Genomic DNA, 410,800 nt, shown 5'->3' on the forward strand with positions numbered 1-410,800 from the left:
AGGAGTGACTGCTCCAGAAAGGAGGGAAATAGGAGAGCAGGGCAGGCCAGACAGGTGCTGGTAGTGGGGGACTCAATTATTAGGGGAACAGATAGGGCAATCTGTCACAAAGACAGGGATCGTCGAACGGTGTGCTGCCTACCTGGCGCTCGAGTCCGACACATCTCTGATCGGGTGGACAGATTACTGGGAGGGGCTGGTGAGGACCCAGCGGTCATGGTGCACATTGGCACAAATGACAACGTTAGAGGTAGGTGGAAGGTCCTTAAAGATGATTTCAGGGAATTAGGCTGCAAGCTGAAAGCAAGGACCTCCAACGTGGTATTTTCCAAAATACTGCCTGTACCACGTGCCACGCCAGAGAGGCAACGGGAGATTAGGGAGGTTAATAAGTGGCTCAAGAATTGGTGTAGGAGGAGGGGTTTGGGTTCCTGCAGAACTGGGCCGACTTCTCAGTTGGCTACAGGCTCTAAGCTAGGGACGGGCTGCACCTCAATGGGGAAGGTGCAGCTGTGATGGGGGAGAAAATGGCTAGAAGGTTGGAGAAGTGTTTAAACTAGGGATTGAGGGGAGGGTATTCAGTTTATAGGAGGGGAAGATAGTGCAGGTAGAGACCTGGGCACAAATAAGGAAGTTGGGGGTGGCGGTGACATGGAGGGTGGGGTTAGATCAGTTAATAATTTTAGAAAGAATAGAGGTACAGAGAGGAACATCAAGTGCATGTATACTAATGCCAGAAGCCTCGCCAACAAAATGGACGAATTAGAATTAATGTTGTTGGAGAATAATTATAACATGGTGGGGATATCTGAGACGTGGCTGGATGAGAGCCGTCGGGCCTACGCAGCGTTACGGCCCCATACCGACGCTAGTGTGAAAGTAGCCTAAGCGAGGGGGTGGCGTGTGTCTGTATGTAAAATCGTCCTTAAAACCCATCCTTCGTGATAATATAAGTGAATCTAATGAAAATGTAGACTCCCTGTGGGTGGAGATAAGGGGAGGGGGAAAAAATAATAAATTACTGATAGGGGTTTGTTATAAATCTCCAAAAATAATGGAAGCAATGGAGAATATCCTCATAAAGCAAATAGATGAAGCTGCGACTCAAGGAGAAGTCATTATTATGGGGGACTTCAACTACCCTGAAATAGATTGGGGAACAGAAACCTGCAGTTCCAGCAAAGGTAATCGGTGTCTGACAACTATGAGAGACAATTACCTCTGACAACTGGTTCAGGACCCAAGCACTGCTAGACCTAATATTAATCAACAGGCCAGACCGCATAGCAAATATAAGGGTTGGGGGTCACTTGGGGAATAGTGATCACAAAATAATATGTTTTCATGTCTCCTTTAATAAGATCTGTAGTAGGGGGGTTACAAGGACACTAAACTTCAGGAGGGCAAATTTCCAACTGATGAGAGAGGATCTTGGTGCAATTAACCCCTTTCTGACTGTCACGGGTTCCTTCTCCGGTATCACACAATCAACAGAGCAAGAGAATAGTGAACAATTCCAAGACCTTTATTTAGGCAAAACACGAAAGGTCCATATATACGATCCATCACACAAAGGATAAAATATTCCAGAACACGAATGCATTTCAGTAACAGGATAAAAGTCCAACAATCCAGCACAGAGGATAACAGTCCATATTCCCTTCTTTCTCTCTGATCCTCTTCACATCATGGTTCCACATCAGACTCATCTCTGTGTCTCACCTCCCTGATATTTACAAGTCTCCCCCCTCATTCACAGGTTAGGGGGGGTGGGTCACAGGGGCTCATTGTTTCAACAATCTAGGTCAACATGTCATTAGCATATTAGCAAACAACATTATTCACTGACCCTGTGGAGACATAACAATACAGAACTGTGGGGAGAATATCAGATGGCAAATAACAACTCATCCTACAAGATACAGTAACACCATGATAATCAGTAAAATATAAATATACACAAAAATGATACCCACATAGCATATCACCCCATCACACTGACCTCGGATGGGATAGTACGTCCGAGGTCAGAACCCCCGCTTTGATGCAGGGCTCCGGCGGTGAGCCCGCATCAAAGCCGGAACATTTCAGCTGTTTTGAACAGCTGACATGTGCCCGCAATAGCGGCGGGTGAAATCGCGATTCACCCGCCGCTATTAACTAGTTAAATGCCGCTGTCAAACTCAGACAGCGGCATTTAACCAGCGTTTCCGGCCGGGCGGCCGGAAATGAGCGCATCGCCGACCCCTGTCACATGATCGGGGGTCAGCGATGCAACTGAATAGTAACCATAGAGGTGTCAAGGACCGATCCCAGATAGCTGTGAGCGCCACCCTGTGGTCGGCGCTCATAGAACACCTGCATTTCTGCTGCATAGCAGCGATCTGATGATCGCTGCTATGTAGCAGAGCCGATCGCGTTGTGCCAGCTTCTAGCCTTCTATGGAGGCTATTGAAGCATGGCAAAAGTAAAAAAAAAATGTGAAAAAAAAAATACATAAAAGTTTAAATCACCCCCCTTTCGCCCCAATCAAAATAAATCAATAAAAAAAAATCAAACCTACACATATTTGGTATCGCCGTGTTCAGAATCGCCCCATCTATCAATAAAAAAAGCATTAACCTGATCGCTAAATGGCGTAGCGAGAAAAAAATTCGAAACGCCAGAATTACGTTTTTTTTGTCGCCGCGACATTGCATTAAAATGCAATAACGGGCGATCAAAACAGCGTATCTGCACCGAAATGGTATCATTAAAAATGCCAGCACGGCACGCAAAAAATAAGCCCTCAACAGACACCAGATCATGAAAAATGGAGACGCTACGGGTATCGGAAAATGGTGTTTTGTTTTTTTTTAAGCAAAGTTTGGAAATTTTTTTTCAACACTTAGATGAAAAATAACCTAGTCATGTTAGGTGTCTATGAACTCGTACTGACCTGGAGAATCATAATGGCAGGTCAGTTTTAGCATTTAGTGAACCTAGCAAAAAAGCCAAACAAAAAACCAGTGTGGGAATGCACTTTTTTTGCAATTTCACCGCACTTGGAATTTTTTTCCCATTTTCTAGTACACGACATGCTAAAACCAATGATGTTCAAAAGTATAACTCGTCCCGCAAAAAATAAGCCCTCACATGGCCAAATTGACGGAAAAATCAAAAAGTTATGGCTCTGGGAAGGAAGGGAGCAAAAAACGAACACGGAAAAATGGAAAATCCCAAGGTCATGAAGGGGTTAACTGGGACGATATCCTGAGACATAAAAATACACAAAGAAAATGGGAGACGTTTATTAGCATCCTGGATAGGACCTGTGCACAGTATATACCGTATGGGAATAAACATACTAGAAATAGGAGGAAACCAATATGGCTAAATAGAGCTGTAAGGGGCGCAATAAGGGACAAAAAGAAAGCATTTAGAGAATTAAAGGAAGTAGGTAGTGATGAGGCATTAAATAAATACAAAAAATTAAATAAATTCTGTAAAAAGCAAATCAAGGCAGCAAAGATTGAGACAGAGAGACTCATTGCTAGAGAGAGCAAAAATAACCCCAAATTATTCTTACACTATGTAAATAGTAAGAAACTAAAAAAATTATAGTGTTGGCCCCCTTAAAAATAGTCTGGGTGAAATGGAGGATGAGGAAAAAGCCAATATGCTAAATGACTTTTTTCATCAGTATTTACACAAGAAAATCCCATGGCAGACAATATGATCAGTGATAACAAAGTTCCTCATTCACCTGCTTAAACCAGCAGGAAGTACGGCGGTGTCTAAAAATCACTAAAATTGACAAATCTCCGGGCCCGGATGGGATACACCCCCGAGTACTGCAGGAATTAAGTACAGTCATTGATAGACCATTATTTTTAATCTTTAAAGAGTCCATAATAGCAGGGTCTGTACCACAGGACTGGCGTATAGCAAATGTGGTGCCAATATTCAAAAAGGGGACAAAAACTGAACTCGGAAATTATAGGCCAGTAAGCTTAACCTCTACTGTGGGTAAAATCCTGGAGGGCATTCTAAGGGATGCTATGCTGGAGTATCTGAAGAGGAATAACCTCATGACCCAGTATCAGCACGGGTTTACTAGGGACCGTTCATGTCAGACAAATCTGATCAATTTTTATGAAGAGGTAAGTTCCGGACTGGACCAAGGGAACGCAGTGGATGTAGTGTATATGGACTTTTTAAAAGCTTTTGATACGGTGCCACACAAAAGGTTCATACATAAAATAATAATGGGGATAGGGGAAAATATGTGTAAGTGGGTTGAGAGCTGGCTCAGGGATAGGAAACAAAGGGTGGTTATTAATGGAGCACACTCGGACTGGGTCGCGATTAGCAGTGGGGTACCAGAGGGGTCAGTATTGGGCCCTCTTCTTTTTAACATATTTATTAATGACCTTGTAGAGGGCATACAGAGCAGAATTTCAATATTTGCAGATGACACTAAACTCTGCAGGGTAATCAATACAGAGGAGGACAATTTTATATTACAGGATAATTTATGTAAACTAGAAGCTTGGGCTGATAAATGGCAAATGAGCTATAATGGGGATAAATGTAAGGTCATGCACTTGGGTAGGAGTAATAAGATGTATAACTATGCTTAATTCTAAAACGCTGGGCAAAACTGTCAATGAAAAAGACCTGGGTGTATGGGTGGATGACAAACTCACATTCAGTGGCCAGTGTCAGGCAGCTGCTACAAAGGCAAATAAAGTAATGGGATGCATTAAAAGAGGCATAGATGCTCATGAGGAGAACATAATTTTACCTCTATACAAGTCACTAGTTCGACCACACTTAGAATACTGTGTACAGTTCTGGTCTCCGATGTATAAGAAAGACATAGCTGAACTACAGCAGGTGCAGAGAAGAGCGACCAAGGTTATTAGAGGACTGGGGGGTCTGCAATACCAAGATAGGTTATTACACTTGGGGCTATTTAGTTTGGAAAAACGAAGGCTAAGGGGTGATCTTATGTTAATGTATAAATATATGAGGGGACAGTACAAAGACCTTTCTGATGATCTTTTTACTCGTAGACCTGAGACAGGGACAAGGGGGCATCCTCTACGTCTGGAGGAAAGAAGGTTTAAGCATAATAACAGACGCGGATTCTTTACTGTAAGAGCAGTGAGACTATGGAACTCTCTGCAGTATGATGTTGTAATGAGTGATTCATTACTAAAATTTAAGAGGGGACTGGATACCTTTCTTGAAAAGTATAATGTTACAGGTTATATATACTAGATTCCTTAATAGGGTGTTGATCCAGGGAATTAGTCTGATTGCCGTATGTGGAGTCGGGAAGGAATTTTTTTCCCCAATGTGTAACTAAGGCTTCTTTCACACTTCCGTTTTTACAATTTGCACAGGATCCATCAAAATGTTGAAAGGACGGATCCTGTGCAGATTGTAAAAAACGGATGCACTGGGCCCGTTTTTCTGACGGACCCGTCGAGGCTATGTGCACCTTTTGTGTATGCGTCTTCGCAGCGGTTTTCCGCTGCGAAAACACATGCACAACAGAACCCAGGTTAAAAATAATAATACAAAAATCGCAATATTCTCACCTTCCGGCGTCCCGCGCAGCGTTACTGATGCTCGCTATGCTCCCGGCAGCTGGCGTTCCCAGTAATGCATTGTGTGCAATGACCTCTGATGACGTAGCTGTCTCGCGAGACCATGACGTTATCGGGTCATTTCACAATGCATCCATGGGAATATAGTTCTATCGAGGGACATCCTGAATATATAATTCTTATATAGGGGCACCGATGCAGGCTAGAGATATATCACTTTAATAGAAACTTTCCACACCAGTTTCAACCAGTACCAGGTGGGAAGGGGAATAAGTAGTTTAGGGAGACTGGTCTGCCTGCAGCATAGAACCATATAAATTCTTGTGGGAGGGGTGAAATGAAGGGTTTTGGATTCACACACACGCAGGCAGAGTGAGAAGAGGGGGGGTCGGAATGGCCTGTTAGGGCTGGCGGAATGCACCAAATAATTATAAGGATGGTATAAGGTGCGGTCACAGCCCGGGGTCCACCGTGCATGGATGGAACCTGCTGCTGTGTAATGACGACTATATGGCGGTAAAATGTGGATACACAGACGGGTAGCTTCACCCGGTATGAAGGAAGTTGCATCACAGGGCCGTGGTACCTCACAAAGAGCGCAAGTAAAGAGTCACAGAACTCTGTCCCAAGACTCGGGAAGAGTTCCTCTAGACCTCTTGTGGTCGACACCGCCACTGGGTGTCAGAGATAATTTAAGCTAAGAATTTATTGCACAAGAGTGCGTGCAGCGTCACTTTGACGGACGTCACTAACCACCCAAACTTGGGACAGGAAAGCGCACTATTAGCGCACCATGCCACACTGGCGGTCACTTCTAAAAGATGCAGTATCGTGTGCTAAATGTGTGGGATAGCACTGTCAGGCACTAAGTAGCTTCCACCATTCGCGAACAGTCAACAACACGGGATGGGAATGATTTGCAGCTTTCATCCTTTGACAGGCATACATACACACACACACACACACACGTTTGCAAGTTTACACTAGCGCATGGCCGAGCGGCCATGCGAACCTTTTATAGTAGTAACGCTCTGGGTCCTTCCTGATGGTCCAATAGAAGCTGCAACAGGACCTGAGCATGTGACCCCCGACCTCCAATGGGAAGTCGACCCGTGGGCATGCTCAGTGTGATAAAAGCAGGACTTAGTCCCTGAAAGGCCTGCTCGCTGCTGATCAGTGCTGCTACAAAGGCAGAGCCTGGAAAGGCAGCAGTAACTCCATGCACATTATCAGCTTGAGCCAGATGCTGAGACCAACGTCTCCGTTGAGCAGGTTCCACTGCGGCTGGAGGAGAATGGGATACCGCAGTGGATGACCAGCTGTCTTTCCTTCAACCACTCCTTTTGTGATTTTCCGGGTACTGTCTCCCGGTACAATCTCCCTCGTTCCCAGAACACCCTCTCCTTATCAGTCACGGAGGTGGGCGTCTCGGTGAGGTGTCTCAAATTCTCTAGGCTCTCATCTGAGTGCAGAGCGGCCTGAACTCCTGGCTAGGGGCAGCTAGAAGCGACGGGGTCCCTTCCCCACGGGAGTGCTCTTGGTCCATCTCAGGTTCAGTCAGACCTGTGACTGAGGCGGGTCCAGAAGGCAGAACGTTATCTGCATTCCGGGCACTCTGACTGCGGGTGACAGCAGCTACGTAGGCTGTCTCCCTGGGGATTTCCACAGACCCATCAGCCGGCAATGCTATGGGTACTACCTCCCCATCCACCCCCAACATTTCAGGAGCAGTGCTACCTATGGGGCAGTTACCTTCCTCTGTGACACTGGTCAGTTGCAAGGCATCACCTTCCTCATGGTTCCCATGCATCTCCCCATTCCCATAGCATCATCGCTTGCTCCTGTTAGGGGTTATTCAGCCATCCCAGCCCGCAGAGTGACATGGCTGAGCACTCCTGCACCTGTCTCCGCTGAGCAGGCTCTACTGCGGCTGGAGTAGAATGGGAGACCGCAGAGGACATGGTTCGAGATTCCCCCTGTGCAGTGGCAGGAACTCGACACCTAACATTACCCCCCTCCTAGGGCACACCTCCTTGGGCCTCGCTATGTTCAAAGGCTGCAATGAGCAGTGGAGCCCAAATGTCCTCCACAGGTTCCCAGGTTCTGTCCTCCTGGCCGTGCCCTTTCCAGTCTGCCAGATAGTACTTTTTGCCACTTACCACCTTGCACCCCAAGATAGAATTCACCTCGTCCGAGGACGAACCCGATGTCCTGGCAAATGACTCGGAAGACCGGGACATATAAACTGGCTTTAAGAGGGACACATGAAAGGTGTCGGTGATACCCAGGCATGGAGGAAGAGCCAGACGGTAGACCACAGGGTTAATCTGTTCCAGGACCTTGAAGGGACCCAAGTAGTGAGGTGCAAACTTAGTGGACTCAACTCGCAGCCTGATATTATGGGCGGAGAGACACACCAAGTCGCCAGGAGCAAAGGTCGGAGTGGGGCGCCGATGTGCATCGGCGGAGGACCTCATTCTCTCCTTGGAGGCCCGGATGGCATCCTGTGTGTGGTCCCAAATGTCACGTGCCTCCACAACCCAGTCTGCCACCCTGGAGTCAGCGGAGGACATGGGCATTGGCACAGGAACCCACGGATGCTGGCCATAATTAAGGAGGAATGGGGTCTGCCCAGTGGAGTCGGCTATGGCGTTGTTCAGCGCAAACTCCGCCCATGGTAGCAAGGATGCCCAGTCATCCTTCCTGGCTGAAACAAAATATGGCAGGTATGTGACCAGGGTCTGGTTTGCCCTCTCTACCAACCCATTCGTCTCGGGATGGTATGCTGAAGAGAAATTCAGCTCGATGCTGAGTAAACGACAAAGCTCTCTCCAGAACCGAGACGCAAACTGGGGACCCCGGTCACTGACAATTTTGTCAGGCATACTGTGTAGGCGGAAAACGTGCTTAATAAACAACGCCGCCAAGGCCCGTGCAGAAGGTAGCCGTGGAAGCGGCACCAAGTGCACCATTTTGGAAAAATGGTCGGTGACTACCCAAATAATTGTGCAGCTACGAGACTTGGGTAAGCCCACCACGAAGTCCATCCCGACCATCTCCCAGGGCCTGTCCGCCACCGGCAGAGGATAAAGTAACCCAGCAGGCCGTTGTCGAGGAAACTTATTCTTGGCACAGGAGACATGCCCGAATATAGTCTCCGACGTCACAGGCCATATGTGGCCACTAGTACATCCTCGCTAGAAGCTCAGATGTCCTCTTGGTCCCAAAATGTCCACCCACCCTGGACAAGTGAGCCCAAGAGAGAACCTCCGGTCGCAAATTAGATGGCACAAAAGTCTTGCCCGGGGGCACAGACTAGCGAAACCGGAGCCACAGTTCTCAGGCTCTCTGAAGGGACAATAAGCCGAGGCTCCTCTTCCTCTAATGACACTATGGAGTGGGAGAGAGCGTCGGCACAAATGTTCTTCTCCTCAGAGAGAAAATGGAGGGTGAAATGGAACCAGGCGAAGAACAGGGACCATCTAGCCTGGCGAGAATTTAGCCGCTGGGCAGTCTGTAGATACACCAAATTTTTGTGGTCGGCGTAAACTTGGAAGGGAAAGCGAGCCCCCTCTGAGAGGTGTCTCCATTGTGAGAAGGCCAACTTCATGGCTAGCAATTCCCTGTCCCCGATGGAATAATTCCTCTCCGCCGGTGTGAAGGTCTTGGAGAAGCAGAAGGATGCTTCCTTCTGGAAGAGGACTGCTCCAGCACCGACGGAAGAGGCATCCACTTCCATGATAAATGGTTTATCAACATCGGGGCGATGTAGAATGGGAGTGCTAGCAAAGTGTGTCTTAATAGAGAGAAAGGCCTTGGAGACCTCCGACCACAAAATGGGATTTGCTCCCTTCTTGGTGAGGGCAACCAAGGGAGCTACCAAAGTTGAGAAGTGGGGAATTAACTGGAGAGAGTAATTAATGAACCCCATAAAGCGCTGCACCGCTTAAAGAGAATGGGGTTCTTGCCAGTTCATCTCAGCCTCTAGTTTGGCAGGATCCATGGCCAATCCCCGGGCGGAGATGATATAGCCCAGGAAAGGCAAGGACTCCTGCTCAAACACACACTTCTCCAACTTGGTATAGAGGGTGTTTGCCCGTAGGAGGTCGAAGACTTTGCAAACATCTCTCCGGTGGGAGTCTATATCTGGAGAGAAAATGAGAATATCGTCCAGATAGACTACAACCGAGGTGGTGAGCCTGTCCCGGAAGATATAATTCACAAAGTCTTGGAAAACAGCAGGAGCATTACAGAGCCCGAAGGGCATCACCTGGTATTCATAGTGCCCGTCCCTGGTGTTAAATGCTGTCTTTCATTCGTCCCCCTCACAGATGCGAATCGGGTTGTAAGCACCCCGCAGATCAAGCTTAGTAAATACTCTCGCTACCCGCAACCTATCGAATAGCTCATATATCAGAGGCAGAGGTTATTTGTTCTTAACGGTGATGGCGTTAAGACCCCTGTAATCTATGCATGGACGTTGTTCTCTGTTCTTCTGCACGAAGAAGAACCCTGCCCCTGCAGGTGACACTGACTTCCTAATGAATCCCCTTGCCAGATTTTCTTGGATGTATTGGGTCATCGCCTCCGTCTCCAGGAGAGATAGGGGATAGACAACCCCGGGGAGGTTCTGCACCAGGCAAGAGGTCAATAGGACAGTCATAGGGACGGTGAGGCGGAAGGGTCTCCGCAGCCCTCTTGGAGAACAAGTCCGCATAGGACCAATTGTGCTTGGGGAGAGAGGAAAGATCTGCGGGTACCTCAGTAGTAGCAACCTGAACGCACTCCCTCAGACATCTACCCTCACAAGATTCACTCCATCCCAGAATTCTCCCTGAGGACCATTCTATATGAGGAGAGTGGTAGCGTAGCCATGGTATCCCTAAGAGGACCTCATGAATTCCCTCGGGAATAACTAGCAGAGAGATAATCTGATGGGATGGAGACATGGATAAAGTGAATGGGATGGTCTGGTGTGTTATCAGTGAGGGCAGTGTCGACCCATTTACCACTTGTACGGTCACAGGTTTGGCGAGCATCACTAGGGGTATTGCGTGCCGTTGGGCGAAGGCAGATGACATAAAATTGCCTTCCGCTCCGGAATCCACGCAAAGCTCTACCGTAAGAGTGGATTGGCCAATGGAAATTGTCCCCTTGAAGGACAGTTTGAAGGAAAATGTCACCGTGTCTAGTGTACCTCCTCCTACAACCACTAGACACTGACCTTTTCCCGACCGCTGGGGACATCTGGAGGCAGGATGTCCTGACCGCCGGCAGACATTGAGTGCACAAGTGGTCCGGGACTTAGATCCTGCTAGTGACACCTCCATGGCCTCATGTGGCTCAGATGCCTGGACCGGAGATTCCAGAGGTATGGCGAAGGTGGGAGCCAGACGAAACCTCTGCCTACACTGGGCTCGCTCCAACCTTCGTTCGTTAAAACGAAGGTTGATGCAAGTTGATACAGCTGTTAGCTCCTCCAGTGAGGCGGGAATCTCCCTAGTGGCCAAAGCGTCCTTCACATGGTCAGCCAGCCCCCTCCAAAATACAGGGATGAGGGCTTTATCTGGCCACTCCAGCTCATATGCTAAAGTCCGGAAGTGGACGAAAGAATGGCTGACCAAGGATGAACCCTGTGTCAGTGCCAGCAGTTGGAGCGCCGTATCATGAGTGACTTGAGGTCCCAAAAAGACCTGTTTCAGAGTGCTCAGGAACCGCGGAGAACAGCACCACATGATCGTCACGCTCCCACAGCGGCATAGCTCACTCCAACACCCTGTCCGACAACAGAGATATAATAAATCCCTCTTTAGCCCGCTCTGAGAGGAAAAACGTGCAGCCAGGAGCTCAAGGTGTATTGCACACTGGTTCACAAATCCCCTGCATGACTTGCTATAGCCAGAGTACCTATCTGGCAACGGGAGGCGGGATAAGGTCGGAACAGGGGTGGCAGTGGGCAAACTAGCTGCAGCCACGCTAGCAGCCTGAACAGCTACTGCGGTAACATCCACATCCGAGGTTGTGCGCTCGAGAGCTGGCCAACCTGCCCTCCAGCTGCTGGATGTACCGCTGCAGTCGCGGTCCGTCCGCCATTACTAGCCACACCCTGGAGCTAGTGTAATGTTAGGACTGGCGGAACGCACCAAATAATTTTAAGGATGGTATAAGGTGCGGTCGCAGCACGGGGTCCACCGTGCAGGAATGGAACCTGCTGCTGAGTAATGACGGACTATATGGCAGTATAATGTGGATACACACGGGTTCGCTTCACTCGGTATGAAGGAAGCAAACCCTGTTGCATCACAGGGCCGTGGTACCGCACAAAGAGCACAAGTAAAGAGTCACAGAACTCTGTCCCAAGACTCAGGGGAAGAGTTCCTCTAGACCTCTTGCGCTCAACACCGCTACTGGGGTGTCAGAGATAATTTAAACTAAGAATTTGTTGCACAAGAGTGCGTGCAGCGTCGCTCTGGCGGACGCCACTAACCACCCAAACTTGGGCCAAGAAAGCGCACGGTGACGCACTGGCGGTCACTGCTAAGAGATGCAGTATCGTGTGCTAAATGTATGGGATAGCACTGTCAGGCGCTAGGTAGCTTCCACCATTCGTGAACAGTCAACAACAGTAGGGATGGGAATGATTCGGAGCTTTCATCCATCGACAGGCATACATCCACACACACACATTTGCAAGTTTACATTAGCACATGGCCGAGCAGCCATGCGAACCTTTTATAGTAGTAATGCTCTGGGATCTTCCTGATGGTCCAATAGGAGCCGCAACAGGACCTGAGCATGTGACCCCCGACTTCCAATGGGAAGTCGTCCCGTGGGCATGCTCAGTATGAGAAAAGCAGGACTTAGTCGTTGAAAGGCCTACTCGCTACAAAGGCAGAGCCTGGAAAGGCAGCAGTAACCACACACACAGTATCAACTTGAGCCAGATGCTGGGACCAACGTCTCCGCTGAGCAGGTTCCACTGCGGCTGGAGGAGAATGGGAGACCGCAGTGCATGACCAGCTGTCTTTTCCTCAACCACTCCTTTTGCGATTTTCCGGGTACTGTCTCCCGGTACAATCTCCCTCATTCCCAGAGCACCATCTCCTTATCAGTCACGGAGGTGGGCGTCTCGGTGAGGTGTCTCAAATTCTCCAGGCTCGCATCTGAGTGCAGAGTGGCCTGAACTCCTGGCTAGGGGCAGCCAGAAGTGACGTCGGTCCCTTCCCCACGGGAGTGCTCTGGGTCCATCTCTGGTTCAGTCTCACCTGTGACTGAGGCGGGTCCAGAAGGCAGAACGTTATCTGCATTCCAGGCACTCTGACTGCGGGTGACAGCAGCTACGTAAGCTGTCTCCCCGGGGATTTCCACAGACCCATCAGCCGGCGCTGCTATGGGTACTACCTCCCCATCGACCCCCAACATTTCAGGAGCAGTGCTACCTATGGGGCAGTTACCTTCCTCTGTGGCACTGGTCAGTTGCACGGCATCACCTTCCTCACGGTTCCCATGCATCTCCCCATTCCCATAGCACCATCGCTTGCTCCTGTTAGGGGTTCCTCAGCCATCCCACCCCGCAGAGTGACATGGCTGAGCACTCCTGCACCTGTGAACACATCATCCCTAGGACACAAATGGTTAGAAGGTAACACATGTACATTTTTATCATCAGTATTACCCTCAGCATTTTCAAATGATTACCAGGTACATCATTAAACAGTAAAGCATTGTCGGGTAACACATGCAATTTCCCATTGCTATCATCAGCATTCGGTCGGGGAGGGGAGTCAGGGACATAGTATGCAACCATCCTCCCCAAATCAGTCCCCAATAAAACATCAGTGGGCAAGTTATCGGATAGCCCCACTTTCTTCACCTCGCTTCCGGCACCCCAATCTATACGCACCTGGGCCATTGGCAGGGGACAGCGGATGCCCCCAATCCCAGTGACAGTCAGGGTTTTCCCCAGAATAATCTCTTCAGGGGCCGCCAGTTCGGGTCTGATGAGGGTTCGTTCAGCCCCGGTGTCCTTGAGGCCTGTAGCGACATGTCCCCCCACGGTGATGTGCTGCATGTTGTCACACACCCCACCCACCAAAAGATCTGCTGCATTAGGCCCTGGGGCCTTGGCTGGGGGGTTCTTCTGCTTCACTGGACAGTGGGCGGTGATATGACCAGTCTGTTTGCAGAAAAAAACACTGGCGAGGGTCGGTGGTAGGTATGGTGCTGTTGGCAATGGGGACAGGGCCTCTGGTGAGCTGGCTGGCAGGAGTACTGGCGTTGGTTGCAGGCTTACCCCCTCTGCAGCTGGCGGTGACGGTTGGCCTCAAAGGCGTCTGCAATCTGTGCTGCTTTAGTCATGTTTTTGGGCTCTCTGTCCATCACGAACTGTCGTACCTCAGCTGGGCAAAGATGTAAGAACTGGTCTTTGATCATCAGGTCTCACAGCTGTGCAAATGTGGTCACTGACAGTCCTTGGGTCTACTGGTCAAAGTGGGTCCGGAATCCATACGCCACATCGCCGTAGCTGTTGTGTGGGCCACGTTGGAGGTTCCTGAATTTTCTACGGTAAACCTCAGGCGTAAGCTGGTACTTTGTTATCAGGGCCTGCTTGCTGGCCTCATAGTCACTATCTTAATCTTGAGGGAGAGCAGCAAACGCCTCCAGAGCTTTGCCTCTTAGCCCTGTGGTCAGGTATCGGGCCCATTCATCATTTGGCAGCCAATACTGTCTGCAGGCTTTCTCAAAGGCCCTCAAAAAAGTGTTCAAGTCCCCGTCCTTTTCCATCACAGGAAAGTGCTCTGGCCGGGGCTTTATGGGACGGAGCATTGCTGAACTCACTGCCCCGCGTTGTGGATGGTACTGCCCCAAGTTGGGCCATCTGCCGTTCATGGGCCCTCCGAGCTTGGGCCTCCGGATCAGCACTCTCAGCCTCTTGAAATTGCAGGATAAGCTGCAGACATCTCTCTGTGTCATGTGCGGAGCATTGTGGCAGAGCCAGCTGCAGGCGGGGGTCCAATCTGCCCTGGTTGCTGGTAGGGCTGGAATTCAGTGGTTGGACCTCTGTCTCAGCACCTTTTTCGCTTGGGCCGGCTTCTGCATCTTCTGGGCTCTGAGTGATTTCCCGTTGCAAGAGAGCCACGACCAGCTGGCTTTTGTTTTTGCCCATGGTATCAATCTGCATCAACCCGCAAAGGGCAATGAGAGAGTGTCCTTGTTATGCTGCTTATACCAGCCTTCTCCTTTTGCAGCCATCATTGCCAATTAAAAGATAAGATGCAAAAACAAAAAGAAAGGGAGGGGTAATTGCTATACACACAATTGTCTCAGGACTAGTAAACACTGAGGTTGTTCTCCAAAACTTTTTTGCGCCAAGTCCTCACAAGAACTATGCAAGTTTTTAGTGAAAGGAATTATTGCTCAAACCTGATCACTAATGCTCTATTTTCCCACCACTCTGCCACCAATATGTCACGAATACAACTGTGTCAGGGACCCCACCAATATGTCACGGTTCACGGGGAAGATACCTTTATCATCCCCACCACTCACACCAATTTGTCATGATCCGTGGTTGTTTGGTTACCCCTGGTTCCTTCTGAAGGGGATTTATCTATATCCCACTTCCCAACTCCGGTTTGGAACTTGCAGCTTTCTGGTGCCCACTTACCCTCAGGTCAGTCAGGGTCCTGCACCCAGGGTAATTAGTCACCAGAAACGCTGCCTGCTATGTACTGGCTATTGGGCACACTGCAGTGAGGGCGATATAACTACTCCCACTCAGGCGGGAACAATAATTATCAACGCCACCGATCGCTACAAAGCATCCCAATTGCACAGGACAAATTCTGCTGCCACCAGCTCCGATTTCATAATTAACGGGTCCGGAGCCAACCCAAATCAGTAGCGTAAATACACTTCAAAGTACGCAACAGTTCGTTATAGAGCAGGGATAGACAAGCTAGTAGTTTTATATTTTGTTTGTTTTAAACATCTTTTTATTAAGGTTAATACAATTAACAATTCAAAAGCGTTAATAAAGAGATAACAAAAATAGAATTGGGAGTCATCTGTTAATTAATACAACATCATAAAATTGTGGGGCCACTTTATAATGGAAACAGAAAGAACAGTATTCGTTTGTAGTGCAGTCGGTGGCCAGCAGGGTATAACAAAACAGAGATAGTAGTTTTATATTTTACTCCAAAAAAGGTAGGCAGTGTTTACAAAGTATAAAAAGATATTATAAAGATATTAAAATTGAAAAAAACACTTACAGGTCGTTATGTCATTGCATCATCATGGCTGGCCATGTTCTGAGGAGGATGCACACATCTAAATGCATCGCATGTCTGTATAGCAGCTAGACCCCAGACAAAATACCCTGGAGACTCCTGCTTCACACAGTTATTTTCTAGCCTAAAACCAAAACCCTCCCCCTGTGGTGACCTCACTGAGAGGCTGAAACCTCCCCTTTACTTAGAATTATGAAAACTATTTTTATGCCTAGCTCGCTGTATGAATCTCGTATACCAAAGACACGATGATCAGAATGTTCCCCACATCATGGGGATTCTTTTAAGTGTAAGCACGGAGTAATTACCTGAACCGCTTACAGAGAAATCCACGCTTTGCACTAGTTGCTTTTAGCCACTAACGGTTTCAGTGAGTTATAGATCTATCGAGGGACATCTGGAATATATAATTCTTATATCTCTAGCCCAGATGGGTGCCCCTATATATCACTTTAATAGAACAATAGAAGCTCATGGTTTCCACACCAGTTTCAACCAGTACCAGGTGGGAGGGGGAATTATTATTATTATTATTTATTGTTATAGCACCATTTATTCCATGGCGCTTTACATGTAAGGAGGGGTATAAATATTGAAAACAAGTACAATAATCTTAAACAATACAAGTCATAACTGGTACAGGAGGAGAGAGGCCCCTGTGTTGTGGTTCTCAATGGCAAGAGAACATAGCCCAGCAAACATAAGAACTAGCTCTTGGAAGGATGGAAACTAAACTGACCATGAACTAAACCTGTCGCACAACTAACAGTAGCCGGGTAGCGTAGCCTGCGTTTTATCCCTAGACGCCCAGCGCCGGCCGGAGGACTAACTAATCCTGGCAGAGGAAAATATAGTCCTGGCTCACCTCTAGAGAAATTTCCCCGAAAGGCAGACAGAGGCCCCCACAAATATTGGCGGTGATTTTAGATGAAATGACAAACGTAGTATGAAAATAGGTTTAGCAAAATTGAGGTCCGCTTACTAGATAGCAGGAAGACAGAAAGGGCACTTTCATGGTCAGCTGAAAACCCTATCAAAACACCATCCTGAAATTACTTTAAGACTCTAGTATTAACTCATAACATCAGAGTGGCAATTTCAGATCACAAGAGCTTTCCAGACACAGAAACGAAACTACAGCTGTGAACTGGAACTAAATGCAAAAACAAACAAGGACTAAAGTCCAACTTAGCTGGGAGTTGTCTAGCAGCAGGAACATGCACAGAAAGGCTTCTGATTACAATGCTGACCGGCATGGAAGTGACAGAGGAGCAAGGCTAAATAGCGACTCCCACATCCTGATGGAAACAGGTGAACAGAGAGGATGAAGCACACCAGTTCAATTCCACCAGTGGCCACCGGGGGAGCCCCAAATCCAATTTCACAACACCCCTGCCCGCAAAGGCTCACAATCTACAAGGGATGGATGAGAATACAGTAGGCGAGGATAGAGCTGGTCATGCAGCGGTTTAGTCGATCGGTGGTTACTGCAGGTTGTAGGCTTGTCAGAAGAGGTGGGTCTTCAGGCTCTTTTTGAAGGTTTCAATGGTAGGCGAGAGTTTGATGTGTTGTGGTAGAGGGTTCCAGAGTAGGGGTGATACGCGAGAGAAATCTTGTATACGATTATGGGAAGAGGAGATAAGAGGGGAGTAGAGAAGATCTTGTGAGGATCGGAGGTTGCGTGTAGGAAAGTACTGGGAGACGAGGTCACAGATGTAAGGAGGAGACAGGTTGTGGATGGCTTTGTACATCATGGTTAGGGTTTTGTACTGGAGTCTCTGGGCAATGGGGAGCCAGTGAAGGGATTGACAGGGGAGAGGCCGGGGAATAGCGGGGGGACAGGTGGATTAGTCGGGCAGCAGAGTTTAGAATAAATTGGAGGGGTGCGAGAGTGTTAGAGGGGAGGCCACAGAGCAGGAGGTTGCAGTAGTCAAGGCGAGAGATGATGAGGGCATGGACTAGGGTTTTTGCAGTTTCTTGGTTGAGGAATGTACGGATTCATGAAATATTTTTGAGTTGAAGTCAGCAGGAAGTGGAAAGGGCTTGGATATGTGGTTTGAAGGAGAGATCAGCGTCAAGGATTACCCCGAGGCAGCGAGCTCGTGGGACTGGGGAGAGTGGGCAGCCATTTACTGTAATGGATAGGTTCGTTGGGGGGGGTCGCGTGAGATGGGGGAAAGATGATGAATTCTGTTTTGTCCATGTTAAGTTTCAGAAATCTAGCAGAGAAGAAGGATGAAATAGCGGATAGACATTGAGGGATTCTGGTTAGTAGGGAGGTGATATCTGGTAGATCTGTGTGTCATCAGCATAGAGGTGATACTGAAAGCCATGAGATTCTATGAGCTGTCCCAGGCCAAAGGTGTAAATGGAGAAGAGCAGGGGCCCTAGGACTGAACCTTGTGGGACTCAGACAGATAGGGGGCGAGGTGAGGAGGTGGTGTGTGAGTGTGAGACGCCGAATGTCTGGTCTGTTAGGTATGATGAGATCCAGGATAGGGCCAAGTCTGTGATGCCAAGGGATGAGAGGGTCTCTAATAATAGGGAATGGTCCACTGTGTCAAAGGCAGCCGACAGGTCGAGGAGGAGGAGGACAGAGTAATGTCGCTTGCTCTTGGCGGTTAAGAGGTCATTGGTGACCTTAGTTAGGGCAGTTTCTGTGGAGTGGTGTGACCGGAAGCCAGATTGTAAGCGGTCAAAGAGGGAGCAAGAAGAGAGATGGGAGGACAGTTCAAGGTAGACGTGTTGTTCCAGTAGTTTGGAGGCATAGGGGAGAAGTGATATAGGGCGATAGCTAGATACAGAGGATGGGTCAAGAGAAGGCATTTTGAGGATAGGTGTGATGGAGGCATGTTTAAAGGGACACTGTCACCCCCTCCAGCCGTTATAAACTAAAAGAGCCACCTTGTGCAGCAGTAAAGCTGCATTCTACCAAGGTGGCTCTTTTAGTTTTTGTTGCTTCAAAGAGGGGGGTTCATACCTGCCTCCAGGTCTAAAGAAAGGTATTTGGGCAGAATTATAAATACCTTTATTTGGGGAATAACAGCAACAAAAACTAAAAGAGCCACCTTGGTAGAATGCAGCTTTACTGCTTACTTACTCTGGGGGTTGTTGACCAAAACTGTCTCTGATGTTATCAATCTTCTGCTTGAAAAATGAGGCAAAGTCTTCAGCTGAGATAAGTGGGGAGGGAGGAGGTGCTGGGGGACGGATGAGAGAATTGAAGGTGTTGAATAACTGTTTAGGGTTGTGAGACAGGGAGGATATGAGAGATGAGAAGTAGGTTTGTTTAGCTGTGGCAAGTGTGGTCTTGAAAGTAGTGAGGGACTGTTTGAATGCGATGAAGTGCTCGTTGGAGTGGGATTTTTTCCATCTGCGCTCAGCAGCCCTGGAAGCTCGCCTCAGTTCTTTGGTCAGGCTGGTGTGCCATGGCTGTCTGTTGATTTTGCAAGCTTTGGTATGTGTAAGTGGGGCAGCAGATTCCAAAGCTACAGCTATTGTGGTGTTATATAGAGCGGCAGCGTCATCCGCATTGTGTAAGGAACTTATATCTGTGAGAGGGAGGAGGGATTCAGAGAATGAATGTAGGTCAAGATGTTTAAGATTTCTGCAAGGGTGTGAAAGTTTGTGGGGTGGGGATTGTAGACATGGAGTGGAGAGGTAAGAGAATGTAAGAAGGTTGTGGTCAGAGAGAGGAAGAGGTGAGTTAGAGAGGTTAGATAGGGAGCAGAGGCGGGTGAAGATGAGGTCCAGTGTGTGACCATCTTTGTGGGTGGCTGTAGAAGACCATTGAGTGAGGCCGAAGTAGGTAGTGAGAGATAGAAGTTTAGTGGCAGCTGAGATGGAAGTGTCAATGGGGATGTTGAAGTCGCCCATGATGATAGTGGGGATGTCCACGGAAAGGAAATGAAGTAGCCAGGTGGTGAAGTGGTCAAAGAAGGTGGTGGCTGGCCCTGGGAGGCGGTAAATGACAACCAGTTGGAGGTTGGAGGGGGAGTAGATGCGCACAGAGTGCACCTCAAAGAAAGGGAGGGTGACAGAGGGTGGCAGTGGGATTGGGGTGAAGGAGCAGTTATCTGACAGGAGAAAACCAACTTCTCCGCCATGTTTGCTGCTGGGGCGGGGTGTGTGAGAAAGGTGGAAGCCACCGTAAGAGAGTGCATCAGTGGAGGCTGTGTCAGAAGGGGTGAGCCAGGTTTCGGTGATGGCGAGGAAGGAAAGTTTGGTAGTAACAAAAAGATCATGGATGTAGGAAAGCTTGTTGCAGACAGAGCGAGCGTTCCACAGAGCTCCTGTTAGTGGGACTGGGGAAGCGGGGGCTGGGTGAATGGGTATAAGGTTAGAGAGGTTACGGAAGTTTGTGATAGAGCGTGGATGGGAGGTAGAAATGACTGAGGGAATGTGGTGAGGAGGACCAAGATTTGGACAGATATCACCAGCAGTGAGGAGCAGAGAAAATGTTAGCAGGTGGGAGCAGGAGAGGGCATGAGGTGGCTGTCTGTGCTTGGAGACAGAGGATTGTATGTTAAGGAAAAGTTCTGAGGAGGAGGTGAGATGGATGGGGAGGATTGAAGCAGAGATAAACAGTTCCTTACTTGGTGTAGGGATTAGGGGAGGTAGCATAAAGTTAAGGATTATAGGGGTGAGAGTGAAAATAAACAGAAACATTGTTTACAGTGACTGGCCAGTTACCTTCAGTTCCCTTCAGGTTCAATTCAGGTTTTAATTCTACTGTAATCTTCACACTTCTAGGACACACTTATAGGAATCACACTGCAGACTGAAGTCTTTGCAGACTTGAGCTATGCAATATAAGTACAACTAATTGCAGTCAGGTGTGAAGCAGAGAGGAGTGGTCTCTGCTCATCATAGAGAATTAAGAGTGGACCAGATGCATACAATCAAGCAAGAGTAAACAATGTCATAAATAACATGGGTGGGGTAAAGCTGGGGTTAGCTGAAAGGCATACCATGTGGATGCTAGGAGCAGAGGAAAGTCTGTGTGCAAAGCTGGGTGATGTACTATGTGCACTTCATAGACAGACAGCAGGAGAGCTGGGTGGATGAACATACCTGTCGGAAGTATAGAGATGCTTGTTAGAGTGCGTTGGTGGCAGGTAGCAGGGCACAGTCTGTATACATCATTCAGATTTTAATTCTACTGTATTCTTCACACTTCTAGGACACACTTATAGGAATCACACTGCAGACTGGAATCACACTGCAGACTGAGTAGTGTAGGGAGACTGGTCTGCCCGCAGCATAGAACCATATAAATTCTTGTCAGAGGGGTGAAATGAGGGGTTGTGGATTCACACACACGCACAGGCAGCAGGCAGAGTGAGAAGAGGGGGGGGGCTCGGAATGGCCCACAGAGTGTGTCTGCCATGGAACCTTCTGGAACTAAACTCACAATATGATATTTTTACATTATCGTGACAACTATGAAGACCAAGAAGATCTCCAAACAACACCATGAAGACCAAGGAGATCTCCAAACAAGTCAGGGACATAGTTTTTGAGAAGTACAAATCGGGGTTGGGTTATAAAAAAATCTCTCAATCTCTGATGATCCCCCGGAGCACCATCAAATCCATTATCATCAAATGGAGAGAACATAGTACCACTACAAACCTGCTAAGAAAGGGCGCCCACCAAAACTCTCAGCCCAGGCAAGGAGGGCACGAGGCAGAACAGAGACCATAGGTAACCCTGAAGCAGCTGCAGAGTTCCCAAGCGGAGACTGGTGTATCTCTCCATACGACCACAATTAGCTGTACACTCCATAGAGGTGGCCTTTATGGAAGAGTGGGCAGAATAAAAGCCTTTAATTACACCCAAATTGTAAGGCTTGCGTTGAGTTTTCCAAAAGATGTTGGAGACTCCTGCAATGTTTGGATGAAGGTGCTGTGGTCAGATGAGACCAAAACTTTTTCGCCACCAAGGTAAACGCTATGTCTGGAGCCGAACCAACACAGCTCATCATCTAAAGAACACCATCCCCACAGTGACACATGGTGGTAACATCATGCTGTGGGATGTTTTTTGGCAGCAGGGACAGGGAGAATGGTCAGAGTGAAGGGGAGAAATACAGGGATATTCTTGAGCAAGACCTGTTTCAGTCTGTCAATGATTTGAAACTTGGACGGAGGTTCATCATCCAGCAAGACAATGACCCAAAGCATACTGCTAAAGCAACACCTGAGTGGCATAAAGGGAAATGTGTAAATGTTTTGGAGTGGCCTAGTCACAGCCCAGATCTTATTCTAATTGAGAATCTGTGGTCAGACTTGAAGATTTCTGTTCACCATAGGAAACCATATAACTTGAAGGAGCTGGAGCAGTTTTTCCTTGAGGAATGGGAAAAAATCCCAGTGGCCAGATGTGGAAAGCTCATAGAGACTTATCCAAAGTGACTTGTAGCTGTAATTGCTACAAAAGGAGTCTCTAGAAAGTACTGAGTTTAGGGGGATGAATAGTTATGCACACTGAAGCTTTCAGTTATTTTGTCCTACTTGTTATTTGCTTTAAAAAAAAAAAAGTTCACAGTTGTTGGCATGTTCTTCACATGAACTGATGCGAGCCCTCAAAAAAAACAAACCTGAGAAATTCCAGGTTATGAGGTACCAAAACACAAACAATGCCATGCCACTGTATGAGGCTGTGGCGTGTGGGTTAGGATGTATTCCAAAAAAGCGTGCACTTTTTTCTTGACTTGACAAAGGCCCTGTGTGGCTGAAACGTTGCTAATTTTCCTGTGTGTACACTGGTGTCAATAAAAATAATTTTGTGGAAGGAATATACCCGGTGCCTTGGATTTTTGGAGTACGAGCAATGCTTACAACCTCAAAGGGAAAATGGAGACTATGCAGATAAGTCTTCCTCGTCAACACTTGTTTCAGTGTAACGATTCATTCTGGAACGCTTCCCAGAAGTGTTCGTTGTAGCCAAGGAGCATTGTCACCAGACTTTTGATTGCTACATTTGATTTCACAAACTTTTGGCACTGGTGCCGTATGATGCTATACTGTTACCCGCCTGGTGACCGCTGTGAATATATTGCTGCTATTATTTATCCTGTTTTCCATTAAAAAAAATTGTATGTTCTCAGCAATAGAAAAATCATGTAGTCCTGCAAAAAAAAAAGTCCTCATGCAAATTTTAAAAGCATAGTAAAGCATAACTATATAGAATTTAGTATTACCGTAATTATAATGACCTGAAGAATAGTTGATGGTCTGTCCGGTGGTGACAAGTCTGCAGTCTGTGTGACCGCACACGTCTGAATTCCCCAGCATCATGTAACACAAGCTCTGGGGGCAGAGTTATCATCCAGGCAGTGTCCGCCCAGAACATAGAGGCCATTTATATAAAGTGATAAAAGATGATTTCCCAACAACACACACCTGATGTGAGACACACAGGGAGGACTCTTCTCATCAGTCTATAACCTGTATGCCCATATTAATAGTCTACATAGGTCATAACCGGTATGCCCATATTAATAGTCTAGATGGGTCATAACCTGTATGCCCATATTAAGTCTAGATAGGTCATAACCTGTATGTCCATATTAATAGTCTAGACAGGCCATAACCTGTAAGCCATATTAATTGTCTGCATAGGTCATACTGTAAGCCATATTAATAGTCTACATAGGTCATAACCTGTAAGCCATATTAATAGTCTACATAGGTCATAATCTGTATGCCCATATTAATTGTCTAGATGGGTCATAACCTGTATGCCCATATTAATAGTCTAGACGGGCCATAACCTGTATGCCCATATTAATAGTCTAGATGGGTCATTACCTGTATGCCCATATTAATAGTCTAGATAGGTGATAACCTGTATGACCATATTAATAGTCTAGACGGGTCATGACCTGTATGCCCATATTAATTGTCTAGACGGGTCATGACCTGTATGCCCATATTAAGTCTAGATGGGTCATGACCTGTATGCCCATATTAGTCTACATAGGTCATAACCTGTAAGCTATATTAATAGTCTAGATGGGTCATAACCTGTATGCCCATATTAATAGTCTACATAGGTCATGACCTGTATTCCCATATTAATAGTCTAGACGGGTCATGACCTGTATGCCCATATTAATGGTCTACATAGGTCATAACCGGTATGCCATAATAGTCTAGACGGGTCATAACCTGTATGCCCATATTAATAGTCTAGACGGGTCATGACCTGTAAGCCATATTAATAGTCTAGATGGGTCATAACCTGTATGCCCATATTAATAGTCTACATAGGTCATGACCTGTATTCCCATATTAATAGTCTAGACGGGTCATGACCTGTATGCCCATATTAATGGTCTACATAGGTCATAACCTGTATGCCATATTAATAGTCTAGATGGGTCATAACCTGTATGCCCATATTAATAGTCTAGATGGGTCATAACCTGTATGCCCATATTAATAGTCTAGATGGGTCATAACCTGTATGCCCATATTAATAGTCTAGATGGGTCATAACCTGTAAGCCATATTAATAGTCTACATAGGTCATAACCTGTATGCCCATATTAATAGTCTAGACGGGTCATGACCTGTGTCACACTCATGCCCTGACAGGTGGGTGTGAGCCAGGGGGCTGGTGGCCCCACTGTGCCACGAACCAGACTACCCTGGAAGGGGCGTGACTATGACAGCTGCTTTGGTCTTCTCTGGAGTCTCTGATGGTGAGGTCAGACTTGTGCGGCAGGCAGCTGCTAGGTACTACTCCAGGGTGGTGTCTGGCTGTGGCTGCTGATCCCACTTGGAGAACAGGAACACTAGGACAGGTGTGGGTATCAGGCAGGACTAGCAGATGAGCACGGATGAAACTCAGATGAGTAGGCTGGCACGGCTGAGACACAGGGCTGGCAGAGACACAGGGCTGGCAGGAACGGCAGAGACACAGGGCTGGCAGGAACGGCAGAGACACAGGGCTGGCAGGAACGGCAGAGCCATGGCTGGCAGGAACGGCAGAGCCATGGCTGGCAGGAACGGCAGAGACACAGGGCTGGCAGGAACGGCAGAGACACAGGGCTGGCAGGCACGGCTGAGACACAGGGCAGGCAGGCATGGCTGAGACACAGGGCTGGCATGCACAGCTGAGACACAGGACAGGTTGATGTGTATGAAGGAACAAGTAGGGACCTGTTCACACAGGAGGTGCAGGTACGGATATGAAGTATGAAGGAACAGGTTGGGACCTGTTCACACAGGAGCTGCAGGTAAGGAAACAAGCAGGACGGAATGAAGTATGAAGGAACAGGTTGGGACCTGTTCACACAGGAGATGCAGGTACAGAAACAAGCCAGAAGCAAAGGAGTATGAAGGAACAGGAAGAGAACTGCAAGGCTGCAGATAGGAGCGATAGAGCAGCAAGAGATAGAGCAGCAACAGAAGCTAAGCAGAGCGGAACCGCAAGGAATGCGGAGGAGCTGCAGCAAGAGACTTCTACAGCAGCAGAAGCCAAACAAAGCGGAACCGCAAGGAATGCGGAGAGGAGCTGCAACAAGACATTCCTGCAGCAACAGGAGCGGAGCAGAGTAGAACGGAGCAGAACCGCAGGAGTGCCGAGCAGAGGTAAAGCTGCAAGAGAGCAGAGCACAGGCAAAGTCACAAGAGCCGCAAGAGTGCGGAGCATAAGAAAACAGAGGACACAAGGAAAGACACAGCGGGGAAAGAAGCCACAGACAAGGAGACAGAAGTAGGACAAAGTTCAGACAAGGTAATGGAACAACATACACCAAGAGCACACCCAAATGATAAAAGGTGAAGAAAGAGAGGCATGAACAGCTAATTTAAGACATGATATTTTTATTGAACAAAAACAAACTATAAAAACACAAGACAAGGAAATTCAAAGAGAATACTGATGGAACATATATCCAAAGAAAAAGGAAACAACTATATGGCACTATATACCCTTGTAAGAGATTCAATTATATTTATGGGAACCAGCCCTATCAAATATAAAAATATAGGTATAAAGTGGCACGTGCACACTAGGAGTTGTATGACTGAAAAACCGTATCTCTATAATGTCAATAGCACCCTGCAGCTTAACATATATCAAGTTACAAGCTGTACAATGTCTTAGTGCTACAGTAATACCGTATTCAAAAAAAGGTTTTATTAATTTAGTTTTATGCGGTTATAACAGTAATCCAAACTATCATAACGTAAAATGCTGATATACCTGCACCATATGAGTTACACTGAAAGTGCCCAGTGCAAGGATAATACACAAATATAATCATAAATAGCAGCAGTTTAGAAAAAATACTTAGTGCTGTATAAATGCAATAGTTTAAATAAAGTTAATACCATAATGGTCTTAAACTTTTAAAAGATAAAGTGCCAGTGTGCCTGTACCACATCAGATCAACTAAAGGTGTTTAGTGCACGAGGTAGTTAACAAGTGAGGTAAATTATAACAGCAAAGAACCTGTATACTCACATATATATGTGCCTTTTTCTTTATATGTCCATCAGTGACCCCGACAGCGCCGTTTCGCTATAATAGCTTCTTCAAATGGGGGCATGTGTGCGCATTAAATCTCCCCATATATTTATACCCCTGCTCGCAGCTGCAATTGATGTCGGCGTCCCCGGTTTGTTATTGCGCATGCGTCAACAAAGAGAACTCCCCCATAGAACGTAAGTCTTTCTGAATACCGCGCTCGGGACGCAAGCGTAACACGCTCTATGTCACCATTTGTGAGCGGAACAGAAAGGCATTAGGGAGCTCCTGTCAGCGCATGCGCCCTCCGGGAGCCGAAAAAGAGCAGCGGTTTAACAAATACTTAGAAGAACAGCGGTATGGCATAGAAGAATAACAAAGCATTCAATATCAGATTATAAATTTTGAATAGACCATATCTTATATACACAGATGGCAATACGCCTATATTAAAAAAATAATAAATAAACATTTATAGTACAAGTTTATAACGTGCTGAATCAGTGAACATACAAAGCCAAAAATTAATAACAAAACTGACCATAAATAGTGATATTATAATAATAATATACATATATAAATTGGTATCAGACTTAGTATAATGTTATAAATAGTGGATTAAACTACATATAGTATAGTAAATAACATGCATATAAATGAATAAAGTGAATATAGTGCCTACATTAAACTATTAATACAGAAAATTATTAATATCATTATTCTGGATCATTCTGATTAAAATGATCCAGAATGCTAGAGCCAAAACACCACTGAACTACCAATACTGGAGCACAAAAATAAATAAATGATGAACTAACTAAATGAGGATACGGAAAAGGGAATACAGAACGGAAACAACAGTTTTGACGGGAGTGGACCCATATTCTGTATACTGCAAGAGACGATGTATCCAAGATTATTTTTCGTAGTCTTCAAAGTTCATATTTGTCTCCTCTTCATATGCAGACAAAAAAAGGGGGGGCACAACCCATTACCGATCCGTAATATACTAAAATAAACAATAAAAATACCATAATTAAAAACAACAAAGGCAACACACATTAAAAACAGGATTAACTATATGTTCCGGTTAGTATATAGCAGACAGGGTTCCCATAAGTTAGATTACCTGTGAATGTAAGTCCCAGCTTTGTGCGCCCAGGTCTGAGTGCTGTGGAGGCCTCCCGCGCCCGACTAGCGCCGTTTCGCAATAAAGCTTCTTCCAAATGGGGCGTGGATGACTAACTTATGGGAACCCTGTCTGCTATATACTAACCGGAACATATAGTGCCTCTGTCACTTTCCAGGGCTCTATGGCAAATTATTGCCACCTCCCTGGGTAGGTCCGGTTTGGGACTTCAGTACACACAGGACATTTTTACCTCTTCCCTATAAATACATACATTATAACTTTGTAAGTTATTTGGTGCGCTGCACACTATTGTGCCTAAATTATATGTGGCATGGTGCTGGGATAAGCCTCCCTTGGTATTTGGAGGTTTCCGTTCCCCTTTTTGTCTAAAACACTGTTTATTGTGTTATATATATATATATTTTAGAACAAGTTTCATTAATAAATGTATTGTTTTTATTAGTACTTTCTTCTCACTTCCTTTTTTTCGTATGGTAATTACCATGTTGAAAATGTGTTTGGTGCCCATATTAATGGTCTAGATGGGTCATAACCTGTATGCCCATATTAATAGTCTAGATGGGTCATAACCTGTATGCCCATATTAATGGTCTAGATGGGTCATAACCTGTATGCCCATATTAATAGTCTAGATGGGTCATAACCTGTATGCCCATATTAATGGTCTAGATGGGTCATAACCTGTATGCCCATATTAGTAGTCTAGATGGGTCATAACCTGTATGCCCATATTAATGGTCTAGACGGGTCATAACCTGTCTGCCATATTAATAGTCTACATAGGTCATAACTGGTATGCCCATATTAAGTCTAGATGGGTCATAACCTGTATGCCCATATTAAGTCTAGATGGCTCATAACCTGTATGCCCATATTAATAGTCTACATACAGTTACGTCCATATATATTTGGACAGAGACAACATTTTTCTAATTTTGGTTATAGACATTACCACAATGAATTTTAAACAAAACAATTCAGATGCAGTTGAAGTTCAGACTTTAGACTTTCATTTGAGGGTATCCACATTAAAATTGGATAAAGGGTTTAGGAACTTCAGCTCCTTAACATGTGCCACCCTGTTTTTAAAGGGACCAAAAGTAATTGGACAATTGACTCCAAGGCTATTTCATGGACAGGTGTGGGCAATCCCTTCATTATGTCATTCTCAATTAAGCAGATAAAAGGCCTGGAGTTGATTTGAGGTGTGGTGCTTGCATTTGGAAGGTTTTGCTGTGAAGTAAACATGCGAGCTCTCCATGCACGTGAAAGAAGTCATCCTTAAGCTGGGAAAACAGAAAAACCCATCCGAGAAATTGCTACAATATTAGGAGTGGCAAAATCTACAGTTTGGTACATCCTGAGAAAGAAAGAAAGAAAGAAAGAAAGCACTGGTGAACTCATCAATGCAAAAAGACCTGGGCGCCCACGGAAGACAACAGTGGTGGATGATCGCAGAATAATCTCCATGGTGAAGAGAAACACCTTCACAACAGCCAACCAAGTGACCAACACTCTCCAGGAGGTCGGCGTATCAATATCCAAATCTACCATAAAGAGAAGACTGCATGAAAGTAATACAGAGGGTTCACTGCACAGTGCAAGCCACTCATAAGCATCAAGAATAAAAAGGCTAGACTGGACTTTGCTAAAAGACATCTAAAAAAGCCAGCACAGTTCTGGAAGAACATTCTTTGGACAGATGAAACCAAGATCAACCTCTACCAGAATGATGGAAAGAGAAAAGTATGGCGAAGGCGTGGTACAGCTCATGATCCAAAGCATACCACATCATCTGTAAAACACGGCGGAGGCGTTGTGATGGCTTGGGCATGCATGGCTGCCAGTGGAACTGGGTGACTAGTGTTTATTGATGATGTGACACAGGACAGAAGCAGCCGAATGAATTCTGAGGTATTCAGAGCCATACTGTGTGCTCAGATCCAGCCAAATGCAGCCAAACTGATTGGTCGTCATTTCATACTACAGATGGACAATGATCCAAAACAAAAAGCCAAAGCAACCCAGGAGATTATTAAAGCAAAGAAGTGGAATATTCTTGAATGGCCAAGTCAGTCACCTGATCTCAACCCAATTGAGCATGCATTTCACTTGTGAAATACTAAACTTCAGACAGAAAGGCATCAATAAGGAGGAAACACAGCGTCTGGTGATGTCCATGAGTTCAAGACTTCAGGCAGTCATTGCCAACAAAGGGTTTTCAACCAAGTACTAAAAGTGAACATTTTATTTAAAATTATTGAATCTGTCCAATTACTTTTGGTCCCTTTAAAAACAGGGTGGCACATGTTAAGGAGCTGAAACTCTAAACCCTTCATCCAATTTTAATGTGGATACCCTCAAATGAAAGCTGAAAGTCTGAACTTTAACTGCATCTGAATTGTTTTGTTTAAAATTCATTGTGGTAATGTCTATAACCAAAATTAGAAAAATGTTGTCTCTGTCCAAATATATATGGACTTAACTGTAGGTCAAATGTGGTGACAGATTCCCTTCAGGTGGTGAAAAAAAAATCCAAAGAAAAAAAGTTGTCATTTTCCAATAACTGTAGCATCTCCATTTTTCTGCAAGTGGGTAAGTGGAGCGCCCCCTACCACAGGGCCACCGAGTCCTAAGTACCGGGTCTCCCTTCTGGCTCTGGCGATGTCACGGTGGCTAGACCCCGGCCTGTGACCCTGTTAAGGGGGATCCAATAAAGGAATAACAGTTCGATGTGTGGGTGGTGGTGATGATGTGGTGCAGTGCCGGTCGCAGTAATTAACGAGGACACCAGGTTGCAGTCTCTTTACCTCTTTACTGAAGGCTCAGGATCCCCAGTCTGGAATACGGTTAACCGGGCGGTGAGAGTCCGGCTGGTCCGATGGCACCTCCAGAGCTCCCTTTGCAGGTGGAAATCTGTGCCTACCTTCTAGCGCTTGTGTGTTGTGGTCCTCCCCTGCAGTGCTTACGGGATAGTCCCCACAACTGTTGTGTCTGTTTCTGAAGTTCCCTCACAACTCAATCAAGATGTTCTGCTTCGTCCCCCAGATTGTATGGCTAGGACGCACCCGTATGACAGGTAGGCTCGGAGTTCTTCCGGGACCCTAGAGTCGCCCCTCTCCAAATGTTGCCCCCTATGTCTTCTTAGGTGATTAGGGTGAGACAGCCCGCCTATAACTGACTGTCCTGCCGTAGGTTTGAAGTTAGGCCTGGAGCTCTATACTTCCTCGGCGTTTCCGGCCACCAGCTGCGCGCCTCAGTAGGATGTTGCCTCGGTCTTACAGCACGACTCCTACTGGCGTTTCTCCTTGTTGCGTTGATCTCGTTTCTCACCCTCCTCAATACACCTCACTTCTTATCCTTTCTCCGGGCACCGCCGCAAGGAAGTGCAGGCGCGGTCCCTTTACGTTCTCTCTAGTTCGCTAGGTCTCTGCCAGGATCCCACTCCTGACAAGGACCCCCCCGAGTCTCTCCCCGCAACACCCTCTGCCACAGGATGTTGCCTGTTCGATTCCCAGTCAGCTTCTTTCTAACTTCCTATCTAACCCCCAGTTTTACCAGACTGTGAGGAGTGGCCTAATACATAGCGCCCTTAGCTCCCCCCGGAGGCCAGACTGTGAAGTGCATTGGTGTTTGTGATACCTGGTCAGGTGAACTCCTTCAGTGCCATCAGACGTACCATCACTCCCCTTAGTGGCGGAGCATCAGTACTGCAACGACCAGGACTCTGGGGCGCTGCATAAGGGCTTATTTTTTGTGCCCTGAGCTGTTTTTATTGATACTATTTTGCTATAGATATGTTTTGATTGCCCATTATCGCAATGTTGCGGCAACGAAAAAACGTAATTCTGGTGTTTTGACTTTTTTTTTCTTGTTATGCCGTTTACCGATTGGATTGTTTTTATATTGATAGATCGTACATTTCTGAACGCGGTGATACCAAATATGTGTATTTTTTATTATGATTTTGAATGGGGCAAAAGGGGGGGTGATCTGAACTTTCAGTTATTTTTAAAAACCTTTTTACCTGCTTCCATAGCCTCCTTAGGGGACTTGAATCTGCATCGCCTGTGCTACACAGAGCAGAGCTTCAGCCCCAGCATCCATAGATCTGCAATGACAAACACAGGGGTCTTCTGCAGACCCCCGGCTGTCATGCCATCTCATCGGCGTCCCGCTATCACGTGCCGAGGGCGCCTATCGTGTTAACAGTCGTAAGTGCATTGCGCTTCCACCTGCGGCTGTTAGAGGCAGATGATCATATCAGTTGTCCTGTGCGGTGAAAGATGCGGGCTCATCGCCGGAGCAGCATCAAAGGGGGCGTAAAGGATGACCTTGGCCATACCTATACTTCCAAGGGCGTGAAGAGGTTCATTCTATAGTGTACACCTTGTAGCTCAGGTCTTAAGGTACCTTCACACTAAGCGACGCTGCAGCGATACAGACAACGATGCCGATCGCTGCAGCGTCGCTGTGTGGTCGCTGGAGAGCTGTCACATAGACAGCTCTCCAGCGACCAACGATGCCGAGGTCCCCGGGTAACCAGGGTAAACATCGGGTTGCTAAGCGCAGGGCCGCGCTTAGTAACCCGATGTTTACCCTGGTTACCAGTGTAAAATGTAAAAAAACAAACAGTACATACTCACCTTCGCGTCCCCTGGCGTCCGCTTCCTGCACTGACTGAGCGCCGGCCGTAAAGTGAAAGCACAGCGGTGACGTCACCGCTCTGCTGTTAGGGCCGGCGCTCACAGTCAGTGCAGGAAGCGGACGCCGGGGGACGCGAAGGTGAGTATGTACTGTTTGTTTTTTTACATTTCACACTGGTAACCAGGGTAAACATCGGGTTACTAAGCGCGGCCCTGCGCTTAGCAACCCGATGTTTACCCTGGTTACCCGGGGACCTCGGCATCGTTGGTCGCTGGAGAGCTGTCTGTGTGACAGCTCTCCAGCGACCACGATATTTACCCTGGTTACCATTGTAAAACATCGCTGGTATCGTTGCTTTTGCTGTCAAACACAACGATACACGGCGATCTGACGACCAAATAAAGTTCTGAACTTTAACCAACGACCAGCGATATCACAGCAGGATCCTGATCGCTGCTGCTTGCCAAACACAACGATATCGCTAGCCAGGACGCTGCAACGTCACGGATCGCTAGCGATATCGTTTAGTGTGACGGTACCTTTACAAGTGCTGCCGAGATGTGAAAATAGATACAGAGACAGATGGGAATGTCGCCTTATGGAGAGATCACCGCCTGCTCTGTGTTTTGAGGTCACCTCTGGCTTTGGCATACAAACACTGATAAAATACTGACTTCTGATATGATTCACCTTTTCCAGGCCAATTTTGTCACAAAACGCACTAAACCCTCTAGCTGAACATATGCATAGCACCGTAAAAACTTGTTTTCTCACTTCTTTTAACCGTTTCAGCTTTCAAAAGCTAGTAAAAAAAAAAAAGTAGCATGTTCATGATCTGGGCGTCACTCACTATTGAAACTTTAAAACTACAAAAAAAAAACCACGAGCAGCAAAAATTACGGTAAAGACACCAACGAAAAGGCTTCAGGAAAAACACTGCGAGCGGTCTCTGTAATCCCCTCTGCCATCCATCGTCGGCACACCTTATATTCCTAGGAGCTGTGGAGATCGTCAGTTCTATTATACAGTTAGGTCCATATATATTTGGACAGAGACAACATTATTCTAATTTTGGTTCTAGACATTACCACAATAAATTTTAAACAAAACGATTCAGATGCAGTTGAAGTTCAGACTTTCAGCTTTCATTTGAGGGTATCCACATTAAAATTGGATGAAGGGTTTAGGAGTTTCAGCTCCTTAATATGTGCCACCCTGTTTTTAAAGGGACCAAAAGTAATTGGACAGATTAAATAATTGTAAATAAAATGTTCATTTCTAGTACTTGGTTGAAAATCCTTTGTTGGCAATGACTGCCTGAAGTCTTGAACTCATGGACATCACCAGACACTGTGTTTCCTCCTTTTTGATGCTCTGCCAGGCCTTCACTGCGGTGGTTTTCAGTTGCTGTTTGTTTGTGGGCCTTTATCTCTGAAGTTTAGTCTATAACAAGTGAAATGCATGCTCAATTGGGTTCAGATCAGGTGACGGACTTGGCCATTCAAGAATATTCCACTTCTTTGCTTTAATAAACTCCTGAGTTGCTTTGGCTTTACGTTTTGGGTCATTGTCCATCTGTAGTATGACACGACGACCAATCAGGTTGGCTGCATTTGGCTGGATCTGAGCACACAGTATGGCTCTGAATACCTCAGAATTCATTTGGCTGCTTCTGTCCTGTGTCACATCATCAATAAACACTAGTGACCCAGTGCCACTGGCAGCCATGCATGCCCAAGCCATCACACTGCCTCCGCCGTGTTTTACAGATGATGTGGTATGCTTTGGCTCATGAGCTGTACCACGCCTTCGCCATACTTTTCTCTTTCCATCATTCTGGTAGAGGTTGATCTTGGTTTCATCTGTCCAAAGAATGTTCTTCCAGAACTGTGCTGGCTTTTTTAGATGTTTTTTAGCAAAGTCCAGTCTAGCCTTTTTATTCTTGATGCTTATGAGTGGCTTGCACCGTGCAGTGAACCCTCTGTATTACTTTCATGCAGTCTTCTCTTTATGGTAGATTTGGATATTGATACGCCGACCTCCTGGAGAGTGTTGGTCACTTGGTTGGCTGTTGTGAAGAGGTTTCTCTTCACCATGGAGATTATTCTGCGATCATCCACCGCTGTTGTCTTCCGTGGGCACCCAGGTCTTTTTGCATTGATGAGTTCACCAGTGCTTTCTTTCTTTCTCAGGATGTACCAAACTGTAGATTTTGCCACTCCTAATATTGTAGCAATTTCTCGGCTTGTTTTTTTCTGTTTTCGCAGCTTAAGGATGGCTTGTTTCACCTGCATGGAGAGCTCCTTTGACCGCATGTTTACTTCACAGCAAAACCTTCCAAATGCAAGCACCACACCTCAAATCAACTCCAGGCCCTTTATCTGCTTAATTCAGAATGACATAATGAAGGGATTGCCCACAACTGTCCATGAAATAGCCTTGGAGTCAATTGTCCAATTACTTTTGGTCCCTTTAAAAACAGGGTGGCACATGTTAAGGAGCGGAAGCTCCTAAACCCTTCATCCAATTTTAATGTGGATACCCTCAAATGAAAGCTGAAAGTCTGAACTTCAACTGCATCTGAATTGTTTTGTTTAAAATTCATTGTGGTAATGTCTATAACCAAAATTAGAAAAAGGTTGTCTCTGTCCAAATATATATGGACCTAACTGTATATATCACTATGAATGCGGGTCACCTACAGGGACTAAGGACTGAGACTTAACGGTGCACAAAACATAAATGTACACCACCAGCCTGAAAATTGTACATTCACACTGAAGGCATCAAAACTATGAATGAACACATGTGGAATTATATACTTAACAAAAAAGTGTGAAACAACTGAAATTATGTCTTATATTCTAGGTTCTTCTAAGTAGCCACCTTTTGCTTTGATGACTGCTTTGCACACTCTTGGCATTCTCTTGATGAGCTTCAAGAGGTAGTCACCGGGAATGGTTTTCACTTCACAGGTGTGCCCTGTCAGATTTAATAAGTGGGATTTCTTGCCTTATAAATGGTGTTGGGACCATCAGTTGTGTTGTGCAGAAGTCTGGTGGATACACAGCTGATAGTCCTACTGAATAGGCTGTTAGAATTTGTATTATGGCAAGAAAAAAGCAGCTAAGTAATTAAAAACGAGTGGCCATCATTACTTTAAGAAATGAAGGTCAGTCAGTCCGAAAAATTGGGAAAACTATGAAAGTGTCCCCAAGTGCAGTGGCAAAAACCATCAAGCGCTACAAAGAAACTGGCTCACATGAGGACCGCCCCAGGAAAGGAAGACCAAGAGTCACCTCTGCTCCTGAGGATAAATTTATCAGAGTCACCAGCCTCAGAAATCGCAAGTTAACAGCAGCTCAGATTATAGACCAGGTCAATGCCACACAGAGTTCTAGCAGCAGACACATCTCTACAACAACTGCTAAGAGGAGACTTTGTGCAGCAGGCCTTCATGGTAAAATAGCTGCTAGGAAACCACTGCTAAGGACAGGCAACAAGCAGAAGAGACTTGTTTGGGCTAAAGAACACAAGGAATGGACATTAGACCAGTGGAAATCTGTGCTTTGGTCTGACGAGTCTAAATTTGAGATATTTGGTTCCAACCACCGTGTCTTTGTGCGATGCAGAAAAGGTGAACGGATGGACTCTACATGCCTGGTTCCCACCGTGAAGCATGGAGGAGGAGGTGTGATGGTGTGGGGGTGCTTTGCTGGTGACACTGTTGGGGATTTATTCAAAATTGAAGGCATACTGAACCAGCATGGCTACCACAGCATCTTGCAGCGGCATGCTATTCCATCGGGTTTGCGTTTAGTTGGACCATCATTTATTTTTCAACAGGACAATGACCCCAAACACACCTCCAGGCTGTGTAAGGGCTATTTGACCAAGGAGAGTGATGGGGTGCTACGCCAGTTGACCTGGCCTCCACAGTCACCAGACCTGAACCCAAGAGATGGTTTGGGGTGAGCTGGACCGCAGAGTGAAGGCAAAATGGCCAACAAGTGCTAAGCATCTCTGGGAACGCCTTCAAGATTGTTGGAAGACCATTCCCGGTGACTACCTCTTGAAGCTCATCAAGAGAATGCCAAGAGTGTGCAAAGCAGTCATCAAAGCAAAAGGTGGCTACTTTGAAGAACCTAGAATATAAGACATAATTTCAGTTGTTTCACACTTTTTTGTTAAGTATATAATTCCACATGTGTTAATTCATAGTTTTGATGCCTTCAGTGTGAATGTACAATTTTCATAGTCATGAAAATACAGAAAAATCTTTAAATGAGAAGGCGTGTCCAAACTTTTGGTCTGTACTGTATATATAAAAACTAAGCAAAAAACAAACGTCAAAGTTTGGTACTGACTGGAGTATCATGGTGCCATTTTTACTGCACAATGAATGAGTTTTGATTCCCAATTTGAAACATTGGCTGAGACAGTGAAGGGTTAAAGTAAAGGGGTATTCCCGTCTCCAAGATCCTATCCCAATACGTAGTAGGTGTAATAGTAATATTAGCAAAAATACCTCCAATTATAAATGTAGTACAGTTCTTCTGATTTGCTACTTCACTTACCCCATGTGCGGCATTGCAGGGGCTTAGATATTCATGGTTATGACCACTAACAACTGTCACTATGTGAGTGATCGTAACCATGGATATGCACCCTACTGCAATGCCCTGAACATGAAGTAAGCAACATAGCTAATCAGAAAAACTACTACATTTCTAATTGGAGGTATTTTCTAATATTATTACATATTGGGATAAGGTCTTGGAGATGGGAATACTTCTTGAACATCACTGAATATTAATAAAGTTTTATGTTTTGTGGTCTTTGGACTCGTTTAGTGTTGAGGATAGGATTAGACAATTGTGTTTAGATTTAGACGCCTCTTGATTAATCCAATAAATTATGTGCTGCACATTTCCAGACTTCTGTTCATAAAGCAGCACTACTGCAGGTTTGGTTTTTCTTGGCTGGTATCATTAATGTTCCTTGCCCCTAGTCTTATACTCACCAACCTCCATCATCTTGTTCTCTGCGCCGCTCCGATCTTCTGCAGGTTGTGATCTGCCAGATCGCTCCAGTGTTTGCTGGGCACCGAAGGTCACAGCTCAATGTAGAGGCGGAACAAGACCCTCATACACTTACAATGAGAGCGTGTGACTAGCCTCTGACTTCCGGCCGGCCAGGAGCTGAGGTCACAAGACAGCAAAGTGGAGCCACAAAGACCAGGGGTCCGGCGAGTATATTACTGGGGGGCAGGGAACATCATAAACGAGTGCAGTGAAAACAAAGCAGGCCGCAGTGGAGCCGCACTGCAGAGACAAGGTATATAAAGGTTCATCCCGGGAGTAATGGTGGATGCTCCATCCCTACATCGGTCAGTCCATCTCCGGCATACAGTTTTTACATAATTAATTTTTTTACCACATTCGTGCAATAGCGTGACGTAACACCTAACAAAATACAAGTCTTATGCCAAAAATATTAGACACGAGCTTACTGCGATTCCCCCGCTCCCTCCCACCACACAGATCGGTGGGATCACAGATTGGATCCTGTGCGGGGTCTTCTACACAGAGAGCGCTCATACGAGGAGTGATGGGCGATGCTCAGTTATCACTGTGTAGTAATGGGAACAATATGACAATAGGCATTTCTTCTTTTATTTGATGAGCAGCCATTCATACATATTTACTATAGCGATGCCTTCAAGGTTAAGGGGGTCGTCTATCACCCCAACACCTTCTCAATTACTACACCTCCCCATGTAAAATAAAAGCAGCCAGTACACCCCCGCCCGGTGCCGCCCCAGCGACGCTGCTACACCATCTGAGCCCTGCAGCCAATCAGCGGGCGCTCCACACTCACTTCCATTGGATGAAACTCGTATCCAGAAGTCAGAGCTGCTCCCCGACGTCTCCCGAATGTCAGTTACATCAGAAGTGAGTGAAGTGGCCACTGATTGGATGCAGAGAGGCAAGTGGCCGCTGATTGGATGCAGCGAGAGTCATGTGGCCACTGATTGGATGCAGCGAGAGTCAGGTGGCTGCTGATTGGATGCAGCGAGTCATCTGGCAGCTCATTGGATGCAGAGAGAGAGAGGCAAGTGGCCGCTGATTGGATGCAGCGAGTCATGTGGCCACTGATTGGATGCAGCGAGAGTCATGTGGCCACTGACTGGATGCAGAGAGAGAGGCAAGTGGCCGCTGATTGGATGCGAGAGTCAAGTGGCTACTGATTGGATGCAGCGAGTCATGTGGCCGCTGATTGGATGTAGCGAGTCATGTGGCCGCTGATTGGATGCAGCGAGAGTCAAGTGGCCGCTGATTGGATGCTGTGAGAGTCAAGTGGCCGCTGATTGGATGCTGTGAGAGTCAAGTGGCTGCTGATTGGATGCAGTGAGAGTGAATTGGCCGCTGATTGGATGCAGTGAGAGTGCAGTGGCCGCTGATTGGATGCTGTGAGAGTGAAGTGGCGGCTGATTGGATGCTGTGACAGTGAATTGGCCGCTGGTTGGATGCTGTGAGAGTGAAGTGGCCGCTGATTGGATGCAGTGAGAGTGAAGTGGCTGCTGATTGGATGCAGTGAGTGCAGTGGCCGCTGATTGGATGCTGTGAGAGTGAAGTGGCGGCTGATTGGATGCTGTGACAATGAATTGGCCGCTGGTTGGATGCTGTGAGAGTGAAGTGGCCGCTGATTGGATGCTGTGACAGTGAATTGGCCGCTGGTTGGATGCTGTGAGAGTGAAGTGGCCGCTGATTGGATGCAGTGAGAGTGAAGTGGCCGCTGATTGGATGACAATGTCACATGAGCCTGTTGCCACCACTGGCGTGGAGTATAGACAGTTTTTATTTTACATGGGAGAATATAACAATTGAGAAGGATTTGTCAGAGCAGTGGACAATCCCTCTAAAAGAAAATACAATCGAGAACAATCGCAATTCAGAAGAGAAGTGAGGATAACGCTCTCCGTAGTGACCTCCTCCTCCGCCGCCGCGCTCTGGACCTCTGATGATCTTTGGCACATCTCCCGCCTCGGTGTTTCAGCTGACGGGTCAGATTATTTTTTGAAGGCAACCTAAGTAGTTCACACACAGTAGCAGCTCGGCCATGTGTGAACACCGAGGACGCTCCTGAACGGCAGCCATGTTCTACAAGAAGTGCATTCCTCAGTCTGTAAGGCTTTCGGAGAAGGCTCCCCGAGATTTCTGAGTCTGTTCTAATCGGTTTAGGATAAATTGGCTTGTGTCTATAAATCTCTCCACACAGTTCACAAAACAGCCCTCACAGCGGGCATCCAGCTTTGGTCCTGGCTTCTCCATACATTTGTCCTGGAAGATGGAAAACACAGTCATTACCCATGAGTTACACTGCTGGCTCACTGCACGGTGTGGTATCTGACACGGAGAGGGTCCTACAGAGCCATATTATAGGGTGGGACCCAGCCATGTCAGGGTACACGTCCTGATATTCTCTCGCAGGGTTAATGACAGCATTATTATGGCCTCGCATCTGCACTACATACACAGGTGAAGTAGAGCAATGCCCGGCAGATTCTGCAGTCCTGTGTTAAGGGACAAGGCGTCCCCAGCATTCACCAGGAGGAGGCTCCTTCTGTACCCCCGCTCTCCTGGTGCCATTATCAGGAGGTATCGGAGGGAGCCATCTGCAGCAATAGGCCTGACAATGGCTGCTGGGTCTGAGGGGGTTGTCCAGGATTGTTCAGTCACGTCATATGACTATGTGCGGTCAGGATTCTCCTGCGCCAGGCGCATGACCACATGTGATTTGCATACATGCGATGACGTGCTGACTACATGGGCGCAGCCTCGCTAACTGCAGACGTATCTAGTCGGCATATGACAATAGCAAACTTACAGTCACATGACCAACAGCTCCCGACCCCGAAGAATCCTGACAGTGCGCACTGCGAGGATTCACAAATGTGCAGTCACAGAGTGACCCCAAGCCTGGAGAACCCCGTAGGCTATACCGTAGCAAGGGCCAGCAGTCGGCCTAGGTCCAATACCGACACAGAATACATTCAACAGACTATAATAAAAGTGATTAAAGGGGTGGTCCAGTGAAAGCCAAGGTAGGTGATAACTTGCTGATGGGTGGGTGTGCGACCAATGGGACGCCGCACTCATACAGATAGGGGAACTTTAACCCACTTTGGAGCAGCACGATAGATGCCGACAACAGCTCCATTCATTCTCCATGGGGCTGCCAGAAATAGGCGAGTGCAGCGCTCGGCAGCCACATGAATGAGTGGAGCTGCGGGATTACAGAGATCAGTGCGAGTCCCAGCAGATGGATCCCCACCGATCAATAAGTAATCACTGGAGAGCCCATGTAATGGAATCCTGCCACCAGAAAAAACACAACCTGCAGATACGGGGTTAATCTGACACTGGGTCTGCACTGGGGACGGCTGTCAGTCAGGGCCCGGTCACAGCCTCTGTATGTGGAGAGTGGTGACAGAGCCTGCGCCGATGCCGCCCCGTGACCGACACATGAACGCTACCGGGGACAATAAGGTTCATCCCCAGCAGTGTTTGGCTACATGCAGATTAGTGACGCAAAACTGCAGATTAACCCCTTATCTGCAGGTTAGTGGTGTTTTCTGTGGTTACAGGTTCCCATTACAGAGGCCCCGTCACCAGGTGACTGCAGGCGTCTGTGCTCTTATTTTCTTCTGGCTTCTCTTTGCCTAATGTGTAACATACAGGAAACACACGGGCGGACACTGGACTGTGACACCCCGGAGCCCCAATGATGCGCTGTGGACACTGGACTGTGACACCCCGGAGCCCCAATGACGGGCTGTGGACACTGGACTGTGACACCCCGAAGCCCCAATGATGCGCTGTGGACACTGGACTGTGACACCCCGAAGCCCCAATGATGCGCTGTGGACACCGGACTGTGACACCCGAAGCCTCAATGATGCGCTGTGGACAATGGACTGTGACACCCCGGAGCCCCGAGGACGTACCATGCACACTGGACTGTGACACCCCGAAGCCCCAATGATGCGCTGTGGACACCGGACTGTGACACCCCGGAGCCCCGAGGACGTACCATGCACACTGGACTGTGACACCCCGAAGCCCCAATGATGCGCTGTGGACACCGGACTGTGACACCCCGGAGCCCCGAGGACGTACCATGCACACTGGACTGTGACACCCCGAAGCCCCAATGATGCGCTGTGGACACCGGACTGTGACACCCCGGAGCCCCGAGGACGTACCATGCACACTGGACTGTGACACCCCCGAAGCCTCAATGATGCGCTGTGGACAATGGACAGTGACACCCGGAGCCCCAATGATGCGCTGTGGACAATGGACAGTGACACCCGGAGCCCCAATGATGCGCTGTGGACACTGGACTGTGACACCCTGGAGCCCCAATGATGCGCTGTGGACACTGGACTGTGACACCCTGGAGCCCCAATGATGCGCTGTGGACACTGGACTGTGACACCCTGGAGCCCCAATGATGCGCTGTGGACACTGGACTGTGACACCCTGGAGCCCCAATGATGCGCTGTGGACACTGGACTGTGACACCCCGGAGCTCTGAGGACGCGCTGTGGACACTGGACTGTGACACCCCGGAGCCCCGAGGACGTACCATGCACACTGGACTGTGACACCCCCGAAGCCTCAATGATGCGCTGTGGACAATGGACAGTGACACCCGGAGCCCCAATGATGCGCTGTGGACAATGGACAGTGACACCCGGAGCCCCAATGATGCGCTGTGGACACTGGACTGTGACACCCTGGAGCCCCAATGATGCGCTGTGGACACTGGACTGTGACACCCTGGAGCCCCAATGATGCGCTGTGGACACTGGACTGTGACACCCTGGAGCCCCAATGATGCGCTGTGGACACTGGACTGTGACACCCTGGAGCCCCAATGATGCGCTGTGGACACTGGACTGTGACACCCTGGAGCCCCAATGATGCGCTGTGGACACTGGACTGTGACACCCTGGAGCCCCAATGATGCGCTGTGGACACTGGACTGTGACACCCCGGAGCTCTGAGGACGCGCTGTGGACACTGGACTGTGACACCCCGGAGCTCTGAGGACGCGCTGTGGACACTGGACTGTGACACCCGGAGCCCCAATGATGTGCTGTGGACACTGGACTGTGACACCCCGGAGCGCCAATGATGCGCTGTGGACACTGGACTGTGACACCCTGGAGCCCCAATGATGCGCTGTGGACACTGGACTGTGACACCCTGGAGCCCCAATGATGCGCTGTGGACACTGGACTGTGACACCCTGGAGCCCCAATGATGCGCTGTGGACACTGGACTGTGACACCCTGGAGCCCCAATGATGCGCTGTGGACACTGGACTGTGACACCCTGGAGCCCCAATGATGCGCTGTGGACACTGGACTGTGACACCCTGGAGCCCCAATGATGCGCTGTGGACACTGGACTGTGACACCCCGGAGCTCTGAGGACGCGCTGTGGACACTGGACTGTGACACCCCGGAGCTCTGAGGACGCGCTGTGGACACTGGACTGTGACACCCCGGAGCTCTGAGGACGCGCTGTGGACACTGGACTGTGACACCCCGGAGCGCCAATGATGTGCTGTGGACACTGGACTGTGACACCCTGGAGCTCTGAGGACGATGGCTCCTGACTTGTGTTTTGTCTTCACCTGTCTGATCACTTGAGCTACACTGCGGTACTTCGCTATGGCGGTACGTGGCGACATTATCCCCACCTAAGACGCGTAGGAGCACACAGATGGCGGTGACGGGGCCCTCCTGGCTGCCATGGTAACCCATCACATCCTACAATGGCGGTGACCGATGGTTTCCCCGAGAGACGCCCCATGGGGATCAGCCATAATAGTGCTGCTGTCAGAGATTACACCGCAGCCGTCACTGCAGGACAGTGTGAACAGGAGCGACCTGCCGCAGCTGATGACAAGGAGGTATAAGGAGGCGGCATGGGTCATATGCCGCACAGCACGGACCCATCCGCCACCGGTGACCTCCAGGGCGGGAGCTGCAGTCACCGCACGGGGCAGCGCTCCTCACACAGCCCGCGGCACTAACATACCCAGCACAGCTCGGTCAGCTGATGCACCAGGCCCTGGAACCGCTGCTTCTGAGTCTCTGCCTCGATAAAACTCTGCAGCTCCGGGTCCGCAGCCGCAGCCGCCATGTTACCGAGCACACCGTGACCTTCAGTACGCCGGGCGCCCCGGAACCAGAAGTCAGCACCATACAGCGCCCAATGCCATGCTCATGTCGTGGCCATCTTGGTGCTCCCTGCTGCGCTACTGCCACCTTGTGGTAGAACGTTCCTTATTCCTTTATAGAACACACTAGAATGGTGGTCCGAGTAACGCATCGGGTATTCTAGACTATGTATGTATGTATAGCTATATAGCAGCAGCCACATAGTATATAGCACAGGCCACGTAGTATATAGGAGGCATGTCGTCAGGGCCGGACTGGCCATAGGGCACTTCTGGCAAATGCCAGAAGGGCCGGTGCCAGTGGTGGGCCGCTCAATCCGCCGCCCCCGCCGTCGCATTCAACTACACCGGCGTATAGACGCCGGTACAGTTGAATGCAATGATGGAGGAGAGCGTCTACAGACGCTCCTCTCCCATCATTCCCCGCTCTGCCTCTGACACTGCGGGTGCGCGATGATGTCATATCATCGCGCACCTGCTGTGTCCCGGGCAGACTGCAGCTGCTGAGACAGGAGCAGGAACCAGGAAGCAACGCTGGGCACGAGGAGAGGTGAGGAGAGTTGTTTTTTTTTCTGGACTGTGGGGCCATTCTCGGAGGAGGTGAGGGGAGGAAGAGAAGAGATGTGGGCTGTATATAGTTCTCTGTGGGCTGTGCTCTGTGCTGTATACTGCTGTGGGCTGTATATAGTTCTCTGTGGGCTGTGCTCTGTGCTGTATACTGCTGTGGGCTGTATATAGTTCTCTGGGCTGTGCTCTGTGCTGTATACTGCTGTGGGCTGTATATAGTTCTCTGGGCTGTGCTCTGTGCTGTATACCACTGTGGGCTGTATATAGTTCTCTCTGGGCTGTGCTCTGTGCTGTATACTGCTGTGGGCTGTATATAGTTCTCTGGGCTGTGCTCTGTGCTGTATACTGCTGTGGGCTGTATATAGTTCTCTGTGGGCTGTGCTCTGTGCTGTATACTGCTGTGGGCTGTATATAGTTCTCTGTGGGCTGTGCTCTGTGCTGTATACTGCTGTGGGCTGTATATAGTGCTCTGTGGGCTGTGCTCTGTGCTGTATACTGCTGTGGGCTGTATATAGTACTCTGTGGGCTGTGCTCTGTGCTGTATACTGCTGTGGGCTGTATATAGTTCTCTCTGGGCTGTGCTCTGTGCTGTATACTGCTGTGGGCTGTATATAGTTCTCTGGGCTGTGCTCTGTGCTGTATACTGCTGTGGGCTGTATATAGTTCTCTGTGGGCTGTGCTCTGTGCTGTATACTGCTGTGGGCTGTATATAGTTCTCTGTGCTGTATACTGCTGTGGGCTGTATATAGTTATCTGTGGGCTGTGCTCTGTGCTGTATACTGCTGTGGGCTGTATATAGTTCTCTGTGGGCTGTGCTCTGTGCTGTATATAGTTATCTGTGGGCTGTGCTCTGTGCTGTATACCACTGTGGGCTGTATATAGTACTCTGTGGGCTGTGCTCTGTGCTGTATACTACCGTGTGCTCTGTGCTATATATAGCTCTCTGTGGGCTGTGCTCTGTGCTGTATACTGCTGTGGGCTGTATATAGCTCTCTGTGGGCTGTGCTGTATACTACTGTGGGCTGTATATAGTTCTCTGTGGGCTGTGCTCTGTGCTGTATACTACTGTGTGCTCTGTGCTATATATAGTACTCTGTGGGCTGTACTCTGTGCTGTATACTACTGTGTGCTATATACAGTTCTCTGGGCTGTGCTCTGTGCTATATATAGTACTCTGTGGGCTGTGCTCTGTGCTGTATACTGCTGTGGGCTGTATATAGTTCTCTGTGGGCTGTGCTCTGTGCTGTATACTACTGTGGGCTGTATATAGTTCTCTGTGGGCTGTGCTCTGTGCTGTATACCACTGTGGGCTGTATATAGTACTCTGTGGGCTGTGCTCTGTGCTGTATACTACTGTGTGCTCTGTGCTATATATAGCTCTCTGTGGGCTGTGCTCTGTGCTGTATACTGCTGTGGGCTGTATATAGTTATCTGTGGGCTGTGCTCTGTGCTGTATACTGCTGTGGGCTGTATATAGTTCTCTGTGGGCTGTGCTCTGTGCTGTATATAGTTATCTGTGGGCTGTGCTCTGTGCTGTATACCACTGTGGGCTGTATATAGTACTCTGTGGGCTGTGCTCTGTGCTGTATACTACTGTGTGCTCTGTGCTATATATAGCTCTCTGTGGGCTGTGCTCTGTGCTGTATACTGCTGTGGGCTGTATATAGCTCTCTGTGGGCTGTGCTGTATACTACTGTGGGCTGTATATAGTTCTCTGTGGGCTGTGCTCTGTGCTGTATACTACTGTGTGCTCTGTGCTATATATAGTACTCTGTGGGCTGTACTCTGTGCTGTATACTACTGTGTGCTATATACAGTTCTCTGGGCTGTGCTCTGTGCTATATATAGTACTCTGTGGGCTGTGCTCTGTGCTGTATACTGCTGTGGGCTGTATATAGTTCTGTGGGCTGTGCTCTGTGCTGTATACTACTGTGGGCTGTATATAGTTCTCTGTGGGCTGTGCTCTGTGCTGTATACTATTGTGGGCTGTATATAGTTCTCTGTGGGCTGTGCTCTGTGCTGTATACTACTGTGGGCTGTATATAGTTCTCTGTGGGCTGTGCTGTATACTACTGTGGGCTGTATATAGTTCTCTGTGGGCTGTGCTCTGTGCTGTATACTACTGTGTGCTGTATATAGTTCTCTGTGGGCTGTGCTGTATATAGTACTCTGTGGGCTGTGCTGTATATAGTACTCTGGGCTGTGCTTTATATAGTTCTCTGTGGGCTGTGCTGTATATAGTTCTCTGTGGGCTGTGCTGTATATAGTTCTCTGTGGGCTGTGCTGTATATATTACTTTGTGGGCTGTGCTGTATATATTACTTTGTGGGCTGTGCTGTATATATTACTCTGTGGGCTGTGCTGTATACTACTGTGTGGACTGTGCTGTATACTTCTACGTGGGCTGTGCTGTATACTACTGTGTGGTCTGTGCTGTATACTACTGTGTGGTCTGTGCTGAATACTGCTGTGTTATCTACTACGCGAGCTGTGCTATAGTATGCAGGCTGTGCTGTATACTATGCGGTTTGTGCTATATAATATGCGGGCTTTGCTATATACTATGGGGAGTATATTATATTCTATGGGGGAGGCCATGTTATGTACTATGTGGCTGTGTTATATACTATTGTGGGGGTATATTATATTCTATGGGGGAGGCTGCGTTATATACTATGGGGGGCTGCATTATATTCTATGGGGGGCTACATTATATATTATGGGGAGGTGGGCTGTATTATATTCTATGGGGGTTACATACTCTGGGGTGGCTGCATTATACTCTGTGGGGTGGCTGCATTATACTCTGGGGTGGCTGCATTATACTCTGGGGTGGCTGCATTATACTCTGGGGTGGCTGCATTATACTCTGGGGTGGCTGCATTATACTATATGTGGGCTGCATTATACTGTATCGAGGACTATGGGGAATACGTTATACTATATGAAGAACTATGGGGTGCATTATACTATGGGAAGTGAATTGTACTACATGGATGACTGTGGCGGTGCATTATACTATATGGAGCACTATGAGGATTGTATTATGCTATATGGAGGACTATGAGGATTGTATTATGCTATATGGAGGACTATGAGGAGTGTATTATACTATGTGGAGGACTGAGCAGTGTATTTTAATATATGGAGGACTATAGGGAGTGTATTATACTATATGGAGGACTATGGAGCACATTATAATATATGGAGGACTATGGGGTGTATTTTACTAAACAAGTAAAATGCTGCATATTCGGATTGTTTTTGCTGGAACTAAAAGCCTTGTTGTCAGCAGCACATTGCCAGTGTAAACTGTAGATGTGCTGCTGAAAACATGATACTGTATGGTGATCTGTTAGTGATCTATTAGTGATCGTTCTGTCTCATCATTATTCCTCAGCTGGTGGAAAGAGGCCGGGAAACAAGCGTTGAACAACTTCAGTATTGTCGATCAAACTTGTTTAGCGGCCTGAACTCAGCGCACGTAAATACAACAGAAAGGCTTCTGTGTGATGTGCAATATGTTAGCATTTGGGGACCCATTTTAAACTTTGCCTAGGGCCCCACTTTGCCTAAAACCGGCCCTGCCTACAAGTGTACAAAGGTATTATACAGTCACCATGTGACAAGTGGGCCTGTGTAACTTCAAATGCCAGGGCTGAATTTTAGTCCCAGACCGGCCCTGCATGTCGTGTATAGCAGACAAATACTACATGGTCTGTGCTATATACTATGTGGCTGCTCTATACATACATACATATTCTAGAATACCCGATGCGTTAATACAGGCCACGCAGTACATAACACAGCCCACCTACTATGTAACACAGCCCACGCAGTATGTAGCAGCCACGCAGTATATAACACAGGCGACATAGAATATAACACAGGCCACGTAGTATATCACACAGCCCACGTGGTATATAACACTGCCCATGTAGTATATAGCACAGCCCCCGCAGTATATCACACAGCCCACGCAGTATATAACACAGCCATGTAGTATATAGCACAGCCCATGCAGTATATCACAGCCCACGTAGTATACAGCACTGCCCATGTAGTATATAGCACAGCCCCCACAGTATATCACACAACCCACGCAGTATATAACACAGCCATGTAGTATATAGCACAGGACCCGCAGTATATCATACAGCCCACGCAGTATATAACACTGCCCATGTAGTATATAGCACAGCCCACGCAGTATATCACACTGCACATGTATATAGCACAGCCCACGCAGTTTATCACACAGCCCACGCAGTATATAACACTGCCCATGTAGTATATAGCACAGCCCCTGCAGTATATCACACAGCCCACGTAGTATATAACACTGCCCATGTAGTATATAGCACAGCCCCCGCAGTATATCACACAGCCCAAGCAGTATATAACACTGCCCATGTAGTATATACCCAAAACAAACACGGGGAGTAAGCACAAAATCTCACGAATCATTATAAAATATTTCATGTATTTCGTAAATATGACAAACAAGTATATCAACAAACATAATAAAATGAGTACAGGAACAATCCAAGGAACAAACTAGTGGTATAGCAGAGAGTAGGTGGGAACAAGGGTAAAATTGCTCATAGAAAAAGCCTAGGTTACGTGCCACTGCACAAAGTGAACGAGACACAGCCTGTCAATAAGTCTATTGCGCAATTGCATGAGTAAAGGTACCGCCAGTCTCAAGATACAGTGAGATGATCAAAAAGGCTTACCCATGATCTGGAGTAAATCCCACGAACTCCCTGACGCGCGTTACGCGGTCCAGCTTTCTCAAAGGGGAGGTACACATTAGCTAGGCTCTCAGCTTTAAATAGAAGGAAACCGGAAGTGCCTGATGATATCGGCGCACCCGTCCCGGACTACAATACCCATCACCCCCATGGTCGTCACAGAGGAAGTGCGCAGAGGAAGAACTCCAGCCTCTGACGTCATTCAAACATGCGCATTCCGCCAGAATTGATAGCCACCAAGGTAAGAGGAATCAAGGAGTCAGGGCGCGCGTGCGCACCATCAGCCACCATTTTATTGGAGACCAAGTGCACGGCCATTACACTGAGGTTGAAAAGGATTCCATAGTGTCTCTCTCATAAATAGTGAGTGCGGTGTAATGTAACAGCTTGTTATGTGACAAAGTTTGTGGCATAATAATTAATGCTATGCGCTGGTGCCCTAACTATGAGAATCATGATGAAAGTGCTACAGTGCGGGGTATTGTTCAACCCCAATGAATAAACATATTTTGTAAATAAAGTGCGCACGTGCATGTAGTATATAGCACAGCCCACGCAGTATATCACACAGCCCACGCAGTATATCACACTGCCCATGTAGTATATAGCACAGCCCCCGCAGTATATCACACAGCCCATGCAGTATATCACACTGCCCATGTAGTATATAGCACAGCCCCCGTAGTATATCACACAGCCCACGCAGTATATCACACTGCCCATGTAGTATATAGCACATCCCCCGCAGTATATCACACTGCCCATGTAGTATATAGCACAGCCCCCGCAGTATATCACACAGCCCACGCAGTATATCACACTGCCCATGTAGTATATAGCACAGCCCCCGCAGTATATCACACAGCCCACGCAGTATATCACACTGCCCATGTAGTATATAGCACAGCCCACGCAGTATATCACACAGCCCACGCAGTATTTAGCAGTGTGGGCACCATATCCCTGTTAAAAAAAATAATTAAAATAAAAAATAGAGATATACTCACCCACCGGGATCCACCGAAGCTCTGGCGATGGCGTGCGGCTGCTGCCATCTTCCGTTCCCAGGATGCATTGCGAAAATACCCAGAAGACTTAGCGGTCTTGCGAGACCGCTAAGTCTTCTGGGTAATTTCGCAATGCATCTCTGGGAACAGAAGATGGCGGCAGCCGCATGCGGCTCGGCAGACTACGGAGGGTGAGAATAGCAGGTTTTTTGTTTTTTTTATTATTTTTAACATTACATTTTTTTACTATTGATGCTGCATAGGCAGCATCAATAGTAAAAAGTTGGGGACACACAGGGTTAATAGCAGCCTTAACGGAGTGCGTTACCCGTGGAATAACGCGGTCTGTTACTGCTGCCATTAACCCTGTGTGAGCGCTGACTGCGGGGAGTATGGAGCTGGTGCCGGGCACTGACTGCGGGGAGTAAGGAGCGGCCATTTTGCCGCCGGACTGTGCCCGTCGCTGATTGGTTGTGGCCGTTTTGCCGCGACCAATCAGCAACTTGGACTTCCATGACAGACAGAGGCCGCGACCAATGAATATCCGTGACAGACAGACAGACAGAAAGACAGACAGACAGACAGACGGAAGTGACCCTTAGACAATTATATTGTAGATGTGAGGATGAAGCCTCTATATATAAATCCTAAATACAAATGGGTTATTCCAGAATGTTCGAGGTGTCCCCTATTCACAGGAAAGGGGATAACATGCTGATTGCTGGGGGTCTGACTGCTGAGACACATAATGATCACCCAAGGCCAGGGCCCTGCCACGCAACAATCCCAAGATCAGTGCTCTGCCAACCAATGATCCTACAATCAGGGCTCATAACCCAATGAGCCCAACATCAGTGCTCTGCCACTCCATGATCCCAAGTTCAGGGCTCTCCACCCAATGAGCCCAACATCAGGGCTCTACCACCCCACAATCCCAAGATTAGGGCTCTGCCACCCAACGATCCCAAGATTAGGGCTTGGTCTTTGTATTCACACAGCCTTTTTGATCAGATAAGCCGGACACCTTAAGGTACCTTCACACGAAGCGACGCTGCAGCAATAGCGACAACGATGCCGATCGCTGCAGCGTCGCTGTTTGATCGCTGGGGAGCTGTCACACAGACCGCTCTCCAGCGACCAACGATGCCGAGGTCCCCGGGTAACCAGGGTAAACATCGGGTTGCTAAGCGCAGGGCCGCGCTTAGTAACCCGATGTTTACCCTGGTTACCAGCGTAAAAGTAAAAAAAACAAACAGTACATGCTCACCTGCGTGTCCCCCAGCGTCTGCTTCCTGACACTGACTGAGCGCCGGCCCTAAAGTGAAAGTGAAAGCACAGCGGTGACGTCACCGCTCTGCTGTTAGGGCCGGAGCTCAGTCAGTGTCAGAAAGCAGACGCTGGGGGACACGCAGGTGAGCATGTACTGTTTGTTTTTTTTACTTTTACGCTGGTAACCAGGGTAAACATCGGGTTACTAAGCGCGGCCCTGCGCTTGGTAACCCGATGTTTACCCTGGTTACCAGTGTAAAACATCGCTGGTATCGTTGCTTTTGCTTTCAAACACAACGATACACGGCGATCGGACGACCAAATAAAGTTCTGGACTTTATTCAGCGACCAGCGACATCACAGCAGGATCCTGATCGCTGCTGCGTGTCAAACACAACGATATCGCTAGCGAGGACGCTGCAACGTCACGGATCGCTAGCGATATCGTTACAAAGTCGTTTCGTGTGAAGGTACCTTTAGAGTCGCAGGGTATTTTCACCCTAGAAGGTTAGGTAAGAGCCTTTCCTTTGCTGAGGAGTTAGAACGGTTGGAAGGCATTTTGCCTGTGCATTTCCATTATTTGGAACATCTCTTCTGCCCTTCCCTTCCCTGCAAGTACTTATAGGCAGGAAGATAGGATGTAATGGTTCTAACGTACCCGCCAATTATACTGGCACACAGGGTCATTGGATATGTAACCTCTGTGGATCGACTGGCATATGTGATCTGTTCATGCTTATTTGCATTATATTAAGTATTTGGCTGTTTCGTGACTTACATCTGTTGTTGGTACTTACCTATTATTGATGTGGACCCAGTACCCAAAAACTATGTTATGGGTTTTTAAATGTTTTTAGTACTTTTTTGTGTGTACTGTTTCGAAATAAAGATTGTTTATATTTTTTCAGTAGTGTTGTGGTGATCCCAATCTTTGTGCATACACTTTTTCTTGTTTGGAAGATTAGGGCTCTGCCACCCCACAATCCCAACATCAGGGCTCTGCCACTCCATGATCCCAAGTTCAGGGTTCTGGCACCCAATGAGCCCAACATCAGGGCTCTGCCACCCCACAATCCCACGATTATGGCTCTGCCACCCAACTATCCCAAGATTAGGGCTCTGCCATCCAATAATTCTAAGATTAGGGCTCTGCAACCCCACAATCCCAAGCTCAGTGCTCTGTCACCCAACAATGCTAATATCAGGGCTCATCAACCCAAAGATCAGGGCTCTGTCACCCAACGATCCCAAGCTCAGGGCTCTGCCACCCAACAATCCCAAGCTCAGGGCTCTGCCAACCAATGATCCTAAGACCAGGGCTCATCAACCCAAAGATCAGGGCTCTGCCACCCAATGATCCCAAGCTCAGGGCTCTGCCACTCTACGATCCCAAGCTCCTGGCTCTGCCAACCAATGATCCTACGATCAGGGCTCATCAACCGAAAGATCAGGGCTCTGCCATCCAACGATCCCAAGATTAGGGCTCTGCCACCCAATGATCCCTAGATTAAGGCTCTGCCTTCCAACAATCCCAAGATTAGGGTTCTGCCACCCCACAAGCCCAAGCTCAGGGCTCTGTCACCCAACAATTCTAAGATCAGGGCTCATCAACCCAAAGTACAGGGCTCTGCTACCTAATGATCCCAAGCTCAGGGCTCTGCCACCCAACAATCTCAAGCTCAAGGCTGTGCCACCCAACGATCCCCAACTCAGGACTCTGCCAACTAACGATCCTACGATCAGGGCTCATCAACCCAAAGATCAGGGCACTGCCACCCAACGATCCCAAGATCAGCCCTCTGCCACCCAACGATCCCAAGATCAAGGCTCATCAGCCCAAAGATCCAAAGATCAGGGCTTTGGTACCCAAGGATCCCAAGCTCAGGGCTCTGCTATCCAATGATCCCAAGATCAGGGCTCTGACACCCAACGATCCTAAGATCAATAATATACTCAAACTCACAGAAAGAATATGGGTCCCATATGACAAGTAATGTCCCAGTGACTTTATATATTTACCCATAGAGTATCTAGATAGTAGATGTATACTCCCAATACACATTTAAAAAAACAAACAAATCGGAGTTCCATACACATAAATTAGGTAAAAAAATATGTAAATTTTATTATAAATACCATTACATGATATATCACAAATTAACGTAATCAAAAAACAACCTACAAAGAGACCCTAGTAACAAACAAGTGACACCCGGGCATGAAGAACAATTATGTGTATCACCATGGTGCTAGTAATGTATCACTATTAGTCATGCGGACCATAGATGCATCCAGCATCAAATGTAAGCATAGTTTATGTAACCAGAGTGTTACTCCTAAAGCTAGATGTCCTAAATATAAAGAAAAACCCCTCAGGCTATTCCATAAGCCAGTGCTATCACTGAGGAGAGAAAAAATAACAATGCATCTAATAGCAGCAAAGCTTACCCATGGTGAATGTAACACAATGCCCAGGGACCGGATCCACCCCTGACGCACGTTTTGCGTAGGCTTTATTTTTGACACTCCCTTTTGATAAAGCCTACGTGAAACGTGTGTCAGGGGTGGATCCGGTCCCTGGGCATTGTGTCACATTCACCATGGGTAAGCTTTGCTGCTATTAGATGCAGTTATTTTTTCTCTCCTCAGTGATAGCACTGGCTTATGGAATAGCCTGAGGGGGCTTTCTTTATACTTAGGACATCTAGCTTTAGGAGTAACACTCTGGTTACGTAAACTATGCTTACATTTGATGCTGGATGCATCTATGGTCCGCATGAATAATAGTGATACATTACTAGCACCATGGTGATACACATAATTGTTCTTCATGCCCGGGTGTCACTTGTTTGGTACTAGGGTCTCTTTGTTGGTTGTTTTTTGATTATGTTAATTTGTGATATATCATGTAATGGTATTTATAATAAAATGTACATTTTTTTTTACCTAATTTATGTGTATGGAACTCCGATTTGTTTGTTTTTTTAGATCATAAGATCAAGGCTCATCAACCCAAAGATCCAAAGATCAGGGCTCCGCCACCCAGTGATCCCAAGCTCAGGGCTCTGCCAAACAATGATCCTAAGATCAGGGCTCTTCAACCAAAAGAACAGGTCTCTGCCACCCAACGATCCCAAGATCATGCTTCTGCCACCCAATGATCCCAAGATCAGGGCTCTGCAGCCCCATCCTGAATGGAGTGGAGATGTGCATGCGAGGGTTAAGCTAAAAGACTGCTGGGTACAGCGCTACGCTATTTCCAGGAGTCCCATAGATATTAATGGAGCAGAAGCCACGCAATGGGATGCAGAGCCTTGATCTTAGGGTCGCTGGAAGTCTCTGTGGTCGGACCACAAGCGATCAACCAGTGATAGCAGATATCGTAACATTTTTTGAAATAACCCTTTAACCCCTTCACCCGAAGCCTGTTTTCACCTTCCTGACCAAGCCAATTTTTATCATTCTGACCACTGTCACTTTATGAGGTCAAAACTATGGAACGCTTTAATGGATCCAACTGATTCTGAGAATGTTTTCTAGTGACATATTGTACTTTATGGTAGAGGTAAAATTTCTTTAATAAGACGCGTTTATTTGTGAAAAAAAAGGAAATTTGGCGATAATTTTAAAAATTTCACAATTTTCAAGCTTTTAATTTTTATGCCCTTAAAGGGCACCTGTCACCCCGTTTTTTCCGTATGAGATAAAAATACTGTTAAATAGGGCCTGAGCTGTGCATTACAACAGTGTATTTTGTGGACCCCGATTCCCCACCTATGCTGCCAAAATACGTTACCAAAGTAGCCGTTTTCGCCTGTCAATCAGGCTGGTCTGGTCAAAAGGGCGTGGTGTCTTCCCCCAGATCTTGCTTAGTTTTCCGTTGGTGGCGTAGTGGTTTGCGCATGCCCAAGGTCCCGAATCCACTGCACAGGGGAGTGAAAACAGCGCGATGTGCGTTATTTCCCTGTTGATCGGTGGGGGCGGCCATCTTCCTTTGGCCGCGCGTGCGCAGATGGAGCGCTCTGCTGCCCGCGGCTTCAGGAAAATGGCCACGGGATGCCGCGCGTGCGCAGATGGAGATCGCGGCGGCCATTTTCCTGAAGCAGAATTCGCATCTCGGCTTCAGGAAAATGGCCGCCGCGATCTCCATCTGCGCACGCGCGGCATCCCGCGGCCATTTTCCTGAAGCCGCGGGCAGCAGAGCGCTCCATCTGCGCACGCGCGGCCAAAGGAAGATGGCCGCCCCCACCGATCAACAGGGAAATAACGCACATCGCGCTGTTTTCACTCCCCTGTGCAGTGGATGGACCTTGGGCATGCGCAAACCACTACGCCACCAACGGAAAACTAAGCAAGATCTGGGGGAAGACACCACGCCCTTTTGACCAGACCAGCCTGATTGACAGGCGAAAACGGCTACTTTGGTAACGTATTTTGGCAGCATAGGTGGGGAATCGGGGTCCACAAAATACACTGTTGTAATGCACAGCTCAGGCCCTATTTAACAGTATTTTTATCTCATACGGAAAAAACGGGGTGACAGGTGCCCTTTAAATCAGAGTCATATCGCACAAAATGGTTAATAAATATCATTTCCCACAAGTCTACTTTACAGCAGAACAATTTTGGAACCATAATTTTTTTTTGTTAGGAAGTTATAAGGGTTAAAAGTCAACCAGCGATTTCTCATTTTTACAACAAAACTTACAAAACCGTTTTTTAGGGACCACCTCACATTTGAAGTGACTTTGAGGGGCCTATATGACAGAAAATATGCAAAAAATGACACCATTCTAAAAACGGCACCCCTCAAGGTGCTCAAAACCACATTCAAGAAGTTTATTAACCCTTCAGGTGCGTCTCAGGAATTTTTGGAATGTGGAAGGAATGGTAACAGGAAAAAATGGAACCCCAAATTTGTTGTGCAATTTCTCCTGAGCATGCTGATACTCCATATGTGGGGGAAAACTACTGCTTGGGCACACGGCACAGCTTAGAAGGGAAGGAGCACCATTTGACTTTTTGAATGTAAAATTTCCTGGAATAATTAGCGGACACCATGTGCCTAAACAGTGGAAACCGCCCACAACTGAAACCACTTTGGAAACTAGACCCCCTCAGGGAACTTATCTAGATGTGTGATGAGCACCTTGAACCCCCATGCTACACATACGGTTATAACATTGAGCTGTGAAAATAAAAATAAAAAATTCCACAAAAATGTTCTGTTAGCCCAAAATTTTATATTTTCACAACGGTAACAAGAGAAATTGTACCATACAATTTGTTGTGCAACTTCTCCTGAATGCACCGATCCTCCATATGTGCGGAAAACAACTGTTTGGGCGCACGGCAGGGCTTGGAAGGGAAGGAGCGCCATTTGACTTTTTGAATGCAAAATTTGCTGGAATAATTAGCGGATGCCATGTCGCGTTTGGAGAGCCCTTGATGTGCCTAAACAGTGGAATCCCCCCAAAAGTGACACCATTTTGGAAACTAGACCCCATAGGGAATGTATCTAGATATGTGGTATGCACTTTGAATTCCCAGATGCTTCAGAAAATGTTATAATGTAGAGTCATGAAAATAAAAAAATCTAATTTTCCCAGCAAAAATATTATTTAAGCCTCCATTTTTATTTTCACAAGGTTAATAGGAGAAAATGGGACCCAATTTTTTTTTAAAATTTCTCCTGAGTTCTCAGATACCCCATACGTGGGGAAAAACTACCATTTGGAAGCACTGCAGGTCTAAAAACTGAAGAAGTGAAGTTTTTTATCACAGACTTTGATCGAATGGTTTGCGGGTGTCATGTCACGTTTGTAGAGACACTAATGTGCCTAAACAGTGGAAACCTCCCACAAATGACTCAACTTTGGAAACTCAACCCCTTAAGGAATGTATCTTGATGTGGGATGAGCATCTTGAACCCCCAGATGCTATGCAAAAGAGCTGTGAAATTTTTTTAAAAATCAAATTTTTCCAACAAAAATTTAGTTTTAGCCCCAAACTTTTTATTTTCACAGGGGTACCAGGACAAAATTAACCCCAATTGTTGTGTGATTTCTCCTGAGTACTCCGATACCCCTTAGGCTACTTTCACATTAGCGTCGTTCGACACACGTCGCAATACGTCGTTATGTAGAAAAAAACGCATCCTGCAAAGTTGCCCGCAGGATGCGTTTTTTCTCCATAGACTTTCATTAGCGACACATTGCGATGGAGTGCCACACGTCGCAACCATCGTTCGACAGTTGCGTCGTGTTTTGGCGGACCGTCAGCAAAAAAAAAGTTACATGTAACTTTTTTTGCGCGTCGTGTCCGCCATTTTCAACCGCGCATGCCTGGCTGAAACTCCGCCCCCTCCTCCCCGGACATTACAATGGGGCAGCGGAAGCGTCGTAAGACTGCTTCCGCTGCCCACGTCGGGCATTACTTTCACAACGCATAGCGACGGCCCCGTGCCGACACTAGTGTGAAAGAAGCCTTATATGTTCAAAAATTACTTTTGAGGCACAGTGCAGAGGTCAGAAGAGAATAAGCGCATTATTAGGGTAAGATCACACAGGACTTTTTTGCTGCGTATTTTTGCTGCGTTTTTTTATGCTAATTTAGGTGCGTTTTTTTGGTGCATATTTGGTGCGTTTTTTGGGTAAGTTCACACAGGACTTTTTTGCTGCGTATTTTTGCTGCGTATTTTTGCTGCGCTTTTTATGCCAATTTTCAGCTGCTTATAGATGCGTTTTTTGTGCGGTTTTGGTGCGTTTTTTTGTCTATATGTGCATGATAATAAAGTTGAGTGACCCCAGTGGAGCTTAGCATCGCCTTCATCCCAGCGGGGGAACAATTTACGGCGAATTACATGCCATGCATCGGCCTTTTTTTGACGATCACTGTAGTTTGGGCAAGCTACATCCCAAATTACAGGCATTGCTTCCACCTTGGAAAAATAAATGAAAAAGTAATTACTAGTGTTGAGCGATACACTCCGATACTTGAAAGTATCGGTATCGGAAAGTATCGGCCGATACCGGCAAAGTATCGGATCTAATCCGATACCGATACCCGATACCAATACAAGTCAATGGGACTCAAGTATCGGACGGTATCCCTGATGGTTCCCAGGGTCTGAAGGAGAGGAAACTCTCCTTCAGGCCCTGGGAACCATATTAATGTGTAAAATAAAGAATTAAAATAAAAAATATTGCTATACTCACCTCTCCGACGCAGCCTGCACCTTCCCGAGGGAACCGGCAGCGTTGTTTGCTTAAAATTCGCGCTTTAACTTCCTTACGCGAAGTCCCGGCTTGTGATTGGTCGCGCGCCGCCCATGTGGCCGGGACGCAACCAATCACAGCAAGCCGTGACGTAATTTCAGGTCCTTCAGGATTTTAAAATTACGTTCCGGCGTTGTGATTGGTTGCGTCGCGGTCACATGGGCGACGCAACCAATCACAAGCCGTGACGTCACGGGAGGCTGGACACGCACGCATTTTAAAATGCGCGCGTCTCCTGCCTCCCGTGACGTCACGGCTTGTGATTGGTTGCGTCGCCCATGTGACCGCGACGCAACCAATCACAACGCCGGAACGTAATTTTAAAATTCTGAAGGACCTGAAATTACGTCACGGCTTGCTGTGATTGGTTGCGTCCCGGCCACATGGGCGGCGCGCGACCAATCACAAGCTGGGACTTCGCGTAAGGAAGTTAAAGCGCGAATTTTAAGCAAACAACGCTGCCGGTTCCCTCGGGAAGGTGCAGGCTGCGTCGGAGAGGTGAGTATAGCAATATTTTTTATTTTAATTCTTTATTTTACACATTAATGTTGTTTCGATACCGATACCCGATACCACAAAAGTATCGGATCTCGGTATCGGAATTCCGATACAGCAAATATCGGCCGATACCCGATACTTGCGGTATCGGAATGCTCAACACTAGTAATTACCAAATGCAAGATGAAATGAAGCCAACATTCATGACAAGGAAGATACAAACATACACATGCAGAACACATGAACATGTACATAACAGCACATGAGCATCACAAAGTGTACCATTGCAAACAATCGGATAGATAGATATATCACAAATTAAAAAAAATATTACCTCCATGATTAGTTGGGAAACATTAATGCTCATCCTCCTATACCAAGACATGGCTAACACCTCACTACCAGGAACTCCCTCACAATAGATCACAATCAGGACACCTCACAATGGCTCTTCACACCTCACAATGGCTCACAATGGCTCTTCACACCTCACTAACCACACCCCTAAGCTCTTGGCTGTGAGATCACTTCCTGCTGGCCATGATTTTCTGCACAAAAAAACGCAGCAAATAATGCTACATGCGTTTTTGCAGCGTTTTTTCCATCACCCATTCAAGTCAATGGGTGAAAAAACGCTGCAAAAACGCAGCAAAAACGCTGAAAGAAGTGACATGCCCTATGTCCAAAAAACGCAGCAAAGCAGAAAATACTGATCAAACAAAAACCCAATGTGTGTGCATGAGATTTCTGAAATCGTATAGGCTTTGCTGGTACTGTAAAAAGCAGCTGAAAAGTAGCATAAAAAAACGCAGCAAAAATACGCAGCAAAAAAGTCCTGTGTGAACGTACCCTTAGAGTTAAGATTTTGCTGAACTGGTTTGAGGGTGGCATGTCACATTGGCAGAGCCCCTGAGGTGCCAGAACAGCAGAAACCTCCTATATGTGACCCAATTTTACAAACTACACTTCTCAATCAATTCATCTAGAGGTGCAGTGATGATATTGACACCACAGGTGTGTCACAGAATTTTATACCATTGAGCACTGAAGAAAAAATAACAAGATTTTTACCATCAAAATTTAGCTTTAGACTCAGATTTTACATTTTCACAAGGCGAAATGAGCAAAAATGGCACAAAAATTTGTCCCACAATTTCTTCTGAACATACACTGCTCAAAAAAATAAAGGGAACACTAAAATCCCACATCCTAGATATCACTGAATGAAATATTCCAGCTGTAAATCTTTATTCATTACATAGTGGAATGTGTTGAGAACAATAAAACCTAAAAATGATCAACGTAAATCACAACTAATATCCCGCGGAGGTCTGGAGTTGAAATGATGGTCAAAATCAAAGTGGAAAATGAAGTTACAGGCTAATTCAACTTCAGTGGAAATGCCTCAAGACAAGGAAATGATGCTTAGTAGTGTGTGTGGCCTCCACGTGCCTCTATGACCTCCCTACAATGCCTGGGCATGCTTCTGATGAGGCGGCGGATGGTCTCCTGAGGGATCTCCTCCCAGACGAAGACAAAAGCATCCCCCAACTCCTGGACAGTCTGTGGTGCAATGTGTCGTTGGTGGATGGTGCGAGACATGATGTCCCAGATGTGTTCAATCGGATTCAGGTCTGGGGAATGGGTGGGCCAGTCCATAGCTTCAATGCCTTCATCTTGCAGGAGCTGCTGAAACACTCCAGCCACATGAGGTCTGGCATTGTCCTGCATTAGGAGGAACCCAGGGCCAACCGCACTAGCATATCGTCTCACAAGGGGCCTGAGGATCTCATCTCTGTATCTAATGGCAGTCAGGCTACCTCTGGCGAGCACATGGAGGGCTGTGTAGCCCTCCAAAGAAATGCCACCCCACACCATTACTGAACCACTGCCAAACCGGTCATGCTGGATGATGTTGCAGGCAGCAGATCGCTCTCCACGGCGTCTCCAGATTCCGTCACGTCTGTCACATGTGCTCAGTGTGAACCTGCTTTCATCTGTGAAAAGCATAGGGCGCCAGTGGCGAATTTGCCAATCCTGGTGTTCTGTGGCAAATGCCAATCGTCCTGCACGGTGTTGGGCTGTGAGCACAACCCCCATCTGTGGACATCGGACACTCAGACCATCCTCAAGGAGTCAGTTTCTAACTGTTTGTGCAGACACATGCACATTTGTGGTCTGCTGGAGGTAATTTTGCAGGGCTCTGGCAGTGCTCCTCCTTGCACAAAGGCTAAGGTAGCGGTCCTGCTGCTGGGTTGTTGCTCTCCTACGGCCCCCTCCACATCTCCTGGTGTGCTGGCCTGTCTCCTGGTAGTGCCTTCAGCCTCTGGACACTACGCTGACAGACACAGCAAACCTTCTTGCCACAGCTCGCATTGATGTGCCATCAGGGGCGGACACAGACTGCAGAGGGCCCCTGTGCAAGAAATTTTCCTGGGCCCCCCCCCCATACTGCAACAAAGTTATGTAAACATATAGGTTGTAATATTTATTATCTGTTTAGAACACAACTATCAAATCTAAATAATAAATTCACGTTCAATATTACACAACTGAATATAACACAAAGCAGTCATCTATAAAGCTGTGCCGCCACATATAATGCTCCATACAATTCATTATGGCCCCATAGATGCTCCATATAACGCTGTGCCGCCACATATAATGCTCCATAGTCCATACAATTCATTATGGCCCAGATGCTCCATATAATGCTGTGCCGCCACATATAATGCTCCATACAATTCATTATGGCCCCATAGATGCTCCATATAACGCTGTGCCTGTGCCGCCACATATAATGCTCCATACAATTCATTATGGCCCCATAGATGCTCCATATAACGCTGTGCCACCACATATAATGCTCCATACAATTCATTATGGCCCCATAGATGCTCCATATAACGCTGTGCCTGTGCCGCCACATATAATGCTCCATACAATTCATTATGGCCCCATAGATGCTCCATATAACGCTGTGCCTGTGCCGCCACATATAATGCTCCATACAATTCATTATGGCCCCATAGATGCTCCATATAACGCTGTGCCTGTGCCGCCACATATAATGCTCCATACAATTCATTATGGCCCCATAGATGCTCCACATAACGCTGTGCCGCCACATATAATGCTCCATAGTCCATACAATTCATTATGGCCCAGATGCTCCATATAATGCTGTGCCGCCACATATAATGCTCCATACAATTCATTATTACCACATAGATGCTCCATCCATAATATGGAGCATCTATGGGGCCATAATGAGTAATGGAGCATTATATGTGGCGGCACAGCTTTATATGGACTCCCTCCCTATAAAGCTGTGCCGCCAGATATAATAAATGCTCCAATTCATTATGGCCCACATAGATAGATGCTGAGTGTCTGATGCTCCGTCCATATATAACGCCTGTGCCGCTCCAATTCATTATGGCCCCGGGCCCGGCCCCCAGGGCCCCATAGATAGATGCTGAGTGATGCTGCTCCGTCCATATATAACGCCTGTGCCGCCACATATAAATGCATACTCACCTCGGCTCGACTCTCGTCTCTGCCCGCCCGCTGGTCCTCACCGTCCCGTCTCTCCGCACTGACTGATCAGGCAGAGGGTGGCGCGCACACTATACGTCATCCGCGTCACCGCGTGCCCTCTGACCTGAACAGTCAGAGCGCAGAGACGGGGCGGGAAGATGGGGCGGCGCGTGGATCATGGACAGGTAAATATACTCACCTCCTGCTCCTGGCTCCTTCTCCCAGACCCGGACTGTGGACAGATCATGGTCTCCGCAGACTCCGGGCAGTGGCGGGCGCCGGGCACGGCAGCTTCTGAGGCTGCTCCAGCGGTCATGTCACTCGCCGGCCCGGCGCTCATTACAGCAGGAAATTCAGGAATGATGATCCACGCGTCGCAGCGGCAGGCAGGCTGCAGTGCAGCAGCACAGTCACGACTCACGAGTCACAACAATTGTCGATTGCCGACGTGCCGTGCATGTCCGTCGGGTCGGGCCCCCTCCCCGCTCTGGGCCCCGGTGCGGCTGCACCGGTTGAACCGGCGGTATGTCCGCCCCTGTGTGCCATCCTAGATAAGCTGCACTACCTGAGCCACTTGTGGCCTTTATTGAGGGTGTCTTGATAATTGCCAATAATTTCTATCTGTTGTCTATTCCATATGCACAACAGCATGTGAAATTGAAATTTGATTGTTAAACAGTGTTGCTTCCAAAGGGGACAGTTTGATTTCACAGAAGTTTGATTTACTTGGGAGTTATATTCTGTTGTTTAAGTGTTCCCTTTATTTTTTTGAGCAGTGTATAAATATCCTATATATGGCTGTATGTACAGTACTGCTTAGCTACACAGCGAGACTTGGGATGGACATAGCACTATTTTCCTCCTGGACACAGATTTTCCTAGAATAGTTTGCGGACTCCATATACAGAGTCCCTAGGTGATAGAAAAACAGAATCCCCCTCAAGTGACCCCATTTTAGAGTTTATACCCCTTTGGGAATTTATCTACAGATGTAGTGATGATTTTGACTCCATGGGTGTTTTCCAGAAACAAGCAGTAGTGGATGTTGCTGAATGAAAATTGCAAACTGCCGTTGTAGTGACTAGTACATTGTAGTCACCAGTATGTTGTAGTGACCAGCTCATGCTTCTGGAGACATGCACCCGTAAATTGGATAAGCTGTCATTGCTACAGAAATGAGAAACATATGGACGAGAAATGTGGTTTAGGTACACTGTGGGGATCAGAAGGGAAGGGGGCATTTGGATTTGGGAGCACAGAATTTGCTGAATTTCCTTTGGGGGCGAGGAGCAATTTTGCTATTCCAGAACCTTTGTACTACCAGTAACGTGGAAGCCCCTATATTTCTTTTAATAGATGACAGACCTGAGTGGGGACTTGCTTTTTTTGTGAATTGATTTGAATCTTTTTTAGGGAACATTTTACATAACATTTAGGATCACATTTATCCGGCGCTCTACGCTGAGCACATATTTTGGGGTTTCCATCGAAATCTCAGAGTGACGTGATTCAGAAGAAGCCCCGAGGGATCCATTCACTATATTGAGGCAGCAGAGTTACTCTGGACTCTGTCTGGTCTCTGTTCAGTGGTGTCCTTCTTTTCAGAAGTGCACAAAACTGTGGCAGACCACGCTTTTAACCACGCCTAAAAGACAGACACCGCCAGATGATAAACCAGACCCCATCCACAGTGCCTCCATCTGCCTCATTATAGGGAATCTTCTGCTGAGGGTTCCATCTGAATGACGTATTCAGAAATTTACATGGAAACCTCGATGTAAGCGCTCAGCGCAGAGCAAAGGATAAATGTGCACCGAGCCTTACTGTATTCTTTGGGAGGCAGAATGAAGAAAATCAACAGCAGGTGAAGAATTGATTTTATTTATTTTTTACGTCGTTCCTCGTGCAGTATAAGTGATTAGGCAACTTTTTTCTTCAGGTCGGTGCGATTACAGCGATACCAGATTTATATCAGGTTTTTCTGTTTGGCTGTTGTCACACACTAAAAAACGCTTTTTATTACACATCGTCATATTTTGAGAGCTATAAGTTTTCCTTGTTTTGGCTGACAGTCCAGTCATGTTTTGGCTTGTTTGTTGCAGGATGAGTTGACATTTTATTGATACCATTTTTGGGCACATGACATTTTTTGATTGTTTTGTATTCCGATTTTTGGGAGGCAGAATTAACAAAAATCCTCAATTCAAGAATTTGTTTTTTGTTTTTCTTTAATGCCATTCCGCGTTTTGTAAAAATGATAAGGAAGCTTTATTCTTCTGGTCAGTATGATTACAGCAATATCACATTTATAGTTTTTTTTTGTGTTTTAATGCTTTTACTCAATAAAAGATATTTTATTAAAAATATATATTTTCTTGCTTCGATTTATTCTGAGAGCTAGGACTTTTTTATTTTTCAGCTGACAGAGCTGTATGGCGCCTTGTTTATTGCGGGACAAGACGTTTTCAGAGATACCATTTTTTTACATTCATCCTTTTGATTGCATTTTATTCCCATTTTTGTTCAGCGGTATGATATGACATATAGATACGTCCAAAGTCATAAAGAGGTTAAACACAGCAGACATTCTGAGCAAAAAAGCAGCAGGAAAAAAAACACAGCATTTTTGCTACATGTGAGCACAGTCTAAATATCTAAGCAAGGTGGATGTGATTTCATAAAACCTCCGCCCTCTGTGCATCTAAGGCTGGAGTCACACACAACGTATAAAAAATCGGTCCGTTTTTCACGGACGAGAATCGCACAAATGTTTCATGAACAGTGATCCATGTGCAGTGCAAAGATGCGTTTTTTCTCTGTATGACATCCGTATGGCGAGATTTTCTAGCCGGCTTGCAAAATGGACATATAATGGATCCATGGCTTCAAATATTCGTGAAAACATATACAGTACAGACCAAAAGTTTAGACACACCTAATTTAAAGATTTTTCTGTATTTTCATGACTGAAAATTGTACATTCACACTGAAGGCATCAAAACTATTAATTAACACATGTGGAATTATATACTTAACAAAAAAGTGTGAAACAACTGAAATTATGTCTTATATTCTAGGTTCTTCAAAGTAGCCACCTTTTTCTTTGATGATGACTGCTTTGCACACTCTTAGCATTCTCTTGATGAGCTTCAAGGTAATTTCACATGTGTTAATTCATAGTCTTGATGTCTTCAGTGTGAATGTACAATTTTCCTAGTCATGAAAATACAGAAAAATCTTTAAATGAGAAGGTGTGTCGCATTAGCAGGCTCCTGGTTGTAAATGTATTTAACCCCTTCAGATGGATTTACAGAGTGGGACTTGACTGTACGGCAGACAGGTATGGGATATTGTTGCTTTTTTATTTTGCTTTATTTTTTAGAAGAACAAGGGTCTTCAGTTGGATTGAGCGTACAATAAAGATAATAAAACCCTGGGTGTTTATTTCTTTCATTACAAATACTTTATTCTTAATGTGTGTGTATTTTTAACCCTTTCCTACTATTGGATTAATAATGGATATTGACAACTCTCCATTATTAACCAGGCTTAATGTCACCTTACAATAGCAAGGTGACATTAACCCCCAATTACCCATATGCCAATGCCACAGGGCAGTGGGAAGAGAGAGGCTAAGTGCCAGAATAGGCGCATCTTACAGATGTGCCTTTTCTGGGGTGGCTGGGGGCAGATGTTTTTAGCTGGGGGGGGCAATAACCATTGGACCCTCTCTAGGCTATTAATATCTGCCCTCAGTCACTGGCTTTCCCACTCTGGCGGAGAAAATTGCACTGGAGCCCACGCCATTTTTTTCCGTGAATCAACCCTTTATTTTATCACCTAGAGCTCCAAATTTTACACACAAACACTTCTAACATTATTAATGAGGGATATATAAAAATATAACGGATGTGAAATGGTTTACTGTATGTAAACTATGTCTCATATATGGTCGGGTTTGGTAAGGATTTAGCAAAAGCCTGCAATTGAATTATCGGCTATTCTGCTATCTAACTCTGTATTAAATAAATAAATAAATAAATATATATATATATATATGTATATATATATATATATATATATATATATATATATATATGTATGTGTGTGTGTGTGTCAATGACACATATACAACGCCTGGCAAAAATGATGGAATCACCAGCCTTGGAGGATGTTCATTCAGTTGTTTAATTTTGTAGAAAAAAAGCAGATCACAGATATGGCTCAAAACTAAATTCATTTCAAATGGCAACTTTCTGGCTTTAAGAAACACTAAAAGAAATCAAGAACAAAAAATGTGGTAGTCAGTAATGGTTACTTTTTTTTAACCAAGCATAGGGGAAAAATTATGGAATCACTCAATTCTGAGGAAAAATTTTTGGAATCACCCTGTAAATTTTCATACCCAAAAATAACACCTGCATCAAATTAGATTTGCTCGTTAGTCTGCATCTAAAAAGGAGTGATCACACCTTGGAGAGCTGTTGCACCAAGTGGACTGACATGAATCATGGCTCCAACACGAGAGATGTCAATTGAAACAAAGGAGAGGATTATCAAACTCTTAAAAGAGGGTAAATCATCAGGCAATGTTGCAAAAGATGTTCACAGTCAGCTGTGTCTACAATCTGGACCAAATACAAACAACATGGGAAGGTTGGTAAAGGCAAACATACTGGTAGATCAAGGAAGACATCAAAGCGTCAAGACCGGAAACTTAAAGCAATATGTCTCCAAAACAGAAAATGCACAACAAAACAAATGAGGAACGAAAGGATGGAAATTGGAGTCAACGTCTGTGACCGAACTGTAAGAAACCGCCTAAAGGAAATGGGATTTACATACAGAAAAGCTAAACGAAAGCCATCATTAACACCTAAACAGAAAAAAACAAGGTTACAATGGGCTAAGGAAAAGCAATCGTGGACTGTGGATGACTGGATGAAAGTCATATTCAGTGATGAATCGCGAATCTGCATTGGGCAAGGTGATGATACTGGAACTTTTGTTTGGTGCTGTTCCAATGAGATTTGTAAAGATGACTGCCTGAAGAGAACATGCAAATTTCCACAGTCATTGATGATATGGGGCTGCATGTCAGGTAAAAGCACTGGGGAGATGGCTGTCATTACATCTTCAATAAATGCACAAGTTTATGTTGCAAATTGCCTCTTCTGAGAAAAAGAGGACTTAACTCTATAGCGCCACCTGTTGGAAGTAGCGATCCTACAAGTCACAATCAACCCTCTAACGAGTCGTGCAATATGACTTAGGATAAAAGCCAAATCAGTATCTCAATTCGCAGACACGGTGTTTCGGGCTGTTGGCCCTCGTCAGTGCGAAGCATGAGAACTGATTTGGCTAGGTGAGAGGCTCTGGACTGGGGTCGACAAGCCAGAGATGGTATGTCACTCTCCATAAGGAGAAACGATACCCCTTAGACCCAAGTTTATGTTGATATTTTGGACACTTTTCTTAGCCCATCAATTGAAAGGATGTTTGGGGGTGATGAAATCATTTTTCAAGATGATAATGCATCCTGCCATAGAGCAAAAACTGTGCAAACATTCCTTGAAAAAAGACACATAAGGTCAATGTCATGGCCTGCAAATAGTCCGGATCTCAATCCAATTGGAAATCTTTGGTGGAAGTTGAAGAAAATGGTCCATGACAAGGCTCCAACCTGCAAAGCTGATCTGGCAACAGCAATCAGAGAAAGTTGGAGCCAGATTGATTGAGAACTGTTTGGCACTCATTAAGTCCATGCCTCAGAGACTGCAAGCTGTTATAAAAGCCAGAGGTGGTGCAACAAAATACTAGTGATGTGTTGGAGGGATTTTTTGTTTTGTTTGTTTTTCATGATTCCATAATTTTTTCCTCAGAATTGAGTGATTCCTTAATTTTTTCCCTATGCTTGGTTAAAAAAAAGTAACCATTACTGACTACCACATTTTTTGTTCTTGATTTCTTTTAGTGTTTCTTAACCCCTTTCTGACATTGGATGTACTATCCCGTCGAGGTGGGGTGGGCCCGTATGACCACTGACGGGATAGTTCGTCATATGCGATCGGCCGCTCTCCCTGAGACCCCCGTACCCTCCAGAATCAAAATGGCCGTGGTATCCAGGTCCTGCAGGGAGGTGGCTTCACAGCGCCTGCTCAGAGCAGGCGCCGGGAAGCCTGGAGCTGTGCACGTCAGATCGCCGATCTGACACAGTGCACAGCAAAGTGTCAGATCAGCGATCTTACACTCTAACATGATGCTCCCCCCCCCCCCGGGGCAATGTTATAGTGTAAAAAAAAATATATTCACATGTGTAAAAATAAAACTAAAAAATATATATATATATATATATATATATATATATATATTGTTCCTATAAATACATTTCCTTATCTAAATAAAAAAAACAATAAAGGTACACATATTGAGTATCGCCACATCCGTAACGACCCCACCTATAAAACTGTCCCACTAGTTAACCCCTTCAGTGAACACCGTAAAAAGAAAAAAAAAAACGAGGCAAAAAACATAAAAAAATGATATAAATGAGGTATCGCTGTAATCGTACTGACCCGAAGAATAAAACTGCTTTATCCATTTTACCAAATGCGGAACGGTATAAACGCCTCCCCCAAAAGAAATTCATGAATAGCTGGTTTTTGGTCATTCTGCCTCACAAAAATCGGATTAAAAAGTGATCAAAAAATGTCACGTGTCCGAAAATGTTATCAATAAAAACGTCAACTTGTCCCGCAAAAAACAAGACCTCACATGACCCTGTGGACCAAAATATGGAAAAATTATAGCTCTCAAAAGGTGGTAACGCAAAAAATATTTTTTGCAATAAAAAGCGTCTTTTAATGTGTGACGGCTGCCAATCATCAAAATCCACTAAAAAAACTGCTATAAAAGTAAATCAAACCCCCCTTCATCACCCCCTTAGTTAGCGAAAAATAAAAAAATAAAAAAAATGTATTTATTTCCATTTTCCCATTAGGGTTAGGGCTAGGGTTAGGGCTAGGGTTAGGGTTAGGGCTAGGGTTAGGGCTAGGGTTAGGGCTAGGGTTGGGGCTAGGGTTAAGGCTACAGTTAGGGTTGGGGCTAAAGTTAGGGTTTGGATTACATTTACGGTTGGGAATAGGGTTGGGATTAGGGGTGTGTCAGGGTTAGGGGTGTGGTTAGGGTTACCGTTGGGGTTAGGGTTAGGGATGTGTTTGGATTAGGGTTTCAGTTATAATTGGGGTTTTTTCACTGTTTAGGCACATCAGGGGCTCTCCAAACGCGACATGGCGTCCGATCTCAATTCCAGCCAATTCTGCGTTGAAAAAGTAAAACAGTACTCCTTCCCTTCCGAGCTCTCCCGTGCGCCCAAACAGGGGTTTACCCCAACATATGGGGTATCAGCGTACTCAGGACACATTGGACAACAACTTATGGGGTCCAATTTCTCCTGTTACCCTTGGGAAAATGCAAAACTGGGGCTAAAAAATAATTTTTGTGGAAAAAAAAAAGGATTTTTTATTTTCACGGCTCTGCGCTATAAACTGTAGTGAAACACTTGGGGGTTCAAAGTTCTCACAACACATCTAGATAAGTTCCTTGGGGGGTCTAGTTTCCAATATGGGGTCACTTGTGGGGGGTTTCTACTGTTTAGGTACATTAGGGGCTCTGCAAACGCAACGCAACGTGACGCCTGCAGACAAATCCATCTAAGTCTGCATTCCAAATGACGCTCCTTCCCTTCCGAGCTCTGCCATGCGCTCAAACGGTGGTTCCCCCCACATATGGGGTATCAGCGTACTCAGGACAAATTGGACAACTTCTTTTGGGGTCCAATTTCAACGGTTACCCTTGGAAAAATACAAACCTGGGGGCTAAAAAATAATTTTTGTGGGAAAAGAAATAATTTTTATTTTCACGGCTCTGCGTTATAAAACTGTAGTGAAACACTTGGGGGTTCAAAGCTCTCACAACACATCTAGATGAGTTCCTTAGGGGGTCTACTTTCCAAAATGGTGTCACTTGTGGGGGGTTTAAATGTTTAGGCACATCAGTGGCTCTCCAAACGCAACATGGCGTCCCATCTCAATTCCTGTCAATTTTGCATTGAAAAGTCAAACGGCGCTCCTTCCCTTCCGAGCTCTCCCATGCGCCCAAACAGTGGTTTACCCCCACATATGGGGTATCGGCGTACTCAGGACAAATTGTACAACAACTTTTGGGGTCCATTTTCTCCTGTTACCCTTGGTAAAATAAAACAAATTGGAGCTGAAGTAAATTTTTTGTGAAAAAAAGTTAAATGTTCATTTTTATTTAAACATTCCAAAAATTCCTGTGAAACACCTGAGGGGTTAATAAACTTCTTGAATGTGGTTTTGAGCACCTTGAGGGGTGCAGTTTTTAGAATGGTGTCACACTTGGGTATTTTCTATCATATAGACCCCTCAAAATGACTTCAAATGTGATGTGGTCCCTAAAAAAAAATGGTGTTGTAAAAATGAGAAATTGCTGGTCAACTTTTAACCCTTATAACTCCCTAACGAAAAAAAAATTTGGTTCCAAAATTATGCTGATGTAAAGTAGACATGTGGGAAATGTTACTTATTAAGTATTTGGTGTGACATATCTCTGTGATTTAATTGCATAAAAGTTCAAATTTGGATTTTTATTATCCATTTACCGTTTTCGTAAGTAAACTAATCACTCTTTTGTGCTGGTCGTTACTATTGCAGGTGAACAAAATATGTCCATGTTATTTGCTGATTTGTGATGTTTATTATTTTTTTAAAAAAGCTAATTAAAACTGAAATTATTAGAATTGTTTTTCGTTATTTATTAGTGATTTTAGTAGAATAAAAAAATTGCTTTTACTCTCCCTCTAGAAGACAGACATAAAAATGCACTGCTATGTACAATGTATCAGTACAATCTGCCTGTGGTGTCAGAGCCTGCAACACAAATCAAGTATGCAAAATTGTCCCAGTGACATCATTGCTTCATATTGCTTCATAGCTCAGCACTGTCTCACTCATTAGCTCCTCGGGTTCTGGAAACGTTTTCTTTCATAGCTGTTTAAGCATGAAAAAAATAATGAAGACAAAATGGAGCTTGAGACAAGATGATGGAATCTTTAATTTCCTTTACACTGCACAACACCACACAAAATGACAAGATGGCTGCATATACTATATACATATTACTGGACTGTATTGCAGGGGCAGGTAGATCGTGGAGTTCGTGGATTCATAGCTCAGTGTTTCACCTTACAGAGGTCGTTTGCTGCTAGAATATTATAATATTTTACATGCTGTTCCCACGTTCAGATTTTGATGCCGTCGGCCGCCGAGTAATGTGAAAAGGAACATTTCAAACTTCTTTAAAGTGATTGTCCAGGATCAGAAATAACATTACTGCATTCTTACAAAAACAGCACCACCCCAGTCGACAGGTTGTGAGTGGTATTGCAGCTCGGCAACATTCAATTCAATAGAGCTCAGTGGCGTTACCAAACATAATCCATAGACTGGGATGGTGATGTTTTGTAGAGAAGACAGCTGTGTTTTACTAATCCCTGACAAGCCTTTTAAAGGGAATCTGTGAGTATACTTTTGTTATGGGGGACAGAGACCCTGATTCCAGCAATGTGTCACTTAGTTTACTGGGTGCAGCAGTTGTGATACAGTCACTTTATTATCTGCTGCAGATCTAGTAGAGCTCAAAATCATGAGCCCTGTATAACCCCGCCCCCCACCACTGATTGGCAGCTTTCTGTGTACTCTGTGCACAGGCAGAAAGCAGCCAATCAGTGGCGGGGGCGTCTTTGGACCAGGAGGCACAAGGCACCTAGTCCTGTAGTGATAATCTCCTGCTAAAACACTGGTTTTATTGAAAAACCGCAAAACACATCCTAGTCGGAATCAGGATCTTCGGCCCTACACCATGCTGCTCTCAGATTACATAGCAAAAACCTGCTGACAGACTCCCTTTAAATGCTTTAGATATGGGTATTTTAATTACTGCACATGATGACTGCCAAACACTATTCACTTTTGTAACTCTGCATTTGAGCATATTTAAAGAATAAATGCCAATTTCATTATTTATCCACACAACTACAGTATAAGTAAAACATAGATTGCCTCCTTCTCGATTGATTATTTACACTGAATACACCGGTGACATTTACAATACAGATTTAGAGCTCACTGAGGGATCAGATGACTGTTGCTTCTCATAAAAGTCTATGGAAAGGGGAAGAGGAAGGAAGAGCTGGAGGCAGGCACCGACATCCGGCCCCAAGGATGCTTGATCCAACGGTTACTCTTTAATATTCTATGTTTACGTGTGTATACATATTATAGATTCTTTAAAAAATGACTGGAACAATGTGGTTTCCATTTTCTATAAATATTAACAAATGAGAAATAGAACAATGTATTTTCTATTCCGAATATTAAAAGCAAAAAAGCCTCACAGCTCCCATATCAAGTCCAGTGAGTTCGTTTAATTCCGGTCATTAATTTGCATTGAACCCTCGAGTTTCAGCAAAATCTAAAGTTCTATGCTTCTTTACAAATCCTCCATGAGTGCCAAAATTGCAGCCTGTAGGTTTCGAAAGGCCGGTCTCTCATCAGCTTTCTGTGCAAAACAAAGAAGAAATGAACAGTTTGTGTCCTTCGCCTTATGAATATATCAACATGAGCAAGGACATTTGCTGTACAACCCAAGGCCAGAGTCAAGGTGCTGTCCGCAGGAATAAGTGGCCACACACAGACCAATTTTCTGCAATGGGATGTATAAAATTGCAACCTGCACTAGTTTCATACATTTTTGGATGATATCCGACTATAGAATTTAAAGGGGTTGTCTGGTCTTAAGCTAAAAGTCCACAGTCACTGTGGATCCTCACATCGCACGCACTGTTTGCTGTGAAGATTCTCCGATGCCGGTGCTGGGAACAGGAAGTCATGTAACTGCAAGTATGTGATTTGCATAAATGCTGTCACGTGCCCACTAGACGTTTGCGGCTTCACTCAATGTACGTGTATTGAGCAAGGCTGGAAACAGTCTAGTGACTCTAGTCGGAATGTGGCCGGAATTATGCATATCGCCCCCGAGAATCTTCATCGGGCGCAGTGCACGAGATGTGAGGATTCACAAGTCTGCAGTCACATAGCGTCACATAGAGTGACTGCAGACTTATAGCTTAAGAGTGGACAAACCCTTTAATGGGTGCATAAAAAAGGGATGCCGTACTGACACATTGCAATACATCTGTTAAAAACAGATGACATTTAAAAGATTAAAATGGTAAGTTACTGTTGAAGAGAATCTATCATGTTCAGAAACCCTGTTTACCGGCTCATCTAGGGTTTCTCTGCAGAGAAATAGTGTTAAAATAAGATTAGGCTGCCATACTGGAGCAGCGGCCACAGGTAGAAAATTAGTTTAATTAGATTCCAATCATATGGCAATGCAGGGTCACAGATCATTAAAAAACAGGGTAACGCAGGGTCACAGATCACTAAAAAACAGGGTAACGCATGGTCACAGATGACCAGAATAGCCAGTAATCACGTCTCAGAACTTTGATTGACAGACCAGTAGGAAAAAGTAAATAGCAAAAAGATGCAAAAGCAACATCAAAACCGATGGCTTTTTACTGGGACAGCTTTGTGAAAGAAAACCGACCCCATGTGCACAAAACCAATGAGAGGAAACTGTCCGAATCTCAAAACTTTGAATTTCTGCTCACTTGCCATGTGCGCACAAAGTCTTTTTTCTGAGTTTCTGAAGAAGAAACTGAGCTGGACCTTCAAGTTTTTGAGGAGTGTTGAGATTTGGAGAGTTTCCACTCAGTTTCTGCTCAAAAAACTCCTTGAAAAACTCTAGTTTTTGCACTGAAACCTCAGCAAAAAGACTCCGTGTGCGCATAGAATAAGGCTCGGGTTATGTGCACACAACTTTTCTGCTTGGAATCCACCTGAAAAAGACCCACAAAAGTTCCCCATAAAATGAACATCATATACAGCAATGTCAAAATGACATATGGCTGTGCATAAGTTTTGTCCTATGTCACATTTTTTAACCACTTCAAGTTTCGGAAAATCTGGAGAGGTTAAAAGAAATTATTTGCTCATTTTTTCTGATGGCTTCCACTTAGCAGCCGCCCGCCCTCCGTACTTAACAGCATAGAGTGAAAGCCGCCGGTGAAGCAGCCTCAGAAAAATGACCATCGGTGGTTTTCTGACGCAGTTGCACTGAAAAAACTCAGCAGTTGTTCCAGCATCTGAATGACGTCGTGTGCACATGGACTTTCTTTAGGGAGTTTTGAAAGTTTTCAATTTCCTTTCCTAAAGTGGCCTTGATGAGATTTTTGAAGAGCTTTGAAATAGTTATTTTCTCTGAAGTGTTATTTTTTTGCAGTTTTTTGATTGCACACTGCCTTGTTCTGAACAGATTCAAACAGGAACTGCTCCAAAGAAGTGAACTGCACTTTCCCCCCATCATTTTATCAGTTTCATGACAATGGGCAGAACAGACAGCAAAAATATAGAGGAGGAAAATGGAGTTTGTGTGATTTATATGAAGCTGTACGATCACATACAGTATTACGTCGCAGCTCCCATTCCAACAAAATCCCATGGAGTATCCCGAATGGCAACACATGCCACAGGTTTATCGCTCCTGACATACAGCACCTTGAAAAAAGTATTCATACCCAGTGAACTTGTTCACATTTTTTCACATTACACTCAGAATCTTAAATGTTTTTTTAGGATTTTATGTGATACCAACACAAAGTAACAAATATATGAGAAGTATAAAAGGAAATGATGCAACGTTTTCTAAATATTTAAAAAATATAAATCTAAAAATTGTGAGGTGCAGCTGTATTCCACCCCCTGTAATCTGATGCCCTTAAATATAATCCTGAGTGATCAATCACCTCCAGAAGTCACATAATTAGTAAATTGAGTCCACCTGTGAAGGCCTTGGAGGTTTGTGAGACAACATTAGGGAACAAACAGCATCATGAAAACCAAGGACCTCACCATACAGGTCAGGGATAAATTTGTGGAGAAGAGTAGTGATGGGCGAGTAGCATTGTTGCTCGGGTGATCTCAGAGTATTTTGGCGTGCTAGGAGATTTAGTTTTCTTCGCCTCAGCTGCATGATTTGCGGCTGCTGGACAGCCCGAATACATGTGGGAATTCCCTAACAAACAGGCAACCCCCACATGTATTCAGCCTATCTAGCAGCTGTAAATCATTCAGCTGAGGCGATGAAAACTAAATCTCCCAGCACGCCAAAATACTGAGAGATCACCCGAGCATGCTCGGGGAGACCCGAGCAATGAGTATACTCGCTCATCACTAGAGAAGAGTAAAGCCCTACTTCTGAACATTTCACAGAGTGCTGTTCAATTCATCACCCAAAAATGAAGGCGTATGGCACAACTACAAACCTACCAAGACATGGCCGTCCACCTAAACTGACATCCCAAAAAAGGAGAGCACGAATTAGAGAACAGCTGAGGCACATGGTCACTGGAGGAGCTGCAGAGATCCACAGCTCAGGGGAGAGAATCTGTCCACAGGACAACTATTAGTCTTATACGCCACAAATCAGGCCTTTATGGAAGAGCGGCAAGAAGAAAGACATGTTTTAAAGCAAGCCATAAGAAGTCCTGTTTGTAATTTGCAAAAAGCCATGTAGGGGATACAGCGATCATATGGAAGAAGGGGCTCTGGTCACATGAGATCAAAGTAGAACTTTTTGGGCTAAATGCAAAATGATATGTGTGGTGGAAAGGTGGAAAACTAACATTATGCATCACTCTGAAAACACCATCCCCACCGTCACACATGGTGGTAGCAGCATCATGCTGTGGGGAGGATTTTCCTCATCAGGGGTAGGAATGCTGGTCAGAGTTGATGGGAAGATGGATGGCATTAAATATAGAGCAATCCCAGAGGAAAACCTGTTAGAGGCTGCAAAAGACTTGAGACTGGGGCGTAGGTTCACCTTCCAGCATGATAACAGCACTAAACATCCTGCCAGAGCTACAATGGAGGGTTTAGATCAGAGCATATTCATGTGTGTGAACGGCCCAGGCACCGCCCAGACCCAAATTCCATTGAGAATCGGACAAGACGTGAAAATTGCTGATCACAGACGTCTCCATCCAATGTCACTGAGAAGACGGGGCAAAATGTCACCTCTAGATGTGCAAAGCTGGTAGAGAAAGACCCCAAAAGACTGCAGTAGTAACTGCAGCAAAAGGTGGTCCTATAAAGTATTGATTCAGGGGGGGCTGAATACAAATGCACCGCACAATTTTCAGATATCTAAAATACTAAGAAAACCACGTACTATCACATAAAATCCAAATAAAATACATTCAAGTTTGTTGGTGCGACATGAAGAAATGTGGAAAAATTAACGGGGTATAACGACTTTTTCAAGGTACTGTAGATAAAAAAAAAATATTCATGGACATATTTTTATATTATAATTGTAAAAGGCGTGTAGCTATTGTTCATATTATATAAAACTTAAGTAAATACAATGAACAGTTACCTCTTCCCAGCAGCTAATCATCACACTGTACACTTTATCTGTTGCCAGCTGAGGTCTGTACAGACGAACTCCTTTTATTATTTGATCCACAATTTCATTGTTACTGAACATTTCATATGGCATCTTTCCAAATGTGAAAACTTCCCACATCAGGACACCTAAAAAATGAAAACGAGTATATATTACTCGAAGTTTAAAATGTTTAAAGGCTCTCCAGATTTATGATGTTCCGTCACTAGGTCACCCGGGACCACCACTGCTCAGTTGTTCTTAAGTTCTTGCCAACGGCCACTTCACAGTGAAGGAAGCTGAGCAGTCCCAGCTCCATCCACCATTCACATCTGATCGGTGGTGCATGTCATAAATCCACCTATCCGATGTTGATGACCTTTCCTAAGTCACATCAGCATCATTTTTGAAATGTCCTTTTATTTTGTTAAGATGTTAGCATTTTTTTTTCCATTAAATTTTTTATGGACCACTTTGGGCAACGTGATGACCCAACATCAACATGGGTTTATGAGGGATCAGTCCAGTCAAACTAATCTGATCAGATTCTATGAGGAGGTAATATGCAGACTGAGCCAGGGTAATGACGTGAATATTGTCTATATGGACTTTTCAAAGGCCACAGAAAAGGTTGGTACATAACATAAGAGCAAAGGGATTCGGAGAAAAAAATGTGTTTTTGGGTTCCTAACTGGCTAACAGTTAACAGTGATAGGAAACGGGGTGGTTATTCATAGAACACATTTGGTGTCTTTCACGGTTAACAGTGGAGTACCACAGGGGTCAGTATTGGGCCCTTTTCTTTAACAGGTTTATTTATGACCATGTAGGGTTCTTACAGACTAGAATTGCAATATTTCCAGATGATACCAAACTCTGCAAGGTAATATACATAGAGGAGGATAATTTAATACTACATTTATGGAAGCTGGAGGCTTGGGCTGAGAAATAGCAATCGTTGAAGTTTAATGTAGATAGGGAACTAGTCTTATTGTCATAGGTGGAGTCGGAAAGACATTTTTCCACTAATATGGAGCTATTAATGTCTGCATCTTAGGTTTTTTGCCTTCCTGTAGATCAAAATGTTGGGTTATAGGTTGAACTCGATGTACTTAGGTCTACCTTCAACCTTAAATACTAACAAACATCACTTTTAAAGACCTATATGTCAGAAAAAAATCCAAATACCCCACTTTAAAACAGCACCCACAAAAGTATTCAAATAGATATTCAGGAAGTTTATTAAACCTTCAGGTGCTTCCAGGGAATTACTGCAAAGTGGAAAAAAATGATAAATTACATTTTTTTCCTCTAAAGTGATTGATTTTGCCTAAAATTTTTATTTATAACAACGTTAATTGAAAATGGATCTTACAAATTTGCATGCAATTTATTCAGAGCGTGGCAATGCCCCATAAGCTGCAGTTTGGGCACATTCGCACTTTATTGCCCACACATTAGTTTTTTCCCAAGTCTATCACTGGCATACATCTGGACACTAACTGTGGTTTTGGTTCACAAGCGAGTGATTGGAAGCATGGATTTTGTTGGATCGGATTTTGGAATCCATGTCACGTTTCCAGATCATTTCTTCTCCCACTAATGTGAAATCCCCCTATTTTTCTGTTGGACCTGACTGTGGGTTTGATATTTTTGCAGGATGAGCTCAATTTTTTGGGGTACCATTTTACGTACATAACATTTTTTCATTCTTTTAAGGTAAGGTTTACATTCAATACTTGTGTTGAGAAGTCCATTGCTTTACAATTTGGGCCACTCTCATTGGCACAGTTATTTTGCTTGGCATAATTATGTTGGTGAACCATGTTGGTATTGGGGGCACCCTAGCTGGCACTACAATTAGCACTCTTATTTTGGTGGACACCATTTGGGCAGACAGTAATATTGCTATTATGATCTTCTAGGCACAGTTATTATAGGGGCAGCCAGCTGCTTGGCACCATTGTCGGCATTGTATGTGGCACTTGTAGGGAACCAAGATGCGAGTTTGTATTGAGAAGATGAGGAGGGTGGTGAAAAAGTGAGAAACTAAAGGAATCTGTGTGGCAAGTTCTCCCGAGATGTGTTGGAAAGAAACCCCATGGGGTAAATCAGGAGTTATGCCAACAGTGTATACTTTGCTTTACTGTTTTTGCAAACAGTAACAGTTTTTCTATGGCAGTCTTGTATTATTCTGTACATTTAAGATTTTTTTAAATTTACAATTATGTTACAGATTTTTGCCCAAATCTTGTGAAATCCCTTCATCACTTACCAAAGGACCATACATCTGATTTACTGCTGAACTTGCTGTATAAAAGCACTTCGGGAGGAGACCAACGGACAGGAAATTTTGAGCCCAGTGAGCTCGTATATTCATCATCTAATACATATCTGTTCAAGACAGGAACATTGTACATAAGTATTATGTTCAATGACATCCGTGCAAAACTCAGATTATATGCTAACATTATTATTCATATATGGAAACATAATTTTTAAGCTAAATAAGTCCAAGATATGTGCAAATTAATTTCCTTATTGACTACCCAGCCTCGCGGATTGTCCGAGAGTAGTGACTACTGTCACATTTGTAAAGATAAATGACACAATTCGGGCGGCCTGCAGCCACCAATATGGGGAATACTACCCCCACATATACATTAGACTAATGTCAGACAAATACAACGATATCCACAGATTTTCTGTGTATGGGGGCGCTGGCCAACTGATTGTTGGGTGAGATGTCAATCAGTCATGTCCAATTTCAGACTTATAAATTGCTTTGTTCTAAATGGAGATAAGCCACTGGCAACTTTCTCATTGAGAACACAGGAGCTCTTGGATGAATGAGTTCTTAAGGGAAAATAGCTGTCGGCCAAACTATTTGCTGAATAATCCTTGGCTGACAACCTTCTGATGTGCAACAGGTTCTTTAGGCAGGGCCGGCTCTAGGTTTTCGTGGGCCCCGGGCAAAAGACTTTCAGTGCGCCTCTTTAACACATACCATCATTCATGATGCACAGATACAACAGAGAAATATATAGTACAGAGCAAAAGTTTGGACACACCTTCTCATTTAAAGATTTTTCTTTATTTTCATGACTATGAAAATTGTACATTCACACTGAAGGCATCAAAACTATGAATTAACACGTGTGGAATTATATACTTAACAAAAAAGTGTGAAACAACTGAAATTATGTCTTATATTCTAGGTTCTTCAGAGTAGCCACCTTTTGCTTTGATGACTGCTTTGCACACTCTTGGCATTCTCTTGATGAGCTTCAAGAGGTAGTCACTGGGAATGGTTTTCACTTCACAGGTGTGCCCTGTCAGGTTTAATATGTGGGATTTCTTGCCTTATAAATGGGGTTGGGAACATCAGTTGTGTTGTGCAGAAGTCTGGTGGATACACAGCTGATAGTCCTACTGACTGTTAGAATTTGTATTATGACAAGAAAAAAGCAGCTAAGTAAAGAAAAACGAGTGGCCATCATTACTTTAAGAAATGAATGTCAGTCAGTCCGAAAAATTGGGAAAACTTTGAAAGTGTCCCCAAGTGCAGTTGCAAAACCATCAAGCGCTACAAAGAAACTGGCTCACATGAGGACCGCCCCAGGAAAGGAAGACCAAGAGTCACCTCTGCTTCTGAGGATAAGTTTATCCGAGTCACCAGCCTCAGAAATTGCAGGTTAACAGCAGCTGAGATTAGAGACCAGGTTAATGCCACACAGAGTTCTAGCAGCAGACACATCTCTTCAACAACTGTTAAGAGGAGACTTTGTGCAGCAGGCCTTCATGGTAAAATAGCTGCTAGGAAACCACTGCTAAGGACAGGCAACAAGCAGAAGAGACTTGTTTGGGCTAAAGAACACAGGGAATTGACATTAGACCAGTGGAAATCTGTGCTTTGTTCTGATGAGTCCAAATTTGAGATCTTTGGTTCCAACCACTGTGTCTATGTGCAACGCAGAAAAGGTAAAACGGTTGGACTCTACATGCCTGGTTCCCACTGTGAAGCATGGAGGAGGAGGTGTGATGGTGTGGGGGTGCTTTGCTGGTGACACTATTGGGGATTTATTCAAAATTGAAGGCATACTGAACCAGCATGGCTACCACAGCATCTTGCAGCGGCATGCTATTCCATCCGGTTTGCGTTTATTTGGACCATCATTTATTTTTCAACAGGACAATGACCCCAAACACACCTCCAGGCTGTGTAAGGGCTATTTGACCAAGAAGGAGAGTGATGGGGTGCCAGGCCAGATGACCAGGCCTCCACACTCACCAGACCTGAACCCAGTCGAGATGGTTTGGGGTGAGCTGGACCGCAGAGTGAAGGCAAAAGGGCCAACAAGTGCTAAGCATCTCTGGGAACTCCTTCAAGATTGTTGGAAGACCATTCCTGGTGACTACCTCTTGAAGCTCATCAAGAGAATGCCAAGAGTGTGCAAAGCAGTCATCAAAGCAAAAGGTGGCTACTTTGAAGAACCTAGAATATAAGACATATTTTCAGTTGTTTCACACTTTTTTGTTAAGTATATAATTCCACATGTGTTAATTCATAGTTTTGATGCCTTCAGTGTGAAATTACAATTTTTATAGTCGTGAAAATACAGAAAAATCTTGAAGGTGTGTCCAAACTTTTGCTCTGTACTGTAGGTATAGTACATGGTCAGAGATTTCACTTACTTATTATATCACGTGAGTGATATCTATTGTAAATTCTACAATAGGTCAGAAACCGGACAGTATATTCCTCCATACAGTATTATGGGCATCACACAGTGCTCCATACAGTATTATAGGCACCACATAGTGATCCATACAGTATAATGAGCCCCATATATTGCTCCATATATAGTAATGAGCCCCATATATTGCTCCATACAGTATTATGGGCCCCATATATTGCTCCATAAAGAATAATAAGCCCCATATATGTTGGCAGATATGCAACATATACAGACTTATTTGTGTACAGGAGTGGTTTACACTTTTCTGACAGTAGTTGGCGATGTTGTTACTGTTATATGCTTAGTTGAATATAATGCATATACTTGTTGTACTTTGGTTTCACTTTCTCTCTGGTAAAAGGTCCTTTAGACTTCCTGTTATGCTTTAATAAGAAGCTGATGCATGTGCCTCATGTTCTGTGTAGATAAAAGTTGAATTACCCCATATAATCTACTGTCACAAGTTTTCTGCGACCAAACTATGCAACAGGTTATGGGCCCAGCATAGAAGACATAAAGGACTTGTTGGATGCAAAAGAATACTTCAGAGCAATTCTCTCCAAACAAGTAAGACAAATAAGTTAAAGATGAGCAGCAGTTCAGTGCGGAGACTCACAGTAGGTAAGCCCAACAATGAGAACTATCAGTTATGGAAGTTCAAAGTGGAGATGTTATTGTCTAAATATGATTTATGGGAGGTAATCACTACAGACAGACCCAATGATAATAATCAGACATGGGATAAGAAAAACAGACAAGCAAGAGCTACTGTCAGCTTATTGGGGGAGGATGATCAGTTAATCCACATAAGGAATGAGAATACAGCAAAGGGAATGTGGGAAGCATTGAGAAAGCTACATGAAAGATCCAGCTTAAAATCACAAACTATTCCCGCTAAGAAAACTTTACAAGATGAGATAAAGGGCAAGGAAAGACATGCAGGAGCATATAAACTCCATGATGGAGGGTAACAGCTGAGATCAGTCAGTGAAGACATTAAGGATAGCCATACAGCAGCAATATTATTGTGCAGTTTACCAGATTCATAAACTGCTTGGATAAATGCACTAGAGACAAGACCTGAAGCAGACATTACACTAGAGTTTGTAAAGACCAGACTTATAGATGAATATCAAAGAAGGAAAGAGCAAACAAACAATTCCACTGAAAGGAATAGTGAAAATGCTCTTAAAGCAACAGACAAGAAGCCCCATAATACAGAGACAAGAGAATGTTCAGATGCAAGAAAAAGGGACATTTAAAGAAAGACTGTACTATATGGAAAGCAGAATAACAAATTACACCAAAAGGAGAATAAACAGAAAGTAAAAAGCATAATTTCTAACCCACATGCAGATCACTGGAATGGCACATTTAAAGTAACTGATAAAGAGTCATCATCAGGCTGGTTTATTAACTCAGGAACAACAAGTGACATGACTAGTGATAAAAGCTTCTTTACTGAACTTGATGATAATAAGAAGGAAGCAATTTATCTTGCAGATGGGAGTAAAATAACTGCAGGAGGTATTGGACAAGGAATGCTAATCTGTCCTGATAGATTTGGGCATAATTCAAAATTGCTAGTAAAGGATGTGTTATATGTTGCAGGACTAGAAGGAGGATTGACATCCAAAGGACTTAGGGTACCGTTACACTAAACGATTTACCAACGATCACGACCAGCGATACGACCTGGCCGTGATCGTTGGTAAGTCGTTTTGTGGTCGCTGGAGAGCTGTCACACAGACAGCTCTCCAGCGACCAACGATGCCGAAGTCCCCGGGTAACCAGGGTAAACATCGGGTTACTAAGCGCAGGGCCGCGCTTAGTAACCCGATGTTTACCCTGGTTACCATTGTAAATGTAAAAAAAAACAACCCACTACATACTTACATTCCGATGTCCGTCAGGTCCCTCGCCGTCTGCTTCCCGCACTGACTGTGAGCGCCGGCCGTAAAGTAAAAGCAGAGCACAGCGGTGACGTCACCGCTGTGCTGTGCTTTACGGCCGGCACTGACACAGTCAGTGCGGGAAGCAGACGGCGAGGGACCTGACAGACATCGGAATGTAAGTATGTAGTGTTTTTTTTTTTTTACATTTACAATGGTAACCAGGGTAAACATCGGGTTACTAAGCGTGGCCCTGCGCTTAGTAACCCGATGTTTACCCTGGTTACAAGCGAACACATCGCTGGATCGGTGTCACACACACCGATCCAGCGATGACAGCGGGTGATCCAGCGACGAAAGAAAGTTTCAAACGATCTGCTACGACGTACGATTCTCAGCGGGGTCCCTGATCGTAGTAGCGTGTCAGACACAGCGAGATCGTATGTATATCGCTGGAACGTCACGGATCGTGCCGTCGTAGCGACAAAAGTGCCACTGTGAGACGGTACCCTTACTGTAAAATTCAAGGATGATAATTGTACAATCCTAGCGGGAGATAAGGTAATAAATAATGTCAAAGCAGGTGAACAATTACTGTATATTATCTAGACACATTAAAGGAACAGATGAAGTTATGTACACATGATCACAAGAATTGTATTCAAATGTGGCATAGGCGTCTAGGACACAGACATCCTGAGAGTATAATGGCGTTACAAAAGAAGAATTTGACAAAAGACCTATTGATATCTGATGTCAATGTTGTCTAAAGCTACAAGAGTATGTATACCTAAAGAGAGTGAAACAAAAAGCACAAAGTGACCACATCAGGAGGTTATAGATATATGGTGACCTTCATAGATGACTACTCAAGATACACAGTCACGTACTGTGATACAGAACAAAATTGAAGTTTTTGAAAAATTATAAGACTATGTGACAATGTCAAATAGCAAGATTCAGAGGAAGCCAATCATCCTCAGAAGTGATAATTGAGGTGAATTTAAACTACTTAAGACAGAATGGAATAGATCATCAAAAGACTGTTCCATACACACCTGAACAGAGTGAGTGTTCTGCCCTTCCTAATGAAGGACAGGGGTTTGTCCAAGCATTAAAGTTTCACTGCTATAGTTTGGTTTTGCTGTGTTATAGCACCACCCAGTGGTGGATAAATTTACTACCTGTGTTTTTCTTAGTGATCATTAGAGTGTTGCATTCTGGGTTGCACCAAAGCATCATGGGATAGGGGAATTCCCCATTTCTCTCTCTGTGTATTTTCCTGTACACTCGTGTTAATCTGCTGTGTTGGAACTACTTCACTTACTTGCCACCCTGGTTAGTTTATCCGGTAAGATTGCTATCCCTGTTCCTGCAATATAGTGTTCTATAGAATGTGATTACTGTATAGCAACTAGTACCTGGGAAATCTATTATCTGTCAGTTACTGTATGTAGTTGCATGTAGAAGTTGCATCATCCTGTATGCTTTCCCTGCTAGTTATAAGTATCAGTTGTGCTGTTATTTGCCCAATACTTACCCAAATCATTTGTATTCTTATAGTTTTACCGCCTTTCAATACCTGTTACCAATAAACAAGTTAGACTACAGAGAACAGTCTGCTTAATTTGGAAGACAGAAGTGGTTTATGCTGTATGTTGGATCACACACCGTATCAACGTGTATGAAGACAGAACAGTAAAACGGAAGCTAGACGCCGGGATGACAGTAAAGGGAGGCTAGACGCCAGCGATAGCAAATACCACTTACGCAGCCGCTTGTACCACACCGCACTGCCTGCAGATACCGCAGCGGCCGCCATACAGTCACAAGTACCAAGAGTGCAGCCCACCAAGCACCACACGTCTCAGTCCACACTGAAGTCACCCCTACCCGCTCTGAGACGTCCTACAGCCTGCAAACGGACATAAAATGTCTGCAAGTCAAACATCTTCACTCAGGACGAGGTCCCAAACAAGCCGCTCTAGCAAGTCTTCCTCGAAAAGGTCTGTCACCCTCGCCCGAGTAGAAGCTGAGGCGGCGAAAGTAAGATCCTCCTTCGCTGCACAAGAGATGCAGTTAAAGTTAAGACAAGCAGACCAAGAAGTAGAAAGCGCTCGCCTGCAAGCAGAAAGAGCCCGCCAAGAAGCAGAAAGAGCCCGCCTGCAAGCAGAGCAAGAAGCAGAAAGAGCCCGCCTGCAAGCGACCTTAGAAAGGCTTTCCGCTGAAAAAGAAGCAGCAGCCACAATATCCAAAGCTGAGTTTTTAGAAGCCGTGGAGTTTCCTGAACCCGAGCGAGGCAGCGACATACGCGGACCAGACCTTGATCATCAGGACCCTGCTCAACGCGTCTCAGAATATGTCCGCCAACATCCCAAAATAGAAGAAAACTCTGATCCGTTACACCAACCAGCCTATACAGATTCCCAGAGATCCTTCCTCCAAACACCGTACTGGAAGCAGGAAGGTATATTGCGAAATGACATTGATCACCACTACCGTCTTACGGAACAGAAGGTACGGCCTCCGCCCAGACTGACAGGTACACCCTTCGCCACTGAACGGGTTTATACAGACTTTCCTAAGCCAGAAGCTCCTACCAGGTATGAGGATGCACCACATACACCGCATGACAACAGCACACCAGCTCACGTTGGCACTGACTCAGCCACTATGAACTTTGCAAGGTTCTTTACCTGCCGGGAGCTGGTGACCAAGGGACTTGTAAAGTTCACTGATCGAGCTGAAAGCTACAGAGCATGGCGAGCCTCTTTCCAGAATGTCACCAGAGACTTGCATCTTTCCAGTAGTGAAGAGTTAGATCTACTGGTTAAGTGGCTTGGGAGCGAGTCAGCTGAACATGCCAAAAGAATCAGGAACATTAACATAAAGTACCCACACACAGGACTTCGTATGGTGTGGGAGAGACTCGAAGAATGTTATGGGTCAATAGAAGCTATAGAAAATGCTTTGTATAAAAGAATTGATGATTTCCCCAAGATAGCAAATAAGGGTTATCAAAAGCTCAGGGAACTGAGCGACTTGTTAATGGAGGTACATGCTGCTCAGGCAGAAGGTGATCTACCAGGGTTGGCATTCCTGGACACTGCCAGAGGTGTCAACCCGATTGTGCAAAAGCTCCCTTACAACTTACAAGAAAAGTGGGTCAGTCACGGGTCCCGTTACAAACAGGCTCATAAGGTACCATTTCCTCCCTTCAGGGTGTTTGTAGACTTTGTTGCTCAGCAGGCTAAAGTTAGAAATGACCCTAGTTTCGATTTCACTATGTCATGTACCACTGCCTCTGGTGTAAAACCCAGTAAAACACCAGTGGCAGTCCACAAAACTAATGTTACCTCCACAGGTTTTCCTTACAGGGCAAGTAAGTCTTCTCCAGAAGAGGACAAACCGCAAGATCTCAGCAAACACTGCCCCCTACACAAGAAACCTCATCCTCTGCTAAAATGTAGAGCCTTCAGGGAGAAGTCTCTAGAAGACCGTAAGAGTTTCCTAAAGGAAAACAAGATATGCTTCAGATGCTGCGCGACAACCTCACACTTCGCCAAGAACTGTGAAACCAGTGTGAAATGCACAGAATGTAGTAGTGTGGAGCACAACACGGCCTTGCATCCTGGACCACCTTCAGGGGTATCATCGCGAGTAGAAGAGTCTGCCGAAAAACAGATGGACACTGACATGGACACCCCAGTGGTCACCTCTCAGTGCACAGAGATCTGCAAGGAACTCGTAGCAGGAAGATCCTGCTCAAAGATCTGTCTTGTCAGAGTATTCCCAGCGAGCCAACGGGATAAGGCAATCAAGGTATATGCAATCTTGGACGATCAGAGCAACCGGTCTCTAGCTAAGTCCTTTCTCTTCGACACCTTCAACATTGCTGGTCCCGGCTCTCCGTACTCCTTGAAGACATGTGCAGGTACTGTCGAGACGGCGGGGAGGAGAGCAACTGGATTCAAAGTAGAGTCTATGGACGGTCAAACCTGCTTATCCTTGCCATCAATACTGGAGTGCAACCAGATTCCCGACAACAGGTCTGAGATACCTACACCAGAGGTAGCAGCTTATCACACCCACTTGAGATGTATAGCTCACCTGATACCAGAGCTTGACCAAGGAGCTCCTATCGTCTTACTTCTCGGAAGAGACATACTACGGGTCCACAAGGCTAGAGGACAGATCAACGGCCCACAAAACGCCCCATACGCTCAGAGACTTGACCTAGGATGGGTCATTGTGGGAGATGTCTGTTTGGGTGGAGCACACAGGCCGACATCAGTCAACAGCATGCTCACCAATACCCTCGAGAATGGACGCCCGTCTCTCTTCCAGCCATGCGAGAGCAGTTTCTTGATTAAAGAATTGCCACACCACACCCCTCCACCTTGTCCGTTAGCTGATCCTTCCTGTGAAGATCATGCATGCGACGGTGAGCAAGATCATATAGGGTGCACAGTTTTCCACAGGACAAGAGAAGACAACCAGGTAGCAACGTCCATAGAGGACAGACTGTTCTTGGACATCATGGAGCGAGAGATAGTAAGAGACTTATCAAAGAGTTGGGTCGCACCTTTACCATTCAAACCACAGAGGCAACGCTTACCCAACAACAGAGAACTTGTCTACAGTCGATTTGTCTCCCTTACGCGCAAACTGCAGAAGGCACCAGAAACAAAACAACACTTCTTTACCTTCATGGAGAGAATATTCCAGAGTGGCCACGCGGAAATTGCACCTGTACTTCAAGATTCCGAGGAATGTTGGTACTTACCTATTTTCGGCGTGTATCATCCGAAGAAACCAGGTCAGATAAGAGTGGTATTTGACTCAAGTGCCAGATACGAAGGTGTTTCTTTAAACGACGTCTTCCTGTCTTGTCCAGACCTCAACAACAGACTTCTGGGAGTACTTCTTCGTTTCCGCAAAGATGCAGTAGCATTCTGGCCGACATACAACAGATGTTTCACTGCTTCCTTGTTAAAGAAGAACACAGAAACTACTTGAGGTTCTTCTGGTACCGCAATAATGACCCCTACAAGGACATCGTGGAATATCGTATGAAGGTTCACATCTTCGGGAACAGCCCTTCCCCTGCTGTCGCTATCTATGGCCTTAGACATTCAGCCAGAGAGGGTGAAGCGAAGTATGGATCGGATGTAAGATCTTTTGTGGAAAAGGATTTCTACGTAGATGACTGCCTGAAATCCACACCCACAGAGGAGTCGGCAGTCAGTCTCCTGAAAAGGGCACAAGAAATGCTCGCTTCATCCAATTTGAGGTTGCACAAAATTGCTTCCAAAAGCCAGAAACTAATGGCAGCCTTTCCCTCTCAAGATTACTCAACCGATTTAAAAGACTTGGATTTAAGCACGGACTCCCTTCCCATGCAGCGGAGCCTGGGTTTACTCTGGGATTTGAAAAAGGATGCATTCACCTTCCAGATCAGCGAAGAAGAGAAACCCTTCACGCGTAGAGGCGTCCTGTCCATTGTGAACAGCTTGTACGATCCTCTGGGATTTGTAACCCCTGTGACTATCCAAGGTAAAATGATGTTGAGAGACTTCACCCGAGAGACGTCCGATTGGGATGATCCGCTTCCAAGCGAAAAAAGAGACTTGTGAGTAAGATGGAAGAACTCTTTAGAAGCCTTGTCAAGTCTCTACGTGGCATTACCATATGCTTCTGTGCCATCAACAGAAATCAAGATGCAAAGGCTTTGTATCTTCTGCGATGCCTCAACCAAAGCAATTGCGGCAGTGGCATATTTGAAAACAACTGACATCAATGAACAATGCCACGTAAGGCTTGTTATGAGCCGGACAAAACTGGCCCCACTCCGTGAACACACAGTACCCAGACTGGAACTCTGTGCAGCTGTGCTAGCAGTAGAGTTAGCTGAGCTTATCTCGACAGAAATGGACCTGGAAATCAAAGAAGTCGAGTTCTACACTGACAGCAAGGTAGTGCTGGGGTATATTTGCAATGAAACTTGTCGCTTCTATGTCTATGTCAGCAATCGGGTGCTAAGGATCAGGAGACCCACCGAACCTAAACAGTGGCACTATGTGTCCACAAACCACAATCCTGCGGACCGCGCAACCAGATCCGTTGAAGCAAGTCACCTTAAGGACACGACCTGGTTTACTGGCCCTACATTCTTATACCGTTCGACGCCATACATGGACGAGTCAAACATCTTTGAACTGGTAGATCCAGAGGCAGATGAGGAAATCCGCCCTCAGGTATCCGTTCTACGTACGGTGACTAAAGACAATCACCTCAAATCCCACCATTTCAATAAGTTCTCAACTTGGAACTCGCTTGTTCATGCCCTCGTTTGTTTGATTCATGTGGCTCGGTCCTATAAGTCAACGTCACCCGCCACTCAGAAACCTTGCAAGGGTTGGCATCACTGCAAGCTTGCCTTTACCGTTCCAAACATGGAAAATGCCAAGAACGTTATAATTCGCACCATACAACGTGAGTGTTATGCCAAAGAATTAGATAACATCAATAAAGGCCAACCTGTTTCTAGAGATAGTGTCTTGAAGAAGCTTGATCCAATCATTGACCAGGATGGGCTGTTAAGAATTGGAGGTCGTCTTCAAGAAGCTGAAGTGGAATTTGGGGAGAAACACCCTATAATAATTCCTGGACATCATCATGTCACGACCCTGCTTGTGCAACACCACCACGTCTTGGTGAAACATCAGGGCCGACTGTTTACCGAAGGAAATCTACGAACTGCTGGACTATGGATAGTCGGAGCAAAGCGATGCGTGAGTAAACTCATTTACAATTGCGTGATTTGTCGCAAACTCCGTGGCGGGACTCAAAAGCCGAAGATGGCCAATCTCTCACCAGACAGACTTAGTACAGAACCTCCTTTTACCAACGTCGGACTGGACGTATTCGGGCCATGGTCTGTGGTTGCACGGAACACTAGAAGAGTCCAGGCCAATGCCAAACGCTGGGCGGTTATGTTCACCTGAATGTCCATCAGAGCAGTCCACATCGAAGTATTTGAGTCCATGGACACTTCAGGGTTTATAAATGCACTCCGACGCTTCATCGCCATCAGAGGTCCCGTGAAGCACATTCGCTCCGATAGAGGTACCAACTTTGTAGGAGCAGTGAAAGAACTTCAAATTCCTTCCAACCTAGACACCACCAGTGTGGAAAGATACCTGAGTGAGCAGGGGTGTACCTGGACTTTCAATCTGCCACACTCTTCTCACATGGGAGGTGCTTGGGAGAGGATGATAGGAATGGCACGCAGAATCCTTGATTCCATTCTCTTGCAAGCAGGTAACGCAAGACTCACACATGAAAGTTTGACCACATTCCTGGCAGAAGTTTCGGCCATCATTAATGCCAGACCATTGACTTCGCTTTCTAGTGACTCTGAGGATCCGACCATTCTCACTCCTGCGATGTTACTTACTCAGAAAGCCAGCGTTCTCAGCGCTCCACCTGGAGAATTTAGCAACAAGGACCTTTACAGACGGCAATGGAGACAAGTCCAAAGTCTCTCCAATACCTTTTGGGACAGATGGAGGAAGCAGTACCTCTCCACCTTACAACCAAGGAAGAAGTGGCAGACCGACAGACCAAACATCAAAACCGGTGATGTCGTTCTCATGAAAGACAGCCAATCTCACCGTAATGAGTGGCCACTAGGCCTCATCACTAAGGTATTCCCAAGCAAAGATGGGAAGGTCCGTAAGGTCGAGGTCAAAGTAGGCAAGTCCGGGGAAAGTAAACTATTCCTCAGACCGGTGGCGGAACTTGTCTTGCTGTTTTCGCCAAAGGAACCTGTAGGTGGCATCGGTTGATGCCAAGCGGGGAGTGTTCTGCCCTTCCTAATGAAGGACAGGGGTTCGTCCAAGCATTAAAGTTTCACTGCTATAGTTTGTTTTTGCTGTGTTATAGCACCACCCAGTGGTGGATAAATTTACTACCTGTGTTTTTCTTAGTGATCATTAGAGTGTTGCATTTGTTGCATTCTGGGTTGCACCAAAGCATCATGGGATAGGGGAATTCCCCATTTCTCTCTCTGTGTATTTTCCTGTACACTCGTGTTAATCTGCTGTGTTGGAACTACTTCACTTACTTGCCACCCTGGTTAGTTTATCCGGTAAGATTGCTATCCCTGTTCCTGCAATATAGTGTTCTATAGAATGTGATTACTGTATAGCAACTAGTACCTGGGAAATCTATTATCTGTCAGTTACTGTATGTAGTTGCATGTAGAAGTTGCATCATCCTGTATGCTTTCCCTGCTAGTTATAAGTATCAGTTGTGCTGTTATTTGCCCAATACTTACCCGAATCATTTGTATTCTTATAGTTTTACCGCATTTCAATACCTGTTACCAATAAACAAGTTAGACTACAGAGAACAGTCTGCTTAATTTGGAAGACAGAAGTGGTTTATGCTGTATGTTGGATCACACACCGTATCAACGTGTATGAAGACAGAACAGTGAGTAGCAGAAAGGAAAAATAGAACTCTGACTGAAATGATAAGAAGTATGTGGAACGCCCTCCAGGGCCATGGGGTACTACTCGGTACAGGGTCCGGTACTTAAAGGGGATGTGTCACTTCGGCGGCGATGCAGTCCGTGGTCCTGGGTGCCCAAGTAAAGGGGAATGTCTTCAAGGGATTTTGTGAATAGAGTTTGTCCGTGATGCCACCTGTGATTCTCGGTCAGTGATGACCGACGCTGCTTAAAGGGGTCCTCTGGGGTGATGTTATGGCAGCAATGATTGTATGACTTCCCACAGGTGAAGCTGGGTCCCCAGGGCTCCCGGTGTAGTGGGGACAGGTGGTAGGTGATGTAGAAAGAAACGAAGGACACAGGGTTGCAGTCTCTTTACCTTTTTACTCAAGGTTCAGGCAGCCACAGTCCAGGGTACCAGATCACGGGTGCAGGTGTGGTCCGGCCGGCTTGGAAGCAAATCTGGAATCAACCTGACCAGGTGGGGTTCGAAGGCTTCCAACTAGCGCTGTGGTGGTGTAGTCCCTTGCTGCCTTAGGTCTCACACAAGGTCCTCACTTTTTCTCTCTGTCCCCCTTTAGGTAGGACAATACCTGTACAACAGGTAACTCAAGCCTTTTTACAGGATGTCTATCATGACCCGGGCTCTATGCATTACTGTGTCTTCAGGTGTATGGTGGACAGGTAACTTGCAATCTGCTGTTCTGCTGGTTTCTGCTGTGAGATGTAGAATACTGCACAACCTTGGTCTTCCCGCTACCGTTTTCATGAGCTCAGTAGGGCTGCAGCTCAGTCGCAGCTAACCCCCCTAGGTCTTCACTTCGCCTGTGCTTCATTTCTACTTCACACTCTCTACAACCTGTTCTTCTTTCCTTTCTCTCTTTCTTTCCAGGAGCTGCATCACTTCTCGAGGCCCCACAGCCCCTCTGCTTCCTTCTCCTCTGTCTCTCTGACAGGAACTGACTAACTTTCCCTCCAGACCAGAATATTATTATTATTATTATTATTATTATTTATTGTTATAGCGCCATTTATTCCATGGCGCTTTACAAGTGAGGAGGGGTATACGTAACAACAAGTACAATAATCTTGAACAATACAAGTCATAACTGGTACAGTAGGAGAGAGGACCCTGCCCGCGAAGGCTCACAATCTACAAGGGATGGGTGAGAATACAGTAGGTGAGGGTAGAGCTGGTCATGCAGCGGTTTGGTCGATCGGTGGTTACTGCAGGTTGTAGGCTTGTCGGAAGAGGTGGGTCTTCAGATTCTTTTTGAAGGTTTCGATGGTGGGCGAGAGTCTGATGTGTTGTGGTAGAGGGTTCCAGAGTAGGGGTGATACGCGAGAGAAATCTTGTATGCGATTGTGGGAAGAGGAGATAAGAGGGGAGTAGAGAAGGAGATCTAGTGACGATCGGAGGTTGCGTGTAGGAAAGTACCGGGAGATGAGGTCGCAGATGTAAGGAGGAGACAGGTTGTGGATGGCTTTGTACGTCATGGTTAGGGTTTTGTACTGGAGTCTCTGGGCAATGGGGAGCCAGTGAAGGGATTGACAGAGGGGAGAGGCCGGAGAATAGCGGGGGGACAGGTGGATTAGTCGGGCAGAATATACATAGGGGAGCCACCCACAAGCTGGATCAGAGCTCCCCCTTCTGGCCTGGAGTGTGAACAGTGTCGGACTGAGGTGCCAAGGGCCTACCAGTAACATTGACTTTGGGGAGTCCACTTTTCACCTGCCTACAAATATTACACTACCCTCATCACAAATTTACTTCTATCTCTAATTAATAATAAACTGGGTAGTTGGGTTAATGAATGAGATGCTGCTTTTTTCTGTACAGCGTGAATCAAGTGAATTATGCCAAGCACTGCCCATATAGTGAGGTTGGAGGCCCAGATCTGCACAGGGGCCCACTGGAGATTCCCCTGTTACCCTGTGTGCCAGTCCGAGCCTGAACATGGAGGACATACTATGCCCAATTCTATGACATTAAGGTCCAGTTCGCTAACATGAACCCCCAGTCCCTATCAGACTGTAGAGAAACATATGTGAGGGAGACTGCTTTGCCAGTATTGAACGCATAATCTATAGAATCTATAGAGACTGATATTAGCGCTGCAGAAGTTGGTTCTGTAATTACTCAGTCTCCGAATGGTAAAAGTCCTGGACCTGAAGGGTTCACTCCAGCTTTTTATAAAACATTCTGGGAGTTGCTTATCCCCTTCCTTTCTGGGGTTTTCAATTCTTTAGCTGATAATGCTGCTTTTGTACTTCAATCATTAGAAGCCCACCTGAGTGTATTACCTAAATCAGGGAAAGATGCCCCTTTACCTTCTAGCTACAGACCTATCTCGCTGGTCAATATAGACATTAAATTGTATTCCAATACCCTAGAAAATCGATTGGCTCCTCTCCTCCTGGGTCTGATATATGCTTACCAGGTTGATTAGTTCAGGGGCACTAGGATAATACTATTAAAACTTTGCTACTAGTGTTGAGCATTCCGATACCGCAAGTATCGGGTATCGGCCGATACTTGCGGGTATCGGAATTCCAATACCGAGATCCGATACTTTTGTGGTATCGGGTATCGGTATCGAAACAACATTAATGTGTAAAAGAAAGAATTAAAATAAAAAATATTGCTATACTCACCTCTCCGACGCAGCCTGGACCTCACCGAGGGAACCGGCAGCGTTCTTTGCTTAAAATGCGTGCTTTTACTTCCTTCCGTGACAACACGGCTTGTGATTGGTCGCGTGCCGCCCATGTGGCCGCGACGCGACCAATCACAGCAAGCCGTGACGTAATTTTCAGGTCCTCAATGCCTAATTCTAGGCATTCAGGAATTTAAAATTACGTTCCAGCTTGTGATTGGTCGCGTCGCGGTCACATGGGCGACGCGACCAATCACAAGCCGTGACGTCACGGGAGGCAGGAGACGCGCGCATTTTTAAAATTACGTCACGGCTTGTGATTGGTTGCGTGCCGCCCATGTGACCGCGACGCGACCAATCACAGCAAGCCGTGACGTAATTTCAGGTCCTGATGCCTATTTCTGCATTGAGGACCTGAAATTACGTCACGGCTTGCTGTGATTGGTCGCGTCGCGGTCACATGGGCGGCACGCAACCAATCACAAGCCGTGACGTAATTTTAAAAATGCACGCGTCTCCTGCCTCCCGTGACGTCACGGCTTGTGATTGGTCGCGTCGCCCATGTGACCGCGACGCGACCAATCACAAGCCGGAACGTAATTTTAAATTCCTGAATGCCTAGAATTAGGCATTGAGGACCTGAAAATTACGTCACGGCTTGCTGTGATTGGTCGCGTCGCGGCCACATGGGCGGCACGTGACCAATCACAAGCCGTGATGTCACGGAAGGAAGTAAAAGCGCGCTTTTTAAGCAAAGAACGCTGCCGGTTCCCTCGGTAAGGTCCAGGCTGCGTCGGAGAGGTGAGTATAGCAATATTTTTTATTTTAATTCTTTATTTTACACATTAATATGGTTCCCAGGGCCTGAAGGAGAGTTTCCTCTCCTTCAGACCCTGGGAACCATCAAGGATACCGTCCGATACTTGAGTCCCATTGACTTGTATTGGTATCGGGTATCGGTATCGGATTAGATCCGATACTTTGCCGGTATCGGCCGATACTTTCCGATACCGATACTTTCAAGTATCAGACGGTATCGCTCAACACTATTTGCTACTGACAACCAAGACCAAGTCTTTGTCTGTTCCCATGTGTCTTCTATCAATCGACACAGGGAAGGCCTTTGGCTGGGTTGACTGGGGGTTCATGTCGGCTGTCCTTAGACAAATAGTATTAGACCCTTGTTTTCTCTCTCAGATCCTGTCCCTATATATCTTGCTTACTGCAAAAGTATGAGTCAATGGGTACCTATCCAGTCCCATACCTATACGTAATGGAACACTACAGGGGTGCCCTATTTCCCCTCTCCTATACCTTCTCATTATGGAGCATTTGGCAGTAGCCATCATAAAGAACCCTGATATCAAAGGCCTTTCAGTATGGCGGACAACTTATAAAACGGCCCACTACACTGACGATCTCCTGCTTTATATATCCCAATCATATATCTCCTTTCCCTCAATCATATAACAATTTGATTGTTGCAGCCAATTGACAAATTTCGAAGTCAATTATAATAAATCGGAGGCGCTAAATATCTCCTTGCCACAAGCACTTAAAGGGAACCTGTCACCCCCAAAATCGAAGGTGAGCTAAGCCCACCGGCATCAGGGGCTTATCTACAGCATTCTGTAATGCTGTAGATAAGCCCCCGATGTATCCTGAAAGATGAGAAAAAGAAGTTAGATTATACTCACCCAGGGGCGGTCCCGCTGCTGTCCGGTCCGATGGGCGTCACGGTTCGGTCTGGGGCCTCCCATCTTCTTACGATGACGTCCTCTTCCTGTATTCACGTTGCGGCTCCGGCGCAGGTGTACTTTGTCTGCCCTGTTTAGGGCGGAGCAAAGTACTGCCGTACGCAGGCACCAGGAAAGGTCAGAGAGGCCCACACTGCAGTACTTTGCTCTGCCCTCAACAGGAATACAAAAAGAAGACGTCATTGTAAGAAGATGGGAGGCCCCAGACCGGACCGCGATGCCCATCGTACCGGGACCGCCCCTGGGTGAGTATAATCTCTTTTTCTCATCTTTCAGGATACATCGTGGGCTTATCTACAGCATTCCAGAATGCTGTAGATAAGCCCCTGATGCTGGTGGGCTTAGCTCATCTTAGATTTTGGGTGTGACAGGTTCCCTTTAAAGTCCAGATTTCTCAGATCGTTCCTTGAATGGCAATCTAGTTCCATGTTGTATTTGGGAGACCAAATCCCTATGAATAGTCAGATCCTATATCAATTAAACTATTCTTCTTCTTTGGACCGCACCCTTAAAGGTTTAACTAAATATGACAAATCACAACTGTCTTGGTTTGGGAGAATTAATGCCTTAAAAATGGATGTTTTGCCAAGATATCTTTATACAGTATATTCAAAACCATTCTTATTCACCCTTCAATAATTTTCTTTAGTAAGCTCCATTCAGCAATAATTAAATTTATATGCAGACCTACAAAAGCTAGGACAGCATGGAAATCTCCGATTCCTCCTAAACATGTATGGCGAGCTGGACTTTCTGACTTTAAGTCCTACCATTCTGTTTCACTTCTTTTTACAGCTCTAGACTGGCATTTCCATAGACAAACCAAACAATGGGTTTCTATTGAACAACTATTGTTTAATTTGAGTATTTGTGGCGCCCCTAAGGGTCCAGTCAGCACAGAGATACTGCACCTCAGCCAGTGGTATTCCGCTCTCAGTTAAAGAGGCACAGAATCCTACACCAGCATCCAACACTAGACACTTCAGTCAGGGCACCTGGGCGTACCCTTAGGGAGGATGGCCTCATCCCAAGCTGGAGGGGGGTGAAAAGGTAGAGGTTGTGGGTGGAGACAGAGAGTCTTCAGGGGGGAGGAGAGGAGAGCAGACGTGAGAGAGTGAGGAAGCAGTAGGATCAAGACAGACAGAAAGGAGTTCCCAAAGAGAGGGAAATGAAGGAATATGAAACTACAGAAGGAAGAGAAGGAAGGGGTCCTAGAGGCACGGGTAGTGAGGAGTCCACCCGTGGGGCTCGCATTCATGCTGACCATTGTCAGGTGGAGGGACCAGGTCGCAGTCAGGGGACCGGCCCCATTCTAGTGGAGAAACTAAGGACTCAGCTAGATAACCGGAAGCTGTGGCTGTTGCAAGAAGCACAGCCACATTTGCACACATTCGCTGAAAAGACAGCCGTATAGGATCCAGGGGGACTTAGAGCTCGCTGCCCGACAAGATCCATGGCTGCTGGCTTGGGACACTGTGTGGCAGGCGCAGGGCAGGAGAGGCGAGTGCCAGCACAGAGAGACGGCCAGGAAAGGAAAATAGAAAGGGGGTTCTGGAAAGTGCACTCAATTTGCTTGAGAGCTGGCTGGGCCACCTACTCGGAGGACACAACACCCTGGCTGGGGCAACTAAGAACTGTGAGTAAAGTATTGGAAACTGCACCCCACTGTGTCCTCACACTTATTTACTGTGCCATCCACCCTGCACTACATCCATCATCAGCATCTCCATCTTTTACAACCTAAAGTGCCCTGAGACTAAAGCTCTACCTGTGGAGAGCTGTACCAACTCTGCTGCATCACCATCAGCCCTAGTGGTCTCTTTAAGCAGCATCGGCTAACATCTCCTATTTGCCGAGTACCATAGGTAGAGTCACGAACATTTATCCCATAAACTTTATTCCCCTTTATTTCACTTTTATTGGACGCCCAGGACCACAGACGGGGTCACTGCTGCCATGACACATTCCCCTTAAGAACTGTCCGACCTGGTCCGAGTACCCCACGGCCCTGGCGGGCGCTTCATACTGGTACCCCCTTAAAACTTCTCCCCTGGATCATCCCAAATCATAGACAATACAAAAGAAATGATTCTGAACTTCCTAGTTCATTCTCCAAGATGAGGGATGCATTTATTAAGAGGTCAATACCATCTAGACCCTGTAGTTCCCTTACTCCGTTATTTGGTAACCCAGATTTGCCAATTGGTTCTCTGAGAAATAAATTCCTGATATGGAAGGCTTCAGAGGATACGCAGTTCTTTCATGTGTTATCAAGTGCTCCTCTTTCCTCTTTCAGGGACCTAAAGGCTTGTTCTCCATTAGTTAAACTGTCATGGCTCGAATATACTCAATTGAAGTCACTCCTTAAAGGGGCTGTCCCATGAACAAAATTACATTTTAATCAATAGATCTTTGAATAATAATAACTTTTATAATTGGATGTGTTTAAATAAAATGTTCCTGTGCTGAGATAATCTTATAAACGTGCCCCTGCTGTGTACTGCGTAATGGTCATGTCTGACCGTACAGGAACATGGTACCACAGCTCCTGGGCGGGGAAAGCAAAAGAGATTATACAGACAGGACAGCATGAGATTTCAGCTTGTTACTTTTGGAGTCCTCCCCCTCAGGCAATCTTTCTGATTCACAATATCCTAAACAAGGAGGGTAATAGTGGTGTATTAAGCTACGTCATGGAATGGGAGATGGAACATGGAAATCTCATCAAAGGCTTTCCTGTTCTCTCATAAGATGTTTTTTGCGTGCAGAGCGCAGGAGAAAATGTTCAAGACACTTTCTAGGTGGTATCTATGGTCATCAAAATTACACAAGATCTTTCCTAACGTATCTGAGATTTGCTGGCACTCTGGAAGCGACATAGGGACTATGTCCCACATCTGGTGGAGTTGCCCCAATATTCATCCTTTGAGGGGTAAAATTTTCCAGATCAGTACCTCTCTAAGTGGTCAGACAGTGGCTAAAAGTCCCAAAGTTGCTCTTTTTTCCGTTCCTCCTGCCTTACAGCTGACAGTTATTCCACGCCATTGGTGGACCTCCACCACTACTTCAGTGTTGGAATGGAAGCAGGAAATGTTATTTCTTTATGCGATGGAAAACCTTTCAGCTAAAAAGCCAGATGATTTCAGGAAATTCTGGCAGATATGGCACCAATGGGAAGAATTTAGGGTTTCGGACAGCTTCCATACCATATTTTTCTTAGTGGTTTCTCCCCTTCTCTCCACCCCTTTCTTTTCATCTCTTTTTTTTTTTCAACCAGCCACTCTCCCTCCCCACTTTTTTTTTGGCTTTCGCTCACGTGACCTTTAATATCACATTTGGATGATCCATGTATTGAGAAGTAATGTACGATGTTACTCTATCGCATATTCATAATTTGATGGTCCTGCGTGTTTAATGTTATTTGCTTATTATTTAAAACGTCATAAAAACTGATTCAACATAAAAAACTATAAGGATTAGTGATGAGCGAGCGTGCTCGTTACTTGAGTTTTCCGAGCATGCTCGGGTGGTCTCCGAGTATCTTCGGCGTGCTCGTAGATTATGTTTTAGTCACCGCCGCTGTATGATTTGTAGCTGCTAGAAAGCCTGAACACATGCAGGGATTGCGTGTTTGTTAGGGAATCCCCACATGTATTCAGGCTGTCTAGCAGCCGCAAATCATGCAGCTGCTGGGGGAAACAAACATAATCTATGACCACACCCAAGATACTCAGAGAACACCCGAGCATGCTTGGAAATCTCGAGTAACGAGCACACTCACTCATCACTAATAAGGATCCAAAAAGGATAGATTCTAGTGATGAGCGAGTGTGCTTGTTACTCGAGTTTTCTGAGCAGGCTCGGGTGTTCTCCGAGTATCTTGGGCGTGCTCGTAGATTATGTTTGTGTCCACGCAGCTGCATGATTTGCAGCTGTTAGACAACCTGAACACATGCACGGATTGCCTGTTTGTTAGGGAATACCCACATGTATTCAGGCTGTCTAGCAGCCGCAAATCATGCAGCTGCGGGGGGAAACAAACATAATCTACGACCACACCCAAGATACTAGGAGAACACCCTAGCATGCTCGAAAACCCCGAGTAACAAGCACACTCGCTGATCACTAATAGATTCCCTTTAGGGTATGTGCACATTAAATCTTTTTCAGGCAGATTCTGCCTGCAACCAGCCTGAAACAGCCCTAAAAAAGATGCCAAAAAGAATGAACGCATTCACAGCAATTTTAAAATGACTTGCTGTACATATGTTCTGTTCACATACGCCAAATGTTAAAACACTAAAAAACCTGCAATATGTGATTTGCTGTACCTTGAGAGGCCAAAATCTGAAACTTTTACTGTGCCGTTTTCAGCAACTAAACAGTTCCTGGCAGCCTGTAACAAAATCAGAAATGAGGTCATTGGCGGTTTTATAATTTTCTTTTGTGTAATGTCATAATTTTTTTAATTAAAAGTGTATTCCAATTTCAACCATTCATGGCTAAGATGGGAATAACCTGTCTTTATGCATCACTGTGCTGGTTCACCAGATACAAAAATAGCCTTAGGTTACATGCACACAAATTCTTTTTTTCAGGTAGATTTAGTTGAGAGCCCACCTGTAAACGTGCCGCAAAAATGGACATAATGCACAACAATGTAAAAACGACATTGCTGTGCACATGTTCCAACTTTCGTTACTCCTTTTAACCGAGTTACGTTTTGGGAAACTATGAAGCGGTTAAACGTAGCATGTTCATTTTTTAGGCGACCTCTGCTTCGAAGCTGCTTGTGTAAGGGGCTGGATCAGGGCCGTAGTCATGGCTGTACATTCTGGTACATCAGTGCCCTGGTCTTCCAATACATGAAAACATTGTCCCTTACTTTGTGTACCTGTGGCCCCATTCTCTGCACCGTCAGGTTCACCTCTGCTAGGCTGTGGGTTCCCATCAGTCGGTGTTATAAAGATTGTGAAACAACACCGTGAGCACAGCTACGAAGTGGTGCTATAGTTAGGCTCCCACGCCATATACTTAATCAACATAAAACTTAGCTCTCAACTAAGTTAGGATGCTGGAACAGAAGAATTTATTTTGCAGTATACTCAAAACGTTTCGGTTCAACATGAACCTTCTTCAGTTACTACAAAATGTAAAAAGTGCAAATAAATACAAAAAAACAAAATAACCAAAGTATGTACAAAAAGGAGAAACAATCGGTCAAATACCGTATACGGAATACATGTGATGAATGGGGCCGGAAGTCAGTGGGCCACACAAATTCTATGCTGGGGCTGTGGAAAGTAACGGGGTAACCAGAGGGTTAAACAAAGGACTACTGAGGGAGTCACATGGACACGTATCTAACGTTTGTCCTGCACTTCCCCTCTTCCTTACACCTATATTTGATTGTGCTCGGATTTTGGCTTATATTCTCTGCCAGATTCACTTCCGCTGAGTATCATGTATAATTACATTGTATTTGATTGTTTCTCCTTTTTGTACATACTTTGGTTATTTTGTTTTTTTGTATTTATTTGCACTTTTTAAATTTTGTAGTAACTGAAGAAGGTTCATGTTGAACCGAAACGTTTTGAGTATACTGCAAAATAAATTCTTCTGTTCCAGCATCCTAAGTTGAGTGCTAAGTTTTATGTTGATTAGGTGTTATAAAGATTGAGACACAGTCCTGTTCAACTTTCAAATAAACAACTTTACTATTTCCTTTATGCAGCACATCCAGATTGTTCACAGCAGTTACAACAGGATCAGCATTACACATTTCCTCTTGTTTCCCTGTACCTTCCTTCCTGTCACATAACACATACCAGGGTCGGACCGTGCTGCACGGTTCCTCAGTGTCCTCCCAATTCATCTCTGCTATGGTTAGGCCTTCCTTAATCTGTTTCGCCCCAGACAAGAGAGTTTCCACCTCTGAAGCTAGTTGCCACCTGGCGAGCGACCTGCCTTTCAGTATTGTGCTTTGTGATGTCCCAGCGCTGTCCTGCTCCAAGCTCACTGCTTCTGGAATCTGACCCAGCCACTGTTTCGCCCCGGTACTGGGGACATATGCTCAAGCTATAAGCTGCCACATTCTAGGGCTACCTGTGCCCGCGTACTATCTTCTTTCCTCCTTTCCCACTGCTGTACTGACCTGATGCTGTGAATGGCTGGGCTCTCTCCTCTTAATCAAACAACGTTGCATGGTAGCTGCTAATGTCCTGGGCACTTAAGCCCATGTGGACTATCTGGGCACCCAGGCCCTTCTGAATCTGAACTGAATCAGGAAATGTTCCTTCTCTAGCTGCAGCTTACCCCTCATACAATAACTAGCAATATGTACACTCTCCTAAGGTACTTCCATCTAGTGGACAAACTTCAGTACTACGTTGTCCCTATATAACAGGCACACCAAATAGCAATATATACATTTAGCAGATTAAAGGAAAAGAAAGACAATTTAACATTATATCTATATACAGTAATACACATATTCATGTAGCAGTACCATTATTTAAGAGGTGGTAATACACTAAACCATGTTGCAATACCATCATATGTTAACCTATACACAAACAATGAAAACATATGGCACTGGGACGAGAGAGAAAAGCAAAGGCATAAACATATTTTACCATACCCCTTACACTTGCAAATTATAGTAAAATTACAGAAAAATGAAACCACCACAAAATGATGGCAAAACTACCGATGAAGCAGCTTCATGAAAAAGACAGCCAGCTTTTCCTGCAGTGGCGATGCCTAGGAAAACCTTGGTGGGGCTCCAGCATCTTAAAAATGTTGTGTGCACATGTCCTTAGGTTATGGAGTCTTTTTGCTGAGTTTTTGGAACAGAAACTGAGCAGAGCCTCTAAGTTTTTGAGAAGTTTTGAGTTTTAGAGAAGGATCTGGAGACTTTCTTCTCAGTTTCTATCCCAAAATTTTGTCAAAAAACTCTGTGTTCACAAACTTTTTCCCGAACTCACAATTCACTTTTATAGGAGACGTGCATAGTGTAGTTCAGCCCGTTGGTTGTTTCTGCAACTGCATAGAGATAGATCTTCCCATCTCAGCCATTTATTCGGCCATACATACTCCTTTTAAGATTTAATGTGATTTTTTGTTTTACCAGATCACGGTGGAGAAACTGTTTGGACTCTAAATAATTCATTGCTGCGCATACGTCACTGCACATGGACAGGAGGTCTCCTGCTCCTACACGTAATCGAGTCTCTTTCAGGTACGACAGCAGGCAGCCATGAGAAAGATACTCCGTAATTATAAAAATTGGACGTTGTTTCGTGCAGACTCCATATAACTGAACCAAGTTTTCATGTGATAGTTTCCTATAAGGCAAACACACAACCTTTGGATAATATTACATCTAGTAATCACGTTCATACTTTACATGACCATGTAAGAGTCATAACCAAATGTTCCAGCTCTAGAAAACATGGCGGTTCCACCCCAATATTGAGACACAGAGTCTCGTTATCAGTGAGATACTGATCACAGGTTATGGCAGTATCCATCGTTAGAGGCCGCATTTGCTTTCACCGTCTCATGCCACGGCTCCACTCAGCCATCCATGAGTAAGGACCATGATGTATGGACCAGTCACCGGTCTCACGACCCAAACTCAACAGCCTGAAATATGTTGTTGAAGTTGTCAAGTTTGGATCAGGAGAGCACCGTGGTCTGTACATCGACCATGTTTCACGGACGTATGAGTGAAGCTTTATAGGTACCGCAGATGCTCACTGACATTGATTTAGGCCAAAGATCCACTCTGTAGAGTCTGATGTCTCGGGCCCTGATATATAGGCAGTCTTAGAATGGCATGGTCAATCAAAGCAGGTCAATATAGTTGTCCAAAAGTCAATAAATTAGCTTTGGGTGTCTCTTCACTCCTGAGTTGCCAGCAATGAGCACCAGAGATCAGTCCGTATGTGACTTAGTATAAAATGACTCATATATAAAAAGCTCTACTTTCTATTACAAAGTGCTGTAATCAGTGATATGAAGGGGTGATCATCATAGATCTGGCTCCTCTTTCCCTTACTGATCAGCTGGGATTTCTGGAGAAGACATTACCTACTGGAGATGAGATAATCCATTCACAGAACCTTGGTCCAGCTGTCAAGTCAGTAGATTGTGGCCACTGGATGGGAGATCAGTGACGGTGTCGGTTTGCAGGACTCGAATTGGGTCTATTGACTTGGTTGCTTGATCAGTATACTGTGAATCAATTTGCTCACCAAACCAGAAGCTGCTCATTCGTATGGATCCCATTAGGCCGGCGTCACACTAGCGAGTTTTACGGACGTATGAGCGCAGAAAATACGTCTGTAAAATACGCATTACACACGGCCCAATGAATCTCTATGGGGCTGCTCCTATCAGCCGTATATTACGAATCCGTAATATACGGTATTGTACGGCCGTAGAAAATCGCAGCATGCTGTGTTTGTCACCGTATTGCGCAAAAAAAAAAAAATCGCCAATGAAAGTCTATGGGGGCGAGAAAAATACGGATTACACACGGACCAGCAGTGTGACTTGCGAGAAATATGCAGCGGTGTTCTATATAAAAGCCGGTAATTCAATTGCTGGCTTTTCCTCTCTCCTTCACAAACCCGACATGATATGAGACATGGTTTACATACAGTTAACCATCTCATCCCTTTTTTTTTGCATATTCCACACTACTAATGTTAGTAGTGTGTATGTGCAAAATTTGGGCGCTCTAGCTTGTAAAATAAAGGGTTAAATGGTGGAAAAAATTGGCGTGGGCTCCCGCGCAATTTTCTCCACCAGAGTGGTAGAGCCAGTGACTGAGGGCAGATATTAATAGCCTAGAGAGGGTCCATGGTTATTGTCCCCCCTGGCTACAAACATCTGCCCCCAGCCACCCCAGTAAAGGCACATCTGGAAGATGCGCCTATTCTGGCACTTGGCCACTCTCTTCCCACTCCCGTGTAGCGGTGGGATATGGGGTAATGAAGGATTAATGTCACCTTGCTATTGTAAGGTGACATTAAGCCAGGTTAATAATGGAGAGGCGTCAATTATGACACCTATCCATTATTAATCCAATAGTAGGAAATGATTAATAAAACACACCCACATTATTAAAAAGTATTTTAATGAAATAAAGACACAGGGTGTTTTAATATTTTATTATACTCTTAATCCACCTGAAGACCCTCGTTCTGTAAAAAAGGAAAAATAAAAAAACAACAATATCCTATACCTTCCGTCGTTCAGTCACGTCCCACGATGTTGCCTCGTTCTGTAAAAAAGGAAAAATAAAAAAACAACAATATCCCATACCTTCCGTCGTTCAGTCACATCCCAAGATGTAAATCCATCTGAAGGGGTTAAATCATTTTACACCCAGGAGCTCTGCTAATGCAGCTGTGCTCCTGTCTGTAAAATCTGGGGAATGAATGGAGATTTTACAGACAGGAGCACAGCTGCATTAGCAGAGCTCCTGGGTGTAAAATGATTTAACCCCTTCAGATGGATTTACATCTTGGGATGTGACTGAACGACGGAAGGTATGGGATATTGTTGTTTTTTTATTTTTCCTTTTTTACAGAACGAGGCGCGGGAGCCCACGCCAATTTTTTCCACGATTTAACCCTTTATTTTACAAGCTAGAGCGCCCAAATTTTGCACATACACACTACTAACATTAGTAGTGTGGAATATGCAAAAATAAAAAGGGATATGAGATGGTTAACTGTATGTAAACCATGTCTCATATCATGTCGGGTTTGTGAAGGAGAGAGGAAAAGCCAGCAATTGAATTACCGGCTTCTCTGATATCTCACGCTGAAATATATATATATATATATATATATATATATATATATATATATATATATATCTCACTGATAGACATATATAAATAGACTGTATATATGTTTTAACGAACATTTGAGCCCATAGATCCATTAGATGTCGGTTTTGCAAGCTTGCGAGAAAATCTCGCAGTACGGATGCCATACGGATTACATACGGAGGATGACATGCGCAAAATACGCTGCCACACCCTGCCTACGGATGACATACGGATCACTATTTTGGGAACATTTCTGCGTATTACGGTCATAAAAAGCGGACCGTATTTTCATACGCTGAGTGTGACGCCGGCCTTAGAGCTCATACACAGGAGTCCCCAGCAAAGGACCCCCTGATCGGTGCATTTGCCCTAATACGGCTTGTAGACAAGGGTTCTTTTTTTATTTTTAAAGCTCAAGTTTAGTACACTAATTGGTATAGTTCAGATTAAAGTTTTCCAATTTTTTGAGTGCACGGTGGCTCAGTGGTTAATACTTCTCATAGTGACACAGTGGCTAGCACTGTTGCTTTGCAGCCCTGGGGTCCTGGGTTCAAATCCCACCAAGCACAACATCTGCAAGGCATTTGTATGTTCTCCCCATGATCTGCGTGGGTTTCATCCGGGTTCTTCGGTTTCCTCCCACAATCAAAAGACATACTGATAGGGCATCTAGATAGTTAGCCCCAATGGGGACAGCGATGATAATGTCTGTAAAGTGTAGCGGTATATGATGGCGCTATATAAGCAACGCATAACAATGCTACACTCTTAATTATATCGCCCCTCTTAAAACTGACAACAATTCTTCACAAAAGAACCAAGTTGTAAAGTAAAACACATCACTTACATCATGCACTTTGCTTCGTCAATGAACTCATCCTCTGACATGGAGCCCTCTTTTACCATTTTGATGGCAACTTCAAATTGTCCCCTCCATTTGCCGTACTTTACAACCCCAAACTGTCCGTTCCCCAATTCTTTTAAGAAAGTCAGATCTTTGAGATCAATCTCCCAAGAGCCTTGGGATGAAATAAAAAGAACACTGTAAAGCATCATAGATATATTTTATTATGTCTGACTATTTAGTATACTGGTGTAAAGCTTTGTTACTGGTTGGGCATCATTATCAGTTCACCTTTTTGGATGCTTTTTAACCAAGAGATGTGAAATATCAATAATCGCTTGTAATCTGTAGGAACTAGTGATTAGCCAGTGTGCTCGTTACTTGAGGGTGGTCTCTGAATATCTTGGGCGTGCTCGTAGATTATGTTTGAGTCCCTGCAGCTGCATGATTTGTGGCTGTAAGACAACCTGAATACATGTGGGGATTCCCTAACAAACAGGCAACCCCTGCATGTGTTCAGGTTGTCTAACAGCCGCAAATCATGCAGCTGCGGGCACACAGACATAATCTACGAGCACGCCCCAGATACTCGGGGAACACCCGAGCCTGCTCAGAAAACTCGAGTAATGAGCACACTCGCTTTTGAAGTTGCAGATTTTCGGCACCATTTCTTCAACTATTAAGTAAATTATTTTATATGATTTTTTTCATTCCATTTTTTTAGTGCATTTTTTTCTCTTGTTGGTTGTTATGTTTTAAACAAAGCTCCTTTGTTTTTTATACTTCTTAATATTTGGCTTTGACAAATCTTGATTGATATAGTCGTGTGCGAATTACTTGTGTTTTTGAAGCATTTCCACTATGAAAACGCACTAGAAAAACGTGTGTTTTTTTACCTGCTGATTTTCCACATCTAATGCAAGTTTATGGGAAAAATCTGCACATTATACTTGAAGAGAAATTGACTTTGCAGATTTGAAACACGCACCACAGGTCAGTTTACTCTGCGTAAAAAAATATATCAATGGGCAGAAGATTTCTATAAATCCCATCCACTTTACTGGAACTGTTAGAAGCAGAGAAAATACGCGGTGTCAAAAAATGTACCAAAAACTCATCATGAAAGTGTAGCCTTACAATTCCAGCAGAGTGGGATTTATAGAAATCTCCTGCCCACTGGGCTATTTTTTAGGTAGCATAAACTGACCCCCAGTCCATGTTTCAAATCCAGAACATGTCAGTTTCTCTTTCGGGTACTGTCAGTAATATATACAGATTTTCCCCATAGACTTGCATTTGATGTGGAAAATCCGCATGTAAAAAACGCACATGTAATCTGCACATGACTATCAATAAGGTTTTCTAACCCAAAACTGCATGTAAAAAAGCACACTGAATAATGCAATGAAAAAATGCAAATCACCTAATTTACATAATCTGTGCAGAAATAGAGTATCAGATAACCTTGAGATGCTTTGATATTTAATCATTTTGTGTTCATTTTAGATTTTCACTGCATTTGAGAAAACTAGGAATGGACTCTAAACACAGAAGAGGAATAATGACTAGAGATGGGCAAACCCGAACAGTAAAGTTTGGTGTCCGTACCGAACACCTACTGTTCAGGCACGGACACCGAACACGGACTTCATCAGGAAGTCCGGGTTACTGTTCGGGTTCACTTACCTGAACACCGCGTGTTTGTCGCTCTGTCATGTGCATGACATCGCGGCAAACACCATCCCCGCTGGTCAAAGAGCCACGGTTCCCTTGCTGACAAATGACAGTGTGAGCACTCAGCTGTCATCGGAGGTATAAAGTTTACCTCCGGTCACTGGTGTCAGCTGATGGGACAACTGCCCCCATCATCCGACATCTGCTGCAGTGGATGGGAGTATTCATCAGCTGCTCCTGACCTGTAAATAAATAATTAAAAAATAAATCCTGTGTGGGTTCCCCTGTATTTTTGTTAACCAGCCAGGCAAAACTCACAGCTGGGGGCTGCGACTCTCAGCTGTCAGCTTCAGCAAGGCTAGTTATCAAGAATAGAGGGAGTCTCAGTGACTTGGCAAAAAAATTACTTGGCACTCAGTATTTGAAAAAAATTGATTAATATTTTTCAAATATTGAGTGTCAAGTAATTTTGTTGCCTAATTGTATGAGTTGGACACCCAACTTGAGCACCACCAGCAGTATTATTCCAGAGTGCCGTGTTATTTATTTCCGCAGTCTCAGTGACTGACGGTTATGTCATTGAGGTTACCTCTGGTCACTGAGGCTCCGTTCCCAGCCGGGCTGAACTGCTGTGACCTTGGTGACTACTAGCGAGGATGTCACCGAGGTCACGGCAGTTCAGCCCGGCTGGGAACAGAGCCTCAGTGACCGTAGGTAACCTCGATGACATAACTGCCAGTCTCTGAGGCTGCGCTCGCAGCAGTTCAGTCACCAGTGGTTCTCAGCCTGGATGGTCGCATTTTGGCACCAACCAGGTTGAAAACTGTTTTCCCCAGAGATGGATTACGGCATGGGACAGAACGACTGACAGCTGAGAAATCTTTTTGTTTTTACTTTTGGTTTATTACAGGAGAACGAGGGCTTCGTAGGAATTAGGCGAGGTCGTAAGTATGGTTTAATTGAGAATATTGAAGGAGTGTGTGTAATTTTTTCAATTAAAGGACTTTATTCTTGGTGTTTGTGTTTTCATACAGTGTGACTATGGGGTTAGTAATGGGGCGTCTTATTGATGACTCTCCATTACTAACCTCAGGGCTTGATGTCACCGGACAATACAAAGGTGACATCAACCGCCCCAACTATCACCCCACTTGATACTGCTACAGGGCAAATGGGAAGAGTCGGGCAAAGTGCCAGAATTGGCGCATCAAATAGATGTGCATTTTCTGAGCAGCTGCAGGCTGCTATTTTTAGATTGGCGGGGGGCAATATCCATGGCCCCTTATCAGCCTGAGAATACCAGCCCCCTGCTGTCTGCTTTAGCAAGGCTGGTTGTCAAAAATGGGGGGGGACCCCACGCCATTTTTAAAAATTATTTATGTGAATAATTAAAAAATACATCATGGGGACCCCTCTCTTTTTGATAACTAGCCTTGCTGAAGCTGACAGCTGAGGGTTGCAGCCCCTGGCTGTGAGTTTTGCCTGGCCTGGCTGGTTAACAAAAATACAGGGGAACCCATGTAGTTTTTTTTTTTTTAAATTATTTATTTACAGTGCAGGAGCAGGTGATGAATACTCCCAATGATGGGAGCAGTTGTCCCATCAGCTGACACCAGTGACCGGAGGTAAACTTTATACCTCCGATCCCAGCTGAGCGCTCACGCTGTCTTTTGATACTGTGGGACCTGCGGCTCTCTGACCGGTGGGGATGGTTTCACCACCAATCAGAAGCGGTGTTTGCTGCTCTGTCATGCACATGACAGCACAGCAAACACTGGATGTTTGGGCCCACCATTCAAGTGAATGGGGTCCAGGTTCAGGTACTGTGTTGGTACCCGAAACTGAACTTTTTGTAACTGTTCAGACTAACCCGCCGGACCCGAACATCCAGGTGTTCGCCCATCTCTATTCATGACACTTTTTTGTATTCAGATAAGAAATGAAGGACAGCATCCAGTTCAGGTGAAAGCTCACAAAACGATTCCTTTATTTGCCAAATTTGGCAAATAAAGGAATCGTTTTGTGAACACTTTCACCTGGACTGGATGCTGTCCTTCATTTCTTATCTGGTATGTACATCTTCCATGGGGGTCCAGTGGAACTAGGACGTGCATCCGTTTATCCGTGTGCTGTTGGCCAGCTACCCTTTATATAGACTTTTTTGTATTCAGTCCTTGTATTGCTTGACAAATACAGGTAAAAAAATACAATTTTTTTCCTCATTCTGAAGTCGATTTTCCATGTAGGAGAGCTATCCATGGTCTCCAGACATAGCACCTGTCTATGGGGACAGGTCACATGTCTTTGATGTTTCGTGGACAGAGCGCATAGGTTCAAAATCGGCAATACAAGTCTATGGGTTTGTGAAAAAAATCAGACCGCTCTCAGAAGGTGGAGAATTTGTATTCTTTAGTTACGAGAAAAACTGATGACACTCGGACTAAACTCTGATCAAAATAATCAGTCTGTTTTTCTCGCACGCAAAACAATCCGATGTCTGAATGCACCAAGTGTGAATTGAGCTCAGGTTCCTGTCATTTTACTGCTCCCAAATATTGCTTCTTACCATAGCCAAGACCAGCAATGGATGGTGAATTTCTCACAGAACACACTGGATATTTAAGTCTTGAGATCAATCCTGTACAAGAAAATGAATACAGATTTATTAAACTGTATGATTTGCGGACCTAAAGCATAACTTTCTACATGTCCAGGGATGGATCCAGGTTTTCGTGGGCCCGGGGTGAAAGAGTCTCAGTTGGCACCTTTACCACATACCACGATTTATGATGCACAGATATGGCAGACAAATTTAGGTATAGTATAATGCTAAAGATTTCACTTCTTCATTACATGAGTGATATCTATTGTAAATTCTACAATATCATACATACAGTATGATGCACAGCCCATAGTCATTAATATAGTATGATGCACAGCCCATAGTCCTCTATACAATATGATGCACAGTTCAGAGTCCCCCATATAAGTATAATGCACAGCCCATACTCATCCATGTAGCATAATGCACAGCCCATAGTCCTCCATATATTATAATGCAAAGCCCATAGTCCTCCATATAGTACAATGCACAGCCCATAGTCCTCCATATATTATAATGCAAAGCCCATAGTCCTCCATATAGTACAATGCACAGCCCATAGTCCTCCATATAGTACAATGCACAGTCCATAGTCCTCCACATAGCATAATGCACAGCCCATAGTCCTCCATGTAGTACAATGCACAGTCCATAGTCCTCCACATAGCATAATGCACAGCCCATAGTCTTCCATATAGTACAATGCACAGTCCACAGTCCTCCACATAGCATAATGCACAGCCCATAGTCCTCCATATAGTACAATGCACAGTCCATAGTCCTCCACATAGCATAATGCACAGCCCATAGTCCTCCATATAGTATAATGCAAAGCCCATAGTCCTCCATATAGTACAATGCACAGCCCATAGTCCTCCATATAGTACAATGCACAGTCCATAGTACTCCACATAGTATAATGCACAGCCCATAGTCCTCCATGTAGTATAATGCACAGCACATAGTCATCCATGTAGTATAATGCACAACACAGTCATCCATGTAGTATAATGCACAACACATAGTCATCCATGTAGTATAATGCATTCCATAGTCCTACATATAGTAGAATGCACTACCCATAGTCATCCATGTAGTATAATGCACAACGCATAGTCCTCCATGTAGTATAATGCACAGCCCATAGTTCTCCATGTAGTATAATGCACAGCACATAGTCATCCATGTAGTATAATGCATTCCATAGTCCTACATATAGTAAAATGCACTACCCACAGTCATCCATGTAGTATAATGCACAACACATAGTCATCCATGTAGTATAATGCACAACACATAGTCATCCATGTAGTATAATGCATTCCATAGTCTTACATATAGTAGAATGCACTACCCATAGTCATCCATGTAGTACAATGCACAGCCCATAGTCCTTCATATAGTATACTACACAGCCCATATTCCGCTATATACAGTAATATATTGCGCCTCCATATATAATGCATACCCCATAGTCATCAATTTAGTATAAAACACAGCCCATAGTCATCCATGTAGTATAATGCACAGCCATAGTTATACATGTAATATAATGCACAGCCCATAGTTTTTGATGTAGTAGTATGGCCACTGTGTACTCACTGATTAAAAAAAAAAAGTCACGCTCCCTCACCATGCAGCATCCTCTTCCGTAGCTGGCAGCTGAATTTAGCGTGCAAGCAACAGGAGCACATGATGTCACTGTCATGCGCTCCCGGTCACGTACATGCCAACGTCAGCTGCTGGCCTCTCATTGGCCAACAGTGTGTAATTGCCTCCCACAGACCTGAGGGGTATGGGTGCTGCAAATACACTACAGCTAAATGTGTGTCTGAGGTCACACATCCAGCTGAAGTATTTATTGGCATCGGTGGGCCTCTCACCCACCAGGCCCTTGCGGTTGCAGCAGCGACCGCGTTAGTCATGCACCTGCTAGTGGTGAGTGGGCCACCAATTTGTACAGGGCCCCAGCACTTGCCTGGGTGTGTCGGGTGGTGAGGGTGACGCTAGACCTGAACATATCAATAGCAATAATGGGATTAGTTAAATAAATTAAATTCTTTTGTGATCTTGTGATATCTATTCCCAAGTATCTAAAGAATACTCGTCTGTAGCTTCTAGTGACTCCGGAGTTCCATTGGCTACCTGTCACCGGGTCTTCTGGACCTCTTCTCTGTGTCTGCCTGTGGTTTTCAGGACATCTTCCTGGCTGTGGGTGGCTCCCTTGGTTGTTGACTTTCCCCTTAAGGTACCGTCACACTAAACGATATCGCTAGCGATCCGTGACGTTGCAGCGTCCTCGCTAGCGATATCGTTTAGTTTGACACGCAGCAGCGATCAGGATCCTGCTGTGATGTCGCTGGTCGCTGAATAAAGTCCAGAACTTTATTTGGTCGTCCGATCGCCGTGTATCGTTGTGTTTGACACCAAAAGCAACGATACCAGCGATGTTTTACACTGGTAACCAGGGTAAACATCGGGTTACTAAGCGCAGGGCCGCGCTTAGTAACCCGATGTTTACCCTGGTTACCAGCGTAAAAGTAAAAAAAACAAACAGTACATACTCACCTGCGCGTCTGCTTCCTGCTCTGACTGAGCCCGGCCCTAAAGTGAAAGTGAAAGCACCGCGGTGACGTCACCGCTGTGCTGTTAGGGCCGGAGCTCAGTCAGTGTCAGGAAGCAGAAGCTGGGGGACGCGCAGGTGAGCATGTGCTGTTTGTTTTTTTTACTTTTACGCTGGTAACCAGGGTAAACATCGGGTTACTAAGCGCGGCCCTGCGCTTAGTAACCCGATGTTTACCCTGGTTACCCGGGGACCTCGGCATCGTTGGTCGCTGGAGAGCGGTCTGTGTGACAGCTCTCCAGCGATCAAACAGCGACGCTGCAGCGATCGACATCGTTGTCGCTACCGCTGCAGCGTCGTTTAATGTGACGGTACCTTTACTCCAGAATCTTATCTTCTACCTACATATGGATTACTGGCTGTCTCCAACTTGCTTGCCTGCAGTTTCCTGACGACCTCCATCTGTCTTCTGTTTTCTGAACTCCACCTGCCTGCCTACAGTTTTCTGATGTTCTCCACCTGCCTGCGATTTCCTGCACTCCACCTGCCTGCCTGCAGTTTCCTGACGTTCTCCGCTTGCCCGCATTTTCCTGCACTTCACCTGTCTACCTGCGGTTCCCAGTCCATCTACCCGCCAGCCTGCTGCACCAACACCTGTGATCCAGGTGCCCACTGGGACCTTTGGCTTAGAGGATCTATCTCACCCAGTGAGACCTTTGAATGTCTTGTAATAGATAGTAAAATGAGTCGTCATCTGGGGACAGAGGCAACGGTCACTGATGATGCTTCATTTCAATGGCTAGGCTAATCCCTGCTGTACTGAGCATATGTCAGTTATCAATGCCGACAGATACATGTATGCTCAGTATTGCCACGATGCAATATGCACAGTGACAGTGCGCTCACTCACCTGCTCTGATGACAAGAAACAAGTCAGCAAGAGAGCGCACTGTCAGTGCCCGTTATAAAAAGATTACCCGGCATCCAGAAAAAGCAGAGACCATCGCTGCCCCTACAAGTGACATCACTTCCATTTAATTAATCCATCAATGAATAATTCAGCTGTTTATTTTGTACCTAAACAAATTTTTAACTGTCCCTTGCATCTCCAAGGAAGAGTTGGAGAAATCTTCAGTCTTTTTTAGTCATAAATAATACATATTTTATCTCTAAATGTCCACATAACTGCATTATTTATGATCTGTAGAGGTCAAACATTTTCTAATCACAGACTGTGGCATTCTCTCTGGAAGCCAGTGCTCCAAAATCATCCAGTGAGCTCTCTATGCAGAACCATACTGATAAGATAACATTTCCCAATGTCTCCACAAACCAGTTTTTAAAAAGACTATGAAATTGTTCCCCTCACAACTTTATGGAAACCCAAAGTGCTTTACATTATGCTTCCTAGTACTGTTGCCCCTTAGCAGCCGGTATCACCCCTCATGGGTGCATAAAAAAACACATGTCAGTCATTGGCAGCAGGCAGGGAGAAACCGCCAGGGATCCTCTTGTCTGACTAGTCTCCTGTGCAGCTTGGTTCCTGGTGGCTTTTATACTATGTTTTTCTCTGAAATGCTGCATCATTTCAGAATCAAACATACATGGCTGAAATCATGCAGCCACTATCGGATACATGAGGCCCGTAGTTTGGGCAGCATGAATTAGCTGTCAGGTTCCTTTAATGTCCCAAATAGGCAACGTGAAGAATGTGCTGAAGTACCTTTGCCAGAAATGTTAAATTATCTTACCGGCGGCGTTATGCTGATGGTAGGTGATTAGTTCTGGAATTGAAGAATAGAGATGTTTTTCTGCCAAGTAATACTGGTTTGAAGGCGTTTCACATACAACATAATGACGGATAATTCCTTCCCTACATAGCACAAGTAAATGAAAAGTATTATTTAATATATGAGATAAATCTAAATCAAATCAGTATTGGTGGTGACTGCCATTTGCCTTCATCAATTCTTCAGGTATTTGTCACTTACAAAGTTTTTGAAGGAACTCTGCAGGGAGGATGTTCCAAACATCTTGGAGAATCAACCACAGATCTTTTGTAGATGTCGTTTGTGCAAATCGTTCTGTCTTTTCATGTGATCCCAGACAGATTGGATGACTGAAAATCAGAGCTCTCTGAGGCCGGATCATCATTTTCAGGACTCCTTGTTCTTTATGCTGAGGATAATCATTAGGCTATGTGCACACTTTGAGTATTTGCTTGCAGAAATTTCTGCAAGGTTTCTGCATCTCTTGGCAGCTAAAATGCGGCAGCAAAAGCTCGCGTTTTGCCGCAATTTTCTAGTGCGCTTTTGCGTGCGTTTTTGAATGCGTTTTTGTACAACAATAAAGCTTTTCGAGCTAAATAAAGATATAAAAAAAAGTTGTGATGTAATTTCTTGGTTCAACACCACTTTTTTCATTCTGATGCAGTAGCATTAGGGCTGTCACTGACACCTAGCCCTAGGCTTAGTAATGAAAAGGTGTCAGCTGGACAACCTCATTACCAAGCTGGTAAGTAAACACAAACACATTCACACACACACATTGTCACTAGCCTATGTAGGAGCCTTAACAGAATGAACCTACATAGGCTGTAACCAAACAGCAACTGTTAATTTAACCCCTTAATGACCAGAGGTATTTTTGGTTTTGCATTTTCATTTTTTGCTTCCCTTGTCCCCAAAACCATAACTTTTTTTTTATTTTTGGTCAAAATGGCCATGTGAGGGCTTGTTTTTTGCGGGACGAGTTGTACTTTTGAACAACACCATTGGTTTTAAAATATCATGCACTGGAAAACAGGAAAAAAATCCAAGTGCGGTGAAATTGCAAAAAAAGTGCAATTCCACAGTTGTTTTTGGCTTTCATTTTTACCATGTTCACTAAATGCTAAAACTGTCCTGCCATTATGATTCTCCAGGTCATTATGAGTTCATAGACACGAAACATATATAGGTTCTTTTTTATTTAAGTGGTGGAAAAAAAAATTCCAAAGTTTGTTAAAAAAAATTCGCCATTTTCTGATACCTGGAGCGTCTCCATTTTCGTGATCTCGGGTTGGGTGAGGGCTTATTTTTGGCGAGCTGAGCTGACATTTTTAATGATATGATCTTTTGATTGCCCATCATTGCATTTTAATGCAATGTTGCAGCAACAAAAAAACCCCGTAATTCTGGCATTTTGACTTTTTTTCTCGTTACGCTGTTTAGTATCAGGTTAATTCTTTTTTTTAATTATTATATATATTATTTATATATATATATATATATATATATATATATATATATATATATATATATAATTTATTGATAGATTGGTTGATTCCGAACGCAGCGATACCAAATATGTGTATGTTTTTTTTTTTTTTATTGTTTTATTTTGAATTGGGCGAAAAGGGGGTGATTTGAACTTTTATATTTTTTAAATTTTTTTTAAAACATTTTTTTTGCTTTTGACATGCTTCAATAGTCTCCATGGGAGACTAAAAGCTGCCATAATCCGATTGGCTCTGCTACATACAGGCGATGATCAGATCACCTGTATGTAGCAGAAAAGCGCCGACCACTGGGTGATGCGCATAGCAATCTGGCAGTGACAGCCATAGAGGTCTGCTGGGGACTTCTGGTTGTGATGCCAACCCATCGGTGACCTACGATCACGTGACGGGGTCACCAATGGGCGGGATTTCTGGTGCGCTTGCTGGAAGCGTGAGTTAAATGCTGCTGTCAGAGTGAGTTTGACAGCAGCATTTAACTAGTTAACAGAGGCGGGTGGATTGCAATTCCACCCGCGGCTGTTAGAGGCACATGTCAGCTATTCAAAACAGCTGACATGTGCCGGAAAAGATGTGGGCTCAGTGCCGGAGCCCACATCAAAGGGAGGGAGTCTGACATCGGCGTACTATTACACCTGATGTCAAAATGGGTTAAAGAAATAAAAAATAAAAAGAAATTATGTGGGCTCCCGCGTAATTTTCATAACCAGCAGTGGGAAAGCCGAGGGGCTGAGGGCTGATGTTAATATTCTGTGAAGGAGCCAATAGCCATAAAGGTTCCCATGCTATTAGTATCAGCTCACAGCTGTTTGCTTAGCCTTTACTGGCTAGTTTACAGGGGGAACCCCCCCAAAAATTGCCATAGTGTCCCCCTATAAAATCTAACCAGCAAAGGCTTGGCAGACAGCTGCGGGATGATATTAACAGCCTAGGAAGGGGCCATGGATATTGGCCCTCTCTCAGACTTAAAACCTCAGCTCTCAGCCACCCCAGAAAAGGCGCATCTATAAAATGCGCCAAACCTGGAACTTAGCCTCGCTCTTCCCACTTGGCCTGCAGTGGTGGCAAGTGTGGTGATGGTTGGGGGAGAGTTGATGTCACCTTTGTATTGTCAGGTGACATCAAGTCCCGGGGTTAGTAATGGAGAGGCATTTATTAGACACCCCCATTATTAACCCCATAGGGATATTATAAAAAACACACACCCAGAATAAAGTCATTTATTTGAAATAATGACACAGATTCCTTTATTGAATCTAAATTAAACCATACTCACCGAACGCCTAATCTGCCGAAACCAACATCTCCTGCAACAAAAATAAAATAATAAACAACAATATTCCTCACCTGTCTGCATAGAAAATAATTCATAATGCCCCACGACAATCCTGATGACTTTGCTCTCAAAGACAGCCAGTTATACACTGACAGGAGCATCATCGCTCCCGCAGTGTATCACTGAGCTGCCATGAGAGATTTCACTGGAGTTCATCAGCTGATCAGCTCCAGTGATCTCCCTTGTAGCACAACTGCTGCATGGGAAAGTTCTCACGCAGCAGTGCTGTAAGTCAGAGCACCGCAGCTGATCAACTGATGAACTCCGGTGACCTCTCTCACAGCAGCTCAGTGATACACTATGGCAGCAATTGCCTCCTGTCAGTGTATCGCCGTTGGCCGGTACAGCAGTCAAATGTGTAGTGGTTTCACTCACTCAGGTGCGACGGCTGACACTCAGGATGCAGATTCCAACAAAAGTTCAAAGGTTTATTGTTCCATAAACCAGTTAGCATAAACAGAAAACAAATAGCCTTTAGCTCAGGCAAATGGAAAAAACAAGTGTCCATTCCTTCAGGCTCAGTCCTGGAGTCTTAACACACCCTGGAGGCTAGCACCTGCACACATATATATCCTGTGTTAAGCATTAGCCTGTCTTATATAGAGCTAACCACACCCAGTAACCCAACACATGATTAGCCATGTGATCTGACATCACCACAGGTCCTGAAACACATATACATACATGGTTATATACAACAAAGAAATACTCCGGGCTACATTACAGCAACAAGGCACTTATGTGGCACATACCTCCCGTCGACTACACACCCTTTAGCCATGCTACAAATGTCATGATGTGACTGTTCTACATGTGAGATTGCTGTGGGACATTCGGGATTATGTGAACTACGGCAGACAGGTGAGTTTATGGTGGTTTGTTTTTACTAGGGGATGAGGGCATCGGGATTTGGTTTTAGCAAGTATCATTTTTTATTATTTTTATTTGAATATGTATGTAATTAATTATTTTACATGTTTTTTGTTTTAAGTGTGAGCACAGGCGTCGGCTGACGAGAGACTATGTATCCCGTCAGTGGCACCTGCTGTCACTGTTATCAGCCCACGCCTGCTGACCTGCGGTAAGCTTTTTACTGTGGGTCACGCTGACATTTGACAGCATGACCCCGCATCACTCTGACTGACGGTCTTATCGGCACTAGTGTTACTGCCAATAAGAACCACCGCGCCGGTGTTTCCCATGTTATCACACAGATGACAGTGTGGGAAATACCATAGGAAACCTGCAAAAATGCAAACAAAAATTCAGCAAATCCACAAACATTTTTATACCTGCGTTTTTGCAGCAGATTTGTCTGGCTCAGTTGAAGTCAATGGGTGAAAAACGCTGCAGAAATGCACAAAGAATTGACATGCTGCAGAAAAAAACGCACTGCAAATACTTAAGGAAATTTACTGATCATGTGCACAACACTTCAGGGTTGTCATTCAATTAGTTTGCATAAAGATTCCATAGCGTTTCTTGCCCATTTATGTGCAGAAAAACACAGCAAAAATGCACTGTGTGCACATAGCCTTAAGGTTTGTTCCCACGGTCAGTAAATGCTGCGGGTTGGACATCCGCAGCATACAACCCGCAGCGTGCAGATGTTACAGCATAGTGGATGGGATTTCTAGAAATTCCATGTCCACTATGCGTGCACCGACGCCTACAGACAGGGCCGGCGTTATGGGCAGGCAGACCAGGCAGCTGCCTGAGGCCCCCGCTCCCCAAGGGGCCCCCAGCTCCCCAGCTAGCGGCAAGTCACGCAGCCGCTATGGGGCCCCTGTGAGGCAGGGGGGCCCGCCTGCCGTCAGCGCCGACTCCCCCACCGCATTGAACTATACCGGCGTCTGCCGGTACAGTTCAATGCAATGATGGAGGAGAGAACCTCACATGACGCTCCCTCTCCCATCATTTCCCGCTCTGCCTCTGACACTGTGGGTGTGCGCGCACTCACTGTGTCCCAGGCAGTGCAGCGGCAGCCACCGAGACAGGAGCAGGGAGCAACGCAGGCACGAGGAAAGGTGAGGAGCTTGTTTTTTTTTTTTACTGGACTGTGGGGCCATTCTCGGGAGGGGAGAGGAGGGGAGGGAAGGGGGATGTGGGCTGTGCTGTATACTACTGTGTGGGCTGTGCTATATACTACTGTGTGGGCAGTGCTGTATACTACTGTGGGCTGTGCTGTATACTACTGTGTGGGCAGTGCTGTATACTACTGTGTGGGCTGTGCTATATACTACTGTGTGGGCAGTGCTGTATACTACTGTGTGGGCAGTGCTGTACACTACTGTGTGGGCAGTGCTGTATACTACTGTGTGGGCTGTGCTATATACTACTGTGTGGGCAGTGCTATATACTACTGTGTGGGCAGTGCTATATACTACTGTGTGGGCAGTGCTATATACTACTGTGTGGGCTGTGCTATATACTACTGTGTGGGCAGTGCTGTATACTACTGTGTTGGCAGTGCTGTATACTACTGTGTGGGCAGTGCTGTATACTACTGTGTGGGCAGTGCTGTATACTGTATGGGATGTGCTGTATAGTATTGTTTTATACACTGGGCCTGAGTTGTGGTTCAGTCTCCAAAAAAAAAGTGAGATTCAAATTCACACAAAGTGGATATACTTCAGTCCTGTTAGTTTGTCATATATCAGCCAGCCACTTTCTGCCACTTACATTGTGTTGTTTTATGCACAGGGCCTGAGTTTTGGTTCAGTCTCTCACAAAAAAGGGAGATTTAAATTCTCAACAAGTTTATATACACCTTCTACCTTGTTTTACAGTACCATATAACGGTTGTTATTTTGGTTAGATTTTCCAAAAAATGAGGAAGTCTGGTGGAAGAGCCCGTGGGCAGTTGCCAGCTGGTACTGATGGTGGTGGTGGTGCATCTGGTGGTAGTGGCAAAAGCACAATAGCACCTAAGGCTGGATGTGTTGAGCCAGCGTCATCGTCTGGCTACACAAGTCCTCGAAGGCTCCCTTATCTGGGAGTAGGAAAACAGCTTTTAAAGCCGGAGCAGCAGGAAAAAGCTTTGGCTTTCCTTGCTGACTCAGCCTCTAGCTCTTTCGCCTCCTCTTCAGAAAGTTCCAAATATAAAAGCAGTGAGTCCTCAGTGGATGCTCCCGGTCAGGAACAAGACGTTTGGTAGCCAGACGTACTGACCGAAAAAAGGACAAGTCTGGCTACTCAAAATGTTGATGATCTAACCTTCATTAAAATGAACCAATCATGGATTTCAAATTATTTTGCCACACCTTCCCCTGCTGACACGTAGCTTGCCTGAAAAATGTCTTGCTTTTGGCCTCCTCTTACTGACTTCTCTGCTATGATCCTTAGTGGTTGAGGATCACAAATTACTCCAGCTAAGTAACAAACATAGGACAAGCTCTAGGGAGGTGGCAAGCTGGACTGACCGCAAATCTGAACCTAACCAAACACACTAGAAGTAGCCGGTGAACGTGCCTGAATTCCTAGACGTCTCGAGCCAGCCTAAGGAACTAACTACCCCTAGAGAGAAAGAAAGACCTCTCTTGCCTCCAGAGAAATAATCCCCAAAGATATAGAAGCCCCCAACAAATAATAACGGTGAGGTAAGAGGAAGGCACAAACACAGGGGTGAAAGCAGATTCAGCAAATGAGGCCCACTAATACTAGATAGCAGAAAATAGAAAAGGGAATCTATGCGGTCAGTAAAAAACCCTTACAAAATATCCACTCTGAGATTTCAAGAACCCCCACACCAACTAACGGTGTGGGGGGAGAAACTCAGTCCCCTAGAGCAACCAGCAAGCGAGGATATCACATTTTAGCGAGCTGGACTAAAAACATAATGAACACTGATAATCAAAAAATGATCAAACAAAAACTTAGCTTGTCTTGGAGAGACTGGGAGCAAGGTAGACACACGGAATCTGAAGAGCACTGAATACATTGATAGCAGGCAAGGAACTGAGTATCCAGGTGGGCTAAATAGAAAACCAACCAAGGATAACGAACCAGCTGATGAAGCCAACCTGCAGAAGGACAACACTACACAGTACCGCTTATGACCACTAGAGGGAGCCCAGAAATAGAGTTCACAACAGTACCCCCCCCCTTGAGGAGGGGTCACCGAACCCTCATCAAGACCCCCAGGGCGATCAGGACGAGCTGCGTGGAAGGCGCGAACCAAATCGGCCGCATGAACATCAGAGGCGACAACCCAGGAATTATCCTCCTGACCATAGCCCTTCCACTTAACCAGATACTGAAGTCTCCGTCTAGAGATACGAGAATCCAAAATCTTCTCCACCACGTACTCCAATTCGCCCTCAACCAGCACCGGAGCAGGAGGCTCAACAGAAGGAACCACAGGTACCACATACCTCCGCAACAAAGACCTATGGAACACATTATGGATGGCAAACGATGCTGGGAGATCCAAACGAAAAGACACCGGGTTAAGGATTTCCAAGATCTTATAAGGACCGATGAAGCGAGGCTTAAACTTAGGAGACGAGACCTTCATAGGAACATACCGAGAAGACAGCCACACCAAATCCCCAACACGAAGTCGGGGACCCACACCGCGGCGGCGGTTGGCAAAGCGCTGAGCCCTCTCCTGTGACAATTTCAGATTGTCCACCACATGGCTCCAAATCTGCTGCAACCTATCCACCACAGAATCCACCCCAGGACAGTCAGAAGACTCAACCTGACCTGAGGAAAAACGAGGATGGAAACCAGAATTGCAGAAAAAAGGCGAAACCAAGGTAGCAGAACTAGCCCGATTATTAAGGGCAAACTCGGCCGATGGCAAAAAAGTCACCCAATCATTCTGATCAGCAGAAACAAAACATCTCAAATAAGTCTCCAACGTCTGATTAGTTCGCTCGGTTTGGCCATTAGTCTGAGGATGGAAGGCCGACGAAAAAGACAAATCAATGCCCATCTTAGCACAAAAAGTTCGCCAAAACCTGGACACAAACTGGGATCCTCTATCAGACACAATATTTTCAGGAATGCCGTGCAAGCGAACCACATTCTGAAAAAATAGAGGAACCAAATCGGAGGAGGAAGGCAGCTTAGGCAAGGGCACCAAATGGACCATCTTGGAAAAATGATTACACACCACCCAGATGACAGACATTCTCTGAGATACTGGCAGATCCTAAATAAAATCCATGGAGATGTGCGTCCAAGGCCTTTTCGGGACAGGCAAAGGCAAAAGCAACCCGCTGGCACGAGAACAGCAAGGCTTAGCCCGAGCACAAATCCCACAAGACTGCACAAAGGAACGCACATCCCGCGACAAGGAAGGCCACCAGAAGGACCTAGCCACCAAATCTCTGGTACCAAAAATCCCAGGATGACCCGCCAACACCGAAGAATGAACCTCGGAAATAACTCTGCTGGTCCATCTATCCGGGACAAACAGTCTCTCTGGTGGACAACGGTCAGGTCTATCCGCCTGAAATTTCTGCAGCACTCGTCGCAAATCTGGAGAAATGGCAGACAAAATCACTCCCTCTCTAAGAATACCAGCCGGCTCAGAAACTCCCGGAGAGTCAGGCACAAAGCTCCTAGAAAGTGCATCAGCTTTCACGTTCTTCGAACCAGGCAGGTATGAGACCACGAAGTTGAAACGGGAATCTATGCGGTCAGTAAAAAACCCTTACAAAATATCCACTCTGAGATTTCAAGAACCCCCACACCAACTAACGGTGTGGGGGGAGAAACTCAGTCCCCTAGAGCAACCAGCAAGCGAGGAAATCACATTTTAGCGAGCTGGACTAAAAACATAATGAACACTGATAATCAAAAAATGATCAAACAAAAACTTAGCTTGTCTTGGAGAGACTGGGAGCAAGGTAGACACACGGAATCTGAAGAGCACTGAATACATTGATAGCAGGCAAGGAACTGAGTATCCAGGTGGGCTAAATAGAAAACCAACCAAGGATAACGAACCAGCTGATGAAGCCAACCTGCAGAAGGACAACACTACACAGTACCGCTTGTGACCACTAGAGGGAGCCCAGAAATAGAGTTCACAACACTTCTCCAATTCCTCCATTTGCAGCTGCTGAAGGTCCACCATAGGCCACTTTTATACCTCCTGTAAGAGTCATGTCGGTCTGGTAGTCGGGGGCAGGTATATCTCGCCCAGGTATTTGTCCTATGTGAATTAGGCCGCTCAGTATCTTCAGGATACCGAGGGGTTAATAAGTGCAGGAATAAAGGCTGACCAGCTGGAGGTTTCAGGTGTCAGCCTGGGGCACACAGAATGCCTGTCTGTGTGAGACAAACGTGAGTGTGAGCTGTGCTCATGATCTGTGTAATGTTAGCTGGGAGGGAGAAGCCCCCCCAGTTGTTAGATAGGAACGTATTTGTTTAGTTAGCGCCGGACAGGCTAGGATTTATTTTTATGTTTTGTTTTCTGTATTTGCTTTCACTTTAATAAACCAGACTTGAGGTCAGTCAACTTGGAAACCTGCTGTCGCCTCAGAGTTCAATGCACAAACCACGTGACCTTTGATCCCAGCAAAGGCGATCCCGGAGTGTTTTGTCACATTGTGGTGGAGAATTGCGGGCAACGCGTGGCACAGGCGACAGTATGGAAGACGTGGTGAAAGCCCTAGTACAGGCCACTGCGGCACAGCAGGAAGCTAATCGCTTGATGGCCGCATAGCTGAAGGAGTTAATGGACATGACGGCTGCAGACCGCCAGCTTCTCCAACAGGTGGCGCAACGCTTGGTGAGCATGCCTGAGGTTGACCCGGAAGCAGAGTCCAGGAGGATCCATGTGAGTCAATACTGGCAAAAGCTGACCGCAGAAGATGACGTCGAGGCGTACCTGACAACGTTTGAGCGGACAGCGTTGAGAGAGAAGTGGTCGAAGGAACGATGGGCCGATCTAATTGCTCCGTTTCTCTCCGGTGAGGCCCAAAAAGCTTACCATGACTTGGACCCGGAAGTCGCTCAGGACTTTGAGAGGCTGAAAACTGAGGTCCTGGCCCGGCTGGGTGTGACGACGGCTGTCCGTGCACAGAGGGTACATCAGTGGACCTATCAGCAAGATAAACCGCCGCGATCGCAGATGTTCGACCTGATCTACTTGATAAAGAAATGGCTGCAACCCGAGGTACTGACAACTCCGGAGATAATCCAGCGGGTCGTTCTGGACAAGTACCTGAGAGTACTACCACCGGCGCTGTGAAAAGTGGGTGAGCCAAGGAAATCCCGCGACAGCGGATCAACTGGTGGACTTGGTGGAGCGTTATTCCGTGGCGGAAGGACTTCCTGATGATACCGCTACTACCCGAACTGTACGTCCTCCTCGTGGAACCGGTAAGACTGTTCCAGGGACTGTGGGGGAGGAACACGGGACTGCTCGCACCCCGACATCAAGGGTGTCGGACTCTGGTTTCAATAGGGGGCTTGTTAGGTGTTTCCGTTGCCATGAGAAGGGCCATGTTTCTGCGAACTGTCCTGTTACCACTGAACCCATGCAGTGCGACGTTACGGACTCTAAGAAACGCATGTCTTTGGTTACACGGCTAGTAAGTGTGAATGCGGGTCAAAATTATACAGTAAAACATCTGTGTGAATTGTCTGTAGATGGGAAAAATGTTGTGGCGTTACTAGACTCTGGAAGTGTGGTGACTCTAGTGAAAGCCAGTCTGATAGCACGTCCAACTAGTCCGTCTGACAAGTTTTCTGTAACGTGTGTGCATGGTGACACCTGCTCATATCCTACAGCGGTCATATGTATCTCCACTCCCTATGGATCTGTGCAACACAAAGTGGGACTCGTCCCCGCATTGTTACATGATATAATCCTGGGCAGGGATTTTCCCCATTTCTGGCAGTTGTGGGAGAATCAGTTGCTCCTTCACGGTAGTTGTGACCGTGAATCTTCTCCCATGCTACCTGGAGGTCCCGAGCTCCTGGGGGAGACCCCACAGGAAGATGCTGCTGGGGAGATTAGTGAATCTAACCTTCAGTACCCCTTCTCAGTTATGGCGGGGGAAACTGAGGAAACTGAGGAAACTCAGCGAGAGGCGGAGGCAGACAGCCATCCCGCACCCTGCCTACCAGATTTGGGAGTCCAGTTGGATGACTTCCACAGCGAACAAATGAAAGATCCTACCCTGACTCAGGCTAGGAAAAATGTAAAAATGGTAGATAGCGTACCCGTAGAACCTGACACTAGGCTAGCGTACCCGTACATGGTTCTTAAAAATGATTTACTCTACCAGGTAGAAAAAAAAGGGGAAGACACTGTGCAGCAGTTAGTGGTACCCAAACCTTATCGGCGGAAGGTACTGGACCTGGCCCACGGACATATAATGGGGGGACATCTGGGGGTACAAAAAACCACAGAAAGAATATTGCATTGTTTTGTGTGGCCTCGAATACACAATGATGTGCGTAACTATTGTGAGTCCTGTCCAGAGTGCCAAATCTCGGCACCTAAACCTCGCTACTGTAGTCCTTTGGTACCCCTCCCTATCATTGGGGTCCCTTTTGAGAGAATTGGGATGGATTTGGTTGGGCCCCTTCCCCGGTCCGCACGTGGGCACCAACATATCCTTGTCATCATGGACTATGCCACTCGCTACCCGGAAGCCATCCCTTTGTGTAACACTGCTACCAAAATGATCGCCAAAGAATTGGTGCAAGTGTTTAGTCGGGTAGGAATTCCAAAACAGATACTCACCGACCAGGGGACTCCCTTTATGTCGAGGGTAATGAAGGAGCTCTGCAGACTCTTACAAATAGATCCCTTGCGTACATCTGTCTATCACCCTCAAACAGATGGGTTGGTTGAGCGGTTCAATAAAACCTTAAAACAGATGCTCCGGAAGGCGATAGACAAAGATGGGAAGAACTGGGATTACTTGTTACCCTATTTGCTGTTTTCCATTAGGGAAGTTCCCCAGTCTTCCACAGGGTTCTCGCCTTTCGAGCTATTATACGCCCGTCGTCCTCGTGGACTGTTGGACGTCGCAAAAGAAACCTGGGAAGGTCAAGTCACTCCCTTTAAAACGGTGATAGACCATGTAACGCAAATGCAGGACCGTATTGCTGCTGTCATGCCCATTGTTAGGGAACATATGTTACAGGCCCAGGGAGCCCAGAGGCTAAGTTATGATAGAGGCGCCAAGGTCCGTACGTTTGCACCCGGGGATAGGGTGTTGATCCTAATCCCTACGGTGGATAGTAAATTTCTGGCGAAATGGCAGGGCCCCTTTGAGGTCATGGAACGAGTTGGAGAAGTGAACTATAAAGTGCACCAGCCTGGTAAGAGAAAACCAGAACAGATTTATCATGTGAATCTGATAAAACCCTGGAAAGACCGCGCTGCCCTAACAGCGGATCTGCCCCGACCGGTTTGCTCACCTACCGTACCGGAGGTGCAGATTGCCGAGACTCTCTCTGAACGACAAAAATCTGAGGTTAAGCAGTTTTTGTTACAGAACCAACAGTTTTTCTCAGAAAAACCTGGCCAGACTAGGCTAGTGAAACATGAGATTGTCACAGAGCCTGGTGTCACAGTTCATGTGAAGCCATACCGGATTCCGGAAGCACGCCGTGAAGCCGTCTCCCGGGAGGTGAAGGCAATGTTGGACTTAGGAGTCATTGAAGAGTCGCACAGCGCCTGGTCCAGTCCAATCGTGTTGATACCTAAGCCAGATGGCTCTATACGGTTTTGCAATGACTTTAGGAAACTGAATGCGGTTTCTAAATTTGATGCCTACCCTATGCCCCGGGTTGATGAGTTGATCGATCGGCTGGGTAAAGCCCGATACATTACGACCCTGGATCTAACAAAGGGGTACTGGCAGATTTCTCTGGCCGAGGCGGCCAGAGAGAAGACGGCATTTGCTACACCGGAAGGGCTGTTCCAGTATATCTACATGCCGTTTGGACTTCACGGAGCCCCAGCAACATTCCAGAGATTGATGGATCGAGTCTTGAGGCCCCACAGGCAGTACGCTTCTGCCTACCTAGACGACATCATAATTTACAGCGTGGACTGGGAAGCTCACCTCCGGAAGGTACAGGCGGTGATTGATGACCTGAGAGACGCAGGCTTAACGGCGAACCCCAAGAAATATCACATTGGCCTTGAAGAAGCCCGATACTTGGGCTACGTGATTGGCAGAGGAGTGGTTAAACCCCAGATCGACAAAATACAGGCAATTCAGGGCTGGCCGCAACCAGTGAACAAGAAACAGGTTCAAGCTTTCCTGGGCATTGCCGGCTATTATCGCCGGTTCATACCCAACTTTGCGGCCATGGCTACCCCCTTGACGGATCTTACCAAAGGGAGGGATTCCGTCATGGTAAAATGGACCTCAGCGGCTGAAGAGGCCTTCCACAGTCTGAAACGGGCTTTGTGCTCTCAGCTCGTACTAGTGACTCCTGATTTCAGCAGCGAGTTTGTGGTGCAAACTGATGCTTCTGATACTGGTGTCGGAGCTGTACTTTCCCAGGTAAGGGACGGAGTCGAACACCCGGTCCTCTACCTCAGTCGGAAACTGAATGTACATGAGCAGAGGTATGCCGTGATTGAAAAAGAGTGCTTAGCCATCAAATGGGCTCTCGACTCCCTCAAATATTACCTGGCAGGTAGGAAGTTTAGGCTGGTCACGGACCATGCCCCTCTCAAGTGGATGCATCTCCACAAGGACCGTAATAGTTGGGTAACCCGGTGGTTCCTTGCCCTGCAGGCTTACTCTTTCACGGTGGAGCACCGCCCCGGGGTGCAGATGGGGAACGCTGATGCCCTGTCTCGAGTACACTGTTTCGAGAGTATTCTTGCTCGACCTGAGTGGTCTGAGCGGGGGGGAGGATATGTAAGAGTCATGTCGGTCTGGTAGTCGGGGGCAGGTATATCTCGCCCAGGTATTTGTCCTATGTGAATTAGGCTGCTCAGTATCTTCAGGATACCGAGGGGTTAATAAGTGCAGGAATAAAGGCTGACCAGCTGGAGGTTTCAGGTGTCAGCCTGGAGCACACAGAATGCCTGTCTGTGTGAGACAAACGTGAGTGTGAGCTGTGCTCATGATCTGTGTAATGCTAGCTGGGAGGGAGAAGCCCCCCCAGTTGTTAGATAGGAACGTATTTGTTTAGTTAGCGCCGGACAGGCTAGGATTTATCTTTATGTTTCGTTTTCTGTATTTGCTTTCACTTTAATAAACCTGACTTGAGGTCAGTCAACTTGGAAACCTGCTGTCGCCTCAGAGTTCAATGCACAAACCATGTGACCTTTGACCCCAGCAAAGGCGATCTCGGAGTGTTTTGTCACACTCCCTAAATGGGCTGACTCCCCCCACAGGGCCGTGGTCACCACCTGGCGCAAGCACCCGTGCGAGTGCCGTTTGCCTGGACAGGTGGGTGGGCCCACTCTTGGGCGACGGCACTGGCACAGGGTCAGTACAATGAAGTGTCTCTGATGGTGGTGGTGCACAACCAACGTCAGACACACTGTCGTAATATGAGGGGCCCTGTGCCAGGACCGCCGCCCACGAGAGTGTTCCCCCCAGCTTGAACAGTGTTCTACCACTTGCAATACTTACCTCTCCCTGCTCCACCACTGTGTAGTCTGTGCTGTTAAATCCTTCAATGGCACTGCCAATACAAATTTGTTGAAATGATAGATGATAGTTAAAATATACAGGGGCCCTGGCCTCCATTTAGACCAGTTAATACTTTGTGCCTACTACCACTGTCTGCTACTCAGCAGAGGAGCCCACCCCTGTACCTAGCTATGCCACCTGTTTATTTATGAACATTTTTTTGGCAGACATTTAGCCCACTTTATTATTTGGGCCTACTAACTGTGTCTGCCACTCATTACAGTTTTCCTCCACTGAACAAAGCAATGCCGCCTGTTTAGTCCTGTTACCACATTTGAACTGCATTTAGCCTACTTTATTATTTGGGCCTACTAACTGTGTCTGCCACTCATTACAGTTTTCCTCCACTGAACAAAGCAATGCCACCTGTTTAGTCCTGTTACCACATTTGAACTGCATTTAGCCTACTTTATTATTTGGGCCTACTAACTGTGTCTGCCACTCATTACAGTTTTCCTCCACTGAACAAAGCAATGCCGCCTGTTTAGTCCTGTTACCACATTTGAACCACTAGCCACTGCTAGATGAGTCTGCTGGTACATTGACCCAGACCACTACATTCCCCTTGCACTCTACACAGCCAGAATCTGACCCTGCTGAAAGTCAGGTTCCCCTTCCCGCATACTATACCACCTTACACGGGGACAAAGAGGAAGGTGCAGATGAAAGTGCAGGTTCCTTCATCAGGTGGGGGGCATACTCGTTGGCGACGTCACTGGCACAGGGCCCCTCATAGTACGCAAAAGTGTCTCTGCCAGTGGGAGGCGCCACCCACTGTCAAACACACCGCCGTACTATGAGGGGCCCTGTGCCAGTGACGTCGCCAACGAGTATGCCCCCCCCACCGATACTTCGATACTTTCATCTGCACCTTCCTACGAACGAGTGGGCCCCCCCCTGCTTGCTCAGGATCACAGCACTTGCAAAGTTGAAATACTTACCTCTCCCTGCTCCACCGCTGTGATGTGTTCCGCGTTTCCTGGGCCCACGAAAATCTTGAGCCAGCCCTACCCCCCCACAACTTTAGCCAAATGACCCCCAGTTTTCAATGCCTAACTATTATTATAAAGTAAATTAAGATTGACAAGCTTAAGTAATAAGAATTGATGTTTTTGGCATTAAAATGGGCACTGTAGGTGTTTTTCTGTCCTCCACTCACTACCGACTTTGATTCCCCATTGACTTGCATTGGGTTTCGTGTTTCAGTCAGCCCCCGACTTTTCGCAATAATCGGCCGATTTCACCCGACCTGACTTTTGACAAAGTCGGGTTTCGCGAAACCCGACTCGATCCAAAAAAAGTAAAAGTCGCTCAACTCTACCCAGAAGAATTGATGCTGTTTTGAAGGCAAAGGTTGATCACACCATGTACTGATTTTAGATATATGTCTTTTTTGTACATTGACTTTGCATCAATTAAACAATTAACACTTATGTTTTTGATAACATTCAAATATGTATAATTATACTGTATATATAGAGAAAAAGAAGGTATATTACTCTATATATACTATACTTACAAAATCAATGATTGAGGTTTTGCTGCGTTTGTCATTTCTCTTACTCACCCGGATGACTTTGCATATACGGATACTGTATATTTTCCAGCTTTGCTAGAATCTCTAACAATAAATCCACCCTCTTTGTCCTGTAAAACATTTGTTTTACATCTTATTGGAAAAAGATCAATGTAAAAATTTCATTTTGAGCAGTTTTTACAACTTTTGTTTTCCTTTTTGAGGAAGCGCTCCCTTTAAGGTTTTTGTCCTCTCAATATATTCCAGTCACCATATTATACAGCACTGTCACTTATAATTTTTCATTTTGCCTTTCTACCCAGATAATTCTTCTCTTTTCCATTAGGTCTATGACATCACGTGATTAAAAACATACTAGCTGAATCCTACTAAGCTCTATGTAGAAAAAGGAGGTCAATTTTCCCAGGGTGAGTCATGAGTCACTCCAATACCCCTGGCAGGATGGAGGAGGGAGCAGCTGGGTCAGGAGATGAATAGGGGAATGATAAATGCAGGGACAAGAGACTTCCTGTTTCTGCATAGAGCAGAGAAAAGAGAAGAATTATCTGGGAAGAAAGGCAAAATGAGCAATTGTAAGTACACAGTGCTGTATATTAAGAAAATAAAAACTTTGATGGAAATTCTTCTGTAAGGTTTAAGGCTTATTTCCTTGCCCCTAGTACTATTCTTACAAGCCACTGCCTTCTTCTGTTCTCTGCGCCACTCCGGTTGTCTTCTGCATGTTGTGACCTGCCTGAACTCTCCAGTATTTGCTGGGTGCCGGAAGTCACAACTCAAAGTAAGTTAGTGAAGGCCAGAATTAAACCTTCATAGACTTACACGGAGAGATTATGACCGTTACCTCTGACGTTCGGTCAGTCAGAAGTTGCAGTTACAAGATGGTGAAGCGGGACCGAAGCTGCACCAGGAAGCGCTGAAGAAGGTGACTGGTAAGTATATTATTATGGGCAGGGAACATACATTAGTGGCACCAGTCCAGTGCTTTAAGCTCAGTAATCAGTGTGGAAATTTAATAGTTCAGGACTATTTTCAATTTTGTACTGTTATAATAACACTGAGAAAAAACATCACCAAACATTTAGAAACAAATATCATCGATATAAAGACTTGCTATTAACCCCTTTACCCCCAAGGGTGGTTTGCACGTTAATGACCGGGCCAATTTTTACAATTCTGACCACTGTCCCTTTATGAGTTTATAACTCTGGAAGGCTTCAACGGATCTTGGCGATTCTGACACTGTTTTCTCGTGACATATTGTACTTCATGATAGTGATAAAATTTCTTCGATATAACTTGCGTTTATTTGTGAAAAAAATGGAAATTTGGCGAAAATTTCGCAATTTTCCAACTTTGAATTTTTATGCCCTTAAATCACAAAGATATGTCACAAAAAATACTTAATAGGTAACATTTTCCACATGTCTACTTTACATCAGCACAATTTAGGACCCAAAATTTTTTTTGTTAGGGAGTTATAAGGGTTAAAAGTTGACCAGCAATTTCTCATTTTTACAACACCATTTTTTTAAGGGACCACATCTCATTTGAAGTCATTTTGAGGGGTCTATATGATCGAAAATACCCAAGTGTGACACCATTCTAAAAACTGCACCCCTCAAGGTGCTCAAAATCACATTCAGGAAATTTACTAACCCTTCAGGTGTTTCACAGGAATTTTTTGAATGTTTAAATAAAAATTAACATTTAAATTTTTTTACACAAAATTTATTTCAGCTCCAATTTGTTTTATTTTACCAAGGGTAACAGGAGAAAATGGACCCCAAAAGTTGTTGTACAATTTGTCCTGTGTACGCCGATACCCCTTATGTGGGGGTAAACCACTGTTTGGGCGCACCGCAGAGCTCGGAAGGGAAGGAGCGCCATTTGACTTTTCAATGCAAAATTGACTGGAATTGAGATGGAACGCCATGTTGCGTTTGGAGAGCCCCTGATGTGCCTAAACATTGAAACCCCCCACAAGTGACACCATTTTGGAAAGTAGACCCCTTAAGGAACTTATCTAGATGTGTGGTGAGCACTTTGACCCAACAAGTGCTGCACAGAAGTTTATAATGCAGAGCCGTAAAAATAAAAAATCATATTTTTTCACAAAAATTATCTTTTCGCCCCCAATTTTTTATTTTCCCAAGGGTAAGAGAAGAAATTAGACCAAAAAAGTTGTTGTGCAATTTGTCCTGAGTACGCCGATACCCCATATGTGGGGGTAAACGACTGTTTGGGCGCATGGCAGAGCACGGAAGGGAAGGAGCGCCATTTGACTTTTCAATGCAAAATTGACTGGAATTAAGATGGGACGCCATGTCGAGTTTGGAGAGCCCCTGATGTGCCTAAACATTAAACCCCCCCACAAGTGACACCATTTTGGAAAGTAGACCCCCTACGGAACTTATCTAGAGTTGTTTTGAGAGCTTTGATCCCTCAAGTGTTTCACTACAGGTTATAACGCAGAGCCGTGAAAATAAAAATTCTTTTTTTTTTCACAAAAATGATTTTTTAGCCCCCAGTTTTGTATTTTCCCAAGGGTAACAGGAGAAATTGGACCCCAAAAGTTGTTGTCCAATTTGTCCAGAGTATGCTGATACCCCATATGTGGGAGGGAACCACTGTTTGGGCGCATGGCAGAGCTCGGAAGGGAAGGAGCGTCATTTGGAATGCAGACTTAGATGGATTGGTCTGCAGGCATCACGTTGCATTTGCAGAGCCCCTGATGTACCCAAACAGTAGAAACCCCCAAAAGTGACCCCATATTGGAAACTAGACCTCCCAAGGAACTTATCTAGATGTGTTGTGAGAACTTTGAACCCCCAGTTGTTTCACTACAGTTTACAACGCAGAGCCGTGAAAATAAACAATCTTTTTTTTCCCACATAAATGATTTTTAGCCCCCCAAATTTATATTTTCTCAAGGGTAACAAGAGAACTTGGACCCCAAAAGTTGTTGTCCAATTTGTCCCGAGTACGCTGATGCCCCATATGTTGGTGTAAACCCCTGTTTGGGCGCACGGTAAAGCTCGGAAGGGAAGGAGCACTGTTTTACTTTTTCAATGCAGAATTGGCTGGAATTGAGATCGGACACCATGTCGCGTTTGGAGAGCCCCTGATGTGCCTAAACAGTGGAAACTCCCCAATTCTAACTGAAACCCTAATCCAAACACACCCCTAACCCTAATCCCAACGGTAACCCTAACCACACCCCTAACCCTGACACACCCCTAACTAATCCCAACCCTAATCCCAACCATAAATGTAATCCAAACCCTAACCCTAACTTTAGCCCCAACCCTAACTTTAGCCCCAACCCTAACCCTAACTTTAGCTCCAACCCTAACCCCAGCCCTAACCCTAGCCCTAACCCTAGCCCTAACCCTAGCTCTAAACCTAGCCGTAACCCTAACCCTAGCCCTAACCCTAGCCCTAACCCTAGCCCTAACCCTAACCCTAGCCCTAACCCTAGCCCTAACCCTAATGGGAAAATGGAAATAAATACATTTTTTTAATTTTATTATTTTTCCCTAACTAATGGGGTGATGAAGGGGGGTTTGATTTACTCTTATAGCATTTTTTATAGCGGATTTTTATGATTGGCAGCCGTCACACACTAAAAGACGCTTTTTATAGCAAAAAAGTTTTTGGGTCTCCACATTTTGAGACCTATAATTTTTCCATATTTTGGTCCACAGAGTCAAGTGAGGTCTTGTTTTTTGCGGGACGAGTTGACGTTTTTATTGGTAACATTTTCGGACACGTGACAGTTTTTGATCGCTTTTTATTCCGATTTTTGTGAGGCAGAATGACCAAAAACCAGCTATTCATGAATTTCTTTTGGGGAAGGCGTTTATACCGTTCCACATTTGGTAAAATTGATAAAGCAGTTTTATTCTTCGGGTCAGTACGATTACAGCGATACCTCATTTATATCATTTTTTTATGTTTTGGCGCTTTTATACGATAAAAACTATTTTATAGAATAAATAATTATTTTGGCATCGCTTTATTTTGAGGACTATAACTTTTTTATTTTTTCTTTGATGACGCTGTATTGCAGCTCATTTTTTGCAGGACAAGATGATGTTTTCAGCGGTACCATGGTTATTTATATTCGTCTTTTTGATCACGTGTTATTCCACTTTTTGTTCGGCGGTATGATAATAAAGCGTTGTGTTTTGCCTCGTTTTTTTTTTTTTTTTCCTACGGTGTTCACTGAAGGGGTTAACTAGTGATATAGTTTTATAGGTGGGGTCGTTACAGACGCGGCGATACTAAATATGTGTACTTTTATTGTTTTATTTTTTTTATTTAGATAAATAAATGTATTTATGGGAATAATATATATATTTTTTTTCTTTATTTAGGAATTTTTTTTTTTTTTTTTTTAACTTATGTGGAAATTTATTTTTTTTACTTTTTTACTTTGTCCCAGGGGGGGACATCACAGATCGGTGATCTGACAGTTTGCACAGCACTCTGTCAGATCACCGATCTGACTTACAGCACTGCAGGCTTACCAAGCGCCTGCTCTGAGCAGGCACTCGGTAAGCCACCTCCCTCCCTGCAGGACCCGGATGCCGCGGCCATCTTGGATCCGGGCACCTGCAGCGAGGAGGAGGTAAGAGACCCTCGCAGCAACGCGATCACATCACGTTGCTCCGGGGGTCGCAGGGAAGCACGCAGGGAGCCCCCTCCCTGCGCGATGCTTCCCTGTACCCGCCGGCACACCGTGATCATGTTTGATCACGGTGTGCCGGGGGTTAATGTGCCAGGGGCGGTCTGTGACCGCTCCTGGCACATAGTGCCGGATGTCAGCTGTGATAATCAGCTGACACCCGGCCGCGATTGGCCGCGCTCCCCCCGTGAGCACCGCCGATCGCGCTGGACGTACTATCCCGTCAGTGGTCATACGGGCTCACCCCACCTCGACAGGATAGTACGTCCAATGTCAGAAAGGGGTTAACAACTATTTTCTAACGATGCTCATCGCCTTTTAATCAGAAGTGGTATTTGCAATAGTTTGCAAGATTTATGGTTGATATTTATTACCTGTGCTCTCAATAATTGCTCTGCTTGGCTTCTGGTCATATTTTTGGAATACCACCTGTAGAGTAAAAAGGAGACGCAGCTGTAGTGAATCTAAACCACATGCATCTCCATGTATTATTTATCTGGGAATGTTCACAACAGTGAGAAAATGATAATTGTGTAAGATTTGCTGCAATTTTCCAGAATGACCACAAGTCTATGCAACTTCTGAGAACAAATTAAATTATCAGTGCTGCCGCAAAACACTGCAAAACACTTCAGCCTAGAAATACTTATCGTAGCCCCTGCATCTGCAGATTGCACTTGATTGAAAAAAATATGGACACCTTTAAGGGTATTGTTTACACTGGCATAAAACTTATAGCTGTTGGCGGTACATAGATGATGTTCTGCCATATGGCAATAGAAAGATTGTATTAATGATCCCACTGTCCCCATCCGTCTGCATTGGCCAGTAAACTTGCACATAGTCAATCATCACTCCTGAATGGCTTATAATAGCCAGTACAAATGACTCATTACCTGATTCTTTAGCATTATCATATTCAAGACAGTAAGACAACAGGAAATTGAGCGTGAGTGAATAGCACATTCTATACTTTTGCTGAACCAAGAACCAAATGGCAAAACCCCTGCAGGCTGCGTGGTTTAGATAGATGACGCACAAAAAAAGCTTCATATGCGCTCACTTTTACAGGTATTACATAAGGCAGGTAAATAGAGAAATAGGCATTTTCTGTAAAAAATGTGTAGATGAAAGATGCTGCATGTTTCTTTTTTACCCAAAAGTTATCATACTTACTCATATATTTCCATTGGATCCTGAGCTTCGGTAACATAATTACCAGGGATGTAGCCCTCCTGTCTGGACAAATGAAAATAGGTCGCCATTAAAGCATTGAGGAAATATAAGAAATACTGAAGCTCAGAACTCTGAAAAATAAGAAAGAGGGACACAGAGCAGTGCGTAGCACAACGTGGCAGCTTTTATATATCCTCAGTGTACATTGCCCCACACACAGTATGAGACCCCCTCTCAGTATGAGACCCGCATAGCCACCTTCCACCTTCCACATAGTATGATGCAATTACCATGTGGCTGGGCAATATACTACGTGGGCTGTGTTATGTACTACGTGGCTGTGTTATATACTACGTGGGCTGTGTTTTATACTGTGTGGGCTGTGTTATATACTATGTGGGCTGTGTTATATACTACGTGGCTGTTATACTACGTGAGCTGTGTTATATACTGCGTGGGCTGTGCTATATACTACGTGGGCTGTGTTATATACTACGTGGGCTGTGCTATATACTACGTGGGCAGTGTTATATATGCGGCGCCCCAGGGTCCTGGTCATCGCAGTGGTATTGCTTTCCTCTCGGGGAGAGTGATGCTACGTTTGGAGGCAAAGAAGGATAACTGCATCCAGGTATCACAAACATGCAACACATTCACACTCCAGGCCACCAGGGGGAGCTTCTGCTCCTATTTATTAGGTCACTCCCCATATATATAACTGGTAGTCTGTAGGGAAAGTTAGTCATTTCCAGACAGGAGTCAGTTCCTGACAGAGCTCCAGACAGGAGTTCTGTTAGTTCCAGACCAGAGTCTGAGGAGGACAGAAGGTCAAAGGAGCTGTGCATGCCCTCAGAGCTGCAGCCCCCAGAAAGAGACATTGAAAGACAGAATTGTATTCGAGATTGAAGGAAGTCGAAGCAAAGGAGAAGATACCAGAAGGGGACCAGCCCCGCTCAAGCTGTCTCCTTCTGAGACACAAAATCCCGGTAGCTGGAACGCCTAGAGAGTAAGGACCTCTACGCCTTATTTCAGAGACTGGCAGGACAGCTAATTGCAGGTCACCTGTCCGCACCTACACCCAGGAGGCACGGTGACACCGACAGAGCCGGGTTATCTAAGAGACCCTATAAACAGGCTCAAGTCGCCAGTCATACGGGTTTTGTCCTATCCTATATGGGGGACAGAGAGAGCGAAACATCGCATCTGTGAGACCCTTATGTGAAGCCATAGGCAGTAAGGGACTACACCACTGCAGCGCAAGGGAAGGCTACTGATTTCCACCTGGACAAGGGACCTCTAGACTTGCCTCCAAACCGGCCGGACTCTGCCTACCCTGTGGTCTGCTGCCCTGGACTGTGGATGCTGAAGTCGTCAGTAAAGGTAAAGAGACTGCAACCTTGTGTCCTCGTTTTTCACTGCGCCATTCACTATACCACCATCTACACACTGGGAAGCCCTGGGGACATACTTCACCTGTGGGAAGGTATACCATCTAGCTGCCATAACATCACCCCAGCGGACCCCTTAAAGCAGCGTCGGTCACCCTGACCGAATACCACAGGTGGTGTCACGAACATAAACTCTATCCCTTTAAAGACCTTTCCCTTTAATACGGACGTTCCAGGGCCACGGACCGGGTCAGCCACCGTAACATCCCCCTGTGAACCGAAGGACCCGGTACTGAGTACCCCACGGCCCTTGGGGGGCGATCCATACACTATGTGGCTGTGTTATATACTACGTGGCTGTGTTATATACTGCGTGGGCTGTGTTATCTACTACGTGGCTGTGTTATATACTACGTGGCTGTGTTATATACTACGTGGGCTGTGTTATATACTACGTGGGCTGTGCTATATACTACGTGGCTGTGTTATATACTATGTGGGCTGTGTTATAAACTACGTGGCTGTTATATACTGAGTGGGCTGTGCTATATACTACTATACATATTCTAGAATACCTGATGCGTTAGAATTGGGCCACCATCTAGTCAATTTATATTCAACCATCAAACAACACTTAAAGCACAGGTACTTTAGATTTTGTTTATTAAGCAAAAATATATATATATCACAGTCTTATAAAAATTTGATATCAATAATCTTTTATCACTGTTGGCAACCAAAATTAGGCATCAATGTAACATTACCAAAATAAATAACGCCTGTTGTGCCTAAACAGTGAAAAAGAGTCTCGAGCTCAGAAGGCACCTTAAGAACAAGCAATTTATATATCAGTCAGATGTAGTATTTATAATCGACCACAAGGTGGTGCCCCACTACCATAATTAAAGTGCTACTGCTTAGATGGAGAGAGAAAGAGTTGTCACAGTGTAATTGGCATGCTGATGTCAGGTAAGTGTCAGAGGCATACGGTGGCCAAGACAATGTCCGACAAATATATAATGGTATGCCTAATTTTGGTTGCCAACAGTGATAAAAGATCATTGACATAACATTTTTATAAAACTGTGAAAAAGACGCATGTAAAAAAACGCAGTTGTATTTTTAACTACAGAATGAACTCTTTGTGCACTAAAAAAGCTCCTTCAAATTTGCACCAAACATGCATCGAACAAAAAGAAAGAAGGCATAAAAAACGTAGCAAAAATGCAATAACCAGAGAAGATTATTACTGAATAGTTTCATGCATGCGACACCTGCAGAAAACATGTAGATAAAAAGCAGCAGAAAAAACATAGCATTTACGTCACGTGCGATCACAGCTTCAGCTCTAGTCGTTAAGGGGTTAATAGCCTGTTTACACAGGCAGCACAAAGTAAATGATGTTCACTGAGTTGTCTCTAATGGATCACTCAGTATGCATAGACTGCCATTGTTCTCGGCAGTGTGAGTCCGGTTTACAAAGGGTGATGCACCACTGACAACTATTTAGCTTGTTCATTCGTCTATTTACACTTCAAGATAATTGATAAATTATCATTTTAAGAACGCTTAGGGCCCCTTCACACTGGTCGATTCTGCTACGATTACGACGCATTTGCGTCATATTCGACATCGCAGTACGAGCTCGTAGCCAGCGGTCACACTCTACGATGTTAACGCTTTTTCTGACGTAGTTGCGATGTGAACGTCACGCGTCGCAATCGTACGCTACCCTTCACACCGCCATAGTCCTACGACTCCGAGCGTGACGTATTACCAGCATGGGCGTGCTAAAACGTCACGCCCAATCAGGAGACAGGTATGCGGAAGCCCAACCCACGTAGTCGCATTACGAGCTCGTATGACCGCCGTCACATACTACGATTTCGACCGCCACAGCGAGACATTTACGACGAAAGAAAGTTCTGCTCTTTCTTTCACATCGTACGATGCTGGGCTGCGTCGCAAATCGTAACGCCATGTCACACTTTGCAACCTCGGAACGAGGACGGATAAACGTCACAAATCGAACGCTCGTTTAGACTTTGATTGCACAGTGTGAAGGGGCCCTTAGGCCATGTGCACATGTTCAGTATTTTTCGCGTTTTTTTCGCGGTTTTTCGCTATAAAAACGTGATAAAAACGCGAAAAAAACACTAACATATGCCTCCCATTATTTTCAGGGTATTCCGCAGTTTTTGTGCAAATGTTGCATTTTTTTCCGCGAAAAAATCACATTGCGGAAAAAAAAGCAACTTGTTCATTAAATTTGCGGAATTGCGGGGTTCCGCACAACTAGGAATGCATTGATCTGCTTACTTCCCACACGGGGCTGTGCACACCATGCGGGAAGTAAGCAGATTATGTGCGGTTGGTACCCAGGGTGGAGGAGAGGAGACTCTCCTCCACAGACTGGGCACCATATAATTGGTAAAAAAAAGAATTAAAATAAAAAATAGTCATATACTCACCCTCTGATGGCCCCCGCAGTCTTCCCGCCTCTCCGGAGCATGCCGCTGCTTCGGTTCCTATAGCTGGAGTGTCTGAAGGACCTGCGATGACGTCGCGGTCTTGTGATTGGTCGCATGACCGCTCATGTGACCGCTCACGTGACCGCGACGTCATCGAAGGTCCTGCACACACACACCATCTATAGGAACGGACGCCGCTGAGGAGATCGGCTGTCTGCAGGTGAGTATAACCATTTTTTTTATTTTTTGTATTATTTTTAAACATTCTATCTTTTACTATTGATGCTGCATAGGCAGCATCTATAGTAAAAAGTTGGTCACACTTGTCAAACACTATGTTTGACAAGTGTGACCAACCTGTCAGTCAGTTTTCCAAGCGATGCTACAGATCGCTTGGAAAACTTTAGCATTCTGCGGTTTTCTTCAGGAAATTTCTGCAAGAAATCCTGACGTGTACACATACCCTTATTCACGATTATCCTTCAGTGTAAATGCAGCTTAAATATGATTAATGCTGCAGAGGATAAGTTCATCAGTTAAAAGCCTCAGAAACCAATAACTGACAGCACCTCAGATAACTGCCCTCAGAAACGATGCACAAACATCAAGAAGCATCTCAACATCAACTGTCCAAAGGAGACTATGAGAAGCAGGCCTTTACGGTCAAATTGCTGCAAAAAAGCCACTACTGAGAACCATAAACAAGAAGAGATTTGCTCGGGCCAACAACAAAAGAATTGGAAATTAGATCAATGTAAATCTGTACTGAGGAGTCAAAATTTGAGTTTTTTTTTCTACCAGCTGCCATGTCTTTGTGAGATATGGAAAAGGTGAATGGATGATTTTTACGTGAAGTAAGGAAGGACGGTGTGATGGTGTGGGTTGCTTTGCTGGTGACACTGCTGGTTCCAAATCCAAGGCATACTCACCTATCATGGCTGCCACATCATTCTGCAGTGACATGCAATACTATCTGGTTTGTACTAAGTGGGACCATCATTTGTTTCGCAACAAGACAATGACCCAAAACACCGCCAGGCTTTATAAGGACACGGTATGGAGGCTGAGTCAGATGAATAAGCCTCCACAATCACCCAACTTTAACCCAATTGAGATGGTTTGGGATGAGTCGAAGGCAAAGAAGCCAAGAAGTGCTCGGCACCTCTGGGAACTATTTCTAGACTGTTGGAAAGCCATTCTAGGTGATGACCTGAAGAAACTTCTTGAAGAAACGTCAAGGGTGTGTAAATCTGTTACCGAGTGAACAGGGGTACTTTGAGGAAACTTTAAGGGTATATGCACACATTGTGGATTGACAGCTGCAGATTTGCAGCAGTTTTCCATGCGTTGTACAGTACCATGTAAACCTATGGAAAACAAAATCCAAAGCGCACATGCTGTTTATTCCGCAGAATGTCAATTCTTTGTGCGGATTACACCTGCTCCATAATAGGAATCCACAGGTGTAAAACCGCAAGTGGAATCCGCACAAAAACTGCAAAAAAAACCTTGTAAATCCGCGGTAATTCGCAGTAAATCCGCAGTGCACATGCTGCGGAAAATACCATGCGGAAACGCTGCGTTGTTTATTACACATCATATCAATTCTTTGTGCGGATTCCACAGCGTTTTACTCCTGCTCCATAATAGGAATCCGCAGGTGTAAAACCGCAAAAAAATGCGGATTTACCAAAATCGGTGCGGAAAAATCCACACACCTTTCTGCAATGTGTGCACATAGCCTGACAGATATCTGGGTTTGTTTCATACACGTTTCTTTGCACCTCGCTTCCATATGTGTCTCTTTGTGGTTTCGCCGCCTTAAATCTAAAAGTACATGTGCACATTCCACTAAGAACAAGGAACACCATTGGATGTAAAGGCGAGTCCAAACATTTGGCTGGTACAATATATGCATAATCTCTGGACATATAAGATGTATAGGTATGCACACTCAGGACATAATGTATATACAGTCATACATTGGTGCAGTTGGTATATGCACACTCACTGTGCACATAAATACACATATCCTTACCTAATGAGTATATTCACTAATTAAACGGCATGAGTGTAGGTATATAAACATTGAATACATGTAACTATGACATTGATCAGATGAAGATGATTCTGATTTTTAAAGGGGATTTGTGAAATCTAGTTGAATAAAATGACCCATTTGATAGAGATAACTTGTTATTTATTCCCCTATAGAAACAGCAAAGTAAAAAAAATTCTAAATTCCTTTTTTGTGCATTGTTTTTCCCCAAAAAATCTGAAAGTTAATTAGTTCATTTTTATTTATTCTTCTAAAATATCTCAAATAGAAATTCTCAAAATTTGTATTTGAAAAAAATCTAAAACTATTTGTGAAGTAATGAAGTTTAAAAAAAAAAAAAAAAAAAAAAATAGCATTGTATACAGCCTTTTTCAAAACAGCCAAGATAAACCACCATCCTTAACCCTTTCCTGACATCCACCATAAATGTGAATGAGACGGGCTCAGTATCTGAGTCTGCTTTATGCACAGCAAGTGCGGACTGTTGTAAATAACCAGCTTCAATCAGTGTCATTGCCCACCTCAATAAATCCCCACCACCCCTTTACGCGACCAGCTTCTTTGGAGTGAGTCACCAATAGGAGTGTAATTACAACGAGTGGCTAGGGCAGTATGGACATTACATCTATCCCTGCGTGCAGCAGACAGTGAGGTCGACATGCCAACTTTTCAGTTAGCAACACATTTCACTCTCGCAATCCAATCTCGTAAACCAGAAACTTGTGCAAGGATTCACCACCTGAAGTAGACTCCCAAGCATCATAAGTCACATCAACGCCCAATCTGGACTTCCTCAAGGTGCCATTTATGAGGCTTCTATGAAATTTGAGCCTGTCTCCTTGTATACTGTACTAATTCCTCACTGCCTCCTATCTCACCCATTATTACAGATCTACACATAAAGGAACAACTACTTTACAAACATGGCTTCTTTGTCTTTTTTATCTCCAACCCCAACTGCCTTTCAGCTCTCTCAGCCTCCTCCTGTATCCTTATAATGATTCTAATTAATGTATATTGATACATACGAGATATGCTCTTTTTCTATGGTCTAATTCTATAGTTTACATCTCATTGCCAAGGTTACCGACCACCTCTGCAGACTATCACAGGTGGCTGGTTTACTAGGCAATGAGCATGTAGCTGTACAGCTTGCAATGCTGCTCTGAAGCTGGCCGGATTTTTGGATCTTGTCAGGTTCTGTACCCCAGATGCCTGTGATGGCAGCATTGGAGAAAGCATAATTAGGAAGAGACTCAAGCATGCCAGTAGGCTGAACTGTCAGTCATCAGGAGTGCACTGCCACTTAGCAAGCAGAAAAGTGGTAGCAGTGCACTCCTGAAAGTAGGATCCTGACAAAACCCCTTAGAATAAAGGGCAAAACTGGAAAGTCTTTTACTCACCTTAAAAATTATATAATTAGAATATGATGCTTTTACTTTTTTATTATGTTATTTATCGTATGCATGATTTTTCATTATGTCAGCTGTTTGTTCCCATTTTTCTTCGAACTTTCTTTTTATTTAAGTCTCAATTTTTTTTAAATTAAAATCTTTTCTATTCTTTTTGCCCTTTCTACCATATCAAGAATATTTTCTGACCCTAATCACAAAGAATAAAAAATTACAAATACATTGTTTTACCCATTTTTATCTCTTGCTCTTAACCAGGGCTGTCCACCGCCTTCCTCTAGTAACAGATACTCTTCTCCTTTGTGCAACTGTAAATCCTGAGAATTGATTGGACTGAAATCATACATTGCTACCACTTTCCGTGGTCCTACCGGAGAAGTAACATTTGTCGGTGCTGGTGGCAGTGGCTTCACAGATTTTACCTGTGGGTAAAGAGAAATCAAATATTATAGCTTATTCGTAATCATAAAAGAAATCAGCACATTTTTTATTCTGGAGTTCTATATTATAACATTTAAAATTTGTCTTCAAAAAGTATGGAAAGCCTGTAACAATTAGCAGCCATATAGATTCTGTAAAGTCATATTTTAGTTAGATATTTTAGGTGATTTCAGAGTGCTTCTGATGACTGTATAAGAAAAGGAATCCGTACTAAGAGCAATCAGGTCTACTATGAACATCAATGACCACATGTAGACTTGATCAGTTCAGGATCAGATGTTCCTTCGCTTGGACGAAAGGAAAAAAACCCAGTTTTTTCCTGTACCTAAAAATGGGAAATTGTAAATACTCTTGTGGAAGAGGATTCAGTGAACTGTAACAAGAAACCAAAGAATAAGGTCCCAAGAGCCATAATTTCTACGAGGACCTCCCTTAGTTTTTGACCCAATGGACAGAAAAGGCAGTACTGAAGCATTCCTGGGAACTGAGCTGCTCTTTTCAGGACTAACATTTCTGTGAAATAGTGATGATAACAAGACATCCATCCAGCAATCCCAGGAATAAATTTACAAATGTACTAAAAAAATATCAAAAACCACATTGAAAAAATGGAAAGGAAAAATGTAGAGGGAAAGAGAGCGATAAAATCACATGGCTGTCACAATTAAGAATTCACGCAGTTCGAAACGCGTCATATCCTCATGTGAAGTTGTCACCCTCTCTCCCTCCCCATTTTGCCAACATGGTATTCAATTAGTTTTTAAATAAAGTTGTAATTTTCTTCCTGAGATCGCTGAATAGAAACCTTGTTGCTTGCACGACTTAGAAACCAGCTCAGGTTTATCATTTATTATTACCACTCCCTGAGGAAGCAATTCGGGAAATGTGTATTGGGGTGCGTGGTGGGGGTGCAGGAAGCCATCGTTCAATATGACCCCAGGTCCGCACTAAAGGTTTTTATTTATCTGTTGTATGTTTTATGCTTATATGTTCAACATATCCTGTTTGACCCATCAGTGTTTACTATTTTTACCAGTCTTAATTGGTTTGCACTTGCACTTTATTATAATAAATAGAATCTATATTTATTATTTTTATTTCATTTTATGTATATTACATATACCGTATATACTCGAGTATACACCGACCCGAGTATAAGCCGAGACCCCTAATTTTGCCACAAAAAAATCGGAAAACTTAACTCGAGTATAAGCCTAGGGTGGAAAATGCAGAAGCTACCGGTAAATGTCAAAAATACAAATAGATACCAATGAGAGTAAAATTAATTGAGACATCAGTAGGTTAAGTGTTTTGAATATCCATATTGAATCAAGAGCCCCATATAATGCTCCATACAGTTCATGATGGGCCAAATAAGATGCTTCATACAGTCATTTGCCCCGTATAATGCTCCACAAACGTTGCTTATGGCCCCATAAGATGCTCTATACAGTCATTTGCCCCATATAATGCTCCACAAACGTTGCTTATGGCCCCATAAGATGCTCTATATAGTCGTTTGCCCTGTATAATGCTCCACAAACGTTGCTTATGGCCCCATAAGATGCTCCATATGCTGTTGCTGCGATAAAAAAAATCACATACTCACCTCTCAGGCCCCCGGCACTTGCTATATTAATCTGCTCCTTGTTCCTTGGCACCGCTGTGTCTTCTATCCTCTGCACTGACGATCAGGCAGAGGGCGCACACTAATCGCGTCACCGCGCCCTCTGACCTGAGCGTCAGTGCAGAGGACGGGGAAGATGCTGCGGCTGGTCGCGGCGGTGGAACGAGAAGCAGGTGAATATCACGCACTGCGTTATACTCACCTGCTTCTTTCACGGTCCCTGGTTCCCCCGACGCCGCAGCTTCTTCCTGTAGTGAGCGGTCACATGGTACCACTCATTACAGTTATGAATATGCGGCTCCACCCCTATGGGAGTGGAGTGGGGTCCATATTCATTACTGTAATGAGCTGTACCATGTGACCGCTCACTACAGGAAGAAGGTGCGGCGCCGGGGAGAACCAGGGACCGCGCCAGGAGCAGGTGAGTATTACACAGCTGCTGCTCCCCCTCCCCTGCTGACCCCTGGGTATGACTCGAGTATAAGCCGAGAGGGGCAATTTCAGCCTAAATATATGGGCTGAAATTCTCGCCTTATACTCGAGTATATACGGTAGTTAATTAATTTTTTAATTATCTCATACAATTATGGAGCACCCCACAGGGCCGTGGGATACTTGGTACCGGGTCTGGTGGTACTTAAAGGGGTGATCACAGCGGTGGTTACCCTGTCCGTGGCCCTGGGCATCCAATTAAAGGGGGAATCAAGTGTAGGGGGAAATGTTATGGTCTGGTGATTAAGGAGCAACATGCGACTAGCTCTGGGCAGGTGGTAACTATACCGACCGCAGTTCCTGATCTTAACACAGACACTAGCAGTAGCCGTGGGATGTTCCTGTCACTCCCTGGACACCTCGTCACAGCCGGAGATCTAGATACCCCTAAAGGTAGAAGCAGGAAAGCTATCTTGCCTCAGAGAAAATCCCCAAAGGATAGGACAGCCCCCCACAAATAATGACTGTGAGAGGAGAAGGAAATGACATATGTAGTATGAAACAAGATTTAGCAAAGGAGGCCACTACTAGCTAGAAAGAATTAGTACAGGACAGAACACTGTGCGGTCAGTAATAAAAACTAGAAAAAGTCCACCGCAGAGAAATGCAAAAATCTCCACACCTGACTAAAGGTGTGGAGGGCAAACTCTGCTGCCCAGAGCTTCCAGCTTAGCTGACTAGATACATACTGATAAGCTGGACAAATGAGCAAAACATAGAAAGTGCTAAACAACAAAGTCCACAACAAGTGAACTGCAAAAAGACAAGCAAGGACTTAGCTTTGCTGAAATGGTCAGAGTGACAGGGAAATCCTCAGAGAGCCATGACTCCAACCTCAACAATTGACAACTGGCATTGAATTAGGGAAAAGGCCAGACTAATATAGCAGAGCCAGAAAGACGATCAGTGAAAACAGCTGCTGATGCTAAATCCAAGAAGCAGCCATACCACTCAAAACCACAGGAGGGAGCCCAAGAGCAGAACTCACAAAAATGCTACTTATAACCACCGGAGGGAGCCCAAGAGCGGAGTTCACAACAGTACCCCCCCCCTTGAGGAGGGGTCACCGAACCCTCACCAGAGCCCCCAGGCCGATCAGGACGAGCCAAATGAAAAGCACAAACCAAATCGGCGGCATGGACATCGGAGGCAACCACCCAAGAATTATCCTCCTGGCCATAACCCTTCCACTTGACAAGATACTGAAGCCTCCGCCTCGAAAAACGAGAATCCAAAATTTTCTCAACCACATATTCCAACTCCCCCTCAACCAACACTGGGGCAGGAGGATCAACAGATTGAACAACGGGCACCACATATCTCCGCAACAAAGATCTATGGAAAACATTGTGGATGACAAAAGAGGCTGGAAGGGCCAAACGAAAAGACACTGGATTGATAATCTCAGAAATCTTATAAGGACCAATAAACCGAGGCTTGAACTTAGGGGAAGAAACCTTCATAGGAACATGACGAGAGGATAACCAGACCAAATCCCCCACACGAAGCCGAGGACCAACACACCGACGGCGGTTAGCAAAACGCTGAGCCTTTTCCTGAGACAACGTCAAATTGTCTACCACATGAGTCCAAATCTGCTGCAACCTGTCCATCACAGAATCCACACCAGGACAATCAGAAGGCTCAACCTGCCCTGAAGAAAAACGAGGATGGAAACCAAAATTACAAAAGAAAGGCGAAACCAAAGTAGCCGAACTGGCCCGATTATTAAGGGCAAACTCGGCCAACGGCAAGAAAGCCACCCAATCATCCTGATCAGCAGACACAAAGCATCTCAAATAGGTTTCCAAGGTTTGGTTAGTTCGCTCAGTTTGGCCATTTGTCTGAGGATGGAACGCCGAAGAAAAAGACAAATTAATGCCCATCTTAGCACAAAAGGCCCGCCAAAACCTGGAAACAAACTGGGAACCTCTGTCAGACACAATATTCTCTGGAATGCCATGCAAACGAACCACATGCTGAAAAAAATAATGGAACCAAATTAGAGGAGGAAGGCAATTTAGGCAAAGGTACCAAATGGACCATTTTAGAGAACCGGTCACAAACCACCCAGATAACAGACATCCTCTGGGACACAGGTAGATCCGAAATAAAATCCATGGAAATATGCGTCCAAGGCCTCTCCGGGACAGGCAAAGGCAAAAGCAACCCACTAGCGCGGGAACAGCAAGGCTTAGCCCGGGCACAAGTCCCACAGGACTGCACAAAAGAACGCACATCCCGCGACAAGGAAGGCCACCAAAAGGACCTAGCAACCAAATCTCTGGTACCAAAAATCCCAGGATGACCGGCCAACACAGAACAATGGACCTCAGAAATTACCTTACTTGTCCATCTATCAGGAACAAACAGCTTCCCCACAGGACAGCGGTCAGGTTTATCAGCCTGAAATTCCTGAAGCGCCCGCTGCAAATCAGGGGAGATGGCAGACAGAATCACCCCTTTCCTAAGAATGCCAACCGGCTCAAGGACTCCGGGAGAATCAGGCAAAAAACTCCTAGAGAGGGCATCCGCTTTAACATTCTTAGATCCTGGAAGATATGAGACCACAAAATCAAAACGGGAGAAAAACAGGGACCACCGAGCCTGTCTAGGGTTCAGCCGCTTGGCCGACTCGAGGTAAATCAGATTCTTATGATCGGTCAAGACCACAATGCGGTGCTTGGCTCCCTCAAGCCAATGTCGCCACTCCTCAAATGCCCACTTCATAGCCAACAACTCCCGATTGCCGACATCATAATTGCGTTCCGCCGGCGAAAACTTTCGGGAAAAGAAGGCACATGGCTTCATCAAGGAACCATCAGAATTCCTCTGTGACAAAACAGCCCCTGCCCCAATATCAGAAGCGTCAACCTCAACCTGAAAAGGAAGAGAAAAAACCAGCTGACGCAAGACAGGGGCAGAAGTAAATCGGCGTTTAAGCTCCTGAAAGGCCTCAACAGCCTCAGAGGACCAATTAGTCACATCAGCGCCTTTCTTCGTCAAATCGGTCAGGGGTTTAACCACACTAGAGAAGTTGGCAATGAAACGGCGATAAAAATTAGCAAAGCCTAAAAATTTCTGAAGGCTCTTCACAGATGTGGGTTGAATCCAGTCATGAATGGCTTGGACCTTAATAGGATCCATTTCTATAGACGAAGGAGAAAAAAAAAACCCCAAAAAAGAGACCTTCTGAACTCCAAATAGGCACTTAGACTCCTTCACAAATAGAGCATTATCACGAAGGATCTGGAATACCATCCTGACCTGCTTCACATGAGACTCCCAATCATTGGAAAAAATCAAAATATCATCCAAATACACAATCAAGAATTTGTCAAGATAATTGCGGAAAATATCATGCATAAAGGACTGAAATACAGAAGGAGCATTAGAAAGCCCGAAAGGCATCACCAGGTATTCAAAATGGCCTTCGGGCGTATTAAATGCAGTTTTCCATTCGTCACCCTGTTTAATACGAACAATATTATATGCCCCTCGAAGGTCAATCTTGGTAAACCAACTAGCCCCCTTAATCCGAGCAAACAAATCAGAGAGCAAAGGTAAAGGGTATTGGAATTTGACCGTGATCTTATTAAGAAGGCGATAATCAATACTGGGTCTCAAGGAGCCATCCTTCTTGGCAACAAAAAAGAATCCCGCTCCCAATGGTGACGAAGACGGCCGAATATGCCCCTTCTCTAAAGACTCCTTTACATAGCTCCGCATGGCGGTATGTTCAGGCACAGACAGGTTGAAAAGTCGGCCCTTAGGGAACTTACAGCCAGGAATCAAGTCAATAGCACAATCACAGTCCCTATGTGGAGGAAGGGAACTGGACTTGGGCTCATCAAACACATCCTGGAAATCTGACAAAAATTCAGGAACATCAGAAGAGGGGGAAGAGGAAATTGACATTAAAGGAACGTCACTATGTACCCCTTGACAACCCCAACTAGTCACAGACATTGATTTCCAATCCAGCACTGGATTGTGTACTTGTAACCATGGAAAACCCAGTACAACAACATCATGTAAATTATGCAACACCAGAAAACGGCAATCTTCCTGATGTGCTGGAGCCATGCACATAGTCAGCGGAGTCCAATACTGAGGTTTATTCTTGGCCAACGGTGTAGCATCAATACCCCTTAAGGGTATGGGACTCTGCAAAGGCTGCAAAGAAAAACCACAGCGCCTGGCGAAATCTAAGTCCATTAAGTTCAGAGCAGCGCCCGAATCCACAAATGCCATGACAGAAAAAGATGACAATGAGCAAATCAGGGTCACAGACAGGAGAAACTTAGGCCGCACAGTACTAATGGTAACAGATCTAGCGACCCTCTTAATACGCTTAGGGCAATCAGAAATAGCATGAGAAGAATCCCCACAGTAAAAACACAGCCCATTCTGACGTCTTTATCCCCTCTGTTCCGCTCTAGTCAAAATCCTATCACATTGCATGGGCTCAGGACTCTGCTCCGAGGACGCTGCCATATGGTGCACCACTTTGCGTTCGCGCAGGCGCCGATCAATCTGAATGGCCAGAGACATAGATTCGCTCAAACCAACAGGCGTGGGAAACCCCACCATAACATCTTTAAGGGCTTCAGAACGACCCTTTCTGAAAATTGCTGCCAGAGCATCCTCATTCCATTTAGTGAGCACAGACCATTTTCAAAATTTCTGGCAGTATAATTCTGCCGCTTCCTGACCCTGACACAGGGCCAACAGTGTTTTCTCAGCATGCTCTACAGAGTTAGGTTCGTCATACAATAATCCAAGCGATTGAAAAAATGCATCTACATTAAGCAATGCCGGATCCCCTGACTCAAGGGAGAATGCCCAGTCCTGAGGGTCACCACGCAGCAGAGAAATAACTATTTTTACTTGCTGAATGGGGTCACCAGAGGAACGGGGTTTCAGAGCAAAAAACAATTTGCAGTTATTTTTAAAGTTCAAAAACTTAGATCTATCCCCGTAAAACAAATCCGGAGTAGGAATTCTAAGCTCTAAGGCCGGAGTCTGAACAACATAATCTTGGATACTCTGTACTCTTGCAGCAAGCTGATCCACACGAGAAAACAACCCCTGAACATCCATGCCCGCATCCAAATCCTGAATCACCCAGAGATTAAGAGGAAGGAAAAAGACAAAACAGACTAAAGAAAAAAAAAATGGCTCAGAACTCTTTTTCTTTTCCTTCTTTTGAGATGCATTCAGCTCATTTTTGGCCAGTTGTACTGTTATGGTCTGGTGATTAAGGAGTGACATGCGACTAGCTCTGGGCAGGTAGTAACTATACCGACCGCAGTTCCTGATCTTAACACAGACACTAGCAGTAGCCGTGGGATGTTCCTGTCACTCCCTGGACACCTCGTCACAGCTGGAGATCTAGCTACCCCTAAAGGTAGAAGCAGGAAAGCTATCTTGCCTCAGAGAAAATCCCCAAAGGATAGGACAGCCCCCCACAAATAATGACTGTGGGAGGAGAAGGAAATTACATACGTAGTATGAAACAAGATTTAGCAAAGGAGGCCACTACTAGCTAGAAAGAATTAGTAGAGGACAGAACACTGTGCGGTCAGTAATAAAAACTAGAAAGAATCCACCGCAGAGAAATGCAAAAATCTCCACACCTGACTAAAGGTGTGGAGGGCAAACTCTGCTGCCCAGAGCTTCCAGCTTAGCTGACTAGATACATACTGATAAGCTGGACAAATGAGCAAAACATAGAAAGTGCTAAACAACAAAGTCCACAACAAGTGAACTGCAAAAAGACAAGCAAGGACTTAGCTTTGCTGAAATGGTCAGAGTGACAGGGAAATCCTCAGAGAGCCATGACTCCAAGCTCAACAATTGACAACTGGCATTGAATTAGGGAAAAGGCCAAACTAATATAGCAGAGCCAGAAAGACGATCAGTGAAAACAGCTGCTGATGCTAAATCTAAGAAGCAGCCATACCACTCAAAACCACAGGAGGGAGCCCAAGAGCAGAACTCACAAAAATGCTAGTAATAACCACCGGAGGGAGCCCAAGAGCGGAATTCACAACAGGGAAAATAAAGTCTAATGTTCGTGACGCCACCTGTGGTACTCAGCCAGGGATGGTGGACGCTGCTTAAAGGGATCCGCTGGGGCCGATCCAGCTTAGATGGTTTTGCTCCCCACAGGTGGAGCGGAGGCTCCAAGGCTACCAGGACAGTCTATGAGGGGTTGTAGATGTTGGGGTGCAGGAAATAATTGGAGGACACAGGGTTTGCAGTCTCTTTACCTTTTAATTGCCAGTGCAGTCTGGGGCACAGGTTACAGGTGATCTTTGAAATCCGGGCAGCCTGGAAATTCGGAATCCCCCTAGCCAGGTGGGGTTGGAAGCCTCCCTTTCTGCGCTGAATTCTGAGTTCTTGATGCATTAGCTTTCCTCAAGTCCCTCTCTCAATCTGTCCCTCAGGTGGAACACTACCCACATGGCAGGCAGTTAGAGCCTTTTTACAGGTGTTCCTCCCTCGTGGTGACTCCAGGCTCTAATTTGCTGCAGTGCCTTCGGATGCCAGTTGAGGCCAGGAGACCTGCAATCTTCTGCCCTCCGGTTTCAGCTGTGGGGCATTCAGCTCCCTCACAACCTCGGACCCCGGTGTCCGGTTTCCTGCGCTCAATTATGGGGGTGAGCTCAATCGCAGATCCATTCCCAGTTTCTCTTCCACTTGCTTCCTCTCCCTTCACTGTCTCACACAGACTGACCTCTAACTTCTCCTCCAAGCCAGAACTTATAGGGGAGCTACCCTGAAACCAGGTTTAGAGCTCCCCCTTCTGGCCTGGAGTCAGGAAAGTGTTGTATGCAAGTGTTACCTGCCAAGGGGACTCCTTCTCGCTTCCAGGCATGACTTCACCCTCCCCGAGAGGCAGGTAATACCACTGTGGCAACCGGATTCCAGGGGGGCCACAATTACACTTAATTAATATTCATTAAGTAGAATTGACACTGATAATGTCTTTTTTTTCTGTGTATTTATTTTATTGTAGCCATATACAGTGGGGAAAATAAGTATTTGATACACTGTCAATTTTTGCAAGCTTTCCCAGGTGTAAATGTGTTAAATTTGGCGCTATTGCTCTCACACTCTCTCATACTCGTCACTGGAAGTTCAACATGGCTCCTAATGGCAAAGAACTCTATGAGGATCTGATAAAAAGAATTGTTGCTCTACATAAACATGGCCTAGGCTATCACCCTGTCACCCTGAAACTGAGCTGCACATGGTGTGCAAGACCATACAGCGGTTTAACAAGATGGGTGCCACTCAGAACCGGCCTCACCGTGCACGACCACAGAAGTTGAATGCATGTGCTTCGCGTCATATTCAGAGGTTGTCTTTTCAAAATAGGCAAATGATTGCTGCCAGCATTGCTGCAGAGGTTACAGGGGTGTGAGATCTGCCTGTCAGTACTTAGACCATACGCATTGCTGCAGAGGTTACAGGGGTGTGAGATCCGCCTGTCTGTGCTTAGACCATACACATTGCTGCAGAGGTTGCAGGGGTTTGAGTTCCACCTGTCAGTGTTTAAACCATACGCATTGCTGCAGAGGTTACCGGGGTGGGGGGCTCTGCCTGTCAGTGCTTAGAGCAGACGCATTGCTGCAGAGGTTACAGGAATGTGAGGTCCGCCTGTCAGTGCTTAGACCATACACATTGCTGCAGAGGTTACAGGGGTGGGGGGGACGGCCTGTAAGTGCTTAGACCATGCGTATTGCTGCAGAGGTTATAGGGGTGTGAGGTCCTCCTGTCAGTGCTTAGACCATACGCAGTGCTGCAGAGGTTACAGAGGTGTGAGATCCGCCTGTCAATACTTAGACCATATGCATTGCTGCAGAGGTTACAGGGGTTGGGGGTCCGCCTGTCAGTGCTCAGACCAGACACATTGCTGCAGAGGTTACAGGGGTGGGGGGTCTGCCTGTCAGTGCTTAGACCATTCACATTGCTGCAGATGTAACAGGGGTGTGAGGTCCGCCTGTCAGTGCTTAGACCATACGCATTGCTGCAGATGTTACAGAGGTGTGAGGTCCGCCTGTCAGTGCTTAGACCATACGCATTGCTGCAGAGGTTACAGGGGTGGGGGGTCTGCCTGTCAGTGCTTAAACCATACGCATTGCTGCAGAGGTTACAGGGATGGGGGGTTCACCTGTCAGTGCTCAGACCATAAGCATTGCTGCAGAGGTTACAGGGATGGGGGGTCCGCCTGTCAATGCTTAGACCATACGCATTGCTGCAGAGTTTACAGAGGTGGGGGGTCCACCTGTCAGTGCTTATGCAGCGCCCCAGAGTCCTGGTCGTTGCAGTAATGTCGCTCTGCCACTAAGGGGAGTGATGTTACGTCTGATTGCACTAAAGGAGTTCACCTGACCAGGTAACACACACACACTACACTTCACACTCCGGCCACCAGGGGGAGTGGTTCTATCTAGTAGGCCACTCCTCACACTCTGGTAAAACTGGGGGTTGGACAGGAAGTTAGGGAGAAAGTAGCTGGGAAGAGCTAGAGAGAGGACCTGTCAGGGGTGGGATCCTGGCAGAGTCCTAGAAAGGGACAGATCGTTACGGAGTTGTGCCTGTGCCTTACAGCAGCAGACTCCTAAGAAAGGACAAGAAGCGAGGTTTATTGTGAAGAGTGAGAAATGGAAATACAGCAAAAAGGAGATAAGACCAGAAGGAGTCGTGCCTCAAGATCAGCAACATCCTTCTGAGGCGCGTAGCCGGTGGCCGGAACGCCGAGAAAGTAAGAGACTCCACGCATTACTTTAGACTACGGCCGGGCAGTTAACCATAGGTTGGCTGTCTCACCATTACACCTAACGAAGACAACGAAGGCAAACTGTGGGAGAGGGGCGTCCCTAGGGTCCCTGTTATGACCCCAATGGCAGAGGGTCTCAAAAGTACATACCAAGTCTGCAAACACAAAAAACCAGCTCATAGGGCAGTGGTAACTGGGCTGACCATATATCTAATCCTAGCACCACAAATAGCAGCAGCCGGGGAACGTGCCTACGTTGGTTCTAGACGTCTCGCGAGAGGAAGCAATAGACACCGGCGGGGAATCACCATGAATTCCCTGACAGCCCCAACTTGACACAGACATTGCCTTCCAATCCAAGACTGGATTATGGGTCTGTAACCATGGCAGACCCAAAACGACCAAATCATGCATTTTATGCAGAACAAGAAAACGAATCACCTCCCGATGTTCAGGAGTCATGCACATGGTTACCTGTGTCCAAAACTGCGGTTTATTTTCCACCAATGGCGTAGCATCAATACCTCTAAGAGGGATAGGATTTACCAACGGCTCAAGAACAAAACCACAGCGCTTGGCAAAAGACAGATCCATAAGACTCAGGGCAGCACCTGAATCCACAAACGCCATAACAGGGTAGGAGGACAATGAGCAAATTAAAGTCACAGACAAAATAAATTTAGGTTGCAAATTACCAATGGCGACAGGACTAACAACCCTAGTTAGGCGTTTAGAGCATGCTGATATAACATGTGTAGAATCACCACAGTAAAAATACAACCCATTCTGACGTCTATGATTTTTCCGTTCATTTCTAGTCTGAATTCTACCACATTGCATTAAATCAGGTGTTTGTTCAGACAACACCACCAGAGGATTCGCGGCTTTGCGCTCCCGCAAACGCCGGTCAATTTGAATAGCCAGTGCCATGGAATCATTCAGACCTGTAGGAATGGAGAAACCCACCATCACATTCTTAATGGCTTCAGAAAGGCCATTTCTGAAATTTGCGGCCAGAGCACACTCATTCCACTGAGTAAGCACGGACCATTTCCGAAATTTTTGGCAATACACTTCAGCTTCATCCTGACCCTGAGAAATAGCCAGCAAGGCTTTTTCTGCCTGAATTTCAAGATTGGGTTCCTCGTAAAGCAATCCGAGCGCCAGAAAAAACGCATCAATATTTGCCAATGCCGGATCTTCTGGCGCTAGCGAGAAGGCCCAATCCTGAGGGTCGCCCCGTAAGAAAGAGATAACAATTTTTACTTGCTGAGCTGAGTCTCCAGATGAACGGGGTCTCAGAGATAGAAACAATTTACAATTATTCCTGAAATTCCTAAACTTAAATCGGTCTCCAGAGAACAGTTCAGGAATAGGTATTTTAGGTTCAGACATTGGACTACTGGTAACAAAATCTTGTATGCCCTGCACACGAGCAGCAAGCTGATCCACACTTGTAATCAAAGCCTGGACATTCATGTCTGCAGCAAGCACAAGCCACTCAGAGGTAAAGGGGAGGAAAAAAGAGAGGAAAGAAAAAAAAAAAAAAACCTCAAACTTTCCTTTCTTGTAATCCCACTTCTGCAATGCATTAAACATTCAACCTTGGCCTGGCATACTGTTATGACCCCAATGGCAGAGGGTCTCAAAAGTACATACCAAGTCTGCAAACACAAAAAACCAGCTCATAGGGCAGTGGTAACTGGGCTGACCATATATCTAATCCTAGCACCACAAATAGCAGCAGCCGGGGAACGTGCCTACGTTGGCTCTAGACGTCTCGCGCCAGCCGGAGAACTAACTAACCCTAGAAGGGAAAAGATAGACTTTTCTTGCCTCCAGAGAAAAGACCCCAAAAGTTGGATACAAGCCCCCAACAAATAATAACGGTGAGGTAAGAAGAAAAGACAAACGTAAGAATGAACTAGATATTTAGCAAAGAGAGGCCCACTGACTAATAGCAGAATATAGTAAGATGACTTATATGGTCAGCAAAAACCCTATCAAAATTTCCACGCTGGATATTCAAGAACCCCCGAACCGTCTAACGGCCCGGGGGGAGAACACCAGCCCCCTAGAGCTTCCAGCAAAATCAGGAATCACATTTAGTACAAGCTGGACAAAAAATAAGAGCAAGCAAATAACCAAAAAACAAGGAAGCAGGACTTAGCTTAATTTTGCAAGATCCAAGACCAGCAGACAGGAGCAAACAGAAAGGAACTGATTACAACGATGCCAGGCACAGGACTGAGAAACCAGGAAGTTTATATAGCAACACCCCTGGACTAACGACCCAGGTGGGTGCCAAACTGAGGAAAGACAATCCCAGAGTCATATCACTAGTGACCACAAGAGGGAGCCAAAAAGGTCTAATTCACAACAGGTCCCTATAAAATATCTCCAGGCCTACCCCGTCATACGGGTGCGTCCTATCCATATAATCTGGGGGACGGAGAGAAAGAACAGAAATAGACACAACAGTTGTGAGGACTATCCCGTGGTACTCAGCAGGGAAGTACTACAACACACAGGCGCTAGAAGGTAGACACTGATTTCCACCTGCAAAGGGAACTCTGGTTGTGCCTTCGGACCAGCCGGTCTCAGCCAGCCCTGTTAATAGTGCTCTGGAGTGCAGATCCTGAAGCCTTCAGTAAAGAGGTAAAGAGACTGCAACCCTGTGTCCTCATTATTCACCGCGACCTACACCACGCACCATTATCTCATCTTTCATTGGACGCCCCTTAGCAGGGTCACGGACCGGGTCTAGCCACCGTGTCGACTCCAGAACTGAGACAGAGAGGCCCGGTACCGAGTACCCCACGGCCCTGCGTCTGGGGGCGCTCCACTTAGACCATACGCATTGCTGCAGAGGTTACATGGGTGAGGGGTCAGCCTGTCAGTGGCCATAAGTCGCACACGTCATCAAATTGGTCTGCATGGCCTTTTTCACAGAAGGACGCATTTTCTAATAATGATGCAAAAAACCCCGCAAACACTTAGCTGAAGACAAGCAGACTAAGGACATGGATTACTGGAACCATGTCTTGTGGTCTGATGAGACCAAGATAAACTTCTTTTGTTCAAATGGTGTCAAACATGTATGGAGGCAACCAGGTGAGGAACACAAAGCCAAGTGTGATTTGCCTACGGACAAACGTGGTGGGAGTGTCATGGTTTGCATGAGAGCTGCTGGCTGTGGGGAGCTCCAGTTCATCAAGGGAACCATGAATACCAACATGTGCTGTGACTTACTGAAGCAGTGTATGATCCTCTCCCTTCAGAAATTGGGCCTCAGGGCAGTATTCCAACATGTTAATGACTCCAAACACACCTCCAAAACGACCATTGCCTTGCTAAAGAAAGTGAGGGTAAAGGTGCTATACTGGCCAAGCATTTAACCAGACCTAAACCCTATTGAGCTTCTGGAGGGATCCTCAAATGGAAAGTGGAGGAGCACAAGGTCTCCAACATCCACCAGCTCTGTGATCTTGTCATGGAGAAGGGAAGAGGATTCCAGTGGCAACCTGTGAAGCTCTACTGACCTCCATGTCCAAGAGCGTTAACGCAGTGCTTGAAAATAATAATAATTTCATTCTCCAGCAGGACTTGGCACCTGTCCACACTGCCAAAAGTACCAAGGCCTGGTTTCAACACAACAGTATCACTGTGCTTGATTGGCCAGCATTCTCACCTGACCTTAATCCCATAGAGAATCTATGGGGCATTGTCAAGAGGAAGATGAGAGACACCAGACACAACAATGCAGACGAGCTGAAGGCTGCTATCAAAGCAACCTGGGCTTCCATAACACCTCAGCAGTGCCACAGGCTGATCACCTCCATGCTTCGCCGCATTGATGCAGTAATTGATGCAAAAGGAGCCCCAATCAAGTATTGAGTGCATTTACTGAACATACATTTCAGTAGGACAACATTTCGGATTTTGAATTCATTTTTCAAGTTGGTGTTATAAAGTATTCTAATTTACTGAGATAATGACTTTTGGGGTTTCATTGGCTGTAAGCCATAATCATCAACATTAACAGAAGTAAACACGTGAAATAGATCACTCTGTGTGTAATGACTCTATATAATATATGAGATTCACTTTTTGTATTGAAGAACTGAAATACATTAACTTTTTGATGATATTCTAATTTTTTGAGAAGCACCTGTAAACTAAAACAGGATACACAATGAATTCAGGATATAACTGGAGAACAAGTATGTTGGATGGACTATCTTTCATATATGAATTGCCATTCTGCTTTTGTTTTTACCAAAGCATCTGAAGGTGCAGGTGGAAGTGGTTTTCGAGATCTTCTCCTCGAAGAATCATTCTTTAGCACTATGTAATAGAGAAAGAAATAAAAATGTCATTTTAGAAATATTTCATATTTTAGATAAAGCTAAAAGTAGATTGCAATATTATTGTTTTTATATTGAGGATTTTATCTGATCATGTAAAATATCACAATCTCTTTGTGGTCACACTACATCAAAACTGGACTGGCAAATAAATCAGTCAGTGAGCTTCTGTCACATCATGGCAGGGAGATGCCAGGAGAGTGGCACAAAGGGAGAGAGGGAAACAGGAATGTGAGGATCCTGATGATAGAGAGAGGGGAAGACGTGACCCCTCAGCACTCACCTAATGCTGAACCCTGCTCTCCCTATTGCCCTAGATTGCTCCTTCCCCCCCGTACAACGTCACGTGCCTATGGCTTGGTTGAGCCTGGGCTTTGCCCTGGCTTATGAGATGGGCAGCGAGACACTGGTCTTACTACTGCGACAAGACAACACAGGGAAGGAGAACAGCAGGGAAAAACACACAAACAAATAGACCTCCACGGCTTCAATGGAAGACACAAGAGCTTCTCCTAGGCACATCTTCTCTAGAGAAGTCAGACTCAGAATATAAATTCTATTGCTGGCAAGACAGGTAGCCAGGCGTGGAATTAAATAATGAAGGTGAGTGGTCCCAGCAAGCCGCAGCTGAGACAAAAAGCCAAATAGAATCTCAGCAGATTTAAACCATGAAATTTTAACACCTTCCTTACCATAAGAAACAGTAAACCTGCACCACTCATGTGACGCCACAAAATCTGTTCAAGTGACTGATTGGTCCTCTCCGTCTGACTGTTGGTCTCGGGATGGTAGGCCAAGGAGAAGGTCAAGCAAATACCCAATCTTTTACAAAATGCACTCCAAAATTTGGACACAAATTTTACCCCTCTATCAGAAACCACACTCAAAGGTACGCCATGCAACAAACAACTTAGATAGTGTTTCTGCATTAGGCAGTCCTGCCAAAGGTACAAAATGCACCTGTTTACTGAATCTGTCAACCACTACCCAGATCACAGTTTTGCCATTGGAAGGAGGGAGATCACTGATAAAATCCATGGACAAATGAGTCCAAGGTCTATCCGAAATTGGCAATGGCACCAATTCCCCGGCTGGCCGGTTATAGGAGCTCTTAGCACGAGCACAGATATCACAAGCAGACACAAACACAGCGACATCAGAGGTCATGGAAGACCGCCAAAACAGCCTAGCAATGGCTTTCCGGGTGGCTGAGATCCCCGGGTGTCCACTGAGAGCAGAATCGTGGAACTCCCAGAGAACCCTCAACTGGTACTGAACCGGGACAAAGAGCTTATTGTCAGGTAAAGACGGAGGAGTAAGAGACTGAGCCTCCCGAATTTCAATCTCCAATTCATAGGATACCCCAGCAACAACCACCCCGTGATGAAGACTGGAGGAAGGAGGTTCGGGGGTGATGTCGGATCAAACCTGTGAGATAAGGCATCCACCTTAACATTCTTGGAACCAGGCCAAAAGGTAATAGGAAAATGAAAACGAGAAAAAAAAAGCGACCACCTCGCTTATCTAGGAGTTAACCGCTTGGCAGACTCAATATAGGACAGGTTCTCGTGGTCCATAATCAACGTGATCACATAAACCGCCCCTCCAAAAAGTGCCTCTAGTCTTCAAAAGCCAATTTTATGGCCAATAACTCCCGGTTAGAGATGAGCGAGTATACTCTTTACTTAAGATTTCCCGAGCAAGCTTGGTTGTCCTCCGAGTATTTTTAGGTGCTCAGAGATTTAGTTTTCATCGCCGCAGCTGAATGATTTACATCTGTTAGCCAGCTTGATTACATGTGGGGATTCCCTAGCAACCAGGCATCCCCCACATGTACTTATGCTGGCTAGTAGCTGTAAATCATGCAGCTGCGTCAACAAAAACTAAAACTCCGAGCACTTACAAATACTCAGAGACCCCCCGAGCATGCTCCGGAAATCTCGAGCAACGAGTATACTCACCCATCACTACTCCCGGTTACCAACATCATAATTCCTCTCCGCAGAAGAAAACTTCCTGGAGAAAAAGGCACATGGTCTTAAATTGGTCAAAGTAGCGGGTCTCTGAGACAACACCACCCCCACTCCCACCTCCGATGCGTCCACTTCTACAATGAATAGTTCTGACAGATCGGGCTGAACCAATACAGGAGCAGACATAAAACACTTCTTTAACCCCTTCATGACCCAGCCTATTTTGACCTTAACGACCTGGCCGGTTTTTGCAATTCTGACCAGTGTCCCTTTATGAGGTAATAACTCAGGAACGCTTCAACGGCTCCTAGAGGTTCTGAGATTGTTTTTTCGTGACATATTGGGCTTCATGTTAGTGGTATATTTAGGACGATAATTTTTGCGTTTATTTGTGAAAAAAATGGAAATTTGGCTAAAATTTTGAAAATTTCGCAATTTTCTAATTTTGAATTTTTATTCTGTTAAACAAGAGAGTTATGTGACACAAAATAGTTAATAAATAACATTTCCCACATGTCTACTTTACATCAGCACAATTTTGGAAACAAAATTTTTTTTGCTAGGAAGTTATAAGGGTTAAAATTTCACCAGCGATTTCTCATTTTTACAATGAAATTTACAAAACCATTTTTTTTAGGGACCACCTCACATTTGAAGTCAGTTTGAGGGGTCTATATGGCTAAAAATACCCAAAACCCAAAAGTGACGCCATTCTAAAAACTGCACCCCTCAAGGTACTCAAAAACACATTCAAGAAGTTTATTAACCCTTCAGGTGCTTCACAGCAGCAGATGCAACATGGAAAGAAAAAATGAACATTTAACTTTTTAGTCACAAAAATGATCTTTTAGCAACAATTTTTTTATTTTCCCAAGGGTAAAAAGAGAAACTGGACCCCAAAAGTTATTGTACAATTTGTCCTGAGTACGCTGATACCCCGTATGTGGGGGGGAACCACTGTTTGGGCGCACGGCAGGGCTCGGAAGGGAAGGAGCGCCATTTGACTTTTTCAATGAAAAATTGGCTCCAATCTTTAGCGGACACCATGTCGCGTTTGGAGAGCCCCTGTGTGCCTAAACATTAGCGCTCCCCCACAAGTGACCCCATTTTGGAAACTTGACCCCCCAAGGAGCTTATCTGGATGCATAGTGAGCACTTTGAACCCCCAGGTGCTTCACAAATTGATCTGTAAAAATGAAAAAGTACATTTTTTTCACAAAAAAATTCTTTTATCCTCAATTTTTTCATTTTCACATGGGCAACAGGATAAAATGGATCCTAAAATGTGTTGGGCAATTGCTCCTGAGTACACTAATACCTCATATGTGGTCACAAACCACTGTTTGTGCACACGGCAAGGCTCGGAAGGGAAGGAGCGCCATTTGAATGAAAAATTTGCTCCAATCGTTAGCGGACACCATGTCGCGTTTGGAGAGCCCCTGTGTGCCTAAACATTGGCGCTCCCCCACATGTGACCCCATTTTGGAAACTAGACACCCCAAGGAACTTATCTAGATGCATAGTGAGCACTTTGAACCCCCAGGTGCTTCACAAATTGATCTGTAAAAATGAAAAAGTACTTTTTTTTTCACAAAAAATTATTTTAGCCTCAATTTGTTCATTTCCATATGGGCAACAGGATAAAATAGATCCTAAAATTTACTGTTGTGATTTCCGCTCTTGGGCTCCCTCCGGTGGTTGTAAGTAGCACTTTCGTGAATTCTGCTCTTGGGCTCCCTCCTGTGGTTTTGAGTGGTATAGCTGCTTCTTGGATTTAGCATCAGCAGCTGCTTCCACTGATCGTCTTTCTGGCTCGGCTATTTTAGTCTGGCCTTATCCCTCAATCAATGCCAGTTGTCAATTGTTCCTGCTTGGAGCCACTGCTCTTTTGGATTTCCCTGACACTCTGTCCAGTTCAGCAAAGATAAGTCCTTGCTTGTCCTTTTGCAGTCCACTTGTTGTGGACTTATTTGTTCAGCACATTCTATGTTTTGCTCATTTGTCCAGCTTATCAGTATGGATCTATTCAGCTAAGCTGGAAGCTCTGGGCTGCAGATTTTGCCCTCCACACCTTTAGTTAGGTGTGGAGATTTTTGCATATCTCTGCGGTGGACTTTTTCTAGTTTTTATTACTGACCGCACAGTGTTCTTTCCTGTACTATCTATCTAGCTAGAAGTGGCCTCCTTTGCTAAATCTTGTTTCATACTACGTATGTCATTTCCTTCTCCTCTCACAGTCAATATTTGTGGGGGGCTGTCCTATCCTTTGGGGATCTTCTCTGAGGCAAGATAGCTTTCCTATTCCTACCTTTAGGGGTAGCTAGTTCTCCGGCTGTGACGAGGTGTCCAGGGAGTGACAGGAACATCCCACGGCTACTGCTAGTGTTGTGTTAAGATCAGGAACTGCGGTCTGTATAGTTACCACCTGCTCAGAGCTAGTCGCATGTCGCTACTAAATTACCAGTCCATAACAGCGGACACCATGTCGCGTTTGGAGAGCCCCTGTGTGCCTAAACATTGGAGCTCCCCCACATGTGACCCCATTTTGGAAACTAGACCTCCCATGGAACTAATCTAGATGTGCAGTGACCACTTTAAACAGCCAAGTGCTTCACAGAAGTTTATAACGCAGAGCTGTGGAAATAAAAAATCATTTTTCTTTCCTCAAAAATTATTTTTTAGCCCGCAATTTTTTATTTTCACAAGAGTAACAGGAGAAATTGGACCCCAAAAGTTGTTGTCCAGTTTGTCCTGAGTACACTCATACCCCATATGTGGGGGTAAACCACTGTTTGGGCTCGGAAGGGAAATTTTGACTTTTGAAATGCAGACTTTGATGGAATGGTCTGCGGGCGTCACGTTGTGTTTGCAGAGCCCCTGATGTGCCTAAACAGTAGAACCCCCCACAAGTGACCCCATTTTGGAAACTAGACCCCCCACGGAACGTATCTAGATATGTGGTGAGCACTTTGAACCCCCAAGTGCTTCACAGAAGTTTACAACGCAGAGCCGTGAAAATAAAAAAATATTTTTCTTTCCTCAAAAATGATGTTTCAGCAAGCAATTTTTTATTTTCACAAGGGAAACTGGAGAAATTGGACCCGAATAGTCGTTGCCCAGTTTGTCCTGAGTACACTGATACCCCATATGTGGGGGGGAACCACTGTTTGGGCACACGTCGGGGCTCGGAAGGGAATTAGTGACTTTTGAAATGCAGACTTTGATGGAATGGTCTGAGGGTGTCACGTTGCATTTGCAGAGCCCCTGATGTGCCTAAACAGTAGAAACACCCCACAAGTGACCCTATTTTGGAAACTAGTACCCCCAAGGAACTTATCTAGATGTGTGGTTAGCACTTTGAACCCCCAAGTGCTTCACAGATGTTTACAACGCATAGCCGTGAAAATAAAAAATCATTTTTCTTTCCTCAAAAATGATGTTTTAGCAAGCAATTTTTTATTTTCACAAGGGTAACAGGAGAAATTGGACCCCAATAGTTGTTGCCCAGTTTGACCTGAGTACATTGATACCCCATATGTGGGGGTAAACCACTGTTTGGGCACAAGTCGGGGCTCGGAAGGGAAGTAGTGACTTTTGAAATGCAGACTTTGATGGAATGGTCTGCGGGCGTCACTTTGCATTTGCAGATCCCCTGATGTGCCTAAACAGTAGAAATACCCCACAAGTGACCCCATTTTGGAAACTAGTACCCCCACGAAACTTATCTAGATGTGTGGTGAGCACTTTGAACCCCCAAGTGCTTCACAGAAGTTTACAACGCAGAGCCGTGAGAATAAAAAATCATTTTTCTTTCCTCAAAAATGATGATTTAGCAAGCAATTTTTTATTTTCACAAGGGTAACAGGAGAAATTGGACCCCAATAGTTGTTGCCCAGTTTGTCCTGAGTACACTGATACCCCATATGTGTAAACCACTGTTTGGGCACACGTCGGGGCTGGGAAGGGAGGGATCACCATTTGACTTTTTGAATGCAAGATTGGCTGGAATCAATGGTGGTGCCATGTTGCGTTTGGAGACCCCTGATGGGCCTAAAAAGTGGAAACCCCTCAATTTTAACTCCAACACTAACCCCAACACACCCATAACCCTAATCCCAACTCTAGCCATAACTGTAATCACAACCCTAACCCCAACACACCCCTAACCACAACCCTAACCCCAACACACCCCTAACCCTAATCCCAACCCTAATCCTAACCCTAACCACAACCCTAACCCCAACACACCCCTAACCATAACCAGAAGCCTAATCTTAACCCTATTTCCAACCCTAGCCCAAATTCCAACCCTAACTCTAATTCCAACCCCAACCCTAAGGCTTTGTGCCCACGTTGCGGATTCGTGTGAGATTTTTCCGCACCATGTTTGAAAAATCCGCAGGTAAGAGGCACTGCGTTTTATCTGCGGATTTACCGTGGATTTCCAGTGTTTTTTGTGCGGATTTCAGATGCAGATTCCTATTGAAGAACAGGTGTAAAACTCTGCGGAATCCGCACAAAGAATTGACATGCTGCGGAAAATACAACACAGCATTTCTGCGCGGTATTTTCCGCACCATGGGTACAGCGGATTTGGTTTTCCATAGGTTTACATGGTACTGTAAACCTGATGGAAAACTGCTACGAATCCGCAGCGGCCAATCCGCTGCGGATCCACAGCCAAATCCGCACCGTGTGCACATAGCCTAATTCTAACCCTAACCCTAGTTCTAACCCTAATTCTAACCCTAGCCCTAACCCTAGCCCTAACTCTAATTCTAACCTTAGCCCTAACCCTAACCCTAGTTCTAACCCTAATTCTAACCCTAGCCCTAACCCTAACCCTAACCCTAGTTCTAACCCTAATTCTAACCCTAGCCCTAACCCTAACCCTAGTGGAGAAAAAAATATTTTCTTTATTTTATTATTGTTTCTTGGAAGATGGCAGTGTCCATGGAGAAGACGGACGGACACCGGGAGGCTCGGTAAGTATGAGGGGGTAGGATTGGAGCACAGGGGGATCGGAGCACGGGGGAGCGGACAGGAGGACGGGGGAGCGGACAGGAGGACGGAGGGGAGTACGGGACAGAACGGAGGACTGGGGAGGAGATCGGTGGTGGTGGAGGGGGGCAGATCAGGGTGTCCAGCCATGGCCGATGATATTGCAGCATCGGCCATGGCTGGATTGTAATATTTCACTGCTTTTCATATGTTAAATATTACAAATTGCTCTGATTGGCTGTTTCACTTTCAACAGCGAGTCAGAGAGATCGTAGCCACGGGGGGGCGAAGCCTACCCCCCTGGGCTGAAGTACCAGTCCCCCTGTCCCTGCAGATCGGGTGAAATTGGAGTTAATCCTTTCACCCGATCTGCAGGGACGTGATCATTTTGTGACACAGCATATGCGTCACAGGTCGGATTGGCACCGACTTTCATGATGCATACACTGTGTCACAGGTCGGGAAGGGGTTAATGTATTAAATGCTTCAACATGCCAGAAGTGACCAGACTTTGAGATCAGCCCCCTTGCGAGTGAGATTGGCGAGTGGCTTGACCACCTGAGAAAACCCCTTGATGAATTTTCGATAATAATTGGTAAAACCCAGAAAACGCTGCTGACCCTTGAGGTCTCTGGGTTGCACCCAATCAAAAATGGCCTGTACCTTTCCAGGATCCATCCGAAACCCATTGGCAGAAAGGATGAACGCCAGAAATTAAAGCTGGACACAAAATGAACATTTCTCGGGTTTAGCGAACAGAGAATTTCCCCGTAACCTATGAAGAATAGCATGTAAATGGCCAATGTGGGATTCCTTGCCAGGAGAGAAAACAAGGATATCGTCCAGGTATACAACCATAAAGCGCCTGATAAAAATCAGAAAAAACATCATTTATGAAGTTCTGAAACACTGCAGGCACGTTCGTGAGACCGAAGGGCATGACCGAATTTTCAAACAGACCCTCATAGGTGAGAAATGCCGTTTTCCACTCATCCCCTTCACGAATGCGGATAAGGCTATATGCTCCTCGGAGATCAAGTTTGGAAAACCACTTAGCCCCAGACAATTGGTTATAAAGATCTGGAATGAGTGTGAGAGGGTAGGTATTTCTCACCATAATTTTATCTAGTTCCTGGACATTGGGGCACAGGCGTAAACCACCATCCATCTTTTTTCTTAACAAAAAAGAATCCAGCGGCCACAGGACAGACAGAGGAACGGATGTGACCTTTGCATAGACTATCAGAGATATAGTTTTTCATAGCGGTGCGTTCCGGGCCAGAAAGATTGTACAAATGGGCCTTGGGCAATTTAGAACCCGGAATAAGATTAATTGTACAATCATAAGGACTAGACCTCAGCCTCTTTTTTGGAGAACACTTCCCCCAAATCCTTCAGGTACTCCGGAATACCCTCCAGATTAATGGCAGACACAAAAAAAGCAGAAAGACAACCATTGGAACAATTAGGACCCCATCTAACAATATAACTTCTAAGCTCAGAGGGTGTGGAGGAGACCAGTCTGAGCTTATGTAAATCCTCCATGGTGGTTTCTCAGTGCATGCTCCCTGCTAAGGTTTTTGTTGCTGGCAGTGAGCTGCCAATTACTGTTTTTGTGGATAGTGGTTCAGCCACAAATCTCATTGATGAGGAGTTTGCGCGCACAGCAGGTTTTAGGATTGAAAAACTGTCTCATCCTGTCCGCGTGGTCACCATCAATGCTGCTCCTCTCTCTCAGGGGGAGATTACTGAATTTGTGGCTGAGGTGAAAGTCCACATTGGAGTTCTACATTCCGAGCGGGTTACATGTAAGGTGCTCAGGAATCTTCCTGCTCAGGTGGTTTTGGGTTTTCCTTGGTTGTCTATGCACAACCTGGTAATTGACTGGAAAACTCAGGACATAATTCGGTGGAGCGAGTTCTGCCAGGAGAATTGCCTGGCCACATGTGTGGCTGCGGTGACTTCAAGCATTCCGGAGTCACTTCAGGATTTTGTGGATGTGTTCTCTGAGAAGGGTTGTTCAGATTTGCCGCCACATCGTCCTTATGACTGTTCTATCAGGTTTAAACCAGGGGCCAAATTGCCTAAAGCAAGGATGTTTAACATCTCCGGTCCGGAGAGACAAGCGTTAAAAGATTACATTGCTGAAAGCTTGAGCAAAGGGCACATCAGGCCGTCATCCTCGCCGGTGGCAGCAGGATTCTTCTTCGTGAAGAAGAAAGATGGCGGATTACGCCCGTGTTTGGATTTCAGGGAGTTGAACCAGATTACGGTTCGTGATCCAGACCCGATGCCTCTGATACCAGATTTGTTCAACCAGGTGGCAGGTGCTAAGTGGTTTACCAAGCTTGACCTCAGGGGGCGTACAACCTCGTAAGAGTCCGTCAAGGTGATGAGTAGAAGACGGCTTTTAATACCCCTGAGGGTCACTTTGACAATTTGGTGATGCTGTTTGGCTTGACTAACGTACCTGCAGTGTTCCAACATTTCATCAATGATGTGTTCTCGCATGTTTTGGGGAAATTCATTATCGTGTACCTAGATGACATTCTCATATATTCTTGCGACCGTGATACTCATTTAGATCATGTCAGGCAGGTGTTACAGCTTCTCAGAGAGAATAAGCTGTATGCTAAACTTGAAAAATGTGTATTTTCTGTTCAAGAGTTGCCTTTCTTGGGTTATATTGTGTCTGCTTCTGGTTTTAAAATGGACGCCGCTAAGGTGCAGGCAGTGCTGCGTTGGGAACGTCCTGATAACCTGAAAGCACTTCAGCGGTTCCTTGGGTTTTCTAACTACTATAGGAAATTTATCAAGGATTTTTCCACCATTGCTAAACCGCTAACTGACATGACTAAAAAGGGTACCAATTTCACCGTTTGGCCTGAGGCTGCTGTGCGCGCATTTGAATTTCTTAAGAACAGTTTTGTTTCAGCCCCCATTCTTGTGCAGCCAGACGTATCTAAACCCTTTGTTGTGGAAGTCGATGCGTCTGAGGTTGGTGTGGGGGCGGTACTATCTCAAGGCTCATCTTTAAGTGGTTTACATCCGTGCGCCTATTTCTCCAAGAAACTGTCGTCCGCCAAACGTATCTACGATATCGGCAACAGGGAGTTGTTGGCAATTAAGTTGGCCTTTGAGGAATGGCGACACTTCTTGGAGGGGTCGGTACATCAGGTAACTGTTATTACCGATCATAAGAATCTGCTGTATTTGGAGTCTGCCAAGCATCTGTCCCCCAGGCAGGCTCGCTGGGCATTGTTTTTCACGCGGTTCAATTTTGTGGTCACGTACAGACCGGGGTCTAAAAACACTAAGGCGGATGCTCTGTCCAGGTGTTTTCCAGGGGGAGAACCTCGGGAAGATCCAGTACCCATCCTCCAAAAGAGTGTTGGGGTTTCGGCTCTCACTACCGAGGTTGAGGCTGAGATTGCCGAGGCTCAGGAGGAGGTACAATCTGAGCTTCCCATCAACAAATCTTTTGTACCGCTTCATCTCCGCCTAAAGGTTTTGGCGGAGCATCATGATGCTGTCCTGGCTGGTCACCCAGGGGTTAGAGGTACCTTGGAGTTGGTGTCACATCGGTTTTGGTGGCCCAAGATCCGACAGGACGTGGTCTCATACGTGTCAGCTTGTACCACGTGCGCTAGGGCTAAGACGCCTCGCTCCCGTCCTGTTGGCACACTACTTCCTCTTGAGGTACCTAGTAAGCCATGGATGGAAATCTCCATGGATTTCATCACTGATTTGCCCTCATCAGCTGGAAACATGGTCATCTTTGTGATTGTTGATCGGTTTTCTAAAATGCCGCACTTTGTGTCTTTGCTTGCATTGCCTAACGCTAAGACTCTGGCCCAAGTATTTGTGCAGGAGGTGGTCAGACTTCATGGGGTTCCGTCTGACATCGTGTCTGATAGGGGGTCTCAGTTTGTGGCAAAATTTTGGAGAGCGTTTTGCTCACGGCTGGGAATCAAGTTATCTCATTCTTCGGTGTTTCATCCTCAGTCAAATGGTCAGAGTGAGCGTATGAACCAAAATTTGGAACAGTACTTACGCTGCTTTGTCTCTGATAACCAGGAGGAGTGGTCTACCTTTCCTCCTTTGGCTGAGTTTGCCATCAATAATCACCGCAAGGAGTCGTCTGGGGAGTCTCCGTTTTTTTGTGTTTACGGGCTACATCCTCAATTTTGTACCTTGAGTCAGAGGGGCTCTTCCGGCATTCCGGAGGAGGACCAGTTAGGAACACAATTGTCATCAGTCTGGAGGAGAGTTAAACAGCACCTGTTGAGTGTGGGTGCTAGGTACAAACGTGTGGCTGACAGTAGGCGTGTGCCAGGTCCGGACCTGAGTGTGGATGACTGGGTGTGGTTATCCACAAAAAACATAAGACTCAAAATACCATCCCTTAAATTGGGTCCACGGTTTATTGGTCCATTTAGGGTCACCGCCGTCATTAACCCAGTAGCGTACCGATTGGAGCTCCCTATGGTGTATAAGATACACGTGTTCCACAGGTCTCTTCTAAAGAAGGTGGTGGGTTCTGTGGACGCGGCGCCTATGCCACCTCCAGTCTTGGTGGATGGTAATTTGGAGTTTGAAGTCTCCAAGGTGGTTGACTCTTGTGTAGTGTGTCGCACTTTACTGTACTTGGTACATTGGCGTGGTTATGGGACTGAGGAGAGGTCCTGGGTACCAGCCTTGGACGTTCATGCTGACCGGCTGGTCAGGTTGTTTCACCGCCGTCATCCGGACAAGCCGGGTCCTATTAGCCGTGAGGGCCCTGGGGTCCCTCGTAGAAGGCGGGGTACTGTCATGTCGGACGCTGTTCAGACCAGGTCGTCCGACAGACAGCGGTAATTCCGCTTTTGACCACTATTTGCTCATTGGCGTCTGCTAGATTTTATCTAGCTGTTCCGGGGTTAATTTACCTAATCCTTGGATTGGAAGCTGGGCCATGCCCACTGCCTTTAAATAGTTCTCCTGATCTTTGGGCGTCGCCGATTATAGCTTCTGTCTTGTGCGTTGTTATCTCGGTCTGGTGAGGAGAGCTGGTGGTTGGAGATACGTTGCTGGTGGTGTATTTTCCTTTGTCTTATTTACTCCTTCCTATATTTGTATTTATTTTGCCCTGCACATTTATAGTGTATTCCTGAGTGACTGCGGCATGGTGTATATTTTCCTTTATCCTTGTCTGTGCTAACTGTGGGTATTGGGGAATAACATCTTCTCTGGGTGGTGGGCGGAGGTTTCAGCCTAGGGCTGAGCTCAGGAGACAGGGTGAGGTTCGAGGCCTGGACATGCACACCTTCAGTGTAAACTCCAGGTAGAGGGTCAGTCAGGATTTCCCTAGTCTGAGGGAAACTGCAGGGGCCCGGGTTATTAGCTCTCGCTCACCTAGTCTCTCCCTGACACTTGTTAATCGATGGACAAGAGGGGCAGTTCTTCTTCCAATGTCCCAGATCTCCATAATAAAAACATAACTTCCCATCACGTCGTTGCTTTCTCTCTTCTCCTTGATGTTGGTGGCACCAACCTCCATGATCTCCGTAAATGGCATCACCTCAGACTTAGTAGGCAATACAGGAATCTCTCGCTGGATAATTCCTCTTTCCCGTAATCTCTGGTCCATACGAATGGCCTGGGTCATGGCCTCCTCCAGGGAACTGGGTGGCAGATGGAGGGCCAGAGCATCCTTGAGATGATCTGAAAGTCCTCTCCTGAACTGGCATCTCAAAGCAGAGTCATCCCAGGTTAGAGGACCCTTCCGGAGCAACTAAATAATTATCCCCACCCGTTGACTCTTAAATTGCTTAACAGCTGATTTTGTCATGGAACCCTGAAAAGATTTTACAGTTTCAGTAAGCTCCCGCTGGAGTTGATTGTGAGAGGAAGCAAGAGCCCTATGTTCCACTGACAAATCCTGCATCATTTGGGTCAGATTTGACACCTGACCCGCAAGAGTGTGCAACGGATGCATAAGGAGCAGAGACAAAAAAACAAACTATCAGAAGTCAGTTATAATGTCATGACGCAGCTATGCAGGTAGATGCATTCTCCACTGGATGGCAGTACTGTAGAGTGGAGGGAAGACTGCAAGACTTGCCAGAGCAGACCTGCAGCGCTGCAGCAAGTGGAAACAGGGTAGTCAAACAAGCTGCATCAAAACCAGAAGAGTAAGGTAGTACAAAGGGGAAAATCAACTCAGAGTCACAGATGCGCCAGAGGTTCAATACCAGACGGAAGCAGAAGTATCAGGAGAAAAAGACAGAGTCAGGTCAGAGATAAAGCCGAGTCAAGTACCAGAGAGTCCAGACACAAAGCGAAAACACTGAGTCACATTGGGGGAATGTGAATGAACAGACACGGGAACAGTCAGGAATCGCAGCAGTACAAATCAGGATATAACCCAAGTCAGCTACTCCCACCGTAGGTAGAAGCTATAAGTGACACCGCTTGCAGGATGCCACGGAGATAAATAGCAAACCTGAGACCAGACTGAGGCTGAGAAAAGTTAACCCCTGGCATGATCAGACCGGAAAAAGGGTCTTTGAGTATATGTCAGACCTGCCTGATGTTTCTAAAGGTCAGGTGAATAAATTAATATGTCCTCCAGATATATAGCCACAAATCTGCCTACCAGGTGACTAAACATGTCATTCTCAAAGTGCTGAAAGACGGTGGGCGTGTTCATCAACCCAAATGGCATCACTGGGTTCTCATACTGTTCCGCAGGCTGTTTTCGACTCATACCCTCTTTAATGCAAATGAGATTATACACCCCCTGAGGTCCAGTTTTGAAAACCATTTTGCTTCTACAATCTGACTGAAGAGGTCCAGGATGAGAGGGAGCGGATATTGATCCCAGCATGGGGCGTAACCACCCATATTTTTTCTTTACAAAAAAGAACCTTGCGGCAATGGGGGATGAGGATAGTCTGATATGACCCTTTGCCAAACTTTCTGCAATATAGTCCTTCATGGCTTGCCTCTCAGGACCAGAGATATTATACAGTTGTAATAGAGTGCAGGGTAGAGTATGTCACCATGGAACAGACAGACCAACTGTTGAGGGAGATTTATTAACAGGAGTAAGATTCTCCTTGCAGGGAGAAAACAGAGGGGGTTAATAGAGAAAGAGCAAACAGTATAACAATACACAACAAGCTAACTAAAGCTATGAAACAGTTAAGCAGAATAGAAATGGTTAACGAGTGTTCTTGTAACTTATCAGTCCAGCGAGGTCCTGACTGAAGGGTCCTTTTTCCAGCATGGGTGCTGTCACCAACAGCACTTGAAGATTCTGAAGTCTCTGCTCTGTCTCTTGGGAAATGGAGACTCCGGGATTAAATCTTTGCAGCCTTTTGTCAGAGTGAAACTGGAAGCAGGAAGTAGAACAGCCACACTGCTGCATGAGTCTCTGTATGTTAAGCTGGCAGTCTCTCTGCAGTAGCGATGCTACACACACACTGGGCAGTTTACTTGACACACTCAGGGAATCTTGGCTTGTCACTGCGATCACCTGGGCTGCGCGCTCGGGTCACTGTGAGGGGAAAAGTCTTCTCTGATTACGGAGGCTTCCGAGTCCACACTCTCACATCCAGCCTTCACTACGGCTGGTATCTCAGCCTCAGTGCCCTCACGGGGAGCACTCTCTCTCGGGGAGCACGGCGCTGCAGCCTGCTTTCTCTCTGGCGCGCTGTCTTCTCTGTCTCGCTGTCTTCTCTGTCTCGCACGCTCTGTTCTCCCTCTCTTTTCTGACCACACCCCTTTCTCTTCCTCTCTGCCCCCAGCAGTCACATGGTCCCCTCTGTCCAGGGCAGAAAGTCCTCCCCCCAACAACCCAGCTGTACGACTAAGTGTTCCAGGTGAGGAGCAGGGAAAGCAACCTCCTTTGGGCTCGTCTTCCTCTTCACCCTCTTACACAGTCTGCTCTTAGGCAGCTTGGCCCCAGGAAGAAGATTGACGGCACAGTCTTAAGGATGATGGGGAGGAGGTTCTTGGCACCCCTTCTCTGAGAACACATCCCCAAAGTCAGACAGGTATTTTGGCACAGACTGAATATCCACTGTAGCAAGCCGGGTACCCAAGCAGTGTCACTGATAATTCTCACTACACTTTACCACTTTTTGGGTCTGCCAATCTATCACAGGATTGTGCAGAATGAGCCAAGGAAGTCCAGGAACCATAGGTGAGAGCAAACCCTCTAGCACATAGCAGTCTATTACCTCAGAGTACATGGCCCCTACCTGAAGATGTAAACCTTGGACAACTTGAGTAAAATACCCCTGTCTCAAAGGGGTGGAGTTGATGGCGATTATGGGTATGGGTCTGTACAGAGCATGTGGATTGAGGCTTCGGACCTGAACAAACCTAGCATTGACCAAGTTAAATCCCACCCCACTGTCTAGAAATGCAGACACATCTACCTTAATTTCCCCCAGGTGAATTTCAGCTGGCAGAAACAAATTTTGTACTACCCACGGAGGTGATGAGTACACCCGGGTTGCTAACCTCCCCGCAACCCAGGCCTCTTCGTTTTCCGGCGGCAGTTGACTGTGAGGTCGGGAAGGACATGTGGCCACAAAATGGCCCTTTTTACCACAGTGAAAACACACTCCCCTACGTCTAACAACAGACAGTTTTCCAAAGTGAGTTGCTGCACCTACCTCCATGGGTTCCTCAGATGACTCAGTTGCGATCTCCCTTGGCCCAGGACCTCCCACATACAGGGGTGTCTCCCTATGTCTCTGGTGAAGACAACGATCAACCCGGATTGCCAGAGACATGGCCGCCTCAAGGGAGACTCGAGTCTCATACAGCACTAAGGCATCCTTCACCCTTACTGTAAGCCCCTCACAGAACTGGTTATAGAGTGCAGGGTCATTCCACTTATTGTCCATGGCCCACCTCTGAAACTCAGATCAATACTCCTCCGTCGGCCTGTCTCCTTGCTGAAGTTGGTGCAGTGTAGACTCCGCCATGGACACGCGGTCGGGGTCATCATATATAAGGCCCAGCGCTAGAAAAAATTCCTCCACCGTCTGTAGCGACTGGGAGTCAGACTAGAGAAAAAAAGCCCAAGCTTAGTGGTCCCCTGAAGGAGCGAGATTATTATCCGCACACGTTGCTCCTCTGTACCTGAGGAAACCAAATTTAACTTAAAGTACAGTTTACAGGCCTCTCTGAAAACCACAAACTTGTCACGCCCCCCAGAGAACCTGTCAGGCAAAGCTATCTTTGGCTCCAGTACGGTTTGCCTGCGAGACATGATTCCTACAGCAGATGTATTAGGGTGCTGCTACACAACAGTGCATAGATCCGCCACCTCCAAACTGAGCTGCTTCAGTTGTCAAGTCAGAGCAGAAATAGGATCCATAATCCTTGCCTTATCTCCTGAATCAGCCCTCCGTCTGTTCCCTTCCCCCACCCAGGGAAGACGGGAGCTACCATGCACAGTAGTACACCAACCCGACGTACAAGTCAACATGAACAAGGGGTAACTGAAAATACCAGGCATTCAAATATTCACTCACATATTTCAGAGGAATGCTCCGGGGAGCGGAAGATGTGGAAAAACCAAAGTAAGAGGAGGGAACGGAATTATCACATTTACAAACTACACAACAGTCACAGATAACTCCTCTAAACTGCTTCTCATATAAACACCTCTCCCCCAAGTCATTCAGCATAAGCTAGCTCTGACGATGTGTGTCAGTCAGGACCCAGATTATATAGGGGATAGGAGTAGCTAACTGAGTTCAGCTGAGTGCTCAGACTCCCAAAACTCCCAACATGGCCGATTAACCCCTGTTTTGCCAAAAGAAATAAACACCATTTAAAAAGAAGATGAAGTGCTTCTTTTCAGTGCAGGAGTGAGAGCAATCAGACGCTGCTGTCTTCTGACTCCTCTCTGCTGCGGCAACCCCGTGACATCTGTTTATTGAGAATTTGATTACAGGTTCACAGACCAAAACCACAAAGTTGCTCAATGTAATCAGAAATGTAGGCAAATAAGCCTATATAATTAACTGGAATGTTAAACTCAAGAATCATGATTTCTAGGTTAGTTAATCTTAAAACAATTATTGGGGATGACCAAATCTGAAGCGACCTCAATAAATATAACAATATTATACACAAATATACAGATGAGTGAAGTAGCAGGGAGAAAGAAAGCAATTTTGGCCAGAGATGACAAGGTGTTTGTGCAGCGCCCCAGAGTCCTGGTCGTTGCAGTAATGTCGCTCTGCCACTAAGGGGAGTGATGTTACGTCTGATTGCACTAAAGGAGTTTCTCTGACCAGGTAACACTCACACTAAACTTCACACTCCGGCCACCAGGGGGGGTGGTTCTATCTAGTAGGCCACTCCTCACACTCTGGTAAAACTGGGGGTTGGACAGGAAGAGGGAGAGAGAAGTAACTGGGAAGAGCTAGTGAGAGGACCTGTCAGGGATGGGATCCTGGCAGACTCCTAAGAGCAGAACTAACCAGTGAACAACGGGAATACAGTAAAGAGAAATTAGGACCAGAAGGAGTCGTGCTGTTAGACCGAGGCAACATCCTTCTGAGACGCAAACAGTCGGTGGCCGGAACGCCGAGCAAGTAAGAGACTCTAAGTACTACTGCAAACCACGGCCGGACAGCCAATTATAGGTTGGCTGTCTCACACAAATCACCTAAGCAGACAACGGAGGCAGCTGTGGGAGAGGGGCGACTCTAGGGTCCAGGAAGAACTCCAGGCCTACCCCGTCATACGGGTGCGTCCTACCATATCATCTGGGGGACGGAGAGAACGAACATCAGAGACAGACAGACTCAGTTGTGAGGACTATCCTGGGAGCTCAGTAGGGAAGGACTACAACACACAGCGCTAGAAGGTAGACACTGATTCCCACCTGTAAAGAGAACTCCTGATGTGCCTTTGGACCGGCTGGTCTCTGACAGCCCTGTTGACAGCGCTCTGGACTGAGGATTCTAAAACCTTCAGTAAAGAGGTAAAGAGACTGCAACCTGGTGTCCTCGTTATTTACTACGACCTACACTGCACCGCAATATCACCACCATTTACCACCACCTTTCACTGGACGCCCCTCAGCAGGGTCACGGACCGGGTCTAGCCACCGTGACAACCCCAGAACAGAGACTCAGAGGCCCGGTACCGGGTACCCCTCGGCCCTGCGGCAGTGGGGGCGCTCCATTTGTCAATACCAAGTGACTATTTCTGTGGGCTGTCCTTTTTGCTTTGGAGAAAAATTCATAAGGTTAGTGCAATTGTTTAACTAACTGATGGCAGAGGATTACTGTATCGATGGATTCAGGAAACCTATTCTACTGCTTCTCAGTTAAAATTGTCAATTGGTAAGTCCATAGGCAAAAACCTTTGGTAAGCTGATGTTAAAGTAAGAAGATGAAATTGCAAGATTTAGAGTAGAACAGAGAGAGGATTCTGTTTGCTAACGGAAGGCTACTATTTCTAGAGAACACTTCTGAGATGGGTCCAGAAGTGATAGAGTATTTGAGAATTTTAGTAGATATATCATATTTAAAGTAAATAAGTTAAAATCAGTACTCCTCTATTTGAGGAATGAACCCTCATTACAGTCCAAAATATGTGGGTTCTTGCTCCAGAAGTCCATAAGGCCTGGGCTACACTGTGACTTTTCGTAGCACTACTGATTGAGTTTAACTATTAAAAGGACAAAAGAAAAGACACTACTACAATATGCACACCACCCAATATTAGTAGAACAAAATTTCCACTTTATTGGCACACATATTAAAACATAATTAAAATCACCATGCTACAATAATCATCCTGGGTACATGATATAAATCCCCAAAAATCTCCATATACATCCTGTTATATGAAAGCAATAATATGCGCAATATATAAGATAGCACCACCCTTCCTAACGGCTCATGGGGTATCTAAGAACACATATAGGGCATGATAGATTAGTGGGGTACTGAGAACCAGTAGCCGCAAGATTACCCATATAGCATGGTAACAAAGAAGTCCCTAAGCACCAACATGAACACCATGCAATGGCAGAGAGAAACCGTGATCTGATACAAACCAACGCTTAGAAGGATCAGGCAGGAGAACCCAGGAGGATCAGTAGATCATAGCCCCACGCGTATCGCCTCCTGAATGAGGCTTCGTCAGGCGAAGTAAGGAGATAGCCAATACCTGGATATATATATCTAGATAACAAATGCTTTACAGCCTACCGGTGTGAAGCCGCGCGTCCTCACTAATCCAGAAGTGACTCAACAGCCTGCATGATAATGTCGGGTGCCTCAGATCTGCGGCGCGCATGCGCCCGTGTGGGCCCAATGAAAGGATATACGAGGAGAGAACTACGTGTGGTGCACAGGCGCAGACTGGCTATTGCAAAGTCGCGCATGCGTGGATAGCTACCCATGCTCCAGCGTTGTGAATAAAAAGCTGGTAAGCATGAAGAGACAGATAGAAATGCCCTCTGGCCAGTGCGTGTCCGCAGCTAAGCCATGCACCCTCTAACTGCATATGCGCGGGAATGCGGCCCCGCGCCGGTGCAGTAAAGCAGGTGGACCCGGGAAAATCAAAAAAGATAAAGAAACTAGGCATATAATAGCTATACAGCTGCCCTATTATTACCATTACAAATCGGGCAGGGGCAGCCTACGTATAAGGCACGGCGGATAGTATAGCCAAGCCCCAAGTGTACTGTGCTGATGAAAAACATATCACAGCCAATAAGCAAAGCCCATATCAGCCTAAATAATAAATAGGGGTAGTAGTCTGTAAGGTTTATAAAGGCCTACATGTATATAGTAATAGCAAGATATAGCGAGACATGGCGATGATATGGAAGTGTGTTAGTGTAAATAACATAACATGTCTATATGCACCAAAGTGGAACTCCAGTTTGGTGCACAAAAGAACCAAACACACACATATCCCACACATGCAGAACACACACCACATCCCCGGGGATCATACGAATCAACCGGTCAATCATACCCCACTATAGCCAAACGCAGTGTGTAGAGATACCAACAATTCAACTGTTGTTGATAACTTTATTATAAATTGATAAATACAGAGGTAGTAAATATTTATATTGGTATTAACCCCTTAGTGACAGAGCCAATTTGGTACTTAATGACCGAGCCAATTTTTACAATTCTGACCACTGTCACTTTATGAGGTTATAACTCTGGAACGCTTTATCGGATCCCGCTGATTCTGAGACTGTTTTTTCGTGACATATTGTACTTCAAGTTAGTGGTAACATTTCTTCGATATTACTTGCGATTATTTATGAAAAAAATGGAAATATGGCGAAAATTTTTAAGATTTTGTAATTTTCAAACTTTGTATTTTTATGCCCTTAAATCAGAGAGATATGTCACAAAAAATAGTTAATAAATAACATTTCCCACATGTCCACTTTACACCAGCACAATTTTGGAAACAAAATTTTTTTTTGTTAGGGAGTTATAAGGGTTAAAAGTTGACCAGCAATTTCTCATTTTTACAACGCCATGTTGTTTTTAGGGACCACATCACCTTTGAAGTCATTTTGAGGGGTCTATATGATAGAAAATAACCAAGTGTGACACCATTCTAAAAACTGCACCCCTCAAGCTGCTCAAAACCACATTCAAGAAGTTTATTAACCCTTTACGTACTTCACAGGAACTGAAACAATGTGGAAAAAAAAATGAACATTTAACTTTTTTTTTGCAAACATTTTACTTCAGAACCATTTTTTTTAATTTTCACAAGTGTAAAAACAGAAATTTAACCACAAATTTTGTTGTGCAATTTCTCCTGAGTACGCCGATACCCCATATGTGGAGGTAAACCACTGTTTGGGCGCACCGCAGAGCTTGGAAGTGAAGGAGCGCCGTTTGACTGTTTCAATGCAGAATTGGCTGGAATTGAGATCGGACGCCATGTCGCGTTTGGAGAGCCCCTAATGTGCCTAAACAGTGGAAACCCCCCACAAGTGACACCATTTTGGAAACTAGACCCCTTAAGGAACTTATCTAGATGTGTGGTGACTGGTGAGCACTTTGAACCCCCAAGTGCTTCACAGAAGTTTATAACGTAGAGCAGTGAAAATAAAAAATCGCATTTGTTTTCACAAAAATGATTTTTTCGCCCACAAATTCTTATTTTCACAAGGGTATCAGGAGAAATTAGACCACAAAAGTTGTTGTGCAATTTCTCCTGAGTACGTTGATACCCCATATGTGGAGGTAAACCACTGTTTGGGCGCACCGCAGAGCTTGGAAGTGAAGGAGCACCGTTTGACTTTTTCAATGCAGAATTGGCTGGAATTGAGATCGGATGCCATGTCGCGTTTGGAGAGCCCCTGATGTGCCTAAACAGTGGAAACCCCCCACAAGTGATACCATTTTGGAAACTAGACCCCTTAAGGAACTTATCTAGATGTGTGGTGAGCACTTTGAACCCCCAAGTGCTTCACAGAAGTTTATAACGTAGAGCCGTGAAAATAAAAAATCGCATTTTTTCTACAAAAATGATCTTTTTGCCCCAAAATTTTTATTTTCACAAGGGTAACAGGAGAAATTAGACCACAAAAGTTGTTGTGCAATTTCTCCTGAGTACGTCGATACCCCATATGTGGGGGTAAACCACTGTTTGGGCGCACCGCAGAGCTTGGAAGAGAAGGAGTGTCGTTTTACTTTTTCAATGTAGAATTGGCTGGAATTGAGATCGGACGCCATGTCACGTTTGGAGAGCCCCTGATGTGCCTAAACAGTGGAAATTCCCCACAAATGACACCATTTTGGAAACTAGACCCCTTAAGGAACTTATCTAGATGTGTGGTGAGCACTTTAAACCCGCAGGTGCTTCACAGAAGTTTATAACGTAGAACCGTGAAAATAAAAAAATCGCATTTTTTCTACAAAAATGATCTTTTTGCCTCCAAATTTTTATTTTACCAAGGGTAACAGGAAAAAATGGACCCCAGAAGTTGTTGTACAATTTTTCCTGAGTACGCCAACACCCCATATGTGGGGGTAAACCACTGTTTGGGCGCATGGCTGAGCTCGGAAGCAAAGGAGCGCCATTTGACTTTTCAATGCAAAATTGACTGGAATTGAGATCGGACGCCATGTCGCGTTTGGAGAGCCCCTGATGAGCCTAAACAGTAGAAACCCCCCAAAAGTGACCCCATTTTGGAAACTAGACCCCCCATGGAACTTATCTAGATGTGTAGTGAGAACTTTGAATGCCCAAGTGCATCACAGAAGTTTATAATGCAGAGTCGTGAAAATAAAAAATATATTTTTTTTTAACAAAAAAGATTTTTTAGCCCCCAAGTTTTTATTTTCACAAAGGTAACAAGAGAAATTGGACACCAAAAGTTGTTGTCCAATTTGTCCTGAGTATGCTGGTACCCCATATGTGGGGGTAAACCACTGTTTGGGCGCATGGCTGAGCTCGGAAGGGAAGGAGCGCCGTTTTGGAATGCAGACTTTGATAGAATTGTCTGCTGGCGTTATGTTGCGTTTGCAGACCCCTAATGTACCTAAACAGTATAAACCCCCAACAAGTGACCCCATTTTGGAAAACTGACCCCCCAAGGAACTTATCTAGATATGTGGTGAGAACTTTGAATGCCCAAGTGCTTCACAGAAGTTTATAATGCAGAGTAGTGAAAATAAAAAATATATTTTTTTCCCACAAAAAAGATTTTTTAGCCCCCAAATTTTTATTTTCACAAGGGTAACAAGAGAAATTGGACCCCAAAAGTTGTTGTTCAATTTGTCCTGAGTATGCTGGTACCCAATATGTGGGGGTAAACCACTGTTTGGGCGCACGGCAGAGCTCGGAAGGGAAGGAGCGCCATTTTGGAATGCAGGCTTCGATAGAATGGTCTGCGGGCATTATGTTGCGTTTGCAGAGCCACTGATGTACCTAAACAATAGAAACCCCCACAAGTGACCCCATTTTGGAAACTAGACCCCCCAAGGAACTTATCTAGATATGTGGTGAGAACTTTGAATGCCCAAGTGCTTCACAGAAGTTTATAATGCAGAGTAGTGAAAATAGAAAATATTTTTTTTTCCACAAAAAAGATTTTTTAGCCCCCAAGTTTTTATTTTTACAAGGGTAACAAGAGAAATTGGACACCAATATTTGTTCTCCAATTTTTCCTGAGTATGCTGGTACCCCATATGTGGGGGTAAACCACTGTTTGGGCACACGGCAGAGCTCGGAAGAGAAGGAGTGCCATTTTGGAATTCAGACTTTGATAGAATTGTCTGTGGGTGTTATGTTGCGTTTGCAGAGCCCCTGATGTACCTAAACAGTAGAAACCCTCCACAAGTGACCAAATTTTGGAAACTAGACCCCCTAAGGAACTTATCTAGATATGTGGTGAGAACTTTGAATGCTCAAGTGCTTCACAGAAGTTTATAATGCAGAGTAGTGAAAATAAAAAAATATTTTTTTTCCCACAAAAAAGATTTTTAGCCCCAAAGTTTTTATTTTCACAAGGGCAACAGGAGAAACTGGACCCCAAAAGTTGTTGTCCAATTTATTGCGAGTACGCTGATGCCCCATATGTGTGGGTAAACCACTGTTTGGGCGCACGGCACAGCTCAGAAGGGAGGGAGCACCATTTGACTTTTTTAGCGCAAAATTGTCTGTCGTGTTTGGAGACCCCCTGATGTACCTAAACAGTGGAAACCCCCCAATTCTAACTCCAACCCTAACTCCAACACACCCCTAACCCTTATCTCAACCCGATCCATAATCCTAATCACAACCCTAACGATAATCACAACCCTAACCCCAAAACAGCCCTAATCTCAACTCTAACCATAACCCTAATCAAAACCCTAAATCCAACACACCCCTAACCCTAATCTCAACCCTAACCTCAAACCTAACCCTAATCCCAATACACCCCTAACCCTAATCCCAACCCTAACCTTAACCCTAATCCCATCCCTAACCCTAATCCCAACCCTAATCCCAAACGTAACCCTAATCCCAACCATAACCCTAATACCAACCCTAATCCAAACCCTAACCCTAATCCCAACTCTATCCCTAACTTTAGCCCCAACCCTAACCCTAACCCTAATTTTAGCCCCAACCCTAGCCCTAACCCTAACTTTAGCCCCAATCCTAACCCTAAATTTAACCCCAACCCTAGCTCTAACTTTAGCCCCAACCCTAACCCTAAGGCTACTTTCACACTTGCGTCGTGTGGCATCCGTCACAATCCGTCGTTTTGGACAAAAAACGGATCCTGCAAATGTGCCCACAGGATGCCTTTTTTGCCCATAGACTTGTATTACCGACGGATGGCCACACGTCTGTTGTGAACTATACTTCTTGGCTCCCTCTTGTGGTCACTAGTGATTTGGCACTTGGATTGTCTTTTACCAGGTTTGTACTCACCTGCTTCGTTAGGCCTGGGGTGTTGCTATTTAAACTTCCTGGATTCTCAGTCCAGTGCCTGGCATCGTTGTAATCAGTTCATTTCTGTTTGCTCCTGTCTTCAGGTCCTGGTTCTTTGCAAGATAAGCTAAGTCCTGCTTTCTTTCTTTTGTTTATTTGCATTGTTCTTATTTTTGTCCAGCTTGTACAAAATGTGATTCCTGATATTGCTGGAAGCTCTAGGGGGCTGATATTCTCCCCCCTCACCGTTAGTCGGTTTGGGGGTTCTTGGATATTCAGCGTGGATATTTTGCAGGGTTTTTTTGCTGACCATATAAGTCATCTTACTATCTTCTGCCATTTAGTCAGTGGGCCTCTCTTTGCTAAAATCTAGTTCATTCTTATGTTTGTCTTTTCTTCTTGCCTCACCGTTATTATTTGTTGGGGGCTTGTATTTCTTTGGGGTCTTTTCTCTGGAGGCTAGAAAGGTCTTATTTTCCCTGATAGGGTTAGTTAGTTCTCCGGCTGGCGCGAGACGTCTAGGATCAACGTAGGCACGTTCCCCGGCTACTGTTAGTGTTTGTGCTAGGATCAGCTATATGGTCAGCCTAGTTACCACTTCCCTATGAGCTGGTATTTATGTTTGCAGACTTTGCTTAATCTCTGTGATCCCTTGCCATTGAGATCATAACAGTATGCCAGGCCAAAATAGTTAATGCATTGCAGAAGTGGGATTAAAAGAAAAGGAGTTCTGAGTTTTTTGTTTTTTTTTCTCCTCTTTCTTCCTTCCCCTTTTTCTCAGAGTGGCTGTGAGCTTGCTGCAGACATGAATGTTCAGACCTTGATTACTAGTGTGGATCAGCTTGCTGCATGAGTGCAGAGCATTCAGGATTTTGTTGTTAGCAGTCCTACGTCTGAGCCTAAGATACCTATTCCTGAGCTGTTCTCTGGAGATCGATTTAAATTTGGGAATTTTAGGAATAATTGTAAATTGTTTCTATCTTTGAAACCTCGTTCGTCTGGAGATTCAGCTCAGCAAGTTAAAATTGTTATCTCCTTTTTGCGTGGCGACCCTCAGGATTGGGCTTTCTCGTTGGCGCCAGGAGATCCGGCATTGGCGGATGTTGATGCGTTTTTTCTGGCGCTCGGATTGCTTTATGAGGAGCCTAATCTTGAAATTCAGGCAGAAAAAGCTCTACTGGCTATCTCTCAGGGCCAGGATGAAGCTGAGGTGTACTGCCAAAAATTTCGGAAATGGTCCGTGCTTACTCAATGGAATGAATGTGCTCTGGCCGCAAATTTCAGAAATGGCCTTTCTGAAGCCATTAAGAATGTGATGGTGGGTTTTCCAATTCCTACAAGTCTGAATGATTCTATGGCGCTGGCTATTCAGATTGATCGGCGTTTGCGGGAGCGCAAATCCGCTAATCCTCTCGCGGTGTTGTCTGAACGGACACCTGTCTCAATGCAATGCGACAGAATCCTGACTAGAACCGAACGACAAAATCATAGACGTCAGAATGGGTTGTGTTTTTACTGTGGTGATTCTACACATGTTATATCAGCATGCTCTAAACGCCTAACCAAGGTTATCAGTCCTGTCACCATTGGTAATTTGCAGCCTAAATTTATTTTGTCTGTGGCTTTAATTTGTTCATTGTCTTCCTACCCTGTTATGGCATTTGTGGATTCAGGTGCTGCCCTGAGTCTTATGGACTTGTCGTTTGCCAAGCGCTGCGGTTTTGTCCTGGAGCCTTTAAAAATTCCTATTTCTCTCAGAGGAATTGATGCTACGCCACTGGCGGAAAATAAACCGCAGTTTTGGACACAAGTGACCATGTGCATGACTCCTGAACATCGGGAGGTGATTCGTTTTCTTGTTCTGCATAAAATGAATGATTTGGTCGTGTTAGGTCTGCCATGGTTACAGACCCATAATCCTGTTTTGGATTGGAAGGCTATGTCTGTGTCGAGTTGGGGTTGTCAGGGAATTCATTACGATTCTCCGCCGGTGTCTATTGCTACTTCTACTCCTTCAGAGGTTCCTGAGTATTTGTGTGACTATCAGGATGTATTCAGTGAGTCCAGGTCCAGTGATCTTCCTCCTCATAGGGACTGTGACTGCGCTATAGATTTGATTCCTGGCAGTAAATTTCCTAAGGGACGATTATTTAATTTGTCTGTACCCGAGCATGCCGCGATGCGTTCTTATGTCAAGGAGTCTTTGGAGAAGGGGCATATTCGCCCATCCTCTTCCCCTCTTGGTGCGGGATTCTTTTTTGTGGCCAAGAAAGACGGGTCTTTGAGACCTTGTATAGACTATCGGCTTCTGAATAAAATCACTGTTAAGTTTCAGTATCCTTTGCCACTATTGTCAGACTTGTTTGCTCGGATTAAGGGTGCCAAGTGGTTCACCAAGATAGATCTTCGTGGTGCGTACAACCTTGTGCGCATTAGGCAGGGAGATGAATGGAAAACTGCATTCAATACGCCCGAAGGTCATTTTGAATACTTGGTGATGCCCTTTGGGCTCCCTAATGCTCCTTCAGTGTTTCAGTCCTTTATGCATGATATCTTCCGGAAGTATCTGGATAAATTTATGATTGTTTATCTGGATGATATTCTGGTTTTCTCAGATGATTGGGATTCTCATGTAAAGCAGGTCAGGATGGTGTTTCAGGTTTTGCGTGATAATGCTTTGTTTGTGAAGGGCTCAAAGTGTCTCTTTGGAGTGCAGAAGGTTTCCTTTTTGGGTTTTATTTTCTCCCCTTCTGCTGTGGAGATGGACCCAGTCAAGGTCCGAGCTATTCATGATTGGACTCAGCCCACGTCTGTTAAGAGTCTTCAGAAGTTCTTGGGGTTTGCTAATTTCTACCGTCGCTTTATCGCTAATTTTTCTAGCGTTGTTAAACCTTTGACGGATATGACCAAGAAAGGTTCTGATGTGGCTAATTGGGCCCCTGCAGCCGTGGAGGCCTTCCAGGAGCTGAAGCGCCGGTTTACTTCGGCGCCTGTTTTGTGCCAGCCTGATGTCTCACTTCCCTTTCAGGTTGAAGTGGATGCTTCTGAGATCGGTGCTGGGGCTGTTTTGTCGCAGAGAGGCTCTGGTTGCTCTGTGATGAGACCATGTGCCTTTTTCTCTAGGAAGTTTTCGCCTGCTGAGCGGAACTATGATGTTGGTAATCGGGAGTTGTTGGCCATGAAGTGGGCATTTGAGGAGTGGCGTCATTGGCTCGAGGGTGCTAAGCATCGTGTGGTGGTCTTGACTGATCACAAAAATCTGATGTATCTCGAGTCTGCTAAGCGCCTGAATCCTAGACAGGCTCGTTGGTCATTGTTTTTCTCTCGTTTTGACTTTGTGGTCTCGTACCTGCCTGGTTCGAAGAATGTTAAGGCTGATGCTCTTTCTAGGAGCTTTGTGCCTGACTCTCCTGGAGTCTCGGAGCCAGCTGGTATTCTTAAAGAGGGAGTAATCGTGTCGGCCATATCTCCTGATTTGCGACGTGTGTTGCAGAGATTTCAGGCTGGTAGACCTGACTCTTGTCCACCCGACAGACTGTTTGTTCCTGATAAATGGACCAGCAAAGTCATTTCCGAGGTTCATTCCTCGGTGTTGGCAGGGCATCCGGGAATTTTTGGTACCCGAGATTTGGTGGCTAGGTCCTTTTGGTGGCCTTCCTTGTCACGGGATGTGCGGTCATTTGTGCAGTCCTGTGGGACTTGTGCTCGGGCTAAGCCTTGTTGTTCTCGTGCTAGCGGGTTGCTTCTGCCCTTGCCCGTCCCGAAGAGGCCTTGGACACACATTTCCATGGATTTCATTTCTGATCTTCCGGTGTCTCAAGGAATGTCTGTCATCTGGGTGGTGTGTGATCGTTTTTCCAAGATGGTCCATTTGGTACCCTTGCCTAAGTTGCCTTCCTCTTCCGATCTGGTTCCTTTGTTTTTTCAGAATGTGGTTCGTTTACACGGCATTCCGGAGAAAATCGTGTCCGACAGAGGATCCCAGTTTGTGTCCAGATTCTGGCGATCTTTTTGTGCTAAAATGGGCATTGATTTGTCGTTTTCATCTGCCTTCCATCCTCAGACTAATGGTCAAACAGAGCGAACTAATCAGACACTGGAGGCTTATTTGAGATGTTTTGTTTCTGCGGACCAGGATGATTGGGTGACCTTCTTGCCATTGGCGGAGTTTGCCCTTAATAATCGGGCTAGTTCCACTACTTTGGTTTCGCCATTCTTCTGCAACTCTGGTTTTCATCCTCGTTTCTCCTCGGGTCATGTTGAGTCTTCTGACTGTCCTGGGGTGGATTCCGTGGTGGATAGGTTGCAGCGGATTTGGAATCATGTGGTGGACAACTTAAAGTTGTCACAGGAGAAGGCTCAGCGTTTTGCCAACCGCCGCCGCGGTGTGGGCCCCCGACTTCGTGTTGGGGATTTGGTTTGGTTGTCTTCTCGGTATGTCCCTCTGAAGGTTTCCTCTCCTAAGTTTAAGCCTCGCTTTATTGGTCCTTATAAAATTTTGGAAGTTCTTAACCCGGTTTCTTTTCGTTTGGATCTTCCGGTGTCGTTTGCCATTCACAACGTGTTCCATAGGTCTTTGTTGCGGCGGTATGTTGTGCCTGTGGTTCCTGCTGTTGAGCCTCCTGCTCCGGTGTTGGTTGAGGGCGAGTTGGAGTACGTGGTAGAGAAGATCTTGGATTCTCGTCTCTCTAGACGGAGGCTTCAGTATTTGGTCAAATGGAAGGGCTATGGTCAGGAGGATAATTCCTGGGTGGCCGCCTCTGATGTTCATGCGGCCGATTTGGTTTGTGCCTTCCACGCTGCTCATCCTGGTCGCCCTGGTGGTCTTGGTGAGGGTTCGGTGACCCCTCCTTAAAGGGGGGGGTACTGTTGTGAACTATACTTCTTGGCTCCCTCTTGTGGTCACTAGTGATTTGGCACTTGGATTGTCTTTTACCAGGTTTGTACTCACCTGCTTCGTTAGGCCTGGGGTGTTGCTATTTAAACTTCCTGGATTCTCAGTCCAGTGCCTGGCATCGTTGTAATCAGTTCATTTCTGTTTGCTCCTGTCTTCAGGTCCTGGTTCTTTGCAAGATAAGCTAAGTCCTGCTTTCTTTCTTTTGTTTATTTGCATTGTTCTTATTTTTGTCCAGCTTGTACAAAATGTGATTCCTGATATCGCTGGAAGCTCTAGGGGGCTGATATTCTCCCCCCTCACCATTAGTCGGTTTGGGGGTTCTTGGATATTCAGCGTGGATATTTTGCAGGGTTTTTTTGCTGACCATATAAGTCATCTTACTATCTTCTGCTATTTAGTCAGTGGGCCTCTCTTTGCTAAAATCTAGTTCATTCTTACGTTTGTCTTTTCGTCTTGCCTCACCGTTATTATTTGTTGGGGGCTTGTATTTCTTTGGGGTCTTTTCTCTGGAGGCAAGAGAGGTCTTATTTTTCCTGATAGGGTTAGTTAGTTCTCCGGCTGGCGCGAGATGTCTAGGATCAACGTAGGCACGTTCCCCGGCTACTGTTAGTGTTTGTGCTAGGATCAGCTATATGGTCAGCCTAGTTACCACTTCCCTATGAGCTGGTATTTATGTTTGCAGACTTTGCTTAATCTCTGTGATCCCTTGCCATTGAGATCATAACACACGTCGCGTCCATCGTGCACTGGATCCGTTGTGTTTTGGCGGACCGGCGTCACAAAAAAAGTTCAATGTAACCTTTTTCTTGTACGTCGCGTCCACCATTTCTGCGCATGCTTGGCCGTAACTCTGCCCCCTCCTCCCCAAGACATAGACTGGGCAGCGGATGCGTTGAAAAACTGCATCCACTGCCCACGTTGTGCACAATTTTCACAACGTGCGTTGGTACGTCGGGCGGACGCATTGCGACCGCCCCGTACCGACGCAAGTGTGAAAGAAGCCTAAGGCTACTTTCACACTAGCGTCGTACTCGGCCCATCGCAGTGTGTCGGGCCGACGTACCGACGCTAGCGTTGTAAGCGCCGCACAACGGGTGCAGAGGTTGCTGTTTTTTCAATGCATCCGCTGCCCCATTGTGAGGTGCGGGGAGGCGGGGGCGGAGTTCCGGCCGCGCATGCGCGGTCGGAAATGGCGGACACGTCGCACAAAAAAAGTTACATGTAGCGTTTTTTTGTGCCGACGGTCCGCCAAAGCATGACGCATCCGTCGCACGACGGATGCGACGTGTGGCAATCCATCGCAATGTGTCGCTAATGCAAGTCAATGGAGAAAAAAACGCATCCTGCAAGCACTTTTGCAGGATGCGTTTTTTCTCCAACGACGCATTGCGACGGAAGCCAAAAAATGCTAGTGTGAAAGTAGCCTAACCCGAACCCTAACCCTAGCCCTAACCCTAAATTTAGCCTCAACCCTAGCCCTAACCCTAGCCCTAACCCTAGCCCTAACCCTAGCCCTAACCCTAGCCCTAACCCTAGCCCTAGCCCTAACCCTAACCCTAGCCCTAACCCTAATTTAAGCCCCAACTCGTCTCTCCTGCCGGCCGGCAGATGGCAGTAGATGGCGGGCGCACTGCGCATGTGCCCGCCATTTTCTTTGCAGAGGAAGAAGCCGGCCAGCAAGAGGAGACGCAGGAGGACCCAGGGACACCGGGTGAGTATGATAGGGTCCCCGAATCCCCCTATTTCTCTGTCCTCTGATGTGCGATCACATCAGAGGACAGAGAATTACAGGTCGCTTTTTTTTTTTTTTTGCGGTCGCCGGTAAACAGTTAATTACCGGCAATCGCAAAACAGGGGTCGGTAAAAACCGACCCCGATCATGTTCTTTGGGGTCTCGGCTACCCCCGGCAGCCGAGACCCCAAAGATCTTCCGGGTGCCGGGCGGTGGGCGCACTGCGCATGCGCCCGCCATTTTTTCCCGGAAAAAAGATGGCGGCGCCCATCGGGAGCCACGAGGAGCACCGGGGGAGATAGGTGAGTATTGGGGGGCTATTGGGGGCCATCGGGGACACTATTTCTCTGTCCTCCGATGTGCGATCACATCGGAGGACAGAGAAATTAAATGGCAAATCACGTTTTGTTTTTTTTGTTGCGACCGCCGGTAAACGGTTAATTACCGGCGATCGCAACTCGGGGGTCGGTAAAACCCCCCCGAATCATGTTCTCTGGGGTCTCGGCTACCCTCGGCAACCGAGACCCCAGAGAAAATCCGACTCTGGGGGGCGCTATTCACTTTTTCCACAGCGCCGTTAATTAACGGCGCTGTGGTTTAAGTACCCTTAGCGGCCGCCGTTAAAAGGCGTATCGGCGGTCGTTAAGGGGTTAAAACCCAGCGAACCCGATTTCATATAAGGATTTTGCATATAATATGCATAAAGAATTAGGGCAAGCTGAAGAAGGAGCAGATAAGACCAATTCTGCTGAAATGCCTAAGACGCATAGATCCCCGAATATATTGTCCCCATGTCCCACTATCAGGTTTCTTTAAAAGGCAATAAGGATAAATATAAATATATGAGCCTAAAAACCCCATTCCTAACAATGATTAGCGAACCTCCTGGGCCAACTGAAGGATACATGGGGCAGTGTCCCATAATGCCCCAGGCCCACACATACACGCCCCTATAGCTTATCAAGAGTTATAAAGAGAAGTGACGAGATGGCTAGAGCTCTGTAACTTCTAATTTAGGCAGTGAGGTAGCACACTGTCTGCGCACCCTGACAATAATACACTGGCGAGCAGGGAGCGCATATTGAGCATGTGTTGCAACAGACGACTGGTGCATGCTTCGAATAGCAGAGATGAGCCCAGCCCCAGTCCCTGAAAAGGATGTACCTGATGATGTCTCCTTTTAGGCAGTGACCGCAGCGCCATCTTCCAGATCAGGTCCCATTTCAGATTCCATAGTGCAAGATGAGAAACTCAAATGGAACATCATCGAATGTGAGAAAAATAACATAGTTTGTAAGTTAGAGTAGAGAGGGAACAGAAGGGAATTTTTAAGTGAACTCCATTAAAAAAGTTGCTAAGTTTTTTTTTAATTAAACAGTTAGACATTAATATTAAAGGGACTCTGTCACCTGAATTTGGAGGGAACAATTTTCAGCCATAGAGGCAGGGTTTTCGGCTGTTTGATTCACCCTTTCCTTACCCGCTGGCTGCATGCTGGCTGCAATATTGGATTGAAGTTCATTCTCTGTCCTCCGTAGTACATGCCTGCACAAGGCAATCTTGCCTTACACAGGCGTGTACTATGGAGGACAGAGAATGAATTTCAATCCAATATTGCAGCCAGCATGCAGCCAGCGGGTAAGGAAAGGGTGAATCAAACAGCCGAAAACCCCGCCTCTATGGCTGAAAATTGTTCCCCCCAAAATCAGGTGACAGAGTCCCTTTAAATTAACTGTTGGGTTTTGGACAATCATTTTAATTGGCAGCTGCAGGCCACCCTGTTGCACACAACTCAGAATCTTGCATTGGACTACAGCTGTAGCTGAATACTTAAATCGATCAGGAGCGCGTTGTATTATCTGCTAGTGTTCGCTGAGCAAGCCGTAGGTCACTTCCCAATATGTGTCTACGAGAGCCAGTACGAGGCCAGATGAGCCGCTCATAGACTTACACTGAGAATTTGTGACCGTTAGCTCTGACTTCCGACCAGTGAGCAGCGACGGTCACAAGATGGAAAAAACGGATTGGAGCTGTGCTGGGAAAATCAGAGGATGGCGACTGATAAGTATTTTGCAATTTACTGTAATTTACTTCAAGAAGATTAACAATCTTAGAAATAACCAAGGCAGCAGCATCAATTACAGTAAGTACTGTATGACATGATGGACCAGATGGCTTAGCTGCCTGTGCAACAAACTGATGCACATCACCAGAGTTGCATCACCTGAACAGCCAGATTCAGTCGTACCTGTACTGTCATGTGTCCTTTCTCCAGCAGATTGGACCAGTGGCAGTACCGTAGCTGCAGCTATATCGATGAGTGCAGGTCGCGATACAAATAAGCTCTGTGGTAGAGAACGGAGACACAATCTTCTTGCACTACCGCTCAGCATCTCGGCCACAGTGGGATCATGCTGTGACTGTATAGCCGGTGCCTAACCGGACATCAAGAGTCCTATTGATGTAATTGCACTGCGTTGGGACTATGACGTTCTGTGCGTGCACTGGTCCCTAACCCCAACCCTAACCCCAACACACCCCTAACACTAATCTCAACCCTTACCACAGCCATAACCCCAACAACACCCTAACCCCAACCCTAACACCAACACTACCCTAACCCCAACATCACAACCGTAACCCCAACCGAAACCCCAAGACAATTCTAAATCTAACACAACCCTAACCCCAGTACAACCCTAACCCTAGCCCCAACCCTAACCCTAACCATAGCCCCAGCCTTAACCCTAACTGCAACAAATGGAAAAAAATTAAACTTTTTTATGTTATTATTTTTATCTAACTAAGGGGGTGACAAAGAGGGGTTTGATTTACTATTTTTTTTATTTTGATCACCATGATAGTGTCTATCACAGTGATCAAAATGAACCAATAGGAAATATCTATTGTTGGCGAGTACCGGACTGCAGATATTGGCGGGTGCACTGTGCATACCCCAGCTATTTTCTTCCAGGAAAATGATGTGGAGGGCCGGGGGACGGAGCAGGAGGATTCGGGGATGGTGCAGGTACTGGGGGGGTCGGGGGACTCCAATTCTCTCTCCTCTGGTATGCTATATTATATCAGAGGAGAGACTTTTTTTGTGATTGCCGTTATTCCGTGAATAACGGCGATCATGTTACTGGGGAAGGTAAAACCCAACCTGAATCATGTTCTCCGGGGTATCAGGTAGCCAAGACCCCAAAGATTTTCTGACGCTGGGGGGTGCTACACACTTATTTCTCAGTGTCGTTAAAAAGCTTCGCTGAGGAATAAGTACCCTTAACTGCCGCCGTTAAAAGGCGTATCGGCAGTCGTTAGTTGGTTAAGCACATCCATCAATAAAAAATATTTCATTTTCTTAATAGTCCATTAAAATACAAAAAGGAAAAAATGGGAAGAAAAAGCTATTTTCATATGAGAATGGACCTGTAGAAGTGTCAAGATGCAAAACGTCTGTAGTCCGTTGTTTCTCTCTCCCCTGCTGTAACCCTTTCTTTTTATCTGCACAACGCAGAGAAGATGTCCATTTGAATGAGATAAGTTATATTTTAGGGATTCTTGAGTTTTTTGTTTTTTTGTGCTGTCTAGGATTCTGTCTGCAACTTTTTTGGTGGTTTCTAGGATATTTTTTTTCAGTACACTATGCGGTAAAATAAATGGTTAATAAAAGTTCAAAATTACAACTCGTCGTGCAAAAAACAAGCCCTCATATTGATGGAAAAATAAAAAACTTATGGCTCTGGGAATATGGGGAGCAAGAAATAAAAAAATGGAAAATCGCCCAGGGGTGAAGGGGTTAATCTGCATACACATTTATATATGGGACATAGCCTAGGCATATACAGTTCTAACTTAATATTTTATTTTTTATATACGCTCTTAGCAATGGATCACTATCAATCAAGACAAGACTGAATCTTCAAATACTAGGTGTCACAGCTCCCAGGTATTAATGCTGCAGTATAAATACTAACCTGGTAACCAACAGGACCTTAACCCCTTTCTGACCTCGGACGGGATAGTACATCCGAGGTCAGATCCCCTGCTTTGATGTGGGCTACGGTGGTTTTGAACAGCTGACATGTGCCCGCAATAGCGGCGAGTGGAATCGCGAGCCACCCGCCGCTATTAACTAGTTAAATGCCCCTGTCAGCAACATTTAATTACCTCTTCTGGCCGCGCGGACGGAAATGCGAGCATCGACGACCCCCGTCACATAATCGGGGGTCAGCGATGCATCAGGATAGTAACCATAGAGGTCCTTGAGACCTCTATATTTACTGATGCCGGTTTGCAGTGAGCGCCACCCTGTGGTCGGCGCTCATAGCAAGCCTGCAATTCAGCTGCATAGCAGCGATCTGATGATCCCTGCTATGTAGCTGAGCCGATCAGGCTATGCCAGCTTCTAGCCTCCTATGGAGGCTATTGAAGCATGGCAAAAGTAAGAAAAAAATGTTTAAAAAAATATGAAATAAATAAAAAAAATATAAAAGTTTAAATCACCCCCCTTTTGCCCCATTCAAAATAAAACAATAAAAATAAAATCAAATATACACATATTTGGTATCGCCGCGTTCAGAATCGCCCGATCTATCAATAAAAAATGGATTAACCTGATCGCAAAACAGCGTAGAGAGAAAAAAATTCAAAACGCGATTGCATTAAAATGCAATAACGGGCGATCAAAAGAATGTATCTGCACCAATATGGTATCACTAAAAACGTCAGCTCGGCGCGCAAAAAATAAGCCCTCACCCGACCCCAGATCACGAAAAGTGGAGACGCTACGGGTATCGGAAAATGGCGCAATTTTTTTTTTTTTTTTAGCAAAGTTTGGAATTTTTTTTTACCACTTAGATAAAAAATAACCTGGACATGTTTGGTGGAATCATAATGGCAGGTCAGTTTTAGCATTTAGTGAACCTAGCAAAAAAGCCAAACAAAAAACACACATGGGATTGCACTTTTTTTGCAATTTCACCACACTTGGAATTTTTTTTCCATTTTCTAGTACACATCGTGGTAAAACCAATGATGTCGTTCAAAAGTACAACTCGTCCCGCAAAAAATAAGCCCCCACATATTTACAGAAAAATAAAAATGTTATGGCTCTGGGAAGGAGGGGAGTGAAAAACAAACACGGAAAAACGGAAAATCCCAAGGTCATGAAGGGGTTAAATATGTGAAAGAGTGAGATGAGGTCAGGGGGTGGAGCCAGATGCTGGGGAACAGAGAAGGGATAAATACAAGAGAGTTGTCAAACAAGCAAGGATCGGAGCCATGAGATCACTGGGTACCAAAAGGGAGAGACGGGATTGTCAGAAGCAAAGCCAGAGGTCAGAAATCCAGAATAGCAAACAGAGTAATGCACGGAGAGCAAGATAAACACAGTGCAAACCGGGCACACACTCCAGGGGTCAAGCACACAAACCAAAGCAGAACATATAGCTGACAGTGAAACCCAGCTAGGAGTGAGTATAAATACCCCTCCCATCTTGAAAGAGAGGCCAACAATATTAACACTGAGAGAACAGGACTTTAACCATGTCCTAACCATGACAGTGCCCCCCTTTTAACAGGGGGCCACAGGGTATCTGGCATGAAAAGCCCGTACCAGTCGATCAGCATGCACAGAACTGGCTGGAACCCATAACCGATCCTCAATGGAAAACCCCTTTCAATGTATTAAATGCTGAAGTCTTCGATGCACCCACCGTGAATCAATGATGCGCCCTACCTCGTACTCCAGCTAACCCTTTACCAATACCGACGGAACATTTGATGAGGAATCTTCTCTAACTGTCCCCACAGGTTTTAATAGGGACTTGTGGAAGACATTAGAAATTTTGTAGGAGGTAGGCAACTGTAACCTATAGGCCACCAGGTTGATCACCTCTATAATCTTGTATGGACCTATAAACTTGGGGCCCAACTTCATAGAGGGTACCTTAAGTCTGATGTTATGGGTAGAAAACCACACCTTCTCCCCCACCATCAGTGTAGGAGTTGACCCCCTCCTCCTGTCCATCAAAATGCTTGTACCTCTTTTGAGCTTTGGAGATGTTCCCCTGAACCTCCCTCCAAAGGGTTCTTAACTGTTGCACCAAACCCTCTGCACCAGGGCAACCAGAATCCATGTGGGAAAATTCTCCAAACTGCGGAACAAACCCATAATTGACCTGAAAGGGAGATTTGCCAGTAGACTGATTAATACGACAATTGAACTCAAATTCTGCCATGGGTAATATCTCACACCAGTCCTCCTGTCTGGGAGAGGCAGGCATCTCAACATTTGTTCCAACGGCTGCTTGGTGCATTCAGTCTGTCCATTAGATTCCGGGTGATAAGCAGAGGAAAAGGACAAAAAACCCTCCAATACCTGGCCACAAATTGCACACCCCTGTCAGACACCACATTCACAGGGACCCCATGCAACTGACCTATATGCTGAATAAACAAACGAGCTAAGGTTTCAGCAGAAGGTAACGCAGGTAACTGCACAAAATGGGCTTGCTACGGAAACCTATCAACCACTACCCAAACTACTGAGTTACCCTTGGAAGATGGAAGATTAGTGATACAATCCATGGACAGGTGTGTCCAAGGTTTATTTGGAATTGGCAAAGGTACCAATTCCCCGGCCGGCCAGACCAGAGAACTCTTTGAACGAGCACACACCCCACAAGTATTCACAAACTTTTTGATATCAGTACCCATAAAGGGCCACCAAAAATTCCTAGCTACCATACCATCTACCATATAACATCTACCATATATCCCCGTATAGAGGCACTGACACTACCAGTTACTTCAGCCGGGCCAGGCTTGCCACTGCAAACAACCTATTGGCTTTTTTCATTTTTCCCCTGATGAATCACCTTGACAGGGGAGGAAACGCATTGGGAAGCTACAATATTCAGGGAGGCTACATTATTCATGAGTACTTTACAAGCAGTTCCATACTTGGGTACTGGGCATTAGTATAACAGGAGCACGACAGGGAGAAATAGAAAGACTACCTTGTCTTTACTCTTTCATCCCCCTTTTCGCTCCTCCCGCTCTGGTTCCCTCATTATAGTAAACTAGATGGCAGCCCGATTCTAAAGAATCGGGAGTCTAGAATCCATATATACTTTATTTATTCAAATGTAAGAATAATACAATTAATAAATAATAGTAAGAAAGAACAAAAAATGGCTGCACTCACCAGCTCTTGACAATTCTTGTTATTTAAGGTACAGTTACACAGGATCCATGAACATGCTTATGAGGGGAGTGATGAAAGACATCAGACAACAACTTTGCGTGTTGTAGCAAACGCCACAACAACGGTTCTTTGCTTAAGAACAATAATGTAAATAATAAATAATATGTATCAATAACTATGTATATTGGTATGTTCTATGACATTTTAAAATATTTCATTATTATGTGGAAAAGCTCTTAGTACCCATACTGGCGCATACTTGTGTGCCCATCAGGTATTTTCACAGTAAAATTTTCACAGGTGGGGCCCCTCGTCCTCCGATTTGGTGGGCGGGGACCCTCGTCCTCCGATTTGGTGGGCGGGGACCCTCGGCCTCCAATTTGGTGGGCGGGGACCCTCGGCCTCCAATTTGGTGGGCGGGGACCCTCGGCCTCCAATTTGGTGGGCGGGGACCCTCGGCCTCCGATTTGGTGGGTGGGGACCCTCGGCCTCCGATTTGGTGGGCGGGGCCCCTCGGCCTCCGATGTGGTGGGCGGGGCCCCTCGGCCTCCGCTTTGGTGGGCGGGGCTGGGCCCCTCAGCCTCCGCTTTGGTGGGCGGGGCCGCTCGGCCTTCGATTTGGTGGGCGGGGCTCCTCGGCCTCCGATTTGGTTGGCGGGGCCCCTCGGCCTCCGATTTGGTTGGCGGGGCCCCTCGGCCTCCGATTTGGTGGGCGGGGACTCTCGGCCTCCGATTTGGTGGGTGGGGACCCTCGGCCTCCGATTTGGTGGGCGGGGACCCTCGGCCTCCGATTTGGTGGGTGGGGACCCTAGGCCTCCGATTTGGTGGTCGGGGACCCTCGGCCTCTGCTTTGGTGGGCGGGGCCCCTCGGCCTTCGATTTGGTGGGCGGGGTCCCTCTGCCTCCGATTTGGTGTGCGGGGACCCTCGGCCTCCGCTTTGGTGGGCGGGGCCCCTCGGCCTTCGATTTGGTGGGCGGGGCCCCTCGGCCTCCGATTTGGTTGGTGTGGACCCTCGGCCTCCGATTTGGTGGGCGGGGACCCTCGGCCTCCGATTTGGTGGGCGGGGACTCTCGGCCTCCGATTTGGTGGGTGGGGACCCCCGGCCTCCGATTTGGTGGGCGGGGCCCCTCGGCCTCCGATTTGGTGGGCGGGGACCCTCGGCCTCCGATTTGGTGGGCGGGGACCCTCGGCCTCCGATTTGGTAGGCGGGGCCCCTCGGCCTCCGATTTGGTGGGCGGGGACCCTCGGCCTTCAATTTGGTGGGCGGGGACCCTCGGCCTCCAATTTGGTGGGCGGGGACCCTCGGCCTCCGATTTGGTGGGCGGGGCCCCTCGGCCTCCGATTTGGTGGGCGGGGCCCCTCGGCCTCCGATTTGGTGGGCGGGGCCCCTCGGCATCCGATTTGGTGGGCGGGGCCCCTCGGCCTCCGATTTGGTGGGCGGGGCCCCTCGGCCTCCGATTTGGTGGGCGGGGCCCCTCGGCCTCCGATTTGGTGGGCGGGGCCCCTCGGCCTCCGATGTGGTGGTCGGGGCCCCTCGGCCTCCGCTTTGGTGGGCGGGGCCGGGCCCCTCGGCCTCCGCTTTGGTGGGCGGGGCCGCTCGGCCTTCGATTTGTTGGGCGGGGCTCCTCGGCCTCCGATTTGGTTGGCGGGGACCCTCGGCCTCTGATTTGGTGGGCGGGGACCGGCCTCCGATTTGGTGGGCGGGGTCCCTCTGCCTCCGATTTGGTGGGCGGGGACCCTCGGCCTCCGCTTTGGTTGGCGGGGCCCCTCGGCCTCCGATTTGGTAGGCGGGGCCCCTCGGCCTCCGATTTGGTGGGCGGGGCCCCTCGGCCTCCGATTTGGTGGGCGGGGCCCCTCGGCCTCCGATTTGGTGGGCGGGGCCCCTCGGCCTCCGATGTGGTGGTCGGGGCCCCTCGGCCTCCGCTTTGGTGGGCGGGGCCGGGCCCCTCGGCCTCCGCTTTGGTGGGCGGGGCCGCTCGGCCTTCGATTTGTTGGGCGGGGCTCCTCGGCCTCCGATTTGGTTGGCGGGGACCCTCGGCCTCTGATTTGGTGGGCGGGGACCGGCCTCCGATTTGGTGGGCGGGGACCCTCGGCCTCCGATTTGGTGGGCGGGGACCCTCGGCCTCCAATTTGGTGGGCGGGGACCCTCGGCCTCCGCTTTGGTGGGCGGGGCCCCTCGGCCTCCGATTTGGTGGGCGGGGTCCCTCTGCCTCCGATTTGGTGGGCGGGGACCCTCGGCCTCCGCTTTGGTTGGCGGGGCCCCTCGGCCTCCGATTTGGTAGGCGGGGCCCTTCGGCCTCCGATTTGGTGGGCGGGGACCCTCGGCCTCCAATTTGGTGGGCGGGGACCCTCGGCCTCCGATTTGGTGGGCGGGGACCCTCGGCCTCCGATTTGGTGGGCGGGGACCCTCGGCCTCCGATTTGGTGGGCGGGGCCCCTCGGCCTCCGATGTGGTGGGCGGGGCCCCTCGGCCTCTGCTTTGGTGGGCGGGGCCAGTCCCCTCAGCCTCCGCTTTGGTGGGCGGGGCCGCTCAGCCTTCGATTTGGTGGGCGGGGCTCCTCGGCCTCCAATTTGGTTGGCAAAGCCCCTCGGCCTCCGATTTGGTTGGCGGGGCCCCTCGGCCTCCGATTTGGTGGGCGGGGACTCTTGGCCTCCGATTTGGTGGGCGGGGACCCTCGGCCTCCAATTTGGTGGGCGGGGACCCTCGGCCTCCGATTTGGTGGGCGGGGACCCTCGGCCTCCGATTTGGTGGTCGGGGCCCCTCGGTCTCCGCTTTGGTGGGCGGGGCCCCTCGGCCTCCGATTTGGTGGGCGGGGTCCCTCTGCCTCCGATTTGGTGTGCGGGGACCCTCGGCCTCCGCTTTCGTGGGCGGGGCCCCTCGACCTTCGATTTGGTGGGCGGGGCTCCTCGGCCTCCGATTTGGTTGGTGGGGCCCCTCGGCCTCCAATTTGGTGGGCGGGACCCTCGGCCTCCGATTTGGTAAGCGGGGACCCTCGGCCTCCGATTTGGTGGGCGGGGACCCTCGGCCTCCGCTTTGGTGGGTGGGGCCCGTCGGCCTCCGATTTGGTGGGCGGGGCCCCTCGGCCTCCGATTTGGATGGTGTGGACCCTCGGCCTCCGATTTGGTTGGTGAGGCCCCTCGGCCTCCAATTTGGTGGGCGGGGCTCCTCGGCCTCCAATTTGGTTGGTGGGGCCCCTCGGCCTCCGATGTGGTGGGCGGGGCCCCTCAGCCTCCGATTTGGAGGGCGGGGACCCCCGGCCTCCAATTTGGTGGGCGGGGACCCTCGGCCTCCGATTTGGTGGGCGGGGACCCTCGGCCTCCGATTTGGTGGTCGGGGCCCCTCGGCCTCCGCTTTGGTGGGCGGGGCCCCTCGGCCTCTGATTTGGTGGGCGGGGTCCCTCTGCCTCCGATTTGGTGTGCGGGGACCCTCGGCCTCCGCTTTCGTGGGCGGGGCCCCTCGACCTTCGATTTGGTGGGCGGGGTTCCTCGGCCTCCGATTTGGTTGGTGGGGCCCCTCGGCCTCCAATTTGGTGGGCGGGGACCCTCGGCCTCCGATTTGGTAAGCGGGGACCCTCGGCCTCTGATTTGGTGGGCGGGGACCCTCGGCCTCTGCTTTGGTGGGTGGGGCCCGTCGGCCTCCGATTTGGTGGGCGGGGCCCCTCGGCCTCCGATTTGGATGGTGTGGACCCTCGGCCTCCGATTTGGTGGGCGGGGACCCTCGGCCTCCGATTTGGTGGGCGGGGACCCTCGGCCTCCGATTTGGTGGGTGGGGCCCCTCGGCCTCCGATGTGGTGGGCGGGGCCCCTCAGCCTCCGATTTGGAGGGCGGGGACCCCCGGCCTCCGATTTGGTGGGCGGGGACCCTCGGCCTCCGATTTGGTGGGCGGGGACCCTCGGCCTCCGATTTGGTGGGCGGGGACCCTCGGCCTCCGATTTGGTAGGCGGGGCCCCTCGGCCTCCGATTTGGTGGGCGGGGACCCTCGGCCTCCGATTTGGTGGGCGGGGACCCTCGGCCTCCGATTTGGTGGGCGGGGACCCTCGGCCTCCGATTTGGTGGGCGGGGACCCTCGGCCTCCGATTTGGTGGGCGGGGACCCTCGGCCTCCGATGTGGTGGTCGGGGCCCCTCGGCCTCCGCTTTGGTGGGCGGGGCCGGGCCCTTCGGCCTCCGCTTTGGTGGGCGGGGCCGCTCGGCCTTCGATTTGGTGGGCGGGGCTCCTCGGCCTCCGATTTGGTTGGCGGGGCCCCTCGGCCTCCGATTTGGTTGGCGGGGCCCCTCGGCCTCCGATTTGGTGGGCGGGGACTCTTGGCCTCCGATTTGGTGGGCGGGGACCCTCGGCCTCCGATTTGGTGGGCGGGGACCCTCAGCCTCCGATTTGGTGGGCGGGGACCCTCGGCCTCCGATTTGGTGGTCGGGGCCCCTCGGCCTCCGCTTTGGTGGGCGGGGCCCCTCGGCCTCCGATTTGGTGGGCGGGGTCCCTCTGCCTCCGATTTGGTGTGTGGGGACCCTCGGCCTCCGCTTTCGTGGGCGGGGCCCCTCGACCTTCGATTTGGTGGGCGGGGCTCCTCGGCCTCCGATTTGGTTGGTGGGGCCCCTCGGCCTCCAATTTGGTGGGCGGGGACCCTCGGCCTCCGATTTGGTAAGCGGGGACCCTCGGCCTCCGATTTGGTGGGCGGGGACCCTCGGCCTCCGCTTTGGTGGGTGGGGCCCGTCGGCCTCCGATTTGGTGGGCGGGGCCCCTCGGCCTCCGATTTGGATGGTGTGGACCCTCGGCCTCCGATTTGGTTGGTGAGGCCCCTCGGCCTCCAATTTGGTGGGCGGGGACCCTCGGCCTCCGATTTGGTGGGCGGGGACCCTCGGCCTCCGATTTGGTGGGCGGGGACCCTCGGCCTCCGCTTTGGTGGGTGGGGCCCGTCGGCCTCCGATTTGGTGGGCGGGGCCCCTCGGCCTCCGATTTGGATGGTGTGGACCCTCGGCCTCCGATTTGGTTGGTGAGGCCCCTCGGCCTCCAATTTGGTGGGCGGGGACCCTCGGCCTCCGATTTGGTGGGCGGGGACCCTCGGCCTCCGATTTGGTGGGCGGGGACCCTCGGCCTCCGCTTTGGTGGGTGGGGCCCGTCGGCCTCCGATTTGGTGGGCGGGGCCCCTCGGCCTCCGATTTGGATGGTGTGGACCCTCGGCCTCTGATTTGGTGGGCGGGGACCCTCGGCCTCCGATTTGGTGGGCGGGGACCCTCGGCCTCCGATTTGGTGGGTGGGGCCCCTCGGCCTCCGATGTGGTGGGCGGGGCCCCTCAGCCTCCGATTTGGAGGGCGGGGACCCCCGGCCTCCGATTTGGTGGGCGGGGCCCCTCGGCCTCCGATTTGGTGGGCGGGGACCCTCGGCCTCCGATTTGGTGGGCGGGGACCCTCGGCCTCCGATTTGGTAGGCGGGGCCCCTCGGCCTCTGATTTGGTGGGCGGGGACCCTCGGCCTCCGATTTGGTGGGCGGGGACCCTCGGCCTCCGATTTGGTGGGCGGGGACCCTCGGCCTCCGCTTTGGTGGGTGGGGCCCGTCGGCCTCCGATTTGGTGGGCGGGGCCCCTCGGCCTCCGATTTGGATGGTGTGGACCCTCGGCCTCCGATTTGGTGGGCGGGGACCCTCGGCCTCCGATTTGGTGGGTGGGGACCCTCGGCCTCCGATTTGGTGGGTGGGGCCCCTCGGCCTCCGATGTGGTGGGCGGGGCCCCTCAGCCTCCGATTTGGAGGGCGGGGACCCCCGGCCTCCGATTTGGTGGGCGGGGCCCCTCGGCCTCCGATTTGGTGGGCGGGGACCCTCGGCCTCCGATTTGGTGGGCGGGGACCCTCGGCCTCCGATTTGGTAGGCGGGGCCCCTCGGCCTCTGATTTGGTGGGCGGGAACCCTCGGCCTCCGATTTGGTGGGCGGGGACCCTCGGCCTCCGATTTGGTGGGCGGGGACCCTAGGCCTCCGATTTGGTGGGCGGGGACCCTCGGCCTCCGATTTGGTGGGCGGGGACCCTCGGCCTCCGATGTGGTGGTCGGGGCCCCTCGGCCTCCGCTTTGGTGGGCGGGGCCGGGCCCTTCGGCCTCCGCTTTGGTGGGCGGGGCCGCTCGGCCTTCGATTTGGTGGGCGGGGACCCTCGGCCTCCGATTTGGTGGGCGGGGACCCTCGGCCTCCGATTTGGTAGGCGGGGCCCCTCGGCCTCTGATTTGGTGGGCGGGGACCCTCGGCCTCCGATTTGGTGGGCGGGGACCCTCGGCCTCCGATTTGGTGGGCGGGGACCCTCGGCCTCCGCTTTGGTGGGTGGGGCCCGTCGGCCTCCGATTTGGTGGGCGGGGCCCCTCGGCCTCCGATTTGGATGGTGTGGACCCTCGGCCTCCGATTTGGTGGGCGGGGACCCTCGGCCTCCGCTTTGGTGGGTGGGGCCCGTCGGCCTCCGATTTGGTGGGCGGGGCCCCTCGGCCTCCGATTTGGATGGTGTGGACCCTCGGCCTCCGATTTGGTGGGCGGGGACCCTCGGCCTCCGCTTTGGTGGGTGGGGCCCGTCGGCCTCCAATTTGGTGGGCGGGGCCCCTCGGCCTCCGATTTGGATGGTGTGGACCCTCGGCCTCCGATTTGGTGGGCGGGGACCCTCGGCCTCCGATTTGGTGGGTGGGGACCCTCGGCCTCCGATTTGGTGGGTGGGGCCCCTCGGCCTCCGATGTGGTGGGCGGGGCCCCTCAGCCTCCGATTTGGAGGGCGGGGACCCCCGGCCTCCGATTTGGTGGGCGGGGCCCCTCGGCCTCCGATTTGGTGGGCGGGGACCCTCGGCCTCCGATTTGGTGGGCGGGGACCCTCGGCCTCCGATTTGGTAGGCGGGGCCCCTCGGCCTCTGATTTGGTGGGCGGGAACCCTCGGCCTCCGATTTGGTGGGCGGGGACCCTCGGCCTCCGATTTGGTGGGCGGGGACCCTAGGCCTCCGATTTGGTGGGCGGGGACCCTCGGCCTCCGATTTGGTGGGCGGGGACCCTCGGCCTCCGATGTGGTGGTCGGGGCCCCTCGGCCTCCGCTTTGGTGGGCGGGGCCGGGCCCTTCGGCCTCCGCTTTGGTGGGCGGGGCCGCTCGGCCTTCGATTTGGTGGGCGGGGCTCCTCGGCCTCCGATTTGGTTGGCGGGGCCCCTCGGCCTCCGATTTGGTTGGCGGGGCCCCTCGGCCTCTGATTTGGTGTGTGCTCTGCCTGGGGCCACTGTGCTCTGCCTGTGGCCCCATATGCTGCCTGGGGCCCCTGTGCTCTGCCTGGGGCCCCATATGCTGCCTGGGGCCCCTGTGCTCTGCCTGGGGCCCCATGTTCTGCCTGGGGCCCCTGTGCTGTGCCTGGGGCCACTGTGCTCTGCCTGGGGCCCCATGTTCTGCCTGTGGCCACTGTGCTCTGCCTGGGGCCCCATAAGCTGCCTGGGGCCCCTGTGCTCTGCCTGGGACCACTGTGCTCTGCCTGGGGCCCCATATGCTGCCTGGGGCCACTGTGCTCTGCCTGGGGCCCCATATGCTGCCTGGGGCCCCTGTGCTCTGCCTGGGGCCCCATATGCTTCCTGGGGCCCCTGTGCTCTGCCTGGGGCCCCTGTGCTCTGCCTGGGGCCCCATGTTCTGCCTGGGGCCCCTGTGCTCTGCCTGGGGCCACTGTGCTCTGCCTGGGGCCCCATATGCTGCCTGGGGCCCCTGTGCTCTGCCTGGGGCCCCATATGCTGCCTGGGGCCCCTGTGCTCTGCCTGGGGCCCCTGTGCTCTGCCTGGGGCCCCATATGCTGCCTGGGGCCCCTGTGCTCTGCCTGGGGCCCCATGTTCTGCCTGGGGCCCCTGTGCTCTGCCTGGAGCCACTGTGCTCTGCCTGGGGCCCCATATGCTGCCTTGGGCCCCTGTGCTCTGCCTGGGGCCCCATATGCTGCCTGGGGCCCCTGTGCTCTGCCTGGGGCCACTGTGCTCTGCCTGGGGCCCCATAGGCTGCCTGGGGCCCCTGTGCTCTGCCTGGGACCATTGTGCTCTGCCTGGGGCCCCATATGCTGCCTAGGGCCCCTGTGCTCTGCCTGGGGCCACTGTGCTCTGCCTGGGGCCCCATATGCTGCCTGGGGCCCCTGTGCTCTGCCTGGGTGTAGGACACTCGTGACGTCACTTATCTCCGGACATTAGCTCCGGACATTATCTCTGGACATTAGCTCCGGACATTAGCTCCGGACATTATCTCCGGACATTAGCTCCGGACAAAGCCACGGAAGTTGGCACAAATTGCAGGAAGTAATAATAATAATAATAATCTTTATTTTTATATAGCGCTAACATATTCCGCAGCGCTTTACAGTTTTGCACACATTATCATCGCTGTCCCCAATGGGGCTCACAATCTAAATTCCCTATCAGTATGTCTTTCGAATGTGGGAGGAAACCGGAGTGCCCGGAGGAAACCCACGCAAACACGGAGAGAACATACAAACTCTTTGCAGATGTAGTCCTTGGTGGGGTTTGAACCCAGGACTCCAGCGCTGCAAGGCTGCAGTGCTATCCACTGAGCCACCGTGCTCAGGAAGTAGTATTCTAGGCAATTATATATTAGATAGATCTTGGAGAACTTGAATAAGAACCTTTACTGGTGAGATTGAACCATTTTTTTACTCGAGCACTGCTAACCATGATCACTTATGCTCTGTAATTGTTGGTCGTATGTTTGTCCTAGGTTTACATTGGCCTTTTTAATATATTCAGTAAATGTTAAGTTTTAGTACATGTTTTTTCTGGCCATGCTTTAAACTACAGACTCTATATAGGCCAGGTTTTTATGATCAGTAATGACTGTAACGGGATGAACAGCCCCCTCCAGAAAATGCCTCCATTCTTCGAAGGCCAATTTAATCGCCAACAATTCCCTGTTACCAACATCATAATTTCTCTCAGCTGAAGAGAATTTTTTTAGAGAAAAAGGCACAGGGTTTAAAGGGAACCTGTCACCCTCAAAATTGAAGATGAGCTAAGCCCACCAGCATCAGGGGCTTATCTACAGCATTCTGGAATGCTGTAGATAAGCCCCGATGTATCCTGAAAGATGAGAAAAAGAGGTTAGATTATACTCACTCAGGGGCGGCCCCGCTGCGGTCCGGTCTGATGGACGTCGCGGTCCGGCGCCTCCCATCTTCTTACAATGACGTCCTCTTCTTGTATTCACGCTGCAGCTCCGGCGCAGGCATACTTTGTCTGCCCTGTTGAGGGCAGAGCAAAGTACTGCAGTGCGCAGGCGCCGGGAAAGGTCAGAGAGGCCCGGCACCTGCGTACTGCAGTACTTTGCTCTGCCCTCAACAGGGCAGACAAAGTACGCCTGCGCCGGAGCCGCAGCGTGAATACAAGAAGAGGACGTCATCGTAAGAAGATGGGAGGCCCCGGACCACGACGCCCATCGGATCGGACCACCCGCCCAGGTGAGTATAATCTAACCTCTTTTTCTCATCTTTCAGGATACATTGGGGGCTTATCCACAGCATTCCAGAATGCTGTAGATAAGCCCCTGATGCTGGTGGGCTTAGCTCCTCTTCAATTTTGGGGGTGACAGGTTCCCTTTAAGGTTAGTGAGGGTGGACGGGCCCTGAGACAACACTGCCCCCACCCCCACCTCCGGAGCATCGACCTCCACGATAAAAGATCTTGACGGATCGAATTGTATCAACACGGGGGCTGAAGTGAAACATTTCTTCAGTGTCTGGAAGGAATTTTTTGCTGCCACCAAAAAATATTTTGGATCCGCCCCTTTGAGTGTGAGGTCAGTCATGGGTTTCACCACCTGCGGAGACCCTTTAATGAACTTCCTATAATATGTAGCGAAGCCCAGAAACTCCTTCAGGTCATGAGGTTGTACCCAATCAGAAATGGCCTGAACCTTCCCCGGATCCATGCGGAATCCCTCCCCAGATACAATTAAACTCAGAAAAGACAGTTCTTGCATAAAGAATGAGCACTTCCCCAGCTTAGCGTATAAATGGTTATCCCTGACTCTCACAAGAACCGTATGTAGATGGTGTAAGTGTGACTGACTGACTGTCCTCTGAATATATCAAGATGTCATCCAGGTATATGACAACATAGTGTCCAATCAGGTCAGAGTAAACAACATTAATAACATTCTGGAAAACAGCAGGGGCGTTAGTGAGACCGAAGGGCATAACCACATCTTTAAATAAACCCTCGGTCGTCAGAAACGCTGTTTTCCATTTATTCCCCTCTCAGATCCTTATAATGTTATAAGCCCCTCTTAAGTCAAGTTTAGAAAATCACTTGGCCCCAGTGAGTTGATTACATTAATCAGGAATCAGAGGAAGATACTTGTTTTTCACAGTAATCTTATTCAGTTCCCGAAAGTCGAGGCATGGTTGCAAACCACCATCGTTTTTCTTCACAAAGAAAAACCCCGCTGCCACGGGTGAGACAGAAGGCCGAATATGCCCTTTGCGGAGGCTCTCTGTGATGTATTCTTTCATGGCTTGGCGCTCAGGCCCAGACAAATTGTACAGACGAGCCTTGGGTAATTTGGCTCCTAAAACTAAATCAATAGCACAATTACCGGGTCAATGTGGTGGAAGCGCCTCAGCCTCGCTTTCGGAAAACACGTCTTCGAAGTCTTTCAGGTACTCCGGAATACTCTCCAGACCGACAGACGACACAGATACAGACTTTACCGGGTTAACAAAAGGTCCCAGGTTACAACACAGACCATTACCCTTACATCCCCATTGAGTGATCTCCCCCGCCACCCAATCAATGAAGGGATTGTGGCGTTGCAGCCAGGGCATTCCCAGTACCTGTCCTGCAGGTAGATTATTCATCACAAAACAACTTAATTTTTCCATGTGAGTGGAACCCACTATCAGAGAAAAGAAATCAGTCCTCAAACAAATTCCATCCCGGATAAGAGGGTATGGATCAACAGCCACAATTTTCACAGGGTCTTTCAGACTGACTGTCCCTATCTTATTACGAGTCACAACTTGGGCATCAATCAAATTAATGGAAGAACTGCAGTCAACAAAGGCGGTGGTCACCACAAGACCGCCAGCAAGTTCCAATTACACTTGGAGCACAATTTTTGCAAGCGAGAAAAAATGTACCTGGGAGTCCAGACAATCTCCTCAATTGTTGCCCAGACTCAGTCGTTTCTCAGACTAAGGGCAGGAGGGGCAGTTCCTTTTCCAATGTCCAGAGACTCCACAGTCAAAGCACGGTTGGTTGTCTCTGCGGTGCCTTCTCTCTTTCTCCATGACCGAGACTGAACCAATCTCCATGGGCTCAGATACAGGTGCAAAGTCACACAATTTAGAGTACAAGGAAGTCTCTTGCTGCATCACTCCTCTAGCACGGAGTCTCTGGTACATTAGAACCACCTGTGTCATGGCGTCCTCCAGGGTACCAGGAGGAGGATGAAGTGCCAAAGCGTCCTTCAGACGGCCAGACAGACCTTTGCGGAACAACCCCCTCAGGGCTGCGTCTTTCCAAGAAACTTCAGCTGCCCAACGCCTAAACCAGGGGCGTAACTACCGCGGTCGCAGCGGTCGCCATTGCGACCGGGCCCCGCAGGTCAGGGGCCCCGGCAGGCTCGGACTGGCCCACCGGGGAGGGCCCCCACTGCTCCGGGGGCCCCCCTGGCCGCCCCCCACCCACCCTCCTTGAAGACGATACTCACCCTGCTGCCTGCTCCAGCGATGGTCTCGGCGTCTGCTCTGCACTGCATCTTCTTCCTGCTTGTGCGGTCACGTGGTACCGCTTCATTAAGGCCATGAATATGCGCATATTCATGACTTTAATCAGTATCACATGACCGCACCAGCACAAGCAGGAAGAAGATGCAGTGCAGAGCAGATGCCGAGACCATCGCTGGAGCAGGCAGCAGGGTGAGTATCGTCTTCAAGGAGGGTGGCGGCCGGGGGGCCCCCGGAGCGGCGGGTGCCCCTGGAGCAGTGGGGGACACTGGGGGGGGGGGGGCAGAATGCTGGAGACACACACTGGGGCAGAATGCTGGAGACACACACTGGGGCAGAATGCTGGAGACACACACTGGGGCAGAATGCTGGAGACACACACTGGGGCAGAATGCTGGAGACACACACTGGGGCAGAATGCTGGAGACACACACTGGGGCAGAATGCTGGAGACACACACTGGGGCAGAATGCTGGAGACACACACTGGGGCAGAATGCTGGAGACACACACTGGGGCAGAATGCTGGAGACACACACTGGGGCAGAATGCTGGAGACACACACTGGGGCAGAATGCTGGAGACACACACTGGGGCAGAATGCTGGAGACACACACTGGGGCAGAATGCTGGAGACACACACTGGGGCAGAATGCTGGAGACACACACTGGGGCAGAATGCTGGAGACACACACTGGGGCAGAATGCTGGAGACACACACTGGGGCAGAATGCTGGAGACACACACTGGGGCAGAACGCTGGACAGACTGGGGGCAGAACGCTGGACAGACTGGGGGCAGAACGCTAGACAGACTGGGGGCAGATTGTTGGACACACGGGGGTAATATGCTGGACACACTGGGGCAGATTGCTGGACACACTGGGGCAGATTGCCAGACATACTGGGGCAGATTGCTGGATACACTGTCTGGAGGCAATGCTGGACACACTGGGGCAGATTGCTGGACACACTGGGGGCAGGACTGGAGGCATGGGCAGAATGTAGATACAGGGCATGATTGGAGACACGGGGCAGAATGAAAGACATGGGGCAGGATTGGATCATGGGCCAGGATGGATACGATGGGGCAGGATGGGGAGATCATACTGTCAGCTAATTTTCCTTACAATCTTTTCTTTTTAGGGGATGCAACATGAAAGTTCATCTTTTGAGGGTAAGCTGTTGTTTACAACACTTTTTTCTTATCTTTCGGAAATGTTTTTTTTGCAATAGATATTTACTTCTTAGTTTAACATTGTATGCGTGTGTCTGTATATCATTTTTTTTTTGGGGGGGGGGGGGGGGGGCCCATTCAAAAGTTCGCACCGGGGCCCGCAGGACTGTTGTTACGCCCCTGGCCTAAACTCTAAGCAGAACCATTCAGCGGAGTGCCCCCCCTGTGTCACACTCATCACCATATCCTCCGCCAGATGTACTCTATCAGGTTCATCATAAATGTGCCCCAGAGCCTCAAAGAACTGGTTCACAGACATGCGTTCTGGAGCAGAGGAAGGGAGAGAGAAATCCCATGCCTGCGGAGACCCCCTTAACAATATCATTACTACCCCCACCCTCTGCCTTTCTTTTCCAGAAGCCCAGGAACACAACTCAAAAAACAACTTGCATCCCTCCTTAACACCTTAACGACCACCGATACGCCTTTTAACGGCAGCAGTTAAGGGTATTTAAACCCCCCAAAAAGTAGAAAAAGTGTATAGCGCCCCCCAGAGTTGGATTTTCTCTGGGGTCTTGGTTGCCAGGGGTAGACAAGACCCCAGAGAACATGATTCGGGTCGGTTTTTACCGACCCACGGGTTGCGATCGCCGGTAATTAACCATTTAACGGCGGCCACAAAGAAAAAAAAAACGCGATTTCCCATTTAATTTCTCTGTCCTCCGAGGTGATCGCACGTCAGAGGACAGAGAAATGGGCTCCCCAATTGCCCCCCGATACTCACCCGTCTCCCCCGATGCTCGTGGCTCCCGATGGACGCCACCATTTTCTTCCAGGAAGAAAATGGCGGGCGCATGCGCAGTGCGCCCGCCTGCCGGCACCCGGCAGATCTTTGGGGTCTCGGCTGTCGAGGGTAGCCGAGACCCCAAGAACATGATCGTGGTCGGTTTTTATGGACCCCTGTTTTGCGATTGCTGGTAATTAATTTAAAAAAAAAAAAGCGGTGTGTCATTCTCTGTCCTCTGATGTGATCGCACATCAGATGACAGAGAAATAGGGGGATTGGGAACCTTGTTATACTTACCGGTGTCCCTGGGTCCTCCTGCGTCCCCTCCTGGCCACCAGCTTCTTCCTCCGGGAAGAAAATGGTGGGCGCATGCGCAGTGCACCCACCGTGATCTGCCAGCCGGCAGAGGAAGATTCTTCCTCTTGTTTTATTTTGGTCACTGTGAGATCCTATCACAGTGATCAAAATAGAAAAAATAATAAATACCCCCCCTTTATCACCCCCTTAGTTAGGAAAAAACAATAAAATAAAAAGTATGTATTTCCATTTTCCAGTTAGGGTTAGGGTTGGAGCTAAAGTTAGGGTTAGGGTTGGGACTAAAGTTAGGGTTAGGGCTAGGGTTAGGTTGGTGCTAAAGTTAGGGTTAGGGCTAGGGTTAGCGTTAGGGTTGGTGCTAAAGTTAGGGTTAGGGTTGGGGCTAAAGTTAGGATTAGGGCTAGGGTTAGCATTAGGGTTGTGTTGTGAATTCCATTCTCGAACTCCCTCCTGTGGTCATGAATGGTACTTCAGTGAGTTCTGTCCGTGGACTCCCTCTGGTGGCTGTGAGTGGAGCTGCTGGTTCTGAGATTCCTTCTCCAGCTGCCCTCATTTGGGGCTAGGCTGATTCTCTATTTAACTCCACTCAGATCGTTACTCCATGCTAGCTGTCAATGTTCTAGTACTGGTTCAGATCTCTCCTGGATCTTTCTGAGGACCTGTCTACTCCAGCACAAGCTAAGTTCCTGCTTGTTCATTTGTTACATATGGTTTTTCTTGCTAAGTTCTAGTCCAGCTTGCTATCATGAAACTACCTGGCTAGCTGGAAGCTCTGGGGGTGCAGAGTGGCACCACCGCATTGTGAGTCGGTGCGGGGGTATTTTTTGCACACTCTGCGTGGTTTTTGCAGCTTTTTGTGTTGACCGCAAAGATCCCTTTTCTATCCTCAATCTGTTTAGTTAGACTGGCCTCTCTTTGCTAAAACCTATTTCATCCTGTGTTTGTGATTTCCTCTTATCTCACAGTCAATACTTGTGGGGGGGCTGCTTTTACCTTTGGGGAAATTTCTCTGAGGCAAGTAAGGCTTTGTTTCCTTTCTTTAGGGGTAGTGTTATGATCCTTAGTGGTTGAGGATCACAAATTACTCCAGCTAAGTAACAAACATAGGACAAGCTCTAGGGAGGTGGCAAACTGGACTGACCGCAAATCTGAACCTATCCAAACACACTAGAAGTAGCCGGTGAACGTGCCTAAAAATCCTAGACGTCTCAAGCCAGCCTGAGGAACTAACTACCCCTAGAGAGAAAGAAAAGACCTCTCTTGCCTCCAGAGAAATAATCCCCAAAGATATAGAAGCCCCCAACAGATAATAACAGTGAGGTAAGAGGAAGGCACATACACAGGGGTGAAAGCAGATTCAGCAAATGAGACCCACTAATACTAGATAGCAGAAAATAGAAAAGGGAATCTATGCGGTCAGTAAAAAACCCTTACAAAATATCCACTCTGAGATTTCAAGAACCCCCACACCAACTAACGGTGTGGGGGGAGAAACTCAGTCCCCTAGAGCAACCAGCAAGCGAGGAAATCACATTTTAGCGAGCTGGACTAAAAAACATAATGAACACTGATAATCAAAAAATGATCAAACAAAAACTTAGCTTGTCTTGGAGAGACTGGGAGCAAGGTAGACACAAGGAATCTGAAGAGCACCTGAATACATTGATAGCAGGCAAGGAACTGAGTCTCCAGGTGAGCTAAATAGGAAACCAACCAAGGATAACGAACCAGCTGATGCAGCCAACCTGCAGAAAGACAACACTACACAGTACCGCTTGTGACCACTAGAGGGAGCCCAAAAATAGAATTCACAACAGTACCCCCCCCTTGAGGAGGGGTCACCGAACCCTCATCAAGACCCCCAGGGCGATCAGGATGAGCCGCAAGGAAGGCACGAACCAAATCGGCCGCATGAACATCAGAGGCGACAACCCAGGAATTATCCTCCTGACCATAGCCTTTCCACTTAACCAAATACTGAAGCCTCCGTCTAGAGATACGAAAATCCAAAATCTTCTCCACCACGTACTCCAATTCGCCCTCGACCAGCACCGGAGCAGGAGGCTCAACGGAAGGAACCACAGGTACCACATACCTCCGCAACAAAGACCTATGGAACACATTATGAATGGCAATCGATGCTGGGAGATCCAAACGAAAAGACACCGGGTTAAGGATTTCCAAGATCTTATAAGGACCGATGAAGCGAGGCTTGAATTTAGGAGAGGAGACCTTCATAGGAACATACCAAGAAGACAGCCACACCAAATCCCCAACACGAATTTGGGGACCCACACCGCGGCGGCGGTTGGCAAAGCGCTGAGCCTTCTCCTGTGACAACCTCAAATTGTCCACCACATGGTTCCAAATCTGCTGCAACCTATCCACCACAGAATCCACCCCAGGACAGTCAGAAGGCTCAACCTGACCCGAGGAAAAACGAGGATGGAAACCAGAATTGCAGAAAAAAGGCGAAACCAAAGTAACAAAAACAAAAAGTCCGCCAAAACCTGGACACAAACTGGGATCCTCTATCAGACACAATATTCTCAGGAATGCCGTGCAAGCGAACCACATTCTGAAAAAATAGAGGAACCAAATCGGAGGAAGAAGGCAACTTAGGCAAGGGCACCAAATGGACCATCTTGGAAAAACGATCACACACCACCCAGATGACCGACATTCTCTGAGAGACTGGAAGATCCGAAATAAAATCCATGGAAATGTGCGTCCAAGGCCTTTTCGGAACAGGCAAAGGCAAAAGCAAACCGCTGGCACGAGAACAGCAAGGCTTAGCCCGAGCACAAATCCCACAAGACTGCACAAGGGAACGCACATCCCGCGACAAGGAAGGCCACCAGAAGGACCTAGCCACCAAATCTCTGGTACCAAAAATCCCAGGATGACCCGCCAACACCGAAGAATGAACCTTGGAAATAACTCTGCTGGTCCATCTATCCGGGACAAACAGTCTCTCTGGTGGACAACGGTCAGGTCTATCCGCCTGAAATTTCTGCAGCACTCGTCGCAAATCTGGGGAAATGGCAGACAAAATCACTCCCTCTCTGAGAATACCAGCCGGCTCAGAAACTCCCGGAGAGTCAGGCACAAAACTCCTAGAAAGTGCATCAGCTTTCACGTTCTTCGAACCAGGCAGGTATGAGACCACGAAGTTGAAACGGGAGAAAAACAACGACCAACGAGCCTGTCTAGGATTCAGGCGCTTGGCAGATTCAAGGTAAATCAGATTTTTGTGATCAGTCAAGACCACCACACGATGTTTAGCTCCTTCGAGCCAATGTCGCCACTCCTCAAATGCCCACTTCATAGCCAACAACTCCCGATTACCAACATCATAATTCCGCTCGGCAGGCGAAAACTTTCTTGAAAAGAAAGCACATGGCTTCATCACAGAGCCATCAGAGCTTCTCTGCGACAAAACAGCCCCTGCTCCAATCTCAGAAGCATCAACCTCGACCTGGAAGGGGAGAGAGACATCTGGCTGACATAAGACTGGAGCTGAAGAAAACCGGTGCTTCAGCTCCCGAAAGGCCTCCACGGCCGCAGGAGACCAATTAGTCACATCAGAACCCTTCTTGGTCAAATCCGTCAAAGGTTTAACCACGCTAGAAAAATTAGCGATGAAACAACGGTAAAAATTAGCAAAACCCAAGAACTTCTGAAGACTCTTAACAGACGTGGGCTGAGTCCAGTCATGAATAGCCTGGACCTTGACTGGGTCCATCTCCACAGTAGAAGGAGAAAAAATAAAACCCAAAAAGGAGACCTTCTGTTCTCCGAAGAGGCATTTTGAGCCCTTCACAAATAAAGCATTAGCACGCAGGACCTGAAACACCATCCTGACCTGCTTCACATGGGACTCCCAATCATCAGAAAAGACCAAAATGTCATCCAGATAAACAATCATAAATTTATCCAGATATTCTCGGAAGATGTCATGCATGAAGGACTGAAACACAGAAGGAGCATTAGAGAGTCCAAAAGGCATCACTAAGTACTCAAAATGGCCTTCAGGCGTATTAAATGCTGTTTTCCATTCATCTCCCTGCTTAATGCGCACAAGGTTATACGCACCACGGAGATCTATCTTGGTGAACCAACTGGCACCCTTAATCCGAGCAAACAAATCAGACAATAGAGGCAAAGGATACTGAAATTTGACTGTGATTTTATTCAGAAGACGATAATCTATACAAGGTCTCAAAGAACCGTCCTTCTTGGCCACAAAAAAAAACCTGCACCAAGAGGGGAAGAGGATGGGCGAATATGTCCCTTCTCCAGAGACTCCTTTATATAACTCCGCATCGCGGCATGCTCTGGTATAGACAAATTAAAAAGTCGTCCCTTAGGGAATTTACTACCAGGAATTAAACTTATAGCACAGTCACAATCCCTATGAGGAGGCAGGGCACAGGACCTGGGCTCATCAAATACATCCTGGTAGTCAGACAAAAACTCAGGGACCTCAGAAGGAGTGGAAGAAGCAATAGACACCAACGGAGTATCGCCATGAATTCCCTGACAACCCCAACTTGACACAGACATAGCTTTCCAATCTAAAACTGGATTACGAGCTTGCAGCCATGGCAGACCCAAAACGACAACATCATGCAAATTATGCAGAACAAGAAAGCGAATCACCTCCTGATGTACGGGAGTCATGCACATGGTCATTTGCGTCCAATACTGAGGCTTATTCTCAGCCAATGGCGTAGCATCAATTCCCCTCAGAGGAATAGGAAATTCCAAAGGCTCCAGGACAAAACCACAGCGCCTGGCAAACGACAAATCCATCAGATTCAGGGCAGCACCCGAATCCACAAAAGCCATAACCGGGTAGGACGACAAAGAACAAATCAAAGTAACAGACAAAATAAATTTAGGCTGTATAGTACCAATGGTGACAGGTTTAGATTTCTTTTTTAAGCGTTTAGAGCATGCTGAGATAACATGAGTAGAATCACCACAGTAAAAGCACAACCCATTTTGACGTCTATGACTTTGTCGCTCAATTCTGGTCAGAGTTCGGTCACATTGCATAGACTCAGGTCTCTGTTCGGAAAATACCGCCAAAGGATGAGCAGATTTGCGCTCCCGCAAACGCCGATCAACCTGAATGGCTAAAGCCATAGAATCACTCAGACTTGCAGGGGTGGAAAACCCCACCATAACATTCTTAACGGCCTCAGAAAGACCTTCTCTGAAATTTGCAGCCAGGGCACACTCATTCCATTGAGTAAGCACCGACCATTTCCGAAATTTTTGACAATACACCTCTGCTTCATCCTGACCCTGAGAGATAGCCAGCAACGCTTTTTCTGCCTGATTCTCAAGATTAGGCTCCTCATAAAGCAGTCCAAGAGCCAGAAAAAATGCATCCACATTAAGCAATGCAGGATCTCCTGGCGCCAGAGGGAAAGCCCAATCTTGAGGGTCGCCGCGCAACAAGGAGATAACAATTTTAACTTGCTGAGCGGAATCACCAGAGGAACGAGGTCTCAGAGATAGAAATAACTTACAATTATTCTTAAAATTTAGAAACCTAGATCTATCTCCAGAAAACAACTCAGGAATGGGTATCTTTGGTTCTGACATAGGGCTATGAATAGCAAAATCCTGATTACTTTGCACCCGTGCAGTAAGATGATCCACACTAGAAGTCAGAGTCTGAACATTCATGTCTGCAGCTGAGCTCAAAACCACCCAGAGTTCAAGGGGATGAAAGAAGCTAAACAGACTGCAGCACAGGAAAAGCGGGAGGAAAAAAAAAATGTACTCAGGTCTTCTTTTTATCCCACTTCTGCGATGCATTAAACACTTTTTGGCCTGCTATACTGTTATGATCCTTAGTGGTTGAGGATCACAAATTACTCCAGCTAAGTAACAAACATAAGACAAGCTCTAGGGAGGTGGCAAACTGGACTGACCGCAAATCTGAACCTATCCAAACACACTAGAAGTAGCCGGTGAACGTGCCTAAAAATCCTAGACGTCTCAAGCCAGCCTGAAGAACTAACTACCCCTAGAGAGAAAGAAAAGACCTCTCTTGCCTCCAGAGAAATAATCCCCAAAGATATAGAAGCCCCCAACAGATAATAACGGTGAGGTAAGAGGAAGGCACATACACAGGGGTGAAAGCAGATTCAGCAAATGAGGCCCACTAATACTAGATAGCAGAAAATAGAAAAGGGAATCTATGCGGTCAGTAAAAAACCCTTACAAAATATCCACTCTGAGATTTCAAGAACCCCCACACCAACTAACGGTGTGGGGGGAGAAACTCAGTCCCCTAGAGCAACCAGCAAGCGAGGAAATCACATTTTAGCGAGCTGGACTAAAAAACATAATGAACACTGATAATCAAAAAATGATCAAACAAAAACTTAGCTTGTCTTGGAGAGACTGGGAGCAAGGTAGACACAAGGAATCTGAAGAGCACTGAATACATTGATAGCAGGCAAGGAACTGAGTCTCCAGGTGAGCTAAATAGGAAACCAACCAAGGATAACGAACCAGCTGATGCAGCCAACCTGCAGAAAGACAACACTACACAGTACCGCTTGTGACCACTAGAGGGAGCCCAAAAATAGAATTCACAACAGGGTAGTTAGCTCTTAGGCTGTGAAGAGGTGTCTAGGCAGAGTCAGGCACGCTCCACGGCTGTTTCTAGTTGTGTTGATAGGAGTAGGGTTTGCGGTCAGCAGAGTTCCCATTTCCCTAGAGCTCGTCCTGATTCCGTGTTTAACTATCAGGTCCTTCCTGGTGCACCTAACCACCAGGTCCATAACAGGGTTGGTGCTAAAGTTAGGGTTAGGGTTGGGGCTAAAGTTAGGGTTAGGGCTATGGTTAGGGTTAGGGTTGGGTCTAAATTTAGGGTTAGGGTTGGGGCTAAAGTTAGTGTTACGGCTAGGGTTACGGTTGGTGCTAAAGTTAGGGTTAGGGTTGGGGCTAACATTAGGGTTAGTGTTGGTGCTAAAGTTAGGGTTGGGGCTAAAGCTAGGGTTAGGGTTGGGGCTAAAGTTAGGCTTAGGGATGGTGCTAAAGTTAGGGTTAGGGTTAGGGTTGGGGCTAAAGTTAGGGTTAGGGTTGGGGCTAAAGTTAGGGTTAGAGTTGGGATTAGGGTTAGGGTTGGGATTAGGGTTTGGATTAGGGTTAGGGTTGGTATTAGGGTTAGGGTTGGCATTAGGATTAGGGTTGGCATTAGGGTTACGTTTGGGATTAGGGTTAGGTTTGGGATTAGGGTTAAGGTTAGGGTTGGGATTAGGGTTAGGGGTGTATTGGGATTAGGGTTGGGATTAGGGTTAGGTTTGAGGTTAGGTTTGAGATTATGATTAGGGGTGTGTTGGGCTTAGGGATTTGATTAGGGTTGGGATTAGGGTTAGGGATGTTTTGGCATTAGGCTTGTGTTTAGGGTTATGGATTGGGTTGGGATTAGGGTTAGGAGTGTGTTGGGATTAGGGTTTGAGTTAGAATCGGGGGGTTGCCACTGTTTAGGTACATCAGGGGGTCTCCAAACGCGACAGACAATTTTGCGCTCAAAAAGTCAAATGGTGCTCCCTCCCTTCTGAGCTCTGCCATGCGCCCAAACAGTGGTTTACCCCCACATATGGGGTATCAGCGTACTCAGGACAAATTGGACAACTTTTGGTGTCCAGGTTCTCCTGCTACCCTTGCGAAAATAAAAAAAAAATTGGTGGCTAAAAAATCATTGAGGAAAAAAATATGATTTTTTATTTTCACGGCTCTGCGTCAAATATTTTCTATTTTCACTACTCTGCATTATAAACTTCTGTGAAGCACTTGGGCATTCAAAGTTCTCACCAAATATCTAGATAAGTTCCTTGGGCGGTCGTTTCCAAAATAGGGTCATTTGTGTGGGGTTTCTACTGTTTAGGTATATCAGGGGCTCTGAAAATGCAACATGACACCCGCAGACCATTCCATCAAAGTCTGCATTTTAAAACGTCACTACTTCCCTTCCGAGCCCTGATGTGTGTCCAAACAATGGTCCCCCCACATATGGGGTATCAGCGTACTCAGGACACATTGGACAACAAATTTTGGGGTCCAATTTCTCCTGTTACCCTTGGGAAAATAAATAAATTGGGGGCTAAAACAATCATTTTTGTGGAAATTTTTTTTTATTTTCACGACTCTGCATTATAAAATTCTGTGAAGCACTTGGGCATTCAAAGTACTCACCACACATCTAGATAAGTTCCTTGGGGGTCTATTTTCCAAAATGATGTCACTTGTGGGGGGTTTCTACTGTATAGTTACATCAGGGGCTCTGCAAATGCAACATAATGCCAGCAGACCATTCTATCAAAGTCTGCATTCCAAAACTGCGCTCCTTCCCTTCCGAGCCCAAACAGTGGTCCTCCCCCACATATGGGGTATCAGCATACTCAGCATAAATTGCACAATAAATTTGGGGGCTAATTTCTCCTGTTACCCTGGTGAAAGTAGAAATTTTGGGGTGAAAATATCGTTAATGTGGAAAAAATATGATTTTTTATTTTCATGGCTCTACATTATAAACTTTTGTGAAGCAGTTGGGGGTTCTTAGTGCTCACCACACATCTAGATAAGCTCTTTGGGGGGGGTATAGTTTCCAAAATGGTGTCACTTGTGGGGGGTTTCCACTGTTTAGGCACATCAGGGGCTCTCCAAACGCGACATGGTGTCCGATCTCAATTCCAGCGAATTCTGCATTGAAAAAGTCAAACGGTGCTCTTTCTCTTCCAAGCTCTGCCGTGCGCCCAAACAGCAGTTTACCCCCACATATGGGGTATAGACATACTCAGGAGAAATTGCAAAACAACTTTCGTGGTCTAATTTCTCCTGTTACCCTTGTGAAAATAAGAATTTGTGGGCGAAAAATCATTTTTGTGTAAAAAATGCGATTTTTTTATTTTCATGGCTCTACATTATAAACTTCTGTGAAGCACTTGGGGGTTCAAAGTGCTCACCACACATCTACATAAGTTCCTTAAGGGGTCTAGTTTCCAAAATGGTGTCACTTGTGGGGGTTTCCACTGTTTAGGCACATCAGGGGCTCCCCAAACGCGACATGGAGTCCGATCTCAATTCCAGCTAATTCTGCATTGAAAAAGTCAAACGGTGCTCCTTCTCTTCCAAGCCCTGCCGTATGCCCAAACAGTAGTTTACCCCCACATATGGGGTATCAGCGTATTCAGGAGAAATTGCACAACAAATTTTGTGGTTCATTTTCTCTTTTTACACTTGTGAAAATAAAAAAAATTGGTTTTGATTCTGAAGTAAAATGTTTGCAAAAAAAAGTTAAATGTTCATTTTTTCCTTCCACATTGTTTCAGTTCCTGTGAAGCACGTAAAGGGTTAATAAACTTCTTGAATGTGGTTTTGAGCACCTTAAGGGGTGTAGTTTTTAGAATGGTGTCAAGTTTGGGTATGTTCTGTCATGTACACCCCTCAAAGTGACTTTAAATGTGAGATGGTCCCTAAAAAAAAAGTGGTTTTGTAAATTTTGTTGTAACCCTTATAACGTCCAAACAAAAAAAATGTTCTTTCCAAAATTGTGCTGATGTAAAGTAGACATATGGGAAATATTATTTATTAACTATTTTGTGTGACATATCTCTCTGATTTAAGGGCATTAAAATTCAAAGTTTGAAAATTGCAAAATTTTAAAACTTTTCGCCATATTTCCGTTTTTTTTCATAAATAATCGCAAGGAATATCGAAGAAATGTTACCACTAAGGCTTCTTTCACACTAGCGTCGGGCTCGGCCCGTCGCCGTGCGTCGGGCCGAGGTCCCCGACGCTAGCGTTGTCTCCGCCGCACAACGGGGGCAGCGGATGCATTTTTCCAGCGCATCCGCTGCCCCATTGTGAGGTGCGGGGAGGTGGGGGCGGAGTTCCGGCCGCGCATGCGCGGTCGGAAAAAGCGGACCGTCGTGAGCAAAAAACATTACATGTAACGTTTTTTGCTCCCAACGGTCCGCCACAGCACGGCGCAACCGTCGCACGATGGTTGCGACGTGTGTCATTGCGTCGCAAATGCATCGCTAATGTTAGTCAATGCAGAAAAAACGCATCCTGCAAGCACTTTTGCAGGATGCGTTTTTTCGGCAAAACGACGCATTTGCGACGTAATGCAGTTAACGCTAGTGTGAAAGTAGCCTAACATGAAGTACAATATGTCATGAAAAACAGTCTCACAATCAGCGGGATCCGTTAAAGCGTTCCAGAGTTATAACCTCATAAAGTGACAGTGGTCAGAATTGTAAAAATTGGCTCGGTCATTAAGTACCAAATTGGCTCTGTCACTAAGGGGTTATGCAGCGCCCCAGAGTCCTGGTCGTTGCAGTACTGTGGCTCCGCCACTAAGGGGAGCTGTGGTACGTCCGATGGCACTGAAGGAGTTCATCTGATCAGGTATCACAGACACCAATACATTTCACCGCCGGGCCACCAGGGGGAGCTAAGGGTTCTATTCACTAGGCCACTCCCCACCATTGTGGGTAAACTGGGGGTCAGGCAGGAAGTTAGTCAGAAAGCTGACCGGGTTGGAACCAGGCAGCACCTTGTGGCAGAGGGTGTTGCGGGAGAAGATTCGGTAGGGTCTCTGTCAGGGGTGGGATCCTGACAGAGGCTTGGCAACTTGAGCGAACGTAACGGGACCGTGCCTGCTCAGTATAGCGGCGGTGCCCAAAGAGGGATTGGAAGTGAGATAGATTGTGCTGAGTGAGAAACGAGATCAAAGCAACAAGGAGAATACCAGTAGGGGTCATGCTGTAAGACCGAGGCAACATCCTACTGAGGCGCACAACCGGCGGCCGGAACGCCGAGGGAGTATTACATTATTCAGCTTCAAGCAATACTCTAAACCAACGGCAGGACAGTCAGTCTAAGGCGGGCTGTCTCAACTACATCACCTATGCAGTCTTGGGGGGCAACGTGTGGAGAGGGGCGACTCTAGGGTCCCGGAAGAGCTCCGAGCCTACCCGTCATACGGGTGCCGTCCTAACCGTAACATCAGGGAGGGACGGAGGATTAGCAGAACATCATCTAATCGAGTTGTGAGGGAACTTAAGAAACGGACACAACAGTTGTGGGGACTTTCCGTAAGCACAGCAGGGAAGGACCGCAACACACAGCGCTAGGAGGTAGGCGCAGATTTCCACCTGTTAAGAGAACTCTGGAGGTGCCATTGGACCGGCCGGACTTGCGCAGCCTGGTTATCCGGATTCCGGACTGAGGACCCAGAGATCTTCAGTAAAGAGGTAAAGAGACTGCAACTTGGTGTCCTCGTTATTTACTGCGCCGCACCACCACAGCCTCACGATCATTCATCATACCTATCACTGTACGTCCCTCAGCAGGGTCACGGACCGGGCCTAGCCACCGTGACAACCCCAGAGCAGAGACTCAGAGGCCCGGTACCGGGTACCCCTCGGCCCTGCGGCAGTGGGGGCGCTACAATTTTGGCGTCACGAACAGGATCTACTTAAGCCTGAAGAATCAGGTCATGTGTGCCTTGGGACTGTGATTTGTTGTGCGTGGACTGTACTTTATTGCAAAGACTGTGCTGTGCCACTTGCCGCCAAAATCCGCCGCCATTACAGCGCTGAGGAGAGCGCAGGAAGAGAAGAGGGGCGTGGAATAGGCGTAGACGAACTAAAGAGCGCGAAGGACAATGGCCGCCCAGTCTAAATATTGTTGCATTCTAAGGGCGGGCCCGTCGACAGGAGAGATCCGCCTCTTGATCTTCTATGGCGGGCGGAGACCGAAGGAACGAAACTATGACTCAGACGAGGTGGAACTGGAGACTGAAGAAGGCTTGCAGAAAAGGATGGCCCCGCATCGACCCCCGTCACCGGAGGATTATTCGGATATGCCCCCGCTGGAGGATCTGGATCCGTGGGAGCTGTCGATGGGGCACCCTTTGTCTGCGCAGTCCCCAGCCCGTGTGCCTCCCCCAGGGGAAAGGAGTGACGCTGGAGGAGTCACCCCAGGTAGGGGTACTGAGTGCCGCGACCCCCAGGGAGACCGCCTCACCTCTGCACCAGACCCGGTCGCCGCTGCGGCCACTAGCACTCCAGCATTCCCGCCGCTTGCTCCCAAAGAACCGGGGGGGCCAGACATGGGGCCCTTCCCTTGGGGAGAGTACAGGAATCATCTGATCGCGGAGTTCCAGCGGGAAGTGGAGCGGGAGGCGCGTGGTGAGCTGTTGGAGGGCTCCCTGCCGAAGTGGGGCGTTGTGATTGTTTACCTGCCCCAGGCGGGGAAGGGCTTCGGGCAGGAGATCGGGACAGCCCTGAGAATCCGCATCACCCGGGATGAGGTGGAGCCTTGCCTGTGTGGAGACGGCGCCAAGTCCTTCCTTCCTTCCTGAAGCCAGGGGATGTGGTCACATACCGCCGGCATCTAAAGGGGAGCAGCTGGTGGGCCCGGGATATGCAGCGCTGCACCGCCGTTCTGGCGGTATCCCGAACCGAGGGGGAGGAGCTCGCCGCTGAAGCCGCTGCTGCTGCCGCCGCTGCCAGCCTCATCCATCGGCCCACGCAGACCATCATCGCAGCGCACGACCTGGTCGTGCAGAAGACCCGAACCCACGAGGTATACCTGGCCACAGGGGTAAACTTGGAGCCCAGTGAATCCGGCCAGCAGAAAGCCACCTGCCAGGTAAAGCCTCGGTGGGGGTTGCCTCCTGAGTAATGAGTAAGATTTTAAAACTCTGCATGACATGTAAATAGTTACTGTTCTACTGTTTTGCTGCTAAACCCGTCTAGGGTTAACTCTTAAAGGGATCCCTTTGTTGACCCGGGATCCCTATTGTTTTGTTTGCTTTTTCTAAGTTTTGGCACAAGTTTCCAGAACTGCCGCAATCATGAACAGTGCATGATACAAACTCTCTGTAAATAGTTTGCACCTTCTTAAAGGTGCTCCCTACTGTTTTTACTTAAAGAAGGACTCTTTGTGAAGATACCGCACCAGAGCCTTTGCTGAAGTATGGACTGGTAGCTTGAGAAGATCTGCTACCTCATAGAGACTTGGTCCCCTCTTAAAGGGGATGTTTACTTGTTGCATGTAAAGAATGGTATTGCTTTAAGACTGAGAGATAGCGATAATGTCTTGACAAAAAGAAAGTGATGATGCTTACATGTGAAAGTTATGTGTATTTAACAAGTTAATTGTGAAAGATGTTCAATAATGTCGATAGAAGAACGAGGACAGAAAGTGAACCCGTCTGGGGTTAGTTAGTGAGTCCTCCTAAGAGCCATATAGAGATGGCCCCTTGGGTCTCAACAGAAGGAAAAATGTTATGTTCTATACTGTGTATAGTAGTTGAAAAGACAGAAGGCTCGGGCTGAAAGGGGCGGTCCTGTAAGAAAGGAGAGGCAGTAGGTCTGGTGCCGTTAGGACAGGCGGTCCTGCAGATTTAAAGAAGGAGAATGTAAAAGTTAAATTGCCTTATAATGTGATTATAAGAAGGTCTTTAGCGGATTCAGAGTGTACGTCCTTAAAGGCAAAGTTAAACTATTGTTTGAACCTTTGTACTAAGTAGAATACCCGGTTGGGTAAGAAAAGTTACTTATAGCATGTTGCTATGATATTTAACCATGTTTGTAACGTTCAAGTGTCCTCACCTCCCATAAAGGGAAGCTCTGTTCAAGTATGCTTATTGTTATTGCACTCAACAAAATTGTATGTCTTTTTGCTAACCTGTATTGTTGTTTTCTTCCCAGTCCAGGAGTACTGGATTTAACCGGGGGGGAGTGCAGCGCCCCAGAGTCCTGGTCGTTGCAGTACTGTGGCTCCGCCACTAAGGGGAGCTGTGGTACGTCCGATGGCACTGAAGGAGTTCATCTGATCAGGTATCACAGACACCAATACATTTCACCGCCGGGCCACCAGGGGGAGCTAAGGGTTCCATTCACTAGGCCACTCCCCACCATTGTGGGTAAACTGGGGGTCAGGCAGGAAGTTAGTCAGAAAGCTGACCGGGTTGGAACCAGGCAACACCTTGTGGCAGAGGGTGTTGCGGGAGAAGATTCGGTAGGGTCTCTGTCAGGGGTGGGATCCTGACAGAGGCTTGGCAACTTGAGCGAACGTAACGGGACCGTGCCTGCTCTGTATAGCGGCGGTGCCCAAAGAGGGATTGGAAGCGAGATAGATTGTGCTGAGTGAGAAACGAGATCAAAGCAACAAGGAGAATACCAGTAGGGGTCATGCTGTAAGACCGAGGCAACATCCTACTGAGGCGCACAACCGGCGGCCGGAACGCCGAGGGAGTATTACATTATTCAGCTTCAAGCAATACTCTAAACCAACGGCAGGACAGTCAGTCTAAGGCGGACTGTCTCAACTACATCACCTATGCAGTCTTGGGGGGCAACGTGTGGAGAGGGGCGACTCTATGGTCCCGGAAGAGCTCCGAGCCTACCCGTCATACGGGTGCCGTCCTAACCGTAACATCAGGGAGGGACGGAGGATTAGCAGAACATCATCTAATCGAGTTGTGAGGGAACTTAAGAAACGGACACAACAGTTGTGGGGACTTTCCGTAAGCACAGCAGGGAAGGACCGCAACACACAGCGCTAGGAGGTAGGCGCAGATTTCCACCTGTTAAGAGAACTCTGGAGGTGCCATTGGACCGGCCGGACTTGCGCAGCCTGGTTATCCGGATTCCGGACTGAGGACCCAGAGATCTTCAGTAAAGAGGTAAAGAGACTGCAACTTGGTGTCCTCATTATTTACTGCACCGCACCACCACAGCCTCACCATCATTCATCATACCTATCACTGTACGCCCCTCAGCAGGGTCACGGACCGGGCCTAGCCACCGTGACAACCCCAGAGCAGAGACTCAGAGGCCCGGTACCGGGTACCCCTCGGCCCTGCGGTAGTGGGGGCGCTACAGTTACACACCCTGAACAATTTTTTATCCTCAGAAAAAGTATCCGGTAACTTTACCGGTGGTTCAGGGTCTTCTAGGGATACCTCAGAGGGGTCCCCCTCCCGGAACCGCAATGGAGCAGACATCTGTAAAGCACCTGCCACATCTCTCTGCACCTGTTAGTGCGAGAGGACCAGGGCTTGCTGCTCCACGGACAGCTTCTGAAACAGCTGGGGGAGCTCATTAATTTGCCCCGTGAGAGCCTGTACCAGATCCATGGCATACCAACCAAGAGTGAGATGAGGTCAGGGGGCAGAGCCTGACGCCGGGGAACAGAGAAGGGATATACATAAGAGGGTTGTCAAACAAGCAAGGATCAGAGCCAGGAGATCACAAGGTACCAAAAGGGAGAGAAAGGGGATTGTCAGAAGCAAAACCAGAGGTCAGAAATCCAGAATAGCAAACAGAGTAATGCAGGGAGAGCAAGATGAACACAGTGCAAACCCGGCACACACTCCAGGGGTCAAGCACACAAACCAAAGCAGAACATATAGTTGACAGTGAAACCCAGCTATGAGTGAGTATAAATACCCCTCCCATCTTGAAAGACAGGCCAACAATATTATCCCTGAGAGAACAGGACATTAACCATGTCCTAACCATGACACTAGGTCATAATAGTGTACCAAAGCTTAGGCCACACCAAGGGGGCACAGAAGTGTCCTCATTTGCATATTTGCTTTTTCAGCAAATATCACACTAAACTGCATATGCCTAGTATTATTTTTGTAGGCGCTACATCCCCTATATATAGCGGATGAAATAAGTATTGAACACAACACCACAGCTGCGATCTTCTGGAGGTCTTTGCTTAGCGACTGGTAGGGACCTTTAGAACCGGGTGACCACCAATCTGTCTGAAAGGGCATAAAACATTAAAAATGTCCCAAAAGTTTAGATACTCTTTAAATCGGATGTTGCAAGTTTAAAGTTATTACTTATACACAGGATAGGAAATAACTTTCTGATGCTACTGCTGTGGTCCCCATTGATCTTGAGCAGAGGGCTGAATGGAGCAGAGGTTTATTATCCGCAGTACTGCTCCATTCATTCTAATGGGAATGCCAAAGATGAGCAAAGCACTGACTCGGCAATCTCAGGCACTCCCATTAAGAATAAATGGAGTGGTAGTGTGATGATCCACCTACACTAGGATTCTCAGAAACGTTGGGATGGCATGTCATGTGATATAGCAAATTATACCCTATAGAGAGAGAAGTGGGGAAGATGAGTAAGGAGTAGAGTGAGGAAGCAGAGGGAGACAAAAAAATTGTCCTGTGCTTTCTACCAAATCTTTTACCTCACTTTAATGTTGGATTCATATCTACACTGGTCAGTACTGCTGTGTAATGTATTTCATGCGGCTGCTGCTTTACTCTGTGTGTTAAAAAAGGAGAGAAGAGCAGGCAAGGCCGGCGTCACCACCCAGTGCACCCAGGCAAATGCCGGGGCCCTGGACAACTTGAGGGACACACTCACTATCTGGGACACCGGTACTTGACATGTATGGGAACCTGATTCCAGCCTGATGGGGGCCTGATTCCAGCACCAGTAACTGCTCCCCTACATCATACTTTCAACTGTTTAAGCATTCAGGATGAAGATACAGTTTAAAACAATGATGGCAGAGTGTTGTGAATTTGGATTCTGGGCTCCCCCGGTGGCCGCTTGTGGAATTGGACTTGTCATCCTCTTTCCTGTTTCACCTGGTTCCATCAGTAGTGGGTGTCGCTATTTAAGCTCATTTCTCTGGTGGTTTCTTGCCGGTCAACAATGTTATCTGATGCCTCTCAGTGCTTGTTCCTGCTTCTAGACAACTACTAGATAAGTTGGACTTTTGTCCATGTTTTGTTTTGCCTATTTGTTCCAGTTCACAGCTGAAGTTTTGTTACTGTGTCTGGAAAGCTCTCGTTGATCAGGGATTGCTACTCTGGCGTTATGAGTTAATGCCAGAGTTTAAGGTAATCTCTGGATGGTGTTTTGTTAGTGTTTTTCTGCTGACCATGAAAGTATACTATCTGTCTTCTGCTATCTAGTAAGCGGACCTCAAATTTGCTAAGACTATTTTCCTGCTGCGTTTGTTGTTTCATCTGAACTCACCGTCATTATATGTGGGGGGCTACTGTCTTCTTTGGAATATTTCTCTAGAGGTGAGCCAGGTCTTATATTTCCCTCTGCTAGCTATTTAGGTCTTAGGCCAGAGCTGGGCATCTAGCGATAAATAGGAAATGCTACCTGGCTATTTCTAGTTGCGCGGCAGGCTTAGTTCATGGTCAGTATAGTTCCATCTTCCGAGAGCTTGTCCCTCTATAGGCTTGCTATGATCTCTGCCTGCAGAGATCATGACAGTTTGACCGGCCTATAAAGTGTTAAAGACCCAGGTTGAGAAAGGAGAGTTATAAGAAGTCTGCTGGAATTTTTTTTTTTTTTTTTTCCTCCAGTCTGCCTTGCTGCAGTCTTTTTTCTCTCTCTCCTCCTAATCTCTGTATGGCTCTGTGTGCACCTGACAATAATGGATCTCCAGAGTGTAACTGCGGGTTTGAATAATCTCATCACGAAAGTACAAAATTTACAAGATTTTGTGGTACATGCTCCGGTATCTGAGCCGAGAATTCCTTTGCCGGAGTTCTTCACAGGGAATAGAGCTAGCTTCCAGAATTTCCGAAATAATTGTAAGCTTTATTTGTCCCTGAAGTCTCGTTCAGCTGGAGACCCTGCTCAGCAGGTTAGGATTGTGATTTCCTTGCTCAGGGGTGACCCTCAAGATTGGGCCTTCTCATTGCCAGCAGGGGATCCTGCGTTACGCGATGTGGATGCGTTTTTTCTGGCCTTGGGCTTGCTTTATGAGGAACCTCATTTGGAACTTCAGGCAGAAAAAACTTTGATGGCACTATCTCAGGGGCAAGACGAAGCTGAAGTTTTCTGCCAAAAATTCCGTAAATGGTCTGTGCTTACTCAGTGGAATGAGTGCGCCTTGGCGGCAACTTTCAGAGAAGGTCTCTCTGATGCCGTTAAGGATGTTATGGTGGGGTTCCCTTTGCCTGCAGGTCTGAATGAGTCCATGACAATGGCTATTCAGATTGATAGGCGTCTGCGGGAGCGCAAACCGGTGCACCATCTGGCGGTGTCTATGGAAAAGACGCCAGAAAGTATGCAGTGTGATAGAATTCTGTCCAGGAGCGAGCGACAGAATTTTAGACGGAAGAATGGATTGTGTTTCTATTGTGGGGATTCTACTCATGTTATATCAGCATGCTCTAGGCGTACAAAGAAGCTTGATAAGTCTGTTTCCATTGGCACCATTCAGTCTAAGTTTATTTTGTCTGTAACCCTGATTTGCTCTTTGTCTTCCATTGCCACGGACGCCTATGTTGACTCTGGCGCCGCTCTGAGTCTTATGGATTGGTCCTTTGCCAATCGTTGTGGTTTTGATTTAGAGCCTTTGGAGACTCTTATTCCTCTGAAGGGGATTGACTCCACCCCATTGGCTAATAATAAACCACAATACTGGACACAAGTAACCATGCGTATCAATCCGGATCACCAGGAGATTATTCGTTTCCTGGTGCTGTATAATTTACATGACGATTTGGTACTGGGATTGCCATGGTTGCAGTCTCACAACCCAGTCTTGGACTGGAGAGCAATGTCTGTGTTGAGCTGGGGATGTAAGGGTATTCATGGGGACTTACCTTTGGTTTCTATTTCGTCGTCCATTCCCTCTGAAGTCCCTGAGTTCCTCTCTGATTATCAAGACGTCTTTGACGAACCCAAGCTTGGGTCGTTACCTCCGCACCGTGAGTGCGATTGTGCCATAGATTTGATACCGGGTTGTAAATATCCAAAGGGTCGTTTGTTTAATTTGTCTGTGCCGGAACATGCTGCTATGCGGGAATATATAAAGGAGTCTTTGGAAAAGGGACATATTCGTCCATCTTCTTCTCCCTTGGGAGCTGGGTTTTTCTTTGTCTCAAAAAAAGACGGCTCTTTGAGACCATGTATTGATTATCGGCTTCTGAATAAGATCACTGTTAAGTATCAATACCCATTGCCATTGCTTACTGATTTGTTTGCTCGTATAGAGGGTGCTAAGTGGTTCTCTAAAATTGATCTTCGTGGGGCGTATAATTTGGTGCGGATCAGGCAGGGGGATGAGTGGAAGACCGCATTTAATACGCCCGAGGGCCACTTTGAGTATTTGGTCATGCCTTTTGGTCTTTCTAATGCCCCTTCAGTTTTCCAGTCTTTTATGCATGATATTTTCCGCGATTTTCTGGATAAATTTATGATAATATATCTGGATGATATTCTGATTTTTTCTGATGACTGGGACTCTCATGTCCAGCAGGTCAGGAGAGTTTTTCAGGTTCTGCGGTCTAATTCTTTATGTGTGAAGGGGTCTAAGTGCGTTTTTGGGGTCCAGAAAATTTCCTTTTTGGGGTATATTTTTTCTCCCTCTTCCATTGAGATGGATCCCGTCAAGGTGCAAGCTATTTGTGACTGGACTCAGCCCTCCTCTCTTAAGGGTCTTCAGAGATTTTTGGGCTTTGCCAACTTTTACCGCCGATTTATTGCTGGTTTTTCGGATGTCGTTAAACCACTGACTGATTTGACCAGACAAGGCGCTGATGTTGCTAATTGGTCCCCTCATGCTGTAGAGGCCTTTCAGGAGCTTAAGCGCCGTTTTGCCTCTGCCCCTGTGTTGCGTCAGCCTGATGTGAATCTGCCTTTTCAGGTTGAGGTTGACGCTTCGGAGATCGGAGCTGGGGCAGTGTTGTCGCAGAAAGGTTCCGACTGCTCCGTCATTAGGCCTTGTGCCTTCTTTTCTCGCAAATTTTCGCCCGCAGAGCGGAATTATGATGTTGGGAATCGGGAGCTTTTGGCCATGAAGTGGGCGTTTGAGGAGTGGCGCCATTGGCTCGAGGGGGCTAGGCATCAGGTGGTGGTATTGACTGACCACAAAAATTTGATTTATCTTGAGACTGCCAGACGCCTGAATCCTAGACAGGCGCGCTGGTCTTTATTTTTTTCTCGCTTTAATTTTGTGGTGTCATACCTACCGGGTTCTAAGAATGTTAAGGCAGATGCCCTTTCTAGGAGTTTTGACCCGGACTCTCCTGGTAATTCTGAACCCACAGGTATCCTTAGGGAGGGAGTAATTTTGTCGGCCGTTTCTCCTGATCTGCGGCGGTCCTTGCAAGAGTTTCAGGCGGATAGACCGGATCGTTGTCCGCCTGATAGACTGTTTGTTCCGGATGATTGGACCAGCAGAGTCATCTCTGAGGTACATTCTTCTGCATTGGCAGGTCATCCCGGAATTTTTGGTACCAGGGATTTGGTGGCAAGATCCTTCTGGTGGCCTTCCCTGTCACGAGATGTGCGAGTCTTTGTGCAGTCATGTGACGTTTGTGCTCGGGCCAAGTCTTGTAGTTCTCGGGCTAGCGGACTGCTGTTGCCCTTGCCTATTCCTAAGAGGCCTTGGACACACATCTCGATGGATTTTATTTCAGATCTGCCTGTTTCCCAGAAGATGTCTGTCATCTGGGTGGTCTGTGACCGTTTCTCTAAAATGGTCCATTTGGTTCCTCTGCCCAAGTTGCCTTCTTCTTCTGAGTTGGTTCCTCTGTTTTTTCAGAATGTTGTCCGATTGCACGGTATTCCTGAGAATATTGTTTCTGACAGAGGTACCCAATTTGTGTCTAGATTTTGGCGGGCATTCTGTGCTAGGATGGGCATAGATTTGTCTTTTTCATCTGCTTTTCACCCTCAGACTAATGGCCAGACCGAGCGGACTAATCAGACCCTTGAGACATATCTGAGGTGTTTTGTCTCTGCTGACCAGGATGATTGGGTTGCTTTTTTGCCATTGGCAGAGTTCGCCCTCAATAATCGGGCCAGCTCTTCCACCTTGGTGTCCCCGTTTTTCTGTAATTCGGGGTTTCACCCTCGATTTTCCTCCGGTCAGGTGGAATCCTCGGATTGTCCTGGAGTGGATGCGGTGGTGGAGAGATTGCATCACATCTGGGGGCAGGTTATGGACAATTTGAAGTTGTCCCAGGAGAAGACTCAGCGTTTTGCCAACCGTCATCGTCGTGTTGGTTCTCGGCTTTGTGTTGGAGATTTAGTGTGGTTGTCTTCTCGTTTTGTCCCTATGAGGGTCTCTTCTCCTAAGTTTAAACCTCGGTTCATCGGCCCTAATAGAATATTGGAGATTCTTAATCCTGTTTCTTTCCGTTTGGACCTCCCTGCGTCCTTTTCCATTCATAACGTTTTTCATCGGTCGTTATTGCGCAGGTATGAGGTACCTGTTGTACCTTCAGTTGAGCCTCCTGCTCCGGTGTTGGTTGAGGGTGAGTTGGAGTACGTTGTGGAGAAAATTTTGGACTCTCGTGTTTCCAGACGGAAACTCCAGTATCTGGTCAACTGGAAGGGTTACGGCCAGGAGGATAATTCTTGGGTCAATGCATCTGATGTTCATGCTTCTGATCTTGTTCGTGCCTTCCATAGGGCTCATCCTGGTCGCCCTGGTGGATCTGGTGAGGGTTCGGTGCCCCCTCCTTGAGGGGGGGGTACTGTTGTGAATTTGGATTCTGGGCTCCCCCGGTGGCCGCTTGTGGAATTGGACTTGTCATCCTCTTTCCTGTTTCACCTGGTTCCATCAGTAGTGGGTGTCGCTATTTAAGCTCATTTCTCTGGTGGTTTCTTGCCGGTCAACAATGTTATCTGATGCCTCTCAGTGCTTGTTCCTGCTTCTAGACAACTACTAGATAAGTTGGACTTTTGTCCATGTTTTGTTTTGCCTATTTGTTCCAGTTCACAGCTGAAGTTTTGTTACTGTGTCTGGAAAGCTCTCGTTGATCAGGGATTGCTACTCTGGCGTTATGAGTTAATGCCAGAGTTTAAGGTAATCTCTGGATGGTGTTTTGTTAGTGTTTTTCTGCTGACCATGAAAGTATACTATCTGTCTTCTGCTATCTAGTAAGCGGACCTCAAATTTGCTAAGACTATTTTCCTGCTGCGTTTGTTGTTTCATCTGAACTCACCGTCATTATATGTGGGGGGCTACTGTCTTCTTTGGAATATTTCTCTAGAGGTGAGCCAGGTCTTATATTTCCCTCTGCTAGCTATTTAGGTCTTAGGCCAGAGCTGGGCATCTAGCGATAAATAGGAAATGCTACCTGGCTATTTCTAGTTGCGCGGCAGGCTTAGTTCATGGTCAGTATAGTTCCATCTTCCGAGAGCTTGTCCCTCTATAGGCTTGCTATGATCTCTGCCTGCAGAGATCATGACAGCAGAGGGACCATCAGCTGATGCTCCCTCTCCCATTATTCCCCCTCTGACTCTGAGATCTGTAACGTCTCAGTGCAAGGGTGCGATGATGTCACTGCAGTGCTGAGCAGTGCAGAGGATCAGAAAATGCTGAGGAAACTGGAGCAGCGGAGGAACAGGGAGAGGTGAATATTTGATTATTTATTTTTAATGTATGGAGCATTATATGGGGCCCATTATACTGTATGGAGCATTATATGGGGCCCATTATACTGTATGGAGCATTATATGGGACACATTATACTTTATGGAGGACTTGTGGTGCCCATAATACTGTTTGGGGGACTATGTGGTGCCCATAATACTGTATGGAAGACTATGTGGTGTCCATAATACCGTATGGAAGACTGTGTGGTACCCATACAATTGCATGGAGGACTATGTGGTGCACATAATACTGTATGGAATACTATGTGGTACCCATAATACTGTATGGAGTACTATGAGGTACCCGTAATACTGTATGGAGGACTATGTGGTGTTCATAATACTGTTTGGAGGACTATGTGGTGCACATAATACTGTATGGAAGACTATGTGATACCTATAATACTGTATGGAGGACTGTGTGGTGTCCATAATACTGTACGGAGTACTATGTGGTACCCATAATACTGTATGGAGGACTATGTGGTGTCCATAATACTGTATGGAGTACTATGAGGTACCAATAATACTGTATGAAGGACTATGAGGTACCCATAATACTGTATAGAGGACTGTGTGATGCCCATGATACTGTATGGAATATTATAAGATACCCAGAATACTGTATGGAGGACTATGTGGTGTCCATAATAATGTATTGAGAGCTATAAAATACCCAGAATACTGTATGGAGGACTATGTGTTGTCCACAATACTGTATGGAGTACTATGAGGTACTCATAATACTGTATGGATGACTATACGGTGTCCATAATACTGAATGGAGGACTGTGTGATGCCCATAATACTGTATGGAGAACTATGAGATACCTAGAATACTGTATGGAGGACTATATGGTGCCCACAATTCTGTATGGAGTACAATGAGGTACCCATAATACTGTATGGAGGACTGCGTGGTGCTCATAAAACTGTATGGAGGACTATATGGTGCCCACAATACTGTATAGAGGACTATGAGATACCCAGAATACTGTATAGAGGACTATGATATACCAATAGTACTGTATGGAGGACTATGAGATACCTATAATACTGCATGGAGGACTATGAGATAGCCAGAATACTATATGGAGGACTATATGGTGCCCACAATACTGTATGTAGGGCTATGAGGTACCTATAATACTGTATGGAGGACTATGTGGTGCACATAATACTTAATGAGGCTTACTGATCCTCTTTCGCCTAGGGCCCATGAAAACCTGGAGCCGGCCCTGAGAGCGGGAATCCCTCTCTGTGAGATGTGTTGTGTATATGAAAGATTAGCTCGCAGTTATTCATTTTTGATTCATGAGTGCGCAGGTTTACATTTAAGTTGGTAAACTGACTTCCATTGGCACTCCGCAGCACTTGGCATCCCATGGCGTTCTTAGCTGTTTGTGCACAGCATAGGTACTGTCCATCTTGGTGGAAGCGTGGATGAAACTTCTGAGCCAGGTCACTATTAAATCGGATAACTAAAAAGAATGAGAAACACACAAAAATATAAATTGTCTTATTCACTTTAGCGCTAGAAAAGAATGTAATGTCGTCACTTGGTGAGCTCTGGGGCTCAGAGAGCAACATTTTTCAATAAATGTACATCCACAATATTGTTAGGTATTCTGTATAATTAATAATAAAATATCTTCACTTTTTAGTTTCTCTAAAAATATGCTTATATGAAGAAACCTTGCGTTTACTGTCAAAAGTTGTAACGAGGAAAAGTTAAAGTTGGGTTCTGCTCACATCCCATTTTTGCATCATTTTGACAAGTTTATTTTCCCCCAAAATTTACTTTAAAAGAGGATGTCTACTACTTGGGCAACCTATTATTAAATACTATGTTCCTCTGTGTAAAGTAAAAAAAAATACCTTATGCACTGGCGTTGTCTTAGGCCTCTTTCACACTTCCGTCTTTTAGCTCCCGTCGAAATCCGTCGATTTTTTAAAAAAAACAGGATCCAGCAAATTTTTCTGCTGGATCCTGCTTTATCCCATAGACATGTATTAGCGACAGATTGTGACGGATGGCCATCCGTCGTGCACTGGATCCGTCGGAAAATCGCTGTCCATCAGGCGAAGAAAACGTTCAGAGGAACGTTTTTTCTGCACGTCGGAAAATCGCTCAGTCACTGACTGTCAAAAGCAGGATTCCAGCGATGGGTTCCGTCTTTTGAAACTAAGCATGCGTGGAAGAATTTCCAGTCAGTCGCTTGCTCTCTCTCTCTTTTTACTATTGATGCTGCCTATGCAGCATCAATAGTAACAAGATATAATGTTAAAAATAAAAAAAAATAATAAAAAATTGCAATATCCTCACCTTCCGGCGTCCCGTGCAGCATTACCGATGCTCGCGATGCTGCCGGCAACTCCCGTTCCCAGTAATGCATTGCGAAATGACCCGATGATGTCGCGGTTTCGCGACACTGCTACATCATCAGAGGTCATTGCACTTAAGGCATTACTGGGAACACCAGCTGCCGGGAGCATCGCGAGCATCGGTAATGCTGCACGGGACGCTGGAAGGTGAGAATATTGCAATTTTTTATTTTTTTTATTATTTTTAACATGGGTTTTGTTGTGTATACGTTTTTGCAGCGGAAAATGCTGCGAAGACGCATACACAACAGGTGCACATAGCCTCGACGGGTCCGTCAGAAAAACAGGCCCAGTGCATCCGTTTTTTACAATCTGCACAGGATACGTCATTTCAACATTTTGACGGATCCTGTGCAAATTGTAAAAATGGAAGTGTGAAAGCATCCTTGGTTGGTGCCAGGTATCTTGATCCTTGAGAGACATCGTTGTGTCATGTGAGCACCAAAGACAATCGGCAGAAGGATACAATTTAGGTGCTGCTCGGGTGGCATGGTAGAACATGGTGATTGATAGAACAACTTCACATTGAAGGTAGGAGACAGCACCGGGATAGAACGCACCCAGAGATTGAGCGCGTTCATATTAGATAGAAGAATCGGTGAGGTGGTTTTGCGCTGTCCAGGAACAATATACAGTGCAATATTAAGTGAATATTATTACCTTTATTGTAGTCCACAAATTAACAGATCACAAAATGTTTTTTGGCTCCGGACAGGAGTCTTCGTAAGGTGATTACTAGTGATGAGCGATTGTGCTTGTTAGGCCGGCGTCACACTGGCATATTGCATCCGATGCGAGAGCATCGGATGCGATATGCTAATGGCACTCGGCTCCTGCTCGCAGCAGAGCAGGAGCCGAGTGTCATGCGTCTGTGCTCCTATTCTCTCGCACAGGGAGGATCGGAGCACAGCTGCGGAGGAGGCGGAGAAATGAATTTCTCCATCTCCTCCATTGCTGGGGTCTACTTATAACGCACATCACTCGGATGATATCCAAGTGATGTGCGTTGTCTCACTCGCACCCATAGGCTTATATGGGTGCGAGTGAGCCGAGAGTTTTCCTCGGTCCGAGACAATCGCAGCATGCTGCGATTGTCTCGGACCGAGGAAAATTGGCGACAAAAAGTCAGCTGGTGGGAGCTGCCCCATAGCTTAACATTGGTCCGAGTGCAATGCGATTTTTTATCGCATTGCACTCGGCCGTTTAAAACGCCAGTGTGATGCCGGCCTTACTCGGGTTTTCCAAGCATGCTCGGGTGTTCTCCGAGTATTCGGGCGTGCTCGTAGATTATGTTTTTGTCTCCGCAGCTGCATGATTTGCGGCTTCTAGACAACCTGAACACATGCAGGGATTGCTTGTTTACACACATGCACACAAGCATATTCAAACTCTGCACATACATGACACATTCATACACACAGTGACATTTTGTGATTCATTTGTTTAGATGATTTCTGTTCGTTTATTCATAGATGTAACAGCCAGAACTTTTATTTTTACATAAATTTCCCTATAATTGATCTTGATTTTTTGGCAAACAAGCTGCCGCTTTATTTAAAATGCCATTTTGTCAAACACTTATGTAAACATTACATTTTTGTCACCTTTTTATGGGTTTTATGGAACAAAAACAAATAAATCATACTGCTTACTTTTTTTAACGCCATTTATCGATCACCGTAAGTAATTCGTTTTTTAATTGTACAGTTTGTTACGATTCCAGGGATACTAAATATGTTACTGTTATTTACTGGTTTGTGATGGTTATTTTTAAAAAGTGCAAAAAAATGATTATTACAATTGTTTTAATTATTTTTAGTAATTTTATGGGAAAAATATTTGAATTTGAATTTACTCCTAATTTACAGGTAAGGTATATAGAGAAGTGTAACACCCCAGGGGACCGGTTGTTACAGTGATGTTGCCTTCCTTTCGGGGAGGGTGATATCACGCTTGGAGGCAAGTAGGATTCTCTTTCCCAGGTAAGCACACACATGCACCGCATTCTGAATCCAGGCCTGAAGGGGGAGCTCTGAACCCGGATTCAGGGGAGCGTCCCCCAGCTATACAGTTGTGGCCAAAAGTATTGACACCCCTGCAATTCTGTCAGATAATACTCAGTTTCTTCCTGAAAATGATTGCAAACACAAATTCTTTGGTATTATTATCTTCATTTAATTTGTCTTAAATGAAAAAACACAAAAAGAATTGTCCTAAAGCCAAATTGGATATAATTCCACACTAAACTTAAAAAAGGGTGGACAAAAGTATTGGCACTGTTCGAAAAATCATGTGATGCTTCTCTAATTTGTGTAATTAACAGCACCTGTAACTTACCTGTGGCACCTAACAGGTGTTGGCAATAACTAAATCACACTTGCAGCCAGTTGACATGGATTAAAGTTGACTCAACCTCTGTCCTGTGTCCTTGTGTGTACCACATTGAGCATGGAGAAAAGAAAGAAGACCAAAGAACTGTCTGAGGACTTGAGAAACCAAATTGTGAGGAAGCATGAGCAATCTCAAGGCTACAAGTCCATCTCCAAAGACTTGAATGTTCCTGTGTCTGCCGTGCGCAGTGTCATCAAGAAGTTTAAAGCCCATGGCACTGTGGCTAACCTCCCTAGATGTGGACGGAAAAGAAAAATTGACAAGAGATTTCAACGCAAGATTGTGCGGATGTTGGATAAAGAACCTCGACTAACATCCAAACAAGTTCAAGCTGCCCTGCAGTCCGAGGGTACAACAGTGTCAACCTGTACTATCCGTCGACGTCTGAATTAAAAGGGATTGTATGGTAGGAGACCCAGGAAGACCCCACTTCTTACCCCGAGACATAAAAAAGCCAGGCTGGAGTTTGCCAAAACTTACCTGAAAAAGCCCAAAACGTTTTGGAAGAATGTTCTCTGGTCAGATGAGACAAAAGTAGAGCTTTTTGGGCAAAGGCATCAACATAGAGTTTACAGGAGAAAAAAACAGGCATTCAAAGAAAAGAACACAGTCCCTACAGTCAAACATGGCGGAGGTTCCCTGATGTTTTGGGGTTGCTTTGCTGCCTCTGGCACTGGACTGCTTGACAGTGTGCATGGCATTATGAAGTCTGAAGACTACCAACAAATTTTGCAGCATAATGTAGGGCCCAGTGTGAGAAAGCTGGGTCTCCCTCAGAGGTCATGGGTCTTCCAGCAGGACAATGACCCAAAACACACTTCAAAAAGCACTAGAAAATGGTTTGAGAGAAAGCACTGGAGACTTCTAAGGTGGCCAGCAATGAGTCCAGACCTGAATCCCATAGAACACCTGTGGAGAGATCTAAAAATGGCAGTTTGGAGAAGACACCCTTCAAATATCAGGGACCAGGAGCATTTGCCAAAGAAGAATGGTCTAAAATTCCAGCAGAGCAATGTAAGAAACTCATTGATGGTTACCGGAAGCGGTTGGTCGCAGTTATTTTGGCTAAAGGTTGTGCAACCAAGTATTAGGCTGAGGGTGCCAATACTTTTGTCTGGCACATTTTTGGAGTTTTGTGTGAAATGATCAATGTTTTGCTTTTTGCTTCATTTTCTTTTGTGTTTTTTCATTTAAGACAAATTAAATGAAGATAATAATACCAAAGAATTTGTGTTTGCAATCATTTTCAGGAAGAAACTGAGTATTACGTGACAGAATTGCAGGGGTGTCAATACTTTTGGCCACAACTGTATGTGTTTTGGCCTGGAGGAGGAGTTAGGCAGTTGTTGACAGAGACTGAACAGAGAAGGAAGTCAGAGAGCAGACATCTAGGTTGGCAGCCTAGATTATAGATTATAATGGACTGGGTAAAATTGTTTAATGGCCACCACGAGGCGTATAAAGGAGGAAGATGTGTTGCCATGGGTGGAGTTCAAGAACCATCGCGAAAGCTGGATCCACCCCTTATAGAGACTGTAATATCAATAAAACCTGTCCATCACCAGGACGGATCCGCCCTCTGAGATGGCTGGCGGGAAAGTGTGGGAGACACCGCCCGGAAAGTCATGGAGGAGAGATGGAGAAAGACATGGGAAAGCATGGCAGCAGCATGGCTGCACGCTACCTGGTGAAGGCATTGGCGGACAGCAGTGGAGAGCCGCCAGAATCTACCGACACCTGTGGAGATGTCCCCGGTCCACAGCGGCAAGAAACCTCGGACCTGAAGCTTACCTTGGACCCGGAGCTCCTCGCCACGGAAATCGCGGAGCTGGCCCAACGACTTCTACAGACCCAGATGACAGCGGTGGCCGCATGGAAGGAGTCCCTGATACAGAGGATGAAGACTGCGCAGATCCAGACCACATCACCAGCACTCACAGCCCCAGCAGAGCCAGGAGGAGCGACGCTGCTGCAGGAGATGGCACCAGCGACAGATCCAGAGCCTTCACCTGTAACCCCAACGGAGACAGAAAGTAAGGCGCTGCCGGAAAGCGAGACGACACCGACGGAGAACCCGGATCTCGCCCCTGTGACTTCAGCGGAGCCAGAAAGCGGGATGCCGCAATTGGAGATGACCACTCCGCAGCACCAGGCCCTGCAACCAGCACATCAGGCCCAAGCGGAGACACTAGCACCGGCGAGACAGGTATGCAAACTGCCACGGTAGCTGAAGACACCGTAGTGGGACCCCTAGCAACCCCGACTTTACCACTTGGCCAGTCAGTCGCTGTAACCGTAACCTGAGATAACGTGACAGACTTAAGAGATGATTTAACTGATTGCAGACAACAGAAATTAAAACTAGCCACAGAGGAGAAACATCGCGGAGCTAAATGGGAGCAAATGGAACAACGTAACCTGCTAGCTAAAGCTCAGTCCCGTATGGCCAGACTTACCAATAAAGGACCTATAATACTAGGAACTGTTATTACCTTTGATTTGGACAAAGGATGGGGATTTATCAGAAAGCAAGGATGACATAAGGAACTATTTGTCAACCGCAGAGACGTTGAATCACATCTATTAAGGGGACATCCTGACCGTGATCTGTACTCCGGTGACAAAGTGACCTATACCCGGCACTTTGGCAAAAGGGGATACTATGCACTGCATGTAAAAAGGTGCCCAGGACAGCATATTCGTATTGTGTAGCCACTGAAGGTGGAATGCAAACCCAGGCTACACAAACATCCAATGATGGACTGTTTGCAGCAGAGTCACTACTTGTGACACACACCAAAGGACTTCTCCAGTCAGGAAGCTGTGTACACCAGGACCTGCCCTGGAAGAATAATTAAAGAGACATTCACCTGAAAGTAATGTAAATAATGTTTAATTGATGTTTCCTTTACAGTAAAAGAGACAATAGGGTAATGGACAATAACTGAGAACTGTTCCTGTAAATAGTTGGCACCTGTTAAGGTGCACCCTGGTTCTACCCACTTTACCGGTGTGGGTAGGGCCTTGTTTCTTTACAGCAGAACTGTACGTAGCGGAGACCAGGATTGGTCAATACACCTTATTGTTATTCAAATGTTTGCACTTTTTCCTGTGTGCACTTATGTTAATGTTATGCAACGTTAAATATCCCTTTATGGGAGGTACGGTTCTTGAAGTTTTAACCTGTTGAAATGCATTTCCAAAAAATTATGTCTTTAACCTGTATGCTAATGTTTTCCTTTTCCCAGTCCGGGAGTACTGGGGTTAACGAGGGGGCGTGTAACACCCCAGGGGACCGGTTGTTACAGTGATGCTGACTTCCCTTTCGGGGAGGGTGATATCACGCTTGGAGACAAGGAGGATTCTCTTTGCCAGGTAAGCACACACATGTACCACATTCTGAATCCAGGCCAGAAGGGGGAGCTCTGAACCCGGATTCAGGGGAGCGCCCCCCAGCTATATGTGTTCTGGCCTGGAGGAGGAGTTTGGCAGTTGCTGAGAGAGACTGAACAGAGAAGGAAGTCTGAGAGAGCAGACAACTAGGCTGGCAGCCAGGATTGAGCTGCAGCCTCTGGAAAGGAGAGAGAACCTGAAGGGTGGAATTGCAGTGGAGCATTGAGGGAAGGAGCACATGAGTGGAAAAGGGCTCAGAGGGGAACTGTGACCGAGCACCCTCAGAGCCGAAGTGCAGAGGCCGGGTACCGGGAGCCTGAGTCTTTTGTGGGACTCTAAGACACAGAGCAGAACCAGAATGCGTTGAGCTGTATGCGATTTGCCCGCAGCACACCTGAGGCAAAGCAGCATCTGGAGAGCTCGGGTCGTGATAGAGACCCTGTAAAAAGGCTCAAGCTGCCTGCCATGCAGGTACCTGTCCCAGGACAGGGGAAAAGAAGACTTTGCCAGTAAGCTTCAGGCAGCAGTGACCTCATATGACAGTGCTAGTTGGAAAGGCTTATGGACCTCACCTGGGGGAGAGATCCCCTATTGCCTCCAAGCCGGCCGGACTCCATCACCACCTGTGCCTGGTACCCTGGACTGTGGCCTGCTAATGACAACAGCAGCACGTGTATACAAGGCAAACCACCAAGCAAATGCTACATCTAGCAGAGATCTGATACTTAAAGCTTAGCTAACTATCTGCGTAATCACTTGGAACAGGGAGCACCTGAAGGAAGCTCAGCACTTCCCAGTCTCAGATTGGACGGCTGAGCTGTCAATCAAAATACTGACTGCTCAGCATGCCCCTGCACTAAATTGGAAGACTGAGCTGTTAATAAAAATACCAACAAATCAGCACACCCTTGCACTAGATTGGACAGCTGAGCTGTCAGTCACAACATCCAATACACACTGAGCGGAGGAATCGTGACAATATTTGTAAGAGAATGGTCAGCCATAATATATTGAACAGCCATGTTGGCTCTAGCAGCCATCTTGTGCAAAGTTAGAAACTAACTGACTTTGCTTCAAAAAAGCTAATAAGGTGTACTTCTGGAAGCCCTAGACAGATTTGAGACACAAGATGAGATCATTGCCATTAGCAGGTATAGCTGATATACACATAGGTTAATTGGATAAGCTGCAGGGCATTGAGATAATAAGATAACTGGAAACATATGGTAAATAAGTGTATTTGTTGTAGTGATATTGGAGAACAGACATATACAGCTGTCAATCTGGACAGATATATGTGACCAGCCTAAGGGTACCGTCACACTCAGCAACTTTCCAACGATCACGACCAGCGATACGACCTGGCCGTGATCGTTGGAAAGTCCTTGTGTGGTCGCTGGAGAGCTGTCACACAGCTCTCCAGCGACCAACGATGCCGAAGTCCCCGGGTAACCAGGGTAAACATCGGGTTACTAAGCGCAGGGCCGCGCTTAGTAACCCGATGTTTACCCTGGTTACCATTGTAAATGTAAAAAAAAAAAACACTACATACTCACATTCCGGTGCCTGTCATGTCCCCGGGCGTCTGCTTCCCTGCACTCCTCCTGCATCCTGTGTAAGCGCGGCTGTAAAGCAGAGCGGTGACATCACCTCTGTGCTCTGATGTACGGCCGGCCGGCGCTGACACAGGATGCAGGAGGAGTGCAGGGAAGCGGACGCCCGGGGACAGGCACCGGAATGTATGTGTTTTTTTTTTTTACATTTACAATGGTAACCAGGGTAAACATCGGGTTACTAAGCGCGGCCCTGCGCTTAGTAACCCGATATTTACCCTGGTTACCAGTGAAGACATCGCTGCATCGGCATCACACACGCCGATGCAGCGATGTCAGCGGGTGATCCAGCGACGAAATAAAGTTTCAAACGATCTGCTACGACGTACGATTCTCAGCGGGGTCCCTGATCTCAGTAGCGTGTCAGACACAGCGAGATCGTAACGTTATCGCTGGAACGTCACGGATCGTGCCATCGTAGCGACCAAAGTGCCACTGTGAGACGGTACCCTAAGAGCTAAGGTTCAAAGTGAAGGACAGCATCCAATCCAGGTGAAGATAATAAACGATTTATTGTGCCAAAGATGCAACGTTTCAACCCCTAAGGGTCTTTGTCAAGCATACAAATCAGTTAAAATGACGGCCTTAAATAGGAAGTAGACAACTACCCCTAATCAGGTCCGCCCATACAAATTTACATATAATAAATCCGGTGATCAAAATTACAAAAATTGTGCAAATAATCTCATATACATAATTAAAAACACATCACGATGTCCATGAGGTACATGTTAGTTGATAATTCTATCCACGATCGATTTAATAAGCACATGTGTCCGGTTCCAAGTAAACAAACAACATGGAATCTACAAAAATCATTACATGTGTACCGGCCCTATATCTTCTGGGGGCAACCGTGGGGACCGTAGATTTGTAGATATAGGGCCGGTACACATGTAATGATTTTTGTAGATTCCATCCTTTTTGGCGATCAGAGGCCCTTGATCGCGGACTATAGTCCTAGCGATAAGATTTTTTGGCTTCTGGATGGAGTTTGGAGTGACTCCGTTACTTAGAATAGCCAGCTTTTTTCTGGTGGGTGGAATACATCACTGACCCCGTGGCGCTGCTCGTTGTTTATTTACAGCGTTGCCATGGAGCTAGCGGGCATGCGCAATAGCTATGTCCGGCTCTCTACTTCCGGTCGGCGATGTTAACAGCTGCGGACTCCGTCATCAGGCACGGTGGATTGCTGGCTATAAGGCGGGTATCGGGCTAGGATTGGCATTAATATGGGAAGTGATGTGATGCATGATTGGCCTCTTCAGATGGCGGGTGTTCTGGGGGTAAGAAACGGCGATAGCTATTGGCAGTCCTGCTATTACTTACGATGACGCTGATAGGTTTATAACTGACAGACAATGTTGTTTGTTTACTTGGAACCGGACACATGTGCTTATTAAATCGATCGTGGATAGAATTATCAACTAACATGTACCTCATGGACATCGTGATGTGTTTTTAATTATGTATATGAGATTATTTGCACAATTTTTGTAATTTTGATCACCGGATTTATGATATGTAAATTTGTATGGGCGGACCTGATTAGGGGTAGTTGTCTACTTCCTATTTAAGGCCGTCATTTTAACTGATTTGTATGCTTGACAAAGACCCTTAGGGGTTGAAACGTTGCATCTTTGGCACAATAAATCGCTTATTATCTTCACCTGGATTGGATGCTGTCCTTCACTTTGAACCTTTGGTATGTAACTCTCCACTTGGATCCAGTGGAGCTAGGACGTGCAGCCATAAGCTAAAACGGTAGTGCTGTCGGCCGCCATTTTTCTAGGTACCCTAAGAGCTGTGATCAGATTAATTACAGTGGCTAAAAGGAACATGGAGATTTACGAGTTCTAATGAAGTTTGGGGGAAAGAGCCTCAAAGTAATTACATTTAACCACTGCCTTGTCCTTGAATAGATGTTTGATGCTATCATGTATATGCCCTTTTTGCGGCAATGTGCTTTCTTTGTCTGTATCATGTATAAAAAGCCCCTGTTACTGTTGTTCAAGGCCATTCCATCACCATTCTGCCGCTATGCCACACCATAGCCAGGCTAGGGCTAGACCATTGCCAGAGGTCCCAGCGTTACTTTGCCTGTCTGGACCCCTGTTTGTGCCTGCATGCTTTGTCTCTCTGACTTTTATGAAACTGTTCTGTTGCGAAATCTCCGAATAAACTTCAGTCTCAGCTTGATAAGAGGATTGTCTACATATTTTTCCCAGCTCTTCCAGCTCTCAGTAAGGACTTTCTTACAATATTCAGATGTCTGATTCTACCTGCATTTTTATAGCTGGATCAATAAAATTGGTTGCGTTAACTGACTTAACAGGCTGTCCAAATTGCTAATGGACTGGATGCAAAGGGCAAAGAGTTTGTAATGACGGCGGTAACCCCTCTTATTTTATGGGGATGTATAAAGTCAAGAAACCTATTCTACTGGGTGTAAAGACATCTGGGATAGGAAGAGTATGAAGAGGGTAAAAAATACAAAAAATGTAGAAAACAAGTTATATTTTGGTTGAAAAATTTTGGTTCTGAAAATACACAATCATAGTGACACTTGAAGCGATTACACAAATTATTATTATGCATAGGATTGCACTTTACCGTGCTTTATCTGATGAAGCCAACGTTTCCTCATATCCTCAGTGGGGGCAAAGACATAGAGTGGTCCATCATCATACACTATCTGTAAGCATAATTTGTGGTTTAGAAAATATCTGATGAGGGCAGTACATAGAAATTTATTCTGCATGCTATTTAAAACAATGAATAGTCGAACGCTTGTTTTATTTATTTATTGATATGTCTTACAAATAAGAGAATTCTCCTGATACTTTAATATAATTTAGTTGACTCCATAAAGTTTGAGGTGGATTAACTGCTTTAACCGTGCTCCCAGCATGTTTACAGTATTACTCTCTACTGACATTTCTGGATTATGAGTCATGGGGAAAGCAAAAGAATTGTCAATGTATAAAACAGGAAAGGGATTCAAAAAGATATCCAAGGAATTGATAATGCCAGTCAGCAGCATTCAAACTGTGATTAACAAATGGAAAATCAGGGGCTCTGTAAAAACAAAACCACGGCCAGGTAGACCAACACAAATGTCATCCACAACTGCCAGGAAAATAGTTTGGGATGCAAAGAAAACTCACAAATAACATCAGCTGAAATACAGGACTCTGAAAACTAGCGGTGCTGCTATTTCAAGATGCACAATAAGGAGGCACTTGAAGAAAAATGAGCTGCATGATCGAGTTGCCAGAAGAAAGCCATTACTGCACAAATGCCACATAGTATCTCGCCTACAATACGCAAAACAGCATAGAGACAAGCCTCAAAACGTCTGGAACAAGGTAATTTGGGGTGATGAGACCAAAATTGAACTTTTTGGCCACAACCATAAATGTTACATTTGGAGAGAGGTCAACAAGGCCTATGATTAGTGTTGAGCATTCCGATACTGCAAATATCGGGTATTGGCCGATATTCGCTGTATCGGAATTCCGATACTGAGTTCCGATACTTTTGCGTTATCGGATACCGGAATCGGAAGTTCCTATAGTGCAATTATGCACTATAATGGAGTGTGGGCGGAGACTGCGTGTGTGTGTGTGTGCATGGGCGGGGTCTGTGCGTGACCGTGGGGGGTCTGTACGTGCCTGCCGGGGCTCTGTGCGGGCTGCCAGGGGTCTGTGCAGGCACGCACAGAGCCCCAGCAGCCCCGCACAGAGCCCCGGCAGCCCGCGCAGAGCCCCGGCAGGCATGCGCAGAGCACCGGCAGGCACGCACAGAGCCCCGGCAGGCTCGCACAGAGCCCCGGTAGGCCCGCACAGAGCCCCCGGCAGCCCGCACAGAGCCCCCGGCAGCCAGCACAGAACCCCGGCAGGCACGCACAGAGCCCCGGCAGCCCGCACAGAGCCCTGGCAGCCTGCACAGAGCCCCAGCAGGCACGCACAGACCCCCGAGAGGCCCGTACAGATCCCCGGCAGGCCCGCACAGACCCCGCCCTCTCACACAGACACGCACAGTGTCCGCCCACACTCTTCCCCCTTCCGGAAGAGGAAGGACAAGGACAGAAAGGGCTTATTTACATTCCGATATTTGTGTCCCATTAACTGGCATTGGTATCGGGTATCGGTATTGGCGATATCTGATATTTTTTGGATATCGGCCGATCCAATCCGATACCGATACTTCTGGATATCGGAAGGTATCGCTCAACACTACCTATGATGAAAGGAACACCATTCTTACTGTAGGTGGATTTCTGATATTTTGGGGATGTGTGAGCTAAAAAGGCACAGGAAACTTGGTCAAAATTTAAAGAAAGATGAATGCAGCATGTTATCAGCAAATTCTGGTGGCAAATTTGCACTCATCAGCCCAGAAGCTGTGCATGGGACATACTTAAATGTTCCAACATGACAACGATCGTAAACACAAGGCCAAGTCGACCTGTCACTGGCTACCTCAGAACAAAGTGAAGGTTCTGGAGTGGCCATCTCAGTCTCCTGACCTCATTATCATTCAGCCATTCTGGGGAGATCTCAAGGGCACAGTTCATGCTAGACCGCCCAGTAGTAGCGTAGCTACCTGGGGGCATAGGAGGCCATTGCCCCAGGCCTGGTGCTCAGAGGGGGCCAACCCGGAGCTATGCTACTGTAACTGTAGCTGCACGTGCCGATACAGTTACCTTCTGTGGCAGAGCAGGGAGAATCGATCTCCCTGCTCTACACCCACTATGGGGCCCCTGAGCAGGCCGGGGGGGCTGGTGCCAGTAGTGGGCCCCCCGCCCGTCACTGCACTGATGAGGGAAGGAGCTCTGCGCACCGACGTCGACAATGACAGTGGGCGCAATGATGTCACCACCCGGCGCCCGCTGTTAGAAGATGAGCTGGAGGTCGGAGCACCGCTGGAACAAGGAGGAAGAGAGGTGAGTATTTATTTATTGTTTTTTTTATGGGGGCTGCCTTATACTTCAGGATCTGCCTATAAGGGTGCTGCCTTAAACTTCAGGATCTGACTATAGGGGGGCTGCCTTATACTTCAGGATCTGTCTATAGGGGGATGCCTTATACTTCAGGATCTGCCTATAAGGGTACTGCCTTATACTTCAGGATCTGCCTATAAGGGTGCTGCCTTATACTTCAGGATCTGCCTATAGGGGGGCTGCCTTATACTTCAGGATCTGCCTATAGGGGGGCTGCCTTATACTTCAGGATCTTCCTATAGGGGGCTGCTTATACTTCAAGATCTGCCTATAGGGGGGCTGCCTGAAACTTCAGGATCTGCCTAAAGGGGGGCTGTCTTATACTTCAGGATATGCCTATAGGGGTGCTGCCTTATACTTCAGGATCTGCCTATAGGGGGGCTGCCTTATACTTCAGGATCTGCCTATAGGAGGGCTGCCTTACACTTTAGGATCTGCCTATAGGGGGCTGTCTTATACTTCAGGATCTGCCTATAGGGGGGCTGCCTTATAATTCAGGATCTGCCTATGGGGTACTGCCTTTTACTACATGGTCTGCCTATGGGGTGCTGTCTTATACTACAGGGTCTGCCTATGGGGTGCTGCCTTTTACTAGAGTCTGCCTATCAGGTGCTGCCTTACACTACAGGGTCTGCCTATGGGGTGCTGCCTTTTACTAGAGTCTGCCTATGGGGGGCTGCCTTATACTACAGGGTCTGCCTACATTGGTGCTGCCTTATACTACAGGGTCTGCCTATGGGTTGCTGTCTTATACTACAGGGTCTGCCTATGGGGATGCTGTCTTGTGCTATAGAATCTGCCTATGGGTGCTGCCTTGTGCTATAGAGTAGGCCTATGGGGAGTGCATTATACCATATGGAGTCCTATGGGGGGTGCATTATACTATATGGAGGCTTATGGGGAGTGCATTATACTACTGTATATGGAGACCTATGGGGAGTGCATTATACTATATTTAGGATGATCTGGTGCATTATACTATATGGAGGCCATCTAGTGGGCCATCATACAGTGTGGAGATTACAGTGAAGGGGCCATCATACAGTGTTGGAGCAATCAAACAGTTTGGGGGCTACTAAGGGGTCAGTATACTGTGTGGATGGTACTATACAGTGAAGGGGCATTATGCTATATAAGGGAGCTGTACAGGGGGGCAGACTCCGGACATTATTAAATGTAAAGTGGGCACTTCTTGTTATGACTATCAAAGGGGCACACGTGGCAATATTAGTTTCTAGGGAGCAAAATGTGGGCACTGTTTTCTAGGGCACTTGCACCCAGCATTATTATATTATAGAGGGGTGCTTTAGAATTTAGAAGGCACAGAGAACCACACAGCAGGTGCAGTAATAGAGTCACTTACAGCAGCGGCTCAGTATTGGGATATCAGGGGCAGTAATAGGGACACATACGGCAGCAGCGGCTCAGTATTGGGGTATCAGGGCAGTAATAGTGACACATATGGCAGCAGCGGCTCAGTATTGGGGTATCAGCAGGATGAGGAGTTTGTGCAGGTTGGGAATAGTGCTATGATCTGGTGGCCTAGGAGTAGCATTGGACGTACTCTGGAGAAGGTGGTATCTGTACTGACCGTGGACCCTGAACTTAACACCGCAACTAGAAGTAGCCGTGGGATGTACCTACTGATCCTAGACACCTCGACACAGCCGGAGGACTAATTAACCCTATAGATAGAAAAGGGAAAACTATCTCGCGTCAGAGAAAATTCCCAAAGGATAGGCAGCCCCCCACAAATATTGACTGTGAGAGGAGAGGAAAAAACATACACAGGCTGAAAACAGGATTTAGCAAAGGAGGCCAGTCTAGCTAAATAGGAAAGATAGGACAGAGAACTATGCGGTCAGTATTAAAATACTAGGAAATATCCACCACAGAAAATACAAAAAACTCCACATCTAACTAAAGACATGGAGGGTATATCTGCCTCTCCAGAGATTCCAGCTTGACTGCATAAATCCTTACACAAATTAAGCTGGACAAGAAAAAACATGAAATGCACTGAACAATGAGGCCCACAAAATGTGGGCTGCAAAACAAGCAGAACTTATCTTGGTGAAAAGACCAGGAAGCAGGAGAAACCATGAAGGGATGTGAATCCTCCAGAAAACAATGGACAACTGGCACTGACTAAAGGGTGAAGCCAGACTAAATAGCCCAGTCCAGAGTGGACACACCTGATAACTGCTGTGAAGGACAGACAGCAGCGCTACCACTTATAACCACCGGAGGGAGCCCAAGAACAGAATTCACAACAGTACCCCCCCTTGAGGAGGGGTCACCGAACCTTCACCAGAGCCCCCAGGCCAATCAGGATAAGCTAAATGGAAGGCACGAACCAAATCGTCAGCATGAACATCAGAGGCAACAACCCAAGAATTATCCTCCTGGCCATAACCCTTCCACTTGACAAGATACTGAAGCCTCCGCCTTGAAAAACGAGAATCCAAGATCTTCTCAACAACATACTCCAACTCCCCATCAATCAACACCGGGGCAGGAGGATCAACAGAGGGAACGACGGGTACCACATATTTCCGCAACAAAGATCTATGAAAAACATTGTGGATGGAAAAAGAGGCTGGAAGGGCCAAATGAAAAGACACTGGATTGATAATCTCAGAAATCCTATAAGGACCAATAAACCGAGGCTTGAACTTAGGGGAAGAAACCTTCATAGGAACATGACGGGAAGACAACCAGACCAAATCCCCAACCCGAAGCCGGGAACCCACACGCCGCCGACGGTTAGCAAAATGCTGAGCCTCCTCCTGAGACAAGACCAAATTGTCCACAACATGAGCCCAAATTTGCTGCAACCTGTCAACCACAGAGTCCACCCCAGGACAATCAGAAGGCTCAACCTGCCCCAAAGAAAAACGAGGATGAAACCCAGAATTACAAAAAAAAGGTGAAACCAAGGTAGCAGAACTAGCCCGATTATTAAGGGCAAACTCGGCCAATGGCAAGAAAGCCACCCAATCATCCTGATCGGCAGACACAAAGCATCTCAAATAAGTTTCCAAAGTCTGGTTAGTTCGCTCAGTTTGGCCATTTGTCTGAGGATGAAATGCGGAAGAAAAAGACAAATCAATGCCCAGCCTAGCACAAAAGGCCCGCCAAAACCTGGAAACAAACTGGGAACCTCTATCGGACACAATATTCTCCGGAATGCCATGCAAACGAACCACATGCTGAAAAAACAACGGAACCAACTCAGAAGAAGAAGGTAATTTAGGCAAAAGGTACCAAATGAACCATCTTAGAAAACCGGTAACAAACCACCCAGATAACCAACATCCTCTGGGAAACCGGAAGATCCGAAATAAAATCCATAGAAATATGCGTCCAAGGCCTCTCAGTGACCGGCAAAGGTAAAAGCAACCCACTGGCAGCAGCAAGGTTTGGCCCGCGCACAAGTCCCACAGGACTGCACAAAGGAACGCACATCCCGTGACAAAGAAGGCCACCAAAATGACCTACTAACCAAATCTCTGGTACCAAAAATCCCAGGATGGCCAGCCAACACAGAACAGTGAACCTCAGAAATCACTTTGCTAGTCCATCTATCAGGAACAAACAGTTTCCCCACTGGACAGCGGTCAGATTTATCAGCCTGAAATTCCTGAAGAACCCGTCGTAAATCAGGGGAGATAGCAGAAAGAATCACCCCCTCCTTCAGAATGCCGACCGGCTCAAGGACCCCAGGGGAATCAGGCAAAAAACTCCTAGAGAGGGCATCAGCCTTAACATTCTTAGAACCCGGAAGATACGAGACAAAAAATCAAAACGGGAGAAAAACAGGAACCATCGGGCCTGTCTAGGATTCAGCCGTTTGGCAGACTCGAGGTAAATCAGATTCTTATGATCGGTCAAGACCACAATACGGTGCTTAGCCCCCTCAAGCCAATGTCGCCACTCCTCAAATGCCCACTTCATAGCCAACAACTCACGATTACCGACATCATAATTGCGTTCCGCAGGCGAAAACTTTCGAGAGAAGAAGGCATACGGTTTCATCAAGGAACCATCAGAATTCCTCTGAGACAAAACGGCCCCTGCCCCAATCTCAGAAGCGTCAACCTCAACCTGAAAAGGAAGAGAAACATCCGGCTGACGCAACACAGGGGCAGAAGTAAATCGGCGTTTAAGCTCCTGAAAGGCAGAAACGGCCGCAGAGGACCAATTCGTCACATCAGCGCCTTTCTTCGTCAAATCGGTCAGGGGTTTAACCACACTGGAGAAGTTGGCAATGAAACAACGATAAAAATTAGCAAAGCTCAAAAATTTCTGAAGGCTCTAGTCTTCACGGATGTGGGCTGGATCCAATCATGAATGGCCTGAACCTTAACCGGATCCATTTCTATAAATGAGGGAGAAAAAATGAAGCCCAAAAAAGAAACCTTCTGTACTCCAAAGAGGCACTTAGACCCCTTCACAAACAAGGCATTATCACGAAGGATCTGAAATACCATCCTGACTTGTTCCACATGAGACTCCCAATCATCTGAAAAAATCAAAATATCATCCAAATATACAATCATGAATTTATCAAGATAATTCCGAAATATATCATGCATGAAAGACTGAAACACAGATGGAGCATTAGAGAGTCCGAATGGCATCACAAGATATTCATAATGGCCCTCGGGCGTATTGAACGCAGTTTTCCATTTGTCGCCCTGCTTAATATGAACAAGATTACGGTATATGCCCCTCGAAGGTCAATCTTAGTAAACCGACTAGCACCCTTAATCCTGGCAAACAAATCAGAGAGCAAAGGCAAAGGGTATTGGAATTTGACCGTGATCTTATTCAAGAGGCAATAATCAATACAGGGTCTCAAGGAGCCATCCTTCTTGGCAACAAAAAAGAAACCTGCTCCCAATGGAGAATAAGATGGCCGAATATGCCCCTTCTCCAAAGACTCCTTAACATAACTCCGCATGGCGGCATGTTCTGGCACAGACAGGTTGAAAAGTCGGCCCTTAGGGAACTTACAGCCTGGAATCAAGTCAATAGCACAATCACAGTCCCTATGCGGTGGAAGGGAACTGGACTTGGGCTCATCAAAAACATCCTGGAAATCTGACAAAAACTCAGGAACTTCAGAAGAGGGGGAGGAGGAAATTGACATCAAAGAAACGTCATCATGAACCACCTGACAACCCCAACTAGTCACAGACATAGATTTCCAATCCAACACCGGATTATGCACCTGTAACCATGGAAACCCCAGCACAATAGCATCATGCAGATTATGCAACACCAGAAAACGACAATCTTCCTGATGGGCTGGCGCCATGCACATGGTTAACTGTGTCCAAAACTGAGGTTTATTTTTAGCCAACGGTGTAGCATCAATGCCCCTCAAAGGGATAGGACTCTGCAAAGGCTGTAAGGGAAACCCACAACGTCTGGCAAATTCTAAGTCCATTAAATTTAAAGCGGCGCCTGAATCCACAAATGCCATGACAGAAAATGACGATAATGAGCAGATCAGGGTCACAGATAACAGAAATTTAGGTTGTACAGTACTGATGGTAACAGAACTAGCGATTCTCTTGACACGCTTAGGGCAATCAGAAATAACATGAGCAGAATCGCCGCAGTAAAAACACAACCCATTCTGACGTCTGAATCCTTGTCGTTCAGCTCTAGACACAATCCTATCACATTGCATAGGCTCAGGACTCCGCTCGGAAGACAACGCCATAGTGTGCACAACTCTGCGCTCACGCAAGCGCCGATCAATTTGAATGGCCAGAGACATAGAATCACTCAAACCAGCAGGCGTGGGGAACCCCACCATAACATCTTTAACGGATTCAGAAAGACCCTTTCTGAAAATTGCAGCCAAGGCATCCTCATTCCATTTAGTCAGTACAGACCATTTTCTAAATTTCTGGCAATATGATTCTGCCGCTTCTTGACCCTGACACAGGGCCAACAAGGTCTTCTCAGCATGATCCACTGAATTAGGTTCGTCTTACAATAACCCAAGCACCTGAAAAAAGGTGTCTACATTAAGCAACGCCGGATTCACAGGTTCCAGGGCAAATGTCCAATCCTGGGGGTCGCCACGCAACAGAGATATGACAATTTTAACCTGCTGGATGGGATCACCAGAGGAACGGGGCTTCAGAGCAAAAAACAGTTTACAGTTATTTTTAAAGCTCAGAAATTTAGACCTGTCCCCAAAAAACAGATCAGGAGTTGGAATTCTAGGCTCTAAACCTTGAGTCTGAATGATATAATCAGAAATACCCTGTACTCTAGCAGCAAGTTGATCCACACGAGAAGCAAGTCCCTGAACATCCATGTCAGCGCCAAACTCCTGAACCACCCAGAGGTAAAGAGGGAAAAAAAAACACAACAGAGTACAGAAAAAAAAATGGCTCAGCACTTTCTTTCCCTTCTTCTGAGATGCGGTTAACTCATTGTTGGCCAGTTGTACTGTTATGATCTTGTAGCCTAGGAGTAGCATTGGACGTACTCTGGAGAAGGTGGTATCTGTACTGACCGCGGACCCTGAACTTAACACCGCAACTAGAAGTAGCCGTGGGATGTACCTACTGATCCTAGACACCTCGACACAGCCGGAGGACTAATTAACCCTATAGATAGAAAAGGGAAAACTATCTCGCCTCAGAGAAAATTCCCAAAGGATAGGCAGCCCCCCACAAATATTGACTGTGAGAGGAGAGGAAAAAACATACACAGGCTGAAAACAGGATTTAGCAAAGGAGGCCAATCTAGCTAAATAGGAAAGATAGGACAGAGAACTATGCGGTCAGTATTAAAATACTAGGAAATATCCACCACAGAAAATACAAAAAACTCCACATCTAACTAAAGACATGGAGGGTATATCTGCCTCTCCAGAGATTCCAGCTTGACTGCATAAATCCTTACACAAATTAAGCTGGACAAGAAAAAACATGAAATGCACTGAACAATGAGGCCCACAAAATGTGGGCTGCAAAACAAGCAGAACTTATCTTGGTGAAAAGACCAGGAAGCAGGACAAACCATGAAGGGATATGAATCCTCCAGAAAACAATGGACAACTGGCACTGACTAAAGGGTGAAGCCAGACTAAATAGCCCAGTCCAGAGTGGACACACCTGATAACTGCTGTGAAGGACAGACAGCAGCGCTACCACTTATAACCACCGGAGGGAGCCCAAGAACAGAATTCACAACAGAATAGATGTTGATGGCTGGAATATGAGAAGTGAAATGTGTCTTTGTTGTATTCTCTGCAGACGAGTGCTGGCTGGAAGAATTTGTCATGTCGGTCTGTGCCAGATGGAAAAGACGGGAAAAGTGAACGATTCCATAAGAAAGGACGTCAGCGGTAAGTCATTATCTGTAACTGTGCTGTGATCTCTTATATGTTCTGCAGGGCGGGTATCTACCACTGACCATATGGTGGTAATATCCATGTTGGTCGTTATATAGAGATTATCTTCAGTAATAGCGCGGTCATCTGCTGAGGTTCTCCTCCACTATTAGGGCACGTCACCGAATTGTAATGAAGGTTACCTGGTTAGGGGCCCACTCAGAAGCTTTGCCCCCCCCCCAAACCAAAACCCTAGCTACGTTTCTGCTGCCCAGGAATTTACAGGAACTGGAGTTGTTTTGCCAAGAAGAGTGGGCAGCTTTACTATCTGAGAAAATAAAGAACCTCATCCACAACTACCACAAAAGACTTCAAGCTGTCATTGATGTTAGAGGGGATAATACACAGTGTTAAGAAATGGAGTATGTAAACTTTTGATCAGGGTCATTTGGATGTTTTGGGTTGTCATTATGATATAAAATGAGAAAAAACAGTAGTTTGACAATAAATGGCTTCACCCAATCACTAACCATGAGTGGAGAAAAGTTTTGGTGTTATCATTCATATTCTCTGAAAAAAGGCCAAGAAAGCAAAAATTCTGCCTGGGTATGTAAACTTTTGAGCACAACCGTGTGCTGCATTGTCCTTTCCTTGGATGCAGTAGCTGACTATTCAGGTACTTCTTTAAATGTTATGCTGAGTTCTGGAGGCAAAAAAAAGTAAAAATGCTAAACATTTTTAGTTTGAATACAGACTTATACTAGAGAAGGTGAGGCCCAGACATCATCTTGGTCTTTCTGGTGATTTGCATATACTGTATTGTCCAGTAATGCCCCAGTAGAGTAGGTTTGAGAGTCCCTGTTCTAGTGCACACAGTGTCTAATATAGGCATTAATTAACAGATTGCCGAATAGCTGACTGGGCAGCTGTTTGGTTTTAGATCAGATAGTCCACACTGTAGCAAAACGCCATAAGAGTGGTCCGTGGCCACTAAGGCTAAAATCCTATAATAACTGATGTCCTAAAAGCTGTAGATAGGCTTCATGTGGGGAAGTACTGAGAGATATTTACCCCATAAAGGTTAACCAGCCAGCAAAATTAATCACTAAAACTTGCACAAAGGGAGGAATTGAAAAATATCTACTCCCACATGAGTTATCCTATGAATACTATATTCATACATTATTAGTGAATTTTCCAATATTGATCCTTGAATTAATAGCCCCCAGCAGTTAACAGCCACATGAGGAGGTAGTACGTCTAGACTGTGTGATCAATATATAAAGCTAGGAAACCAATAGCTATTGTGGACTCTGTAATTTTAATGAGCACATTTTTCCTATTATTATCATTATAATTTAATCATTAAAAGTTATATTTTATTAATCTCAGAATCTTTAGTTAGGCTCTATTTGCCATTCGGCAATCTGTTAATTACTGTACCAAACCCTATGGTGATTCCGGTTGAACTGTAGCGGATAGCTTATATAGGCATTAATAACACTATGATCAATAAATACAGAACACCTGACTGCTACAGAGTAATTTAGCACAACTATGTTCTTTTTACAGATTTTAATTTGACAGATGGAATTGTTTTGTACTAAAACTTTGAGAAGGTGAAACACTAATCCATAATATTATGATTTAGGAATAATCCTTAATGATTTTCAAGTACCAGAACATTGTATTTAAAGACAATATAAAAGTAAAAATGATATTACTAACTGCAAATTACAAGGGATCTGCAAATAAAACATGTTAAAAGCATGAGTTTCACTTGTGCAAGCCACTGCAAGTACACTCCATTTTACATTTATTGGTCATAGAGCCAGAGTTAAACCACTGTAAAAAAATTTGCAACATGGCCACACTGTCACACTAGCCGGTGGCATACGTGGTCCATGGACCCACTGTGCCACGGGGCTGGAATGCCTTGGAGGGGAGTTACTAAGTAGTGTGACAGGGGCACGGTATATGAGGGGAGATATCTGTCACGGCACATAATGGCGTCAGTGATGTGAAACCAGAGTATTTTCCTCCAGCACACTACGCGTTGTGAGGGTTCAATTAAAGTTGCATACATGGGCTGGGTTTAGGTGGCCATCTATAGAATGGGTATGAAGGTGTCCACCATATCTCCACCTGCAGAGTCGGCACGGATGTGTGCTAACAGGACCTGTGAGATGTCACAGTCATGTGATCAGTCACATGGTCTGGGTGTAAATGGCTGACCTTGAGAGGTAGTCTCTGTGTTGGTTTGGAGAGCAAAGACTCCAAACTGTGGCTTCAGGTGGAGCTGAAGACACATGGTGGTCTGAGCGGGCGAACCACTCAGACAATTGGACTTTGTTGTACGTTATCTTTTTGTTTTGCTGTTATGCTAGAAAGGCCATGTTTACTTTGCTGAACCCTGCTATGGTTTATGCTGCTCCACAATAACCACCAGGTATTTTACCACAAGAAGTGTTCCTGTGTCTCCCTTGGGAAGCAGCTGAGTGAGTCAACCCCTCACAACGGTTACTTGGTGTTCACTGGAGCTCCTGATGGTGTAGTCAGGCTTGAGCTGCAGGTAGCCGCTAGGTACCACTCTAGGCAGTCCGTGGTACCGTAGCTGCAGATCCCATGGCTTAACGGGAACAAGGGGACGGAGTCACAAACAGGAAGAATTCGAAGACTGACAGACAGTACGGACAACATATACTTCAGGGAACAGTTCAGTTACTGACTCGACTAAAGGGTCACGTATAAACTATACAGGACTACAGGGACAGTACACGATTGGGAAATAACTATATTAGACTATGGACGGGGGACCCGGCAACATACAGTTGCACCCACTACCACTAACAAACTATAGGGAATGCTCAGCCACTTCTCTATTGGGGAGGGTGCATTTTATACAAGATGCCTCCCAGCTATAGGCACGCAGCTGGAAGCCTGTGCGACATGAACATGGGAATGAGGGAGAGGAGCGTGAGGATGCTGCCTCTGCCGGGGTGCTGAGTATGTCGCTGTTCCCACATGGACAGGGCAACAGAGCCATGTGGGGATGTTGGATGTGTCTGTTACACACACTGTGTTGATATGGAGAGGATGACATTTCATTTCTCTGGAGAAATCATGTTATTTTAAATCTATGATAATGTATTACATTGTACTGTTTGTATGTGTTTTCCTGTAGCGTGCTGGGACGTGGAAGACGAGCACCTCGTTCATGGCTACCGCCCTGAGGCACATTACATTTGGCATAGTCGGCAGGATTATTTTTGTTGTGAGAAGATCTGTGGCACTCAGGAGAGAGCGCCTAAAGTTAAGGGGCTCAAGATGCTGGCCAGAAGCATGGACTCTAAGATGGCAACGGCTAGTGAGCAGAGAAGAAGAAGGACCGCCTATTGTGGGAGTGGATGGTGCTTGAGAGAGCAAAGATGTTCCCAGCCGACTGGAGTGTTGACCTGGAAGAAGGTATGCCCTGCAGCCATAACCTGGCCCAAGATGGGAGGAGCATGCTGGACAATGGCACGATTTAAAATGAAGGACATCCTATCAGGTAGTGAATGGCGACTGCAGTAGGCGTGGTCGAAGGCAGAGCCACCAAGAGTGAGGCGTAAGGCAGAAGGACAGTTCCTGGAAGGGATGAGTCAGAGGAAAGAGAAAGTCATGACAAGGAGGTCAGCACCATTAGTCAGAGAAGAAGCAGCACTATTCGGTTAGGAAGAAATATCGAGAGCGATATGGTGGATCATCCAACAGAGATTCTGAAAATGAGAGGTGAGAATGGATACAGGGATCAGTATGCAGTGGATAGGTACTGGAAAGGACTTTGAACCTTCTGCCTGCGTTGGGGGACTGATGCCCATGGTCAAGTAGTTCTGGAAATAACCAGCTATTATGGTTCAGTTTGAAGCAAGATACTCAGTGTTCACCACTCGGAGGATTGGAGAGACCATAACCAATTCAGAGTACCAAGCAAATGCAGAGCCCACTGCCAAAGGTATGCAGGTCTCAAGGCCTACTGTCACAAAGGACCAGGTTTCCGCTCCATCACATCCGTTCAGGCCATTGATTATCACTCTGTGCCAGGTTAACAATGTAAAGAAGTTGAGATGAGTTTCTTAGAAGCATTGAGCATTGGTTGTAATGACTCAACTCCGGGACTCTTTCTGATGACCTATGGCTGTATGGTCAGTTTCCCTTTCTGGTGGACCACAGCTTGTGTTGTCCAACTGCTGATAATGCTTATCTTTCATTTGCTTTGCTTTGCTGTTTTGCTTCTGTGCAGATGTTTTCACTTCCTTGTTTGGTTTGTCCTATCACATCTATTTATACTCTCCTGGCACAGGCAGTCTTTGCTGGCTATATATCAAGTTAGATAGATGTTTGGATTCTTAAGGCCCCGTCTCACATAGCGAGATCGCTAGCGAGATCGCTGCTGAGTCACAAGTTTTGTGACGCAACAGCGACCTCTCGCTATGTGTGACACGTACCAGCGACCAGGCCCCTGCTGCGAGATCGCTGGTCGTGTCGGAAAGGCCTGGACCTTTTTTTGGTCGTTGAGGTCCCGCTGACATCGCTGAATCGGTGTGTGTGACACCGATCCAGCGATGTCTTCACTGGTAACCAGGGTAAACATCGGGTTACTAAGCGCAGGGCCGCGCTTAGTAACCCGATGTTTACCCTGGTTACCAGCGTAAATGTAAAAAAAAACAAACAGTACATACTCACCATCTGATGTCCGTCAGGTCCCTTGCCGTCTGCTTCCTGCTCTGACTGAGTGCCGCCGTAGAGTGAGAGCACAGCACAGCAGTGACGTCACCGCTGTGCTCTGCTCTCACTGTACGGCGGCACTCAGTCAGAGCAGGAAGCAGACGGCAAGGGACCTGACGGACATCAGATGGTGAGTATGTACTGTTTGTTTTTTTTGGTAACCAGGGTAAACATCGGGTTACTAAGCGCGGCCCTGCGCTTAGTAACCCGATGTTTACCCTGGTTACCCGGGTGCTGCAGGGGAACTTCGGCATCGTTGAAGACAGTTTCAACGATGCCGAAGTCGTTCCCCTGATCGTTGGTCGCTGGAGAGAGCTGTCTGTGTGACAGCTCCCCAGCGACCACACAACGACTTACCAATGATCACGGCCAGGTCATATCGCTGGTCGTGATCCTTGGTAAATCGCTATGTGAGATGGGGCCTTTAGCCCCACAGTCAAGAATTATATTTCTGAGGTTTTCTCTATTGCTTATCCTTTGGTTTGGTTGCATGTTCCCCTTCTCAGTATTCTTCCCATTTTGTAACATTTAGGGTGTGGGTGTTTCCACGTATACCGTAGATCTTTTTGGGTTTCTTTCTTTTTTGTCCGTCTTTCATGTATGACTGTGTGAACAAGTCCTTATCCTTAGCCCTATGGCTCACCCTTTGTCTATGTGTACTATGTTCTATTGTTGTTGTTTTTGAGTGCAGTAAAGGGCACAGAGGGTCAGCTGACGTTGAATAGGAGTGCCATTGCGTAATTCCATGGTGCCATCTCCACAGTCAGGCAGGGACAAATAAGGATCAAATTAAGGATTTGTCTAGTCTGTTAAAGAACCTGTGTTGTGCAGGTTTCAAATCTCCCCTGGCTTGTTCATCCCTGTGCGAGTGTTAGGGTTCAGTCATAACATTATAGTCAGCCAATGTAGTGTGTTCTTGGGCGTCCCTATGGATCTGGTTTGCACCTTGGATATACAACTACAGGTCTTGTCCCTGGAGGTCGCAAAAATCAGGGACCAACAGCAGCATGCACGTTCGACCACATTGGTTGACCAAGGTCATCTATAAACCATGTTGGAACCTAAAATTACCTAATTGATTAGCTGAACACAGAAGTAAGTTTTCTATTTATTCCTATTTCATACAAATTATATTTCCGTTTACGTTGGGTATCCTCTGGGTCCGAGAGTCAACAAGTAGACATTATTTTGTCTTTACTCAGTGGAGATCCACAGGCCTGGGCTTTTTCTTTGCTCAAGTATTCTCCTTAGTTGGCCTCTGTAGAGGTGTCTTTCTCAGCTCTGTTTAATTGATGACAACCCTGACAAAGTTGCTGTTGCTGAGTCCAAGATCCATACATTGATTGAGGGAGGTCATAGAGCTGAGGATTGCTGCTCTGAGTTCAGATGTTGGGCTGTGGAGACCTCTTGGAAAGACCCTACTCTCTGGAGTCACTTCTAGCAAGGACTCTCACATCAGATTAAGGACAAGTTGACTTACAATTCTTGTCTGCAGTCTTTAAAGAAGGCTATGACCCTCGCTATTCATTTAGAAAGACATCTGTGGGATAGAGACACTTTAGAAGGTATTTTAGTCATATCTCTTTCATCAGGTGAGACCGGTGAGTCTATGCAAATTGGTGCTTGCCAGGGTCCTAGAGAGGGTACGGAACAAACACGGAGCATATACTTTTGTTTATATTGTGGTTGTTCTGGTCATGTTATGGTTCAATGTTTTAAGTACATTAATTAATTTCTTAAAGGAAAAAAAAACCTTAAGTGTGAAGTTGCAGGTTCCAAGAATCTGAAATTATCTCTTGTACCAGCATCAGGTGTTTTCCTACGGGTATCACTGGATACGAAAACTGGTTTTATTTTTACACCTGCATTTGTGGATTCAGGTTCTGCTTTGAACTTCATTGATTATGACTTCGCTGTAAATTGTGGTTATAATGTCTCTCCTCTCTGTCTCCCCATTCAAGCCGCTCTATGTGTTCCTAATCTAAGAATGAACTTACAACAAGTTGAGCACATTTTATATGGATCAGTGAAGATAAAAGAAAGATTGCAATTTATTTCTTGGAATATAGGTCATAATGATGAGTTCATGGAAAGTATGTTGCAGAATGTGTCTTACCTGAAAAGGGTACGGAAACCGCTCAATGATACAAATCTGTTCAGTATCTGCAAATTCGTCCCTTGTCTGAAATAACAGGAAAAATTCTTAGTTACAGTATGTTAAGAAAACACAGACATTTTTAAATGTTATAAAATTTAGAGATGACAGATGACAACATTTGGTTTCCGCCAATATAGAGAGAGTCCCAGTTATTTAGATCTTTGTTGTTCACGCCCATATTCTTTTTAAATGCGGTAATACGTGCTTGTTACAACCTATGGGTAAGTTCACACAACCGATTTCTCCACATATGTGAAAAACATGCCGATTATTCTGATTAGAGTTTGATCGCCAGTTTTTACAGTACGTGGAGGGAAAAAAAAGAAAAGTTTATACACGTTGTTCTTTCTGTCAGTCCTTAAAAAATTGGACCTCACTGGTATGTCATCCAAGTGTAGTCGGATTTTTTTCATACACCCTTATACTTGCATTGCTGATTTTGATACGGCCCCTCTGATCAATATTGAACATGTGTCTGATTTTTTCCACAGACCTCAAAGTCCAAAGAAAAAAATCGGACATGTGCACAGCCTCATAGAATATCATAGTTGCACTTCCTTTAAGCTTTTGGCTAGCTATTTCCATATATATATGCTGTGACAGGGTCACTGGCAATGTATGTGAGGGGAGATATGTGTAAGGAGGTTGCTTTCCCTGCTCCTTGCCTGGAACCACTTAGCCAGACAGCTGGGTTGTTGGGGGGAAGACTTTCTGCCCTGGACAGAGGGGACAGGTTGACTGCTGGGAAAAGAGAGGGGAGTGGTCAGAAAAGTGCGGGAGAGAGAGCGCACCAGAAAGGGGACAGCGTGCCAGAGAGAAAGCAGGCTGCAGCGCCGCGCTCCCCATGACAGAGTGCTCCCCGTGAGGGCACTGAGGCTGAGATACCCACCAGAGTGACGGCTGGATGTGAGGGTGTAGATTTGGAAGCCTCCAGAAACAGAGACAGTGACTGTGCAGCCCTGGTGACCGCAGTGACAAGCAAAGAATCCCTGAGTGTGATAAGTAACTACCCAGAGTGTGTGTGACAGCGTTAGTACAGGGAGACTGTCAGCCTGGTGCATAGAGGCTCTTGCAGAAGGGACGAGACTAGTGATGTGACGTTCACGAACGAGCCGACTCAAAGAGCCGGCTCTTCACTGTGAACGATATGAGCCGACACCTGTCAGTGAGCCGCTTGTTCTCTAGTGGCTCTCTGCTCTCCTCCCTTCCCTATGCTGCTGACATCAGCCTGGTGGTGGAGGGGGAGGAGAGGAGCCAGGAGAGACTGTGTGCTGGAGGGGGAGAGAGGAAAGCTGCTGCTGAAAGTACTCAAATCCAAAAATAAGTCTAGAATTGCCATGAAAAACACGCAACAAGACTCAAACCACAATGTTCAATAATATTAAATGCAGTAATGTTTATTAATAATTACAAGATAACAATAATAATTTTTACCAGCAAAAAAACCTCCAAATGTAAATGGAGCGTATATATCCACATAACATCAATAAAAAAAACTATCTGAGGAATCAATAGCAAAAAATGCCCATACAAAATCTTTCTTTTAATGAGCTGCAACCTGTCAGAAAATGTGACAGTGGTGCACAGAGCTCAATGAGCATCGGTGGTGGAATAAATAGAGCTTTAATTAGTTAATTACTGCCACACAGCATGTATATTAGCGCTCACTACCTCTATCAAATTGTACCGATAAAGATTACAATTACAAAGTGGACAGGGCAAGCTAAGGAGAAACTCACATGAGGTATGATGTCCGTGTCTCCGTTCCTATACCCCGTTGCACATTTTTTGCATTTGTTTGATGTTCTTATAATGAAAAAGAATATAAACAATGTTAATCTGTTAACTAGAAGGTTTTGTGTCATTATTTTGGTGAGATTACTGAAGAGCCGATTCAAGAGCCGAAAGAGCCGGCTCTTCTTGCTGAGCCGAGCCGAAAGAGCCGATTCCCAAAAAAAACCCCGAAGTCCCATCACTAGACGAGACTGTGCTATTTCCTGGTTTCACTTTCACTTTGCGAAGAACAGATTGCAGAGAGACTTAACCCCGGATCTTCCAGGAGACACAGAAAAGACCAGAATCTCAAGCCCTGCTGGTGACTGCATCCACGTTGGTAAAAGGACCCTCCAGTCAGGATCTCCATGGACTGATAAGTTACAAGAACACTCGTTAACCCTTTCGTTTCCGTTTAACTGTTTACTATTGTTTTACCTCTATTAACCCCCTGTTTACTCCCTGCGAGGAGAATCTACTCCTGTTAATAAATTCCCCTCAACAGTTGGTCTGTCTGTTCCATGGTGACATACGCAACCCTGCACTCTATTACACTTGGCGTAGTCGGCAGGATGTCACACGGTAGCGCGGAAGGGGCAGACCAAGCAGTTGATGGAGGTCCCAGGTCTAGCATCTCCCTGGGAGCCATGTTAGCTAACCTGCCAAGATTTTCAGGGAGTAATGTCATGCATACCTCCCAACCGTCCCGATTTCAGCGGGACAGTCCCGCTTTGGCAGCGGGGTCCCGCTGTCCCGCTTCGGGCATTTAAAATCCCGAATTTGCGGCCGCCGGTGAAGCCCCGCCCACTTCCGGGACGTAGAGAGAGCCCGATTAGTAAAAGTCAGAGTCCGGGACAGCGCGTTCGTGTGTGACAGCGAAGACAGCCAATCAGGCTCTGGGAACATGACTGACCACGCCCCATCTGCCAGGCGCTCTCCAGCTTTACCTTCTGAGTGACGGATTCATCGCATCAATGAGCACACGACTTGGGAAAGCCCGCCCCCTGGGCGTTACCACGGCAACAAGACTGAAGGGAGCGGCGGAGCCGGGAAGAGGTGAGAGAGGGCCTGGGGATGTAGGAATGGGTTAAATCCGGGTCACTTATTACTGGGGTGCCGTGCGGTCCTGGGCAGAGATGTCCGGCGGGTGGTGCACAGGGCCCCGCCTGGTTGCCGGGAGGATGGAGCGTGGCCAGGACGAGGCGTGTGAACGCGGCTCTGTGTGGTGTCCGGGGATCGCACCCGGCTCTGTAATTGGCGCAGTCTGTGGTGAAGGGGTCTGTGTCTGCGGAGGGGGCATGGGAAGGGTTAACGGATTAACACGTCCGCCGCCGGAGGCCACACATGGGAAGTCCGGGAAAGTCTGGGCAGAGGACCATTCCCCAATAACCCAGGGGGCAGGGCGACCCCCGGCCATCCGGGCACCTGTGTGGTAGCTGTCACCTGCCCAGTGACATGGGGGAGCTCCTGGCACTCCAGGACTTAGAGGGGCTGCCCGCCATATGGAGACCCCTTCTCAGAAGCTGTAGACCCATGTAAGATACAGACCCCCCTTGTAGCCTCATTGGCGCCGCTCCAGTATTGGGGTGTTCATGCGACATAATCGGGGGCTGCAGTGGTCACGCCGTGAGTTTCATCCCAGGGACGTGTGAGCGCTGCAGCCAATCGGGACCACATTTTTTTTTAGTAGAGATCTGAGAAACCCAGTGTAGGAACCATATGTAAATCACGCTGGCAGTGCACTGGGGTGTGTCAGTGGCCTGCTTCATCCACACCCCCAGTGCACATCCAGCCTGATTTACATACGGCTCCTACACTGGATCTCTACATGAAAGGTACCATTTCTATTGGCCACAAGACCCCAGTAAGGCCAGGAGGCCAAGGTATCTGACCTCTGGACTCAAATAGCAAAACCTCTGGATCTGAAGACCCTCTTACTTATATCTGTGCTGTACCCTTCCTCTGACTAAATCGACAACTGGGCGTTATCAGAAAGATGTGTCCCTACACAGTCAGCTCTGATTGGACGTCGGACTGTGTGGTCACGCCCCTAACTGACCACTAGCTGTACTGCTGTGTGCTCTGTTGTCCTGCAGCGCCTCCACAGGGGAAGTGAAGCATTACACAGTGCCTATTGATACCAGTGGATTACTGACTACCATTTATTAGCTCAAAATTCCGTATTAGGTTGCGGCCAATGGCCATTGTACAGTATGGAGCGTCGTGTGTGGCCATATTTTTTTGTTCATAATTATTGTTAACGAAACATTGTGATCAGAAGTGCTAAATGGGTGTGGTTGGGGCGTGGCTAGTTGTGAAATGGGTGTGGCCTAAAATTTGCCGCTGCGCGCTACGCGCGCCGCTGACTTTGTCCCTCTTTCCCTTCCCCTAAAGTTGGGAGGTATGGTCATGTTGTGGGGTTGGACGGAACGCATCCGAGGGATGATGCGGGTGCATCCTATGACACCGGCTCTGCAGGCTGAAATTGCTGTGATGGCCCTAGAGGGGGATGCACGGGACTCTGTTATGCTCAAACCCCCCCAGGCGAGAGATACCCTGGACAAAGTATTATGTATACTTGAGGAGACGCATGGGGACCCCACTGACGTAGGGGAGCTGCGCATGCGACTGTTCCGCCGGGTACAAAGAGAGGGGGAGACCGTGACGCAATATATGAACGCACTGCAGGAGCTTCATACTGCCATTATACGGAAGGACGGCATAGGTGTGGGGTCAGTTGACGTTGTGCTGCGAGACCAACTGGTGACAGGCTTGCGAGATGTGTTGATGAAACAGGCCCTGCGAGAGCGCACGCGCGTAAAGCTAGATATGACTTTCTCTGAGGTCGGGAGTGAGGCACGCACGCGTGAGCAAGAGCAAGGGGTGATAGAGCCAGTGGGAAAGGTATGGAGCAGGGAGGTAACAGCCCCTCAATGGGTAGAAGACTTGAAGAAGGAGGTTAAGCGAGTCCATGAGGAGGTGGCTGAATATAAGAAGATCCCTGCTGCAGAGTACAGCCCTCTAGTGCGAGAAAGAGAGACCGCCCCCCAAAGTGAGACTAGTGCCGCTCGGCGAAGACGACTGCCTAGATGCTACAACTGCGGAGCACCCAGTCACAATGAAGAGGAGGCGATGTGGACCCGAGATTCCCAGCTGAAGATAAGAAGAATCTGGGAGGAGATTGAGAGTCTGGGGAAAGCCCTTACTGCTGTTTTGGGGACCAGCGGCATATCCCGAGGTAACGTGCGGAAGCCGCCAGAAAAAGATATAGGAGAGGTGCGCCACATAAAGAAGGCTTCGGTGGCGGCCCCAGAGTGTAACTCTGTATCCTGGGATGAAGAGCAACCGCAGATGAGAGATGTCCCCTGCCGAGGTCGACGATCCAAACTGAAGCGCCCTCCAGACAGACGCAGACGTGAGTGCTGGACGTGCAGAAAGGTGGGACACATGTCCAGAAATTGCCCTACCCGAGAAGAGCGGTGGCAGAGATCCGCTCACCCCTCTGAGGGTCCTGCTAACTGGAGGGAATGTCGCCCCTGGAGGGAATGGTACGGCAGGAAGAGAAGAGTTCCACCTAGGACAAGACAGTACCACAATGTCGGACGCCAAGGAGAGGTGGAGAAGGTGTCAAGCATCTCTGGTGAGACTCAGACCGGCAGGAAGAAAGTGACGTTCTCTCGGGAAGACCACCAAAGTGCTTTACTAGGGTTGAGCGAAACGGGTCGATCATTTTCAAAAGTCGCCGACTTTTGGCTAAGTCGGCGTCTCATGAAACCCGATCCGACCCCTGTGCTTGTCGGCCATGCGGTACGCGACTTTCGCGCCAAAGTCGCGTTTCAATGACGCGAAAAGCGCCATTTCTCAGCCAATGAAGGTGAACGCAGAGTGTGGGCAGCGTGATGACATAGATCCTGGTCCCCACCATCTTAGAGAAGGGCATTGCAGTGATTGGCTTGCTGTCTGCGGCGTCACAGGGGCTATAAAGGGGCGTTCCCGCCGACCGCCATCTTACTGCTGCTGATCTGAGCTTAGGGAGAGGTTGCTGCCGCTTCGTCAGAAGCAGGGAGAGCGTTAGGCAGGGTCCACTAACCACCAAACCGCTTGTGCTGCAGCGATTTCCACTGTCCAACACCACCTTCGGTGTGCAGGGACTGTGGAAGCTATTTTTTTTTTTTTTTCCCCTCAGCGCTGTAGCTCATTGGGCTGCCCTAGAAGGCTCCGTGATAGCTGTATTGCTGTGTGTACGCCACTGTGGAAACCAACTGCTTTTTTCAAAGCACATATCCTCTTGTTCCTTCCTTTCTGCACAGCTATCTTTTTTGTTTGTCCACACTTTTTATTTAATTTGTGCATCAGTCCACTCCTATTGCTGCCTGCCATACCTGGCTTACATTACTGCAGGGAGATAGTAATTGTAGGACAGTTTTTTTTTTTTTTTTTTTTTTTTTTTGTGGGAGATTAAGATTGGCATTTCTGCTACAGTGCCATCCCTGTGTGTGCCATCTCTCACTGAGTGGGCCATAGAAAGCCTATTTATTTTTTCCGTGATTTGTGTTCTAAAATCTACCTCAACACAAAAACACTACATCAATCAGTGGGAGAAAAATATTGGCCTCAGTCAGGGCTTGTGTGCCACTGCTGTGTGTGCTATCTCTCATTCAGTGGGCTATAGCAAGCCTATTTTTTTTTTTTTTTTTAATATTATTTGGTTTCTAAAGTCTCCCTGAAAAAAAAAAAAAACCTAAAAAAACAGTGGGAGAGTAATATTGCCCTTTCAGCTTGTGTGCCAGTCTTGACTCCTGGGTGTGCCACCTCTCTCCCTCTCATTCAGTGGGCCATAGAAAGCCTATTTATTTTTTTTAAAAAATATTATTGGGTTTCTAAAGTCTCCCTGAAAAAACAAAAAATACATAAAAAAACAGTGGGAGAGTAATATTGCCCTTTCAGCTTGTGTGCCAGTCTTGACTCCTGGGTGTGCCACCTCTCTCCCTTTCATTCAGTGGGCCATAGAAAGCCTATTTATTTTTTCCGTGATTTGTGTTCTAAATTCTACCTCAACACAAAAACACTACATCAATCAGTGGGAGAAAAATATTGGCCTCAGTCAGGGCTTGTGTGCCACTGCTGTGTGTGCTATCTCTCATTCAGTGGGCTATAGCAAGCCTATTTTTTTTTTTTTTTTTTTTTTTTTTAATATTATTTGGTTTCTAAAGTCTCCCTGAAAAAAAAAAAAAAACCTAAAAAAACAGTGGGAGAGTAATATTGCCCTTTCAGCTTGTGTGCCAGTCTTGACTCCTGGGTGTGCCACCTCTCTCCCTCTCATTCAGTGGGCCATAGAAAGCCTATTTATTTTATTTTTTTAATATTATTTGGTTTCTAATTCTCCCTGAAAAAAAAAAAAAAACCTAAAAAAACAGTGGGAGAATAATATTGCCCTTTCAGCTTGTGTGCCAGTCTTGACTCCTGGGTGTGCCACCTCTCTCCCTCTCATTCAGCGGGCCATAGAAAGCCTATTTATTTTTTTTTAAAAATATTATTGGGTTTCTAAAGTCTCCCTGAAAAAACAAAAAATACATAAAAAAACAGTGGGAGAGTAATATTGCCCTTTCAGCTTGTGTGCCAGTCTTGACTCCTGGGTGTGCCACCTCTCTCCCTTTCATTCAGTGGGCCATAGAAAGCCTATTTATTTTTTTTTTTAAATATTATTGGGTTTCTAAAGTCTCCCTGAAAAAAAAAAAAAAACCTAAAAAAACAGTGGGAGAGTAATATTGCCCTTTCAGCTTGTGTGCCAGTCTTGACTCCTGGGTGTGCCACCTCTCTCCCTCTCATTCAGTGGGCCATAGAAAGCCTATTTATTTTTTTTTTAAAATATTATTGGGTTTCTAAAGTCTCCCTGAAAAAAAAAAAAAAAACCTAAAAAAACAGTGGGAGAGTAATATTGCCCTTTCAGCTTGTGTGCCAGTCTTGACTCCTGGGTGTGCCACCTCTCTCCCTCTCATTCAGTGGGCCATAGAAAGCCTATTTATTTATTTTTTTAAATATTATTGGGTTTCTAAAGTCTCCCTGAAAAAACAAAAAATACATAAAAAAACAGTGGGAGAGTAATATTGCCCTTTCAGCTTGTGTGCCAGTCTTGACTCCTGGGTGTGCCACCTCTCTCCCTTTCATTCAGTGGGCCATAGAAAGCCTATTTATTTTTTCCGTGATTTGTGTTCTAAATTCTACCTCAACACAAAAACACTACATCAATCAGTGGGAGAAAAATATTGGCCTCAGTCAGGGCTTGTGTGCCACTGCTGTGTGTGCTATCTCTCATTCAGTGGGCTATAGCAAGCCTATTTTTTTTTTTTTTTTTTATATTATTTGGTTTCTAAAGTCTCCCTGAAAAAAAAAAAAAAACCTAAAAAAACAGTGGGAGAGTAATATTGCCCTTTCAGCTTGTGTGCCAGTCTTGACTCCTGGGTGTGCCACCTCTCTCCCTCTCATTCAGTGGGCCATAGAAAGCCTATTTATTTTTTTTTTTAAATATTATTGGGTTTCTAAAGTCTCCCTGAAAAAACAAAAAATACATAAAAAAACAGTGGGAGAGTAATATTGCCCTTTCAGCTTGTGTGCCAGTCTTGACTCCTGGGTGTGCCACCTCTCTCCCTTTCATTCAGTGGGCCATAGAAAGCCTATTTATTTTTTCCGTGATTTGTGTTCTAAATTCTACCTCAACACAAAAACACTACATCAATCAGTGGGAGAAAAATATTGGCCTCAGTCAGGGCTTGTGTGCCACTGCTGTGTGTGCTATCTCTCATTCAGTGGGCTATAGCAAGCCTATTTTTTTTTTTTTTTTTTATATTATTTGGTTTCTAAAGTCTCCCTGAAAAAAAAAAAAAAACCTAAAAAAACAGTGGGAGAGTAATATTGCCCTTTCAGCTTGTGTGCCAGTCTTGACTCCTGGGTGTGCCACCTCTCTCCCTCTCATTCAGTGGGCCATAGAAAGCCTATTTATTTTTTTTTTTAAATATTATTGGGTTTCTAAAGTCTCCCTGAAAAAACAAAAAATACATAAAAAAACAGTGGGAGAGTAATATTGCCCTTTCAGCTTGTGTGCCAGTCTTGACTCCTGGGTGTGCCACCTCTCTCCCTCTCATTCAGTGGGCCATAGAAAGCCTATTTATTTTTTTTTTTTAATATTATTTGGTTTCTAATTCTCCCTGAAAAAAAAAAAAAAACCTAAAAAAACAGTGGGAGAATAATATTGCCCTTTCAGCTTGTGTGCCAGTCTTGACTCCTGGGTGTGCCACCTCTCTCCCTCTCATTCAGCGGGCCATAGAAAGCCTATTTATTTTTTTTTAAAAATATTATTGGGTTTCTAAAGTCTCCCTGAAAAAACAAAAAATACATAAAAAAACAGTGGGAGAGTAATATTGCCCTTTCAGCTTGTGTGCCAGTCTTGACTCCTGGGTGTGCCACCTCTCTCCCTCTCATTCAGTGGGCCATAGAAAGCCTATTTATTTTTTTTTTAAAATATTATTGGGTTTCTAAAGTCTCCCTGAAAAAACAAAAAATACATAAAAAAACAGTGGGAGAGTAATATTGCCCTCTCAGCTTGTGTGCCAGTCTTGACTCCTGGGTGTGCCACCTCTCTCTCTCTAATTGTGGGCCATAGAAAGCCTTTTTTTTTTTTTTTTTTTAATATTATTTGGTTTCTAAAGTCTCCCTGAGAAAAAAAAAAAAATAAATTAGGTGGGAGATTAATATTGACATTAGTGCTTGAGTGACAGTCCTGCGTGTGTGTCATCTCTGTGATTTTGTGCCACAGAAAACAGAGTGTGTAACATTGTGCCTGATTTTCCTTGTGGTCTCACCAACCTGTTAAGGGATATTGAAATCATACTGAAGTTATAGCTCACCGTGTAAGTTGTTTGACAGCAACAAATAAAGTTACTTTGGTTAAGATTTTAAAACAATGAGGAAGTCTGGTGCAAGAGGTCGTCGTGGGCGTTCATTGTCAGCTGGTAATGATGGTAGTGGTAGAGGAGCATCAGGTGGTCGTGGGGATAAAAATATTCCACCTAAGTCTGGAGCTGTGGAGCCAGTTTCGTCGTCAGGCTACACAAGGCCTCGAACGCTCTCTTTTCTGGGAGTAGGAAAACCGCTTTTAAAGGCGGAGCAGCAACAGCAAGTTTTGGCTTACATTGCAGACTCAGCCTCTAGCTCTTTTGCCTCCTCTTCCGAAACTGGTAAATGTAAAAGCAGCGCGTCGCTTGTGGATGTTCACGGTCAGGGACAAGTCGCTTCCTTGTCCTCCTCAGCAAAAACTACAACAAGAGAGAAGGATGCAGCAGGCGACACAACGGGTCACTCCATGGAGCTCTTTACACATACCGTCCCTGGCTTAGAAAGTGAAACATTTAACAGGCCATGCCCATTACAAGTATATTCTGACATGGAGTGCACTGATGCACAGCCACAGCCAGAGTACTATGCTGCTCCTTTGACTCAGACCACCACATTGCCCTCTCAGGGTACAGATCCACAATCAGACCCTGATGAGACTATGTTGCCCCGCCACGAACGCTATACCACCGACCGACACAGTGACACAGACGAAGTTGCACACGAGCTCGAAGAGGAGGTAATAGATGACCCAGTTATTGACCCCGATTGGCAGCCATTGGGGGAACAGGGTGCAGGCGGCAGTAGTTCAGAAGCGGAGGTGGAGGAGGGGCCGCAGCAGGCATCAACATCGCAACAGGTTACATCTGCCGGGCCCGTATCTGGCCCAAAACGCGTGTCAAAGCCAAAACCTGTTGGAGCACAGCGTTGCCATCCGGTTAAAGCTCAGTCTGCAATCCCTGAAAAGGGATCCGAGTCTAGGAAGAGTGCAGTCTGGCATTTTTTTAAACAACATCCAACTGATCAGCGCAAAGTCATCTGTCAAAAATGTTCAACTAGCTTAAGCAGAGGTCAGAATCTGAAAAGTCTAAATACTAGTTGCATGCATAGACACTTAACCACCATGCATTTTCAAGCCTGGACTAACTACCAAACGTCCCTCAAGGTTGTAGCACCCTCGGCCAATGAAGCTAGTCAGCAACGCAACATCCCTTCCGTCACTGTAAGGCCACCATTTTCCGCACCACAGGCAGTATCTGTGCAGGTTTCTTTGCCAGCCAAAAGCAGTCAGGGTCAGGGAATCACCAGTTTTGTAGGAGGAAATATTGCATCTAGGGCACCGGCGGAAACAATACCGTCTCCAACCGTCTCTCAGTCTGCCATGTACACCGGCACACCCGAAAGTTCCACGATCTCCAGCTCTCCAGTCCAGCTCACCCTACATGAGACTCTGGTTAGAAAAAGGAAGTACTTATCCTCGCATCCGCGTACACAGGGTTTTAACGCCCACATAGCTAGACTAATCTCGTTAGAGATGATGCCCTACCGGTTAGTTGAAAGCGAAGCTTTCAAAGCCCTGATGGAGTACGCTGAACCACGATACGAGCTACCCAGTCGACACTTTTTTTCCAGAAAAGCCATCCCAGCCCTGCACCAGCATGTTAAACAGCGCATCGTCCATGCACTCAGGCAATCTGTGAGTACAAAGGTGCACCTGACTACAGATGCATGGACCAGTAGGCATGGCCAGGGACGTTATGTGTCCATCACGGCACACTGGGTGAATGTGGTGGATGCAGGGTCCACAGGCGACATCAATTTAGGGACAGTTGTGCCTAGCCCACGGTCTAGGAAACAGTTGGCTGTAGGCGTTCGCACCCCCTCCTCCTCCTCCTCCTCGTCCTCCTGCAGAAGCTACAGCTCTTCCACAGAACGCAGTCTGCCAACCACTCCATCGGCAGATGACACTGTTGCACACCAGTTGTCCCATTATGGGCCAGCTACTGCCAAGCGTCAGCAGGCTGTATTGGCTATGAAGTGCTTGGGCGACAATAGACACACCGCGGAAGTTCTGTCCGAGTTCTTGCAACAAGAAACGCAGTCGTGGCTGGGCACAGTAGATCTTGAGGCAGGCAAGGTAGTGAGTGATAACGGAAGGAATTTCATGGCTGCCATCTCCCTTTCCCAACTGAAACACATTCCTTGCCTGGCTCACACCTTAAACCTGGTGGTGCAGTGCTTATTGAAAACTTATCCTGGGTTCTCCGACCTGCTCCTCAAAGTGCGTGCACTTTGCTCACATATCCGACGTTCGCCTGTACACGCCAGCCGTATGCAGACCTATCAGCGGTCTTTGAACCTTCCCCAGCATCGCCTAATCATAGACGTTGCAACAAGGTGGAACTCAACACTGCACATGCTTCAGAGACTGTGCGAACAGAGGCGTGCTGTTATTTATTTGTGGGAGGATACACGGGCAGGCAGTAGGATGGCAGACATGGAGTTGTCAGGTGTGCAGTGGTCTAAGATACAAGACATGTGTCAAGTCCTTCAGTGCTTTGAGGAATGCACACGGCTGGTTAGTGCAGACAACGCCGTAATAAGCATGAGCATCCCCCTAATGCGTCTGCTGATGCAAAGTTTGACGCACATAAAGGAGCAGGCGTCTGCACCAGAGGAAGAGGAAAGCCTTGATGACAGTCAGCCATTGTCTGGTCAGGGCAGTGTACAGGACGAGGTAGCGGGCGAAGAGGAGGTGGAGGACGAGGAGGATGATGGGGATGAGTATATTTTTAATGCCGAACCTTTCCCGGGGGCACAGGAATTTGGTTGCGTGTCACGGCCGGGTTCTGGTTTTTTGAGGGACACAAGTGACGTAGATTTGCCTGCAACTGCCCCTCAACCAATCACAACCGGAGATTTGACAACTGGAACTTTGGCCCACATGGCGGATTATGCCTTACGTATCCTAAAAAGGGACACACGCATTACGAAAATGATGAACGATGACGATTACTGGTTGGCCTGCCTCCTTGATCCACGCTATAAAGGCAAATTGCAAAATATTATGCCACATGAGAACTTGGAACTAATATTAGCAACCAAACAATCAACTCTTGTTGACCGTTTGCTTCAGGCATTCCCAGCACACAGCGCACGTGATCGTTCTCACACGAGCTCCAGGGGGCAGCAGACTAGGAGTGTTAGGGGTGCACACATCAGAAGTGGCATTGGACAGAGGGGTTTTCTGACCAGGTTGTGGAGTGATTTTGCTATGACCGCAGACAGGACAGGTACTGCTGCATCAATTGAAAGTGACAGGAGACAACATTTGTCCAGTATGGTTACTAACTATTTTTCATCCCTTATCGATGTTCTCCCTCAACCGTCATTCCCATTTGATTACTGGGCCTCCAAATTAGACACCTGGCCAGAATTGGCAGAATATGCATTGCAGGAGCTTGCTTGCCCGGCAGCAAGTGTCCTATCAGAAAGAGTATTCAGTGCTGCAGGTTCAATATTAACCGAAAAAAGGACTCGTCTGGCTACCCAAAATGTTGACGATCTAACATTCATTAAAATGAACCACAACTGGATTTCGAAATCTTTTGCCCCACCTTGCCCGGCCGACACCTAGCTTTCCTATGAAAAGCTCTTGCCTGTGAATTACTTTTCTAATGTCTAATTTGCTGCAGCTGATTGTACAGCATACGACATGTTTACACCTCCCTAAATGGCAAAACTCCCCACACGGGGCCGTGGTATCGCGACTTGGCGCAAGCACCCGTGAGACTGCTGTTTGTCTGAAGAGGTGGGTGTGCTCGCTTTTGGTTGACGGCATTGCTACTGGGTCCCTCATAGTACAATGTAGTGTCTCTGGCGGTGGTGGTGCGCACCCAACGTCAGACACACCGTTGTAACATGAGGGGCCCTGGGGCGGTCCCGCCGGCCTCAAGAGAGTTCCCCCCTACCCCAGCTCAAAATGTGCTCTACCACGTGCAAAATTATGTCGCACAGCTCCACCAATCTTTAGTCTATTCGCTGACATCATTCAATGTCTGGCACTGACAATACAAATTTGTAGACATCTATGATGCAACTTAAAGTAGTCTGTGTCTGTGTCCTATATTGGCACCATTAAATAGTTACTGCCAAATTACTATGTCAGAAACTCAGTAGATGAGCCCACCCCTGTACCTAAGTATGCCACCTTTTTTTTTTGTTTTGGTTGTTTTGCGAGACATTAACATCTATTTATATTTTGGGAGTACTGGGACAGACACTCCTTGCACTACTCCTCCACTCACCACCAAGCTGCCTGTGTATCCATGTAACCGCTGTAAAACTGCCATGAGCCTATTGTTTGTTATTTTAGGCCTTTGATAGCCTGTCTGCGGCCCCTACTTGCAATACTCCTCCACTGACCACCAAGCTGCCTGCCCGTGTATCCATGTAACCGCTGTGAAACTGCCATGAGCCTATTGTTTGTTATGTTAGGCCTTTGATAGCCTGTCTGCGGTCCCTACTTTAAATACTCCTCCACTGACCAGACCACTGCTGCCCGTGTACCCCTGGAACCAATTATAAAGTGCCTACAGCCAGCCCATTTTCTTATGTTAGGCCTTTGAAGCCTGTCTGCGGTCCCTACTTTAAATACTCCTCCACTGACCACCAAGCTGCCTGCCCGTGTATCCATGTAACCGCTGTAAAACTGCCATGAGCCTATTGTTTGTTATTTTAGGCCTTTGATAGCCTGTCTGCGGCCCCTACTTGCAATACTCCTCCACTGACCACAATGCTGCCTGGAGTGCCTGCCTGTGTATCCATGTAACCGATGTAAAACTGCCATGACTGCCTACTGTTTGTTATTTTAGGCCTTTGATAGCCTGTCTGCAGCCCCTACTTGCAATACTCCTCCACTGACCACCAAGCTGCCTGCCCGTGTATCCATGTAACCGCTGTGAAACTGCCATGAGCCTATTGTTTGTTATGTTAGGCCTTTGATAGCCTGTCTGCGGTCCCTACTTTAAATACTCCTCCACTGACCAGACCACTGCTGCCCGTGTACCCCTGGAACCAATTATAAAGTGCCTACAGCCAGCCCATTTTCTTATGTTAGGCCTTTGAAGCCTGTCTGCGGTCCCTACTTTAAATACTCCTCCACTGACCACCAAGCTGCCTGCCCGTGTATCCATGTAACCGCTGTAAAACTGCCATGAGCCTATTGTTTGTTATTTTAGGCCTTTGATAGCCTGTCTGCGGCCCCTACTTGCAATACTCCTCCACTGACCACAATGCTGCCTGGAGTGCCTGCCTGTGTATCCATGTAACCGATGTAAAACTGCCATGACTGCCTACTGTTTGTTATTTTAGGCCTTTGATAGCCTGTCTGCAGCCCCTACTTGCAATACTCCTCCACTGACCACACCAATGCTGCCCGTGTACCCCTGGAACCTATTTAAAAGTTCATAGAGCCTAGTTATATATTTTATTTACTATTAATAAGGCCATGATGGACTACGCTGTACCACGCTACAAGCTAACCAGTCGACACTTCTTTTGCGAGAAAAGCCATCCCAACCCTCCACCAGCATGTAGAAGACCGCATTGTCCATGCACTCTGGCAATCTGTGAGTACAAAGGTGCACCTGACAACAGACGCATGGACCTGTAGGCATGGCCACGGAAGATTACGTGTCCATTACGGCGCAATGGGTTAATGTGGTGGATGCATGGTCCACAGGGGACAGCCTACTAAGTCTGTCTGCAGTCCCTAATTCAAATTGTCCTCCACTGTCTAAATCGGAACTTCCACCTTCTGGCTTTCGGCCTATAGTATCAGAAATTAAACTGCATTTGGCCTTCAACTTTGGTTAGGGCCTACTAACGGCTTCTGCCCCTCCCTGGTGTTGCCCTCAACTAAATAAAGCTGAGCTTCAACCTTCCGGCTCTCATTATGTGGTTTAAAAAAAAAAAATGGTGGTTAGGGCCTACTAACGGCTTCTGCCCCTCCCTGGTGTTGCCCTCAACTAAATAAAGCTGAGCTTCAACCTTCTGCTCCAAATTACCATTTTAAAAAATGCAATAGGCTTTTCAGGCCTACTAAAGGTGTCTGTCTGTGTGCCCCTCCCTGGTGTTGTCCTCAACTAAATAAAGCTGAGCTTCAACCTTCCGGCTCTCATTATGTGGTTTTAAAAAAAAAAATGGTGGTTAGGGCCTACTAACGGCTTCTGCCCCTCCCTGGTGTTGTCCTCAACTAAATAAAGCTGAGCTTCAACCTTCCGGCTCTCATTATGTGGTTTTAAAAAAAAAATGGTGGTTAGGGCCTACTAACGGCTTCTGCCCCTCCCTGGTGTTGCCCTCAACTAAATAAAGCTGAGCTTCAACCTTCTGCTCCAAATTACCATTTTGAAAAATGCAATAGGCTTTTCAGGCCTACAAAAGGTGTCTGTCTGTGTGCCCCTCCCTGGTGTTGTCCTCAACTAAATAAAGCTGAGCTTCAACCTTCCGGCTCTCATTATGTGGTTTTAAAAAAAAAATGGTGGTTAGGGCCTACTAACGGCTTCTGCCCCTCCCTGGTGTTGCCCTCAACTAAATAAAGCTGAGCTTCAACCTTCTGCTCCAAATTACCATTTTGAAAAATGCAATAGGCTTTTCAGGCCTACTAAAGGTGTCTGTCTGTGTGCCCCTCCCTGGTGTTGTCCTCAACTAAATAAAGCTGAGCTTCAACCTTCCGGCTCTCATTATGTGGTTTAAAAAAAAAAAATGGTGGTTAGGGCCTACTAACGGCTTCTGCCCCTCCCTGGTGTTGCCCTCAACTAAATAAAGCTGAGCTTCAACCTTCTGCTCCAAATTACCATTTTAAAAAATGCAATAGGCTTTTCAGGCCTACTAAAGGTGTCTGTCTGTGTGCCCCTCCCTGGTGTTGTCCTCAACTAAATAAAGCTGAGCTTCAACCTTCCGGCTCTCATTATGTGGTTTTAAAAAAAAAAATGGTGGTTAGGGCCTACTAACGGCTTCTGCCCCTCCCTGGTGTTGTCCTCAACTAAATAAAGCTGAGCTTCAACCTTCCGGCTCTCATTATGTGGTTTTAAAAAAAAAATGGTGGTTAGGGCCTACTAACGGCTTCTGCCCCTCCCTGGTGTTGCCCTCAACTAAATAAAGCTGAGCTTCAACCTTCTGCTCCAAATTACCATTTTAAAAAATGCAATAGGCTTTTCCGGCCTACTAAAGGTGTCTGCCCCTCCCTGGTGTTGTCCTCAACTGAACAAAGCTGAGCTTCAACCTTCCGGCTCTCATTATGTGGTTTTAAAAAAAAAATGGTGGTTAGGGCCTACTAACGGCTTCTGCCCCTCCCTGGTGTTGCCCTCAACTAAATAAAGCTGAGCTTCAACCTTCTGCTCCAAATTACCATTTTGAAAAATGCAATAGGCTTTTCAGGCCTACTAAAGGTGTCTGTCTGTGTGCCCCTCCCTGGTGTTGTCCTCAACTAAATAAAGCTGAGCTTCAACCTTCCGGCTCTCATTATGTGGTTTAAAAAAAAAAAATGGTGGTTAGGGCCTACTAACGGCTTCTGCCCCTCCCTGGTGTTGCCCTCAAGTAAATAAAGCTGAGCTTCAACCTTCTGCTCCAAATTACCATTTTAAAAAATGCAATAGGCTTTTCAGGCCTACTAAAGGTGTCTGTCTGTGTGCCCCTCCCTGGTGTTGTCCTCAACTAAATAAAGCTGAGCTTCAACCTTCCGGCTCTCATTATGTGGTTTTAAAAAAAAAAATGGTGGTTAGGGCCTACTAACGGCTTCTGCCCCTCCCTGGTGTTGCCCTCAACTAAATAAAGCTGAGCTTCAACCTTCTGCTCCAAATTACCATTTTAAAAAATGCAATAGGCTTTTCAGGCCTACTAAAGGTGTCTGTCTGTGTGCCCCTCCCTGGTGTTGTCCTCAACTAAATAAAGCTGAGCTTCAACCTTCCGGCTCTCATTATGTGGTTTAAAAAAAAAAAATGGTGGTTAGGGCCTACTAACGGCTTCTGCCCCTCCCTGGTGTTGCCCTCAACTAAATAAAGCTGAGCTTCAACCTTCTGCTCCAAATTACCATTTTAAAAAATGCAATAGGCTTTTCCGGCCTACTAAAGGTGTCTGCCCCTCCCTGGTGTTGTCCTCAACTGAACAAAGCTGAGCTTCAACCTTCCGGCTCTCATTATGTGGTTTTAAAAAAAAAATGGTGGTTAGGGCCTACTAACGGCTTCTGCCCCTCCCTGGTGTTGCCCTCAACTAAATAAAGCTGAGCTTCAACCTTCTGCTCCAAATTACCATTTTGAAAAATGCAATAGGCTTTTCAGGCCTACTAAAGGTGTCTGTCTGTGTGCCCCTCCCTGGTGTTGTCCTCAACTAAATAAAGCTGAGCTTCAACCTTCCGGCTCTCATTATGTGGTTTAAAAAAAAAAATGGTGGTTAGGGCCTACTAACGGCTTCTGCCCCTCCCTGGTGTTGCCCTCAAGTAAATAAAGCTGAGCTTCAACCTTCTGCTCCAAATTACCATTTTAAAAAATGCAATAGGCTTTTCCGGCCTACTAAAGGTGTCTGCCCCTCCCTGGTGTTGTCCTCAACTGAACAAAGCTGAGCTTCCACATTCTGGCTTTCGCCCTATACTATCAGATATTAAACTGCATTTGGCCTACTAGTGTGGTTAGGCCCTTGAAACAGTGTCTGCTGCTCTTGGGTTTGCTACTCCACTGAACAAAGCAATGCCGCCTGTTTAGTCCTGTTACCAATTTTGAACTGCATGTAGCCTACTTTATTCTTTGGCCCTATATCTGTTTCCTCCTCATCCTGCCCATTGCCCAGCCACTGCTAAATGAGTCTGCTGGTACATTGACCTAGACCACTACATTCCCCTTGTACTCTACACAGCCAGAATCTGTCCCTGCTGAAAGTAAGGTTCCCCTTCCCGCATGTTATACCACCTTACACAGGGACAAAGAGGAAGGTGCAGATGAAAGTGCAGGTTCCTTCATCAGGTGGGGGGGCATACTCGTTGGCGACGTCACTGGCACAGGGCCCCTCAGAGTACGCAAAAGTGTCGCTGCTGGTGGGAGGCGCCCCCGCCATGCAAACACACCGCCGTACTTTGAGGGGCCCTGTGCCAGTGGCAATGCGAACGAGTGGGCCCCCCCTGCTTGCTCAGGATCACAGCACTTGCAACTTTTAAATACTTACCTTTCCCTGCAACACCGCCGTGACGTAGTCCGCATTTCCTGGGCCCACGAAAAACTTGAGCCAGCCCTACTCCCCCCACAACTTTCCCCCAATTCCCTATGCCCAACTATTATTATACAGTTAATTAAGATTGGCAAGCTTCAGAAACAAGAATGGATGTTTTTGGCATTAAAATGGGCACTGTAGGTGTTTTCCTGGCCTCCACTCACTGCCGACTATGCTTCCCCATTGACTTGCATTGGGTTTCGTGTTTCGGTCGATCCCCGACTTTTAGCGATAATCGGCCGACTGCACTCGACTCGACTCTGGACAAAATCGGGTTTCCCAAAACCCTACTCGATCTTAAAAAAATGAAAGTCGCTCAACCCTATGCTTTACTACTCTGTCCAGCACGAGTTCCTGAAGGAGAGAAAGTGCCAAGTGTTCCTGCGACACTCGTTTTCAATGTCCGAGCCGATGAGGAGGAGGAACCACTGATGTCGTCCCCCGAGGTGAAGAATGTGCTGGCTGTCAGCTCACCAGTTCCTGATCGGACAAGGGAAATGGAGCAGCTGTGTGAGACAGGGCGTGTGGCTGAGAATACCTGGGAAGTGAAGCCCGCAGAGCCCGGCGCAGATGACAAAGAGTCCGGCCTGCATGGTCTTAATTCATCTGACTCAAGGTTTGACAAGAATGCTCCTGTCAAAGAGAGGGGGAGCTATGAAGAAGAATTGCGTGTACTAAGCCCCCAAACTGAGGAGCCTGAACAAGAAGTCCCTAAAGTTTCCGATAACGACAAGGAGGAGGATGAATCATCTACGCAGACATCTGCTAGCGGCAAAGCTAAGAAGAAGAAGAAGAAGACAGCAGTTGTTGATGACGCCGAGAAAGCATATCTCAACCTGACTGATGAGCAGCTCCTAAACCATTTAGTCTTGGAGTATCTACAAGAAGAAAGGCAGAAGGAGATGCGAGAATCGCAGGTATCTGACTCCCCTCCGAAGAACAAAGAGAAGCACGAAGAGTCCTCGCCCGGGAATGGCGAGCTTTAAGAGAGGGGGAATGTAAGGAGGTTGCTTTCCCTGCTCCTTGCCTGGAACCACTTAGCCAGACAGCTGGGTTGTTGGGGGGAAGACTTTCTGCCCTGGACAGAGGGGACAGGTTGACTACTGGGAAAAGAGAGGGGAGTGGTCAGAAAAGTGCGGGAGAGAGAGCGCACCAGAAAGGGGACAGCGTGCCAGAGAGAAAGCAGGCTGCAGCGCCGCGCTCTCCATGACAGAGTGCTCCCCGTGAGGGCACTGAGGCTGAGATACCCACCAGAGTGACGGCTGGATGTGAGGGTGTAGATTTGGAAGCCTCCAGAATCAGAGACAGTGACTGTGCAGCCCTGGTGACCGCAGTGACAAGCAAAGAATCCCTGGTGACCGCAGTGACAAGCAAAGAATCCCTGAGTGTGATAAGTAACTACCCAGAGTGTGTGTGACAGCGTTAGTACAGGGAGACTGTCAGCCTGGTGCATAGGAGCTCTTGCAGAAGCGAGGAGACTGTGCTATTTCCTGGTTTCACTTTCACTTTGCGAAGAACAGATTGCAGAGAGACTTAACCCCGGACCTTCCAGGAGACACAGAAAAGACCAGAATCTCAAGCCCTGCTGGTGACTGCATCCACGTTGGTAAAAGGACCCTCCAGTCAGGATCTCCATGGACTGATAAGTTACAAGAACACTCGTTAACCCTTTCGTTTCCGTTTAACTGTTTACTATTGTTTTACCTCTATTAACCCCCTGTTTACTCCCTGCGAGGAGAATCTACTCCTGTTAATAAATTCCCCTCAACAGTTGGTCTGTCTGTTCCGTGGTGACATACGCAACCCTGCACTCTATTACATATGTGTCACGAAAGTTGCTATCTTCTGAGATGTGAAACCCATAAGTTTCTCTCTAGCATGTTATGTGCTGAGAGGGGTCAATCGGCCATGACAGGGTTGGGTTTTTTGTGAGTGGCTGTAAGAGATGGGTGGGATGGTTACTCATCATATCTACTCCCCAAGGGTGTGGTTCGGGAAGTTATATTACCGAACATTGAGGTTTTTTCGGTTTGTGTGTTTAGAGACAGGGAAGTCTCCAGTCTCGAGCTCCTGTGGGAGCTGGACTTTGTTGTATCCTGAGAGGGTGAATCCCGCAGGCATATGGACTGTGCTATAAGTTATCATTTGTTTTGCCATTATGCCAGAAAGGGCATGTTTTTTTTGTTATACTCTGCACTGGTTTATGCCGTGATTTAACCCCTTAGTGACGGAGCCAAATTTTTGAAATCTGACCAGTGTCACTTTATGTGGTAATAACTCTGAAACGCTTTAACAAATCCCAGTGATTTTGAGAATGTTTTTTCGTGACACATTATACTTTATGATAATAGTAAATTTAGGTAGATATTTTTTTTATAAATAAACACAAAACCTATCAGAAATTTGACAAAAATGTTAAAAAATTAGCAATTTTCAAACTTTTAATGATTATCCCTTTAATCCAGATAGCCATACCACAGCAAAACATTAATAAATAACATTTCCCTGATGTCTGCTTTACATCAGAACCATTTGTAAAATGTTCTTTTTTTTAGCATTTTAGGAGGTTTAAAAATGTAGCAGTAATTTTTCATTTTTTCAAATAAATTTACAAAATTTATTTTTTTAGGGACCTATCCATGTTTGAAGTGCCTTTGGGGGTCCCATATATTTGGAACCCCCCCAAAAGTGATACCATTTTAAAAACAGCACCCCCTGACATATTGAAAACTGCAGTCAGGTAGTTTATTAACCCTTCAGTTGCTTTTCAGGAATTAATGTAAAGTGACGACAGAAATGAAAATGTGTATTGTTACCACCTAAATGCCTCTAACTTCTGAACAGATTACTACAGCTGGCAGACTCTTAGGGTATGTTTCCACGTTCAGGAAACGCTGCGTTTTTGACGCTGCGTTTTTCCGCAGCGTCAAAAACGCAGCGTCCAGATGTTACAGCATAGTGCAGGGGATTTCATGAAATCCAGACTCCACTATGCGTTAAAAAACGCATGCGTTTTTGCCGCGAAAACGCATGCGTGGTGCGTTTTTTCGAAACGCAGCATGTTGCTACTATGAGCAAAACACGCAGGTACACCGCAGGTGACCTGCCAGTGACCTCAGGTGCAGTTTTGGTCAGGATTTTACCTGCATAAAATCCTGACCAAAGCCTGAAGCAAAACTGAACGTGGAAACATACCCTTAGGGTATGTGCACACGTTGCGGATTTCTTGCAGAAAATTCCTGAAGAAAACCGGAAATTTTCTGCAAGAAATCCGCATTTTTTTTTTTGCGTTTTTTTTCCGTTTTTTTCGCGTTTTTTTAGCATTCTGCAAGCGTAATTAGCTTGCAGAATGCTAAAGTTTTCCCTGCGATCTGTAGCATCGCTTGGAAAACTGACTGACAGGTTGGTCACACTTGTCAAACATAGCGTTTGACAAGTGTGACCAACTTTTTACTATAGATGCTGCCTATGCAGCATCTATAGTAAAAGATAGAATGTTTAAAAATAATAAAAAAAATAAAAAAATGCTTATACTCACCCAGACATCTCACCGGCGTCCGTTCCGTATAGCTGGTCTGTGCGCACAGGACCTCCCGTGACGTCACGGTCACGTGAGCGGTCACATGACCGCTCACGACCAATCACAGGACAGTGACGTCATTCGGCGAGGTCCTTCAGCGCACACCAGGTACAGAAACCGAACGGCAGCGTGCGAGGAGGCGGCAAGACATCGAGGGTGAGTATAGGACTGTTTATTATTTTATTTCTTATTTTTTGACCACTTATATGGTGCCCAGTGCGTGGAGGAGAGTCTCCTCTCCTCCACCCTGGGTACCAACCGCATATAATCTGCTTACTTCCCGCATGGTGTGCACAGCCCCGTGCGGGAAGTAAGCAGATCAATGGACCCCTAGGTGTGCGGAATCCCTGCAATTCCGCATTTTTAATGAACATGTTGCTTTTTTTTCCGCTATGCGATTTTTTCGCGGAAAAAATCGCAACATTTGCACCAAAAATGCGGAATACCCTGTAAATAATAGGAGGCTTATGTAAGCGTTTTTTTTCGCGTTTTTATCACGTTTTTATAGCGAAAAAACGCGAAAAAAACGCTAACAATCCTGAACGTGTGCACATGGCCTTAGGGTATGTGTCCACGTTCAGGATTGCATCAGGATTTGGTCAGGATTTTTCATCAGTATATAGGAAAAGTATAATAGAAACATATGCACCACTTCTGCATTTATCACCCACTCCTGGTTTTGGCTTACAAATACTGATGTAAAATCCTGACCAAATCCTGATGCAATCCTGAACGTGGACACATACCGTTAGGCCAGAATTTATTTGGTCGTGAATTGCCATGGCAAACATCAGGACCACAAAATCATAATCTGAGAGCACCAATTGGGATTAGGAGGAAGCCCCCACATTCTGTTAACCATTTATAATGATGTAGTCACTATTGAAAGCAGCATCTAAGGGGTTAAACAGATTTGGACGGTGCAAACACTGATAGCGGCTGATGCACCAAGTTGTCAGCTATAGTGTACAGCAGACAACTGCTGGATTGTCACCTGTATGGGGATGCTAGTCTCTTACATCTCAGGTCAGTTAAAAGACGTATTGGCTGTCATTAAGGGGTTAATAAACCAGTAGAAGAAACGCTCCTGCGTCTACCTTTGTGAGCAGCCAAGTGAGACAATCTCCCACAATGTGTATATCAAACCATAATTCCACATAGTTCTTCAATAAAGCCTTAGAGTCCCAAATAAAGCATTCACACATTGTCCAGGGAGTTCCATAAAGTATTTTCCTGCAGTGCACAATGAGTGGCATGCTTGTACCTGTAGTGTCATCCAGTTCCCACAATAACTAGAGAACGCCATACTTTAAGTAATTATTACCTACAGTTTCAATGTCACAGTGTTATTGTTGATAAAGGACTCTCCTGCACGTTGTAAAACAACCAAACATACAATGATGGGCTTTGACTTATAATGTGGTCTGTTGGTTCTGTGACGTTGTTGGAAAAAAATAGCACTGCATACTGTCTACTGATTAACATATTACAAAGACATATATTCTTCCTTTAACAAAATAAAGGTTTTATTCTATGAAATCTATGCTTTAGAACTGGAAACCTTTAAAATTCTACATTATTCTGGTGCAGATTGTACAACTATGTTACCTGTTTGCTTTTTTTAATTACTGTGAAATTAAATAATTAAATCTATTTAAAAAAAGTAGGCAGGATGTCATTGATGGTGATGATGATGGCTGCCCGATTCATTGTAGGTTCTTCTTGCAGAGGTGGTTCAAAAGAAGATAAGAATGTCTCTGAGTCTGAAGGCCCCGTCTCACATAGCGAGATCGCTAGCGAGATCGCTGCTGAGTCACAAGTTTTGTGACGCAACAGCGACCTCCATAGCGATCTCGCTATGTGTGACACGTACCAGCGATCAGGCCCCTGCTGCGAGATCGCTGGTCGTGTCGGAATGGCCTGGACCTTTTTTTGGTCGTTGAGGCCCCGCTGACATCGCTGAATTGGTGTGTGTGACACGGATCCAGCGATGTCTTCACTGGTAACCAGGGTAAACATCGGGTTACTAAGCGCAGGGCCGCGCTTAGTAACCCGATGTTTACCCTGGTTACCAGCGTAAATGTAAAAAAAAAAAAACAGTACATACTCGCCTTTCGGTGTCCAGGTCCCCTGCCGTCTGCTTCCTGCTCTCACTGACTCCCGGCCGTACAGTGAGAAGTGAGAGCACAGCAGTGACGTCACCGCTGCGCTCTGCTCTCACTGTACGGCGGCTCAGTCAGAGAGCAGGAAGCAGACGGCAAGGGACCTGGACACCGAAAGGCGAGTATGTACTGTTTGTTTTTTTTGGTAACCAGGGTAAACATCGGGTTACTAAGCGCGGCCCTGCGCTTAGTAACCCGATGTTTACCCTGGTTACCCGGGTGCTGCAGGGGGACTTCGGCATCGTTGAAGACAGTTTCAACGATGCCGAAGTCGTTCCCCTGATCGTTGGTCGCTGGGGAGAGCGGTCTGTGTGACAGCTCCCCAGCGACCACACAGCGACTTACCAACGATCACGGCCAGGTCGTATCGCTGGTCGTGATCGTTGGTAAATCGCTTAAGGCCCCGTCTCACTAAGCGATTTACCAACGATCACGACCAGCGATACGACCTGGCCGTGATCGTTGGTAAGTCGCTGTGTGGTCGCTGGGGAGCTGTCACACAGACCGCTCTCCCCAGCGACCAACGATCAGGGGAACGACTTCGGCATCGTTGAAACTGTCTTCAACGATGCCGAAGTCCCCCTGCAGCACCCGGGTAACCAGGGTAAACATCGGGTTACTAAGCGCAGGGCCGCGCTTAGTAACCCGATGTTTACCCTGGTTACCAAAAAAAACAAACAGTACATACTCGCCTTTCGGTGTCCAGGTCCCTTGCCGTCTGCTTCCTGCTCTCTGACTGAGCCGCCGTACAGTGAGAGCAGAGCGCAGCGGTGACGTCACTGCTGTGCTCTCACTTCTCACTGTACGGCCGGGAGTCAGTGAGAGCAGGAAGCAGACGGCAGGGGACCTGGACACCGAAAGGCGAGTATGTACTGTTTTTTTTTTTTTACATTTACGCTGGTAACCAGGGTAAACATCGGGTTACTAAGCGCGGCCCTGCGCTTAGTAACCCGATGTTTACCCTGGTTACCAGTGAAGACATCGCTGGATCCGTGTCACACACACCGATTCAGCGATGTCAGCGGGGCCTCAACGACCAAAAAAAGGTCCAGGCCATTCCGACACGACCAGCGATCTCGCAGCAGGGGCCTGATCGCTGGTACGTGTCACACATAGCGAGATCGCTATGGAGGTCGCTGTTGCGTCACAAAACTTGTGACTCAGCAGCGATCTCGCTAGCGATCTCGCTATGTGAGACGGGGCCTTCAGTGAGACGGGGCCTTTAGCCTCAGTGATAGCACCAGCGCTGTGTTCAGGGGATTGAATGGACCTCTCGCGCACCACATTTGTTAGCGGCACTGATGCAGAGTACAGACCTGTGAGAAGGCCACAATCAGGACTCTGGTTAGACTCTCTGGATGACTGACACACAATGTTCTTGAATAGTGGCTCTGTTGTAAGGTGGGGAAAAAATGGCACCCGCACACAGCAGTGCCCCCCATAGTCCTCTGGAGATCCTGGTACCCCAACATGACTCTTCACAGTAGCATGGGGCAGCTTGCTTTATTTACAGGGCTTCCAATATGGAGGAATTATACTTCTAATATAGGAGAACTTCAACAATATCAAATCAACTTTCGGATAGTTCCCTTAGTGAAATGTGGCGTGTCAGGGAAGGCAACACTGCCTGCATTTGCAGCGCCCCCACTGCCGCAGGGCCGAGGGGTACCCGGTACCGGGCCTCTGAGTCTCTGCTCTGGGGTTGTCACGGTGGCTAGGCCCGGTCCGTGACCCTGCCTGATGTTCTTCTTCTTCTCGCCTCCCAGATCTTATGGTAGGACGCACCCGTATGACGGGAAGGCTCGGAGCTCTTCCGGGACCCTAGAGTCGCCCCTCTCCAAAGGTTGCCCCCTATGTCTGCGTAGGTGATGTAGGTGAGACAGCCAGCCTATAGCTCTCTGTCCTGCCGTTGGTTTGAAGTAATGCCTAGAGCTCTGTACTTCCTTGGCGTTCCGGCCACCGGTTATTTACGCCTCAGTAGGATGTTGCCTCGGTCTAACAGCACGACTCCTACTGGTATTTCTCCCTGTTGCGTTGATCTCGTTTCTCACTCAGCACAATAAATCTCGCTTCTTGTCCTTTCTTAGGGCACCGCCGCTATGAAGTGCAGGCGCGGTCCCGTAGCTTTCTCTCTGATTGCCAGGCCTCTGTCAGGATCCCACCCCTGACAGGGACCCTACCGAATCTTTCCCTACAACAGCCTCTGCCACAAGGTGTTGCCTGGTTCCAACCCAGTCAGCGTTCTCCCTAACTTCCTGCCTAACCCCCAGTTTTACCAGACTGTGAGGAGTGGCCTAATGAATAGTACCCTTAGCTCCCCCTGGAGGCCAGACTGTGAAATGTATTGGTGTATGTGATACCTGGTCAGATGAACTCCTTCAGTGCCATCAGACGTACCATAGCCCCCCTTAGCGGCGGAGCCACAGTACTGCAACGACCAGGACTCTGGGGTGCTGCACATTTTGTCACAGTGTCTTGCATCCTGGCCTCAGTTAGTTAATATTCTTCATGCAGAGGCCCAGGATCTTCTTGGTTCCTCCAAGGCTTCTGTGATGGTGTGATATGTTATGTGGGTATCATTTTGTGTATATTTATATTTTACTGATTATCATGGTGTTCTTTTGTAGTATGAGTTATTTGCCAATTGATGAATAGCTGTTATTTGCCATCTGATATCAGCCCCCACATTCCTGTACTGTTATCTCTCTACAGGGTCAGTGAATAAACCTGTTTGCTAATATGGTAATGACATATTGAACTAGATTGTTGAAACAATGACCCCCTGTAGTGCCTTAATCCACCAGGCACCTTTTTCAGGTGTGGGAGGCCTGAAAATCACCCCAACCTGTCTGACTACTGCTGGACATAAGGGGAGGACAGGAGCTGGGGGGAAATCAGATCCTGTGTGGAACCCATGATGTGAAGACAGCATGTCAGAGAGAGAAAGAAGGGAATATGGACTGTTATCCTCTGTGCTGGATTGTTGGACTTTTATCCTGTTACTGAACTGCATTCGTATTCTGGAATATTTTATCCTTTGTGTGGTGGATCGTATATGGACCTTTCGTACTTTTGCCTAAATAAAGGTCTTGGGATTGTTCACTATTCTCTTGCTCTGTTGATTGTGTGATACCGGAGAAGGAACCTGTGACAACTGGTGGCAAGCAGCAGGATCAACAGAGCGTAACCTAATGGAGAACCACCCACAGAGTGAGTACAGAAATTGGACTGTATCCAGTTTACAGAAGAGAACCAGAGACCTGGGCCTGAACTACCAGGGACTGTCTAAAGAGGCCTTAATTGATCTATTGGTGGGTGCTAGCCAGACCACCTACTCCCGTATGTCTGAAGGATGAGCACTGGAGATGAGGACCCCCACCCCAAAAAGCCAGTGGGTGGTGTGTGTTACAGACGCCGCTCTCCTGCGGTGCCGCTCTCACCGTTCTGTTACTGACACCGCTCTCCTGCGCCGCCGCTCCACCGCTGCACTGCCCGGGTCCCGCCGCTCTCATCGCTCGGTCCCAGCGCCTGCTTCCATCTGCCCTGCTCGTGTTCCGGTGAGCGCCGGATCTTCCTTCTCTGCTGCTGCATGTTCCCGGCAATCCATTTCGGGGTCCGCGCGCTCCTGTGCTTCCCTAGCACTTCCGGTATCCAGGTCCTCGGCTGGTACCCTCTCTTTGCGCAGGCGCTCTAGCTTCCCTCAGGGACGCAGGCTCAGCTTCACTGTTACCTCTTCCTGAGGTCATGAGGTCACCACTTCTCTCACCCAATCCCGTTCCTGCCTCTACTATAAGAGGTAGGCTCTCCTGCTCCCTGGTGCCTGATTGTTTTAGCATTTCTGCTATTGCGTTTGGCCCTCTCCATTGTTTTCCCTGCTCAGCGTTCGCACTCCGTTCTTTGTCCGTGCTAACCTTTCCTTCCGTTCCTGCCCTCCTTGCTTTACCCCTCAGTTCCTGGTTACCCGTTCCTGTTATTTACCTATTGTTTTTGTTTTGTTTTTTCCTCAGCGTTCGTTCTGTTCCAGCTACCCTGTCCTCCAGGTTCTCTCGCGGTTTCCTGAATCTTTCTCCAGTATCCTGCCTCCTTTTGCCTTTCTTTCTGGAGCCGTCCCTCCTGGTATCTTCACTGTGGGTAAGTGACCTCTGGGCTTGCTCCTTGCGGTCCCTGTATAGGGGTCGTATCTCACCTTAGGCCGCTCGCCCAGGGGTAGGTCTCCCCACGGTCCAGAGGGTCCACTCTAGTTTCCTCTAGTCCGCTACAGTGTGGTACAAAGAAGAGATGGTGGTTCTGGGCCCAGGCGTCTCTCAGGAGTACAAGGAGGAGGCTGCCCGCCGGGCACAATAGAGACAAGAAGCAATGGAGCTTGAAAGAGGGAGTAACGCAATGTGGAACGTAAACCCAACGATCCGGGAGCTTGTACGGATCACCCGGACAGAGTTTAAGACATTTGATGAGGCTTTTGGAGATGTGGAGGGGTTCTTCAAGGACTTTGAGCAGCAGTGTGCTGTGATGGAGGTGCCCCACTCTGGCTGGATGCGTTTGTTAGTGGGACTCCTGAATGGTAGCCTGGCGGAGGCTTACCGAACCATTGACTCACAGCGGAATCGGGATTATGACATTGTAAAGCAGACTATCCTGAATTACCATGCTATCACCCCAGACTCATATAGGGCCAAGTTCTGAGACCTCCCATGCACTTCGGGGGGATCATTTAGGATGTATGCACATAAGATGTCCCAGGCATGTCGGAGATGGCTGGAAGCAGAAAACGCCTTTACTGTGGAAGATGTTATACAGGCGTTCCTTATAGAACAATTTTTTGCCAAGTGCCCCGCAGAGGTACGGGAATGGGTCCGGGAGCGCCCGCCGTGCACAGTGGCCAGAGCTGCAGCCCTGGCCGATGAAGCCCTTACTATCCGACCGCAATGGAGGAGGCTTCTGGACAATGAACCACGGCCTTCTCCTGCGCCCCGTCCCCCTCCGATTATATCTGCCCCTCCACCCAGCCGCAGGCCGATGACAATCACAGCTCACAATCCTGGGCCCCAACAGTTCTGACCACGACCTGGGGTATCACAGAGAGGAGATGTTACGGGTGTGGGCAACCTGGACATTTGCAGTCTGGCTGTCCCTCAAGGATTCGGAGGGAGCCCCACCTCGTCCAGTGCATCTTGTGCACTCCATCCCGCCTGAGGAAGAGGAACCACCACCCCCACCAGAGTGGACCACCGACCACGGCACCATAGATACCCCTGCTGGAGTGTGCGGACTCCAGCCTTTGTCCATCAGAAATACAGAGCAACGGCATTGCCACCTGCAGGATGTCTTAATTGATGGATACAAAGTGTCGGGATTTAGAGACACGGGGGCATTCCTGACTATTGCTGACCCCCGTGTGGTTCGACCCGAGGCAATTCACCAGGGCCCGGGAATTCCCATTGTCCTGGTGGGGGGTGTCCGCAAAAATATACAGAGAGCTTTGGTACATTTGGATTTTGGTTTTAGAAACAACTGGAGACTAGACGGAGGTGGACATGACTTGGGGATGGGTGGACCGAGAACTCCTGCAGCTTTTGTTTGTATTGCGGTGTAGATTTTAAACAAGAGTGTTGTTGCTTTAAGAGGAAGTTTAGATGTTTGTGCCTGGTGTATTACTGTGAGGAGGGTGGGGCTTATATAGGGGAGGCAACTCTGGCTCTCCCTCTCTCTCTCACAGGATGGACAGGAGGAAACATGTCTGCAGTTTCAGGGAGTATAATACTGGGGTTATCACCTCACATTATAGCTGATAGGAGTACATTCACCTCACACATCATGTATTAGTGTAGTATCTGCTCCTACATCATATATGGGATCAAATTTACCTCAGAAATTCATGTAGCCGCCATATTCCCTCATGTGTACCTCCCTGCAGACATGGCTGATATACTACTCCACATTCATCATGTATTAGTGTAGTATCAGCTCCTACATCATATATGGGATCAAATTTACCTCATAAATTCATGTAGCCGCCATATTCCCTCATGTGTACCTCCCTGCAGACATGGCTGATATACTACTCCACATTCATCATGTATTAGTGTAGTATCAGCTCTTACATCTTATTTGGGAGCAATATTACCTCAGAGATTCAAGTAGCTGCCATGTTCCTTCATGGGTCTGTTACAAGTTGCCTCACACACTGCAGAGACAGCTCCTGTGTGACCTCCTTACAGACATGGCTGTTGTATCACATTTCTGCTGTATTATACAGAGTCTTCATGAGTTTTGGGTATCTGTATGATTGGTCAGAGCATTGACACATACACTGCCTGCTATTGCTAGCGTGGAGCTGGGCAGTTACAGGGACTAGTCACTGGTGAGAGGGAGCAGTAATGGGGGATGGTGTAGATATACACCGTATATATATGAGGGTAAGAGGCTGCACTTCATGTCTGTGCATTGCCTGCTGCTGTGTGCTTATTCCCCCCTTCCCATTTATGGAGTCTGGTGACCTGTATGTGGCCTCATCTCTGTACAGTACAGTCTGATGATGCTAGGTGTACAGATCCAGCATAACAGGTTACTCTCACTATATATATGTGATATATGAGTAAAGGCTCCATCTCTGCTACAGTACATTCTGATGATGCTGGGTGTACAGATCCAGCATATACTAGACCTACATATATATTTTCTTATGATGTATGTGCAGCTGGTGGATAGAGAGCCTGTCTGTAACTGCTGTAGAGGAGCAGGCGGCTTCTTTATTGTTACAGCATATAACACAGCATTGCCCATCATCGAATTTATCTGACCTTATGATGGGACATTTTCCAGTATCAACCTGTAATATACCTTGGTTGTAAGCTTACATGGTGTTTTCATCTTCACTTATCCCACATCTTGTGCAGTTGGGGGGGGGGGTCCTTGAAGTTGGATATAAATTGGTCTGGGGGATCCATTGGGATATGGATTCCTCTTTTTGGAATTTAATTTGGTTCTTGATCTGGTGAATGGTAGAGGGGACTTTCAGCGAGGGTTTGTTGAATCCTCAGGAAGTTCAAGTGAACATTGGAACCCTGTGGTTGTGGTGCTCCCGAGCTAGTGGGGTAACGCTTGGGAGTAATTGTTGGTACATTTTATGTTCACTTTTTGTTTGGTAATCACCAGATCTTATGAGCTTCAAGGACTCCTCCCAGCATGTTAATGTTCTTTATGCTTTGATGTTTTATTGCATGTTCTTTTAATTCTTATATTGTCCCCTTCATATATTTGCAGGAATGGTGTATACCCACCGAGTGCTTAATTTTATATTACCTAAGATGGTGGATAGCACAGACTGAGTGGATTACCTGGAGCTGGGCAGTTGGGGGGTTCTTGAAGTTGGTTACAAATTGGTCTGGGGGATCCATTGGGATATGGATTCCTCCTTTTGGTATTAAGTATGGTTCTGGATCTGGTGCAATGTGGAGGGGAGTTTCGGCAAGGGTTTGTCGGATCCTCAGGAAGTTCAAGTGAACATTGGAACCCTGTGGTTATGGTGTTCCCAAGCCAATGGGGTAACGGCTGGGAGTAATTGGTACATTTTATGTTCACTTTATGTTTGGTAATTGCCAGATCTTATGAGCTTCAAGGACTCCTCCCAGCGAGCGAAGGTTATTTATGCTTTGTTCGGTTATTGTATGTTTGTTTTAATAAAAGTGTGTATTAAACAAAAAAAAAAAAGCACTTATTTGTTTCTTTTTTAGTGGGTCCTTGAAGCTAAATAAAATTTGGTCAGTAGGGGTAACCATCTCAGGTATGGACCCTCTGTTTAAGGGGGGTATTCAACATAGTATGACCCCTTGTGTGGAGGAGTAAACTTCTCTGGTATGGCCCCTGAATGGAGGGGTGTACATCATAGTATGACCCCCTGGTATGGAGGGGTAACCATCTTTGGTATAGCCCCCTGGTGTGGAGGACTGACCATTGCGGTATGGCCTCCTGGTCTCCAGAAGCATTTATATCTTACAAGACCCTGTTAGGGTAAAATCCCTGTGGTCATGGCAATCATATTTTACATGCCTACAAATTAAATTGGGTCCTATGAGCTAGGAACAATAGCTGGAAATAAAAATAGGCATGCATTTCAATACAATCGGTAGCTTCAAGGATGCTCTCTTTTTTCACGTGACTTGAGAATGCTGAGGCACAGATTTTGACTGTTTATATTAACCAACTCCTGTTTCTTTCAAGGTTGTCGTCTGGATAATGCAGTAATACGGGGCATTAAACTGAAGAGCAAGGTACCTAATATGGGTGCCCTGGAGTCAGTGGGAGTGACTAAGGGAAAAGTAATAAAATGCATCCCGATGCCCTTGAGCCAGTGGGAGCGGCTAAGGGTGAAGTAATCAAGCGCATTAACACAAAGGGCAATGTGCCTATTCCCAATGCCTTTGTCCCAGTTGGAGAGGGTTAATGGTATATGTTATCGAGTGCCTGTAAAGCAATTAACAATGGCGTGGCAAGGTTATTAATAATGCCTTTGTAGACTTTTCTGCTATAGGCTTATTTCATTTACTATGTCCAAATATTACAGAAATTATTTAAATTATTTAATGATTGGTTATACTGTCGATATTATATTGTGTATGGCTTTTAATTACTCCTTGTTTATAGCATCTTTCTCTTTATATACACTCATCACTTTTTGGGTAGTAATAGTAAGTGGGTTTAACAATTGGTTACTGAATCCCAGCTACTGTATGTAATGGTGGTTTCTAGAACTAAAATCTGTGAATTGGTGAGTTATTAGAGCTGGCTACAATACATGCGGTATAATAGTTTTTGGGGCATGACAGATGTCATTATACAGGTGGTCAGACTGTGGCTACCCCTTTATTATGGTTTAGTTTCCGCATTCCCCATTATAGGATCCTCATTGCAGGATGTTTAGCGGCTGTTATTTTGTTGTAGTTACCGTATTATCGATCATAATTTAGTAGTGTTGGATTGTTAAAATTAGTCTTTTGTAGCCCTGGAATTTTGTTACTCATATGCACAGTCTTTCCATAGCAAGCAGAACTGGTTGATGACATTATTAGGCATAGGTGATGGGGGTCGAGTCCATTCAAGGTGTCAAATGGCCTCGCTGGTGGCGGTTTAGGAGTCAGGTGGAAATTGCAGACAAGTTAAGGTGGACTCATTTTAACTAATAGAGGATGTAAAACCTCATGGTGGTGAGCAGGCTCGGCTTTGGTGGCCAGCCTCAAGGACGTTGTAATGGTAACATCAATCTGGGGCTGGCACAGTGGTTAAGCACAGGAGTGAGGATAATAGGGTCATTGGTGCCCTGAAAGTTTACTGGCTCTGCTTGAATGGCAAGCCAGTGCGTGCCGCCCCTTTATGGCTGTCTGTCCTGGTGCTGTATGTCAAACAGCTGGGGATATCGCAGTACTTGTGAATCCCAATGTACTAGCACTCTACCTGACTCCTACTGTGATTATTTAATCCTGTGATTTGAATAAAAGCTGTGGCCATTTTGACAACCAAAATAATGTGTTTTGTGTATTTATTTTAGTACCTAGGTTTACAGTAGTTATGGTGGTTTTAAGATGGAGTGGGGTCCATCCCATATCCAAAAGTGAGGATAAAAACTGTGTTGGATTGGAGTTATGGGAGGACTTCCTGCAGATATCCTCCTTGTAAATGACATTGGGGAGTTACAAAGTCATTTTGTGGGAGCAGAAGGTTTGTGGGCCTCTCCTTCTTCTGAAAGCACAATTGGAGGGAGATATCGCAGATACCGTAATGCCCATCATTCCCTACGTTCTAGAGTTCAGAGACTGTCTCACCCAGCTAGCTACCTTGGCTAATGAACATCAGCGAATGGCCCAGTCCAGTCAAAAAGCCTGGTATGACCATAAAGCCAGGACCCGGGAATTTATGGACAAGTGCTCATGATTATTGCAACCCCTGCCACTGTACAAGGAACTATAAACAGTGGAGCAAAGTGGACTAAAGTGAGCAGGCCAGAGGTCTGTGTAGACCTAATGGCGTGCTCACTTATTATGAGGGGGAGAGGTTGTGATGGTGTGATATGTTATGTGGGTATCATTTTGTATATATTTATATTTTACTGGTTATCATGGTGTTCTCTTGTAGTATGAGTTATTTGCCAATTGATGAATGGCTGTTATTTGCCATCTGATATCAGCCCCCTCATTCCTGTACTGTTATCTCTCCACAGAGTCAGTGAATAAACCTGTTTGCTAATATGCTAATGACATATTGAACTAGCTTGTTGAAACAATGACCCCCTGTAGTGCATTAATCCACCAGGCACCTTTGTCAGGTGTGGGAGGCCTGAAAACCACCCCAACCTGTCTGACTACTCCTGGACATAAGGAGAGGACAGGAGCTGGGGGGAAATCAGATCCTGTGTGGAACCCATGATGTGAAGACAGCACGTCAGAGAGAGAGAAAGAAGGGAATATGGACTGTTATCCTCTGTGCTGGATTGTTGGACTTTTATCCTGTTACTGAACTGCATTCGTATTCTGGAATATTTTATCCTTTGTGTGGTAGATTGTATATGGACCTTTCGTACTTTTACCTAAATAAAGGTCTTGGGATTGTTCACTATTCTCTTGCTCTGTTGATTGTGTGATACCGGAGAAGGAACCTGTGACACTTCCATGATACCTGCCTGTGCACCTCACCTAGTCTGAGGACGGCCTAAATTTAGTCACTGGCTCCTACCAAAAAGTGACCTTGCTTTACTTGTTTCTCTCTGTCAAACCAATCAGCACACCAGTTTACATGTGTAAAACAGGTTTATAAATTCGCATAGTGATAGGGGGGAAACGTAACCAAAAGTAAACATTCACCAACATGGAGACATTAAAGTATAGTGGGTCCATACACAGGACACAATATCTACTTTACAATATTGGGCATTTCACAGGGAGCATTGGTCTGACCCCATATATACATGAGTCATGTGCAGAAACATATTTAAAAAATACAAGAGAATACGGTCAACAATCATCTGAGTCCCTTAAACTGTGATAGATTATTAAAGGGTCCCTGTAAGCACAAAATGACTGACAAAGTACAGGCGGTCGGTGTATCACGGTGGGGTCAAACATTTAGATACCCCTTCCCACATTTTTGTTTTCCTTCTACCTCCACCTCTCCCCTTCTGTGATTGACACCTCTGGCTTTATAAAACCAGAGAATTCTGGAGATAGAAGGACACCAAGCAGGTGGGAAGGTGCACTTAAATGTTTGGTAGCCATGGAGCACAGAGTTCAAGCCTGTACTTGGCTTGAACACTTGTTTTGTGCTGATAGAGTCCATTTAACCCTTTTCTGACATGTGGCATAATAGTACACCCACGCTGGACTCCACCTGTTTAGTGCGGGCTCTGGCTCTCAGCCCGCATCTTTCCAGGCACATGACAGCTGATTTATACAGCTGACATGTGCCCGCAACAGCCACGGGCAGAATCGCGATCCACCCGAGGCTGTTAACCAGTTAAATCAATCTGACAGCAGCATTTAACTTGCGCTTACCAGAAGCGCGTAGCTAATCCCGCCCATCGGTGACCCCGTCACACGATCGCGGGTAACTGATGGGTCGGCATGACAACCAGAGATCTGCAGCAGATCTCTGTGGTTGTCATTGCCAGATTGCTATTAGCGCCGCCCGGTGGTCGGCATTCATAGCAAGTGAGCATTTCTGCTACACACAGGAGATCATCGCCTGTGTGTAACAGAGATGATCAGAAGATCGCAGCTTCTAGTCTCCCATGGAGACTAGTGAAGCATGCAAAAACTTTGAAAAAAGTTTTTAAAAATATTAAAAAAAAATATATATATATATATATAAAAGTTAAAATCACCCCCCTTTCGCCCCATTCAAAATAAAACAGTAAAAAAAAATCTAATCTATACATATTTGGTATCAGAATTGCCTGATCTATCAATATAAAAAAACATTAACACAATCGCTATATGGCATAGCGAGAAAAAAAATTAAAACTTCAGAATTACGTTTTTTTGTTGCCGCTACATTGCAATAAAATGCAATAACAGGCGATCAAAAGATCATATACACACCAAAATGGTATCAATAAAATTGTCAACTCGGCGAGCAAAAAATAAGCCCTCCCCAGCCCCAGATCACAAAAAATGGAGATGCTACAGGTCTCGGAAAATGGCGCCTTTTTTTTAAAAAACAAATTTTGGAGTTTTCTTTCACCGGTTAAATAAAAAAGAACCTAGACATGTTTGGTATCTACTGTATGTACTCCTAATGACCTGGAAAATCATACTGGCTGGTCAGTTTTCGCATTTAGTGAACATGGTAAAAATGACAAAAACAAAAAGCAACTGTAGAATTAAAAAATTATGGCTCTGTGAAGAAGCAAAAAACATAAATTAATAAACTGAAATAACCCTGGTCGTTAAGGGGTTAAAGGAAAGACCATGAAGGTAAGGGTATGTGCATGGGACACCTTTATCAGGTGGATTCCACCTGGAAAAGCGCTAAAACAAACACCAAAAAGAATGAACATATGCATTAAAATGTAAAAACAACTTGCTTAGGAATGTTTTGTCTTCTGGAGCCTCTTTTAACCACTTCAGGCTTCGAAAGCCATTAAGCGGCTGAAAGAAGTGACCTGATCATTCTTCAGGCGGCTTCCATTTGGAAGCTACTTGCTGTGTGTAGTGACCCAGTCGAGAGTGAGTCCTTCACTTTAAGTAATCCTTCATTGTGAGTAGCTTCTATACACTACAGCTCACCCTCTAACTGCCCCTCTACATTATCCCCTGCATTTGTGAGTTGTAATTCTCTATTTCTAGTCCTCTCACCTCCATTTTAGATGCAATGCATTTCTCATTTGCTGTGTTCTGGCATCATCCAATGGTGAAAGTGCACAATGACTCATAATTATTGTTTTGTAAGGATCTATGATGTGAATCCGATGTCTTTTTGGCCAGCTCCTAGTCACATGGTCAATAGGAGGAGCTGTTTTCCAGGCAAATCTAGAATGTTCTTTAGTCTGAGGGATGCCCTCAGGGAGAGCAGAACACACGTGGAGGCTGTTTTCACTACAAGATCTCCTGTAGGCCTAAGAGCCTGAGTTCCCTCTAAACCCTCTACAGACATCATTCTAAAGTCTTTTTGACTGGAATCACCTCAGATTTTACATTCACCTATAAGTGACATCATTCTAAAGTCTTTCTGACTGGAATCATCCTCAAATTTTACATTCACCTATAAGTGACATCATTCTAAAGTCTTTCTGACTGGAATCACCTCAGATTTTACATTCACCTATAAGTGACATCATTCTAAGGTCTTTCTGACTAGAATCACCTCAGTTTTTACATTCACCTATAAGCATAGCTCCCAACCGACCCTCATTGTGCAGGACTGTCCCGGTTTTGAGCCTTTGCCCTGCTGTCCAGCACGGGATGCTCTGCTTCCCGCAGACAGCAGGACTGACACGCCCCCTTGTGTTAAGCCATGCCCCGGGCCCTTACCCTTCCATATGGCTGCCTGCTTTCTGCGCACAGGACGTGTGATGAGGTCACAGGAGGGGAGAAGTCAGGGGTCACATGATTGGGACCGCCGTGGATTGCAGGACTCGGCTGCTGTGTTGTTTGCCAACTTGCCACATGGTGCTGCAGGATGAGGTAAGTAATGCCTTGTGTGGGGTCAGGAGGTGTACAGTGTGGATGTAGCAGAGCCATGTGTGTACGAGGTGTATGGAGCGGAGCCATGTGTGTATGAGGTGTATGGAACGGAGCCGTGTGTGTGCGAGGTGTATGGAGCGGAGCCGTGTGTGTATGAGGTGTACGGAGCAGAGCCGTGTGTGTATGAGGTGTATGGAGCAGAGCCGTGTGTGTATGAGGTGTACGGAGTGGAGCCGTGTGTGTATGAGGTGTACAGAGCAGAGCCATGTGTGTATGAGGTGTACGGAGCAGAGCCGTGTGTGTATGAGGTGTATGGAGCGGAGCCGTGTGTGTATGAGGTGTATGGAGCGGAGCTAAATGTGTACGAGGTGTATGGAGCAGAGCTGTGTGTGTATGAGGTGTATGGAGTGGAGCCGTATGTGTATGAGGTGTATGGAGCGGAGCTAAATGTGTACGAGGTGTATGGAGCGGAGCTAAATGTGTACGAGGTGTATGGAGCAGAGCCGTGTGTGTATGAGGTGTATGGAGCGGAGCTGTGTGTGTATGAGGTGTACGGAGCGGAGCTAAATGTGTACGAGATGTACGGAGCGGAGCCACATGTGTACAAGGTGTATGGAGCGGAGTGCGTGTGTACGGAGCGGAGCCGTGTGTGCAAAGTGTACGGAGCACAGTCGCGTGTGTAGGAGTAGCTATGTGTGGCCATTATATGGTACGAAGTATCATGTGTGGCCAATATACAGTATGGAGCATCATGTGCGGTCATTATACAGTATGGAGCATCATGTGTGGTCATTATGCAGAATGGAGCATCATGTGGGGCCATTATACAGTATGGAGCATCATGTGCGGTCATTATACAGTATTGAGCATCATGTGGGGTCATTATACAGTATGGAGCATCATGTGCAGCCAGTATACAGTATGGAGCATCATGTGCAGTCATTATACAGTATGGAGCATCATGTGTGGTCATTATACAGTATGGAGCATCATATGCAGTCATTATACAGTATGGAGCATCATGTGCGGTCATTATACAGTATGGAGCATCATGTGCAGCCAGTATACAGTATGGAGCATCATGTGCAGTCATTATACAGTATGGAGCATCATGTGCAGTCATTATACAGTATGGAGCATCATGTGCAGTCTGCAGTCATTATACAGTATGGAGCATCATGTGCAGCCAGTATACAGTATGGAGCATCATGCGCAGTCATTATACAGTATGGAGCATCATGTGCGGTCATTATACAGTATGGAGCATCATGTGTGGTCATTATACAGTATGGAGAATCATGTGGGGTCATTATACAGTATGGAGCATCATGTGGGGCCATTATACAGTATGGAGCATGATGTGCAGCCAATATACAGTATGGAGCATCATGTGTGGTCATTATACAGTATGGAGCATCATGTGCAGTCATTATACAGTATGGAGCATCATGTGCGGTCATTATACACATGTGTGGTCATCATACAGTATGGAGCATCATGTGTGGCCATTATACAGTATGGAGCACTGTGTGGCCATATTTTTATGTTTATAATTATTGTATATGAAACAGTGTGATCAGCAGTGCTAAATGGGTGTGGTTGGGACGTGGATATGGGTGTGACTAATTATGAATGGGTGTGGTTAGAGGCGTGGCCTAAAATTTGTCCCTCTTTCCCATCTTCAAAAGTTGGGAGGTATCCCTATAAGTGACTTCATTCTAAAGTCTTTCTGACTGGAATCACCTCAGTTTTTACATTTACCTATAAGTGACATCATTCTAAAGTCTTTCTGACTGGAATCACCTCAGTTTTTACATTCACCTATAAGTGACATCATTCTAAGGTCTTTCTGACTGGAATCACCTCAGATTTTACATTCACCTATAAGTGACATCATTCTAAGGTCTTTCTGACTGGAATTACCTGTTTTTTCATTCACCTATAAGTACTTGTGCATGTGCCGTGACACACTGTGGAGTTAACCCCGAGTACAGGTCTGTAACCTCTAATTGCTGCGTCTACCTCCTTCTGTAAAGGTACCTTCACACGAAGCGACGCTGCAGCGATAGCGACAACGATGCCGATCGCTGCAGCGTCACTGTTTGATCGCTGGGGAGCTGTCACACAGACCGCTCTCCAGCGACCAACGATGCCGAGGTCCCCGGGTAACCAGGGTAAACATCGGGTTGCTAAGCGCAGGGCCGCGCTTAGTAACCCGATGTTTACCCTGGTTACCAGCGTAAAAGTAAAAAAAACAAACAGTACATACTCACCTGCGCGTCCCCCAGCATCTGCTTCCTGACACTGACTGAGCTCCGGCCCTAACAGCAGAGCGGTGACGTCACCGCTGTGCTTTCACTTTCACTTTAGGGCCGGCGCTCAGTAAGTGTCAGGAAGCAGACGCTGGGGGACGCGCAGGAGAGTATGTACTGTTTGTTTTTTTTACTTTTACGCTGGTAACCAGGGTAAACATCGGGTTACTAAGCGCGGCCCTGCGCTTGGTAACCCGATGTTTACCCTGGTTACCAGTGTAAAACATCGCTGGTATCGTTGCTTTTGCTTTCAGACACAACGATACACGGCGATCGGACGACCAAATAAAGTTCTGGACTTTATTCAGCGACCAGCGACATCACAGCAGGATCCTGATCGTTGCTGCGTGTCAAACTAAACAATATCGCTAGCGAGGACGCTGCAACGTCACGGATCGCTAGCGATATCGTTACAAAGTCGTTTCGTGTGAAGGTACCTTAAGCTATCAAAAGACACTGTTGAGTGCTCTTAAAGCTCCAGACCCCAATCACATCTCAGCATCTAAGTGTGAACTGTAATTGCCGTGGACTACCCATGAGAGACTGTTCCTTATTTGTTCCAAGTTATAATTCCCATTCCTGCTGAAGTAAAAGCAACTGTTATCCCCAAGACCAGTGTGTGTCATAATTTCTTCTGCTGTGGACACCGTGTGGGGGGTGGATAGCAGAGAATGTTCGGCCTGGTCATTACATATGTATCATGTAAAAGAAGCCAGAGAAGATGCTTCAGGAAAGATACCTTTGGCATTTTTGTGAAGCATCCTCAGCTTGAAAAACTTGGCAGCTTCACCGACTAATTGAAGACATTGTGAGCGCGTATCCTAATATTTGTTTTAATATGTATCCTAGCAAATTGCCAAGTAATGGTTCCAAATGTGTTTAGGATAATTAGGGTTTCTCAGCAGCTCATCTCTATTTGCCATGTTGGATACTGGCCATAACCCCAATGCACAAATCTTTACATTATACTATTTTGGTTTATTTTCTGTGCTCCATTGCAAATACTTATCAATATATGACTGTGTGAAAGAGACCTTAACAAAAGTATATTTATGGGACAGAGGTTGGCATGCCATACCCTAAGCACCTAGTCCCCAGTGTAAGTCACAATAACAGTTTGCAGTAAGGTCCCACATATCCATCTCCATGTGCTGTTGATAACGCTTGTGGGCTGAGATACCTTTGTAGCATCCATTACTGCAGCCCTGTGAAGCTCACACTTTTGATTCTAACTTCTGAACACCAAGAAAGCTGATGACTTTGAAGTCCTTAGGACTGCAAAGGGCCTATATACTCTTTTGCACAGGGGCGTCTTCTATCTGTGTCCACCAGTAATACAATACATTATATTCACATCTTATGCACGTGGATTTGATAGTAGATAACCAAAATGCAGCTTTGAAAACACATTAGCGTAGGAAGAACAGCTTTAACAGGAATTTATCAGGCACTGTCATTGTGAAAAACTCCTAGTCACCGATTCTTCAAAGAATTTTTGCCAGAATTCATAAATGAGCAAATTTCCATTACTATGATGATATCTTGATGAGGATTAGTCGTCAGTCAGAAGGGACAATTTTCCTGGTTGCCTCTGCTGACTTGATGGTGTCCGTTGATATGGTAGAAGAAATGAGTGTCCTCATGATTGAAAGTGAGACCTGCCATGAGACAGAACCTGGTGGTTGATTGCGTCCATTGGGCTGTAGGAGAAAGGTCCAAGGAATGGCTGCAGCCTGAGGTGAAGTGGAACCATGTAAGAATGCGTAAGACTCATGCTGGGTTCACACAAGTGTATTTTTAACACGGACTGACCACTGGTCTCTTGATCTGAACTTACAGTCTCAAAGACACATACTGTATAAGGTTGTAACACATGCCGCCAGACCTGACATTGAGGTCTGTATATTTTTTTGTGAACCCAACCTAAGCCTTCAGTCACACATCCATGTCTAATATTTTGCATCCATGAGAAATAGATTGTTTTTATCTCACGTCAGAGTGCTGTCCAAGAAAGAGATGTACATAACTTGCAAGTGTACAACGGATGTGTGAATGTAGCCCAACATCTCATTCATGTTTCATGTGTGATAGAAAAACGTGCCCGTTATAGTCTATGGCATTGTTCACATGTTCCTGAGTTTTGCAAACCCTGTGTCTTTTCAAAAGTCAGAGAGATATGTCCAGTTTATTATCAACATCATGGATTACCACGCTCACATGGTCAGTATTTTATATCAGTATTTATAGGCCAAAATCAGAAAGGGAACTATCAGACAAAATGTATAATAGAAACATGTGCACAGTGGAGTAACTAGAGTCCGATAGGTCCCGATGCAAGTTTTGGACCTGACTCTGCTCACCTCATGTTAATCAGATGTAAAGGCCCTTGTAGCATTCTAAATCCTGTAAGAACATGCAAACTGCACCTCCTACTTCATTATGTAGTAATGTCCCCCATCTTGGACTCCTTCGTGTTATATATAACTGCTCCAAAAAATAAAGGGAACATTTAAACAGTACAATGTGACTCCAAGACAATTACACTTCTGTGAAATCAACCTGTCCAGTTATGAAACAACACCGATTGTGAATCCATTTCTCCTGCTGTTGTGCAGATGGAACAGACAACAAGTAGAAGTAATAGGCAATTAGCAGGACAACCCCTATAAAGGAGCTGTTCTGCAGGGGTTGACCACAGACCATTTTTCTGTTCTCATTCTTTTGGCTGTTGTTTAGGTCACTTTTGCCTTTTGTTATTGGTCTCACCCCTAGAAGAACTGTACAGTGGCATGAGGCGGTGTCTACAACACAGAGAAATTGCTCAGGTAGTACAGCTCATCCTCCAGGATGGCATATCAATGTGATCTGAGACAGACACAGCTACCCTTCTTGCCACAGATCACATCAATGTGATCTGTGGCAAGAAGGGTAGCTGTGTCTGTCAGCACAGTGTCCAGAACATGGAGCAGATACCAGGAGACAGGTCAGTACACCAGGAGACGTAGAGGGACCATAGGAAGGCAAAAATCCAGCAGCAAGTCTGCTACCTCCTCCTTTGTGCAAGGAGGAACAGAAGGAGCAGTGCCAGAGCCCTGCAAAATCACCTAAAGTAAGCCACTAACATCCATGCATAACCACAAAAAAATGTATTCAAAGAAATATGTATGCAAAATAATCCATTATTAATGTATATAAAACATGATTACACAAAAGTTCATATATTAAAACATGATAACACAAAAAGGGGGGAAAGATAAAAAACGAAGGATATGGGGCAGGATATGTCAACTGAATTGGCAAATGGTAGATCAAGCAATAAATGAAATGTCCATAATATGAAACAAAATTAATAGAGACTGCTGAACATAATTATCCACTAATGGTAAAATCATGAATAATAAGAAAGTTCACAGTGCAAAAAAATAATTGATGTAAATAAATACCAATGTGGCTGAAATAATGTAAAGAATATATGATAAATATATGACAATGTAAATAAATATAAGGCAGATATACAACTTAAATATTTAATGGTCAAAAAAGTAAATCTGTAATAGAAATTTACACTGATCACCAAAAAGGTGGATAGTGCAATAATAACATGACAACCTCAGTAGCCAGCAGTACAACATGATAGTCTACAGAAAGGAATTCGGTGAAGAAAGTACATTATAATAACTCAGTACCAACCAAGATAACACACCACTGCCCCCTCACACCACTCCAACGTGCGTTCCGCTTTTTGCACTGTGCACTTTCTTATTATTCATGTATTTTACCATTAGTGGATAAATATGGGATATTAATTTTGATTTACATTGATCATTTTTATGTTTTATAGTTTTCAGTGCATTCCATTATGTAATGAAAAAAGATTTGCCAATAGAATATTTCATTCAGTGATGTGGTATTTTAGTGTTTCCTTTATCTTTTTTTGAGCAGTGTATATGTCCTCCATCCTGGTATATGTGTCTGTCATCATGGCCTCAACCTGGAATATATGTCCTCCGTCCTAGTATACAGTATATGTTCCATTTCCTTACCCCATGCTGGTATATACTGTGTATCCCCCATCCTGGCATATATGTCACTTATCCTGGGCCCCTTCCTGGTACATACTGTATATCTCCCATCCTGGTATATTTGTCCTTATATCCTGGTATATATATATTCCCTATCCTGGGCCTGCATGTGAACCAGTTCTGCATTTTTCACTCACTCCTGGGTTTAGCTTTCAAATATTGGTATGAACACTCACATGGATGCTATCACTGTGGTGTCCGTGACACATGGTCCAAAAGCTGATGAAAACTGGTTCCATATCACTGATGAAACTCGACCATTTTTTGGCATGTGTGAAAAAATCACTGATGTCTGAATGGAGGCCTTAGGCTACGTTCACACTTGTGTATTGGGGCTTTGCGGATGGCTGCGTACTTCCTCCCTGAAGCTCTGCCTACATATCCACATACATCTGCATACATCCACATGTCCTGCGTACCCAATGTTAAAGATAGGTATGCAGGACGTATGCAGAAGTAGGGGGACCTAAACGGAAGAAGTGTAGAAGTGGGCGGAACTTCAGGTAGGAAGTACGCAGCCATGCACAAAGCCCTGGTACGCAAGTGTGAACGTAGCCTTAGAGCCAGCAGAAGAGGCTGGTGAGTGATTATGAGAGAGATTAAAAAACAAATAATTTTTAAACAGCTGCCTTACCGGAATTTGTCTTTCTAGAGGAGGGTTTTCTTCAGGCTCTACACACTCCACACAAAAGACCTTTTCTAGATCTACTGATCCCTTCTTCGTTCCTCGGCGCTGTAAATAAAACATCCAACAAAATTTGGTTGACATTTTGAGAGATTCAGAACAAATTATTTGTTTTCACAGAGTAAGGGCTGATGCAGACATCCGTGGATCTTGGTCCGATCATGACACGCAATGCACGGACTGGCCGCAAGTCTTCCAACTGGAGTTTGACAGCTTCATATATTTCTATGAGGTTGTCACTCTCGGGTCAAAAAAGCCATGGCCAGTCTGTGCATTGCAGTCCATGAAATAACCAGGATCCAAGGGTGCATGAGCCCTTATGGTCACAATATTTTCAATTTACATGGTTATCAAAGCTTTGGGCTGCACAATGTAAAAAGGGTGTTGGAAAGCTAGTGTCAGTTCAAAGGCAGGCAACTACATTATTACACGGGATGGAAAACTGTTCATCACTTGTCCAATTTGTTCGTAAGGGAGAAGTTGACTCAATCTTTTCTTTATGAGTCTGTGTGTGCCACACTAAGCATGGAAAAAAGCAAGAGGAGAAGAGAACTGTCTGAGGACTTGAGAAACAAAATTGTCAAAAAATATCAACAAGCTCAAGGTTACAAAAGTCCATCTCCAGAGATATCCACGGTACACAACATAATCAAGAAGTTTACAACCCGTGGCACTGTGGCTAATCTCTTTGGACATGGATAACAGAGAAAAATTGATGAAAAGTTGCAATACAGGATAGTCTGCATGGTGGATAAGCCCCAATCAAGTTCCAAAGAAATTCAAGCTGTCCCACAGGCTCATGGTGCATCAGTGTCAGCGCAAACTATCCATCGATATTCAAATGAAATGAAACACTATAGCAGGAGACCCCAGATGACCCCACTGCTGTCACAGAGCAGAGATATAAAAAACTAGACTACAGTTTGCCAAAATGAGTAAGCCAAATCCTTCTGGGAAAGCATCCTCTGGACAGATGACACCAAGATAAAGCTTTTTGGTAAAGCATGTCATTCTACTGTTTACTGAAAACTGAGTGAGGCCTACATAGAAAAGTACACAGTACCTACAATGAAATATGGTGTAAATTCAAAGATGTTTTGAGGTTGTTTGCTGCCAGTGGCACTGGGTGCCTTGACTGTGTGCAAGGCATCATGAAATTTGAAGATTACCAATGCATTTTTGGTCGCAATGTAGTGAACAGTGTCAGAAAGCTGGGTTTGCATCCCAGGTCATGGGTTTTCCAGCAGGGCAATGACCCCAAACATACTTCAAGAAGAAGAAGAATTAAAATTATTATTAGTGGCACTCTTATACTTCCTGAAAACCACTGCAAAGTTAGAGTCTCAACCATATAGACCCAGAAAAATAGCATTAAAATAAAGAAAAACTTGCGCTGGTTACAGGATTCGTATTTTATCCTGCAGTGCTCCTATATTAATTATATATATATATATATATATATATATATATATATATATATACACAGATTAGAGCAATACATTTTACCTTATGTATGGGCAAGAGATCCTGATGATTAAAGTGCCTTGGTGCATATGGTGATGTCCTAAACAATAAAACTGAATGAATCTTATATACGTATAAGACCATAAACCTTCTATTAAAACTTATCTAAAACGAGTATGAATTCAGCGAACATATTTGTATACTTAAGATAAATAAGAGCACCGCAGGACAAAATGCGAACCCTGTAACCAGCGCAAGTTTTTATTTATTTTACTACTTCAAGAAGAACCCATAAATTGATGGAAACAAAGCGCTGGAGAGTTCTTTGGTCGCAGGTCATTACTTGTCATTTTATACGCCAATTTAATTTCGAGTGCACTAATACCCTGCCATCATTTAGCTTTCCTAACTTTCTGTGTTCAGAGTTCTGAAGTGACAGCAATGAGTCCGGATCTAAATCTCAGTGATCACCTGCGGAAAGATCTTAAAATTGCTGTTGGGAGAAGACACCTTCACATATGAGAGACTGCGAGCAGTTGCAAAAGAAGAGTGATCATAAATTCCAGTTGAGAGGTGTAAGAAGCTTGTGGACGGTTATAGCAAGAGATTGATTGCAGTTCTTTATTCTAAAGGGTGCAACCAAATATGAAGTTCAATGTACCAACAATTTTGTCCTGCTCATTTTGGGGGTTTTGTGTAAAATTATATCATGTTTGTCTTTTTTCTCTTTTTTTTTGTGTTGTTCCAATACACACAAAGGAAATAAACATGTGTATAGCATAACATGTGTAGTTGCAAACATTTTCTGGGAGAAATACTTCATTTTCTGGAACAATTTCAAGGGTGCCAACACTTTCAGCCATGACTGTATTTAAAACCTGTATCCCATGAATACATACACAAGCACAGATAAAATCAATCCCACTGTATGGGAAAAGGCCTACAGAAGGACCAGACTGGCCATCTAGCAATTCTGGTGGCATGGGCCGCCTTGTCTGCTACTTTGTTAATAGAATCGGTGTTCTCAAGACACCCATACTGTTGAGGCCGGCGTCACACTCAGCGTAAGACAATACGGTCCTTTTTTTACGGCCGTAATACGGCCGTAATACGGAGGAATGTTCCCAAAATAGTGGTCCGTATGTCATCCGTAGGCAGGGTGTGTCAGCGTATTTTGCGCATGGCATAATCCGTATGGCATCCGTACTGCGATATTTTCTCGCAGGCTTGCAAAACCGACATCTAATGGATTTATGTGCTCACATGTTCGGTAAAACATATATACAGTATATATATATATATATATATATATATATATATATATATATATATGTCATTGAGACACATATATATATATTCTGTATTTATATTTAATTCAGCACGATATATGTGAAAAGCCGGTAATTCAATTGCCGGCTTCTCATTTCTCCTTCGCAAACCCGACATGATATGAGACATGGTTTACATACAGTAAACCATCTCATATCCCCTTTTTTTTTTGCATATTCCACACTACTAATGTTAGTAGTGTGTATGTGCAAAATTTGGGTGCTGTAGCTGCTAAAATAAAGGGTTAAATCGCGGAAAAAATTGGCGTGGGCTCCCGCGCAATTTTCTCCGCCAGAGTGGTAAAGCCAGTGACTGAGGGCAGATATTAATAGCCAGGAGAGGGTCCATGGTTATTGGCCCCCCTGCCTACAAACATCTGCCCCCAGCCACCCCAGAAAAGGCACATCTGGAAGAAGCAAGGTGACATTAACCCTTCATTACCCCATATCCCACCGCTACACAGGAGTGGGAAGAGAGTGGCCAAGTGCCAGAATAGGCGCATCTTCCAGATGTGCCTTTTCTGGGGTGGCTGGGGGCAGATGTTTGTAGGCAGGGGGGCCAATAACCATGGACCCTCTCCTGGCTATTAATATCTGCCCTCAGTCACTGGCTTTACCACTCTGGCGGAGAAAATTGCGCGGGAGCCCACGCCAATTTTTTCCGCGATTTAACCCTTTATTTTACAAGCCACAGCACCCAAATTTTGCACATACACACTACTAACATTAGTAGTGTGGAATATGCAAAAAAAAAAGGGGATATGAGATGGTTTACTGTATGTAAACCATGTCTCATATCCTGTCGGGTTGGGGAAGGAGAAATGAAAAGCCGGCAATTGAATTACCGGCTTTTCACTAACACCGCTGCGTATTTCTCGCAAGTCACACTGCTGGTCCATGTGGAATCCGTATTTTTCTCCCCCCCATAGACTTTCTTTGGCGTATTTTTTGCGCAATACGCTGACAAACGCAGCATGCTGCAATTTTGTACGGCCGTAGAAAGGCGTATATTACGGATGCGTTATATACGGCTGATAGGACCTGACCCATTGGGAATAATTGGGCCGTTTGTTAGGCGTGTTTTACGGACGTATTTTATGCGCTCTTACGTCCGTAAAACTCGCTAGTGTGACGGCAGCCTGAGAGTTGTGAAGGAGCACAAAGTCGCTGACTCTGTCACTCACCCCAGCAGGCCACGTGAATAATTAAAATTATTGGTCTTGTAGAAAATCTTGCTTTCCTCCATCCAGGGTAATAGTAGTAATATATCCCATCTGGTGCTTGGGGGACGGGGACAACATGGGCTTGTGTGATTTCAAATGACAGGGCTGACTTTCAGCCCCAGTCCGTACCTGCTGACAGTGATCAGTCAAAGACAATATAGTCTTAAACCGATCAAGCAATGGCCATTGTGTTTTCACATCTCCTGGAGGCAATGATAGCCCTATTGTCTTGCTATTAGGTACATTTCCGCTAATGAATCTGGAAAGAGGTTCGTAGGGTCAGTCCAGGGCCACTCAGCACATGAGGGTCAGCTGTGGACAGCCCTTGTAAGAGTGGTAGTCTTTGGGGTTGCCAAGAGTCAGTTGGGTATTATAGGAACCTGTAGGGCTAATACCTGGAATCCTTCTAATCTTGGGTCAGGAACCATGAGAACAAGGACTATTCATGACTACTCCACTGGTTTTATAATTGGGTGATATTGATCCATTTATTCCTTTTTTTTGTCAATTTCAAGTATTATTGCCGGAATCGTTAAGGATTTACTAATTGAAGTAATGCTAATTATGTTGGTAGGGTTTTGAGTGATTTGAGACTAGTCTATATTGTCTTGGACTGACCATGGTCAGCCTCGTCCCATACAGGGAGATTGATTTTAACTGTGCTTGTGTGTATTTATTCATGGGATATGGGTTGTCTGATTTTAAATATATATGTGATTATTTGTAGTAATATTCAGTAAAAGTGAAGGTTTACATGTCTGCCTTTCTTGCTTCTATGCACAATGGAAGGGGGTGACAGTAAGATGCAGAAGCTGAGATTAGAGCTATATGGAATCCCAGCCGGATCAAAAAGGAACTCTTAACCCCTTCCACACCGAGTGAAAATCAGTCAGAACCACTTAAGATAAACGCCGAGCGGACTCCGAAGAGGACCTGCGATCTGCCAATCTCTGCGACCTTCTGATCCCAGATACCCCAAAGATCTCTGCCGGATGCGGCACACTCGTGACACTATCCTAGTTGAGTCCTCTCCTGAGCTGATAGCGAAATTTGGAGAATGGCAAGAAAAATGGACGAGATCTCTTACAATATAGTGTAAGCTGTATTTATTAAATATGACATAGGATCCATATAATTCATTTTCTGACTATCGGAAAATGTGATAAATTTTAAATGATGAATGTTAAAATTTTATACATTTTCATAAAGATATATTGCTTAACAGTTAACACCAACCACCTCGTTTACCTGGAAGGGCATTATACGCACCAGTAAATGTGGACCATTTTGTATGAAATCATGTATTATAGTGCTGGTTCTGGTCTACAATATAACATTATCACATGACGTTTTTTCCCGGTGGTCCAGACTCTCCTGTGTCCACCCATGCACTGAACAATATAAAACTCTTCTTAAGAGAAACTGAGTAGGGTTTTGCATTATGATAATAACTGTACAAAGGGATATAGTCACATATTCAAAGTTGTAGTTATGCAAATATTACAAAACCAAATATGTCATGCTTTGTGCTATGTTTTGCTCTGTCCTATGTGCTACACTGTTTTGCATTACACATACCCAGAAAATCACTCTGGGCTTTCATACAATTAGCATTTGCATACATATATTTCTTCATTGTATAATTAGTACAGTATGTAAATACGAACACTTACTTATGACAGTAGATACTTTCTTTTTCAGATGTGTGATAGTTAAATTCTTGAAGTTAATCTGTCAGTGATCATCCCTCCTGAGCCGTCTATATGGCCATGTAGGTCATAGGAAGCTGAATAAAATGACACCTTGATATCTGTGATCTGATGTCTTATTCCAGAGAAATCCACGTTTTTCTTACATGTAGATGAGCTGTTCAGATCTCTGGGCCGGACATACATCTCCCTGAAGATCTGCTTCCAGAGTTTATTTTAAATGATAGTGATGTTACCAGTGTTAGACATGTAGATTAGCAGAGCAGACTGTCAGTCATTACATGACTCACACTGGTAAAGCCTCCTTTCATTTATAATAATCTCTGGGGGTGGATCCTCAGGGAGATCTATGTCCGGCCCAGAGATCTTCACAGCTCATTTACATACAAAGAAAAAATGTGGATTTCTCTGGAATAAGACATCGGATTACAGATATTTTATTCAATAACCTATGACCTACATGCACATATAGGCGGGTTGGAGAGATGATCCTACTGACAGATTCCCTTTAAACCCTTTCCGACTTTGGGCATACTAGTACGCTGATGTTGAACTCCCTCCCTTTAGTGTGGGCTCCAGCACTGAGCCCACATCTTTTCCGGCACATGTCAGCTGTTTTGAACAGCTGTCATGTGCCTTTAACAGCCACGGATGGAATTGCGATCCACCCGTGGCTGGTAGCTAGTTAAATGCCGATGTCAAACTTTGACAGTGGCATTTAACATGCGATTCTGGCAAGTGCGCCAGAAATCCCACCCATTGGCGCCCGTACCACATGACCTTGGGTCGCCGATAGTTTGGCATGACAACCAGAGGAGAGAAGCAGACTTCTATGGTTGTTACTGCTGGATTGCTATCAGCGCCGCCTGGTGGTCGGCACTCATAGCAAGAGAGCATTTATGATGCATACAGGCAATTTGATCATCGCCTCTATGTAGCAGAACTGATCAGACAACTGTAGCTTCCAGTCTCCCATGGAGACTATTGAAGCATGCCAAAAGTAAAAAAAAGTTTTTAAAAATCTAAAAAATTAAATTTCAAATCACCCCCCATTCGCCTCATTCAAAATAAAACAATAAAAAAAAAACAAAACATACACATAATCGGTGTCGCCGCGTTCAGAATCAAATCACCCGATCTATCAATAAAAAAATAAAAAATAATAATTAACCCGATAGCTAAACGGCGTAATGAGAAATAAAGTCAAAATGCCAGAATTACATTTTTTTGGTCTCCGCGACATTGCATTAAAATGCAATAACGGGCAAACAAAAGATCGTATCTGCACCAAAATGGTATCATTAAAAACATCAGCTCAGAGCACAAAAAATAAGTCCACACCTGACCACTAAAAATGGAGACGCTACGGGTATCGGAATATGGTGCAATGTTTTTTTTTTAGCAATGTTTGGAATTCTTTTTCACCACTTAGGCTACTTTCACACTAGCGTCGTGCACTGCACGTCGCTATGCGCCGTTTTGCAGAAAAAAAGCATCCTGCAAAAGTGCTTGCAGGATTCGTTTTTTCTCCATAGACATTTATTAGCTACGCAGTGCGACGCATTGCCACACGTCGCAACCGTCGTGCGATGGTTGCATCGTGTTGCGTCGGACCGTCGCCACCAAAAAACGTTGCTTGTAACTTTTTTTGGTGCGTCGTCTGCAGCATTTCCGACCACGCATGCGCGGCCGGAACTCCACCCCCGCCTCCCCGCACCTCACAATGGGGCAGCGGATGCATTGGAAAACTGCATCTGCTGCCCCCGTTGTGCGGCGCTTTCACAGCTAGCGTCGGTGCGCCGCAACGTCGCGTAGCGACGTGCAGTGCACAACGCTAGTGTGAAAGTAGCCTTAGATAAAAAAAGAACCTAGACATGTTTGCTGTCTATGAACTCGTAATGACCTGGAGAATCATAATGGCAGGTCAGTTTTAGCATTTAGAGTACATGGAAGAAAAAGCAACTCTGGGATTGCACTTTTTTTGCAATTTCACCGCACTTGGATTTTCTTTACCTGTATTCCAGTACACAACATGGTAAAACCAATGGTTTTGGTCCGGGGGGGGGGGGGGGGGGGGGGGGACTTCTGAGTAGGCCTCTAACCAGGTAAACTTGATTACAACTCGGTGATGCACCCTAATAGTGGAGGAGAACCTCATCAGAGGACCGCGATGTTACTGAAGATAATCTTTATATAAAGACCAATATTGATATTACCGCCATATGGTCAGTGGTAGATACCAGCCCTACAGAACATATAAGAGATCACAACACAGTTACAGATAATGACTTACCACTGACGTTTTTTCTGATTGAATTGTTCACTTTTCCCGTCTTTTCCATCTGGCCCAGACCGACATGACAACTTCTCCTGCTAGGACTCGGCTGCAGATGATACAACAGACACATATTTCACTTCTCATATTTCAGCCCCATCACCATCTATTCCCAACCTGCACAAACTCCTCATCCTGCTGATACCCGAATACTGAGCCGCTGCTGCCATATGTGACCCTATTACTGCACCTGATACCCCAATACTGAGCCGCCGCTGCCGTATGTGACCCTATTACTGCCCCTGATACCCCAATACTGAGCCGCTGCTGACGTATGTGTCCTTATTACTGCACCTGATACCCCAATACTGAGCCGCTGCTGCCGTATGTGTCCCTATTACTGCACATGATACCCCAATACTGAGCCGCTGCTGCCGTATGTGTCCCTATTACTGCACCTGATACCCCAATACTGAGCCGCTGCTGCCGTATGTGTCCCTATTACTGCACCTGATACCCCAATACTGAGCCGCTGCTGCCGTATGTGTCCTTATTACTGCACCTGATACCCCAATACTGAGCCGCTGCTGCCATGTGTCCCTATTATTGCACCTGATATCCCAATACTGAGCCGCTGCTGCCGTATGTGTCCCTATTACTGCATCTGCTGTGTGGTTCTTTGTGCCCTCTAAATTCCAAAGCAACTCTCTATAATATAGTAATGCTCGGTGCAAGTGCTCTAGAAAACAGTGCCCATATTTTGTCCCCTAGAAAGTAATAATGCCCTCTGTGTGCTCCTTTGATAGTCACAGTAACCTAAGTTCCCCTATAAGTGCCCACTTTACATTTAATAATGTCCCAAGTCTCCCACCAGTACAGCTCCCCTATACACAGTATGATGCTCTCTTATACACAGTATAATGCCCCCTCACTGTATATATTCTGACCCCTTCATATCCCCCAAACTGTTTCATGGCTCTAACCCTGTATGATGGCCCCGTCACAAAACTTTTGTCTTGCCAAAATCTGACCATTCTGTGACAATTAACTGATCAATATTTCTGCATTGATGCCAATTTATTTTCTTAACCTAAATCACATTTCGGAGGGTTTCAGCTTTCAAAAGAATAATTTATACAACAAATGGATGAATTTAACGGCAGGTTATAAGCTTTTATTTACATAACATGGATAAGCGACATAACTTTTGTCAGGGAGCGTAGAGCAGTGATGTCAAACTTAAATACGCAGAAGGACAAAATTAAAAACTTGGAAAAAGTCGCGGGATGACCTTTATATTTATTAAAATGTCTATGCTACCAGTACCTCATCTATCTGGCTGCCTGCAGCTTTCAGTAAGTCTGTTACTTGGCTGCCTACGGCTACCAGTACATCAGTTATCTGGCTGTCAGCCGCTTCCAGTACCTCATCTGTCTGGCTGCCTGCAGATTCCAGTAACTCTGCTACTTGGCTGTCTACAGCTTTCATTACCTCTGCTACGTGGCTGTCTGCGACTTCCAGTACCTCATCTATCTGGCTGCCTGCTGCTTCCAGTCAATCTGCTACTTGGCTGCCTGCAGCTTCCAGTACTTCATCTATCTGGCTGCCTGCAGCTTCCTGTAACTCAGCTATCTGGCTGGTTATGGCTTCCAGTACCTCTGTTACCTGACTGCATGCAGCCAGGTAGCAGAAGTACTGGAAGCTGCAGTTTCCGGTACCTCAGCAAACTGGTGGCCTGCAGCTTCCAGTACCTTTGCTACCTGGCTGCCTGTAGCTTCCAGTATCTCACCTACCTGGCTGCCTGTAGTTTCCATTACCCCAGCCACTTGCCTGCTTGCAGATTCCAGTACCTCAGCTACTTGGCTGCCTACAGCTTCCAGTACCTCTGTTCCCTGACTGCCTGCAGCTTCCAGTACCTCAGCTACCTGGCTGCCTGCAGCTTCCAGTACCTCTGCTACTTGACTGTCCGCAGCTTCTGGTACCTTTGCTACCTCACTGCCTGCAGCTTCCAGTACCTTTGCTACCTGTCTGTCAGTGGCTTCCAGCACCTCAGCTACCTGGCTGCCCTCGGGTTTCAGTGCCTCTGCTACCTGGCAGCCTGCAGCTTCCAGTAACTCTGCTACTTGGCTGCCTGTGGCTCCCAGTACCTCAGTTATCTGGCTCTCTGCGACTTTGAGTATGTTTGCTGCACCTTCCAGTACCTCTGCTCCCTGACTGCCTGCAGCTTCCAGTACCTCAGCTACCTGGCTGCCTGCAGCTTCCAGTACTTCTGCTACTTGACTGCCTGCAGCTTCTAGTACCTTTGCTACCTCACTTCCTGCAGCTGGTTTCCAGCACCTCAGCTACCTGGCTGCCCGTGGATTCCTGGATGCCTGCAGCTTCCAGTATCTCACCTACCTGGCTGCCTGTAGCTTCTATTACCCCAGCCACCTGCCTGCTTGCAGCTTCCAGTACCTCAGCTACATGGCTGCCTACAGCTTCCAGTACCCCTGCTCCCTGACTGCCTGCAGCTTCAAGTACCTCTGCTCCCTGACTGCCGGCAGCTTCTAGTACCTTTGCTACCTCACTGCCTGCAGCTTCCAGTACTTTTGCTACCTCTCTGTCAGTGGCTTCCAGCACCTCAGCTACCTGGCTGCCCGCAGGTTCCAGTGCCTCTGCTATCTGGCAGCCTGCGGCCTCCAGTACCTCTGCTACATGACTGCTTGTAGCTTCCAGTACCTCAGCTACCTGGCTGCCTGTGGCTTCCAGTACCTCTGCTACCAGACTGCATGCAGCTTCCAGTACTTCTGCTACATGGCTGCATGTGGCTTCCGGTACCTCAAATAACTGGTACCCTGCAGCTTCCAGTACCTTTGATAACTGGCTGCCTGTGGCTTCCAGTACCTCTGCTACCTGACTGCCTGCAGCCTCTAGTACCTTTGCTATCTCACTGCCTGCAGCTTCCAGTACCTTTGCTACCTGACTGTCAGTGGCTTCCAGCACCTCAGCTCCCTGGCTGCCCTTGGGTTCCAGTGCCTCTGCTATATGGCTGCCTGCAGCTTACGAGACCTCAACTATGGGAAACCACTGGGTAAATCTGACATGGAGAAGGACTTGGGGATCCTAGTTAATGATAAACTTACCTGGAGCAGCCAGTGCCAGGCAGCAGCTGCCAAGGCAAACAGGATCATGGGGTGCATTAAAAGAGGTCTGGATACACATGATGAGAGCATTATACTGCCTCTGTACAAATCCCTAGTTAGACCGCACATGGAGTACTGTGTCCAGTTTTGGGCACCGGTGCTCAAGAAGGATATAATGGAACTAGAGAGAGTACAAAGGAGGGCAACAAAATTAATAAAGGGGATGGGAGAACTACAATACCCAGATAGATTAGCGAAATTAGGATTATTTAGTCTAGAAAAAAGACGACTGAGGGGCGATCTAATAACCATATATAAGTATATAAGGGGACAATACAAATATCTCGCTGAGGATCTTTTTATACCAAGGAAGGTGACGGGCACAAGGGGGCATTCTTTGCGTCTGGAGGAGAGAAGGTTTTTCCACCAAAATAGAAGAGGATTCTTTACTGTTAGGGCACTGAGAATCTGGAATTGCTTGCCTGAGGAGGTGGTGATGGCGAACTCAGTTGAGGGGTTCAAGAGAGGCCTGGATGTCTTCCTGGAGCAGAACAATATTGTATCATACAATTATTAGGTTCTGTAGAAGGACGTAGATCTGGGGATTTATTATGATGGAATATAGGCTGAACTGGATGGACAAATGTCTTTTTTCGGCCTTACTAACTATGTAACTATGTAACTACCTGGCAGTCTGCTGCTTCCAGTACCTCATCTATCTTGCTGCCTGCAGCTTTCAGTAACTCTGCTACTTGGCTGTCTGCCAATTCCAGTACCTCTGCTACCGTGCTGTCTGCGGCTTCCAGTACCTTAACTATCTGGAAGCCTGCAGCTTCCAGTACCTCTGCTACCTGACTGCCTGCAGCTTCCATTACTTCTACCTGGCTGCATATGGCTTCCAGTATCTCAACTAACTTGTGACATGCAGCTTACAGTACCTTTAATACCTGGCTGCCTGCAGCTTCCAGTATCTCACCTATCTGGCTGCCTGTAGATTCTAGTACCACTGCTACCCGCTTGCCTGCAGATTCCAGTACTTCTGCTACCTGACTGCCTGCATCTTCCAGTACCTCAGCTACCTGGCTGCCTACAGCTTCCAGTACCTCTGCTACCTGAGTGCCTGCAGCTTCCAGTACCTCTGCTACCTGCCTGGTTGCAGCTTCCATTACCTCTGCTACCTCACTACCTGTAGCTTTCAGTACCTCTGCTACCTGCTTGCCTGCAGCTTCCAGTACTTCTGCTACCTGACTACCTGCATCTTCCAGTACCTCTGCTACCTGAGTGCCTGCGGCTTCCTGCACCTCAGCTACCTTGCTGCCTGCAGCTTTCATTAACTCTGCTACTTGGCTGTCTGCCACTTCAAGTACCTCTGCTCCCTGGCTGCCTGTGGCTTCCAATACCGCAGCTAACTTTCTGCCTGCAGCTTCCAGTACCTCTGTTATCTGGCTGCCTGCTGCTTCCAGTACCTTTGCTACCTGGCTTCCTGTTGTGAACTCTATTTTTAGGTTCCCTCTAGTGGCCACAAGCGGTACTGTGTAGTGTTGTCTTTCTGCAGGTTGGCTGCATCAGCTGGTTCGTTATCCTAGGTTGGTTTCCTATTTAGCTCACCTGGATACTCAGTTCCTTGCCTGCTATCAATGTATTCAGTGCTCTTCAGATTCCTTGTGACTACCTTGCTCCCAGTCTCTCCAAGACAAGCTAAGTTTTTGTTTGTTCATTTTTTGATTATCAGCATTCATCATGTTTCTTGTCCAGCTTGCTAAAATGTGATCTCCTCGCTTGCTGGTTGCTCTAGGGGACTGAGTTTCTCCCCCCACACCGTTAGTTGGTGCGGGGGTTCTTGAAATCTCAGTGTGGATATTTTGTAAGGGTTTTTTACTGACCGCACAGACCCCTTTTCTATTTTCTGCTATCTAGTATTAGTGGGCATCATTTGCTGAATCTGTTTTCACCCCTGTGTATGTGCCTTCCTCTTACCTCACCGTTATTACATGTTGGGGGCTTCTATATCTTTGGGGATTATTTCTCTGGAGGCAAGAGAGGTCTTTCTTTCTCTCTAGGGGTAGTTAGGTCCTCAGGCTAGCTCGAGATGTCTAGGATTTTTAGGCACGTTCACCGGCTACCTCTAGAGTGTTTGGATAGGTTCAGTTTTGCGGTCAGTCCAGTTTACCACCTCCCTAGAGCTTGTCCTATGTTTGTTACTTAGCTGGAGTAATTTGTGATCCTCAACCACTAAGGATCATAACAGTATAGCAGGTCAAAAAGTGTTTAATGCATCGCAGAAGTGGGATAAAAAGAAGACCTGAGTACATTTTTTTTTTCCTCCCGCTTTTCCTTTGCTGCAGTCTGTTTAGCTTCTTTCATCCCCTTGAACTCTGGGTGGTTTTGAGATCAGCTGCAGACATGAATATTCAGACTCTGACTTCTAGTGTGGATCATCTTACTGCACGGGTGCAAAGTATTCAGGATTTTGTTATTCATAGCCCTATGTCAGAACCAAAGATACCCATTCCTGAGTTGTTTTCTGGAGATAGATCTAGGTTTATGAATTTTAAGAATAATTGTAAGTTATTTCTATCTCTGAGACCTCGTTCCTCTGGTGATTCCGCTCAGCAAGTTAAAATTGTTATCTCCTTGTTGCGTGGCGACCCTCAAGATTGGGCCTTCTCTCTGGCGCCAGGAGATCCTGCATTGCTTAATGTAGATGCATTTTTTCTGGCTCTTGGACTGCTTTATGAGGAGCCTAATCTTGAGAATCAGGCAGAAAAAGCGTTGCTGGCTATCTCTCAAGGTCAGGATGAAGCAGAGGTGTATTGTCAAAAATTTCAGAAATGGTCGGTGCTTACTCAATGGAATGAGTGTGCCCTGGCTGCAAATTTCAGAGAAGGTCTTTCTGAAGCCATTAAGAATGTTATGGTGGGGTTTCACACCCCTACAAGCCTGAGTGATTCTATGGCTTTAGCCATTCAGGTTGATCGGCGTTTGCGGGAGTGCAAATCTGCTCATCCTTTGGCGGTATTTTCTGAACAGAGACCTGAGTCTATGCAATGTGACCGAACTCTGACCAGAATTGAGCGACAAAGTCATAGACGTCAAAATGGGTTGTGCTTTTACTGTGGTGATTCTACTCATGTTATCTCAGCATGCTCTAAACGCTTAAAGAAAATCGCTAAACCTGTCACCATTGGTACTATACAGCCTAAATTTATTTTGTCTGTTACTTTGATTTGTTCTTTGTCGTCTTACCCGGTTATGGCTTTTGTGGATTCGGGTGCTGCCCTGAATCTGATGGATTTGTCGTTTGCCAGGCGCTGTGGTTTTGTCCTGGAGCCTTTGGAATTTCCTATTCCTCTGAGGGGAATTGATGCTACGCCATTGGCTGAGAATAAGCATCAGTATTGGACGCAAATGACCATGTGCATGACTCCCGTACATCAGGAGGTGATTTGCTTTCTAGTTTTGCATAATTTGCATGATGTTGTCGTTTTGGGTCTGCCATGGCTGCAGGCTCGTAATCCAGTTTTAGATTGGAAAGCTATGTCTGTGTCAAGTTGGGGTTGTCAGGGAATTCATGGCGATACTCCGTTGGTGTCTATTGCTTCTTCCACTCCTTCTGAGGTCCCTGAGTTTTTGTCTGACTACCAGGATGTATTTGATGAGCCCAGGTCCAGTGCCCTGCCCCCTCATATGGATTGTGACTGTGCTATAAATTTAATTCCTGGTAGTAAATTCCCTAAGGGACGACTTTTTAATTTGTCTATACCAGAGCATGCCGCGATGCGGAGTTATATAAAGGAGTCTTTGGAGAAGGGACATATTCGCCCATCCTCTTCCCCTCTTGGTGCAGGATTTTTTTTTGTGGCCAAGAAGGACGGTTCTTTGAGACCTTGTATAGATTATCGTCTTCTGAATAAAATCACAGTCAAATTTCAGTATCCTCTGCCATTATTGTCTGATTTGTTTGCTCGGATTAAGGGTGCCAGTTGGTTCACCAAGATAGATCTCCGTGGTGCGTATAACCTTGTGCGCATTAAGCAGGGAGATGAATGGAAAACAGCATTTAATACGCCCGAAGGCCATTTTGAGTACTTGGTGATGCCTTTTGGACTCTCTAATGCTCCTTCTGTGTTTCAGTCCTTCATGCATGACATCTTCCGAGAATATCTGGATAAATTTATGATTGTTTATCTGGATGACATTTTGGTCTTTTCTGATGATTGGGAGTCCCATGTGAAGCAGGTCAGGATGGTGTTTCAGGTCCTGCGTGCTAATGCTTTATTTGTGAAGGGCTCAAAATGCCTCTTCGGAGTACAGAAGGTCTCCTTATTGGGTTTTATTTTTTCCCCTTCTACTGTGGAGATGGACCCAGTCAAGGTCCAGGCTATTCATGACTGGACTCAGCCCACGTCTGTTAAGAGTCTTCAGAAGTTCTTGGGTTTTGCTAATTTTTACCGTCGTTTCATCGCTAATTTTTCTAGCGTGGTTAAACCTTTGACGGATTTGACCAAGAAGGGTTCTGATGTGACTAATTGATCTCCTGCGGCCGTGGAGGCCTTTCGGGAGCTGAAGCACCGGTTTTCTTCAGCTCCAGTCTTATGTCAGCCAGATGTCTCTCTCCCCTTCCAGGTCGAGGTTGATGCTTCTGAGATTGGAGCAGGGGCTGTTTTGTCGCAGAGAAGCTCTGATGGCTCTGTGATGAAGCCATGTGCTTTCTTTTCAAGAAAATTTTCGCCTGCCGAGCGGAATTATGATGTTGGTAATCGGGAGTTGTTGGCTATGAAGTGGGCATTTGAGGAGTGGTGACATTGGCTCGAAGGAGCTAAACATCGGGTGGTGGTCTTGACTGATCACAAAAATCTGATTTACCTCGAGTCTGCCAAGCGCCTGAATCCTAGACAGGCTCGTTGGTCGTTGTTTTTCTCCCGTTTCAACTTCGTGGTCTCATACCTGCCTGGTTCGAAGAACGTGAAGGCTGATGCACTTTCTAGGAGTTTTGTGCCTGACTCTCCGGGAGTTTCTGAGCCGGCTGGTATTCTCAGAGAGGGAGTGATTTTGTCTGCCATTTCCCCAGATTTGCGACGAGTGCTGCAGAAATTTCAGGCGGATAGACCTGACCGTTGTCCACCAGAGAGATTGTTTGTCCCGGATAGATGGACCAGCAGAGTTATTTCCGAGGTTCATTCTTCGGTGTTGGCGGGTCATCCTGGGATTTTTGGTACCAGAGATTTGGTGGCTAGGTCCTTCTGGTGGCCTTCCTTGTCGCGGGATGTGCGTTCCTTTGTGCAGTCTTGTGGGATTTGTGCTCGGGCTAAGCCTTGCTGTTCTCGTGCCAGCGGTTTGCTTTTGCCTTTGCCTGTCCCGAAAAGGCCTTGGACGCACATTTCCATGGATTTTATTTCGGATCTTCCAGTATCTCAGAAAATGTCTGTCATCTGGGTGGTGTGTGATCGTTTTTCCAAGATGGTCCATTTGGTGCCCTTGCCTAAGTTGCCTTCCTCCTCCGATTTCGCTCCTCTATTTTTTCAGAATGTGGTTCGCTTGCACGGCATTCCTGAAAATATTGTGTCTGATAGAGGATCCCAGTTTGTGTCCAGGTTTTGGCGGACTTTTTGTGCTAAGATGGGCATTGATTTGTCTTTTTCGTCGGCCTTCCATCCTCAGACTAATGGCCAAACTGAGCGAACTAATCAGACGTTGGAAACTTATTTGAGATGTTTTGTTTCTGCTGATCAGGATGATTGGCTGACTTTTTTGCCATTTGCCGAGTTTGCCCTTAATAATCGGGCTAGTTCCGCTACTTTAGTTTCGCCTTTTTTCTGCAATTCTGGTTTCCATCCTCGTTTTTCCTCGGGTCAGGTTGAGTCTTCCGACTGTCCTGGGGTGGATTCTGTGGTGGATAGGTTGCAGCAGATTTGGAACCATGTGGTGGATAATTTGAGGTTGTCACAGGAGAAGGCTCAGCGCTTTGCCAACCGCCGCCGCGGTGTGGGTCCCCGACTTCGTGTTGGGGATTTGGTGTGGCTGTCTTCTCGGTATGTTCCTATGAAGGTCTCCTCTCCTAAATTCAAGCCTCGCTTCATCGGTCCTTATAAGATCTTGGAAATCCTTAACCCGGTGTCTTTTCGTTTGTATCTCCCAGCATCGTTTGCCATTCATAATGTGTTCCATAGGTCTTTGTTGCGGAGGTATGTGGTACCTGTGGTTCCTTCTGTTGAGCCTCCTGCTCCGGTGCTGGTCGAGGGCGAATTGGAGTACGTGGTGGAGAAGATTTTGGATTCTCGTATCTCTAGACGGAGGCTTCAGTATTTGGTTAAGTGGAAGGGCTATGGTCAGGAGGATAATTCCTGGGTTGTCGCCTCTGATGTTCATGCGGCCGATTTGGTTCGTGCCTTCCACGCGGCTCATCCTGATCGCCCTGGGGGTCTTGATGAGGGTTCGGTGACCCCTCCTCAAGGGGGGGTACTGTTGTGAACTCTATTTTTAGGCTCCCTCTAGTGGCCACAAGCGGTACTGTGTAGTGTTGTCTTTCTGCAGGTTGGCTGCATCAGCTGGTTCGTTATCCTTGGTTGGTTTCCTATTTAGCTCACCTGGATACTCAGTTCCTTGCCTGCTATCAATGTATTCAGTGCTCTTCAGATTCCTTGTGACTACCTTGCTCCCAGTCTCTCCAAGACAAGCTAAGTTTTTGTTTGTTCATTTTTTGATTATCAGCATTCATCATGTTTCTTGTCCAGCTTGCTAAAATGTGATCTCCTCGCTTGCTGGTTGCTCTAGGGGACTGAGTTTCTCCCCCCACACCGTTAGTTGGTGCGGGGGTTATTGAAATCTCAGTGTGGATATTTTGTAAGGGTTTTTTACTGACCGCACAGACTCCTTTTCTATTTTTTGCTATCTAGTGTTAGTGGGCATCATTTGCTGAATCTGTTTTCACCCCTGTGTATGTGCCTTCCTCTTACCTCACCGTTATTACATGTTGGGGGCTTCTATATCTTTGGGGATTATTTCTCTGGAGGCAAGAGAGGTCTTTCTTTCTCTCTAGGGGTAGATAGTTCCTCAGGCTGGCTCGAGACGTCTAGGATTTTTAGGCACGTTCACCGGCTACCTCTAGAGTGTTTGGATAGGTTCAATTTTGCGGTCAGTCCAGTTTACCACCTCCCTAGAGCTTGTCCTATGTTTGTTACTTAGCTGGAGTAATTTGTGATCCTCAACCACTGAGGATCATAACAGCTTCCTGCAGCTTCCAGTACTCAGCTATCTGGCTGCCTGTGACTTCCAGTACCTCAGCTATCTGGCTGCCTCTGGATACCAGTACATTACTTACCTGGTTGCCTGCGGCTTGCAGTACCTCTGCTACCTCACTGCTTGTAGCTTCCAGTACCTCTGCTACCTCACTGCCTGCAGCTTCCAGTACTTCATCTATCTGGCTGCCTGCGGCTTCCATTACCTTGACTACCTGGCTGACTGAGGCTTCCAGTATCTCTGCTACCTGACTGCCATCAGCTTTCAGTACTTCTGCTATCTGGCTGCATGTGGCTTCCGGTATCTCAGCTAACTTGTGACCTGCAGCTTCCAGTACCTTTGCTACCTCACTGCCTGCAACTTCCAGTACCTTTGCTACCTGACTGCCTGCTGCTTCCAGCACATCAGCTACCTGGCTGCCCACATGTCCCAGTGCCTCTGCTACCTGGCTTCTTGCAGCTTCTAGTACCTCTGCTACTTGGCTGCCTGTGGCTCCCAGTTCCTCAGTTATCTGTCTCTCTGTGGCTCCATTATGTCTGCTACCTGGCTGCCTTTGACTTCCAGTACCTCATCTATCTGGCTGCCTGTGGCTCCCAGTACCTTACTTACCTGTTTGCCTGCTGCTTCCAGTACCTCTGCTACCTGACTGCCTGCAGCATCCAGTACTTCTGCTACCTGGCTGAATGCGGCTTCCAGTACCTCATCTAATTATAGACCTGCAGCTTCCAGTACCTTTGATACCTGGCTGCCTGTGGCTTCCATTACCTGTGCTACCTAACTGCCTGCATCTTCCAATACCTCAATTACCTGGCTGCCTACAGCTTCCTGTACCTCTGCTACCTGAGTGCCTGCAGCTTCCAGTACCTCAGGTACTTGGCTGCCTGCAGCTTCCAGTACCTCTGCTACCTGCCTGGTTGCAACTTCCAGTACTTCTGCTACCTCACTGCCTGCAGCTTCCAGTACCTTTGATACCTGACTGCCTGTGGCTTCCTGTGCCTCAGCTACCTGGCTGCCTGCGGTTTCCAGTACCTTCATTGCGTGGCTGCCTGTGTCTTTCAGAACCTCATCTATCTGGCTGCCTGCAGCTTTCAGTAATTCTGCTACTTGGCTGTCTGCTGCTTCAAGTACCTCTGCTACCTGGCTGCCTGCTGTTTCCAGTACCTTAGTTATGTGGCTGCTTGTGGTTTTCAGTACCTCTGCTATTTAGCTGCCTGTAAAACAAAGTCAATAAAAGGCGGATTCTTTAGGGGTGCTGGATAGGTAGCCCTAGTGAGGGGAGGGATCACAGTCCCCCCGCAGCTCCAGCCGAACACATACCTGGCTGCCTATAGCTCCCAGTACCTCAGCTACCTGGATGCATGTGACTTCCAGTACCTCAGCTATCTGGCTGCCTGTGGCTTCCAGTACCTTACTTACCTGGTTGTCTGCAATTTCCAGTACCTCAGCTACCTAGCTGCCTGTGGCTTCCAGTTCCTCTGCTAGCTGGCTGGCTGTGGCTTCCAGTATCTCTCCTACCTGACTGCCTTCAGCTTCCAGTACTTCTGCTACCTGGCTGTATGTGGCTTCCGGTATCTCAGCTAACTTGTGATCTGCAGCTTCCATTACCTTTGTTGCCCGACTGCCTGCAGCTTCCAGTACCTTTGCTACCTGACTGCATGCGGCTAACAGCACATCAGCTAGCTGGCTGCCCGCGTGTTCCAGTGCCTCTGCTACCTGGCTGCCAGCAGCTTCCAGGACGTCAATTACCTGGCTGGCTTCAGCTTTCAGTACCTCATTTATCTTGCTGGCTGCAGCTTTCAGTAACTCTGCAATTTGGCTGTCTGCCACTTCCAGTACCTCTGCTACATGGCTGTCTTTGGCTTCCAGTACCTCAACTATTTGGCAGCCTGCAGCTTTCAGTACCTCTGCTGCTTGGCTGCCTGTGGCTCCCAGTACCTCAGTTATCTTGATCTCTGTGGCTTCTAGTACGTCTGCTACCTGGCTGCCTTTGACTTCCAGTACCTCAGCTACTTGACTGCCTGTGGGTTCCAGTACCTTAATTACCTGGTTTCCTGTGGCTTCCAGTACCTCTGCTACTTGCCTGCCTGCAGCTTCCAGTACTTCATCCATCTGGCTGCCTGCGACTTCCATTACCTCACCTATCTGGCTACCTGCTGCTTCCAGACAGTCAGTCCGAGGATTGCGATACATTCCTTGCGCAAGAAATACGGCCGTCTGTCTGCGTCTTTATCCAGAGTATTGCTAATGATAAGGGAAGGATGATGGATTCCTCCAGCAGCATCTGACAGCGAGGAGCAAGGATTACTAAAGTTTATACCTTCCTTTTCATGTACATGGTGGAGATAATGTAGACTGTTAAAATATCTGATAAAAAAAGGTAAGAATATCAAGGCTAGATACTATGCTAGGGGATATTAAGAGAACAATCTAAAAAGATAAATAGACATGAAACTTTCAAACCACAGAACATGTATTGAGTAAGTATGTATCAAACATGAATTAATTCATCACAGGCAGAACTCTAGGTAGGGATGCAACAAAAAACAAACAAACTGAGATTCTACTCACCTTCCCGTCGTCCAGCATTGCTCTTGCCACTGCTCCAATTGTTATTGATTGGCTGTAGCGGTGACATCATGTCAACAGCACTGCCGCCAATCACTGAGATCAGCGATTTACGTTGACCGTTATTGAATGCCATGCTGTTGACGTGATAACATCACCGCAGCCAATCAACAAAGATTGGAGCACCTGCGAGAGGCAGAGAGGGAACCCAGCAAGATGAGTATAAGCTCATTTTGTTTATTATTAACAATAATAATAACATTATTTAAAAAAAAAACATGTTCCAGTGCTGACATGGAAAAGCAGGATTTTTTAAAACTTGCATGAAAACATCCCCTGAAATGAGTTACGGTACACATTTTATATTTTATAAAATATTCTGCTTTTCCATGGACGCTAGGTTTTTAATTATTTGGTATTTGTTTAATTAACAATTTACTCTGGACCCGGTCTTCTCCAGGCTCTGCTCATTGCATGATTTTACTAACTCCGCTCTCTGTCTACAACCTTCTTTCTTTCTTAACTGTCTCCCCTCTCAGGACACCCTCACTTACAAGTTACCACACATACAGAGATGGACGTGCCATGAATATACAGCAGCTTATGAACATTATCCGATTTCCTACTTCTCCTGTCCAGACTCAGCATTGTCACATAATAATAATACATTGCAGAGTGCCCTGAATGAAGAAGCACCTGCTACGTGCAGAACAATCCGACACAGATGATGGCAACCCTGGCACAAGCTGAAAATACATTTTCTTCAGTGGTGCTCTAGGTGTGCTATCAGTGGAGAAAATCACTTTCATCAGAAGACTTCATCCACCATAAGTTTGTGCTCACAACATAACTCTGCTCTCCAGCTGGCCAAAAAAGTTTACTTCACCACCATCCTCACATCACTAGCCGACAATCCAAAATGACTCTTATAACCTGTCCACTCACCCTTGAGCCCTAAAATACAGGTTCCCATCACCATCCTCAGTGCTGACAATTTGGACACTTATTTCCTAGAAATAAAGCAACCATATCCATCAGGACATTTTCACACACTCTCCCGAGAGCTTGGATTGCTTTCTCTTCCGCACCTCAAGTTCACTTCCCACCTTTGAACCTGTTACAAAAGTAGAAGTTACCAGGCCCCTTGCTTCTTCTCGCCCTACAACCTGCACCAATGACTCCATTCCCTCACATCTCCTTCAGTCCCTCTCCCCGACTGTCACCACTCACCTAACTAAAATATTTAACCTTTCTGTCTCATCTGGTATATTTCCCTCCTCCTTCAAACACGCCAGCATACAGCCATTACTTAAAACACTATCCATCAACCAAACATGAGCAGCAAACTACAGACCTGTCTCTAATCTTCCTTTCATTTCTAAACTGGAATGCTTGGTTCGCTCTCCTCTCATCCGCTATCTCTTAGATAAAGCTGTTCTTGACCCTTTACAATCCGGTTTCTGTTCTTTACACTCTACTGGTACTGCCCTCACTAAGGTCTCTAATGATCTACTAACAGCTAAATCTAATGGTCCCTGCTTCCTGTTAATTCTGCTTAATCTCTCTGCAGTATGGGACACTGTGGATCATCAGCTCCTCCTCACTATGCTCCGCTCTATCAACCTCAAGGACACTGTTCTATCCTGGTTCTCCTCCTATCTCTCTGTCCACTCCTTCACTGTATTCTTTACCAGCTCTTCTTCCTCTCCTCTTCCCCATACTATCAGGGTTCCTCATGGCTCAGTCCTAGGTCCCCCTCTTCTTCTCATTATACACCGCACCCATTGGCAAACCATTAGCAGATTTATTTTCCAGTATCATCCTTATGCGGATAACATCCAATTATACATTTCTTCTCCTGACATCACTCCCACCTTAACACAAAATATCAAGGATTGTCTGTCCATTGTCATATCCTCCCTCTATTTAAAAGTGAATCTCTCCAAAACTGAACTTTTCCTTCTCTACCAACCTAAGTACACCCGATATTGCAATTTCCTTTGTGGTTCAACCATAACTCCTAAGCAGCACACTCACTGTCTTGGGGTCATATTTGACGCAAAACTTTCCTTTATCCCTATATCTGATCACTCACTCAGTAATGTCACCTGCACCACAGAAACATCTCTAGAACCCAATCTTTTCTCCCTTTTGAAACTGCAAAATCTCTTACTGTCGCAATTATTCATTCTCATCTGGAGTTCTGGACTACTGCAACTCTAATAATTGGTCAGCCTCTTAATGAACTTTGTCCTCTCCAATCCAATTCCTCCTGATTGCGGCAGTCAGGTCATATGTTGGAACAATTATTAGAAAATGGAAGAAATCCAAGATGACTGTCAGTCTTCCTCGGTCTGGGGCTCTATGCATGATTTCACCTTGTGGGGTATGGACGATTCTGAGAAAGGTCAGGAATCAGCCCAGAACTACACAAGAGGACCGGATCAATTACTTGAAGAGAGCTGGGACCGCAGTCTCAAATATTAGCATTAGTAACACACTACGCCATCATGGATTAAAATCCTGCAGGACACGCAAGTTCTCCCTGCTCATGCCAGCACATGTCTTGGCCCCTTTGAAGTTCATAAATGACCATCTGGATGATCCAGAGGTCATGTGGTCAGATGAGACCAAAATAGAACTTTTTAGTATAAACTCCACTTGCTGTGTTTGGAGGAAAAGAAGGAGGAGTAAAACCCCAAGAACACCGTCCCAACTGTGAAGCATGGTGGGGGAAACCACATACTTTGAGGGTGCTGCTCTGCAAAGGGAACAGGAAGACTGCACTGCATTGAAGGGATGATGGATGGGATTGTGTATCGCAAAATTTTGGCCAACAACCTCCTTCCCTCAGTAACAGCATTGAAGATGGGTTGTGGCTGTGTCTTTCAGCATGACAATGACCCAAAACACACAGCCAGGACAACTAAGGTGTGTCTCTGTAAGAAGCATTTCAAGGTCCTGGAGTCCTTTTGGAGGGAGCTGAAACTCAATGTTGCACAGTGACAGCCCCGAAACCTGAAATATCTGGAGAGGATCTGTATGAAGGAGTGGGCCAAAATCCTTGCTGAAATTTGTGTAAAATTGGCCAAGAACTACAGGAAATGTCTGTCCTCTGTAATTGCAAACAAAGGTTTCTGTACCAAATATTAAGTTCTGTTTTTCTACTGTATCAAATACTTATTTCATATAATAAAATGCAAATTAATTATGTAAAAATCATACAATGTAAAATGCAGTGATTCCAGCTTGCAAATGAGATCGACGTGCTCACAGATGACAATTAAGAAATGGAGGCTGGAGTGGAGTAGGGGTACAGGAACTGGTGTAGGAGGTGGAGGAAACCCAGATGGAACTAGGGCCCACAATCCTTGGCGTCAGTAGGATGTGTGCTGTCCCAGGGTCCGACTCAGTCCCAGCCTTCACAAGGTTCATCTAGTGTGCCTCCAGTGGAACTGTAGCTTCCCTGGCCACAAGCACTTGTCCACGTGTCGGACGTTAAGTGGTCTTTCTCAGTAACTGCATTGGTTATGGCAGAGGTGATGTTATAAGAATAAAATGCTGGAGAGACAATAGTGCAAAATAGGGTCTTATCTGAAAAACATTATAGGTATTATTATTAGATTGTGCTAACCTGATTCATAAGTACAGTTGTACTCAAAAGTTTACATTCCCCAGCAGAATTTTTGCTATCTTGGCCTTTTTTCAGAGAATATGAATGATAGCACCAAAACTTTTTCTCCACTCATGGTTAGTGGTTGGGTGAAGCCATTTATTGTCAAACTACTGTGTTTTCTCTTGTAAAATCATAATGACAACCCAAAGCATCTAAATGACCCTGATCAAAAGTTCACATACCCTGGTGATTTTGGCCTGATAACATGCAAGGGATACCTGGTCAAAATGGGGAAGAACTAATCAAAAACGCAAGACAACATCTCCACCCCCTCTCCCCCCAATAAAAAGGCAAAGACTAACACATTGGAGGTAATTAACCTATTCTCACATGCGATCTCTGATATACAAAAAGAAGTGTTAGGGCTTGGTTTATCCTTTTCCCCAGGCAATACTTTTGATTTTTTTACAGCATTAAAAGATCTTCATTTATTTTATCAGAAACTGGTCCTGCACAAGATTCACTCCAGGTCATCCTCTGAGTAAGAGGTGAGAGAAATTTCAGAACAGGAGGCCATCGATACACTGAAGTATCTGGAACGAGAGTCTGCTCCAGCACTTGCAGGTACTTTTCCACCTCCCGTCTTTACTAAGTCTACCACGTTTCTCCTGTTATCTATATGTCCGCAGGTGGAGATATTTACTAAACTGGTGGTGCATGATTTTAAAACAATAAGGATTAATAGGAAAAAAGATAATCTCACCCCTGAACAAGTTATAGCATTGGAGGAATTGAAATGGCTTAATGATACAGTCATCAAGCCAACTGAAAAGGAGGGAAACGTGGTTATTTGGTCGGTGGAGAAGTACGAGTGTGAGGCATTTAGGCAGCTGTGGAATAAGGAGACATATACTCAATTGACCTGCAGTCCTCTCTCTTCATTCATGGATGGATTAATTTGCATTCTTGAAATCGCATTTGAGAGGCGAATCATCTGGAAAAAGTGCTTGATTTTTTGATGGTTAAATCTGTGTTCCCTACCTTTTATCTCCTGCCCAAAGTCCACAAAGATCTTTTCTGTCCTCTGGGGTGTACGATTATCTCTGGCTGGCATTGAAGGGATTTATGATCCCATCTGTAAGTTCACTGAACACAATTTACATCCACAGGTGGAGAAGCTCACGTAAGCAGACAGATTTGGTGGACTGAGACAGCGTGCAGCAGGGACAAGGGAGTGCTCCGACTACTGAGCACCGGAATAGTGCAGGCCTGCGCTCATGCTTCCCTGCGGTAACTCACAAAGACTGTGACCATCTTGCCGTGTGCCCACTGGCTCCTGCGATCCGAGGTGTCAAACGCTCCGGACCTGTGAGTAATGCGCGCACACTGCTTAGGAAAGACCGGGTGACTCACCGACAACTGTGCTCTCATTCCCGGTATTCATCTGCCAAGCCATGTTAGGCTTTGTTAGTGTTGTGGACTGTGCTGCACCCTGCGTAGCAGACCCTGGACCAAGGAACTCGTTAAAGACGCTGAGGACAAGCCGCTGCCATCGGGATTTGACTCAAGGACACCTACAGGACGACACCGGATCCATCCCGCGCTGACCAAGTTGGCGCCACCGTACATATTGTGGTCTCATCAGTCAGGAAGCCATCAGACTGATAAGTTAACCCTTGAGAACTGTTGCTATCAATATTATACATTGCTCAAATGAGACAGTGGGTAACCCTAAAACAACTCCCCAGTCAGAGAGAAAGAGATGCCCTGTCCCCGGGGACTCTGCAGATCCTTAGACAGTGGGAAAGGCTTCACCTCAAAGATGGACTGTTATAGAGGAAGATTCAGCTGAAACGGGAACTGGGTGTTAAATGGCAAGTGGTGACTCCAGAGATGCTGCTTCATAAGGTGGCCACAGAGGCACACGAAAGAGCTCATTTCGGACAAGAAAAGACCTTGCTGGTCTACCATCCTCAACTAATAGCTGTGGTAGAAGAAGCATGCCGACAGTGCAGAAGCTGTGAGCTAGCTGAGGAAAATGAGGAATCAGTGGCACAAGCCATTTGCAGGAATTTCATTCTAGTGTACGGCTGCCCGAAGAGGATCCGCTCTAATCAAGGCGCCTGTTTCCAGGGGCAAGTAATGGAAGAATTACAACACATTTATCAGCTTGGCAAGTCCCCGATGACACCCTACCATCTAAAAGGTAATGGAGCCTGTGAACGGTTCAACCGTATGCTGATTCAAATGTTGAGGACGCTAGAGGATGACAGAAAGGCCCGCTGGCCTGAATTTGTAGTTGAATTAGTTTGGGTGTACAATAACCAAGTACATTGCACCACCGGGTACACACCATATATCCTCCTATTCGGCTGACCAGGAAGAGAGATTACTGAGCTGGAATTGGATCCAGAGGAGGATGGGGGTGTCCACCTGGGTTTCAGAAAATTGTCACTGGCTGCAAACATTACACTGCCTCGTGCAGACTAAGTTTCAGGAATTGAGCATACAGAAACAGCTCCTTTTGCGAGGGACAGCTTTTCAAGCCAAAGACCGTGTGTTGGTCCGAGACAAGCGCCCTCAGGACAAGCTAGAGAACTGATGGGAGAAGGCTCCGTATAGAGTGAAATGAAGAATCATCACCAAAGGTCCTGTCTACAAAGTCCAATCTGAGGGGGAGAAGGACACCCCTACTTGAGTGGTCCATCGCAACATGCTACGTCCTTGCTTATCAAGAGATCCTGATTAAGTGGAGGAGGTGCAGAATGCTCCCAAAGTACCTCCTCCCACAGCTGTTGATTGTGAAAAAGAAGAATTCCCTTATATACCACATGTAGGCCCAGAAGAGGTGCAGGCACCTGAAGTTCCTGAAGAAGTTGCTCCATTGGGCTCAGGTGCGTCCCCGCCCTCTCCTATCCAACCTGACTCGACTACTCAGCCTGATTCGACTACCTCATCTGACTAAGGCTACGTTCACATTTGCGTTGTGCGCCGCAGCGTCGGCGCCGCAACGCACAACGCAAACAAAAACGCAGCAAAACGCATGCACAACGCTGCGTTTTGCGCTGCATGCGTCCTTTTTTTCATTGATTTTGGACGCAGCAAAAATGCAACTTGCTGCGTCCTCTGCGCCCGGTCGCGGGCGCCGCAGGGACGCATGCGGCGCAAAACGCAAGTGCGACGCATGTCCATGCGCCCCCATGTTAAATATAGGGGCGCATGACGCATGCGGCGACGCTGCGGCGCCCGACGCTGCGGCGCCGACCGCAAATGTGAACGTAGCCTTAACGGCGCACTGAAAGAATAACAGCCAGAATAAGTTCCAACGGATACAACTAAGACCAATTTACTTGGCAACACATCATCCAAGGCATAAGGAAATGTCAACGCTTGCTACAAGAAATCTTGCCCGTGGAATGGTGAGTGAAAGGAGAGGGGGAGTGTAAGAAGGACAGGACCAGGGGTACCTGTCTTGTGCTGGGTCCAGAACTGTTAGGACTGTCTCCTCTGTTGTCTGGGGGAAACTTAGAGACCTGGACCTACCTTTGCATGACATAGCAGGGGGCGTGGTTACTAAGAAAAAGCCTGAGCGCGCGCATAAGCAGACAGACTTGGCGGAAAGATACGCCACCCCCCCCCCAGCACAGAGCCCCCACGCTGCACAAAGAGGAGCTGCCTCCGCCGCCGCCCCCAGCAGAGATCCCCACACTGCACAAATAGGAGCCTCCGCTGCCGCCCCCCAGCACAGAGAGCATCACTGCCACAATGAGGTAATAGGGGGATACTCCACTTACACCTTCCCTGTGAGATGCCCCCTCTCTTCGTCATCGGGACCACTCCCCTCACCCACCATATGCACATTGGTCACCCACCATATAAGACGACACCCGGCGTATAACACGACCCCCGACTTTTAAGAAGATTTTCAGGGGTTAAAAGTTCGTCTTATACGCCGGAAAATACGGTACTTCATTTCAACCCATAATCAACGATGGAATATTATGCGCCCCATTCTTAGATGCCATTGGTCAATTTTAATGACTGATCCATTTTTGTGCAAACATCTTTCTACAGCCCCATTGATGACGTCACATAGGGGTAGGAACCTTAAAGACCAGTTGGTTGATAGTAATTCCATTAACAAGTCTCTATCTCCTTTTAACACTAGGAGGGGGAAGGAAAGGATTCTTCCCATGTGGAAACTGCCTGGGCCGTAAAAATCATGTAAGCTTCATGTCATCAGACGGCCTCAAAACATTCAACATCAATGGCTATATCACGTGTACTACTACACACGTGGTATATTATGCTAGATGCAGCTGCAATTTGATCTATATTGGATTGACATCCTGTGAATTACCTATAAGAACATGAGACCATATAATGGATATTGAGCCCGCCCGTGACGTGGACAACGTGGATACCCTTAAAAATATTCCTAGACTCTTCACGGTTAAACATAAATGTAACTCTGGCGAATGAAAAATATGGGGATAGATCGAGTACATATGGGAATCAGAGGAGGTGATGGAGTATGTGTGCTGACACAAAAAGAGTGTCGTTGGAGTGCGGTCTTGGATACATTAGTACCTGTGGGGTAAACGAGCAACTAAGTTTCACATCTTTCTTCTGAGGGGGGCACTGTCTCTGGACGGATGATCATTTTTATTATTAGTTTGTAATTGTTTTTGTCTCTTTTATGTTTTTAGTTAAATTCCTTGATGCATCAAAGAACTGTTTTGTAAAGCATCTCCCTCAGAACAGTATACTCCACAAACAAACCCAGCCTGTCTTTGAGAAATCTAGATTCTATTCATTGACTTATGCAGCTATGGAGGATCGATTGTTTCATACATCATGCTCTGCAGTACATAATTCTTGTATTTTGTCTTACATTAAAGAGTGTTCTCTTTATATATGTATAATATTTTCTCTTAATATATTCATCCATTTATGTACTATTTAGTACACCTGATGATGACTATGCTGGGTATGCATGCTGTGTTCTTTCTTCTATAGTAGAAGGGGAGAATGGGAGAATGTATGCACTGCTCATATCTTGAATGAATTTTGTACACTGGAATACGGCCTCCATTTTTACTTCCCCCATTTGATATGCAATTATTTATTTTCTATTATAGGTACTGTAATATAACATTTTTGTATCTAATATTCTTGTTTAGTATTTGCACTTGCACTTTAATGTTTGTTTTTTGTCTTATATTGGTGTGTGTACTGCACATTATGATGCTGGTGGTGACATCTGACGCTGGGATATCTTGGCATTTGTTTTATAAACAATTGCTTGTTGCATTATCAATATGATGTTAATGTTATATGTTTGCCCATAGATTTGCTCAAAAACAATATGGAGGCACTATACGAGATAGCTGTTACCTTTAGCTGGTAATCGTACTGTAGGGATTTGCTCGGGTGAGCAGTGGTAGGGCCGCAGTAATGAGGCAACACACAGGCTTCCAGTCCAAACTTCAGTGGTTTATTGACACTTTAAACAGTCCGTGACAGAAAGTAAGAGTAAAAAACAAACATACTCCAGCTTGGAGAACCACTGGTCTCAGACTCACCCTTACATGGGATGGGCTTAACTAAGTGGCTGCCAGGTCAGCGGCTTCCGCCAGGTGCCATTCCCAGGGTTGTTAACAGTCATGTCACCGTCCTTTGCAGCATATGTGGCAGAGAAAAACAGTTCAGGCTCATTCCAGCCCAGCTCCAAACCCAGAATAACATGTGTCAAACAAAAGAAACTCCATTACATAGTCTATAGCCACACCCACAGGTAAGGTACCATCACATGGGCTGATCATGTGATCGTGACATCACTGCAGGTCCTCAACCTTAGGAAAATAACAGGCCAAAACTTATCCTGCTGGGAGAAATATATCTTCCGTCCAGCACTACACCTTTTACTGCACCACATACCTCCCCCTTTGTTCAACCCTATGGGGGTGGACACATGACATACAGTGGACTCTGCATTCCCCTGTAGTCTGCCTGCCCGATGTTCTACTGAAAATTTAAAATTTTGCAGGGACAGAAACCACCTGGTGACTCGTGCATTTCTCTCCTTAGCTTGACTCATCCATGAGAGGGGAGTGATCTGTCACCAAGCGAAATTTTCTCCCCAGCAAATAATAGCGAAGAGACTCAAGTGCCCATTTAATGGCCAGGCACTCTCTCTCCAAAATACTGTACCTGCTTTCGGCTGGGGTAAGCTTCCGGCTCAGGAAACTAACGGGATGCACCAAGACCTATCTCGGAGGCATCGGTTTGCACGATGAACTCTTTTTTGAAATCGGGTGTAATCAGGACGGGTGTACCACACAGTACTGATTTTAACTTTACAAAGGCCTCTTCTAACTGATCATTCCATTGGACCATCACAGACTTCCTCCCTTTCAAGCAGTCTGTTAAAGGCACGGACAATGTTGCAAAGTTGGGAACAAATCGCCTGTAATATCCCACTAAACCTAAAAAGGCTTTTACCTGCTTTGTTGTGAGGGGACGGGGCCAGTTCTGAATTGCCTCCACTTTGTTTATTTGGGGCTTAAGGACCCCTCTCCCAATGACATAACCCAAGTACCGAGCTTCCTCCAACCCTATGGAACACTTCTTTGGATTGGCTGTTAGCCCTGCTTGTCGGAGGGAATCTATCACTGCCTGTACCTTGGGTATGTGACTTTCCCAGTCTGCACTGTACACAACAATATCATCCAGATAGGCTGAGGCATAACGGCGATGGGGGCAGAGAACAATATCTATTAACCATTGGAACGTCGCTGGCGCGCCATGCAAACCAAAGGGTAATACCTTATACTGAAACAGCCCTTTGGGCGTTACAAAGGCTGCTTTTTTCCTTAGCTGCCTTTGTTAGGAGCACGTGCCAATACCCTTTTGTAAGGTCAAGGGTTGAAAAATACCGTGCCTACCCAAACCGCTCTATCAATTCATCCACCCATCAAGCATCACATTTTTAAACTTCATTAAGTTTTCTGAAGTCATTACAAAATCTTAGCGTCCCATCAGGCTTAGGTATTAGGACTATTGGACTGGCCCAGTCACTTTGCGACTCTTCTATGACCCCTAATTGAACATATTTTCCACCTCCCGTGATATGGCTTGTCGCCGGGCCTCAGGCACCCGATATGGCTTTAATCGGATTTTGGCCTGTGGCTCCGTAACAATGTCATGTTGGATTATGGCGGTACGCACAGGGAGCTCAGAGAAAACGTCCGTATTTCGGCTAACAAACTCCCGGACCTCCTGAACCTGTTTAGGAGACAAAGTATCTGGTATTTTGACTACAGACAAAGCTTCTCCTGACTCACTCAGAGGTAATGGAGCCTTCTCTACAGAAAATGCAGGCAGCGGACTATCCCCACCAAGGTGGTCTCTGTCTTTCCACAGTTTAAGCAAATTAATATGATAAACCTGCTCAGGCTTTCTCCGACCTGGTTGTTGTACCTTATAGTCTACCGGTCCCACCTTCTCCATAATCTCATAGGGCCCCTGCCACCTTGCCAGAAATTTGCTATCCACTGTGGGCACAAGTACTAATACCCAATCCCCAGGACTAAAGGTTCTTACCCGAGCCTCCCGGTTATAGACCCGACTCTGAGACCGTTGTGCTGCTTCCATATGTTCCCAGACCAATGGTAGGACTGTCTCCATCCTTTCCTGCATTTTTGCAACATGCTCTATTACACTCTTGTGGGGGGTTGGTTGGTTCTCCCAAGCCTCTTTGGCTATATCAAGTAAGCCCTGGGGATGTCGGCCATACAATAATTCAAAGGGCGAGAACCCCGTAGATTCCTGCGGCACCTCCCGTACTGCGAACAACAAATATGGGAGTAAAAGATCCCAATCCTTCCCATGTTTTGAAACTTTTTTTTTAGCATGCTCTTTAGAGTCTTATTGAATCTTTCTACCAGCCCATCTGTTTGGGGATGATAAACTGAGGTGCGCAACTGTTTAACATTTAACAAGCGGCAGAGCTCTTTCATAATTTTTTACATAAAGGGGGTTCCTTGGTCTGTTAAAACCTCTTGCGGAATCCCCACCCTAGAAAACATACCCATGAGTTCTTTTGCTATGAGCTTAGCTGACGTGTGGCGCAGCGAAACAGCCTCAGGATACCGGGTGGCATAATCTATAACTAAAAGGATGTGTTGGTGCCCCCTTGCTGACTTATTGACAGGACCGACCAGATCCATTGCCACTCTTTCGAAAGGCACCTCTATAATAGGTAAAGGCACTAAAGGACTCCGAAAGTGTGGCTGGGGACTGGTTACCTGGCACACAGGACAGGAATTACAATACCGTTTAACTTATTCATGGACCCCTAGCCAGTAAAACCGCTGCAAAATTCGGTCTAGGGTTTTCTTTTTGCCCAAATGCCCACCGAGTACATGCGCATGCGCTAGGTCCTTTACCAGCCTACGATAGGCCTGAGGTACCAATAACTGCTCTACCATTTCCCCACGTACTTTCTCAACTCGATACAACAGGTCTCGGTTTAGCTCAAAGAGTGGCAACTCGGTGGCTGCCCAAGGTTGTTGGGGTTCCCCGTTAATAAACAGTACATTTTCCTTGGCCCGAGTCAAAGTAGGGTCTCGGAGTTGCGCTGTACCAAAATTATCGCTCGATACATTTAAGACAAACAATTCAGGTCCTGGCGGCAAGGCTTCCACATCCCCGGCCAACACTTCTATGGGAGAATTTTCCCCCTCCTCCACCGAAGGGAAGGACACCCCTACTGCCAACACTTCCTCCTCTGGGCTACCAGGTTCATGTCCCCCTTCTGGAGCATGTAACCTGGTTGTCACAGGAGTTGGCAGTTGTCCACTGGGTGAAACAACTGTTGGCCAAAGTACAGAAAATAAAGGAAAATCTCTACCAAGTATCAATTCATAATGTACGTTAACCACAACCCCCACCTCGTGGCACCGCCTTCCCGATGGCGTGTTTATCACCACTAGTGCAGTAGGATAGTCTTTTAAGTCCCCATGCATACATAACACCCCAATTTTCCGACCAGTGTTCTCGCTGGACTGAACCAGACTGACTCGTACCAGGGTCACTAGACTCCCTGAGTCCAGTAGGGCCATGGATGGGGTACCCTCTACATCCACCTTACACAAATGTCCCATATTGGATCCCTCCTGGATGCCTGTAGCGCAAATAAGTTCGGCATAATGGGATTGGCGATACCCAAAGTTTGTTTCCATGGGCTCAGCCAGGTGGGGGCAATCAGCTCTCCTATGACCAGGCTTCTGGCACCGCCAGCAGACTATGGGGCCTCTTTCTCCTCCAGACAAGTCTTGAGTGGCCTTCCTAGGCTCTGCTCGCCGAGCCAGGGGTGGAGATTTAGGGAACCTTCAGGACACCTTCCAGGGAGTGCCTCCCTGGAGCTCTTTGGTTGCCCCATATCATTCTATTAGGTCCATCATCTGGAGCGCATTAGTAGGGGATGCTTGCCCGACCCATGATTGGAGGGAGTGGGGCAAACCCCTCCAAAATTTATCAGTCAATATGCAGTCCAGCATGGCCATGGGAGACAGTACCTCAGGCTGCAACCATTTCTGAAATAAGTGCAACAGGTCATAATACTGGGAGCGAGCTGGCTTGGAGGGGTTAAACTCCCACTGATGTACCCACTGGGCCCGGACCAAAACACATTTACCCCAAGACGTGGCAGTATCTCACCCTTGACGACTGCGTAGTCCTCCTTCTGCTCAGGGGGTAGGTCTTGATAGGCTTTCATAGGTACTGGAGCCAGAAATGGAGCAATGACTTCTGCCCACTGGTCCCGGGGTAGTCTCTCCTGCTCAGCCACTCCCTCAAACATCTCCAGGTATGTCTCAACGTCATTGGATTTCTCCATTTTGGGGATCACTGTACGAACCGCTTTCCGGACATCATGGATTCCCCATGAAGCTCCTCTTGTCTGCGACGCTGTAATATGCTGTATCAACAGCTGGTTGGTTTCCTGCTGCTGCTGCTGCGTAGACTGCTGCTGTTGTCACATAGCATCCATAAGCACTTTTATTCTGGCCTCCATTTCTGCAGAGTTCCCCGACTGGGTCTGTGCCACTCCTTTCACCCAGGACATAAGCCGGAGTTCAGAGTTAAAATAAGCAAAAATAGCCTGGCCTCAATGCGATTGCCCAAATTCTCCACCAAAATGTAGGGATTTGCTGGGGTGAGCAGTGGTAGGGCCGCAAGAATGAGGCAACACACAGGCTTCCATTCCAAACTTCAGTGGTTTATTGACACTTTAAACAGTCCGTGACAGAAAGTAAGAGAAAAAAACAAACATATTCCAGCTTAGAGAACCACTGGTCTCAGACTCACCCTTACACGGGACTGGCTTAACTAAGTGGCTGCCAGGTCAGCGGCTTCCGCCAGGTGCCATTCCCAGGGTTGCTAACAGTCATGTCACCGTCCTTTGCGGCATATGTGGCAGAGAAAAACAGTTCAGGCTCATTCCAGCCCAGCTCCAAACCCAGAATAACATGTGCCAAACAAAAGAAACTCCATTACTAGTGTTGAGCGATACCTTCCGATATGCATTGGTATCGGTATCGGATAGTATCGGCCGACACCGGCAAAATATCGGATCTCGCCGATACCGATACCCGATACCAATGCATTTCAATGGGACGCAAAGTATCGGAATGGTTCCCAGGGTCTGAAGGAGAGGAAACTCTCCTTCAGGCCCTGGGATCCATATTCATGTGTAAAATAAAGAATTAAAATAAAAAATATGGATATACTCACCTCTCCGGCGGCCCCTGGACTTTACCGATGTAACCGGGAGCCTCCGTTCCTAAGAATGAGCGCGTGAAGGGCCTTCGATGACGTCGCGGCTTCTGATTGGTCGCGTGAGCGCTCATGTGACCGCTCACGTGACCAATCACAAGCCGTGACGTCATCGCAGGTCCTTCACGCGCTCATTCTTAGGAACGGATGCTCCCGGTTACGGCGGTAAGGTCCAGGGGCCGCCGGAGAGGTGAGTATATCCATATATATATATATCCATATACTCACCTCTCCGGTGGCCCCTGGACCTTACCGCCGTAACCGGGAGCCTCCGTTCCTAAGAATGAGCGCGTGAAGGACCTGCGATGACGTCGTGGCTTGTGATTGGTCGCGTGAGCGGTCACATGAGCGCGACGTCATCAAAGGCCCTTCACGCGCTCATTCTTAGGAACGGAGGCTGCCGGTTACAGCGTTAAGATCCAGGGGCCGCTGGAGAGGTGAGTATATCCATATTTTTTATTTTAATTCTTTATTTTACACATGAATATGGTTCCGATACCGATTCCCGATATCACAAAAGTATCGGAACTTGGTATCGGAATTCCGATACCGCAAGTATCGGCCGATACCTGATACTTGCGGTATCGGAATGCTCAATGCTCAACACTATCCATTACATAGTCTATAGCCACACCCACAGGTGAGGTACCCATCACATGGGCTGATCATGTGATCGTGACATCACTGCAGGTCCTCAACCTTAGGAAAATAACAGGCCAAAACTTATCCTGCTGGGAGAAATATATCTTCCGTCCAGCACTACACCTTTTACTGCACCACATTACATAGACTGGTACAGATATTGTGCGCATGATCTGATGCGATCAGAGCCGGAGCAACACTTCCGCCGCCTGTTAGTGACTCGTGTGGCTCACTGATGTCACTGGGGAGTCCCCCATGAGCCACGTCAGCATGATGTCGTCGGCGATGATGGTACTTCCGGCGTTCGTATTTGGCCACATGCGCCGTCAAGCAATTGAAGTGCTGATACCTGACACATGGGTAATGAGCTATATAACAGTGTTTTTAGGAGACTGTGTATATCATCTTGGCCCCCTGAGGAAGCTGACGCGAAACGTGCGTTGGGGCATGTGAGGGACCACAAATATGGACACTGTTAAGAACCTTTAATGGTAGCACTCATTTCACCATTGCTGGGAATATTACTTTGATCATTATTCATTTGATTATATGGACTTGAAATTGTTTTCCCTGCAAGGTGCTATGAGTGCGCCACTACACCCATGTATTTCCAACTAATTGCACTGTCCCTTTATTTAATTAATTACTTGAATAGTTAGCCCTTTGCTGGTGTCTACATCTGTGGTGCCGCACTGTACTATGGGGCAACTGTAACCTGTAATTCATATCTCTGTCATTATTACAACTTTGTTATTTATGTATTATTTTGTGTACCGTGTAATATTGATTAATTATATTTTTTTCTTAACTTCGTTGTGTATTCCAGGATGTATTGCAATCCATCCTTTCAATTTTTGATAGGCCGTGCATTTAGTGCATAGGCTTCACCAGTCTGGGAGAAACACTCCTTACACATGGGAACTAATTTCAGAAATATCATGCACAGGATTCCTTTTTATTCCTGACTGTAATCGAAAACTGCTGCATTTTTGAAAGAAGGAGGATGAGAATCATTTCAGCGTTTTTGCAACGTTTTTTCACCATTGAAAGCGAGTGCAAAAACACAGCAAAAACATTGTGTGAGTATAGCTTAAGGGGTCGAGAAAGCTGTTATTTGTGTTGCCGATTTTTTTTCTCTCTTTTTAATTTTGCAGTGTAAACAAGTCATTATAAAGAAAAGACTGTTTCTTAACTTTTTTCCTGTAAAATCCATTTTATCTTCTATTTTCTATGCTTTATTGTGTCTGTAAAAGTTGCATAATACTCTGACAACATTGTTCCCAGTCAGAGTCAGAGATGCGTCCAGGCATCTCTCCCATGCTGTTCCCATTCCATTTGAGTGCTGTTTCCACCAATTTCAGTGATTTCACTGCCCCCCAGTATCCCGGAAAACTGCCCATGTTTCCCATTGACTTGCATTATACCTGTTGCTCGAGTCCAGCACCCGAGCGTCCATCCTGCTCAATTTGAGTAACGAGCACACCAGCATTTTGGGGCTCACTCATCACTAGTGACTACTAAACCACTATAGGTCTGTTCTGGATTTATAAAACCGAATATTAATAAAACTATTTTCTTACCCCTCTGTCAAAGTCGTATTCATAGTACGTGATCTTGCTCTCTGTGAGTACAAACAGTCTCTTCTTGTAGTTTAGAGGCGATGTCTTACGTTTTTGCTGCGACCTTTTTAAAAAAATACTTTCCAGGATGCTGGGAGTAACTGTGGCCATCGTATATATTTCTTATGTGCTGTACGGGTAACAGGAATACTTCAGGTGTCTAACTATGCCGTCAGCTTAACTTTTTTTTCTTTCAGTGTTTTAGTCTTTGGCTTTTTTGAATCCTTTGTGTCCAGGCTTTTGGAGCATAATTTTCAAAAGGATCAGAAATCTGAAGATAAAGGAGAGAAAATATGATATGATTTGGTAGCAAAATCTTAAAGGGGTTCTATAGAAAATGGAAAAAGAAATCTATTATGAATAAATTCCTTTAATTTACAAATTACACTCATTTTGTGTATGGAAATAATGAATATAGTATGTTAAAACGGCAGCCGTCTATTTACACTGACTGAAACCTGTTTCAAAATGTTAATCGGACAGATGCTTTTGAGCATTTGCAGTATATGGCTACGCCATTCTCCCTTTATGTGTAGGAAGATGTGCTACACGTGGTTATCTGGTTCCAAAACTGGAAATACTAATGGTGCTCACTGCTGAGGTAAGAAGATGCTATCACACTGCTGTCTACCATATCTGACATAATACTTGAGTACTGAGCTAAGGCCTCTTTCACACTTCAGTCTTTTGGCATCAGTTTGAATCCGCCGTTTTTGTCAAATAGCGGATCCGCTATTTTTTTTGGCGGATCTGCTATTTTCCCATAGACTTGCATTAGCGACGGATTGTGGCGGATGGTCGTCCGTTCCATCCGCCATGTGACGGATCCGTCGAGATTTGACGGACATTGTAACGTTTTTTGTCTGCGCCGAAATGGCAGTTCGCAACGGATCAGTCACGTCCGCCATTCCCTAGAATGGCCGCTTATGGGCGACGGATCCATCGCGATCAGTCATTTGGCGGATCCATCGCCCCAATCCACTTTTTCAATTGAGCATGCTCCAAAAAGTAGATACTTTTCCCAGACAACCCCAAAACTATATAAACAGGACAGGTGGGCTTCATTCTTTAATGTGCCATCAAGCAGAGAAGAAGCAGAGAGAGAACAGTGCCAGCCAGCAAAACAGACCCTGCCAGCAGCCAGCAAGACAGACCCTGCCAGCCGCCAGCAAGACAGACCCTGCCAGCAGCCAGCAAGACAGACCCTGCCAGCCGCCAGCAAGACAGACCCTGCTAGCAGCCAGCAAGACAGACCCTGCCAGCAGCCAGCAAGACCCTGCCTGAGACTGCCATGTGAGTACTGCCATCCAGCATGAGTTGTGCGTGTGTGTGTGTGTGTGTGTGTGTGTCAGTGTGTGTGTGTCCCGCCCTGCATATTTTTATTTTTCATACTGTGCTGGTATTTTGAACGGCTGTGCTGTGACATGTGTGTGGTGTGTGTGTATAAATGCCATGTGATGTGTGTGTCCTGCATTTTTGTTATTTTTCATACTGTACTGGTATTTAAACTAAAGAGCAGTGTAGCTCCTACTTTCCAACAACAACAACAAAAATATTGTAATAAAAATTCCACAAAACTGTCCGTAGTATGATTTCAAGATAAAATTAAAACTGGGTATACATGCAATAAAGGTGTTAGAGGTTCTGTAGAAAATGTTATCTGGTGTTAGAAAATAGTAACTGTAGGGTAAACATAATTGACATTTTTGGGTATTGGTATTTAAACTTTGAATGAGGGATTTTTTTTTTATAAGGTTGATACTTTGTCTGAGGGGGGGGGGGGGGGGGGTAGGGGTATGTTTACCAGCATGTGCATGGCGCATATCAAGTTTGAAGTAGTGTTGGTGTTGCTTTCAAGGAATTTTTTATTTTTTTTGTGGGGGAAACAGGAGGTGGAGGGTTTGGCAGCTTACGCATCAAGCATATCAAGTTTGAAGGTTAACTGTTAACACTTTTTTTTTTTTTTGGTGTGGTAATAATTTTTTGTGGGGGGTAAATCAAAATGTATGTATGTATGCATACCAATACATAATCATTCTAATTAAAACTGTCTAATTAAAACTGTCTTTAAATTGGAAGATTCTTAGAGGGACCAAGCAAGCAAGGAACCCTAGACAGACGCAGGCAGGCCCCCCAAGTTTGGAAAACAGATGTAAGTATAAAGTCCCGAAAGCTGCATCTATCCTTTTTTATAGTAGCTTAGAACTCTCTTTATACTTGCAGATTCTTAGGGACCAAGAGGGACCAAGCAAGGGACCCAAGACAGATGCAGCCAGGCCCCACCCAGTTTAAAACAGGGACCATAATGTCTTCTTCTGGGAGCCCCCCTCACATCGTCAGCCACCTGAGGTGTTTTTTTTGTCTTCATAAATTTTTTTGGTACAACTATGGTAAGTATATTTTTGAACCCTATATGTATGTATTCTGTTTTCACAGGAAGCTGAAGCAGAAGGCAGGGTGGAGAAATGCAAGGAGCGGGAGCGCATAGTGTAAGTTTTGCAGAAACAGATCCTCACATACAACACACTACACCCAACACAAACATTCAGCACAGCACACACACAGTACATATGCCTCCATCCAAGCACATAATTTATTATTTATTTTTTTTATTAGTCTTCACAATCTGGGGCTTGCCCTAGAGTTCCTCGAAGCACCTCCCATAGTCGTCGGAATGCTAATCGCGGCGGTCACAAAAAAGAGTAAGTTCCTTTTTGGTTTAGTGTTTAGTAAATTTTAAAATTCATGTGGTATAATCTTTCCCTTTTTAATTTTTTTTTGTTAAAGGCTTCACAGCGTGCTCCCGAACAGGCTGAGGAAGAGGAGGGCATTGATGTGGACACCCTCATCCAAGGGGTCCAAAATCGGGAGCCGCTGTGGAACATGGCGGACCACCGCCATGCTGACCAGTTAATCACCCGACGGCTATGGGAGGAAGTGTGCAGTGATGTTCTGGATAACTGGGAGGAACTCGATGCTGGGGCCCAGGATCTAGCGCGTAAGTATTCACACTTCATTACCTTATGTTAGCATGATTTAATGTGTTGTATAGTAACCAATTTTTGCTTTATCTTTCCAGGTAACAGGGTTATCGTGCAGTGGCGGTCACTCAGGGATCGCTTCAAGAGGGAGTTTAACAAGGAGATGCAGGCCCCAAGTGGATCTAGAGGACGCAGGAGCAGGTACAAACATGCCAGAGCCCTGTCATTCCTCCGATCGATGCTGCTGAGCAGAAGGTAAATATTCAACACCACATGTTTTCAGTCAAACTGTTAAAATGTGTAACCTTCAATTTTTTTTGGCAGCAAGGGCAATTGTAATATCAAGATACAAATTTTTTTTTTCTTCTTTAACAGCACTGTCTGCAGCACTCGGGAGCCTGCATCAGAGTTGCACCCCTCTGGAGTGATCTCACAGGAGTCCGCCACCGGGGACCACGTCGAAAGACCCAACCCCTCTGTATCTGTACCTTCCCTTTTGTGTGATCCCTCGGCCCCATCCACCAGCGCTGGAGCAGCAGGGCAGACTTTGTTACATGAAGCTGCAGGTGATTTAGAGTTCCCTTTACCCCACCCCTCTGACACTGCCGCAACATCTAGACCACCTTTGGGGTCAGGACGGCAGTGCCAGAGAGGTCAGGAAAGGAGCTATGCGCCTGAGTTTTTGCATCTGAATGCAGCCTTCCAGAATGCCATCAAGCTTTTGGGTGAGCAAACATCTGCTGGGTACAATATGGTTAACAAAAACATACTTGAACTCAGCAGTTGTCTGGATAGGCTGCAGTCAGATGCAAACCAGTCACCAAGACACAGTTTTTTTCAGTCAGTCCTCAGGCACATGGAAAATCTAACTCCTGACCTGCAGATGCATGTGATGCAAGGCTGCCACACTGCTCTAGCGCAGGCGATGTCCCAAGCCCCTCCACCTACCCTTCATGTTTCAACACCTTTCCCCCCTCAAACCGCCGTCTATCCTCCTGTCCATCCTCCTCCCGTCCATCCTCCTCCCGCCCATCCTCCTCCCTTCCATCCTCCTCCCGTCCATCCTACTTCTACTTCTTCGCCATTCCTTCCTTCCCCCCTCAGTATTTCCCAGTACCTACCTTCCCCTTTCCATTCTTCCCCTTTAACTTCACTGTTCCCAATCCCACCAACACCTTCACCATACCTCCCACAGTCCACATCTGTACCTCAACTTTCTGCCCAACCTCATGTTTTCACCACCCATTCCACTTCTGATCCTCCCCGTTATATCCTGTCCCCCACTATCGACGTGGTCCGCCCTGTCAGCCCCTCCGCTACTATCTCCACCCAAACTTATGAGAACCTGTAATAAACTTGTAAATAAATAAAACTTTTTTTGGTTTAAAAACAATTTTATTGTCTTTCCTTTTTTAAAAAAAAAACTGTATAAAAACCACCAAGCTTATGGTAAAAGTAATAGTAGAAAATGTGTAAAGGGGTACCGGTACAAAACATACAATACTGCGGGGTAAAAGTCCAAAGGTTTTGTTACAAAACAAAAAACATGGTATATTTACAAGTGTGAAAAAAATCAAACATTTTACACCATTTCGTACTGCCAGTCAACTGATCCTTGAGGAGACATGAAGTAGTCTGCAAAATTGTCCCGCATTCTGGAGACTGCAACTGGACTGCGAAAACTTGTGTTGTGGTAATCCCGCAAGGTGGTTTCTGACACATTTTCCTCCATGGAAACATGTTCTTTGGATAATACAAAATTGTGAAGTACCACACAAGCCTTCACCACATCATCGAGTCAAAGTAATCACTGCACTCGTATAATTTCAAGTTGCATATATCAGAAGTTTATTTGACTTGAGTCAGTAGACAAATGCTTGGCGAATTTGACTTGAGTCAGTAGACAAATGCTTGGCGAATTTAACGTTTCGGCCAGCCCGTGGCCTTGCTCACAAAAATCGCCCAATGGAAATCTGTTGTTTAAAGTAAGGATACCGTATGGCTGATGAGTCAGATAGGAGGACCCAAATGTGTAACCAAAATGATATGGTATAAACGCTTGCCCATGCACTACAGCTGTAATTCCAGCCGGAGGGTAAACAATTGCTGTCGTATATATACACTCAGGAGTACAGATCAGGCTGTGTAGATCATGTGCCTTCTGAACTATCCCAGGAAAAGCCGGGGAAGATAGTGCTGTCTCACATACGGAATCAGGGGCACAGGTTAGGTGGTGTAATCCCTGTATGGTTTGGTATGTCCCAGATGAAGTCAATCTGTTCTCCTCGTTCCTGTATGCAGAGCAAGCGTTGGTGGCCAAGTGGAGGGTGCCGACACAGACCTGTGTCAAGGCGGTGGGTAGGCTACTGCTCACACTGCTGTCAACCCTGTCTATCTGATATAATATTAGACATACCAGGGTGCTGAGAAGAAGAAGCTGCTCACACTGCATCTACTTGGTCTATCTGATCTAATGCTGAAGATACCAGGAGTGTTGAAGTGATAAGAGGATGATCACAATGCTGTCCACCCTGTCTATTTGATTTAATACTAGGGATACCAGAGGTGCTGAGTTTCTATTGCTGTTGTCCAACCTGTCTATCGGATCTAATGCTAGAAATACCAAGGGTACCGAGGTAAGAAGAGGCTGCTCACACTGCTGCTCAACCTGTTTATCTGATCTAATACTGGAGATACTAGGGATGTTGAGGTAAGAAGAGGCTGCTGATACTGGATCCATCCTGTATATCTGATCTAATACTGGAGATAACAGGAGTGCTGAGGTAAAAAGAGGCTGCTCACACTGTTGTCCACTTTATATTTCTGAATCCTAAGTGACCAGGAGTCCGGGTACCACAGTGGTGCTGCCTTTCTCTCGGGGAGTGTAGTGCCATGCCTGGAGACAGGAAGGATCCCTTTTGCAGGTAATCTTACATGCAACACTTTCTGACTCTAGGCCAAATGGGGGAGCTCTAAACCCTGTTTAAGGGGAACTTCCCTATATACATCCTGGTCTGGAGGAGGACTCAGTTAGTCTGGTGCAGACAAGCAGACAGTTGACAGTTGGTAGCAGACAGTGAAGGAGCACAAAAAGACTTTGGAGCTAGAGGAGGACCATGACTGGGCCTCTCTAAGCTGAGCGCAGAAACTGGGCACCAGGAGCCTGAGGTCGTGAGGAACTACAGGTCCCACGGCAGAACCAGAGGGCAGGACACTAAAAAGGGCTTGCCCACATAATACCTGAGGTACAGCAGCAATCAGAGCCCAGAGTCACCGTGGACAGAGACCCCAAAGAGACAGCTCAAGTTGCCTACCGTGCAGGTATTGTCTCTGGACAGGGGGAAAAGAGGACCTTGTTAGACAACTACAGGCAGCCAGGGACTACAGACCATCGCATAGTGGAAGGCTCCCAAACTGACCTGTCAAAGGGATTTCCACTTGCCTTCAGGCTGCCTGGACTCCATCTAACCTGTTGCCGGTACCCTGGACTGAGGCTGTTTAACACCAGTAAACCAGGTAAAGACTGCAACCCTGTGTCCTCCATTTATTTGCCGGCATTCACTATCCATGCCAAACACAGCGGGAGCCCTGGGGACCCCGCTTCACCTCTGAGAAGCGACACCATCTTTGCTGCAGCACCATCGCCCCCAGAGGACCCCTTTAAGCAGTGTCGACACCTCTGTCTGAAAACCATAGGTGGCGTCACGAACTTTCATTATTTCCACAACTCCTTTAAATATCGTCCCTTTTACTTGGTTGCCCAGGGCCACGGACCGGGTCGCTGCCACCGTGACCACCCCTTTAATTGCGATTGGACCCGGTACCGAGTATACCCCAGGCCCTGGTGGGTGACTCACTAGCATGTGTACAGTCATTTGTTGTTTTAACATTTTATGATTATGACAGATTTCTGACAGTATAGTTGGTTGTCATTTTAATGCACTACAGTAATGTGATTTGCTAATTAAATATATGTAAGAATTTATTTTTAATGACCATTTTTACCTGCAGCTCTTATATTCTGGAATACCCATACATGTTGTATTCACCAGGGCAATAGTTGTCTGTCTTTTCAAATAAAATAATTTTAACGCTGATATTTTGTCATTCAAAAATACTAAGCACTAGGGTCAGCAGTATTAATAATCTGATTATAGCCCTATGTTGTGATTTAATTTGTAATTTTGACACTTGTGGTTTTCTACTGGGGTGTGATTAGGGAGCAGGAAATTGAATATGATATTTTTACAGTATACTGTTTCCTGCATCTGCAATTTCAAGATTACAAATAAATTGACAAGGATTTGTAACACTCTGATAGACCACAGACATTTGGAAGAAAAGAGAGTTAAAGAAATGCAATCATTATATATATACTGTATATACTGTATATATATATATATATATATATATATATATATATATATATATATATATATATATATATATATACACTCACCGGCCACTTTATTAGGTACACCATGCTAGTAACGGGTTGGACCCCCTTTTGCCTTCAGAACTGCCTCAATTCTTCGTGGCATAGATTCAACAAGGTGCTGGAAGCATTCCTCAGAGATTTTGGTCCATATTGACATGGTGGCATCACACAGTTGCCGCAGATTTGTCGGCTGCACATCCCAAAGATGCTCCATACAAGGCAGGATGGATCCATGCTTTCATGTTGTTTACGCCAAATTCTGACCCTACCATCCGAATGTCGCAGCAGAAATCGAGACTCATCAGACCAAGCAACGTTTTTCCAATCTTCTACTGTCCAATTTCTATGAGCTTGTACAAATTGTAGCCTCAGTTTCCTGTTCTTAGCTGAAAGGAGTGGTACCCGGTGTGGTCTTCTGCTGCTGTAGCCCATCTGCCTCAAAGTTCGACGCACTGTGCGTTCAGAGATGCTCTTAGGCCTACCTTGGTTGTAACGGGTGGCGATTTGAGTCACTGTTGCCTTTCTATCAGCTCGAACCAGTCTGCCCATTCTCCTCTGACCTCTGGCATCAACAAGGCATTTCTGCCCACAGAACTGCCGCTCACTGGATTTTTTTTCTTTTTCGGACCATTCTCTGTAAACCCTAGAGATGGTTGTGCGTGAAAATCCCAGTAGATCAGCAGTTTCTGAAATACTCAGACCAGCCCTTCTGGCACCAACAACCATGCCACGTTCAAAGGCACTCAAATCACCTTTCTTCCCCATACTGATGCTCGGTTTGAACTGCAGGAGATTGTCTTGACCATGTCTACATGCCTAAATGCACTGAGTTGCCGCCATGTGATTGGCTGATTAGAAATTAAGTGTTAACAAGAAGTTGGACAGGTGTACCTAATAAAGTGGCCGGTGAGTGTATATATATATATATATATATATATATATATATATATATATATATATATATATATATATATATAGGTTTTTAGTACAAAAGGTAGTGACCCAACTTACATCAATTATGCAGGTGGTCCAACACCTAAAATGTCCTTTCTTAACATCTATCTTTACACCCTTTACACCCTACCCACTCTTGTAATTTGTTTTATTATAACATTTCCTACACTTTCCCAATCTATATTTTTCTCAAAATGTGTTTTTACTGCATTTCCTATGACGTTTCATCTGAGAGGAGTCTGAGTTGTGATGTCACAGGAGGCTGGAGCTGCACTTACTCCCTGCAGAATTTTTTGCCCTTCTTGCTTGGAACTGGACATCAGGGGGCCCTGGATCCTTGTGATGGATACTAAGGGAGATGTGAGTGCAGTGCTTGCACTCTGCTCATGTGTCCGGCACTGCTGTAGCTTCTGTGAATGCAGATGTTCTCAGGGGGTGGTGAAAGAAGTACTAAGTAACACGAGCGCTGCCACACAGCTTCTAGCACTGCCCTCAAATATATCATCAGGGGGCTGTGATAGAGGCAGTGGGTGACACTAGCACTGCCCCCAGATAACAGGTTTTGATATCTGGAGTCTGGATTAACTTTTTGACATGGAATCTAAATTTAGGGTTCTACAGACTAAGGTCTTCATTAATTTTATTTCTGGTTTATCTAATCGTTAGCCATATAGACATTTCACTCAAACTTTGTTAAAATAGTAACATAACTGGAGCTCACTTTTTCATGCTGGTGAATGTGGTTTCACCAGATTCTATTCCTTTACAGAAATAGTAGAGGATAGTGATTCTGACAGCTGCTGACACCTGGCACCTGGCTGTCACGCACCGCTCCCGGCACTTTAACCCCTGAAATGCTGTCATTGAACGAGATTGCAGTATTCCGGGAGGCGTCAAAAGATCAAAATCAAAAGATGTATCTATAAATAAATATTTGAATGAAAAAAAAAACAAACAATAAAAGTACACATATTTGCTATCGCTGTGTCTGCAACGACCCGATCTATAAAACAGGATCTATAAAACTGTCGCACTAGTTAACCCCTTTAGTGAATATAAAAAAATAAAAAAACAAGGCATTAAACAATGCTTTATCATCATACTGCCGAACAAAAAACGGAATAAAACGCAATCAAAAAGACGGATATAAATAACCATGGTACCGTTGAAAGCATAATCTTGTCTTGCAAAAACAAGCTGCCATACAGCTCCATCAGCAGAAAAATAAAAAAGTTATAGCTCTCAGAATAAAGCGGTGCAAAAATGATTATTTTGTCTATAAAATATTTTTATTGTGTAAAAGCGTCAAAATATAAACAATATAAATGAGGTATTGATGTAGTCGTAGTGACCCGAAGACTAAATTGCCTTATCAATTTTACCACACACAGAAAGGCATAAACCCTCCCCCTCAGAAAAAATCCTGAATTGCTCGTTTTTATTAATTCTGCCTCCCAAAAATCGGAATAGAAAACTATCAAAACATGTCATGTGCCCGAACATTGTACCAATAAAAAGTCAACTCGTCCCACAAAAAACAAGACCTCACTTGACTCTGTTGGCCAAAATATGGAAAAATTATGGCTCTCAAATTGTGGTGATGCAAAAACTATTTTTTACAATAAAAAGTGTATTTTAGTGTGTGACAGCAGCCAAACATAAAAACCCGATATAAATCTGGTATCACTGTAATTGTACCGACACGAAGAATAAAGTCATCTAGTTACTTATACCGCATGAGGAACGGCGTAAGTAATAAATAAAACCAGTTCTTCACCTGCTGTTGATTTTTTCATTCTACCTTCTAAAGATCGTAGTAAGGCTTGCTGCATATTTATCTTGTGCTCTGTGCTGAGCACTTGCACTGGGATTTCCTTGTAAATCTCTGAAAAACATGATTCAGACGGAACCCCCGGCAGAAGATTTCCTATAATGAGGCAGATGGAGGCACTGTGAACTCTGTCTGACCTGTGATCCAGCAGTGTCCATCTTTTTAGGACAGCATAAAAGTGCCATCGGCCACATTTTTGTGCACTTCTGAAAAGAAGGAAACCACTGAACAGAGGCCAGACGGAGTCCAGATTAACGCTGCTGCCTCACTATAGTGAATAGATCCCTTGGGGGTTTCATCTGAACCATGTCACTCAGAGATTTAGATGGAAACCCGATGTAAGTGCTCAGCGTAGAGCGCTGGATAAATGTGATCCCAAAGGTTATGTAAAATGTTCCCAATAAAAGCTTCAAATCAATGCACAATAAAAGCAAGTCCCCACTCAGGTCTGTCATCTGTTAATGGAAATATAGGGGCTTCCACATTACTGGTTGTACAAAGGCTCTGGAAAAGCAAAATGACTCCTCACCTGTGAAAAGAAATTCAACAAATCCTCCACTCTGAAATCCAAGTGCCCCCATCCCTTATGAGCCCCACAGTGTACCTAAACCACATATTGGGTCCACATTTGGCAGTTCTGAAGTGATGAGAGCCTGCTTAACTTATGGGTGCATTCCTCCAGAAGTACAGTCTGGGCATAACGTACTGGTGACTACAACGTACTGGTCACTACAGCGTACTGGGCACTACAACGGCAGTTTGCAATTTTCACTTGGCAACATTCATAGATGTTTGTTTCTGGAAAATACCCATGGAGTCAAAATCATCTCTACACCTGTAGATAAATTCCACAAAAGGTATAATTTCCAAAATGGGGTCACTTGAGAGGGGGGGGGGGGTTCTGTGCTTCTAGGAATTAGGGGCTCTGTATATGGAGTCCCCTAACTGTTCTAGGAAAATCTGCGCTCCAGGAGGCAAATAGCTCTCCGTTCCACCCGAGGCTCTCCGTATGACTAAGTAGTACTGTACAGCCACATATGGGGTATTGCCACATTCAGTTGAAATTGTGGGACAAATTTTGGTGCAATTTTTACTCACTTCTTGCGTGAAAATGTAAAATCTGGGGCTAAAACAAAATTTTGGTGGCAAAAATGTAGTTATTTTTTCTTCACTGCCCAATTGTATAAAATTCTTTGACACACCTATGGTGTCAATATGATCACTGCACCCCTAGATGAATTCATTGAGAGGTGCAGTTTGTAAAATGGTGTCACTTATGGGGGGGGGGTTTCTGCTGTTCTGGCACAACATGGGCTCTCCCAGTGGGTCATAGCACCTGAAAACCATAACAGTAAAGTCTGGCGCTCCTTGCCTTCTGAGCTTTGCACTGTGCTTGAAAAATATTTCCCGATTACATGTAGGGTATTGGCGCACTCAGAAAAAACTGGACCTCAGCTTGTTATAAAAAAAATTCCTATGAGCCCTTTGAAAAATTAAAAACTGGGGGCTAAAACAGCATTTTAGTGGTAAAAATGTAATTTATTCTAAGTTCACTGTTCAGTGGTATAAAATTCTGTGAGGTGTCAATATGATCACTGCACCCCTAGATGAATTCATTGGGGAGTGTAGTTTGTAAAATGAGTTCACATATAGGGGGATTCTGCTGTTCTGGCACCTCAGGGGCTCTGCCAATGTGACATGATACCATCAAACCATTCCAGCAAACTCTGAACTCCAGTATGGCGCCTCTTCCCTTCTGAGCTTTGACCTGTGCCTCAAAAGTAGCATTCTCCCACATATGGGGTATCAGCATACTCAGGAGAAATTGCACTACAAATTGTATGGTACAATTACTCCTGTTATCCTTAGGAAAATGCAAAATTTGGGTTTAAAATAACATTTTTGTGTGGAAAATGTGATTTTATTATTTTCACGGCTCTCTCTCGGTGGCCTGTTAGACTGTCTTTAAGATTTGTAAAAAGATAACCCAATCCCCAAAATAACACATGAAAGATCATGAACAAATGTTTTCTGTTGTAAAAAAAAATAAACAAAAATAAGTACACATTTAGTAGCACAGCCTTCGGTATGAACAAAGCTGTAAAACTGGATCTTTCCACAGTGAAATGCGCGTCGGGTGTGGTGGGTCCCTGACTCCCTGGCTCTGCTGGTAAATATCATTATAATTACATTGTTCCTCCTATCATGACTAGATATCTTTTCTCACTCTAGTACTTGCTATTGTCTGGTTTGTGGTTTATAATTTATATTTGGTTATTTTATACCATTAAAATAAGTCTAGCAGGACTCTTCTCATATTTATATGATTATATGTTGTTGTTGCACCTGATATCGCACAGGTTTTAAAATGGACTGAGCAGTATCATTACTATCTTGATTTTTACCTTTTATATTATTATTTATTTATATAGCACAATTAATTCCATGGTGCAGTACATGAGAAAGGGGTTACTGTTATGATCCCAATGGCAGAGGATCTCTGATATTCCGGCAAGATAGCAAAAATATAAATACTGCTCTAGGGAGGTGGAAACTGGGCTAACCGCATACCTGATCCTGACACAAACACTAAAAGTAGCCGGTGAACGTGCCTACGTTGGTTCTAGACGTCTCGAGCCAGCCGGAGAACTGACTACCCCTAGAGGGAAAAAATAAGACCTCGCTTGCCTCCAGAGAAATTGAACCCCAAAGATATAGAAAGCCCCCAACAAATAATAACGGTGAGGCAAGAGGAAAACACAAACGTAGAGATGAACTAGATTCAGCAAAGTGAGGCCCAATAGTCTAGATAGCAGAAAATAGATAGTGGACTATGCGGTTAGCAGAAAACCCTACAAAACATCCACGCTGAACATTCAAGAACCCCCACACCGAATGACGGTGTGGAGGGAGAATATCAGCCCCCTAGAGCTTCCAGCGAGTCAAAAATCAAATGTAAAGCAAGCTGGACAAAAACACTGAATAATGCAAATGATCCAAATTGTACAAAACAGACTTAGCTTTTCTTGCATGAGGCAGACTGAAAGGAATCCGGAGGAGACCAAATAGGTCTGGATACAACGATGCCAGGCAAGAGACTGAGTCCAGAGGAGACTCAAATAGGAAACACCCGCTGCTTAACGACACAGCTGGAGCTCAGGCCTGCAACAAGACATACCTAACACAATACCGTTAGTGACCACCAGAGGGAGCCCAGAAACACAGTTCACAACAGGTTACGTACAGATTTATAGGTATCGTTTGCAGTAAGCAAATTTACAATGACTGGTACACATGTATCAATACTATGGATACCAACATGTCATCATTAGTGTTGAGCGATACTTTCCGATATCCAGAAGTATCGGTATCGGATTGGATCGGCCGGTATCCAAAAAATATCGGATATCGCCGATACCGATACCCGATACCAATGCAAGTCAATGGGACACAAATATCGGAATGTAAATAAGCCCTTTCTGTGCTTCTACATCCTGTTCCGGAGGGGGTAAGAGTGTGGGCGGTGCGTGGGCGGACACTGTGAGTGTGCAGGCGGGGTCTGTGCGGGCCTGCCAGGGTTGTGTACCTGCCTGCCGGGGCTCTGTGCGGTGTTATGACCCCAATGGCAGAGGGTCGCAGAAATAAATACCAAATCTGCAAACACAAAAAAACAGCTCATAGGGCAGTGTTAACTGGGCTAACCGCGGATATCTAATCCTAGCACCACAAATAGCAGCAGCCGGGGAACGTGCCTCCGTTGGTTCTAGACGTCTCGCGCCAGCCGGAGAACTAACTAACCCTAGAAGGGAAAAGATAGACCTTTCTTGCCTCCAGAGAAAAGACCCCAAAAGTTGGATACAAGCCCCCCACAAATAATAACGGTGAGGTAAGGAGAAAAGACAAACGTAAGAATGAACTAGATATTTAGCAAAGAGAGGCCCACTGACTAATAGCAGAATATAGAAAGATGACTTATACAGTCAGCAAAAACCCTATCAAAATTTCCACTCTGGATATTCAAGAACCCCCGAACCGTCTAACGGCCCGGGGGGAGAATACCAGCCCCCTAGAGCTTCCAGCAAAATCAGGAATCACATTTAGTACAAGCTGGACAGAAAATAAGAGCAATACAGATAAACAAAAAACAAGGAAGCAGGACTTAGCTTAATTTTGCAAGAACCAGGACCAGCAGACAGGAGCAAACAGAAAGGATCTGATTACAATGATGCCAGGCACTGGACTGAGAATCCAGGAAGCTTATATAGCAACACCCCTGGACTAACGACCCAGGTGGGTGCCAAACTGAGGAAAGACAATCCCAGAGTCATATCACCAGTGACCACAAGAGGGAGCCAAAAAAGTCTAATTCACAACAGTACCCCCCCTTTAAGGAGGGGTCACCGAACCCTCACCAAGACCACCAGGGCGATCAGGATGAGCAGCGTGAAAGGCACGAACTAAGTCGGCCGCATGCACATCAGAGGCAACCACCCAGGAATTATGCTCCTGACCATAGCCCTTCCACTTGACCAGATACTGAAGCCTCCGCCTGGAGAGACGAGAATCCAAGATCTTCTCCACCACGTACTCCAACTCGCCCTCAACCAACACCGGAGCAGGAGGCTCAACAGAAGGAACCACAGGTACAACGTACCGCCGCAACAAAGACCTATGGAACATGTTGTGAATGGCAAACGACACCGGAAGATCCAAGCGTAAGGACACAGGATTAAGGATTTCCAATATCTTGTAAGGACCGATGAAGCGAGGCTTAAATTTAGGAGAGGAGACCTTCATAGGAACAAATCGAGAAGACAGCCATACCAAATCCCCAACACGAAGTCGGGGACCCACACCGCGGCGGCGGTTGGCAAAACGCTGAGCCTTCTCCTGTGACAACTTCAAGTTGTCCACCACATGATTCCAGATCTGCTGCAACCTATCCACCACGGAATCTACCCCAGGACAGTCAGAAGGCTCCACATGTCCCGAGGAAAAACGGGGATGGAAACCAGAGTTGCAAAAAAAAGGCGAAACCAAAGTAGCGGAACTAGCCCGATTATTAAGGGCAAACTTAAGAAGGTCACCCAATCATCCTGATCTGCAGAAACAAAACACCTCAAATAAGCCTCCAGAGTCTGATTAGTTCGCTCCGTTTGTCCATTAGTCTGAGGATGAAAGGCAGACGAAAACGACAAATCAATGCCCATCTTAGCACAAAAGGATCGCCAGAACCTGGAAACAAACTGGGATCCTCTGTCAGACACAATATTCTCAGGAATGCCGTGTAAACGAACCACATTCTGAAAGAACAAAGGAACCAGATCGGAAGAGGAAGGCAGCTTAGGCAAAGATACCAAATGGACCATCTTGGAAAAGCGATCACATACCACCCAGATGACAGACATGCCCTGAGACACCGGAAGATCTGAAATGAAATCCATGGAAATGTGTGTCCAAGGCCTCTTCGGGACAGGCAAAGGCAAGAGCAACCCGCTGGCACGAGAACAGCAAGGCTTAGCTCGAGCACAAGTCCCACAGGACTGCACAAATGACCGCACATCCCGTGACAAGGAAGGCCACCAAAAGGACCTAGCCACCAGATCTCTGGTGCCAAAAATTCCCGGATGCCCTGCCAACACCGAGGAATGAACCTCTGAAATGACTCTGCTGGTCCACTTATCAGGAACAAACAGTCTGTCAGGTGGACAAGAGTCAGGTCTACCAGCCTGAAATCTCTGCAACACACGTCGCAAATCCGGAGAAATGGCTGACAAGATAACTCCCTCTTTAAGAATACCAACTGGTTCTACGACTCCAGGAGAGTCAGGCACAAAGCTCCTTGAAAGAGCATCAGCCTTCACATTCTTTGAACCTGGTAAATACGAGACCACAAAGTCAAAACGGGAGAAAAACAATGACCAGCGGGCCTGTCTAGGATTCAGGCGTTTAGCAGACTCGAGATACATCAGATTTTTGTGATCAGTCAAGACCACCACACGATGCTTAGTACCCTCGAGCCAATGACGCCACTCCTCAAATGCCCACTTCATGGCCAACAACTCCCGATTGCCAACATCATAATTCCGCTCAGCAGGCGAAAACTTCCTAGAGAAAAAGGCACATGGTCTCATTACAGAGCAAGCAGGGCCTCTCTGTGACAAAACGGCCCCTGCCCCAATCTCAGAAGCATCCACTTCAACCTGAAAGGGCAGTGAGACATCAGGCTGGCACAAAACAGGCGCCGAAGTAAACCGGCGCTTCAACTCTTGGAAAGCTTCCACGGCTGCAGGAGCCCAGTTAGCAACATCAGAACCTTTCTTGGTCATATCCGTCAAAGGTTTAACAACGCTAGAAAAATTAGCGATAAAACGACGGTAGAAGTTAGCAAAACCCAAGAACTTCTGAAGACTTTTAACTGACGTGGGTTGAGTCCAATCATGAATAGCTCGGACCTTGACTGGGTCCATCTCCACCGCAGAAGGGGAAAAAATAAACCCCAAAAAGGGAACCTTCTGTACTCCAAAGAGACACTTTGAGCCCTTAACAAACAAAGCATGCTCACGCAAAACCTGAAACACCATCCTGACCTGCTCTACATGCGAGTCCCAATCATCAGAAAAAAACAGAATATCATCCAGATAAACAATCATAAATTTATCCAGATACTTCCGGAAAATATCATGCATAAAGGACTGAAACACTGAAGGAGCATTAGAGAGCCCAAAAGGCATCACCAAGTACTCAAAATGACCTTCGGGCGTATTAAATGCAGTTTTCCATTCATCTCCCTGCTTAATGCGCACAAGGTTGTACGCACCACGAAGATCTATCTTGGTGAACCACTTGGCACCTTTAATCCGGGCAAACAAGTCCGACAACAGAGGCAAAGGATACTGAAATTTAACAGTGATTTTATTCAGAAGCCGATAGTCAATACAAGGTCTCAAAGATAGGTCCTTCTTGGCCACAAAAAAGAATCCCGCACCAAGAGGGGAAGAGGATGAACGGATATGCCCCTTCTCCAGAGACTCCTTGATATACGAACGCATTGCGGTATGCTCAGGTACAGACAGATTAAATAGTCTTCCCTTAGGAAATTTACTACCTGGAATCAAATCTATGGCGCAGTCACAGTCCCTATGAGGAGGCAGAGCACTGGACCTGGACTCGCTGAATACATCCTGATAATCAGACAAATACTCAGGAACTTCCGAAGGAGTAGAGGAAGCAATAGACACCGGCGGGGAATCACCATGAATTCCCTGACAGCCCCAACTTGACACAGACATTGCCTTACAATCCAAGACTGGATTATGGGTCTGTAACCATGGCAGACCCAAAACGACCAAATCATGCATTTTATGCAGAACAAGAAAACGAATCACCTCCCGATGTTCAGGAGTCATGCACATGGTTACCTGTGTCCAAAACTGCGGTTTATTTTCCGCCAATGGCGTAGCATCAATACCTCTAAGAGGGATAGGATTAACCAAAGGCTCAAGAACAAAACCACAGCGCTTGGCAAATGACAGATCCATAAGACTCAGGGCAGCACCTGAATCCACAAACGCCATAACAGGGTAGGAAGACAATGAGCAAATTAAAGTCACAGACAAAATAAATTTAGGTTGCAAATTACCAATGGCGACAGGGCTAACAACCCTTGTTAGGCGTTTAGAGCATGCTGATATAACATGTGTAGAATCACCACAGTAAAAACACAACCCATTCTGACGTCTATGATTTTTCCGTTCATTTCTAGTCTGAATTCTATCACATTGCATTAAATCAGGTGTTTGTTCAGACAACACCACCAGAGGATTAGCAGTTTTGCGCTCCCGCAAACGCCGGTCAATTTGAATAGCCAGCGCCATGGAATCATTCAGACTTGTAGGAATGGAGAAACCCACCATCACATTCTTAATGGCTTCAGAAAGGCCATTTCTGAAATTTGCGGCCAGAGCACACTCATTCCACTGAGTAAGCACGGACCATTTCTGAAATTTTTGGCAATACACTTCAGCTTCATCCTGGGCCTGAGAAATAGCCAGCAAGGCTTTTTCTGCCTGAATTTCAAGATTGGGTTCCTCGTAAAGCAATCCGAGCGCCAGAAAAAACGCATCAATATTTGCCAATGCCAGATCTCCTGGCGCTAGCGAGAAGGCCCAATCCTGAGGGTCGCCCCGTAAGAAAGAGATAACAATTTTAACTTGCTGAGCTGAGTCTCCAGATGAACGGGGTCTCAGAGATAGAAACAATTTACAATTATTCCTGAAATTCCTAAACTTGAATCAGTCTCCAGAGAACAGTTCAGGAATAGGTATTTTAGGTTCAGACATTGGACTACTGGTAACAAAATCTTGTATGCCCTGCACACGAGCAGCAAGCTGATCCACACTTGTAATCAAGGTCTGGACATTCATGTCTGCAGCAAGTACAAGCCACTCAGAGGTAAAGGGGAGGAACAAAGAGAGGAAAAAAATAAAAAAAACCTCAGAATTTCCTTTCTTATTATCCCACTTCTGCAATGCATTAAACATTCAACTTTGGCCTTGCATACTGTTATGACCCCAATGGCAGAGGGTCTCAAAAGTACATACCAAGTCTGCAAACATAAAAAACCAGCTCATAGGGCAGTGGTAACTGGGCTAACCGTATATCTAATCCTAGCACCACAAATAGCAGCAGCCGGGGAACGTGCCTACGTTGGTTCTAGACGTCTCGCGCCAGCCGGAGAACTAACTAACCCTAGAAGGGAAAAGATAGACCTTTCTTGCCTCCAGAGAAAAGACCCCAAAAGTTGGATACAAGCCCCCCACAAATAATAACGGTGAGGTAAGGAGAAAAGACAAACGTAAGAATGAACTAGATATTTAGCAAAGAGAGGCCCACTGACTAATAGCAGAATATAGAAAGATGACTTATACGGTCAGCAAAAACCCTATCAAAATTTCCACTCTGGATATTCAAGAACCCCCGAACCGTCTAACGGCCCGGGGGGAGAATACCAGCCCCCTAGAGCTTCCAGCAAAATCAGGAATCACATTTAGTACAAGCTGGACAGAAAATAAGAGCAATACAGATAAACAAAAAACAAGGAAGCAGGACTTAGCTTAATTTTGCAAGAACCAGGACCAGCAGACAGGAGCAAACAGAAAGGATCTGATTACAACGATGCCAGGCACTGGACTGAGAATCCAGGAAGCTTATATAGCAACACCCCTGGACTAACGACCCAGGTGGGTGCCAAACTGAGGAAAGACAATCCCAGAGTCATATCACCAGTGACCACAAGAGGGAGCCAAAAAAGTCTAATTCACAACAGTGCGGGCCTACCGGGGTTCTCTGGGGTCTGTGTGGCGTGCTGGGGCTCTGTGCGGCGTGTCTCTGTGCGGCGTGCGGGGTGTCTGTGCGGTGTGCGGGGTCTCTGTGCGGCGTGCGGGGTCTCTGTGCGGCATACGGGGTCTCTGTGCGGCGTGCGGGGTCTCTGTGCGGCTTGCGGGGTCTCTGTGCGGTGTGCGGGGTCTCTGTGGGACACTCGTGGATTTCTGCAGACAGGGAGTATATTGGTTGTTTGTTTTTTTCATCTTTTTTACAGATGACACTGGCTTTGGGGATTAAAATGACAAGTAATGGTGAGTATGTAATCTATGTTTAATGAACTGTATGTCTATATGTATGTCATGTATGTAATGTATGAATGTACTGTATGTCTATATGTATGTACTGTATGGAGTACGTATGGAGTATGTATGGAGTATTTTTTTTTCATTCAACACATTAGCCAGATGATGGGACTACTACTGTCCCATCATTGGCTAATGTGTCAATCACTGTAAGTGAAGCAGGCATCGTCCAATGGGACTTGTAGTCCCATCGGAAGATGCCCGCACAGAGACACCCCGCACGCAGCACAGAGACACCCCGCACGCCGCACAGAGACACCCTGCATGCCGCAGAGACACCTCGCACGCCGCAGAGAGCCCCGGCACACACGCAGAGAGCCCCACGGTCACGCACAGACACCGCCCGCACACGCGCACACACGCAGTCTCCGCCCACGCACCGCCCACACTTCATTAGGCCGGCGTCACACTAGCGAGTTTTATGGACGTATGAGAGGTGCAGAAAATACGGATTGCATACGGTAAAATGATTCTCTATGGCCCAGCTCCTATCTGCCGTATTTTACGCATCCGTATTATACGGTCTTGTATGGCCGTAGAAAATCGCAGCATGCTGCGTTTGTCACCATATTGCGCAAAAAAAATCACCAATGAAAGTCTATGGGGGCGAGAAAAATACGGATTACACACGGACCATGCGTGTGACTTGCGAGAAATACGCAGCGGTGTTCTCTAGAAAAGCCGGCAATTCAGTGCGGTGTACAGTAAAATCACACTGACAGAATAGAATAGAATAGGTAGAATAAATGTCTACACATAGAATAGGTATATATATATATATATATATATATATATATATATGTCAGTGAGACACACATATATATATATATATATATATTTATATTTCATACAGCGCTAGATATCATAAAAGCCGGTAATTCAATTGCCGGCTTTTTCTTTCTCCTTCACAAACCCGACAGGATATGAGTAGGGTTGAGCGACTTTCATTTTTTTAAGATCGAGTAGGGTTTTGGGAAACCCGATTTTGTCCAGAGTCGAGTCGAGTGCAGTCGGCCGATTATCGCTAAAAGTCGGGGATCGACCGAAACACGAAACCCAATGCAAGTCAATGGGGAAGCATAGTCGGCAGTGAGTGGAGGCCAGGAAAACACCTACAGTGCCCATTTTAATGCCAAAAACATCCATTCTTGTTTCTGAAGCTTGCCAATCTTAATTAACTGTATAATAATAGTTGGGCATAGGGAATTGGGGGAAAGTTGTGGGGGGAGTAGGGCTGGCTCAAGTTTTTCGTGGGCCCAGGAAATGCGGACTACGTCACGGCGGTGTTGCAGGGAAAGGTAAGTATTTAAACGTTGCAAGTGCTGTGATCCTGAGCAAGCAGGGGGGGGCCCACTCGTTCGCATTGCCACTGGCACAGGGCCCCTCAAAGTACGGCGGTGTGTTTGCATGGCGGGGGCGCCTCCCACCAGCAGCGACACTTTTGCGTACTCTGAGGGGCCCTGTGCCAGTGACGTCGCCAACGAGTATGCCCCCCCACCTGATGAAGGAACCTGCACTTTCATCTGCACCTTCCTCTTTGTCCCTGTGTAAGGTGGTATAACATGCGGGAAGGGGAACCTTACTTTCAGCAGGGTCAGATTCTGGCTGTGTAGAGTACAAGGGGAATGTAGTGGTCTAGGTCAATGTACCAGCAGACTCATTTAGCAGTGGCTGGGCAATGGGCAGGATGAGGAGGAAACAGATATAGGGCCAAAGAATAAAGTAGGCTACATGCAGTTCAAAATTGGTAACAGGACTAAACAGGCGGCATTGCTTTGTTCAGTGGAGTAGCAAACCCAAGAGCAGCAGACACTGTTTCAAGGGCCTAACCACACTAGTAGGCCAAATGCAGTTTAATATCTGATAGTATAGGGCGAAAGCCAGAATGTGGAAGCTCAGCTTTGTTCAGTTGAGGACAACACCAGGGAGGGGCAGACACCTTTAGTAGGCCGGAAAAGCCTATTGCATTTTTTAAAATGGTAATTTGGAGCAGAAGGTTGAAGCTCAGCTTTATTTAGTTGAGGGCAACACCAGGGAGGGGCAGAAGCCGTTAGTAGGCCCTAACCACCATTTTTTTTTTTAAAACCACTTAATGAGAGCCGGAAGGTTGAAGCTCAGCTTTATTTAGTTGAGGACAACACCAGGCAGGGGCACACAGACAGACACCTTTAGTAGGCCGGAAAAGCCTATTGCATTTTTTAAAATGGTAATTTGGAGCAGAAGGTTGAAGCTCAGCTTTATTTAGTTGAGGGCAACACCAGGCAGGGGCACACAGACAGACACCTTTAGTAGGCCGGAAAAGCCTATTGCATTTTTTAAAATGGTAATTTGGAGCAGAAGGTTGAAGCTCAGCTTTATTTAGTTGAGGGCAACACCAGGGAGGGGCAGAAGCCGTTAGTAGGCCCTAACCACCATTTTTTTTTTTTAAAACCACTTAATGAGAGCCGGAAGGTTGAAGCTCAGCTTTATTTAGTTGAGGGCAACACCAGGGAGGGGCAGAAGCCGTTAGTAGGCCCTAACCACCATTTTTTTTTTTTAAAACCACTTAATGAGAGCCGGAAGGTTGAAGCTCAGCTTTATTTAGTTGAGGACAACACCAGGCAGGGGCACACAGACAGACACCTTTAGTAGGCCGGAAAAGCCTATTGCATTTTTTAAAATGGTAATTTGGAGCAGAAGGTTGAAGCTCAGCTTTATTTAGTTGAGGGCAACACCAGGCAGGGGCAGAAGCCGTTAGTAGGCCCTAACCAAAGTTGAAGGCCAAATGCAGTTTAATTTCTGATACTATAGGCCGAAAGCCAGAAGGTGGAAGCTCCGATTTAGACAGTGGAGGACAATTTGAATTAGGGACTGCAGACAGACTTAGTAGGCTGTCCCCTGTGGACCATGCATCCACCACCTCAACCCATTGCGCCGTAATGGACACGTAATCTTCCGTGGCCATGCCTACAGGTCCATGCGTCTGTTGTCAGGTGCACCTTTGTACTCACAGATTGCCAGAGTGCATGGACAATGCGGTCTTCTACATGCTGGTGGAGGGTTGGGATGGCTTTTCTCGCAAAAGAAGTGTCGACTGGTTAGCTTGTAGCGTGGTACAGCGTAGTCCATCATGGCCTTATTAATAGTAAATAAAATATATAACTAGGCTCTATGAACTTTTAAATAGGTTCCAGGGGTACACGGGCAGCATTGGTGTGGTCAGTGGAGGAGTATTGCAAGTAGGGGCTGCAGACAGGCTATCAAAGGCCTAAAATAACAAACAGTAGGCAGTCATGGCAGTTTTACATCGGTTACATGGATACACAGGCAGGCACTCCAGGCAGCATTGTGGTCAGTGGAGGAGTATTGCAAGTAGGGGCCGCAGACAGGCTATCAAAGGCCTAAAATAACAAACAGTAGGCAGTCATGGCAGTTTTACATCGGTTACATGGATACACAGGCAGGCACTCCAGGCAGCATTGTGGTCAGTGGAGGAGTATTGCAAGTAGGGGCCGCAGACAGGCTATCAAAGGCCTAACATAACAAACAATAGGCTCATGGCAGTTTTACAGCGGTTACATGGATACACGGGCAGGCAGCTTGGTGGTCAGTGGAGGAGTATTTAAAGTAGGGACCGCAGACAGGCTTCAAAGGCCTAACATAAGAAAATGGGCTGGCTGTAGGCACTTTATAATTGGTTCCAGGGGTACACGGGCAGCAGTGGTCTGGCCAGTGGAGGACTAGTGGAAGGAGGGACCGCAGACAGGCTTCAAAGGCCTAACATAAAAAAACGGGCTGGCTGTAGGCACTTTATAATTGGTTCCAGGGGTACACGGGCAGCAGTGGTCTGGTCAGTGGAGGACTAGTGGAAGGAGGGACCGCAGACAGGCTTCAAAGGCCTAACATAAAAAAACGGGCTGGCTGTAGGCACTTTATAATTGGTTCCAGGGGTACACGGGCAGCAGTGGTCTGGTCAGTGGAGGACTAGTGGAAGGAGGGACCGCAGACAGGCTTCAAAGGCCTAACATAAAAAAACGGGCTGGCTGTAGGCACTTTATAATTGGTTCCAGGGGTACACGGGCAGCAGTGGTCTGGTCAGTGGAGGACTAGTGGAAGGAGGGACCGCAGACAGGCTTCAAAGGCCTAACATAAAAAAATGGGCTGGCTGTAGGCACTTTATAATTGGTTCCAGGGGTACACGGGCAGCAGTGGTCTGGTCAGTGGAGGACTAGTGGAAGGAGGGACCGCAGACAGGCTTCAAAGGCCTAACATAAAAAAATGGGCTGGCTGTAGGCACTTTATAATTGGTTCCAGGGGTACACGGGCAGCAGTGGTCTGGTCAGTGGAGGACTAGTGGAAGGAGGGACCGCAGACAGGCTTCAAAGGCCTAACATAAAAAAATGGGCTGGCTGTAGGCACTTTATAATTGGTTCCAGGGGTACACGGGCAGCAGTGGTCTGGTCAGTGGAGGACTAGTGGAAGGAGGGACCGCAGACAGGCTTCAAAGGCCTAACATAAAAAAATGGGCTGGCGGTAGGCACTTTATTATTGGTTCCAGGGGTACACGGGCAGCAGTGGTCTGGTCAGTGGAGGCCTAGTGGAAGGAGGGACCGCAGACAGGCTTCAAAGGCCTAAAATAACAAACAATAGGCTTATGGCAGTTTTACAGCGGTTACATGGATACACGGGCAGGCAGCTGGTGATGAGTGGAGGAGTATTTAAAGTAGGGACCGCAGACAGGCTATCAAAGGCCTAAAATAACAAACAATAGGCTTATGGCAGTTTTACAGCGGTTACATGGATACACGGGCAGGCAGCTTGGTGGTCAGTGGAGGAGTATTTAAAGTAGGGACCGCAGACAGGCTATCAAAGGCCTAAAATAACAAACAATAGGCTCATGGCAGCTTTACAGCGGTTACATGGATACACAGGCAGCTTGGTGGTGAGTGGAGGAGTAGTGCAAGGAGTGTCTGTCCCAGTACTCCCAAAATATAAATAGATGTTAATGTCTCGCAAAACAACCAAAACAAAAAAAAAGGTGGCATACTTAGGTACAGGGGTGGGCTCATCTACTGAGTTTCTGACATAGTAATTTGGCAGTAACTATTTAATGGTGCCAATATAGGACACGGACACAGACTACTTTAAGTTGCATCATAGATGTCTACAAATTTGTATTGTCAGTGCCAGACATTGAATGATGTCAGCGAATAGACTAAAGATTGGTGGAGCTGTGCAACATAATTTTGCACGTGGTAGAGCACATTTTGAGCTGGGGTAGGGGGGAACTCTCTTGAGGCCGGCGGGACTGCCCCAGGGCCCCTCATGTTACAACGGTGTGTCTGACGTTGGGTGCGCACCACCACCGCCAGAGACACTACATTGTACTATGAGGGACCCAGTAGCAATGCCGTCAACCAAAAGCGAGCACACCCACCTCTTCAGACAAACAGCAGTCTCACGGGTGCTTGCGCCAAGTCGCGATACCACGGCCCCGTGTGGGGAGTTTTGCCATTTAGGGAGGTGTAAACATGTCGTATGCTGTACAATCAGCTGCAGCAAATTAGACATTAGAAAAGTAATTCACAGGCAAGAGCTTTTCATAGGAAAGCTAGGTGTCGGCCGGGCAAGGTGGGGCAAAAGATTTCGAAATCCAGTTGTGGTTCATTTTAATGAATGTTAGATCGTCAACATTTTGGGTAGCCAGACGAGTCCTTTTTTCGGTTAATATTGAACCTGCAGCACTGAATACTCTTTCTGATAGGACACTTGCTGCCGGGCAAGCAAGCTCCTGCAATGCATATTCTGCCAATTCTGGCCAGGTGTCTAATTTGGAGGCCCAGTAATCAAATGGGAATGACGGTTGAGGGAGAACATCGATAAGGGATGAAAAATAGTTAGTAACCATACTGGACAAATGTTGTCTCCTGTCACTTTCAATTGATGCAGCAGTACCTGTCCTGTCTGCGGTCATAGCAAAATCACTCCACAACCTGGTCAGAAAACCCCTCTGTCCAACGCCACTTCTGATGTGTGCACCCCTAACACTCCTAGTCTGCTGCCCCCTGGAGCTCGTGTGAGAACGATCACGTGCGCTGTGTGCTGGGAATGCCTGAAGCAAACGGTCAACAAGAGTTGATTGTTTGGTTGCTAATATTAGTTCCAAGTTCTCATGTGGCATAATATTTTGCAATTTGCCTTTATAGCGTGGATCAAGGAGGCAGGCCAACCAGTAATCGTCATCGTTCATCATTTTCGTAATGCGTGTGTCCCTTTTTAGGATACGTAAGGCATAATCCGCCATGTGGGCCAAAGTTCCAGTTGTCAAATCTCCGGTTGTGATTGGTTGAGGGGCAGTTGCAGGCAAATCTACGTCACTTGTGTCCCTCAAAAAACCAGAACCCGGCCGTGACACGCAACCAATTTCCTGTGCCCCCGGGAAAGGTTCGGCATTAAAAATATACTCATCCCCATCATCCTCCTCGTCCTCCACCTCCTCTTCGCCCGCTACCTCGTCCTGTACACTGCCCTGACCAGACAATGGCTGACTGTCATCAAGGCTTTCCTCTTCCTCTGGTGCAGACGCCTGCTCCTTTATGTGCGTCAAACTTTGCATCAGCAGACGCATTAGGGGGATGCTCATGCTTATTACGGCGTTGTCTGCACTAACCAGCCGTGTGCATTCCTCAAAACACTGAAGGACTTGACACATGTCTTGTATCTTAGACCACTGCACACCTGACAACTCCATGTCTGCCATCCTACTGCCTGCCCGTGTATCCTCCCACAAATAAATAACAGCACGCCTCTGTTCGCACAGTCTCTGAAGCATGTGCAGTGTTGAGTTCCACCTTGTTGCAACGTCTATGATTAGGCGATGCTGGGGAAGGTTCAAAGACCGCTGATAGGTCTGCATACGGCTGGCGTGTACAGGCGAACGTCGGATATGTGAGCAAAGTGCACGCACTTTGAGGAGCAGGTCGGAGAACCCAGGATAAGTTTTCAATAAGCACTGCACCACCAGGTTTAAGGTGTGAGCCAGGCAAGGAATGTGTTTCAGTTGGGAAAGGGAGATGGCAGCCATGAAATTCCTTCCGTTATCACTCACTACCTTGCCTGCCTCAAGATCTACTGTGCCCAGCCACGACTGCGTTTCTTGTTGCAAGAACTCGGACAGAACTTCCGCGGTGTGTCTGTTGTCGCCCAAGCACTTCATAGCCAATACAGCCTGCTGACGCTTGGCAGTAGCTGGCCCATAATGGGACAACTGGTGTGCAACAGTGTCATCTGCCGATGGAGTGGTTGGCAGACTGCGTTCTGTGGAAGAGCTGTAGCTTCTGCAGGAGGACGAGGAGGAGGAGGAGGAGGGGGTGCGAACGCCTACAGCCAACTGTTTCCTAGACCGTGGGCTAGGCACAACTGTCCCTAAATTGATGTCGCCTGTGGACCCTGCATCCACCACATTCACCCAGTGTGCCGTGATGGACACATAACGTCCCTGGCCATGCCTACTGGTCCATGCATCTGTAGTCAGGTGCACCTTTGTACTCACAGATTGCCTGAGTGCATGGACGATGCGCTGTTTAACATGCTGGTGCAGGGCTGGGATGGCTTTTCTGGAAAAAAAGTGTCGACTGGGTAGCTCGTATCGTGGTTCAGCGTACTCCATCAGGGCTTTGAAAGCTTCGCTTTCAACTAACCGGTAGGGCATCATCTCTAACGAGATTAGTCTAGCTATGTGGGCGTTAAAACACTGTGTACGCGGATGCGAGGATAAGTACTTCCTTTTTCTAACCAGAGTCTCATGTAGGGTGAGCTGGACTGGAGAGCTGGAGATCGTGGAACTTTCAGGTGTGCCGGTGTACATGGCAGACTGAGAGACGGTTGGAGACGGTATTGTTTCCGCCGGTGCCCTAGATGCAATATTTCCTCCTACAAAACTGGTGATTCCCTGACCCTGACTGCTTTTGGCTGGCAAAGAAACCTGCACAGATACTGCCGGTGGTGCGGAAAATGGTGGCCTTACAGTGACGGAAGGGATGTTGCGTTGCTGACTAGCTTCGTTGGCCGAGGGTGCTACAACCTTGAGGGACGTTTGGTAGTTAGTCCAGGCTTGAAAATGCATGGTGGTTAAGTGTCTATGCATGCAACTAGTATTTAGACTTTTCAGATTCTGACCTCTGCTTAAGCTAGTTGAACATTTTTGACAGATGACTTTGCGCTGATCAGTTGGATGTTGTTTAAAAAAATGCCAGACTGCACTCTTCCTAGACTCGGATCCCTTTTCAGGGATTGCAGACTGAGCTTTAACCGGATGGCAACGCTGTGCTCCAACAGGTTTTGGCTTTGACACGCGTTTTGGGCCAGATACGGGCCCGGCAGATGGAACCTGTTGCGATGTTGATGCCTGCTGCGGCCCCTCCTCCACCTCCGCTTCTGAACTACTGCCGCCTGCACCCTGTTCCCCCAATGGCTGCCAATCGGGGTCAATAACTGGGTCATCTATTACCTCCTCTTCGAGCTCGTGTGCAACTTCGTCTGTGTCACTGTGTCGGTCGGTGGTATAGCGTTCGTGGCGGGGCAACATAGTCTCATCAGGGTCTGATTGTGGATCTGTACCCTGAGAGGGCAATGTGGTGGTCTGAGTCAAAGGAGCAGCATAGTACTCTGGCTGTGGCTGTGCATCAGTGCACTCCATGTCAGAATATACTTGTAATGGGCATGGCCTGTTAAATGTTTCACTTTCTAAGCCAGGGACGGTATGTGTAAAGAGCTCCATGGAGTGACCCGTTGTGTCGCCTGCTGCATCCTTCTCTCTTGTTGTAGTTTTTGCTGAGGAGGACAAGGAAGCGACTTGTCCCTGACCGTGAACATCCACAAGCGACGCGCTGCTTTTACATTTACCAGTTTCGGAAGAGGAGGCAAAAGAGCTAGAGGCTGAGTCTGCAATGTAAGCCAAAACTTGCTGTTGCTGCTCCGCCTTTAAAAGCGGTTTTCCTACTCCCAGAAAAGAGAGCGTTCGAGGCCTTGTGTAGCCTGACGACGAAACTGGCTCCACAGCTCCAGACTTAGGTGGAATATTTTTATCCCCACGACCACCTGATGCTCCACTACCACTACCATCATTACCAGCTGACAATGAACGCCCACGACGACCTCTTGCACCAGACTTCCTCATTGTTTTAAAATCTTAACCAAAGTAACTTTATTTGTTGCTGTCAAACAACTTACACGGTGAGCTATAACTTCAGTATGATTTCAATATCCCTTAACAGGTTGGTGAGACCACAAGGAAAATCAGGCACAATGTTACACACTCTGTTTTCTGTGGCACAAAATCACAGAGATGACACACACGCAGGACTGTCACTCAAGCACTAATGTCAATATTAATCTCCCACCTAATTTATTTTTTTTTTTTTCTCAGGGAGACTTTAGAAACCAAATAATATTAAAAAAAAAAAAAAAAAAAAGGCTTTCTATGGCCCACAATTAGAGAGAGAGAGGTGGCACACCCAGGAGTCAAGACTGGCGCACAAGCTGAAAGGGCAATATTACTCTCCCACTGTTTTTTTAAGTTTTTTTTTTATTTCAGGGAGACTTTAGAAACCAAATAATATTAAATAAACAAAAAAAAAAAAAAAAGCCTTTCTATGGCCCACTGAATGAGAGAGAGAGGTGGCACACCCAGGAGTCAAGACTGGCACACAAGCTGAAAGGGCAATATTACTCTCCCACTGTTTTTTTATGTATTTTTTGTTTTTTAAGGGAGACTTTAGAAACCCAATAATATTTTAAAAAAATAAATAAATAGGCTTTCTATGGCCCACTGAATGAAAGGGAGAGAGGTGGCACACCCAGGAGTCAAGACTGGCACACAAGCTGAAAGGGCAATATTACTCTCCCACTGTTTTTTGTATGTTTTTTTTTTTTTTTTCAGGGAGACTTTAGAAACCAAATAATATTAAAAAAACCAAAAAAAAAATAGCCTTTCTATGGCCCACTGAATGAGAGAGAGAGGTGGCACACCCAGGAGTCAAGACTGGCACACAAGCTGAAAGGGCAATATTACTCTCCCACTGTTTTTTTTATGTATTTTTTGTTTTTTAAGGGAGACTTTAGAAACCCAATAATATTTAAAAAAATAAATAAATAGGCTTTCTATGGCCCACTGAATGAGAGGGAGAGAGGTGGCACACCCAGGAGTCAAGACTGGCACACAAGCTGAAAGGGCAATATTACTCTCCCACTGTTTTTTTAGGTTTTTTTTTTTTTTTCAGGGAGACTTTAGAAACCAAATATTAAAAAAAAAAAAAAAAAAAAAATAGGCTTTCTATAGCCCACTGAATGAGAGATAGCACACACAGCAGTGGCACACAAGCCCTGACTGAGGCCAATATTTTTCTCCCACTGATTGATGTAGTGTTTTTGTGTTGAGGTAGAATTTAGAACACAAATCACGGAAAAAATAAATAGGCTTTCTATGGCCCACTCAGTGAGAGATGGCACACACAGGGATGGCACTGTAGCAGAAATGCCAATCTTAATCTCCCACAAAAAAAAAACAAAAAAAAAACAGGGACTGTCCTACAATTACTATCTCCCTGCAGTAATCTAAGCCAGGTATGGCAGGCAGCAATAGGAGTGGACTGATGCACAAATTAAATAAAAAGTGTGGACAAACAAAAAAGATAGCTGTGCAGAAAGGAAGGAACAAGAGGATATGTGCTTTGAAAAAAGCAGTTGGTTTCCACAGTGGCGTACACACAGCAATACAGCTATCACGGAGCCTTCTAGGGCAGCCCAATGAGCTACAGCGCTGAGGGGAAAAAAAAAAAAAATAGCTTCCACAGTCCCTGCACACCGAAGGTGGTGTTGGACAGTGGAAATCGCTGCAGCACAAGCGGTTTGGTGGTTAGTGGACCCTGCCTAACGCTCTCCCTGCTTCTGACAAAGCGGCAGCAACCTGTCCCTAAGCTCAGATCAGCAGCAGTAAGATGGCGGTCGGCGGGAACGCCCCTTTATAGCCCCTGTGACGCCGCAGACAGCAAGCCAATCACTGCAATGCCCTTCTCTAAGATGGTGGGGACCAGGATCTATGTCATCACGCTGCCCACACTCTGCGTTCACCTTCATTGGCTGAGAAATGGCGCTTTTCGCGTCATTGAAACGCGACTTTGGCGCGAAAGTCGCGTACCGCATGGCCGACAAGCACAGGGGTCGGATCGGGTTTCATGAGACGCCGACTTAGCCAAAAGTCGGCGACTTTTGAAAATGATCGACCCGTTTCGCTCAACCCTAGATATGAGACATGGTTTATACAGTACACCATCTCATATCCCTTTTTTTTGCATATTCCACACTTCTGATGTTACTAGTGTGCATGTGCAAAATTTGGGCGCTGTAGCTGCTAAAATAAAGGGTTAAATCGCGGAAAAAATTGGCGTGGGCTCCCACGCAATTTTCTCCGCCAGAGTGGTAAAGCCAATGACTGAGGGCAGATATTAATAGCCTAGAGAGGGTCCATGGTTATTGGCCCCCCCGGCTAAAAACATCTGCCCCCAGCCACCCCAGAAAAGGCACATCTGGAAGATGCGCCTATTCTGGCACTTGGCCTCTCTCTTCCCACTCCCGTGTAGCGGTGGGATATGGGGTAATGAAGGGTTAATGTCACCTTGCTATTGTAAGGTGACATTAAGCCAGATTAATAATGGAGAGGCGTCAATTATGACACCATCCATTATTAATCCTATAGTCCAAAATGGTTAATAAAACACACACACATTATTTAAAAGTATTTTAATGAAATAAAGACACAGGATGTTTTAATATTTTATTATACTCATAATCCACCTGAAAACCCTCGTCCTGTAAAAAAGGTGAAATAAAAAAATCAACAATATCCCACACCTTCCGTCGTTCCGTCAGTCCCACGATGTAAATCCATCTGAAGGGGTTAAATCATTTTACACCCAGGAGCTCTGCTAAAGCAGTCGCTCCTGTCTGTAAAACCCTGGGGAATGAATGGAATGCAGGGGAATGTCCTGTAGTTACCTTGAGTCACGGTGATGCACCCCCTGCTGGATGTCCTCATATGAACTCGAGCGTGGGAAATTTTCCCAGGCTCGAGTTCATATGAGTTCATCCAGCAGGGGGTGCATCACCGTGACTCAAAGTAACTACAGGACATTCCCCTGCACTCAATTAATTCCCCGGGCTTTTACAGATAGGAGCGACTGCTTTAGCAGAGCTCCTGGGTGTAAAATGATTTAACCCCTTCAGATGGATGTACATCGTGGGATGTGACCAGAACGAGGGAAGGTATGGGATATTGTTGTTTTTTTATTTTTCCTTTTTTACAGAATGAGGGTCTTCAGGTGGATTAAGAGTCTAATAAAATATTAAAACACCCTGTGTCTTTATTTCATTAAAGTACTTTGTAATAATGTGTGTGTGTTTTATTAACCATTTCGTACTATTGGATTAATAATGGATAGGTGTCATAATTGACGCCTCTCCATTATTAATCTTTCTTAATGTCACCTTACAATAGCAAGGTGACATTAACCCTTCATTACCCCATATCCCACCGCTGCACGGGAGTGGGAAGAGAGTGGCCAAGTGCCAGAATAGGCGCATCTTCCAGATGTGCCTTTTCTGGGGTGGCTGGGGGCAGATGTTTGTAGCCAGGGGGGGGCAATAACCATGGACCCTCTCTAGGCTATTAATATCTGCCCTCAGTCACTGGCTTTACCACTCTGGCGGAGAAAATTGCGCGGGAGCCCACGCCAATTTTTTCCACGATTTAACCCTTTATTTTAGCAGCTACAGCGCCCAAATTTGGCACATACACACTACTAACATTACTAGTGTGGAATATGCAAAAAAAAAGGGATATGAGATGATTTACTGTATGTAAACCATGTCTCATATCCCGTCGGGTTTGGGAAGGAGAGAGCAAAAGCCGGCAATTGAATTACCGGCTTTTAAAATAGCTAGCGCTGTCTGAAATATAAATATATATATATATATGTATATGTGTCTCAGTGACATACAGTATATATATATATATATATATATATATATATATATATATACTGTATATATGTTTTATCGAACATTTGAGCCCCTAAATCCATTAGATGTTGGTTTTGCAAGCCTGCGAGAAAATATCGCAGTACGGATGTCATACGGATTACTCCTCGCTACTCCTCCGCTTCCCCCCTCTGCAAATCTCTTCACTGGCTCCCAGTCCCTCAGCGTATCCAGTTCAAATTACTAATACTGACCTACAAGGCCATCCATAACCTGTCTCCTCCATATATCTCTGAACTAATCTCCATATATCTTCCCTCACGTAATCTACGGTCCTCCCAAGACCTCCTTCTCTCCTCCACACTTATTCGCTCCTCATCCAATCGCCTCCAAAACTTCTCCCGAATATCCCGCATCCTCTGGAATTCTCTGCCCCAACACGTCCGGTTATCCACCACATTCGGATCCTTCAGACGGAGCCTGAAAATACATCTCTTCAGGAAAGTCTACAGCCTGCACTGACCCCGCTGCCTCCTCATCACTACCGAAGCTACCGCCTCACCAACACCGGAGCTCCTGCAACCCCCAACCTACTGTCTCCTTCCCCATAATCCTGCAGAATGTAAGCCCGCAAGGGCAGGGTCCTCACCCCTCTGTATCAGTCTGTCATTGTAAGTTTGTCTACTGTAAGTGATATCTGTAACTTGTATGTAACCCCTTCTCATGTACAGCACCATGGAATCAATGGTGCTATATAAATAAATAAATAATAATAATAATAATTACATACGGAGGATGCCATGCGCAAAATACGCTGCCACACCCTGCCTACTGATAACATACGGACCACTATTTTGGGAACATTTCTGCGTATTATGGCCGTAAAAAACGGACCGTATTTTCATACGCTGAGTGTGACGCCGGCCTTATACTGCATAATTTCACTATAGGAACTTCCGATTCCGATTTCCGATATCGGAAAAATATCGGAACTCGGTATCGGAATTCCGATACAGCGAATATCGTCCGATACCCGATATTTGCAGTATCGGAATGCTTAACACTAGTCATCATTCAAGCTTCTTGTGACTGGCTAACTACTGTATATACCCCTGCAGTGCCCTATAAGTCCCTTACTCCCAGATACCTTCCTTTCCTGTACTTGCCTTTTCCCATTTTTTTATACATATATTTATATGTTTTTTTATGCTTTTATAAATATTATAATAAAAATGTTATTTTAGCCTTTCTAAAAAGTGTTATGTTTTTGTTGTTTCTTTCAAGCTGTAAAATTGTTGCATTATTTATCTTGTACCAAAATAAATAAACTTGTCAAAAATGTTTTTTTCTTGCTGTCACACAAAAAATGGAATAAAAAGTGATTAAAATGTTGTATGTTAAAAACATAGCATCACTAAAAATGTCAACTCCTCCACCAAAAACATGCCCTCTTGCAGTTTCTTTTTTTTTTTAACGTTATAGCTTTTAGTAAATGGTGATGAAAAATCTGATTTTTTTTTTGTCAAAAAGGTGTTTTTCCCATATAAAAGAGGCAAACCATAAAAAACTCTGTATACAGTATATCAGGTACAGCGTAAAAATGATAAATAAATAACAACTGTTTCAGAATTGCTGTTTTTGTTTATTTTTGCCTCCAAAAAAAGGGGAATAAAAAACGAACAATTGATGTTGTGTCCCAAATAGTTACCAATAAAATCTTAAGATCGTCCTACACAAAATAAGCCCCCATACAGCTCTGTCTGCAGAAAAATCTACAAAGTTATAGCTCTCAGTATACAGTGATGTAAAAAACAATCTTTAGTGTGCAAAAGCAGCTAAACAGAAAATGAAAACCTGCAGTACGTAAATCTGGTATCATTGGAATCGTATTGAAGTATAAAGTTGTCATCCCTTTTACAAAACAGTGAGCTACATAAAAAAGAGTAAGGAAACTTAGGTCAATAAAATAATACAAATTTTATTGAAACATACATTAATATAAGTAAAATTTAGCTGGGATACAAATGCATACACCCCATGAATGTAGTTTACATTTTCCATTTCTATACTTATATTAATGTACAGTATGTTTCAATAAAATTTGTATTATTTTATTTGGCCTAAGCTTCATTGCTCTTTTAGGATTGTAACGTTGGTGGAATTGCCACAAATCTAGGCATTCTATGGGTTTATACACAAAAAAGAGAAATGTAAAAATGTTTATTTGTTCATTCTGCCTCCCAAAAATCATAATATCACAAGGTTTACCTCCTGTGCTCTATACTGCCCATAATTCAGAAAAATGTGATTCAGACGGAAACCCTGCTGCAACCATTCAATATAATGAGGCAGATGGAGTCACTTTGGACTCCATCTGACCTATTTTACCTGCAATGAACATATTATTACTGTTTTTTGCAAATGGCTTTTTGCTGCACTATTGTGATTAGTTCTGTAGGGGGTTTAATCTAAATCACAATTTTTGGGGGGATTTAAACAAAAAAATGATTTAAGTGCTTGGCATAGAACAAGAATGTACAGCATGTAAAACTAACCTTAAAAGGAATCAAAAAAATGTCATGTACCCCAAAATGGTATCAATACAAACTTCAACTTATCTCACAAAAACAAGCCCCATACTCAGGTCCATCATTAGTCAGTGCTAATATAGTGGGATTCTACATTACTGGTGGCTCAAAGGCTTTGGAAACGTAACATGCCGTCTCCCCAAAATTAAAAATCCACCAAAATCCATGCTTGTTCACAAAGAAGAATGCCAACCCGACCCCCTTCTGAGTTATGAAGGGTACCCAAATAACAGATAGCATGCTTATTTCTGGAAACCACCTGTGGGGTTAAACTAGTCACTACGCCCTTAGATAAATTCCCAGAAGGGTTTCTTGCTTTCATGGCACTTAGGTGCTTTGCAAATAGCTCCCGCAAATTATTCCAGCAGAACCAGTGCACAAAAAGTCAAATAGTGTTCCTTTCCCTCCAGGCCCTGTTGCATTCATAAGGTTCAATTTCTCCTATTACCACTTGAAAAAATGAAAAATTTGGGGCAGCAGTAACATTTTAATGGAAATTATTTTTTGTTTTTATGGCACAATTTTAAAAAAATCTGTAAAGCACCTGGGGGATCAAAATGCTCAACACACTGCTGGTTAAATTCCTTGATGGATGCAGTTTCCAGTATGGGTTTACTTGTCGAGAGTTTTTGCAGAGTTGGCACCACAGAGGCTCTGTAAATGTGACATTAGGTCTGCAATTTATTCAATATAGGATTGCACTCCAGATGTCAAATAGCATTCCCTCTCTTGTAAGCCCTCATAAGTATGCCCAACTGTGCTCAAGATGTTTTCAACCACATAATGAGCATTTCTGCATTCAAGGGGCATTGTATTACAAACTGTGTGCTCCATTTTCACCTTTTGCATGTGATACTAGTCACTACTGACAGATCTACTGTGAGGCAGCATAGTCAAGAGGTTCCGGAGTCAGTACCAAGAGGGCTTTTAATAGACAAAGGGAAAAGACTAAAGCATAGTCAAGAAACAGTCAAAGTATCAGAAAGATAGCGGATCAAGATAAAGGGGTAAATCAAACGGATGGTCAAAAAGGAAAATCCAAAGTTGGCAATGGAGATCAGAATACAACTCTGGGCACAGAGAAAACACACACCTTTAGCAAAGCTACAATTGGTAAGGTCTGACAATTGTCAGATTGCTAAATACAACCCCTGGCAAAAATTATGGCATCACTGGCCTTGGAGGATGTTCATTCAGTTGTTTAATTTTGTAGAAAAAAAAGCAGATCACAGACATGGCACAAAACTAAAGTAATTTCAAATGGCAACTTTCTGGCTTTGAGAAACACTAAAATAAATCAAGAACAAAAAATGTGGTAGTCAGTAATGGTTACTTTTTTTAACCAAGCAAAGGGGAAAAATTATGGAATCACTCAATTCTGAGGAAAATTATGGAATCACCCTGTACTAACACCTGCATCAAATTAGATCTGCTCTTTATTCTGCATCTAAAAAGGAGTGATCACACCTTGAAGAGCTGTTGCACCAAGTGGACTGACATGAATCATGGCCCCAACATGAGAGATGTCAATTGAAACAAAGGAGAGGATTATCAAACTCTAAAAAGAGGGTAAATCACCACACAATGTTGCAAAAGATGTTGGTTGTTCACAGTCAGCTGTGTCTAAAATCTGGACCAAATACAAACAACATGGGAAAGTTGTTAAAGGCAAACATACTGGTAGACCAAGGAAGATATCGAAGCGTCAAAACCGGAAATTTAAAGCAATAGGTCTCCAAAACAGGAAATGCACAACAAAACAAATGAGGAACAAATGGGTGGGAACTGGAGTCAACGTCTGTGTCTGTGTAAGAAACCGCCTAAAGGAAATGGGATTTACATACAGAAAAGCTAAACAAAAGCCATCATTAACACCTAAACAGAAAAAAACAAGGTTACAATGGGCTAAGGAAAAGCAATCGTGTACTGTGGATGACTGGATGAAAGTCATATTCAGTGATGAATCGCGAATCTGCATTGGGCAAGGTGATGATACTTTAACTTTTGTTTGGTGCTGTTCCAATGAGATTTATAAAGATGACTGCCTGAAGAGAACATGCAAATTTCCACAGTCATTGATGATACGGGGCTGCATGTCAGGTAAAAGCACTGGGGAGATGGCTGTCATTACATCATCAATAAATGCACAAGGTTATGTTGATATTTTGGACACTTTTCTTATCCCATCAATTGAAAGGATGTTTGGGGATGATGAAATCATTTTTCAAGATTATAATGCATCCTGCCATAGAGCAAAAACTGAAAACACTCCTTGAAAAAAGACACATAAGGTCAATGTCATGGTCTGCAAATAGTCCGGATCTCAATCCAATTGAAAATCTTTGGTGGAAGTTGAAGAAAATGGTCCATGACAAGGCTCCAACCTGCAAAGCTGATCTGGCAATAGCAGTCAGAGAAAGTTGGAGCCAGATTGATGAAGAGGACTGTTTGGTAGGGTTGAGCGACCTTTACTTTTATAGGATCGGGTCGGGTTTCACGAAACCCGACTTTTTCAAAAGTCAGGTCGAGTGAAATCGGCCGATCCTATAAAAAAGTCGGGGTCGGGGTTGGCCGAAACTCGAAACCCAATGCAGTGCATTGGGTTTCCAATGGTTCCCAGGGTCTGAAGGAGCGGAAACTCTCCTTCAGGCCCTGGGATCCATATTTAAGTGTAAAATAAAGAATTAAAATAAAAAATATCGCTATACTTACCCTCTGACGGGCCCTGGTACTAACCGTGAACCTTCCTTCCTTAGAATCAGCCTTCCAGGACCTGGCGGTGACGTCGCGGTGACATCGCGGCTTGTGATTGGTTGCGCGGCCGCCCATGTGACCGCTCGCGCGACCAATCAGAAGCCGCGACGTCACCGTGACGTCACCGAAGGTCCTGGAAGGGCTGATTCTTAGGAAGGAAGGCTGCCGGAACGAAGCCGAGGGTGAGTATATTCCTATTAGGTATATACTCACCGTCGGACACGCCCTATCTTAAACATATCGGGAATCGGTATCGGAATTCCGATTCCAGATTCAGAAGATCGCCGACTTCATGGCCGACCCCACACAGGGGTCGGGTCGGGTTTCATGAAACCCGACTTTGCCAAAAGTCGGCGATTTCTGAAAATTGCTGACCCGTTTCGCTCAACCCTACTGTTTGGCACTCATTAGGTCCATGCCTCAGAGACTGCAAGCTGTTATAAAAGCCAGAGGTGGTGCAACAAAATACTAGTGATGTGTTGGAGGGTTTTTTTTTGTTTGTTTGTGTTTCATGATTCCATATTTTTCCCCAGAATTGAGTGATTCTATAAGTTTTCCCCTATGCTTGGTTAAAAAAAGTAACCTTTACTGACTACCACATTTTTTGTTCTTGATTTCTTTTAGTGTTTTTTAAAGCCAGAAAGTTGCCATTTGAAATGACTTTAGTTTTGTGCCATGTCTGTGATCAGCTTTTGTTCTACAAAATTAAACAACTGAATGAACATCCTCCAAGGCCGGTGGTTCCATAATTTTTGCCAGGGGTTGTAGCCTTGTAATCACCCAGAATAAATTACACCTGGAGGAGATCTCATAGATCCAGCCAGAAAGGACAGCTGAGCTGTCAATCACAAGACTCACATTTCTGCCTCACTTTGGGCAGTAGAGCTGTCACTCAGAATCCTGACAGCTTGACCAGCCATGTACCCTATAGGGTACCAGAGCAGTCATTCCCAGCATCCCCAGGACACAAAGAGTTGTGAAATTGTGACAGTACCCCCTCTTCAATGAGGGCCACTACCCCCCAAACTTCCCAGAAAACCTACGCTGGATGGCCGTGAAAAGAAAATTGGCCTTCATTGCCCGAGCTGGAACCCAGGATCTCTTCTCTAGTCCATATCCCTTAGAATGAATGAGGTACTGGATTACGGAACTTCCAAGAATCAACAATCTTTTGTACCTCGTACTCTAAAGTTTGAGTGACAGAAACCACAGTGGGCAGGGATGAGGGAGACAAAACCAAAGGGACAAACTCCTTTAGCATTGATCTTTTGAGCACATTCAGGATCAAAAAAGACAGAGGGAGTCTTAATCTAATGGCCAGTGTATTAACTACCTCCAAAATCTCATATGGGCCAATAAACTTAGGACCCAACTCGCACTTTCAAGTTAATATTTTTTTGATGAATATGAAACTTATCCTGAATTTAGCTGAACATTTCCCATTGGTCTTCCATTTCTGGCAAAGCAGAGCAACTCCAATATTCTTTTGAACCTCCCTCCAGACATCCACATTTTGGTATAGTAACCTCTACTCCAGGACATGTAGATCTCATCCAAGAAAATTCACCAAAATGGAGATGAAAACTACAATTGCAAAAAAAAGCAAAAAAAAGCACAAGGTTCAAGAAGACTGGTTAACCCAACTGTGAAAGGCGAACTCAGCAAGAGGTAAAAAGGAGGACAGGTCCACCTGCTAAGCTGCAACAAAACATCTTAAAATTTGTTTCAAAGACTGATTTGTCTCCATCGGTTTCAGGATGGTAAGCAAAAGAGAATGACAAATCAATCCCCAATTCCTTACAAAACACTCTACAGAACTTGGAAACAAATTGCACCCCCTATCAGATACAATGTTCAGAGGGACTCCATGCAATCTCACCCCATGATTCATAAACAACCTGGAAAGTGTTTCAGCATTCGTTAACCCCGATAAAGGAACAAAATGTGCCTGTTTACTGAATTGGTCAACTACCACAGAAATAACAGTCAAAGGCAAATCTCTAATAAGATCCATGGACAAATGAGTGCACAACCTTTCAGGGACTAACAATGGAGCCAATTCCCCGGTCGTCCGATTTTGACAGACTCTAGCACGTGCATAAATTTCACAAGTGGGTGCAAAATCTTTATCATCATTAAGCATGGATGGCCTCCAAAAGAGACTAGCAATGACTTTCTGCATAGCTGTGACTCTAAGATGACCAATTAACACAGAACCATGAAACTATTGTAACAGACATATTTTTGGATACACAGACACAAATAATTTGGACCCTGGATTTTATGGACCTCCACTTCTAACTCTGAGGATACCATAGAAACCACGAAACCCTGAGGAAGAATGGAGGCTCTGGGGGAGAAACTGAATCAAGGCTGAGTGATAAAGCGTCAGCCCTAACATTCTTGGACCCATGCCTGAATGTGATAGCAAAATTGAATCTAGAAAAAAATAAAGACCATCAGGCCAGTCTTGGGGTTAAATATTTAGCCAATTCAATATAAGCTAACCTTTTATGATCCATCACAATAGTGACCTGATGACTAGCTACTTCTAAAAAATGTCTCCAGTCTTCAAAAGCTAATTTAGCAGCTAGCAGCTTGCGATTTTCAACATCATAATTTCTCACAACAGATGAAAATTTACCTAGAGAAAAATGCACATGGCGGCAAGTTGGTCACAGTTTTGGGGCCTTGAGACAAAACAGCCTCTACCCCGACCTCAGATTTTCAAAAAGCCATTTTCCACTTATCACCTTTACAGATGCATATCAAATTATAAGCTCCTCTAAAATCCAGTTTAGAAAGCCATTTAGCTCCAGTAAGCTTATTATTTAGGTCAGGGATAAGTGGAAGTGGGTAAGTATTTTTAACTGTAATTTTGTTGAAGTCAAAATCGAGTCAAGGATGGTGATCCCTATCTTTCTTTTTAACAAAGAATATCCCAGCAGCTACAGGCGATGAGGAAGGACAGATATGACGTTTTCGTAAATTTCCGTTTACATATTAGAATCATAGAATGTTAGAGTTGTAAAGGACCTCAGTGTTCATCGTGTCCAACCCCCTACTCAATGCAATGCAGGATTCACTAAACCATCTCAGACAGAAGTCTGTCCAGCCTCTGTTTGAAGACTTCCATTGAAAGAGAACTCACCACCTCTCGTGGCAGCCTGTGATCACCCTCATTGTCAAAAAGTTTCTTCTAATATCTAATCTGTATCTCCTCCCTTTCAGTTTCATTCCATTGCTTCTCGTGTTTCCATGTGCAAATGAGAATAAAGATGATCCTCCACATTATGACATCCCTTCAGATATTTGTAGACAGCTATTAACTCGCCTCTTAGCTGAACATTCCCAGATCCTTTAACTGTTCCACGTAGGACATACTTTGCAGTTCGCTTACTATACAGGCATTTTTTCTTTGAACTTGTTCCAGTTTTTTAATGTCTTTTTTCATATGTGGTACCCAGGACTAGACACAGTATTCCAGATTCGGCCTGACCAAATAGAAGTAGAGGGGGATAATTACTTCACATGATCCAGACCCTATGCTTCTCTGAATACATCCTAGAATTACATTTTTGCTATTGTATCATACTGTCGACTCATGTGCAGTTTGTGATTTATTAGTATACTCAGGTCTTTTTCACATGTGCTTTCCTTAGTTCTTTTCTTCCCATTCTGTAAATATATAAGTATTGTTTTTCTTGCCCAGATGTAGAATCTTGCATTTCTCTCTGTTAAATGCCACTCTATTAGTGGGGCCAGGACATATCCATCTGGTACCCCGCTTGAAACCCTCTTCTAATTGGATGTGCAACCATTTATTACAACTCTTTGAGTATGATCACTGAATTCACCTAACAGTAGCCTTATCAATCCTATACTTGGCCACTTTTCAATAATGATAGTATGATATATTTTATCAAATGCTTTGCTGAAGTTGAGCTATACTATATCTACCACATTTCCCTTTATCAACCCAGCAACCCAGTCAGTGATTCCATCATAGAAGGAAGTTAGATCAGTCTTGCATGGCTTGTTTGCTACAAACCAATGCTGGCTATGGTTAATTACTGTATTCTTATCCAAGGAGTTACATACATGCTGCTTAATAATTTGTTTAAAGATCTTTCCTGGTATAGAAGTAAGGCTTACTTGTCTGTAATTTCCTGGCTCTATTTTCTTACCTTTTATGAAGATAGGGACAACATTTGTCCTTCTCAAAGCATCTGGGACGTCTCCTGTTCTCCAGGATTTTTCAAAGATTTTTGCTTTCATATTCTTTAATGGCAGTACATTCAGGACCAAATAAAATATACAGGTGAGCTTTAGGCAATTTGGCATTAGGGATAAGACTAATAGCACAATCATAAGGAAGATGTTTGTCCGAGAACTCATCTTCAAAGTCTTTCAGGTACTCCGGCAGACCCTCCAGACTAGCTGCGCAAATGTGTACAGAACTAAGACATATCATGACAATTGGCATTTCACTTAACAACATCCTTCTGACAACAATCGATAACAGGATTGTAAATATGCAGCCATGGAAACCATAATACTAGCCCAGCAGGTGAATTGTCGAAAACATTTTAAGTGTGAATTCCACTGTCACCAGCTGGACAAAGTTCTGGACTAATGGTGTCCTGTAAATGGTGTGCAATGGCAACAATTTCAATGAGTCTCTCTAATCTAACTGTCCCCAATCTCAATTTAGGAACCAGTCCTGAATCAATGAAAGCAAATGCAGATAATCACAGCTTCTGGAAACAAAGCTATACATTTAACAGCACTTTATTAGAGGAGTAAAAAGGTACCTGAAAGTCTGGTTACCTCGTCGACAATCACCCAGACTTAGGCGTATTCCGCCATCTTGCTCGTTTGAGGGCATATCATGATGTCCTGAAGAAATGCCCAGCAGGACCACAGTAAAAGCAGAGTTTGAGACTGCAACGACACCTTCTCTAAATGACTCAAGAGCTGACAGCTCTAACTTCCATCGGTTCCATATCAGGTAAGTGTACAGGTTTGGAAGAAATTACCAAACCCCTCTGTCGTTCATCATGCCTCTCCCGCATCATGCAATGCAACCGAATAGCCTGGGTTATGGCCTCCTTCAAGGAACAAGGTGGCATGTGGAGAGCCAGAATGTCCTTGAGAGTATTTGAGAGGACTCTGTGGAACTGGCTTCCAAGAGCTTAATCGTTCCACAGCACTTCCATAGACCACTGTCGGAACTCGGTACAGAAATCCTCAGTGGTCCGGCACCCCTGTATCAGAGTCATAATATTGGCCTCTGTGACCTCTGCTACTGGATCCTGTCAGGTTCTTTATAGATTAACTCTAACGTATCAAAAAAATGAATGCCACGTCTGAGGGCCTATTCACAGTAGTGACATGATTATTCCCACTCTCTGGGACACAACCCCTTAAGACTAGGTTTCCAGGGTAAAAGAAAATTACCTACAACTCTCCCTGAACACCGTGAACTGATCTTTCTCCCCTGGAAATTTATCAGGGAAAGCAACAACTGGTTTGTATGTGACAACCTGTACATCAGAAGGTACAGCCTTTATAGCTACTGCCAGCAGCGAACAGTTCTGAGTTGCACCCATCGCTCTGGAAAACTGACCATGCAGTTGAGACTGTGGCGCTTCTGATTTCTGGTGCTCCCTGGCCAAATCCTGGACCATCTGGGTCAGATTCATCACCTGATCACAAGATATGTGCAAATTGATTCCATACTAGTGGTAAAATAAAATAAAAAGGTATTTGGACCAATTGTAATGTGACGATAGTCACTACTCAATGTGACAGTAGTAAATATGGGCTTATCGTGAGGCAGAATAGTCAAGAGGCCCGGGGTCAGTCATTCTTTTTTGTTTTCACGCACAATTTTTAAAAATTCTGTAACACATCTGGGGATTCAAAATGTTCAACACACTGCTAGTCAAATTCCTTGATGGATGCAATTTCCAACATGGGCTAACTTATGGGGAGTTTCCACAGTTTTGGCATCCCAGGGGCTCTGTAAATGTGACATGGGTTCTGCAATTTATGCAGCATAAATTTACACTACAAATGTCAGATACCATTCCTTTTCTTCAAAGCCCTCAAAAAGGTAAATCCAATGTTGGCAAGAGAGATCAGAATACAACTCCGAGCACAGAGAAAACGCACACACCACTTGAACAAAGCTACAATTGGCAACGGTCTGACAATTGTCAGAGTGCTAAATAGCCCTGTAATCACCCAGAACAGATAAAACCTGGAGGATATCCTGCAGACCCAGTCAGATAGGATGGCGGAACAGTCAATCACAATATTCACACCTCTGCCTCAGATTGGTCGGTGGAGCTGTCCCTCACAATCCTGACTACTCAGCCAGCCCTCAATCCATAGGGCGTCAGAGCTGTCATTCACAACGTCTCTGAGACACCGTGAGTTGTGGAATCGTGACATCACCCCCTATTATAAAATTAATAATTTGAGAGTTTGAGTAACATTTTAGTGTAAATAAAAAAGTAATACTCCCCATTCCTTCATTCCAATTTGCGGTAATTCCTGTGAAGTCTCTGAAGGGTTAACAAACTTTCTAACAGAAGCTTTGAATACTTTGAGAGCGCCGGTTTTTAAAATGGTATCACTTTCAAATGAGAATTGGTCCCTAAAAAATAGGTTTGTAAATTTACTTGAAAAAAAAAAAATTATTGCTAAACTTTTAAACCTTCTAACATCTTAACAAAATATGAGGACATTTGGACATTGGAAAAATGATGCTGACTTACAGTTGGGAAATGTTACTTATTAACTGGTTGGATGGTGTGACTATCTAGTTTAAGGGCATAGAAAAACAACATTTTTTTAAATTGCAAATCATTTTAAATCTGACAAATTTTAGAAATTTTCATAATGAAATGCAAAACTCTATTCAACTTAAATTTATTTGTGGGCAGCAAAATAAAACGTGTCAAGAAAACGTATCACAAAAAAAATCTCAATCACTGAAGTATGTAGAAGCATTCCATGTTAGGTTTGTAAAGTAAATAGTTAGATATTAATATTAAATGAACTGTTTGATTTTTGTTCTTCACTTTGATAAAAGCTAGCCTATTGCTGTTCCCTAATAAAAGGGATCCTTTTTTTGATGACTAAATTCAATACCCTTGCAGTTGCTTAAAGGAAACTTGCCAAGTTAAAAAATGCTATTAACCTGCAGATAAGGGGTTAATCTGTAGGTTAAAAGCATTCTGAACCTGCCCTGTGCTGGCTCTTGGACCTTCACTGCTGGAACGAAATTAAATTTATTAATCCTGGTAGAGTTCGGGTTTAGTCATGGGGACGGTGCCAGAGTGTGGCCTGATGATGGTGCCTCAGAATGTGGAAAGATGGGTGTAGGGCAGGAGTCATCTGTGCCAGTGTGATGGAAGTAAAGTGACAAACACCTAGCACAGGAGAAGAGGCAGTGATGTTACCCACTGCCACCAATTGTAGACCTAGGCGTTCGCTCCACCGAGTTGGGTGCTTAAATGACATGTGCCTGACCATGCTGGTGGTGGTTAGGCTCTTAGTTGTCAGGACCCTGCTGATCTTGGCATGGTACATGTTGAAAATTACAATTTTTTGTCTCAGAACTCTCTTTAAAAAAAGTCCCAGACTGGGGAACACTTAATTCTCGGATAAATTCACAAGTGTCGGTGCTCTGCGGAACAGTTTCCCACCTTCTCCCTCTGGTCACCCCACTGGCTCTTCTTGACTCCTCATCTTCCACTGCCATACCATGGTCTTTCTGACTTGGTGGCTTAACAGTAACCTGACTTATTGGCAACTGTGTCTCATCATCATCCACCTCATTAGACAAAATTTGTCGTTCCCCACGGTCATCTGCTTGTGACTATGGCTGCTCTAAGTTTTGTGAGTCACTAAACAGCATGTCCTCCTGTCCCTCTTGGATCATGCAGGGTGAGAGGCCACAATCAAGAAACTATGATGTAAAGAGCTCCTTGAAGGGTCCTAGTGTGGGATCACTGGTCTCCTGGGACTCAACATGGTGGGAGGAAGGAGGATCAGGGTGTGGATTAAGTGATCCAGATGCTTGGAAGGTGAGACTGGACCGTGTGGAAGAATGGGTGGTGCTGGCAGGCATGCTTGAAACATCTGCTATACAACCGACCACCCATTCACATTGGTGTGGCTTCAGAAGTGCTTCCCTGCAAAGTGGGACAGGAAACTACGTGTAATGGATGGGGGTGTTGCCTGTGCTCCAGCAAGAGGCGCAGCTGCACCTGCCCCATGTCCTCGATGTCTGCATGCACCATCATCAGCACTTCCACTTCCCCATCCCCTAGCACACACCTTACACATTTTGATATTGCTAGGACTCTGGAAAGCAAGTTTCTTTGACAAAATGAAACTACATTTTTTTAATAAAAAGAAAATGTGGTCACCTGCAACAGGCCAAGAGTCTGCAGCCGCCTCTATGGTTGTCATTGCCAGATTGCTATTAGGTCCACCCCTTGGTCGGCGCTCATAGCAAGTGATCATCGCCTGTGTGTAGCAGAGGCGATTGAAGTACTGCAGCTTCTAGTCTCCAATGGAGACTATTGACGCATGCAAAAAGTAAAAAAAAGTTTTTTAAAATATTTAAAAATAACCCTTTCGCCCCATTCAAAATAAAACAATAAAAAAACAAACATACACATATTTGGTATCACCGAGTTCAGAATCGCCCGATCTATCAATAAAAGTTTTTTTTACCCGATCGCTAAACGGCATAGCGAGAAAAATTCAAATGTCAGAATAGTGATAGGGTGTTAAAATTTATATTGAGTTTGCAAGAAAGCAAGGTTGGCTGTCCCAGAGACAGTAATGGAAAGGTATCTTGTCTGGCAGACCCCTCCATTACTAAATGCTGAAACGGTGTTAAAGAAATTAAAATACTTTATTTAAAAAAAATATTTTCCCAAACCATCCCCTTTTGACGATTTTATTAAAGGATTGACCCCATGACAGTCCAGCATAGTCCACTGAATCTGAAAGAGTGCAAATAGAGAAAACTGCAAAAAAGCAGAAACATTGCAAATATATGACAGTAAGGGTATGTTCACACCACCAATATCTCCACACTCTTTGAGTCATCAGTTTTTCTAGGATGTGGAGTGAAAAAAAAGTTCCTCCACCTTCTCCATCATGTCAGTCCATGAAAATCGGATGTCATCTGAGTACAGTCTCATTATTTTCAAGGAACCTAGACTTGCATTGCCAGTTTTTATCCGACCCTCGGATTCCAATTGGACATGTCTTAGATTATTTCTGCGAACTACTTTGTAACAGGAAGAAAAATTAGACAGGTGCACAGCCCCATAGAATATCATAAAGACGAGTACTATCTGTTATAACCACAGATTCCTATCATCAGTTGCGTAGCTACCGGGGAGGAAGAGGGGGTGGTGGCCCCAGGCCCCATGCTCTGAAGGGGCCCACCAGAGCTACGCTACTGTAACTGTATTAGTGTGTGTACAGCACACCAATACAGTTACATTCTGTGGCAGAGCACTATGCGGCCCCTGAGCAGGCGGGGGCCCAAGTACCAGCAGTGGGCCCCCCACGTGTCATCGCAAATTCAGCTGAATCAGCATCAGCCGATACAGCTGACCACATTGATGAGAGAAGGAGCACTACGCTCCTTCTCCCATCATCCCCCTGTTAGCATCTGATGTCACCGACACTGACAGCGGGTGTGATGACGTCACTGCCTGGTGCCCGCGGTCCAGAGATGAGCGGGCACTCAGAGCAACGCAGGAACCAGGAAGAAGAGAGGTATTTTTTTATGGGTGCTACCTTATAATCAGAGTCTGCCTATGGGGGCTCCTTTATACTACAGGGTCTGCCTATGGGGGTGCTGCCTTATACTACAGAGTCTGTCTATGGGGGCTGACATATACAACAGGGTCTGTCTATGGGTGCTGTCTTATACTACAGGGTCTGCCTATGGGGTGCTGCCTTATACTACAGGGTCTGCCTATGGGGTGCTGCCTTATACTACAGAGTCTTCCTATGGGGGCTTCCATATACTACAGAGTCTGCCTATGGGGGGCTGCCTTATACTACAGAGTCTGCCTATGGGGGTGCTGCCTTATGCTACAGAGTCTGCCTATGGGTGCTGCCTTATACTACAGAGTCTGCCTATGGGGTGCTGCCTTATACTACACAGTCTGCCTATGGGAGTGCTGCCTTATACTGCAGAGTCTGCCTATGGGAGTGCTGCCTTATACCACAGAGTCTGCCTATGGGGGTCTGCCTTATACTACAGAGTCTGTGTTTGGTGGCTGCCTAATACTACAGAGTCTGCCTATAGGGGCTGCCTTATACTAGTCTGTCTATGGGGGCTACCTTATACTATAGAGTCTGCCTATAGGTTTGCTGTATGCTACAGAGTATGCCTATGGGGGCTGCCTTGTACTACAGAGTCTGCCTATGGGGGCTGCCTTATGCTATAGAGTCTGCCTATGGGAGTGCATTATACAAAATAGAGTAGGCCTATGAGGAGTGCATTATAATATATTGAGGACTATCTGGTGCATTATACTATATGGAGGACAATGGGGAGTGCATTATACTATATTGTGGACTATCTGGTGCATTATACTATATGGAGGCTATCTAGGGGGCCATCATACAGTCTGGATATTACAGTGTTGGAGCCATCAAATAGTTTGGGGGACACTTTGGAGTCAGTATACTGTGTTTGTGGTACTATTCAGTGAGGGGGCATTATACTGTGTATAAGGCTACGTTCACATTTGCGTTGTGCGCCGCAGCGTCGGCGCCGCAACGCACAACGCAAACAAAAACGCAGCAAAACGCATGCACAACGCTGCGTTTTGCGCCGCATGCGTCCTTTTTTTAATTGATTTTGGACGCAGCAAAAAATGGACGTAGTATATATGGACTTTTCCAAAGCTTTTGATACGGTGCCACACAAAAGGTTGTTACATAAAATGAGAGTAATGGGGATAGGGGAAAATATGTGTAAGTGGGTTGAGAGCTGGCTCAGGGATAGGAAACAAAGGGTGGTTATTAATGGAGCACACTCGGACTGGGTCACGGTTAGCAGTGGGGTACCACAGGGGTCAGTATTGGGCCCTCTTCTTTTTAACATATTTATTAATGACCTTGTAGGGGGCATTCAGAGTAGAATTTCAATATTTGCAGATGACACTAAACTCTGCAGGGTAATCAATACAGGGGAGGACAATTTTATATTACAGGATGATTTATGTAAACTAGAAGCTTGGGCTGATAAATGGCAAATGAGCTTTAATGGGGATAAATGTAAGGTCATGCACTTGGGTAGAAGTAATAAGATGTATAACTATGTGCTTAATTCTAAAACTCTGGGCAAAACCGTCAATGAAAAAGACCTGGGTGTATGGGTGGATGACAAACTCATATTCAGTGGCCAGTGTCAGGCAGCTGCTACAAAGGCAAATAAAATAATGGGATGTATTAAAAGAGGCATAGATGCTCATGAGGAGAACATAATTTTACCTCTATACAAGTCACTAGTTCGACCACACTTAGAATACTGTGCACAGTTCTGGTCTCCGGTGTATAAGAAAGACATAGCTGAACTGGAGCGGGTGCAGAGAAGAGCGACCAAGGTTATTAGAGGACTGGGGGGTCTGCAATACCAAGATAGGTTATTACACTTGGGGCTATTTAGTTTGGAAAAACGAAGACTAAGGGGTGATCTTATTTTAATGTATAAATATATGAGGGGACAGTACAAAGACCTTTCTGGTGATCTTTTTAATCATAGACCTGAGACAGGGACAAGGGGGCATCCTCTACGTCTGGAGGAAAGAAGGTTTAAGCATAATAACAGACGTGGATTCTTTACTGTAAGAGCAGTGAGACTATGGAACTCTCTGCCGTATGATGTTGTAATGAGTGATTCATTAATTAAATTTAAGAGGGGACTGGATACCTTTCTGGAAAAGTATCATGTTACAGGGTATATACACTAGATTCCTTGATAAGGCGTTGATCCAGGGAACTAGTCTGATTGCCGTATGTGGAGTCGGGAAGGCATTTTTTTCCCCATGGTGGAGTTACTCTTGCCACATGGGTTTTTTTTTTGCCTTCCCCTGGATCAACATGTTAGGGCATGTTAGGTTAGGCTATGGGTTGAACTAGATGGACTTACAGTCTTCCTTCAACCTTAATAACTATGTAACTATGTAACTATGTAACTTGCTGCGTCCTCTGCGCCCGGACGCGGGCACCGCAGGGACGCCTGCGGCGCAAAACGCAAGTGCGACGCATGTCCATGCGCCCCCATGTTAAATATAGGGGCGCATGACGCATGCGGCGACGCTGCGGCGCCCGACGCTGCGGCGCAGACCGCAAATGTGAACGTAGCCTAAGAGAGCATCATACTGTGTATAGGGGAGCTGTACAGGGGGAGACTCGGGACATTATTAAATGTAAAGTGGGCACTTATTGTTATAGGGAAACTCAGTTAACTGTGACTATCAAAGGGGCACACAGAGGGCATTATTATTTTCTAGGGGGCAAAATATGGGCACTGGTTTCTACGGCACTTGCACCCGGTATTACTATATTATAGAGGGGTGCTTTAAAATTTAGAAGGCACAGAGAACTACACAGCAGGTGCAGTAATAGGGACACATATGGCAGCAGCGGCTCAGTATTGGGGTATCAGGTGCAGTAATAGGGACACATACGGCAGCAGCGGCTCAGTATTGGGGTATCAGGGGCAGTAATAGGGACACATATGGCAGCAGCGGCTCAGTATTGGGGTATCAGGTGCAGTAATAGGGACACATACGGCAGCGGCAGCTCAGTATTGGGGTATCAGGTGCAGTAATGGGGACACATACGGCAGCAGCGGCTCAGTATTGGGGTATCAGGTGCAGTAATAGGGACACATACGGCAGCGGCGGCTCAGTATTGGGGTATCAGGTGCAGTAATAGGGACACATACGGCAGCAGCGGCTCAGTATTGGGGTATCAGGTGCAGTAATAGGGACACATATGGCAGCAGGGGCTCAGTATTGGGGTATCAGGTGGAGTAATAGGGTCACATACAGCAGCAGCGGCTCAGTATTGGGGTATCAGGGGCAGTAATAGGGACACATACGGCAGCAGGGGCTCAGTATTGGGGTATCAGGGGCAGTAATAGGGACACATATGGCAGCAGTGGCTCAGTATTGGGGTATCAGGTGGAGTAATAGGGTCACATACAGCAGCAGCGGCTCAGTATTGGGGTATCAAGGGCAGTAATAGGGACACATATGGCAGCAGGGGCTCAGTATTAGGGTATCAGGTGGAGTAATAGGGACACATACGGCAGCAGTGGCTCAGTATTGGGATATCAGGTGCAGTAATAGGGATACATACGGCAGCAGTGGCTCAGTATTGGGGTATCAGATGCAGTAATAGGGACACATGTGGCAGCAGCGGCTCAGTATTGGGGTATCAGGTGCAGTAATAGGGACACATACGGCAGCAGCGGCTCAGTATTGGGGTATCAGGGGCAGTAATAGGGACACATGTGGCAGCAGCGGCTCAGTATTGGGGTATCAGGTGCAGTAATAGGGACACATGTGGCAGCAGCGGCTCAGTATTGGGGTATCAGGGGCAGTAATAGGGACACATACGGCAGCAGCGGCTCAGTATCGGGGTATCGGGAGCAGTAATAGGGACACATACGGCAGCAGCGGCATAGTATTGGGGTATCAGGTGCAGTAATAGGGACACATACGGCAGCAGCGGCTCAGTATTGGGGTATCAGGTGCAGTAATAGGGACACATACGGCAGCAGTGGCTCAGTATTGGAGTATCAGGTGCAGTAATAGGGACACATACGGCAGCAGTGGCTCAGTATTGGGGTATCAGGTGCAGTAATAGGGACACATACGGCAGCAGCGGCTCAGTATTGGGGTATCAGGTGCAGTAATAGGGACACATACGGCAGCGGCGGCTCAGTATTGGGGTATCAGCAGGATGAGGAGTTTGTGCAGGTTGGGAATAGATGGTGATGGGGCTGGAATGTGAGAAGTGAAACGTGTCTTTGTTATATTCTTTGCAGCCGAGTTGTTGCTGGAAGAAGTTGTCATGTCGGTCTGGGCCAGATGGAAAAGATGGGAAAAATGAACGATTCCATCAGAAAGAACGTCAGCGGTAAATCATTATCTATAACTCTGCTGTAATCTCTTATATGTTCTGTAGGGCTGGTATCTACCACTGACCATATGGTGGTAATATCCAAGTTGGTCTTTACATACAGATTGTTTTCAGCAGCAGCGCGGTCATCTGCTGAGGTTCTCCTCCACTATTAGGGCGCGTCACCCAGTTGTAATCAGGGTTACCTGGTTAGGGGCCCACTGAGAAGCTTCGCCCCCCCCTGAACCAAAACCCTAAACCCTAGCTATTCCTCTGCCTCTCGTACAACAAAATTGGTCGTGTCCATGAACCCTAAAAAGAATGAAAAATGCAAGCTTTGTCCCAACATTACCGGCGCTGTCTTCTGTTCTTTCTGTCTTCTGTTCTTTTTGCTCTCTTGTATTATTTCACTGTAGCTGCCTAATGTTGGACCCCAAGAATAAGCATTTTTTAATTTTCTCCAGCTTAACACTGACACCTCTTATTTTGGCATCGTTGGGTTATCTATGGGACCCCAATTAAATGTGTGCTGCCAAAGAAGATCACCACTATATCTATACTAGAATTGACACCAATATATGGAGTATATGATAGTAAGTCTATCACATGGCAGTGTCGTGGGGCCCGTGGAAAACTGCAAAAAGTTGTAAAAGGTTTTCATAACTGTAAAATTATTAAAGATCACATTTTTGGGATTTAATAATTTCTTCTATCGAAATTCAAAGGTGAAGATTTTAACTGTAGTCATCCATCATTACTGTCCATCCCGGTGTAACAGGCCAAAGTAACCCCGTCCCAGATTAACCCCGGGTATAATTTGGCCTAGGCCAGAGTATACCCCGGGGTATAAACTGGCCTAGGCCAAACTATACCCAGGCATAAAATGGCCTAGGCCAAACTATACCCCGGGGTGTAAAATAGCCTAGGCCAAACTATACCCCTCCAGGCCACATTATACCCCCCAGGGTTAAAGTGGCCTAGGCTACATTTAACCCTGGGTATATTTTGGCCTAGGCCAAACTATACCTAAGGATGTAAAACAGCCTAGGCCAAACTATAACAGGCCACACTATACCCTCAGGCCAGACTATAGCCTTTTACTGGTTGCTATGGGATTTTACATGGCCACTTTATCCTAGCAACGCCCTGGATACGGTTGGAAAAGGGGTTTATCTACCTTGGGGGGCACCCTCACAGCACTGCGGGGAAGCCGGGGAACCCTTTTACTGGTTGCTATGGGATTTTACATGACCAATTTATCCTAGCAACGCCTTGTATACGCTTGGAAAAGGGGTTAATCTACCTTGGGGGCACCCTCACAGCACTGCGGGGTGGGTGGGGATCCCTTTTACTGGTTGCTATGGGATTTTACATGGCCACTTTATCCTAGCAACGCCCTGGATACGGTTGGAAAAGGGGTTTATCTACCTTGGGGGCACCCTCACAGCACTGCGGGGAAGCCGGGGAACCCTTTTACTGGTTGCTATGGGATTTTACATGGCCACTTTATCCTAGCAACGCCCTGGATACGGTTGGAAAAGGGGTTTATCTACCTTGGGGGCACCCTCACAGCACTGCGGGGAAGCCGGGGAACCCTTTTACTGGTTGCTATGGGATTTTACATGACCAATTTATCCTAGCAACGCCTTGTATACGCTTGGAAAAGGGGTTAATCTACCTTGGAGGACACCCTCACAGCACTGCGGGGTGGGTGGGGATCCCTTTTACTGGTTGCTATGGGATTTTACATGGCCACTTTATCCTAGCAACGCCCTGGATACGGTTGGAAAAGGGGTTTATCTACCTTGGGGGCACCCTCACAGCACTGCGGGGAAGCCGGGGAACCCTTTTACTGGTTGCTATGGGATTTTACATGACCAATTTATCCTAGCAACGCCTTGTATACGCTTGGAAAAGGGGTTAATCTACCTTGGAGGACACCCTCACAGCACTGCGGGGTGGGTGGGGATCCCTTTTACTGGTTGCTATGGGATTTTACATGGCCACTTTATCCTAGCAACGCCCTGGATACGGTTGGAAAAGGGGTTTATCTACCTTGGGGGCACCCTCACAGCACTGCGGGGAAGCCGGGGAACCCTTTTACTGGTTGCTATGGGATTTTACATGGCCACTTTATCCTAGCAACGCCTTGGATACGCTTGGAAAAGGGGCTTATCTACCTTGGGGGCACTGTCGCAGCATTGCATGGAGGCTGGGGAACTCTTTTCCTGGTTGCTAAGCGATTTCAAATGATCAATCTAAGGTACTTACACCATGTAAAACCCTATAGCAAGCAGGGTGCCCCCAAGGTAGATAAACCCCTTTTCCAAGCATATACAAGGCATTGCTAGGATAAAGTGGTCATGTAAAATCCCATAGCAACCAGTAAAAGGGTTCCTCGGTGTAACAGGCCAAAGTAACCCTGTCCCAGATTAACCCCGGGTATAATTTGGTCTATGCCAGAGTATACCCGGGCATAAACTGGCCTAGGCCAAACTATACCCCGGGGTGTAAAATAGCCTAGGCCAAACTATACCCCTCCAGGCCAGATTATGTAACTAATCTGGGGTTAAAGTTGCCTAGCCCAATTTATACCTCTCAGCTCATATTATACCCCAATGAAATCATTTGCATTGAGTGATATACACAAGAATTACTTAATGCTTCAACATTTTATTGAGAAACCAAACTGACAATTCTTAAAGAGTACCTCCCACTATACAAAACTTTTGCCCATGGCAAAAGTAGTTGTAAAGGGGGGTATTTGTAATGCATATGCATTACAAATACCCCCCCATTTTATAGTTACCTTAGGGGGGCTGCCCGATTACCCCCCCTCGCTAACCGCCGCTGCCCGTCTCCTGGTAGACGGGGTCCCCCTCCTGCCGCTAGGTGGCGCTGCCTCTCCATGCGCCGACGTCACAGCCAGGCGCCATAGAGGAGAGCGGCACCTGGCTAGTGCCGTTGGAGCTTGTAGAAGCAGAGCCAGCACCACCTAGCGGTGGGAGGGGGGGCAATAATTTCTCATTAGCTATAAGTCACTTATCATGCAATGCAATTATCTGGGGCAACAAATCGCCCAACAGTCATTCTGTGTATTATGACATTTAGTCTAGCATGTCCTTGCTACCAAATTAACGTTTAAAGCTAAACACTGATAACAACATTGAAATGATCGTGCTTATTTTCAAGATACAGTGCATGTTCAGTTGTTGACTGCAGATTGAAGCTTGCAGGATATGTCAACCAATCCATGGAGTCACCGACGTTTGTGTAGATTATTATGTCGCAACTCAACAGATTCGCCGTGGTCATGATCTCTGCATCAGTTGCCCAGACTCCATCACGAGAGATTCCAGAGATGTTCACATATTCATTCACATTTTGGTTCAAGTAGTCCTGTAGTTTTTTTGTCAAGTCAGTTTTCATATGGTGGATGACTTTATCTCTGAGAAGGGAATGGTTGTCCTCTGTTCCTGTCAAGATGTAGCTGATGGCCCGGAAGAAGCAGTTTCCATCACCTTTGGTTTTATATGTACGCCGTGGTTGTTCAAGGTCTCGTCTGCATCCACAGTATACAACCTTACTAAACGTAAGGCCAAGAGTGGTGCTAAGATACTTCCTTCTTGAACTTGGTAGTAGGTTGAAAGCCTTAGTTTGCTTATTTTTCTGTGTGGCAGAGTCACTGGAATAATCATCATCGGATGGTGGAGAAGCCTCTTTATCCTGGTAAATCTTTAGGTTGCTGGTGTGGTATGTGTTGCTTAATATCTTGCCAGTTTTGTTGTTCTTAAGTTTTACTCGTCCCTTGGTCAAGGATTCCACAACTAAATAAGGTCCAATCCAGCGTGGTTCCATCTTTGAACCTATGCGTTGAATACGGCGCTGATTCTTGATATAAACTATGGTACCAGCAGTGATTTCTTTGTTGCTTTTGTGTCGGCGATCAAAGGCACACTTCTGGTGTTCTTGAGCAGAGTGGATGTTGGTACTGACGTCTGAGTGCAGCTTTTTAAGAATGCTTGACAGTGTATTTAGCACATCAGGGGTGGCATGATCTGAAATGGGCATGGGATCCACCGTATCATCTTTTGAGGGATTAAGGTCCATGGGAAGCTTGGCCTTCCGTCCATACATGACCTCAAATGGAGTAACCTTGGTTGAAGCATGCACAGATGTGTGATAGGCAAACAGAACACCAGGGATGAATTGATCCCAGTTGTTTCCTTGGTCATTGACAAGCTTACTAAGAGCTTCTTTAAGTGTCCGATTATCACGTTCCCGCTGGCCATTTGTTTGTGGGTGGTATGCAGATGAAATACGGTGATCTGTTTGAAAATGTTCCATCAGGTTGTCAATGATCGAGTTTACAAACTCTCGTCCCTGGTCGCTAATCAGAGTCTCCATACAGCCAAGGCGACAGATAACGGAGTACAAAAAATTTGCCACTGACTTGGCACTCTTATCTGGGACAGCTGTTGCTTCAGTCCATTTGGAGAAATGATCAGTGGCAGCAACTATATATTTGTTGCCATTTGATGTTTCCTGAAGAGGGCCAATCATATCAATCCCAACTAAGCTCCATACTTTTCCAGGCACTGATATACTGTTGAGTGGTGGAGCTTCCTTTGTGATTTTGGGATTTATAACAAAACATTTTTGACAGGCTTTCACATACTGGTGAACGTCATTTTTCATTCCCTTCCAGTAAAACCGGTCAGAGATTTTGGCTAAAGTTTTATCTCTGCCAAAATGGCCCCCAGATATTGGGTTGTCATGACAGGCCTTCAGGATATTTGGCAGTCGACTTTTAGTAAGAACCTCCTTTTCCCTATGATAAACAATTCCTCCTTGGGCTCGATATGGCTTTGCTGTTTGTCTAAACTGGGACTTGGCATTTGCACGTTTCTCAGGAGGTAGATCGTAGGTATACTGAGGGTACCTTTGTTCTGTTGCAGTGTAGAATCTCAAAAGCTGGTCATACAATTGATCTTCCATGGTTGTCAAAATTGGAAAAGATTTGGTGTCATAGAGAGCAGAGAGGTGTCATAGAGAACATACAAAACAAGTTATCATTAACTATGCACTGACAGGACAGCGCCATCTACTGTCAGTTCAGATCTGCACACTTTTCAACAAATAAGCAATAGGGTGAGAAAAACAGTGAAGTGATAACATTATGGCCTAGAGAAATACTATAAAAACTATTTTATACCCCCTGGTATAAAGTTTATCCCCCGGGGGTATACTATGGCCTAAGTCAGCTTTTTAATTTTTGTGCTGTTTCCTTCCTCAGTAAAAGGGTTCCCCGGCTTCCCCGCAGTGCTGCGAGGGTGCCCCCATGGTAGATAAACCCATTTTTTAAGCGTATCCAAGGCGTTGCTAGGATAGAATGGCCATGTAAAATCCCATAGCAACCAGTAAAAGGGTTCCCCACCCACCCCGCAGTGCTGTGAGGGTGCCCCCAAGGTAGATTAACCCCTTTTCCAAGCGTATACAAGGCGTTGCTAGGATAAATTGGTCATGTAAAATCCCATAGCAACCAGTAAAAGGGTTCCCCGGCTTCCCCACAGTGCTGCAAGGGTGCCCCCAAGGTAGATAAACCCCTTTTCCAAGCGTATACAAGCCGTTGCTAGGATAAAGTGGTCATGTAAAATCCCATAGCAACCACCTAAGGGGTTAACCACCTATCCTTAAGTGCTGCGAGAGTGCCCCCAAGGTAGATAAACCCCTTTTTCAAGCGTATTCAAGGCGTTGCTAGGATAGAGTGATCATGTAAAATCCCATAGCAACCAGTAAAAGGTTTCCCCACCCACCCGCAGTGCTGCAATGGTGCCCCCAAGATAGATAAACCCCTTTTCCAAGCGTATCCAAGGTGTTGCTAGGATAGAGTGATCATGCTATATCCCATAGCAACCAGTAAAGGGGTTCCCCACCCACCCCTCAGTGCTCGTCAGTGCCCCCTAGGTATACAAAGCCCTTTTCCAAGCATATCCAAGGTGCCAAGACAACGAGCTGGCACGAGCAGGGCTGAAGATTTCATGTCACATGTGACTATAGGGAGGGGGTGGGGCTTAGAAAGGGAGATCCCTGGCGTCACCAGAGGTGGAGGAGCTTGAAAAGGAGCAGTGCCCGATGGGAGGGGGAGCTGTGACCTAGAAGAATGAGCAGCTTTCCCTCAGCTTACCCTGGGGGGTATAATCTGGCCTGGAGGGGTATACTTTGGCCTAGGCTATTTTATACCCCGGGGTATAGTTTGGCCTAGGCCAAAGTATACCCGGGGTATAATCTAGCCTAGGCCACTTTAACCCCGGGTATAGTCTGGCCTGGGGGTATAATCTGGCCTGTTACACCGGGGCAGAGCCCTGCTGTTCTGTGCATCGGCTGAACCTTTTGTCTCCAGAGGGATCCGGATTATATAAAATGATCTCATATTTTTAAATTCCCTTCGAGAATAATATTATAAGGCTGATCACCCGCACTAGAAGATGGTCAAACTAATTACATCCTTATTCAGCTGGAGGAGGGGAATAAGCTGCAGTCTGACACTTCTACTGGATATATTAAAGAGTTACTCCAATCCTAAACATTATGACATATCCAGAGGACAGGGGCATGACTATAATAAGGGCAGAGGTTGCAAAAGCCTCAGGGGCATGGCTTGGGGCAAAAGGTCTGTTGGCCCATATGAAAAGACTGATACTAATTAAAAACCTGCGATAGTTTTGTGGGAGATGTTGCTTTGCGGTCGATGAGCTTCAAGTTACACCACGGCCACTAATATAAAGGTATGATAAATGCGGGTCCCTTCCCTAGGGAACAGGGCTCAGTTTTGCCGCTGTCAGAGGAGAGGTGACCACAAATTCTGTTTTTTTTAAATAAATTGCCATACCAGCTTACTAGGCAAATATTGTTGCTTTCATGAAAATTTTACATTGTAGACCTGCCATAAATGTGTAAGATGTGAATATGTGAATATGCCAATAACCAGCGTGTATGGGAAACTGTGCAGACACCAGTACCAATCTTCAGTGGAGCCAACCGCCAGTGTCTATCTACAGAGAGGGAGGCAGACACAGTGCAGAATGAAAGTATTTGCTGCAAAGATAACTTTTATGTGCAATAATAATTAAAAAAAAAGATTTATGCTATAAAAAAGTAAGAAAGAGGGAGATACTCCCAACGTCTGCTTTGACACACACACACACACACACACACACACACACACAAACACACATACACACGCACACACACACACACAAACACACATACACACGCACACACACACACACACACACAAACACACATACACACGCACACACGCACACTTCGCATAGATGTAAACTCTAGCTAATTATGCATTGTCTATTTTCAACTGCCATCAAGAAACCAATACTAACATTTTATGGAACGCAATCATTAATTGCACACAAATCTTACTTATATGTTCAAATAAAACAACAATAAATATAACAATCGACACCACAATAAGGAGTGAGCTTGTACTTACAGGGTCGCGTGGGATCTCTATGTGCACCCCTGCAGTTAGGAACTGTTGTACCCCGCTGAAACAGACACTTCTAATGAAGCAGATGAAGGAAAACATGCTCGTCTAGATTGAGAAGCTTTTTATTCTTCTGTTTTTTTTTTCACAATACTCCCAGTTCCTCTTTTTAGTTTCCTGTGTCAGGAGCTAGCACATTTTTGATTACTGCACAAATGAGAGTAAAGTGGCACCCTCAGTTTATTACTGTACATGACTATTTAATCTGCGCTGTTAATATTCTGCATTATCCATAGGTTTCATTACACAATAATCATTTCACATGTCATTCTACATGAGGCAGCATCATATTCCTTTTGATTACGCGTAAGGGAAAGAACGTTGAGAAATCCCCCTGGTTTGGGTTTGGTTTTTTACATGGCCGCTAGTTGTATGTATTTATTGTAAATACTTATTGTGTCTGTTTGATGCTTCTTCCCACTTTACTGTTACTGTAGGCAGGACGTTCTGGTAAAAGTTCCAGAACTGGGAGACGGGGTAAGATAAACCCTTATCATTTGGTGTCCTTTCTATAGTTATGTAGGTGCACGGCCATTGAAAACAACTCACATGATGCTAGTGAGCCTGAGCCAAGTAGTAATTCATTGAGTCATAATAGTTTCACAGCTTTATTGGTAATCAGTGTGTTAAAAGAAATCTGTCACCACTATTTACCTGCAGATATAGGGTTAATCTGCAAGTGAATAGCACTATAATGCTGCCTGACCACCTTAGGCCCCCATTACACGTCCGAATTTTGGTACATGTAACATCCGTTCTTTTACAGATGCCAAACTTACCCATTATAATCTATGGGGCTGCGCAAATGTCCGCGATTTTACATTGACTGTGTGTCTGTGTAAACCATTAGAAATACCCTGGTTTAGGGAAAGAGGGGAAAAAAAGAGACAAGTGTGGCGCTTCCTATGAGCGTAATATGTTTTTACCAACAGTAAAAAAATTCTTTTAGTTGTGGTTATGCTCACCTTCAATCGGTAAGAAATGCACGCTGAGATTCTCAAGGAATCAATTCTTTAGGCAACTCTTCTCCGTATGTTGTGTAACCCAATAAGGTGTGCGGCTCACTTTGGAGAACTATGTGTTGATTCTGCTTCACATCCACATAGGTGGCGAATTCAAAGGGAAAATAAACTCCAAGCAAATGTGGCGCTAAGCACCTTAGGATTTCTTGAATGCATCCACATCCAGTGAAAAATGTTAATAAAAATTCATTTGTTTTCTCAACACAGAAAAAGGAAAAAAAAAAAATAAATTAAATTTTAAAAATATTTATAGAATACAGTACAACGCGTTTCGGCTGCTATTTTTACAGTGCAGCCTTCATCAGGTAGCAAAAAAACAAACAAAACAAAAACAGACATACGATAAGCACTATAAAGTGATGTTACAACCTCCAAGTTTTCTTATTTAGGAGGGTTCCTAGGAGAGATTAGCAGGGAGGGATCCGGCATCAGGTTCTCCTTTCTTGACAAATATCTACATGGTAGCGTCTAAAGAGACTCATTTTTCATATATATATATATATATATATATATATATATATATATATAAGCAATTTAGTACTTCTATTCTATCCAAAATGAGCTTTTAAATACATGGTGTTACATTGTTGCGAACAAACATAACATTATAAGTATAGGTATAGGTATACACGTAATTATAAATATGATTCACGCTAATACTTTATCAATTATACTACTATAATCTCTACATGAATCAATTCATCCCATAAAAAATACATAAATAAATAAATAATATAAAAATACTTTTTGAAAAAAAAGCAAACACTTTTCTAAAAAATGTTTTTAAAAAAATTCAAAAACAAAAGGAATTTTTTTTCTCTTCTCCCCCCCTCCTGAAAAAGGGAAAATTAAACGTTTGTTGTTATATTAACCCATGCGCAAACGACTGAGCTATTCATGACAAATAGTGTTGAGCATTCCGATACCGCAAGTATCGGGTATCGGCCGATATTTGCTGTATCGGAATTCCGATACCGAGTTCCGATATTTTTGTGATATCGGACTCGGAAGTTCCCAGTGTATGGTTCCCAGGGTCTGGAGGAGAGGAGACTCTCCTTCAGGCCCTGGGATCCATATTCATGTAAAAAATAAAGAATAAAAATAAAAAATATGGATATACTCACCCCTCCGGCGGACCCTGGACCTTAGCGATGTAACCGGCAGCCTCCGTTCCTAAGAATGCAGTGAGAGTGTAGGACCTGCGATGACGTCGCGGCTTGTGATTGGTCGCGTGAGCGGTCACATGAGCGGTCACGCGACCAATCACAAGCCACGACGTCATCGAAGGTCCTTTTCTCTGCATTCTTAGGAACGAAGGCTGCCGGTTACATTGCTAAGGTCCAGGGGCCGTCGGTGGGTGAGTATATCCATATTTTTTATTTTTATTCTTTATTTTTTACATGAATATGGATCCCAGGGCCTGAAGGAGAGGTTCCTCTCCTTCAGACCCTGGGAACCATCCAGGATACCTTCCGATATTTGTGTCCCAGTGACTTGTATTGGTATCGGGTATCGGTATCGGCGAGATCCGATATTTTGCCGGTATCGGCCGATCCAATCCGATACCAATACTTTCGAATATCGGAAGGTATCGCTCAACAATAATGACAAACCCTTACACATTCCCTACTACATCATTAAGTGCATTTGGATAGAGGCTTTGTAACCTATATATCCAATAGGGCTCCTTACGGTTTAATAATTTGTTCCTCTTATTAGCCCCTTTTGGTATATGCTCCAGCGGTGTGACCGTGATGCAGAAGCATTTATTGGGCTTCAGCAGGAGATGACGGGACAGGCTATGTTTGATCTGCCAGTTCTTTGCATTATAGCGGTGATTATTCATCTGGGCGCTCAATTCCTGGGAAGTTCGTCCCACGTATTGGAGCCGCATCTGCAAGTCACTATGTAGATGACAAAATCCGTTCTACATGTGAGTCTCTGCTTAATCTTAATTGTTTCCCTAGTAGTATTAGATTGAATACTCCTAGTTCCATGGTTAATGATCTTACAACATTTACATTTGTTTGAAGAGCATCTATATACTCCTGTATTTACCTTCCCTCCATTCATATTGGTATTGTTTCCTATCATATTTTTTATTTCTGGAACCTCTCTTAATTTTCTCCGAGCTACAATATTTTTCACTGTCACCCCCCTTTTAAAAGTTATTCCCTGTTCCCTCGGAAGCATTTTCCAAAGAATCACATATTTTTTAAAAATATACCAATATTTTTTTTAAATTCTTCTTATC

At 46.0% G+C, this 410,800-nt stretch overlaps 2 protein-coding genes across 3 annotated transcripts; both read right to left on the reverse strand.

Moving 5' to 3' along the window:
* Nucleotides 1–37,832: 37,832 nt before the first annotated feature.
* TIMM8A (translocase of inner mitochondrial membrane 8A) lies at nt 37,833–43,518 on the reverse strand. 2 transcript variants are annotated; one of them, XM_077283382.1, is made up of 3 exons: nt 42,838–43,263; nt 41,182–41,206; nt 37,833–39,514 (listed from the first exon to the last, which is right to left on the reverse strand). In XM_077283382.1, the coding sequence occupies exons 1-3, from the start codon at nt 42,936–42,938 to the stop codon at nt 39,353–39,355; spliced, it is 288 nt and encodes a 95-aa protein (XP_077139497.1). In that variant the 5' UTR covers nt 42,939–43,263; the 3' UTR covers nt 37,833–39,352. The 2 variants fall into 2 exon arrangements, with proteins under 2 accessions (XP_077139497.1, XP_077139498.1); XM_077283383.1 differs by lacking the exons at nt 41,182–41,206; nt 42,838–43,263 and adding an exon at nt 43,289–43,518.
* A 27,747-nt stretch (nt 43,519–71,265) lies between these two features.
* BTK (Bruton tyrosine kinase) lies at nt 71,266–407,585 on the reverse strand. Its single transcript, XM_077283385.1, has 19 exons — nt 407,471–407,585; nt 347,486–347,795; nt 309,833–309,931; nt 264,427–264,492; nt 247,789–247,870; nt 236,746–236,874; nt 160,637–160,704; nt 145,238–145,428; nt 137,677–137,739; nt 136,875–136,929; nt 131,844–131,923; nt 115,779–115,900; nt 111,429–111,500; nt 107,192–107,363; nt 103,627–103,843; nt 100,829–100,893; nt 79,213–79,331; nt 76,929–77,086; nt 71,266–72,983 (listed from the first exon to the last, which is right to left on the reverse strand). Exons 2-19 carry the CDS (start codon nt 347,633–347,635, stop codon nt 72,915–72,917), a joined length of 1,977 nt encoding a protein of 658 aa, XP_077139500.1. The 5' UTR covers nt 347,636–347,795; nt 407,471–407,585; the 3' UTR covers nt 71,266–72,914.
* Between the last annotated feature and the right edge of the window lie 3,215 nt (nt 407,586–410,800).

The sequence above is a fragment of the Ranitomeya variabilis genome, chromosome 2 (genome assembly GCF_051348905.1).
Source record: "Ranitomeya variabilis isolate aRanVar5 chromosome 2, aRanVar5.hap1, whole genome shotgun sequence".
Classification (NCBI taxonomy): domain Eukaryota; kingdom Metazoa; phylum Chordata; class Amphibia; order Anura; family Dendrobatidae; genus Ranitomeya; species Ranitomeya variabilis.

What these genes read in the sequence shown, in the direction of transcription:
- TIMM8A (XM_077283382.1), bottom strand. Translation starts at nt 42,938, where the DNA reads ATGTCGCCACGTACCGCCATAGCGAAGTACCGCAGTGTAGCTCAAGTG. An exon ending in GCCATCGTCCTCAGAGCTCC is followed by an intron (nt 41,207 to 42,837) that starts AGGGTGTCACAG and finishes CATTGGGGCTTC; the next exon opens with GGGGTGTCACAGTCCAGTGT. An exon ending in GTCACAGTCCAGTGTGCATG is followed by an intron (nt 39,515 to 41,181) that starts GTACGTCCTCGG and finishes TCCATCTTCCAG; the next exon opens with GACAAATGTATGGAGAAGCC.
- BTK (XM_077283385.1), bottom strand. Translation starts at nt 347,635, where the DNA reads ATGGCCACAGTTACTCCCAGCATCCTGGAAAGTATTTTTTTAAAAAGG. An exon ending in GTATATGCAAAGTCATCCGG is followed by an intron (nt 115,901 to 131,843) that starts GTGAGTAAGAGA and finishes TGTGCTATGTAG; the next exon opens with GGAAGGAATTATCCGTCATT. An exon ending in AGTTTCTCCACCGTGATCTG is followed by an intron (nt 100,894 to 103,626) that starts GTAAAACAAAAA and finishes ATTTTGTTACAG; the next exon opens with GCTGCCAGGAACTGTTTAGT.